Here is a 576716-nt window from a genome sequence, read left to right on the forward strand (position 1 = left end):
CTGCACAGCGCTTGATCAGGACAGTGTAGTATGGACATAAAATATCTGTATATAGAGACAGTACAATTTTCAGTGGGTCACATTGTCAAAATCATGTGCACTACACCCTACCGGTCACAAAGCTTTAAAAAAATAATACATGACCCATAATTATACTCTGCGAACAGAGAATTTGGCGTTATTTGATCTAACAAGGTTAAATGAAGAAATTGATCGATTCCTGGCTGAGGGTGCTCCAAAAAAGTAAAGTGTACAATAATTGCTAATGTTACAAATAGCCTTACTCTGTCTCTCCAGTTTGCCTTGCTCTCCCCTGGCCCTCATTTGTTTCATTTCACACCAGAAGGGCTCTTCGTACTGTGTGCCTGAGCAGCCAGTCCCTGAGGGGCCAATTACAAATTATTGATTGGCTCGGCCAGCCATGTGGACTGGGGAGCAGTTAATCAGCCATGCTGCTCTGCTAATGAAAGAGCTGCCTTTTTGATCGCCTCAGCAAGAGCTCTGCATCCCACATGGGCAGGCATCATATTAAAAAGACAGGACGAGACAAGAGCCACCCATCTAGAAATGTGCCCCTGCCCCGCCCCCTGAGCAGTGCCTGCTATTGTGCCTGCTTGGTGAGATGAAATCCTGACTGATCTTCGCGATTCTGCCTGGGTGACCAGGAGCGAGGGGGTCTGATGCCCTGTCCCTCCCTCCTCTGCCTGACTTCTCTCCCCCTTTCCCGCTGAGTGTGAAAGGTCTACTGCCAGGGCCCTGTGTGACCGCCCAGTGCGCTGTGGTCAGCGGGTGTTAACTGAAAAAAGGCTCTTGGCTAAAGGTTAAGAATACATGTTCGTTCTGGGCAATGTGATCCGGTGCAGCCAGTGAAAATGCTGGTTAAGAATGGCATGCACGTGCAAACATTTTGGAATGAAAACAGAAACATTTGTTTTGCCTGAAACTCATGAGGTAGGATTAGCATATGTGAGATTCTCAACACATAGGAAATGACACATAGTTCTAAACCATGCCTATCAAAGATACCAAAGTAAAAGTTTGCCCAGGGTATCATTTCCCCTGTATATTGCTTTTTTTCTCTGTTTGCAACGTTTTGTCATTTTGGCGTACTTAAGAAAGTTTACCATGGTAAGTGTGAATGGTCTGTCTTGAAGCTTCCTATAGTTTCACTACATTTATTCTCAGAACGATATGGAAAGAAGATCTTGATGACTGATCTTTATTAAATCTGGTCCTCCTCAGTTGTTGGTGATCAGTGGTTGCAGTCTTGTTTTTCACAGGCACATGCTCTAGTTGCTCTAATAAGATACATGCAGTTGTACTGACAGGGCATGTCCAAATTGATCTTATGAAGAAAAATCCTAGCCCTTCAGCTGTGTACTCCTTGCAGTGTTCTGCATCACGTTTATCAAAAGTGTTTTGGTGTCAGCTCCACCCCAGTGCTTTCCTGCCATAGGCACTCTATCAGGAATCATTGCAGTCATTCTGACTGGACTCAATGCACTTATTTGGCTCCTCTGAGATCTATGCACTCCTGATACATCACAATGTACTGTAAGCTCATCTCAATCTCGCTGATGTTATAATATTAGCCATAACCTCTGTTGTGATATAAAATTACACATATTTAAGTATTGTACATGCACATAATGCTTAGCTTTTCATTGTGTTTATTGTATATTGTCACGTCCTCTACTTTTGTCATTTCTAATTACATTGTTGGTGTTAGAAGTCAAAGGGGATAAAGCTGTGAGGCCAAACAAGCAAGTAATAAAACAAATCAAGGGAGAGAGAGAGAAACAGAGATTTAGGAGCAGGCAGAGCTGTCTCATAAAAGTACAAAGCCATTAAGAAGTAGGCAAGACAAAGACCATTAGGAAGCAAGGAAAGCTACCTTATAAAACAATATGAAAATCTGAATATCTCTAGGGGTCTTCTTCTAATTCCTATAAAATCAATACAAAGCCATTTCATGGTAGTTGTTTTTCTTTTACAGCATGTCAGCACATATTCTTATTTTTTGCAGTGTGACAGACAGTTGGTAGATGTTTAACCTGACAGAGGCACATTTAAATGAAGGGTACTAATCTTGCTCTAGCAATCCCTCAGAAATCTGGGCCAGTGCTGTTCTAATGATGTGGAACTGCAGAGCTAACTATGAGCCAGCATTGTAAAAATGAATTGTCTTCCAACAATAATAATGATGGATTGCCTTGAGTGAACTTGCACAGTGATATTGTAGGTTGCAGAGTGTTCACATTATGATATTACATCTTGCAGCCAGTGAACAGAAGGGCTCAATCATAAAGGGAAAATTAGAATTTCTAAAAACTTCACTGCAGAAATACCATTACCAAAACTTTAAAACAGTAAGAGATTGTAATTTTGTAATTAGGATCTGCTGAAAACTGTTAAGGTGAAACTACATGACTTCCATGGCAAAGACAACAGCAGGCTGCTTCCCCTACTCACTGAAAATAGATTGTACTATTAAGTGGAATAACAGTCAAAATAACTAAAAAAAATAATATAATAATGCCCTTGTTAGACCTGGAAATTCTTTATTTAGATGAGAAAAACATCATAAACCCCTAGAATGGGCACTAAACTGTAGATATGAATCAAAAGAGATTAGGAGAAGATTTTATTAAGCATTTGAAAAATATTTCAGATAAATAACTATTGTTTTTGAGTAAAAAATACTGGTGAGAAACAGTAAATACACTAAAGGAGAAGGTGTGCAGGGTTTTCTGTGACATAAGGAGGATTTACAGCCCCCAACTCTCTGCAATCGCCACAATCTGGCTCCAAATAAAAGTGTAATTAAACCCATTGTCCTAAATAGCTATATAAGTGTGACATCCAGTCACAGACCAGGATAATACAAAATGGGACAAACACCCCATCAAAGTCTTACACTCAGAGCACTTTCTCATATGCAGGTAAACACCAAACAATACATACAGTGCAGAACGAGTCTAATATCCATTGCTAATTAATAGATAGAAGAGAGCACTAAAATATTGGCTAGACCTAAAAAAGCAGTAATCAGAAGACCTACCCCCACAAGGGTCTTCCGAGTCAAGAGGTAAACCTCAGAGAAGAGTTCCTCAGCCAGCTGGTCCTGAAGCTTATTGTCCTGAGCCTCACCAACACTAACCAGCCCCAGGACAGCACTGCTAAAGTGCCACAAATCAGAGTCAATCAAATTACAGCACAAACCAAACAATATTACCTCATCCACAGGGACAAACACAAACTGGAAAGCTACTAGGCCCTGCAAAAAAAATATCCCTGGCAGGGTATCTGAACAGGGTAAAAGGCTACAAGGACAAACAGACTCTGATGAAATACAGGCTCAGTGACCACAGCCTGATCATAGACATTGGGTGACACAAGCAGACCTGTTTAAACGGAGAGAACAGATTGTGCCCCCACTACAAGGCAGATAAGCAGAGTCAGAGAAACACTTTCTGATGCACTATAATAAATACTCAGGGATGAGAAAACAAGTTCCTTAAAATAAAATAAAATGCCAGAATTCCTGCCAGAATCAGAACAGCTTCCAGTGGTAAAGGAGAGTGGGGAGTAAACTCAACAGAGCTGGGAGCCCAGTATGTGACCTCCTGTCCTAGTCTGAAGAAAAGAGAGGAAGCCTCTAAAATAATAGTATATCATTGTGCTTCTAAATGTTAATGGGTGCTATGGTGAAGCAGTGCTTAGCTTTGTTGTCTTGCAGTGGTGGGGCTCTGGTTCAATTCCTGGAGTGCTATCTGCATTGAGTTTGTATTCTTTGAGTTTGTATTGTATTCTTCCTGTGTTTGCATGGGTTTCCTCTGGGTGCTCTGGTTTCCTCCCACAGTCCAAAGACGTACTGGTGCTTTAGGTTAATTGGCTTTTGGGAAAATTGTCCCTGATAGGAGTGTGTACATGTTTGTGTCTGTGTGTGCCATGCAATGAACAGGCGTCCCTTCCTGGGTATATCCTGCTTGGATAGGCTCTGGGTCCCCTCTGACCCTTTACTGGATAAAACAGTTAAAGATGGATGGATGGATGGATGGATGGATGGATGGATGGATGGATGGATGTTTGTTCATTTTTGTTGCTTTGACAACACTGAAAGTCATGCCAGTAAAGCTCTTTGAATTAGTTCACTGTTGCGTAGGGGTCTACAGTGAAACAGCTGACAAGGTAGAGTGAAGGTCTGGGGTTGTTTTGCTGATGCACACTAAGAGAACCTTTGTACTGTAGCTGGATACATCGCAGACATAAAATCATTCCAATCTCCAATGTCATTTGTTGCCCTCAGGCTAACTTCCAGGTGAAATGTTTGTTTTACAGTGACGCTGAACACACTGCTATTTAAATGAGACAGAAAAGTGACAGGCTTTATAAAAATGGTACATGTTTCCCCTGACCTTAAGCCTACTGTTTACCTTCCTATTGTAAGATGAGTCTGACAGAATAGTGATGTTCCTGAGACAAGTTTGCAATGAAATGGCAGTAAAACAAGTCTTCTTCCTTTTCTGTTGAGATGGACATTGCAATACAGTTCATTTGAGTTCGTAAAGAGAATTTTTCTTTTCTCAGTTGAATGAGAAAATTATCTCTGTAAGTCTGCCATTTTAACCATCTTATTTCACTCAGAATGAAACTGGCAACAATTCTGACTGCTGAACAGCAGAGGTAAAAAAACATTTTAGAAAAGAAGCTCTGTCCATAACTCAAAATCCCTTTTAGTATTTTATAAATACATATAACTATTTTACAAGAAATCACCTTTCAGGTTTATGCTGTGTGTTAGGAGTGTGCTGTTGCTATGAATGATGGGAATGAATATCAATTAGCTCTTCCGTTTCACAACACCACAGGAGGTGGAGCCACAGCGAGTCTTTCAATCTGCTTCCCTCAGTATCTGGGACTCTGAAGGATATTTTTTTTAAAGTAAAGACCAACCAATACTAAATGAATTAACTCTACAACATTGAATATAAAATATTATACATATTTTTAAATATAATGAATTTTTAATTAAGTTTTTTTAAATGTATATCTACATTCCTTATGAAGTAAAGAATGGAAAAACTTGAAGTAAGTTAATACTCTAGATATGTTGAGATTTAACAGAAATTAATATTGTATCCATTGGAAATGAAGGCATAGAGTAATTCCAGTAATTCACAACTATCAGTTTTCATATACTGGATGTGTGCATAATGTTGTAGGAACCCAATTAAGCCAGAGATCAATATCATCTTCAAGAGCTTGGCCTTGAAAATACTCATCACTTACAAAATCCTCAGAGACAGGAGCACATGGTATGTGGAGAGGCAGTGCTTCACTCTCTGTTGATCAAGCGGGGCTCCACAACCCACCAGCTCCCTTAGCTGCAGAACTCTTCATATAGCCTTCCCATTATCAAAAGTGATAATTATTATTCGTATTCAATTTTCAATTTTAAAGAAATCTAAGTAATAATATCACCAGCTATAAGAAAAACAATAACAACAGATCTCAATGCATTTACCTGTAGGTCATATCATAGCTGTGTTTTGGCAGGGCATGATGCACTTTAGTAAATTACCATTTGGAGGCCATATGCCTGAGGTAGCTCTATGTCTCAGGAGGGATAAAATTGATGGTTGTAATAAACCATTTCCTCCACAGTACTGTGTGTTACAGCAGTCTGCTGTCACGGCAAAACTCCTAAAAAAATAAAGAAAGGGATGGGGAGCATAAATAGGTAGATTAAAGACAGGGGACTGTGCTGCAGCCTCAGTTCTGGAGAGCCAGTTCAGCGTTTATGTAGAAGGCCTTAGATTTTCAAAACGCAGAGGAGTGGAAAACATTATACCACAACAATCAATCAAATGATAAGTTCTGTAAAGCCATTTAAAGCTCACCAGCACCTGGTAAGAAAAGCTGCACGTTCTGTAGCTGTTAGGGTTGAACAAGGACAGAAGAACCCCGCCTTTGTTGTACAGGAAACCGAACTGTCATTACAGCAGGGACACAGTTCTAGTATTTGTCCAACAGGTGGCATGTGTTTCACACTCTAACCAAGCTCAGGAACACTTTCTCTCAGGAACACTCCTGGTCTGGACCTTCTATACTGAACGGCAAACACCTTAAAGTCCATAGCAGCAGCAACTGTATAAGTACTAACTAGATCAAAATGAGCTGAAAGTCACTCTTGGAGTTTTTAAACTGATGAGCTGGTCAATCTGCCAGAGAGAAAAAAAGAAAATCAGACACAAGCAAACAGTGTTAATCCAACTCTTTACCTTGGTCTTTTTAATAAGGAGCTTAGTCTTCCTTATCCTATTTTACAAATGGGTCTAGTGAGTTAAATGAAAATGGTTTTCTGCGCGAGGTCTCTGGACACCTATTAAACATTTATGTAGAAGCATACTCAATTTGTCCATGGAGCTCTTTCATCTTTCATCTTTCAGCTTCACTTTTGCCTTATTTGTGTACAATGATGCAAGTCATATTCATCTTAGACACAATCTGGAGTGCTATATCTATTCAAAACTTGCACTAGTTATTTCTACAATTCTAACAACTTTAAATTTTATTAGTACAGCTTAGTTGGAGTGAAAAAAATAAGCTTGCCATTTGTGAACTTTTATTTCACACTAATCAGAATAACTCAAGTTAAACTATATATGAGCATCCCATGTGAAGTGTTATATACAGTAAGTAATCCATCACATTTAGCATGAAGCTAAATGGTTACTTCTTGTAGAATTAAATACATATATACTGTATCAAAACTAATTGTATTAAAACAAATGGATACAAATTGGCAGATGATCACCACAGGATTGCATTTCTACTGTATATCAAGAATGGAAAAAAAATATTGACTATAAAGTAATTAAATGAATGTTAGAAGCCTGGCATTAACAGCTGAATTTTAGAGGTGAGATTGAATGAATTTGCCACAAACTCATTTTCACATCTTGAGACTTGTGCTCCTTCTCTTTCCACATTCTGCAGCATTAAAAATGCATAGAACCATATGAAACAGACACTGTGCTGTGCTGGCAGCCGGCTCTTGGCCTGCTTAACAACAAATAGAGATGGAAAGAAAGAGGGGGGGAATTAGAGGAGTGCAGAGAAAAGCTGTACACCCGTGAGGGCAGCAAGACTGTGCTCCCTGTGCTCAAGGATGAGCATCACCCCTGATGCCGCTCTGAGACAGAGCCCTCAATCATCAGCAGGCACACAATTGTTCATCAAGCCTGTGTGCACCAACAATAAGTAGCACACCAATATAGTGAGGCTGAATGAGTATCATTTTCTAGGCTTAAAATGCATTTTTATGCCTCAAAACCTTTTTCTTTTTTATTGTATTATTTTAGAATTCAGCAGTCTATGATTTTACTAAAGAAAACTATAAGAAAAACAGCTTGATTTACATGCATAGAGCCAAGAAACTAGGAAGCTTAACTGATGAACCCTATAAGTGGAATGTGCTAAGTAAATGGAAAGAAAAACCTGAGATAGGTTGTATCTTTCACTGCACAGTTCACCTAGCTTGGAATACAATGGAGTATTTGTTTATGTCTTGTCACAGCATACTCTTTAGTTTTTTCTCTCATGTCAAATTAGCATCATCTGTTTTTTTCAGAGGGAAGCTGAAATAAAATTGCTGTTCGTTACTAATTTACATGAGGAAGGTACAGCTGGGATGCACGTGATAACTCACAAATTACCCCATAGAGCTCGTTTCTTTATAAAATAGTGATTACTTATGGGATACCAAGATTTCAATGCGTAGGAAAATGGCTGCACCAGCAGAATACATACTGAACAGATGGCATCTGCACTATTCTCATATCAGCCTTAAAGAGCTTGGATGCATAAGGTTATTGCCAGCTTCCTTCATGTCTGAACTGACCTGGTAAAACATGGCACAAGGTGGAGTTTCTCATACGAACATCTTCCTCTGTAGCACAGTCCTGTGTGGCATCAAAGGACCATATTGCAGTTTTCTTCCCGTGATTATGCCAGAAGTCTGGAAAACTATTATAGTATCACCTTGAGAATACCAGCCATCAGCCATTATTGGAGTTACAATAATGCATTGTAGCCCTGTTCTTTATCAATTACAAATTCCTGACATACCTCCTGTCATCTACTATATATAACATTCTGACAGCGAAGTATCACAGTGAACATTCTTGTTGGAACTTTCACTAACACATTCAGCTTTGTCAGAGATGAAAGACTCTTGCTTTGAAGAGGTCTGTTGAAAGACAATGACAGACAAGCCAGGAAATAATCATGATCAGATTGCAGAGTGTGAGAGGGTGTTTGCTCCAAGTTGCAAAGTTGATCTATGTTCATTGCACTGCAGTTCAATGATGGCTTGAGTCTGTGCACTGAACACCAAATCCTCAATAACAAACAAATAAACAAAACTCCTCCAATTTTGAATTGATGTTCATTAGCTTCAGAAATATATTGATGAAAATAAAAAAAACAGACCTTGACAACCAATGCCTGTGTTATCTTGCAAAATTTATTTTTGAGAAATGTAAGGAATTAATATTAATTCTCTCCCTCTGGCACAGTTTGCTGTTTTTCTCAAACATCATGCATGAAATAACAGTTCAGAAGAAAACTCTTCTGAAATATGTCTGAACCTGTGCTTTAGAGACTGATAGCTTGTTGCCTCTGTGTCATGCTCCTTCTCAGTGGAGCGCTGCAGTGTATGTCAGCGCTAATGTGACAGCCGGCCATGCCTCTACATATCTGTCAGTCAGGGCTGGTTGCCATGGATACGCAGACAGGAAGCCTGTTTCACCTGTGAGTAATTACAACTTCCCTCATCTAATTTCTTTCCTAGTTTCCGAGTTCTTGAGTTCTGCTGGTCTCACCCTGGATACTTGACCATTGCTTCACCCTGACCATGTCTTCTAGATTCCCCCTGGTGTTGTACGGTGTCCAACTGAAAAACAAACTTTGATTGTCTACTTCGAGCCTGTTCTCTTCTCATTTGTGATGTTGTCCTGTTTTGATCGGACTTCGAAATGTGTTACTCTTGACTGCACCCTTGGACTGTGTTTGCTTACCTGTTTCCTTTGTCTGCTGTTCATGCTGTGCTGCTTGTGCTTGCATATCAACTCCCTGCCAATACTAATACTACTACTACTACTAATAATAATAATAATAATAATAATTATTATCATTATTATTATCGTCTTCCAAAGCACTTAAAGGACAAAAAGCAGTTAAAAAAAACAAAAGCAACAACAAAGATAGGATATAACAAAATTAGCACAAAGAAATACAAGTAATTAGAAGTGTAGTAGAAGATGCAAGGTGCAGATACAGATTCCAGTTAAAAGCCTTTCTGAAGAAGAAGGTTTTAAGTCTGGATTTGAATGTGCTTAAGGTAGGTGACTCTCTGATATCCTTGCGAATAGAATTCCAGAACTTTGGGTCTTAGCAAGAGAAGGTCTTGTCACCCCGAAATTGTAAGAGAGCTTGGAGGACAATCGGATGAGGATCGGACGAATGAAGGTTATGAGATGGGAAGATAACCACTCAGTAAACCACATTTACTGAGGTGCCAAACCATGTAGAGCCTTATCATTGAGCATGAGGATTTTAAATAGGAAGCAAGTGCAGGGACTCTAGAACTGGAGTAATGTGATCACTCTCAGGATTATGGCTGCAAACTTATGGAAATACTGAAGTGTGTTGAGTGTGGATTTAGATACCCCCTTGTCCCTACAGCAGTGTCAAGTTGAGAGAAACTAAAAACTTTGTGCATTAGTGTATTAGTAACATGCACGGTGGAGAGAATGTGATGCTGGATGTTATCAATCTTAAAAGTGATGCAAAGCTCTAATAAAGTTCTGCAAAGTTGGGATGAAGCAGGTAAAGTAGTAAGGAAGTTTGGTTCAAGCAGTCTGTTAATGATAGAGAACAACTGTCTAGGATTGTTATGGTTGTTTGGCTGTATTCAATGATGTTGGAGAAGTCGCCGGCTCTATTGCATCCTTGTATTCAGTCAGGTGCTCCTTCCAAGACTGCAGATGTACATTGAAGTTAGAAAGATGTCCCCTATACTCCAGTTTGCCTTCATAGAGCACAGCTGCTCAGTATACCATGAGGCAAAGTGAGTAAAGGAGATTGTTCGAGTTTTAAGAGGAGCTAAAGTGTCAAGGGTAGTTAAAAGAGAGCTATTAAACACTTGTACCTTGTCTTCCAGAGTGTCAGTGTTAGAAAAGCAAGACAACAAGGAGAGAGCAAAATCAGCAAACCGAGTCTGGTTCACTGATCACCAGTTGCAAAAACTTCCAAAGTGTGAGGGTGAAGGGTGTCAAACAGGAAATTCTGCATCACATAGAATAGCCAAGTGATCAGAAAGGCAAAAACAAAGAAGTAATTTTCAATAACTAAATTCAACGTGTGACCTTTTTTGTAAGTTAAACTGAGTATAAGCTATTTGAGACAAAGCATTCCAACTACATTAGAAAACCCTGAGCTAATTTTGAATGTTGGGAATCAATGTGAATATTAGAATCGCCAAGAATAAGGATCCTATAAAATCAGCATAATAGTGAACATATACCTACAAACTTACCAGAAAATGCATCACTATGCTTGGTAGGGTAAACTGTAGCAATGATAGTAGAATGGATTTGCCTTTCGAACCTTGGGCAGCTGCTTTGTTCCATCACAAGCAGAAGACATTAAACTTTGCAGTCAAGCTGCTCCTACCAAGACTGAGTGCTTGAAGAAGCTGTTGAATGTCTTCTGTACGTCTGCGCTGGACATCTTCTGACACCATTTCTTGGGGCTAATGGTAAACTAAAGATTCTTAGATTGAGTGATAGGAGTTAAAATAAAAGAAAAAAAGCTACCCAGTATTTCACTAAGACAAAAGAGACCAGTTTAGTACTGAATGGGAAGAGGAGATATTTATATATTTTTATGTAAAGCCTATTTACTGCTTTTATAAACGCAGGCTCTCAGCCACCATGGAAAAGGTCAATAGATAACACATTGATTCCTATGCTCCACATAAGCTGCAGCATGCTTCTCTACTCTATAATCTTTCACTGTTTAAGTGCTTTGTACTTTGGTTTGTCAGAGCGATTTGGAACGCACAGTAAACTAAATTTAGAAGAAAATGGATTTAAAGGTTTCCAGTGGATCTGGCTATTAGAGGGCAGACCACATCGGTCTACCTTAACTTTGCACTCATTCGCACCCTCTACCCAGCTCGCTGCTGCAACCTTTCTCCATGACCCCCTGTCACCCTGTTCACTGACCACCTGCCCATCACCAACTCCCTGCTACTGTTTATACTATCCACCAGTTTCATTTTAATTGCTTTCTCTTGATGATACATTTTAGGATTTATTCTTTTGTTTTAAGTCTTCTGGAATGTTTCTGGTTATCATCCAGATGTTTCTAAGCGCTGTGCTTTTTTTCTCCAGGCAAGCTGCAGCTGTAGCAAACCTCCATGACAAGGCCCCCACAACAGGGCTATTAGGTTCCTTTCACTTCCCTTATGATGTGGCTACTGAGTGACATTGTATGCTTTTCAATATCAAAGATTGACAGGCAAATACAACATTCATGTCCACTGCTTTTGTCAGCAGATTAGCGCACTGTTTTCTGGGTACTAGTTCTTCATAACTAAATGTGAGGAGTTATGTTTAGTACAGGTAAGTGGAGTGTAATTAACATGATGAGAGTATACAGTACCTTTTGGCGTTTATCAAGGTAGACGGCATGTATGCTGCCTTTATCACAGATGGAACTCATTTTTCTTCTTTAGTTTGTGTTAATTATGCGTTTTGCATTCATTTGCATTGAAATTTTAACAAGTTCACGGAAGACACTTTTCTTTCCTGTTCTGTGCTTCTCTCCCTTTTCCTCAATTCTTGGGCATTCTATCCCTGTCTGTTGTGTTGCCTTACACCTCCAGCTGCACACTTAATTATAAATAAACTTAATCCTGTAGATTTAAGAAAGTGCAGTTGCAGTTTCTCTGGCCTGTCGGATCTAATTAGCATTACCTTCCAGGCACCAAAAACATACTGTTACTCCAACTCCCATAATGCAAGAAGCTTGGTCATCTTTTGGAGGGAAGAGTCAAACTACTGTGTGGTACAACGTGGCCCAGATGATCTCCCACCAATTCTTGTTGTTCACAGCCCCTCTCCCACCTTCTTTTTTACCATCAGATAAAAGAGCTTCTGCTAGTGATCACAAACATCATTCCTGTTGCAAACTCTGAAAGGGTGATGGTGCTCTGTACTTTTTCTTAGCACTGAATAAAGGGCCTTACTTAATGAAACATTCATGCCAGAGGTTTCAGCCTTGAAGGGCAGGAGACATAGCAGTTGTGTGCTTCTTATCAGTCAGTTCATCAGAACAAAAAGGAGATGAGATTTAGGAGCACATTTATGTAAACACTACACTTTCCTCTTCTTTTATTCATTTTCATGCAGTATTCACGGAGAGCTCTTTTGTAGTTTTATCACCTACTTCATCATCCCTGTTCCACAGTCTCAGCTAGGCTAAAGCTATCCTGGCATCCAGCAGAGCCTGTGTCTAATTATCGACACACCTCACAATGCTATTAGAAACATAATGACAATTCCAATCATCACTGTTGATTGTTCCTGATGATTGCAACAATTAACCATAGGATGGTGCTGTGCGACTTAGAGAGACGAGCAATGCTGCTTCTTAAGATTAAAAAGGGAAAAGTAGGAACGAATAGAGAATATAAAATAATCTAAACACACGTTAAAAAAACATCCAATGGGGCTTATGAGTGGTAAGCTCTATGATTCAATGTAGGTTCAAGCCTGGGTCATGTCACTAACCACCCGTGGTTGTGACTCCCCAAGTGACAGCATTCAACTGGTTGAGCTAAGTGTAGGGTTGAGCCAGGGTTCTCTCAATTTACAATGAACCCTTCAACTTCCCAGCACTTGTGGCGCTGTTGCTGAGGAACTGGCCTTTCTGCAAATTTGTCTTTCATGAGGCTGTGGTTTCACTGATGGGCTAAAAGACAATTGACTCTAAGACTCGTGGGTCAGAGGGTCATTCATTACACTCTCCCATGTGCGTTTACAAGGTTTTTATCTGTGAGCCAGAACATGAGAAATACACAATAATCAATTCCAAATCAGGTGAATTTATAGCAAAAAAAAAAACTTTTAGAACTACACATTTAAAAAAAAGCAAAAATCCATCCATTATCAGTGATCTGTTTTACCAGGAGAAGCACAGCATAGTCAGCAGAGGGAGCCCATCCTGAAACTACGGGGTGTCCACAAGTATTCTCAACAGCTGTTGGGTCCATTGCAGAGCACGGTAAAAAAATGGTCACATTTTATTTTAATTTTTAAAAACTTCAGTTATATCTTCTACTAAAAATCTATAACCTATTAGTGTTATAAACAAAGTATTACATATCCCTAGGACATAGTTTAGCTGTGGTTGGGTTTGGGGTTTTGCTGCAAACATCATCTATCACAATTGCTTTCTAAACATATACTATATGCTTTATTAAACCTTTACAAATGAACTGTTTTTCTCTACTGGACTGTGTGTATGGGGGGTGGGTTGCTGGGGATCTCAGTCAGATATCAAGTCAAGGTTCCAGAGGAGAGCTCATCAAACAGACACAAGCTCTAGTCCTGAAGAGCCACAGGAAAATCAGTCACTTAGTCTTCAAACACAGTCAAAAGTTCTGATCGAATCATTCTGATCTAATTCATTCTGATTCTGGATTTGATGACACATGATTTCTCATTTATAAATTTGACCCAATTGTAGCCTTAGTTTGTGAAGTTTAATATGATAATTAGACTCTGAAGAACAGGCACTCTGTAGGACCAGGGCTGGAGAAATAAGAGAGATATAAGAGATAATTTCTTGCATTAGGAATTTGTCTTTTTTACATACTCCAGCTTGCTCTCTATGAGACACAGGCACACAGACGGGGAGAGAGAAGCTCGGGGTCAGAGCACAGGGTCAGCCATTTATATGGCGGCCCTGGAGCAGCTGGGGTTAAGGGCCTTGCTCAGGGGCCCAACGGAGTAGGATTCCTCTGCCGGCCACGGGATTTGAACTGGCAACCTTCCAGCCACAGGCACAGATCCTTAGCCACAGTGCCACCGCTCCACCCCCTAACAGCAAATCCAACCATCTGGCTTCATGAGCAATCGACCTATAGGAGCTACACCCATCCATCTATTTTTAGACTTCTTCTTCTTGGGAGAGCAGGACCCTATCCTGGCAGGCAACAGGCCAAAAGCAGGTTCCAGCCTGGATGGGATGCCAGTCCATTACGGGGCAGATAGACAGACATGTACACTCTCCCAGATGTCAATTAACCTATCCAGTATGTTTTTAGACTGTGGGAGGAAAATTGATCACCCAGAAGAAACTGACATGAACACAGGAGGAACATACTGTACAAACTCCAGGCAGGTAGCACCCCAGGTGTGGCATTGAACCCAGGGCCCCAGTGCTGTGAGGTAGTAATGATAACCACTGTGACACCATGCCTCCCTCAAGCTGATATAGGTCAGTTTAATTGTCAACTTCTTTTTAACTCAGGTATTTAATCAAGGTAATTTATTAGCTAATTGACTTAAAACACTTTGTTCCTGGTGGACTCAGGTGTTACTACAAATCCCTTACTCCTGGTAATTAGTACCTACTGTGAGATCTTAAAACATGCCACAGGGATTTTTACTTAATTATCTACCATACATGTATCTGGAGCCCCAGATTCTGCCCCAGATGCTCATGAGGACATGAATGTTACCTCCGCTTTCCTTTTCATTTGTGAGGTTTTCATTTAAGATAAGGAAAAAGGAATATACTTGTTCCTACTGCACTAAAATAGACAGATCCAGCAGCCCAGGGCTTCCAGACAGTGGTTCATGTGACCTCAGTGCCTTCCAGTTTTCACCCCTGCTGAGCTCTCTCTTATCTAATTCATTGCTTAATTGAATGAATAATTTGTTTCATTGGAGGCTTTTTCTCGCTTTCAGTTCTTAATCCGTTGGAGACTTGAAGCAAACTGAAAATTCAGAATTCATTTGAAATCTGCAATTTCTCTAGCTGAAGAGAACAATGAATCCTCAATCCATACAAAGTGAGAAGCCATAAAAAGTGTAAACAGAATGTTAGGATATATAATTAAAAAGCATAACATTTAAATCAAGGGATGTTATGTTAAAAGTGTACTTATAAGACCTCATGTGGAGCTGTGTGCAGGTTTAGTCATCATCAAATAACATTATTGTTATTTGGTCATCCGAAGACATTGGTACTCAAAGGAGAATGCTGATCGAGCTCTTATGGGTCCAGAGATTAATTATTCACATACATTTCCAGGCTCAAACCAATGTCCTACAGTGCCCAATTTAAAGACCTTAACACTTTCAATGTTGAACAGAGAGGAATAGGAGGAGACATGACTCAAGTGATCAAAATGTTCTAAGGCACTGACAAACTCAACATAATGGACTTCTCCAGAATCAACAGACAAATGCAAACCAGAGGACATAAGTAGAAAAAAACTGGACTGTGCTTTTAAAACTGAGAATAGAAGCCTTTCTTTACACAAAGGGTTATGAAAGTCTGGAGCAAGCTACTGAGCCACATTCTTAAAACCAAAACACTAGCTTCTGTCAAGAAACTGCCAGATGAGATCCTCGTATCAATTGTTCAAACAATCAACCAATCAAGCTAGATAGACTAGCTGGACCTCCTCTTATTTCTAACCTTCACGTAAGGACATAACGACACATTGGCTAATGGACTTATTTCATACTTACTGACTCATCATTGGCTTTAGTAATTATTTAAGCCGAGTATCTCCAGCCTATTTCTTGAAGGAACCAAATGTATCAATGCTAACGTCATAGCAGGGTAGCTTGTTCCAGACCTCCCAGAAAACTTTTAAATCTCACTTAGACATATCTTTTTCACCAAAGCCCTGGAGCTGGAATTAAAAATAGTTTTGACCCCTTTCTGAAACAGAAACAATATGCAAATGTATCTGTACATCTGCAAATACATCTATGTCTTCATATATACATCTATACATTCCTACAATCATGTTCAGATTTTCATTTAAAATATTTGAATCCTTGTAGGAGACCTGTTCAGGAGAACCCTTATGCTTCAGATATCCTTAATATTCACATTTAGAACAGTTCTGAAGAAGAAGCTATGTAAATGGGAAATGTATATGTCTATTCCTGTGTGCACATTGGGGAATGGTGAAGTTGGGGACCCTGAATAAATCATGGCTCCAGCTGTTTCCTGAAGGTACTGGAGATCTCTTTGTTTCTCTTTCAAATTTTAATCACGATAACTTCACAATATTCAGCCACAAAAAGAGAAAGCAATCTCTGGGCTCATTTACCTTTCCGTCCCTCCAGGCATGACTGCAATAACTTCTCCAATACCTTGGAAGGCCAGACAGACACCTCCACATGAACACTACCAACAGGCTGCCGAGACTGACTGTCACTGCCTCAGCACACACAGGCAAGGACACAAAGGATCAGTTACACAGCATTACACTGGTATTGTGCCAAGCAGTTCAAACTGAGTTGCAGGGTTTCAGTCCTCAAGCAACAATCTAAACTTATGGAACTTGTATACCTTCTTTCAGCAGAGTCAGTGTTACAAAGTACTTTGCTATAAAATTCCAGCTGAACCAACAATTGCAAGGACAGCTACCTCAGGACTGCTTACTGATTTTTCCATTGGTTCCATTAGGTTTTATGACAGTTTATGAAGGTAAGAGACATGATGTATATGGAGATTTCCAATAATTTTCCTGTACGTATGCTAGATAATACTTTGACAATACCAGAAACTGTATCCATGCAAGAACATATGTATTTATGATTAGCTCTTATTTAGTATTAGAGAAAAGGGATTTTTTAAAAGAAGAGCTATAAGAGAAAACTTCACAATTAAACCCATAAAATATAGAAGCATAAAAAAGGAAAACCTATTTTTTAATATATTAGATTACATTACAATGTTTTTAGAGTCTTATTACTCTTTGCCAATAGGTCTTTAAGGAAATTAGAAAAACGTCAACTCAGTTATACTATACTTTAAGTGGCTGGTAATGAGTATCACAGACATTAACACACGCCTGTGTAATTTGCACAGTTGTTCTCAATGAAATGGTAATTTTTGCTGTTAATTAATCCAGTTTCGCCCATCTGCAATGAAATAAGGATGCTATATACACAGCAGAAACACAGACGAACAGGGATCATTAGCTACCCATGAGATGGGACAATGAGTTTAGAAGATGCAGAAATACAGAATGTTATTAGGGAGGAGATAAAATATTAAGTAGAAATTCACACTGAAAACACTTACACTTACTTGAAAGCATCTGCACAGAGATGAGTGACGGATACAAGAGAAAACTGCAGTGAATATGATTAGCGATGATTGAATGATAGGAATTCCTGAGGGACTTTTCTGTGCAGCAATTACAAGTCAATGATGTTACAGAATTCCCAGTGACAGATGCATTTGCTCAGTGGAGTAACAGCCATTCTGCAGGTTGCAAACAACATAGAACGCCGCAGCCTTCCGCATAGCGCCCAGTATGTGCCCATTTGGCTGTGGTGGAGCAACAGAGCACAATGGCTCCACTAGGGATCTGCATTCAGCAACCTGGAACTGAGGAAAGCGCCTCCCTGCTAACTGTCTCTTTTACTTGAAAATGTTTCATTCTGAGCTGCACCGTGCATACAATATATATCTGCAGACAGAGTTACTTTCTCCTTGAAAATTCTAATCGCAAATTTCTCTCACGGTGATTATATACATCGTAAGTAGTACAAACAAAAATAAGTTTACAGGAAACATTTTCCCTCTAGTACAGAACATTTATTTGTCAGCTTTAAAAAAAAATCTAGTATCACTTATGCTCTCAGTGAAATCCTACATATTACTTTAATAAAAGAAGGTCGTGGAGCCCGTCTGTATAAATTGCTCTTCTGTGGTGGATTTCAATATGGAATTAAACATGTTTTAGTTTTTTTTTACATGAAAAGTCATACTGTACACTGTAGAAAATAATTTATGGAACAGCAGCTCCTTACTTCTTAGAGAGAATCAGTCTGCACCAGTGGGTAGAGTGGCTAAAACCAATGGAGCACAGTGTACAGGTACTTGTCCAAAAAATGGAGTGGGAGTAGCTTCACCTGTCATTCCCTTACTTTAAGCACTTGCTTGCTTTGTGTGATCAAGAGTTCCTGTGACATGATGACACAACAGCAGCCCTGTTATTTTGTGGGAATGGCATTGCACTGTTTATAGAAAGTACATAATGGAAGAATTTCTGACTTGGGAATTAATTTCTTGCACGGAAGTCAAAAATCCACAGCCTTATCTATAACATCAGAGTTATCTCTGCACACAAATGAATGTGAATTCATTTACCGGAGGGAACAACAATTGTTTAAGGAAAATGTTTGGTTACCATTTTTTTGATTATCCTGTTTTCTTTTCACATAAATGACTGTAGAAGAAGCGATACGTTTTACAGAGTGCTGTTATATACAGTTACGAATGTCAGGGTTGTCATGTTGGACTTTAAAGAGCCAGCGGGGAAGGGAGTCTGTGAATAATGCAGGATCTAACAGAGTTGTATCCCCTAGCACTTTGCTTCTGGCTGGTGCCATGGGAATCTCTTTTCATTGGATTTCACTCATATTTTCAGCAACCCTCAACGAAATCATCATTTTTGAAGGATGATTTTCATGGGCCAGATATTCTGGGATATCTGTACCAGCAGGTTCAGCCCTCTGATGGTGCTTCTCCCCCTAATGGCAAAAAATATTTTTCAGGGCAGGCTGCTCTGACTGCCCTCAGTAAACAATATGACTGTAGTTGATGTGCTCTGAAATGCTAAGATAACTGCATTTGGTGAAGAAAGGCATCAGCATTTGATTTACGAAACATTGTGGAAGATACCTTTCATATCCATTTACTTTGTGAAGACTATTGCTGTTCGCTGCTCATGAAAAAGACTTAAGAATACTCTGTATTAACCAAACTGAGTAGGGTAATCTAGTCCTCAACAGTATCATTTAGAGCTATTCGCAGCCTCAGCAGTGCACTTAGAAAGTAGCAGACTCATACCAATGCCATTTCATATTCTTTAAACTACATGAATTATTTAAATTTATCGTTTGATTTGTAAAAGACCATTCTGGTTAGCCCTCAAATATTGCATTTTTAATACAACTAACAAAAACAAATAAAGGGCTGTGGTGTTTGCCAGTGGGTCACGTTTTATAGTGTATTTTGTAATGAAATACATACAGACATATTCAAGAAAAATATACACTGTTTTCGATCAAGAGTCATGCTCCACAGAGAATAGGAGGCTGAATTAATCACAGATAGTGAAACTAGCCTCAGGCACAGCAAAGCTCCGAGTTTCCATCTGAATTTTAATCTGCACACTTCCTTTTGCTGGTGAGAAAAAAACCCTTTGATATCACTCACATTTTTAAGGTTTTGTCTGTAATGTCCTCTGTTTTCATTATATTCAGAACTATAAAAACCTGTAAATGTATCCCTCCAATGGGGCGTTCAAAGAGACAAATGCAAAGGCCACTTAAGTCTCTTCCTGTGGGCTTTCTAAAATTGCAGTGATTAAGAAATGGAGAAAGACCCCAATTCCAGCACGGTAGTCAGAACGCAGCTTGGATGGCATCTTGCTAGCCGGGCTTTGCTGACTTTGTAGTGAAATCAGTACAGGTAACCTTTTACGCCAGAAAGTAATTGTGCCAAACATTCAGCAGTCCATCTGTTTATAAACCATTATCCATTATTTATAAAAATAATTATTAAATAATACATATTGAGGGAAATAGTGTTTTCTTTTACATGCTGGTTGTTTGCATGTAAAAAATCTCCAATGCTGAAAACTCTCTTTGCACGTTGCTTTCTTCTTTACCTCAAATATTTGAAATGCAAAATTTCAGCCACCATCTGTGTTGTTTCATCTGGAGATCACCACCAAACTCTTATCATAGTGCTGTACACTTTTGGTTTGCTAAAGGAAAGTATTTTATAAAGGAACAAGTAAAGGTTATTCCATGCTAAAAAAAAAAAGTTTTGGCGTTGTAGCCTTCTTTGGGTGTCATTTTTTAATTTATAGATAAAGATGAACAGATTTATTGATTCTTCATAAGGAAAATGGTTACTGCCTCTAGAATTTAGGCCTTTTTGTTTTTTTAGAAACCACATCAAATGCTGTCTTTGTTTCTCAGGTTTCTATAGTGGTACATACCATATGAAATGCTTTACATTCAAATCTGTATTTAAGGGTACTGTATGTCTGTTCCCAGCTGGTTCAGTTATTTCTTTCAGTGTAACCAAGCCTATTGGGTTGGAATGTTTTAGCATTTGGTGCCAGTGAAAGCATTATTACAACAGACACACTTTTCTCAATTCTGGGTTATGCAATATTTAATATATAATGTCTATCCAAATATTCACCCCCCCTTAGACTTTTTAAAAACTTTATATTGTGTTTCAATATGGAATCACAATTTATTTAATTGGGAGATTTTGCTATTAATTGACAGAAAGCACTATTTAATTTCAAAGGGAAAAAATACTACAGATCATCCTAAATTAATTACAAACATAAAATAGAAAATCAACAAGTAATAGGTTTATTCCATGATGAAAAGAGAAGAAAGAAAACACAACGTTTTGGCCATGGAGCCTTCTTCAGGTGTGAGAAAGACAGGGCAGTAAGCAAAGGTAATGTAGCATAGGAGAACAAAATCTGGGAGAGAGGAGGAGCGAGAGGCGGGAGCAGGGGACAGACGGAGTGGCCAATCTAAAATAGAAAATAACTGAATGCATGAATATTCAACCCCTTTGAGATAATATTTGGTACAGGCACGTTTGGCAGAAATTACAGCCTTTATGAATATGTTTCTATCAGATTTGGACATTTGGACCCTGCCATGTATGCCCATTCTTGTTTCAAACAAGTCTTCCAGGTCCTGATGAAGCAAATCCCCATAGCACGATTCTGCCACCACCATGCTTCACACTAGGGATGGTGTTCTCAGGATGATGCTGAGTGATTTTGAAGCCAACAACAGACCATAGAATATTCTTCCATTTTTTCTCCCACATTCCTTCTGGAAAAGTGTGGTGGAGATTTGATGTGAGTTTCTATTTGCCATAGTTTCAACATTTCTTCATGGAAGTTTCTACATTTTCTTCATTTCTTACTGTGCTTTGGGGGATATGTAAAGCCTTGGAAATTTTCTTATATCCTTCTCCTGATTAGTACTTTTCAATAACCCTATCCCAGATTGAATATTCCTTTGTCTACATGATGTAGTTTTCACTGGGATATGTACAGTATAAATCAAATGTGGAACCTCCCAGCAAAAGGTATATTTATCCTAAACTCATGTGAAACAACCTAATTGTACACTGGTGGTCTCCATTGAACGAATTGTGTGACCTCTGATATTTGATTGCATCAGATCCTATTTAAGAGAGTCATTTTAAAGGGGGGAGAATACCTATACAATCCCTTATTTTCTGTTTTATATTCATAATTAATTTAGGAGGATCTGTAGAATTTTGTTTTCACTTTGACATTATAGAGTGTTTTGTGTCAATCAATGGCAAAAAATCCCTTATATATATATAGTGATTCTATATTGTAACCCAGTAAAATGTGAAAAAGTCCAAGGGAGGTGAATATTTTTTAATAGCCTCTGTATAAACAGGACTATCTGTTCTTCTGTTAAATACTGTCTAATTGTCTTCTAATGAATGGTCCTCATTTATCACCTTACATTAGGGTGCTTTGAAAAGCAAAACTTCCCATTTTCTAAATGTAAAAAAATCATGATGCATTTAGAATTCTTTCACATTGCTGCCTACTGATTTTAAATAGATTCATATAACTTTTTCCAGAGCTTTTTTTTGTAAAAAAGATGATCAGCAATGCACAGTGAATACAGAATGACAATCAGTATGAAAATGAAGATAAAGAGTTTAAACTAGTGAGCTCAGAGCTCAAACTTAGCCTCAGAGCACTTGGCAAACATTCTTGTGTTTTATAAGAGTTTTACTGCAAGTGGAAGTGGAATTTCTCTTAGGGAGAAGAGAATATACTCATCACTCCTACAGGCTTGTTATCACAGTCCAATCAAAGGGATTGGGATTGTGGCTATATTTTATATCTTGGATTAGGATTTTAAGGTTAGAGTCACTTAATCTTATGGTTTATGGTTGCTACAGTACAGCTAAGTTTAGGTTAAAATTTGAATTGGTTTAGGGTTAAGGTTAATGCTGAAGTTTACTGTGAGGACTAAGGTTGAGATTCATGTTGGGTTCAATTTCTAGACTTGGTTTGGATTAGGTTTTGAGGTTGTCCTCTGGTTACGGTTGATGTCAGGGTTAGTTTTCACACTGTAGGGATTAGGGAAAAGGCTGGGATAATGTTCTATGGTTCAGGAATTAAGGTTGGTGATAGGGTTCAGGTTTGGGTATGGGTTTTGGTTTGCATTCAGATTCAGATCTAGAGCAGTACTTATACTCCATGATAATTTTATAACATGACCATGGAATATGTTAAGAACATGTATTTTATAACATTGCTACTCCTCTTATGTGAAGTGCCATGGCTGATTGACAATGAAACTGAACCAGCAGGAGCTCTTCTCCACTAGGTAAACCATGCGTTTGCCAGGAGTCACAGCACTGTGTCCATTCTAATAAAACATGATGGGTTTTGACACTGTGATATTTTGACTCCACACTGGACAGCTTCTTTACAATGTTATTACATCTTCAACATAAAAAACGTCCTTTTTTGTGCTGTGATAAATCTTTTCAGCAGAAAAACAAGTCACGGAGAGACACAAGGGATGCCTAATATCTAGGTGTTATTTTCATGTTGTTGATGTTTACAGGGCAGAAGATTTATTAAAGATAGCCACTGAACACCTACTCTGTAGAAAAACAGTACTGAAGACGTGCAGTACTAGCTACTGTTTGCAATTAAATGTCAATCAATAGCCAGCATTTTTCATCGCTTTCTGTTAAATGTTATGAAAAGCTGATATAATTGATGGAGATGTTTGGATCTGATTGAGAGGAGGGCCTGGAGCCAAGAGAATTTACACAAGAGCAATGTGTGATGGTTTGTCCTTTGTAACAGAAACACCACAACATCTCCTCCATACACATATTATTATGTGATGTCTTTAGGCTAAAAAAGCACGAAAACTTGATTTGTTTTTTGTTTGAGTTCTATAAAAGCCGTACCAAAAAAGCTTAACTTCAACTTGGACTACAGGTCAAGGCCAGACATGGAGACAGTGGAAATCCATTGTAGCTAATAAATTTGTGGCAATGTTTTAGCAAGAACCTGAGAGAATCTCCCAAATATTTTTTGTGGTTGTGAGTTCACAAGGAAATTTAATCTACTTCCAAGATCAGACAGCTGCTCCTTGACACAGTTGTTCCAATGGATTTTGGATCAGAATCAAGAATGAGTCACAAACCACAAGACACAAGAAGTAATTACAGGGAACAAGTTAAAAAACTTTTACTTTTTTTACACAAAGAATTGTGGGAAATCGGAACAATCTATACAGTTGAGGGTGGCCCTGGATTATTTTAAGAAGCAGCTAGATGAGATCATCTATTTAAGAGATCACTTAGCTACTAGCAACCAAAAAGGCTAGATGGATCTACTCTCATTTGTAACCTTTCTTGAATTCTAATGTTCCTGTCAACAGCCTTTTCTCAGTTTGATATCATTGATCCATTGTGAACCTATATGAGGTTGGATTCATTTCATTTTGGTCCATCTTTCATCAACTACTTTATTACAACTTATACATACTGTATATATTCCATCCATCCATTTTGTAACTATTTTATCCAACAGAGGGGCACGGGAGAGCCGGATCCTTTCCACTCAAGCAACAGGAGAAAGGCAGGATACAGGTACAGACTGGACACTAGTCCATCACAGGTACACACAGAATTTTAACACACTCACCCCAGGTCCAAATTGTTTTTCCTAGAAGCCAATTAACCTACCAGGAAGTCCTTGGACTGTTGTGGAAATCAGAGATTAATGTGAACATGGGGAGAAAATACAAACTCCATGCATATAGCACCCCGGATGTTTAACACAGTTTGCTACCACCGAGAGGCATCAATGCTAAACAATGAACCACCATGATGCATCACTACTATATATTGTCTCAAGTTATTCTCGGTTTTAAAGCTAACTAGTAGGTCAGGATGCATTGAAAGAGATGATATACCCTTCAAGGAAAACAATCTTAATCATCTGGATTAGTACAGTGGCATTGGTGAACTGAGTTCCATAAAGCATTTTGGTAGGTTCAACTGGGTTAGAGGAATGACTTCATTAGACCATCAGGTTGAAACAAGTCAGAAGCTTCACAAAAGTTAGTCAGTTAGTTAAATAGTCAATTTAAATATGAACACAACTAAGAGGTTGATAATATGGAGGGTTGTAGCACCGTTCACTCTTGGAGAATGGACTAGTATGTGGCTTCTGTCGTGGACTGAATGAACCACCAGAGGGCATGGCTCAGCCTCAGAGAGCAGTTATACACCATTCATCTACTGATTCATTTAGCTGTGTTGTGCAAAATATAGAAAACCAGATTTAATCAATAAGACTGTTTAGAGTGTTTTATAATTATGATGGGTTTGTGGTTGCAGATAGATAGATGAGAGGCAGAAATGATTATTTTTGTAATGTCCACCAACAATTTTCTTTATTACTGTGTATAATATTATACAGTCTGGATAACAAAATATTTTTTCCTTTGTGGTGACAAATTTCAAATATATAATGTTAAATATTGCTTTATTATAATGTACCTTACTTCTGGATAGTGTATGCAGCTAACACACTTGCTGGATCATAAATTAAGGGACAGAATAATATGATTATGTACATATTACTTTGTATTTGTACATATTATGTACAAAATGTGTTTGGTGTTACAGATGGATGAAGTAGGCTTGGTGGTAGATATAAAATAATAAACTTTCTGATTATTCACAGCAACAGACATTTCCTATTATTTGGTGGACACTTGATAATCAATTTCAAACTGCTTTTAATTTTCAGTTATCAGTTATGTGGAGTGCAATTTAGATCAGTACATTTATTTGTGAAATACAGAAAAAAACACAGAACAAAATGTACACTAGAGGTAAGTGAAATACAAATGTAAGAAATCTCCAAATGGGGTGGGGTGGCTGTAATATACTCACTTTGTCATGTCGAAACCTTTCAGTACCTTGAATACTTGTGTCAGAGTTTCAGTTTCACGATTCAGTTTCTTTAATCTGTGCATGGCATTCCTTTTAGATCCAGGAATTATTCTTGTTGCTTGTCTTTATGTGGTTGCACTGTCCATAGTTCATAGTATGGCAACTCTAATGGAACACAGAGTTTTACAAGTAGTCTTCCTTGTGAGTAGTATAACCTTAACATGACTTGCTTATATTTCAATTTTCATATATACCCTAGCATTCTGTTATTTTTTTACCACTTCCCCTATTTTCAAAAAGAGGACAATAATGACAAAATAAACTCCTAAGTCTCTTTCTCAGGTTGCTCAGGTTGTATTTCAGTTTTTCCAATCTGATATTTGATGAGGGAATAACAGTGTAAAGTTACTGTTCCTCAATCTTTTACAATAAATCATTCACATTTCATTTTAGGTAAAAACATCTCTCTTGCTGCATAAGCACTTCTTACCTACCATAGATAATACTAGGAAAACAAGTCACAGTTACAACAGACATGTCCACAGATGGTTAGTGATGTTCTAGAGAACTACAAGGAAATTGGAATCTGAATTTATCAGAGAAAAAGCACTTTAGCCAGCTGAATCTGATTTCCACTTGTGCCCAATGATTGTAGTTCACTAATTTCAAGCTTGGATGTGTCTATCTGTAAGATGTGGGCTATTCAACATCTTGGTGATACCTTGGAACACTACCAGCACTAAACCTCAGCCATCCTGAAAGCATTTCTGCTGCTTCCTGGGCACATTGGAAATGATTGCAGAGATATGGTCTTCTAGACAAGCAGCTATAGGCAGATGTAACTGTCAGCTGCTTCCTTTGTGGCAAGTCAAGTGGTTCTATTTACTTGCCAGGATTATCCTAAATCACAAAGATTATTTCTATACATTTTGAAATGCCTTGAAATATGCTAACTAGATATGTTTGTGTATAGGTATCCTAGGATTTGATTCCTCTACTGACAAATAATTGATATTAGATTATAAACTGTTAGATTTTAATCAGAGAGCTAAAGTTAACCTCAGAGTTCTAAGAAAAACTCTCAGAACAGTGAAAAAATTGAATCAATGAAGAAGCCCTGAGTTGTTCATAGGGTCCATCAATCCACGTAATAATATACAATATGCATTTCTAAATTTCAGCGTTTGTCTACTTGCATGTTTTTTTTTCTGTTTTGCTGGAAAGTACACATTATTGTTACTGTTAGTGGACTGCAATATGGACAAGATACATTATTGGAATATGGATCTTTAAAGCATGTCTTGGATCTCTTTGATAAGTTATTACTCTGATGTTGTTATGTTTCCAGAATTAAAGATAAAGGGTGTAATATTGAAACTGTTCTTCCAATTGCATTATCGAATCTTACATGCCTTCTGCTGGAGCTTTCATAATGTGGTTAAACTTAGGAAGATGTGGTCTCCAAGGTAACAAAGTGACCCGTTGGATCTCAGCACCAGAAACTTCATTGACAGAAATACAGAAATGGCAGCCTCTCATAAACAAACTGTAAAATATGGCAGAAGAATAACAACATCACTACAACAAAATGGAACACAAAACAAAACACAAATATAATGGTGCACACAGCAAGAGCTGTTGATATGAAAAGATTGTTTTACTAGATTTTTCCACACAGAGGAGCTTCAGAGTTCTGGGTGAGCAGTCATTATCATAAAGCAGAAGACCAACATCCTACACTGTTGATTAATGACCTGCAGCCTTTCTCTGGCACTTTGGGAATGCCAGGTTTGACTTGTTTCATTAAATGAGGTGGAAGTGCGTTGCTCCTCTTCAGTGCATGCAGATCATGATCTGAATCAAACCGGGGACATGCATGGAATATCCAGCAGCGCTAATAAAATACCCTAACACTAAAGTCTTTTATTGTTCTTATGATGCTGTAGGGGACACTAAACGAAATCTAGATCTATTACACATTCCAGCAAATACCTTTAACAGCTAAATTATAATAGTAGCATAATACATGTCTAAAGGCTCATTCCCACTCTGAAACTCACATAAGAAAGGTTATAAGTGACAGGAGGCCATTTGGCTAATCTTGGCTGCTTAATGAATTCCAACCACAGCCACTGCCCTTTTGTTTTCTTTATATTCCCTGCTGCTGTACAATAAATTGCCCCTTGGGAATAATAAAGACACTCTCACCCATTTAATAGTTATTTAGTAGCTAATTGATCTAAGGATTTGACTCTTCTGTTTCTTGAAAGATGCTATGGTTTTGACTTCAACCACATGGCTGGACTACAGCACTAACACTATATATTCAGTAAAGGTGCTTTTTGCACAAGCAGAGATCCACATAAACAAGATTGTCATCTTTGCTTAGAAAAGTTTCTTGTTGCCTAAAAAGAGTAAGACATTAACCCACATACACAGGTCCTCCCCTTCATACAGTAGGTTGTTGTCTGAGCACATAAGACATGTCAACTACCTGCCTCCTCAGGTCACCTCTTCTGTCAGATACATTTCTTAATTAGAGGCTAGAAAGCTAGAAAGTCCTCACTTAAACCCTGAACTTCTGAATTCTTATTAACCAGTGAGCTCAACATTCCTTGGACCTCACTTAACGTACTGTACATCTTTTTCTTCCCTTCACTCACCAGCAGGGAGCGTCTGACTGTGGGTCTCCATCTCACTTATCTCCGTTATGACTTTCAAAAAGATTCATTCATGCTAATGGCTGATTCAGTTTCCAACAACACTTCCCATCAACTCCAGTAATTTACACTACCAGGGAAAAGTACTTTTATCGTTGCTATAAAATCTATAAAAGAGAGGCTTTCACATGTTAATTGATTCTTTCCAAAATTATTGTTGCCTCAAATTCTAAAACCTAATAGTTTAAGAATGTAATATTCTGCAGTTTCCCACTGCATTTAGAACATATGCTACAGAGAATCAGGGATATAATATGCAAATGACCAAAGATTGCACTGCATAATAAACCAATGCCATTGAAGAGTTCTATGATGTAAGTAAGGTAAAACTTTAATCTGTTAGACATCAAACCACAATATTACTATTACCACAATACTAATAGCTATCAAAACATTGACATCGTGAGTCAGAAATCTGACCTATCCTGGCGCCAAGGGTAATGCCTTTGGGAAACAGTTCAAGTAACTTCCATAGCTGTCCTGTGGGGGAGCAATTGATCAAATCTGATCATTTTGTTTTTACGTGTTTCTGCTCTCTCCACTCTCACTGGGCCTACAAATCATTGTCAGAAAAATGGCTTATGCAAGTGACAGGAAATATTGCATAGACTCAAGACTCAATATCCTCAAGGGTTAGTTCCAGTTCTATTGCTAAAGTGCCAAAAGGATTCCAGTACAATTTTCTTGAATTGCCATAGCTCATTGAAAAGTCCCTTTAGTATAATAAGTAAAAACAGTTTTATGAATAAAGAATTATTATTCATGCTTTGATTCAGGCCTTTAGCAAATTGCATTCTTTTACTCCTAAAAAGAAAAGTTCAAGGTTTACGGCTATGCAATTTATATTTTGATCCTGGCCACAACTACAAGCTGACTAGACAAAGTCACTTTTTACTTAATTTTGCTTTAACACAGAATATTTAAAACGGACTGGCAATCAAAACAGACTCAATCACAATTGAGTGCTTCCTTTTGGAATAGCTTTAAATATATCCTGTAATATCAATTTCAGACTAAGATTATTAAAACAATAGAAGGATGTTAGAAACTGTCATAAAGCTTTCTTAATGTACTTCCATAGGGTATACATGAGCCATCCTGGAGTACTGTGGGAATCCTGGCTTTCATCAAGTCTCATGAGAAGCAAGCAGGTAGGTGTTTTTTCCCTTTTCTGTTTTTATTTCAAACTGAAGAATGTTCCTTTCTAAAATTATGCAACAAGAACAGTCTAACTATTTAATATTTATATCAGGGATCAGAAGGAAATTGGTTAGACCAAGGAAAAAACAAACTTCATGCAAAAGATAGTAAGATGTAAAATATTTACATGTTGTCAGCTGTCCCTTGCAGTGCGCTCATTAGCTCCTGAGCGTGCGTTTTTCTGGCAGACATGCTTATTTAATTGCTGCACTTTAATCTGTGATGCTGCAGAGAGACTACCCTGCAGATTAGAAAGGGGTCAGTTTGCCTGGAGCCAGAGATGTCTTGTGAAAGCAAGCTTTGAAATTTTGGTGTACCGATTTCTTTCATTTTGTCAGCACTTGCTCTGGGTTATGCTCATGTACTGCTGGGGTATGGGGGCTTCGACTGATCCTAATTCAGCATTATTTTTGCATACCCGCCAGCACAACTGACCCCTGAGCCAAACATAGCTGAGTAGCGTGTAAATTTTATACATCCTTGTTGCTTGGAGGGCTTTGGGAAAAACACAAAACACAGCAAAAATACACATGCCGAGCAGGTTTTCAGTTGAAGTTATTTATTTGGAGATGCATCTGAACGTTGCTGGTAACCCCACACCTGGGAAGACATTTGGACCTGCAATGTAGAGTCATGAAATTGAAACAGCAGGGAACAAAATTAAGGTATAGCAGAGCTGGGTGGCATTACAGCATAACTGAATCTTTTAGAAATTAAACTAACTGTGTCATAACTTTAAGCTTAAGACCATCTGCTGACTTTCATAAACCATGCCTTGTGAAACAACATTTAGTAACATTTTTTATTAGTTTTATACCAAAATATTGTCTTCTGTGAAATCTCGGAGGGAAGTATCTAACCTTGTTCTGACAATAGACATTCTACTATACAGAATGAAATATTCTGTTAAACATTCCATTCATCCATCCATTTTCTAACCACTTCATCCAATACAGGGTCGCAGAGGAAGCAGAGTGTATCCTGATAAGGGATACACCATGGAAAGGATGCCAATCAATAGTAGGGCACATACTGTACAGACACAGACTCACACACTCACAACAGGGCCAGTTTTCCCAGCATCCAACTAACGTACCATACCAGTATGTCTTTGGACTGAGAGAAAACTGAAGCACCTGGTGAAAACCCGCAGGGACATGGGGAGAAGATTCTGTTAAACATTCGAAAAATGTAATTTTACTGTTGAGTAAAACATAAGAACAGTAATGGACAAGAGAACCCATATAACCTTTTTTGGAAGTTAGTAGCTTATTGATCCAAGGGGCCCTACCAGACATTTCTTGAAAGAAGTCAGGGTATTGACTTCAACAATACAGCTGTATAGCTTATTTTGTACTCCCATGACCCTTCAAAATCAAACAGTAATTTAGAATGTCAATGTATGTCATCAATATATGAAGTAAATTACCAGACCACATTGTAGAGGCTAATATAATGGCATCTTTCAACATTTTACTTGATGTTTTGAGAAACACTCAGTACATGAAAAAATGATTAATTCTGCTGAGTATCATGCAAGACCTGTTCTTATAGGAAATTGTGATGTTTTAGTGTTCTGATTGTTAGAGAAACTATGATTTATACACTAATAGTACATGCATTGACAACTACAGTATATTTGGAAATATCATATTCTTAGTGTTTTATCAATGATAAAGAGGATTCGCCAGCCATCTAGTGAAATTACAGGTAGAGATGTAATTTCAGTGTTTAATTCTTCAATTGAACTTCCCTTTCTGTTTCTCATTTTTAGATGTATGATTTGAGGTTTTCCATAATTGATGAAACGTGTTAACTCTCTGACAGCACTGAATGGGTCTCTTCCAGGGGTTGCTGTTCTAGAGGATAGTGTCCTGAGCTCTGAAGGGTGTGGATCATTTGTCACTGAAGTGACAGGGGTTAGGGAGAGAGGGAAGATCTGTCTAGCGAAACTTTTTTTTTTAGTTGTTGAGTAATCTGCCTTGTGTGGTTTTTGTCAGCACCCAGCAGAGAAGATGAAACCTTTTCAGTCTGAGGCAGTGGAGCAGCGTGATTAATGAGAGAGTGATAGCATGCCTTCATCAGGCTTTGAATTTCTTAAAGAGAGACTGGAGGCAAGACTCAGGCAAGACATGTTAGAATTTACTTTGACTTTTAAGTCCATTGAGTGCATTGTTTTTCTGTATTCCTTTAGTACAACAGGATGCAGAAAGTTCTGACATAAATATGGACCTACATGGCCCGTAGTAGTGGAAACAGCTAGGGAAACATGGCTGGGTAATACAAGTTATAGACTAATAGCTTTTGTCTGAAAATGAAATATTACCTAATACAGTGTTATACTGTCTGTTAACCCATCAGAAATTCCATCACTGCCGCAAGACCTTTATGCAGAAAGTGTAAGCAGTGATACAGTTGTAAAGTTTTAAATATGTAGTGAACACTGTGACCTCTGGGAAAGAGATCTCACATAACAGGAGTGAATGGCTACTGAAGCCTATTCTGGTCAACAGATTACAGTCCTACCTCATATCCAAATAATGATGTTGAGGAAGAAAATCCAAACCTTCCAGAGGTGAGGCCATGTTTAAGGTACATTACCAGCATGACAGGGGACAACCCAGTACAGATGTTGCAAATAAGCATACTTCAGATACAGGGCTTACTGTTTCTGTTAAACCCAAATAATCTAAATGAGTGTGCAACGTCTTAGAGGAAACAAACCAAGGAGAAAATGTTTCTGTAAAGCTATAATAAATAAATTGTGATTTACTGTATACCACTTTTTATTTATTTGTTTATACCATGTTGATCCTCATACCAGTGCTGGACAAAAATAAGAAGCATACACACTTTTTCCCAGGTTTACCCTTAACAGGAGGACTTTGCAAAGGGTTGTGGGAGTATTTCTTTCAAGTAGCCACTGAATGACATCCTTGAATCAGTTAGTTACAAACTACCAAACCAAAATGGCCTTCTTTTGTTTATAGCCTTTCTTAACCATCCTCTGTGTTTCACACTGGAGTTAAATGAATTCCACAGCATAGATAACATCAGCTGGAAGAGCAATGCTTTACTAGCTGACAACCCTGCTAAGTCACAGGTGTTGTAGCTGTCCAGACCAGTCAGAAATACAATGATTGTCTCACATCAAGAAATGTCTAGTTCCAGGATTTGCAGATCCTTTTAATTATTTAGTGTCTGGTTCCAGATCTCCTTAGCTGAGTTTAATTTTCTGTCCTATTTTTTGGTTCATCTCATCGGAATGTAGAAAATCTTGAGATGGGTTTCACATTTTCACTATTTCGTTTCACTGTGGTAACACTTATTAAAGGATGTACTGTACACAGTATCAGTATAATCCTACTACTAGATTCTTACAGTACATATACTTGCAGTTTGCTTAAATCAAATCCTATTGTATGCTACAAATGTAAAAATATAGAAGTAACACCAGGATATTCAAGTATAACGGTGCAGTAATTGTATAGTGTTGACACTAAATAATGAGACTGAGCCACTACTCACATTTTAAACACTTCTCTGAGCAGATGATGGAAGATTTATCCACCCATACCTTGCAATTTGTCATGCAGTTAATGACTTAGATATTACAATTAAAGATATGATTTATAAACTAAATCCTATTTTTAACACTGTCATGCACAAATAACTTTTGTGAGACTTTCCCATTCCACTGTTTTGAGTTTGAAGTATTCAGCATGATAAATTGTTCTTTCAATGCTTTCAGTTTAAAAAATAAATATTTTTCTGAGGAGAATCAAGTTTTAAGTGGCAGCCTTATGCATTGAGTTTATAGTAAGAAGGGTGTGATTTCAAATGAGCAGATACACTTTGTGAAAAACGCAACCCAAATAACCATCAAAGAAATTATATGTTCTAGACAATCTAGACTAGTCCAGGGAAAGATGAAGGAAGAAGATTTATTACCATTCTCTCAAGGCTGTGATTGCATCTTCCTGATGGAGAGATACTGTAGGTCTTCTCTCTTGCATCATCACAGGGAGTGTGTAGCAATTTTCCCTTCCAAAGAAAAAGAGGAACAATTAATTCTCCTGTTTTGGTGTATCTGGCCATAAAAATCTGTGGCAGTCTGAATGAAATGCCAGATTGAAATGCCTGGACATCTCTTAAAAATCAAGGAGACTGAAATTTAAAATCTCTTACTACTTAGTCTTCACAAACTTCTTAACTTTTCCATTAAAAGTGAACAATAAAATCATTTAAAATATTTTCTATGTTAAAAAACAGAGACATCTTGAGTAATCTCTGAAGCTTTAACCAGTTATCAGCTAGATAATTTTTGAGATTCTCAACTTGATAATATATGAAAGCCAGTGAACCCCTGGGTTTTAGGTTCCAAGACTATCTTAAAAAACAGTGTTATTTGTGATGAATGGATTGCAACGTGTCAAAACGTGTTACAACTCACTGGCAATTAGAACATAGTCCAAATAAACAATATTAAACATATGGAAATGAATGGTAAGAATCTGGCAATTTAGTTTAAGATATTACTATGTAATGCCCTTGATTTGCTTTTTTATATTTTATTTTTTGTACTCTTTTTAATATAGTAAAAATGCAAATAAATTGACTGGAACCTAATACACTTTTCTATCTTGTTCTGAAGATGTATATATATATAACAGTACAGTAATACTAATCTGTATCTATTTAATTGCATTTTGCTCAACTCTTGTAGCTAAAGGAAATCCCATTTTCTGCTGAGCGGGGGGCCGTGTGTGCAGGCAGAGACAGGGCTGTGAGTGATGGGAAGCTGGAATCTTCACCAGCTCCAGCGTGGCGCTCTGTGAATTGTGCTGCATTCACACCATAACAGAAGAGGATCTCAGCATACATGGGAAGAGAAGGTGAGACATTACATTCAAACCTCATCAATAAATATCTCTTTAGATAGCCTCTGTATTCCTATCAAATCATTTCCGTGAGCACCTTTTATTAGGTGGTTCTACCCCTATAGAATCCTATCCTATCTACCTTTCCTTCTGTCTGTTAGTTTCTATTTCTCTGTCTCTTCTGCGATATGTACAGTATCTTTCTCATTTTTGTTTTAGGTTGAGTAAGTTCAATCTACAGGAAAACAGACCGGTTTGATGCAATTCATTTTCCATCATGCTTAACGTCCATACAAGTAAAAGCAGGACTGTGCAATGCATATTACCCGGTCTTAATGAATATTCTCAATTCTCCACAATAACAGAGAAAGTCAGATTACCATTAAAGGTACTTAGAAAAATACGTCTAGAGTACTTGGTTGCCATTAAGACTTCCCCTCTGAACAATGACAGTTCTGGATTACCTGTTCTCTTTTTGGTTACAGAAATTCCCAAAATCATACTCAATGTTCTTTATGAGTTTTTGGTTCCTGTTCTCAGTTTTTTATGTTGTTGTGCTTCTTTAGTGTGGTGTATGAAGCCCATCATTACTATTCAAGAGCTGGGAGAAAGAGAGGGCCACATATATGACCAGAGATTTGAGTAGCAATTCCTGCCTTTCAGTACAAACTAATTTAATTTCTATACAGAATCATTAACAGCATTAATGCTACTAAGGAACAAGTAAAGGTTTATTTCATGCTGAAAAAAAAGACACACAATGTTTTGGCTGTGGAACCTGCTTCCGGTGTTTACTTTCTTGACACCTGAAAAAGGCTCCACAGCCGAATCATTGTGTCTCTTTTCTTTCCAGCATGGAATAAACCTTTACTTGGTCCTTTGCAGCCTATGCATGCTGTCGCAGATGCCTACTTGAACTTAATTCTATTAATATTAAGAATTAATATTGCACTAACTTGGAGCACATGTGCACACTGACAGACTTTCCAATTTAGTTTCGAAACTTGTTTTATACAGTAACACTATACATGAGTTACATTCAGGGGCACCTGAAGCATTAGGATTCCATGGTGTCTCTGGCCTAAACAGTAACACTGCAGCAATAAAATGGTGATGTTTCCACCCTCTGTTTCTGTTTCCAGTAGAAAAGCAGCTCTTTTTCATCATTAATGATATTAATATCTACTTTTACTTTCTGCAAACTCATCCTTTCAGACTGTGCCAACGGTATGTAATGCACTGCAATGGCACATAAATATGAAGACTCTGCAGACGTGCTAGAGGAGAACTTCCTCTCCAATCAGATGTATAGGATATCTTGTGTTAAAGCACTTGGCAAGCAAAAAATTCAGATCCCCATCTGGACTCTTCTCTCTCAATAGCTTTTGTATTAGTACGATCGATACGTTAACACCACCTGTTTATCAGCCCCATTTGAGGGCCAAACCGTACCTGCAAGCTGGGGAATTTTGGGAAATAAACAATAAGGGATGCAGTCCTGAATGACAGTGGAGGCAATGGAGTTCATCAGGGAATCTGTACCTAGCACATCAGCTACTGTTTACTGTGCATTGGCTCTTTCTTTGGCCAGAAACAGTACTGCATTATCAACCTACTATTCTATTCAAACCTGACTTTTGATTGTGCAGCTCTCTGAATACAATCTTATTTTAAATTTAATAAGCGCTGTGGCAGACAGGTCTTTAAAGAGTAGTAAGAGCAGCCAACCTGCCATTAAAAGTCATCAAAGGCCTGTATCACTTGTAAATAGGCTCACCTGGTGATGATTGGTTAATTATCACTGGTGAAAGGTTAGTATCCACATTCTCACCATTAGTGGTATGTAATGATGTGTAGGTCAGGACCCTATGCAGACTGTAAAATCCGGAAGAGACTGGAGAAGGGCAACAGGTAAACACGACAGGATCAGGATGGGATGACTGACAGGGGGCGTGACGGCAGTGTTCCGGTGCTCGGGGGGCGTGGCACAGGTGAACAAGTCCAAAACTATCTAGAAGGGGAAACCAGGAAACAGTCCAAAAATCCATAGCCGGGAGATCCATCTGAAACAAAAACTAGACTAGGATAAAAACCGGAACGGGATCCGGTGCAGGGAGAGGGAATAAAAATGGGATGACGGGGCCAGGCGCTCTGAGACCTGGACTCAACTGTGTCAGGACGCCAGTAGGAGGCCTATGTCCTCAAGCCGCAGATGTAGGGTGACTTGATGGTAGGCAGGCCTCCGGGCGTCTGTCTTCCAATGCAGAGCCGGGAGTAGCGAGAGCGCCCGGCTTAAATAAGGAGGGGCAGGATTGGCAGCAGGTGTACAAAATCAACTAAAATGTGGAAGAGCCTTAAGAGGAGGGATTATGATCGTGACATTGTAGTTAAGTGTAAAAGTAGTGTCTCATGGCGTTAGCCTGTGGTTGGGTCTTTTTGTTGTAAGTCTTAAAAAGGCTGAAATAAAATGTCCTGCACTTTACTTTTACAGTCCTCATGAGTTCTTATGCATTTGGATCCTCACGCAATCACTCAGTTCAAAGCCAGTGGTCCCCATTTAGAGCTCTTTGATTTGTATTTATCTGGGTGTATCAGGGATGTAGCAATATTATGAAGCATGTGTACAAACCTCCAGTCCTGGAGGCCCACAAGGTCTGTAGTTTATCATTCTGTCTCAACACTTAACTGCCTAAATGATCTGATTATTGGCTTAACTTGACATATTTAACAGCTTCCCCTAGTTCTTCAGTGCGGGAGACATACAGAGATTTGTAGGATCCAAAAGATTAAGACCCTCCAGGAAAGGAGTTGTGCACCCTTCTACCATTCAAGAGAATCATTACTACTATTCATTCTATATAGAACTAATCCATTGATTGCAGATGGCATAGTGAAATTCGGGCTTTAAAAATTAGGGTAGCCATGAGGATGTTTCACTAAAAAAGATAACTCGTGTTTCATAGACCTATATCTGGGCCTCATAGTGCTTCTCTCACAAGGGACTTTGGCCATGAAAGGAAAATTACACTGAGCCTTGCATCTTTTTTGTGAGAAAATCCAATGGGATAATGTGACTCTCATGACCATGGGAATAGTTGACACAATGGCCATAAAGAAAAAAAAAAACTTTTCTAATGTCAATTGCAATTCTTTTTTTGTTCTTGTTTTAATGTACTGTATGTGATTTTATATTGTGCATTTTCTGAAATAAAAAACCCAACTAGTTCGTCTTATCTCAGTGGCTAGCAATTAGAGAGGCAAAAATCCAAAGGAAGTGCTTTTTTCTTACCTTGCTGAAAAACAGAAAGATTCCTGAGCACTGGAATGGTGTACCATAGCCATAAGAATGATTGCAAATGTGGGGAGGCCATTAAGTGTTTTTATTAGTAGCTAGTTAATCTTAAGATAAGGAGCTTGTTCCAAACTCCAGCAAATGGTTATTTGAAGAAGTGTCTCCTGTTCTTGGCTTTAGAGGTAGTTCCACATACTGTAGGTTCCATCTTCCAACCTGTGTGTTTTGGTACTGAAACCATAAAATGTCATAAATGAGAGCTATTCGGTCGCTCTAGCCTGTTTGGCTGTAAGTAGCTAATTGATCCAAGAATCTCATCTAGGTGTTTCTTGAAAAAAGACAGGACTTCAGTGCCTTTGGCAACACTGCTGGGCATGTTGTACAATTTTAACATCTTTTAAGTTCTATGCTTTTGACTATCGATCCTAACCTTTTGTCTTTTTAGTTGCTTCCCCACATTGTCTAGGAGATGTAAATGTTGTGTTAACATAAACAGCACAATACAATAAGTGTAATCTGTCTGGTATTTACCAGGTCTTGATGTTTATTTACATTTATTTGACAATTTTCATTTGATGTTTCTTCAGTGTTTTCTAATCTTCCTGATTTGGTATCATGTACAAACTTGACTAATTTATTAACTTTACATGAATCTAGATTGTTGATAGAAATAAGGAAGAGCAGTGGTCCTAGTACACATCCCTGAGCACATCTTACATTACCTAGTACAGCCCCATTTTGATTATTCACCCAGTTATCTGCACTCTGTTTGCACTCTATTAACTAACACACAAGTGAAATATTTGCATTTCCTTTATTGCCTATGGCCTGTAATTTGAGAATTAATTTTTAATGAGGAGCTTTATTATAAGCCTTCTGAAAATCTGTAATATACCGTATTTTACATATAATTGGAGTAAGACATATTGGACAATAATTACTTAGTGGTTTTCTTACCCTTCTTATGGAATTCTTTAGTCCATAGTTACTACCCCTGTACTAAGCAACTGTTGAAACAGGCTTCTGAATAACACAGGGTTTCCTTGAGTACAATTAGTGTTATACCGCAGAAAACCACAAACTCAATGGCGTCAGTGCCAAACACACATTTCTCACTGCTGAAGGAGAGGTGCTGGTAGTTGAACATCTTGAACACCCTGTGGAGACACTTCATGGCTGGCAAGGGCTGGGCTATGAACAACAATGTCATCGAGGTAGATGACCACCCCAGGAATTTTGGCGAAGATAGTGGACATCCCTTTTTGGACACAGCTTGGGGCAGAGCTCAATCCGAAGGGCACCCTTGTAGCTGAAGACTCTGACCTGTGTCAGACAGCTGTCAAATTCCAGCTGTCGGGGTGGAGAGGAATCTGGAGGTAGCCCTGTCAAAGGTCCAGTTTCGTGAATATAGTGGAACCAGAGAACTGTGAGTTGAGCTATTCCACTGTGGGGAGGGGTTACTTGTCTGGTATTATGGCTTTGTTTACTGCCTTCAGGTCCACACAGACTGTCAAGCCCCCAGACTTTTTCCTGACAACCACCAGATTGGACACTCATGCGGACACGTTGACTGGTTCAATGATGCCTGCCTCCTGGAGTCTCTGGAGTTCTGCAGTGACCTCATCATGGAGGGCCAGCGGGATGCGGCGCAGTGGCTGGATGATTGGGCGCATGATGGTGTCAAGCAGGGACTTTTGGTTAAAAGCGGTGATGCGGCCGGACCATAGAATGCTGCAGGCCGCTGGGACTGCCACGGAGAGCTGACAGTGAGAATGGCTGAGCTGCTGTTGCCAATCAAAGCAAACTCAAGGCGAGTGAAAAGGTCCAGTCCCAGGAGGTTGGTGCCATGGCGCAACATGTGGAAATTGAAGGCAGAGAGAGTCCTGGAGCCATAGGGCACTGGTAAGCTGAGTGAGCCCACAATATCAATTTTAGAACTGTTATAACTGCACAGGGTGGTGGATAGTGCTGAGAGAGCCTGGTGAGAGATAAACTGCTCCACTATTGAGAGAGTGTCCAACAGCAGGGGAATACAAACACCATCCAGCTCAACAGTGCACATTTTAAAAGCTCTGAGTGCTGCGCTCACTGTGTGAACTGTGGTGGGAGCAAAGGACGGCGAAGCTAAAGCTGATTGCTGCGGGAGGGGTCATGAGGTCATCAAGTGTTATCAGCAATCTTTTTCTGACTTCTGTGTTATTTGTGTGCTCCGCTAGTTGGTCTCTAATGAACTCGTCCTGCACCGCGCTGAATTGGCAAAGGGAGGCTAGGGTCCACAAGTCCGCAACAAACTGATGCGCCGACTCACCAATTGCCAATCTTACACCAGGGAAAACCATGGACTGAGGCAGACAGGTTTCAAAGACATAGGCTGTTTATACTGTAGAGCATATCTTGAAACTAACAGCAAAAGACAAAAACCAGCCAAGGCACGAAAGTGCTGTAATACAGTAATCCCAAAACATAAGTGTAACAGCGTCTTAAGCCCAAACGGACGCCATGTGCAACATAACAATTAGGTTGTTATGGTTATTAAGATTAATTTTAGTCCATGAGAGTATTTACAGTGCCTGAAACACTTCTGCCTCTTGTACAGTATGTACAGCATACTATTTAATAGAGAACTTTGTCCTTTTGCTGCCTTAGGCATGCTGTTGACTTAGTGGAAACCTGAGTGATATTCTTGTGTAGCACATCAGCCATTTCCCTCACAATGCCTAGTTTTCCATTATTGCCCAGGATATATTTTACTTCATCCTCGATTGTTCTTTGTGTTTGTAGTACTGAAAGCCCTGTTTATTTTAGTCTCTCTTGTAATATTCCATTCAATTTCTCTCTTGCACTTTCTAATATTTTTTTATGTGAGCTTGCAATTTATTGTACTCCTCTTCTTTAACTGGATCCTGTTGTTTTTTAATCATTTTCTAAGGTGCTTTAGTTTTCTCTATATTTTTCTAATCGATTTGTTGAACCATTTGGGATACTATTTTCAGCTTTTGATTTACTCACAGTTGGGATAAATTTGTTCTGTGCTTCAAGTAGAATTTGTTTAAATTGTTGACATCAATTATTGCATTCCATTTTACTTAAACTGTGTCTCATTTCTTCAAAGCCTGCTTTCTGGAAATTGTAAAATTTTGCTTTGGATTCAATCTGTACAGGTTACATAACTCATAAGTGGAGACAGCTAGTGAAGAAAAAGAAAACAAGAGCATATTAAAAGTTACCCATAGTAACAACACATAAAATCCCATTTTAAAAAGCAAATGGCTATGAAGAAACATGCAGAAACCAGTGGTTAATTGTTTAAAAAGATGGAAGGTAGATGACACAGTATTCCAATGGGAAAGGAGTAAAATATGAAAACAAAAATTCCCCTTACATCTGAGATCACCTTTGGAAACCCTACATATTTTTTTCTTCTAAATTCCCTCTAGTTTCTTTAGAGATCCCATTTCTGCAAGCTCTGCTGAAAATTCGTTGAGTGGGGAAAGTTGAATTGTAATTTAACTGAAAATCTATATCCATTTTTTGGCTGGTTAACCAGTTTTATCATTGCAGATGGCTATTTATTCTCCTAGTCATAACTCACGTTGGGCTAAAGTGTTTTCAAGGTGGTTGAATGGGAGGCTGTGTTTAATACAAAAGGATTCAAGCCTTTATTGCAATAAGAAATCATAAATAGGAAAAGTCTACCCTACATTTCCTACAGCTCCTTCACAGAATGTCTAAAGATGCAATCTTATTACTGCACTTTTAAAATCATACTTCAAGGTCTTCAGAAATATATGCAAATATTGCTTTGAGATCATGCAAATTTATCTGTGCATAAAATCAATAGAAGGAATGTTATTTCTTGGCATTTTCTGGGCAGAAATGAAAAGGGAACAATCCATTGGTCTTTTTTAGCCCTTGATTTGTAATTGTACTGCATAATTCTGTGTCCTTAGTTCATGATTAATTTCAGCTGTTGATATAATTGCTACCACTTACTAGCAATTTCTGAACAGTTTCATGACATCACTGTTATGCCGTAACCTACAATGGTCTGAGTCATCAGCACGCCTTTTGTTCAACATAGTGTAAGGTATTATAAAGCACGTTGTTTTAAATATCTCAAATAATACAAACGACGCTAATGAAACATTAAGTGTCACGCCCTCTGCAGCCAGAGGGCGCTCCTTCTCTGTCCTGTCACTCATTTCTGGTTCTCTGCTGTCCTTCCGGTGTTTCTCTCTCTCTTGGACTATATATTTCCGGGTCTTTGCCTTTGCTCAGCATTGACGTTCGGATGTCCTGAAACCCGCCTAGCACCAGGTCGCCCTGCTACCTGAGGGCACAGGTTTCTATACGGCATTCCCTGAACAGCTGAGCCCGGGCTAACCCCTGTCTCGCCGCTACGCATAGGATCTTTTCGCTCTCCTGCCATTCCACGGTGCGTCCTCTCCGACATCCGTGACATTAAGTAGCTCATGCCCGATTACAAGATATTGACTAAAGAAGATTGTCCATTTTGTTTGGCCTTAATAATCTCCAGTACCACTGAAGCTCAATGCATTCCCACATATTACAAAAACAATTTTTTTTAAAAAGGCCTTACCTTGCTTCTGGAATTAACACATTTTCATTCCTTCGCTGAATATGAAGTAGTTTAATTATTTTAACCTTTACAGCAATAGTTTAACAACACCAGTGGCAACTATACACTATCAAAGTGTAAACATGTTTTCTGAGAAAGGTATGACAAAGCAAAAACATGACGTACAGCAATGGGTTAAGATGAATGCCTTTGGCTTGTGGTGATGCTATACATATTTGACTGACTTTTGCTTCTGTCTCTTAACATTATGATGCTAGGCTGTGCTTGTAGTTTAGGCCAGCCTGCACCACTAGTATGTAAAAATGGGAGGGGAATAAGATTGTCTCCTGGGAAGGAGGACGGTGGTAGACAATAAGCACATGAGCTAGAACTGAGACAGGCAATTCACAGTGCTTTTATTTATGGTTAGTGCAGCTGCTCTGTTATAACTTCCTACCTTACTCACAGTTGGCTTGAATGACATTAAAAAAAAGCCCTCTCTCAATTTTGGCAATAGTTGCTGTTGCTGCCTAAATGTCAAGACCAAAAACTATGAATTTGATGAATTCTGCCTTCACTCCCCTCCATCCTTATCAGTATTGTCTTACAGAACGTAAGCGTATTACAAGCTGCAAGGGTGCTCCATTGGTGTGTTGTACAGTTGCCAAGAGCAAGTGGGCTAAATGTGTTGAAAGGTGTTCAATAGAGGCACATAACAGTTTCATTTATAAATGTGTTCATACATACAAAGCAATTGATCAATTAACTTTCAAAGTTTTCAAAATTGAGCATCTGATGCTGGGCAGGATTGAAATGACACCTCAATACTGGGCAGGCTGCGCAGTGTGAGAGATGCCCTAGCCGTCTGATTGCTATCTCACACTTCAATTTTAGTACAGTGTGAGAAGCCTGAGGCAGGCTGGGTACACATATGAAACAAAGAGTACAAGAGAAAATCCAGCTAAAGTATCCAAATGTATTGAGTGACTGTCATTATTCCGCACACACAGAAAGAGATGCCTGTCTAAGATTGATGATTGCATTGCTTTAGTTGCAGGTCTCTGTTAATGCTGTCTTCAGGCTGCAGTGCATGCAGAGTCTCCCTCCAAATTATGTAGCTACTGCATTGCCCTTACTGTTTGGAGGCAATTAACCCATCAATCCTGCACTGAATCGTAATGGTGTCCATAGCAGTTTGCATAGATTACAAAGAAAGATGGCCCATATTATTTGGCTTCAGTGTTCTCCATCTCCACTGTCCCATTGATCAGTGTGCTCCTGCGTGTCACATAAACCTAACTGCTTAAAATACTGTTCCACAGTGCAATCTTGGACTGAAGCCTGCTTGTGTAGGTGAGGACTGTCTGCTGGTCTTTTTGGACTGCACTGGTCATTTAAATGATATATGTGAGAATGTGAATAGGACAACAAGCAAACATTTTTACAATGAATAGTCACAACACCCCCCCCCCCAGGAGGCAATTAAAGTCAGTGATAGTTTTGGATACACACAAGTGGCTCATGTTTGATGCTGAGCTGATATTTCTGTCTGCTTTAACCACTTCTGTACAAAATGATTTACAGAAAACAAGCAAACCACTGTAAAATTGGGTGTGATTTTAAAACTACTGTTTTTTGTCTTCGTGAAACACTCATTGTCTCTCATACCATATTTCCTATCCATCAGCTTTGAAACCATGTTAAAGTTGTTTCCCACAAAAAATGATACTCTGACAGAACTCACAGTGGGGTGCCATATAGATAATGGGATGTGCATAAAGTAAGAAATTAAATAACAAGAAGATGAAAATGACACACATTACACCTCTCAGACAGCAAAATATTTCAGCTGTAATTGGTAGTATGCTGCCAGTGTTCTGTGTGCCTTTTTGTCTGCCTTCTAATTAGATTGCATCAGGGTCCCACATTTTTAATAAAGCATATGTATGCTTCTGCATGGAGAATTCATGATCTGGCAGCAAAGGCACAGAGATTCAAGCAGAGAACCCTGGAGCCTGTCCAGAGCAGGGCTGATTTTAAAACCTTGATGCACTGTGGGGTGAGCAGCCAACATCAACTTCATAAAGTCCAGAGCAGCCATGGAGCTATTGTTATTTCAGAGAAACACAGCGGGCAGCTGAGCCTGGGCACGAAGCTAAAATCAGCAACAACACTGTCATTTTTTCCTGTAGGATTGCATGAAAAGAAAAAAAGTGCCCCCAATGCCAATTGAAATGTGCAAGGTGTTTTTAAGACAGAACTCACTCTCTACAATAAAGGTCTCAAGCATCCAGACACTACTTAGGGAGTGAAACAAGAAAACAAGCAACATCTATTTATTATTTATATTTTACATAAGAATGACATTTATTTTTAAATGAATTTTTGACCCCGAAGAGTTCTATGTAAATTAATGTATTGCTTTATTTATTTAGAATTTCTTCTATGTATCCAGAATAGTAATATGCATTTCTCCTCACTTCAGCAGAAGATATACAGACAATGCCAATATTCCCTACCAAAATAAGGTACTGAAAAATGAAGGCACATTAAACAATATCGTTTATAAATCAGACTAGACCGAGACACTTCCAGTCTTTTGGAGCTGAACGGTCTTCTGGGTTTTACTATAATCAAATCCTTATTTACCTAATGAAAATATAGAGCTGCTGAGCTGGTCCAACAAAATTCTTATCTCTAGTCTATAGCAGGTGATATTTTAAAGATATGTAGTGTACTGTATATTACTTGTGGGACTGTGTCACTAGAGAACTTGAGTTGGTCATCTCTAGAAATCTGTTTTTTGTGAACTCAGACTGGGATCCGAAAAAGTCCACAAAGGTTTGTGGGAGGAGGAACAAGCCACCCAGCCAAATTGCTAAAGTCAATACACTTGCTTCCTTTAAGAAATGGTGGAGGTTCTTGGATCAGCAAACAACTAGCAACAAAAACACAGCTATATGGGCAAAATGACTTTCTCTTGCATGTAATATGTAACATTGAATAAAAAGTGATAAAATGGTCTTGAAATGTATCGTGGGAACTTCCTGAGCTTGCTCAGCAAGAAATCTAGGCTCAGGATATGTTCCAAGGGGCACATTCTCTGTAGAAAGCCTACAGAAATCTTGTTTTTCATAGGTGTACTTTTTCATTGGTATGCAGCTCTCTGCGACTGCTTTCCACTGCAGGGTCCCTAGTGCACCTTTGCTTTAAACATTTCCTTTTCTCCTTTTTGTTTTCTACTTTTATCTGGTGCAGTGAAGTACCACCTCTTTTTATTCTTTCTCTCTCTCCCTCCATACAGCCATAACAGTGGCCTCCTGAATTTCTCGATGGAAGTTCAAGAAAACAGGCTTGTTTGTTTGATTTTTTTTTACATTCAACACTTGCTCTGCCCTTTCCCAGATCTCCTGTACAACTTGGTTTCTTTCAGCTTCAGGGGGCGCTGTTTTATCTTCCTTGTGAAATCAAGCGGAATGACAGTTTTTTTTTTGAAGGAGAATGTTATTTCCTGGTTTGGGTAAAACTTTCTGGATGGCATGAAAAAGGCCTAATCATAGCCACAAAAGACAAGATAATTAGAGGTTGAAAAGTTTGCTGTTTCGAGTATTGGTAGGTTTGTAGATTGATGTAATCAAAGTAATTAAGTGCTTCTAAGATTATGGATATGTTTTAAGTGAACGCAAAATGGAGCTTTTTTTCTTTATTTTTAACAAAAGAAGCATATATTCACCAATGCACAGGCTCAACACAACAAATTTCTACTCTCCTTTTAACACAGCGCAGGCAACGCAGCCCCGTATGTGAGGTTTGGTGCTGAGGACGCTGTGGGGATTTGCTGTGATCCAAGACAGCCCTGGGAAACTAATCCCACTCTCCCCTCGGCGGCCCTCTGCCAATTGTGCCACACTGTGTGGAGCATCCTGGTCACAGTCGGCTAGTGAAGCGGCATAGGCTTGAACCCGCGACTCCTGCTTCATGGAGCTTAAGACCCTCCTCATGTCTGAGTTGCTTGGGTGGCCCCATGATATTCATTAACTAGGGTAACACTGGGGGGTGACATGGTAGTGTGGTGCTTCACAGTTCTTGGTCCTGGATTTATTTTTGGAGAGGGGTGTTCCTCTCTATATGTCTTCCCCAGCTGCTCTATTTTTTCCCACCTCCTAAAAACATACTTGTGCGATTAATTGGTGTTTCTAAATCGCCTCTTGTGTCCCTGTCACAAGATAAATGCTGGCTCCCTTAGGGGTGTAGTAATGCCTTATACTCTATGACTCCGTGATAGGCTATACTATAGGTTGCTGCAGGCCTTACCAGGACTAAGCAACTTTCTGATTTTGTCTAGCTGGAGGTGAGAAAAACCCAGAACACCTTGTCACTATAGTGGCCTCATCTTGACTTGAGGCTGTCAGCATTCCTGTTTCTGAACTAACGGATTCATTTCACTGATAATGTGTAGTTGTCGCTTACAGTACATACGTCTCACTACTTACTAAATTGATGAAAATTCTTCAAAATCATCTAGATAATCTCATAACATTTTCCTCAGAGATTCTGGAGAATTCATGAAATTGTCCTATTAATTGTGTTAGGATACTTTCCTCTCTAGGACATTATACTAGCTTAATGGTGGACCTATGACCTGTGAATGCTGAATTAAAAGTCATTCTGAGTCTAGAGGCCTGTGATAAAAGACAGCCACTCTTAATCAGAGTCTTTAGAGCTGTCAAGCAGCTAGTGCTGACCGTTCCCTTTTTCAGTACAGTACAACTGGTCTGAGTTATTATAGTTCTGTGATCAGTTAAAAGAGTTTGTTAAAGTGACCTATTAAACTATCATTTAGTACGTTCGGCATGGTGCAGTTACACAGCCATTTATTTGTAATCTGATGGATAATTGCCTTAATGGAGATTTGTGAAATATGTTTGTTTAATTTTAAATCTAGTTTAACCCTTTAACTGTCACTCATTAAAAGTGACAGTTAGAAGACAAATAACTACAAGCTACTTCAGCTGACACAGTTGAAAAAATAAGCAATTCATATTTTCCCTCATGATGATAAAATCCTATGATGATCATATTTCAGCTTCCCAATCAAGCAGACAGAAAGGGGGTTAAACAAAAGACATACTGTAAACATTAAAAAAGCATGTCTGTATTTTTACAGACATACTGTATGTTTAATTGGTGAAGGGCATAGGAACGTACTGATACATTTATGTATTCTCCTAATATTTGTAGTTTTTTCAAGACCATAACTGGGTATTTGAATTAACTGATCTTATCAATTTGTTGGAGGTCTTTGGCTAAGACACCATGCAGCTGAAATATTTGGTTGTGGATCAAAGTGTCATTAAAATGGTTAGAGCAAATATACAGTATAACATAACATATACAATTTCTTGTATTAGGAGTTTGTCTTTTTGCATACCCCAACTGTCACGATCGTAATCCCTCCTCTTAAGGGCGCTCTGGCTCTTTCACATTTTGCTGCCCTCCATCTGGCTCTGCATTGGAAGACAGACGCCCAGAGGGCCACCTACCATCAAGTCGCCCTACGTCCGCGGCTTGAGGGCAAAGGCCTCCTATCAGCGTCCTGATCCTGCTGAGTCCAGGGCTCAGAGCGCCTGGCCTCGTGATCCTGTTCTTATTCCCCATCCCTGCACCGGATAACATTCCGGTTTTTAACTTTGTCTTGTTTTCGTCACGGATGGATCACTTGGATTAGGACCTTGGACTTTGTCCCGGATTTCCCCCTGTACTCCCTTGGACTTGTCTGCCATGGCTACGCCCCTGAGCAAAAGTTCTCTGTCATCACGCCCCCCTGTTTGTCAACCTGCCCTGTTCCTCATCGTCTCCTCCCCTTTGTCCTACTCCACTCAGTTCCAGATTATACCGCCTGCATACAGTAGGTTCTCCATGAGACACACAGACAGGGAGAGAGAAGCTTGGTGTCAGAGCACAGGGTCAGCTGTTTATACGGCCCCCCTGGAGCAGTTGGGATTAAGGGCCTTGCTCAGAGGCCCAACAGAGGAGGATTCCTCTGCTGGCCGTGGGATTCGAACCGGCAACCTTCCAACCACAGGCGTAGAGCCTTAGCCACAGAGCCATTGCACCGCCCACCATATACATGTTATGTACAGTATATACATAGTCTTCTTTTAAAAAGAGAGGATGTTTAGCTGAATTTAAACAAGCACACAAGCATTGTCAGTGTTTGTATATTTAGGTTTGCTTTGTTAGTACAATGTGCTCCCAAAGGATATATTGTAATATACCAGCACTTTTAATAACATGTCAAGGTGCCATACAGTATGTTCAATTAGAAAGTGAAAAAATAATTCCAGCTTGCACTCAATAGTGTGATACCTGTTACCCACTGTCTCTTGAGATGTAACCCAAGTGCATTGAAATATGAAATATCAAAGGATCATAACAAATATGATTGTTTAAAAATAAATGCTTAACTTGTTTACAAGATGTAGGACCCACATCTCTCTAATTAAGTATTATGTCTTAAATTATAAAACAGGTTCATTTTGCAATCTGACAGGTAATTGATAATAACAACTGTCAGTAATATTGAGCTTGACCATTTGGGATTTTAATTCTAATAATAATTAAAATCTAAATTCTAATAATAGCTCTGCAACAGATTGTCATCTTCCAAGCACTTATGGATCTCTAGCATGTACTGTATCTAAATTTACCAGCTGTTCTCTTTATATGTCAATTAAAACTATTCCTGTATTTATTTTCATTTGCAGAATAATTAATGTACTGTGTATAGATCCACCTTGTAAACACAGTAATGAGTTATGTATGGGTAGTATTTTTGCATGAATTCATTTTTTTAAAATACTTTTAAAACAGAAAACAATAGGAAATAAAACAGTTCTTCATTCCAAATATCCCAAACTGTCATAAAAGATTTCTACTGTCTCTGGTGGATTTGTGAGCTTGGAGAAATTGATTAAGATTGAGTGAATTTTTTTTCTTTTCTTGGGAATTGTTGATTTATCTGGCTGGTGGATGTAGTTTTTTTTAACTTTGTCTCATTTTAATTAAAAATGCGATATTTTCTCTAGATGTTGAGTAGCAAGAGATTTTTTTTAATTTCAAACTTTGCAGGGGGTGGGAGTTTTGCTAAACCTTTTACAGCTTTTATTGTTCATTTCAGACATGAGACCATTCAGCACAGCTATTTGCAAAGATGAGGCATAACGATCTTCTACTACTTCATGTCTAGGAGGTTCAAAACTGCTAATTATTCCATTGGAGAAGAACTGATTGCTTTAAAAAAGGCTCACTGCGTCTTGTGCTCTCTGCCTGCTCAAATTGTAGAGAAGCTTCAAGATACTTTTAAGAAATAATGGACCAGCCAGTAACCCCATCGGCATGTGTATTGTACTCCCGGCCTTGCTATTAGTAACTCATTATCTGATCTCCTATAGTCAAAGGGGCTAGCATAGGAATCAAATATGAGTGTCCCAAGGCAGTTCATGAGCCCGTTGCATGAAACGCATCAGTTCTCCATCATGGCTTTTTCAATCTAGCTTCTCTCTTGATTCAACGCCTTGATATGCATACTAACCAGTGATTCTAATGAGCTGTGTTTGGCTCTTCATTTCTAGCCTTCATTGGAATGACTGTCTGCAAATAGGCACTACATACAACACTGCGTCCATATGGCACTCGCCATATTATCAATTTCTAATTGACCAGACTGAGGTAATAAAAACACCACGATCAAGGTTTATGCACATATTTCTTAATGCAATATAAAATTCACCTTGATATTAACAGAGAGCACCAATTAGTGTGAATGAGATTAGAATCTGTTCTTAACATACTGTACACTAAGAAATATGTTCAGCATTTTAGCTGTTAGCCAGGGAATTTTAGCTAAAAATAACTTGGAAATGATAGGCTGTTTGTGTTCCAAAGGGTATATAATTGTCACAGCAGATGGCACATGTTATATAATATGGTCAAGAAGGTTTGTTATTCTGACTTGCAGCAGACAGGTTCCTTTAATTTCACAAGAGGAGGAAGCTATAACATTTGATCTAATTTAAACATTAATTTAGATGTTTAAATAGAGGAGGAAACAAACCTTTTTGTCGTATTCCTATTACTTCCACAGAATTGTGTACACATAGTAGTAATACTGTAAATATAGATCCCCGACTATACAATTCTATAAGTGAAAGAAGAAGAACATTCACATACTTACTGAGACTTGCAGCAGGTGTGTAAAAGAAACATGTAGCAGGAAAAGCACAGATGAAATTAGTTTGACCAAACTGTTGGGTTTTTTTTTTTGTTTTTAAGTAACAGAAAAACGTTTTTTTCGTTGGCTTTTCAAAAAACAATGTGCAAGCATTCCTTCCTCTTTGTCTCACCATTATATCATTAAAATAGCTTGGTACAGCGCTTTTCATTAGAGGAGCTAGTACTCCAATAAATGTTTGTTCTTTTTGAGCCACAGGCTGTTTCTCCAGTAGAAGGCTAAAAGATAAATGCAAATCAATGCCAGGAAAAGAATCCACTTCAGTATTATCTAATCTAATGATACTGAAACTTATGATGTGTAAGTGTTGTCTCTCTATAGAAATCTGCTCGTTAAATTAATGGCTTATCTATTAAAAGGTAAACGTGCATAGAGTGGATTCATAAAAGCTGTTGAAATGCAGTTTAAAATTCTACCTTTCTTCCTAAAAGCATTTGGGGAAAGTGCTTCATAAATCTTGGGCCCATTAGGGGAAGGTCTCAAATGAAAATATTCCATATTTTCTGTTTTGCTGTTTTTATCTTTTAAAATTGCCAAATATGTGTGATTACATTTCTTTTAATTCCAATATGACAGTAATGGAAAAAAGAATGTTAGCATTAACAAGAAATTTAATCAATAAATTAATCTAAATACTATTTCAGTATACTTGCATACACTATTTGAGGTACACTGCCTGCTTCTGAACTACTGTAATTACTTAATAGATAATTCACACTTGGCATACCTAAAAAGGAATACTTTCAATTCTGCTTCTAATTGCACAAAATCACAAATTCGTAGAAAACAAAAATAACAGGAAAATGTAAGTGGGCATATTCTGATACGTTTTATAAATCTGTAAGCACCGAAGACCTTTGACACTACCATCTTCTTCTAAATCCACATTATTTAGGCAGTCTTTAGACTGGTACTGATTTAAACATTTGAAAAACCGTTGCATTTATATTTAAGTTATTTAAATATGTTGAAAGAAACCGGAGTGCTCTGTGGTATTTCAGTTCTTCAGTCAATTTAGTTAATTTATCATTCTGGTTGAAGCGATCAAAGAGCAGTCTGGTGTTTGATTTTTGTGAGGAGAAGCAATGAAAAGTTATTTTATTCTTGTCTCTAGGGTCTGCTGGATGTCTCTTTATGAGCATTAATCTATTTTTAACTTATTTTCTGATTTTATGTAAGCATCCCCAAATTATATATTTTTTTTAGTTACAGGTTGAAGGGTTAAGTGAAAAACAAGAACAGTCTGATTTAACAGATTGTCTGTGTGTGACTGTGTGTGTGACTTGCCATTTCCATTATTTCCATTTTTGGACTAAACAAATGCCAACAGAATGAAAACACCCTGGGTTATTGCTGGTCAGGTTCTTTAGAAAGGAGAAGTACTTCATCCAGTTGACAATGTTTTATCATCTGTCTTCTTGAGAAACTAAAGTTCATGTTAATATTCAGGTGATTTGAGTTAACGTCAGTTGATATTATCATAGTGTTTGAACTCCAATCTTACGGTTTGTTACACAATATATAAGCAAATGCTTCATTTCACCAAGCATTTTGTTCACTGTATTTTATAAGGAATCGCCTCTGCCATTGGCTAGTGTGTTTACCGGCTTGGTTAATGGGATTAGAATGATTTTGTTTTTTCTTGGCTTGATCAGATTTTGCAAACTATTGAAGGATATAGCAACATCCACACCTGAGTGGCTCTCCTTGTAGATAAACCACAAATGACTCAAATGATGCATGGACAATACACATTAGTCATTGAAGTAAACAAGAAGCACATGCCGACTCATTTTGAAGTGAACTAATGTATTTGTCATGTGTTCAGCAATCTGTTTTGCCATGAGCCAATACAGAGTAAGAAATATAAAGTCAGCAAAATAAAGTTAATGTTCAACAAAGGTTCCTGGTGTAACTTGAAAATGTTTTTTTGTCATTTTAAAGTGTCACTTAAGAGTTGAATACTGTATTTGCATTCATTTTGTGCTCATTTTTTGGCAAGGCAGAGGGATTGCTATAAGTCAGTTTACGGTGTGCAATAGTTTTGAAAAATTGTTCCTTGATATCCGGTCTCGGCATCCATGCATGACTAATTGCTTCTAATTAGAGTCTTTATTTGGTATAGCTTAGGCACAATGGAGTCTTAATGTGACACTGCCTCTTCATCTTAATCAACTTTTCCCATTGCACAAAACATGCATTTCTTGGATTCATTTCAGTTAATCTCAAATGAAAATGAAATTCTGTCTTCATTGTTCATTCTTGTAAAAAGTGCTATTGAGAAGCATTCCTCTTTTTCATCCTTGTTTTCAATTTTATTTAAGATGACTGAAAACAAATATTTTCACAGTTACGACTGGTGGAAGTGTGCAGTGAATATTTCTTTGAGTCCCTGAGTGACAACGCACCAGGCTTGCTTCATAATATTAATCTCCACAGATGGCTTTGGAGTGTGGGCACTTGAGCCTGCCAAAAAATCCCACTGTCTTCACCTTTCCTGGTGCTTATGGATGCTTAGAAGGACCTGGATGTTTTCATGTATGTGACATGAACTGACTGCTTTAAATGAGAACTGAAAGAATTAATAAAGCACATTGAAAATCCACTGTTTGGAAAGTCCAAATGAACAAACATATTTGAAATTTTGTTCTGTTCATTGTCATTTTGCAGCTACTTGCAACTACTGTATATCCCTGAATATACTACATGGAGAATAAAAAGATTAATAACATTTTTCCTTGTTTTTCAAAGAAACAAATAAAAAACCTCAAATATTTGGATATAAAATGCATATATTATTTAAAACTTTGTCTATTCATGTATAGGGAATCAGTGGGGCCCTGTTATCACTTAAAAAATCTCATAACTCTCAACTAGCAACATACTGTACATAGTAGCTAAGCAACAAATTGTCAGGAATCTATGGTTTTCCCCTATGTCACCATATTGCAAGAAAGCAATTAAATAAAATTAGTAAAGTAAAAGCAACTTAGTAATTGCAGCATGATTTAATTAATTTTATTTTTTCACATTCCCACTGGTGTGTTGTCCACTCAGAGAAAAACACATTTTAATTTGCTGCCCTCACCTGGATTTTCTGCAACAGAAGTAAAAAAAACAACAACAGAATAAGAGCTACACAGTATTACTTATAACAGTGCTGCTGCCAGTGTGGTGAGCAGTTGAGGAAGTTGCAGTTGGAGATCTGGAAAAAGAAGGGACTTACAAATAAATGTATTTTTCAGGTGACACCCATCCTAACCCTGAGCACGATAGAATTAGAGAGTCATTACAGAACCCTGCAGTTGATTTCCATTCACTGTGGGGAAATACTTAGTCCAGAATTACGCAGTGAATTAAGCAATCATGCGTATGGCGAATACATTTAAGGTGGATCCATTCTACCAGACCTCCAATCTCATACTTTCAAATCACAATAAATTATTCTTGACTGGTGGCAGATGTATTATTTTTCGACACCATTAGGCCCCATATAGGTTGTTAACTCATGACTGTAGAACACCATTATAAACCTCCCCCCCCCACTTCTTCACAAATGATTCAGTTTTTGCTATGGATCGCTGTCTGCATATGAACTAGCATAGCAGATATGCAGAATGCATATTTTATATCCCACTGTTGATCCATACTTGCTACTCTCCCTGTATGTCAATTAAATTCAACACATTTATAAATGTATACACTGTACAAGATGCACTGTGTATATAAACTCCTTCAGCAAGCACTGATACAGATGAATAATACATTGTGACTGGGCAATGTGTTATTGAAGTCTTTATTACACATTCATTGTCTTTGTTTTACTGCTGTTTAGGAGGAAGTCTGATTTTCTTTTTTTTTTAATTAAAACTGTTAATATATGTGATCTATGTTTTTGATGAGAGGACATCTCAGAAGGAAAGAATACTGACTGAATTTTGTATATTCAGTTAAGTAAGATTGTGAATGTTGTGGAGCAATGGAGTAAAATGAAAATTAGCTCAACCTGCTCCCAGCTCTAGTCTTACACTGCCTCCTTATTAATTCCAATGTTTCCTGAAAAATGGTGTAAGACAAATGATCATAGCTTACCCAACTGTTTAGAGTAAATACTCACTGACTCTTATTAGTTATTAAAAAGGTTAATGGGATTGTAGGGGTCTATTTAGGGCCCTGTAGCTTGCTGCATGTGTGAATGCAGCTTTATTTGGTCATTTGAAATCAAAGGCCACAATCCTCTGAAGACAGTTATTTACTTCTTAATGTGACCTCAGCCAACTTTATGTTTAATAATAATAATAATAATAATAATTATTATTAATGTATTTATATACCTCTTTTCATCACAAAACACTTAACATATAGAAGGAGATCCATTTTCTTCTCCACTGATTTGGAGTACCCTCTTTGATAATGTGTGCCAACAGCCACACTATATAACCAATCAGGTAGAGAACTGAGTATTTGCTTTACTAATTTAAGTGAGGGAGAACTTTAGGAAGGCAAGAATGTTTAAGCCCAGAGCAGAATTTAGACAAGACACCAGAATTTCAAACCTTGAATAGCATGTAACCAGGATACTAGAATCAATATCCCCAAAACATTTTGTTTTCAGAGAGTTCCACGTGATCCTTAATGATCAAGAACCATGGTGTAAGGATAACACATCCTACAGTACAGTGCACCCTGGTAAAGAAAGGGGAAGTTGATTTGGAATTTGTGGTCCAGGAAGGAAGAATGCTACTACTTGTGATCCACCAATAAAACCTATGAAAAACAAAAGTTTCCTTACAGTTTTCCCCCAATTCCACCATCCCAGTTCTGACTAGGCCCACCCTTGCTTAGCTGGCACCCACAAAGACATGACGCCATACATTATCATTACATTAGCGTTCCTTTTCTGTACTTCCAACTTGGGCAGGTACTGTAACCAAGCAAACCTTTATTTTAGAAAATTGAACATGCATTGAATGGAACATCAGAACAGAATAGTTTTGAAATGGTTCCCATCCATTTCCAACCACTACACTGCTCATTATTTACTGTACAGTGTTCCAGCAGATGATTTTATTTTGCAGCGCAGGGATGCCAGAATGAGAGATAAAATAACAAACACCAACTGCTATAATGCCAAGTGAAAACAAGCACGGAGATTGGTGTCTAGGTCAAGTCAAAATGTATAGGCTATAGCTCACATGCCCATTCAAGATACACTAGATTGTGAACTGTGGGTAGATTGAGTAGGTGAATTAAAGGATTAAAGGTACACAATTACACAACTCAGACCTATTGGTTATAAAATGGGATGTAAAGTCAATGAAGCAGAGTTAATGTTAAATGGTACGTCAATGTAAAAATTGATGATAGGAGTTGGCAGTAGCATATATCTCATGTTTTTATTAAGCTGTTTTTCAGCAGCATTAAATGAGGCAGCACATGGGTTTTTAAAGGCACAGTGACTTATATAAATGTACACATATATAGAACTCCTGACTATTAATAGGAGAAAACTGTTTTTTTTCCTTTCAGGAAGTCATTTCATTTTATGATTTCTTTTAGGCCCTTCTAATGTATTTTGTTTTTAATAATGATCCTTTAAACATACTGTAGCATTTTTGTAATTAGAAATGCAGATTTATTCTTAGAAATGTAAAGCAGAAAGAATGCTGAATATGAATATAAGTTCATTTATAGTAATTTGCTTCAAAATCAGCCTATAAAATAGTTTAACAGATATTCTGAGTCTGTGAATACGTAATTATCATTGTTTAATTTAAACTTGACACTTATACTGTATAATATAGAGAAGGTTCCATATACTTCCCTCTTAATAGAAGGACACAGTGCTTTGAATAGAGTTGGAATGCATATTTTTTCTATATTCTACTCATAAATTAGTAAAAATGTAACAATATATTTGACCATTAACTTTAGCCTTCTTATTTTACGCAGTCAGGCTCCTTTTAGGCGGACCAGACATGTTTCGTCTGCACCACTTCATTTTCAAATAAGCACCTTTTCTGCTGGTACTGTATAATCAAGACTTCATTATTAATTATACAAAGTTATATCCCAAGTGCCAATTTAACATATCTCTTTGCCCATGAATGACAGAATTCAGATGGTTTTAAATACTGTAATATAAAATATTGTTACAATATAAAATTATTATCTGGCTCGCAGCGTTGCCGTATCTAATGTCTGGCACAGTTATCCCTAACATCCATCCCGATAACATCCATTCAATTCGTGGTTTATGTCCTTGGATATCTATTTAAATCTTGTTTTGCTAGATCTTAACAAAGGAAGAAACTTTTATCGAAGACTGAAACCGGTAAACTGTATTAGCAATATTTTCGGAAAATAAGAAGGTTCAGTTCAGATCTTACACATACATTCAAAAATAAAATGAGATCGCTATAATGAGAGAACCCTCGGGTTACATTTTTTCACTTCCCCCTGAATCTTACATGATACGTCAACTTCGTATGATCAACTACATACTGTACTGTAGTGTCCGGAGAATCGAGAGCATATAGTTACAGTTGCAGTGTTAAAACTGAAACCGCTGAAAATTCAACCCCCAAGCCATGTTCAAACACCCATTTCCCCATCATTGTAAAGTTGCGCGACGTAGACGCCTATCACAATTTTTGTATTCCCTATTTCTGTTTTCTGCACTTTTTCATTCACCTTAAACCTTACTCTTAGCCATTCCCACAAAAATATAGTTCTATATATAGTATGTAGATTGAACATGCATGAAGTTTTTTTTTCCATAGTTGAAAGCAGCGATGTATTTTTCCTATAGGAATTCAATGATCAAGGCTGGAGGTTTGGTTACCTTGGAAACCGTGACGAAGCTCCAACAATGGATTAGGCCGGGAAACCGAGAATCAGCGCCTGACCAAGATTGCTCAAAGCACTTTTGAAAGACAATTACCCGTTATGTGCAGACATCAAAAGGATTTGTGCATATTCTACACACTGCAAAATGAACTACCATTCGGAATAGGTACGTTAATAGAAGAATATACAACACCTTTTACACAATCTGTTAAAAATCACTACATCGATTATTTTGTTTTTCCAGTGCCTGAGCTGCAGCAACCACTTGTTACCCAAGAGCACAGCTGCCTTCACGGCGCTGTCTCGCGTTCAGTGAGCGTTTCCTGCCATTAAAATCTGATTTGTATTCGATGCAGATACAGGGTGTTATGTGTTTGAGATCAGTGGTGCGCGGTCGAGTCCTATTTAAATTCCCAAATGCTTTGTAATTCAAAGGTTTAATATTGAAGACAGTTCTAAATCAGTCAGCACAAGGAATGCAATGTCCACGGTTCCAACCCCAAATAGCCCTCAAAATAGCAAACTTAAGAAAAACAGTAGAAGTTCTTTACTGGATTTATTCCCCTTTCACACAGACATCGAACAATTTAACCCTATTAGATCTTATACGATAAAATTTTAACTAATCAAATCGCATTTTCAGAAATTGTTAACTTTGTATTTATTTAAAAAATGTTAGTTTTCTTGAGAAAAAGGTGTGATTAGTTTTAGCCGCACTGTGACCCGGATACTATTATTATCTCTCAAGTCTGGGACAGGCATCCAGTTTAATCGATATGTATACACACATTGAAGTAATCATAAAACTATTATGACTCCTTTTTAGAATGTTGTTTTAGCTTCACTCCGTAGTTGAGAGTTATTTGTCGAAAAACAAAATAGAAAGGAAAAGGCAAGCAGAGTAATGCTAATTGTTCAAAGATAACGTTCTATATCTTCTATAGATCGAAGCAGAATTAAACAAGAACTCCGCACTTATTTATTGACTTACAGTGTCTGATGCTGGAAGCATATGCCGGTAAATTAGCGAATATTAAGTGGACGCTTGAAAACCTTGTGCTTTCTCAAAGCGTATTCATTTAACTTTAACCGACTTTAACCGAAAACAATATTCTGTACTGTATATATTTATTCTATTTGAAATATTTTTATGTTGCGACTGTTTTTTACCATATATATTAAGACCTTAACATTAAATGGCCGTAAACAACAACAGCACAATAGTAAAACAGCGTTAAAGCATTCGTTCTTTCTGAGCATAATCTTATCACAATGTAGGAAAGGATTCGATAACCTAACAATTAAATTCCTTTGCCGCTTGCCTAATGGAGAAACTAAGCGAATACAAAACTTTTTTTTCCCACTATTCACGACCCTTGGCCTCTTGAACACCAGTGATATCTTCGGTGTTCTGCGGCTAAGTGGGAGAGAAATCAGCTGGCATTCTGACAAGCTATGAAATATCCCGGTGCAACGATTCGAAAGTTGCTGTTCAGCTATTATTTTGTATTAGAAAAGTGTAGATCTCTCCGATCATACAAATCTGTTGATACGAGCTGATTACAGTCAGGTTTGTGTCACAAGGAGTCAAGGAAGTTAAGACTGGGCGCTGTCCAGGGCTCCATGGTGCTGAAATGGATTCTGCGTCCTAATAGACTTAGTCAAACAATTAATGGATATTTCCGTTTTAGATAATGCCTCAAGAAATATCCTTTAATTGTAAGATTAAGAGTATCATTTTCCTCACATCTCGTTCCCATCAGGCTCTGATTTCATCTTCCATTTAAAGTCTTCAATCAGAAAAAAGACAGATCAAGTGAACCCATGGTTAAAATACTTCACGTAAAGTTTCGACTTTTTATCCTGTTCAGGAATCCGTCTTTCATGAAAAGTTCCAAAACACGAGGTTATTTCTTTATTCCCTAGAGTTACGTGCATTGTTGTAAAGACAAGTCCTGGTTCAACTTCAGTATTTTCATTTCTGAGAGCTTCATGTGAACCTGTTGCTGCAATCTCAAAAAGAAAATTGAAGTTTACAGTATATTGTCTTTTTCTTGTAATCTGTTTCAGACATAGAATTAAAAGAACTCTAAGACATTCGTGACGGTTTTAGGTTTCAAAGGAAATAAAAAACTTATGTAATGGTTTAAGGACACATTTAATATATGTATTTAAAAACAAATCATTTTAAGCGCTTTAGTATGATTTGACCCTTTGACCAATGCGCCTAATCCATCAACGAAAACAGATTATTTCCTATTATTATCAAACCTCATCATCATAGTCACCGTTACATATATTTGTAGATATGCGATAGTTGCCAGCTAAGGTCATTTTCTTTCCAAATTGATTTTAAACTGACGAAAAAAAAACTTTCTCTGTGTATATCGCTTTGCAGTCTTCTCTATCCTTAAACTAAGTCGCAGCCCTTGTCAGCTCCTTGCGATCCATCACATGTCTGAAGTGTTTTTTCAATTACTCTGGCTCTGAGACCGAAAGAACCCGTTAAAGCCCCTGTCATCATGTTCTTTTCCACGGCGTTTTTTAGTTGGGTGTATTCGATTCCTTTGGCTCCAGTCTTAAGACCTCGATTCTTCTTCTCTCGCGACGCTCCAGCACCGTATCCCGGCTCCGTCTGACTGGACCCGCCAGCTCCAGCTGCGGGCAGTGTTCCCACACAACAGAATTTCTCTCTCATTTTAAGTGAAACTTGAACTCGCGTTATACGGTTATTTAGACGAACACTTTCAAATCCACCCCATTCACCAAAGCCAACACATCTTTTCTCTTTCCTTTACTCACAATTAGAAGACTGGTTTAATTTCTGGGTTCACTTTTTTATACCTACTTAAATTGTTAGTTTCTCGGATGGATCCATCCTATTTACCTGCTACTGGTCCTACAATTATTATTGCGAGTATGATGTTTCTACATGTTTATACGTTTGTTTCTTTGCTTGGCTGTGTAGTCAGTTTTCAGTCCCCCGGTGTGCATGTGTTGGTGGTTGAGAGAACGAGCCGCCGGGTCCTTCCCTGCTCCACGCTTTCCCAGTGTCTGTCTCCGGCTCGCTCGAATTCCATCTCTTCTTTCCTTCTCCGGACAGCTCACTGGTGTAGAAAGTCTCTGCAGTCACGTGGTCCTGGAGAGAGAGAAAGGGAGAGAGAGAGCGCGTGGGGGGTGTCCCTCCTCCGCAGTTTGCAGTTTGTTATGTCTCAGACACCGTGAGCGCAGGCTAGAGAGAGAGCGAGGGAGCAAGCGCCGGATTCAGTACCTGCCTCTTAATAAGCAAGGATTTCCCTGCCTTTTCCCTTACTGTTTTCCTCCCTTCCTTTTTTACTTACTCTTTATTTTTCCTTTGGAATCGTTGTCATCCTTTAAAAATATATATATATTTTACTGCTTTTTATGTTTTCTATTTTTGTGTTACATTTTTTTTAATTGTCCCCTTACTGGATTTGTCCAACAACTGAAGGAGCTTGGATGAACTGCTTTGGTAAAATCTGGACATGGAATTGCTGATAGTCTCCCTTTCCTTTTGGATATTGCAAAGCAATTCAGTACGAGCGGACTCCATCATTCACATCGGTAAGGAGCCTCGGCATGGAGACAAGCCGAGTAAAGCAACCGGGCTGTGCAAACCACTTGAACGCATGTAATAGGAAAACTGCAGGATCTACTGTATTGCTGCTGAACAAGAGGGCTTTCTTTTGACAAGAATAAAGGAGAGGGATGTGACGTTCATAGGAACGAAGAATCTTTTTAGGATTTTTGGAATGATTTATATTTGCTCGTGTGTTCTTCCTTTTAGTAGTCAAAGCGTTGCGCGTAGGGTAGACCAATGATGCATTGTGATTTGAGTGTCTTTTTTAATTGTATCTCTTTTAATTGCTTTGAATAAAACTGAGGTAGTTGTGGGCGCTTCGTTGTCTGCGTGTAGAATTAAATTAGAGCCACAGTGTAACACATTTTAGTTTAAAACTGTAAAGAAAGTAAACTACCGAAAGCTGCAGGAAAGTAATTTTTAAAGCAAAAACAACTTTATTTTTTATCAACGACTTGGACCACCAGTTTTTTCGGTAATGCAAAATAAAGTAACGCTGTATGTTACTCCACCCCCCCCCCCCCTCCCCCAACCACCTATAAGCTTGAACTTCGTATTGAACGTGAGGGAAATATTAATAATGGCTATATTTAGGATGTTAAAGAACTCGGTGACGGTATCTATACTAACCAGTTGCAGCATGATAACTAAAGCTTATACATAGAGGTGTAATTATTTTTCATACAAGCATTTTGTGAATAGGGGGAAAGTAGCAACCGTACAGAGATAATGAAGTAATCCTAACGAGATATACAGAGTCCGAATACACAACATGAGGGACCGAAACACCTAAACCAGGTTCAGGAGGATGCCTACGCTTATCAATCATGCATCAAAAAAGCACATTTATCAGTGCTGAGACGACCGGGAGTGACAAAGGGAATTTCAAAGCGAGGTTCCGCTTTAACGTAAAATAGTGGAGAATACAAACATACGAAGGGAGAAAATCATTTGAGAATGCAGCGCAAACAAACAATTCTTCGTCAATATACCCCACTCTCTCGTTTGCAACGAATACTGACCACTCTGCCTACCCCATTACCCGTCCCCTTCCGAATCCCCTTGAAAGACACACACACAGTCATCAATGGCTGATGTCACTTAGTGCTCAACTTCTGGTCCACATTTTTATATCATATCACCACAGGAGCGATTCTTCTTGGTTCTCTCTCCCCCGACGTTATCAGCGAGGGTTCACGTTTTGCATAGAAATGCACACATCACTTTTATTTGGCCTCCAGTTGTTGTTTTTCTTCTGTAGACATTTAAGGGATTGAAACTGTGGGCCACTAAAATGCATGGAAAGAAATTTACAATACTCAGAAGATCAGATTCGGAGATCTTATCATTAAGCACAACTTAAACACGTCTAGCTAACCTTAGCACAGCATTGCGGATCTGTATTAAAAATCAAGGGAGGCACTAAAATGCGGGGCTGGTTTAGATCGCGGACTGCACTTTGGCACTCAGACAGAGTTGATTGGTATTCAAAACCAGCAAGTTGAGTGTTTTAAAAGGGGTCCTACTAAAAACATGCTTATTTTTTATTAGGTATCTAACAAATTGAGAGATGTGGAAGATAATCACGAAAGACAAGGCTGGGTACAAGGCTGATACCAGAATTATATTGCCCAACGACTACTAATAGAGATACATTTCAATGCAAGCGAGTTATGAAACGCACATATTATTATTACTACTACCGCTGCTGTCATTTTGACTGGATTCGCTGTTGTTGCGGAAAATTCCAGGCGTTGCTCTTTTTAGCCCCTTTGCGCTTGCTTTAGTGTTGAAGAATCTTAAGGGACAGACAAAGTACTATGCAAGGAACCATCCGTTACCTTTGGGCTCCCCCGATATTCTCTGTGCGTTTACGGTTGGGTTTCTAGTGGCATAGAGTAGAAAGGCGTGCTCGTGTGCGATTTCATACATTAGAAATCCAATTACAGAGTAAGACCTTTGAGATGCAAAACGATTATTGAACCTGCTCTGTTTTAGAGCGTATTGGTTTCATTCTGATCCCAATATACCGAATCCTTCACTGTTCGCCATCAGAGGTCTTTCTTGCTCAAAACGCTCAAAACGAGTATGGTGCTCGAGTTTAAACGAGACGCAACAGATAATGTCGTGTTTGGTAAATCCACGGTTCCTTTGTTTTAAATTCCCTCTAATACCAAACTTCACGTCCCTAGCTGCTATGTATTACTTTATTCCCTACTTGGAACTTTACACAGGGTATTCTGGAACTCAGATTTCTTGATTTCTCTGCTCTATATTAACAGATGCTTCATCCTAAGGGTCTTTCCTGACCAAGACATCGAAAAATACATTTATATCCACCTCAAATTGCAGAAAATGACGTTAACAAACAGCTCTTACTGATGTACGATATTCTACATGACCTTCTGTTTTTGCATGATGTATTCCGAGTCACTATCAGTAAAAGTTCATTTGTAAAGGTGCTCTCTTTTAGTTTAGGGTGCTGGTTTCTTTCGCAGTGTGTAATTGGCATCTATTAGGGAAGCGATAGCGGGTGAAGTGAGAGAACAGGTGTTTAGAGTAGCAAATGTCTATTTGTGTAGTTCGTGATCTGAAACATGTAAAATGTTTGCTTTTTTGTGAAGCCTTGCTTCTGAAATGTATCGCTGATAAGAAAGCGATGTAGTAATAAGTCGAGTAGGTTTGTTTAAAAAAGTGTTATGACGGAAAGGCTACTGTCACGTTAATCGCTTTAAGATATTAAACATTTCTTTATATATATACTGTACATTGGCGACAATAGGTTCTAAATGACAGCGGGATTGGCAAAAAATAAGCATTAACATCACCCTTCTAATGCAGGCAGTTTTCAAGATTTGATTAAATAATCATTATATTTTGCTGGAATCTAATGATCATGCTTATTGGCTCATCATGAACACCCTCCGAGACTGCAGTTAGAAATTCAGATCTGGTCTTAACACTGATACTGATATTTTCTCAACTGGAAGGAGTTTATTGTACCCTGTCGGGACAGATTATTAACACTTGTAACAAGCAACAGGTTAAGATGTTGGTAGATATGCATGTGTGAGACTGTATGTTTATATATTCACACAAATACACTTTTAATTGACTTTCTAAATAATTAATCAATAATATGCGTATATTTTCATAATAAAGCATAGTAAGAAATCAATATGTAGTAAATTGGAATCTGCACTTGCTAATGACATCCAAACGTACTGTCATTGTATTGAAAATTATGTGTACTGGGTTTCTTTAGTTAATCTGATTGTTGTTTGGTAATATCTAGCTTCTATATTATTAAAATTCAGTTCAACATGAATGTTTATTTTTAGCCTACTGAATACTGTTATATAGCAAATAATAGCTGCATTTCTTTGTGTACGTTGTCAAACTGGCACAGTTAAAGCTCATACAGTAAATCGACAAATTTCGCTCAATGTGTTTGCTGAGAGTTGAGAGAGCTTGCACTGTAATAAATATATCATCACTGTGATTGAGTCACAGATCACAGGCGATATCAATAGCACATGATTCCGGGAATAAAATTTAGCCCATCGTTTCAACACGCTAAATAATGAAGCCTGTAAAGTCATTTAAGAAAAGCGGCCTGCTAACGAAAGTTTCAAAGCCTGAACCCTTCAAAGTTACTGTACGTATCAGTATTGATATTGAAGAACTTCATTATAGAAAATGCAACATTTTGTAAAGAAAAGAATAATCCGTATTCCATCTTTAAACGTTTTAAGTTCTGCAGAAAACACCTCTGCAAAAACACACTTCCTATGAGATTATTTAAAAAGTTTCACAAAAAGACCGTTTTAACGGCAATAAGACAATTATTTAGTAAAAATGATTGTCTTAAAGTTAAAAAAATAAAGCTCTCAGAGATCTCATGCATTGATCAAGGGCATCGCGTGATTTCCTAAGCCTTCGTGTGTGCTCCAGGTTTTGGCGTAATTCCTTGCAGTTACAATCTATTGATTGAACTCCGTCATTTTATATACACTGTGTGGTGCTAAATATACTAAAACATACTAATTGAATGGCTCTGCCAAGTGTAACGTTAGAAGGAAGCTGCGCAGTACAGAGAAAGTACCAACACTTAAAATCCATTAGTCGACAATAAATATTTTACGTCATACCAGTCTTGTTACTAAAACGTTCAGTTGTTTAGTATTGAAAAACAGGCTATTTTAACCAAAGCGGCATAATGAAAATGTCTTAAATTGCAGTTGGAAAGCTAATTTAGTTATTGTGAGTGATTCATAGTAGAGCAATTAGCAGTAAACAAAGGGCACCGAAATAGTAATAGTTTATAAAATAGTAATGTCAGATTAATCTCTAATATGTTCTGGAGCTCAATGTGTATTCTTCATTACACTATAGTCTTAGAACTTCATTTTATTTCATTCTCAGACTTCTTTTTTGAAGAATCTAAACTTCCCCGCAATCTGAAAGTCGCTTCGATTCCTTCCTTTGCTGCTACGTTTAACAACCTCCATGTGTTATTCTGGCTCTGTCTCAAAAGCAGAAGGATCTGATTTGGCTCCTGCAGTCAGACCAGCCACACAGTCGGACGCGGCCTCTGTTTAGCGATTAGTTACTCGCAGGCTCCTGCAACTTGAATTAACTGAACGCGACCTTTCCCGCGCCTTAGTTACATTTTGTCACATCCCCTTTCATTATTGTTGCTGTCCAAGAGCGAAGCGTGTCTCCTCTTTTTTTTTATAAGATAAAGAAAACGAAGGCTGCTCCATGAATCAATATCTGTGGGCAAGGCGGAGTCGTGCCGGCAATGATTTACAGTGTGATTGTGCTGATTTAGAAAGCCTCAGACCAACCAAGTTTAGTAATTGGAAGGCGAGCTCTAATATTGTGAATCCAATCTGGTATCACTGGCAAAACATTGAGCGGATGTGGCATTTTCCTTCTAGGTAAATAGGACCAGCACCTCTTATTCAGCGTTTGTCTGTCTCATTCTTTGGTTCTGTCTGTCTGTTCATCTTCGCCTTGTTGTCTCTCCCGCCTCTAGTCTCTCGGGATATTAATAAAATATGAATTCCCAAGAAATCGATACAGCTTTTTATTGACATACTGTAGATGCATTTTAAAACAAGTGCTCAAAAAATAGCTTTAGAAGATGTGAGACAGGTGGTTGAGGGGGGATTTGTCCCGATAAAAATGGCCAGTGGCAATCCATCCAGTAATATTATGCTGAGTATCATAACCAGTTTGTGAGCCTCTTGGCCGTAATCTTAATAATTCATACTTAGAGTATGACTCCAAACTTAATTGGCGACAGAGAACAGCAAAATACCAGTACTGTATTAGAGCTCACCCGAGGCAATTTAGATTAGATTAGAAATCTGTAATGAAAAGAGCTCTCCGTAGATGGGCGGTATGGAATGTGAATGATGAGTATTGTAAATTGCATCAATTTATGAAAAGGCATTTAAGTCACTGCACAGAGTTCGCAGAGTTGTGTTCTTTTCAATGAGCCACTAAAGAGCACATGGTCTTACTGTGATTTTGGTATGAGACAGATTGCCCTGGGGAATTACTGTTAAAGAAGAGCAACTCTTCCCTGTCTATGAGCTGTAACAACCTTTGGGAGAAATACGAGATAATACTCTTTGCATTTATGGTCATTTATGTGTTGTTGATAATTTAAAAAGTAAACTCTCTAAAGCCATCAGTTTGCCATTGATCCTTTGTTCTCTCAAAACTCACTCTTTAATTTACGGAACCGACAGTTCAATTTTGTATAAAATTGCCTTTTTCGGTAGTAAGGTTGCTCAGAAGAAGGTAACACATTTCGGCATATAACGTTTAGAAAAGCGCTCCCTTGGGCTCTACCACCATCTTAATGTCATGAATTGAACAAAATAGTCTGTTAATGTCCAATATCTTATACAATAGAGCTTTCCGTGATGCTGATAGCGACTAAAACGTCGCTTAGTGTGATGAACACCAACCTACATAGAATTCAGCTTTGTTGTTTAACGCGCATCTCGAAATCATAATGAATTACAATATCGTACGCTGCGAGGTGTGACCTCACTTGAATGTGAGTCATATAAAGTATTTGTTTTGTATAAAAGTTTGAATATATGCCAGGGCTTCAACAGTCAAGACCCAATCAGTCATTTTTAGTTAATTGGAACAATTTATCCTAATTTCATACTAAACATTTAAAAAATATATATTGACTCTCAGCCCGGTCCCGAAGAGCTGAACCAGTTAGTTTCTCCCCGTTCTGCCAGAATCACTTGTTTTTGAAGGCTGTGAACATCCATCAATCTGTCTATTACCTGAGTGTTTCTAAAGCCTGGTAATGATCGCAGCTTATCCCAGAAGTGTAGGACGAAGAATCTACTAGTTTAGATGTCAGTCCATCGCAGAGAACATACCCAACTAGAACACATGTTTCTGGGATGTGAGAGGAAACTGCAGTCCGGAACTGAAGCCAAGACCCATTACAATGACACGGAAGCAATAGTTGCTACACCACTTTGCCCAATAACAAACATGAACTGGGATCACGTTTGTTATTTGTCAATTAAGTCTTTTGTTCAATTAAAGGAACTCTGATCCTTAAGGGCTAAAGGGTATTTTGATTTTTGTTCTATCTGACTCTAAATCACTTAATCAAATCACCTCATAAACTGATCACAATTAATTTTATTCACTCTCCAGAACCAGGGTTGGAGACCTTTTCCCTAGAAACATTTGAATGCTCTTGAGTGGCCATTCTAAAATGTTTTTACCTCTCAAGAGCATGGCAAATGATATTTTAATATCAATAAGCAGCATCACCATAAATAAAGACAAAACAAACTTGTCTAAATTGAAACATCTAAACAATAAAGTACCACACGTTTAAATAATTTAGTATTACAGCACAGCAGCAATTAATGCTTTATTTGTGATTAAGATTAATTGATTTAATTTCCCCTGCTCCAGGTGCCATATTTGAGGAAAATGCTGTGAGAGACGATGAAGTTTTCCAGTTGGCCATTTCAGATCTTAGTCTCAACGACGACCTTTTACAGAGTGAAAAAATCACCCATTCCATAAAACTTATCGAGCCCAACAACCCTTTTCAGGCAGTGCAAGAAGGTAAGTGGACTGTGTACTAAGGAACTATATCTAATAAATTAGTAGACTGCTTCTTATTTGATTTGGGTTGGTATGAAAATTGTGATTGGGAGTTATATTAAGTCCTTACTTTGTGTATGTCCTATTCTTAATCCAACATTATGGTTGTGCTGAAGGCTTTAAATACATAACAGACATATTCTATTTTTTTTTCCTGGCTAAGATTTAGCTTTAAACACCTTTTTCTGTACATTACAGTTATTATAAGCTCAGTGGCTTTTTGATGGCACTTATTTACTTAAAGCATATACAATGAATACTTGTAATTGTCGTGATTGAAATCATTAATTAAAGTGAGATGAAAACTGTCTGGAGGTTGCATAGTGTCATGTAGAGAACATAGTGGAGACTACAGTATCTCTTAATGCTGTTGGATTCCTTTGAAGCAGATGAGGGGAGGCTGCAAATTGGCTGGGGCTCCCTACTAAGGTGAGCCCAAGCCTTATGCTGACAGATCTTCACTGACAGCTTTGGCAGAGCACTGTGTCTTCTGTGAAAGGAAAGCTAGATGGAAGTATTGAGTCAAGCCTGATAATGATAAGTATTTTTCTAAAGGTAATTGCTGCAAAATCTGTAATTTAAAGCTAGCTTTTGTCTATCTAAAGATAGTTAATTTAATCAAATTTTTAGAAAATGGTGCTTCAAGAAAGTGAAAGAAATCTCTGATAATACTAATAATATGAATAATTCTGGTAATGATGTAGTGTTGGCTATGGTCACAAATCCACTATAATGTAATGTAATATACTATAATTTCTATGACAAATGAACATCTGTTTTGTAAGAAAAGGAAAGATATCAGATATGTGTGTTACAGCCTTTAGCCATGAGCCATATTCAATCAATATAGTGTGGGTCTCCATTCTAAAAGAGCTTCAGAGGTATGGGAGCTTGTGATGTTTGAGAGCAATGGATGGGAGCTAATGGATGCAAAAAATACTGTATCTTTAATGGTGGTGCTCAGGGCAGAATGTTTCACACCATCCCAAAAAGTAAATCTTTCTGTTTCAAGATGGGAAGAGAAGAGTCACTTTCCAAAGCAACGACGGGTGCTGATTTTTTTTTCACAGGGGATAAGGATACAGAGAATCTTTTCTTTTTAGAGGAATAAAGGGTGAGCCAGTTCAAAGCAGGAGTGCAAGGAAAGTGTAAATAATTGACTAGTCAAGACAATATGCATGTACAGTACATTGCGTCTGTGTTGGTGGTAGACTATTAAAAGCCCAGTTATCAGTTATGTACTAAATGAAAGTTCTGTATTCTTATCAGTTGTATGAGTAATATCTTTGGCCGATTTATGTTTTGTATTTTTAATTAAGTGGCTACTTTTAGCTGAGTCAACCCTGTAGCAAATACTTAAGAAAACATACTGTAACTTCAACTATTTTATTAGTGGTGTGATTGAGCAGGTCTATCATTTAATTCTTTGTAAAGACAGGAGTTTAATTCCATATTTTTTTGCTCAATCTAAGGATTGTGATGGCTACCTTTTTCAGGGAAGATCTTAGTAAATCTGTAACATGATGGGATATTACAGGTGCCTAAACTTGTAAAACACATAGTATTTTGCATGACTGCAACACCTTGAAAATGTTTGACTTATTCTAATTTTCACCGCAATATTATGAGGTGTCCTGACATCACCACTGAGCCATGGGTTGCTGTGGGGAAAGTGAATGTGGAGGGAAAGCTGGCAATCCATCATATCTAATTTCGAACATTAGGTCTCAAACACAGCCATATGAAAAAAGATGAATATAATACATATCGTATATGAGAACATAGAAATATTCTCAGTATTTTTCTAATAGTAGCATTCATTTGGATTTCCTTTTCAAAACATTATTGTGCCGTTTTGAAGGGTTATATAACCTTGTCATTTCCACATTATTTGATGGTGACTGTTTTTATACTGTAGATGTATACCAGTTAGGCTTACTTTATACCAATGTTGGGGGTGACCTCAATTAACAAAGTAATTGAATGCGTAGATGGGAATGATAACTAAATATAGCTGGATTATATCAAAGTAATGACTCCTGTTTGTAACACATTGAATTGACAGGAGTAATTACTAAGTAAGAAATGAAAGATTGACTTGCAACAGTCAGGCTCCACCCTCATGTTTGAACAAGAAGTGTTCTTCCAACTTCCCAAAATGTATTTATTTGTGAGAATACAAATGTTACTGAAATAACCACACAGAAAAAGTCATAGTGATTCCTGTATATTTATGACCACTAGAAATAAAAAAGGAATTACAGCTTGATTGTTCTATTTAAGTTTTGTTTTTTTAAGGCAGTTGGTTATTCTGACAGGCATGAACGTGCAGATGAGTAAAATTTACCAATTTTATTTCATGAGCAAACATGCTGATGAACCCAAAACTGTTTCAAGTTTTAGTAAAAGTAAAAGATTACAAAATGCTTAACACATCTATACATGGAAAGAAGTTTAAAAAGAAAAATGGGATTTTTAGGCCAGTCACTCATTCATGTTTATTGAATATGTTTCTACAAAGTTTCAGGAGAAAAAGATTCATTTGAAACTGAAAAAACAATCAAGGTCTTGAAAGAGGCTGTGTTTTGCAGATAGGCTTCTCTAGGTGTACTGTAGGTCAGCCAGGCATGTGCTGAGCTGTTCAGTATTTCTGGCTTCTTTTCTTTGTTCCACATGGGCATTCTCAGCAATTCAAAGATATTCATCTGTACTGCTGCCCTTGTGAGTGGTAGTGTCTATAGACACAGAATGTGCAAGAAACAGTATTACAGTGGATTAACATCATTATTGCAGCTTGAAACTTTGTTTATGCAGATCCACCTTTAGTCGCTTATTTGACTATTTCCAAATAGTTTTTAAATGTTCAGTTTCAGTCTGCTTGTTTCATTTTATTACAAAGAAAAATAGAAATGAAAACACCAGGAAAAAAGTACATCAGTGTCTCTCAGGAATGTAAATGATTTGAACTGACATTTAACAGTATATTTTTTCCCAACTTTTTAAAATATCAGGTAAAATAAGATTTCTTTAACTTTTATTTCAAGCAGATACTGTAAGTAGTCTGAAGTTTTCATTTTACAGCTAGATTTGCTAAAAATGCATACTGTGATTACATTGTTTTACTATTACCTTTTTTAGTTTGAGACCATTGTGTATTTAATGGTCAATGAAGCACTTAATACCTTTATAAAGGGAAACTAGATGGTATTAACTATGAACGTGTGCAATGTAATTTTTTTAAGAGGTAACTCAATTTTAAAGCAAAAAACTTAACTTGATGGTGATATACACAGTTACTCCATGCTCAGATGAAGAGTCATTTACTGTGACAGCTTCTAGGAAAGGTAATATTAATTCAGACCCAGCTCTCCAGTGGAGGTCTCTCCAGCTGTGAAGGAGAGAGAAAAAAACAGATCTCCTTGTGAATCTACACAAAGGATGCCTTCAGGGTTAGAGGTCTGTAACACTCCAGTCTTGCCAGCGGAAGTATTTTCAGCCTACTCACTAAGCCGTTTGAAAAGAAAATGGATGCATGTTGTTAGATGTCTTTTCCATGACCTTTCAAGTGTTTAGAAATTGTGGATTGTCAGTACATGTTGGTAAAGATGTGTATGATGCATCATGGCTTCTTATTTTCCTCTTACAATATTGCTCATGCATTGTGCTTTTGTGGTCCTTTGCCAAACTGATAAATGTATTATTACATACTGACACTGACAATACTGTGCAAGTGATCCAGTCTGATCTTTAATTAATTTTTTAAACACTAGTCTGAAACAGCACTGTCACATGGATGTTAGCTAATGAAATTATTTTTCTTAGTGTGAGCCCTTTTTTTCTCAAACTGAAAGAGCTCCACTGTTATTCGCTGCACTGACAGAAATTCTCGTTTCTTCCAACTCTCTGATGAAATCCCAGTGGATAGGAGAGGTTCGTGACTAATGAGGAATAGGCTTTTGTCTGCTGATCATGTGTCCTCCAGTTTTATTCATTCACCTGCAAACTGATGCATTTTGACTATTTTGAGTTTAAGTGCAATGATCACAGCCTGCTCATTCCTAAAGAAGGATTCATTTTAACCTTCGTCAACAGCATATGAAAAGGAAAGTCTGTGAGTTCAAATGGTAAAATTGAGTTCTGAATGATTGTAGTTGGGCAAAAGGAAATGGTCTAAATTGCATTACTTCAGAGGAGACATGGGTTTTAAATGCTGTTTGACATTTCCACTCCTGGTTGTCAAAAAATTGAAAAAGACTTTGTTAGTTTGGCAATAATCTAAACTGATGTCATTTAAGTATAGACATGGAGGATGAGTCATCTCATGCAATCTCTAGCTCTCCTTAGAATGGACTATATTGTGCAATACCTCGCTGTCTTCCAATAGCTAGATTGAGAACTTCTTAGAAGCATTAGGATGAAAATTTCTTTAAATCCAGGTCCTGTGCTTCTTTGTTCAAGCTGAGCTGTTTACGTAAGAATACCAGACACAGTGATTTAATGTCTGCTGCCTCCATTAAAACACTATTTTTTTAGAATCACGATACTGCCTTAATAATGAGTTGTGATCTGTTTTTTTATAGTGTCTTTCAATATTTTCTGCAATCTACTGGGTGCTATGATAGTTTCAAGGTTATGTCTTTTTACATGTGAGCACTCCTGGGGCAGAGCGGACTCCTCAGCTCCTGGGGCTAAGGATCTGCACCTGTGGCTAGAAGGTTGCTGGTTCAAATCCCGCAGCCGGCGGAGGAATCCTACTCCGTTGGGCTCCTGAGCAAGGTCCTTAACCCCAACTGCTCCAGGGGCGCCGTACAATGGCAGACCCTGCGCTCTGACCCCAGGTTCTTTCCCTATCTGTGTGTCTGTGTGTCTCATGGAGAGCAAGCTGGGGTACGTGAAAAGATAATTCCTAATGCAAGAAATTGAAAAGGGTTAATAAAGGTATGTTATTATAAATAATGTTCTTAAATAGTTAGAAGTCATAAAGGATGAGAGAGAGAGTTGTAGTGGTGTACCACTGTCTATCATGGTTGTAGTGTTATCAAATTTTTCAAGAAATGCTTAATCAAATGACATTATGTGCACAATACTCATGCTCCAGTGGAGTTCACTAACCTGACGTGCCTCATGGATCCATTCCTGTAACATGTCTGCTTTCTAGCTGCACTGAAGCAGCAAGACATTATTTTACTGCTAGCAATACAGATAACAATAAAGTCTTGCTGAGTATTCTTTAAGTACTTTTGACAGATTTACAATAGAGTTTATATCATGTTTAACAGATTGTTTAATTATCTCTTGGAAACAAACAGATTAAGCTAATTACTTTCTCAAGAATAATACTTAGTTACCGAAGCTTTGGTATAAATGTGTCAATGGTTTAATTGTACTCTGGCTTTTGAAATCCCTGTGTTTGCATTGCTTGTGTTGCTTGTATGGTTTAATCGTGCTATTTGTTGAGAAAGGGCCTTGTTTCACCATCTGTGCTTTACAAATCAGTTTGATGCTATCTTTTCTCAGCATGAGATAATTATAAATCTATTGTTGACATCAAAACAAAGTTCAAATGTACTGTATGCTGTGGTCTCAAAACCAAACAGTTACCAAGTTATAGGACGCTGCACAAAAATCTGATGTATGCTGAGGGCAGCTCCTTCATATTCTCTTTTAAATGTGGACTTTAATTGCTTTATGACTTAGCTCACTTGCACCATCCAAGGAAAAAATGAGACATAAAGTTATGCTCCTTTGATACCCTCCACATTTAAAAGAGAGTTTTGATATTTGATATAGTACATTACAATCCAAAGTGCATGTCTCCCACTTACTTCACTGCAAGCATTCTGGTGCCCATAAAATCAGGAGGGCCACTTTTCGCCCAGAAAGCTGAAAGAATCCCAACCAACTAAACCCTCCTGTAATCCACGAGTGCTCAGCTAATTGTACACTTCCTCATGGGGAGCCCCAATCCCAGTAGATCAGTAACATGCTCCAGCCTCAGACTAGTGACATCTGAGTCACAGAGCTTAACCTGAGATTCAACACGGATCATTTACTAGTTGTGCCACTTGGGAACCCATAACTTTCTTGCATGGATTAAAGTCCATTTCGATAATGAATTTGTGCATGTCATTTTTATGCTCTATTAGTTGCCTTCTCAAAACAGGGATATATTCCTCTTGTTCACAATTTTTTTTTTTGCTCTCTCTGTTTTCTCAGAAACCATATGCAAATGGTGTGTGTTACCAATTAGTGTACCTACTAGCACATAGTTCACACGGCCATTTACTGTATGTGTGAATTCTGGCTACCAGCTTTGGAATTAAAGTAGAATGACAAGCTGTATCCCACTGTTGTAACATTATGTCTTGACATTCTGCAGTGTTTTGTGTGCTTGTATGTGTCTCCTCCCCCTCAGGGCTGCAGTGTTTTGACAGTAGCTGAATCCCCACACATCTAATATGTATGAGTGTGTGGACTGTATCATCGTCGTGCTCTCTTATTGACAGTGGATGATTTTCAATCTCATGACACAGCGGGCATTGTCAGAAGTAAGTGGCAATATCTGATTACAGTGAATTATTCTGTCACACTCGGTACTGATGTCATGAGGCACGCCGTAACTGTCACGCTGGCTTTCTCCTCTGGCGGGGAGAAGGAGGGAGGATGACAGGGTCCCCAGTGGGAGCTGTACCCATTGTGACACAATAAATTGGGACACTAGGAGGGTGTCATCTTGGCAGCCGTGCTGGAGAGATAAGGGCCCAGAAAAGAGGAGCAGATTTTCATCTGAAGTGCAGTTCAGGAGCTGATAATCAGTCATTTTATTATCATAGGGGAAAACGTGATTGGATAAGGGCTGTGTTCCACGAACAACAGACTCCCGACCAGCCCTGAGCCTTTATTCAACATTTCTCAATACTGTAATATCAAGAAGTGACCCTTTCATGCTCCCTGAAACGTTCTTTTTAAGTTAAATGATTTTAGCTCATTTTAATCACACTCGGTACACATCAGTACAGGGGAATGCTTGAGCACATGGTATTTTATTGAGGTGCTAACTAATATTAAAATGAAATATTGCTAAGGTATAATATGCGGCCATATGAAAGGGGAAATTCTAGGTTAAGTTGGTGAGCTCAAGCACACCTAGGCCTTTGTCAGTGGTCTTAGTAAATATTTGTGATGTACATATATTAATAAGATTACTGATCTTTTTTAAAGAGAAATATTTTCCTCTGACTATATAGTAAGACCTTTTAATTCTTCACATGGGTCCCGACACCTTCAGTCTGTTATTTGTTGTAGGCAGAGCTGCAAGGTTTATCTACTGTATTCACCGTAAGATTAATATTTTGTTTCTAACTTTCTAACAAAACTAAAATATCACGTGAACAAATCTGAAATAGAAATCTTACATTTTTTTAATTTTCCTGTCTGAAATCCATTTTAGCCTTTAAAAATTGCAATTGAAAACTTTATACTACACAAAGGTCAGTCAGGGTGGACAATGATTGATTGGTGGGAAAATGAAATATATCAAATTTAAGAGAAGAACATCTATCTCTTTAAATATATCTACCAATTTTAACACTTTCCTTGGTGTAACGGTGAAACACTAATGTGCTAAAAAGTAAGTTTAGTTGTAAGATACTTTGTTTCCCTACATGAAATATAAAGGTGTTCAATTAAGGTCTTCAACTGCATTACGTATGTTTGTGAAATGTGTTTGCCAGGCTTTGGAATGATAAGTACAGTTTGATGTCTTGCCTGAGTGCAGCAGTGAGTGTGAAAGAGGGCTTGTCTTCCCAAGAAAAAATTCCAGGGGAGCCTGGCCTTGGTATACTGAGGTTCTACTGCAGATCTTGGACTGGCTGGGAATGCGAACACAGGGGAAGACAATGGAAATCAGCAGCCTACTGAGCCTAGAAAAGTACTTAATGAAATGTAAACTAATGCTTTCACATTTTTTTCAGTAAGAAAATGGGGAGGCAGTCTTTCCTCAACCATTTCACCGAACCTTATAAGCCATCTTAAGTGAGGCAAGCCCCATTGGAAAATACTTTTACTGATAGAATTTCTCATTTGTTTCAGTTTCCATCATGTAAACTCTTCAAAGCAATTATGAGGGGCTGCTATCCTAACACAAGTGTTTCAAGCTTGTCGTTCCTAAATGGAAAATACTGGCATTTGAATTTTACTGTCTCAAAGATTTGAATGTTTTATGTTTATGTGTTGGAGGAACGTACTTTGTTGTACGTCAGTGGGATAATATTGCACCTGCTCAGGTTGCAGAGATTTGAAGATTCTTCAAATGATCAACAATTCCAAATTGTGATTAACAGTTTCAGCTATTGTCATTTAGAAGTGTTAAACAGAGCTAAATGGTGCTAACTCCAATTAAATGGAAAATCGGCTGTGATGCCAGTCTGTTGCATATAGCAGTTATAAAATGAGACATAAAAAATAGTTACAAGAAAACTAGCATTAATAAACATAAGATATAAATTTAAAGGAAATGGTGGAAATGATAAACAATAAAATAGCTTAAAATAAAATGAACATCATATGCAACTTATCACTTAAAAATCTGACAAATTCACAGTTATTATCATGAAAATAACCAAATCATTTTCATAGTAGTTACATTGTCAGTTATTGAACAGGTGTGGCATTCTTAAATGCATCACCTTAAATCTAGTCATTAAATCTTGTCATTAAAAGAGCTGATCAACAGGAGATCCATTATGAAAGCTACAAGCTGGTAGATTGTGTGGCTACCGCTGGAAGCAATGCAAGCTGTACATCTACAGTGCATGTTTTGCTCCAGTTTGCAGGTGCTGTCTTTTGGGATTCTATCTGTTCACTGGTCTCTGAGTTGTAGGTACCACATGTCATTATAGCTCATTCCACAGATGTTTAATAGGGCTCAAGTCTGATGAACAGAACATCCAAGGCATAACTGTTATGTTCTCATCTCACATGAAAGCTGTTGTTTCTGTCGTTAAGTGCAACATGAAATTTTCCTTATAATATTGGAATGTAAAATGAAAAGATGGCTCACAAGCAGAGATTATATTGGTGTTGTAGACTAAAAATAAATCAGTAAAAATAGTAGAATCAACCAACCACATATTCTCTCTACTCCAGAATGATTTATTTATTAACACTTGACAGTGTTGGCAAAGAAGGGATTTATTTTTATGTGGAATGCCAGCAGTTAGGGAACTCTCATCTGTATAAAATATAGACTGTTGAGCCAAAAATGTTTGTCCTGATGAAGGGTTGTATTTGCCAAAAACATTGACCAGTGTTAATAAATAGTTTTTGGAGTAGAGTGAATGTCTGCCTGGTGGATTAATCTATTTTCGATGATGGAATGCTGTCACATTAGGATGAAGGCAGAGGAAGGGCAGAACTTGATCACTGTAGTGCTGTGCTGTTCCTATAAATTACCAAAACTGTTATTCTGAATTGACTGGACTCTCCTGCCCAGACCATCAAACTTGATTCGTGGAGTTCATGATTCGTGATCTCCCAGATAGTAGCCTACAATTGATGGTCTGTGTGTTGTTGTAAAGAATCTTGCTAGACTCCAAATTGTTGGCTGTGAACATCATCAGGGAGTGACAGTGCACTGACTAAGCTAATGTTCAACATACTGAGGGCTCAGATGTGTTATTCTCTTCATAATCGAGGTTTCTCTCAGAATCCTTCTTTCTGATTTTCGGTCAAAGGTCAACAACTCAAAATCAATCAATCAGAATCAAAACAAGTCAAATCATCTCTTCACCAGTACTAATCAACTTTCTCAATAATGATGTATTTTAGTGCTAATGCGACAAAGTCACTCGAATGCCTTCACGGTCAATCAAAATATTTAATCAAACTCAGTGTATTCTTTATGCATATATGCAAGAGCAGCAAAAAGTTTATTTTGAAACTTAGTATACTGTTTTTGCAAGTTATGAAGTCCAGACCTGCATGACATCAAATTGATGCTGAATAATAACTTAGTTTATGGACAGTGTTCAGAGGTACAGCTACCTTTGGAAAAAGTTGTTAAGAGTTTTTAATTTTAGTGTTTAAGAAACTTTTATTTTCCCTAATGGTTGTATTTTCCCATTTAGTTAGTTATTATATCCTATTTCCTTGGAAAGTATCGAACTTGTTTGATTATCCAATACAGGATTGTAAGGGAATCAGAGCCTATTCCAGCAAGCACCAGGTTCAAGGCAAGATACACCCTAGAATGAACACCAGTCTATCATAGGGCACACACAGATTCAAACATACACACATGTACAGTGCCTTGCGAAAGTATTCGGCCCCCTTGAACTTTTCAACCTTTTGCCACATTTCAGGCTTCAAACATAAAGATATAAATTTTTTATTTTATGTGAAGAATCACCAACAAGTGGGACACAATTGTGAAGTGGAACGAAATCTATTGGATTTTTGAAACTTTTTTAACTAATAAAAAAATGAAAAGTGGGGCGTGCAAAATTATTCGGCCCCCTTGCGTTAATACTTTGTAGAGCCACCTTTTGCTGCGATTACAGCTGCAAGTCGCTTGGGGTATGTCTCTATCAGTTTTGCACATCGAGAGACTGAAATTCTTGCCCATTCTTCCTTGCAAAACAGCTCGAGCTCAGTGAGGTTGGATGGAGAGCGTTTGTGAACAGCAGTTTTCAGCTCTTTCCACAGATTCTCGATTGGATTCAGGTCTGGACTTTGACTTGGCCATTCAAACACCTGGATACGTTTATTTGTGAACCATTCCTTTGTAGATTTTGCTGTATGTTTGGGATCATTGTCTTGTTGGAAGATAAATCTCCGTCCCAGTTTCAGGTCTTTTGCAGACTCCAACAGGTTTTCATCCAGAATGGTCCTGTATTTGGCTGCATCCATCTTCCCCTCAATTTTAACCATCTTCCCTGTCCCTGCTGAAGAAAAGCAGGCCCAAACCATGATGTTGCCACCACCATGTTTGACAGTGGGGATGGTGTGTTGAGGGTGATGAGCTGTGTTGCTTTTACGCCATACATATCGTTTTGCATTGTGGCCAAAAAGTTCGATTTTGGTTTCATCTGATCAGAGCACCTTCTTCCACATGTTTGGGGTGTCTCCCAGGTGGCTTGTGGCAAACTTTAGACGAGACTTTTTATGGATATCTTTGAGAAATGGCTTTCTTCTTGCCACTCTTCCATAAAGGCCAGATTTGTGCAGTGTAAGACTGATTGTTGTCCTATGGACAGACTCTCCCACCTCAGCTGTAGTTCTCTGCAGTTCATCCAGAGTGATCATGGGCCTCTTGGCTGCATCTCTGATCAGTCTTCTCCTTGTCTGAGCTGAAAGTTTAGAGGGACGGCCAGGTCTTGGTAGATTTGCAGTGGTCTGATACTCCTTCCATTTCAAGATGATCGCTTGCACAGTGCTCCTTGGGATGTTTGAAGCTTGGGAAATCTTTTTGTATCCAAATCCGGCTTTAAACTTCTCCACAACAGTATTACGGACCTGCCTGGTGTGTTCCTTGGTCTTCATGATGCTCTCTGCGCTTTCAACAGAACCTTGAGACTATCACAGAGCAGGTGCATTTATACAGAGACTTGATTACACACAGGTGGATTCTATTTATCACCATCAGTCATTTAGGACAACATTGGATCATTCAGAGATCCTCGCTGAACTTCTGGAGTGAGTTTGCTGCACTGAAAGTAAAGGGGCCGAATAATTTTGCACGCCCCACTTTTCATTTTTTTATTAGTTAAAAAAGTTTCAAAAATCCAATAGATTTCGTTCCACTTCACAATTGTGTCCCACTTGTTGGTGATTCTTCACATAAAATAAAAAATTTATATCTTTATGTTTGAAGCCTGAAATGTGGCAAAAGGTTGAAAAGTTCAAGGGGGCCGAATACTTTCGCAAGGCACTGTATTCACACCAGGTCAGTATTTCCAGAAGCCAATTCACCTACCAATATGTTTCTGGACTGTGGGAGAAAACCAGAACACCCAGCAAAAACCCAAGCACAGGGAGAACACACAAACCTCATGCAGATACCGCCTTGGGTTCAGAGTTGATCCAGGGCCCCAGTATCAGCCCCTGTTCCACTGTGCCACCCTGCTTTGATTATATCATTCTAATACATTAATACTGAATGCCTCTTAAGCAATCTTCTTCAATTGCGAAATATCTGTTGCTGCTTCTTTAATTATTGTCTGTTCAATAGCAAAACTTAATAATTATCATTTATAACAATTTCCAGAAGCAAAAATATCCATTCATTATTGAACTGTTTTGACTGTGCATGGGAAGAACAATATCCTGAAATAAAGTAGCCAACAGCGAGGGAGTATCTAATCGAAATCTCATCATTACCGAAGATGAAAGACATACAAAGTTTATTCTAGCACTCCAGTGTGGTATATTGATATAGTTCCCATGCCTCACTGAGGATGTACTGTATGGTATATGACAGGTAATGCATGAATGACAGAAAAGACATAACAAGATGGCTGTGGGATTAATTCCCTGTGCAGTCCTCAGCTGACTCCCTTCAGTTCTCTCCTACAAGCTGCCATGGAATCCTAGCAGCCTCAGAGGTAGACTGCCAGCTGACTCTATTCAGGCACGTCTGCTCCATGGCTGCAATTACCGCACTGTGCTAATTTCCTCTGGACTTTGCTCTAACTGGCGCAAGGGAGATGTAGATTCACATTCACTCCACAAGGGTCATGTCAGAGCCCAAATAAAATGTTTGCAGTCAGATAAGTGAAGGAGAAGTTTATGGTCTTGTTTTGCTTTTTAGTATCTGAAGTCATACGAAACTTCAGACATTCTCATTAGAATGTAATAAAGGGCTCTGTTGCTGTCTTCTTCGTGTAGAGAAGTCCTTTTTTCTCAAAATATTTGAAATGCTTATCAAAATGATTACAGCTGTTAGCATGCAGTGCTTGCTGCACCAAACAGGAAATGGAATGGAGGATTCGCTGGCAAACCTACATGACTAAAGTGGTTTGAAGACAATGTGTATAATTTACCACCCACCACCTGCACAATTGGCGGATAAGAATTTGATCAGAGGATTGTGGACTTGGAGAGGGAAATAAGTTGCACTGTGAATCCTATTAAAATATAAACGAAATGCAGTTTGCAGTACTCTGTATTTCAATATGAGTTATTTTATTATGCATTACTATGCAACTGTGATTTAAAGTATATTGCTTAAAAGTCTGGCTGTATTAGAAGTAGTACCCTTGTTTACTTTTACTGCCATAATAAACTCAAACTTCTCCCTGTCTACTGCTGTTTTATTACATTTACATGGTGGGGTATACATTCATGCATGTTTCCAAACTTAGAAGTTATTACAAACCAGAAGGTAGAATTACAAAGAAGAAGTATCACAATTAAAACTTTTGATGTCACCTTGCATGGATTTTCTTTGGCACTGCATAACACCAAAATAATAACCTCACAGCATTTCAGTTTAAAAAAATGGAAGTTTTTAGGTGCTTCAAAGCAAGAAAGAAACTAAGGTTTTTACTTAGTTGTGCTGAGTGTCAGACATATTGATCAATGTAATTATTAGGTTTAATTATTAGGTAGAGAGAGAGAAGGACAGGAGAGGAAGGAGGATGCAGAGAGAGGAGAAAGGGGAAAGAGAGAGGGAAGGACACGAGAGAGAAAAGACAGAAGAGAGAAGGAGACAAAGAAGGGAAGAGGAGTAAGAGACAGTGTGAGATGGGGGGGGGGGGGGGGTCCTTGTACTGATCAGCCTTTAAGACCACCTTTGAATTAAGTATTTGAACATAGTTAAGAAAGCTTGCCATTCTGCTGTTTTTAGGAAACTCTGATTTCCTGTATAGAGAATCTTTAGGTTAAAAAAATTCAAATTAGTGGATGCATTTTTAGAATAGGGAGATAGGTTACCTTATTTTTGTAGCATCCGAGAGAGAGATTTAACTCCAGGTTGTATTCTGTTTGATGGCAGGTTTATCTCTATTTTTGGACCTGTTAGGTGTTATATAGGATTCAAATACAGTACTTGGTAGTAGTCTTAGGTTTTTCTGGTTGGTCAAGAAGAAGGCCTCTGAGACACCTTGTTTCTATATAGTGTATGTTGTATATTTTGTGTTGTTTCATTATTAATAAATATTTGTTTAACTCAATGTGTCTGATTTACTACTCTTGTCAGCAAAGATTGCCAGAAAACAAAGAACTTAGGAGCTTCTAATTATACCAACTTCTCAAGTATATTCTTGGCATAATTTTTACAATCTGGAGGTTATGATTATTTATTTTAATTATTGATTATTCCCCTCAGTTTAGATTTCTGGTAATTCTCTATTCTTATAACCCCTATTTGTAACATTATTTACACTTGTGAATTAGAGTCCTGCTTTCTGTAGACACAGAAAAGACAGAACACTTCCCTGTAATCGGGACACAAATACCATATAATGGAAAAGAGGAAAGGTAACTTAAAAATTAAATATCTCACTCAGTATGAATTTGTTTCTGTAAAACTGATGCTAAACAAATGAAAACTTATTTCTGTATTCAAAATGATAAATTACTAAACCATGAGAGATTTTTTTAGCCTGCTGTATACAGTACTACACATAGGAAATTAGTCTTATATCTGCATAAGTACTAGTACCTTTCTTAAATCCTAAAATGAGTCTCTCTAGTGTTCAGATTACCTGGGCGGATTGTGGTCTTCTTGATCTCTTAAAAGAGGTAATTTCTTTTCATCACCTTTCTGCTGTGTCTTCCCTAAGTGTTCTTTGTGTTTTCTAGCCTGTTTGTACTATGGATGCTCTAAGAGGGTGACTTTAACTAAGAACGATCTGGTCACTGTTAAACATTGGTAAATTATTTGGTCATCTGGATCTTTGGCCGTTGTGCTGTGCCTTAAGTGACAGAATAATATAAGGATACAATTTTTGTACGTAATCCCTCAAAGCTGTCCATTATTTTTAGAAAGTGGTACTTTTGATGGGAATTTTAAAAAACTGAATACTCCCATGAAATGCAACACTATCATATGTGTCTGAGAGCATTGTGAAGAATATGAATGTTTGTTGTTATAATTAAATTATCTCACAACTCTGTCAGTGTTGAAACAATATTATACTTCTATCTTATATCCTCTGCCAGAAGCCTAACTTTCAAATGGTAAAGCAGGTCACGGGAATCGGTGGAGTTAATTCATATTGATTGTGCTTCATATTGAATGCGACAGAGGTTATGAGCAGGTTATGGCAAAGGGAAACAAAAATTATAACATGTATACAAGCATGCAAGTACAGGCTTTATGAATGGAATGTTAAAAAGCAAAACATCAAACAATTAGTCAAACAATTAAACAATTAAACAATTAGGTCAAACACAATCACTGTATAAATTCATATACTGAAAATGTCTCGGTATACCTGCAACAGTTAAATTTAATTTGTAATATTTGTCAGTGTACATTTGCCTGCATCACCTTAAAGCTGAAGAAAAATATGTAGTGGACCTGATCTTGGCATGAAAAATGTATCCAGTTCTTAAGTACTAGTATGGAATATTGTATTGTTGTGCATTTGATAAACAAAGTTTGATCAGATATTATTACTACACTCACCATAGTTCATATTGAATTAGAAATATAGTTCACAAAAGCAGCTGTATATATGAGTTTTAGCTATCACCTACAAAAAATCTTATGAATTATAATAGAGTAGAAATAAAAAAGGTAGCACAATAAAAGATCCTGTGACACGTGTAAAATTTTAATGTAAAGCAAATGATTCATTATTGAAGTTCTAGTCAGTTAAGATCACATGCCACATTTGGCATATGTAAGATAAATCACAGATTAGTAATCTGGAACCTCATGAAAATGTATTATTTTTTTTCCTTTTCAAAAGAATTAGCAATTAAAGGAGCACATTTCTGAGAAAATGCTACTCATCAAATATTCAACATCTGAGTTCGCTATCATAATGTCCCTAAGCCTTCTACCACAAGATATTGCCAATACGTACTAGGAATTTGATAAGTAAAAAGAAAAAAAAACATCTTGAATCCCAGGGCGTTTCTCGAATAGAGTAGGGGTGTAACCCCGGCATCCTGACCAAATACCCCATTGGCCCTTACCAATCATGGCCTCCTAATAATCCCCATCTATGAATTGGCTTCATTACTCTGCTCTCCTCCCCACTGATAGCTGATGTGTGGTGAGCGTTCTGGTGCACTATGGCTGCCGTCACATCATCCAGGTGGGGCTGCACATTGGTGATGGTGGAGGGGAGTCCCCATTACCTGTAAAGCACTTTGAGTGGAGTGTTCAGAAAAGTGCTAAACCTGTATAAGTGTAAGCGATTATGACTAATTATAATTATTATTGGCTTCTTGTCACTTGAATCAGATGCAATTAAACAATGATATCCTTACTTGCCATATTTGGTCCCATGAGTAAAGGATTTAATCTGTTTATTGTAATATTAGACCACTTCAATATACCTGTATGAGTTGAATCTGTGAAGGGTTTTTTAAGGTATAATACAAGGCATATACTTTATTGTGATTGCAGAAAATGACTTCAATCTTTGAAGAGTATTTAAGGAAATGCAACAACACTGGAAAGGATAATATTGCTGGTCATAAGGAATGCTCTGACCCAATTAGTAAAGAGCTGATAGTCGGTTAAAAGGTCCTGTGATGATAAATAGGTGGCAAGATGTCACGGGGTGTTAATTCCTTTTTTCTCAAGAGTCCTTATTAAGTGCTTGAGCTTCTAGTACAAAGCAGTGAGTGGAGGCTATACTGGGATAACTTGCTTATTACCTTGTATGTCAAACAACCACAATTACTACTCCTGTTTGTCTAGCATGATTGATATACAGCAGAGCTGACGGTTTGATTTTATTTTCTGTATTTTCCCTTTCTTTACTTTCATTATAATCCTGTTTTAAAGTTTAAGCTCCCACGTAGTTTAGAGCTGCTCTTTCTTAACTGCTATGAAATGTCTTGGAAAGCCTCTTGATGCAACACAAATGATTAAAATGAAACCTGGTAGGGGGACTGAGCCATTCTAGTAAGAGGCATATTAGGCAACACATAGTAAAATGGCAACTTTCTGAACAGCAGTGGGTGTAATGAAATACAAAGAAAAAAACAGTTCTATAATGATGAGTATGCTTACCTGCAACACAGCAGTGGGAATGAAACATTAGTAATGGAACAACATGTTGAAAAGATGAGGTGGAGGTAGAGGATAAGGACTGAGAGAGAGAGGGAGAGAATGGATTGAATCTTTAATTTAAAGATCTCTACTGGGCTGTATTAAACAGCACAGCGGGGGCTTCCCTTGTGTTCTCATTCTCAGCAATACCATTCCCTTAGCAACCTTTCAGGCTCGAAGAAGAAAGAAAAAGAAACTTTTTTTCATGTTTTTCCTCTCCACACGAAGAATCTGTCTGCTGCCTAGAGTTGTTGCGAGGAGAGGGGAGGGACTTATTTCATGGAAGAAAAGCAAAAACAAAAAGACCAATAATGACTTCTTCCCGATACTTAATTGGGTACATGTAAAGTTTGAAACTCCTAGTATAAAGACTTCATGCTAACACATTTATCAGAGGTAATGGTTGCAACCTAGGTGAGAAAAGTAATTTCACTCCTTCGTGATACCCCTCTGAAAATAATATATTAACTACCTCATTCTGCAATGAGATAGTTGAAATGTTAAAGTGAGGTTCCTATATTCTTTTCCATGATCAACATACCAGTGGTGTGTAAATACCTGTGTATGAAGCGTGCTTAATGTGCAGGTTAATGCATTTTCCTCCTAGAGGCTGCTCAGAGAGAAAGCTAGCTCATGTCTCTGTGGTGAAACTACAGCTGGTTGGTATGACAACTGCTCAGACTGTGGCAGATCTTTGTTATCTCCTCCTTGTTTTTAAGTTGCTCAGTGTTAACTGTATTGAAATGTACCTGTTGAGTACATATTGCAGCCTGCGACAGCTTTTGACAGTTTTCAGATGCTGAAAGGAGAAAATCTCTTGCAACATCTAAACTGAAAAGGACAAAAAAAAACACCAGTTTGACGTTATTCCACGTGACGACCTGGCAAAATTCCATCTCCCGTTGGGGAGCAGCAGTCACAATGCACTTTGAGACCCTTATCTGTCTATGGCAATGCATTTTTATTTAACATTAGAAATAAATATTCTAAAATGTTCTGAATGTTTTTTTTTTGTATGCTTTTGATAGAAGCCTTGTTTTTTGCCTGTCCGGGGGAAGTCCCAGAGCTCTGACCATATGTGCAACTATCTGAACTGTTTTCACCATACAGTGTATACTCTATAACCTGCTGGAAATAGCAGGACTCGTATTCAAATAAGAGCAATTCCTGTCATAAAATAGCACTGCAAAAATACATTTTGTTTGCAGTCTGGAACACAGTTGTGTTTTCTTTGAAATGTAGTTGCTTAATATCCATCTTTGACCACACAGCATGTTATTTTCAAAATTATTGTTTTAAAATTCTATTGCTTTCATAGGTAAAATCATCAGTCTTTGTGCATCATAGCTTTGCTCAGAAATGTGTTTATGTTTCATTTAAATTGTCAATCATTAATGTGTTTTATTTCAATCCTTTCATTCTTGTTGCCCTCAAGTAATTTATTGTTGAACCATCTTCAGAATGTCACTCTGCTTTTTTATATTCATGACTTTTTGTCTGTTCTGCTTTTTGTCCCTTCTGCTGTATTTGGATAACTGAGAGAAGGTTGTACAATATGTCCTTTCCTACTCTGTAAATATCTATTTGTTTTGAAATATATTACTTTATTAGCCCTATAATAATGGTCTGTACTCAGGGGCTTTTCTGATTCCCCGTTTTAACAATAGATTAAATTGCAATTGCAGTAGAAAGCTCATGGCATCTTAGCATACACCTATAATTATATTTTTTATTGCAAATATTGAAATGTAAAATGGCTGCCAATTTTCACTCTAGTTATTCTAGCTAATGACTTCTTAATGAGAGCTCTGGACAGCATTCTGTTTGGCTATGTCTGGTGTCCTATCCCTGTAGAAAGTAAGCAGATTAAGGAAATGCTTCATAATGCTCTAATACCCTGAAAATAGGTATTGCTTTGTGTTTTCTCTTATCACACTGGGATTTTCATTAATATGTCATAAATCGCTGATGTCATGTGTCATGAAATAGTAAACACACCATAAATGGCCCCAGATAATGCTGTTGGTAGTCCCTCATGGCTCATAACACACTCCGGGTATGTTGGAGTGGCCAGTGCCATGTGATTCTCAGTCAGTGCTATCACTGCAGTGTTTACACCAAGACTGCCAAAGGGTACAGGAGTTCTGGAATGTGGAGGTGTGTTTTTTGCAAACAACGTGCAACAAATATTGGTGGACATTTGTCAAAAATTCTCCATTGTTTTCTGAGGGTTACCTACATTAATGATACTGTATCTGACGGTTTACTTTGCTCATTAACTGTTAACCTAATTCAATTTAATTGAGCATTTTTTTCAGTATATTGTCTTTTAAGAAGTATGTAATGTATGTCCTGGACTGCACATTCATAAAGAACAGTTCGGCAAACACTTTGTCAAAGTCCCTTGGGCAATTAAATTTACTCCTGCTGTTTACAGAGAATTGCTCTGAATGAAACGAGAGGTTTTGACAAGAACCGCAATACTAGACTGTACAGAATGGATATGAGAGCTGTACTGGTATTATAGTAACAACTATGTTGGGTATGGGTACTAGTTGTTGTAATTGATTCATCTATATTTTTTGCCTGATAAAAGTTGTAGACAAAGAATTACATTGTTTTTTACATTGTTTCATTTGAAAATTATCTGCAAACTCTAAATACTGGCTGCTTTATCAGTATGGTAAATTCATTCAGTGCCAATTATTCTCTCTGTGGGGCTCTGAGTTTTAAATGGTCTACAAACTAGATGATCAAAGTGATAATTTGTGCAATGTTTAGCAAAATATCATCAAGTCAAAGAGCATTGATTCTCTCCATGTAATCTGGTGCAAACCTTTCTTCTGTGAAGCTCAGTCTGAACTTTAATCTAGTCTGTCTGATCAGGATGTCTGGCTTGATGTTCTTCTTTTACCCATATAAAGTTTATTTGTCATTGTGTTTGCTGCTAGAAGAGTGGTACAGTAAAATTGTGGTTAGCACTACTGTACCTAAGAGCTCTTGGGACATGGGTTTGGTCCTGCTTATCTCTATGGCCATGTGGGTTTGCACAGGTACACTGGTTTCCTCCCACCTCTCAGTGACATGCTGACTAGGTTAACTGGTGTCTCTAAATTGTCCCAGTTTGTGTGTGAATCCTGCAATGGTCTGCCATCATGTCCACACTGTAGTCCCACAGGGGTTTTGTGAATCTTAACAGTCACAGGTGCCTTTCTGACAATGGAGCAATGGATGTTTGTTGCAGGAATTCCAGGGGTTCAGCAGAAATTAACAGTATGAATCAAAGGAAGCAGTGCAAAGACATTCAGTCATGTTCTTTTGCTGTACCATTTATCATTCTGTTAAACAGGACCTCACTCAGGGCTTGTACTAGTCATACGCAGGGATTTATTTGTGCTTGACCATACCGGATTGGTCTTTGCAACTGGTGAGAATTATTCAGATTATAGATTAATTTAAGAGGGAATATCAGAACAAAAAAAAGTATAGATCACTGCATAAAAACATTAAAAATATTGTAGAAGAGTACATTTATGATTATTAGTTTCTAACATTGTACAGCTCATAGATTGGAACCTGCAGTTCATAATGCAACTGCATACATTTCTGTTATGAACAACTTCATTGATTTTTAAAAATAAATTGTAAGCACTGTATGATACATCATCAGAAAATTACAGAGGATTAAAAATGGTAATATACATTATTACAAAACTAGGTGATACAACACTTGAGAGACCTTACTCGATCATCAACAACAGCATCAGTTTGCAAAATGAAAGTATCCATCGTTATTCACTCATCTTCCTATTTCCTTTTCTCTCTCTTACTGGCTATAAGATTAACTATAACTGTTTAGTTATATTTTCAAATATAGATATTTCCAACAGGCTCTCTGGAAGATCATTATATTTAGACTTTGTGAACTAGCAAGTTCAAGCAGAATGAACTATGCTTGAACTTCACCACACCACATTCTTTGTTACCAGAAGAAATATAAAAAAAATATTCTTGAACTGTTTGACAGCTCTTAATTATCAGGTTCTGGAATGTTTTAATTTCACTATGCACATCACACCCTTTTTTACTGACCTTCCCCACAACGACAGTCTCACAGTCCTCAAGCACACAGTTAACAAATGTGCAGTGCGTTATTCCCCTACCCCAAATACATTTTCTTTCAATAACCTTTTCCACCACCAGATCAGAGGACTGGTCATGGGTACCAGGATGGGATCAAATTATGAAAACATCTTTGGCAGATGGTTAGAAGAATGGTGCTTCTCCTACACCAGCTTTGTCCATGACCTTTACAAGAAGTGCATTGATGACTATGTCCAGGGCGAACAGTCCAAAAGGGAGTCCAAAGGGAAATCTGTGGTGAGGCAAATGTACAGAGCTGGGTGATCAATCCAAGACGAACAAGACAAAGTTAAAAGCCGGAGCGGGATCCGGCAAGGGGTAGTAGACAGACATGACAAAGTTAAAAACCGGAGCGAGATCTGGCAAAGGGTCAGGGGGGAAGGGGGACGGGACCAGACACTCCAGGTCCCGGACTATGCTGGTACAGGAAACCAATGCAGAGCCCAGAACAGAGTGAGCGTCTGGCTTTTGTAGGGACTTAAGGGGGACTACAATTGTGAAAGCTATGTCATTAATGTAACAGAAATGCTTTCTTTTTCTAATTTCCTCAGACTTTGTCAATTTATACAGTATTAGATATGGATTTCCAAAACCAAGAACTTAAAATGTTGAAAAAAATCACAAAAAAGAAACATAATGGGGGAAAGTTTTTTTATCTTTTCTTTTAAAAACTTGTGTATTGTGAAAACTTTATTCTAATTTTATGAAGTGAAGAGATCAAGGAATAGTATTAACTGAAATGTATATCTTCATTTCCATCCTGACACAGAATAGTGGTGAGAAAATGTTTGAGTACCACCAATATAATTATAGCACACAATCAAAGGGTGAATAAGAAGGCTTAATAATTGGGTAACAAGTAAAAAGAGACAGAGTTTGGGCAGCCCTGTCTTGTGTGTGTGTTTGGTCTTCAACTTACAGGTTAGTGGAAACATGTGAAGCATGTTTTTTGTACTGTATATATTTCTTGAGAGAAGAAGGAAAGGTGTTAATGTCTTGGGGGAAGACAAATTAAGTGAGTTGCCAAAAAGTCACAGTTAATTCTATTTGAAAATACTTAAAAATAATACACCCCAGAAGCAAGCAAACATAACAATTCTGGTTCTGAGTAAAAACCTAGATGATACAACATTTCCACAGGTTGCTGAATTGGTTGCACCAGTATTATTCACCAGCATTTGCTTTCAAGATGCGTAATTTCAATGCACTTTATGTCAATAGCACAATATACAACTTGTGAACATTACTTCTAATACTGCACACAGGAGTGTGTTATGCCTTAGGCTTCTGCACACCTGCGCGAGTAACTGTAGTAACATTCCATTAGGATTCTGAGAATTGTTTATTCCAAATTGGTGCATTCACGTGTTTGTAAAGACATGGGGTATTTTTTCTTGCTGCAGCAGACTACACCCATGCGTTATTTGTAAAGAATACATTCATATTATAGCTTTGACATAAATGAGTACCATCACCTTCAAAGGCTGCAGTTGTGAAAGACGGTTGGAAGACTATAATAATGTTGATGGTTGACGTGTAATATTCGCTGTGTATTTTCTTCATCTTTCCAGAATACATGCACAGCATATTTATACTAGCATGAGTATACAGGAATCTACTCACTCCAGAATCCAATCTGAGCCTTTGAGAGGATAAGGATTAGGATTCTGTTATGTGTGTGGTAGTGCTTGATCTGAATCTAACCTCTTGTCCTCTGCTTCTGGAATAATTGTCCCAGTGTAAATGCAGTTTGTCATATTCCTGTCTCCCACTCTCTCTATTTACCAAGAATAGCTTTCACCTACTGTCTGTGTCTTCTCCCAGCACCTGTACATACTGTAGCCTGTCAAGTGGAACTAATAGTCCCTGTTTGACAGAAATCGATGTCGTGTTCCACCTCATTCCAATGAATTTCTTTCAGTCCGTTCAGTAGGCCCAGAACTCTATAATTGTCTGATTTTGAAGGCAAATTGATGGCATGTTTCAGCTCATTACAGCCAGTGCCATTCTTTGTCTTGTCTAATAGACTGTATAGGTCATTTAATTAATTTTCTTGTTTTGACAGTGGTGCCACACTGAAGCTAATATGAAACAAGTTTGTTGTTAAAGCCCACAGCTATTAACCCCTTCACTAATTGTCTTTGGCTGATTGGAATCAATGGAGGGGACTGGCCAGCCAGTTTGGTGTCTCTATCATTCAATACTGACCCATGACTGACATGAACTCTTTTCCAAAATGTAAATTGTTGTAAATTGTTTATCTAAATATGCCAAATAAATTTAAGTAGAATAAAATGTGAGTACACATATAAATATTTATAAACTTGTGTGCAATGGGGTATTAAGAGTTCATCTCTCAGTATTTCTTATACAATGTGCATTCTTTGGAATGTTCGTCACAATGGCCAAGTAAGTTTAAAAAAATAACCATGCCATTCTTAGGAGATTAGCATCCTTTTGGAAAAGAAGAAGACCCCAACACATTACAAATAAGACTCCACATACTCTTTCATAGGGAATGAGAAAGGAAGAACAAAAACCTAGCTCTTAAATACTCTAGAAGAAAAAAAAACCGCACTGTGAGTTTCACCGTTGGTAGCCCAGAATACTAGATTCTACAGGTTAAGTACTAGAGAAACTGATCTTAAGACATAGGAGCTATTGTCTTATAGTGCTATTACAGTATTTATTTCAATTTGTTGTACCCAACTTGAATTTTGGTACACTATTTGGAATTGCAGGAAGAGTTCCACTTATGGAGTGATTTTGTCCTATCTTTGATTTTTAAAGACACAAGTATTCCTTTTTCTTTTCTGTGTTTAGGCATCATTTGAAGGGTTGAGATCTGTCGTCTAGTTCTATGAAAGGTTCGCACAGACCCCTGTAAACAATTGTGTAATAGTAGTTATCATTGTTGTTGAAATGTTTCTGCTAATACCTGTACATAAATATTTGTTAATCTTTTAGGTTTGCTGCTTTCTTTATTACTACAGTACTTCACTGTGCTGAGAACGTCTTACCGCTTGGTTTTCATTTACAGTACAAAGTGCATAATATTTTTAACAATATGCTAGCAAGGCAAGTTGCTGTCAGGACCTGATTTTATCATTGAAATTTTATCCTTATTTAATTTGTTTACTCCTCATGTTTTGCTCTCTGTGCTAGTTGGTAACAATTAGTGTCAGTGTGACACACTCCAAAGTCCCAGCTAGTAACACTATCATGAAATGTCAAGAGGAATAAGAATTTTACTAGTTTTCATTCTCCTATTACTCTAAGAATAAAGCAAGTAACACTTTGACCTTTTCATTATCAAATGAATTAAAAGAATACTGCAAGTACAATGTAATCACAAGGTGTTTTCATGGCTATCTCTCAAACTTCACACAAAACTGTAATATTCCCATCGGTAAAGATCTCCTGGCTTTACATTTAAAACCTCAACCCCAGGGGAGGGACACATTTTTACATTTCTTTCTTCCCTAGCTATCTAAGGATGCTGAGAGTTTCAATTTTGATTTCTTAATTACACTCCTTAATTATATTTCCTGCAGTTTAGTTATTGCATACATGCTCTGTTGTAGTTCTCAGACATTTTCCCTTGTTAGGTTCCAGTGAAGATAGAGCCAATATTTTGCCAGAACCTGAGTCTTATTTATTATTTTTTGTTGGCTGAGACTTTTTTAACATTTGCTATTATTTTTTTTGCATTTTGTAACAGTTCATTCAGGCAGAACAGGTTTTGAAAATTTGTTGCAAGATAGTGCCAAACAATAGTAAAGTTCTTCTGCTTCAATAACTTAGATTTGTCCCATTAAGTTATAATTCAGTTTTTATACTATTTGAAGCTATTTTTTTGTGCTTGATGAATCATGCATAATCTGATAATTTGTTACCCGCTTTAACATGTAGGAAAATTGTCTATGTAATCAGTTCCTGACGTTTACTGATGATCCTTCTGCTAGTTTAGACTGAATTTAAAGAATCTCTCACTGGGTTGTACCCCAGTATGCTTTATTAGTATTGACTGAAATAGAAGCAATGGTCTAAAGGTGGATGTTAGAAAATGGTCTTGTGTGCGAATCCCTGTTAATGTCAATTTCTGATTACTATGCCAGTAAGATCTTTATAAATAAATATCCCAGGAAAATCCTAATTGATATACAGCTGAAGACAGAAAAACAGATATATATTTTTTGCAAATCCATTTCATTTTGTTCATTGCTGCATATTCACTGAATGATAAATGAAGATGTAAAATCTGTAAACACACAAAGGCATGTCCTGAATTTCAAGAGGTCACCAGCTGTCGCATTGTCAGGAGAAATGTTTACATTCAGTTTTTTTCCCTGCAAGTATTGCAGATTCTGTCAAGAAGACACTAAATATGTATATGAATTTCATAAAAAATTATTGAAATAAAAATATGACTAAATCCCTCTTGCAGAGCTAGAGTGTCTCTTTTTTCATCTGTTAGGTTTTCCATTAGATAGAAAATTTGCCTTAACAATTTGACATCTCTACCGGGAAAACAAGAAATATAGGGTCAAATATCTGCACATGGTTTTTGTTCTTGGGCGTCACGCAGAGTTTGACGCAGACAGTCATGCAGAAAGTACAACACTTTGACTATGTCTAAGCTGTGGGAATACTAACACTCTCCCACTTTCTGAGGGGTACTGTAGGAGTTGCTTATTTTCAAATTGCCTGGTTCTGAGGCTGCTTTTCCTCTGGCATATTGTAGATTTGGAGAGCTTTGAGAAATGTAGCATGCATGGGGCAAATGAAGAAAGTGTGGTAAGGCTGAGACAAGCATCTTTATGCACGCTAATTAAATGAATCACTGGGGGGGAAAGAAAGAGGAGGAAGTGAGTGACATGCTTTACCGTGACAATGCACAGTTAAAGTGAAAAATGTCAGTGCCGATTTTTACAATAGTTGCCCTGTAGCTCAGGGGTGAGATGTGCTGGAGCCAGCCATATTGCACTCAGACCAAGAACCCAGGCTTCAATCTTTACTGTTTATTACTCTCATTGTCTAAATGGCTATTCTAAAGCAAATGATCTGTCTTGTTCATGTGAATTATGAGCTTCTGGAAACCTATGCAGTTCAGCTGAACACAATCACTTTGCAAGAGGTGGGGGCTTTTCAGCATTTTCTCTCCAGCAGCAAGCTCTCTCTTCTGTGCCAGTCACATGGCATATTTCCTCTTCTTCTGCATCCTCATTTAATTAGAGTTGCAGTCTTGAGCTCCTAACATGAAGAATTTCCATTGGATTTGAAGTCTTAGAGGAGCTGGGATCTCTGCATTTGTTCACAGCAGAGCAATAGTCCAGAATGGCATGTAAAACCCTCCCTGTATACACATTCTCACCATGCAAGTAGCTGAGAGGCATACACAATGTCCATGTGCATATGGTACATGAGTGCACACTGTAACACAAAAGCATAAAAATACAAGCACACAATGAAAGACAAACACATTTATTAGGGTAAATATAGATATGGAGACACACCCATTAAAAAGCACACATACAAATGGTCCTGCACAAGCTTTTTGCACAGTTTGAACTGAGGCTTGTGGGAGGGTTAGATAATGTTGATTAAGAAGAATTTCGCTCCTCAGTTTCAGAACAGCTGCTATGATTTGTACTGATTGCCCTGTGTGTAATTTCTCAGATCATGCAAATTTTCATTTAATTAATGTAAGGTGAGAAAATTTAATTTGGGGGGAAAATGCTGAAAAGGTTATTTCAATTATTTGATCACTTAGTCATCTGCATTACCTTAATGAAGGATGTGGCATGGAGTATAGCAATTTTGACATTCGTATCTGTGTGGAGGAGAGACGTTTTCTGCACTTCCTCCATCTAGTGAAACTCTACATGACTTAAGTTGTCGGATAGCTGAATAATGCTGTCTTGTGTACAGTCCTGTAGCTTGAGATTTGTTATGCATGCACAATGAGAAAGTGAGATACAGCTGAATATTCTGGATTATATAATGTTTTAATGTGTTTTAGTAAAGATGATTTTTCATGTTGCCATTTGCTTTACAGTCCTTTTCAATCCCCATGGAGTTGATGTTCTTTTATTTTATAAAAATAATTTTGAAAGAAAAAAAAAGAAAAGTCTGATTTTTATTTTTTTTACAGAAATCTAGCATATATAAACTATTATTCATAAGAAGAAGAAACCTGTCTGAAGAGGTCATAACTTTTTAAATCAAGGATCTACCTAATTGGTTCCTGCCTTTTTATGAAAAGCCTAAAATACGTATTGTTACACATGTCCAAACTACAAGTACATTATTTTAGCTTGCGTCAGTCATTTCATTTCATTTTTAATACCCATTGCGTCTTTGTGATGATGTGGGTAGCTTCTGGTAGCAGAGAGTGAGACTGCTTTAATAACCCTGTATTGATTCATAGGCCAAGCATACAGGGTGATGGACTTGGATCAATGTTGCCAGCATCAATCAATACTTGTGTTCAAAATTGTTAATATGCAGTATTGGGTTACCAATAAAGCAGGAGAAGTTCAATTGATGAGGGCTAGTAAAATTCAAAGAGCCCTGCCAAGGACCTGGCATAAGCCAACAATTCTAAACTGGAGCCCATCTCTAGTTACCGTCAGACTTTTTGGGTAAAACTACATGTTTGAGTATTGTTAACAAAGTAGTATCAGGGCACATAGTGTTCATTGCACCCTCCTGGCTTTCATGTTCCAGGTACGGTATGTACTGTATCAGTTACTCTGATTTCATAGAAACAGTGCACTGGCAACAGGCGATGCCTTAAGTCTGGGATTCTGATTCAGGTTTAATATAAGAAAAAAAGTCTAAGTTTTATGTGAAATCATCATCTTGCTTAGTCTTTTCTCATTTTTTCAATAAATATTGATGTAAAATCAGGAAATATCCTTTAAATTAAAGTATATAGGGTTAAATCTACATTGCAAAAACTGTCTTCCTTCCATCTTTTAAGCTTTTTTCATATCATTTTATACTGATCTTCATAAAAAAAACTTAAGATCACTCCATACAGTGAGGAATGTCCAAAGTCAGTCAGTACACTGACAGCAAAAACTGTGAATATTTCTTAATTACTAAAAAGCAGATGATAGTTCGATTTAACCGTTTGTCTAGTAATATAAGGAAATGCAAGTAACATCCTCATTTATCAACTAAGCTATTCTATGACATTTTGTGGATGTCATTTGACAGTTCTTAAGAAGATATGATCTGCAATTCATGACATGGAGTTAGGTATCTGTTCTTATTAGGATGAAAAACAGGAAAAAAACACATCAGAGGAGCAAATACAATAAATCTTTAAACCTCTATGCTAAGATGAATATTAAGATAAAACCAAGGCAACTTTTGAAGTGGAAACTTTGAAATGTCTATTTCATGCTTTTCTACATTCTAGGCTGAGACATTGTGTGTGATGCTGCTGCGCTGCTGTTTTTACCTTCCAAATTGACTTTGCTCTCTGCTACAGTAGATCTGGGTACTGCACCTTCAGAATGTCAAGTCTGATGGACTGCAGTAATCCAGCCATTACTCATCTGCTCAACCTTCTGGTTGCTAGGAATCAAAATCCTATGAATTCTTTGCATACAGTTTCTTTGCCTTTTGAGATACATTTCTCTTCCTCTCACTCCACTTCTACAGGCTCCTCCACTTCTCTTTTGTGAGCTCTTCTCTCTCCTTTCTCATAGACTACATCTTTCCTTCAGATCAGAATCTATGAAATCTCTTTGAAGTTTCACCTCTTGACAATTCAATAATAACCTTTCTGACATTCTCAACACCTTCAAGCCAAGCTTTGAGCATGTACGATTCAGACCACTTAAATCTGTGTGCAGGTCATCTGCTCCTCTATTGATTCTTTCCAGAATTCCTAGTAAGCCACAGGAGAATGCGTTTACTGGGTTTAACCTGTTATAATCCAGTCTCAATTATTCCCTACTTGCCGTTTTTTTTCTTTTCTGTGATTACACGTTTGCAGTTTTACACACAGTGTCTGAACTAAATGTGTCAGAAGTATTTTAATAAAAAATAATAAGATCAAGCTTTAAATACCAAAACCTCCAAAAATGTGAAATTTGTTTAAATTTATTTTCCACCAGATTTATTTCAGAAACATTTATTTAGTGCTGTGGAAATTCAAGATGATTTTTTTTGCCAACAGACTATTGTGCTTTTACTACATGTCCACAGTGTTCTTAAAGCATACTGTACTTAAAGAGCCAAGCTTACATTTATTCATGCCATTGGCATTGAGTAAGAGGTTGTCAGGCTCATTAACCCCAGCAAACACTTTCTCGTTTTTCTCCTCTGCCAAGCCTGTTTGCTCAAAGAATTGTTTTACAAAGTGTCTTTTAGTATTCTGCATGTTTTATGACAGAGTTTGAAGTCAACGGTTGAGTGATCTGATTTCTCACAGAGAAGGCCAGCGAAGTGGCCCTGACTCCTGTAGGATGTGCTCTGTTAGCAGGAGAGCCTTTAGCTGGAAGTGGCTGTGTGATGTGTCCCTGGGATTTACATTCATGTGCTAATTTTTAAATAGCCTCACAATAGTAAGGCAAGTTATTATAAATGTGTGACATTTTCAAAGAGTTTTTTTTTCAATAAAAATTCAGTGCATTCAGTGAATCAGTTATTTAGAAAAACACAGAAGTAATGAAAATACTGTGCTGTTGTTTCATGTAAAGTATTGCACATTGTTCTTTGTGCCTATATATGTTTTTAATTTTAAGCTTTTAAGAAATTTGTTTTTTTAACTTTTTAAATTTAAAACGTATTCTGAAAATGTTAGTGTGGGACCTCCACTTGTTCCTTATGTAGAAAATGTTACGTAATAAATCTTTGAGCAAAGTGAATGCATGTGTGTTAGGTGCTGTAGTCTGTAACTAGGAAAAATGAATAACTTATTGTTGAGAGATTTTATTACTGTACATATTTTCAGTCCATTGTGTCAGTACTCAGCTTCCCTTTATTTCTGATTCTATCTATTTTTTTGAGAAGCAGCTTTTTATTCAGCTTCAACGGTGATGCCAGTGAATGTGCTGAAAATGAAGAACCACTCAGTCGTAGCATATTTTCCCTTTATGAGGATGCATTTCACACTAACCTTTGACCAGATCAATTATATTCATTCTTTAGATGGGGATTCTATGGGTAATATGGCCATGTGTATTGGGAGATCTGACACGCAAATCTTAGTGAAAAATTTCTTTATTAGGCAATAACATTTATTTCACAAGCTGGCTTTATCTCCAGGAATTAAATCTAGGAGTGTCTGAGTTGACCCGCATATTAGTTCCTTCATATTAGACCCCATTTCCCAGCCAGAAGCATTTTATTGAGGTTTAATTGAATACCATTCCCTGGTAGGGTATCTTGAATTACATTTCTACAGAATGCATTTACATATGATGCCCTTTGGTAATCTGAAGGACAAAGAGAGATATTTGTAACCTTATTAATAAAGGATACATTATACTCAGAATAAAGTTATTCAATTTATTCAATTTTGTTCTTTAAAAAGTGAATCAAACCAGTCTTAAAAGAAATGCTGAAAGTTCAATTTGTGGGCATTTATATTTAGTATTTTCCCAACACAAAAGATAAGTAAATCTATTCAGCTGACCTTATGATACATGAATAGCAGTCTCTGATAATAGTGTCTGACTTACAGTATATAGAAACAAATCAGTAAGGTGGTTTTCTCTCTGAATAGAACATTACAATTTGATTTTGAACTCTGAAATTTGAGAAACATAAGCAACAAGCTTATAAGCAATAGTTCTAATTTTGCAAAGTGCACTTTTTTTCCTGGCTGTACTATATATATGTGACATCCATCTCACAGATAAAATATGTGATACTAATGTCTATACTTTAAGACTCCTAGTCATGTTTAACATATGGCTAAACAGTAATATGTATGCAGCATGGTTTATGACTGTAGACCAATTGAAATGAAAAGAGACAGAGGGCCTTTCTCTTCAGTTCAATGATCTTAGCGTACAATATATTGCTCAGCCATAGAAATATTCGCCAGCTTCCACAGAATATGCCATGTTTACACTCAGATGCACAATTAAGCAGTTGCCCTGATGGAATGATACCAAATATGCTCTCATAGTGAGCTGAACATAGTTCCATGTGCCCTTCAGTGATGAATTGGAGGTGTCTTGCTGGACAAAACCTTTTGAAGAAGTCTTCATTTTCCTTCCTTAATTTTTCAGGGATCTTTAATAATGTGCTCCTCTGTGATATCAGAAGAAGCTTTTTGGGTGTTATAGGTTAATGAACTAAACAATTACAAAGTTCATTTAGGTTCTAAGAGAAATTAATGAAACAAGGAAAGGGAAGTGAGGTCAAAGGACAGGCACAGGAAAATTCACCACCTGCAAAGGAGTTGATTCATCTCTGTCAAAGGACTAAAAGACTCCATTCAGCACTGTGATGAAATAATGGCCTGTATCACTGACACATCAAAAAGCAATAATTTCACAGGGGAAAGCCATAAAGTTTAAGTGGAAAATAAATATTGGTTAAGTGCTTAACATATCAGTCCTGTGTTTGGCTTCGGCTGAAGTCTCTGTGATTGCTTATTCATTCATTCCTGGATGGATGTCATTGTGAATGCAAAAATATTTGGTAAGACTCACCCGTTGGGCAAAACAAAATAAAGAAAAGGAATATATAACTAAGTGCAAGCAGCAAGCTGCAGTAAATGTGCAGTTCAGTTCCTTTGTCATACATCTGAACTTCTAATAAATGCAATTGGGTTTGTTGTCCTGGAGGAACTGTTGATCTAACAGGGCAGCTATGTCTTCTGTTGTTATTTGTACTGTACTGTAAAATTCACATCAAAGTAGCTGCAGTCACAGGGGGCCAGACAACAGTAAGATGGTTTATACGGGCAAGATGAGTTTAAAGGAAGTGTGAATGGCATGTGAATGGTGTTAAAATTGTGCAATAACAGCCAGGTTCCTGGTTTTTGAAGCAATAGGATGAGTTCTCAAGTGTTTCACACTCAATCTTGTTAAGTGTAATGATGATAACTACTATGAAAAGATATTTATTTAAATAGTCTTTTTTATCTAATTTGTTTTCTAGAAAAGGAAATGCAAAGTGATCATTTTTTAAGAAATGCCAATAATAGTCGAAAATAAGAACATCTGAATATAATGTTGCAAATGAGAGGAGTCGAATTGGTGCATCTGGCTCATGTGTAGTACTGTAAGTAAGTGAATCTACAATTCTCTCTACCACCTTTGAAACAGTGGACCACTCCAGTTTCCTGCTTATGCTTGCAGACCTCAGAATTTCTGGTTTCTTACTTAACTGAATGCATGTACTAAGTCTCCTGATGGGGTTCACTCTCTGCTTCTTACATTCTCTGTTCTTGTATCCCTCAGGGCTCTGTACCGGGTCGTGTCTCTCTATATCAACTCCCTGTGTCTTCTCTCCTGTTTCTGTGGCCTTATATACAGTAGCATGTTTACTGTATGCTGATGATGCTCAAATCTCTTTTCTCCCTTTAATGGGCAGGTCTCCTTTTGCATCTCTGCAAATGTCTCACGACCATCTGCTCCTGGAACAACTCCCACCATCTTAAAGTTAAACCCTTAAAGTTTGACCCCATTTTTCTTTCCTTCCCTTCCTTCTGTGGATCTCTCAGTTTCTATGTCTCTTAACTTCCCAGCTCTCTCCACCCAACCTGAGCATAATACTACACTAGTCAACGTTAAAAATTGTTTACCAGATGTTTGCCTAGTCTTGAATTCTATTTAAATCATTTTAAATTGCCTTTGCCGCTTCTGCAGTAGTTACTAATCTTCATATTTTGGTATTATCTGCAACCAATTTTGCAAGCTAATTCAGAATCTTAACCACTGACATATATTATGAAGAACCATAATAACTATCCCTGGAGTACCCATTCAGAGCATTCTTCCTTTATCTCTACTCTGTTTTCTATCCTCTACTTTGTTTTAACCTGTTCAAGTACAGACATTATACTACCTGCAATCTGAGAACTAATTACTGTTGTTGCTTCCTCAAGAAGCTTAACTAAATTGTTCAACAAGACTTTTTCTTAAACCATGCTGACTATCCCAAATGATCTTATACTGTATATACTGTACAACATAGGTGGTCCTCTAATATCATTCTTATTATTGTCTCTATAACCTTACATAATAAAAGTAAAATGTCTTGGTCTATATATTACTTGATTGTGTTGTCACGTTTTTAAATGATTCACACTGTACTTTTTACATACTATATACTGTATGCTGTAAACTCTTTTCCAGATCTGTTCATCTTAAGTGCTTCAAATACCTAATAATTCGGTCTCTTCTATGCTAATACTATTTTACATAGAGCTTTATCTTTCTGTACATTGTTTTTTGTTGGTTTCTTCCTTGGTACAGTAAACACCCGAGCAATTTTTAACAATTTACTTTGTCCCCTTTCTTTATCTCCATCCTGTTATTTTTAATTTGATTTATAAATTGCATTCTTTCTCCGTATACTTTTCTTAATTCATTGAATCATTTAGGCCACTTTGATTTTATCACTTAAAAGCACTTCAGTAATTATTTTACCAAGATGGTACAATTACTATATGGTGAAGCAAATATTAACATACCAGACAGCATTTGTTTAAATGCACTGCTTTTCTGCAGTCACTGATGTCACTGATGCAAGTGCTGATTGGTTTAGGGGGGACTGACTTGGAAAGTAGTCAAGTTTCTGGCATGTGCACAGTGCTTTTAAGTTTTGTTTTTGGCATGCTTTGTGAGCATTAATAGAAATACTGTATTATAGAATATATTTATTTATAGAATTATATATTGTAGCACTCCTGGGTTCACGTGGGTATGTGCCCTCGCCACTGCTGCCTCAAGTCGGCCCCCCACTGCTGGGGACTCGAACCCAGGCCTCCGGCGTCACTCAACAGGGACCCAGCCAGTTGAGCTAAAGGGAAATCTCCCGTCAGCCCAGTGGCTGCAGTCCCTGCTATTCACAGGGAAGGGCGATGACGTCACCACGCTGGTAAGCAGGCTCGAACAACCTGTGACGTCAGCCGTATACGTTACAATATTTAATAATTTTTTCTTTAAAATATTTTATAACTTTACTGTGAGTGTTTTGTATTCAAGTTTTCTAAATCGTTTTACTAATTTTATGTATTTAATTTTTTAATTAACTAAAGGATTATTTAATAAATATGTTATGTCTTGACATAGTTATACTTAAAGGAAGCACAAAGTGAAGTGTGCCTGTATAAGCAACTTCTGGGAATACATTCGTTCTTTTTCCTTTTTCCCTGGCATTAGTCTGCTAATTCCAGTCTTCCTCTGCTTCCTTATAGTCCGATGCGAGTCCACCAGACTCAACAAATGACAGACAATGTGGTGGCTAAAACTTTCAAATATAAGGTCAGGTTCCATCTTCAACATTCTCATATCAGCAATAAGCAAGCCTGAGTGTTAGAATGCAGAAGATTTTTTTCTGACAGGTTCCACAAATCCTCTGCTGAGCTACTAGAAAAGCTAATGGGAATTTTAAAATGAAAATTGCAGAGATAGATTTCAGACATCTAGTACCTTTCTTTGTATATATTTCAAGGAGGTTACAGTAGCAGGATTTTGTGTCAAAGCTTGTAGAAATCGGTTTCCACTTTTCAGAAGCCTTTAATACTCTAAAACTGGTAGTATCTTTCAATAGCTTAAATGATCTCCCTTCAGCATTACAAAAGTTTTTGAACCAGGTACATCCTATCCTAACAGTCACAGGTTATTGAATATTTGGGAGTAATGTCAGACTGTTGCAAAGGCTAGGTAGAGAGAACCATGGTGCTCTAAATTTTCTACAGGTGATGACTTGCTTATAATGAGGACCCACCCCCTACATGCAGTATATTAGTGCAAACCTGGGGTTTAAACTGATAAAATTAGAAATAGCAAGTTAAATATTAAATACTGGGCTCAATACCAATTTGCTATGGAAAAAAATTGCAAAAATGAACAATAATTACACTCTTTGTTTTATTGACTTCCATGGCATAGGTTCATAGTAAAATTGTAATTAGGGAGCAAACTTAAAGGAGGCAACTAAAAATGTATTTATATTACCTTACAGCTACACCAAACACAACACGTATGGCCATATACTGTAGATTTGTACAATTCTGTGAGTTTCCATAGACCTAGAATTGAAATTGTATGACCATGACCTTTTTGTTTTGTCTGTAGCCTATTCATGGTTATAACTGTGATGTCATCATGTGTTTGCAGAACATGTGTCTCTAATAATTTCAATTTGCTTGTTTTAGTCAATGAAAGGCAAGTCCAATGCACACTTAAACTCTGGCAATAAGTCTTGCCAATGGCTGCTAGCGCTTCCTTCAGAGGAACCTGATCATCAGCAATCTGCAGCTAAATCATCCTGCTACCACTCAAGCATATTAGCTTAATTAACTCTGCAGCTGTTGTAGACAATGACAACTTTTCTTTGCCTTTAGTTTTGAAGCAGTGCTTGCTGCATGATGCATGGCACGAGAGTCTCTGCTGGCATTTTTACAGCAGTGTCTATAATTACAACCTGGCAGGATATTTGTCAGCCTGCTTTGATCAAGACACTTTTTTTTGTCTTCATTATTATCTTGAAAATTCTAACCTTGCATGCCAGCTGAAGATACAGTACCTACACATGCAACAAAGGTGAAATGTTGTTGCTGTGTGTTGCTTTATTTACAACACTATTGTTCACAGTACAGTATGTGTCAAATTATGAAGTCAAAGAGTTAAATCTGGACTTCCAATACAAACTGTTTCCATGCATGTAGATTTATCATCTTCAATTCTATGAAGCGACAAGCAAGTAAATGTATCTTCTTTTTCAAGCTGTAGTGGGAGGCTTTAGAGTACATCAGGACATTTGTTTGGCAACTGTGTGTTACATTCCTTTCTATGTTAGTACTGTCAACAGGAAAAACAAATATTTTTCTTTTAAAATGGCTCAAATATATGGTAACATAATTCTTGCATTTTGTTATAATATAAATGTCTTGAACTAGATCTACAGCACAAATGTTATTTACTGACTCATTTGTTATTAATGAATGCATACCTGATTTACATTTGAAATACATTAAAGATATACCATCAGTAGTAGTCACATATTAACATATCATTTGCCTTGGTGACCAAAATATTTCCTCTGTGTCCAAGATATTTTTCTCTTTTTCGTGTGGGAAGCTCAAGTAATTTATTGGTTTTTCTTTGGTTTAATGCCAAGTCAGCAGCTCTGGTAGTCAAATGGACATCATCACACTTCAGTGCAATTGGATAACAAGATAGCCCTTGGGATCTATTTAAGGCTTCTTATTATTTAACATCTTTGTGGATGGCAGCTTGATGATGAAGTGTGGTGCACTATCTCTGTGCCGATGATATGATAACGTGCTTAAGAGGATATTCCTGGGGAACGCATTGCAAGTATTCAAAATGTCCAAAGGTCTGCGTTTGTCTATAATTAAGCTACCTTTTAGTGGAGGACAGTATGTTAGAATTCTGAAAAGTAAAACAACTCAAACACCTTTTGAGTTTTGCATTTATTCCTTTTACTGTAATATTAGTGTTAATTCGACATTAGTGCTAATCTGAAAGAAATATGTTCTCAACCGTCTTTTTTTCTCTGATGTGATGGGACTTAATGAAATCCATGATAAGATATTCCAATATCAAACTAAGTTTGTAGCAAGTTAGTTTAAATGAAATTTTACGACAGATTAAACTGGGTCCATGAGACCATTTCTTTTGCATAGGTTTCAGAAGAACTGCCTTCTCATGCAAGAATAGAATTACAATCTAGCAGAAGCTCCCACAGAGATGGCCTTGATTACCGCTGCTGTTTGCCATCTCTAATCGAATGCAGTTGATGTCACTGTGAGCTGAGGTTTTAATTTACATCAACCCCAACAATCTGGATGAAGCTCAGCCTTTAACTGCAGGAGCTGGAAGGTAAGTCTGTAATTAATTGCCCAAACACAAACCTCAGGCTTTTATGACTGCAAAGCCTGATAACTCTCTCCAGTTCTGAAGTACAAACAGTGGTACTGCTGCTTTTTTGCTTTGGAAATTGGATTTATGATGAGCTTTGCCAGTCAAAGTTTCAGGTCAGTGGTTCATGAAGGCTAGCTTAATGTGATGACAAAGCTTTGCCCATTTTCCTGAGTCCCTGCCCACTTTGCCAGCTCTTTAAATTTATGGATAATTGAAGCTCAGTGATATTTTTTATGGGCTCAATTTAGCTTGATATTGCCAGATATTCTTTGCTTTCATTTAAAAACAGATAATGAAGTCCTGATTCCTTGGGATTGTGTAACGATACAGTTCTTTTCGGACCCTATGCGGATGACACAATCCGGAATAGTGGGGACACTGGGGAGAAAAGTCATGCAGGAATCGGGGATCAAAACAAGGGGCGTGTCCTTGGTGCGCTGGTGTTCGGGGGTGAGTCCGGGGCAAACAATCCAGTAGTAATCCAAATGGGAAATCCAAACACAAGCAAAGTCCAAAGCCGGGGAGTCCATCCGGGAACAAACACGATAAAACCTAGAACCGGGTCAGAACCGGGTCGGAACCGGCCGAATAGGAACGGGAACAGAGAATAAAACCTTAACGGGACCAAGCGCTTCCAGGTCCCGGACTCGCAAGATACGGAGATCAGATGCAGAGCCCGGATTAACGTCAGCGCCTGGTTTTTAAGGTGGACTGGGAACAGGAGACAGGTGCACAAAATCAAGTCCAAAGTGAAAGAGCCGGAGCGCCCTTAAGGGGGAGGGACTACAGTCGTGACAATTGTACTTTTCTGGTTCAGCCATGGGATGATGCCCCTTTGCTGCACTGCATGGAAGATCTACCCAAGACTAAGAAGCGCATACAAGTATGAGCCCTTGTTGCAAGCTTTCAGCTGTGTGAGAATCAGACATGTACAGTATGTGGGACCTTAGTCAGACTTGTAAAGTGTTTTCCAGAATACAAAATATGTTATGCATTTTTTATAAAACCAAAACTAGCTGTTTATGTTATAAAACTCAAAGTTAAACATTTCTATTAAACTGTTCTATTAAACATTACTATTCTGAAAGGTTCATGTGAGATTTTATACCTACTGTATATTCTGTTGTATTCTTATATGACCAATAATTTCTGTACTAATCCTTCTGAGGTTCCATCAATGCATTTTTAATGAAAAAAGGTCCTGTTCTGTGTTATTTAATTTAAGAAAAAACACCTACCCTATAGCTACTAAGTTCTGATTGTTTTAAGTTAAATTATATCATTTCTGATATGAATATAATGACACATATAAAGGAAACTTTACAGATTAAAATACAATTCTTAAAGTTTCAATATTCACTATTCCTGTTCTAAAATTACTACACTAGTCAGATTCAAATGAGCACTATTATAGATTTCTAAGGGAGTTTAATTTATTCCTAAGAGATGATTAATAAAATCGAATTCCATTCATGTAGGAAGAATATAAATTAAGAAATGAATTATCTTTAATCAGTTCTGAGATCTAAAGGCTGAATCAAGTTATTTATTTCCTTTCTTAATTTTTTTTGATAATGAAAGAATATTTCCTCCATGTATCATGCCTAGTGCTATATTCCTCTTCCCCTCCAGCCTGTGATAAGAATATTTAGGAGCCACAGGGCATAGCTGCACAACAGTCAGCATGGCATGGTTGGCCAGCAAGCTATCCTAAATGTTTACTGTATCCCTGTGGTTTCAGTTGTGTTGCTTGGATCACTATAAATAAGTAATTAAACAGGTAGGACTACTTGCAGTGCTTTAAGTGTATAGGCTTGCCCCTTGTGCCTTGGCAGGAGGCAGGACAGGGGGGCAGAGGGGCAGGACAGAGCCAGTTGGCCATGGCAGCATGCTGTGATAACCTCCACAGGCAAAGAATCAGCTGAAACTCCTATTCATAATGGCTGGATCTTTGCACATGAATCTCTCCTTGTACTGCACTGTAATGCCAAGCTTTGGCCCTAACACTGTCCACAGGTGCCAGACCAGACATGCTCTGCTGTGAAATCAGGCTGGTCTGGGATCCATTGCCATAATTACAGAAAACAAATTATATGCAGAGAGCTACAGCGTCACAAAGAAGCTGTAGAGAGCTACGGCTTCTCTGGCTGGTTATGCACCTTTACAGAAAATGCTGAGCTGTCTTTGATATACTGTATGTGTGTTTCCATGTAGCATGGTTAATGGAAGTTCGTAAAAAATTGAAGAAAGAGGAGACCACAACATATTGATTTTTATAAGCACAATTTCTTTGTTGTCCTGCTTTAAGAAAAATCTAAGGCATGCCAAAATATAGACATACTTATGAGGAGCTGAATTATTCCTCTAGTGCCTCACAAAATATTTTCATATTTACATAATGAAGTATGAAGTAGAGTACTTTCCCAACGGCAGCAGTCCAGGACTTCAGACTCTGCGGCAAAATGCTAACACTTGTACGATTAATTAGCACATCGTATAAGTAAAAATGCATGGTAAAATGCATCATACATTTTTTTAAACATGATGTGTTTACTATGATTTTTTTGACACTATCACAGCAAAGATGCCGAGATAGAAGGTTTTGAAATTAAGTGTTGTGAAGACAGCTCTTGTGGACATCAAATATAGCTTGTCAGAACTGTACAACAGAGGGAGAGGAAAATTGTTATTGGCATGAACAAATGAACAAGCTCTTTGACAAGACTCTTAGCTCCCTCAAGGTAATTCACTGTTAAGGCCATGCATAAGCAACTTTGCTGTTGTTGCTCTTTTATTTCCTGTGATTTATTGGCCCTGACTCCTGTGCTTGTCTCTGCTTGACTCATCTGGCTGGGATCTGTATGTTTGACAGCACCTTAAGCTCCAGACGGCTCCTTCTTTTACCCATATATCTGAGCAGCAAAGGAAAGGATGGAATTCTAGGCTTGTCCTACCCTTGTCCACCCTTCTCCAGACTTGCTTGAATGTATGGTATTCTGAAGCAGAGGAACACATGCACTTTAAAAACGTATTGTTCAAATTAATGTCACAGTGTGGTCAAAGTGGTTTTTTTCTATCCCTGGTGCATAGTTGGTAAGTCATTGTCAAAAGAGTTTGAAGATAAGACAGTGAGCCACTGGACAAACAAGGAGATTCACAGTATATCTAGCTCAAAGTATTAGAGTTCTACTTCTCAGAATGGTGTATCTCCAAACATGAAAATAAAGGCTGCTGTTGGATTAAAAGATGGTATATGGATTAAATATAAATGTCAGATAAAGTGTGAAGCTAAGTGTTAAATAAGGTTGTTTAAAAAAACAAAACTCCAGCAAAAGCAGAAATGAAAGTAATGCTCTCAGTATTCAGATTAATGTGGCCTTTGTTTTCTTTCTGAGAACATACAGTAACTTGATCATTCTCATCTTTGTTGGGGAGCATCCGTAGATTTGTGGTATATTTTTAATTTTTTTTCCTTTATTTAAATATCATTTCTGATACCTTTTTACTTAACCTGTGCTAGAAAGTTGTATAGAGTTAACTATACTCCTGTCTACTGCCTGTCTTCTGTAGTTTAGTACACTGGGTGTACAGTGCTTCTTCATTCTGTTACTTAATGTAATTGCTTTGTGTCTAAATTTGGCATGTTACTGATCATATTCAGACTTTGAATTAGAATCTCTACATACTTTCTTTACATACCTATCTTAATGGTATCCCAGTTTGATGACATTAAAAAATGTCAAGGTCTTATGTCAATTCTTGCATTTCCCACTAATTTTGCTTTAATCTGGACCCTTGATCCCTGGGCTGGCAATGCCATTCTTGTGGTACACAGCTATCCTTCTCAAGGATTATTTCATTCCAAGTCAGTGTAAAGTTCTTAAAATTATCTTACAAAAAAAGATGGGTGATACAAAAACCTTTACAAACATAAAACAATGTTTTGTAAGATACTGTATGCCATTCCTTCTAATTTTCTGTTACAGGGTAAAATGGCAACATGAAAATCCTCGGGTTTAGGAGTAGAATTAAAACGAAATGGAAAATGTAACTGTACATGTTGCTCTGAAACCAGCCTCACAGCCAGGTTTGCAGACCTGTGTAGTCCACTGTGCCACACAGGGCTTCTGTCTTTGTAACACAATGAGTGAGCACTAACACATAGATTCTGACCAGAAAACGAGTACAGTATGCTCAATCATTTTCAAATAATTGCTAAAATGTTGGATTTTCAGAAGTAGTGATTAAGCCTCACTCCAAAGGCTGTGTAAACCAATCATAAAGGAAATTTTACCAATGAGGAACCTACATCAATAGTAAAATTCTTGGCTTTAAGCAATATAGCAGCTTCACATAGCTGACTAATGGGAAAAAAAACGTATTTCCTGTTGGAGTTTTACCTGTTAAAAACAACGGTTCTTTGTGTGTTGTTACTTAATTATTGACTTTTATGAACATTTGCTATATTATTAAATGTAATTCATTAGATGGTTCTTTTTTTCTGGATGTCAAATGCAAAAAATACACTTAATGGTGTTGTTGATTGTCCTATTGTTGGGGCCAGTTGAATGAGATCTGTCACTGAATTTGCCTGACATCTTCAACTTTCAGTATTTGATACAATCAATGTAGTGTACTGTACTGAAAATGGCTACAGGCAATGGGTTAAGCAAAAGGCCATAATATGTCATTCACTATAGGATCTGTCATGATGTTTGCTGTTACTTGTATTATAATATAGTAATAAACTCTTGAGAATGTTTAATCCCTGAGAATAAAACTGTAATGTAGTAGTTTATATAATTTTATAAGTGTTGCTACAGCTCAGGGTAGGATCTGTTGTTGGTCCGTGCAAAGTATGAAAAATACAATTGGTGTCTCAGATTCCCACAGAAGATTAAATCATGTTTGAATGTTTTCTTTCCTCCATCTTTCTCTTACTTGATTTCCAGTGGTGTTTTTTCACCTCGTTATGCCGGACACACTAAAAGGATACTGTAAAAAGGAGCAGAAGAGCACAGCTAATTGAATTCAAATCCCTCCTTGAAACTATGAACTGTATCTTAGAATGGAGTAAGCACTCCCCAGATAATCGCATTAAAAAGGTCCCTCGACACTCTATAGTAGAAAAGCCCACAGCACACATGCCATGTGTGTTTATCATGGAAATATATCTCTGTCAGTGTTGGGAGCATCCAGTAAACTGCCTGTGTCTGATTTCTCCTCATGCACATCCAGTAAACTGCCTGTTTCTGAATGGTCTTCGTGTTAATATAGTAAAGAGCCTGTACCTGATTTCTCTTCATGTTCATACAGTGAAGTTCCTGTCTCTTTTTTCTATTTTCCCCAAGATATTACAATTTTCCCTTCTTTTGTTCTAAACTTTATCTTTAATTGGTAAGTAGGTGTATTGTGCTCTTGTATGTGTTTGACTGTAATCAGGGATTTTATTGTAGAATATTCTTCTACTAAAAATTCTAACAGAAAGACCCCAGGGATAAGGTTTTTAATGTCAAGTAATTTATAATAAATTAAAACCTGTAACTCTGTTGGTGGCAGATGATGTTACTCCACCAGTCCTACCCCCTGCCCTGTATTCTGCTGAAAATGAGAAGAGAAGCCACCCTGACTTATTTGAGTTGTTTTTTTCTTATTTAATCTGTTACACTTTATTGAATTTAATTATTTCTGAATGATTAACCTAAGCTTGGCTGCTTTGCTATTTGTGATAGGATTGGGCTGTTGGTGGGGGAAGGGAGATACGTTGGATGTTGAGAAGGAGAGAAAAAGTGTTTCAGAGTAACTGCAAATTGATCCATTTATCAGATTTAAAGGTTGTCTCTGTGTTTTTATGCTTTATCATACACAAAAGAATAGAATGACCTTTGTCTTGATTTTTCTGACTCACTTTACGACCTATAGGAAAAGACAAGAAGTCTATAGTTGGCATGTAGTTAAGCTTTTGTAGCATTTTGGAAAAAAATAATCATTGACAATACTTCAAACAAAATGCACAGAGCGTGGCACAGTGGTGCAGTGGTCAGCATTGAGGCCCTGGGTTCAATTTCTGAGCTGGGGTACTATCTGTATGGAGATCTTATGTTCTCCCTGCTTCACATGGGTTTTCCCCAGGTGCCCCAGTTTCTTCTCACGGTCACAAAACATACTGGTAGGTTATTAGATATTTGCTACTGGGACAAATGTGATGTGAGTATGAGCATGTTTGTATCTGTGTGTGCTCTGCGATGGACTCGTGTCCAGAGTGTATCCTGCCTTGTGCCTTTTGCTTGCCAATAAAGGCCCCAGCTCCTCTGCGACCCTGAATTGGATAAAGCTCTTAGAAAATGGACGGACGGATGGGTAATACACATACAAAATGATGAGAATCAGACAATGTTTGAGTTCAGTTCACTGCAACCTGTGTTATTCATGGAAGACACTGAATAAGAGGACCCTCCCCAGTCAAGACAGGGGAGAGTGCAGATTGGTTGAAGGCTCCGGATGGAAAACTCCTCAAATGGAGCAGTATTTACAGTAAATGAGTTTTATAAATAGAAAGAGGATAATAGATATTCAGTATATAGATGGAATTCATTTCCTAAAGACATGCTAAGAAAAACATACTGTCGATATCTCACACATTTGCCAAAAGTTCTCCAAAATGTACGATTTTGATGTACTCTTGAAAGGTAGGTTTGCTCCATTTCTGCCATGTGGAAGCTGTAGTTACTTAAAAAAGTCTCTTTGAAGTTATAAAATATCATTGGTATAATCTTTCAGTATCTTACACCCAAGGTAATCTTTCAGCCCTTACACCCGAACCACGGCTGAACCGTTGTGTTTTCTTTCTTCTCTTTTCAGCATGGAATAAACCTATTACTTGTATCTTTCAGTATGCCATGGCAGTTTATAATCCGTGTTTAAAGACCAAATCAGGGAAGAGCTGTGCATGCACCTGTGATGTCATGGCTTGGCTGGTTTACAGCATACTCTTGCAGAGCCTGCAGACACTGCACTGCCTAATTATGGTGCTGTCACTGCTGTGAAACCGCAATCACTTATCAAATACTGAAGGTAGGCTCTGCAATATAAATCTGTTTGATTTGCAAACTATGCAGAAATTTAGTTTGGAAAGTGTTCTTCGGAGGGCATGATTGTGAAGCCAGTTTGCAAACGGAGCATTCTAATGTGGTATTATAGAAGGCTGGCCTTTCATTTCACCCTAATTAAAGTAGCAATTCTATTGCCCTTTAAAAAGTAGAAACTGGGAGAATCCCATTACTGTAACATAGCACTCAGGGCACCATACTCAGGCTGGCTGAATTGAGCAGCTTAATGGCACTGCATTTCTCTGAGTTGAGAAGCTTTGGTAAAGATAGTGAATGAATGCCCGTATACTGTATGTTGTGTCATACAACTTAAACCTACCGATATGTCAAAATAGGGAATGACAGTTATTACATCGCTGTTAGGCAGACAGATTGCATTCCTTCTGCTTCTATTCCAAAGAAATATTCTTTTATAAGCAGCCCATTTAAGTTTAGCACTGGCTGTCTTTCAGGGGTAACGAGGACAGCTGAGAGACAAAACTGCCATCTTCTGTGGGTCAGGGAATATATGGTATAAGATGGCAGTAGAGAAAGTGATTGAGTGTTTTATTCACTGATAAATGCTGTTTTTGTCCTTGAAAAATTTAGTGGAAGAACAAGGGTGTAAATATTTTGCGGTGAATGTTATTCTGACTGGTGTCTTGCTCAAGTCAATGAATGAAGTAGCAGAAAAGTGATTAAGTATGGAGTATTCTCCATTAACACAATAACACTTTTTGTGCAAATTATGGGCAACTTTAATATTCACCAATAAATTGATGAAGTTCTAAAGTCAATGTTTTTTTTTCTGCACAGTGATCTACAAATATCATGAAGTAGGATAATGCAAGACTTTAGAGTGCTATGATTACAACGACACGACTTTGAATAGTATTGTCAAGGTCCTGCTTTGGACAGTTTTTTGTTCTGACCAGAATCCAAAGGAACACATGTGGGGCAGGTTTTATATTTGTTAAAAATAATTTACTTAGATCTATATTACCGTTGTTAAATTTGTTTTGTGCATCAGTAACTGGTTTTTATTATTAAGATTTTATAAAGCATTTAAAGCAGAGGGAAGGTTAACATAGGAATTGTAAATGTAGCACAACAGTCTCTCAGAACAGTTCATTGCTCTCAAAGATCATTCCTAGGGACTTGCCTGTACTCATTCAATGACACATTTTATGTGGAAATGTGCTTAATCATACAGCCTCTTAATGTACAGCAATTAACAAGTACAATCTACAGATATTTTGCATAATAATTGGGGATTTATGATGAGCTTTTAAAATGCATAACACAGAGCAAAGTAAGTACTTTGAAAGTTTGATCTTATCGGTTCAGATAACATACGATGTAAGCTTTGGATCCGACATTACCACACAAATCCTCTGGCAACATTTCTCCAGTTTAATTTTCACATTGAAAGTTTGGGAGTTGAGGTCATTGTTGAGGCCACTAAAACTTTCAGGATTAACCTTTTTGAAGAAGATGTGTTAGTTAAGGGGGTGGTTTGGGGTTTATTTGAAAATATTTCTGTAATGTTGAAATGTAAACTGATCAACATAGTCAGTCGCTGGTCTGTAGAAAGAATGTTTGAAAAGCAAATGGGAAGCAAGCAAGGTGTCCTCTGCTCAAGGCTGGGGGTTTATGTTTGAGAGATGCACTCAGTAGCTGGGGTGATCAGGTCCCTATGGGACCTGTGTACATTACATGTGTCTCACAGCCCTGTGTCACACAGTATGCAACAAGCCCTGAAATAACTTAGAAAGTGGTTTACAATTGAGATAACAAACATTTTTCCCTGGGGGAAAATGTTGTAGATGCTGGTACAGGGCAATGTACTGTTATTTGAAAAGTGCCTAAAGCACTTCTCGGTACCAGCTAGAAAAACATTCAAAGGATGCAAAACTTTGACTGGAGCTGCAGCAACTTTTGTAGTCCACAGAATCTGGTTAGTCACACTTTTAGTGGTGCTCTCTTTGAAACAATTGAGTCCATGATCTTACACAGGCCATTTGTATGCATTTTAACAGTCTTGGGCCATGTCCCAATATGCACACTTGCTGTCTTGTGCCCTTCATACTGTATGTGCATTCCCGCTCAAGTCTGCAAGGTTTAGGGTATCCCATTTCTAAATTTGTGTGTCACAAGGGTGCTCATGAATCTTCGGCATCTGTGCAGACTTCACTGAAATTATCCAGAATTCCTTGCAGAATGGTGATGTTTCATGTTGTAGCCTATCAAAGTGGAGAGAAGTTGCCATGGAAAATAAAATATTCACAAGTTAGTAAAATTTAACATGTTCACGGTTTTAAAACTCGAAAATTTTATGTTAAAACAAAATTTCGTTGGATTACTTTAGATTCATTCTGTATGTATTTTGGGTAGGAAGTTTTGATATAAAGCTTTTATTCCATCACCTCATTTTAATTGATGACTATTCATTTACCTGCAGTGTATTTAGTAGTAAATGTATTTAAATGTACAAAGCTTTGAGGAATGGATGCATTATGTTCCTCATGCTGTCATTTGTGTACTGGGACAGACAATATGAAATGTATTTAGTATTTTCCTTTTTTAGTAGTTTCTTAATTTAGTAGTGTCACGAAGCGGTTTTTTTCAGGACCCTATGCAGACAGCACAATCCGGAGAGGAGTGAGATAACACGGGGAAAAAGACTAGGACAGGGGCTGGAAGGAGAACAGGGGGCATGTCGAAGGTGCGCTGGTGTTTAGGGGGGTGTGTTCTGAGGCAAACAAGTCCAAAGGGAGTCCATGAGAATAAACAGAGTGAGCCAATGTCCAAAGCCGGGTGATCCATCCTGACACTGACGAACGAGGTTAAAAGCCGGAGCGGGATCCGGCGAAGGGTCGGGGGAATAAAAGGGGGATACGGGGCCAGGCGCTCCCAGTCCTGGACTCAGATGGTCAGGACGGCGTTGTAAAGCCTATGCCATCGCGTCGCTCCTGGACTGGCAGATAGGCGGGCATCCAGGCGTCCATCTTCCAAAGCTGAACCCAGATTGGCAGGAACGTTTGGCTTTTATAGGATGGAGGTTGGAACTGGAGGCAGGTGCTGGGGATAAATAATAAACTAGGAAGGGCTGGAGCGTCCTTAAGAGGAGGGGTTTACGATTGTGACAAGTAGTACAAAGCTTTGGATAAAAAAACTGGTATTGCCAAATTTTCCTTAGTTTTCTTCGCCCGTTTTGAGTCGAGCCAGCTCAGCATGAATGACCATGATCTGCCACTACTTTTGTGCAAGGATAGACGAGATGAAATTCAATTTAATCAAACTATGAGAGGAGAATGAAACAAAATCTAAAAATATCTGCAGATATGCACTTAGCTACTGGAAATAAAGCATCATCAACAGGAAGTATTTTGACCCTGAGCCACGAAACCAGTGAGTGCTGTCTTGTGAGGTTGTCCCATTACCTCTTTTTTATAACGATGCTCTCGAGTACTTGTGCATTTGAGGTCCACACTTACGCTACATCACAGAAGTGCGGACTTGTAGGAAGGGCTTGGGGTTTAGGGAGACAACTGGGACATGGTATTATAATACAATAAATTAGAACAAGCAGGTAACATTGGGCAATTATCAAAGTGCATGGACTTCACTTCCTGTTTGGTATACAGTAGAGCCGTGTCCCAGTTGTCTCCCTATGCCCTAACCGATAATGACCTCGGAGAAGGGCGCATTAAGGGTGCATTGGGGAGGCTCATGAGCATTCTTGCAAGATTTAGAAAATGGACACCCTAAACCCTTGCAGACTTGAATGAGAATGTGCATATAAAGAGGGGAAAGACCAGAAGTGTGGATATTGGGACATGACCTAGATATACAGTAAACGTAACAACCAGTCTACTCAATTCAATTTTATATGCAGGGTAGAGAATAAGGATAGATTGGATATAAATAAGCAATCATCCTATATAAAACCGATTGGCAATTGTATTTATTGAATGAGATGGAAGAGGAGAAAATAAGAAGATGCAGACAATGTACTAGAGGAATAAAGATGTACTATACAAGCAAGGGTGCTAAGATACTTCCCCTTGTCCTTGGGACATTGGTCCCATCATGCTCATTTGATAGTTGTAATGAAAATCTAATTTTTTTCTTCTGTTTTGACCTCAACAACCTTGTTGGGAAGCTTATTCTATATACTGTATATATAAGTCTTTATTAAATAAGTGTTTTCTATACTCCATCCTAAAAAAATACTTTTGGTTTGCAATTGTGCCCCCATCACAATTGTCATGTAGTGTCCTTGTTTCACTATTGAGTGTGAGATATGTCCCTAGTTCAGGACAGCCGAGGCTCAATAAAATATTCAAGGATTCTTTGCCTATCAAAATGAAGTTTAAAACTACATTAATATTATAAACACTCAACCCTGCCAAAATTAGGGTGAAACCCTTAAAAACCTCAGCAAAATTTGTGATAAACTGATTGAATTTTGATAGTTGATAAATAAGCTCAGTACCAAATGTGATGAACATGTTAAAGGCAATGTACACGACATTCAGAAGTTGAAAACTGAGGAACAGCGCTCTTTTACACTGATTAAAGGACAATGACAGCTAATTTGCCAATATGTCCAACAGCATTTGCAAAAATGCTATGACTAGGAAGAGGCTGTTGGTTCATAGTAGAGCTCACCATGCCATATATTTCTACCAAGTGTAACATTGCTAAGCTTTTTTCAAAAATAAATTAATTTAAACCACTAGTAACTTCTTATCTAGAAAAGTAATATTTCAGATTATATTAGATATTAGATATTAGATTAGATTAGATCTTCAGTCGATGAGTGAACGCAGTTTTTTAAATCAACAGATTTCCTTTATAATTTTCCACAGCAAATAATAATCTACACTGGGGTATCTACATAAAGGATAGTAATAACAGATTGTAGTAGCTACAGTATGATACTGAGATTGCATTCACATTATGCGAACCTTCAACAAGCTTTACTGTATGTAACACCTGTTTAATTTAGGCAAATGGATGAAATCGTTTTTAAAAATGTCACTATGTGAAGGATTCTCAGGCATAAAGGTGTGCACATATCATGTATTTTGTAGGAGGTGCTACTCTGGAGTAGCCGTGGACACAAAACAATGGAGGCACTCTAGCTGAATCATTTTGAAGTCATACTATTCTTTTGAATTGATATGGCAAGAGGCAAAGTTACACAGATGCCTAAATGTTTTAATTCTGAAAGAGTTCAGCAACATAATACCTTACTTGAATTAGGGTGATTGTCTCCTTTTTTAAACAGATTTGTGTTTTAATAGACTTCAAATGAAGATTGTGCCACTTTGTGCTTCCCAATCTGTGGTACACCTACCACTGTTGGCCTCTGAGAAGCCCCCTGGTGGCCCAAAGTAAAGGTTGCAATTTTTAACTAAAAGTTGTTTTATTGCTTTCGATTTTTATTTTCATTATATTTTTTGTTTTTATAGTATATTTATGTTTATTTCTGATATTTTTCTTTATTGCTAATTATATAATATGAATAGCAATAATTTATATATTATTTATATAAGCTGCTACCCATTTTGCTTTGCATGCCAACAGAATGTCAGTTTTCTGAGAATTGTACATAACCTAGGATAAACCTGTATTGCTTCCTGTTTGAAATTGCAACTCAGAACTGCCAATTATGTGAAATCGAAATTTTATTGCTTTTTAAAACGGATCTGTTCAAAATTTCAAAGACAAATAATAAAAATCATGGTTATGGTTAAGGTTCCAGGAAATCGAATTAGACCTCTGAATATGTCTGCATTGGTACATCATCCGCAATCACAGTTAGCATTAGTGCAAGTGATAGCATCAAATGACATATGACATAAAACCAGTAAGTATGATCGAACCTGTATTAATTTAGTATTTACATAGATGATGAAGGAGTAAAATCCCTGCCACAGTGTGTAGTGTGCTTTGAGGTGCTTGTTCACGAGAGTATAAAGACCTGCAAATATTTAAGAAACGGAAACTGGAAACAAAACATGCAGCATTCAATTCAAAGACAACTATCTGAGCTGAAGCAAAGGAAAACAACTTTAGTGAACCGGTTGACACCCATTTAAATGGCAAAAATGGGAGATCCACATACAGTATAGTTCTACTACTAATAATAATACTTTTATAGTTTTACTTTACAGTAAGAAAAAAGAGAAAAAGAGAAGTGGTAACAAAATTAGCACAACTAAGAACAATGGTTTAGAATGCAGAAGAAGACGCAGACACAAAACAGATAAAGTAAAAAGTTTGGATTTGAATGTGCTCAGGGATGGTAACTCTCTGATGTCCTTAGGGATAGAATTCCTGAGCTTTGGGGCATAACAAGAGAAGACTCTGTCAGCCATAGTAAGGAGATGAGTCTGGGAAATCAAGAGGAACTCAGAGTCAGATGAACGAAGGTTGCAAGGTGGGGAGTAGGAAGATAGTCATGTTATGGACCTTAGAGATTATCATGAATATTTTTTTACAAAAATGATGAAGAATGATGTTTTTATAATATTTTGCACATGTGGGTAAAACGTCAAGCCTGGATCAGATATCACCACCAAGTTCTTCAATTTAGATTAAAAATTCAGTTACAGTGTTATCCACAGATAGGGTTACTGTTAGAGGTTAGTTTATTCTCCCCGTAGTTAAAGACCTTGTGTGTCAATTATATTGAAGGGCAACCAATCTAACAGTATGATCCTTAACAATTACTGGTAGATCCATCTGGCTTTAAAGTGGGTTTTGGGACAGCAAGAGGCTTCTTTTGCTTTGTGGAAAGATTGGGAGGCTGTCACACTCTGACCTATCCTACTTCCACTCTCCAGTGTATAAGTATCACGATTGGAGAGTACCCTCATGAACATCACGAGTCGCATCCCTCCTTCCACCCTATTGTCACCCCTGCAGCAGGTTCCATGGCTTGGAAAGCTTTGTCCTCAAGGTCAGGCAACTGATACCTCAAGTACTGTAGGTGGATTAAGCAAACTAACTAATCCAAACCCTTTCTCTTGCTTAATTAGGGTTTTGCTGAGCTGTTGAGCTACTGAATCAATAATGGTGCGGGAGCCTTAAAAATGATAGTGTCCTGGCATGAAAACTTTGTGGTACCAACGCAGCCCTTAATTTTGGCTTGATGAACCTTTGTTTAGCCATGAGCTCGAAAAAAATGTCTTGGTGTAACAGAAAACCTTTAATCTTGCTTCTTGTGCTGTCCTGGCCTAACAATAGTGGCTGTAAAGTGTTTGTACATTATTGTCTCTGAGCTTGGCCGCAGATACTGTGCGTGTGCTATTCCCATTGGAGTCCTGCAGCTCTGCCGCTGTGGCTGCCCTGATACTCTCCCCTTATCTCTCAGACTATTACAGGAGCCCGTTCCTTTCTGCGGTGCATTTACACTCCATCATGTAGTGCTGGCTGTCCAAATATTTACTCTAGGAGGAAGCAAAACTTATCTTGTGTTACTGAAAACCTGGGCTCTATTAATCAGCCTGAGCTCCCACAGGAGGGAGAACTGGGAGACTTGAATTAAGCAAGAGAAACAGTTAAGACACACACTCCAAAAGAGGGAGGCAGAGATACTGTACAGAGGCCCCACACTCTGAGAGACATGCAGTGTGCACTGAAGAACATGCAGCAAGCACAAAACAGAGGATTTATTATTTTTGTGTTATTCTCTTTCTGCCACAGGTTTATTGTAGCTCCTAATATGCAAACTAAAATGGTTAGTACAGTTGTAACACATATCATGATATATGCATTAATTAATGGTTATGCTTGTGATGACAGTCATGCAGTGCACATTTTAGAGAACCTGTGGTCCAACACAAGATGCATATTTGCATGTATACTTTTTATTAAGCAATGATATAGGACTTACAGGCAAACCTAATAATATTTGAGTGTTTTCTTTGAGATTTTTTTATGCTGATTGGTCCCAAGATCATGTTCTTTGCTTTCCTCAACTATTATTGCTATAATATCACTACAATCTTCTCAAGTCTACAAGAAACAAGATATTTCCTTATGATTTTACAGTGATTATTTTTTTGGTACTGGATATAAATATACAAACGATATTTTGTTTAAATCATTTGTATTATTCAGTATACAGGTACAGTATGTACAGTCGTTTTCATACACATCACATACAGACTTACTGCTGATATTTTAATTTTAAATGATATAAGAGTCTTTGATTTGAAATCAGTTGTGCAGATTTATTTCTGATTGACATTTTCAAGGATAATGAGATGTGACGTGCTTGCATATCCTGGCCTGTCAGCAATATGATCTTGCTGGTGTCTAAAGGTGATTTTTTAGTGTGCTGTTACTTACATGATCCTATATTGTAGATGTGTTTTGTAGCTCTGATGAGCTAAACTTTACCCTCAAATAGCATGCCTGCCAAGAACTAAAGGGCAGCAAGCTTGCTTAGTTGTGGGTCACCATTTGTTATGAGCGGGGCTCCAGCTTTGAACAAGGGACAGTGCAATTAGCCTGACTAGATTTTAATTGCACATGATGTAATAATTAGCATTGGGCTAGTATCTGATACAATTGTTGTAAGAGAAAAATAGAAATAAAAGGCTGTGTAAATATACTTTACCAGATTCATTGATGATTATACTCAAATAAACATCCATACCAAACCTGACACTGATGTGGCTGTCTATTCTATCTAATTGCATCTCTGACATAAAAACTTGGATGACTCAAAATTTCCTTCATCTTAACTGTGACAATACTGAAGTCACGCTTATTGGCACCGCCCATCAACTTCGTAAAGCCAATCCTGTAACCCTATCTGTAGATGGTTTTGTACTTGAGCTTAGTATAAATTGAAAAACCTTGGGATGATATTAGATTCTGGCTTAACATTCGACCCACATGTGCAGCATATTGTCGAAACATTTTTTTTCACCTCAGAAATATGCTAGACTACGCCCTATGCTATCCCTAACTGTGGCTGAAAAGCTGATCAACACATTTGTGTTCTCTCAAATTGACTACTGTAATGCTCTACTTGCTGGGGTATCTAAATCTACTTTGAACAGACTGCATTCAATCAAAATTCAGCAGCCAGAATCCCGACCAGGTCTAGTGCAAGTGATCACATTATTCCTGTCCTGGAGTCCTTGCACTGGCTTCCTGTCAAATTCCGTGTGGACTTTAAAATCCTCATGCTCACCTATAAGGTATATATACATACATTGTATGGGTGACAGGGCCTTCTCCTGTTATGCCCCCAAGCTCTGGAACTTTCTGCCCAAGGATATCAGAGAGTCACCTTCTCTAAACTTCTTCAAATCCAGACTCAAAACCTTCTTCTTTAGAAGAGCCTTTACTTAACTGGTTCCATTCTTCACCCCTCTGCTCTTCTTAGTACCACCATCCACGGTCTCCTCTATATATTGTAATTGTGTTTTATCTTGTGTATTCTTTTTGTTTATTGTTGTTCTAATTCTGTAAAGTGCTTTGAGAAGCCACCTTTAAAGGTGCTATATAAAATAAAGTTTTATTATTATTAATTATCATTTACAAAAATAGAATCTAGAGAGAAGAAATAATTGCACGCTGCTTCAGCTGATATTTAAGTAAACAAAAAGTACGTAATAAAAATAAATAACAATATAATTTCACGCTATTGGGAACACTTCTCAGTCACCCAGTTTATTATGATTTAGTAGATCTTCATATTCAGTTCATATTTCATTATATACTGTACATATCTGAACTATGAAAATAGATTATTCTAATCAAAGCTTCATGAAGGGTTTTTAGTCATAACATGGCATATTTTAATAAATAATTGCTTATTTTAGTTTTCTGGAAATATTTCCTTTGAACTTCTTAATTGAAACTTCCCTCATTTCCCTATAAGTCATGCATTGTACATGGAACTCAAAAGCAATGCATTGGTGAAACACAGAATCGGCATGTCTTTGATGCAGAAACACTTTTTTTTTAAATCAGACTAGATTGTGTCATTTACAGTCATTTACAGCCTTCACAGTAAGATTGATTGAATTCCTTTTTCGGGATTCAGGAGGAACGACGCGTGAAGTTAACTGTCCCCGAGGTTCGCAAAGCTCACAAAAGCCATCCTGTTGTGACTAGTTATTGGTAGAAAGCGAGGTGTGCATCTCATGAATGTTTCTGCATAAATCCATAACTAGTGGAAGTTTCATAATGCATTCATGAAGATGCCTGATATTTCCCAAAGCATATTTACTTAGCAAGCTGCTCTGAGCATTTATCTGGGAAGCAGCTGGATATCCAAATGTGCCAGGCACAATCGCCCATACCTGTGCTGCGTTGAGGCCATCTTAAGCATATGAAGCAATTTAAAGGAACTGCAAGAATTCTTCACTCATAAATATGTGACTTGTATATGTGTGACCCTAATTTAAAAATAACAGATATCCTGTCTGTTTCCTGGTTCATTGCAGAGTGCTTGCTCACTTCTGCAATCTGTTCTTAAATAACACACCTAGTGGGTATGCAACTTCATGCATTATTTAAAATGCATTACATGTTTAGATCTGAGGCTTTTAGAAGTAAATTAAGCTGATTTGTGGGAAGTAACTTATCCTCATTATTCCCATTCACAGAGAAAAATACATAAGCAGCTTGAAGTCCCCAGACTCAGACTAAGCATAGAACATGCCTGTCATGCCTGTAACCTGGAAAGTGTTACAGAGCTCAGTGTTGGACGGGAAATTGAAATTAGCCAGGAAAAGAAGCAAAACAAGTTCAGTAAATTACTGTGAAATAATGCATGTCATTTGCCCAGAGGTTTTGAATTTCACTCATGCAGTAAGAGCACACAAGAAAGTGCTTTTCTGATATACTGTATACAGCATCTATCCCAAGGATTGAAGCAAACAACTGGCTGTTTTTTTTTCTTTGTGAAAATGGATCTGTGGAAATGCATTCCCTACAGTCCATTTTGTTGGATATTTTGCTTCATCTTCCACATAGTGGGTGTTTTCAAACATTGTTTATACACGTTAATACTTATTTTCTACAGTTCTGTTTCATTTCAACAGAAAAGACAAAACACAATTTTAAACCAATAATACAATAAACTAATTTAAAAGATATTAAAGTGAGCTTGGAGCAAGAAAAAACAATTTCATATTGTGCTCTATTTCCTTTTTTGGTCTTGAACATTCACAAATACCAGCATTTATTCAATTTACAGTACATGCTTTTCTGTAGTTTATTTCAGTAATTTATCCTTTTATTCTATTACAAAATCAATTTGAATAGCACACATCATTCTCCAATTTTTTTCCACTTAAAAAGTTCATCTTTCTCCAGGGAGCTTTTGCATTGATACTTTCAAACCCACCTGAAGGTCATCTTTGTAATAGCCGAAGTATGTCAGAATATCGGAGGAAGTGCTGTTATTGCCTAGACACCCATGTTGGTTTATGATGCTGGCCAAGCTGCTGTTCATTCTGTGCTGAACTAATCACTTCTTCTTCGCACTCAGAGTGAATCTCCTTGGACCCTGTGAGGCTTTTGTTAATGGAATGACTGACATGATCAATTACTTCAGATTACTATGGATGGAAAGTCAATTACAGTAAATGCACCTTTGCTAGCCACAGTTATATCAGATGGCTAAACTCCATCATCATATCACACATGAACCAAAAACAGCTCACTGGGCTCTACAGAGACTGCAATTTTAAGACCCTGTGAATATAGCAGTTGATGTAAGTGGGATGGAGGAAGTCATACAGATGCATCCTCACAGCAGAAGTGGTATAACAGTGTGAAGAGAGAGTTTCAGGGAATTCTCATGTTCCATTGTGCAAACCATCCAAAAACCTTAACATGGCTTGTTGTTGCCCAGCAGCATAGCTAATAGACAACATGCAGGTACTGTACTAGTCTGTAAACTCTGTCTAGCATTCTTCTACCCTCATGATGATTGGCAGGGAGCTGCAAGGTGTGCTGAGCTCAGCCTCTAACTGGGCAATCAATATCCGCTAACATAACTCTGTTTACCAGCTGACAGCAGGGAAGAGGACAGTAGTTATTGCATACTATTTAGCTTTTTTTAATTATTTATGCTTTTCTAAAACAGTAAATTAAATTATATAACGAAGCATTATATTTAATAAAAAAGAACAAGGGGTCAACAAAGGGCCAAGTGGTTGAACTTCACGACACGTGTGCTTCTTACCACTTCTTACCACTTCAAGTTGGATGTCAAGGCACTGAGTTGCTGTCATGTTATTGTGACAGAGCTGTCAGGACAGTGCTAGGGAGAGGAGCTGTGTACACACACCCTGTTGGGGGAGACCAACAGCTGCTGCTGGATGTGTTTTTGCTCTCTCATCCATCCACCTGTTATCAGAAAGCACCTTATCTGGTAACGGTTTTTATCATTCCTCCCTGGCAATTCCAGAACACATGGACGAGTTAATCTCCTGTGCAACCCTGTCCAGCTCTTTACAGTTTCAGACACTCACATGTTTTAGTCGTATATCTGTGTATTGCAGAAAATCTTGCAAATTCAATGGTTCAAGTTTTTCAACCTGTTTATATCTTATATCTATATTTCAGAAGTCTCTGACCATCAGGAATCATAATTTGATGTTTTTGACAAACAGCAGATAGCTGCCAGGTCTAACAGAGGGTATTTAAAAAAATACTTTTGACTAGAAGGAGGCAACATATATCAACAATATATATGAAATACTAGTTAAGTTGTTACGCAATAAATGCTGTCATTCATTAATTCATGAATGAATTGCGAAATAATCTGTGAAGAGTGAGTGGTGAGTTTTTTTCTGTATGAAATGTAAATTTAGACAACAGCAAAGTTATCCACTATTACTGTGAAACCTAGCTCTCCATTGCTCCACTGCTGCCTTATTTTTGATTTGTTCACATGAACATGCCTTGTGATGAACGGACTGGTGCAGAGTGACCTGCAGACATGTTTCGTTCTTTCAAGACAGACAAACCTGCAGGACCTGAAAAACTGGCCTGGGGCCTTAGCCATTGATGTTATCCCTCTCCACAAGCACCTGTATCTGAGGTTCTTCTGAATATTCTTTTGAATATTATATATTACATGAGACCAGGCCTTGGGCCTATATTTTAGGCAAACAAAGGAACTTGTGAGAACACTTTTTGGTAGTCAGACATGGTTAGTGAAGTGAATTTAATCTCTTAGAATGATATTATCATAGAATGATAATGATAATGATGCTTCAGATGGTTTATTTACAGTACATTGATCAAGTGATAGACTTGCTTTGTATAAGATATAAAACAAAGTGAAATAACAAGAGCCTAAAAATTAAGCATTAACAAGGAACTGTTCTTGCTTTAGTGTTAGCACATTTCTGGTAAATCAGCCTTAAACTGTTCCAGTAGTTTTTTAGTTAATCTTTAAATATGTTTTTTATGTTCTTTAATTATCCAATATCCTGCACTACAGTAACTATGCTTATTTAAGGATCACATGGGATATGGCAGATGTGATCTATAAGAGTGGGGAAAAAGCAGCAGCCTGGACCTTGAGAAAGGAACAAGTAAAGGTTAATTCCCCGCTGAAAGGAAAAATAAACTGTGTTGGCTGTAGAGGCTTCTTCAGATGTGTTTCACTGTCTTTATTCTGTCACTCAAGGGCGCTCCCACCTTGTATTATTAGTCATTACGCGCACCTGTCCCCTGTTCCACCTCTTATCATTTAAGTCTGGCGTCTCCGGTGTTCACGGCTCAGCACTGGGAGATGGACGCCCGGGAGCCCGCCAACCAGCATAGGCTTCATCACGGCATCCTGACCATCTGAGCCCAGGGCTCGGAGGGCCTGATCTCTTTATGGTTTTTAACTTCTGTGTTCCTGTTCCTGTTCCTGGTTCCACGTCCCCATTCCCTAGTTCCTGTTTTCAACTATTCTTATCTTGGATGAATTTTCCGGTACCTGGACCCTGGACTATGCCCTGTTTTCCCTTATTGGATTTCCCTTGTTCGAACCCGTTAGCCTGCGCTCCCCCCATGCACTGGATCACTGTCTTCACAGCCTCCCTGTCCGTCATCCTGTCCATTCCTCGCCGTGTCTTCTCTGATGTCCTTCTCCAGTCACTTCCAGATTATACCGTCCTGCATAGGGTCTTAAACTACATGCTCCACGGGAGTAGGATTCGGCTCCCATGACATATTCTTTCAGATTCAATTCACAGTCTCAATTGGAGTGGCTAGTGTGGTATTTTACCAAAAACAATTTTGAAATAAGATAAGTGAAAACGTGTATGTACAGTAAATGTGGTCAGTGCAGTTCGGCCCTGCCCCTTCATTCGGGAGTTCCCAGCTTGCGTAGCACTAGTCCTTAGACAGCATTTAACTCTGACATGCCAAAAGACTTTCCCTGCCATAGCCGACTTCTACACTGTGTAGGTTTGAAGGTAGTGGCGTCACTTCTATAAAATGCTCAGTGCCATTGAGTCCTGTTCCATTTACAGTGGATATTTTCAGGACAAATATCCTACCAGTAGATTTTCATGTGTGTCAGATAAGTGAGATTTATTTGTGGGTGTGAGGTTGAGTTCCCTTAACTAGCTTTGAGCTCCAGGGACTGCGTGTTATCTAGTCCAGTGATCAGGTTATCAAACCTACATTCACTTCAAGCAATAAATCTCATGCCTCACTCAAAGCCATTGGATTCTTGCAGTGTGAAATATTGCAGCACATCATTCTGCAAAGGAAAGCAGAGAATTTTTCCCTTAGTGATGAACAAGTGCTCGTATGATCACAGTTTTGTTAGAACTAAAGTTTTATGCTTTTTGTTTGTGGTCACATTCATCAGTGTGGTATGTGGTTGTGGCAACCCAGAGCCTTTCCTACATGCATGTGCTGGACTGTACACACAGAGGAACATTTTAATGACACTAACTATCCTACTGAGCCTGTTTTTGGAAGCTCAGACCAAAGTAGAGTGCTGAGCAAATACCTATACTAGTACTGTATGCCACACCCATCTGAGCTTGTCAAGAGAATTAATTTATTTGTGACAAAATTGAGTTTTGCTTAAAATGTTATAACCATTAATTAAACCATATATAAAAGATGCTTAATAGTTAAAGGAGTGATAAGAGGTTGGAGTTGAAATCGGAAACATTACACAGAATCCCACAGAAGTTCTCATATGTTTTATTTAAATGTATTAATTAAAAATAAGTTAATGTAACTGCTTTGTAATGGTAGTCATTAACATGATTTTATATAAACTGAGTTTCACCTGTTAAACTAAATGTACCTGTTTTTAAATTGAATTTTTAAATAGCCTGTTGGGTTAGACTGTGAAGTTCAGTAAAGACACAGTTTGGTTTTTTTTTCTGAGCAGATGGGAGAAGTATCTTTGTTTTTTAATTCAATGGAAGAAAACTATAAATGCCAGAGGAATTTCAATGTTGCATGAAAAAAATAATTTGCAGACAAATAATTTAGAACACTTTTAGTGACCCCAGCATAAGGAAAGAAGAGTTTGCTTTGGTGATCTAGTGTTCTTTCTCTGATGTGCTTTCTTTGAGTTCTGTCTTTTTGTCTCTGTTAATTATGATGTTATATTAATGCCTATGAAAATTATGTGTCTGTTCACATTGGAACAAGACTATTCTGCCTGAAGTCTTTCAGGGGCCAGTGACTGGGGGATTCAGTTCACAGGCAGCTGCTGTAAGTCAAAGTGATTCTCTGCCTCTAACCAACTTGAAGGAAAGAGCATGAAGAAGCACAAACACACACAAGCCCGAAATAAGATGTTTCTGTCCGGAGAGAAAAGGAGCATTTTGCTCTAACCACCACAACAAATCATTCTGTCAAGAAGGTAAAATCACTCAGCCATGTCCACTCCACTAGACAGGTGGTGAGGGGGTGGCTGAAAAGGAGGGGGAGTCTGTGTGATTGTGAGAAGAGTGTCTTGTTTCCACAGCAACAATGTTATTTGTTATCTTTCCTTTTTTTCTCTACAGTACCGTATCTTTTGTATCACAGGTAGTGTTGTGTGCCCCACTCCTTGTGTGTTGAAGGCGCGTATTACACTGCACATCTGCCACGTTAAAGGCAACCTTGATTCGTAGCCTGATGACTCGTGCAATTACCGCCTGTTTCAAGCTTGATTCTGTCAAGTTCTTTTATCAGAAATTGGGTCTACCTAGAGCTATGCTTCCATTTATAAGGTTTTGTGTATGTATATATGCTGCCAGCATCAATGGGTTGAGGTTAATTCAGTGTAGAAAGAAAATAGTATCTCTCAAAGCTAATATGCTGCATGCTTGGTCTTGTCAGGATTTCTGGAAATGTTTATTAAGCTCATAGGAAAAGAAATTCATGCAAAAAAATAAAGCGAGTGCAATGACAGTGCTCACACTCTGCTCAGACTGCCTTCAGAGTGTGGCTGTGACAATGGAGAGCAGGGAGGTCAAGATGTATTATACTGAAGCCAGAAAGGGTTTCATTACCTCAGGGATATCACATTGATGTCTGTAAATGTGCAGTGTAGGTACGAGCTAAGAAACTACAGATCACACATTAGAGGAATTCACACATGTAACCAGGCAAATGAAAGTTAAATGTCTCTTGGTTTTTGTTCCTGCCACCAGCAAGTCAGTGGTTTATTTTGCCAATTGAAAGGTGTAGCTGGCTTTGGAATGATCATGAGTTTAGTTTAATCAACCGTGTGAGTAACAGTTTCTTTAATTTGTCCTTGCGGACGATAAGTGTGGACACTGTGTACATGGTTATTAAAAAAAACGTGTGGTTTATTTATGGCAATCAGTGTCAGTTTCATTAAAATAAATCCTAGTATGCTTTATATGCATTGTTTTTACTATGCATCTCTAGTATGGTCGTTAACATCACTTATCACTTAAGTACTGTATGTCCAAGTATTTTGTCCCTTTTTGGAAAAAAAAACACTTTTATTGCTGTGTTTTATATCTGGACATTCTATATAACATTTATTTTTAAAAATGAAAACGTACCCTAACACAACACTCATCTTTTAATTTTTTGTTTTCTAAAAGCCTTTCTCAGATTTTTAATAATTATGTTATCAGTCTGGCTGCTGGTGGGAAAATTACCTGTGTAAAATAATAACATGTGTTTAATTTGCTATTCACTCCTTGGGAGAGAGACATATCTTTGTGGTGTTTGTGAAATTCTCTGTTGCATTACTGCAGACGGTTGATGATTATGTTTTGTTATACAGTATCTAACATGCATTGACAACTGTTTTCACATTACAGAGGTCATCACAGTTGTTTTATTAGCTTACTGTGGGTGAAATTTTAAAACTATTAAGAACCCAGATATGTTGTATAGGTTCAAGAGCATAAATGAGCAACTTAACAGGAATATTTAAGGTTTTCCTCTGTGTATAGAAATGTTGAAAAGGGGAAAACAAAAGCAGAAAATCCTTCTCATATCAGAGAAAGTTACTTTTCCATATATTGTCTCTCTCCTGTTCTTTTGGCAGATGGTTTAAGAATAGTCAGATGTCATATGTCCATCCCTCTGTAGCTCAATTCTGGGAAGTCATAGCTCCTAGTAGTAGCACAAATCTCTGAGCCCTGAACATGATGAAATTTGTCATTCACTGAAGTTGCATGAACTTATCTGAATGATTAGATTTTTGAGTCCCATGTGTACATAGACAACTGCATTGCAGGATTTAACTACAACTGGAAGTTTTATGGTTTATTTCACTGTTTCCTAACTGAACTGAACTTGGGTCTTCTCTACAAATACTGAAACAATTGGCATCTGATGAGTTAATTTCATATCTATTTTTCAAATTCGATATAAAAAAAAACATCATACATGAATTTAAACATACATAGTTTAGAGGGCTCTGGTAATAACCCAATTTATATCCTGATCAGTTCTTGAGCTCACTTTCTGTAGTGTCTGTAGTCTGTAGTGGATTGAGTTAGAAGCAGCTACTTATCAATTATGTAAGAAACTGGTATGACAGTTCTTTGCCTTGCGAACCTTTTGCTCTTTTACCTAAATATTCACTTTGTGTAGATTTTGTAACTTCATCTTGTGTCTGGATGATAATAATTGCTTACCACTTACAGTATATAGGGCTTTTCTGGACACTCCACTTAAAGCGCTTTACAGGTAATGAGGACTCCCCTCCACCAATGTGCAGTATCCACTGGATGATGCAACGACAACCATAGTGCACCAGTACACTCACCACACATCAGCTATCAGTGGGGAGGAGAGCAGGGCAATGAAGCCAGTTCGTAGATAGGCCCTACTCTTTTTGAGAAACAACCTGGGATTTTTTAATGGTCACAGAGAGTCAGGACCTCAGTTTAACATCTCATCCAAAGGACAGTGCCTATTTTATAGTATAGTGTCCCCGTCACTATACTGGGGCATTAGGACCCACACAGCCTGGAGGGTGAGCACCCCCTGCTGGCCTCATTGGAACCACTTCCCACAGCAACTAGTTTTTCCCAAGAGGTCTTCATCCAAGTACTGACCAGGCTGACAGCTGCTTAGCTTCAGTGGGCTGCCAGTTGTGAGCTGCAGGGTGTTATGGCTGCTGGCTGATGATCACAAAGGTATTGTCTCTAGCTGCCATTCAGTCTTCAGAAAAAAACCCAGATCTAAGCACAAGAACATTGAATTATTTTTATTTTGAAACTGAAGACAAAATCAAACACTTGCCCGGTCATAATAATAATATTAAAAATAATAAGGAAAAACTACTATTCACAAAATTTTAGAAAAAAAACAACATAATGTTTTGTCAATCACAGCATGGGTGGTGTGCAGTGTGGCCCTTACTGCATTAACAGCACCATAGAGGAGAGCAATGCAGTGCAGAATGCAGACAGGCATGCTACACTTGTCAGTTTGTCAGTGCAGGGGTCAGCAGGCCTACAAAGATATGGCACAGGAAATGGTGTCAGAATTTCTTCTGTATGTATCTGGTGTCCTTTCTTCACAGATAGTTGATCTGATAAAGAGTGAAGTCAGGACATGCTCTCATGCATTGATGTCAGTCTTTGTACACATGTGCTGTGTAATTACTTTATGCTAAAATCAAACAGGCTGCTGTGCAGTAGGCAGAGGGCCAGAAATTCATTCATGCGCCTTTTCTTTATAATATTATATAAATTCTGTAGTCCTGTTATTTCTTGTAAATTAGCTATTGGTTAATGTATAAGAAGGATTACATTAACCACATTTGCTACTTTTTCTGTTATTGTGTCTGTTATTAGAGATTATGAGAAAAAAGAGATGTATTTGTTTTTAAAGGAAAATTGCAGCAGGTAAAGTCAGTGAGAGCTATTTGTTCAGGTAACCATATCAGAACTGTTAATGCATGACTTTTTCCATATCCCCATTAATATACTGTACATTATCTAGAAGAGGTCTGTTAAATTTATGCAAGACAACAAGGGATTTTGCTAAATGTAAAGGTTGAGATTTGTCCTTTTGACTAACTCCTTTTTTACAAAACTTCAGCTTTGAACTTACGAAACTCTCATCAAAGTTTAAAGGATGCTGCGGGAAGCAAAACTATTAAAATCGAGTTGGTGTTAAAACTTAACTGTCAGATTGGCAAAAAAAGAGTGTATTCTGTAAGACAAATACTTTAAAGCTTTTTTCTGCAATGGTAGGGGAAGATCTGTTGAAGAACATTGTGGCTTGGTCCCTTGAAATTAAATTCACAGTGAGAAAAGAAGAAGAAAGGTAACTGTTTGGAATAATGAGGCAAGAGAATCACTGTGTTCTGCACAAGACTGGGTGATTTGCTGTGACTCAGACTCAGACAGGCGAAATGGGGCTTATTGATCCTTACTAGTCTATTTAGGGAAAGTGTAAAAACACTGCAGAAGAGGTATCGATAGTCACAGCATATACGGTATTTGTCAGCATTGTTCACTTGCAATGGAACATATGATTTTTGTAAACAGGTGCTTTTTATAAGCCACGTAAAATGTTTTTCATAATTAGTACAAATAAGAAGAGAACCATGTTGAATACAGTTGGCCATTTCATTTGTGTTTCTGCGGAACTGTGACAAATTCATATGGTACAATTATGTTGAATTGCATGAACTTAGATGCTGCGTTTTCAACTGTCTGGATGAACTATCAGTATCAGTGTTTGTCTACCACGATGTGCTCTGCTTTACTTTGTCTTAATCCTTTATTCCAAGAAGTGTCCTGCTTTTACACAGGTGCTGAAATGGTGTGTTTTTCTGCCGCTGTGGCTTTATGTGAGGTCCAGCCTCTTCCTGTGTATGTGAGAATAGATAATGACTTCTGCTTTATCGATTGTGTGTTTATAGATTGATCATAATTAAAAAGACCCTGGTCGCCAGATATCCAGCATGGTTAAATTCAGCCTCAGTGCCACTAGTGATTTTCTCATGCTTACAAGGGTGGGAAAGGGGTGAATTGTCAGAGAGTAGATAAAGAGTAGTTTAATGCCATACTTAGAGATCACAGTGGTTGTTTGCAGTCCTGGCAGGTTCGGTAAGAGTCTCTGACCTCTTTCTGCCACTAGGCAGACCTTTGGCAACGCGGCACAAAACATTCCTCTGAAGATATCTCCCCTAACAACTGCCTGCACTTAACACTTTCCATTGAAACTTTATTCAGCCTATTTTTTTATAAATCTACTGCCTTTCCTTCACTAATATTAGCAGGACCTAATGATATATTTTTGGAAAAAAAGAGAAAAATGGCATAAGGTTGCTGACAGCTGTGGAATCACACTGTGAGATCTTGTGGAAACAGTGACAGTACTGACAGAATTACAAACTTATGTCGGACTATTCATAGGTCTGGCAGCATTACTGTGTGAATTCTTCTACCCACGTTAGTTCTCCCAGTTTATTCTCTAATTCTTCGTATTGTTGTAATTTATTGTAGCAATAAGGAGAATTTCAGACATACTGTACAGTGTTTTAAACCTTCTAAATCCTTCCTTATTGTTATCCTTCAAGGGCAATGTGGTAATAAAATGCTGACAACAATGAATGTAGTACTGAAAACAACAGAAATGCCAAAATGTTGTTTTCCACATGTTAAAAATATTGACTAATTTTATATATTTATGTTCATTTCTGTGACATTTTTTGTGAAGAGTTAAAATGGGATGGTGATAGCATATTCACATTATTTCATGCCACATGAACTGTAAATTATGTACATAAATACTTTGTGTATTATCATAAGAAAGAATTGAATTAAATATCACAAAAAGAAAAAAAAACAGGTGTACAATATCTTAATATAAAATCTGAAGTTTGGTGTAATTGGAATACAAGAAGTGATAAGATGGCATTTTATGTGTTTACTAAATATCATTTAAAACACTGAATAAAAGATAAATTAATTTATCTGTAGGAAAAGCCTGTAAAAAATGTGGACCAGATAAGGAACGTCTCCAAGGAATTTCAATGTTGGTGTGTAAGACATTTTTAAACTGTGTAGAAAAGAGGCTAACACTTTGATACATCAGATTGACCCCCTTTTGTCTGAACCTGAAAATATCAGCTTTGATTGTCTTTGTGAGCTGTAAGGAAAAAAAACTGTAAACAGCACAGGGAGCAATCCTGAATGCTTAATTGGAATTTTTGAAAATACATGCTGTATATATTGGTAGAGTTGGATCATGGAATGGCTCCCTGAGTTTTGAAGAGGTGGAATTGTGAATGAGTACATTAACCTGTAGTTGAAAAAGAAATGGAGCTGAATCTCAGGGATGTTGTTTCTAATCATGATTCAGTGGTCTTTCCTGGGATTTTTAGTCATTAGAGTAATGAAAAAAAAGAGGGCAAATAAGGGCAATAGGATAAAGATTCAACAGTGCCAACAAACTCAGTCATAGAACGTTTAAATTAAAGAAGGGAGCAGGATTAGCAGACAAATCTGCTATCTGATATTTGTTTTAGGATTTATTACAGAGCAAGGGAGATAACAGAATTAGCGTTTTAATTGTTTATAAAATTGTTTAAATTGTTAAAGCTCAGTTTTTTGGCACCGATTTCACATTATCGTAAGACTCATATTTTGAAAGATAGAAGATCAAAATATATTTGTTCCAGAAAATGACTGAAGTCTAAACTTGAAAACAAATGCTTCTGATGTTTGTTGTTAAAAAAAAAACATTTGCCCAGCTGGTGATTAAAGAAAACTGTTAGGGTTTTATCATTTTAAAAAGTCACTTTAGAAATAATGCACAATCAATTGTCCTAAAAGTAGTGAAATAGTAGTAGTGAAAAATGATTTTCCCTCAAATATTCACATTAATATTAATGCCTTGTTTGGCATATATGATTTTTGATTGTATGTACTTGAACACTTGAACACCACATCTTTGGTACTTGAAGTTTTCATTCTTCTTCAATGATTGTGCTTCAAACAGAATAAACTAATTTGATTAAATTGCTCAGTTGATTAATGCAAGTTGCAAGTAAAACTTTGCATGTTGTTCAAGCTTATGAGTTAAAGGTTATACCTTTTAGTATACTGTACATACGATACATTTGTAGTTGTGGGTCCTGATGTGAAATAAAGTGCATAGGAAAAGTATGATGTCCCATTTAGGTGGATTAAAAATGATGTATGCATTCACATTTTTTCAATGATTCCCAAACAAATTGACAGACCTTGAGCTAGCTGGGAAAAAAAAACAATGGTCGAAATTGCACCATCCTGGTGTGCAAGTTTGGTAGAGACTTACTGTACCCACATAGACTCAGATTTCTCCCAAATTTGCTTCTATTGTCAGTACTCAGTGGATCAGTTCTTTTACATTCAACATATATTTGCTTTTGATTCTTCATTGCAGTCTTGTTGTCAATTAATTTCTTTCAACCAATCAAGCTATTACTTTTTGAGCACTCAGGTTTTGATTAAAATGATTAGTTTCCTTATTAGACAAAATGAGACATTGTTGGAAGAGGGTGAAAACTTTGGGAAGGCACTATATGTGTGACTCTAATGTTCTGTGGAAAATCTCTGGATGTTCTCTTTTTTATAGTTGTTGTGGTTAAGGACCTGGAAGTGAAATGTAAAGCACCTGGAAGGGAAATGTACCTTTTCTGTTCTAAAAGCTAGAAAATCCTGCGTGAAGGTTCCTTTTCTGACAATAATCAAGATTACAGATGCCATGTTTCACAGACAAACGTTAATGCTACTGTCCTTTTCGTTATCTTATATTGTGTTAATAAATTAAATGTTTAAATAGTTAATATTTGTAATATTATAATATGTGTTAATGAGTTAAATCTTCTAAAATTAAACAGTAACATTTAGTGCCTCTACTCTCTCTATCTTGCTTCCTCAAACACTCCAATACATTACTCCCTTCATGTCAGCCACTGTGCCTATGGGCACTGAGAGAGCTGTCTGAACCAGCTCTATGGGTGCAGCTCAATCTTAACCTGAGTGAGCCCTAAACCTCTGCCAGGCAGACTAACTGAACTGTGAAGAATCAGGAAGAATTTTCTGTTGGCTTTTTCATGATGTTTTTTTTTTATCGCCCTCTGACAGTTTACCTGAAAACACCAATTTTGTTTTACTTGCGAACCAAGTTCTGTTTGACTTCAAGGTCTTTAAAGGAGAAAGGAAGACGCCTCTATATATGTTCTATATAAAGCAGAGGTTTGAAGTATTTAGAAATATTGACTTCGACCTATGTTTGCAAATACTAAAGGAGGTGTTCACTTAATCATGTGATATCTCTAGGATAGGTCTGTAAATGTAGATCTTTTAGAAACTTTAAAACACCATTGATATCAGGAAAGAAGGCTGTTCTAAAAAACTGTACAGAAGCTCAGTTACCTCCAAATCATCCTTGGCTTCACTGTTTATCCAGTTTTCTTCTGTTGGAGAGGAGCACTTTCCTTGTGCATGAAGCCATTGTCTAAAGTACTGTATCTCCACATGTTTAGCTGCTTCTTGTACTATAAAGATTTCATTCTTTATATGCATGCAGATATTTTTTTTAATGTGGCCCTTTGCCAATTATTTTGGTCTGGAAGCACAACATGCAGAGATTACTGCATAAGTAGGAGTTTTGCAAATAAATGGGCCTCTCTCTTTCCAGGAGGAGATAGAGTAGACAGCTGACTGTGACTGTTGGCAAGATAACCTGCATTCTGCACTTTGTTGGAAAAGAGTCGTGCCCAGTGCAGGCTGACACTTCAATCACTAAACCGTTCTATTCATTACCCTTCCCAGCTGGCTATGGCATTCACCACACCCACACGTTGGGCAATGGTAACACACATACTGTACACTTCCTCCCACACACACTCAGAAAACAATATCAGCCCCATTACCTCACCCATTCACTGTGCACTGTATCTATTAGTGCCCTTTTCCTATCCCTCTCTGCTCTACAAATAATCCCAGTGCCTGCTGGTCTCTTGTACTGTTCATGGTATTATTGTCATTTTTTTATGCATGATGATGGAGTATTTCAGTTTAATCAGGAGAAAATGTGGTATACTAGACATGATGTACAGCTGTTTCTTCCTGCATGGGGCTGTTGAGACTGATAAATGTGGTGTTTGCACGCTTTAATAAGAAACCGGAACAACACAGTCCATGGTGAGACCTGCAAACAAATTAATGTATTGTTTTTTTTCTGTCTTCATTTTCTTTATTTTACATTGCTACATGTAAGATAATTCTTACAAAGAGGAGCAAAAAAAGAAGCAATTCTACTGTAGGTTATCATTAAGAAATGTTTCTGTCAGCTGCTCCCCTAGAAAAACAAATAAAAATGAAAACATAAAAACAGTAACAGTAGATGAGATCCTGATTTTTCAGCATCAAAAGAGTAATTAAAAGTCACATCTAACCTCTGTTTGTAATTAAATTTTGCATTATGAATACATTTTAGATTACTGATGTGTACACATGGGTAGCCTGATATACAGTGCTTCTCTATTAGAGCTCTTATGTCCTTTTCAGGATAGGTTTTGAGTTGTCACAGCTCTTCTCACAGCTCTTGACAAGAATAAGCAGATTTTGTGATAACTGACAGAGGATTGTTGTTTATACAAACTACTGTATATGCATAACAAAGATTTCATGTTATATTTTTGCTAACATTGAGTGCTACTTTAAAATCAACAGGAGAAAAACCAGACAGTGCATGCTTGACATTTTAGAAATTAAAATACAGAAATCAAAACAAAGAAAAATGTACAGTAGATACAGTATATAGTTATAATTGCTGAGCCATGGTATTAATGGAAAGCTACGGTCATTCTAGTCTATTCTAAAATGATTCAAGTCACTTTTAGACATTGTTATGCACTGCCCTATTTAGAGCAAAACTGGTTTGTTGTCTTTATGTTGAGGCTTATGTTGGTTATGTTGAACCTTTGATGAGGCTATCAAAAGAGATAGTGGAAATACTTCTGTATTTTCTTTTGAAAAATAATATATAATGTTATATAAATAAAGTCATCTGTCTGTTTTAGCTCAATCACTATAATTAGGTAACCATGCCCTGCCTTTTGCGGGGCTACAGTTTGTTTTTCCTGTGTGTTCTTAATGTACTCAGCTTTAATGTAAAATAACACTAGTTCACCACTTGCAATTGGCAGTCTAAATGAAAAAAAAACTAAAAAAATGTTTTCTGTAAATCCTCATTTCTTATAGAGTCTAATATTGCCCTTATTCAGAGCAAAGGGAGGAAGCTTTACAATAGCCTTCAGTTATGTCTTAGTGTCCTGGGATTAGAAGGTTATCCTCTGCTGCTCTTTTGTAAGTAGCTCTGCTGCACTTTGTGTTAGATCCCATCAGCTAGGAATCCAGAAGGGGCCTGTACCCCCTAGCAGTTCAGTGCCACAGGGGCTTACGATTACTATAGGTAGGTTTAAAAGTGGTGCTTACAGCATGGTATGAAAAATAAGCTGCTGGGTAGGCTCAAGGCAAGCTCACAAGCAGATGTGTGTTAAGCTCAGTGTGACACTGCTTCTCACTACCTGCTCTGTGGCTTAATGCAGGGGTGTTGTGTGTCTCTCCTTGAAAAAGCCTTGTAATAGGATGTGGTGATTAAGGAAACGAATGACCTGACTGTGATATATGGTATCAGGGGTCTTGAAAATCAGCTGCTGTTTGAGGTCACTTGCTGGAATCCAATATTAAAGCTTTATGACTTTGCAAAATGTAATGTTTATTAATCCCTTTATGCTGTGTCGCACGCACATGCTCAAACACAGTTTAATTATCAGTAACGAAGTGTTTCCCAACAATGAATGTAACACATTCAAAGAAACACATACTTGTTTGTGCATGCATTCACAGATGTGTATGCTTACACATACAGACAATACTAAACAGATTCACACAGAAATACTGAATCGTTTTTAAAGAGCCTATATCATTGAGTGCTTGAAGCTTTAATTTCATTTTGTTTTTGTGAAGACTTTATGATTAAAGATTTTCAAACCACTTTTTTCATGATGTGTGACTTGTCTATTACCATAAAAAAGTATTTTGCCATTTTTAAACAGAAGCAGAATGAGATTTCCAAAGTATGACATTATTGAAGATTTTATGACACTGTGCCTTCTAATCAGCCTCCTTAACTCATATTGAAATCCTCACTTCACTTGTCACCCTGAATGAGAACATTTCACTTCCAAAGTCTGTAGCACTGCACTATGCAGTCTTGATAACCTTTCATGCCCAATCTGCAGCTTACATTAATATGCAGCAAAGGTCTGACTGCACTGCTTATTTGCTTATAATCATTGGACCTTTGCTCTTTTGTTTGCATATTGTAGAGTTTGACATTGCAAAGCCAGGAAGAGCTGTTGCAGGTGGCACGCCATTTTGTCTGCATTCTTCCTAGTAAAGGTTTCAGAGAGCTCACATCTCATCTACGTTTTTGAGGACCAGACTAGGGTATGTCTTTGGTTCCTGTCCTGTCTCTTTGAGCCTCTGTCGTTTCCAATAAGGCACTGTTTATTACAGCAGGTCACATTTCTTTGTATCAGATTCTTATTTGGAAAGTGGTCTTCTGAGGCATGAACTGAAATATTGTAAATGGATGCTGAGAGGTAAAAAATCAAGTGATGATGTGAATGGGATAGAGGAATAGATTTCCAGGTGGAATTTGTGTTACCATATCCTGATCAAAACTAAAGACAATCTTTAAAAATAATCATAAACCGTAAATTTATACTGTATACAACTGAATTTTTACTCAATAAACTGTAATTAAATCACCCAGTTAAAAATGAATGAAGGCACAAGCGTATGTGAAGTTGTCCATTGGACTGCTGGATATAATCATTCTTTCACATAGTTGGTTTTTGCTTTGTATGCAAAGTATCCTTAACCATTTATAAATAAATATTAATATATTTGGAACATCATCTTTTTTTTTCTCTGACTGCAGTCCAGACACATAATGTGTATCTCCTCTGGTCAGAATCGCCATGGTAACTTGTTATAATGAGTATGATGGTAATAATGGATGTAGATTCGCCTCACAATCTGTCAGCACCATCACAGCCCACATACAAGATCTTCTTCAATCTCAGACTGATATCACAGATACACCTGAACAGAGACTGGTGCTAAGACTGTATGAGGCAACTTTTCCGAAGTCTGTATTTTCTTCATAAGAAGCTCGGAATTAAAATAAAAGGAGACCAAATGCTAAGTGCTGTTGTAGACCACCCCTAATAAAGTACTTAAAATCCTGTTAAGAGATGAAGAGCTGAAGACTTGTCCTGAAACATTATACATGAAATCCTTAATGATTTTCAGGTGTTTTTGTTTCTTCTCTGACATTTATATGAAAATGTAAACTTAATCCCTTCATTTTTTCTCTTTTATTTGAAATATTAACACACTTATTATAATATGTTTAAATAACAGTTTGATATATTTTGTATTAATGATTCAATCATTGGGAAGTGAATTTCAAATAGAATTTTAGTAAAGTATTTATAGATACTTTAGATCTATAGATTTATAGATCCATACTGTAGCAGTGCTCATGCCACCCTTAACCCCAATCCTTGTGCTATGCCTAAACCTAAACTTCCTCACTGAATATCTAGTAAATTACTAAACTAGTAAGCTAATGATGAAGAGAGTAGCTGTGAAACCTTCATTTATGTAACGTAAACTAAAGTAGCAAATGTAGCAAATTGGGGAAGGAAAGTTAAACCTACAGTATATGTTTATATAATTCTTATCACTTGTGATGTTAAAATTAATATCTTATGAATAAAAAGAAAATTAAAAAGGCATTTGAGCATTGGAGTTAATTTACAGTAGTTAATAAATCTAAAGTGCAGTAGTTTTGAGTGCATACAGTAGCAGCTATTTTTGTCTGGTCACTGCTGTTGTATATTCTATGTAAGAAGATGCTTCACATGACTAATCATGAGCCTGTTGAATTGTATGGTGTTTATGTTAGAGTTGTATTTTTCATTATGCTGTAGTACTGTCCTTGACCATTCTGTTGACAGCTCTGAGTGATTCTTGGTGATGGCAGCTTAATCTGGGCACTTGCATCCTGTTTCTATTTGGTAGAATAGAAAATAACTGAGTATATTAGTTTCACTGATGCATACAAACAGTGATGCCAGGATCACACTCAGCGTACAATTGTAGAACTGTACCTGAATACACTGTTAAAAAGAAATTCCAAGAGTATTGTGTACCCTAGAAGCCTATGAACCATGCTCATTTTAAAATATTATTTTCCCCCAAACATTTTTAAATAATGTGCTTTTGAGATGTGTGGTTCACTATGGATGGATGCATTTTCTTGGTAATCAGAAACACTATAAGAACTATTTCAAACCAATTATAAAGTGGTTTTAAATTGCTTTAATTTAAAATTTAGAGAAAATAAATAATAGGAAATAAATCAGTATGTTATTTGAATGAACAACAGATGTTTTTACTCGCTGTCATTAGTTTAAGTTTGAGAAAGGCTTAACTACTCTCTGGCTCTGTTTAGGTTGTCATTAAACAAGCTGCTTCCATTATAATAACAAGTCTGGTATCTGAGTAAAAGCCATTGCTCCTGAACTATTGTGAGGCAGCAGTTACTGCAGTGTAATGCTGACAAGTATTTTTTGTTTATAGAATAAAAACAATTAAAATACTTTTTTAAGCAAAATTCACATATAAATGAGGAGATCCTAATAAGCCTGGGAACTCTTCTGAATGTAGTTTTCAATATTAGGTACAAATGCAGTGCATACCAGTAATAAGCCTGGGAACTCTTCTGAATGTATTTTTCAATATTAGGTACAAATGCAGTGGAGAAGTAGACACTGTATACCGGTGATACTGGTTTCCTGATAGCGTAAACCTTTTGCTCTCAGTTTGCAGAGAGTAAAAATCTGGTAAATGTCAGAGTAATAAAACTCCAGCAGTAGCTGTAGGGGTTACAGTAGGAAAATTCATGAATCAAACAAATAATTACATTCTGAATGACTCTACCCTCAGAGTAGATATACAGTAGTATTTCTCACACATACCCTCATGGTGCATCAAAATCTGGGGACCAGATTTTCCATTTTTGTTATTTTTCAGTTGAAACAAACCACAGGAAATGTGTATGAATTAAGGAAGTAACTTTGCATGTGGATGGGATGAATGTGTGCCAGTGACAGACTTTACAACAGAGAATACAACAGAGAAACCATGGCTCGGAGAAACGCTGGCCTCTGTCAGATTTGATTGAGCCCTGTGACTCTAAAAATAAAACAGTGATGCAGGTTTGTGTGTCAGTGTTTGTGTGTGGTGGGGACATTTACTAATTGTTAGCCTCACATCCCAGGACCAGCACCAATCTGCTAGTGTGTTTTCCTTTTTAATACATGAGATCACAGCACTGGGCAATGATTCATTTCTGGAACGGAACAAGGTACATCTGACACTGTCAAAAATGCAGTTGTAAGTTGCGTCCAGCGAACTGTGGAGATTTTTCTATTTCTCTATCAGTCCTTTGCAGGCCTGTCTGTAGCTCAGAGTTCCCAGGCTCCCTGCCAGGCATCTCTCCGCCTGTGTTTGTCCCTGGGCTGGAGGCTGGGTCACAGCCCATTGCCTGTCTAACACAGTCTGTCTGCATCCCAAAACACTTGACAAAAATGCTCTTCTGAAGCTTCTGTTTTTCTCTGTACTCTAAGCTCCACCAAACTTGACCATACACAGACAGATTTTGTTGTTGATGAGCCGTTTCAGCTGGACAGGACATCTTTTCTTGGGTATGTGCTATACATGTACAAGGGTATTCTCATTTCCTTTTTCCACAGAGCTTTTCTATGCATATTTTTGTAGTTTATAGGTATTTTAGCACTAAATATATCACACTTTATGAATGAGTATGCTATGAAGTTTCTTGTTTTACCTACTTTACAGTTTAAAATGGTTCATAAGAATGGGTGCAAACAAGAGGAGGCCAGTCTGCCATCCAGCAAATTTGGTAGTTAGTTGCTAATTGCTCCATGGATCTACATTTCTTGAAAGAAGCCAGTGAATCAGCTTCAATAATATGGCTAGGTAGCTTGTTCCATCCAACTCTTTGAGTATAAATAGAACCTCCTCTCATTTTTAAATGCACATAGATTCAATCCACTTGTGTCCTCGAATTCACATTTGTTTATCTTGAGGAAATCCACTGAATTGACTTTGTTAGTGTCTTTGAGCATGTGGAATGCTTGTATCAGTTGCTGTAAGTCTTCTTAGTTCAAGACTGAAAAGGTTGTGTTCCTTCAGCCTGCCAACGTAGGACATTCCTTTAAATCCTTATCGTATCTGCTTGCTCTTGTCTGAGCAGGATAGCGGTATTTTTTCTTTAAAAATATATTGAAAAATATGCTTTGTGTTTCTAAACTGAGCTAGGACAGACTAAATTGGCATTGTCAGTAATTCTCAATCTTGAAGGGCACAAGGTTCTTTTCAGCTGCTGTGACGGTCATTAAGCAAGCCCACTATTTTGGACAAGGGTAATGTGAAGTTTATCTATGGCTTGTGATGGTTTCACACTAAGATAAGGTACTTATTTTTGAGCTGATTTGTTCTGGAGTCTCTTGTTGCGGTATTCTTAACTTAATCCTTTTCTTGCATTTCATGCTGGGGTAAGCTTTTGATAAAAAAATGTTTCATGATACAATGTTATTTTAAAAATAATGGTAATATTTGTATCCACCTTGCTTGTTTCCACTGTGTTAAAATAAACTTTTTAACCTTTAAAAGTTGATAATTCCCTTTTTTGAACCAACCTATTAAAATGTTCTGTAAAAATGAAGGATTTTCAAAATATACATTAACATTCCCCTCAAAAACTAATAGACTTCATATTTTATGCACCAACTCACCACATCTTCCAAGGCTTATAGCGATGTTTTATGTATTATTTGAATAATCTATATTTATGAAATGTAATGGTTAGAGTGATGAATCATACATGTCCTCTGTTTTGAGTAGAACTGTTTGGAAAACATTGCTTTTTTGCGTGGGAATATTTGTGGATGTGTGGATGAGGATGTGACCATTGTTTTCTTTATATTCCTTACAATTAATTACATTCTTTAGAAGGCTTCTGAAAATTCTGAATTGTGAGTTAAACGCAGAAACACTATTTGAAACAGAAAAAAGAGGAGAAACGAAAGAACAGAGGCTAGGACTAAAAGGGAACTCCAACATTATTTTTATATTTCAGGTTTATAAAGAATCAGCACTGATAAGCGCATTTCACAATAGAAGTAAAATGTACACAGTAACGTGTAAAAGGTTATTGACATCACAAAACAGATTACATTTCCAGGTACACGCAGTACTGTGTTCTGTAATTCAGAATGAGGCATTAAAACGTGCAGTGATGTGAAGAAGCCCTATTAATTTTTAAACAAGCAGACTTCTCTTTCAAACTGGTAGAAATACTGCTCTTAACTTTGAGATGGTTTTGCAGACAAGTACTACTTACTTGTTAACTCTGTATGCATCTTACGTTGGAACATTTCTATGGTGAAATGTCTGCTACACATCCTGTACGTGTTTGCTTGTATATTGCATTGCATTAGTCTTTACAGTGACTACTGAGCGAGAAGGGCTACTTCATGTCACAATTTGTGCAAGCTTGAGCTCTCACCTGTGACGAGACCAGTGGTTTGTGACAACAATAGTGACTATTCAGCACTATCACAAAGTTAACGATTTTGTGCTTAATTTGAAATTTGTAAAAATTAATAAAATTAATTGTATTACCAAGATTTAATAACTGGTCTTAAAAATAGCAGGAAAGGGCTAGCAGGCCTTAAAGGGGACTGCAGTTCCCCTTTAAGGCCTGCTAGACGTTTCCTGCTATTTAAACTTCAGTTCCCTTCTGAGTTAACTTTGTTTTTTGAATTCCTCCTGCACAAAGACAGAACTTGACAAGTACAAACTTTTCAAGTGAATGGTAAGATGATGGTGGTCAGGGCCAGACAGAGAGTGGCCTAGTTTGCACAGACAGCCATGTTATCTTATCAAAAGGACCAGACCAGCTGGCAAGGCAGAAAGACACTCCTGTCTGCTAAGTTGTAGAGTTCATGTGCTTGCAGCAGGTGGAGATTACACAGTCATCAATATGGTGTTACAATAAATTACTTTGCCCCCTTCTCATCTGTTGCCCATTTCATACTCACTGCATGGCCAGGCAGATGCCTGTGCTTAACCTACAATACCATTTTTCATCATCAATATCAAATCTACAAAAATAAGAAACATGTATTCTTTTGTTTTAATGTTCTTTCATGTTCTTCAGATGAAAAATTGAACTACCTTGTCACTAAAGATCCCACGACACTTTGTAAGACTTGTTAGCCTTAAGAGTAGTGGTATTAACCCTAATGCCAGCAGCCATATCACCATGCAACTCACAACTGGTAATCCACTGAAGCTAAGCAGGTGTGAGCCTGGTCAGTACCTGGATGGGAGACCTAAGGTTGCTGCTGGAAGAGGTGTTAGTGGGGCCAGCAGGGGGCGCTCACCCTGCGGTCCATGTGGGTCCTAATGCCCCAGTATAGTGACGGGGACACTATACTGTAAACAGGCGCCGTCCTTCGGATGAGATGTAAAACCGAGGTCCTGACTCTGTGTGGTCATTAAAAATCCCAGGGCGTTTCTCGAAAAGAGTAGGGGGTGTAACCCCGGCGTCCTTGACAAATTTCCCATTGGTCCTTACCAGTCATGGCCTCCTAATAATCCCCATCTATGAATTGGCATTACTCTGCTCTCCTCCCCACTAATAGCTGATGTGTGGTGAGTGTTCTGGCGCACTATGGCTGCCGTCACATCATCCAGGTGGATGCTGCATATTGGTGGTGGGGGAGTCCCCATTACCTGTAAAGCGCTTTGAGTGGAGTGTCCAAAAAAGAGCTATGTAAGTGTAAGCAATTATTAATTATTATTATAATGTCCTGGAAATGTCCCACTCATGGCTTATACACACTGGCATTAATTCAATGGATGGAGAAATTTCTCACTCCTTCACCTGGCTGGTACAGCATGACTGTGGTGTGGCACACAGGTCAGTGTTGGCTGATGTGGATCTCCTCATTATTTACAGTATAATTTGGCATGAAAACAAATACATAAACATGATTTATTCTCATAATAAGTGACTTACAGGTAATGGTTGGATAAATAAATATTCTTCCCATATTTTCTAATATGTAAATGTAAATATTTAAAGATGCATATCTACAAGAATGATGCACATTAAGACTGTTGTTATAATTTAAGCTATTACAGTACTTTAATACCTTTGGGTCACTCACTACAGTGGATTTGGTGAAAAAAAAGTGCAAATTTGATTTGAAAAGTTCCCTATACATTTTTTTTATGCGGGTGGATATTGGTCCCTTCCCTGGTAGTAGGATATTCTGTAAAGTTCTGAATCCTTTTGGAATTTAATTTCATTATAGGAGAGCAAAATAGCTACAAACTGGCATATCGACTGAGCCTTTGTGTGTGAGCCTAAGGGGGCTAGAAATTTCTAAACTCCTGAGATCAAAGTTTGCAAATGCAGCTTTAGTAGATACTATTACTGAGCTGGATAGATGGTATGGTAAATTAAGCTAAAAGTGCTGACTGGACAGTAAAGTGAAAAAGGACAAGGAAAGTAGGTTCAAAATATAAATTAAGTTTAAGCTCCTTTTATTTTTTTTTCTGTTAAGTGCTCTATTCTAATTACCAGATCATACAGTATATGGTTTTCCCATGGCCAACAGGAGAAAGGAAACAAGGATGAGATTCAGTAAGACAAAGCAGTAATATTGACTGGGCCAGGCACACACAAATAAAGCCATTATACAGTGGAGAGAGAAGAAAGCCCATGGGTTTCCACTGAGATTTTATTTCATTTTAATAAACCACTTTTCTTTAAGCAGTCAATTTCTCTGCAAAAAGAGACACAGCTGAAAGTTGCAGATGTAAGTTAGGATACAAATTATGCCACTGGGATTTTCATGAAATATATTTGTGAATCCTGATTGCAGTCTTAAAATGAAAGTGTCCCATTTTAAAATCACTGCAACAGTAACATTTTCAGTTTTAAGGCTTTAAAAACCCATCTTTAAAATCTGATTTGAAGACACCATACACTAGATATGGGTTAGTCCAGTTCACAGAGGGGCCTACAGAGTTGATGAACAGAACAGCATTCTTTTTAATGTTCAAGCAAAAATATACTTTTTATGATGTTCTACAGCAGAGGTGACCACACTTTTACACATACAGGACATATGCTTGAATATATTGGAAAACTTTATTTTAGTTTTTCTTGTTCTGAACAACATCTGAATTTTGTTATTATTTTATATATGGCAAGTAGTTGGCTAGTACTGCCCAAACATTTAATCATAATAAATTCTTGAATTAAACTTTTGCTGTCCCCTTTTATAATTTCTCCTCCCCTCTTACATTATTGATTAAGAATGAAGAATTAGAACAGTAGAGCTTGGTAACATGCGCTACTATTGTAAAGAAAGAGGCAATTTAAGTGGTTGGCATGTTTTATGACATGCTGTGCCTAGTTGTGTTATAAAAAGGATCTTTCATTCACCTTCGGGTTCTTCTCAATAGTTCACAAATGCGCAGCAATGCATCTGATCTTGTCAGCAATGGATTTAGATTGCCTGGATTCAGGGAAGAAAAAAAAATTCTTTCAGAGATAGGATTAGAGCTCAAGATATAGATTTTAAAACATGGTCAAAATTCAAGGTGGCAGAGAGGATAAGATCATACAAATTACTGTAGGTCAAAGATTAGATTAGTATTTTGCTATTCCTGAATACTAGTGCACAGTGAACCTTTACATTACAATAAAAAGGAGATAAGGAAAGTTGTCTTACAATTTATCTAGTTTCAAACAAAGATGTTCTGGATGAATAATACAATTGCAAAGCTTGCTTAGGAATCAGGCTGCCAGAAACCTTATATTTACTCCCAGATCACTCCAGATTGTTTATTCTGTTGTAGGATTTTCTTTTGCCAGACTCAACCAATACACAAAAAACACATTCTTAAAACAGTTTAGACTGAGCCAATAAGATTCATACCATGTAGAACCTTAATTTTTTACATAAAAGTCAGTCAGGTAGGGGTCACAATGTACATTTATAAATGCTATCTTGTGATGTATTACCACTGTTTAATAACTGCTTAAAGCAAGTCTTTAGTAACTTTTTAATTAGGTTGGTGAAGTCCAAGATTGTAATTAATTAAATGTCTTTAGAAACCAGTTAGCTGAAGCAAGACTGCATCAGTGAGACTTTGTATAGCTGTTCTGGTATTTACTGTATGTTGAATGTATGACATCCCTGTCTCAGCAATATGCAAACATCCTTACACTTAATCATCTGTGTATCTTTAAGTTGTTGCTTATTTGCATGGTAACACCTACAAAATACAAACATTGCACCAAAACATTGTCATATAAAGTAATAATTTTTACTAATTAAAACATTCACCAGAAGTACTGTCTTTCCTGTACAACATTAGCTATTTTTGTCTTAAGTAAACTTTCTCATGCTGGGACAATTGTTCTTGATGTCTACATCATGACTACATGACTTCAGGACTATAGAAAAGCTTTTCTGTCATTCTGATATGTGTGGCAAAAAAAATATAGAGATTAGGAACAGGCATGATGGACAAGGCAAGAGGAAACTTTTTTCAGAATTTAAAGAGTTCCTCCTAGACCAACCTGCCTCTCCGGTGAAGGTGAGGCGCAGCATGTTTTTAATCAAACATGATGTTATGCACAGTGTGATGATTTAAGGAAATGCCTTGTCTCTGCATTTTTATATTACAGTATGTATTGCAGTGGCCTGCAATTAAATTGGCCAGAAAGAAGAAGCTAATTAATAGTGTGGATGAAAGATGTGATGTAAAGTTCTCGATAATATACTTTAGTACCCAGTTTATTATTACGCTCTTAAATTAAATAATTATGTGTCCTTCCTTTAGTGTCTCAACAGTTTGGGCGTGAAAAGCAAACTGTTCCCCCTCTTCATCATTTTAGCCATTAAGTGTGAATAGGGTTTCATCTATTAGTTGATTACTGGATTGAGTGATCACGAGTTATTCTTTTTATATTAGTCTAAATTGCATTTTCATGTTCTAACATACTTCCCTGTGCTTCACGAGCCACTTGCTGCATTTTCTTGTCTGACAAAATAAGAAAATGGTATGTATTTCTTCTTCTAGCGAATTAGCTTTTATGGTTGTACTGTTTGTTCAGCTTTGTTGTATTTTAGAGCATAGCCACTCTTGCAAGGTGCGAGGTGAGATCTGAAGGCCAGACATAGTGATCAGTCAATCAATCAATCAATCAATCAATCAATCAATCAATCAATCAATCAAGCAAGCAAGCAAGCAAGCAAGCAAACAAGCAAACAAGCAAACAAACAAACAGCCTTTTATTTGCTTCAACATTCTTTGCAACTGTTTGCTATATAATGCATTACAGAATTATGTAACAGTTTATGTCACATCCCTTCTCCAGTCAATACTATTTGTCCTGTTGAGGCACTGTCAGTAAATACAGTAGAAAAAGTGTTCTTCGTTCCTAGAGACTGGGTTAAAAATATGTTTGCAGAAATTTGATTAATTATGAGGTGAGAGTAACTGAAAGTTTAGCTGATAAAGACTTTTCATTTGTGAATTGTTACAGGTTAATTTAGCTTGTTTTTCTGCATAAGCTCTTGGCACATACACATTCTATGTAAATGCACTTTCATTTAAAAGGTAAGAAGGGAAGAGATAAGGCTTTGGTAGCAGCTAGTCAGTTGTTGTAAAAGGGCGTTTAAGGAAGCATTGTTCTGAGTTTGAACTTATTCAGTCCCCGCCTGATCGCTTCAACTTCATAAAATATATGTGAAGCTCAGCTGCTACTGCAGAAAGGAGGTGCTGAAGGCAAAATTACTTCATTCATATATTATATAACTTTCAGATCCTGTTTGGCTAATTAATCAATGCTAATTTGAGCCAGATTGTTTACATTAATGCAGCTCATGAGTTTGGTTTTACATGCACAGTGCCCTAAGGGATAATAATTAATAAATTACATTTTGAAGAAAATGAAAGGAGTGTGCAGTATGTGTGATGGGTTGATAAACAAACCCCCCCCCAAAAAAAATTAACCAATGCTCTGATTTTAAATTTTGTAAAATGCTCCAGTATTCAGAAGACTGCTACTGATTTGGACTTCATATTTGGCTAATGGATTAAAATTACTTAATCCTTTTTGGAAAACAGACAATATAATTTATCATAAAAATACATGATTGACTGACTAAGTTATACAAGCAGATTTTGCTTGTCTTTTTGCTTAGTTTCTAAAGTGAAATGTCCAGTTAAAGGCCTATAAATAAGTTTTTGCTTTTATTCTGGATATGTGAAATGCATTTTAAAACTTTCATTCACTTATGCATCTATAACCATCTATAACCATGCTTAAATGAGCAGCCTTCTGGTAACCATTAAGATGTTTGATGAAGTTTTACCAAATGTCTGTAATGAAATCAACATATGCAGGGTTTTAGGCAGACATGATATGATCAAATAGTTGAATGAATGAAAATAAGTTCTTCTTCCCATATTTTATGCAGTTTTTTTCCAGGTTCAAATTCTAATAATTTCTGATAAAAGGAGGCACACATACACAAGATACTGCAGTACCAACACTCTACATGAGGGTTAAGGTGGTCCAGCAGTTAAGAACATAAGTACATAACAATTGCAAAGAGACAATTTATCCCTTTTGGTTGGTGTTAGCTAATTGAATGGAAATCTGATCAAGCCATTTATTGAGATAAACCAGGGTTCTCATTTTCCACAACATACAGTAGCTTGGGACTGTCACATTTTCTGTGTGAAAACAAAGCCACCTCATTACAATGCACTTCACCATAGTTTGCATTTGTGTCTTCTGATTCGTGTTTCACTATTGATTCTAAAAAAGTCTATTGGGATTTCTTCTGAATACTTTTATCAGATCTCCTCATAGTTTGTTTTCAAGATTATAAGGGTTCAGTCTTTTTCACTTGATAGAGCAGGAGGCCTCAGAGGAATTTATCTGGTTGTATAAACTGATTCCAGAGCAAAAGCATAATCTTTGTTGCATCAGACTCGTTGCCGTTAGATTATCAGCCATAACTACAAGTCTACCACTGTTGCCCTAAGCAAGGTAAAATTAAACTAGTATTGGAATGACTCCCAAGCAGCTGATGTACACCCTCCGACCTTTTTTGATTGCTTTCGAAACAACGGCTGCAAAAATAGGCCATTATTTTAAATAATGGGTTTTGAACATTCTTTTGCATTCACCCACAAACTTTTCTGCAAATAGTTCCCATTCTCCTAAACTTAAATAGATTTGCAACATTTCCCTTTAATTACAACACCATCTTCAGTCTGGAACCCCTCAGAATCTATTCTATAGTTAACAAATTGGACAGGATGCTTCAGTGTGCATCTTTGCTCCACTTCTCTTTTCCATGCTGTTGCTCCGAGAGCTGAAGTGTCCCTCCATTGCTAGAATGTGGAATGAGAGATCACATGGTCAAGTGGGCGACATATGTGCCATGTGGTTGAGCTCCAGGGCTCCTTGGATCTTCTATTAATTCTCCATAAGTGGAATATGTCTGGGGAAGATGGGACTTTGTGACGTCTTAATTAACATCCTCCTCTGGTTGACGAGGGCAATTTTTTATGTCTCATTGCAATCTTGATAAGTTGTACCTTGCTAGTGCTTGACTGAGGGTTTTTTTTTCAACAGCAGCTGCCCTCGCCAGGGAAAAGGACTGCAGTTGATAGCTCTCATCAATTGTAATCACCCCCATGGGAACCATGAGTTTGACTTTGGCTAATTGAAGGGAGTCACATTCACAATGAATGTGTGCTCATGGGGGTGGTTGTGGTCATCAGCACTTACACTCTGATACCAAGGTTCATGTATCAATGTGGTTAATTTTCTAATAACATTTAAATATAACCTAAAATTCAATGTGGGGATTAAACAATTTAGCTATTATGCCAACCCCACCAATACTTTGAGTCAAGATTTATTTTAGTTCTGTCAGTATTACTAAATTCACATTATTATTATGGGGTTGTTATATTTCTTGAGTTCCTATTGAACAGAGCTGGTCAACATAAGTGTACAACACTGGCTGTTTGCATGAAAATTTGAGACAGAGGAGAATACGGGTCAAAACTGTTTGATTTCCTTACCTGCACTAGAATGAAAAGCGCTTTAAAGTTCTGTAAAGTGCTTTAGGGTCCAGAATAGCTAAGAAGCCATAACTTCCTCCTGCCTGTCAGTAATAAAAACTGTAAATCTAGATATTTTCGGAAGAAAAGATGCTCATTAAATAGTTACAAAATAATTCTTTTTTAATTACTTTGACAACATTTTGTAATTATTTCAAAATAGTTATTACAAAATGTTGTAATAATTTAATAATAAACTACATATTGTAACCTAAATTATTACCAATAGTGTTTTGTTTAAGTATTGTCTCCACAACTTCATAGTTTTCATTGGTCATTTGATTCAGGACTGGAGAGCTGTCTGTGTGGAGATTGCACATTATGTCCTTGTCTGAATAGGCAACATTCATCGGAAAAAGTGGCTTTCTAATATTTGGAACACTGTTAATGATACATGCAATTTATTTTATTGTTTACATTGTGAGCATTAATTTATGGGCTAAATTATATGCAACAAATGCAAATGGATTAGGTTTAAAAAGGGAAAGAAAGTTGCTGTGTCAGGTACAACTACAAACGTTCATCTAAAAGATAGCCCAGGACTACATCCAGAATCATTAGTACATGATACACCTTTTTTCAGAAAAACCAGGGGAGATGAGCAGTTTAATGACTGCTGTTCAGCAAAGTGCTCTGTAAGGGAATCGTGGTCATTTTATCTCCCTGGTGGTCATTGTTTTTGAATCGATCAATGAGGTTATCTGAGGGACAGGGTGCATCAACATGCCCTGAGGGCTCCTCCTGTCACTTCCAGGGATTGCACTTTGAAGTGGCATTTGTCAATCACACAATGTCATGTGTGTCTGTCATCATTCCTTAAAATCTCACATGCAGACAAAGGGCTGCTGCTTTCCCTCTGGTTACCTGGTTTCAAATCATGGTGAGGTCAAGCATGAAATCTGGTGAGAGAGCCGTATACCTTCAGGAGTGTTAGTAGGCCCCTGTAGTCCTGCTAGTATAGGAGCATATGCATTAAATACAAAATAAATAGTTTGGAATAAGAATAGTTTCACAATAATAATCATAGCAATCGTCAGCTGTGGTTTGCGAACAGAAGAATCTCTTGTCTCTGAGCTGTGTTTTAAATGCCATCTTAATTCATTGCAGTTTTATCCTGGGAATTCCTGTACAAGATTTTGCTCTCAAGGGGTTTGCTTCTGTGATATGCTCACATTTCCAGTTCATTTACTTCTGTGTCAGTCATTTACACTGTGCCTGAATGTTTCTTTATTTTTAACATATACCGATAATCCTAGATGCAGGCAGATGACACTCTTTAGTCATGTTGCTAGCAGGTCTTTTGAGCGGCGTTATAAAACTGAGTTAATGCAAAGCAAATGTATTATTAATACACAAATGCTCAAATAGGATCACTTCAGGCATTTTTTATTTTTGATGACAAAACACAACAAAATCTTTTTACTATGAGGAAATCTTCCTGTGGTTCACCAGCTGAATGCAATGAAAATACAACATAGTTTAGCCTGGAGAAAAACAGCTCTGCAGAAGTCAGCCCTTCCATCTCTTTATGGTTTCCTATAGGTGTTACTGACACCAGATGTCAACCTGTGCAACACTGATGAGACATAGGCGCTTTAAACCTTTAAACTTGTCAATAAGGTCCTCATGTGTTTAAGTAGCAAAGGTGAGGTGCAAGTAATTTTCTGCTTGGAGCCAAATATATTTACTAACTTAACAGTATAAAAGCTATTTAAATAATTACAGGTATTTGCGCTTTCTGACATCAGAGGAAGCTTTACAAAGGCTTTGGCATTGGTGTCTCCCTTCAACTCCTCAATTGCTTTAAGTAAAGGTAATTTATTATTGACAGCATTATTCTAAATATTTGTTCCTACAGCTCATTTCAACATTTCATAAAGAAGCAAAAGGGTCATAAATAACTTCCTTGTGCATTTGCATCTCTGTTTCTGCTCACCAAATAACAGAAAAATAAAGTGTCATCTTTTGCTTTTTCAGTTTGATCTTACAGCTTGAGAGATACAAATACATTACATTTTGCTGCTCCCATATATTGGAATTGTATTTGTGAGTGACTTGTCAGAAAATAAAACTCAAAGTCTCTTTGTACTGTAAATGTGTAAAAATATGAAGGAAATACTTGAAATGGTTTGCAATTGATCATGATTGCTGGAACAGTAGCCGAGTTGGGAGAACATAGAAATATAGTTACAGTAGGTTCTGAAGTCTTGAAAACTAAACCTGTCAAATGGAGAGATTATTTCCTGTGCAGTACTGTACATCTGAAAGTATGAATGGTTTTTTCCTTTGATATTATAACAAAACCTGAACTGATAAAAACTAAACTAATAAAAAATAAACCATACATTGAAAGAAAAGCAATACAAATCAAGAGCTGTGGTACCAGAAAGGCTTCACTGTTTGTCAGCTGCACTACAACACTACAACAAATATGAGCAGAAGTGAATTCTAGTGTGATGTGTACCGTTCAGATTTTATTATGGGTGTAAATTTAAGTTTATATATAGTAATCCTAAACACTGACTGCTGTCTAAGTTTATGATGTATTTTTGTCCATAAGTGACTGACCTCTGTTTTGGTTGCTAAGAGACTGTTTGTGAGGAAATAAGACAAGACAGTACATTGATGTTCAATAGTGTTTTAGCACTGGGCCACACGGATATGATTGCCTGTCAAACACTTGTTAACTGACATATTATTTCAGATGGGAATAATAGTTTGTATTGCAAGCACAAATGGAACACCAGGAGAAAACATAGAGCTTGCATAATGGGATTTGAAAGGAAAAGAGCCGGAACATGTTGAAGATAGAAACTGTTTCTCTCGGGTTTGTCTTTTTGAGGTTTAAATTAAATTAAATGCAAAAAAGCAGAAGGTCTATGAGTCACCTACTGTATCTGAATGTGATTTATATGGGTTTGCCCAGTGATGCAACTGATTGAATTAAGATGACAAAGTGCGCAAGCTGAGCGCAGTGTGACAGAATGAGCCAATCTGAATCCTGAGGGCAGAATTCTGCATTGGCTTTTTCTGCTATCAAGACTTGATGGTTGACATAGACTGGCCACAGTTCGGCATAGTGTCCTCTTCTGACCATCTCCCTGATAAGGCCCAGAGGGATTTAGCCAAGGTGAAAATTATTCCTTAGGGTACAATAGCTTGGCTGTGTCCCTCTGAATAAATAACACAGACAATTAGGATGACCTTTCTCTAGCAGGATCAGCCTACTCCCAAAGGAGAGGGTGTCAGGCCCAATCTTTGTTTTTCATTGGTTTATCCATTCAGTTCTAAAATTGGGGACAAGGCTGTGCAGAAGATCTTTGTAGGAGATCCATATTCACACAGTTTTACTCGTAGTTGCTATGAGAGACCTGTATATGCCAGATTACTTAATCATGGACTTCTTTTCTAAAAATAAAAATTATGTTTGATCCTATGTGTAATCATGGGGAGAATTAGCATATGGTTGCAGGTCAGTTTCTTTTAAAAGGTGCTGATAAGCCTTTCTTTAGAGCCTCATTTTAGTCATGATCTGTTTCGAAGCACCAGGCCTCATCTATGTACATATTGGATAAATTTAAAAGGTTAACTTTTATTTGTTCATTATTTTTCATTAGCAGTGCCTTTTCTTTATGTTATCTTTGTATTTAGTAACATGGATTTTTTGAGAGCCTGCCAAATGCAAAAGCCACTACTGCTAATTATTTGACAGCTGGCGCACAAAGATAAATATTGATAGCATGAGCAGTGTGTGTCTGTTTGGAAAGGTAAAAGCAGCCAAAACTTATTTTTTTAATTCATGACTGTATGCACTAAGATATTGATTACACGGGAACTTAAGCAACATAACTGTAATCCTCATAGATACAGAATCAATAGGATGTGTGGTTTCCCTGTCAAAACTATTGTAAATACAGAAAACCTGTAAATTAAGAATCTCTGTTGAACCAGTAGCTTTCAGCACAGTGGTATGGAATCTAATCTCTCAAACCATACAGCATTTCTAGCATTGTTTATGTTCTCAATATCATTATAGCAGCTCAGAGTCAACAAATATTCGATGACTGCCATGCTGCAGGCTTATATTATTATTGTTACTATTATTATTATTACAAAAGTTCTAGTTATAATGCAATACCAGTCTCTCGAGAGCCCCTCCAGCCCCTTTATTTCTGCAGGATAGATGTGACAGTGGTCTCACTGTGAGGACACCACCAGAAGAGAGCCGTCTCTGTGAGTGCCAGCTCCCCACACTCCACTCTGTTTCTCCAAACACTGCTGTTTGGTCAGCCAGTGACAGCAATGTGAAGTGATTGACTTAGCAGGATTTAAATAGCTTATGCTGTTTCTCGTAAGAGGCAGTTGGACAAGAAGGCTCTGGCTCGGAGGTCAAACTTTTTCCTATTCACTGGCCATTGCAGACGTTGTTGACAGCAAACCATAAATAAACATGGGAATGCTGGGACATGTCTTAGGACTTTTGAAAGACATTGGCAGGCAGTCAAGTTTGGATCAATTGGTAAAGACTTGAACTGTGAAATGTGAGAGAGTGGGGAAAGAGAAAATTGTGGAGGAGGAATTGATAGAGTTAACTGTTCATTTAAGAACACTGTTCAAGAAAATAAATGGATTTCTGTGAGAAAGGCATGATTTTGTTTGGGTTAACTGTAGAAACACCTTTTATATCTATCTTTCATGCTGAGGAAATTCAGATAACTCAACAAAGAAGAAAATTATACCTTACATCTTTCTCTGTACCGGTTCCTGCATTGGGTTTGGTAACTCTGTGTTCATCAGATCAGGAATCAGATCAGTGCGTTATGTTTCTCTGACATTCGGAAATTCAGGAAAAGTATTTGTAGAACTTTCAGACCTTGATGATTTAGTTCAAGTCACGGTACATTAGTTGACACAATATATATTGGGTAAAAAACTAAGCAGAACACCTGATAGTTCTAATAATATTTTATTTATTCTATTATTTAAATTGGAAACTGGAAGTGACAATTCAGAAAAGTGTCAAAAGAGGAAAATATATGTATTTATTAATGTTTCCTTTTACACAGTCAATTAAATTAAAAATGATACAGAATACTTAGTTGAGAATATGAAAATGACAGGGATGTTGTAAAGTAGAAGTCACCAACATGAGCAACTAAATGCTTGCGCAACAATTCTGAACATACAGTATCATTACTATTATACTATCAAGGTTGTATAATTATTTTCACCGCAATCTGTCATAAACAAATATACCCTTATACCAATGTACCTTTCTAAAATTACATATTGGATATGAGTAGCTTGGAATACTTTTCATGACATTAAAGTAGCTCTTAACAAAAGGTTTGCAACCCCTGTTGAAGAGCGGCTTTGGTTATCTTTACAAAATTTGCATGATTAGCATTTTCTGCAGTGAGTGAATGCATTTGTGCGTGTGTGCAAAGTAAACATTATTTTAAACTTTTATCTAACCAGATAAGTCAATTTGAGGTGAAATTCTCATTTACAATGACGACCTGGAGACCCATTTATACAGCAGGGATTTTACAGGAGCAATGTGTGTGAAATACCTTGATCAAAGGTACAGCACCAGCATCCCACTGGGGCTCTGAGCCCACAACCCTCCAATCAGGAGTAAAGAGCCCCTACACAATACTTCACACCATCTTCCGCAACATCAGTGATAAACCTTGAGGTGTTTTAATAAATCTTCAAACCATTCCTCATCCCTCATAACAACACAGGAATAGCATTTGGACTGTTTGTGAAATAAAATCAATCACACCATCACCAGAAAGATTTTCTGTCTGCTGCTGGTAAGAGTGCCAGAATTGCGCTTGTCCGCAAGCCAGAGGGAAGTAAAGTCTTTGGAGGAAGACAGATTAACTGGTCTGGGAAGGGGTGGCTCTGTTTTAGATTACCAGGGTATCGACCACATTTTGCATGTTTGTATGTGCAGATTAGAGCAATATAGGAATTGCTAACAATCAAAAGATTACAGAGCATTGAATCTGTGTAATGCAATGCCATATTTTGTCAGTGTTATCCTATTTTGCTGCTGCCAGAACTGCCTCACTAAAATAGCAAATAATCATAACAATGAGTTTGCGTGTGTGCACACACAACTAGATACACAGTATGTATTTGCTGTAAATGATCATTTGTCACTTATCCACTGGTGACATGATGTCAAATTATATATATCATGAACACTGTTATACTGTATTCTAATACAACAATCTCTCTCTATATAGCAACACACTATTTAAAAATAAGATAACAAGTAGAAGTTAATTCTGAAAAGTAAAAAGAAAAACAAAAAAATATTGTTTTGTATGTGAAACCTTCCTCAAGTGCTTGTCAAAAATTTTCAAAATAAGGTGCTTCTAATATACCAATGATTCCAAAAGGTAACTCATCATTTATCTGAGAAATGTGTTCATAAAATCAGCATCACTTTTCGTGACTTGTTTCACAAAGTCCCATGAGCCAATATGTTAAGGTAGTATCAAAGTCTTCCCCTTGTATTTTCTTGCACTACCGATGCAAGGTGGATTAAACCCCAAGCTTTCAAAATTAAAGTTATTACATATGAAGTGACAGAAATAACACATGGAAACACATTTTGGTAGTTCAGACAACCCAAATTAAGACAGAATAATGGAACTAATTCAATTAGATGTTGATTTATTGGCTTGTCCTGCTTGGCTGCTGGAGTCCCTCCCCTCCAGTAGGTAGACTGAGTCAAGGAGCTGTGTTGCAAGGACAATGAAGGGGTTCAGGGAAGGATGCTGAGAATTTGATTATGCTGGTGTGCTGGGGCTTAGGCGAAGTGGGTGAAGCTGAGCTTGTCCTGCTCTTCTACATTTTAGTGAAAAACTCCATTAAAAAGAGCACAATAGCATCCAATATTACACAATAGCAAGATTCAATAGCATCATGAGCTGTGCTGTGACACCAGTGAAAACCTGAGTGGAAATACAGCTTTAAAGTTGTATTACCTTTGTTGAAGTCTTTATGACTTGTTATTCCAGGCAGTTTTGCATTTTATTTTATTTTCTACATTGTCATGATTAGGAGATGTTGATACAGAGAAATGAAAAGTTTTTTTTTTCTTTTGTTATCAAGAAATGTAAATTGTCATTCTTCTGGGCTACATGGAATGCCTTCCTTACATTAATTAAAATCACCTTAGGGTTTTACAGTATAGTGTGTATTTATTTGGGTAACTAGGGGCAGTATATTTGTAATTAAGTCCTTGTTAATGTTTTACAGCTAAGCTTAAGCCAGGCACACATTAACACAACATTGTTTACACACATACATAAAAATGTTTAATAGCATGCTTGATAACATTGCTGTATCTTTATCTAATTAATAGGTTGAGTTGTACACTTATTGGAAAGGCACTACTGTTTTTTAGTGCAAGAACGTATGAATTAATGTGCAGCTAAGACCATGTGTTTTGCTGTTGTCTTGCTGCTGCTACTGTTTTGTGTGACCTCAAAACTGTTTGCCACATGTTTGTTGGGCCTTTAAACAACTTTGTCCCTGAGCTTTATTGATAGCTCTTTGGTCTTCATGGTTGAAATTCACTATCTGACCAATGGGCTTACAGAGGTACTGTAGGTGTCATTTCTTCTGAAATAATCTGAACAGTTATTACACCCATTCAGAGGTCATGCAACTACTTTTTTGTCCTTCAAAATGGAAAGGTTGTTTGCCTAAATTAATTTACATTTACCATAGTAAATACACAGTAAACACTTATGCAATAATGACTTTGTTTGATGTTAATTACCTATTTGCTTTTCTTGTTGTATTTTGTATGGAATGTGTGGAGTAGGTTGTGCATACAATATTAATTGCTACTTCAAAGTATCAGGACTGCAAGCTTTAAAGCAACAAAATGTGAAAACTGTGCAAGGGTCTGAGAGAGACACACAGGAGTTGAATAACAATACCAAAGTTGCCGTGACACAGCTCTGTGCTTGACACCTTAATGAACAAGGCCCAGCAGTGTTGGCTGTTTCATCAATTAATTCAGAATTCACAGCTCTTTGTATTATTTGTAGTGCTCTTTGCATGATTTCATAATTCCAAATGTTAAAAATGTAAAATTTTACAAAGTGCATATGCTATCATATCATTTGTGAAGCTGGCAACATCCTGCAACCACTAAGATCCTTTAATATGAGGAACATTTCAGGATGCTATGGATTTAGATGATGCTGTGAAGCACTGAAGACAAAAGGCATATCACTTACTGTGTATTGCTGGTCTCATCTGAATTTTCTGTAACACCCACAATAAGCAATTACCATACCTTCCCTTAGCAGCTCTTACTTTCTCTTTACACTGCTGTCCAGATCAGACCCAAGTACGGGAACGTAAGAAGAAAGAAATCCCTTCAGAAAGCACACATTAGCTCATTTTTACCAGCCTGAGGGCTCTGCATCCCTACCCTGCAGAATTGTGTAGACACAAAAAACATGGATTTTGTTGTTTAACTGTGGTGACAGGTTTGTTTGCTACATGTTGAGCCACATCTGAGCACCTCTAAACTGTGTCAATGAAAGTATTCACTCAGTGAATAGAAATGGTCCCTATTGGGCAAGAGCTAAACTGTTGCAGCTCATAGGTATAATATTTATAGTAGAACTTTATTTGGGATTTGCTTAAATATTCTATGCACCTTAAAAATGCAGAAATGGTTTGCTTGTCTTCATAGTGATGTGCCCTCATTGGGAACCAAGCCTTGTAATCACAGGCTGCTGTCAAATACAGAACCTGTTTTTTTTTATGAAATACATTTAGCACAAATTAGGGCTTTTCTTTCAAACACATTTCCAGTACCCCAAGAGCACCACTGAATCAGTCACTTTTCTTTATAGTTTTGATCTTCAGTACAGAAGCTGAAGGAAATGTTTGGGTTGCTTGCACTCCACAGGGGCTCTACAGACAAATGGCAGCAGCGACAGTGGTGGAGTGGCACTTCATCTGCCTGGAGTGCATCAGCAATGTGTGTCTGCTGCAGTCATAGGGAGGAAGACAAATATCTTTGAATTGTGTTATTTTTACAGATTTTCTGGGTTTTTGTTTTTGATGCACAAACAGTTGGGGGTTAAGCAGTTAAATGAAGCTGAGGGGAGCACAGATTCCCAGCAGCCCGCCCCCTTAGTGCCAGCACCATTCACCCCTCACTCCGCCTTTCTCCTCCACACACTGAGCTCCCTGTTTTGACTAGCCAGTCAGCCAGAGCTGCCTTCACAAAGAGACAATTTCCTTTAGTGTTTTACTAACAAAGCACTCTCATTTAAAATTCTGTTTCACACCCTCAGAGGCTTGAATATAAATGAATAAATGCATATATCCTCTGATTTTATAATGACAAAAGGGAGGAAGAGCACAACCAAGAGAAAACGAGGTAGAGCTAAAAAGTGAACGTGAAAAAATCCCCAAGAGTATGTACTGTATGGTGTTTTACATGTGTGCCACACATTGATCTGTTTTAGCATATTGCACGGCCAGAGATAGAATAGAAGAGATGCATTAATAGACTCATTCGGTTTCCCATAGTCAGGAAGCAGGAATGTTACCTATTCACAGTGCCGTCCCAGACATGTTTAAATGTTGTGAACATTTTTATCAAACACATGAGAAACTCTTCCCTTTCTATCTAAACTTCGTGCAGTGGCACTGTTATGATGCTCACAGCACAGGAGGTGTGACAGGCCAGGACAAAGGCCCTAGTTTTTTTTTGGTGTATGGTTTATGGATTAAACACCCACAGTCAATTCAAGACATATTTTCTTTCTCAAATGTACAAATACCTACAACCTACATGCTAAAATTAGTATATGTGTTTGTCAAAATAATAGCTTTCATAATATCTTCTGAAGCTGTTGTTGCATTACAGCTTAAGCAAATAAAAAAATAAAATAAGCAGCATGGTTGCTATAATGAAAATTGATTTAAATGCATTATATATTTGGAAAGGTTATTGCTAAGTGAACTGATCAAGCATTTAATATGTTTAGTAAGATGTTATCATCTTATCATAAAGCAGAATTTAAATTAATTTAAACTGTAATTGGGGAGTTCTAAGAACTAGTGCACATGCCTTGTAGCAGTAGTCTATCAATACTGTTAATTCTCTGGAGTTTTTTGTTATTAGTCATAGGCCATGATGGTGCCCTATCATGCCTTATAAGATTTTAATTTAGACCATAGTAATGACACACCATTATGGTTCACCATAGTTATAACACACCATAGTATTTCACCAGAGTAATGACATATCATAATGAATCATCATAGTAATAATAATTATAATAAACTATAAGGTTTTACCATAGGAATGACATGCAATAATGAGTCACTAAAGTAATGACAAGTCATAAGTATTCACCATTATACCATGATAATAAGACAACATAGTAATAACACATCATAATGATTCACCATAGCAGTAGCACACAATAATGAGTCACCATAGTAATAACTATTGATGATTTGGAAATCAGAGGTTACCTGGACTATCACACAGGTAAATCAACCAGTAACCCAGTGGTTGGTCTGTGTTAGATGATATTGGCATAAATGGGGCGCTTTCCATACAAAATTATTTCAAAGACCATGAAAACAAACTGCGCTATGAAAAATTGAATAATTTGACAATGATATTGGTAACAATAGTGACACACATAACATTAGTGGATATTCTTTGTTGTCTGCAGCAAGAAGGATGGTAGAGGTGGAAGTGTAGCAAAATATTTAGGCCCACGAACTTAACCTGGCCAGAAGATGGTTTACAAACTGGAAGGGGGCATTCAGTATATATAGCTTGTTTGGTAATTTATTAGCTCACTGATCTGAAAAATGTATTCAGCAACATGGCACTGAAGCTTGTTTCATATTTCCAGAAGCAGATTTTAAAAGTATTGTAAAGGCATAATGATAGGAGTATACCACAAACCACCAAATTTAAATAATGAAATTGGGAAAATAATTAAAGGAAAAAGTTGTTATCATGGGAGATTTTAATTGTCCTCACATTGATTGGGAAAACAACAATAGCAGCTGAAACTGAAATGGTAGGATTACTATCTCATTTTTTCAGATCAGACACTAATGCCTACATTGGTCTAGTCCTTTCAAACAATCAAGATGGAGTAAGGTAAACAGAGGCAAGATAACACTAGGAAACTATAATACAAAATAAGTACACTTTAAAGTATATTTTGTAACTGTACAAGTAGAGTTCGAATCACAGTTTCGTACATTTAGGATGGCAAATGAACTGAATTTGCATGAAGTAGAATGAGAAAAGACAGGTATGGAACCATACAAAAATTGGTTCAATACCACCTGGGCAAAAAAAAAATGACACAACACAAAGTCAACACAAAGTATTTTTTCAGAAACAACAGTGAGGTACAGTATGCACTAGAGGTGGATATTATAGGGAAATAATATTCAATCTTAGAAACATACAAAAAGAGCCAGTTTTTATACAAAGTATAAAACAGGCTATCCAACCATGTTGCTGAGGCCAAGACCTTGGCTTCATTCTAGAAATGATTGGATATACTCCTTGGATCAATCAACTACTGAAAAAAACAAACAGAAGGTTGGAAGGCCCACATTATTTGCAACCTTTTTTATTTTTGTGTCCTCTCATAATGCATGATATACAGAATGGTAAAAATAGAGCACCCAACAAAGAGCCTATTTTTTTATGCCATGCTTCGTAAATGCGGGAATGACTTTGCTGTGAAAGATTTGTATTTCTCCTTTGCCCCTCTGACTTTATTTAATTATCATTTTTAGTATTAAGAACCTCTCCCGTCCCTGTGGTAGTCAGGAGAATTCTGTTTGTGAGGGCAGGATCTAGCCCAAACCAATCTAGCCCAAACAGTTCAAGGTTAGAAGTGGATCAGAGTACTTCAAGAGTGAGAAGGGAACTAAATACTGTATATAACCATTTTACAATATTTAAACACCTCAAATGTGCTTTTGGCCTTATCCATGCTGGTAGTGGATACCCTTTTCTTCTTTAATAGTAAAGAATTTTCAAAATGATGTTTTCTTTGCTATATTAGTATTTCTAAGAATGCTGTACTTTTTTTTTAATATTAGGGACTCCCATGTTATTTTATTATTAGCATCCAGTACTAGAAAGCTGTTTACTGCTGGTTGCCCTAAGTCCATCTTGAACACAAGTTGGAAATGCACCGTGGATCCTGTACTGCACCCCAGGGTACCAGACTATACAGTTTGGAGATACTAGTCGACTTAGCCTGAATGTATCCGGAAGTATTTAGGAAGCCAGAGCACCTGGAGAACTCCCTCTCTTCAAGTGGGAGACCATGGAATCTCCACACCAGAGGAACTCGGGTCTGGAAGAGAACCCAGAATTCACGAGTGGTGAGGCCGCAGCACTCATGCCATGCCACAATGCCACCCTGTTATTGCGATTGTTATTACAGTACATTAAGATGGTGGCTCATCTTTTATGCTGCATTCAGATTGCCCGGGACATAATGGCTTCAATTAGCTTTCATGAATCTGGCCATTGCTCTGTAAAATAGGCTAGAAAGAACATACAATTAGTGTGGGGGGGAACAAAAACTCACTACAGGCTGCTCCCTGGCAACAGGCCCCAGTTCCAGAGGAACTGTTGCTTTAGCAAGCACTTAGTTAAGTCAGCCTCTAGCTAATGAATGATTTTTCTATTCAGTGATTCGCAATTGAAATATCGCACTTTTTCATCCAGCAGCGTCTAACCTTTTTTCACATTCACCTGGTTATCTTAATTTGAAAGTGAAGAGCTCCACCAGCTTTTATTTTCCACTCTATTAGAAGCACCTCTGTGCTTGAGCAAGGCTGTAGCTTTCTGTTAACCCCTCACGCACCTGAGCAATGCCACTGCTGTTACATATAGTACTTTGGCCTCTGAGAGACGTCAGGGGTCCGGCTCACAGTCCAACCCATTAGAATTGTAGTTCCTATATAACTGGATTTTCCTGAGATGACAAGGATTTAAATTTTAATAAAGGGCATGTTTGCCCATTAGTAATCACTTCATTTATTTTAAGAACAGAGCTGTACAAGCTCTGAAAAGATAGAATACAGATTTATTACCTAGTTTTACTGACTAGATTTACTAATTTCCTGAAATAACTATGTTCTTTGTTGCCTGCTTTATATGTTATTTGTAATAAGAATTAGAGTTGTTATACTGTGTGTGGTGATGCAATAACCTTTACTGAAGCACTAAAGCCTTTTATAGTGGGCAATGAGTCACCTTTTCACTGCAGTAAAATTTGTTCCTTTTTGCCAGTAACTAATTTATTTTCCTTCATTTCTTATGTAACAAACATCAAATTAATCAGACCTTAGTCTGTATTTCAAATGTCCTAGATTCAGATACTTTATTGTCATTTCAGTAACTAGGCACAGTTAGCCAAAAACAGTAGCCAAAAAGAAAATGTGCAGCTCCAGAGAATACTGGGGGAATCTGGTGGATTAATTTTAAAATGAACTTTGAGATACAAAGGTTTGTTTAGCCTAAAATAAAATCTTAAGAAAAAATAATGTAATGTTCTAAGGTGAATTACAGCATGTCTGATGCTTTTGAGATGTAAATACTATATGCAAACACACCAATACTCATAATTGTAAGTGCACATGAGCAAATGACTGACAATGCCCAGTTTATCCATCTACTCTTTCAATGAAAATTAACACCCTTCCAGATTAGGGTGGGAGCTGGGTATCAGGTGTTGCAATGAATCATGGGTATGTATGTTAACTCTTCATCCAATCACAGCACTACAATGCCACCTATTATTGTGATTGGACAAAGATCTAATTATCTTTTAATCTATCAATATGTCAGTCTATTATTGGAATATGGAAATTAATTAGTTCTGGCTGTTTTCGAATGCTAGAAAACAGAATTGTCTGAACAGACATCCAGATCCGTTTTATATATATATATAAAGTCAAAGTTACCTACCACACACAGTTGTTTTGTTTTATTAGGGATCATCAGCACAGCATAACTAAGTTACACAGTTATGCTTTCTAGTGGAAATGGCTTCTGCTAATTAATATTTCTATAATTCACATCGACTGCTTAGTCTTCAAAAGAAACCATAACCCTGAAATGCATTTTCTGTAGTCTATCTGTCTATCAAATAATTTAATTTTAGGGCTTGGTATTAGTATTCAGGTAATAACAAGAAAACAGCCCAAGAGTAACAAACAGTTATTGCTTTATTCAGTCCCTTTTCAGCTTCCTAATGGAAGTAAAGACATTTCCTTCACCGTCACAGTTCAGTAGCATTAATGCTTTCGAGTTGAGTGCACTCAGGTTAAAGGGTGAAACTATACATCATTGCATCTGTTAGCTGTGATTATACGATTCTAATCATGATACTGAAGGTTATGTATCTTATATGTCATCACATTTTCAGTATATAACCAGAGGTTGCTCATTGGATTATAAATGATGAATTGATGTGATTTATTATAGTTGTGCATACATGTGTTTTCATATTGCATGACATTATCTCTCTCTTCTAACTCTAAAAATGTATCATTGAAAGGTATGTGTTGCAGTTGAATTATTTTAGTACCAAGACAGATTCTCTATTCCTACTGTACGTTATGGTGTTACGTGAAACCTGTATGGTCTTTAAAAGAAACATGTCATCTGTTATAATGTTATGTATAGTTCTCTTACAAAAAATATCCTAATTAAGGGCCAGAAAGAATCAAAAGAATCAAGCGATGACAGTAATCACAACTCATTTGCTTGCCTACAGTGCATATACTGTATATGTATTGAAGGTTTAGATCCCACGTGAAATAGAAAGATTCTCAATGAACTGTGCAACTCTTCTGGCAAAGGGAAATCAGGGGAGGTTCTGTGGTTCTGTGGAGGTTCTGTCTCCTTATTACTCAGGTGTGATTAGGTGTGGTGTGAAAGGCCACACAACCTTCTACAGTAGTATTTCCCAAAAGGCACAGAAATTGTACTTCTAATCACCTTCCAGGTATTTTGATATGCATTCTGACACACTAGAACTGCTCAGCCCATCCTGTCTCTCAGGAAGGGTTGATTATAGACGTATCATTTTAACAAGGTCAGGGTTGACCATCTGTAAATCCATATTCCAAGTTCCCTGACTATTTCTTCTCCAGGGTATTCAGCAATACCTGGGAAGAGTTTGGATCTACTGTATATATTATAGACAGAAAGACACTAAAAGGAAAAATTTCAATTTATGGAGTATAACTATGGAAGATTCTTACAATGCGTATTGTGAACATTTGATAGATAGATACTTTATTGATCCCGTGAGGGAAATTGCAGAAACTTCAGACAGTAGACTTGGCATCAGTATTACAATGATGTTTAAAAAAAACCTGCCGTGGGAAACTTTGGTTAATAGTTCTCTACAGCTCCACAATAATTTAGGATATTTGCACTTATAAAAATCTAACACTCTAACACTTCCTTTGACTGTTAATATCTCAACTCAAAAAGTGTATACTGTAGCTCAAGAGAAGGGCAAAAATTCTCTTCTGCTGAAACGCCTCCTCACACACTGAAGCTCTGCCAGGCTATGTGTTTTGAAGCCTGCTGTCTGTGTTGTAGGCAGCCCAGTTCAGCGGAGCTAGGGACAGGAAACGTAGTGGCTCTGCTATGAAAATCTCTCTAGGACACTAGGTTTTGTTCAAAACCAGCCATCCTTTTCAAAGAGGAGACCTTTTGCTTCTTAATATAACATCAGAGAGCCTCCTCTAATGGGAAAACAAGCTCAGCTTTTTATTCACCAACAGTAATTTAATTCTGTACAGAGTGAAAAAGAAATATCTTTTCAAGCAGTATAAAACTAATTAAAAAGCAGAAATGGGAGTAGAAGGGCAAGATGGGGGGTGGGGGTGTTGCCTCTGTCATAATTGTGAGACCCCGATTCTTTTCTAATTACGGCCATTGTAATTGGAATCACAGATAACCAGGCTCTGAGTTCGTCAGGGAGAGGGAAGGAGATTAATTGTCTGTTGTGCCCCGGATTGGCTTTCAGCTTTCAACTTCCTGTCATGCATTTTTACAAGCAGGAGATAAAAAGAAGCCCTGTGCTGTATTTCCATACAGATGAAATTACGGCACAGCTAGAGAGGGGGAGAGGAACATGGGGCTCAGAACTCTCAGCCCTCAGTCTTCAGACTTTCTCAGAGAGTTTTACATAATAATTATTGTGATCTTTAAAAGTGTCATCTTATTCATTGATTAGTCATACTACATCCAGACTTGGCACTGCATTCATTGTCTTGTACAGGATGTAAATATGACTTAAGCACATGATTAATTTGTAAAGCAAATAAATCCTCTATTAGTCTGTGGTAACTGACAGATTTAGTCCTTGTAAATACCTCATTTTTTTAATTGTGGGGATGAAGTTTTCTTTTGATTTTTCATGGAGCCTCTTAATTCCTGTCTTTTTTTATATTATATTTTGGTATCCACACACAGAGCACTGATGGGAGTGCCTTAATAACAGTACTTTGTGTTTATATTATGTAAGGCTGCTGTCTGTCATGCAATCACATTAATGTAGTATTCCACTTCCAGATCTTTTGTTTTGTGAAATCATAGAAAAGGGATTTGCTTTGAACTGTGTGCTGAGAAAAACATGATTATTCTCTTCACAAGTGTAAGGCTACCCTGGTCTTTTCTGTTCCAGAGAAGGCCTCTATCATGCAAGAGAGCGAATTTTATTTTTTTGTTTTTAAATATGTCTCTAATTTTTTAGTATTTACTGTATATGTGCCACTTTATAATAAATGGATGTTAGAACATAAGCATGGTTATGAATCATAGTTGGCCATTTGGCCATTCTAGCCTGTTTATGATAAATTCACATTGAGCAAAGTGAATAATAGCTTAATAATAATGTGCAAGACCACTATCTCTGTTACATATTTCTACACAGCGTAATATCACAGCTAAACAGTCAGACGTACTTCATTTAAATGTATTATCATCTCAAAAAGGAATTAATTTTCTAAACTAAAATTATATTAGAATGTGACTTCAATAAATTTGTCAAATCCCACTCAAGGTGCGGAAGGGGTGTAAATCAAAAGGTGAGCTTTATTGGGGTAACTCACCTAACTGAAGACGCCAGCAACCCATCTGTAAAGATGAGGCTATTGGTGGCACGGATCACAACGATGTTGCAAGGATGAAGATGGGCTGTCAGGGAGGAATGTGAAAACAAGATGTGTTGTATTTATACATAAGTGTGCATATCTGATGTGTTTCTTTACATTTGTATTGTAGTTTAAGCACCACTTAGCCTTCAAACACAAAACAGTTTTGCCGAAGGATGAAACAACAACAATGAAAGAAACAAAAAAAAGTTATTATTGAAAACAAAAACAGTATAGAAACTATACAGCTAAGAAAAAATATGCATGAGAACAATGAGACCAGATATGTGTATATATGCGTAAAAGTATTTCTACAGCTTGCAGAAGTCAGAGCTGACTGCAGCTGGAGCATCAGGGAGATTTACAGTCTTATAATCCACTGCATTGACACAAGAATCAATCCAGACGGAAGGCACATAGCTTTCAAATCACATCAAAGGAGGACCGATGCACTGGACGTCTCCACACAGAATAGAAAGTGAATACAGGTTAATAAGATGTACATGTTCTTTCTACAGATTTTGAATGAGAAAAACCATAGGAAAGGAAGAGGAGAGCAATTTGAAATAATGTTTCAGCAGGGAAACAATTGGATTAGAGAAGGTGCTGCAGGGACAACTCGAGTTACATGAGCAATTAAATATCACGGTAATCACATTATACCTGCAACCTAACGTCGCTGGAGTTCTATCACTCAAAGCTTCAATTACACTGTAACTTCAATTTAATTTTTCTGTGCTCACGTTACACTCCCTTGGAGACCCTGGATGGAAGAAAATTAGGTTCTGCTAAGGTTCTTTGTTTTCATTAAACATTTGCACAGAATTGATCCAATTAACAGTGCACGAAAAAGGAATAGACATCTTTGTCCAGTATTTATGACAACACATAGATGACAAGGAGCCTATAGTTGAACTTGAATATCAATAAAAAATGCAAGTAAACCTTTGCATAAAAAACAAATTTCTGCTTTAAATGCTCACACTTTTCATTCCCTCTGAGGACAATGGGCTATTAAACAGCATGCAACCAAGACAGATTTAGAAAGATTTAGTGATTCTTAAGTGTGGGTTACAAACATTTCTAAATGTTTTTTACTGTTAACTGTATTTCACAGCGTGTTTTTACACATGTAAATGATTTTTCCTTTGAATATTGTATACTTGCTCATAGTCATAACTAAATAAATAACTTCTAGATATCTTTTCTGCATTTTGACAGTGGATTATGGCTGATATTTAGAACCTCTCAAACTTTTTCTTTGTTTTCTTTTATTGGGGCTAATTTTATTGTCTAACTTTTCTCTTCTTCCAATTTCGATACATAATCTAGCAAACAGAGGTCAGTATTTAAAAAAACACAGGTTTTAAAGCCTGAGACGTGCAGATTTCCCATCTATTTCATCAGAATGAGTTCAATTACAGTGTCTTGAAAACAATTTAGGTGTTCTTTGCAGAACTCTTCCCAAGGATTCAGTGTCCTTTTTTCCGTTAAACTCACAGACTAATTTGTATACAAAAATTAATGGTACAGTTAATGACTGGCACCCACTTTGGTTTTAATGTTGCTTTTATGACAGGGACAGAATCCAGATTTTTTTTCATTTAGTCCACCACAGTTGTCCTTTTAATTTCATGCCCTCACAATTTATGTAGGTGGCTAATGGATATTTATGTCTAATGAGAACAATGCAGTGACAGACTGGGGTAAGAATACAAGACAGATGGCATTAAACTACTTTTTCAAAAGGACCTTGGCACTGTTCAGAAGTTATCACTTTCATCAAAGTGCAGAGGCCACAGGGAAGAAGCATGGTATGCTTTCGTGTACCATGCAGTAAAGCACAGAATCTTACCCAAGTACTGTAGATCTGTTAAAGGCAGAACCAGGCCTGGCATGATCTTATAATCTTTTATTATTTCAAGATTATTTTATTCTGTTTTTTTTTATCTGGATTCAGTTGTATTACTGATAATGATAAATTCAGTCTAGAACTTCAAATTGTTTTGAAGAATTTACTGTATTTTCCAGGCTGATTTGACTCAGAAATATCTTACTGAAGAGTGAAAACTTAAATTTATTTATTTTTTTTAAATAAAAAATAACCAACTGCTATTATATTCACAAAGAATGGAATAGCCAATTGTGCTTTTTCTTCACACTGGCACAAAGCTACTGTACGAACCCTTCAACTGCACATACCTAAAAAAAAAGTGTGGGGCGATTCAACCTACCCTCTCTCCTCCAAGCCACTTGTCCTCTATGTCCATATCTTTGACCTCTCCTCTCTTTCTCACTTACCATCTGCACTCATCACTCTTACCCTCCTACTTTTTTCCCTTTCTGTCCCCATTTCATCATTGGGCTTCCAACTCACCAGGCCTTCAGCCACAGCAATATCTTTGTCGTTTAAATTTGTTACCCTTCCCTAATCCTCTCTTGCCACTGTTCCACTAGGATCCCCCCTGGCAATTGCCGCTTCTTTCTTCCTGCTTGTGGGACGGTTGTACAGTGTCCGGATCAGGTCCGGGGTCCTTGTTTGCCCTTACTGTACCTCAGGTCGCTGCCCCCTTGCACACCTCCCCTGCTCTGCAGGAGCCCATCCGGCCGCTGGTGCCTGCTTTCCCAGCTCCTTTTTTCCATTCAGCTTTGGGATTAGTCCTCTGATATAACCTCCCACAAGTATTCGGGTGATACTCATCTCATCTTTTATCTCTTTGCTTTGTACCTTCCCTGCTCCCTAGCTCTGCCTTTTCTCTGCACTATGCAATCATTGACCATACTATTCCTGATTGAAGCAGCAGGACAAAATACTGAACTATTTTTACTGTATCTGTCACCACTAATGTCCTTACATTTTTGCCAATTGACCCTAAATTTCAGGCATCTCAAAGCCTGGGGTTTTCAATACTTATGTAGCCCTCTGATTTTCCTTCATTTACATTTCATTTCTATTCTTATTCTCTCAAATGACTTTCTCTCAGTTGCACTCCCCCTGCTAGAGCTTTTACTCAAGTTTTTCAGATGTCCATGTTCCCTTCAGCATGGAGAAAACAGCAGTTTTCCCACTCAGTTCTCTGTGGATCATCCTCAATTCCAGAGATTTCAGATTCAGGTAGCTACCTGAAAATCAGAACACAAAAAAGGAAGACATTGTTTAATACAAGCTGTCCAAGCCCTACTGAAGAAATATAAAGGGAATAAAATAATGAGTGTCAGCTGTCAACTGTGATTTCTGTCAACTGTCAAAACTATAGATAAATGTGAAAAGTCTGATTCAAGATTTTAACAAGCAGAGGTATCAACATAGTAGACAACTAAGCCATCTATAAAATTTATGCTTTTAAAGTACCTGCTGCACAATAACAATGACATTTCTGAATCACACAGTTTGAACAGTTCATGAAATTCAATAATTTTTCAGTACCCTAAATCTGAATGAGTCCAGTGTGTATAATTTCATGGCATGTGTGTCGCTTTCAGTTCTATTGTAAGACATGAGATTTGTTTTCAGAGCAGTTTTGCACTCAGCAGCTGTATCTTGACCAGTTATGAATAATTGATTCTCATACAGGGCTGGGTTATGTTAAATGAAGTAGGGTAGCTTTACATTCCAGTTCACAGTGTTTATTTTTCCCAATGTGAGACCCAGTCAATGTGCTTGGGTGGCTGTTATGTACTGTATATAGAGTAACTCATTTACTTAGAGGAAGAATAATGTACTGTATAATTATAGCATAGGCACCACATGGTGCATCCCACTCTGTGATTTATAAAGTGAAAAAGTTAATTGATAGCCTTTATTGGCGAGACCTGGGTACTTTGCTTTAAATACTCAGCTATGCTCTGTTGTAATTAAATTTGTTTTTTTCCCCTCCTCCTTCTTTGTGGTTAATACGTGCACACATTCTTGCCTCACTTGTGCAGTAATTTCATCAAGCCATGCAGCCACATGTTTGGCCTTGCTTCCACACTGCATGTCTACTCTATTTTTAACACTCCTCTACTCAAATCTAAGCAGCTAACAACAAATTGCAGCAAACACAAACAATATAAAGAATGAAAGCTTTTTGCAGAAAAAAATCCCACAAACAAATGGAGTCAATATTTTATTAATCATCATTAGAATAAAACAAAAACTTTTATGAAAATAAATAGAACTTTACAAAAAATATTATGGATCTCTGTCTGAGAATTAGCTTTAATTCTCTAGTATATTGTCTTACAAAGTATCCAGTGATTTGTTTTGTTAATTTAGTGTCTATGAGAAATCATTGCTTGGAGCAAACAGTGTCTTAAAGGCTAATAAAAAAGGCTATAATAAAATGATAGAGAAAAAAAGGATGACAAAAGATTCAATGTGAAATTATAAAAGGATGGAGGTTTTAAAAAGATATTCTGATGAGTTCTGAATAAAGTAGATGAAAATTAGCAAGTTATTCAATTGTTAGCAGCTCTGTCAGTCTGGCTTTGCCAGGTAGTGCATTAACAGATCAGGATCTCCTCTGTGCTGTCAGTAGTTTTCTGCATTAATCCATCCATTCATGTGCAGACTCCTTCTCTTGAAATTGTGTTCATCAGCACATTGTAAGGCATGTCACTTTTTAGGACCATTTTGTTAGTTGTGTTTTTCTTCTCCTGTTTGATGACAGGTTGTAAGAAAGGATATGGGATAAGAAATCAACGACTGCCTGTTGCAATTGAGAAACCGTTGATAGTATTCTAAAAGAAAATATTCTAAAGAAAACCTGAGAGATGAAAGTTAATTTTAATTACACAATCTTTTTGCCCTTGCTGGTAGCTTCATTTGACAATAAGTTTGCTTTAGCATACTATAGACATTACATTTAGATATTTGACATTGAGATTGAAGGTTTAGAGATCATAACTGCTTTGTGAAAGAAATATATTTCAAAACCTAACAGGCTCATCCATTGAAAGGTGGCTAAACTGAAACAAGAAATTACAACCCATTACATAAGATTTCTACTTCATGAAAGGTTATTGAAATAATGATCAGAATTAAACTGGAGGATGAGCCACATGGAAATAAGATCCCAGGGGACAGTCAATGTGGGTTTAGGAAGGGTAGGTATTGTTAAACTAACTTGTTAAGAGTTTTTTCAACAAGCAACAGCAATATCACACAGAGCATACAATATTATACAGCATATTTAGTTTTTCAGAATGTTTTTGTTAATGTTACCCATAAAAGACGACAGGCAGTAGGCATTCAAGGAAATGTGTGTGTTTGAATTGAGAGTTAGTTAATGAATTGAAACAGACTACTGATAAGGGGTAAATGTTCACATTTTCCAATTACAGGCAGAAGACGTTCAGGGAAATGTGTTTGGATTGACAACCAGTTAATGGATAGAAAACAAAGAGTACAGCTGAGAATGTTTGGACCACTGCTCTTCCTAATTTATATCAATGGACTAGATTCTGGATTGTAAACTAGGGAGTTTGCAGACCATACCAAAAGAGAAAGATGAACAAAAACTATAGAAGCAGCAAATGAAAGGAATTATATAAAATTCAGAGCACTTTATGTAGGCAAACAGAATAAGTACAAAAACATAAACTATTAATACAAAATGGGAAACACTGTGCTAGAAGAGGCATGAAAAGAGAACTCATGAAAATAACTTACTGTGGGTGGTTATGTTGAGATATTGTTTATATCTTCTAGACTATATGGAAAAGCAATATAAAAGCCAAACAAAGTATTTTAATATATAATAATAAAATAATGTAAAATAATGTAATTAAAAAAGGATTTTATATAAAAATTGTAGAAAGCACTAGTAATATCTCAGAATATCACACATGTTTAGTCACCATGCTGCATGAAAGATCTGAATTCAGTCAAGAGTGGAGCAACCAACTATTTTCTCTGGTTCAAATGGAATATCCAGCACTGACAGGGTAAAGAACAGTGAGGACTACAAGAGGACGTGATCCAAGTATTAAAAATCCTGAAAGGCAACCCTTTGGATTTCTTCAGAATAAACAGTGAAACTGTTTGCATGTTTGTTGAAGCCAGTACCCTGGCTTCTTTCATAAAAGACAGTGTGAGAACATTCAGTCAATTAGATACTCACTATTGTAAGGGCTATATGGGCTAAATGGCTTCATCTAATTTCAAATGTTCTTTTACGTTCTTATGTTCTGTCTGGGAGGTATTGCTACAGTAAATGGCACTGAAGCCAGAACTGGCCATGAGCAGCAATGGTTGAGTCCTATGTGGCCTTCATCACATTGGTGCCATGTCCTGGATCACAGAGACAGATACAGTATATCTTTTCATTTTGATCAATGGTTTTCAAAAATAGTTTAATAAACAAGAAATAAATCAGAACAAACATCAACACAGGCAACGATTTAGTTTGAAATGTATACCAATTAGTTTGTCCAGACATGGATCCAAAGGTTATGGACAACTGGATGTTCTCAAAACATGTGCCTACAGAGTTGGTCTTACATACAGTAATGTTCATGTTTGGATTGTAATTAGTCCCATTCTGAACCGTTTGTACAATTTGTTATACAGTACATCCTATGTACTGTATTAATTTAAAGTGAATACATTGGTGCCTGAGACGTTTTAGAGCTTATAATCAGATTTGATCATATTGTTTCCCAGTTTGGGTGCAGTCCATCGCTGTCCATCTCCTTCTTCCATGTTGTTTCTATTGACAGCTTCTTGCATATCCTCTGCATGAGAGATTTGTAAATATTTCAGATCCTTTGGATTTGCTATTTGGAAATCCCAAGAGGAGACAGAATTGCATTCGTCAGGTGATACTTCATTTTTCCTACTTATTCATTATTTCTAATGGTATTTTGCAGATTTTGCATTTGAGCTTTTTAAATCATGACCCTGACCTTGATATGAAACACAATGATTTCCTGCATCCTTATTAATTTACTAGACTGATATAGCCTTTCCACTTAAAAATCATCTTCTATCAGTTAAGAGGTAAACGAGTTATTAGGTAGAAGGTTAACATTAAGTACTCCAAGGTTATATAACATGAACACATTGTGACATGGCCAATCAGCCTGCAGGAACTGTCCTGACAAGGTAATTACTTTCCATGTGTTATCTTTACATATTCCTTTCTTATCATTCCTTTTTGTCCATCTCCCTCCTCTCTGCCTCCCAGCCAAAGCTCTTGAAAGATCTGTAATTATCCTTTCACAGACCTGCCTTCTCTTTCATCTGTGGCCCAGTAGACAGATGATGGTTAATAAATCTTGTGTGTGCAGGAAATAAGGTATGAACAAGCCTGATTCTGTCCCTAGCGCCTGCCTCCATGTCCCTCGTAACGTGTAATTACATGACAGCTTTGACCAGGGTTACTTTGATAGTATACTTTGATGTCCTCTACGTTAATGCAATGGTGCATCTTAATTAGGATCGCTGTGCCTTCACTGGTTGTGCCCACCAGCCTTCCCTGTCATGATGAAAACAGATAGCTCTGTGATGAAGGGCAGTTGTTATGCACTTTTTTTTACAAGATAAATCTGAATGTTTGGTTTGCATACTGTAGCATACTGTAGATCGCTGTCTGAGGTCTGAGCTAAGAACATCTAATAAAGAGTGATAGAGAAGTTGTTTTTTGCTGTATTTGTCGTTTTACAGGAAGAAACCCACTTGTCAATGGGAAAGCAATGTTTAGAATCAAAAGCAGACAGAAAGTGAAACACTGAGTGGAACTGTTACATTTAACCCTTTTGGTCATTTTCATTGCAGTAAATTTAAGTTCTGTGTAAAATGGTGCAGGTTATCATTGAGTACAGGCAAACAACAACCATCCTCCCAGGTCTGTGTCTGGTATCATTTCCAGAGCAAACCTTCTTCTGCTGAAGCCCCTGTCTCAGAATAAATCAAAGATAAGCTGCCTGGCTCATCCAAGCATCTGAATAGTTGCACTGCTAATCTTTCAAAAACAATAAAAGTCCTGATCTCATGTGCAAGTATACCAGATTTTTTTCGTGCTGCATCTCATACAATTATTTCTTCAGTGCCATGATCTTCCACTGAAATGCACATGATGAGAGAAAAAAAGTCTTCTTTGACAGCAGTGTGATGGTGGTGAGCATACTGGTTGTATGAGTTTTGGATCATTGATTTGTGATATTCGACTGAACTGAGTTTACAGTGAACAGCTTAGAGCAGCACTGTGGGGTCCTTGAGTTCTTATTTCTGTGAAGCATCATATATTCTTTTGTTTTCTACTGGTAATTATTTCCTATGCATGAACACTTGGGTTGTGAAAACATACGGACTGATAAAAAAAACATAAGAAAACCTATGAGCTACTTATTTAACTTGTCTGGTTATCTAATAAGTATGAAAATACTTTTCTTTAGAAAAATCCAGGTAAGTTTTCTGTGAATACTCTACCATTGCAGATGGAGATGTTGCATTCAGTGTCCAATAATAGAGATATGTATTGTATGTGATCGATCATACTTTATTTCTTGAAATACGTTATTATGTTTGTTTGTTATGCCTTCTGTTATGTCCTGCAACTTCAAATGGTGTATTATGTTTATTCTATTCAATTTGACAATGTGATTTAAGCAGTGACTTTGAAAAGCCATGATCATATCCTGTTCATAAAAAAAAAGTTACATTCCGAAAAACAAGAAGTGGATGTTTTTTACAGAAAGTGCAGTCACGGGGTCAGTGTTTTGACCTTACTGAATTAAAAATGTCGTGTCTTATCAATGCTGCCCTGGGAAAATAGATGGGTTGTGTGTTATACAATCTGTCCTTGTCACATTTGGGAGGGTTTTATATCAGTTTGTATTCAGTAAACCTGCCAAGTAAATGAGGAAGATTCACAGCCTTGTGGTAGATGGTTTCTATGTCAGCATTTTTATGTTCTTTCTTCCCCTTTCAGGTTAGATTTTAATCTATTTACTTTTTTCCCTTTACCTTTTCCCCTTCTTTCCTTCCATCTCTCTTACACCCATGTGATGAAGTAAATCCCTGCAGGTGTAATTACGATGTATCTTGCAGTGTTTAGTGTTGACAGTGCTGTAATGCTTTGTGCAGGAGTTGAGATTTCACTCACGCTTGCAGAGAACTTCACTGCAGGTTTTAATATGCTGACCAGTGCTTGAAAGGATTCTGAATATTGCCCAGCAAGGCAGAGGAAATAAAAGCAGCCTATTTGCTCTCCTTAATAGCCATCCTCCTGCATGACATGAATCTGTCTGTATGAGCGGGTGAGCAAGTGTCTGTGCTTTAGGAATTTTCTCATGTGCATATCTGTTCATACTGATGTGGCATGGTGCATGTCAATAATTCAGTTTCTAAATGTACTGATGTGTCCCAGTGATAAAGCAAAACAGAAGAATCTGAAAGTAGAAAGCTTAAAGGATTTTGTAGGGATTTTTGTAACAAACTATAAGAATATTAAAAACCATAAAGGACCAATGTAGAAACTGACAAGCTACTGAAAGGGAGAGGAAAATCACACATTAGACATATGCATGTCAAAATTGATACAGATGATCTCACATGTTGATAAACTTGAATTACTGGGTCATTGGTCTGCAGCTCTTCCTAAAAGCCCTGAAAGGTGAAACTATGACCAATGACTTACAGTAACTATCACTGATGGGTCCACTAAGTTGTTAGTGTTTCCACTTAAGTTGTCCAAATGACAGTGTGCACCGAATCCCAATGAGGTGTCTTTTATAGAAGTTAGCAAAAAGTGAGCTCATCAGTGATTGTTTCAGGATGCATTTTAACAACAGCAAACAGTGTTAGCAAGTCTTGTAGGGTGTGCTGCAAAAAGATATCCATGAGAATATAAATTGTACCCAACAGAATGCTGCTGTAGTCCAGAAAATGACAAAATAATCATTTTCTTTTGCAATTTAAGTCCTGTACATAAACTCTTCCTTGCAAAGTACTGTCTATTTTCTGTCTCTCACAGCACAGACATTTTCTCAATGTGTTCACTATTAGCTTGTAAGGGAGAAATTAATGCTTTAAATGTACAGAGTAATTAATATCTTTTTTTTTCAGCTGAAAGCATAAAACAAAAGCAATTTCAGATACATTAAAAATAGAAAACAGAGAGGTGAACATCTGGCATTTTACAAGAATATAATAGTAACAAAAGAAAAAAAGATCTTGCTGTAAAATCCTTTTATAGGCTCTACTTCTTAACTTTGAGCAATGGATTGGCTGTTTTGATTATTTTGACACAATTGCCTTTACTTTCAGAAATTATAGAGATATTTCTCTATTCAATTAAAAATGCAGAGCACTGCACTGCATTACTGCAGTTTAGTTGGGTAAAAAAAAGATTTCCACATAAAACAAAGTCTCTTACGGAATAAAGAGGAGATCTATATAGTATCAATAATGATTTTGTTTTCAGTATTGCCCAGTTCCACAATTTAGTGGTAGCTGGGGCTCGAGGTTTAATTCCGGACTTGGAGTGCTATCTGTGTAGAGATTGCTTGTTCTCCTCATGTTCAAGTGGGTTTTCTCTGGGTGCTCTGGATTCCTACTTAGAGGTTAATTGGCTTCTGGGAAAATTGCTTCTGACCCTGGTATGAGTGTGTGCATGTTTGTGTCTGTGTGTCTGCCCTGCAATGGACTGGCATCTCATGCAGGGTGTATCCTGCCTTGTGCCTATTTCTTGCCAAGACAGGCTCCAGGTCCTCTCCAACCCTGAATTGGAAGAAGAGGTTAGAAAATGGATGGATGGATAGGCCTAGTTTCCATTGATAAATGAGTTATATTTCAGTAGGGGCAGACATTTTACATCAGACCGAAGTACAGTAGATGATCAATAAAAACTGAAGACTGGTGCTAGAATTATAGCTCCACAATACACACAATTAGTTCTTGGGCAACTATCCTTATAGGATATGTTTAAAAAACATTTTTCTTCTATAACCCTTTTTTCTTTAAAAGATCAATGTGTTGCTCTCTGCTTGATGAATACTAATTAGCATCCTGACACTCTTGCAGCAATCTCTTTAAACCTGATCTGATAACATACTTGCCTCACAGGGTACTCACTAGACAGATGACCCTCCTATACTTGTTGGATCTTCAATGAGCTTGAGAGCTTCATAGGCCTTGTCCTTTATAGAGCTTTGTGTTTAAAGTTATTGGGGGCTTGGCCAACTCATAACAGAGCTGTTTTGGTAGTTCTATTAGTGTTAGCCCAGTTAGTGTTGTTCTCTCAGCGAAACCCTTCTTCTCCAGAGAAGAAAGGAAATTGCAAGGAGCTGTGTAACTGCTACAGTAGATAAGTGCTATTATTAATGAGGAACTGAAAATGTCTGATTTTTTTCTGGATATCTTCTATTTGATGCACAGTGTATGTTCCACTCAAAAGGCCTTGTTCAACTTTAATGGCACTTTGCCGGCTCTCCTCAAATCATTCCTGCATGCACCTCTTCTGCCTTGTTGTTGTCAGAATCACACAAACCTCTGCCACTTGCTATAATGATGGAATCCATTAACTGTCGTTTTGGCAAGATAAGGGCATCCACATAGAGGAAAGGTCTATTGATCTCAGTGTGACATGCCCCCAAAGCTGATATTGATAATTGGCCATCAAGCTCTTTAGCTGGAAATCAAGCCTTCACAAGCCTGTAAGCAGCTGTCACATAGTTGGAAGCTCCTTAAGTGTGCAAGTTTTCAACTGGTTGACAAGGATTTTTCTGTCTAGAGAGATTTGGTTTGAAAGTGTCACAAAGAGAAAGCAGAGGTCGTGCACCCTGAAACTGGGGAGTAGTGCTTTTTCTTATCTAGCATATGGAATTGTTACACAATGCAGGCTATTTTTATGAGGTTCTTGAAAATGGTCTTTTCCATTTTTTTTTCATTTTACTGGTCAATATGGATTTTAAATTCAAATTCAGCATGTGTTATCTGTATGTGTAGATCTTTGATTTTAGTTATTTTCTCTGCAGGTAATTGCTTTTGCTTCCTCTCATTGCATCTTTACAGTGAAAAGGTGTGTGGATTATCACAGGGTGCACACTGCCCAGGGGCAATAGAGCACAAAAATAATTAATGGAAAAAAATGCCCTTTAATATGCCCAATACCCATTCTCTGATGTCTGCTTGTTCTGTATATAAAATAAAGATGAGTAGTTCTGAAATAATGAAGCCCTCAGCTCTGCCATTCAAGGTGATTGATGTTGGAGTGTTTTCCATTAGGATTTGCTTGAAGGGAGGAATAAGACTTCTACCTGTTTTTCTAAGCACACTTGATGTTGTTCTGACATCCTTTAAGGTGTCTGCTGATGTCTCACCTCTCTTCATTCCTCTAACAGTGTTTCTCTTGCACTCGGACTTCTAGGATTCCTTAGTCCTGTTTTACAGTCAGATTACTGAGGGAATTTAAAGCCCCAACTTAAACACTTTCAACACATTCTCTGGAGCAAAGAGATGAATGTTAACTAATTCCATTAAAATCAAAATCATGGCCTGTATATCAGATGAGAAGTTCCTTCCTTCTAGTTATCTCATTTCATCACTTCTTTAATGGTTGAGTAATATACAATATTTCGCATGTACAAAAATGTGCTTTTCTTCATCGCAAATCCCCATATTGGATGTATTATAGGACAATTATATACAGTACAGGCTACAGCTGATCAACTTTGTATGCATTCTTTTTCTGCATTATCACTGTATAGGAATATTTGGGTATAATGATATAACTTCATGGCTATGGTAACCAATGCAGTATTCTGTACTGTGTGTTTGCATCAGCATAAGATCACATGCTGCTGGATACAATGCATATATACAGTATTTAGAGGAGAGGTGGAATGGTGGCACATTGATTAGAGTTTGTATGTTCTTCCCATGTTTGCATGGGTTTAATTCAGGTGCTCTGTTTCCTTCATCAATCCAAGACATACTGGTAGATTAACTAGGGAAAATGTGCCCTGGTGTGAATATGTACAGTACATGTTTGTGTCTGCGTGTGTGCCCTGCGATGGACTGGCCCAGAGTATACCCTGTCTTGTACTCGTTGCTTGCCAGGATAGGCTCTGGCTCCTCTTTGATCAGTTGTATTAGATAAATTGGTTAGAAAATGGATGGATATACAGTATATTTAGAATCAGTATATAAGAAGTGCTCATCATCCTGGAGATTCTACTACATAAATGATAATAAAACATAATCCATACCTGAAATGAGAGACCATGGAGATGACAAGTAATCAGGTTAGTTATTGTCATTGATGGTACTGTATACTGTATCTCTTTTCACCTCAATTTTGTAACATTCTCTCACTCAGGGCATGCTTGTGTAATTCACCCATGGGGAGCTGGAACAGTGAGGTTTCTGTTTTGCCTGGTAGATGCATTATGAGCTGTATAGAATAGTGTAAGAATTATCTACAGTAGAATCACTTCAGAAAACATGGCTTTTTAAAGATGTTATTCTTCAGTATAAGGAAGGAAAGTTTGAAGCTGGAGCACTTATTTTAAGAGCACTTCAGCTTGAAGAAAATTTACCCCCACTCACAATTTATAGCAACTGTTAGCCATCACATGAAGTGGGATTATTATATATCTCCAGAACCGTGTTATGTTCAGAAGGAAAAAGGTAGCAAACTAATTGCAACAACTCCAGCAGAACATTGATTTCACTGCCTGCTGTTAGGCAATGTCTAGCTTAGAAACAGTTACTTTCAGCTTCTGTCCCTGTGTCAAGCGAATAAACAAAGCTTGTGGATGTGGAATTGAATTTACCATTAACGTGCCCAGTGCTTGACTTTTGATATTCTAGAGAGCAGCACTGTTGACTTGAAATGTTGTGTGCCAAATTGCCTGAAGAACAATTCTGCATTGATTGGCTGTGCTATTCCTCAGTGCACAGTCTGCTCTTCTTGCCGCTAAATTATCTACTCATCTTTGTACAATGCATAATAAAGGAAGTGGCTTAATCCTGACAATAGGAGATTGTTTTCTTGCTGTATAATGATCTGTAAATGTACTTCAATGCTTTTGCAGCTACTTTTGTTTCGGTCAGTGCAGATACCCCATTTCTTCTGCTAAGATCTGCCTCATATTGTTAGAGATTTAAAACAGCTTGGGAGATGAAAATATTATGTGTTTAACCTATATTCTTGGAATGTTCAATGTCTTACAGTAGTAATACTAGCTTGCATTGTAGCTTCGTTGATACATGCATTTGATTTATTCATATTTTATTGTAGAAGTAAATGACCAAGATGTACAGTATGACTTTGGAAAAGCGTCAGGTCACCACTTGCTTTCTATGGGATGGCATGGTGATGTGGCAGATACCATTACTGTCTTACAGCTCTTGGGTCATTGGTTCAGTTCTGGGTGGATTTCTTCCCAAGACATGCTGGCTACGTTAACTGTTGTCTTTAAATTGTCATTGTGTGTGTTTACTGCCCAGTAATGGACTGGTGCCCCTTCCAAAGAGTAATCCCATCTTGTGCCTAATGCTTTCATTATAGGCTCTGGGTTGCAACAGCTCTTAAGAGTATATAATGTTGTATATAGCAAAAGTATATAATGGTTACAGATTTGTTATTTGTTATTACAGTATATATTACAGTCTTTTCTCCAGATCACATTTTGAAAATAATGAAACATTTTACTGTACATTAATTATTTAAATAATAAAATTATTCTTAATAAATAATATGTTATTTATTTAAAAAAAAATAATTGTAAACATACAGGGGCTCATATCTAGCCAGGAACAATGTATGCTGAGCATCAAAAGAAATGTACCACTGCAAATTTATCACAAGAAAATTACTGTATTTTTGTTGGTGGTGCACTGACATCTTTGTTGAACAGAGTTGATAAAGGTAAATTTCTTATGGTGATAAACATTTGTCATCGAGATTATTGAACAACAGGGGCCTACTGTGAAAGTCACAGGTTAGTAGTACTATATATATGGCCACAACTGGAAACAGTGCAAGCTGTACATCTGCTCTACGTACAATATTTTGAACCTAGTTGCAAATGCTGTTTTGTGATATTCTGTCCCATCCTCTTGCAGAGCCTGAACATACTGTACAGTACACACACTATGCCTATTCACAGTTGTATCAGCCCTAGACATCACACATTGCCCCAGCTCATCTCATAAATGTTCAATGAGACTGAATCTCAGTATAACATTACATTCTCATAGCTGTTGTTTAATGTAGTATTGTGCAATCAGTCTACTATCAATCACTGCAATTGGAGATCTGTAGCAACTAAGACACTCCTGCCCTAACCATCACACTTGGACCTCTCCATCGATTTTGGTCAAGTGCCATGACTTGTGGTCTCTCAGACAGTGACCTGTCATTGACAGATTGTGTTGGACTGCAATGTCTTGCTAGGTTAGAAATTACTGGCTGTGAATGCCTCACATGACAAGAGACACTGCACTCACTTAATCCACCCTCCAAAATGATGATGGCACATCAGCAGGACCTACCAGTTCAGGCTAAATAATCACATCACTTGCTCACTAATTGATTGTTTTAGTATTTATGCAAAGCCACTTGAAATCTTTCAAAGATTTTCTCTTTCAAATCTTAGCACACAGAATATGAAATTTTATTAGGGAAAATCGCAAGGTTCGTTTTTCATACAATGACAAGAAAATCTGTTTTCCTGTTCTTTTTATTTCCTTCTTCCCTAGAACTATCTAAACCCCTGAGTATCAGATCCCTCTGGTCTGAAGAAGCTACAGACTAGAAGAACATTGGACTTGACACACAGTACACTATAAAGCTATATCATGTCAAATTTGAAATAATGAAGAGCATTTGTTTACTGGAGCTGATTGCTTACAGGCAGACAGAACTGCATTTTCTTTAACTGGAAAGAAATGAGCAAGTCAGCCTTTTGATTTCAATAGAAACCTGGGCTAATGACATTTGCTGAAAGTGGAGCGTGTTAAATGCTTTCTCATGACATTGATTCCTTTATTTAATAAATAAACCAATTAAATAAAAAGAGAGAATCCAAATGTATATCAGAACTTCTTTTAGTCCAAGGTAGGTGTTTGAGTTTTGGCTTTAATTATAATCTACTCCTTTGATGTTCAGTGTTCTTCCAAACTATGGAAAATCTTCTACATATTTAATTTAAATTTGTCATGCTTCTGTAATAAGGAGCTCTTAACAAAGTGAGAAGCAGAAAGAACATTGTTTGAATTAAGTTAATCTTTTAACCATAACACACCCTCTTTTTATTTTTCTTCTAATATAAAGAATGTAATAATAAGTCATTGGTTCCGCCCAGACATGTATATACAGTATACACTGTACATGAACAAGTAATAGGTTTGTTCCATGCTGAAAAAAAGAAGAAAGAAACACAACATTTCAGGTGTCACCTGAAGAAGGCTCCACAGCCGAAACGTTGTGTTTTCTTTCTTCTTTTTTTTTCAGCATGGAATAAACCTAATACTTGTTCCTTTGCAGCCTACACATGCTGACGCAGCTACCCACCTGAACTACACTGTACATACTGTATGCACTATAAACATATACACTACATACAGTATATTGAGTAAATATATTCAATTTTAGATAGTTTTTTGCATTCTAGAGACTCCGATTAACAATGATATTGTCATCTTCAATTATTTTTGTTTTGTAGAATCATTATGCCACTGCCACCCCTTTCACTGTGGTAGTGAAGGTAATTTATTTCAGGATAACTCGACTGCAAGCTAATTTGATAGTTTTCAAATCTTTCAAATCCATAGCAGGGGAAAAACAGAACTGTGCCATTCACACATGTACCTACTTTAGAGTTTTGATTTACATTGGAAATATATTTCAAGGCAATGGTTTACTTCTACTGAGCCTGAAAACCTGTGCAGTAAAAAGACAGTTGTGATCACTAACATCTCTCCACTCAGTTCTAAAACCTAACACATGCTGAGCACAAGACTTGTACAATAAAATTGTAAGAAACAGCTGTCTTTTGGATTTATGATATCCACGACACCTGTCTATTGCAGGTGTTCCTCAGTGTTGTATTAGCGTCCTAGACAGAGCATGGCATCTTTTAAATGTATGTTACACTACACTGCTGTACTTTATGAAACTTGTAGTGACTATATTGCCTTGTAACTTACCCTGTTTAAAAACATCAACCTTATATAATAATAACAATAATAATGTTAACAATGAAAATAGTTTGTCTGTATTGTAAATTGCTCACATTGAGTTAAAGCAATAAAGACTATTTTCTATTGAAAGCTTTACATTGCATTGATAGTAAATTAATTTCTGAATGCCTGTTGTGAAACTGAAAATGTTTCCTGCTTTAAATAAGCTATTTTAGTAAAGCACAATGGCCAAAGATAATTATTTTTTTATAGTGAAATCAGTGCGAAGGTAAAGCATTTCTTTGCTTTTTATTATAGCTTGTTACAATGCACAACATGGACAAGTGCTTTACTGATGTAATCAAATGTATTTTTAATGACAACAATCATCCTCTCATACGAAAGCAAAACATGCCGTAAAATACATTAAACGTATTCCATTTTTTATTTTGAAAGAAAGCAATTCTAAAATGGATATGAAGTCCAAACTGCCAATAAATTATAGAGAACAGATTATCTGATGTGCAAAGGTGTTTGCTTTCCTGCTTATGTGGTCCTTCAGTATAGTTCTACACACTCCTTCAGTTAAGGTGATGATTAGCCACAGAACTCAGAATTCTTCACGTTTGGTGGTTGCTCCAGATCCCTGCTTCATGTTGTAGTGCCCAGGTGGCAGATAGGATTTAGAGCAAATTTGCAGTTCAGCATCTAAGGACAGCAGAACACACAATTGCATTCTAGAGACTCCGATTAACAATGATATTGTCATCTTCAATTATTTTTGTTTTGTAGAATCATTATGCCACTGCCACCCCTTTCACTGTGGTAGTGAAGGTAATTTATTTCAGGATAACTCGACTGCAAGCTAATTTGGTCACTGCGGATAATCTAGTAGATATTCAAGGACATTTTCCCTATGCTTACTAGCAATTTCAAGTCTGTAATATGAAGGGCATAATATGACAATGTGCTTCTGGAATATTAACTAACTAGACTGTTTTAGTCTTCTGCAGCTTCTAAGCTATGTCATTTGTTCACCTGTGTTGATCTTAATAAAACAGATATCGACGTTCATACCAGATGAAGCTGTTGAACAGTAATATATTATTTAAAAAATAAATTCTCAGATCTGCTGTCAAACACTTTTGGAGGGCATTTTACAAATGATAGCTCAGTTGGTCTTTCAGGAACTACAGGTGGTTTTTAAAGTAACGATAAATTGTGAGAGGTAAAAAAATCTTTCAAAATGTCTGCAGGCTACAGTAGATTCGATTGGTGAAGAAGTGCAGGCTGTATTCAGTCATTTCAGGTGGAGTGAAACAGGAGATAGGGAGCTAATATTAAAGGCTGTCTTATCATTTAAATACTGTTTTGTCTCTCAACATTCATGCATTCTAAGCTAGTAGATTTAAACCCCATTTGATGTTTTTTGTGGTTTGGAGAATCCATGATTTATTGGGAGACAAATGAGAGAGGCCATTCGGCCTATCTAGCCCATTTGGTAGTTAGTAGCTAATTGATCCAAGGGTCTCATTCAGCCATTTCTTGAAAGAAGCCAGGATGTTAGCTTCAACAACATGTTTATCTTACTGCATGCTCAATACAATGCGTTTCAAATCGAATGGTACTAAGCTTATCCGAGAAGTTCTGACTGAAGTCAATAATTCACATTATGAACATTACTACTGTATGTAAAATAGTTGTATTTAAAAAGAGAGCATAAAATCCATTATGCTGCTTATTGTATTTTTTATCGTTTTCAGTTAAGTTGTTCCTTGAAAATAGTTCGTAATTCTAAAGTGTGATGTCCTTCTCTAAGTTAAAACAGTTGTGTGATATTATTTCTGTTCTTTGCTCTTCTCCTACCTATGATTTCCTTCTCCCCTTGCACTGCATATAAAATTTGTGCTTTTTTCTGTTTTCTTTTGGATTACCTATTCTGAATAGTACTGCATGTCTCTCATGCCCACAGAGATCAATGTAAAAATCCAGATATTTAAACCATTATTAATATTAAGTTAAATATATTTGTTTGCCATATACCTCTTTAATTTGTGTCTATGAATAAATACTATTTGTCTGTTTCATCACTGGAGTGTTTTTGGAAGGTGCTATTCGGGTTACTGAAGGGCTCTTAAAATTCCTCAGTGAAAGCTCATTTCAGTAGTGCATCTAGGAGCATTGGTGTGAAAGAACATCTTTCTTTGAAGGATATTGGAGATAAAACAATGTGGTCCATAGTGTTCCAGAAAAATCAACAGGAAGAACATCATTGTCAGACCTGTGCACTGCACTGTGTCCATTGACTGGCAATACATGATGCTAATACTTGTATATGCATCTTCCATTCTGAAAGCCCAATAACAAACACTCAAGAGAGCCTAGTGGACAGACTAATGTAAGTGACCTAATAAAAGACCACTAAAGAAAATATGCTGGGGTCATGTACAGTAATTGCCTAATTAATTATTACAAAATGTGGACATGCAAATTAATAAAATGATCTAACTTCGCTTTACCTCTTTGTTATTAGTACAGTTACAGAAGTGATGCTACAGTATCTGGGTACAAACTGGCCAGTGTTCATATGTAAATATTGAGTGTAGATATGATTTATATATGGTCCTACATACATTAGACTATATATTCTAGATAGTATTTTCTTCCTTTTTTTTCTTACATGCAATGCATATCTTTAGCATGCTATTAATCTCATCTCAATCTCACATCACATGGACTGGTTTAAAGGTGTTTTGAATATTTAGGCCTACTAATTTTCTAAGTGTACAAGCAGAGATTACAGTCATTAATATAAATGACTCTGAATTCCCTTAAAACACCTATCCATTCATTGTCAGAAAGCAGCTTATTCGTGCTTATGCCTGGTGAGGGTCATGCCAACACAGAGCCTGTCCCAGGTGCATAGGGCAAGAGGAGGGGATGTCCATCCAGCATTGGGTACAAATGTATGCAGGGACAATTTATAGGCACCAATTAAGCTAGTATGTTTTTGAGAGGCAAGACAAGAGACAGGACAAGCAATTTCTAGACTGAAAGTGCCCCAGGCATAATCTAACCCAGGAGGCAAGAGCAACAGTGCTGCAACTGCACTGACACCATCCTGACCCGCATAAAATCCTGGGATTGCTGTTAATTTCAGAAGCACATTTAAAAACCTTTTATTCAACGATTAATGTCACTTGCCATTCAGCTGTGTGAAATACATCTCAATTAGAGCAGGTCAAAGCGTTAGTTTTTAATAAATCTGCTGCTGTTTGATTCTTGCACTATTTTCCACTGCATTAATTGCTAAATTTGGCATTTGCTTTATGGAGTCATAAATGAAACACTGCAGTGTGCCACTGCATGGCAAAAATAAACAAATAGATTACCAAATAATCTTAATATGGACACTACATATTGTAATGCCTAAATCAGTAAAGTTTGGAATTAAAAACAAAAACACATATACTGCCAAGCATAAGTCTTAGGCACAGAGTCTGTAATAATACATTCTGAATATCGGAAGTTTATTCAAAGGAATTAAGTAATGTTTTCTCTTATTGTAACAACTTTGCTATTTATAAATCTTAGTTTGGGTGACAAGAAAACAAGCTTGCTGTTTAGAAATATTTAATTCACTTTGCTCAGATTCTTCAAAAACGAAGTGTTTTAATAGCTATTACATTTAATTTAGTAATTAAATGTAATTGACTCACTGTCAGGAGTTTCTTGTCATTAAAATCTTTGATCCCTTCATTCATGAAGCTAAAATACTATTCATTCTAAAAAACACAGATTTATCAGGATTAAATTTAGCTTAACCGAGTAAGATTTCAGTAGAAATTTTATCAATTTAAGTTTTAAAATTTCCATATATGGTTTAATTATCTTGGAATGTTCTTTGTAAATGCTTTCCAATATATACAATATATGTGTTTAACTCAAGATGTGGAAAGGAATTAACCTGAAAGGGTGTTTTATGCAGTGCTGAAAATGAGAATGCTGCAACAGCTCTGCTGTATTATATACTGTAGTGTGAACAGGAATGGCCTCAGGAAGATGTCCAGAAGATCAAAGATGAGGTGTGATAACTAGATCTTTCTGCAGAGCACAATCCCACTTCTGCTCTGCTGATTCCTAACATGGAAAGGAAATCACAATTACAGCTGCTTAGTGTACTGTAGGGGGATCATATGATTTTTTATACCACACATCTAAAAATCAGGAATCTCCTCTTTTATGAAAGGTTTATGAAAGTTTAATCTTTACTGAAGAGTGTAGACTAAAAAGTGTTCATTAAGGGCTGCTTACAGACATGGAAATTGTGAACAATGCAAACTACTGTATGAATACAACAATAAATACACATTAATAACAATATCTGACCAATTATTTGTCACACTTATTTATTTCAAAGTTTTAGCATTTATTATAATAGTGCAAGCTTTTTACTCAGGCTATGGTGATATTATCTACTTTTCAAGGCTTGAACAAGTGTACATTGCAAATCAGTCATTTCATTTTACTGTTTATGCTCCTGAACCAGCACAGGAGTGAAAAGAGTCATGCACACCTCCTTTCATTCTTCAGCCATCTGCCATATTCCTCACTGTGATCTCTTACAATACCTGCAACATACTGAGCATTGAATGGTGTTTGGGTTACTTTGATATAGCTGCAAGCTCACTGTGGCTGGGAAACAACAGGGGTTTCTGTTGTGTGAACCGCTATGAAATAACCTTGGAGGCTCACCAGTCCCAGCTGTGCTTGCTCAAATATATGCTATTGTTAAGAAATTCTCTGTCTTGTGAAAAAGCTCAGTTTAGAACAGGTGAGGCCTGGACTGTAGAAATGTGACCGTCATTACTCCTCACTGCTTTTTTTAATTATTTTTTAATGATGTATTCCCTGGGATGCGTTGCATTTTGTGCTCCTGTTACTAGTATGACCAGCTTTTAGAAAGAGTACTGTTTTCTTTTGGTTTATCTTTACAATTTTCCATAAATGAGTAACTTAATAAATACCACAAACAGTATGTGGACAAAGATAATATACTGCAGTTAAACGCAAATTAACAGGAGACATAAGGGCCTAATTCTGCACCCTGCCTTTGTGGTCTGCCTTAAAAAAGGTGCTACAACTAGCAATACATAGAGTATGTGTTAATTGAGTACATTTTTTATTTGTTATTTTTCACTATTGCATGCTTCAGCAAAACTTAATAACAGTGCAAAAGTATGTTTCTTTTGTTTCTTTTCCTACATTTTTAGTACATTATATTAAGTTACAGTGCAAAAAGGAAATGGTTCTTTATTTATTTCTAATTAGTAGTTTAATCTACCATTTCTAAATTTTATTAGGAATAATCAATGTAAAAAACGTACCCTTTTCCTTCTGTCCCTGTTCTCTTTTTTGTTTGGTCTCTGAATACAATCGAAAAGCTTCAGTGCATTTTTCCATCACCCTCCCCCAAATGTCGGTGGTACATTCTGTATTAGAATGTCTCCTACATGACAAGGTCAGAGAGATTTCCTGATCTGTCTTGATAGCAGGCAATAAAATGGAGCTGAAGTGATCCTCAGCCTTTTTCCCATTCCTAACTTTATTAAAGTTCCTATTTTTTTCCACTTTATTGAGGGATTTGTATCAGATGGGGTAGAGATTGTTTCCTTGCTTGTTTAAACATAGAGCATGATGGGGGTGGGGTGTTTAGTACATTTAGTTCACACATCAAATTTAATCAAGTACAGAATATTCCCTGAGAAGTTAATTAAATTGCATGCAGTTGTCAATCACTTGCTTTCAGAGGTAGATGTAAACATCTCGAAATGTTAGATAATGGATCAAGCCAGGCAACTTATTTGTATGTTTCTCATACCTGAGTGAGAGAGGATTTGAATCTACTTTGGGAAATCTGAGAGAATAAGTAAAGTTTAAGGGTCTTATACAAGAGGTTTCATTTCATTTATGCACATCAAGGGTCTGTGGAGAACCCTGTTTTTGTTGTTTTTCCTGGGCAAGAGAGAATTACAATTCTCATTATCTGCCCCTGGATTGCTGTTCCCCATGTAAGTGGAATATCTTGTCACTGAGTGTCTCCTACATTAATATGAGAAAGCTTTCTTCTTCCTTTTTGTCAAATACAGGATGACCAAGGACAATTGCAATAATTAAGTGTATTGCTTTGGAGTAACAAATGAAATCTGCCCTATGGTCCTACCTTTAGAGGCTGGATGTTCACCGTGAAGCTAAGAGAAGTAAATTTGACATTAGCCCACTGGAGTTTGCATTTTGTTTATTCTTCATGTTCTTACCTATAGTTAAATAGATACATGCATCATTTAAAGAAGAAATAACTGCACATGGCAGAAAATATTCCTTCAGTGAAAATGCACAAAATACCATCTTTTTTCCCTCAACGTTTTTCAGATGGTTCTTCAGGTTTTGTGTTCTTCAAAATCATAGGCTTCTTACCATAAGTGGTCACTACTTTGAGAAGAAGGGTATTTTTAATTTTTATGAGCAATGCATTCTTATTAAAATGCAATTAGTTTAATTGCTACAGTAACAAAAAGGAATTGCTTGTGTTCACCTAATGTAAATCTAACCATGTTAAATATACAGTAATGCAACATTAAACATACACAATTATTGCATTTAGACCATACTACAGAATACAAGGCTTTTCTTACTTATAAATATGTTTGAGGTATGGTATGACTTTCATAAAGCTTCTTTCTTATTTCTAGATACAGTATGCTGTTCAATGCTATTGTGTATCCACTTATGTCTCCAGTTTTGCCGATTTTTCAAAATATTACATTTTATTATTTAAACCGTCATTAATGTTTTTTTATTCATTACCTTTTTTTAATATGCTTATTACTGGAGCTCACCAGACATCATTCCCTACCTTGTTGCCTTGTGTCAGCACAAGTAGAGAGCTTATTCATATATTAAATGTAAATCTTTTCTGTCCTATACACAAACACAATGAGTCATACGTGAATAACTACATACTTTTTTCATATGATTTCATGCAGAGACAGCTCTGGGGGAATATCAGATATTCAACCACCCTTCCTTGTGAAATAAACAAACTCCCTTGAGTGTCTGTGAAGGAGCCTCTGTTCACTTGATGCATCTTCACAAAGACCATACTAAAGATTTGCATTTAATCTTATGTAGTCTAAAAAGAGAGGATCCTTCTCTTGGTGTCATCGTGCTTAAGGGAAATGGCAAACCCAAGTGGAAGAGGCATGAAAATGATCTGCCGGACAATATGTTTTAAAAGACTATTTTAAAAACTATTTTCAAAACATGGTCGGAAATGTGTGTCGAAAATATGTGTTGGAAAATCCTGCAGGATAAAATGCCATGATGGCTGTAATTATTTTTCACATCATACTTTGCTTTGTCTGTTTGACAGTATGGTGTGATTATACTGTACATACTTGAGCTGTATTCAGTAATGCATGATATAAAGTCATGGCTGAATGACTGTAGACTTACGATTAGGTTGTTCTTCCTAACTGAGCTGGACACTTCATAGATGAAAAAGACAGTCAAAGAGATGGGAAATCCCCAAACCCCCACCCAACCTTTTGGAGAGATAAAAAACCAAACCAATGTGAACTAACTAAGCTTGTGAATGATCCAAGCTTTTCGTCCTCAGCAGCTGTTGCACAGATATACTTCCAACAGATGACTGGGGACACCAGCATTTTTATGATTTAGATATGAAAAGACAGACAATCGACTGAAAATATGAAAATATTTATTTCCCCAAATTAACTGTCATTTTCCATCTAGACAGAGAAAATGGGCATTAAACACTGAGAACTTTATCCATTATATGTTTGACCATATTAGTTTGGGGTGTCAATCTGAAATCAGTAGAGATTTGTGTTAGTAATTTTCAGCCACTCTGCTGTCACACTTCTATTTCAATTAAGATCAGAGTGGGAATATGGTTCCCATGTTTCATCATCCTTTGTACACCTTTGAAACCATAATGAGCTACAGTATCTATAGGTTTTTGAAAAGGAACATATTCATTATAATGAAGCCAAATTTCATACTCTCTGAATATATCTCTGAATATTTTCTATAAAGTGCTTTGAGAAGCCACCTTTAAAGGTGCTTTATAAAATAAAGTTTATTATTATTATTATTATTATTATTATTATTATATCTGTAACTTGTAACATCACAGTGATTATTCAAATATTTCCTGTTGAAAATATGAAAGAATAGCATCTTTCTTCAATTTAAATGGTATAGAAGTGTTTTGGTAAAGCCCTTGGCTGTAATCATATTAATAAATTTGTCAATTAATAGGTTGACTATGGGTGCTGCATTATTATTGACAGCAAGAGCAAAAGTAATAATAGTGAAGTACTCAACACTAAGTCATGGATTATATCAAGGTTTACACATTTACAGTCAAATTGTAGTGTGATAGGCCGTTGTTTTAGTGTTTTTAGTGTTGACCTTAAATAATTCTAAATCCTAATTCACCTCATTCCCTAGTCATGTCCAGCTGTGATCTGATGAGCGACACCAACAATTCATCGCAACTTACTTGATTCCTATAAAGTTGTTGGCATGTGACTTCTATAAGCTCTTAGATAGGAGACCTGTATGCAGCAGTAATCTTGTGCCGGTGGAGCCAGGGCATCTGGGTGTTATGTATTATTTACTGCAGAACTGGAGCTGAAAAACCTTTATCTCTATCCAAGCACTTTGGATCAATGCACCCCTCGGTGTGAATGTTCATTCTCTCATAGTTTCAGCCCAGGCTAGCTTTTGTTCTGAAACCAGATTCATTAGTATGCTGCTAGAGAAAGTGCAGTGGGCAAAGGGTGCCTAAATATTTATGGCATGCTGCTGGTTCATTGATGATCTTGGTGAGGTGGGTGGGGGGGGGGGGGGGGGGGCAAGAGGTATGGGTATTGTACACAATTAAAGATTTACACAGTGAAGGTTTTCTTCTTGTAAGCCTCACCAGATTAGAGGTGGAAAATGGTAGGATTAAAGAGACATGTTTCACTCTCTGCTTTTGCTCCTTGATTAGTGAAAACATTCTTGCCACTGAAAGGAAGGTCAGAGTCCTGTGCTCAGTGAAATCAGATTGCAGAAACCAGCCAGTAAAAATTCTCTCCGGCCCACGGATGGTGGGATGATTTCTAGCAAGTATCTTCACCATCAATGAAAGACATTGTGCAGTCCAGTGTGTTTAGCTGATAATGAAAAGTGTGTGCTATTACAAAATCAATAAGTGAAACAAAAGCATTTTTATTTTGTTTCACTCAAACTGATTCCCTTTCAATTTAAGGCAAGCACAGTCAAGTGTGGGCTGGTACTGTGGCCATGTGCTTTGGGATTGCTCTGTCTTCAGATTGTTGACTGCCTGAGGCTTTGCTTAATGATAAAGAACAGGAACTTCCATTGCAGCAGAATGGTTTCTAAAAAGACCACTCAGTTTCCGTATTCAAGACCCAGAGTGAATGTTTTTTCTTCTTTTTACCATAATCCTCTTCTATGGAGAATAATGAACTTGACAACACTACATCTCATTCAAAAAGACCTTATTCAGAGATCAGTTACAGCTATCAGTCTTAAACCTATATTCTTGTTATGTAAGCTGTTAAACATCCATTGTGGTGTGTTAGTGGCATATCAGCATGAGGAAAGCCATTTGAGTTCTTTACAAGCAGATCAGAGCTTTGAAACTAAAGGGTTACACATGCGAACATTTTATGTCAGACAGTGTGAGACCTGAAGCAGGTAAAAATGACAATATCCATAATCACTGGCAAAAGTGACAGCCCTTTCTCTGAAATGCAGTCCTAAAACCCTCCATTCTGACTTGGTGTGAAAGTCAACTGTCTGACCTAAGTAGATCTGTGGAAGTGTAGTCTGAAGATCTTTAAAATGAACTGAAATGCCCTAGTGGTTTTATTCTATTTAACACAGACAATGGATTAGAAGCTGAAACAGAATATGATCTGAGAAAGATAGCAAAAGAAAAGCTGCCTGCAGGAATTGATATTATTCAGTTAGCCTGTCACATAAGGTTGGAGTGCCCAAATGTCCCCTGTACATTTGTCTTGAAATGTGATATTGCAATGGATTTTGCATTGATTTACTTTGGTTTTATTGACAGTGCTTTTACACAAAAGCAAATGCCTTCATTTAAATTTTCTGAACTAAACAAAATAATAATACAATGATCTACTGTAGTAAATGCTCATACACTATTACACAGTTTATATAGATATTTACTGTGATAATGTTGAATTGTAGTTTAGGAAGTCACAGCTGAACATGGTAGTGTCAGGTAAACTAAAATGAAATCCAGGAGAAAAAATTTAGTTAATTTTGCTATGATAAATTTCAATAAGAGGTTTTCTGATCTTTTTCTTTGTCCAATACTGATAATAAATGGCTGGTGTGTCTGCAGATAATCAAAGGTTTTCAAATCTTAATGACTCAGTGTATCAGTTTGTATGAGTGTGTATCACTTTGTTATTAGCTTAAATAGATCAATTTCCAACTCTTCAAATACCTCTGATTTCAAGAGACCTAAAAAACCTGCAGACAATCTGGCTCTCCAGGACCCAGGATTGTGCAGAGCTTCTCTAGTAGTTACCTACTGTATGCTGAGCTGTTAGGCTGGGGACCAGCTCAATTGACAAGTAATAGACCCTATGCAAGTTACAAGATCAAGATAATTCAGCCAACCGTAAAATTAGGAAAATCCGGGGTCGAGGTCTATAAACTAGCAAAAGGTCCAAAAACCAGAGGAGAGACTAAGCATAAAACACCAAAGACAAGATCCAGAAATCGAGGTCAAAAGACAGGCCGAAATCCAAAAATCCAACAAGATGTCCAGTGATGTCTGGTTGATCTACTGTATGCTTCCTCTGAGTGGATGAGGTAGGCACCAGAGGTTTAGGTGCCCTCTGGTGGCAGGATGCTGGGACTTTAACATGAGCTTTCATTGGTCTTTGTGCATGTGTGTATGTACTGTATACAGTATGTGCACAAGTTTCTGTGTTTGTGCTTATAGAATTTTCCTTACAGAAATATTATCATTCAGTTAGCAGAGGACCTTTGGTGGATCAGTGCAGTAGAATATGGATTCTGAGCAAGGAGTAAAAAGGACACTAAGCCCAAAGCATGTCTTGGTTAGAAGTACTATTTTTAAGCCTATTAAGCATGAAACTGCTAGACATTAAAAGAGTAACTTAGGAGTCTAACTATGTAATTTTATTTGACTTAATTTCAAAATGAAAAAGAATGGTGTCAAGAATAACATAATTAAATATTATATAAATAAATATGATTAAATTTAATAAAATATCTGTTAGTCCCAATGAGCATTTTGAGAGTGCATGTTGAATGCATTCCATTCTGAAAAAAAATAACTACATAAATGTGTTGGATCTTCTATTTATATAGTCATCTGTCTGTTTGGGTCTCTGCTTGCCAGACCACTCCATTTCTCCTGTCGTTCAGTTTGTCTGTTCTCATTACACAAGGAACATTGATACGTAAATCCAGAAAACTAATCCATAAAGATAGCCATCTGCTGTACCATTAGAGAGTATCACATTCTTTAATCTTCTGTTTCCATTGTTGCAGAATTACACTACATTATAGAGGTTTTATCTGCTTATCTTTTACTTTTTAGATTGCATTTTTTGTTCTCGGATTTAGAATTTCACACAGAGCACAATTTTCAGAAATGAGTGATAAGGAACATTAAACAGAGCTGTAGCAATTCTGTGGAATGGAAGCAGACAATGAGGTATGTATTAAACTTAAAAATCTCCAGCCTGATTCTAACTTCCAACCACTACAGAAATAGCTGAAGGCTTTATGCTGCTGCAGGAGGATGTGTCTGGGACGTCTTCAAGGCTGATTTCATAAGTGGTCTTTGGTTACTGTGAATCAGCAGCAGACAGATTTAGCAAATGATTTTTTTTCAGTGGAGTGGTTATAGTCAGTATGAAGAAGAAGGTGGGGAAGGTTTCAATGTTTTTTATTGTGTCTTCACTTGGAAATCAGTGTTGAGTGTCAGAAGGCATAGGGTGACTTACCACATGTATTTGGAAACCAGATACTGGTCCAACTGCAGTTATCAGGAATGGAAGAACATCTTAAGTGCTGGTGCCAAAGCAGCAGTCACGTTCAATACACCACAAGGACAGCCCACCTGATGTAGAACTGAATGCTTCTGAAATGCTTTTTGAGATGCCACTAACACTATGAACTCAGTAGCACAAGTTGTTTGTCTGGCACTGAAAGATTAGCAATGTAGATGCAGTGTCTCCCTCTGGAGCCATATACAGTAGTTATTGCTCTCATGTGCACTGGACTTCCTGCTGCTCTTCCAGAAGAGCATGAGGATGTACAGTATACAGAGGTGCCATAAGAAATATACTGTACTGTAATTGTCTTTTTCTGCACTCTAACACATCTCCATGCGTGTGCTTTCCGGTTCTTTAGGCTTATGTGAACGTACAGTACTGTGTGTTCCTTATCCTGCTGTGAATGCGTTTAGCTGTTGTCTGTCAATTACACTGTAATGAGTATTTCTTTTCTTCACTAACTATTGCAGTCAACACACCCACACAATCACATTTAAATTATGTATTGTTCTTTAAAATTCTTTTCAGTAACTTTCTCTGGTAATAGTGTGATGTGTCGAAGAAACAGATTGTACTCAGAATATATCTGCATTGTCTACCGACCGTTTAATGAATCCAAACTAATATTTCTATGCACTGTATATTTTATCAGTGTGAAAACGTGCATTTTGTGGAATCCAATGATTAACTTGAGCACACACAGGGAAAGTAATTTTTTGTTATTTTTTGCACGATGTTACAAAATATATAGAAAATCAACATATTTCAATGTTTGGGAGTAGAATTTAACCCTGTTAAATGACTATTGATGTACTGTAGTTATGTTCACTGCCAGTATACTGTACTGATTATAACAATGGGGAAAACTGTGTAGCATTCTATCATGCTAAAATTGTTTCGCTCACTGTTCAGATTTCTTGTTGTAGAAGAAGTGCCCTGAAGAATTACTGTTAAACACCGAGTATTGGAAAAATAAAATCCAAGGACTCCTAGGACAATATACAGTGGTGTGAAAAAGTGTTTGCCCCCTTCCTGATTTCTTATTTTTTTGCATGTTTGTCACACTGAAATGTTTCAGATCATCAAACAAATTGAAATATTAGACAAAGATAACACAAGTAAACACAAAATGCAGTTTTTAAATGAAGGTTTTTATTATTAAGGGAAAAAAAAAATCCAAACCTCCATGGTCCTGTGTGAAAAAGTGATTGCCCCCTAAACCTAATAACTGGTTGGGCCACCCTTAGCAGCAACAACTGCAATCAAGCGTTTTGTGATAACTGGCAATGAGTCTTTTACAGCACTGTGGAGGAATTTTGGCCCACTCATCTTTGCAGAATTGTTGTAATTCAGCCACATTGGAGGGTTTTTGAGCCTTAACCGCTTTTTTAAGGTCATGCCACAACATCTCAATCGGATTCAGGTAAGGACTTTGACTAGGCCACTCCAAAGTCTTCATTTTGTTTTTCTTAAGCCATTCAGAGGTGGACTTGCTGGTGTGTCTTGGATCATTGTCCTGCTGCAGAACCCAAGTGCGCTTCAGCTTGAGGTCACGAACAGATGGCCGGACATTCTCCTTCAGGATTTTTTGGTAGACAGCAGAATTCATGGTTCCATTTACCACAGCAAGTCTTCCAGGTCCTGAAGCAGCAAAACAGCCCCAGACCATCACACTACCACCACCATATTTTACTGTTGGTATGATGTTCCTTTTCTGAAATGCTGTGTTACTTTAACGCCAGATGTAATGGGACACACACCTTCCAAAAAGTTCAACTTTTGTCTCATCAGTCCACAGAGTATTTTCTCAAAAGTCTTGGGGATCATCAAGATGTTTTCTGGCAAAACTTAGACGAGCCTTTATGTTCTTTTTGCTCAGCAGTGGTTTTCGTCTTGGAACTCTGCCATGCAGGCCATTTTTGCCCAGTCTCTTTCTTATGGTGGAGTCATGAACACTGACCTTAACTGAGGCAAGTGAAGCCTGCAGTTCTTTGGATGTTGTTGTGGGGTTTTTTCTGCCCTCTTGGATGAGTTGTCGCTGCGCTCTTGGGGTAATTTTGGTCGGCCGGCCACTCCTGGGAAGGTTCACCACTGTTCCAAGTTTTCGCCATTTGTGGATAATGGCTCTCACTGTGGTTCGCTGGAGTCCCAAAGCTTTAGAAATGGCTTTATAACCTTTTCCAGACTGATAAATCTCAATTACTCTGTTTCTCATTTGTTCCTGAATTTGTTTGGATCGCAGCATGATGTCTAGCTTTTGAGGATCTTTTGGTCTACTTCACTTTGTCAGGCAGGTCCTATTTAAGTGATTTCTTGATTGAGAACAGGTGTGGCAGTAATCAGGCCTGGGTGTGGCTAGAGAAATTGAACTCAGCTTTCCAAAGATTTGATAAACCACAGTTGATTTATGTTTTAACAGGGGGGGCAATCACTTTTTCACACAGGACCATGTAGGTTTGGATTTTGTTTTCCCTTAATAATAAAAACCTTCATTTAAAAACTGCATTTTGTGTTTACTTGTGTTATCTTTGTCTAATATTTCAATTTGTTTGATGATCTGAAACATTTCAGTGTGACAAACATGCAAAAAAATAAGAAATCAGGAAGGGGGCAAACACTTTTTCACACCACTGTATCTTACATGAGCAGAGACTTGTTTCTACAGATACAGATATACAGTACAGAGTATAGCTAGAATTGTTGAAGGTTTTCAGTTACATATACAGGATATTGACAATATTTAGATTATGAAAAGAGACCAAAGAGGTAAGTAGGAGGAAGCTGAGACCTTAGGAAACCTTATAGGAAAGGCGCTATATCTCAGATTTTGTGTGTTGTGTTGGATAGCCTGAGGCAGACAGACATGCCAGGATTAGGCACTGAGAAAACAGCTGGCTGAAGCTTGGCATGAAGCTCATTACATTTTTGCACAGGCTTCTTTCTGCACACCTCGCTTTGTAATTTGTCTAAATGGCTTTTCAAACAACTGGAGCACTTGTCATTTTCAATTCACCAGCTCTGCTCCACCTCAGGGAGAATTTCTCTCACATTGCGTCTTTAACAAAGAAATGAAGCATTTAGCATTCAGGGAGAGGAAAATGAAAAGGCAAAGTTGACTTAACAAATGTCAGGAGCTGCCAATACACCTGGTCACTCTCAACAGTCCTTACGAAAAAATCAAAATGGGTTTAAAATGCCAGTGCTTTAATAACCTTTAATCAATATAAGAATGACACCAATCGTTTGACCTGTACTATGATCTATTGATTTGATGGACTTAATTTGGTGATAGCAATGCAAACTTCCTGTGAGTTGGATAAACATTGCAAAAAATAAATAAAAAACAGGCTCACCACAAAATACAAAATACTAAATCCATCAGTAAATACCAGACAATAAGGAAAATGACATGATGGCACACGAGACTTTATGCAAGACCTGATTCGATAACAGGTCCCTTCTAGCCTGCAATTGCAATTGTTTGCAAAAGAAGAAACAATGTCATGACTTCAATGTTCTATCCTATCTTGGAGGTTATTATGGAGTCGAATGGTAAAGAAGATGGGAGTATTATTTTATAACAATAATGAAGGTGGTAATTATATTTTATACCATGTAAGTGCTCTGGGACTGTACTTCCCTGAATAAAATTATTTTAAAAAAAGTATTATTTTAAATTCACTGTTACAGAGATTTGATTGTGTTTGTTATACTGTAGCTGTACAGCATGTACCCTGGTACTGTAGGTGTACTAGTGAGGTGTCTTATTGGACACTTCTCACAAGTCAAAATCAGATGTACTCAAACTGATCATCCCTGAGATGAGTGCATAGCACACTCCCTGTATACTCTAGACGTCATTAAAAAGTGAGAAGACCTTGCCTTCATATGGTGTAATCTGCAGAAGACTTCATTGCTTTTGATTCCATTCCATTGGACCCTCCTGTATAAAATCAAATTATTTATTATTATCTGTCCAGTATACAACTGGAATTACTATTTAGTTGTTTAATTGTTTTGATTTTGATTAGCTTTTCTTTGCAGTGTTTACAATTTAAAGTCATTTTACTTGTCTTTGTGTGCTAATACTTTTTATGTTGGTGACAATTCTACATCCTGCAAATCCCAACATAGTTTTTGACCTCTTGAAAGAAACATGAGATTTGAAATGAGGGAACTTTTTGGGTATAAATCTGTTAACTACACTTGTGTACTAATCTTAATTGTATATCATTTAAATGCTTACCATTCTTAAGTGCATGATGTTTCCAGGACTAAACCATTTACACTATTACACCATTACTTGTTGTAAGCGGTGGCTCTGTGGCTAAGGATCTGCACCTGTAGCTGGAAGGTTGCCAGTTCAAATCCCGCACCCGGCAGAGGAATTCTACTCTGTTGGGCCCCTGAGCAAGGCCCTTAACCCCAACTGCTCCAGGGGTGCTGTACAATAGCTGACCCTGTGCTCTGACCCCAGTCTGTGTGTCTCATGGAGAGCAAGCTGGGCTATGCGAAAAGACGAATTCCCAATGCAAGAAATTGTATAGGGCTAATAAAGTGATGTTATGTATTATTTATTGCAACAAATAAGCAATCATCAACAGTACTGGTTTCAGCATCAAGATGGAGCAGCTTGTTCCAGACTCAGATATCCCTTTGGGTCAAGAAACGCATCCTGTTCAAAGTCTTAAAAGTACATCACCATTCACGTTTCCCTGATTATAAAGAGGCCCATAGAGTTGACCCGCTCAACTTTCATATATATATATATTCAAGGGAAATAATATCTGTGATATAAACTGAAGTCAAATCTAACGTGCATCCAAACTGTTTGCATGAGACACTCTGTTGATGATGCTTATGTTACAAAAGGAAGGAGAGGGGTAGGGGGAGGACTGACAGCCATGTTTGCAAATTTAAAATAATTAGCCCTATTATGCCTGTTGTGCATTATCCAAAGAAAAATAACTTGAATTTGGTGCAGTGTTTCATTGTTTTAAACAATGATTGATAAATGGCAATTAACATTCTCCTCGAGGGAGAGTTTATCCATCCCAGCTCAATCCTCTGACTGCAAGAGAAGGAAAAAAATCCCAAAAATGATGTGTACCAACTCACAATAGATGAAGCTATTTCTTGATTATTCAAGGTGACAGAAATGGATTGGAGTTAAAAAGAAATCTCTTAAATTTAAGCCCTGCATGAGAATGAGCAAGAGCTATAACTCTGAGCACACACTTGCATAAGAGTGATAAAAACCATCCTACTCATAGTCACATACTGTACTCTTTCTCAAGCCTTACATAGATTTGGTAGAAGATTTTTGGATAATGCTGGAATCGGTTTTCTTTCTGGCATCATTATTATAAAAGGAAAATTACAGGACTGTCAAAAACTAGACTTCTAGTCAATGGTACATTGCAGTAGTCATGGGTAATTGCCCTTGTTAAATATCACCAATCTGACGCCATGATCACCCTTTACAGATTGAGTAGGAGGAATTTATTGAAGTTTTGCAATAATGTATTCATGACCAGAGAAATTACTTAACCTTCTTTTCTTTTTCATGGCCTGAAAATGAAAGACAAATCGAAAGGACATTTGCTTTTCCCTATGAAGGATAACAAAGCGTTGCAGTAACAATTGTTGTCGGAAATTTAATTTCAGAAAGACATCGGTATTGCTAGAGACCTTAGAAAAACGCATGTAATTGAAAAGAAAGCCTACAAGGTTGCTGTAATTTAAAGCATAACCCTTGGACCCAGAATAAAAAAAATTATTGGTAGCACCGGAGTTCTTTCTTTCTCTCATTTAGGTGTTTTATTTGTGAAAAATAAATAATTACTACTAAATTGAAGAAAGCATGAAAGAAAAAAAACTTCATTTGTTTAGAGTGTTGCACAGCTCAAAACTGTTCATTGAGTGAATTATATATTATACAAAAGTGTGACACTATGATGGAGGTACCTCGTGGACTGTTTAATTCCTGTGGCAAAAAATAACACCTAAAGATTGAAACCTACACTGACACTAGCTTTCTTTCTGTACTGCTACCATTCAAGGCAAGAGAGTGTATGAAAGGAGATTTTTCTCTGTAGCCTTTATGATATATCTTTGAAGTTACAGAGGCTCTTGAACAGTAAATACTACTAATCAATAAATATAATGCGTACACAGCTGAAAGAAACTACACAACCAAAACATTGGATATTGTCTTCTTTCTTTTTACTCATCAGTGTGGAATTAACTTCTGCTTGTTCCTAGTATATTTCTTGTTTAATTCCTCTACTTTTTTTTTAGTAAAGAGTCCAGAAGGAATATGAAATTGTATCAGAACCCCCGATTCATTTTTTCGCGTATTATGACTTTTTAACTTATAAACACAGTGGCTTCCAATAAGTTTATAATTTAATTTTTACATTGTCTGTTTTAAGATTGCTATGGAAACTGTGGTAGCAAGATCTGCCACTTTGCAATGGTCTTATACTGTAGATCTGAGTGTGATTATAGTCTATGGTCCATGGAGTTCAGTTTGTACAGAATGTGCATATTTTCACAGTTTAGATGACTGGCAGAGCCAACAGCTCCTTCTGATATCTGCTTCCAATGGCTCTCCCATTCTACAAAAGAGATGTAAAGAGCTGCAGAGAATGGGTTTGTATCTCGTAGTTTAGTGAGATTGGATGGGTAAATGATTTTTTCAGTGCACATACTCTTTATTACTTCGAACTCCAGTTAGGAGGCACAGCACTGACCTATAGAAGGGCAGTTTTAATTAACTGAGATAAATTTAAATGATGGCATTTTGAAATCCCTAAGGGCACGTACTGTATGTGCATACAGAGGGATGGGAGTAAGAGTGAAAGGGAAGGTGATGCCCTGTGTGCCTGTCCCTCACTGATAGATGCAAACTTTTTTGTGGGAAGGATTACAGACAGTTCCAGAATAAAAAAAATATACTTTCCATTAAAGAAGAAAGAAAATACGTAATCGAAAAAATAAAAAAAGGTTTTCTGATGGTACTGTGAAGTTCCTGTCTCTTGTTGCTGACCCGTTGCCTATAGTGACAAGACTGGCTGTTTCCTCCTCTTATCAGGCAAAGCTGACTGAACAAGGTTCAGTCAGTATTGTACTCTCACAGAGGCCATGCCAGGATTTAGTGAATTTATTTTCATGTATAGCACAGAACGGGATTTGGCAGGGAAGCTCCAGAGATACAGAATCATGCCATCAAAACAAAATCAGCACAAAGACTTTCTTACTATATTTTATTTTGGTATACATTGCTCTTGCAACATTTATGTAGTTCTCAAGACATGTGACATTCGGGATTTTCTGTCAGGCTAGATGGATGGGTGAGATATTAACAGTGGTACCTGCATAAATCTCCTCTTTTTTCCCATCTAACTTCTGAAAAGTTCTTCATAAACCTTTCTATACGAACTCTGCTATTTTTGATTCATTCTATTTTATTTACTATCTGTAAGCAATTTACTTTTGCATCTCTCTTTAATGAGGACTACTTAAAAAAATGCTGCAGCATTTAGAGGCTGAACATGTATAATAAAGCATTTCTCTGTGAAACTTTGTCAGTTTTTAATTAATCAAATTCAGGACCATTAAAATGGAGTAGGACATTTATGAGATGCATACAGAAGTATGTGTTAATGTTTGTGCACTTATGCATGTGCATTTGTTTAGAAAGGAGTATTTTAAATAACAAAGAATTTAATTATCCCTTAACATTTTAGTATAGAAGGTGATCAACCATTTAAAAAGTCATTGCATCATATACATTTAAAATTAAGACAGTAATCTTGATGGTGTTTTTTCTATTCTTTTTGATAGGGCATCTGCCACCTCAATGTCTGTTTGTGTCTGCTGCTCATCCCACTCAAGATAATAAAGAGATGAGATGCCTTAGTGATCTTTAGAAAAGCAATTTGTTTTAGAGGTGGCTCTTATTTCCGAGGTTTTTAACATTAATTAGCACCTTGCAGAGTGTGAACACCTGCACATTTGCATGAAAAATACAAAGAAATAATCTAACTAAAAAGAAACCTATGTTATTGTAAAATAAGCACTCACTGACTGGACTGCCCAAAAGGTGGAAGTCTGTCTTGTGTGCAAAATAAAAAAAAAATTCACAGAAAGAAATTTTCTTGTAATATTAAACTTTGTGGTCAGAATAATTTTAATATTATAGATACTCTGTAATATTAACCGGTTTAGTATGATTTTGTGCACATTCAGAATTTTTCTAATCTGCCACTCTGTCTCATCATTTGTCAGTGATCGCTACATACAGTATTCAGAGCAGAGGTTCTCAGAGTGTGAGGTTAAACGTCTAATGCCATTCATCTCTAGAGGAGGCCTCAGCTAGAGAGCTGCAGGTTTTCCATTAGCTGGGTAAATGAGATAGAGCAAAAGGCAGCTTCACTAGCAATCAAGGTTTAATTAACAGAGAACATATTTAACAAATTCCCCCTTTTTGTTACTGAGGGGTAATTAAAAAGACAACTGTTAAAGAGAAAAAGATAAGAATTAAAGAATGTGTCCGAAGACTTAATTGCTTTTTCTCCTTCTTTAAATCTCACTCTAATTTTGAAAGACATTGTATAAGCAGATAGGTGCTATATATTTTTAAATTTACTAAGGTGATCTGCGTTTTTTTCAATTGGCCATTATTAAAAACATCAACAGGAGGCTCAGAGGAGAAAAATCTTTAAGGTCTGCTGCATTAATCATTTCTTTTCCCAGAACTAATGTTTATCATTAATGGTGCTCATTCCGTATTTTGGATTGCCAAGGCTAGCACAACTCAATGAGTTGAGTCTGATTGACCTTCAATCATGGGTACAGAGATTTTAAAGTTTAGGCAGTGTTACCTTATGATTAGGGATAAAGATGTGCAAGATTCAAGGTGAGATAAAGATGTAACTTTATGGAGATGTATGATTTTTAACTAGTATATATGGACTCCCCTTTGTAATACAGCAGATAAAAATGTAAAATTATGTAAGTTATGTTTAGGAAATGTTCCCTTCATATATTGTATAGTAAATTACAAGCCACATTCATTTTAAATCTCCAGTGATGCAAATAATAACTCTTTGTAAAGAACCGTCAAAGTACTTCCAGACATATACAAAATGTGAGGGGGTTTGTAAAAGCTCAATCTATCTAAAGACACATTAGCTAGTACTCTTATTATTTATAAAAAAATAAACTGACCTTTTAAGATTATGAAATATTGCAACAGATTTAAGAATGCTGGTGGTTGTAAAACAAAGGAAACCAGACAGACCTCCTTGCTTGTCTCTAACCAGACTCAAATAGCCATCTCTTAGATCAGGGAATCAGCTTCAACAGTATAAGTGGGCAGCTTGACATGCTGAGACATCCACCCCCTTTGTGTGAAGAAGTACTTGCTATCCACAGTCTTGACATATTTCCTCTTCATGTCCTTTTGTATCCCTGGGTCCTTGTTTCAATCTTTAACCCTGAATTAGCTCATTGGATTAACTTTGTTAATACTACTGTATTTTGTTAAACACGACTGATTTGGAAAGTTGGCTAGTGACGTGACCCAGGCTTGGGCCTGTGGTTTCAGAGCTTCACCCACACCTAAAAAAAGCCCTTTTTAGACTAACTCTTTAAGTATCTGTGCCACCAATGCATAATGAACGTGCCTGCTGCATTTGTGTCACATTGGTTTGTAATTATCTTAATTTGATGACCAAGTATCTATCTATTTCAGATATTTTAGATAGAATTATTTTGGAAAATAGAAGAATGTTCGAAGGCTACAAATGAGAGAAATGAGAGGTGTCGTTTTGCCCATCTAGCCCATTTGGTACAGTAGTTCTTAAAGTTTACTAGCTTTGCCAGATACTGCCGATCTCTGTGGTAAACAACTAAAGTACTTACATCAGCCCAGTTCAGTACTCAATGTTTTTGGATATCACACAGTCTTAAAAATATCTATAGTCTTGATTTTAAAAATTACATTGTATCTTTTTGTTTTTAAGAAATTAAAAAATCTCTTGTAAATCTAAAATGATGATACTCTTTCAAAGAAGTGTGAGTTCAAAGAAATTTATTTTCCAAATTCAGAATGACTTTGATCTAAGTTTTTGTATTATCATATGGAATTTAACATACATTATGTTTTAGCTCAGGGTAATGTGTGAGTGCACTGAATTTCATTGGAGCTGGAGTTTTATGTCATGTGAACATTTTTTCAACATTGACAGTACTAGAATAGCCAATGCAAAAAAAAACCCATGCAAAAGATAAATGACTACCCTTGATGGCTGACCTAGCCAGCCCGTTAAGAACTCAAGATGCTTTATTTCTCTCTTCTGAGATTTCTGCTGTGCACGCTGGACTCTGGATGGTTTGCAGAACTGATCTATGCTCCTCTGCCCTACAGGGATTTTCCCTGGGCAAGCGTCAGGCACAGAACACAGAACTCTGTGCAGAGCCACCCTGTGTGCTGCCGATCGCTCTCTTTGCCAACAGGCAGCATTGCTTTTCTTCTTCTGCCCCAGAGCTCCTCAGCCTTATTGTTTCTGCCTGCCTACACACTGAGAGATCAGTGCCCAATAGTTGCATTTGAAGGATTTGATCTACCTTGGTTACATTTCAGAATTTTTGTACAGGTTTTATCATCTGTTAAAATCAGCTGTTAAAGATATTGAGAACAGGCACCTTTGGGAAATTCTGGCACATATATGACACCTACCTTCTCTAGTCTAGAGCTTTGTGTGAATTCTAAGTTTGTAACAAAGCATTTTTCATTTCAGAAAATAAAATTCAGCTGTATGATACTGCTGTGATGATTAAGCACAAGAAGTTAAGAGAATGACAGTATGTGCGCAACGATGCCTCTCTTACAGTCAGGTAAAGGTTAGATGAGGAAATGCTTTAAATAACTCCTGTACAGTAGCTACAATGCAATTATCATCTGAGTATTTTAAAGTGTACTGTACCTAGGCCTCTGAGTATTTTAAAGTGTACTGTCCTTCTCTCTAACACACTAGTACGATACTAAAACGAGCTGCGTGTTTATCATGGAATAAGATTCCTTTCACAGTTCCAGCTGGAGACAAATGCTAGAGGAACATTTTGTGCGATGAAGTTTTGTAAAGTTTAGGAGAAACCTGAAGCCACTGTAAAGCTGTGTACAATGTTAAATGCTGTTCTTCATTATCATATTGTGAAAACTATGCCAAGGAATGCAATAGTTTCATCACTCATTTTTAAATGTCTGAGGGAAATGGAAAGTATAAATAAAATTTACAAAACATTCTTTGATTCTTTGATTGATCTAACAAACACCACTTAGCTGGCTATTTCTTCTTTAATTCATTTATGTTTTCTCACTGCAGAACAGCTAACAGAAGTTTCACTTCAGTTTTGCCTGGTAAACAGTGTGTGAAAAGTTACATTGGGTCAAGTCAGGCAACCTAAAAATGAATGATAAAAATAATATTAACTTTTGTCATATTTGTTCTTGGCTCAGGTTAATAAACAGAGCAGAAGAAAATAAAGCAACAAATTAATGCACATTCATAGCTTTTAGAGGCTCAAACCATGTGTGAAAGAGAAATAACAATATTAATTGGGTTTTGATGTTACCCTTTACATTTTGCAATCTTTGTAATTTGTTCTTTTCGCTGACAATAGATTGCATTATTTTTCTCACTGATACCAAACAGTGTTTTTATAATGCTGGACAAAGCACTTAGCAGTTATGCTAAAGCACCTGCATGTTTGATGAGAATGTTTTAACCTGTAGATCGGGATGTTATAATCAGTTATAATCAATATCCATAATATTTTCTTACAACAACTGTTAAGGAGTTATCACTTTTGATATCTCTGAAAAGGTCATTTGCAGTTCACAAAACATGCTAAAGTTATTTGAATTGAATATTTGAACATTGTAAAACCTTTCTTCTAATTATTGTATAGTGATTATTTTTGTTCTCAGTGTCAGTTTCTATATATGGCAACAAATGCTGACAAATAGAAGTGAGTGCCATAATTTATTTTCTTCTATATTGCGTTCTTTAATCATATTGATGCTGCTGTTCCATATGTATTTAAAAGTATTTTTTCACATCTTTCAAATACTGTAAATACTGTATTAACACTGACATTTAAATAGAAAAAAAATATGAGCCTGATTAAGGTCATTGTTCATTACAGCATTTGGATAAAAATATCCATTAAATAATTAAATAAATACATTGAAGTCACAGGCACCGCATTGTCTGTTACTCTTTATACAAACAAATTGTCATATCTCCAGAACACGTTTCACTACATCATCTCTAAGACAACATGCTGCTTCAAAGAAGCTCACGTAGTGATTGATGACTCCTGCTGTCTTGTTGTAGCACCTCTTCCAGTAGTTAATAGATCATTATTTTCTAACTATGACTCTTAAATTCTCCATTAACTGTCAGAATACTTTCTTTGTGTTATATGTAAAATATTTATCAAAGTAAAATCGGATGAGATGCTTGATTTATTAATGACATTTTCATCATCACATACAGTACTCAAGATCAAGAAGTAGCAAAGATTTCACCAGGGTAAAATTCATTGTTTTATTATTATTTACCTAGAGCTCCATTTGAGTGAATAGTGATAGACATTGATTTAGCAGATTTAATTTAATCAATTCTTAATATGAAATTTAACAATTATTCAGATTGCCATTTCCATCTGATATGTGCATTTCATTCAATTTCATACAGATTGATTTGAATTTCATCCTCTTCTTTGAGCAAAATCTTTTTCACTATGTTCAGCAGAGTGCAAATACACCTAAAGTGATTGCCCATTGTTACATGGTGATATACAGTAAAACTGATAATTGGATTGTGCAGTCATTGAAAACAGTGGACATGGAGTTTGTGTGAGTGTCCTCTTTTAAACAAAATGTTCTATATCTATATCTATATATAAAAGTCTATATTTTGTACTCTATTTTCATTTAAATCTCAGACAAATAAGACCTCTGTTTCCTATTTTTAACCTTTGACTTAATAATACAATGCCTACAAAAATAAAAGAATAAAAACAACAGGAAATTTTAATAACATAGGTTGGTTTCATGCTCACCTGATTCAGAGTAAATAAGCACAAAAAGATTTAATGCTAAACTAGCATGCCATATTTAAGTTATCATTACATTTTCATGAAGGTCTGTATGTCATATAACTTTAACTGAATGGTTACCACAAAAGGAAGGAGGCCTTTTGCATTCATCAATATTCACATGGCCTATGCTGGAACAACCCCACCAAATATGAAAACCCACTATATGCTGTGGTCAAAGTTACTAACAATCTTCTAATAGCTTCTGATTCTGACTTAAATATGGCATAACATTCGAACCACATGTGCACCTATTGTCAAAACATCTTTTTTTCACCTCAGAAATATCGCTAGACTACGTCCTATGTTATCACTAACTGTGGCTGAAAAGCTGATCAACACATTTGTGTTCTCCTGAATTGACTACTGTAATGCTCTACTCGCTGGGGTATCTACAGTACATTGAACAAACTGCAGTACAGCATATCCAAAATTAGGCAGCCAGAAACCTGACCAGGTCTAGTACAAGTGATAACATTACTCCTACCTGGAGTCCTTGCACTGGCTCACCTATAAGGCTCTGCATGGCTTGGCACCTCAGTACCTGTCTGAACTATTATCACCCTACTCCCCAACTCGCAACCTTCGCTCTTCTAATTCTGATCTCCTGTACCCCAAGCCCATCTACACTCTATGGGTGACAGGACCTTCTCCTTTTATGCCCCCAAGCTCTGGAACTCTCTCCCCAAGGATATCAGAGAGTTGCCTTCTCTAAACTCCTTCAAATCCAGACTCAAAACCTTATTTTTTAGAAGAGCCTTTACTTAACTGGTTCCATTCTTTACCCCTCTGCTCCCTACTATACTTAAAACCACCACCCATGGTCTCCTCTGTTTATTGTGATTGTGTTTTATCTTGTGTATTCTTTTTATTTATTGTTGTTGTCATTCTGTAAAGCGCTTTGAGAAGCCACCTTTAAAGGTGCTATTTAAAATAAAGTAAATCATTATTATTATTATTATTATTATTATTAATTTAGACTCAGGCGTAAACCAAATAAACTGAAAAGTAAGCGTCTGTAGGTGGAAAGAAATAGGAGCACGCAGAGAAAGCCCAATGGACACAGGGAAGAACATGCAATCTCCACACAAACAGGAACACCAAAGTGAAACACACTGAACACAGGGATACAGAATCTGCATCTCACTCTCACAAGAATGTACAATACTATAAACATTCATTACATATTTATTAATTACATTTATAACATAACTTTAAAAAGCACTTTGTTTTTGAAGATTAAGGTCTCCACATCAGAGATACTAACACAAAGCCAGAAACTGAGCTTATGGTGTTGATCCTGTGTAAATGTATTTAACCATGTTACCATCTCTGTGACTTCTATGGACTAAGTATTTGTATTTCTCATGTTATTTGAACTACTGTATTAGTCATTGTTGATACATGTACAATTGTGTACTGTAATTACCATAGAGTAATTCCTCGGCTTAACATGTAACACCTTTTGTGAGTATTTTCACATTTTCTCAAGAAACTATCATCACAGAGACAGCCTGGAAGTTCCAGATTCCACCCACTATTCATGTATTTAATGTTAATGTCTGCCTACTGTAAAGATTCAATTATATAATCTGTTTTATACTGTAAATCAAATGAATACATACAATCAGATTGTGGCCTTTTTGAAGATTATAATGGCTGATATCTTTGGGTTTTTCACTATTCTAGTTATATGTAACTTAAGACAGTAAATAAATTGCTGTTGCTGGAGTCAAGAAATTGTATACTTCACTGGTAGGAGCAATTCCAGAAAACATTTGTACTAAGACAGAAGGATTGAATTTAATTTAAAGGTACCCTTTGACAGATGCTAGAGAAATAGGGTTCCTTAAAGCTTAGAAGCTGTTTTGAGTGTTATTGAATTGTGTATGCCAGTCAAACGTGGCCTAAATGAGCTTTTTCAGACTTCCTTGATTTACAATGAGATAATGTCATCTTCTACTATGACTCCACAGATACTTTTCACATTTGCCACATTAATGGTGTTTTTACTTTTCTGTCCTGGGATAACTTGATTTTTTTATACACCACTAGGGAAAAATGTTTCTGCTTAGTTGTCAATGTCAATAATGTTTTCGCCCTGTTTCTATTTCTCAGCCTGATAGCCTGATCTTTGCTTTGTTGGCTTTGCCATACTGTCTCATTTTCTACTTAAAGGAAGCATGTCGTCTCTGCTTCTTTTTGGCATCCATCCATTTTCTAACCACTTTTTCCCAAACAGGTTTGTGAGTTCTGGTGAAACCAGAACCTACTGTATCCTGGCAAACAACTGGCACAAGACAGGATACACCTTGGATGGGATGCCAGTCCATGACAGGGTACACACAGACACAAACCCACACATACACACTCACAGCAGGGCTAATTTTCCCAAAAGCCAATTAACCTACCAACTTTGGACTGTGGAAGGAAACCCAAGTTTCAACCGAATATTTTTAAGCTGTGGTACATTTTTGTCAAAAATACACACAAATGTTTTTCAAAATAAACGTGTTTTAAAACTCAAATAAAGAAAGGGTTTTCAACTTTCTGTGAGACGAGACTTACACTTCACAAGGCTGCAAGATTGGCAGCTAGAGCTGGTGGTAATATTAGCTTAGACTTCATATAAATAAATCCAGTAAAGATGAAAATCATTGTGAGGCTCTCCAGCAAGCTTTAGCTGGCTGCTGTCATAAACAGTGATGGAGTTATCCACAAAACTTTCTCTGCTCTTCTTAAACACTGTGTAATTGGAATTTCTCACCTAGCACTTTGTCTTTTTTACTTAAAATCCCCTCCCATTGCCACTCTTCTTTTTTAATATTACACCTGCATAGAAATAAACAGATTTGCTGTAGTGAGCAGCACTAAAACATTGTTTTTTTTATCTAACACAATAAGCAGAGGTCTTTCCAGGGCAGAAAGGTGATGGAAGAATTTTGGGTTAGTTTTATTGTATACTTGAAATTAATCCTGACCTTTCCACTAAGCCTCCACCAGATTGAGATTTGTGTTATTTTACTATAAATTAATGAGCAAATATGAAAACAAAGCTGCTCTGTTCCTAAATATATTTTGCAGATTGCACTTTACTGAAGAAGTTATTTATGAATACAGCTCTGTAACAGACATTTCTTAAAAGCTAGGCGTCACACTTCATTATATATATCATAATTTATAATACAAAACTAATAACAAACACAAGAGGCAATTAGTTGTATGCCTTATTAAAAGGCATCATTCTTTGCCCTCTTTCCTGATAACAAACCTATCTGGATTTGAAGTATCTGAATTTGTCTCACAGTGCAACATTCTAGTATTCATATATTCTTGAGATACAAAATAGTACATAGTACAGTAAAACACAGATACTGTATACTCACACACAGAAATGTTAATTCAAGACCTCCACCCAAGGGGATATTAATGAGATCCTGCAATTCCCTCCCTTTATGTCCTCATCTTTATGTAATAAAACTACGGATAGGAGTACAGTACATGGAAATGCAGCTGAATACTGTAGCTCACAGTATTGCTTGGGAAGCAGGAGTGCATTCTGTTTAGATGTGTTTACAGATAGACAGACTTGTTGACAAAATATCATTTCAACAATCCATTTAGGGCATCTGAAAAAAACACAGCAGGGAGAATATGTCATTTTGTTCACAGATCAGTGATAAAATCTTGTAACTTTACAATAACTTTGCAATCTGTCTTTGGTTTGACTAGAATCTGTGGAGAGTTGCTCAATAGTGAAGATATTTTCATATATTTATAGATACATATCAGTGATGGTTGTATGGTGTTTTTTTGTTGCGGGCAGGCCTGAGGGGACTGAGTGATACTGTATGTAATATAATAAACACAGTGTCCCTACTTGGTTTGGAAAGCCTAAGGCTTTTCTCTGCTGCCATCTCTGACCCGCCATTTGACATGTATTCATATAGACTTAGTTGTGTGTTCATTAGTATAAGTATTAGGATATGTACAGAATACTTGAATCTGTTTTGTAATTACTGAAACTGTAACATGATGTAGCAGTTGTGGTGCTTTTAAGTCCATCTAAAGTCAATGTCAGCAGCCTCAGACAACTGTTTCATCCATGTTAGGGCTGTAAGTACAGCATGACTGCAAACTTTGACTTTCTACATGTAAAAATGGAATTACATGCCTTTTCAGATGGTTCTTTTTCCAAGCATTGTTAACTGTTTAGCCCTCATGTTCCCATAATTTGCCTGTCCTTCCATCCATTTTTTATCTGTCTGTATGTCATGGAAGCATTTGACAGGACTGCATTGAATTCACTGCTTATTTAATTAACATGGTGTAAGGTTCTGCCTGAGTAAATGCGTTTTATTCAACTGGAGTTAAAATAATTAATGCTATTGTTAGGCTTAGTAGCAACCATAGGGTAATTAACAAGGTGCTTTATTATAAACCAAGTCACTGTACAGTAGAGTAAAAAAAGTATTTTGCTGAAACTGAAGTGAACAGCTGGAGAACTGAAATAAAGCATGTTTGCCTCTGGCCTTCTCTCCTGCCTGCCTTCCTCACATCCACACATCTCTCTCTTATCCCCATCATTTCCTCTTTAAGAGGATAAAAATCCTAATGTTCTGAAGAGCTGCACTCATCACAAAAGCTAATAAGCAGCTCTTCTTATAATTTCTAGCAATTCAACAAATATCGTCTTGTGAAAATCACCCTACAACACAGAGAGGGAGTTAGCTCGAATGTAATTAATGAAAATGTTTAAAAAATATTTTTAGGGTAATTTAGATTTTAATGATGCAAAGTCCCTTCCATCAGAAGTCAGCATGAATTGGTTTTCAATAAAGTAAATGATTTCATTTTGTTGCAAGCAGAAGTGCCTTTTTTAGGGGGAAAACTCATTAGCAATTAGAGGATATCCAATAGGACACAAAAAACTCTGTCTAGACAATTGATTACAGACTAATAGGACTTTTTGTTGAATCCTCACACCTTAGGGAAGCAGAAGTATCTCCCCTCTGGAGAATCTCGCAGGTCTCGTCAATCTGCATTGTTGGGCAACGGATTGCAATGTGTGTTTCTCGAAAATGGCTATTGACAAAGATGCTGGAAAATAAAGGGTTTTAATTAAGTTAAAACTCAGTTGGCCTTGAGTAATAAAAGGCCTGACAAAGAACTTTTTTGTTTTTGTTGTTGCTGGTCAGCATTTCAGCGAGTAGATCCTTGTGTAGAGATATGTTGCCAGTCTTTGAGATTTTTTTTTACAAGACAGTTCTTTTCTCCATCAGTGTGAACTTAAAGTTAATAGACTGGGAAGCAAATTTAGCTAACCGTATGACTTTTACCCCTTAATAGCAAATACAGTGTGGCATAACGTCATGGCTAATTTTGGATGAGCTGCGGCCCTTTAAAAGCACACTGAGCACCTCTCCAGAGGGACAAGCAAACTTCCGGAGGGGGAGAACTTTCCAGCGACAGGCTTGGATTGTAACGCAGGCGCTCAGGTCGCATTTTTTCATATTTTTTTCTTTTTCCTGCCTCCGGGACAGGTTGAGTTTCTTTGGTTTTTGGCCCAATGCTCCTTTTCTTCCAGGCTGGACCCATCTAAACAGGTCCAGTCCAGCCTGGACGCTGCTGTTCAAAGTGGTGCATTTTTTTCCGGTTTTCGCTAACCTCACACCGGTGTCTCTGCTCTCTTAGCCAGGACGTTGACTTTTATCGATGTTCGCCGCGGCTCCTTCAACTCCCGCATTGTTACTCAGGGTGTTTTTATTTAATTATATATTTTATACAGAAATAAACAACTGATTTAATGTTATTGTTTACCTTTTGATGTCAAAATATATATTAGAATCCTAATTTCTTTTTCTCTGTCTAATGTATTGCATGTGGTTTCAACAAACAGAGAATTGTGTGCAATGAATGTGCTTTTTAACATGAAAGCAAAAAAACATACATTTATATAAAATATATCCTGAATGAATACCAAACTGTTACTGGTTACTGTTTCATGCATTTTTAATTTATAATTCCCGCTAATAAACATCAGTAGATGATAAGACGATTGAAGTTCTGGTGCACACAGAAGTTTATTACATCATACTGTGCCTCAATCTTTCTGTGCCTTTACTATAGTTAATTAAACATCCTCATACTGCAGGAAATCAAAAACATGGCAAATTATTCTCAATTTTAAGTGTGATAAAAATGTCCTGCTGTGCTACTTTGTACCATAAAGCTTGAGACCTAAACCTCTGTATAATGGCTTTGTGAAAATTTGCTTCGATCAATTCTTCTTGATGAGAACTTAAATGTTTGAACATTTTAATTCATGTTATTTTCAAGTAAGTTATTGTAGCTGGTCACCATGATTTCCACCACTCATGTTTAATCTGAGTAATTATAGAAACTGTGCTTCAGTACAGATTGGAGTCTTGCTGTGGAAATTGAACTCTTTTAAAATTAACACCTTTGTGTAGCTTTTAAATATCTAGGAGGAGAAACAATATGATACACATGGATTTAATTAGGCTATGAACTTTGCTTGCTAATGTTAAAGCACTTAGTTTGCTAATGTTAAAGCAGTGTGTGATTTTGTTTTCAAAGTGTAACGTTTTATGAAAATGGTTTTGTCTTTTTTACTGTATATTATTTCTTTGTGGTTGGTGTTATATAATATTTTAGTCAGTTTTTGTGAAACTGGAGATTCAGCTGGGCACAGCAGTGAAATGCAATCTCCTATGATTTTTCCAAGTGTATTCAGCGAGTTTGCTCCTTGTATTCTCAATTTATCCTCTGAAGTTTCTTCAGTTTTATTAATTGCTCTTGTGTTTGAGTTACTTGTAAACTGTGTTTGAGATCATTTTCCCAGAATTAAAAATTCTGCTCTGGAGACCACATCTCCAGTTATTCCTTGTAGACTGGATGGCAACCAGTGAAAAAAAGTTTATGGGATATTTTAGGAACCATTGACTTCCATACACAGTTTTCAACAAGCCCGTGGTTTTCATTTTGGCATGGAGGGGAAATAAGAACACATTGCATGGATAGGTAGCGAAGATTCTGTGCGCAGAATAATTTACTCGTACAAATTATTGGAAGTGATCGTTTCTGTTACTGAGCTGATGCATACGCCCTACTACTGTAGGTAGCATTTTGTACGTGTACTATAGCATTATAGATTTCCAAGTCGTAGCACTGGTTTGACTTGTATTCAATGCACTGTTAATATAATCAATGTACATTCTTCCAAACACTGTCCCCAGAGGTTTCCTCAACATTGAATGTCTTCATAGTATACGAAATTCAGTGTAAATATTTTTATAAAACTACAGTACACTTGGAGTGAATTGGTACTTGATTTTCATTGATTTTTATGTATCATTTATAACAGCATATGCTAATTTATGGATTTTGGACAGAAGTTTTTGAAGAGCATGAACTATCCATTTTAATTTCTAATACTATATAATCTAGAGCTGTGTGCACAGTTGTCATGGTTGCCATGCTGACAGTTTGCTCTCTGGTTTCTCTCTCTCACAGCCTGTGAGCTCATGACACAGGGTATTCTGGCACTGGTGACATCGACGGGCTGCGCCTCAGCTAGTGCACTGCAGTCTCTGACTGATGCCATGCACATCCCACACCTGTTTGTGCAGCGCAACAATGAGGGCTCCCCTCGCACTGCCTGTCACCTCAATCCCAGCCCCGACGGAGAGCGGTACACTCTGGCCGCCAGGCCCCCAGTGAGGCTCAACGACGTGATGCTTCAGCTGGTCACAGAGCTACGCTGGCAGAAGTTCATCGTTTTCTATGACAGTGAATATGGTGAGTGCTGGCTGGAGTGGAGGCATAATTCTTCCTCTTATTCTTATACAAATTAGGAACAAAATGAAATCAAACCAACCTGAACATGACTACTGTATATTCTTCATACAGTATGTGGCTTTATATTTCAATGTTACAATCAATTGTTAGACTACTTAGAATTTTTAGAATGTAGATATGAGTATGCAATTAGCTTTTCTTAACATTTCTTCACAGCATACGGGTATAAATCAAAATCCATATACTGTGTTGATGGAGTGGAGGTTTTTATTTAGTATTAAGTCAGGAGCAAATGTTCAATTGCATTTTCCCATAATACTGGAATGTGTAATGAAACATAGAACTGTGTGCTGGGAAGCAGAGGTAAAATACACTACACACATCTAAGAAAAGGTTCAAAACAAATCTAACAAGGCATGTAGGGGGTGAAAGAAATACAAGGAGCAGAACGTGCCTCATGCATACCATATATGATCTAAAATGTACATTATATCCTGTCATTTGAAGAGAAATGACACATTTTGCTTTATATTTTTTATTGTAGTTTTCAGATTTATTTCATATGTCAGTCATAAGGAGCTGGCAGTTTTTCTTCTCACAAATAATGTTTTTTGGGAGAACTTTATTGCAAGTTCTGTGGACTTTGCAACAGATTCTGTCTTTCTATAGAATATATGTAGAACGTCAGGAATTTTACAAAACTCTTACATCTTTTTTTGGCGCATATTTGTTCTAATAACAAACACAAAGAAAAGTGTATTGAGGCTTGCATGAACAAATATGATACAGATTGCATGCTTGCCTATTCAATATTGTTATGTCTGTGAGAACATAGATTGCGAATTTAATATACAGAAATGCAAATACAGTACATTTTGAGAGTTGTTTCAGGTGTTCTCTTTAAAAGCTCACATGATTTATGAAATAGAAGATTGCGCTTTCAGTTCTGTTGAACTGCAATGCAATGCTTTTTCAGTTCTGTTGAAGAATGATTTCCCAATGTTGCACGTACCTCCTGCTTAACTCTATTTTGGGATTCTGTAGAGTAGATGTAAAGTCTTTTAAACCTTTCAGTGGAGTAGTCTCTTCCCTAGACGAGGCTATGCTTTAACTGCACTGAATTAACTGCAATTCCCATGTGTGGTGATGGTGTTATCCATCTGTGTCACCTTTTCCCTCTCTGTCATAAAATATTAACACATGAGAACTTGGGAGTAAAAAACATAATTCACAGGGGGTCACAGAGAGTTCATTTATAATGAAAACTATTGACACATGTTGGATTACATCTGCCATTCCACTGTTCCTAACAGCGCACAGGCCCGCCGGTATGTTTATGTCTTGTTTTGCAATTTGAGGAAGTGCATGTTCATCAGTTATAGAACTTTTACAGTTGTGAATAAGTACATCTTATTTATCACTGTGCATCTTGTTGGGATATACATTATATTGTCCCAAGAAAATACCACAAATTGGTAATTTGCATATTGCACACACTGTTGGTGTATTGAACACATTTGTTGTTTTCTTTGGCATCTACCTCCAAATCATTCCTGTCCTTGGAATACTGGATGATTTACTACTATGTTTACCATTGATAGCTTGAGAAATAGTTGGTAATTCAATGGTTTATAATAATTTGTTAATTCTGTGTTCTGTGTGTATTGGTTTTGAAATGTATGGCTTTATGAAATGTGAAGGTTTTTTTCATAAAGGATAACAAAGTTCTCAAAATGAAAAAGAAGCACAAATATGACTAAATAAGAAAATGCAGCCACTTAACACCAATACACACACATATTGGTGTTACACACATTACACACATTACACACATATACTGTTGTATTCACTTTTCTTCACCTTATCAATTCAATAACATACAGCATTAGTAAAGTATTGTTTTTTTACATAATTTATGCTATTAAATGTTTGGTTTTAACTACACTAGAGGTAGTTCCTGCTCCTGTCTAAATTATATTTTCTTTAGGAAATTTGGCAGAGGCGCTTGTGGTGCTATACACATGCATGACTTGATTTATACTTGGACTGGATATTCAGTCACCTTTAAGACCTTTAAGACTTCTAGTTCCTCTTATCTATATCTTCAGCTGCCTATGGATAGGTCTTTTTGTCATATGAAAATGACTTTGTACAGACCCTTGACATGTGTTCTAGTCTGACGTGCTTTCAGTATATTATTAACGTCTTATTGCAACTCAGATGTTTCAGAAATTGTTTGGACTAAACCATTCCTTTCTTCAAGCTTAACACACAAGATGCAATCATAAACAATGGAGAGAGTTTCTGTAAAAGCTGCACTGCTTGCCAGCCTTAATCCCTGGAGTGAGAATGAATCCACCTAATTTGTTCATTCATTTTGCGTTGACTACCTGTTTCTTCTCAAGGAGCCAAATTAGAAGAACTTTAGGAGCTAATATCTGTTAATTACAACTCTAAGAATAAAAAGTGCTCTTGTGCAGAAAATTGCTGGAAGAAAAAGAACAAAGAAAGAATGTTGCCATGAAATGTGTCTTTAATAATCTATGTTTTTCACTGTTTTTAAGAAGCTTTTTTCAGTAAATGCAAACATTTTGATCTTAATGGTTTTTAATTGCACTTATCTGGATTCATTCCTTTTTGTTTGGTTTTAATTAGCATAGATTGGATTTTAATTGAAGTTAAAATTAGGCAGTTCTGTTCCAATATTGAAATGAAATTACTTCAAAAGCAATTAGGATGCAGAACCTATCTTAGACACTCCGTTTTAAGTGTAAATGAGCTCTTTTTTGCCTGTTGTCTGAAAACGATTAAGTTCTTTTTTTGTATTCAGAAGAAAAAAATTTAATCCATACAACTTCTTATACTGTATATTAAGAACATAGTGAGTGTTTAGGTACATTAAAAAAGTCAAGCAGGGACAGAAAAAAAAAGCTATGGATTTTGAGAAGAATTAAATGAGATGAACAATTATGATGTTTAATTGTAAATCATTACAAATGCTGTGCTTTGCTGATGCTCAGTTTTCATCTTGGATTTCAGCCCTGTATCACAAAGTGTATTTCAGGACCCTATGCAGACAGCACAATCTGGAAGAAAGTGAGAAAACACAGGAAAAAAAGACTAGGATAGGGGCTGAAAGAATAACAGGGGGTGTGTCCAAGGTGCGCTGGTGCTCGGGGGTGTATCCAGGGCAAACAAGTCCAAGGGAGTCCGTTAGAATATCCTGGGAAAGCCAATGTCCAAAGCCGGGTGATCCAATCTGACACAGACGAACAAAGTTAAAAGCCGGAGCGGGATCTGGCGAAGGGTCGGGGGAATAAAAGGGGGACACGGGGCCAGGCGCTCCCAGTCCTGGACTCAGATGGTCAGGATGCCATTGTGAAGCCTATGCCGTCGAGTTGCTCCTGGACTAGCAGGTAGACGGGCTTCCGGGTGTCCATCTTCCAAAGTTGAGCCCAGATTGGCAGGAACGTTTGGCTTTTATAGGACGGAGGCAGGAACCGGAGGCAGGTGCAGGAGATAAAGAATAAACAAAGAAAGGCAGGAGCGTCCTTAAGAGGAAGGGTTTACGATCATGACACCCTGCCCTATATGCATATTCAGATTAGAAATCCAATTTGACTCCTATTTCAGTGGAGTGGAGTAGGCTCACAGACACCAAATGCACCCTTTTAGCATAGTTTATTCTGTAGTCTATAGACAGTTAAAATCCTGTTGCGAAGCCCAACATGACTCTCTTCTGGCTCCACCTTTGAAAATAAAGCCACTCCAGGATTAAGATTTTTACTGCTAAGCGATTATTTGATGAATAGTTTTTAGACAATGGAACTGCAAAAAAGACACAACCATTTACTGGGATAAAAGAGCTTGACTGTCTGTGTATTGCTTAAGGATTTAAACCCTTTTTACCAGCTGCTGAGACATTCATGAGGAAATCCAAGACCTATGCTTGCTTAGACAGTAGTTATGGATAAGCAGTGTGGACATGAGGACAGAAAATTCAACAAAATTAACTTCCAGTGCAGTATGGAAATGAGTATTGAAGTGGTAGTAACAGATGAGAATCTTATTGAAGTAATATTGATATAGACATACACTGTACTTCTACTACTATCAATTTATTGGGTAGACCTTGCAATACTGAAAAAAGAGAGCATTGGTATGGGTACAGTAAATACAGTAGCACGAATAAAAATATTTGTCAGCCACTCCTGGAATGTTCTTAGTTGACTTCAAATAAAGGTAGAATGAACATGCTGACCTCTTTAAAGGTCAAATGCCAGATTGTAAAGAAAGGGTAAAGCATAAACCTGTCCTTTTAGAACACTTAAATTCAACAACATACTGTAATAACAGTTACAGAATACAACTCAGGTAGGGATGTGTGTAATTTTGAATGCATTTTGCCAAGTGTCAATCAACTTTTTCAAACCACAGGTTTCTTCAGGATTAACAGTGAAACACAAAGCAGAGGGCACAAGTGGAATCTATGTGAAAGTGTATTTAAAACAAGGAACAGGAAGTACTTTTTCTATACAAAGATTTGTGGAATGAGTTATCTTACCATCTAACTGAGTAGAAGCTGATACCCTGGCTTTTTCAAAAAACAACTGGATAAGATTTTTGGGTCAGTTAGCTAAAAAATAAATAGCTAAATGACCTCCTATTCTTGGTAACCATTCTTATATTCATATTATTACTACTGGTGAAAAAGATAGTGGATTGATAAAATTGTAAGATTGCAGTTTAATTAACTACAATTCCATTTACACACTTATGTATCTACTGTATAATCGACAGTCAGTGTAGATATTAAGTAACTGTATTTTCCTCTATATATTTCACTTCTGTTTTTTATTTGCAGAACATGTTTGCAGAGATGTTTCTCTCTCATATTACAAAATTCAGCTACTGTTACAAAACAGTGTTTATAAAATTTTTATAAAAATTTTGAATTACATAAAATAGAGCGTGTAAATCAATAATAACATTATTGTTTTAATATTTTTAATAATTAATGTTAAATTCCGACAGCAGGCGGAGCGACGCGCCGGTTGGAGTATTCTCGGTCGCATTTAGTAGCAAAGTCAGCTCAAAGATTTGGTTCAAACCACCAAATAGAGATGGGCGTGCTGACAAGCGGACCCTGCTGATGCAGGATTAACGCTAGGATGAGAGAATAATTAATGTTAAAAATCTCTGTAAAATAAATGTTAATTATAAATTATTATATCCCATATTGTAAAGGATATGACAAGAATATACAGTACCTGAGTACACCAGTATGATCAGAGGCCCATAAGATCTTTCTTGTTCTTTGTTGGCAAAGCCTTAATGAAAAGAATAATACGTCAGGCACACTGGGTTAAACAAATATCTGTTAATAATGACAATAACATACATAATAAACAAAAAAACATACAACATACTCTTTATTACTCTATTTAAAAACAAGACGTCTCAGAGGCCTACAGCCTGACCAACCAGAAAAATCTGGACTGCTAATAAAGTATTCAGACATTCTACATGACACCTGCAAAGGTCAACGAGATATAAACAGGCCTTCTAAACTAAACAGAATACGACCTACAGTAATATTTCACTTTATAAATCTGGGTGATACAAAGTGAATGGGAAACCTATTTCAATATTCTAAACATACATCTTATAACCAGGAGAAATGGTTTTTAACCTGGGGATTTGTTATGCAGGAGTCAGAGTTTCGTAACAACAGCAGAATGGTAAGCTTTCTTAACAAGGTTCAAATACATAACCAGAATCAGGGCTTTATGGAGGATTTGGACGAGGACCTCTTGCCTCCGTTGGCTCCCTTTTCTCTCTTTTGTCCTCTTCTTTGCCTCGTCTTCTGCCTTCTCTCTTTCTCTGCTGTCCTTTATCCTGTGGTCCTGGACTGTTGATAACAGTTAATGATTTACCAAATAATTAACCAAGGTAAACCAGATGATTCCTTTGATCAGTGTGTCGCAGATCCAATAGAACTCCAAGAACTCCTCAGTTCCTTTCTTGCTTTGAAGCTCTGGAGAGCTGCAGATGTTGAAACGAAATGTTACCCACTCTTCCATCATCTACCTGAAGATTACAATCTTGTGTGAGTACATTGTACCATGTACAAGAATTAAATCTCTTCAGACATGAAGTTTGGCATAGAAATAGTAAACTAAACATGGTTTTAGACACTACACCTCAGTAGTTATCCCAAATTATTTTTCAGACTATCTGAATGTTATTGTCACTGCTGTTGATCTTGTTTATATAGCTGTTTATATAGCTGTACTGATGTGCATATCATTATAGCATCTTCCTCCACCACCCACCATCTCAACTTCCATAAAAAGAATATTATCATAATAAAATAAATATAATGAAAGCCAAAACCATTAATTACAAAAATCAGATAAAGAAATGGGAACAGGAAAAAGGGACATTTATTCAAATTAGTGCTTTTGTTTGACTTTATTGAAAGCAGATGGAGACACATTGCTTGTGTATAGACATGAATTCAGCCTGTGGGGAAAATGACAGCTGAATGGAGATGATTAAGAAGGGTTCTTGGACTGTAGTGTTTTATTTTATTTTCCTACCACAGCTAAAGACAGGTCTCTTAGAGTACCGGTTGGCTCCTGATATTACAGTCTAGGCTACTCCCTGGGAACAAACTTTCATATTGGTGCAACTGTTTTAAATGTTCATCTTTTACATTTTCTTCACTGACTTGCGTCTGTCTCCTGGAATATGATTGGATTGTTCATTTGCATTCTGGGAGTTATGAAATATGTCAGACCAAAGTTTGTGAATATTACATGTCTCTGTGGCGAACTTCGAATGGTGCAATAGTTTGGTGTTTATTCCCGGACTTTATATGAAGAGAATAATCATCCTGGAATTAGAAAGGTGATGAGTAGTAAATAGAAACCTGTAAAGAACTATTGTCCTACATTGGGAGTGGGATTAAAATAGCACAGAAATCTTGTTTTACCAGAATACTCCATACAATATAGCAAACATAAAAGCTCCGATGAGGCTGCTGTAATTGTGTGTTTCGTTTGTCTTGATTTTTGTCTCCCTGGCTTGCTTATTTACTTTCATGTCACAAAAAGCACAGTCAGCATGGAGATATATTGCATAAAGTGGCAGACTTCTGTACTCTAGTGTAAGGGGAACAAGCCCCATCCCTCCCCTGTGAGAAGCAGCTGAAGCTCAATTGCAGCTCTGCCATTGTAATTTATGGAAATGCTGTGTGGTAATGGGATACCATTATTGCATTGGTGTTGTGGGAATTTTGGATTTAGATGGTAGGTGGCTATCAGATAAAAACACCCTAACACTGAAGTGATTTGTCTCAGTGCTTTGTGGCAGGCCATCTGCTACTGTGTTTTGCTCTCACATGTACTACACAGACTCTATATTAAGATTGACTCATTGTAATCGCAAAGAACAGTGGATCCATATTGCAGTAGCTATACTCCAAAGTATACTTTACATGATTAGACCTGAAGAAGAAGTGTCCATCATCAGAATTCAGCTAGTGCAGAAAGCTAAAAAAAAACACCGGCAAAGACGTTTCTCAGAATAAATATTCAAAACCTTCAGATAAGAAATAGAGTGTCAACATTTTTGAAAAAAAAAGTTTTATATGTGCAGTTCATTGGTGGTATCAAAATGAAAGTCAAGGAAGATTGTTCACTGTTTTATAGTGATGCACTACATTGCCGGATTGCAGTAAACATATCATTTTCATAGATGGTAGCCCCATCTGCACTCACAGGCTTCAGGTTATAGGCTACTCATCTGCCACAGAGGATTAACATAATCAGGACTGTGGTTTTTTGGATTCATTGCTTGTTAAAAAGTGCATGCTAATTGCTCTCTGCTTTCTATTATCTTTCCATACTGCAATAGATTACAGAAATATGAGCGTGTGCATAGAATATTCACATTTGCAAATTAACTGTATTTATAGTGTATTTATAGTCCAATACCCATCCCCAATACAGCATTGAAACCCATCAAGTAACAGGACTACCTTTTAATCTTGTGTGTACTTTGGAGTAAATGGGAAGTCCATAAATATAGTGTGAACCAGGTGGTGGTGGATATGGGGGACAGAGCATTGGCACAAGACAAGAATAACTGAAGGAGATCTAGAGAAATACTCCTCTGAGGTTTTATAGTATAACTAGATGCTTTCCTCCCTTTTGGATTAAATGCGATATCCCAATAGAACTTGGTAGTAAATGGCTATGTGAGGTCTCCCCATTGCATTTATTAGCAATATTTTATACCTTTATGCTTTTAACACTTGCTAAAATACTTAAATCATCCTCATTTACAATACTTTTCAGGTGTGGTACAAGTATCAGCTCCCTGCATGGTTATATCTTTCAGGTCCTGCTTGACGCCTAATTTTTTGGCCATTATTTAATGTCATGACTGTTCAGCTTTATATAGCTGTCATATAATTTCAAAAATGATCCGACAGTAAAAGATGAGAAAGTATTTGTAGTCTCAGCGCTCAACAATGGCGAGGCCTTTCGAGGCCCACAACAATGCATATGTCTTCAGTGCGGTTAATTTATCAGTACATAAAGTTACAATTGCACAGCAGTTTTGAATAATTCATCTTTTACTATGAGTTAATATATATGACACCTGACATTTTTCATACATTCTGATACACACAATTAAGCCTTATTATTGGTTGGTTGTCATTGTGAGGATCTGTGGCAGGCAGTCTGACATTTTTTTATAACTGAAGAGTAAAAACTATACATAATCATGTTGCAACAAAATAAAATAAGCAAAACACAATGAGAAGAATTATACTAATCATTCTGCTAGAGAAAAAAAATGTCAAGATTGTTTTTGTGAAATGGAGTAAGTGACCTCGGTAATAAAAACACATGACAGGAGATCAATATTAAAGTTAATCATGGATAAGCTAAACATGACTGTGGGGCAAACCCACATGCAGTAGAATATGTTAACAGAAATAAGCAGCTTCAATAGGTATTTTAAGAAAAGATATTGAATTGTGAAGTTAATGAAAAGCAAGCGTATAGATATGATGACTTAGTGCAATGAAAACATTCTTATAAAGATTGCATTCTTTCTTTTTATGGTATGTTTAAAAATAGATCTACAGCTGAATATACCATATAGGCAGAGCAATGAGATAGATGCTACAGTATATACTAAGTGTAACAATTTGAGTTATTTTGTAATTTGAACTTAATTGTACATTCTTTTGCATTTGTACATTTTTTTATTTGTATTCAGAAACTTATCTCTTCCTGAAAAAGAATAAAGAAAAATCTTTACATTTTTGGCACCTTTTCATATTGAGCAAAATTCCTACTGTACAGTATACCTCAGAGAGACTTGTATTTCTTAATTTGTGCTAAATTGCACAAATTAAGCTTCAGTGACTTTCTGATTCAATGCTTTGTTTTAATTTATGGCTATAAAGACAACTGAAGTTGTTTATGCTGAGACTTGTATAAAACTCAAAAGGTTTGTGAAATGCATTTCTCATTGACAAAACTTTATTAGATCTTGTATTCTTTGTTTAAACCATAATAAAAGAAAGTCTGTTTTCTGTAGCCACAATTTTAGCCTATAGTTGTTGCAGTGCCCTCAGCCACAACAAACTGGAAGAAAAAAAGCCACCGGAAATCTGGTTTTAATGTCCAAAGGAACAATATAACCAGCCAAGCAGACCATTTCATCCAAGGTGTAATTTCATGAAATTCTTTTATTTTCACTGGTTTTGTCACTGCACATTTTGTGTTTGACAGAGCTGACACTCAATGTCTACTCAACAATTTGTATTTTGAGCTTTTGGTAAGATTGTTATGTTGTAATAAATTAATATAGTAATTATACAATGATGATGATGAAGATAATGTCATGGAAGAGACCAGTTATGCTATCAAGCAGTGAAACCATAACTTGAGTCCAGTTGTTATTTCTGACCATTAACACCTTGTTAATTACACAACATGCTGGAGTTCCTTCCCTTCACTGTAACATTAAATGTCTTTACTTTATTACCCTGGAAATTGTGATTTATTCAAGGATTTCATTGTGCTATCATCTAAAAAGGGAAAATCAGACTGACAGTACATTTCAGTGCTGACTGTCCCTCATATTTTTAGATTTTCCAAAGCAATAGTGTGTCACTATCCATCCTAATGACATCCACACAAAAAAAGGTTGCAAAAAGATTGTATTCCAATATAAATATGCATTGCTTGAAGGACTTAGTAAATGTAAGATGTGGAATTGCACATTATTAGCATTCCATTCTCATTTTTAATATGCACTAACACAAATGTGAAACGATTTTAACTGTGTTGTAAAATGAAATGTTTTTCAAATCTGGAAATACATTCTCTGTAACACTGCTCGAATTAAGCTTCAGTGAGTTTTCATTATGCTGAGTAACCATTTCTGTTGAGGTTATGTAGTGCTGGTACTTATCATGTAGAAAAAGGCTACCGTGTCTCCTGTAACAAGAGCTCATGCACTCCTTTAAATGGCAGTGCACTTCAAAGTACTTTGCATAATGCATAATTTTTGACCCACATCATATTGCATAAAGTAGATAAGGAGATGGAATTCATCTCTACCTGTCTTTAAATGTAAAGTTATACACCCAAGATTTAAAACCCTTGTAAATGCATACACAGTTTCTAATTCTACTTTATATATACTGTACAGTGTATACAACATACATAATACAGCTTGGGGGTGTAATGGTTTATAAGTCTGCATATACTTACATATGTATTTTAGTTACTACGTACACATATAAAACACATATGCGGCAATTGATATTGGTATGGTTCAGTAAAACCAAACTGGTAATAATTTTAATAAAATAAATATTGCTTATTAAACAATGTTATTTTGTCAATGGTGCAGTTTCACATTGATTTTTCCTAGTAACTGTAGCAAGCTATACAGTTTTACATAATTTTGCCTGGAAGTGTTGAATAATTATGGAAAATAAACCATTATATCACTGTATATTCATGCACATTTGTGTTCATTATGCTTAATCTCTTAACAATCTGGCTGAACTTCAGAGTCTCTGAAGAAAAGTCCTACTTTCTGATTCAAAACTAATGATACTGAAAAGTTTCCTGGTGTAGTAGAGTATCCATAGAAAATGTATAAACTTATATAAGGTTATAAAAATGCATATATTGTTGTATTTACAGTATATTACTTTACTGTATATATAGTGTATAAAATATAATTTTTCATAGTCTTTTGATTCACACTAATAATTGGATAGCTGTTAGAAATGAAGCATGTGAGACTTGTGGTAGGTACATGAATGATCTAGAGAGAGCACCTGCAGACTTCTGTCATTGAAGCTGGTTGTATTGATGTCCCTGCACTGTAAACATGCCAATCCTTTGATGTTTTGTCTTTCTTAGGCTACTTAATAAGCATAAATGTTCCTAAGGAAGGAGAAGAGGGGTAAGGGCAGTTAGAGGACTGAGTGTGTTGCGTTTTCTGCTTCCTGCCATCAGTGAGTCTGAACCATTATGAATTCAGGTGTATTGTGTTCTGTCACTAGACAGGCAGAGAGAAACAAAAGGGTGAGAAAAATTAGAAAGTTGACTGAGTAAGACACAGAGAAGGAGAATGATAAGAAATGGTTTTACACAGAGAAGGCAAGAGAGAAAGCAAGTGAGGATGAATGTTTGTGTGCAGGAGAGACAAAGTGCAAAAGAGTGAGAAGGAGGGGGAGAGGAAAGGGGTTACAGTAGTACAAACAGAGGAAGAGAGCTCAGAATGAGAGAGATATGCAGGGGGTAGATAGGAAGTGTGAGAGAGAAGTAGGAAAAGCCAATGTTTGCATGTGCATGCGAGAGAGATGGAGAGAGAGAAGGGCTGTCTGCTGTCCCATCACCTAGCTGTCATTCCCAATGTTCCTGTAGGTTAATTGCTGCTGGCACGGCCTGGACTGAGCTGCCAGTAAGGAGCAGAACTCCTTCCCCACAAGCAGCAGGCGCCTGCCTTTCGCCAGATCTGAAATACTGAACAAATGTGTGCTGATGTGATTCATTGCAGCTGCGATGGCTGACAAACTGTTCTAGAAATGAATATCACCGGATGTATACAATCTTGTAAGCCAAAATGGTGGCTGCTCAGTCTGCTTTTTAATTTTTTTCTGATATATTTATAGAAACTCCAGGAACTGTGATCTTTAACAGCTTTGCTCAGTTCTTGTTAGGTTTAATGTGATTTTGATTGCATTGAAAAGACATTAAAAGAAGGCTGGATTCAGGCAACATGACAAGTACTCACAACTGAGTCACCCAGGCCTGCCCTCCTCTTTCTTCCATGCACTGCAAGCAAGATGAAGTTTAAGCAAAGCAATATTTAGACTGGTAACAAAAATGTTTTGACATTTGTCTTTTTATTGGTCTTCTTTTGCTGAGTGCATCTCTTGACATCTGCTTATCAGCAGCTTTATAGACTAGTTGTCATAAACCCATCTAAACGCTGTGGATAAATTAATCCAGGAGCAGGAGTTCTGGCACATATTCCTTATTCTAGCAGTGTTTCAATTTTGTAATCCATGTTGCAATAGAGGTTAGATAAATTATTTACAGAATAATATCAGAACAGTAATGAAGATTTTTGCATATCTATGATGTACAACCATACATTACTAATGTTAAGAGAAGACAAATGGTCTATTTCAAAGTATTCAGATTTTAGTCTTTCTTTGAATATGGAGGATTAAACATGCCTCTGGTTTATTACAGAATGTACTGTATGCATCTGGATTAGTTTATTTTTGGATTAATTTTAGTTCAGATAGTTGCTAATTTTCAACTTTGGATCATACTGAAAACAGTACAGGCAAATGATCCAAACAATTTTGCGGGACATGAAGGGTTCAAGAATAGACTAATTTGAACGCCTGGGTGAGAAGCTGCTAATTTCAGTTAACAAGGCATTGTACAGTGTCTTGAGTACAAATGCCTAAATATCTTACAGTACTTGCATCTGTCAGATTTGGAAATTGTGTAATTAAATACTATTGTGTAAAAACACTGATCTACAGTTGTAAAAGGTTTTCCTATTTTAACGGCAATTAATTCTATTGTAAGTGAATTAAATGAATGAAACAGGAAAGTACTGCTGAATTTCTTTCTCCTTGTGTTAAATTTGGGACAAGCAGTGGGAGCACCACTGAGACACACAGGTGTGTTCTTCTGACTTCAGAATAACAGGTGAGCAATGGTGATAAATTGCATTCCATTCACACTTCATGGGTATCCGCACAATGAGGTGTGATACAGCGAAGGTGTTTTAATAGGATTTTAATGCTTTGGGGAGCGGGAGTTATTGTACCCTCCTCTCTGACATACTGTAGCAGGATTACTCGGAGAGCTTTAATGAGCATGGAGGGAAAGCCTGTCAGAGCACCTCAATGGCTTTTTGTAGAGGGAAAAGCATTAGGCTAGTATTAGATATACAATTGCTTTTCCTCTCTGAGGAACCAAAGTTGTTACTTTTTTGATATTGTAGATCAGAAGGCATTCAAAGAGAGCAGCAACGTCTCAATGACTTTCCGGAGATAAAAGCCTCCTGATTGCCATTGCACAGAGTTGGAAAACACAGTACTGCTTTGTATCATGTTGTCAATTATTGCTTTCCAAAAGCTGGCTGGGCACCAAAGCCTCATTTCTTGAACATACAAGCAAATAAGATCCAATCTGAAAATAAGTTGGTGTTGTAATTGAATTAAGCACTGAGGATTAAAGTTGATCAGTGTATGTCTTGAAAAGTGTTTGGTATTTTAAAATATAAAAGTAATGACTTATAATATTGATTGTGATTCTGTTATAAACAACAACATGTTCTGATACTGCAAGTTTTCCCATAGTTGACAGATATAGCAGAGATTCACTGATTGTACTTTCCTTATGGTACTGTATATACTGTTTAGAGTGAAGTTGTTTTAGATTGGCATTGGAAATAATTGCTCAAAAATTGTCCTGGTGATATTTTGTGATTTACAGGGTATGACACAATGGAATCCGTTTTTAGAAAATCTGGAGAAAGCTGTGTAATTCTACATTTGACTCAGTAAATGGGGAAAAAAGTAAGAAAAAAATCAGAGAGAGTGCAGGAGAAGTGTCGTAATCTTTTACTGCGTGCTGTGCAATGGTCAATGAAGGGACAGAGTCACATGAGTCATACAGTACTTACAAGTGGAATTCAGAATCTTAAAATGAAAAACAAACAAGGAATCACAGGTCTAGGAATGCTTCTAAGTGGAATGAATTCACTTGTTGAAACTACAGTCACTAAACATTTAATAGGTATTACCTTGCTGGCTAACCAACCATATACAGTACTGCGACACCAAAGTACAAGCAGTTGGATCAAAATGAATAGCACAGGGACAGACAGTGGATTCTGATTCACCATCCCCTGAGTTCTGATTTCCCAACGGGCTCAAGGATAAATCAGAATTAAACACTTACACTTTCTCCATTTTTTACTTCAGCACCAGTATTTTTTAAAATAGGTTTTGGGATTAGTCTGGCAGTACAACCGTGGTAGAGCTCAAGCGATGATGGAGAAAAGGTTAAAGTAATCTCCTCAGGACTCAGGCTCCACTGCATCAGGAACTTGGCATGGATGAAATGCAATTGTATCGTATTTAGATTTTCAAATTGCTCTGCCTCTCTTTCAATTAGAAAATGTGTTTATAGCCGTTAGTAAGTAATAGTCCATGCCATTCTAACATGAAAATATTCTTAAGAAGCATGATTGAAATAAGTTCCAAGTAACTTTCTACCCCACCTTCTCCTTCTTACCTCTTATCAGCTCTAGTTCTCCTAAAAACAGAAAACCCCTAAGCAAAGGATTGGACTCTCATCCAGCCCTCTACTGTTGCCATGCTGAGAAGCCCAGTGGCACTTGACAGTCTCAACCTGTGCCGTACAAAAGTCCACCTCTCACTTGGTTTCCCTTTTATGTTCTTTAACATGATTCCCAATACACCTTGATCCCTAGAATCCTCTGACAGGCTGTGTGGTAGAAGTCTGGATAACTACAGTAGCAAATTGACATCATGGGCAGGCAAATCCATGCTGGAGTCCTCCTGGTTATACACAGTACTGCTTTCAGCTTAGAAAAAAAAAAGATGAGTTTAAACAATTACGCAAATAATTATTACAGTTAATTAACCATAATATATTAAGAAATAAAACCAGAAGACTGTGACAGTGGCTTACCACTCGTTATGGTCAGTTCTACCTGCTGTTTTTACATCATGAACACATAGGAGTTTAAAATCCTTCATTCTCCATGTGGTACATTTCACACTAACTTTCGCAGAACAGAACAAATTGATACATATTTTTTTCCTCGCACATAGGTTAGAATACAATCTGTTTCAGAAACTCAATTCTTAGTTTTACAGCTGTCTGCAATCAGGTTAGGTTGGGATCTGTCTTGCACAGCCTGTGGCCAGTGTACGTACTGTATGTCTTAAACTGAGGATGATGTGCCCCTGTTTTGAAATACTGCTGTTGGTTTTTGCTTTAACACATGATCTTTATACACACAGATATTCACCTGCCCAGAATATGATCATAATACCAGAACGCATAGAAAACAGAAAAATATTGTTAATACTTACTAATACACAATAATAATATTACATACAAATATTAATACCTAATAATACTGTATGTATTATTAATCTTATTGTTTATGTATTGCATTACATGTTTTAATTGCCCCCGAGTGTTTTATGTCATGAATCCACAGTTGTCTTCTGTTGTGTTTTGTCTTTTGTGTGGTCCAGCTTCTTGTAATGGTTATAGCCTGACTGACCACTAGGTAGATGGAAACCTACTTGTCCATCAGGGGGAATTAGACATGGGCTTAGCCTTACAGTATTTAAACCTAGTCATTGTGAGTGACTTGTCAGTGTGATGGAGGCTTACCTGTAAGAGAGACGTAGCTTTTCTTTTGTTCAAAACCTGTATTGAACTGTTAGCAGTCAGACTGCGTGAACCTTTAAATCTTGGCTATTTCTTTTTTTTCTCTCTTTTAAATCTACTTCAACCCCCTCAAATTTGGAGGATTTCTTTATATTATTTTTATTTTTTTTCCTCTCTCTCATTTTTGTTCTTATTAGAAAAAAAAAATTCTCCAGTGCCATTCACATACAGTACGTCTCTAATGGACCCCAGACATTCCTATACTCATTAATTTTCCCCTGTAAATTATATGAAATCTTTTCAAATTTAACTTGGTTAATTTGTTTCCTGCAAATGTTTAGCCTACTTTTTGTATTGGATGATTTAATTAAGTGGATATTATTTTACATCTCATTTTGGGAATCAGTTTAGTATTACAACTGCTGTGACACATCTCACTTAAAACACAGGGTCTTTTGTCATACCTCTCAACAGCAAGCAGTGTACGGCAAAAGGAAAAAAGATAGTAATTACCAAAAGAATCATGGAAAGAACAAAGACAGAGAGCTGGGCTGCTCTTCTTACACTGATGATTGTCTTACGTTGACAAGAAAATTAAACTCAAATTATTTGGATGTAATTTAAATAATACAAAATGCATCTCCTTTTATTTTGAGGGCTTTGGGAAGAAAGGTAGGTATTTGCAGACTGAATTCAGTAAATTATTAATTTTCATCCAAGCCTAGGGGAGCAGGCACACTGTAATAACAGAGCTGTCTTCTTAACACAGATCCCCACTGGATGTGATGCCATCACTTTGAGAAAGGTAAAGCCACCGATGGCTGTTAATAAGGATGACAGGAGCCTGCAAGACTGCTGGGTGACATTTAATATTAAGAAATATTAAGAAACACAGTTCAGCCTAGTAAGAATGTAGAGGTCTTACTGCTGATGATCCCTCCTGCCATTACTTCTGTACGTTCTGCTATGTTTTATCGCTGATGATATATTGCACCTGTTCGTGTTTGTCTTGATCACGACTCGGCTGATATTTTGATCTCTCCTTTTGTCACTTCAGAAGAGGGTTATAATAATTCTTTCTCAGCACCTCCGTAATTCCTAATTCACACACTTCATATCTGTGCAGCCTAATGGCAGCTACCTGTAAAGGGGTAGTTTCTTAATTGCTAGCATAAAAATAAAAATCCTCATCTGGTTATCAGTAAACATCACCTCATGTTTAACCTTCATGTCTTCAATTAAAATAGAAAAATCTATCTAAGGTAACTGAAATTTGCTATAACACTGAACAATAATTGCTAAAAATAGATTTTATGAAGCTTCAGTATGTAATAAAATCAACCATGAAATTTCATATGAAATATAGCTTTCATTTGATTACTTTTACTAGTTTTGCTATCTTTTAAGAGGTCTCGCCTGTAATATTCAGATCCATTTAATAACATTTAACATTTTATAAGAGGGTGTGCAGCTTGAATAGCAGCTCTAGGACACATTTATTTACAGAAAAAAATGTCAGTCCTCATATGCAAATAGATTCAGACATTATCGACTTTATATTATTTAATACCTTTGAGTTTTGTACTCATATGATATACATGAGATACATTTTCATAGATAATTTGAAATTATAGTTGTATGTTTTAAACAGTGAAAAATTCTGCATGCATTGCAGTCAATTAAATTACTTCAAGCAATTAACTTAACTTAATTGACTAGACAGTCTCAAAAATGGTCCTGGGAGATTGCATTTATAGCCCAAGAAACATGAAATCTGCACTTCACATCTTTAAATGTTAATTAGAAAGTGAAGCTATCTCAAGACGAATGATTTTTCAGGGGAAAATGCAAATCATGGTATTTTCCATCCATACACAACTTACCATCTCTTTAGAATTGCTTTGCATTGTCTGGGTTTCTTTTCATTTTTAAGTTCTCATTTGAAAGTCAATCAGCAGAATAAACTGCATATTAACTTTCTTCTGACTACTCTTAATAATAGTTCGATGTTGTTTAACTAGCCACCGAATGTCTCATGTAGTAAAGAGTTCTTTGCCATGCAACAAAAAAAGTGACATTGTACATGATGTACAGTATACAGTATGCATATGAGGATCACATTCTCATTAGCTGCAAAGGGGGAAACTAAAGTGTGTGTTGTGTAATAAACATGCAATGATAGTGAGGAATTGCTGTATGCAATTGAGTTTTATACCTCACCATATCAGAATAATTGCACTGGCACAAATACCACAGCCTGTGTTAGATTTTTTTGTCTGTTGCCCAGCAGCACTTACTGTAGCTACTGCCTTTCACACAGGTGACGTGGCTCGTTGGTATTATCTAGGAAGCATATTTCACCTTTTTTACCTTATTGATTATATTACTGTACTTTACTTTGAAGTAATCCAATATCTACTTTTCTCTTTCCTCCTTAGTATAACTTTGCACTAAAGCAAAATGAGTTATATTACATAACTTAATGTCTATACTGTAACTAGAACTATTTCAGCCTGAGAGAGCAGGTCTACCTCGGGAAGAGTAATTTCAGTGCCTTTTTGTACAACATCACAACTAGAGGTATCAAGTGCAAGCCATTATTGTGCCCTATATGCATTCAGAATACATATAGAATACACAGCATATATTTACATGTTTTCTATTCATACATTTTCAATTACTACTTAGAGAAAAAACAAAGGCCATGAAGAGAATTCCAAACTCCACACAAAAGACACCACAGGCTCTATTTGCTTCCTGGACCTTAGAGCTGTATGGTAGAAGTATGTGTTATATTATGTTTTGATTAATGTACTCATCAATATCATCATAATATTGGTTTCTGGTGGAAGTATTTACATATATTGTAGGTTTTCCAATGAATCTAATAAAGTCTCATATATAAAACGTCAGATGCCAAGCCTGTATTAGAACTATAGAAGTCTGACGACTCTGATAAAATAATCACTTTAAATCAATAATCAAGTTAAAGTTTAGCCCATAATTTGAACTCCTGCAGTACCTGATAGATAAACAATTTACCTTTCCTTTCATGTACTGTGCAATAGATATATTTAATATTTAATCTGATCAGAACCTGTAACCACAGCACAGTATTAAAGTCAGTGGGGTTTATTTAAATAACAGAAAATCATATTTTTGATGTCATGGGCCATACATCACTGCCTTTAATTTAGTATATAGACTGCTACTCTAATAAAACTCAAGTGAATAAGGTGAATGTTCTTGGCCTCAACTGGCCTCACAGCTCAGTCTGTTTTGTACAATTGGAAACTTTCAATTCGTTCTTAGCCAAAAAGCTGTTTTCATTAGCTGCTGTATAAACTCTGCTCATTTCCCTTTTTGTTCTCCAGTTCACATAGCCAGGGAACAGAAAAGCCGGGTATCCTTTTAACCTAATTGGCTAATTAACTGGCAGATAAGTATGTGTAAACAGATTTTTTAGTAGAAGTGGTTCAGTGGAGGTCAAGCAGGTTTATTCATACAGTGCATGCATGAAAAGTTTAGTATACAGTATATAAAGTATATACAGACAGAGCTAGAAATGTTTCCTTCTTAAGAATGAAATGGTTACATTTCATTAGAAAATTCAGTAATACATCTAAAATAATAATATAAAACACATTGATATCAGTACATAATTTCATTAACACCTCTATGCTCACCATCTACAGGGAAGAAGACGGATGGAGTATATTGAATATACTTTGCCTTGCAAAAGTATTCAGACATTTGTGCAGTTCTCAACATTTTGTTGCTTTTAAGCTTGCAATTATGACACTATAGAGTAGCAGTTATGTTTGTTATATACAAAACCTAGGCGGCACAATGACGGACAGGTTTGCTTTTGTATGTATGCACTCGTCTGAGTGCTTCAGTTGCTCCCACAAACATCCAAAAACATACTTATACTGTAGGTTAATTGGCGTATGTGAAAATTGTCCCTAGGTGTCCATGTGTCTGCCGTTTGATGACCTGTCATGTTGTCCAGAGTGTACCCTGCCTTGTTGCTTGCTGGAATAGACTCCAGCTCCCCTACAACCCTGAACTGGAGGAAGAGATTAGAACATGGATGGATGGGTATATGGAATCTATTGTAAAAATTCAAAGTGGAAACAAAAAGAAAGAAAAATTGATTGCTTAAGTATTCAAACCCTTTACTATGGCTAATTTAAATTAGTTTAGGCGCAAAAAGTTATCCTAATAACTCACACAATTAAATGAGTGGCCTGTATGTAGTAATAGTGGTTCACTTCATTTCACAATAAATGCACCTATCTTTGTAAGGTCTATCCTCAGACAGGTAGTGAATTTTAAAAATAAAAGTGCATTATTATAAAGCCATTTTTACTGAACATATAGAAATATCTGTACATGCAAATTAATGAAAATGGAAAAAAAATGAATGAATATGAAAGTTTTGAAACGTTTTATTTTAATGACAGCCTTTGGATCACAGCTGAAAAGAAATAGTATCTCCTCTGGACTATGTGAAACCCCAGCTCACCCTCAGCCACATTACAAGTGCTTTTTATATCAGTGGGTCAACTATTGCAACAGTGTGGTGTCTAATTTTCCCTGAACTCACAGATAGCAGGCTGCAATCAGCTAGCTTTAGAATGGTACTTGATGAATACTTACATATCTGTAAAGATGATTGATCTAAAGGAGTGGTATATTTGTCTTCGTCAGAGTCAGAGCTCCATTATAGTATCTGTAAGAATAAATGTGTCAAAAGTACTAAAACCAAATCTCCAGTGTGTCATTATTTATTTTCAAGAAGCAGTCTTTTGCAAACATTTTCTGTGCTTTCCCTGATCATACATACTGTACATTTAGGTCTTAATCCAGAATTCTTGAATTCACAAAGAGCAATATAAAGTAAATAGAAGTATTAAATGTGTATCCTAGGCTACATCCCTCTCTTTTGTGGATGTATTGTGGACGTATTAAAACAGAACCTGATTTATAGACTAATGAAGTCCACAGCCATAGTGCAGTGCCTGGCATTTGGATTTGATTTACTTGCTTTCAGCTTCACATAAAGTACAGTATAAATATATGCTCTGCAATAAATATAAAACTGAAAACATTGAACACATTCCAATATCTTCTTAGAAATGAAAACCAAAATGTTCTCTGACATTCCTCTTAAGAGACAATTTTGTCCTTAATTTATGTGTGTGTGCACACTGCAGTTCACAAATTGCACTCACGGGGTCATTGGATTGTACAGATGTTTTGCACCTTATCATGATATAACTTGTGTATTGTTTTAAGAAAAAAAACATATATTTTTAGTATGATTCTGAAAGAGCGTGACTGTTGATAGAAGGAATTTGCAGTACATTAAACAAAGGGGCTCTGAAAAGAGCATTAGAGTAATGAAAACAGCTAACAGCTGATTGCAAAGTCTTTTCATGATCGGACTTTGATGAGCATGGTTTCTAATATTATTCTTCATATACTGCTAAATGTAGGCATGCTTGATGTAGTTTGATCTTTGAACAATAGCCTGAAAACTATTTATAGCCGGAAATTTGTTTCTCAAAAGCAAATGTACAGTATGTCTGCTGTGAATTAAATTTCAGAGTTGGTAAAAAGTCTTCCTGTCCTTAATTCTTTTTCATCTTTTAAATAATTTCCTATTTGCATTGCAATCCATTTGTCATATGGTACTTTAATTTCATCTGTGATCATGGTAACTAGTCAATTTCTCCATCATCATAAATAGACAAAGTCAATACAGTGGGTGTCTTCAGAATAAACAGTAACATATGAACCAGAGCACACAACAAAAATCTAAACAAAAGTTCATTGAAAACTGAGAACACAAGACTTTTTTGCACAAAGTTTGTTGGGAGTATGGAACAAGCTACTCAGGCATGTTAATGAGGCCCTGGCTTTTTTTCACACAATATTTGAATGATATCCCCAAGACAATGTACTAATAAATACCAAACAAGTTAGATGGGTTGAATTACCTTATCTCATCTCTAACCATTTTTATATTATAGTAGAAAGCTACAACACAGACTGACACAGAGAAAAGTGTGACATACAGGCTTTTCACACTAACTATATACAGTGATGGAACACACACAGAATTTTGATATTGCATATGGATATTTCAATTTATTGAGCTGTATTCCCAGGAACTACTATTTTGCTATTTTGAGCTTATTGAATGTGAATGTATATGAATGTAGCAAATCAGAATAAATCCAATTCACGGCTACAGCAAATTAGGGTCAAACTACAGTATAGGCTTTTATGCATACCTCCTCACACTGTATCTGTGTGTGAGGCTCACAAAGAACAGAAACTCATGAAATATTCCTCTAGTCAGTGGCTCATTAGTGACACATTGACTTTTTACCACTGTATAATTAGGGGTTCGATTCCTTTTAATCCTTCTAATGTCCCTGGAATTCTACTGATCTTAATGCTGCCATTATAAGAATTAAATTTACCTTCTTTAGGAAAAAAAATCACTAATACATATTTTCAAATTCTTTCATGCTTTCCTGAAAATTGGATTAACTATTAAGAGAACCTTGTTGAATAAACAAATAAGCACATACATCATACAGTAAATAGACATGAGTCTACTTTATAATGCCATGATACCATTTGAGCTATGAGACCAACACCATCAAATTGATACAGCTTAAGCCTTGAAAATCACACTTCAGCACTATTTCCATTCTGGCTGACATCCAGTGTTTGCCAGTAAGAAGAGGCAGAATTTTTTAAAATTAAATGTCTTATTTACTATCACAAAAATGGTAGAAAGAGAAACATTTTTTTATATATATATAGTAGGTAAAGTTATTCTCCATCACTGACTGGTGAGGAACCCATGACAGTAGGTTGTCCATCGGCATGAACAGGAGATGTGTCTCAGACAATTCATGTAAAAGTAATGTTTGCATGAGAGAAAACAGAACAAGAAAGCAGAAATCAATGAATGTGAAAAGACAAAAATGAGCAGCCAGCAAGCCTGTGTTTAGCAACAGCTCCTTTCATCCCCCTCCTCTTTCACTGTTGTAATTTTTATGCACAGCATGCCTCTTGAAGCACTGCTTTTTAAAAGCACAATAAACACAAACTTTGAATATGTCAACATAAGACAGAATTAGGGGATGAGAGTAGAGAGATGCAAGGAGTCACAGCGCAGCTCAGAGAAGGTTTGAGATCAGTTTTATTTTGTGACAGAAAAGGCCATTTTCTGGATGACACTGAAGAAGATCCACACAAGATGTACAGTATTCCCCAAAATACCCTGAATTCCAAAAGTGTTACAAAGAAATTGTCACCCTATGAAATTATCATGAATGGGTGTTTATGAGTGACCATTACCAATTGTATTAGAATCATAGAATATACTTCCACTTACAGCACAGTGGCTATTCCTGATAAGATTGTCCCCACCTTTCAGTTACTCCTCAGCTGTCATGTACAACAGTCATTTCTGACAAGTCACATACAGCGGGTGTCTGTCTAAAATGCGCTCCAGCCAGGTCAGAAGTAATAATTCCCAGGCCAGAGTCCGATTTCAGCAGGGAGGTAGTTAATGAAGTGTGATACAGTTGGAGTCTTGACTGCTTGATAATTAGTTCTTCAAACAACAAAAAAAACTTCTAAAACATAAATAAAATATAAAAATGTTTCTCACTCATTTTTCGGTTCCTCGGTTCCTTCGGTTTCAGAGACACAGAATAACTGTAGTCATGGTGATTGATCAAGTACTATACAGCCCTTCTATGACTTATCTCTCCTTACTAATGGTAACTGGAATGAGCACTCTTACAATCACTCTTGAGCTTTTTCTGAACTTCAGGGTCTTACAGAAACAGAGGCATGGCCAGATGGTGCTCTGATTTCTGGGATTTCCTTTTCTAAACCAAAAATGAATATAAGAAAACAAGTCTGTCTTTAATATACTGTATTGATGTTCATCAGCTGTCCATATTTCTTCTTGTGTCTTTTCTGGTGCAGATGAAAAGACAAAAGAAGCTTGACAAATTATCTAACTAACCTAAGAAGCTCACTCTTACCATAGTCTTCATGTAGATAATATATGACTTTCAGCTGGTCAAGTTTGAGGAGCTTTGACTGGCAATTTGGGATCAGAGTATTTTGTTTTCCTTTCCTTCCAGATTTCAAAATAAGCAAAGAAAGATCTGTGAGACAAAGAGCTTGTTGTCTTTTTAGCACTGTTATTGGTGGAGCTGAAATGACTGAGGTGTGGACAAGCATGGGGGATCCTAATTAAGAGTGGGCTGGTTTAATTTAGAAACTACTGTGTTCTTCCACCAAATGCAGCCAATGAAACCCTAAATTATAATAAAAAACAGATTCAGTATGGTCATCTTTCTAAAGATGTTTTGCTCAGATAGAGCTGTTCTCTGCTTACAACAAAGGTCCAGCCTTTTCTAATGAATGAAAGTGAAGCTATTCTGTATGTGAACTGTACTGAGGTGGACCTATGTGGAGGTGCAGGAGAAAAGTGCAGATTTGCATTCAAACAAACCCAGAGTGAACATTTGTTCCATACCAAAAAGTTATTCCTTTTATTGTGCGTTTTTATTAAATACGTGCTAGTCTACATAAAAACAAAAGTATGAGTATTGTCCTGTTTCTCTGCAATGGGCCTATTTCAGGTTACATCCTGGTACCCAGGTGTTCTGAGTGAAAACCAGCCATCTACTCATCAGGTGGCTCCACATGTGATTTGAGTGAAGCATCTGCAGCTGACGAGCTCAGTAGAAGATTTAAAGACAAAATCTACAGTATTAGGAAATGTTTTCAATTTCATTATATGTATTTAGAGAGCTGACAGTGTAAATAAAATGTTTTTTGTTTTTCTTTGCAGAAAGTGTATTTATATTGATAATAAAATAAATAGGAATTTTTAAATGATGCAGCAGAAGCCTTCATAGCCTGCTGAGTGAGGAAATATTACTGTAGTTTAATGCTTTTTGAGTATCACTTCTTTTTTTCATTCCCCATGGGTGGATTCTAAATTTCATAGACTTAAACATTCATCAACTTTAATCAACCAAAAGAAGCTGAACCTTTCATCATGAGCCATTAAATTTTGTTAATCTATTTTTTATTATACTTTATCAATGTTCATTGTGTTCATTGCACTGTTTTATTAAGAAATGTGCTGTTTCACAGGTTGTTGAATGTGAATTATATAAGCATGTTTTTTGACATGATTAAGTCGATGCAAATTTGACTTAATTGTGGACAGTGGCAGAGATGAGTCTGTCTTTCAGATGGGTATTAAAACCCATCTACTCACTGTGCAGCGGTACAATGCTGAAGAGAGGGCCTTTCGTACTAGATTCTCTTGCGATCACGTTTAATGGCACTGTCACTAAAGGAAGTTTGATTGCATTGCAGTCTTGATGAACAAGCCAGTGTTCTGTCGCCCCAGCTGTCAGAGAGGTTACTTCTCTGTTTGAGTTCCAGCAGCCTGTAATTGGTTATTTATAATCAAGCTGTGAACATTGCTTAAACCTTGTGCTGAGTGCATAAATCTCAGGTGTTCATTTTAGGGACCACTCTGTTACTTTAATAGGTTACTCTTTTAAAAATCCTTTCACAAAACCTATTTAGAGCACAGTGTGAAATCACAGTTTAATCTTGTTTGATAGCAAAAAATAAAAACCTCAAAATACAGTATTAGTATTATTTCAAACTATTCATCTACCTTGTATGTCCCCCTTCTCAACATCAATACCATCTTCCTTTTGCATTTGAGAATGTCTTCTGTAGGCTACAATGAAACTTTATTTTTCATTTACTCATTTAGGTTACTAATTTAGGACCTGCACTAAAGAAGGACACAATATACCACTTGCTTCTCATTATTTTCATTGGAGGAATTTGATTTCCTCAACAAACTCAAATTTTCCTAATGAGTGATTTTGAAGACAAAGACAGGAAGGCCTGAATTCGAATGTATAGCATGTTGTGAAAAATAGCTAGACATCAATCAACCTTGAATTGTTTTCATGAAAGTAATAGATGCTAAAATAAGATACTTTAGGCTCATTGATGACCCTTTCATATTTTCTATGACTAGAGGTTTGGTTTACCCACTGGAATACGGTTTTATTAATAACTCTTATTTTTTAAAGTGCAGACAGCGGGGCTGAAACAGTTTTATTTGTCGTTGGCACACAGATAATCGAAATGCTGAATGCCTTTGCGTGCTGTCTTTACTACTTTGCAAGGATGTTCAAAGCAAGTTTTGCTGCAGTCATCTACCACTTAATCTTAACCTTCACTTAATTTTATTTGCCCATAGCATATGCATATCCAATATGTTATTTATGCATGAAATTCATAGGAATTCAACCTGATTTTGTGTACTACATCAACACTAGCATAAAAGTTTTTGCCATAAAACATTGCCTTCTAAACTGCTTGCAGCTTGGTTTATACAGTTAGTAAAATTTACCATGACAGTACCTCATAAATTAGTTTTTTCCTGAATTTTATGTGCAGTATATCCTGTAGTTGTTTTTACAGTAATTGGTACTGTAAGTTAACCTGTAAAAATGTGTTAGATTAATAGAATGTATTTAACTACAAATCCCTTCTTGGTAGGAATAAGTTGCAAAGAAAAGGAATGCCTCACTGCTCTGGCCTCTTCTAATATCCCTAATTACTGTGATGCCCTTAAAGTGACACTGCATGGATAGTGGTAAGCAGTTATGTAATCCTTTGAGGAACATTAAACATCCAAGAGCATGCCAAGATGTGAAGCTTTCAATTGGGAAATAATCCAAAAGGACACAGCTGGCAGTGAAAGTGCTATGGTATAATTGGAACACTTTTGGTACAACAAAGAAGGATGCTGATACACTGTTAGTTAATGCTTGTGAAATTTGTTGAGAAGAAGCATGAATTGGTATTATTTTCTTTGCAACATTCTCTGCCAGAAGCCTCTCAAGGACTCTCAGGAGAACTTGTCCCATTTTTGCATGGTTTAGTACAGATAATCCAAAAATTCCAGTTAATTATATACATGGATAATGTTTGCAGCATGCATGGGTCAATATACTTGTAGAAAGGTGAAAAAAGACAGTGTAGTAGGCAGGCAGAAATTGAGCATTTTTTTGTATCAGTGTGGAAAAGCATTAGTGTTCTTCCTGCGGTATTGTTTGTTTTTAAAGAGTCATTAGTTTTCAATTACCCTTAATTTTAACTGGATCTCTGTGTGTCACAATGTCTTTCATAATTATAAATTGTGTCTACTCTGGAGCGATGGATCTTTCTTAAGAGAGTAGCTCACTGAAGTGCTAGACTGGATCTGTTTCATTTAGTTCCACCTCTACCAAAGTCATTTAGAAAGAGATTGGTATATACACCTTGCAGCCATTTTGTCTGTATACCATTAGAGCTGATATATTTTTTCAATGACACACTGGAACAGAGGTCTGGGTTGTGGAAGGAATGCAAGTAAGACATGGAGATGATGTTTTCTAAAGTGTTGTAAAGTAAATCAAAGCATTGCAAATTTAATATCCATAGCAGTTCGTAATAATGAAAAAAAACCCTTTTAAAGAATTAAACTAAAAACCACTAATCTCTTTTGAGTCATATTATTTTGTGAATTTGGCAAAAATTACGTATTTAATTTTCTTCCTCCTTCATATATTCCAGTTCAGTTAGCTTGGGAGAATTATCAACTGTAGTCTCTATTTATTGCACTGGGAATAAGAGGCAGAGAAAGCTACTTAATGTGACACTATGCTGAGTGCAGAGAGCTTTGCAGGGCTAGAGACACCAAACTCCTTTATTTATTCCTCTACTGTACAGTATGCCTTGGAGTGTGAACCTTTTTGTTTAACAGTTTTCCACTTACGGGTCTCCTTTAGGCAAAATTGCTATAGTTGACAACCATGATACACATATTGCATTTTGATCTGCTGTGCCAACCAATGAGCACACACAATGGAAAACAAAAAGACCAATTAAAGAAGAAAGATAGAAACGAATGTTTAGAACTGTCTATCAGATGAAAGGCATACAGTACATGTACTTTCCTGTATACAGTAGATCACTATGTGAAACTGCCAACAGTAAGCCTTACAAGCAACATTTGTACGTACGTCACAGTTAGCTATTTATACATTTAGACATTTAGGCTGACTTAATGATAAAGATAGTGATAAAGATGGAATAAGAAGAGTAAGCAACACTTAAATTTATTATAGTCAGAATTTCAACAGTTCTTCCTCCTCTCAGAGCATAGTAATTACCCTTTGAGTTCAGTGCAGAAACATGAACCTTTCATCTTCATTTTTAAATCTGAAGTATTTGCAAATTTATCATAGTTTTTATTGAAGAGGGAAAAATACGGTTGATTTCATTCTTGGTGTAGCATTAGATGTCTGGTATACTTCTCGGCATGCTTGCTATGTATTATACTTTCAAATTAGTCCCCATTTCAGTGAAAATAACTATCCTCTATGCCCAGACAGAAAGTACTATGTAATTTTCTATAGTTTATGTTAATTAAATCTATTTTTTATAATGGTAATTCACAGCATAAAGAGATCTTGGGAGCAAATTTGTAGTCCATTTTGTATTCTGCCTAAAGATACTGTAGATGAAAGACATGCAAAAAGCCAGGTGTTTATTAACAAATATCACTCTTCAGATTTGAATATAAGGCTGTCAAACAATGTTCAGAGGGAAATTAGTTTTATTGGTTTATGCTACCTGAATGAATCATTCCAAGATGCATTGTGATCAAGAAATATCTGTAGTGCCTTTCTTTAATTATCTGGAGTCTTGCAGTCCTACTTAGATTTTACAGTAAAATCAGCAGAATTCTCACTATGTTGTAATTAAAAGTTTATTTTTTTGCCAGACACTGAATTTATGTTGGAGAAAAACAGAATACAGAATATCTCAGCAGGTGTCTTTTCAGTATTGGTTTCAAGTCTTGTTAGAAACTTATTAGAAAGTTTTGCTAAAAGATATTTTTGTCTTTTTAAGTCATTAAAAATAAATATTAGCATCAGAAGTCTAGACCAACAAGTCTATTTCTATTGCATGGATATGGAGACAGTAATTAGAACTACATTAATACCTGTAGGTCATTTCTATGTCAATTAGATTCTGGAGGATAATCAGCATGGATTTAGGAAAGGCAGATTTGCTTAACTAACCTGTTAGAACTTTTTTAACTTGTGTCAGCATAAATAAACAAACAAAGAGTAAATTATATGATATACTGTAGTTTTTCAAAGGCATTTTGATGAAAGAAGGCAAAGTTCCTCAAATAATTAAGTCTGAAATTTCGGGCTGTAGACATTCAGGGTTATGCATGTTCTTGGATTAAGAATTGTTTAATGGGTAAGAAATAGAAAGTACAAACAAGACATTGAGGTGATTTAATTGTAAAAGATTGTATTAAGACCATTACTTGTCCTAATTTATGTCGGTGATCTAGATTCTGTTAGATCAGTTAAACTTGTCAAATTCATAGATGAATCCAAACTAGTAAAACTAGCAAAGATTGCTATCTGCAAAATAAATTCAATAGCAGTGACCAAATATTTAATGTACAAAATGTACAAATTTGTAAGTGGATAGCTAAAAATAAGCTACAGATCTAAAATGAGAATTACAGTGCTTGAAAATATTACATACAAGAAACAAATAGGTGTTTGTGTAGAAAACAAAAAAATAAAAGGGCAAATGAAATAAATTAAATAAATTAAAAAAGTGTAAAATATAATATTTCTTGTTATGATATATAGTGAAAAATATGGAACTTAAATCAAGTATTGTTATGTTAAAATTATACAATGCACTAGTAAGACCTTATATAGAATTGTGTCATGTTTTTGATCACTAAGACAAGAAGATATTACAAGAAAGAACTTTATATTTGTGGTCTTGAATAGAATGACTGGATTCAAGTATTGAAAGTCATCAAAGAGTTGAGAAAGTCAACTTATGAACTTTTTCACAATCACCACTGAAATATGATGCAAATGACAGGAAGTTAGGGACACATGAAATTGGAAAACAATTTCAAACTGAGAGCAGGTGGTACCTTTTACACAAAGAGTGGTGGAAGTCTGGAATGAGCTGAATTTGAAGCTGAATCCCTTGATTCTTTCAGGAAATCAATGGAGAGGTCAATCAGGTATTGAAAAAAATGAACAAGCTGGATAGCCTGAATGGCATCTTGTTTTGTTAACATTCTTATATTCTTATGAGAGACTGTACATGCCTGCAGAGGTGGCAGGATTTCTACATATAGACACAATGTCAGCTTTCGAAACATGGTTCCATTAATTAAGAGGCTAATTACTCTTTTTTAGACATTTTAAGTCAAAGAAAACAAACTAATGTATAAAAAGTTGAATAGTATTTCAGTTTAATAGTATTCCAAATTCCATTATTTGCTGTCAGTCACAGTACAGTATGAAACCCTGAAAGATTTATAGGACAAAGCAAAATGCCATTGATATATAAACCTTTTGTTAAAACAAAAAGATATTCATGAGTAGACTTTACATGTACTGGACATATTCTAAATGAAGAATACCTCTCTGTTTGCTGCCTTCTTTTGTATGTAGCTGATTGTTTGATTTCCAGTACTTAACATTTGGATAACCTTGATTCAGACGCATGCAATATATTCAGATGACTTCAGACAGTATATCCGTAAAGCTTGCAAGGAAATCCCTGTAATCCTTACTTTCTACCCTTAAAGTCCCAGCTCCTTTGAGCACACTGACTAAAGCTTCTCATGGGAAATCTGGGAAAATACTTTGTGGGGGTGAAGAAACACAGGGGAGAGAGATAAAATCAACAACTTTCACGTAAACTATTATACAGTATGTAGAGACTTAATTATATACAGTAAAAACAGCATTTGTCTATTGATCAATAAGAGTCACTGTTTTACTTTTTAGTTCTTGTCTAATAAACAAAAACTTACAAACCCTTTGTGAAAGTGGGCATAACCTACAGTATAATTTGTCCATTTGCTGTATTACTTTTCCTAACTTTTGATTTTATTATTCCCATTTCAAAACAGTGACACCTGATGGTGAAAGATTTCAAGCATTTTTTTAAATACTTTTTAATTCGATTATATTAATTCATGCAGTTTAATGTGGGTGACTATGCAACTTTACAAAATAACTTGCCATGATGATGTAGACTGACAGATTAATTTCACGTTTTGACTCATTTCATTTGCTTGTTTATTTTTCTCTGAGCAATATATATAATTCACACTAGACTCCTAACAACATTCAGAAGAGTAAATCAAGAGAGCAGTGTTTCTGAGGTACCACAGATAAAGGCTCTCTATCTATCACAAATCAATCAGAACCAACCTGATGAGCTGCTTCGTTCTTGATAGGGCTTGGATTGCTGAAGAAATCACAGGAGATAATGTTCATTACACCACTTCAGCTGGATATGCTGTAGCATTTTTGATTTTTCATTTCTGTGGTGATGCATACCTACTACTAAAGGGATTTCATTGCTAGAGCACTGGGTTAGGCTGTAGCTATGGCTACTATTCCCCTTGGTGAGGAATATTCAATATTTTATTGATCAGAATTTTATACTAGTATGAAACAATTATCTATAACAAAATGGCTTTATATCCTTAGTAAATGAGGTAAAAAGTTGGGAGTGTGTATTTACATACAGTAGTGTGTATATATACACAGTAGGTGCAAGGATCTTTTCATTATACATAAGCATGCAGTCAAACATTTATCACCTGCAGACCAGTTTCATCCTCACTGGAGCTCTTCAGTGCAGGATCGACTTGAATATCCTCATGTTGCTATTTTGCTATTTTAATTTTAATTGTGAGCTACAAGCACTACAGGAGAAAAAAATATCCAAAAGCTTTTATCCTCCTAAACTTGCCTTGCCTGTTTAGTCACCCTGTCTGACTGCTTTTTCAGACCAGTTTGTTTTGGAAGGGATCAATTTCATCTCAGAAGTTCTGCCTCCTGGAGAGAGCTGACAGGCATGGAGACAGACAGATGACATCACACTGAGGTGACATGTGTCTTTAAGGCTCATCTCTTCCCCAGGCAGATGGTCTTGACAGATTGTACAGTACAGGACACTGCCCGACAGCCCATTATTGACACAGAGCATTGGACACAAGGAGTACACACCCCATGGAGAAAAAACTGTTGACAGATCCTATAGTGAATGTCTTCTTTTTCTTGTTCTACTTCACAATGCTTATGAAATTACAAAAAGTTAATTCCGTCCTATATAATACCGAATAATGGGTGATTGATCCGTGTTATACACAGGAAACCTTCACAAATTACTGCAGCTGAAATCAAACAGCTGAATTAATCTGTTTAAAAAATCTATACTCAGTCCAGCATACTCAAGCTTTTTGAAGATGAGTACAAATGGAAATATAATTAAAATGTTGTTCTTTGTTATGGCTGAGAACAAAATAGCTATCAATAAGCCTGTCACTTAAAAATCTGCTATAGGCAGACACCACTTTTTTCTTCAGCTTGTGGATTCACAGACATTGCTTGAAGACAAGAAAGGTACAGAAAATTATATCAAAGCAAAAAATGAAAATATGGTAATATTTTGTACAGCTACTTGAATGGTCAATGTCTCATCAAAAAGGTCCTTGTGAACAATAAACTGGGTGCTAATGTGTACATTTGCAAAATGCGAATCATGCAAAATTTGAAACTGAGCTCACTGTCATGTATGCCATTCAGAGTAATGCATACTTTTAGTTATGTTTCTATTGATTTCAATTATGATTTATTTTTAAATACTTGAAGGATAATATCGTTTTCTCAGCCTGATACTTTTGTGTATCTGCTGTTGATTGAAAAAATCACAGAGAACAACAGTTATTCAATAGATATTCTGTAGATAATGCCTGAATTTTTATTTGGCTGATGAATTTATCCAAAATGACATACCCGTTTTTACAGCTACTGTAAGTATTTTTCTGGAACAATTCATGAGATGTACCTCACTCAAGGGTACAACAGCAGTGTTTAAACCCTCAACATTCTCACCTAAATTTCCTTTTTTCCCTTTCTGTTAAATACCATTGTTGATAATTTTTTCAGATGTTTTATAAATCTCGCACAGTAAAATCATTTAAAAAACTGTGTAACCAAAGCATATTTTTTAATTATAAACAGCAGTAAATAAGAAATATATGTAGGAATGTTTATTTTGAATTTCAGCTTATGAGGCTTTGACTAAACAGCAGTGGCCAAACACAGTAGACCCGTACCAGTTTGCCTACCGGTCCAACAGATCCACAGATGACGCAATCTCCATTGCCACACACACGGCCCTATCCCATCTGGACAAAAAGAACACATACACAAGACTACTATTAATCGACCGGTCCAACGACCGGTCCAACAGATCCACAGATGACGCAATCTCCATTGCCACACACACGGCCCTATCCCATCTGGACAAAAAGAACACATACACAAGACTACTATTCATCGACTTCAGCTCAGCTTTTAACACTATCATCCCAGAGAAACTAGTCAAGAAACTCAGTGCACTGGGTCTCAACACCACCCTCTGCAACTGGATTCGGGACTTTCTGACAGGCAGACCTCAGGCTGTCAGGCTTGGAAACCACACCTCCGGCACACTAACTCTGAACACTGGGGTCCCCCAGGGGTGTGTGCTTAGTCCATTGCTCTACTCCCTCTATACCCACGACTGTAAGGCCAAACACAACACCAACTCCATCATCAAGTTTGCCGATGACACCACAGTTGTAGGTCTGATCACAGACAATGATTGAGAGGGCATACAGGGAGGAGGTCAATCTCCTTACAACATGGTGTGATGACAACAACCTCACCCTCAACGTCAGCAAAACCAAGGAGCTGATCGTTGATTTCAGGAAACTGCAAACCGGACATGCCCCTATCCACATCAACGGGACTGAAGTGGAAAGGGTCAGTAACTTTAAATTCCTTGGTGTCCATATCACCGAGGACCTCACATGGTCTCTCAACACCACATGTCTGATCAAGAAAGCGCAACAGCGCCTGTACTTCCTAAGACGGTTGAAGAAGGCTAAGATATGTCCCCAGATCCTCACTAACTTTTACAGATGCACTACAGAAAGCACACTGACAGGCTGCATCACAGTGTGGTATGGCAACTGCAGTGCTGCCGACCGCAAAGCCCTACAGCCGGTGGTGAAAACTGCCCAGTCCATCACTGGGGTTACCCTCCCATCTATCCAGGACATTTATGACAGACGGTGCTTGAGGAAAGCTCTAAGCATCATCAAAGACCCCACACACCCCAGCTACAGACTTTATGATCTGCTACCATCTGGAAAACGGTACCGGAACATTCAGGCCCGGACTACCAGACTCAGAGACAGTTTTTACCCCCGCACTATCAAACTGTTAAATTCCCAGCCTCTCTCACTCTCACTCTCACCTCACCTCTCACCTATGATCTGAACCTCACAGTGCCTTCTTCCTTTCTTTCTTACCAAAAACCCAAACACACATTGAAAATCTACCTCTACCATACATGTCAAAAGCTCACCCCCCATAATTTCTATCCCTTTATTTTATTCTGTTGATGCATATTTTTGCACATAACCTGTTACCTTTTTGTTGTTTTGCACATTGCCTGTTGTTGTTTTTTGCACATTGCCTGTTGTTGTTTTTTTGCACATCGTCTGTTGTTGTTTTTTGCACACTGCCTGTTGTCTCTGTCTTTCTTTTGCTACACAATTGTATTGTTGTTGTTGTTGTTTTTTTTCTCTTTGTGCTACTTATGTCCGAGAGCTAGCTAAATAGCATTTCGTTATACCATATACCATGTATATGAGTGTAATGACAATAAACTTGAACTTGAACTTGAACTAAACCCTCTTGGCTGGGGCTCAATCACCTGGCTATAGGACAAAGACGCTGGGACCCCCATGCAGAGAGAGGAGTTAAACAAGGGGTAGCTGAAACGGTGAAATTGTATAGAGGAGGAATGCAGAAAGATGAATGGAATAAAGAGAGAGAGGTTTACAATAGTATTTATGGCCTTCTGGAGTTAGTGTCATGGAAGATTCCAGGTAAGAGCAGCAGACTTGACAGAGACAAAAGTCTCTTTTTGGTTGGTGCAGTCATCCCTCTCAGACGTTGGTTAACAACTTCATTTATAAGCAATCTGTACCTGAAGTTAGTAGGGTGAGATGACTATTTCTGCAAAAATACTGGTTTTATTTTCCACTGTTTACCAACTGTTGAAAATGCCTATTTAATTATTCTGCTTTGGGGTGGAAAATTAAAGAAACTTTTTTGTTCCTATTGTATCTGTTGAGCGGGTTTCAGGTGGATTCTTAAAGTGTATCATTTCCTGTCTCATTGTCTGTTTCTGACTTAGATTGTTGTTTTGCAGTAGATTTGTAAAATTTACAATGTTTCTCAACCATAGCTTTAACCCAGTCATCATAAAATAGTGCTTTGAAGAAGATACAATGACATAAATGAAGGCTCACTTCTTAAGCTTTTAATAGGGGCGTAACAATAAGATCTGCTGTAGTTCACATTTGTTCATTGAAATGAATTGTGTAATATCTCAAGTTTTTTTTAAATTTTAATAATGTTGAATATGAATAGCTAGACAAAAGATTTAGAGCAATTGTCTGGATTAAAACAGTACAAAGGTTCAGTGTCAGAAAAGTGCTGTGACAAATTTGGTTCTCTTAACACTTGCAACAGATGTACCTTGTATAGGGAACACACAAAAAGTTAACTAGGACCTACTGTAGCAATAACAATAACAATAAACCTATCAAAGTGGCATATTTCATGCCAGTATTTTTGTAATTCTCAAAACCCAAAGCTACTGTTTATAAATATGTTTTCCTGAGCTAAACTGGGAAACGTAGCATAACATTAAAATTATAAACACATTTTGTTTTTGCTTGCATGGACTTGCATGGATCAGAATTTGGAGCTGCATTTTGTTAGAACTCTTTAGTCCAATCAGAGAATATGACTATTAACTATTAGAAATAGGAACTCACTGGGAAATTCTACAAAATTCTACATTCTACCAAAACAACCATGAATGTACAGTACTGCTTTCCTGTGTGGTAGAATGTGCTCAGTCTGACATACATACAGTAAGTTATTTGTGTTCAGCATGACTTACCAAATATGTATTTTCACTTGTTTTACCAGATTTTGTCCCTTTTTGGACAATGTAGTAGTATGTCTTTTAGAATCAATTTAGCCATGTTTCAGTGACAATTGTTGAAAGGTAATATTTTCCATACATAATATATGGATTGCAGACAAAAAAAGCATCTTAAATGATCTAATTCAGGAATAGGAATATTGGCTATGCTTGAATACAACAGATATTTCATTTTTAACAAAAGTGTTTTTTAGGCCAGTTTAAAAATCCCTAGCCTGCTCATTCAGCTGTTCTTTTGTGGAGGAATTCTTGATCTGTGGTTATGTAATATGTGATTAAACTGCAGTAGTGTGTACACTGTACAACAAGCATTGGGTCAAGGTACAGCTGGAGAGGATGTACTTGTCTTTCGTGATGTTACAAACACTGCAGTTCTCCTCCAGGCAGTGCCAATTTACTGACATTCCTACAGATGTGCTTTGCACCTAAGTGACCTTTTAATAATACTTGTTAAAGATTCATTTTCAGGCTTGCATGTCTGATGTTTTAATCTTATGCAAATAGCATGATTTTCAGAAAAGTAAAAAACGAGAATAGTCAAACTGCGATTTTTAAAATCTGATTTATGAAACTGAATATCTTCATTTAATTCACTTAGGGTTCAACAAAACAATGCTGATAAATTTTATATAAACCCTAAGAAAACTTTGGATTTAGATATGTACTGTGAAACAGATTTTAGAAAATGCTCTATAACCTGACTCTTATGTTTGCTGTAAGAGGCTTTTATTCATGGGGTATGCCACTTGAAAGGTTTTCTGGGGATTCATGTATTGCAGTGTTGAACATAAATAAAAAAGAACAAAAGAAACCTCAAAAGGAAACAGACGTTATCTAGGATGCAATAGATTTTTTACCCCTGTCGGTGAGCATTTTTGCAAAAAAAACCCTCACATCTTTTTTGTCATTGCCTGTTGCACAGTTCCCAAACTCTGCTGTCTGAGTGAACCTGTTCTCTCTCAAGCTCACTATGTTGAACTCTGTCTAAGCCTGCTGTCCACAATGTGGGGATTCTGACGACTCACAGAGCGTGAAGTGGGATAAAAAGACAATAACAATGAAAAGGCAGCCTCTAATCAGTGAAAAGAAAGATATATTCATATTTGTGGATTTGGTTTTCCCCTTTCTCAGTCGGCTATTTGGAGAGGCTGCTGTGATCCTGCTTGTTTGAAGCGATTTGCTCTCCCAAATCTTCTTTGATTATCTGGTATGTTCTTGTTCTGATCTCCCCTAAGTGCCCTAGTTAAATTTCTCTGGGATGGGAACAGCTGTTGCAAGCCTATAAGCTGAAACAAGGCAGTATTAGAAAGCTTGTAACAGAAGAAGAAGAGATCTTGCAAAGCTTTAGCACAAAAGCTGCTTTAAAAACAATTCATAAAGTGTTCCAAAACACTATTAGTGTTACAGAAAATTCTGAATTTAGATTAAGATATGTGCTTCAGTTTGTCTTAGGTAAAATTTGAAATAAATCAGCTAAAAATAAATGTTGAGTTGTAATCTGGTTAAACTCTCTTGGCACACACGCATGGACCTATCAGACAGACTTTAGGAGAATAATAATTTCTTGCTTTTATAAGGGATGCACAGAGATCCCTTTCTCAGCCTTTGTGAAAGGCCTGAACCTCTGCTTTCAGCTAAATTCCACCTTATGCTTGTTGTATCAGAAAGAATAAGGTTCTGGATCCCGAGATGAAGTTAAACAGATGAGTTTATTGCATGCAAGGAACAATAAAGCCGGAGTCTTGTTTCCTGCAAGAAACAACAAAACTGAAGTATTGTTCAAAGTGCTGGTACAAACTTTAGGTTTACATAGCCCTTCCTTGCTGCTTCTGATGTCACTTGTTATTATGGTAAAAGGGGAGAGGTCACGTGTTTGGCCAGTTTACAGCTTTTTGGCCAAATGGTCAGGGATTAAGTCCCCAGGGAGTTTCCTAGCTCTCCTAGCTCGCATCCGAAATCCTTATCAGTTCTCCCTCTCCTGCCATAAACTCCTGTTGCTTAGAAGTCTAATCTTCAAGCAGAAAGGACTTAATTTAACCCCCATCTTTACTTTTAATTCATGCTCATGTCAATAATCAGTAAACAGTACATTCTTCATTTGTCAGCTTTTGTATATTTTCAATCTCTGTAAATCAAATATTTTGGAGTGTTTCTTGATTTAGCCTGTGAATATATTTAGTAACATTTCCTTATTCCATTGTATGGGTCTTCAGAAGATATACATATTTTTATGTTGTAAACCAGGTTTAAATAATTTTAAAAAATACTTTATCTCAGTGCAATTTGAACCAAAGCTTAATTTCTGCTGTTTAGAAGTAAATGCTTTACAACTGTTTTGGCCTCACAGCTTTCATTAATGGGACACTGATGAAGTCTGTAAGGCTAAAATGTGTTTGTTTTGATTATTCCAATGTGCTATGTGTCACGTTCGTAAACCCCTCCTCTTAAGGACACTCCGGCCCTTCCTTGTTCTTTACTCATTTCCCACACCTGCTCCCTGTTCCAGCCCCCTTTTCAGTTCCCCTTAAAAGCCAAACGCCTGCTCTGTTCCGGGCTCTGCATTAGTTTCCCTACCAGGCGAGTCCGGGACCTGGAAGCTCCTGGTCCCGTCAAGATTTTAAGTTCCTGTTCCTGCCAGTTCTGACCCGGTTCCCATTTTTATTCTGTTCGTCTTGGGTGGACCTCCCGGTTTTTCACCTTCTCTTGGATTCCCCCTTGGACTCACTTCTGGATTGTTTGCCTCGGCCACACCTTTCCCGAACACCAGCGCACCATGGACACGCCCCCTGTTTTCATTCCCGACTCCCGCATGTTTTTCCCCCGTGTTTTCTTTACTGTACCCCGGATCGTGTCTTCTGCATAGGGTCCTGAAAGAACGCTTTTGTTACACTATGTATAGAAAAATGTCAAGATAATTAATAGGAAAATGTAAAAAAAATTCTAAAATTCATAGTAAAGGCCATTTCCACTGAAAGTTTTATAGAAAACTGTAAAGCTGTCAAAACTGTGAGCAGTCAAGACTGAACACATATTTATTTTGGGTGTACAGAGTTTTCACTACTATTTTTTAAAAACTGAAATTTCTGAATTGTTTGTTTGGGGTCTATCCACCTACAGATTTTCAAGAGCCTGAAACTGATCATGATGACTCAAATAATAATTATAGTTTTAAGAAGTAATGGTAAAATACAAGGTAGAAAGTTATCTCATATATTTTACAAATTAATGAAAAGAGGAAAACAAGGTTGTTTAAATATTAGAGTGAAAACAAACAGAAATTATTCCAAACTCATCGTAGCCAGTATACACTCCACCCAGGAGTTTGTAGGGATCTGTTTGAGAGTGTGTATATGTTTCATACATCATGCTACACTTGATTGCACACAAAATGTAACATCCTAAACAGAAACTGTCAGCTCTATTAATACAATTGCATTGTAAAACCACAAGTCTCTAACTTGAGTGAGTCTTCCTCGGAATGAAGGTGTCACGAAGCGTTCTTTCAGGCCCCTATGCAGACAACACAATCCGGGGAGGAGTGAGGAAAACACGGGGGAAAAAGGCATGCAAAGGGGCTGGAAGGTAAACAGGGGGCGTGTCCACGGTGCGCTGGTATACAAGGGAGGTGTGGCCGAGGCAAACAGTCCAAGGGAGTCCGAGGCAAATCCATGAATGTTCAATAGTCCAAGACCAGGTGATCCATCCTGACAAAGACGAACAAAGTTAAAAGCCGGAGCGGGATCCAGCGAAGGGTCGGGGGAATAAAAGGGGGGTAACAGGACCAGACACTCCCTAATCCTGGACCCAGATGGTCAGGATGCCATTGTCAAGCCTATGCCGTCGAGTTGCTCCTGGACTCGCTGGTAGGTGGGCTTCCGGGCGTCTTTCTTCTAAAGCTGAGCCCAGATTGGCAGGAACGTCTGGCTTTTATAGCACAGGAACGGTGAAGGGGATCACTACAGAACAAGGAAGGGCTGGAGTGTCCTTAAGAGGAGGGGTTTACGATCGTGACAGAAGAGGACAATATACAGTTTTCCCCTTTGACCTCTTTGTTACGTACTACTATTACAAACTACAATTGTTGTAATCAACATTCATTTCTTAAAACAAATGCTCCACTTCTTCCAATTCAATCAACTCTTCCTAAATATTTGTATCTGGTTATGATGTACAGTAGAAATAGCTTATCTAAAAGGAGCAGTTGTACCTTTTAGATAAGGTTGCAGACATTCTGGAATTGAAATGATGATTCATTTTAAATATTGACGAGAGAGAGTTGACATCTGCCATAGTAAGGCATTGGGTTAAAGTGGGACAATAATTTAGCCAAATATGTTAAAATCAACTGTTCAATTAATTATATACAGTACAGCATACACACCATACTGAAAATAGGCAAGTAAAACGAATAACATCTGTACAAAGACAAACAATACATTACTGTAATATCACCTCCACAGTATACATGTACAGTATGATATGTTCTTTCACATGTTTACTGTAAAACAGAAAGAAACGTTCCAAATGGGAGCTATAGTCATTGTTTGACAAACAACCAAGAAATAACTGTAATTCATATACAGTAGTCCCGGCATGAAGTGACACCCACATTCAAGAGATCTACCCAGCTTTAATTAAGACTGGGAACTGTTCTGAAGAGTAAAGAAATGATTAACTTCAGAGATGTCAAAATCGTGGTCGCAGTACACAAATTTAAATTGCGAGAAAAAGTGAGTGAACAAAGAAAATGTGTTATTAGTATCTTAAAGTAACAAGTAATCTACAGTATAATGAAAATAATGCAAGTCATTTCATAGCAATATTGTGACAACATCCTATAGAGCAGCAAAGAAACGTATCACTTATTACTTCAACTTGTTCACAAAGTTATCAGTGAAATGACTAAATCTTTTATTAAATAGACATGACACAGATAAAATCATTCTGCTAATTAACATGTATAATTAAAAGTATTGATCACCAGGGGTCTATAGTGAAAGTATCAAGCTAATAGCATGTGCTTACCATCAGAAGCAATGTAAACTGTATGTCTGTAATGAACTGTACTATATGTTTTGTACCTGGTTGCAGATGCTGTTTTGCAGGATTCTCTCACAACCCTCTCACTGACCCTGGATAAAAATATACATATTCACTGGTCTCATAGCCCTAGATGCCAAGTGTTATCCCAGCTCACCTCAAAAATGCATCAGCAGGGCTCATGTCTGGCGAGTAGGGTGTCCGTTGCACACGTGGCTATATAAGCAACGTGTATTATCCTGCTGGAATGTCATCACATCTGGATGACTCTGCAGGAAGGGAAGTGAAAGAGGATTTAGAACTTGATCAATATAGCCTTACCTCTACCACACTGATAACAGAAAGGCATTATTCTCTTGTTAAGTGGGGAATAATGGTTTCTTTCTGGATTTCTTCTTGGATTTTCATCGATCTTGAAAGCATGCAGAAATAGAATGCTTAGTTTCTTTTAATACTCAGTATAGTGTATTGTATTATATGGAATTCTCATTGCAATATGATATATATTTCTGTACTCAAACACTGTTCACACTTATATTATGCTGCCTGAAGTAAATAAGGTAGCATTCATTACAAATCTGGTTGGGGACAGGGGATTGATAATCAGGATTGAGTATGATTGTATGTGGGCTACTAGGAAGATGTTAATCTGAATACACATTCTGATTATTTTTTCTATTTTGTACACAGATAATTATTTAGCTGAATGCCAGCCATATGTCTTATAATATACATATTCATTGAAGCAACTTTCAACTTGAGGAAAGGGGCTCTGTGAGGCAGGAGGGTAGTTGCACAGTAAAAGAAATAGTGCACTGAAGATTTACAGAACAAGAACAGTTAGCTTTAAGTTTTCACTCAGCTTACTCTCCTTTCCTCAACCTAACTGAGGACTTTTTCTTTTGTTGGAGATGGAAGGCATATGACCTATGACAAGGTAATAGTTCTGCAGACTATGGGAGATAACTACTGTATGTTGGTTGTGGCACAAGCCTGTTGAAACTAGTTATGCAGGTGTTTTTTTTCCCCCTGGGCACATTACCAGAGAGAATATCTGATCGTGACATAGTTGAAATAATGGGTCTAGAGGTAGGCTACTCAGTGGTGTAGCAGCAATGCTTATTAATAAGACAGAATTAAGTGTTGCTGTGCTTTCCTACAGTAAATGACACCCCATCTTTGTGGTGCAGCCACAGAGAAGCTATTTATGCAGTTCCTGATTTAAAGTGTTTTCTCTCCAATAAGGAGCAGCTCTCAAATGGGGATGTGCCCAGCCATGCTTGGCTATCATGTTAAATGGTCATTTCTGGCGCCTGTCTGTCTGTGAGATTCTTTGGAACATCTGGATTGCAGTCCTATATGTCAGAGGTCACTGTTACTCATCTCTCACCTTGACCAACCAATCAAGAACCTGCAGGGCATAGTAACCCCACGTGGGTCTCAAATGCCTTCTAAACTTTCGACCAATCATCAGAACCTGTCTTGGTTCTGGTTTAAAAGACACTGCACAGCTAAGAGCTTTGCTTCTCTGGCCATTTCCAAACCCTTGGAGACAATCACGTGATGGCCAGTGTTGTCTGTATAGGGATTGGAACCTTGTTTCAGCAAAATGTCGGCCTGGAGAATGCCGTACGTATAAATTCAAATTGCTAGCTGCCAACGTGGACATTTCGCTTGATCACCGGAGTATACGTTTGGAGTCTTCTGAATAAGTTTTTATTCAGCAGTAGCGCTACACCGGAAGCAAACCAAGTTTCTCCCCTCTAAATAGTGTCTTGACTTGCTCGGACCCGCGGTCACCCTCTGTGCATATAGACTTTCTTTTAGTCACCCAGATTACTAGTAAATTACTAGTGAGTCGTGCCAGGATTGGTTGGCATCGAGCCAGAACCAGCCGTAGGCCAACTATCGAACGCCGCAGTGATTGGATGCAGCCTGCCAGCTGGACTTTGGTGTCCGTGCAGGGAAATACGAATCAATATCTGGATATGTAAACCCAACACAAGTTGATATCAATTTAATTCATAATGTATTTACTTTAGGTATTAATAAGACTGATTAACGATAGTATAGCCGAATGGTTTACTGCAGTATAAACTTTTGTTTTGTATCTCTTTGTATTTTGCATCTCTTCGTGATTACATACAGTACCTTGCATTTTGATAACCCTCACAGTAAGATCTGCCATCTGTATCCAGGGAGATTGTTATATGTTTTATATGCACCATTTTTGTATTAATAACTGTATATCGTGTATTGAATCCATGTGTTTTTGTCTCTGATCGATGGATTTTCTAATAGCCATAAGAGTCACCTCGTGGTTACTGCTACAATTAATAAATTGTCCCAGTAAATTCAAAAAACTCATACTGGCAATTATACTGAATAGTGGCAATTATACTGAATTATGTTAATGACTTGGCATTTTTTGCTGTAATGTTAATAAATTCAGTTGTGCAACTTGTTGCGATAATTCTGTGAAACTTTTAAATTTTACATTGTATTACACTGGCCAGTGCTACAGTTTGTTATTCCTAAATGGTTGGTCCAATAGATATCCATTATTCTCATCATTTGCAGTGCAGTGTATCTTTGACAGTACTGGTGATGGAAAAAGGCATGTAAAGTTCTGTATGCCGAAAAATCTTTTTGCAGCTGGTTCTTTTGAATTACTTGGGCTACAATAAAAATCAGCTGATGACTGCAGCACTGGATGTAAAAAATTTGCCTTTAAATCCTCTTTGGGGCACAGCCTGTACAACTCCATTAACTCCATTCATCACTGAAGCTCTGTCATAAGACTGACTCATGATGTGGTCTGTGTTAAAACCAACATGTACCGTAGCATGTACAGCAGCTGATGTAATTCAAGCAAACCTATTATAAGCTCATCAGACTTAGATTCACTAAAACATTTCGCCAGGTAGATCGGTTTTCTATCATGAATTCCAGTACTCAAACAAAAATACATGTGGGTCAATTTTTGTACTTTGATTTTAAATAGTGCCATCTCAGTTAAGATTTCTATGATTTTATTTTGTATTTCATCAGAGCATACTTCACATTCTTATGTATGCTCTTTGCATATGTATACGTAATCAAAATGCTACGTTAACAAAACATTCAACAGTTACTCCATGTCAGTATTTTCACTGCAGATAGATTCTTTTAGAGAAAGGGGAGTACTTTCTATCTACTAAGATGCTAGAACTAATCTAGTAGTTTCTCCCCTGGCCTATCCTAAATATATTTAACTGCCTTCTTGCTTTGAAAAATCTTTTTGTGCTCTATAGCTGTTTTCTAGTTTTGAAATTCAATCTCCTCTTAATAAAGAACCTCCTACTCTCAACAAAGTGAAAAACCCATTTAGTGCCACAGTACATTCAAATCAGGTTTTGTCTCATGCTCAGCAAAAGTTTCTTAGCTGCGGAACTTGTAGAAGTGACTTCAGAATGGGCTCAAATGGCCTGCCAAGGACCTAATTCACAACTGCTGGAACTTACAGATGATCTTGTAGATTCCTCACATACTCTACAACAGTGATACACAACCTCCAATCCACTCCAACTCACAGTTCCACTGAAACAAGCTTGTAATTTATTTAACAGACAATTATCAAGATCGATAAAGAACAGTACAGCAGGTTGTATGAAGGTACTGCAATGGAAGGGCCTGCAATGTTTGTTTCTTTTTGGTAGTGACAGTTAAGTGAGCAACACATATGATCTTTAAACTGAAAATCACAAGGAATATGAGAAAAAAATCATATCATTTTTTGTACATTAATCACACCTATTGTGTTAGCATTTTTTAAACAGTCTATTGTCCTGTTGTCTGTTGTTCTAAAATAAGTAATTACAGTATGTTATAAGGGAGTATCCTTACTATGATTTTTTTACTCAAGCTCTTGTTGCCGTTATTGTGCAGATAGAGTCAGGATTTTTTATAATGTCCAGCATTCACCTGGGTGATGAGTGGCAGCCGTTATAAATCAGCAACCTTACTACACAGCAGATCAGGAAGTGAAATCAGATATTCTTTCACTTGATGAATTTACTACTTCAGAACTAGTAATCTTATTCACCAAATTCCAGCATTTACAAAAACACTTTTACTCACCCCCATACCTTTATGTAAGCCTCCCCTTTACAAAGTCCTGGTCTGGCCCCTTAGCAGTATATAGAAATATAAAAATGGTTCTATTCTTGGGCCTAGCAGATCAGCAAAAAAAGTTTGCTCTAGTTGTAATCAGGTACAGTATACAAAAGCAGGACAGTATCTGTAGTGGAAACTGGGACTTATGACCTTTATTTGGGAACCCAGAGCCTTGAAACTACACTGCCTCTAGACAAACTGTAAGCTATAGTACATTTTAAAAAATACACATTAGAAGATAGACTTTCTTATGGTAGGTGTTTTTATATAATAAAAGTAGTGAAACTGTTAATAATTGTTTTGTGCTGAATAGATGACAAGTGGAGAGAAGAGGAGTGACAACATGAGAGGAGTTATTCTGCCAGCTCCAGCAAGCCTCCTGTCAGGGCTAATACACTGAAATCTGTGAAACCGCAGCAGGAAGGTGCTAGGCAGATAAATTATTTTTTTTCTGTAGTCTGCTTCCAACACATCACATGGAGAGAATTTTAGTTTCAAAAGTTTCTTGCAGTAAAAATAAATAAAATATCAAAGTTTTTTTTAAAAAAGCCTTTACATCCCCAAGCCTGTGCTAGAGATAGTGAGTTATTCTTTTTGAGATGAAATCTCAACAGTTAATTTCTACATTTGGAATATTTTATAAGTCAGCAGGAAATTTACTAGAGGTAAGCTGTATGGGGAAAAAGCTGGAGTATGATTACTTGATGCTATTGTAACAGGACTTCTTTTGTCTGTTACAAGTTGACACAATCCCCTAGGAAACTGAATAGCATTGAATTTTCCCATGGTGTGAAGCCTAGCCTTTTGGTATAGTGGAATCCTACAAAGAGGTGCTGTGTGGCTCAAAGATGGGAGGTTCCAGAGAGAGCATGATTGAATCCTGACCAGGAGAGTGCTGCAGTTCCTCAAATGGCAGAGACTGATGCCTGTTAGTCACAGAGGTTGCTGTGGAGAATGAGAAAGTGCAACATGGCTTGTTGAGTCCAATATGATGGTATGGTCCCCTACTAAGATAGAAAATGTTGAATTCTCCTGCTATAGAAGGTCTGTCCCTTTGGCATGGTGGAAATTCTTCACTGTTTCAGGAGGTGCTACTGTATATAACTCGGAGGTCAAAAGCCACTGAGAGACTTTGCAGGGGCAACTGTGTTACCACCATGTAGCCTGATTTAATGAGATTTCAGAAGGTACTGTAAGTAAGGCTGGGCCTGGTCAGTCCCAGGACAGAAGACCTCTGAGAAAATCCAGGTTGTGACTGTGAGTGGTGTTGGTGGACCAGTAAGGAGCACACATACTCCTGAGCTACAGTTAAATGTAATGTTTTAGTTCCAAAACATTACATTTACAAATTTAGATTAACATTTTTCAAATTTTAAGTTAAATGTTCCCAAAACAACTGCCACGGACTGGTGCTCAAGGATACTGTGATGCAGGAGGTGCCATCATTGGGGTTAGACATTAAACCTGACTTACTTTTTAAGACATCTTAAAAAGAAGTATAACTTTTCGAAACAGTAGAGACAAGCAATGTCATGGATAAACACTACTCTACCTAAAGTTCTACTGTGAAGCAGCTTTTCACTTTCCTGCCTGATCTATCTGTAGTTGGACATATCAGCATTGTACTTCAGTGAAGTTTGTCTCCTCCAAAATTATTCTTATTCTTATTCTTAGTACTACTACTAATTATTACAAAATATACTGGAGCAATGGCTAATACTGATCCGCCTCTATCTTTTCAAGGACTATTGCTTCTCTGTTTAAAGAAAAGATAAAGATTATTTGTTTCTATAATGCAGCCTTACAGTGTTTCAATTTGACAGTAAGTTGCTTCGTACACATAGACATTCTGATGTATAGTTTAGGTGTGGTAACCAGAAAGATTAGATCACAGATATGCAAGAACTTACTGTACATGATCATTTCGGGAATTTTCGAGAAAAGAAAGCAGTGCGATTTATTTACCACAGATACAAAAACATTTGTTCAATTGTAAAAGGTAGATGTGCATTAAATAGGAAGATGACGATGACGATGATGATAATAATGACAATAACAACAATAATTTTCTTTTATTTTAGTGTTGTGCTCTGTGTGAGATACTGACCTGTTGCTCTTTTATTTTTAAGACAGATTTTACACTGGGGACAACACAGCTATTACCTACTGTAAATGCACTTTCTTTTCAGAGCTTTTTTCATTCTACTATTCATGCAAGGCCTAAATAGGCTTTCAGTACTACAGTATCTTTGCTAGGTTTGTATACAATGATTTTACAAGGGGACTGAAAAGTGATTATAATATGTAGAAGTAGCCATTACTTGGAAAAAAGACTCCCAAGAAATGTAATGTGTGGGTTATTGGGTTCACACATGTAATTATATAGGGTAGTCAATAAGTAGGATCGCTCTACAGAGCACTTAGAGAGAAAGCATGGATTTTCTCTGTAAAGTAAATACAGTCTATTTAAATGTTTTACTTATTTTACTTACAGTAAATATTACATTTCTGTATTGTTGCCAATGTAATTGATTTCTTATTATCTGACAGCCCAAAAAGTATTATCTAATATAATTATTTTAAATATCCTTTGTATTTATCTATAAAATGGTTTAAAAAGAAGAAAAAAACTTTTTTCAAAGGTGATCAGTAAGACATACAAAATCAAACAATATTGTTAGAACTGAAAAAAATAATTGTTTGTGGAATGTAGTGCTTAATGTTGAGATGCAGGAGCTCAATGTGAATGGGATAGAGTGGATGTATGGGGGGAAATGGGCATACTGGAGTGTGGACAGTTTCAAATTAAGCACAAATAGAATGACAAGTCCATAGCTGTAAGTAAACAAAATGTAATATGGAGGCACATGACTGTGTATTGAAGATTTTCCAGACTACCTGAAGTCTTTATTTGAATAGATAATCAATACCCATGCAACCACAAAACTTCTCTCTTCCTCTTGTTGTTGAGCCTGAAGCAACAGCAGATTAAAAAATGCTTACAAAACCTCTGAGTTTGTAAAGCTTTTAAAGGCAACACTATGTTTTGGCACAAATTAAGAACTATTGCCTAGACATGGCTCCTTCAGGTTTTGTTTCATTAAGGAAGGTAATAATAGTTTCAGTAAGTAAATGAGAGATCAGGATGGATGAGAAACTGAAGATTCCACTGTGTCCATGTTCTTCTGACTGGGCCCAGCTCATGCCTCTTTGCTCTTGTCCTGCAGATATCCGGGGCCTGCAGAGCTTCCTTGACCAGGCATCACGGCTTGGACTCGACGTGTCCCTGCAGCGTGTCGACCGCAATATCAGCCGTGTCTTCGCCAACCTCTTCACCACCATGCGGACAGAAGAGCTGAACCGCTACAGAGACACCCTGAGGCGTGCCATTCTCCTGCTGAGCCCCCGTGGGGCGCAAGTTTTCATCCACCAGGTCAGTCCACCACGACAGTTTCGCACTCTACTTATTAAAACAGTCATCAATCAATCATAATGATATTAGTTGGACAAGCTTTTCAGTAAGGTTCCAATTAGAGTTTGATATGTAAAGCTAGATGATTCTGTTCAACTGTGAAGCAGCTTCTCACTTCTCTGCTTGATCTATTGTGTAGTAGGATATATCAGCATTGCACTTCAATGAAGTTTGTCTCTTCCAAAATTATTATTTTTATTTTTCTTATTTCTTCTACCAATTATTACAAAATATACTGGAGCATTGGCTAATACTATCTTTTCAAGGACTATTGGTTCTCTGTTTAAAGAAAAGATAAAGATTATTTGTTTCTATAATGCAGCCTTACAGTGTCTCAATTTGACAGTAAGTTGCTTCGCACATATAGACATCATGATGTATAGTTTAGGTGTGGAAAAGAAAGCAGTGCGATTTATTTACCACAGATACATCATTTGTTCAAATGTACTGTAAAAGGTAGATGTGCATTAAATAGAAAGATGATGACGATGGTGATAATAATGACAATAACAATAATTTTCTTTTATTTTACTGCTGTGCTCTGTGTGAGATACTGACCTGTTGCAGGATACCAGTTCTCTGTTAAACTACTGAAACAGCAATATGAGAGGTTGATCTCACATGTTTCATGTTTCTTACCACTTTGGTTAAATATATTTCAGCAACTTGTCCAGATAGTTATTTTTTGAAAATTATGTTTTAAAAATAATGTGTGAAATGAAACAAAAATAAGACTTGGTTAAATTTGGGTTTAACCTGCCAGGTTATGGGAATAACAACATTCTCATGAAAGATGATGAAGGAGTAATTGGAATTACTAGTTGGAGAAAAAGAGCTCCTGAAAGGCAAGAAGTGGAGGGAAAGGAAGGGGAGTCTTTTATTAATATTTATACAGAACATATTTGGGCCTGATAGAGGGATAGTCCTTCTCACTTAAACTTCAATTATGATCTCCATTAAGCATAGATGTTTCAGAAAGAAATGCAGATTAATGGATTGCATTAAAGGGTTTGCTCCCTGTATGCAATCCCTTAGATACTTACTGTTCCTATGGAATTTATGTGCTTGGTTTGAATATAAGGCCCTTGAATGTTGTACTCATTTAGCCAGACAGTAATTTATGTCTACAATATCTTCAAAAGATTTCTAAAAATGTGGATACCACTAGTTCATTAAAGATCTTCTCCTAAAAGTAAGAGTCTGCACTTACTACATAATACTTGTTTATTAAAAATATCCAGAGGGTATTCATTTGTAGAGGTGCTCTCTATTAAAGATGGTTTAAAGAAGCTTATTTATTTGCCCGTAGAGGGTTCTGCTATTTGTTTTGTTGTTGTTTTTGCCCTCAGTTTTACACAGTGGACTTACTGCCAGTGTGCTTGTATGCTTCATGCTGCTGTTGTTTGCATTTTATTTTTGTAAATCGTGCTGCTGTCTTGTTGTGCTTGTCAGGTCTGACAGGTGAACAGTTTTCAAAGATGAACCATGAGCTGAGCTTCAAGGTCTTGTATATGAAATCTTTTGTTCATTTTACTGGAAATCTGCCACTTTGCACTGAATTCAAATAGCTGAGAAATTTCACTTCTTCAGTTTTGGACAAATAACTGATAAAAAATAAATGGTTTGCAGGGAATATGAGCAGTTGTCACTGTTTTGGATGGTAGTCGGTCTGTTATATTGTAATAGTTTATTTTACAGATTCAACAGTAATGTTAAAAAGTGAATCCATAAATTAATTTAACAGTAACTGTGTTTCTTATAATGTATGTCTTGTTCTTATTGTTTGTTTTTGACAAAATGTTAATGCTTCTCTACTTTACAGTACATGACAATTGACAAAATGTAAAATGCCATATTTAAAGGTATACTAATGTATGAAACTACACTACATACTGTAAATGATTAAATGTAATTATTAAAATAAAAAAAAATCCTAATAAAATATGAAACATAACATCAACAAGGTGATAGCACACTAAAGCTGTTTTGCTGAATCAAGCTGAGAGGGTCCCTTAAGCTGCCAGAGCAAAAATGCAATCAAAGTGTTTGGAATTCAATGCTGTTCTCCCATTATTATGAATGACATGCAGGGCATCACTTTTGCTTACTCTGTGTTCATACAGTAGCAGCAGATACAGGAAATATTCTTTCTGTTAAATCCCCAGAAGTATTTGGAAGAAAAATTTAAATAAAAAAACATAGAGTTTAATTAATATTAATAAAGTGAATATTAATGAAAGACATTTGCTTGATGATTTAGTAATCATGGTTTTAGCCTTAGAATCTGAACATGGGACGAATGGATTATCTTAAATGTAAAGTAACAGATTGATGGCCAGATTATGTACATACAGTATGTTTGTTTACTGCTGGGGAGAAGGCACATATGTTCTTCATAATCTTCTTAGTATACCAATAACACAAATATTTTTTGGTAAGGCCATTACCATTGAATAGTCACACAGAATAAAATGTCTCACATTAAAAACATCTAAATATTGTATTCAGTGTTCATTTCAATAACTGCAGTCAATGTAGCTTGCTCTTTCAAAATTGTATTTCCAAAGGTATCTTCACAGTTGCATGGATTTTATATAAAATAATGCAATAATCACATGTAGTTATACCCTTCCTACTTAACATAATGTGTTAAAGATTTTATACTTTGGTATGTACGAACAAAAAATAGTACACCAAAAAGATCTCTTTATTGGTAACTGTAATGTCATGGATTGAAGCTAGCATGTGCAATATTTCAGATGAGCAGCTCTGTACAGTATCTCCCACAGCTCTTTATCCCCTTCAGTCTCTTCAGACTATAGCTAATACTGTTTTAACATCAACATTTCCCATCCAAGGCAGGATGAAGAGGGATATGGAATTCTGGGAAATCCCATAAACCTCACGTCTCTTCTCTCTCCGAGCTCAGCCCACTCACCTTTACCCCCATGGCTGCTCAGTCTCCGAGAGTGGATTACACTGGATAATCCATACTCCTGCTGATGCTTGTGTGTGTGTAAGACTGCGTGTGTTTCAAAGTATAGAGGAAGAACAGATCACTAAGCTTTAGTCTCTCGAGTCTTTAAGTTGTGTCTTTTTAGAAAGCAGAGTGTAAAGCACATACAATACTTAATTATTACAAAAAGTTGAAAAGGATTTTTAAAAGGATACAAATTCAGCAACACTACAATGCCCATTCCAATCAAAATACTAGAGTAGTCTGTTATGATCTTAAACTTATATTCTAAAGTTTTGTATATGTTTTAATTGTTTAAAAATGTTTTTCTTAGTTCTGTGATAAATCGGCTTTTAAATCAATAGCTACCCCGCTGGTAGCTATTTTGTTTAATACCAAAAGACATATTCTTAAAAGTCTTTGTTAAAAAGTAAAGCCTGCAGTCATTTCTTTAAAAATAGAAAGAAGACAATGAGAGCAGAAATAATTTCGAGATTTAGGCTGCAGTGGAGTATGTCGTACAACTGGCCATAAGTGGAAGTGTTCTTCCTACTGTAAATGACATCTGTTTTGTTTTTCAAAACAGATTTATTTTGCCTTAGCCTTAATATTGTTGTACAATGATTTCCTTTGGTTATTTCTGTTTAAACATTAATACGATTAATGCTACATTAATAATAGTTTATTCTTAATACAGGAAAAAGTAAAACATGAGAGAGAGGTGTTGAGCTCCATCAAAATATCTTGCCTGGTATTAATACTGCTCTCTGCAGAAATATAACTTCTGAATATCAGAACAGTACAGCCTTGTCCCCTAAATTATTAGGAGGGAATTAGGGCTATGCTTATCACTGTGGGTAGTATTAATTTTCATACTAGATGTACAGCGTGAGCTGTAGAGGAAAGTGTGACCCATACTCAGACAGAGGTGTATGTTAGTCAGGGGTGCAACAGTAGAGAGAACCACATCAGAAAAACATTGCTAAAGGGATACCTGCTGAGAAAATCTTCCTTTAAACCATGGGGAGCTCAGCTACACTACTTAAACAAAAGCATGATAGTAAAGATCAGTCTTTAGTCTGTTTTTAGACATACTCACTTTCTGCACTTGTTTTCTGAAAGAGATTGTGAGGGCGGAATGTACGAGACTCTTAAATTTACTTCCTGCTGCTCTGCTACATGCCATTCTGCATCACCTAGATAGTAAGGCAAAGCTTCTGGTTTGTAAAAAAATGAATCCAGGAAACCCAGGGTATACAATGCTACAGGTCCTCATAGTAATCTACAAATTGTACAAAAGAAACAAGAATGTTATCAGACCTCTGTCTAAGACATTATGAGACGTTTAACACAATCCTTCCAATAGTTGCTCAAGAAAGGTGTAATACCCATTGAAGTTTTGTCAATGTATTGCCCTTTCATTACGCGGGTGATGTACAAGTACCACAAGGGGGTACTTATTAGGCTTATTAGGAAAAGTGCTTTTCCTAATTTATGTTAATAATCTTGAAAACTATTCAGGTTTGCAGGTGATACTGAAACAGGAGGATTAGCAAACACTGTGAAATGAAGAAATGAAATTTAAAAGAATTTTAAAAATATCCATACTGGGAAGATGACATTTAATGTAGACAAGTGAAGAGTGTTACATGCAGGTAGCAAAAGCAAGATATAGCTATAAGGTAGCTACTAAATACGGAGGTTCAAAGAAGATACTAATGGAAAAGACAAGTGTATATGTTGACCGTTCATTTTCATCTTCTTAATGTTGGGAAGCATTAACAATGGTAATCAGAATGTTTGGATATATAGTGAAAAGCATAGACTTTAAATCGAAGGGTGTTTCATTTAACAATGCACTAATAAGACCTCATTTAGAATATTGTGTACAGTTTTGGTTACAACATTACAAATATGATATTGCTGCTTTGGAATCAGTCCAGTGAACAGTGAACAGATACAGATCTCTTGGCCCAAAGGAATGCCCTAATTTGACTTTCTAGTCTTGAACACAGACGACTATGAGGAACTATGTATTGATTATGTGTTGAAAATCCTTAAGGATACGGACAAAAACAAACATGATGAACAAGAAACAGGGGACACAGACGACAGCTATACAGTAGGACAGCACATTCAAAATGGAGAACACAAGCACAAAATGGTAGTATGGAACTAACTACCCAGCCATGTTGTTGAAACTGATACCGTGTTTTCTGGCTACATGATCAAGGTAGGTCAAGGAACCTCCTCTTTTTTGTATACTTTATTATTTCCTGATGTGTCACATTTGTCCAGCATTAGGTATGTCCACCCTTTCACAGGTTCAGGACAGAGGTGCCAGAGATATTAAGAAATTAACTGATTTTATTCCATTTTTATTGGTTTTGAGAGCAAGAGCACAAAAGCACACCTAAGATGACCTGAACTATGCTCTCCACTTAGGTACTGTTAATTCAAGGACTGATAAAAGCAATGGATAAAAGTTGACAATCCATCAGAGAGGCACTCCACTGTACTGTATGTCTTGAAGGACAATAAATGAATTGGTTAACCCCAGGGCTGCAATTCTTCTCCTGGCTGAGAAAAAACTTGTATTTGGCCTTGAGGGGTAGGGCTACTCAATCCTTTCTAGGAGGCAGCTGACACACTCCATCTCCCAGTGACCTGCAAATCTCTGCTGTCCTTCATTCTAGACACCCAGCTATCTGCTTGGAACACAGGACTCAACTTTACATGTTGTAGAATAGTGAATAAAGTGCATATTTATACTGGACTTCCCACCACAGTTTAATTTCATCTACTTTTCTTCCCTTGTTCCTCTTTTATAATATTTACATTCTATGAGAAAGCAGAAAGAGCCTGTTCCTGGGAGAGAGATTGAACAGTGTTCAGGCAGGCGGGGGTGATGATAAATGACATACAGTATAGAGATGGGGAGAATCCTGTGTGGGAGGTGTTTAGGAGAGAACGTGTCTGTCTGAGGAGCTGTGAGGAAATGAAGATCTGTGGAGGGGAACTGATAGGCTGGTTTTTCAGTTTTTCATTCATCACTCAGCAAGTCAGAAAGGGGATTTTTATTCCACAAGTGACTCAAGAGAGAGCAGTTTCATGTTGGGGGCTAGAAGGTGAGGAATCAATTGGATGAGACTGAGATCAGGGTGATTATGAGGTTTTCTATATATTTTTTGTTTCCAGCATACTTGGCATTGGTCCTCATAGGGAAAGCCAAACTCAATGGTGTGTTGCGAAACCCACTGTGTTCACATGTCTGTCTGCCAAGTTAAGCACTGGAAAAACTGACCTTATGCTCATTTTTCAATACAAAAGACCTCAGGCCTATTAGAGGGAACTATCCCTTCAACTAGCTGGTGTCAATGGCACACAAAGCTGGGTGCCTCATTCATTCTAGAGATAAAAACAGATGACATTACTTAATTTTATATTAGCAATCCTGCATTTTTTTCATGTTGAAGTTTTTGCTACTGCTTTTGCTACTGAGTGTTGTGTCTTCAATGGAGTCATTTAACAAAAAAACAATGAAACTGTCAAATGATCCACTGCTATATACAGTATGTTAAAAGAGAATGGAGTTTAAAAATTTCATAAACTCCTACACATTGTAGTGATTTACTTAATTTACTAAGCAATGATACTGGTAGTCATATTTCCAATCCTTTGTTTAGAATTAATATCCCTTTTTTGTTCATTCCACTGATATAGTATTAAAAGAAGACATAGTAAAAAGAACATTTACTTTACTACGTGGAAAGTATTTTCTTGTTTAAATTTAAGTAATCTGAGAAGATAATACATGTCAGACACAGTTCCACAAGGATGAACTAGAGAATAGCACAGGCTATTCACATGCTAGCCATTTTTCCAAGGTTCTTTACAGTATATGAAAATAGATTACAGAACAAAAGTTTAGTGCACTGTGCATATAGGTCATTAAAAAATCCAATCAGTGACAGTGTTGTAATACAGTTAACTTTTCTAATTTCTGTTTTTTAATTTCTTGTAGGTCTTTGTCATGCTAAGTTTTTTGCATTATCCTGCTGTAAAATGGATATGTGAAATGGATATTAAGGAAAGGGATATCACAGTGGCTTTCCTCAATAATAGTATATGCTATTCTGGAATTTCTGTTCTCGAATTTTGCACACCTCTTTCTGTAAACAAAAACACCAGACTGCCCAGAAAAAGCCTATGCTAAAAAAAGGAATAAAACAATGTAAAATCAAAATTAAAACTGATAGTGCACTGAGTCATAGATCAAAATCTTCCTAAATGTTGAATCAAGGTTTCGTATAGACCATCCTGATGGTTGTCATCTTTTGTGAGCCAGTCATGAAGAATAATGTGCTAATTTGTATGTACAGCAGGCCAATCATTGCAGAGTTCCAAGTGTGATAGCATTAGCAGGAATGTCAGTGCAGAAATTTACTTGTAGCAGTTGATAACAGTCCTACAGTATATGCTGGCCATCCCGCTTGTTCATCCTGAAGTGTTTTAGTTTCAATAGGTCAAATGGACTTCCTCATGCCGCACATGTAAAATTGACTTTGTTGTCTTTGTTGTCTTGCGAGATGTGACATTTATACCATAGACATCCTACATACTAGACTTGAACCCCAATGAACAACTGAGAGATGTTCACTAGAATGATATATAGCATCTAGTGCTCAAAGACCATTGGTAAATACACACTGTAGTGCGTGAAAATCCCAGGAGGTCAGTTATTTCTGAGATGCTGGAACCACCACGTCTGTTACCAACAACCATACCATAGTCAAAGTCACTTAGATCACGCATCTTCCCCATTCTAATGTTTGGTCAAACAACAGCTAAACCTGTTGACCATGTCTGCATGCTTTATATATTAACTTGCAGCCACATGATTCACTGTTTTGTTATTTGCGTTAACGAGCAAGTGTACCTACTGTAATAAGGTGGCCACTGAGTGTATAACTTTCATGGTATACCACTTGTTTTTCAATTATGTTGATGGCAAATTTCAGGAAATTCTAGGGAGAGATTATAGAAGGTTGATACATCCTAGACCATAGTCTATATATCTTACAACAGGGCAAGCATGGAAGAAAACTACAGATCCCAGAGTTCTGAGTGACAGCATGCAGCTGGGGAGCGTGGAAGGAACATGTGATCCACTCTGAAGGAAAGAGAAAAAGAGAAACTGCCAGATGAATACAAAATTAGATGAGTACAGACACCTGGTCATAAAACCTCAATGGACGAGTCCCGTGGACTTCTCTAGCTGAAGCCAAGAGAAACAAAAAACATAGAGATCCTCTAGGGAACAAGACAGATGAGAGAGAAAATATCCCACCTGACAGACTGCTGAATTAACCTCTGAAATCTTTTGCATCTCTCAAAAGAGACAAAAGTGAGCATCATTAAAGAGAACAATAAAGTAGAGAATGAGCTCTCTTTTTAATACTTGCTCTGTTTCCAATTGTTTCTTTGGAATCCACCCTGATTAAAGGTCCCAATGGCACAAAATCATAGCTTTGTTTCAGTTATAAGTGGTAATTCATTAGTTCTGTTAAATCCTAACGCATGCGAAAGAGACAAAATATGTGTAAAGTATTTGGCATGACTTGCCTAACTGAGGCAATGGCAGCCTATCTGAAAGGATAAGTTACCCAAACCCGCCCTCACTATCGTTAGGATTGAGCAAGGGATCTGATTCAAGGGTGTACAGTAGATGGGGAGATGAGAAGAATGAGATGGAGATAGAGTACAGTACATGATACAATATAGAGATACTGTACATGAAGGGAAGCCCTGGGTTCAAGATGTATATACATACAGTAGGTACAGTATGTAAGTGGAAGTATGTGACATCAGGATCCAAGGTTCCTCTTAAACTTCTGTTAGAAATTCTATTATCTTTTCAACATCTACTGTATGATAAATGTAATATATACACACAACTATAAAAACATTTAATCTTATCAATATTTAATAGGACCTGTAATTAATCTATTGTAAATGTATATAACCAATAAATCAAACAAATCAAATGATAATGTTTTATAAGGGTAAAAAAAAATATTAAAAAGAGTCCTGGAAAAATAGTTTTAAACCGAGAAGGAAACTAGAAATCGGTAAAAAAATATTGGTATTAATATATTTTAGAAGTTATTCCTTTTCACAATCATTTCTTGTCTCATTTTATGCCATAATTTATTGTTCTTTATAAAAGAAGAATACTAACAACATACAGTATGTAATGCAAATGAGATGAAAAGTCTTTACGAGGTTTATAAAGAAAATGCACTATGTTTTTGGCTTTAAATACAGCATGTTACTTTTGTCAACAACTAAAGTCCTGATAAACAATTCAATTTTCTTCAACTTATTGTTTGGCTGCAATACACCACCTCTCCTTTCATAGATGTAGTTTGATACCTGTCGTCTTATCTAACTGCAATGCCAAATATTTATGTAACAGAAAGGAAGAGAAATGTCTACATGTTCTATACCAAGTATTGATGTTTCAGATCAGGTAAGGTTTAAAATTAGATTAGGAATAATGTGAATTCTTCAGGCACTGTTAAATCTCTCCCCTTTTTAAACATCCAAAGCCTGGCTTGCTAGGAATTAAATACTTTTAAAACAAGAAGACCAGAGGGTTTAGTGTTATTTCCCATGTGCTGTGTGCTAATCTCTACACTGTTCTGAAGTTTGCTGTTCAGCAATTGTAATCACATTTGTGGGAAAACTTCCCTGTGATTTTCACAGTCAGCAAATAAACTTTTGATTGAAGCTTGCAGTCTGATTGAATTTGGTATGTGTATGAGAAAGCTGTGGTAATCTCGTTGGCACACTGTTCATTATCAGACACAGCTACACAGGTTTACAACTGTTCCTAGACATCAGGGCACAGGTACAATCAAAGAAACCGAAAAAGGGAGAGCAGTAGCACCAGTGAAAATAAGATGACAAACACTTGAAAGAGCTCAGAGTGAACCAAGCTTTTTAACCTTGCTCCAAATAAATGGCAGTCACTTATCGGGAGTCTGTGTCGGTGTCAACTAGAATCAAATAGGTTACCTTGTAAATTTTATAAACATGCATTATTTTTATTGCTACTACTACTACTAATAATGGGAATAATGGATATTTACTATATTTATGTTACCATTGCTTCTTTTATTGGGATCAAATTGGTAGTACACTGTATATTGATTGATTATCATATGCTGCTTATACAGTATGCCAAAGTAACATAGATCCTATGAACAAACCTGAATGTTAAGATTGACCACAATTAAAGCCCTCAGACACAAGTTTTTGTGTGAAATAAGGCAGTTTAAAAGAATTGCACAAGGAAGTTTAGAAAAAGATGTTAATCATTATTTATAACACATCTCTAACACTCCTCAAATTCCTAAGAAAAAATCATATTAATTCATAGGATGGTATATAGTGGCGTTTACTGCTGCTGCCTCACAATTCTTAGGTCTTGGATGTGATTTCGGACTGTGAAACCTTCTGATGTTTGCATGTTCTCCTTATGATTGGATGCCCTAATTGCCTCCCATGTTTTAAAAACATTTTACTTGGTTAAGTGATCTCTTTTAATTGTACCAGTGTGTTTGTCAGTGTACAAATAAATTGTATGCTTTGGACAGTGTAGTCCTCTCCTGTGCTTCTGAGATCTTCTGAGGCTTCAGATTGCTATGAATTTTATGAGGAATAAGTGACTTTATGAGGATTAGTGGATGCTTCCGTATTCATAGTAACACATACTTATTTTAACATACTTCAAACAATAAAAAAAATCTTCAATTGTATATGTTACTAAATTGTTTGCCTTTTGTATTTGCTGGAGAGTTATTTTACCAATTTGGTTGATTTTCTTCACCTACTGTATGTCATATTTAGTTTGCATTATTATTCTACATGACAACAAAGAAGTTAAAGTTGCAAGCTCAAATGCTTTCTCATAAAGCAGTGCAGAGGAAATTCAAGATAAATTAATGTCCTCCTTCTTTGAAAGACCACAGAAAGGAAAAAAGATTAAGGGCTTAAAGGTCAACATCGAGTGGGACACCTTCTGTAAGACAGCACATACAGTTTAGAAATGTAATCTTTCCAGAAAGCTATCCACGTCAAATGGCTCCATATTTTGGAATCTTAGCAAAGTCAATAATGCTGGCATGGCTTAGAGTGAGTTTTTAAAAATCTGATTGTGTTAATTTTATACATTGCTTTTTAATGCCTTTCCATATTGAATATAATCTCAAAGTGCTTTACATATTTAACCAATCATTAGTGTACAGCACATAAATTAAATAGGAGTGCAACAACTTTATATTAAGGTAGAAACATAATGCTGATTCACTATAAAAAAAACTTCAATGCTAATAAACTACAGCATACGATTAAATGTATTTTTAGAGAGACTTTTCTTAAGATCATAGATGCTGAAAACGGAATTTAAAAAATGATTTAAAGATGGGTTTGCTAGAAGAAAAACTACACAGGATACAGTACATACAATAATTAGGAGAAGCGTGTATAATCAAATGTGTGGTTATAAGGGAAAGAGTGATGCTGCTCAGAATAAAAAAAAATCCTGAAAAAAAATATAAAGCTGATGATTACCCAGTGTAAATTGTTTGTTTCAATTTGTACAATTTGGAATTCTAGATGCTGTGCTTTGTACCAGTTGGAGTCTATGAAATGATGGGAGTCCAGTAAATAGAGCATTGTTACAGATATCACGTTACAGAATGTCAGAATATGCAGACTTTAAACATTTTAATATGGGAAGAAAGACAGCACACTAGTTGACATATGCATGTGAAATACAAGGATTGTGTCCCACTAGTCAGGGGTGAGTTTCCCGAAAACGATTAATCTTAGAGACTAACGAGCAACTTTACGATGTATATACGTAACGTACGAGCTACTTTTTCGTGTGTTTCCCAAAACCCTCTTAATCGGTCATTTAACGAGCGAGTATAAAGAACTTCTTTGTTAACTCCTCCCCTGAAGTCGCTTAGCAAAAAGCATTACAAGTCGATTGAAAAACAATCGATTGACAATACTTTCATTATATGATGTCGGTTTTGGTCCTTCAGTGGGATGAAATAAAGTTGTGAAAAGGAATATGAAGTAAACATGACATCATAATTTAACAACCATGTAAGCGAAAGCGTATAGATAGGCACAAAATGGGACCCTTATTGTTTCTAAGAGAAAAGAAAATAAATGACTGACATGCCGTAAAAGAAAACCAAGTTTAACTGTGTGGGCAGTGTATGTGTCCTGCACGACGTCTTTGATTTAAAGCAATATTTTTTGTCGCGTTGCCATTGTTAAGAATCAGTGTTTCATGAGAAAAAACTGTTGTTATTTATAGTTATTGAGTGTATTGGAACTCAATGGAAAAATTAACTACTAAGCTTGGCATGTGACACTCAACAAATACAGGATCTATAATCACATTTTAAAACAAGTAGGTTTAAGCTTTACCGTCAACAATCACGACAGAACATAACGGTATTCGAACTTTAAATATTGTATCGACCGCGGGTTTTGGTACGGAATGGAGCAGGCGTGGGACTCAGGGAATGGGGTTGAACAACACATTTATTAACTCGAATCGGGAAGGTACACACACAGGGACAGGGGTTACAGCGCTGCACCTACACTAACATACACACACACACGAAGGGAAGAGACTGTATCTCAGCCTCCGTCCCACTATACACAGTCCGGTAGTCCCCAGGCGCTGCTCTCAGCCCGCCTTGCGTGCGCATGGCTAAAGCGCCCTGCGTGGCGCTACATTATAAATACATGTTAGGCCCAATGATTTAACTTAATGCATTGCTGCATTTCATCCTGAAAATAATATCATCTAGTCAAGTATAAAACTTAGCCTTTCTTTTTAATTAAGTGTATTGTAACGGATTGGGGTTCTCTGGGCATGTGCCCTCGCAGCTCCCAAACAAATACAAGTAGAGGAGAAAATACAGATAAAAGAAAGAAAACATAAAAAGAACAAAAAACAATTAACTGCCAGCAGTAATGAGGTAAATATTTATGTAACCAAGTTAGATTTTTACATATATCAAATGTTTTCCTTGCTTTGGCATTTTTCACGTTCTTTATGGAATTTAAATACAATTTAAACCCCACCTCAAAAGTACTAAAAGAGGGAGTATTATTAAAACATTTGACTTATGAATATGAAATTTACCCAAGATGACTAATAAATTAATTACTGTATAAATAAATGTTCTTTTTTCAAATTTCCTCTTACACAGTACAACAAAATATCAAAATTCTTAATATAAAATCTTACTATTCTATATTTCCAGAGAATTCCCATGACGTGAATTTAATGTGCTCTGGCGATCTCTGTCGCTAAGGTTGGCGCAAGAGGTAGCCAGTTTAAGAAGCACTTAGTGATTAACGAGTGGGTCAGGGAGCACGTAGATTACAAAGGATTTAACGTGCTACTTAAGTTACGATGGGTTTTGGGAAACACTCGTAAATTAACGATCGATCTTAAGAGCGAGTTTACGATGTTCTTCCATCCATGCTTCTAATTCACCTGAGACGCAGAAAAGAAAGAGAGAGGAGTAATCTATCAAAATTCTTTGGTGTTCTCAGCAATGTAATGGAACCGGACGGTATATTCTTTACCTATATAAAGTACTGTATATAAACGTTAAAAGGGAAGGACCCAGAACAGATCCTTGGGAAACCAATAGCAATTTGGACCTGGGCATCTTTTGTTTAGAACCAGAAATACTACATAAACAAACATCAGTACAGAATAATGACTTTGTCATAGTCCTGACAATGTTGTCAGAGGTGTCGAGAATCACTATTAGGTGTGAATAGCAGACAGTTGACGATCATTGCTAGTATAGTGTCAGTGCTGTGAGGAAGCTGGAAAATAGTCTGTAGGAGTTTAATGATGTTATACCATTGTAAAGGATAATGATGGAGGTTAAGCAATTTGTGTTTGGTAGTGTTGCGTATGACCCGACTGGTGACTATCTTTCAGGAAAAGCAGAGGGTGGAAGAAAAATCAACCGGAAAGGGCACTGGGTTACGTGTAGACAGGATTTTAATACTGTAGCTATAGTGGTGCATTTGGCAAGTGTGTGATGACACTGAGTGATCGTATTACACTGCAGTATTTATTATCTGTTTAACGCTTTATCAGCCTACCCAAAACCCCGGGAGCTACAGAGGCCTGGGGATCACTCAATTAATTACAAGATCCCATGATCAAGCTTACCTTTGGGTCTAATGATACCCCTCCATTAGCGTGCGTAGATCACCACAGTGGAAACAGGAACTGAACTGTGTTTGTTTATTCGGCCTGAGTCATTACTCCCACAGAGGGAATCAGTCACGGGCAGAGAGCTTCTCTCTGCATGCAGCCTTCCCCTGCCTCCATCCATCACTGCCACCTTCCCCCCCAAGATCCCAGGAAGCTAATGAGCGGGGCCAAGAATAATTAAGCATGTCCGATAGTGTTTTCAGAGTGGAATTTTAAGTACACAGAAAACTCTCTCCACAGTGATTAAAAACGATAGAGGCACCATTAGATTCGTTTGGAATGCTAATGACCACTAATGACCTAATGACCACATCGGACATTGATTGCGTCGATCTGAATGTCATTATCATGGAGAAGCTCAGTATAATGTACCAGCACCCTGCAGACAAACAGGGAACTTGGGTAGGGCTGATGGAAACAGAAGTCACCAATTATTTTTTTATGCGTTATTTGTTGTTGGAGGATAGTTTTAATTTTACAAGTACCTGTTCAACATTAACCATTGAATCACAAAACCATAATTAAAAAAGGTAATTGTTGTTTTGCTTATTTTTTTTATGGAAATTGAATTGGATTGCACTTAATTGTTCTTGTTGAATGAATATTGTAACAGTATAGCATTGTATAATTGTTTTTTACGGATAAAAAAACACTTTCCACTTTGTGTATTTCAGGGTGAACAATTTATGGAAGTATGATTACATATTTTCTAGTATCACAGTTAAAATATATTAAAAGTGATTAAATTATGTGATGCCATATACTTTGTATTTATAACTTCAGCATTTTTGAATAGCAATTAAATAATAATTTAAGAAACAGAACTTGCATGTTGTAAAGAAAAGAATAATCAAATAAATGAATGTGTATGTTAGGTCTTACTTCCTTAAACATGTCTCACTATTTTAAGTCATTCTTGATGTTGCAAAAGTACTGCGCAGTCTGAGTCCTTTGTCTCTCACAAGCAATAAAATACATGCATACTTCTATACAGCCATAAAACAGTATTTGCAGGCTGCTGTTCTTTGAATGTGTGCAACAGAAGCAGACATGTTATTATTACTGTATCATCATCATCACCTGTGTTATATATTTTTTTGATTTGCCAGATGCTACACTGCTGCATAATTGAGCTGAAAAAGCAGCACCAATTCGGGAGTAGTGATTTGCTAGTCTGTCAGCTTACTTAATCTGAGGACTAGGTGGCTGAGTATCTCAGCCACTGGTGTAACACAGGCACTTCATGGCCTTGTCCAGCTCCAAACACCAGAGTGTGTCTTGGGAATAGCCTTAGACTGAGGGAATCAGAGCCATGGACCCTCGACAGACCCTGCTGAAGAGTGAGGGAAGGTGATTGAGTTTGCTAGATTACTGCACAGTTTACTTATGTTTTATTGAGGAGATAGAGGGGGTGAAGGTGCTGAGGTGGTGTCAGCACTGATAGCAGGAGAACAGAAGGAAATGAGTGGCTGGGTTATGGAGTTTATCTAGTTAGTTGTCTGTTCTTATCATGGACTTATGGTCTGAGGGCTCCTTCCCTGACCCCATCCCTACATCTCATTATGTATCTCTCTGAATTCCATTTTCCTCACAATACTGGGTGAAAATCGAAGCTGCTAAGGAGTCATCTATCTCTGTCTACTGTCTGCTCTCCACCCGTCCCATTACCCTATTTCTCTCTCTGTATCCATTCCTTATACTGTCTTTTTCTATCCATTTTATGCACAGGACTGCTTGGCGAGGCAATCGATTCTTTATAGTCTTTTCTCCTCTACTCATCATGTAGCAAATACTTGCATGTATAAAGGCTGGCTTGAGGTACTGTACTTGTATCAGGAGCCATTAATTCACAAACTGATCTAAATGACTTTTTTCTTTCGTTGATGTGCATCTGTTTTCCATTTCATTGCTAACGCAAATTTTCTTGGAAATGGATGGCTAATATCAAAATATGGAAACTAGTAAGGAATCTGTTTTTTTGGGGTTGTGTACCTAAATCTCATATACATTCATTAAAATAGTATATCGGAGAAATAGTTACAATATAATAGTATATAATATAAAATAGTAATAGTATGAAAGTATTACAAAAAACAATTGGTAGAAAAAACAATATTTTCTACCTAAGATTGTCCTGCGAGATACATGCTAACAGAACAGTCTTCTCTTTCTCATGCTGCATATAATATCCTTAAATCTGCAATATCTCCTAAATATCATAACTGAAGAACAGATCCATTTCACAGTCTGATTTTATAAGATTATAGGAGATGGGCAAAATTTGTTTCTACAGTAGGTAATAAGAGAGAAGTATTGAAATCAACTTTTTAGAAACTGGTGTTGCTATGTTATGAGTCATAAATTGTCCACAGAGGAATTTTGGATGGGCAACATTGTGTTCTGCAAGGGTGTATTGTCCCGTATAATAGTGGATGAAATAAAGCTCACAATTACTGACATGGCTTTTATGCTGATTCAGTCAAGAAAAAAAAATTAAAGGAGAGAAACCGCCATCCTTTCTAAACTGATATACAGTATGCTTCATACATCTAAATGAAAAGTATTGTACTGGGAAGACTCTTAAGGAAAAGAATAATAAATGCCTCATTTCAATATAAGATTCTAGGATGAAATAAAGAGCCGCTAATTTAAAAGCCTTTCACTTGATCACCCGAATTAAAAATACTTTTTTCCGTACTGGCCTAAATTTAAGTGTGGAAAAATTAAACAGAGAAAAGCCTTATTTGGTTTTGGTCACATCACATTGGCAGTTTTTCATTGGTTTGATTTTCCTCTTTTCTTTGAACCCCTTTGAGAGGGAAGGAATAACTCAGTCTTCATATCAAGCCTCACTTTGCCCTGTCTTTTTCTTTCTTTGAATGATCCTGGGATAAGTAGGGTCTAAATCTGTAATTAGACAAATTAGTTTCTGGTTTTCCATGAGCTCCATATGTATTTCTAGTAGGAGTCTCTGTTCCACCTTTTCCACACTTCTTAACCCAAGTTATTTGCTGCCATTCAAAGAGACTGAATTCCTGGGAATGACACCTGCTGGTCACAGTCTGTCTGAGGCTCTCATTACCCAGCCGGAACAGCTCCCAGTGGAGCAATTCTCCGTGCTTTATACCATGTACTGTTGTGTTTCAAGGTCACTGCTTCTCTCTTCATTTTACCTGTAAATCATTCAGTGTCCATTCTTAGCAGGCACTCTATTAAGATTTGTATATATTTCTTCCAATAATTATGTCATTTCTAATAGAAAGTGATGTCCTTATCTCGTTCATCTGAAGGATTTCGGTTTTGTGTTCATTTGTTTATTTATTAATAGTACCTAGAGATGATGCAACAACATGAAAACAGCTCCTACAAACAAGGCTGCAAATAAAGGAAATCATCACGGCAGTCTCGGTCAAGGGAAGACCAGACTTAATATGTTCTAAACACATATTGACACTCACACAGTCATTCATTCACACAAACCCCAAACTGAAAGTAACATCTAAAATTTTAAACAGTCCTTGTGCAGCATTAATGCAATAGAGAATTTTCCTTCTGTGCAATATCCCCTTTTTCTGTGATCACAGTAATTTCACACTCTGTATAGATAAAGTATATTGCACAAAAAGTGTGAACCTAAAGTATTGAACAGATCCTAACTGAAGCAGCATGCTCAGCTTTCTTTTTTCTTTAAATCAGTGCATTCTTGTGATGTTCCAAATGATCTTCCATCTCTTTAATCATTCATCACACTATTTCACACACAATAGTGGAAACACCACCAGTTTAACCTGATGGCAATAGATGAGATTCTTCAACTAAAAACATTTTTCTTTGTAAAAAGTACCTTCTGTGTCAGATAAAGATATAAGAATTTTTATATATGTTTTTATTTGTAAGGAATCTCTTATCATAATAACTTAACAAATGTTTTTTAAGCAATTTTAATCACAGGACCTAAAGTGTTATTTCCCTTACTTCCAAAATGAGGAGACTGCAAACTCCGCCTCTTGTGGGCTGAAGTAGATGAGGTTTTCTAGGTCTCTTTAAACCATTACCTGCTTAAGACCTTTTAAAAAAAAGCTATGCAAAACCAAGTAAGAAAATAGGTTGTTTTTTTTAGTAATTAAGCATTTGGGTGTACTGTAGCATCTCAATTCCACTATCCACTTTGCTGTTAGTCAGACAGTATAGTAATACAGAATAATGGCCTGTTAAAATCATTTAGTTTACCATGCAGTAAAATTGCTTATGTCCTTACCTCTGCCCAGTATTTTTCAGTTTCAGAAATATTTAAGTATTCAAGTGCACTCTTAAAAAGAAGAAAACTAGGCAGGTAGAAATTCAAAGAAGGTTTTGGCTTGTCTGTGTGGATAACAGTATCTATGGGGTGTGTGATGTACTGTACACAAGGCTGCCTCTCTTTATTTCGCTCAATAAATGAGGTTCCAACAGACCACAAAGACAGCAGACATTTGGAGACGAAGCTGTTGCAAGTTGTTATTTTCTGTGAAGTTGTAATCTGACTTGCGTGATTCTGAAATGTCTTTCAAGTAGGGCTATGGATGTTAAGGGACAGTTATGGATCACTGAACATGCCTCAGTGTCAGATGGTGTGTGGTGAATTGTCAAGGCCGGGCACTTTGGCTATTAGGTTACCAGAAGCACAGCAACATGCACTTTCTACCGAAGGTCAGAATTCAAAGTGGCTGAATGGGAAGTAGAGAAAATTACAAACAAACACGTCTGCTGCACTGCGTGGTCTAACAACTTGTGTAGGTCAATTTTAGAAGATTTGGTCTGGGTAAGTTGTAATTTTTCCAGGATAAATCCTAAAAGTGATATATGTAATTTAGCAGTTTAATATCTGGTATGATTACTGTAGCACCATCATAATTAGACAGGAGGAAGAGGTCTAATTGATGTCTAACACCAGACTAACTGCCAACATTTGAAACAGTCAGAGTCTGGATATCATTGTTCTGCTCAGCTTCAGTGTAAAGAATAAAGTACCTCCATTTTCTTTCCGTTTTTGCATGTGGTCTGCGTGGCCTATCAACCCAAGACAACTCTGGCATTCCATTGTACTGCCCCTTTTATACTGTAGTTGTGAAAATCTCTCTGGTGATCATATTGTCTTCACATCACTTTGATAATTGAACCGGGCACTTTATATACACAAAAGACTCAAAAACAGGGAAAAGAAATAGGACAGACCTGGGAAGGTTTCACACTATTTAGCAAATTATATTTTGTAATGTTCTGTATTCCATTTGCTTTTGAAATATACAGACAATTGTACAAGTTATTTGCACCCATTTTCATCAACAAGTAGTACAGCAAAGCACAAAAAGTCTTATCTTATCCTAAAGCACACAAATTCTTATCAACAACAAAAATACTATATAAACCTTATAATAGCATCATATATTTAAAGATTAATATAAGCTTGTAAGATATTGTGATGTGTCAAGTTTGATTTTAAAGAAGGAAACCATTGCTTATCATTTCTTCAGTTGGACATCTGTAAATGCTGGTTCAATCATTTGTGTGAGGAAGACTGGAGTGTTTGCAGTGTACTTGCCTGATGTTGAATGAATATTGGGTACACGACTGACTTGTATTAATTCTTTTTTGAGAATTAATCAAAACAAACTTTTGAACTGGTGAGATTGTGGAATTTATAGGATTACTGTACAAAATGTAGAAATTAAGTTGGGATGCTTTTTAAATGAACTAAAGTACAGTACATTGATGCCAAGGTTAAAAAAGTAATTCAGAGAGTCTGATAATGATCACATTTTACATCTGTTAGGCCTTTGCTTCAGAAAGATGTGCAATAAATAAGTTAGCCAATCAAGATCAATGAAGTTACTTGCATCAGTTTTAAATGGATTCCACATGCTAGCTCTATCATGTGAAATGGATGGTCTATTTCCAGTCTGGTGATTGCCTCTGACATCCAGTCCAGGGTTATTGAAACGGCTGCACACTGTTTCTGAATGACACATGCAAAATTCAGTTGATGAAGGTAGTCAAGAAAGCAACCCTGTGGTTTTAGAGTTGATTTCAGAGTTTTTATGCTCATGGGATTGGTCATCAAGACAGCTCTCCTTTTTTAGTTTTGAAAATAAGTCTATAATATTGAAAATTACATATCTTACAAGGAACACCTTTCTGGGCTGTGGCATGTTTTAAAAGCAAGCGGGGTCACTATGAATTATGGCAATGTGAATATTAATTATCTCTGGTGGTGTCACAGCATTTGAAAGCAGAACTGTCTTAAGAGACTTCTAATTCTCGTTTGAATATATGAAAACAAATTAAAGTAGCCGTACTACTGAAAAGGCTGGAAATGGCTGTCATTTTATATTGATTCCCAGTTTGTCAGCATGGCACTACCTATTATCTAAACCTGTCTTTTAGATATTCATGACAGTTGATAAAGATACTTATCTATAGAATATAAAAATTGTAAAAACTTACATTTCCAACTCAAAACCCATAAATAAAGAGGCTCCAAACTGAACCGGAACTCAGAGATGCTGTCCCTTTCATACTGTACCTTCTTACCTGCTTGAAAAGTGTTGTTGGTCCTACATCTCCACCTATACCTGACTGCAGAGTGAAAATATACAGTATTTATTTTTAAAATCTGTCAATAAAGATGTGATCATGAAAACTAAGTATAGTATGTTTGCCAGAATTTAATCCATTGAGAATAGGATATTTTCAAGGTGACAAATCTGATATAAATTTTATCTCCTAAAATACCTTTGCACCTTGACAGTTATATTTCATTAAACTGCAGACATTTTAATGCATTGCAGTGTGAATAAGCAACTAAGCAAGTCATGATGCCTGTTTTATTGCTTTGCACCATTTGCTGCTGACAAGACATAACATTCAGGCTCATCTGTCTACAATGCAAGTAATTAACCAGCTGGTACATGAAATGGAACCAGGATTAGAACCCATGTCTTTGTAACTATAGTGAACGCCAGGTATGCAGGGTTAGCATTGGCATTAGGTCACAATAAAGAGCTATCACAGCTAGCGTAATAGCCTGTCTTATTACATGCTTGTTAAAAAAGCAAACACAACCTGTTTTGGAGCATATTTAAGGATGCACAACAAGTATCACTATTTAGTGTTCCAAATTGGAACACCAAGATTGGGATATCCATCTTTGTACATCCATAGAAAAGACTTTAACCTTTGCAGACCACTTACTGGTCCTAAAACCCAAGCACCCAATTTAAGCTCCAACAGGGACAGTAGCAGGAATTCATCTAATTTCCTTCTACTTTTCAATGAGAACATGCTGATCATCTTGCACTCCATGTAATAAATCTAAAGTTCCTTGACAGAGATACAATACAGACACTTTCTTTCTGCATTGATACAGTACAATTTGCTTCCTGCTGTTTCTCCCACTGACTGGTCATTACATAACCTCCATTATAGGGTGTGAATGCTATTTAACGTTTTCGCACTCTCAAAGCTGAGCTTTCTAGTAAACAGGGATTCTATTCCATTTGAACTGGATATTCCTTGAAAGTGTGAAAAACTGTAAGTCAAATCAAGATTAATTGATCAATATTTGATTTTCTGTTTTCATAAGAAATGAAGAGTAATAAATCTTTGGTAGACACATACAATACTTACATTAAACAGGGTGTTTTATTTGCATATTAATTTCTCTGTATGTTGCAACATTTTGCAGTGCATATGACCTTTTTTAAATTAAATGAATTTATAGGCTTATGCAGTACTTACATTTTACATCAAAGTTGCTTTATTATTTAAGGCTAATATATAATAGCTACTATAGATTTGCATGGTTAACATCTTATTTTTATTATGGCTTAAGACAGCGTGGACCTACAGTACAGTATGTGCATGGAGTGAAATATTTGTTGAGATGCACATCTACAAGAGTTGTCTACTGTAGTACATATAAACATGTGGCTCATGAAGGACTTTTGCCAACTTTTGCCCAAAACTGTACAGAAAGAATAAATGATTTTTAAATAATTTACACTTTCTGTACAATATGAATGTCTCCCTTTTTATATATGACCTTCAAATATCACCTTTGTAGGACACCCAGAGGAGAAGCTTCTATTTCTATTCTTTATTCTACTGAACTCCAAGTACACATAATTGGCTTCAAATGTGAAAAGAAAAAATATTTTAATCTATCAATGTTTAGGTTCTTGATTGCTTAGCCTCCTCAATTGGATACTTTAATTGTTTGCGAGACCAAAGCCAGTCAGGTGCAACATTGTAGTTGCAATAAAGGTTTTAAGTAATGGAACCACTTTCCCCCATCAATATACTGTATGGGACACTTTTTTTGTTTCCCAACCACATCATCTGACATAAACACACTGTGACTTGCAAAAGTATTTAGACGCTTGCACAGTTTTCACGTATTATTGCTGTAAAGCTTGCAGTCATGACACTCTAATATAGCAATTGATATTATTTGTTACAGTATATACACAACCTACTTCACACATTTAAAGCAAAAAAAAGAAAAAAGTAAGCACATAATTAATCTGAAAGAAAAATTAAAATGTCATGACTGTATAACCCTTTTCTGTTACACACAAATTAAATTAGATGTGCAAAATTACCATAAAAAGACTCAAATTTAGTTTAGTGCCCTATCTGTGTGCAATAAAAGTAGTTGTCATGATAAACCAATACAAACACCTGACTCTATGAGATTCCTTTGGTTAGGAAGTGAATTTCAGGACTTAACCATGAAGACTACAGAGCTTTCAACATGTCAGATATAAAATCGATGGGTGTTTGCATTCTACACTATCAAGAAATGCAGGTGCATTGAACCACCAAGATACTGTACTTACTGGATTAGGCTGTCCCTGCAAACTGACTAACCGGGAAAGGAGGAAACTGGTGAGGAATACAACTTTGAGGACAATGACAACTTTGAAAGAGCTACAGAGTACAATGGCTGAACTTTGAGAAAGTCAACGAGTCAGTCACTCCACAAAGCTGACTTGTATACTAGAGTGGCATACCCACTCTATTACCAAATGTAGTTTGCATGTGATTGTGGTCAAATGAGACCAGATTGTTACCTTTTGGTCTAAATGACAAGTTGTTGATGTTTGATGCAGAGTGAACACAACACATCTCCTAGGTAACATTATTCAAACTGCTAAATATTTAAAACTGGAACAATAATTCACCTTTAAGCAGGACAATGACCCAGTTAAAGGCTAAGGTCACACTGGAGAATTACTAAGACTTCTTTACCCATAGTGTTAGTCAAGTTAATATTTCATATTATTAATTGAATACTTTTCATTCCCATGAGTCAACTGTATGCTCTTAACACCTGTCCTGAATTGGTGTTCAATTATAACACATAATATTTGTCCAACTGAGACTAATCTGAGTGGTTAATGTTAGTGGCGTCATGTTGATGAGTCCTAAGAATGACAAACAGCTGTCGATGACGACTAACTTTGACTTTATAGCTACCTAATGAAAGAAAGGCACATTGTAAAACCATGTTCCATATTGTTAGGTTTTGGTACTGTAAGTGCGAGTAATTTATATCCATAACCCATTGCAACCATATTTTCTTGATATACATTTTATCCTGCAAGAGTGTTCCTTTTGGATATGTTGTGAGGGAAAGAGACAATAAGGACTGTATACATTCCCAGAAAACAAGTAAACAAGGTTTTCTGTGTGACACATGTTCCAAACCATTGAAAGGCATCTGACACATAACGTTACCCCCAGTGTGTCACAATGTGTATAGTTTATTCCTTGTATTAGAATCATGAGACCGTGCACAGAAGAGAAAACTGTATTTTTCAATAAAAAAAATCCTAAGAAGAAAGAGCTCTCTTCAGCTTGCATGGTAATAATACTGCAGTCTGTAACATGAATCTAATGGTATTAATGCATCCAAAGATGTCAAGTTCTGTTGTCCTGAAGATGTAATATATAAAAATAGTAGACTGGGAGAGTAATTCAGCATCTTTGTCTGCACACAGCAAAACAAACACTGTAGATATACTGTCCTGTAAAAACGAAGCTTTGCTTTTACATCTGCAGTAATTGCTTCTAAACATGCTTTTTGTGTGGCATGTCCTTAATCTCATTCTTTCACCTTCAGGGGTTTGTCTTGGAATAAAATCCAATTTCATTTCATGTTATACAAAATTCTGACAGAGCAACCCTTGATACACAAACTCACAAATGTTTATTTTGAAATCTACACAGTCCCCAGAAGCCCAGGTAATTCAGGTGCAGATTTCAGTACCATAAAAGGTTTCCTGCTTTTCAATAAACCTTTTTCTTAATACTTTAATTTTTGTGTATTTCATTTTGAAAATTAAGAATTTATTTAATTCATTACATATAAAGTAGATTAGAAAAAAAACACATAAAAGGGTTATTATGAGCTTCTGATATTGATATGATATGAGCTTCTTTATTAGAAATTACTTCTCTGGCAGTACTACAAAGTATTGAATAGCTGATGTTAGGTAATAGGGCTTTTATTGACACTAAATCTTGAATGCGCGCCTTGTGTAGGGTACAATATATGAGGACTGCTCTCAGGGGTATAATATCACAATCCTTTTAGGACCAGGTTTTGAACCCATCGTTTCTATGTTTGCATCTGTAATTAATAAACAACAGATGTCATTGACAGCTTTTTTATCCAAAAAACAAAAATCAGTAAAAATAAGATTCTTCATGGCAGACTGATTTCTCAACATTTTCCTTTGTTGTTGGAACTCATGAAAAGATGGGAGAGTATTTAAGAGCAATTGAATATTGTACAGGACACTTAGCAGACTCCTTATATCATCCAGAAATTTAAAGTATATTAATGGTGACAATCTGTCATGTTTGTCACACCATATATGTACAATATGTTTAGAGCATTAAATATGCATGAAAATAAATAAACTGTAACGAACAGTTCTTTCCGGACCCTATGCGGACAACACAATCCGAAGTAGTGAGGAAACACTGGGGGAAAGGGTCATGCAGGAATAGATAGATAGATACTTTATTGATCCCGTGAGGGAAATTGCAGAATACGGGGATGAAAACGGGGGCATGTGCACGGGGGAGGTGTGGCCGAGGCAAACAATCCTAAAAAAAGTCCAAAACCTGTGGCCAGGCGATCCATCCAGGAGATTAAAACCAGGAACCGGGTCGGAACCGGCAGGGAAGACAGAGACAGAGACTTAAAAACATGACGGAGCCAGACTCATCAGGACCCGGGCTCGCACGATATGGAAATCAGATGCAGAGCCCGGAACTGACTGAGTGTCTGGCTTTTAAGGGGGGATGGGAAGGAGGCTGGAACAAGGGGCAGGTGCACAGAATTAAGTCCAAAGTGAAAAGAGCTGGAGCGCCCTTAAGGAGGAGGGACTACAATTGTCACATAAACTCAGTATATAGATATTATGAACAAAGTTTTAAACAGAAAGTTAAAGAATTTAAGAGACCATAACATTCTGTTGTTGTGCCATTATTAAATACGCACTCCTTGGGATTTTAACAGTAGTAAAAACAACAGGAACACAACGCAAACTATAGACAAACAACCTTTTTAAAATACTTAAATGTAAATTTTGACTTTTGGAAATGCAAATGGCTAGCTGTTTACAGAAAATGAAAACACTATTTTGAAAGTCAACTGTTTGAAATAAAAACTACCTGTTTATTTGGCATTGGGTATGGGCTGATGATTTCATAATGGAGGCCTTGATGATTTCTGACATTCTAGCTGTGAAGCTTTGTTGTCTCACACTAGCTTTTAAAAAGTCAGCCGCATGCTCTCGCTGCTTCCATTATTAATTCTTTTTCTGTTCTTGTCACAGCTTGTTTTCTCAGTTTCTACTCACCCTCCATCATTCTGACCCTGTCTTTTCAAAGTAAAAAGCAAAAGAGATGCAAGTCCACATTAGGAACCAGATGCCTCTTAGTTCGACACCAAATAATCTGTTGGCATTAAATCTTAAACTTCTTGGAGGCAGAGCCATGAAGTTTGCATGAAGGCTGGAGTCAAGTAAAAGGCACCTAACGTCAGTGATGATGCCCACAATGGAATGTGGTGATGCAGTGCTCACTGTCAAGGGCTCTCCTGAGGCCCAGCTCTGAACCTTCCTGCCCAAAGGGGGGGTGACAGCTGAACTCCAGCTGCTCCTACCTGAGTGAGTTCTTTAGTCATACAGAGAGTTTGTAGGAAACTAACATTACAAAATAACTACATTCACAGTATTGTGATTTTAAACTATAGGCAGTGGTTTTAGATGTAAGCAAAATAGAGCATAAAGAGAAAAAAGCATACTGTAAGTGAGTGCATCATTAATTATCATAGAAGGAAATTCTTGTCCAACCCATTTCTGTAACAAAGATGCTTTTTCGATGATTCTAGTAGAGAAATAATACAGGAAGTCTTGAGTCCATCTATCCCACGCAAAAGGAAAATCTTTCACCATTTCCTTAAATCTCTGAGGACTGCTGCAAACAAGCAATGTACATTTCTGTGTCATTGTTAAACAAGTTATGACAAAAAATTCTACATAACCCATTAGATTGAAATGTCTCCAGTGAAATATGTCCAGTTTTTGATCTTCAGAGCTGGAATCCTCCCGTTGCGCTGATAGACACCTACCTGTACCATCCATGGCTCATACAGAAAAATACACTCACACTTAGATAGTTTTTCCCTAAGCCAATTTTAACCTATGACTTTGGATGTCTATGTCTTTGGATGGTGGGAGGAAAACAGAGCACCCCGAGGAATCCCACAGAGATAGCACCCTGAGAATCCAGGGCTTTATGAAACTTCATCACTATTAATGTATGAAATCATTATAAATATTTACAGAAAGCATTTTTACAGTATCTACTGTATTATTTAAAAACATTTTAATTTGGTGTATCATCCTAATTGGATACCATATGATTATTTGTACAATATTGGCTTAAGTGTATCATTAAATTATATGTGCTTTAGAAAAGCATTTGGATAATCAAATTAAGCTCATTTGTTAGAAAATGTGATAACTGTAAATTAGCATAAATGAGTGAAACCAACACAAATTGAAACATCTTGTCTGCGTTGGTAAAAAATATGTAAATCTACTCAGTAGAAATATACCAACTCAATCTATAAATTCAGATGGATTTGATATAATACATTTTCTTAAGTTCCAGAATAGAACATGTTTTATTTTTTCATTGTAAAAGCAGTTGTTTAATGCACATTGTGATACTTAAGGCTACATTTTACTAAAATGTCAGTGCACAGGATATGGGCAGACATTTCCAAGCATTTAATATGATGTCATATATAAATCTGTTCTAAGACTTTTAACTCCAGGAGAAGGATTTGTTGTGGTGGTTTTTTGGGTGTATGATGAAGGGTTAAAAAGTTCTTTGGAAGATTAGTTCAGTCTCTGAGTTTGATACAGTAGTTCGTCTGTATATACAGCATTAACTCTAACTAAGACAAACAATATTGCATATTTTATTGTTCTTGATCCAATTTCATGGAGGTAAAAATGAATCTCTTTGAATTATGCATTTCACTAAATGTAACAGTGAAAGCCTTATTTAGATGCATGAGCTTTGTTGGACGTTTTCTCTGTATACAGTTGCTGTGTGCACTTTGTGCTGGCAGCCTGCAGGTTTGTCAGTAACATCCATGCCTTCAAATGCACAGTGCTCTCTCCTGCCCCAGCTGTAACTGTTGTCTTGTTTGTAACTATGGATTTTTAGAATTTTATTTTGACTTTAACAAGGGACATCAGATCAAGAATGAGATAAGCAAGAATAAATAATTTCTTTAAAAAATCTTATTTCTTCATTTTCTGTCATTTCTCTGCAAAGCATACTCTATGAAAACTTTGCATGTACATCATAGCAGTTGTAAAGCTGTAAATGTTGAGTCAGTTTGATGTTCTAGTTCTGTATGTCTACTGCATCAAAAAGCATTCCAGAGTCATTCTCATTTTCTAAGGAACACGTAAAAAAATGCAGTGAATTATGAATCATCCCCCTTGCATGTACAATAGGAATTGAAGTTGCAGATCTTTTACAGTTAATTTCTCTGAATTACAGACATTCTAATTCCATGTTAACAGCAGTTATGGAATTAAAGAGATTATCACGAGTCATTAGAGAGACTGAGAGCTTCTTCATCTTAGTCTGGCCAATACCATCCTCCAGCTTGCTTTCAGCCAGAAATAATGCGGTTATCTTCAAGAGACGCAGGGTTGCAGAACTCCTCTCTGGGCTTTTGGTTGCCCAGTATTTTATTTACTCATTAAGATGCAGAAATTTCACAGAAAATCCCCTTTTGTAAGAGACAGTGAAATGGCCTAGTACAGTACATCTCAAGGGTGAACAGTAGTGTGTACTGTATGTCTGTACCCATCTGCCTCCCTCTCTCCCTTTCCTATTTCTAATTTTTGATCAACCCAGCCCTGGTGCTCAGAAGAAAAGTTGGCTCTAATTGAGAGTTTTTACTTTATCATTTCTTTTTCTGTGGTGAATTCATCCCAAGTTATTAGCAGTAAGAGACTTGCCAATTCACCCCTAGGGATTCTATCAATTCAGTTTCAGCAGAGAAGAGCAATTCAGGAGAGTTAGCTGTTCAAAGGGTAAACAGAGCAAGCGCTATGGGATATGATTAAAATTAAATCATCGTAGCTGATAGTCCTATTTGAATTAAAATTATACTGTGCCTTTGCATAATCCTTTTTTCTCTAGGTATAGTATATATTGTATATACTGTATATACATATAGAGGCAAAGAGACACTCACACTCCAAAGTTTCATCATCTACTTGATGCACTCCCTTTAAGCTATGTGTATACTGTAGGTTTGCAACCTTTGACTGACATAAAGACATTGCTGACAAATACTGTACTCAAACACTGTACTGCACTCAATAAGGTAACAAGGCTACTCACTGTAATGTCAACTGGCTCATTCACTTAGCAGTTGCTATTGGTGTGGTGGCTCTATGGCTAAGGATCTGCACCTGTGGCTGGAAGATTGCAGGTTAGTATCCCGTGGCTAGCAGAGGAATCCTATTCTGTTGGGCCCCTGAGCAAGCCCCTTAACCCCAACTGCTCCAGGGATGCTGTATAAATGGCTGACCCTGTGCTCTGACCCCAAGCTTCTCTCCCTGTCTATGTGTCTCATGGAGAGCAAGTTAGGGTATGCAAAAAGACAAATTCATAATACAAGAAATTGTATGTGGCTAATAAAGTGATCTTATTTTATACTCTACCTTATAAAATGCAAATACTTACTTTGTATGGTAACAACGGTGTATTCTAACAGATGAGCTTGCAATATCACATGGATAACATAATTGTTTACAAATTCAAGAAGTAGAATCAAAGATAAATAAACAATGTTCTAGAGGGATGTGACAAAAATAGGACATCTGTGTCGAGTTTGATAGCATCATACAATATGTGCTCCAGGTACTATTCTTAAAGACTGTACTATATATTGACAAGCCCCCAGAATGACATGCAGAGAAAAACAGAGAAAGTGACCCCATGTTCTGTCTGTCTTGGCACTTTGTCTGTAGAGTTTGTTGCTCCCCAGACAGAACAGAGCCTTCTACAGTAACTCAACGATCAATTCACTTGAGTCTATCTTTACCTCATTAACTGTTTCTGCCTTGAAGGAAAACAAACACTCTAAGCCTGGCAGACTGTATAAGTTTATTAGCCCTTAAGCAAGATTACTGCCAGCTTCCTTTCACAGCCCATGGAGACCACTAGGGCTCTGTAGTGGGCCATACTGTATATTATACCTCTGGCTGAAAGAGCACTCAGACACTTTTTATAAATTACTAAATCTACTGATGCAAATTGAAAATACACAGGTTTTACAGTAGTAGTTTAATGGGCATGTTATTTAATTTATAAAAGTAGTAGTTTGTTGATTATTTTAATAGTTTAGTTCCATGGAATAACAAAATAATGAATTGATACCATATGATTTGAAAAAAGCACAAGGAGTTTAGTTTTGGTTGTTAAGTGAAGCTAGAATTGCCATAATGAGTTGATCATGGTATTTGTACAAATAGCCATTCAAAGAGACATGATTTTAATTAATGCAAGAACAGCAAGGAATGTAGCCATGCCCTGCATGAATAATGACGATCCCCAGATTATTATCTGCATGATTGAGGGCAGCCTGTCTGTGAGTAAAGTTGCCCAGAGAATGAAGCGTTTTGCCTCAACAATCAGCAGACTAGTCTGAAGTATCCAGGAAACCAGCTCAGTGAGAGGCAGTTCACATCTCAGAAGGCAAAGGGTCACCATGCTGACTCAGGACAGTAACATTCATCTAATTCATCTCGATAATCATTTTTAAATGCCACTGGCTTTAGGATGAGAAATTTCAGGAAGAAATAACTTGCATATCTGCAGAATGCCTGTAGAACACACTGTGTGCATAAAAATGATCTGCATGCATGGACTTGTTCAGGGCTGTTTTGTTGATGACTATAAGATTAAAGTGCCATATTCTGTGGCCCAGAGAACATCTAATGTGGAGGCAGAAGGAATGAGGGAGGGTTTTATTGACCAATGGCAAATGTTGTTTTGTATTTGACAGATCTGAAGATGTGTGTTTTTGAGTAAACTGTTAGGGTGATGTGGGGAGACTTTAACACAAGATGTACGTAGATTGAAGGCAGCCTTATTGCTTAGCAATACCTAATGTAGATGAAGTATTTAAGGAGACAGTTTTCCTGTTGAATCTCAAAGTATTGATGTTCTAGCAGGACAATTCAAGATAAAGCAGTTAAACAGTTAAATAACTATAACTGATCTTGCTGTGGCCTGCATTATCTCCTAATCTGAGTCCAACAGAATATCTGAGTGGACCAGTTCACAAACGCTACCAACAAGAGATAACCATGACTGACCATGGTTCACTACCAGCTTGCAGCAGTTGTATTGGCAGAATATTCCACAGCAGTCTGAGGCTGATAAAGGCTATATGTTGAAGATGCCAGGGTTGTATTAATGCTCAGGGGTCATAACTGATACTATCTTTGTAATGTTTTCATTTTGAAAGTGAGCATGACTCATACTAAAAACTTGATTGTTTGAGCTGTATTTTTGTTCACATTTCCCCTGAGTTTTAATTATATCTATATTCATGGGTGGCACAGTGGCTTAATGCTTAGCAGTGCCTTCTCACAAGCACTGGGGCCCTGGGTTCAATTCTGGATCTGGGGGTTATCGTAGAGTGGAGTTTATATGTTTTTTTGTGGATTTCCTCCAGGATCTCCTGTTTTCTTTCATAGTCTAAAGACATACTGGTAAGTAAATTAGCTTCTGGGAAAACTTCAGTGTGTGTGTCTGTGTTGAGATCTGTGTGTCTGTCCTATGATACACTGTCATCCTATCCAGGTGTATCCTACCTTGCCAGGATAGATGTCAACTCCCTCACAACCTTGTATTGGATACTGTAAATCGGTGAGAAAGTGGATAGATGGATCTTGATTCAAGTGATTCTGTTAAATCCATCACACCTCACTGTTACATTACTATAAAATACCAGATAATACTGTACATGAATAAAAAACATACCAAAATAAAGAAGTTGAACAATCATAATAATCAATTCAATAAGCAGCAGTTCTTAAACATTAGGTAGTTTGCTTTCTCTGTGCTTTCATACCATTTGCGGTAATGCCCATAAAGAAACAGCACGTACTGTAGCAAAATACTTTTTGCAAATTAAATTATTAGCAGTAGATGAGCACCCTTTATGCATGTGTACATACAACATAGGAAATAATTATAGGTTGGGTACAAGTGGATATGTGGGTATATAAAGTCTTGCTACAAACTACTGCTTCATTGCTTTCCCTTATTTTCCTTTTAAAAATTTTCTGAGCAGAAGCATACCTTTTGAGTCCATTTAGGCTAAAGAGCCCCTTACCTGTACTTGCTGCAAGTTTATTTGCTGTTCCACCACTTCTTTTGGTAAACAGCCCCAGTTACATCAGACCACCCGTCTTATACCAAGCAAAAAAGTGAAACATGAAAATGGGCTGAAATCTACTGACACGAGCAGGCTTCATCAGCTAAAACTTCACACATGACAGAAATTTCTTCCCAGGAGCCACAGTGCTCATAATGCATTGAAGTCTTGATTCAAGTGAAATACTTTCTAATCGGTTGCCTGGCAACCCATAACATTGTAGCATATCAATACAATACTCTCTTATGTAACATTTCCATTTTACACAAACATTATTAATTAACCTACAATGTTAATTAATAAGTTAATTAGGTCTGCATTATGTATATTACCTACCTTTTCCATAATTATTTTCAAAATTGTACAGTATATATTTTAGATACTTGATAAAGCAGAAAGACAAATGTCTAGTGTATCTATTTTCACCATAAGATTCTAGGCAAATCCCAAAGTTGAGCAACTGTGTCCTTCACCCTAACCTTACCCTTAGAAAAAGTGGGGATTTCAGGATTTTTTCCCTTCAAAGACACATTATATTGATTATATTAAGGAATGGAAATTAGTACAATTGCTAGCTAGGTTTAAAGTTCACTGGTATATTAATAGAAATTGAATGTTCTAGATAAGATCAGTCATTTCTTCTTTCACATCAAGATCTACATATTAAAGAAAATTTCTCAAATTCTTATTTATACATTTGTAACATGCTAGCTGTGGCATTACCAATTTGTTTCTAGTCCTCATTGCTGCGCTGTGTGTGCTGTCCGTGCAGGTGGGAGTTCCCAGTAAGATGCATGGCCAGTGGCTGGAAGATGCAGTGAATAAACACAAACATACAAAGATGCATATGAAAACAGTCCTCGCTATATCAGCAGCAAGACCTTTGCCCCCAAAATCTAAAGGAAATTTTTAAAATTGAATCCAGTTGGATTTTATTTCTTGGGGAGTTCTTCACTTGAGCCCATTATATGGTTTTTAATATAACAGGGCCGGACAGTGATGACGTGCTCAGTGATCAGCATTCTTCTCACATTTCTCTGTTCCTCATCTCACACAGTCTGTCAAGGCAAGACACTGTGGCAGATACTACGCGAGCGGCCCAGGCTGCAGCCTGACCCTGTGGCACAGTGCGGCAGCTGAGCTTATTACAGACACCCTGCCAACACGCCAGGCGGTCAGCCCCCCCCCCACTGCTTCACATTTTCTTAGGCAATCAAGGCAATGAGATCTTTTTTACTATACATCAACATCTATTACATACACAACTCCCCCCACCCCAGGCACCAGAGTACAGCAGTAACTTGCAATAATACTGTATGTCATGTGACCGTGAGTAGTGTCAGTTTCCCCAGTTTTAGCAATTTTAGGAGACAGAAACAGTTACACATGCTTTGGTCAACAATATTGCCATTAACTGATCAAGCACCCTGTATATCACAAAATCACTCTTTCACATGAGTTGTTTCGTTCCACCAATATTTAGATAAAAACAAAAATACAGCTGGCTGTCCCCCAAAATGAACATTTTAGATCTAGATCAGGGATTGGGCAGTTTGAGTTGGATTCAGTATAATCCTGTGTGTCCGTTTTAGTTTTTCTTTACACTTTTTCAAATAGGAGGAAAGGAGAGATAATAAATCAAAGTCTGAATTGTGCTATGGTGAAGACCGCATTGGAAAACAGGTTTTCAGAAACAATGCAAAAGACACTACAGTAGCCTTGAAATGAGAATGCTTTTGCACTTACAGTAAAGGATTAATGATAGGTCTCAGTGAGATAAAGAATCATTGAGCTTTCCTGTGAGGGAGCTCGAACAAGTAGCTGGTCAGAACTTAGTTCTTCCCATTACTGCTAATTAAAAAAATAACTTGTAACTTATTCATATAACAATAATTTGATGAACTAGAATACTGCCTGACCAAGCCTTTTTGTAAACTCAATCCCAACCTTACCCTATGTGACATCTGATGCTGACAAATCTGTTTCTTCCCTCCAATTGCCAGACAGAACAGTTCCTTCAAAACTTTAATTATTAATACTATGAGCACATTAAGTATAGATTGGAGAATTTCTTGAATACCAGCTGCACCAGTCTCCTGCTTTTCAGTTACTCCCCCAGATTCACACAGTGTCTGGTTCTCTCACTTCTGCACAGCAGGGGATCAATAATCAGTTTGAAAATTTTTATTCCGCTCTCTATAAGTCTGAATCTTTCTCTGACCTTACACTAATGAACTCTTCACAAACATTGACATTTCTTTTCATTGAGAAGGAAATGTGAAAAAATTACCTGGATAAACCCTTCTCTTTGATGAAATAAATGAGGCTATTTAAAGAATGCAGAGTGGAAAGTCTCAAAGGGCCAAATGTTTCCAAATTGTAATTCTACAAGACATTTTCTTTGCAATTATTTTTCCTCTTGTATTTAGATTTTCAAAAATATCTTATGTTGCTACAGTAAATTTATCACCAAACATTAGTCAAGCCTTGCTCTCACTACTATGCAGAAGAAATAGACTATAAATTCTGTTGACTGATTAGACTAAACATGAAGGTTAATATTCTTTGCAAAATCCTAGCTCTTCATTTAAATGTTGTCACCCCATCTGTATCTCCTGAGGGAACAGGAACCATTCAAATTAGAGACTTATTTTTCAAAATAATTAATGTGTCTTTTCACTATTAAATACAATCCCAATGTCTTTCACTTTCAGATGTTGTGATTTTACTGAATTTGGAAAAATCTTTTTACTGTGTGAAACAGAGCTCCTTAGTGTAAGCTAAACATTTGGATTTGACTGTAATTTTCTCTCTTGGGACAAAAGTCTGTAATCAGCCCCTTTGGTGTCTGAGTTAGCACAAATAATACTCAGATTCTCTGCGACACGGGACTAAATAAGGGGTGCTCATTATCCCTATTTCAGCCCTCTGATTTTCCTTCCACACTCGAGTAAAACTCCTAAATATGAGTTTATTTCTTATAAATGCATTGATCATTCTCCTCTCCAAACTCCATACAGTATTTTACTTTATGGTAGACATTGGACATTGGTTTGCTCTGTCCCTCCTCTCTCTCACTGATTTTATTAATTTAATTTAGTACTTTAAGTAACTCTTATAAATGTCTAATTGTCCTTATCTTTTTCAAATGTAATCATTTTGTCATCAATAAATCCTTCTCAAGCACTCTAAGTAAATGGAGTTTGCATACTATAAGTATTCAGACTCTTCTTATAGTGTCCTATTTTGTATAACTATAAAATAATGCATACGCATTATTTTAAACGTAATATTATTTAAAACCATAATGCTCAAATGCAATATTTCTGAAGGTATGATAAGTTCCGGTAAAAAATCAACAAAAAATAAAGAGAAAAAACAGATACATTGATAGCATATAGTAAGTATTCAGACCCGTAAACTCATTATTTGGTAGAAGCACCTTTGGCAGCACTGATAGCTACAATTATAGCTCTTTTTGGGTAAGTGCATCAGCTTGGAGCAATCTTTCCCATTCCTCTTGATAGATTTGCTCAAGCTCTCTCAATTTACTTTGGGATCGCTTATGGATAGCATTTTTATGTCCACAGATTCTCAATAGGAGAATTTTGACTGAACCACTCAAGGGCATTTGTTATCTTATTCTTAAACCACTCCAAGCTCCAGCCTTATGCTTTGGGTCATTCACCTGCAGGAAAGTGAATATTCATCTTAAATTTAGGTCTATAGCAGACTGAAGCCAAATTTCCTCTAAGATTTGCCTATACTTTGCTATACATTTCCCCCCAACTCTTGACAAAATGATGAACTGTATTGTTTGTCCTAGACGAGACATTTTCCTTTTAGACTGTCTGACCAGGATTTGAGACACTTTTCTTTGGTAATGGCTTCCTTTTTGCCATCTACTACACTGATCAACTTTAACTCATGGGCCATCTTAGCCATTGAAATCTCTAGTTTTTTGTCACATTGGCATCCTTAAACAGTTTCTGCCTTCCGCATCCTGTTCAGTTTGGAGGGTCAGTTTGATTTTAGGCAGTATCAGAGTATACGATACAACTTCCACTTCTTAACTATCAACTTGACTGTATTAAGGGGAAATTTAGTGTGTTCATTTTTTTATCCCTAGTTCTCCTCTGTGCATCTGCACGACTTTATCCCTGAGTTATTTTCAAAGCTCCTTAAACTTCTTCTACTTGAAATTCATTCGCTGACTGAAGGATATTTTGAAGACAGGTGTATTTATTCTGAAATCATGTGAACTACAGTATTGTAAGTGTACACAGAAGCTACTCAACTAATGTGGTGCCGCAAGGTAATTTTTCACGGATACTACTGTATATTCACTGTGTAGCACAGAAATAGTATTAATAATCTTAAAAATCTAGATTCAAGCAATATTTATTTCAACAAAGCTCTTCAAAGAAATTACTTTGCCAAGATCAAACATTTTCTGCAACTTACAAGATCAGAGCTTCACACAACACAGAGAAAAGCAGGTCCCCCAGATACTGCCCACTTCTCCTTTTGATAACGTACTAAAATATATATTTGTAAGGGAACATTATCTATACAACACAGCATTATCTTCACTCTATATAACACCTTTCTAGACATGCCAAAAACAATGGAAGCAAGATCTGGCTGTTCTCATGAGTGGAATGGCATTTTTTTGAGAGTGCTTTCTTCTTCTTTCATTCATATCTTAATGTAATGTCCCACAATGGATACTTCTAGATTTCTGTTTGTGACAGTATATCATAAACTGCCCAGCTATCAATTGATTATTTTTTCCTTATTATGTTTTTTCATGTAATTCTCAAAAATATCCTGCCGACAAATGTGGAATCAGACACCTCTGCATTTTCCATCCTGCAGGCCTTATACTGTACCTCATATTATTAAATTGGAAGCAGTCTGTCCCATCCTCTTACTGTATAACTCTTTGGACTAAACATTCTTTAGATTTTTAAAAAAAAAAGCTTTCTCCAAGGTTTCACTAATAGACTTGTTTCAGCACAGAAGGTGTTTTTTTCTTGACCAAAGTACTATACTCACATTGCTTTGTTAATCTCCCAGCTGCATAAATACAGTATATTGCTGTATAAATCTGTAAAAAAGTAAGATCAAATTAAAATCAAATCATTATACCTGCTCAAAATAATGTGTTACCTAATTGGGTTACTTAATTTTGGGAATTCTGTTTGTTTATCAGAGCCTACCTTAATATTTTAGTCTTAGTTTTAAGTACTGTTTTTGTGCAAGTTAAAGATAGAATGATTTTTTTGTAAATAAAATATATGAGCATAGTTTTTATGTTCTGATTCTGAGTTGATTCCACTTATTTTTTTAAAATGTCAGAAAAAAAGCCTTTACCCATGGAAAATACATTTTCACCTCAACTGAGGACTAAACTCTATTATTAGCATTGAAGTTCAAGGCATAAGAGGACCTTGTAAGGTCCTAGAGTTTCTCTGTCATCGGCTGATCTTGCAGTGTTTTCTGTAATTAAACGTGAGAAGCTTCAGAACTGGTAATTAGAGAACAACATTGAAGTTTCCTATTGGTGTGCATAAAGAAAATAACATACTGTACATAAATGAATCAGTGTTAATTGGTTTTATTTGCCATGAGTAATAAAACTACCTTACACATGAGGAGCATCTAAACTAAACTTCATTGAGATCTGAGAGAAGAAGGCAGCACTGATACTGTATATAGTATGTATGCTTATTACACGGTGTATACAGTATATACTGTATACAAACATATTTAAGTATAGAATAGATTGACTAATGTCTGAAAAGTATTTTTATGGTGTATATAATGTTGAAATGCCTTAAAAGATTTTGTGATTCAAGGTAGAGTTCTTCAACCATTTTGGAATAATATAGCCAAAGCACAGTAAATCTGTTGCTTCATTAACTGACATTGTTCTCCCAAAGTATTGGGACAATAATGCCTAATCTTATTTTTTTTTACAAAGTGATTGGTATTTGTGATTATGGTATTAATATAAATGTTAAGTACAATATAGTACAATATAATATGCATTTTATTTTGGGTAATTTCATGTACAGTATACTTTACATGTCATCATATTAGAACAAAATTAGCTTTATGTGATAACATGTACTTTTATGTTAAAACCAGCTTCTAATGATTTCTAGTGACAATAAGTACCAGGAGATGTTCCCCTGAAGTAAATTTAAGAACCAATGAAAATGAAAAGTTTTTAATTTGTCTTTTAACTACAAAACACAAAGTCAAAGCAAAATAGGATGTTCACAGTTCTTTTATAAGCCTAATTACACTATAACACTATAACAAACACCTAACCAACAAGTCTCCTGTCAGCCAATTATCCCACTACTTTTAGTAGGTTAGTCCTTTTCAAAATAGAGGTTTAAGTAATCAGTTTGTATAATAAATAGAAGAGGATAGTATTGAAATGACTTTATGAGAAACAAAATACTACATTTTTGTACTTATAAGTTATTTTTAAAGAAAAATTATTATCAAAAATATTTTATCTTAAAATGATTACATTCAAAATGTCCCATCTGTTCCTTTTGTCTAAATTACATTATTATAAACATGTGCTTAATTCCCACCATGAAATTTTTACAAACAAGATTAAACATTTTAAGGAAGTAGTATGTACTCTCAATCCATATGTATAACATAGATCTTTCTTTATAAAAATGCTTATTTCATTAAGCATTACTTTGATAGGATTCACAGTATGATATTTTCATGCAGAATGTGCCACAATTGTTATTTCTTTCATCTTATGCTTGCGCAAGAGAGATCCACTATGTATGGATTTTATTGTATTAAATACTATGTATTTAATACATATTGTACTATGTATTCTTTTATTGTATTAGTGCCTTTAACTATATGTTAACTCCTAATATTTGCCTCTAAAGTACTTCAGCTGTTGTTTGTCTTATGTGAAATAATCCAGATTGAATTACTTATAAATAAAAACAAGTTAGAAAACATTGTGAAATAATTCAATGTTACAGTTGAGAATAATCAAAACAAAGCAGCACCTCTAAGCACTATTTTAGTGTTTCACTTAACTAAACTGTGTTCCAATAACTTGCATTTCCATGGCTAAACTTTTCCATTTGACTCAGTCTCTTCCTTATATCAAATACTGGGTTTGACATTTTTGGTAAATTAAATTTCTATATTGTCTGAGCAATAGTATGTACTCTTAGTGCTCTTAGTGAACACAAGAACAATAAAGACAAGAAAAGGTTAACTAAGGGATGAAAGACTATGTACTGTATACACAGAATTGCTTTCAGGAAGTATCACAGGACAATAAAGCAAAATTGATCAGTTCTTCAAATTTAATAGCTTTGCTTTTAAATATGTTCTTACTTGAAGATCCCTAAAGCTTTACGACCGTTGTTCTTTTTTATAATTCAAGGATATTGCTCTAATGGTTTGGAATCACACAATCCACAGTTCAATAATGTCTTAAACTTCAAATTGTGACTAAAAATATATTAATTGTCATTTTCGATAAAGACAAAATTCTCAACATAAATCAGAATCTGACTGGCTGTAAACTAGCAAACAGTAGGTGTTAGAAGACATCAGAAACATTCCCAGCCTGCCAATGCACTATTGTTTAAACACTCAAGACGATACTGTACTAAATAGAAGGCTGTACTGTATGTCCATAAGTTTGTGACTCTTGTAATAACTAATCCAACTATAACTAGTCTGTTTTGGCACAAGTAGTGCCAACCTTTGTATAATTGTATAACCTTTATATAACCTTTGTAAATTGCACTAGCTCCTAATGAAATTTAAAATGGCCTACAAGGTTCTCCTTCTAATGTACCATATAAAGTTAGAATGAGTAAAATAAAGCTTTTTATCTGAGATCTGCTGATTCAGGCCTTTTCACCCTGTTTAAGACTAGGCTCCACAGAAGATTTCTCTTTAAACCAAAGTTCTTACTGTGAAATTTAGTTCTTGTCTTGGTTTGGTTAGATCCTAATGAATGTGCTGGAATGTGGAAATATGTAGTGCATATTTAGCATGACTTACCCAGCTGAGGGAATGGCAGACAAGCAATGAGGATAAGGCCACCCAAACCCCAATCACTATTGTGAAGAATGAGCCAGGGATCTCCTGCAAGGTTGTTAATGGGGTGGAGAGAGGACATAAAGGAAGCCCTGGGTGCAAGGGTATACTGTATATGTAGGAGAGCAGATGTGTTAGAGATTAGCATTTAATCTTCCTCCCAAATGTCTGTTATAAACTCCATTGATAACAGTCAAAGTTGTAACAGTAGAGAACTCCTAGTGGAGGCTTTCAGTGAATTTTTAATGTTCATACCATACATACTGTACGTATATTGTAAATCATAAAAGTGTCTAAGATGTCTACATCTTCATAGGAGCTCTTTGTGTGTCTCTAATGTCTGTAGCTTAATGAAATCCATTGTGAGCTAACTAATAAGAGTTATTAGTTATACAACCAAACAGAATTATTCTGATATCTTCAAGGCCTCTTTTTCAGTGACGAACTAATAATAGCCCAGCCAAGTGGAGACCAAGGTGACTCTTTGAAGATGCAAGGAACTTTCAATAAATTTCACTAGCGCCTGTGCACTTCACTGTACAGGTGTTCACTTATTGCTGAAGCTTCATTTTAAACACATCCAGGATTGATCACTGTAGGTTAATAATTGTTCATATAACCACTGTTCTGACATTAACGTAAAAAAACAAATTTGATTAAACTCCCTCTTCATTCTTTTCCCCAAGGTCATAATGGCGCAGACAAAATATGATGGGATACATTGAGAGAGCTTGTGCAAAACTGAGGAATTAGTTTCAGTTATTGAACTTATTACAGAAGAAAATGTTTTTTATTGCAGCTATCAACTTTACAACAGTAACAGGAAATAGTAGCAGTAAAACACTTTCCAATGTTTTTAAAAAAAAACATTTACTGTTCATATTGCAATGTATATATTGTATTACAGCCACAAATCACAGAGAAAGGACTTTATTTTATCTGCATAATAATGGACTACACTAAGATAAAACTTAATCTTCAGACCCTTTAACTTAACTGAAAACAAACAGAATATTTATTTAAAAGGAAACATTTTCTCTATTTTCCAATTGACCCTTAAAAGCAATTAATCCACATATGTGAGCTCTTCTAAGATCAGCAGTTTGGTAAAATTATTCATTTTTTTAATTCCACATGTCCCATGTGCATACAAAAATTCTAAGTGGTAAAAGACAAGGTACAGCAGAACAATTCCATACCATTAAATATTTTTTAAAATCCTGTAAATGCCCTTATGAGTAGTTTAAAACTTAGTTTACTGATGTATGTGAAATTGCATGGAATTTTTCCATAGGCTTTGCATAGTTTTCCTTCATGTAGTTTTTCCTAGGTTTTCCAATGCTTTGCCAAAGCTTTATAAGTATGTCATAGAGTATGTCTACTACTGTATACAGATGCAGCCATTCAAAATGCGTGAGGTATTTCGCGGCATACCCCGGTGGGCGTGTCACAGTATCACGCGGTATGACGCAGTTAACGTGGTGTCACGTGGTTAACTATCCGGCGTCGCCTTGTAAAACCGCCAGGGGGAGCTTAACCTCTCATGTACAGCATTTGAGCCTTTAATTTTGAACTGTGTATTACAGCATGTTAATCATCAGTCATTAAAATGTTGGTATATTTTATGAAAGCAAGATTGCTCAGTTGGACAAAAGTACACAACCTACCTTTATCAGAAATATCAAAGCCTTTACTGAAGATATTACTAATAGTATTAATAATGGATGACTTTGGACAAGCTGTATACTCAAAGTATAATTTCTTTAGCACATTTGTACAAGCACTTGGAATCTGTCCAAGCCATACTTTGTCAGGCATTTTGTTTTACTTCAACGGGCATAAAAACTTCCTTGCTTTTAACAGGGCGTTTCATAATTTCTAGCTACAAAAATGATTTAAAATGCGACACCTATCATTCAACTAGAGCTTAAAATATCACAAGGAAAAATACACACCGGTATTCCATTTCTCCCTAAACATTGTAAGCTTCGAAGTCTTTAACTAACGTGATACCGGAGTCAACAAGCATACTTTTAGAATTTGATTAAAAGGGAATATAATATGGAATCGCGTATCTCAAGAAATTAATAACGGTATGATTATATCCGTGTACTGCGGCAGGGCTGTGTAGGGCTGTTTCGCCTGCTTGTTCATGCGAGCTGTCTTGTAGCCTACTGGTCTAGGTGCGTGACTACCAACTGGCAGGTTGTGTGTTCAAATCCAGCTGGTGCTGGACCTTCCAGTTTTATTTATTTATTTTTTAATCACGTAACATAAACATATTACCGTATGCAAACTGTACTGTATACAATATGTATATGTATATTTAATGTCTTAACTGTGCCCGTTTAAGTATTGAATATTCATATCTAATTTTACCACTGAAGGGAAATCTTAACATAAACATACAGTATATGGCTGGTCTCGGTACTTTAAAGAAAAAAATACACACCAGTATTCCATTTCTCCCTAAACATTGTAAGCTTCGAAGTCTTTAACTAACGTGATACCGGAGTCAACAAGCATACTTTTAGAATTTGATTAAAAGGGAATATAATATGGAATCGCGTATCTCAAGAAATTAATAACGATATAATTATATTCATGTTGCAAAAGAACTGCAACGGACATAAAAACTCCCTTGCTTTTAACAGAGCGTTCCATAATTTCTAACTACGAAAATGCCAGGTGAAAGGATTTGTAAACATATTTTGTTAAAGCAAGTCAGTTTTTTCTGCAACACATAAAATACATTTTTCCAAGAAAGTTTAGCCTTTGTCACTAATGAAACCACTAAATAAAGACATAAATATAGAAATCTTAAGATTTGTTTTATTTAATGTTGGTAGCAGGATGAACTGTCAGAGTGTATATTTTGTCGCAAAGTTGCTGCAAGATGTTAACAGTGAAAAAGGTATTTAGAAATGAGTTATTTCAAGATGAAAAAGAAAACATACACGAAACATGGTTTCATTACGACCAGAATCGGTCTTGAGATATTTTTAACTTGATTTACAGTATTTGAGAGGTATGTCTTAACACCGATACTACAGTGCTTAAGTACTGCTCACGTATATGTTTCTAGGTTTATATTATGCATTTCATACGGTCAAATTACTTTTGAGCAACTAATAAGAAGCGCGAAACGGTATGCGTTTTACTTTCGTTTTGTGCTGGGAGCCATGGATTGATTAGAGATATCAAGTACATACAAGTCATTTTTTAAATGTTGTAGTTCGTCTTGAAAAAATGTTACGAGTACATCATCTATCAACAATCACACAGGTTCTGTTTCCATATTGCGGATTTTGGTTAGGTATTATCAAATCCAGTGGCGCTGTTAGTTTACTGAGTCCCATGTCACATGGTCTGTGATTGAAACCGGAAAAACCGGTTTAATTCGTCACAGCCAGCACTCTTCAGGTGTGAGGGTCTTCTGCTCAGAATGAAACGCTAAAATGTTTGTGTATATTCTAATGGTAGTGGGGGCAGGGTGTGTGGGAACAGGTTTGGTTGAAATTGCATTGGAGATCTATGTTCTTCACACCTGAAACATTTTCTCTGAAAGCATTTTCTTCGCAGTTTAACCGATCTTGTTACAGCATGTTACAGTTTACTATTATTAACCATATTAATTTTAAGTGCTTAATGTTAAATCTTGTAAAAATATATTTTCATTGTTCAAATATACGTTAAGTCTGACTATCATATAATAAGTTAAATACAAAACTAAAGAAAAAATAGGGTTAAATATAATTCAAAATATTTTGCTAACAATGTTAACTGTTTATGAATAATAAAATGTATTAACTAAGGAGTAGGATGGCACAGTTGTTAGTATGTTTTTTGTTTTGTTTCTTTTTCATAAATACAACAGTAGTACCTGATGTCTCAGTGGCTTTCAAAATTAAATTATTTCTCCCTAAACATTTTAAGCATCGAAGTCTTTAACTAACGCGATACCGGAGTCAACAAGCATACTTTTAGAATTTGATTAAAAGGGAATATAATATGGAATCGCGTATCTCCAGAATTTAAAGACCAGACAATCGCAAACTCGTTTTCAATAAAATTATTTTATTCATTCAGCAGTTTGTGAGAGGGACATCCAGCAGGGAGAGACACACACACCGGTTTTCATTGACAACATTGTTTTTTTTTCAATTCCTCTTGTCTAACAGGAATGTTTTGTTTGTGGACAGACTGTTAGACAAGAGGAAATTTGTCTAACAAATTAAAAAACTCCATCCCGGCCTCTCAGTTCACCACCGCGCAGGACTCTGTTGATGCTGTCCCCGCTGGCTATCTCCCCCCAGGAAGCACAGCGGAATTCACAGATGCCAGTGGGACGAATAATTCTCCCAGATGTCCAACTGCTACCCATCACCCAGGAGATGGAGGGGGGGTTGTACTTGCAGTGCATCGGCATAGACGGGAAAGCAAGAGCCGACCGCTACGCCGCCCTCGTGTTTCGAAATCTTGTGACTTTTGAAATTTACTGGGGGTGGACCACGTCTGTAAATTTCGATGGGTCCAGAGGCAAAAGTGCCTTGCCTTGCAATCTCCGGGAAACCATTAGTACGATGGTGAATCGGAGATTCTCAACCCTTGCTGCGTACGACTGGAAAAGAATTCGTGATCGGATCAACGAAATGCTTCGTAGGAGGAGGCGGTCTTTTCCTCTTGTCTAACAGTCTGTCCACAAACAAAACATTCCTGTTAGACAAGAGGAATTGAAAAAAAAACAATGTTGTCAATGAAAACCGGTGTGTGTGTCTCTCCCTGCTGGATGTCCCTCTCACAAACTGCTGAATGAATAAAATAATTTTATTGAAAACGAGTTTGCGATTGTCTGGTCTTTAAATTCTGGAGATACGCGATTCCATATTATATTCCCTTTTAATCAAATTCTAAAAGTATGCTTGTTGACTCCGGTATCGCGTTAGTTAAAGACTTCGATGCTTAAAATGTTTAGGGAGAAATGGAATACTGGTGTGTATGTTTTCTTTAAAGTACCGAGACCAGCCATATACTGTATGTTTATGTTCCAAAATTAATATCGTTTATGGGCTTCACACGCGTTGCAGTATGCTCAGGCACTAAGTAAAAGGAGATGCTTCGTATTGCTTGACTAATTTTAAAAACTAAGTTATAAATGCAGGCGCTGCTCTGGTGCGTCGGCTCCTACACAGTGCCTGTCTGCTGTAAGCGTTACAATATACATACCCAACACTGCTTGTACCCATCTGTCATGCAAATAAAACACCTTGAATTGAATTGAATTGAGGGGAGAAGGGGGGGATACTAAAGCCAATACTGGCTCAATGGGCTTTGACGTGCTAATGCGTTGGTTTAACAGTCCGGGTGTGGCAGGCTTCCAATGTCAACTCGACTCGATTGGAAGACAATGAACGTATTTTAGCCCTAAATGAATTAATAGCAAACATGGTTTACATAAAATACATTTTTCCAAGAAAGTTTATAATAATACGATCTATAGTTGAAATCTGAGCCTACTTTAAAAATAAAGGAAAAGCATTTTCAGAGAGCAATCACGCTGTGTTTATGTAGAAAAAGCGATTAGGTTTATGAGCAATCTAATTACCTAATCGCTTAAAACGCTATATAAAATAAAGTTTATTTAGAGATGAATGATCAGTGTGGTAGTTTAAATAATGTGAGTCAGGAAACTAACACAGCGCCACCGGATTTAATAACGCAATAAAAACGCTATAAAATAATGTGACACAGTACAGCACAGTACAATAATACTGACCATGACTTTAGAAGCATAAATTACCTTACACTCAATTTAAACACAAGCTGTCTTTCTGTATGAACCTCTAAGCTGGTTCATACAGAAAATGTAGAAATGCATTAGCCTGATTATGATTAAAAACACATAATTAAACACGCGTTTGCGATTTAAATCAGAACACGATTTAAATCAATATGAATGTTTATATTGTAACGCATACTGTCCAGCCTCCATTTCTCTATAAAAATTTACTGTTGCACACACACACACAATAGAAGCAGGAACCGCTGTCAGAAGGGAAGATATGTTCAAAATATCACAAATATCGATCATGTTGCGATATTTTGAAATATAAAAGTCAACTGATTGTCCATAATATCGCTTACCTATTTTTTCGAAGAAATGTTTGTTAAAATAAAAGTCCAGCACCAGCTGGATTCGAACACACAACCTGCCAGTTGGTAGTCACGCACCTAGACCAGTAGGCTACAAGAGAGCTCGCATGATCAGGCAGGCGAAACAGCCCTACACAGCCCTGCCGCAGTACACGGATATAATCATACCGTTATTAAATTCTTGAGATACGCGATTCCATATTATATTCCCTTTTAATCAAATTCTAAAAGTATGCTTGTTGACTCCGGTATCACGTTAGTTAAAGACTTCGAAGCTTACAATGTTTAGGGAGAAATGGAATACCGGTGTGTATTTTTTTCTTTAAAGTACCAAGACCAGCTATATACTGTATGTTTACGTTCCAAAATTAATATCGTTTATGGCCTTCACACGCGTTAAAGTATGGTCCTATTCTTTTTATGCTCAGCTACTAAGATTTCCCTTCAGTGGTAAAATTCAATATCTACAACGGGCACAGTAAAGACGTTTACAGTAAGTCTTTCTACGACAGACCAACGGACCACGAGTGCCCCTGTCGGTCAACCAATCACGCACCGCGGTATCCCGTGTCATCATACCTGCGGTATCTGTACCGCGGTGTCTGTGCCGCGCACTTTGAATGGCTGCATCTGTATATATATACTAGTCTTTTTTATAAGGGATTGTTCAAAGTTCTTTCATTTTTCATTGTATCATTGTATTACTTCATTTCACAACCAAGCAATGTGGAATACATAATTTTGTTTATTTGTCTTAAGGCAATGAATCCTGTAGTGAACAGTAATAATAAGGCACACATGCTCCTCTGGCATATTCACCTCTGCAAGGTCCACAGTGTTGAAAAGAGAGTTGATGTTGATTGGTACTGTACAGTAAGTCACAGGAGATTTAAACTGAAACTCTTAATCCCCACCCTGTTTTATGAGGCACTCCCAGTTACATCAGGGCATAGAGGTCCACCAGAACTCCAGTGTTGTACTGTTTTGATCCACTCAAACAGCATATATTTTACTTTACATGGAATATAGCACTAGAAAATAAGGCCACAAGAAAGGTTATCAACGAGAGGAAGACATTTAACTTTATAGCTTTTTTGGTAGTTAGAAGCTAGTAGAATAATAATAATAAGAAGAAGAAGAAGAAGAAGAAGAATACAAAAATCATGCAGAAATCGAGAGTGTTGGCTTCGGCAAAATAGCTTAAGGAAGTGTCCCCTGTTCTCAGTAGTAAATGCAATTGCACCCATTTTCAACTACAGTAAACCCTCTTTTTAATGGACAAAATCTGCTAAAGGGTATTAACTGTATGTCTTTAAAATCAGAAATACAAATGTTTCCCACAATAATGCAGAAATAAACTAATTTGGTGCCCTATAGTGGTAGGTCAATCTGTGGGTTTGCATTTCATATACTTTACCGAGTTTGATACAGTATGTTTACAACATCTGAAATAAAGCTTACTGTACTGTATATATTTATGATAAAAGGTACAGGAACAATTTTCATTGACTGTACTGATTGACTATGAGATCCTACCATGTGTTTGTTGCTTGCAAATTTAACCATGGGTTGGTATTCCCATACTTTGCCTGCTGATCATAGGTTGAGATATCCATTCTTTCATGCTCCTGAAACCTGGAAACCAGCAATATTTTTAATTATGCCAGTGTAATTAATGCTCAGATGTTCAGCTCAACTTAATTAAGAAGCAGTAAGGAAATGAGAAGAATACAAGTAGACATGATAGGAATTGTAATTCTGTTTTTTCTTTTGGATAAGAGTGTAAGGGTCACAATATTTGCAGAAGAGAAGTTTTATGCTGTGAGATGAGTTAATTATAAAAGAAGCTATCTATGTAATACTCTTGTGATGAGTAAATAAGTAAACAACTGGTTTATGTAGAAGAGGATTCTTAAGTTTTTTCTGTAGATTTATTGAAAAAGTCATAGATTTTTAATAAGAAGATGGCGAAATTCAGATCTGATAATAAACAGCCAGGACCAGAATATCCACAGACACTAAATTACATACAGTAACATGCATGTAAATATTGGCATCAGACTCTTGTCTTCATTTCTAGGTCAGTAATGTTCAACACCCTCCTTAACAATTTTGACAATAGATCACTGTGGGGGGGGGGGGGTCTCCTCAGTATGTGATTAAATGGATGCAAGAACAGACAAAAATATCTTTAAATCAACCAGATATACAATAATGTGTGTGTGGTTGGGGTCATAGAATAATGTAATCTAGTGACATCTGGTTTGTCTGTTTTGTTGTTTTTTTTGGGCTAATTCATTGTGGGTCATGCCAGGACAGAGAAAACGAGTTTGTGGCACTGTGCCCTGGCGAATCTCGCTGCCTATTCAAAGAGGAGTAATTGCATCATTTTTCAGGGGTCTGCCTCTGTCTAAGGGATAGGCCAGCTCCATTAATCATACTAATGGAGAAGTAAGTGATTTGAAATATATGCTTTAATCATGTTTTCCACCACTCGTCATTCGTGCAAGTTGGTTTTGCTGTAAACGCCCACCTGCGTAATTGGTTGGTGTGTTAGTTCTTATCTACGTCTTTATACTGTATGTGTGTGCAGGTTATTGTCCCAGGTGCATTTGTATGTTGTATATTTGTTAGTGTATATTTCTGTGTCTTTGCTTTATATGTCATCAGAACTAATATAAAATAAGAACACCTGTATTGATTGCAATGAAAGTGCTAAATGGTTTCAGATTAAATTGAGTTGGACCATGTATTATTTTGCAATAAAACTACACAGTCATCATGAGCAGTCAATAGTCCTGAATGGATTAGAAATTGAATGCTATGAATTTGATTACTGTAGTGCTGTAAAAATGAAGTGATGGAGTTCTCCCAGAGCAGTAGTGTTCTGGTATATACTGTACAGTAGTTCTGTTTGCACTATAGTTCTATTTGGTTCCAGCCAGGAGCATAGTTTTATTTTTCTGCGTAACACAGAGCTTCCAGAGGCCCTATAGTGACCAGGAAACATGATGTAGAGAAAGCACTTTTTCAAGGAAACTCACAAGTGGCTTTCTCAGTATAGGCACTCTCTGTGGCCCAGCTGTTGCCTGTTCAACTCTGGGTTATGCCACTGTGACTGGTATGCCCCAAGAAGCAGAGTACTGCCAGGGTAAACTAAGCGTTTTTTGGCCAGGGTCCTCTGGGCTTTGTGTCATTAGGGATATTTGCAGCTTCTGGAATGTAAAGCTAAGTCTTACAAATTATGCTGCCAAACAGGGTGCATATACTGTACAATAAAAATAATGACCAAACTGTACATTTTTCCGTGAGCACAGCTTTCATTGTTGTCTCCAATTCTACTTCTGTAAAACAGAAATGGTAGCAGGACAATAGTTTTTACAGTGATGTTTTGACACGGTTTTTCATTATGGTTCATTCTGATGGTGTTAGCATCATGCCCTTGTCTACAGGATCTATTCATTTAAATGACAAATGAAAGTGGGCACCAGCATTGGCCCTGTTACAGAGGATAAAATATATATTTAAAAGAACAACATGAAGGAAAAGAAGCTTAATGAAATTGTGCAGTAGTGATGGCAGCTTTAGGTCATTTCACCCACACTTGTGGATTCACATTAAACTTGTGTTTTAATCAGTTAGAGTGACAGGAAGGAACTGACCTGACTGGCATGACAATGGGTTTATTCTGCTCAAAGCAAAGGGAGGTTATCATTACTTCTGTTTACCAACCAGAGATAGCCAGCATATTTATGTAATGGGAAGCTTTTTTCTTGTGTGTATGAAAATAAAACACTGAAGGATTAACACCATCCCAAACAAAGCATTTCTTCCTGCGGCCTTTAATCTGTAATTAAAATGAGATTAGTGTTGTGCTGTGCCCTGCTCTTTAGCTCAGCTCTCACCAAGTAATTAAAAGCAGCCTTTTTTTCTCTTACTCTCTCTTTAGCACTTCTTTGGTATTTTGTGGACAATGCATTTACCTGGCCCATACAATATAGAATTAGAAGAACAGTTTCATAAATAGAACTAAATGCAGGTTTAATTCCAAAAATGTTATTAAATACCAAAGTAAAACAATATGTCAGTAAGTTTGTTTTAATACTTTATTGCATGTATTGTAAAGTTCATATTAGTAGCTAGGAAATTATGTATAATGACAATTTACAGTCTCAGTACTGTGCTGTGAAAACAATGATGCATCAAGACAAATCACCTTCATGAAATAGTGTAGTCAAGTCTTAGAATGTATAGTTTAGTTTTAAAGAGCAGAATATATTGCATCTTCAATAATTATCACAGATGACTGATTCATTTGTATTTTTACCCAGCATGGCTTTAGGAACAGGATTGAAATGGTTAAAGATTTTAGGAAACTTTGGAATTTTTAGCGTAAGTAAGACACATGTTTCTTCTTAATGTAAATTAAAGTAACTGAGGAAAAATAAAGTACAGTGCAGCTGACATTTACATACTGGGTAACTGCATAAAAAATCAATTGCCTTTTTTATGATCATATCATTCTGTTGAATTAATCCACATACTGTACATAATCCACCCAATGTAGCAGTAGACCCAAAGTCAATGCCAGTGGTCTTGCAATGGAGACTTTGCTTCAGCTCCACTAGATATGAACTTGTAAGTGTTTACTTGCAGAAATACAGCAGATCTGTATTTGCTTCTTTGCAACAAAAAATAAAAAAACACAAACCTGTACATACTCTGATCTGCTGTTGAGCATGTTAAATGTTTGTTATTTTTAACAAATAAATAAAAAGAAACAAATTAAATGCTATATTTACAATAGTTTATTGTATTATTTATATTCTATTTTATTGTGCATTGCCAGAGAAGCTGTTTTCATATACAGTATACTGTATTTATATTGCATATTGCTTTGTACACTATTTCAAGTTTGATTATTATTTTGAAGTTGTATTTTTACTTGCAATAAAATACAAGGAGTAAGGAGAAGTAAAATTATGAATTAAAACATATCACAATCTACAGTATATACATTTACACATGCAAACTATATAGACCTACATTAATGTTATTGTACAGGATCTCCTTGTGTGCCCTTACCCCACCTATGTACATAACATCTCACTGGTTTCAGTGCAATAATATGCAACATTATTGTGCTAATATTGTGATAGTAGTACCTGAACTACAGGGATTTCAAAAGAATCTAAATGTTTTTGTGCCTATTAGAAAATTTCACTATAAGTCTGCAGAGAGATTGTTACAGTCCCAGCATCCCACCACCAGAGGGCATATCAACCTCTGGTGCCCACCTTTTTCATTCAGAACAGATGTAGATCAAACAGACATCATTAGCCAATCCCGGTTTGCCTAGTGTCATTACATCACCACACTCCCCTCTCCAAGCCTACTTAAACCCTGCTCTGGCTCCAGACCTTGCTTAGTAATGTTCTTGACATCTTGAGCTCTTCACTTCATCTGTCACTGTACTCGCCCTGGACTTCTTGCTGGATTTCTGGATTTTGGCCTGTCTCTTGACCTTGATTTTTTAAAATGTGTTTTTGGTGCTTTACACTTAATCTATCACCTGGTTTCTTAGACCTTTGCTCGCCTAAAGACCCGAGTTCTGGATTTCCCCAATTTTACTGGTTTCGGATTCCTTTTTTTGATCTTGATTCCCGCATAGGGTCCATTTCATGCCTACCGAGCTGGTGACCAGCCTAACAGATATATGTGATATTGACTGATTTTGACCAGCGGAGAAAAATATTTCTATTTTTTTGAAAAGCTGCTTCATTTCAATTTAATAGCCACAAGGCAGCAAGGAGAAATTATTGTGCTTATAGTAGTCAATATTGCACTAACATTATAATGAGTGTTGAAGGTGAAAACATTTTAGAAACACAATTTTTACACATTTAACATTGGAGGTTATTGTCTTAAAAGGTGGTTGATATTAGTTTTGTGATGTCAGCTTTAAAAATATGAATTTTATCAGGTGTAGATATTTCTTGAAAAACATTTTTACCATCCGTCTTGGTTTGTGCGTGAATGCTGTTTTACTGTACAGTATTGTCATTATTTGTACCCTAGAAATACCAGAAATCAAGCCTGGCTTTAACTGGCTAAACAGGGTTTGAACAGAAGCAGTTTGATGTTGTAAGCACATTCTGATTTTTCAATATCACCATTTTGATATGCAAATTTATTTGAGCCACTTAAACTGAGCCAACCTGAAGTAAATCTGGAAGGTGGTGATATTTATTAAGTTCAGACACTTCATTGATTCTTAAGAAAAGTCTGAAATGCTTTCAAAAACCATCTTGGTTGCTGCAATATTATCATGTCAATTATCAAGTCCCTGGGATGATACCTCCTTGAATTTGACAGGTTACACAGTGTCCAGACATGAGCAGCCTAAATGATCAGAATGCAATGGTGTAAATAACCAGTAATGCTTACAATAGGTCACAATGTTGGTTCACAGTAGAGCTTCTTTGTACCTTATTTAAATGATATTTTCCACAGAATTTTATCTTATACAAGTTTGGACTTGCTTTCTGTACAAACAGTTTCACATTTTAATACGCAGGGTCTTTTGTAAATTGAAAACTTCAAGCTTATACTTAAGGCATTTTTGAAGAGAGGCAGTTTGAAGTTTGAGAACAAAACATATCATACATACAGGATGTTATGTTTTATTTGTGACAAGAATGTCAATTGCCTAGTATTTTTCAGTAGCAGTCTGCAGTGTGGACTGCATTATAAGCAAATAAAATAGCAGTCAGGTGGCCATCCTTATTTAAGAGGTAACCCTACTGCACCTTGTTATAGTTGCATTGTCACTATAATGATACCTAACAATGTTTATGAATTAATGGCCAAACAGTTTTTGAATAGAGACTATATTCTTGACATAATTTTGGCAAAAGAATCTATTTTGTTGTATTTGGAAGTATGTGGCATAAAGGTTTTTTAAGCAGGAGCTTTTTGCATAATGAGCTACTTTTCTCAAAGTGGTTGATAACCCAACGTGGATTTAAACAGTATCACAGCACCTTGTCAGGTGCAATTGTTAAGTATCTTTGGTTGTTTACGTACCTTTGGAAGTTTTAGTTCAGTTGCTGAAGCAATTTAAATAATGAGAAGATGACTTTCATATACAGTATATGGGACAGGCTGCAGTCTTGATTGATAAAGAATGCCAGTTTATGTTACAAATTAAATGGCCTACAATTATCTACCTGAGTATGACTACAATGTTTTAAATGTCTTTAAGTTAACCTAGTCCTTGAACAGAATCAGTTTCAGAGTTGGAAATAAAATAAAGAATATAAAAACATTAAAATTTAAAATAAATACTCTTGGTTTAACCTAGACTATGACATTTGAGACATCAGTCTCAAACTGTTGAACATCATAGTACACATTTTTCAATGTTATACCTGCTGACTCAGCTGGACCCCATAAGCAACTTGCTTCATCAAGTATTGCCTCAAAGATCACATGACCTTTACCTAATATACTGTAACTTGTCATTTGGATATGGTCTTTATCTTAGATCCTCTATTAAAAAATCTATACAGATTTACATTTCAATAGAAAACATTGCAGCCAGACTACAGGACAATATAGTGCATGCCTGCTAATAGGCTATTCTCCTTTTTTCAGAACACCGTTTTCCTCAACCAGAAACACAGGAGAAGAATATCCAGTTGTACCATCAAAACATGTTATGAGACAAAACACATACATTTTGAGATGTAGTAGGATCAAGGTGCTATTATTTCCACTCACTATGTGTCTCTGCTCCTAATATGCTTTTCTACAGCTGAATGAAGGGCTCCCTGAAAACAAAGCTGTGAGGCTGTGGTAGAGATACACTGTAATGTGATGATGAGTTGCTTTGTCTGAGGGGTCCAGTATTTACAAACGTGATTGATTATCTCCCAAAATAAGGGAGAGTAAAAATTTAATATCCTAACCACTCTGACAGGTTGTTATTTATGCGGCCCACAGGAAGGCAATGAGAAATTGAATCTCACTTTCAGTCATGCGTAAGATAGCATCCTGCCTCTAGCTCTTAAGCCCTTTCTACAGCAGCTGTGGGCAGCAGTACAGCGTGAAATAAGGTATTACACCCCACAGGCTGCTGCCATGCATCTATGACCCCTTTTTGGTGGCCAGCCCACAAGAAAAGAGAGAGTGGTAGAACATTAAAATACTATCTTCATTTTTTGAGACAAAGCAAGAAAATGAGGTTCTAATGAAAGGTGCAGGGTAGGTGTGAAAGGTGAATTGACATATCTTTTTCACTTATCAGTCTTCCCCTGTAGCAAACTGAAAACCTCTACATCTGCATAGTGTAATTGAGGTCATTTCCAGTCTATGCTTCCACTGAAATACTTTGCATTTATTGCATGCAGGTGATTTATTTATTAGTCTTTTGCTCTTAGCTTTCAATCAGTCTAGCTCGGACAGTCCATGGTAACAGCTACTGTATGTTCCCTCCCTTTGTCCTTGTTAATCTTTCCCCAGGCTAGAGGCTTTGATGCCTGTCAGATGATCACCAGTCCTTATGTCCTTAAGTCCTTATGAACCAGTACTATATATACAGAATATTTTAATATAAAAACAAGCCAAGAAAAACAATCTGAGATTTTAAAAAGCAATACCTTTAGCATCTGTTGAATAGGTTGTTTGTTTGGGAAGCTGCCAGGATGTCTTAGACTTTATGGAGTATTTCAGTGTCGCCCATCTCCCATTAAGTGCATGAAACTCTATTTTAAGTGATCGATATAACCTGTACACTATATACACAGATAAAAAGGAAACTAAACCCTTTTCAATTGCCTCTATTTAGCCCCGTCCACACATTCTCAGAACCATTCACATTTTCATCATTCTTTTGTCTTCCAAATCCCTTCGGATCGTATTGTTCTCTCCCTATTATCTGCACAAATGAGGTAGGCTACTGTACATACTGTAGCTGAAACATTGTTTCTTATAATTTTTTAGTGTGGAATCAACTAATTGTTCCTTTGTGTCTCCCACCCTAATGCAGCCCCCCTCCCCCAACCTCTCCACAAACATGCTGTACAGTATATATGCAGTAGTTACTGTTTAAATTAATTCCTTTCTTCTGGATATAAAACTTTAATTTTGTGGATATGTGTGTCCTTGTACCAAAGATATTTCACTCCAACCAGGGAGTTATAGGATAGACAGGATACTGTCTGAGCAATTCCTTGCTCTGGGATCAGATACCACCAACAGACAGATCACCTGTGAGAGGCAGACAGCTGCCATTAAGTCTCCTAATTGCTGGAGCTGTTATCATTCTGACTTTGTGGATTCTCGTAGGGGAGGGAGAGTTGCATTAGAACAGATGTTCACTAAATGTCTGGGAGGCCACCAAGCTAGGAACCTCCTATTTAGCAAAGGCACTGTATCACTGTGGTGGGATGATGATGATGGGGTGTTTTCCACAACATCCTTATGAAGGTGAACAATACAGAGACACACAAACACACAGAGAGCTCCCTGATCATTCAGGCTTGCTTTTGGATGACGATAAATTGTATGACAGCATCTGGAGGAAAAGTCATTTTTATTATATGTGTTATTAGATGAGAAGTGTAACTCTCTCCATATGTATCATGTTCTGCACTGTGTGAACTGCTTAGTGAGAGTGTTTAAGGACCCCTTGTTACCAGCTACCATTAGCTCTCTTTACTGAAGGCTTCCTTTTTGAAACTGTCTTAGTTATGACAATGCTTTAAATTAAATGTCCCCTACATCTCTTCTGACATTGCAATTACTATTGATCTTTTTTCTTCATACACTTGCTTTAGTGAAGTGTATTATCTCTCTGATTTTAAAGCTCACAGTGACAGAAATTATGTTTTAAATTATTCATACATTCCTGAGAAATCACTTTGTATGTGTCCTGAGTCGTCCTCCTAGGGTTATTAAGTTCAAATAAAAGGATTGCTTTGTTCTTCTAATCCATTACTTTTTAGGTAATGACCAGATAGCAATGTCTTATATAAAAGAAGAAAACAGATCATAAAGCACTATATTTTCACTGAAGCCACTCTAGAGACCTGAATATAGACCTTAAATCATTTTATTTTTGCCAGTGATGCTGCTTTTATACAACTTTTCTGTTTTATTATGAAGTCCTTATGATAATCAGATCATTGTGATGTTGGCAACCTTGTTTTGGAATTCATCTATAAGCAGTAAAATAGCTTTTTTACTATTTCAGCCATTTCCTAGTAAATAAGGTAGCACTGATATCAATGTCCTCTCTTTTCAAGATTAAATAGCTGTAATGATAAAAATGGGTATAGTGGTAAATTATAAGACTTTGAAAAAAATCATAGCGTGGTCAGAATTTGTTTCTTTGCTCTGTTAAAAAAAATCCATTCCTAAAAACCCATTTCGACACATTTCTCATGTTCATTACTGGTAATCATTTTTATCTCATTAAGGGAGAAATAGTATCTTAAAGTTGTATGATTTTTCACAGAGTAGTACACACTGCAGGCCTATCAGAACACTGTCCTCCTGCCCTCTGACCATATCATTAAACATCAGTTTTTCCACTAGACTAAACATACGGTGAATTAATTTAGGTTTAAATAGTTTGCACTATTGTATGTAATCAAGGCACTTAAGATTGAGATCTGTTATTTTCATTTTTGATTACTTACATCTTTTATAAATATTACACAAAAATGATGTCAATATTGTAAATCAGCAACAAATTATTTCTTATGCCAAGAGTTTTATATGAAGCACTGTATATGTATATACACTTTAAATGTATATGAAGCACTTGAAAATGAAAAAAAAAACATATACTTTAAAATACCCCAAATAAAGTGTAAAGTATTGAAAGGTAATATTTAGTACAGCATAATCCTTTGATCTCAGGAAAGGTTTTGCATTAAGAGTTCTCTGTCCGTACTGATATTTGTGATCTTATTCTTTAATAGTCTCTATCATAACCCACTTTGGTGGTTTAATACGGACATAAGCTGAAAAAGATTGGAATCTCCACATAAATTGTGCAGGTGAAATTGAATATAAATTAAGAGAAGACAATTTTTTTTTGAACCATAATGTGAATGTTGGATTGTCAGCCAAGAAAGATACTCTATATTGTAAAACTCTGTAGTTGGTGCCTCTATCATGCTTCACATCTGACCTCATAGATATCCAGGATTAACTCAAAGACCAGCAAAGACTGTGATGTGCAGTCAAAGCATGAGTGTGTTGACCCTGCATGTGATGGGGTTGTAAACCCTTATGGCGAAAGAATATAATGTGGACTGTAGAGGCAATATTAAGTCTTATACCATTAATTGAATCCAGTCACACATTCTAATATATTTACACACTGCATTGACCTAGATTTGAGCAATTTCAAATGCCATCTTTAATATTAATTTTATCACGACCCTTTAGCAATACTTTTGTTTGCTTGGTTCCAGCTAACTGAGAACATGTTGTTAGTTTATAATGCATTTATAGTTCTCTAGGTTTAAGTTGCTTTGTTTAAAAGGATTTCACTGGTCCTTTCCTCAGATAAGCACTTCAGAAGTATGTTGGCAGCTTTGGTTGTACATCCTTTGGGAAAACTTTAATTTTTAAACTAAATAAATATACATGATATATTATGATATATTTTAAATAATTGCTAATTAATAAGAAGCAAATAGTCAGAAAAGGAAATCTGGCTTTGTGCTGTACTGGAGCTTGTTTTATAAAGGGCGGCTGTGTCACACTGGAGGTTCAGTATTTGCCAAACACAAAAAGAGTGATGACATGCACTCTTGAAATTCAGACCTGAAGGCCATCAACAATGGTAAGGTGTTCCCACAGGAAGACAGATATTAAGTCATTCTTTCTTCCTCTTAATTGGAAAACCAAAGGCTTGAATTATATTGAATGGACCCATAATACTGAGGGGTCACAACACACTTAGAAAAACTGCTTTCATATACAGTAGCAATCCCCCCCATCTCTTTTAAGTCAGGCAGTTAAATGAATGCAGCTTTCATGTATGAATTTGTACCATGCCTCTCCTTCCCGTTCAACAGCATGGAAGTGTTTAACATAATTAGATTAAAAACATTCTAATTAGAACAAAAAAAGCTTGAAAAATTAAAGATTTAAATATTCTTGAGCAAAAAAGACAATGAAAATAGTTGGTTAGTACAGTAGGTGTATATTCTCGCCAAGTAGCAGATATGTTCAGAGGGTAACAGGGTGATCAATCTTTTGACTTAATGTCTAGATCTGTCTTTATCAGAGGGAGCAACAAAAAGTGAGGGGTGCACTTTAGCCTTGAAGAAATATCTAGATAAATACATAAAACTTATTTGTGTGTGAGAGAGAGTGTGTGGAGCCAATGATAAGAGAGAATGTAGTTAGATTATGTTTGAAAATAAGGCTTGACTGCCATTTTAAATGATGCATAAACATGATTATGTGGTGAAACAATTATGCAAAACTCTTCGTAATGGAGGTGATTTATACAGCTGTTCAGGGCCCAGAGTCCAAGGAGGCTGGCTGTATAGTACATGTTTTTATAATTGGTATTCTAAAAACAGATTAGCAAGTCTTAATAGCCCTGACTCAGTCAGAAAAAAAAAGCTTTTGATTCTCTTTTTGTATCTGGTTGAAGGTCATATTTCAGTTTTTTGTTTAAGGAATGCTATTTGTGAAACACAAGAGTCATAATTGAAGATGTGGAGAGAGGAGAAATTATTGACAGGTGCTCCTGTTAGAGATCATAACATAAAAAAGTTTAGAAATAAGAAGAGCCCATTTGACTCGTCTTGCTCACTCAGCTGGTTATCGATCCAAGAATCTCATCTCAATTCTCTAAGGATCCAAAGGAATTAACTTGAACAGTATGGCTGAGGCAGTTTGTTTCAGACACCCACAACTCCTTGCGCAAAACAAACAAAAAAATAATTTCTCCAAATATTTCATTTTCCTAGAAGTCTTTAATCATAGGCAAAAGCTGGTAGAGAATCAGAAACTTTGTGCCACTGAATTCAAATCTCTAGTATTTGCGAGAAAGAGCAAGTTTTTTTTGTAATAGACAATCTGTATTATAGACAGACCATGTACTGTATAAGGGATTTTGTTTTTATCTGGTGTTTAATCAACAATGACCAATGGAGTTTACTCTTTTAGTCCTGCTGCTAAACCAAGTGGAAGTCACCATACAGTATACTGTATAACTGGCAGGCTGTGCATTGATTACTTGTTGTGCCAAAAGAAGATACAGTCAGGAAGTCACTTGTAACCTGACGGTATGCAAAATAATGGGCAAAAACTCCCAGACAAAAACTAAACCTTTTCATAGGGGGTAATACATCTTTGACCTGGAAAATAAAACTGGCAATTAAAAAGGTCACTGCTGCTCAGCAGAGTTTGAAAGAGTACCTGGCATGTAAGTCTTATAGCTTGTCATAGTGTTACAGCTCCTTGCCTACAGTATGTCCATTCTCTTAATAAATCGAAGCAGAGGATGCACTCTGGGATGGGTAAGATTAATTAATCATACTTTTTAAAATATATAATAGTTCCTTAAAAATAGTTTTACGATTCTACAAGAGTTTCAAGTCTGCTGGTGTTAATGTTATTTATTGATTTATTGTTTAAACATACTGTATGTTTATCACAAATAAAGGATAGTGAACAGGAATCTCTGATTTGCTAAAAAGAAGGACCGTCATGGTGTATATTAATTGCAGTTAACTCCTGGTCATTAGAAGATAATGTTCAAGATCTGAATGCATTCAAAAGTAATTTCAGAAATTCCCCTGAACTATGCACTCCTGTCCATGAACAGAATGGTTCATATAACATTTGTTGTTTGTTTTACGTAGTATGCTGTGATCCTAGTTTGGACATCATTGTAGTGTGTTGGCAAAAGGGTCTTTACTCTTATTTCTTCCACTGCATCTGAAAGTGCTACCCTGTGTCTGTGATGTGTTCAACTTCTTGGCTTGCTGATCCTAAGTAGCAATGTGGTCGCTCATTTAACCAGACTTCTGTTTCCCCCTATTACTATACTGAGAAGAGGAGGGACATAAATACATTTGATAGAGCTGTGATTGCATTTTACTGCTTAAGGGTCGAGAGTTCAGGAAAGCCATATAGTCTCTTTTTAAAACAGAGGGATAACAGACACCTCTAACTACATGGCATTCAATCGAATAACATTGTGGTATGCTTGGCTGGGATGACCGAGTAATTCAGATATCGATTGAAGGGGGTATATTTCAGTGCATTTAAATAACTGAGACTAAAGAACTGAGATAATCCACTATCCTTATCTTAAGTAAGGTTTATATCTATGTAAACTATCTTCAGAATTTTTTTTTCCGATTTTTTTCTCTTCTTCGCTCTTTTGGTTCTTCCTCTTGCGAGGATCAAGTTTGTTTTTCTCTCACTTGCAATCCTTAGGACTAAACTACAGCATAAATATGATTCTTTTCTCAGTTTCTCCTGCTTGGTCATAAAACGTAAAAATCGAATTGAATCACTAGTATTTTCCAGTTTACCAACCCTACACCTAGGGAGTGATAATCAACAACAGCAACAGCGTAAACATTAACCTGAAATATCTTTTTTCCATTAAAATAAATATCACTTTTCCATACATACCCCTGTTAAAGTCCAATTCTATTTTACAGCACTAACCCTTAGAGAGATGTATTGAACTGAAATATTATGAAATATTAAGCAGTAGCTGTAGCTGAACTGAACAGCTTTGAGTTACACAAAATCCCTATAAAGCATTCAGCGCCCACTGTAAATCCCCCACTCCACTTCAATGCCCATCTAACAGTGTTTAGACCCTCACATTCTACGTGCTTTGCACTGTTTCCAAAGGAGACAGCAAGGGCATTATGCACACATTAAACATTAATGTTTTATTTTCTATTATTTATTTTGACATTTCAACTGATGGACTGCTTGTCTTTTTGCACCAGCGTGGCCAGAATACAGAGTGAGGAGCTGATTTGTTGGTGAACAATAACTGTGCAGGGCCAGTGAGGATTTTGCCTGGGAAAGAGAGAAAGCGAGGAGGAGATCAGAAAGAGTGAGAGAGAGGAAGAGTTGATTAAAAAGAGAAGGAGAGAGCAGTTATGCAGCAAAGAATGGGCAGAATGGACATGGATCACTGGGGTTGTGCCATGGAGGTCTGTTACAGTGATTGGCAGCCTCGGGATACCTGCTTCTCTTCAGAGTTTCTCCTTACAATCCTTTCTCCTCATATTCCATTCTTAAACAAGCAAATGACAAATAGTATTTTGTATTGCTATTAATAATAATAATAATAATAATAATAATAATAATAATAATAATAAAAATAATAATAATGCCATTGTGTAGTCAACACCCATTATACATACATATAATGTACATGCAATGTCACGGTTTTTAGCAGATTATGAGTAATAAGAGTGTGAAAGCAAGGAGGGAGTCAAAAGAAGCTGTAGTCATACAATTTCATACACTTTTCTGTTTGTCACCTCTACCAGGGGGACATTCCATTATTGCTAAGATGACTATTATTATTAAAGTTTGGCCTCATTGTTCAGTCATCATGAACGGAATCAACATTGTGTTACAATGCAACCACTGTTTGTCGTATTTACTAATTAGTTTTTGTGCTACTCTTGGCAGCTCAGCAGTTTAATTCAGCTCCATCTCTGGCAGCAGCTTCTAAATAAATGCCACTCTTAAAACTGTTGAAGCACATTGTGCCTGAAGCAGTTCTCCAAGTGGGAAGGGGTTCGTTTGATAGGCGAGTTTGTAAAGTCACAGTGGGTGCTCCTGTTTTGTCACAATGTCTCACTGACAGTCTGCTTAGCCAAGCTGATAACTGACAAATGTTTTTCCCCTCCTATAAAGCAAGTTATCACTGTTCATTCCTGGCTCAAAGGATCAAACTGAGTTTGCTATGTACAGTAAGTAAATATGAAATAAATTCTTTAGATTGCTCAAAGCCTGGAAGAAATCACAATTTTAAAGCATCAAAGTTGCTTTAAAATACAGAGTGTGTACTTGCAATTTGTTAGGTCAAATATTTTATTTAATCCAGATTTACCATTGATTCTGGGTAATTCAGTGATGCAAATATCATGAAAGTACTGTGTAAAACCATATCTAATAAGAGATAAGGATCAGTTGTTGGCTATGGCTTTTTAAAGCTTTTTTTCAAAAGTTGTCCATCATATTCATTACTTAACATTGAGAATTAACATTGCAAAATCTAGTTTTGGCAGGTCACTTCACATAGGACAAGAGAAACTGTCCTTCAGATTTTTATAGATTACATAAAGGTAGGCTAGTGTTTCAACTCAAGCAATAAATATAAAAGATTTAAAAGGTGTGGAGGTGGTGCAAAACAATGATGGCTATTGTTGCAGTCCCTTCATGAGTGATTTTGTTCTTGCTGTAATAATAGTGATAATTATTTACAGCTAATCAGTGACACATCAATAAATGGAATGATCACCAACCACATTTAATTGTACAAAGATGGAGGATAGGAAAGTAGAGCAATGACTTCCCAAAATAGTTATTTTTTTTATGAATCAAGTATTTGTTATTATTCCTACATGTAGTAATTTATCATATATGCGCTGCCATGAAAAACTATTATTTTACATCATATACTGTACAGAGATTTAGACCACAGCGATATCATACACAATGTGAATGATTGCATTTATCAATCCACTTTACAAGAAAATAAACAGACACTATAACGAGAAGTGCCTAATTCTGGTTGTCAGAAGAAACTCTTCCTATTAACAGTGGAATTGCACTGAAGACCACAGAGTAGATTAAATAAAAAAAAAGTACATGTCATCTCATCTTGTAAATAACAACCCTCAACATAATCCTCTTAATTCTGAGCAATATCTGACATATTACAGTATGTTTAAATATTAAATATTCCAGAGACTCTTTAAAGTAGCTTATTTGCCTCATCTTATGAGCCACTACTGATGAATGCTTGTGCGCTTATCAAATTATGGCTTTTCTTCCCTTTGCTTTGCTGAACAGTCTTAGTTACAGAGAATATAATTAAGCTACAGTGTACTTGAATAATGCTCACATTAATTTCGCTGTGGCAACAGAAAAATAAGAAAACAATAGTGGTATTCAAAATTCCAGATGTTGTGCAGGCGCACAGTAATATTAATCCATTTACTTTGTTTTAGGAAACAACATGGAATTGTGGAACAAAATGTAATTTAAACAACCAAAACTATCCAGCACTGTATGTCTGTTTCTCTTCACCCAAGCCTTCTCCTGCAATTGAAAGGCTCATCACCTTAAAAATTAGATATAACAAAGTGAGTGGAATCAGATGATACTGGGCATCTGCAGCGCTCTAGAAATAAAAAAAATCAAACAAATGTGATACTGTTACTGTATCTTTTTATTTGATTTTTTACATTTAAAACTGTCATTTTCAATATAATATGGTTTAATATTTAAATGTCTGTCTATATTTAATATCAGGTTCACAGCTTCTAGCTTCTCCCTGTTCAGTTTTTAATGCATCCACTTTCATCTTCTCTCTTGCTTAACAACAGAAGGTGTTTTTCATTTGTACTGTCCCTCATCTTGGTGGAAAGAAAGGGAATGTTTTAAGGTATTGACCGGAATGTGCTGAACTGTACAACAGGCTTAACAATGCCAAGTGCTAATTATTATTATTATGATGTTGTTATTGTTATGACCTTAGTTTCGTGGAGAAGCAATTGTGAAAAAAACAGTGGTCTACAATTGCTCTTTTGTATCTGATTCCACATTTTTCATTAATAAAGTTCACCTGTCCTGTTTAATAAATAAATATATCCATATTGTCACAAACTGACAAACTGCTAATAAAACAAGTTTTCCAACATTTGTATGATTGTTGATGATACTAATAGTATACCACATAAGTAGAACTGTCAGGAAAATAACAGGACAGTCTTTAATTTGGTCCACAGGATACCATATAAGATGGAATGGCAATTTACAAGTGTCCCCTGTACTGTGCAGAACAACTGACATCCGAGCCTTGAGGGTGGTCAAAGTTATTGATGGTCTTTAAGGGAGCTGTGTGGGCAGCAGACAGTTCTATTAGTCCCACAGTAGCCATAAGCTGTTGATCTATATACTCACAAACGATATATATGCTTTCCTGTACAAGAAAGTAATATCAACAGCTGTAGGAGTATTATCTGTGTGTGTGCATACTTGTGGTTGTGTGTGCAGACATCTCACTAAAGCTGCATTTTAAGTAATTTTTATATGACTTACAGAGCTGTGTCTGGTAATGAAGTGCACATTGGCTTTCCTAATGAAGAAATTTGTCTGCTTTGTAGTATTAACAAAGGTTCAATGTCATCTCTGTAGGGACAGAGAACAATGGAAGAAAAGATAAATTTGAAATAGATGTGGTGTGAATATTTTATGAGCAGCTACAGCATTTGCTTTTTTTAAAGTCCTGCTTGTTTATACAATTGGTAGAAACATCTAAATAAATTGAGATGCTTATCTTAACAGGCCTCTGTCAACCCAAAGCAAGCGAACTGCTCAGATGAGACTGTTCTGGGTGGGCCTTGTGGCTTCCTTGCATTTGTAACCTTTCTTATGTTCTGGTTCTGTTTTTCATATTGAAAATTAAATCCTGGACTATTTTGGAGTGGAAAGCTTGGACAATTTAGCAGTTATCCTAGCAAACGTGACATGGGTATAACATGTAAAATCCCAGAAAAACAAAGTAGAAAGCAGCTGTGTATTGGCAGCATAATAATCAGGGGTATCCATTCTTGCTGTTCAGTAAGACATGGCCAAATTCTGTTATTCAAACCATAACCTATCCATTTGCTACATTGTACCCTAAGACTCAGTATCTTTTTTAATCCATTTTCATACTTCTTTGTTTTGTCAGTGGAGATGTTTCCCTCAACAAAACCCCAAAAGGACAACGGGAAATTTTACTTAGCCTTAGGGATTAGTGGTGGTGTGACAATTCAGAATGCAAAGCTCAATGTCTCAAGTGAACTTGACACTAATGCTATGAGTTTAAAACCAGGATAGAAAATTACTTTCTGGTGAACACAAGAACAAGTGCTGCTTCACTGTCCTGTTATCCAGAACTCGAGAACAGATGCAAGACACTAGTTGCAGTCCATATGATGCAGAGTTACTGTGACATGGGCCTCATCCACTATGTCGGGAGCATGCAGAAATGTGTAAGAAGCGGAAGAAATTTGTAGTTTGGAAGGCGGACAGGAACTATGGGCTGTTGCATAACTTTGTGGAGGGCTTCATTCCAATTCATCCATCATGAAGTGCTCCAGGCTGTTCTTTTCCAAGAATGAAGAAGAAGAGTAAATCAATTGTGAATAGTATCCAACAATCCTTAGAGGCAGTCTATTTTACTGGATATTTGGTGTTGCTGTACACTGTTTGATCATGAGTGCTAAATCACTCAGATCATAAAGAGACCCTTTAAGAGGTCTCTTACAGACTTCTTTTTCAGTTTTGCCTGCATACTGGATGAAGGGCTGCTGTCTCAGAGGATCACAATGAGACAAGAACTTGTTTTTAATTTGAACTTTAATTAATGCAAAAGCTGTGAAGATTTAGTGACAGAGAAGATGGCTTAGAATTGTATTTCCAATTTTAAGCCATCTACTAACTTCTTGTGAGGTAACAGTCATGGCTTTGATAGGTCTACTCTTCCTTCTATTTAGAATACCTAAATTAAGGTTCAAGATCTCCCTTAATATTATATTGTGCAATGTATTTTACCATTCTGTATCTTGTTCAAACAGAGAAAAGAAAGTTAATTCCCATGAGGTTGAATCCTTATTGTCCTCCAAAAGTGTTTACAAAGACCATCAGAAAGAGAACACCCAGTCTGGGGAGCTTAGCTGAAATGTTAAACTTCAAAAAGTAGCACAATAACATAGAGCTTAGAAGAAATAATATTTAGCAAAAAGATCACTCATTCTGCATCCAAAATATGACAGGCAAAAAGATCCAAGTAATCATTTACAATTTAAATAAGGGTATTAACATTCAATTTAAATAAAGAAAAGGTTTTTAAAAGCGAACTGACTAATACAGTTACAGGTATGTGTTTTTATCATCTTCACACTCATACCATAACCTGCTGTCAGACGTATTGAGCAGATTGTCTTCTAGCTGACATTTTGCTTGGCACATAAAAATTTAAACACTTCTTGTTCCTTAGCCCACTGCTTTAAAATGTTTAAAGCGACAAGTCTAGCACAAGCTAGTTGTTGCCGTGACGTATTTGAACCAGTTCACCTGTGGTACTAGTTAAAGGGAGTCTTTTCTGTCTTTTTGGAACATGTGTTTGCTATATTTATTCAAGTGTTGTTCGCAATGTTTTCAAACTGTTGTATTTGTTTTAGATAAGTAGAAAAAAAAGACAAAAACACTGAATCATACCCCAATCCCACAATAAGCATCATGTTTACTCTTTGGTGTCAGACAGGAAGAGCTGTCTTGTGTTGTCAATCATTCATTCTTTCGGACTGACGGACCCCTTGCTCCATAATGGGGGCTATACCTTGGGCATCATAGTGCTGTGATAAATTATCTCATTGCAAACCCAGAGCACAGCCTCATCAGCAAAAGACATGCTTTGATGGATAAGACTCCTGCTGCTGTGCATGAGGATGGCTACCCTTCCTGCAGTTGGTGGATTACAGGGCATGGTGATTTATGTTGTGCCTGATGGATTTGGAGGGGATAGTAGCAGATCAAGCCAACCCAGCAGGCAACAGACAGCATTGGTACTTCCATTTAATTTAGGCATATGAAGTTACGTTTTTAAAAGAGGATGTGCCTGAATTATCTGTGAGACACAGATAAGTTGCTTAATCAGGATGTTACAGCTGATCAATGGAATTATATCTTGTAAACAAAACAGTATGACCTTCCCTGCTTCTGGAATAAGCAGATCTCTTATTAACCCATTAACAGTTGTAGGAAGTGGTTGTCTGGGTAGAGGCACATACAGTAGTATGTCTTGGGACAGAAAATGCCAAACTTAAAGTCTTATATGTATAGATCTGGGGTATTTAGGTACTCACAGATAGGTTTAATGTAGCTCCCAAGTGTTTCCCAATACATTTATATACAGTATATATATATTCACAAACACAAACAAGTGCATTAATATTGATATCAAGTTATGAACATATTTGACTGTGATGTTTAAATTTGCAATGTAGAACTTCTCAGGAGCTTGAACACAAATCAAATGTATCACAGTCAGACCTCAATTCAAACAGGTTGCATAAAAGAGGTTGATTTTTTAAATTAAACACAAAATAAGGTTGTTTATTTAAATGGCATTTCCTTTTTTACACACTTTCTTCCTGCACATGAAAAAGAAATCATAACGGAAAAAACCTTAAATGGTTTAATTGTGCTAGATTACTTAAAAATTTATGACTGTACACTTCGACAAAAATCTTAAGGGAATGAATTATTTGAAAGTTTAACCAGCTACCTAAAGCTGGAAGAGACACAACATCTCATTTGCTACAGAAATCTGGTACAGAAGCTGAGTTTGTGTTGCCATAGTTACACAGCATCTAACTTTACAAGGTCCTGCAGTGGATTGAAAGGACTGAGCTTAGTGTGTACTATCATATGCAATCTGTTTTGTTTTAAATTATTTTTATATTATTTATATTTTTTTTCACTTTTTTGAGGATTAAATAATTTTGATCAAAGATATAGGAACTATTTTTTTCCTACTAAAGTCCAATTTACAGCTCATGCCCCCTTAAAAGCTGTATTGTGATGGTGCACTCTAGTAATATCCAACCTGAAAGCTCTTTTGAGATCTTCAGTAATTTAAGCTGTTTATTGAGTAAGTTTGTAGAAAAAAGTACAAAAAAAGTTTGTGCCCCTTTTTGTCTATTGCTGGAGTAATGTCTCAGTTTTCCACCTGATGTGTTGTGTAATGGGACTGTTAACACGTAATAGCTGTCACAGGCCACAGAAAGTGAGTGCAGCACTTGAGTGTTTGGTGGGTTGGGTATCCTCTGTGGAATAAAGTGTGCTGCTTGAGAGGGAAATCAGAGGTGAAGGTCTCAACAAAAAAAAATTACAAATACCCAGCTATTGCATTGTATAGAATGGCCATACAGTAGGAGTCCATGCACCACAGCTGAAACTTTGTGTTTATTTTCTTCTCTTTTCAGCACGGAATAAACCTTTACTTGTTCCTATACTGGTAATTGTTCAATAATACAATTAATGAGCTGGACCTATGTGTTTAGGCTGTTTTAATCAGCCTTTAGTGGCAGGCAATGGATATAAAGACATACAGGAAGAGGCAACTGGCCACAGAATCTAAGATTGTAATGTGTGCATCAAATGTATACATAGCATAGTATCAGTTGAAAGAGTGTACTAGGAATTTCTTTTCCAGTGCATGTGTATGCAGTAAGTGTCCATAACACAATTTAAAAATAAAATTAGGAAAATTTATCAAAAACAAAAACAATACAGCACTTGTATTACATTTGAGTGGAATGTTATATTGTATTATACCTTTGCATTAGATGTTGTTTTATATACTGTATGATACCGGAAGGACTCAGGGTATACAATAATACAATAATAGAATATACATTAAAATGAACGACAGTTTATTTTAGAAATCCTTTACACTGCCAAAACACATAGAAATAGCAAACTACCCAATAGCCCAATTAGGAAGATTTTCATTTATTATTATTATTATTAATTCACAAGACCTTTTTATGGTCATTCCACTAAAGTGCTTTACAAGCAAATGGAGACTCCCCTCCACCACCACCAAAGTGTACCTCATACAATGACAGCCAAAATGTACCAGTACGCTCACCACACTCAGCTATCAGTGGGGAAGAGAACAGAGTAATGAAGCCAATTGATAGATGGAGACTATTAGGATGCCATGATCGGAAAAGTGCAGGGGGAATTTGGCCCGGACAGTGGGGTTAACCACTACTCTTTTCAAGAAATGCCACCAAGAGTCAGGACTTCCGTTTTCTGTCTCAATCGTAGAACAGCACCTTTTAAACATTAGAGTTTCCCCAATACTCTAATGGGGTATTATGACCCTCACAGACCACTTTTTCCACATGCTAAAGAAAAAACATTACTCAGTTATATTATTTTTTCATTATTAACCAATATATTTAATATTAATAATATAAACTTAAACCAATTAAACTTGCAGACGATTTTCTTCAAGTAACAAACTCCAGTATAAGACTGGTGAATTTCATCCCATATTACACAAATCATACAGTCATTATCAAATCTATCAAATATTATATGCCAAATAATGTTCTTGGTACAGTATCTTCCTTCTGAGAACTCTCTTATTTTCTATGATTATTTGGACCTCAACCTTTGTAGGATGAACAGACTGAAAATTGATGTGTGATTATATAGATTCTATGAGCTGAAGAGTTGGCTTTCTGACAGAACAATGGAATTTATGTGCTTAGGACAATTTAAAATAATAATAATAATTGCTTACACTTATATAGCGCTTTTCTGGATACTCCACTCAAAGCGCTTTACAGGTAATGGGGACTCCCCTCCACCACCAACAATGTGCAGCCCCACATGGATGATGTGACAGCAGTCATAGTGCTCCAGAACGCTCACCACACATCAGTTATCAGTGGGGAAGAGAGCAGAGTAATGAAGCCAATTCATAGATGAGGATTATTAGGAGGCCATGATTGGTAAGGACCAATGAGAAATTTGTCCAGAACACCAGGGTTACACCCCTACTCTTTTCGAGAAACACCCTGGGATTTTTAATGACCACAGAGAGTCAGGACCTCGGTTTTACCTCTTAATTTTTCCCAGGAGGTCTCCCATCCAGGTACTGACCAGGCTCATACCTGCTTAGCTTCAGTGGGTTGCCAGATGTGAGATGCAGGTGATATGGCTGCTAGTCATAATAACAGGACAAATAAATCCTAGTATTCAATAATACCTTAAAAAATAAGTTCAGGTGTCAGAGTACCAGCAAAGATTTCTCCTATGAATGAAAATGTGTATTATTAATAGTAGCAAAACATGGATCTGAAGCATCAGCCTGCATTTATTAATTGCAAAGCACCATTCCCACCAATCCCAAATCACCAGTTTAGTCAAAACTGATTATTGATATGATAAAATATCTCAAATGAATTAAACAAATGGAAAATCACAGATTATTATCAAGATATTTAGAGTAAAACATATGGGTACTTTGTCTTCTGTTTCAACAACTATATCTAATATACATTTTAATGGAAATCTAGGGGTTATGTATGCTTGTATAGGTGCATGGGTGGCTGGCTAAATTTATTGTTTAATATTATTAATGCATTTAGGAACACCATACTAAATCATAATAAAGCACAATGAATGATTTGGTAGTATACTGTAGCAAAACAAAGAATGCTAAAGGGAAAACATATTAGTTCTATTAGCTATAGAAAGACTTACATTTAAGACATGTACACTGTAAGTTATTGATATAAGCATTGGTTATACCAATATGGTATATTGGATGGTATTGTATTATACCAGTGTTTATCTGAGACAAACATTTCATCTAATTGAGGAAAATCTATTTTCTCCATTTAGACTTCAAGACTTGATTTATGTTTGCATTCCCCTTAGACATTATAGCTAGCATTTTTGTCCCGTGCTTAATTATAGGTTGGTGTTTAGTAGAATAAATCACAAAATCCCAAAAGACGTGGTTTTCTTATTAATCTATTTTCCATATTATAAAACCCTTAAAGGTGTCTTTAATACTTGTCACTGGGATTCTCCAAGCTAGAAAAATCAATTGTTTAAAGATTGTGCTCTGTGAAACATAGAGTGATACAGAAAATAGCATAGGGAAAGCACTTGTAATTGGATGTGTAATGGAACATCTATTTCTGAGTTGGTTTGTTCTGGAGGTTAAAGACTCAGTGTCCATTTCAAAAAGAAAATAAGTCTAGGCCTTTGCAAGAAGTTGAGAGTAAGATCTGCTATGGCTGTGTTCAATCAGACTTTTCTAAAAAAAAAGAATGAACACAGGTCTAATGATCAAATCAGCAACTCATTGAGTGTGATTAGTGTTAGTCTTATGGTTAGACACATTTGAAGAAAGAGGTACTGTAGGTTTGGTTTCTTATAGAATAAGAAGGGAAAAGAGGGCATGCTGGGTTTGAAAGGAGAAGTACAGTTATCCCTGTTATCCCATCATTGAGGTTAAGTTTCAGAAGAATCCAGTTAGGCAAAACAGGTAAAGGACCAAGTTAAGATTTTTACATAACTCAGCCTGATCTCCCGTTTCCCCACTGTTTATAGTGAGATTTGTTATTAAAGAATACAGCTAGCAGAACACAAGGACCCTACTATCTCCAATGTTGGTTTATGGCCTCTTTTGCCATCAGTTAAGAGAGATCTGCTTTTTTAAGTTCTGTGAGATTCAGTCTAGTCCTGTGCTTTTTTTTCATTGTTTATCTTTGTGCATTGGCACAAACGCAAATATAAACAAAGACCTTTGACCATTAGAAATACATCACCCTTAACCTTCAATTTTAAGATTTGAGAATTCCGATGACCTAGAATTTCAGATGTTGAACCTGGGAAATCAATATTAAACTCAAGAAAATGCTGCATAACCTCAAAATTAAGCCCCTTAAATCAATATCATTCAACCTCCTGGAAACTCTTAGATTGGTTTCTAAAAGAGAACACTTCCATCTGTACTTAAGGAGAAAAATTAGTAACACAGATTTGCATTGAATGCGTGTATGATAAATTATGTTTGTTCACACAATGTCTTTGGAGGACCAAACCTAAATCTCAGAGTAATTCATTGTGAAGTGCTATAGATCTCCATGTCTGAGGGCACACATTTAGCATTACATTGTTACAGCAGAAATGACTCAAGCCTATATACTTGTAATAGGTTACACAGATATTTTAGACGAGATCACAAAAAACATTTTAATATGTCCCTCGTATTCTTGTGTCTTTTCAATGCCTCTATACTACATTGGCTTAATAACCGATTGCATGCTAGACATACCCCAAGATCCTCTGAGACAGTCATACAAATTGCTTTCTTTTTTTACAGTGAATAATATTGTATTCATTATGCACAACAGTTCAACCTCAGCAGTTTAAAAAACACATTGACTTAGGAGACCAAATAACCATTCAGAAATTCCTTTTGTTTCTTCGTTGGCTCATAGTTTCAGGCACAAGCTATTTAAAACAGGGAGGACTGTGGAGGGCTTGCTCGTTACTGTACATGATAAGATGGCCTTTAAACAATTCATAGTCTTAAAATAAAGTACCCACTTTCTTTTATGCTAGGTTTACCTCATTTAAACGTTCAAAAAGAGGACACTCCATCAAGGGAGTGGAGGAGTATTTATATTAGTACCTATTAAATCACATTGTATTAATGCTACAATATAACATTCCTATAGAAGATTTGTACTACATTTTGTCTATATTTCTATATAGATATCTGAAAAATAAAAAAATAATATGGCCTCAAAAATCATTGGTTAACTTTATTCAAAATTGAGCAATTGTCTCAGCAGTCTAATTAGCGGTGAAATAATTTTGACTGCAAACCACCATTCTTCCAGTCGAAATACTAAATAATGTTTTGGGGTTGTGTTAAGTAATAGCAAAATAATATATCAAATGAAGATCTTGAAATTGTGCTACTGTGCACAGTACAGGATCAGACAGTGTCTTTAGTACACTGAATTTAGTGCTGGAGGTTGTAATCTTTCCTGTTCAGAACTGAAGACTGAATGGAGCAGTGAAGTACTGTAGTAAGGCTATGACTGTAATCAACCCTATCTTTCTCTCAAATGATCAACACTCTCTCAATACTAAGAGCCATTTTGTATGGAAAACCTTTGAAAAAAATAAGGAAAAAAATCCCAGACATCTTAAGATATTTGTAAATTCACCCTTGGTGGAGATTTATGGACCTAAAAGGGGAACACATCTGGGAAGTACTGTAAACAGACTTATTGTAACTATTTTATTCAATATTTAAAGATGTGAACAATTACCTGAAGATTAGTTTCTAAGCAAGCACAAACTCCAGCATCATCAGCATACTGGAATTCGATATCCGAAGTCAAGTAGTCTTTGTTCTGGATTGGAGTTGGCTTAGGTTGGATGCCTGACATTGGTTCCACTTCAACTGTGAGCTTGTTGGTTGTCAGATGTAACATTGTGGTAGAGAATATAGAAATTGAACAACAGTGCAGACTTGCTTAACTTGCTTAACTACTATCTTGACTCTAAGAGACTTAGGATGGACAGATTACTGAGAATCGCTTCTCACGTTCTTGGTGGAGCACTCAAAACAGAGTGATAAACCATAGGATGAATCTGTTCTTCCACTTTGCGTCTCAGTTTATTGTGTTGGTGATACTTTTTTTTACTTGACTAACAATGAAATTGATACCATAAAGACTCCTAAAATAGAGTACATTATGAATGAACATTTAATTTACCATATTTTAATACAATATATTATAATAAATAAATATCACTCTTGGTAATTTTTTTAGCGTTTGTTTTCAAAATGGAACAATTAAATTCAGGTATTGTGCAGAACAAACACAGGGAAACAGTGCTTCTTTTACACATCTAAAAAACTTCTAATAAAATGTAAATAGAAGCTTTTTCTAAATTGTATTTCCAATACATGATCTGTTGCTGATAATTGTACTACACTAATGGTTTCCTTATGGATAATTCCTTGGCACAAATCTTGTTGTATTTCTCAGTTGTGTTTCATGTAATATCATATGTTACTGCTGTTGATGACTCAATGATTCAAACGATACATGGTAGAATTTTAAATAAAAATTAATGCCACCAACAGCTTCTACACTTCAAAGTTACCCTTGGAGCCAATTACTACAATATTTGCTGTTGGCAATCCAACCACATTAAAATATTTATAAATGAAAGCACTTGAAACAAACATTACTTTTTAAAATGATTCTTTTTTTTTTAAATAACGCTTTTGTGCAAAATTGAAGTCTATCAGCATTTAATGTTTGGGAAAGTATATATATATACGATGGAAAGGCATCCCATCCAGGGTCTATCCCATCTTGTGCCCATGGTTTGCCGGGTTAGGCTCTGGTTCCCACCCCCTGCACCGCCCACAACCAGTATGGAAAAGTTTATATACATTTTTCTTTGCTCTCCATTTCGCTTGGAGAATTCACTAGACTCTTGGTTTTGCAATGTGATTGCATCCAAGGACTCTGAGGGCTTTAGAATGTACTAACTACTAGAATGTCATCAACTTCAGAAAGACAAGCTTCAGAAATTGACAAGTCAATTTTTGTGTTATGAGGTACCTACTGTAAGAGAATGCTGAAAGAAAAGTTACAAGAAAATTGTAATGGGATTTAGTATAAGCTAAAGCTAATGTTTTCCTTCTGTTAATGGGCTTTCTGCCCATAAAACAGTGCATTCTGAAAATGGTACAGAAAAGACTGCTTTTTCGTCTTTGTTGTTATCTGCCAAATATTGAAATTGATAGTAAAACTCTTGTTTTTAGCTGTGAAATAAATTCAAAATAGCATTGTTTTTTGTTTCATTATGTCAATATGACATTTCTGTAAATAAAGCTTTGAGAACAGAAGTTACAACGGGGCATGAATAGATGTCCATTGCTAGCAGTGGAGAATTGAGAGAGCTTGCTCACTGTGGCATCTCACCGCCTGCTTCATCAGTCACCACTGCAGAAACTGCGTTTCCTGTGGTCCTATCAGGGAGAACATTGTTTACATCAGTATCTCACAAACAGAACTCTAGGGTATGTAACAAGTAGTAGTATCAACAGATATTTTTATTGTTATTATATTTCTCCTCTGTTCAGATTTATTCAGTCCAGGTAGGCTGTGTACCAGTTATAGCATGCACAACCTTTTTTTTGTTATAGGAACAACTATTAACCATACCTTCCATCCTTTCTCGCTCTCTCTATCCCATACACACACTTCATTTATCTCTCTCCCTCTACATCCTTTAATTTCCTAGATAGACAGGACCCAGAAAAAGACACAGGGCCCAGCTCATCTGTTTGAACAAATATCTTCCATAAATGAGATATTCAGAACATTGACCCATGCAGATGTGTGGGTCCTGTCTCATCTGTTTTATTTGTTCTTTATGGATATTTCTCTGTATCTATCTACAAAAGCAAATTCATTAATTTATTGAATCCATAATGGTCTGAATGTTTCTTACCATGTAATGTAATATTTCCAGTTGTTTGTTGCAGTCACACACTGTTGTCTATTTGAGTAATATTAAATAAGCTTGAGACAGATTATTTGCAGAACAGAGAGATGATCATGCCCCTAGCAATAATAGGAACATACAGTAATGGGTAAAAATACATACTGTAACACACGTGCTTTTGCAGCATTGCATATTGCTTTCATGTGAGGTAATGCAATGATGCTACAGATTATAGACAATTCCTTACACTTATATAGCACTTTTCTGGAAACTCCACTCAAAGCGCTTTACAGATAATGTGGACTCCCCTCCACCACACCAATGTGTGGCCCCATCTGGATGATGCAACGACAGTAGTAGTGCACCAGTATGCTCACCACACATCAGCTATCAGTGGGGAGGAGAACAGAGTGATGAAGCCAGTTCATAGATGGAGATTATAAGGATGCCATGATAGGTAAAGACCAATAAGAAATTTGAGGGGGGGGGGTAACACCGGGGTAACACCCCTATTCTTTTTGAGAAACGCCCTTGGATTTTTGACCACAGATGGTCAGGACCTTGGTTTTAAGTCTTATCCACAGTACGGCACCTTTTTATAGTATTGTATCCCCATCACTATACTGGGGCATTAGGATCCACACAGACTGCGGGGCGAGCGCCTCCTACTGGTCTCATTAACACCTCTTCCAGCAGCAAACTTAGCTTTTCTCTCCCATCCAGGTACTAACCAGGCTTAAACCTCCTTAAATTCAGTGGGTTGACAGTTATGGGTTGCAGGGTGATATGGCTGCTGGCATAATCAGAAGAGATTTCAGAAGGCCTCAGAAAGAGAGTAATTTATTTTCATCAATCTAAAAAGGGTTACAAAATCATTTCTAAACATTTTGGAGATCCATCCATCCACTACCTGAGAGTGGAAAGTATGCAAAAAAAAAATTCAAAACCACTATGCTCTACCCAGGACTGATAGTTTGTGCAAAATACATTAAATGCATGCTCTTAGTTGCAATGGCTAATAACGAGACATAGTTTCAGTTGAAAGTTGACAGCAGGATTACTGGTATAAAGAAATCAGGTGAAAATGATGGAAGACACCATTAAGTGAAAGCTGACAAGGACATTCTACAGAGGCAGCTCAGTAACAATGGTCCTGGTATGATTATGTGAAAATTTATTTTTAATATATTATATTATTATATTATATTATTAATTTATTACTGTATATGTTTTTTATAAATTTGTGTATTATTATGTTGTATAGTGTTTATGTAAGAGTCATAATGAGATTTGCTTTATTCAGGTAAAGTGTTGAAATTTCAAAACTGTGTTCACTGGTTAATCAATATGAAGTGGTGAAGGCTAAAATAACAAGACAATGTAACTCTACATTTTTCATTTAAACATGTGATAAAGCCATAGCTTAACTTACAGCTGTACAGACCTACAATATAAAAGTAACAGGAAAAGAGTTGGCATAAACGGAAAGACTGAGACTGGTGGAATTTTTATTCAGAGCCACAAGAGATATTGGCTCAGGTCATCCAGTTATCTCAGTGTTAAAGCTAGCCTGTCGCCTATCTCTTGTGCAGACACAGGTGTGCCCACAATCCCCGGCTAGTTAATAGCTGTCAGATATGCTGGGCTCTCTCCACTGAGCTTGTCCCACCAGGAGTCCTCTGGCAGCTGTGCAAAATCACAGCCCATTAGCTGCTGCCCAAGCTGCTCCTGCCAGGTCCAACCTGTCGCTGTCAGCAGTGCCATCACCCACTAACGACATGCCAACGGCAGGAGGTTACCTGACAGGGTAGAGGCAGCTGAGTCCTCCCCCTACACACACCTCCTTCAGTCTCCTTCTCTGTAATATGAGAGTTTAGGCTACAGTATAAAAGTGAAATAAAGTGCCATGATTTGCTCTTATTGTACTTCACAAAAGTTTTAAGCATGCTGTCATTTTGGTTTACTAAACAATTCTACAATAATGTCATGATGCATTATACAGTAGATACAGCCAGAAGAGTAGTACCTTGGAGTCCACACAATCTTTTACAAAAATAAGCCTCACTATTCTTATGTACTAAAGCATGATAAATGCATTGGTAATACACAGGAACGTTTAATGGAAGAAAAGAAAATTATTCTAAAATACTGATAAAAATGAAGTTTAAAGTTATCCTTCAAATTTGGCAGGGTGAACTTTCAGAAGAGCTTTAAATGCATGGCTTATTTCAACTGTTCTAAGCTGTCTAGGAGTCGTTTGATACTGGTATGCATGTCAAAGTGTTTTAGTGCTTTTTGGAGTGACCAGTCTGCATCACATTCTACTGTATATAAGATCAGAAGTTCTTTCCTTGTTGTTTAAATACTGCTTAGAAAAAAAAATCCTGAATTCAAACCAAATAATTGTGCAGCCAATCTGAGTTGGCAGCCTGAACAGAAGGGTTTAAAGTGCAAATATATATCTGGCACAATAACTACAGTATAATGTTGAAATACAAAACATCTGTCGGTACACTGGCACCATAGTTTGCATAGCTTTGTATATACAGTAAATACACAAATTGTATTGACCTTAAACAGGTCTAGTCAGAGAATGCGCTACCCTCCCCTGAGTGCTGATAAGAAGAAGTTGATATGATGATATACACTGTATCAGTACTGGGACTTGGAGCAATTGAAACCCCAGGGTTTGCTGCAAATGTGGCATTCAACATATATAACAATACTTCAAGACTCATTCTGAAAAATAGTCAACATGGGGATGAAAGTTAGATTACATTGCCCATTAGGGACACATGCATCACATATATATTTGCTTAGAAGAGGATTAAAAATACAGCAAATATACATAAAAAATTAACTGCTTACGGCGGGTAATAAAAGCAAAATGGTAATGATGATAACAATGATTCTGAGAAATGTGAGAACATTAGACTGGCACAAGAGTGCTACAGAATGGAAATGAGGGAGGAGGAAGAAGATGGGAGTTTACTGGAACAAGAAAGTACCGAAATTCATTGCTGTTGAAGTGTTAAACATTTAAATGTATGTAAATAATGTAAACCATGAAGTACACAAGGTTCTCTGAAGATGTTCTGCTTAGATTAGTTTCATAGCTTAATATTCACATAAATTGCTCATACTGTAGATACTGTTTTGAAGTTTTTTATAACGTATTTGAAGTAATTAGTCATGCAAAAACAGTAGAGAATTACTTGAAACACCTATCATAATTAATACAAGTCATACATAACATGAACATGCATAAAATATTAACACCTGTACAGTGTAATACAGGGTTTTCTGCTTAAGCTGTGAGATAACAGCTGGGTGAGTAGCCTGGAGACAGAATTCAGTTTAGTGATCAGTAGGCCATTGCGGATGTTGATTAAGGTTGTGTCAGTTCATTTCTTTTGCAGGCTGTTTAAAATACATTTGTGGATTTACATCACTGTTCCCAATGTTTAGAAATTACCCACAGCTAAACATTGTAATTACTAATTAATTGTTTTTTATTTACTGTGTGTGATTTTCACTAGGTACCATAACTTCTATCTACAACTAAAACTTCTATTTTTAAAGAAAGGTTTGGATAATGCGAATAAAACAGGGAGAGGTTTCTTATGGTGCTTATGACACACATCCTACTGAGATCCTACATTAAACTAATTGCTTTCTTAATTCCACAGATGCATTGCCTTAGAGAGAAACTTGGGGACTTGGTGGAGCAACTATTTTAGAGAGCTAAAAATCTAACAAGGAATAACTTAGAAACATTACCACTACCAACTCAACGACCTCGACTCAATATTTAGAATTATTAATACCATTATATCTTAATGGCTACACTACTGCATGTGCTGGAGCAGTTTAAACAGTGAGGTGATTGGCTGACAGAGAAAGGGAGGCTTTTTTAGCTTCACTGACCTTCTTCTCCTCCTTAAACCTCCTTCTGCGTGTGTTTCACTTACGATGCTTTATTTCTGTTCACAGGCTGTGGAGACAAATCTGGCTTCCAAAGACAGCCACTGGGTCTTCGTGAATGAGGTAAGTGAGGCTTAGTGTCTGCAAATGCTTTTGTTGTGACCTTTCACTCTCTACCCTTTCCCTACAAAGTGGTCCAGTTTTTCTCAGATCAAATGACTGCTTTTAGTTGGTTATTGCATCCTTTGAATTGAAAAAAAAAGTTCTGTCCTTCTGCCTGACCGTAAGAAGAACAGAAAGGTGGCATGAATGGAGGCTTTGTGCCTGGAATGCCAAGCACCTACTGTACATGTATGCAACTGCTGCTCTGAGTCCTGGGTGAGATCAGAAACATTTCCTCCAGATTTCAACATGCTTTTGGAGATAAAGAGGGAAAAGAGCTTTGCACATAAGCTTTGTGCTTCATTCATTTTATTCTTCCCTTGGTTAGATGAAGCTTGTCCTTAAGCTGCATTTCTGACCCCAAAGGCTTTCTGATGGCCTCTTGAGTCAGCTGGGAGATAAATTGCCCTTAGCACAACATGTATAGCTACTATTGAAGGAGGGGTGGTTTAGTTCTTTTGGCAACCAACAGCAATGAGAAGTGCAGTGCTATTATGTCAAGAGACCTAGAATAATATATTAACATACTTTACGTTACATCCATTAAACACTGTACTCTAGTAACATTTTACAGAACATTTAAGTTGATCTAGTGTGATTTTGACTTAATGAAGGTTATGTTCTTGCATATTTATGTTGTAATTTCAGATAGCACCTTGCCAATTTAATACACAGAGATAACTGTGCTCCTGGATTCCAGCCATTGTCTGATGACCAAAATTGATTGCATTATGGACCAAAAGCTAATTATACATGATACATACCTGAAGTCAACATTTGTTGATCTTCCTTATCCATGTCTGCCCTTCTGATGGGTGAGGCACTGACTCTGCTCATGGGCACTACAGTTTCACTATTACACTGCATCACTCTGCGTACACCAGAGAAATCCACCACAACAAAAGACTGCCCTAGAATTCAGCATTATCCATATCGCAAGGGGATTATGTCTTTGTACAGCTCAAATGAGTCCTATTAAACCCATACATCTAAAAATGACATAGAGTAAGTCTGGATAAAAGAAAAAATGACACAGACACACAAATATATATTTTTTTTCTTGATTCTTTCCTTTTATTTTGTTTGTTTTAATGTTTATTTTCAACCAAACATTCTATTCCCTTTCGGAGAGCTCCATAAAATGACTGTTTTATCTAAAGTGCATTATAACAAGAAAAAGATCAATTTGCATGTCAGGTTACTTTCTACCAGGATCTATAATCTAGCCAACCTGTCTCCCCTGATTGCTACAATGAGTGATTTCACTATACTATATGTCAAAATGTACTTTACATTTAACAGTAGTCTTTCCCATATTCAGTGGAACATTTATTTTGTCATGAAAGGATTTTTTTGTAAAAATTACTGTCAGTGTTGTACTATAAGTTGCAGTAGATCAGTTCATCACTGCTTCTACTTACATCTGTTTGTGGCTCTGGAAATAGACTTAGTAAGAGAAATCTGATGTTGGAGTAGATGGGAAAGTAACGGTGCAACATCAGGTGGGTAGTAATTTATTGTTTTTGAATAGCGTCCTCTAAAGGCTGGGTGATGAATTTCTACCTGCAGATATGTATGAAGTGAAAAGCACACCACACAAAAGCTTTTGTGGGTCTTCATGCTTTGGAGGAGTAAACAACTTGTCCTTTAATACAGTAAGGTCATGTTTGTTTAAAACAATATGTGGAAAATCAAGGGCACTAAAATCTTAAATACAGTATTGCAAGGAAATGCAGGTGCAATTCCCTTTGAAATACCCAGTCTAAAGGAGAGGGCAGATTATTCTATTCATCATTCTATTCATATTCTTTGTATTTATCCAATTAATAAACTCCATGATATATACAATTTATGCAAATATGTATCAACATATATCAACATATATATATATATTCATGCATACATATTATCCTTTATCCATTATCCTTTGTTAAATCAGTCCCTGAACACATCCAACATCAAATATTTAATCTTTCCCTAAATATCTTCTCATTCTAACCTGGCTATGTTCCCAGTTTCGGTATAATTTTGTTTGCTTTGCAGCATACATGTACATTACTCTCACACAATCAGCATAGTATCTTCTGTTCTCATGAGATATACTGTAATTGCTGGACTCTTTGGTACTGAAGTAATGTGGTAATCTCCAATTTCTCGTAACATTAATGAAGTTGCACTGTGAGCAACAAGAGAGACATTTGCAAGTTTGAGACTGACCAATGGATTACTATTACTCCCTGGATTTATCCTGAAACTTATTTGGCATGTTTTTACAAAAACATATAATCTAGTAAAATCAAATGTTGTGTTACAAACTATTACTACTTCTTAATTTTAAAAGCAAATTGTACCAGGCAATCAAAAAAGATGGTACAGGCACTATAATAGAGTTGTTTAAAACAAAAAACAATATGGACTTTAACAGATTGTAATCTAGATTTATCCTATGTTGCTAATGTGAAATATCATTCATTTATGGTGTAAAATTTGAGTATGGCAGTTTTCTTTGCACCCATTCTTAGTTACACCTTTGCCTCAGGATTGGAATTGCTATTAGCAGTGTTACTATTAAGGACTTATTACCATATTGTTAAATTCTTACTATTACTATGACTTTTGTAACTGTTGCTGTTGCTGCATGATGTATCAAGGTTTCTGTTGAAAGAAAGCTATGCAACTGTTTCAAAATGTTTGCCTGATTGTGACTTAATGTACAGTAGCTGCTCTGGATATGCAATATATTTTAAAGGCCTCTTTTTTTGTAGTGTCTTTCATGCTCATGAATGACTTTCATATTGTAGTGTTGCAGTGACAGACTGTAGTGTCCTCATTGCTCATAGTATGGTTTAGTAGTAGTGGTTAATTTTAAGAAAGGAGAATATCTGATTCTGTATCAATGAACCTGTGTTTAGAAATCTCATACAGTATGTTCTAGTCAATGTACAATGTACCTACTTACTAATGGCTGAATACAATAATAGCTAAATGATAGTTTTGTCTAATTCAGGGTCTAATCCATTTTGTCTAATTCAGTGTCTGATCCATTTTATCTAATTCAGGGTCGCGGCAGAGCTAGAGCCTATCTTGGCAAGCAATGGGCACAAGGTGTCAATGGATGGAATTGACCACTACATCACAGGGCACACACAGATACACACACACTCACACCAGGGCCAGTTTTCCCAGAAGCCAAATAACCTAGTAACATACATAAAGTGTTATAAGGGCAGATACATACTATTTTACTCTTTCCTTCGTGTTCCTTTTTTATGAGTATTTGAACTACTCAGGTTGACAGTTTCAGCTTTTTCATGAGTAATATTCCTCCAGCTACTGCTTCCTCACTGAATAAAAATGTACCACTTATTGCTTATTTATCTTTACATTTTCACAATAGAGAACAAAGCAAATGTTAAGACTGTGCCTGAAATATGCCATACACTGCATGCATTTTTTCTCCACAATACATATAAGAACACATTAAAATAGCATTGCACATTTCTTAATATAATCAGTAAACAATTTAGTTCTGGTAATTACAATGTTAAAACACTGTGCTAGGATTTTCAATATAAATTCATTTTGTGGTATTGCTAGATTTATTATTTGCTCTATACTTCATATGTTATAGGGGTGCCTCATTTTAGAATAACTCAAAATGAAATGTGACGATCACGTTACATTGTGTCCATAAAAATAACTTCAGAATGTACTGTAGATTAAATTCCATTTTCCAGGAACAGACTTTGCTGACCTCCAGATAAACTTGTCCTGTCTTCAACACGTGTACAAACTGCAGTTGTTAGATGCACAGATTTAGACAATTTCCTTCTGAAAACACAATGTACACGATGAGAGAGCAGCATTCAGATTGTTTCCTTGTCACTTAAGATGCACTCTGAAAAAGAAATTGCTCTTGTTTGTTCTACTTACAAAGCAGATACAGAAAAGAGGGAAAATGAAAATGATGGAGAAGAAAACAGTTTGTTAAATGATTGAAGGGGAGAAAACATCTAAAGAACAGAGAGCGTGCTTGTATATATATGTAAGCCTGTTCTGTTTTGTTTTTTATTCTAAGTTGTCTGTCAGGGAAAATGTTGATCAGAGTGGAAAGTTGTTTTGAAAAATGAATAATAAATATCAGAGCAGTATTAATATATATTCTGCCAGCTCTGAAACAGTGTGCCACTCCCTCCGTAGTTCGTCTACTATAGACAATGTTTTTATTTTGCAATATTGATTCGTAGCTTTGCACCATCTGTGTAGAAAAAAAAAAGTTGTCTAAGTTTGCTCTTGCTGGAATGTCTCGATATATCATAGGGCCAGATGGACCAATTTTGTCCCCTCAGGGTATGTTTTTACCTGCAGATTACCTGAATTGCAAAACAACATGCAACGTCACCACTCTGACATACTGTAGTAGAAAGAGAATTGTCAGGCTCTTAGTCTGAAAAAATGTTCAGTAATTCAGAACTTGCAAGAGGGGATTAGAGCATGTTTTCAGTGGTCTTAAATGGGAAAACAATGTTCACTTTGACAAGTCAGAGGAGTATAGCCCTATTTTTGGATCTGCCACTTGTCCCTGAAGTGGGTACCGGCAATTCACAGTAGTTCTATCTGTTATGCATAGATATTTTTAAAAATCATAGTCAATTAACTTAATCTGCTTGTGATTTAACACTAATCTTAGGTGAAGATTAAAAAAGCTCTGTTTATTTACATTTATGATTATTAGATCTGACTAATAGATATAACTCCAGAGGAATAAATAATTTATCAACACATCTGATTCAATTTCTGTAGTAGAAATTACTACATGGTTCTTCAATTCATTTAAAAAGGTTCATACACAGCATTTTACTGTGCTGTTGTGGTACTATATTTGGTCTGCGACAAAAGAGCAATGTATTTCTCCTGTGTGCCAGCTGTTGTTAAGAAAGCAATGATTCAGTAACCAGCAGCTCTAAAATACAGTATATTCATTTGAACAGCTGAAGTGGTCTGAGTTTAGTAAAGAAGAACAAAAAAGGCTATGTATGCTGTGGTTCTCACCATCCTTTCCTGCTGTACCTGAAATATCTGCAAAGAAAGACCTGCATCTGGAGATCAACTCTGCTCAGTGGAGATTTAAAACTTTTATGTGACATGAAGTCAGAAAACTTGTACAGAAGCGCAATTGAATCACCTAATGAAAATAGAACTCCAGCACTCTGGAATGGCATACAATCTCATAAAGGGCACCACAGGCTGCAGGTCATGAGATATTTGTTTCACAAAAAGCAGATTTCAGAGGACTTGCTCTACCTCTCACCTCCACTCTAAAATAACCAATCCCTATGGACAGAGCCTGTCTGTCTTGGTGTCCCAGCCAGGGTGGCAGTGCCTGCCTCTGCTGTCAAACATCCCTCTGACTCAGGCAGCACATGTCTTAGAAGGGCCTTGCATCCACATGGCTGAACCGATTCCCAAGAGCTTGAGCACAACACAAACAGGCAGACAAACGAATAAGTAAAAGTGTCTAAAATGTGAGAGGACAGCAGCTGTCTGGGACTTCTCACCATGGCCAAATCGCACTTCTGCCTCTGGGCTGACTTCTCAGTAAGGCGATGATATTATTCTGGCATTTACAGATGACACCTCTGAAATGGCCAGAAGGGCATAGCATGTCCTGTTACTGACAACAGAGTTTGAGTATTCATAGGCATACATTTTGGTGTATTCATATACACACAATATACTGTACACTTACAGTTACCTACAGTATACTGTATGAACAGTGATTGCACATCCCTCCTACACAAAGATAGATATAATCATATACATTTAGTTAGACACCATAAAGGACAGAATCTTAAGGAAAACAAGAAAACATGATACAGAAATAAGACATAGAAAAGGAATCACTTCTTTACACAAAGAGTGGCAGTCTGGAAAAAGCTTCCCAGCCATATGATTGAAGTCATACTCTGGTTTCTTTAGAGGTATGGATGATTGAGGCATAATCATAAGGATATAAAATTAAGGAAACATGACACAGAATTAAGACATTGAAACCATAATAGTATGGCTGAATGAGACTCTCAGATCAATTAGCTACAGCACTAGTAGCTAAACAAGCTCAATGGAACAAGAAGCCTACAATTGTCATTAACCTTTCTTCGGAAAAACATTAATTTTGAATTCCTCTGTAGATATCATGCAGAAAATCATGTCTTAAAAGTTCTTACAACATATTTGTCAATAATTCATTGGGTTAAATGAAATTTGTATAGAGAGGCATTATTTAGATACTGCAATTATTTGATGGAGAATTGAAATGTTTTATTTTCTGATGCTTCTGGATTAATTGTGAAACGTACATTAATTAGGCCTTTTTCTCCAATGAGAAAATGTAGTCTGCCAGGTAGCCTGTGCTGAAATCTGAAATGTTTCACAGCAATGCAGCTGTAACTAAAGAGATAAAAAACTCTACCATAATCCAACTGAAAGCCTACCACAACTCAGGCACCTTAATTATTTCCTGCCCTGTGTCTTAAAAAGTCACCAGGTCCTTTAAGGTTAACCTCTGTAGACACACAACAGAGGTGAAGAGCTTTAATTAGGCAGTTAAAATCCAGCCAGCATGTCCCTTGGCACCTCCATCAGCTCTGCAGAAGAGCACGTCATCTAGTCTTCATAGTTTATTCTTCAGATGGGACACAGAAAGACCCTGTTGCTGTGGCGGCTGACACTTTATGTGCGACGTGTCCTTTTCCGTGACCAGATGGGTCTGAATGTTTGGCTTGCTACAGAGTTGACACTCTACTCTCCATGGGTCAGGTCTCATGGTGACAAGTTCACTCTGCTCCTGGTGTAGCATTAACTCTGACAATAATGTCATTTTTTTCAGTGTGCTGCATGCTGTTGGACAGCAAATATTGATTTTGGATGTTGCAAAAAATAAAACGTAATACAGATACAGTACGTTAGCATTTTGTCAGATTGTAGCATTCAGGATTAATACATGTAATTGATTAAGATAGCCCTTTCAAGAATATCAGTGATGTGCTTAAATTGATATAAAGTTTCATACCTAATCTGAACAGTTTAAGAACAGACCACAGCATGCTCACATTGTCTATATCCTATTGTGTATTTGCACAACATAGTTATATTGAATATATTTATACTATATTGTCTGTACTTCTGTTCTTTCTGCAGGAGATCAGCGATGCAGAGATCTTGGAGCTGGTGCACAGTGCACTGGGTCGAATGACAGTCATTCGGCAAATTTTTCCATTGTGGAAAGACAGCAATGTACGCTGTATGAGAAACAACCACCGGATCTCCTCACTGCTGTGTGATCCCCAGGAAGGGTACCTGCAGTCTCTGGAGGTGAGGAGCATGAGCATGACTCAGCATGACTCACGATTATGGAGATCCTCAGTTACTCCTTATGCTATGAACACAGCTGTGTTCATAGCATTCAATTCTGTTCTCAATGGACTCATTAGCAATCCAGTGCTGCTAAAATTGGTGTTTCAGTGTCTTATGTCTGATAACATTCTTGATAAGATCACCTGAACAGACTTCATTACTGCATTATGAATATTTAAGTGATAGTGGAGGTTACTCTAGCAAAACATGCATTTTTCTGCTATTAAGTAATTTGTGCTGCATACTTTAAGTGATGTGAAGAAGTGGAAAAGCTCATTAGAAATGCGTGGGTCTAGATAAGCTTTTAAAGTACTCATTGATAGAGAACACCTCTCCTCTGTGGTTATTTAGTGTTGGTAAGAGTATTTCTGAGCTGCATTTGCCTTGGCTGTACAGAAGCAGTTTTCTCAGGGATTTCTTTCCAAATGGCGCTTATTAAATCCTTGGCAGGCTGTATTATTAAGAGTGTGTAGCCCAATTGGAGACCAAACAACAGACTCCTACTTATTCCAATCTGTGCACTACCCGATTCAGAAGATTAAATGTCTGTGAATAACAGAAGCTCATGGTAAAAGCTTTCACTTTGTATAGTACCACCATAGCCATTCTGTTGCACTCTTTTTGTAACCAGCAATTGTTTCTTTCTCTCAGAACTCCTTGAACCTCCTTTAACCCTGCTTTACAGTGCTTCAAGAACAGATGGCAAAGCTATAATGAAAATACTCTTGGGTTTCTTCCTCAATAATTCATACAAAAGAGGGTTAAATGGTATTTGGTGTTGAATCACCTTGCTGACAAGCAAACCCATGGGTTATTCTAGCCAAGAGCACATCAGCCTCTGGTGGATAAAATCTGTTTCAATAATAGATTTTCCCTTGGAACCTGGAAAGTAGCAATGGAGGAAACATTGAATTTTTAGAAAGCTGTTGTGCTGGTTAATTAACAATCAAGAAGATAAGTCACATATTCATATATTGGAGTCTTAAAACCAAAAGAAACAGAGGTGTCATCATTAATGTAACTTTTAATCTACATACAGTATCACTGGGAAACATCCCATATACAGTAAGTTGAGGCTGGTTAAAAAAGGAAATAGTGACATGAGCAAAAATAAACTCATCTTTGAGTTTGTAAGTCAATGTGAGACTTGAAGTATAGTGTGAGCAGGGTGGCTAGAGGCACTGTGTATATAGTCTTTCAGTCACAGTGATTTGTCACATATGCCAGCCAGGAGATGCACAGTCAGCATTACTGTGTCTTCACAAGCTGCCGACTGTCCTTGAAGCTTTAACCCTTGCCACACTACAACTGATAATGTTTTATTGTTTTAGTTTTGTTTGTGGACTCAGAATAATCATACCTACAGTACCTGGGTAAAAATGTAAATTAAATCTGAACAACCATACTAAACTCAGGTTTAACAAGCCCATTCTCATCTGTGTATTGTTTTTTGTAGCTGTACAAATGTCCCATACTACGGCAGGGTGCCCCATCAACTACTCATTAAAGTACATGACAAGCGCTAGATAATTTATTACATTTTTAAAATACTTCAGGCAACAAGAACAATGCCATACACAATACTAGCTGAAATAGCCCTATCTAAATCTGTTTGATACCTTAATAGAACTATTTGTAAAATTCAGAATTCCACTTTTATAGCTATAGAGATGCTATGTATTTTAAGAGGTCCTTTATGGAAGCTGTGGTTAATGTTCATTAACAATCTGTAACTGCTTGCTGACAGAGACTGTTCCAGAGCATTGATCCGAATGTCATTGAAGAAATACTTAGGTACAGTATAATGATAACTGGTTCCAAAAACTGGCTCAGTTAAAACTGTATCCACAGTTCATGCATACTGTTGCACAAAGATTGACAGAAAGAAAAGTTTTTACTTAGCTAATCTCATTTTGTGCATTGTAAGACATTTCCTGACTTAGGTGTTCCACAAATACCTACTTACATATCTACATATACACATGTACTGTATATCAACTGCATATATGAAAGTATATGACATAGCACAATAAAAAATTAAAGATGGCAATGTTTGATTATTTATATAAAAAGATGAATAATATCAAGGCAGCACAGTGGCACAGTGGAATTTGTATGTTCTGCTCATATTTGTGTGGGCTTCCTCTGGGTGGCCCTGGGTGGCCCTGGTGGCCCTGGTGTCAGTGTGTGAATGGGTGTGTCTGTGTGTGTGTCCAGGGCGTAACCTGCTTTGCTTGTGGAATAGGTTCTGGCTTCCGTGCAACCCTGAATTAGATAAAGCACTTGGAAAATGGAGAGATAAGTAATATCAAAGAAAAAAAACATAAAAAATGTGAAATCAATCACATTATGCAAGGAGGAGATTAAGATTTTACTCCAAAACGGTTTTGATTCTCCTTTCTATTTTGGCCAGTGGGGTACACAAAAAACTAGTGTGGAATAAATCCACTGTGGAAAACAGTAAATGGAACATTTAAATTCATTTTTGCAATTAAACAAAACAAGAAGGGTAAATGGAATGAAAAAAGGCATAATAAACATTTAAGACTTATTTTAATAATTTTTTCCAGCTTTTTGCTGAATACCTATTTGATAAAAAGACAATCTGAATGAAAAGTTTGAAATGTTGCTGACACTCCGAGACATGTAAACCAGTATTTAGTACTTTATTGCTAAAACCTTATTCAGGTTAGTTATTACAGGTAATACTGTAAATATCTTGTCAGTCTTTACAGCAGTGCCAGTATAACTTTCATAGTGTATATACAGTAACTAACATGTGGTTTACAGTAGAGTCCTAAAATGCTGTTTCTATTTTTTTAAATATATATTTTTTACATTTTCTTAAATTAAGATTAATTAATAGGCACACTAAGACCACTCTTGCTCTTCTAGCAAATCTAATACTGTGTTTTTTTAATAACTCAATTATCATTGCAGCTAAACAATGTACTGTATACATCACTAGAAGCTCTAGTTAAAACTGTCCATTGCTAATCAATAATATTTTATGAGGAAATAAAACCACATGACTTAGAATGTAAATTGTTTGTTAAGAGCATCATGTTTCTTCTTTTCAAACATCATCTTAATGCTATTTCTTGCTGTGATATTTGTGAGATATACTGTAGGTGTATACAGTATACCACTTGTATCTAATGAGTCAAAACATAAGTCCAAGTAAACCATTTTAGTGATAAACTAAAAACACAGAAATAATGTAAATTAACTGATCACAGCAATCACAGTTACCAATTAAAGCAATAATTACAGTAATCACAAATGTGCTTTGTGTTGTTTAAGCTTCAATCATTTACTGTATTGTGTGTAAGAAAAAAAAAAGATCAGAGGAAAACCTGATGATCCTGTAGAGTTAGGCACTGCCAGGACATATCACGTTTAAAGTTCACCTGCAGGCAGTTCCGTCCTAATCCCCTTGGTACACTCATGAGGATGTGCCTGTTTATCACTCCTACAGTATGTTTAGGAATTTAAACACTTATTGATTGATGTTGATTTAATAATTATTCATGTTTTAAGTGCTCATTCTATATTTCAATATAAAAAAATATAATGAATTTGTCATATTAACATCAGGTTACATCAATCATCCCCTCATAGCCCCAGGCAAAAGGTTTTGTAGGATTTTAGATTGAGTACTCACCTACTGTACATGTATGCCTATCCAGGGCAGTATTACAGTGGGCGGTACAATGGCAAGGTCACACACAGCTTGCCATTGTACTGTAATAACATCCATATTGTCTATACAGTAGCTATCAGATTCCCATCTGAAAAATATGTATTTAATCAACCTTAAATTAAACTGAATAAAGGTTCTGTTAAATATTTTCAGTTATTCTGAGATCTTTACGAGTTTTGTTCTAATTTTGATTTCAATTTCAAAAGAAAGACCCAGAAGGGCAAATGACCAAAGATTGTTTTTATAGCAGTGTGATTCACTGATTCTTTGGCATGATGCCTAGAGCCCAGAGTATAGGCAGATGCTTTCAGGTAAACTGCTAACACTTCAAATGTGTTAATTTAATGAGCAGGGGAATATGAAGCATTTAGTAAAGTTAAGAGCTGCATGCTACAGTTTCTCATTTTTAAAAAATGTGTCAATACATTGAAATCACAATACAATCAGGAGAAAAAAATGTAACATATGGTACATGCTTCTTATTAACTATATTGCACTGTACAGTAAATCCAACACACTCCTTCTTAAAGCTATTGTTCTCATAATCAAACTGAAACATATACAGGGCTGCAAAATCTTGGGATGAAGGTCCAGTATCTAGACCAAAATGTTCACATTGTCCAAAATTCTCTGCCTATATACCCCAAGACCATCACTATTTTACTTACTCTTCCTTTCAGTTCAAAGTGATAAAATATGTTTTAAGAGACATACTGTAACTACTGAAGACCTTGGATTTTGTACATTTAAAAGTGATGGTTGGTGGCTGGAGAAATTTGCATGTTCTTCCCATTTTTGCTAGTTTTTTTTTTACAGGTACATCAGTTTCCTCCCCCCCTTCAAAAGGCATGCTGGTAGGTTGGTAGACTGTGCTGCAATGCCCATCTAATGAGGAGCAGGAGCTGGGCTCCATGATCTTTAATCTGGTGTTTCTGCTACAAAACTAACCCTAACATTGTTAGGATAAGGCTCTGAAGAAGAAGAACAAGAAGGAGGAGGATGAGGATATGAAGAATAATGTTTATTTGCTTTTTATTGAGTGTAGTTAATACATTAGGCATGCCTAATACATTAAGTTCTTTTATTGTTTAAGTATATTACAGTGATAGAATATTTACTATATGAACAACAAGTATAGTTAGTATATGGAAATGAAATCATGGTTGTGTGAAAAAATGACTGCATTTTCTGTACACCACATTCCCTGTGTAATAATTTGGACTTGTGAAACGGCTCAGAAAGAAAACACAAGTTGGTTATTCATTTTTTATTTGTGTCCTTGATAAAAATTTAGATAATTGTAGCACTGCCAGCAACCTGTTCAGTCTGGAGTGCAGAGAAGAGGGGTTTAGATACCCCAGAAGTCTGAAGAATAGGGATCTGTCCAGTATCATTATAAAGTTCACAGATGCAGGGAAGCCTTATTATATTATCTATTATAGCTTAGTCTTTTCCATACTTTCTTCCTCTGCATGCTTTGCTATTCACATTTTTCACTATTGGTAATCATGATTAAGACTACTATAAGCTAGAATCCCGCTGTGCATCTGCCATCTTGCAGCACTGAAGTAAACATCCTCTTGCTGTTTTTCCTCAATTTGTTTTCATTGCTTTTGTCAGAAAAGAGATAAATTAATTGCCCTCTAACACTTTTCTGGCAGGTCATATGCTTGTATTATTGCTGGAAACACGTGCAAGAATAACAATATGCATAACTGAAAATATATGTTTTCATACCAGAATCAATCTAATTTGTTGAAGGCTGCCTTCTTTTTAGCTTTGTTAGCAAAAAGGCAGTCTGTGTTTAAATCCAGATTTTTAACACTTCATTACCATTTCTTTTCTAAAAAAATCTCAATACCAAATGTAGAACTTTTCCCCTCAATATTTATATGATGTATCACAACTCAACCAGGAGGATGAAGCCAGAAAAAGAGAAATAAAAACTGAAAACGAAACAAAAAAATATTCTGTGTTCATGTTATTATTTTCTCATGTTCAGTAAACCAACAATTACTTATGGAATCCAACCAATCTACTGCAGAACATTTTTCTAGACAAGCACAGACTCAGCAAAGTGAAAATTTCACTTGTTATGCACACGCCTGCTTGCATTTATCTCTTTGTCCTGCTTGCAGCTGCTGGGTCAATTGAAGGGTTCCTGGAGTGTATTCACCCTAGTTATATTTTTTTTATCATTTGTTTGGACTGGGGCAATGGAGGGGAGAGGTTGTATTTTAAGAGAAATTATTTTGGACTTTTAGTGCTATTTAAACTGCCTGATGAATACGACTTTAAAGAGTTAGAACTCACTGTATTGCATTTTATCTCTCTGTCTCTGTCTCTCTGGGCATTCTGTCTCCCTGTGTCCTCCTCTGCTCCTGTGTCATTGTGTCCAGGTGTCCAACCTGTATCTATATGATAGCGTGCTCATGCTGGCCAACGCGTTCTACAGGAAGCTGGAGGACAGAAAGTGGCACAGCATGGCCAGCCTGAATTGCATGCGGAAATCTACCAAGCCTTGGAATGGCGGGTGGTCCATGCTGGAAACCATTCAGAAGGTAAAGGCAGTGTAATACAGTATAAAACTCACACTAGACACACTAGACAGACAAGCCCCAAAAAATAAATGATTCAAAACTAAATTAAATTAAAATAGACTAAAAATGCTTGCCTTTCTTTTTCCCTCTGTGATATATACGGCTGTGGCAGTTCCCTCTTGGTATTGTGGCATGGATGATCTATACACATGATCCCCCTGTCACAGCTTACCTGTACTGTATTTGCTAACATTGCATAACTCTGGAGAACTGTGGAACCGGAGATCAGGCCAGACAAACCCTGGTGTAAAAACCTCCCCACTCTGACTTGGTCCATAACGTGGTTTTTTTTCACTGGGTTCCCCTCTATTGCCTAATTTCTAAATGATGTGCTTGTTTAATTAATTTGTAACCATGCACCACTGTACTTCTCCCTTCTAACCCCAACCTTCATGGAATGTGAGACCTGCTCCAACCATTTTAAACCCATGGGAGAGCCAGCCTGCTTCTCACTTTAATCCTATGAGACATGAATATCCTTCTTTTCTGGAAAAGCTGTAACCTTTAAACTCTAACTTTACAACTAGCCAATTAGACTCCTAAGACCTGTGTTCTGAACCTTTGTGTAGAAAGAAGCAATGGAAGGCAGCAGCAGATCTCTCTCTCTCTCTGCTTTGGGTGAATGCCTGCACTTTTCTCTCTCTGACTGGTCTCTAAGACACACACTTACGGCGTAAACTGTCACAGATGGCTGAGAGACACAATAGCTCCATTACAGCAAGGTTGAGCCTTGTTTTACCCTGTCATTTCCTTTGGTTTTCCTCACTCCATTAGCCTTTTTCCCCCCAGATTGGTATTCAGTCTGTTAAGGTTATGTTTCCTTATGTAGAGACCTACTGTATATTCATAAGGTGATATGCCAAAGAAAGTGCCATCAGCAATGCCCTGCATCTGCTAGGAGAAAATAAAACTAGTAATAAACATTGTTCTTAAATATAGCCCTTTTCAGGTATTTATTTGACTGAAGAATTTCAAATATTTGAAATGCAGATGCCTTTTCAACATTAATTGAGTAGTATCCCTTCACCTGCTGCTTTTACATACTTCTTATTTTCTGATATACAGAGAGACTGTACAGAGAGAGATATGTACATGCCTTCCCCTGAATGTCCCAAAAAATGAGGAGGTACACTGAGAGTTCAGCAAATTAACACATCATTGCACAAATGATAGTTTTCACTGAGGCATTTTATATACTATATCTAGGCTTTTACTGAAAATGTGCTAAAAAGAACATGCTCTTGGGAAACAATTTTCTTCAGAGGGCTCAGTCATTTAAAAGAAAGCCTGACCCATTAATTCTCTGGTCACTTGGTAGAGCTGTGGGGGAGATGCACAATGAAGCATCACACTGACACTACATGGAAAACTGGCTAGTAGTAACAGTTTTGAAAAACGTTATCTTGCAGGCCCCCTAGTGATGTATTGTACAGTATTCCCCTGGACATGTTTCAGAGAGTTACTATATATAGTGAAAATTGAAGCAAATATTTATAAAATTCAAGTCATGTACTTGTCTCTTGTGATATTTGTCTCCTAGGATGCCCATGGGATGAAGAATCAAAATGAAAATCACACATAATGAATATATTAATTACAGTTATGTGCTATCAGGTCTGTCTTTTACAGGTACATTGAGAGTGTTGGCCTGCCATAACTCAGTGGTGTTTCACAGTCATGACCTCACTGAGAAAGGGCATTTTTGTTTATGTTATTGAGGTCTTTTTTTGTAATGCCCACGGCAAGAAGTATTTTATGCTTTTTTTTTTGTTTATTTTGTTTAGGTATCCACTGCATGTTTATATTTTCAGTTAAGAAATATGGTCATTACAAATTTCAAACATTCTTTTATTATCAAAACTTGGATCAATATGAACAACAACAACAAAAAAAGAATTGTGGTGTCTTCTTTTCAAGCTGAAGAATAATAGTCAAATAAATGCTTGCTTAAATACGTACAGTAAAGACTCACAGAAATAAATGTGAGGTGATTCACATGGTCTCTCTCAGGATACCTTGCTGGTACTGCAGTCCATTTCACATTCTAGGAAACTATCAGCTTTGGGGTAAAGAAAGACCATTTCCAGTGATTCCTGCTCAATTTCCTGCACTTTTAAACATGCACCGTATGAACCATGGACAGCTACAGTATGTCCCACAGGGGCTCCATCAGTAGAGCTGGCTGGTGGAACACAGTAGACTGTCACTTGAGCACTTCAAAGCTCAACCCTATGCATTGTCACTGCAGAATGATTGGCTCTAAATTCTTCAGGGACTTTATCTGCTCTAAAGAGATATTAAATCATTTAGCCTTTGGATTTTAGATACTGTATATATTTCACAGGTAAGTAGGTAAAAAGTTTAGCCTGAAGTGAATTAAGCCCCTTAATAGAATGTCCTGAAGTGATTGTTTGCGCGGGTCTTACAGACATCCCCGTGAGCCTAGATGTTGCAAATAACTGGTCGCTAAAAAATACATCCCAAACTGTAAAAGCTGTATGATTTTATTTTGACCTGAAGCAAGGGCTTTCTGTGTCTCATTTTACCTCCTCTGTGATCACAGCGCTACTGGCATTTATGCAGCTGTAATATCCATGTGATGAAACAGCTTTACACCACAGATTCATCACCACCAAATGCCACCATCAATCTGAAAGACCTCCTCAGGTTGCATAGCTCATGCAACAAATATGAAATGAAAACTATCAACAATCATTTACACATCATTTTCACATCATTTACACAAGTTGAAGACACTGGTTTTCCACAAGATGCCTTCTGTTGCTCTTGTTGTAAGACGTTTTATGCTTTGTATTTTGCACTGTTTGCCTTCTCTGGTTGCCCAGGTTTTTGTCACATTACTGTGGTCTTCTACCTTGATCTTGAATGTAGTAGCGAGCTTCTTCACTGCTCTTCTCTCCTTTAATCCTGCCTTTGGTCTGAATCCTGTAGGGCCGAATCACCGGACTGACAGGAATAATGGATTTTCGGGATGATGGTGCCAACGCTCATGTGCAGTTTGAGATCCTGGGTACCAGCTATAGTGAGACCTTTGGCAAAGCTGTGCAAAGGGTAAGAAAATGGTTTACATCTGGGGCTGGCTGGGAGATGAGAAATGAGAATACACAATCAGAGGAGACAGTAGATGGAGGTACAGAATACAATAGGAACAGAGGGGTAAAGAACAGAACCAGTTAAGTAAAAGCCCTTCTAAAGAAGAAGGTTTTGACTCTAGACTTGAAGGAATTTAGAGACAGTGACTCTCTGATATCCTTAGGGATAGATTTCCAGAGCTTTTGGGCATAACAGGAGAAGGCTCTGTCACCCATAGAGGGCTTGGGGGACAGATAGAAGACCAGAATTAGAAGAGCAAAGGTTGCAAGGTGGGGATAGACAATACTAGCTCAGACACTTACTGAGGTGCCCAGCCATGCAGAGCCTTATAGGTGAGCATAAGGATTTTGAAGTCAACACGAAACCTGATGGGAAGCCAGTGCAAGGACTCCAGGGTGGGAGTAATGTAATCACTTGCACTAGACCTGGTCAGTATTCTGGCTGCTGAATTTTGGACATAAATTTGTTCTCCATGTGAACGTGATAGGTAAAATGAAAAAAACTGTGGAATTGGAACTTTAGTCATGAAGGGAAGGCTTTGTAATCTTAGAGAAAATGTTTATCTTCATGATTTTGTGCAGATTGTACAGAATTGTTCTTTAATAGGTGTTTTTCTTCTTTTTAAAACAGGCATGAAAAATCTAAATACAGTAAATGCAGAAGCATGCACTCCCTATAGGGTTCACTGCTGTTTTTATGCACTCCTTTATTAGCAATGCAGAACACAGTAAGCAGCTTCTGCCTCAGAATACACAGTGCTGAGCCACTGCCATATCTCCTTGGAGAAGTGAAATCCTGCAGGCAGTGAATCCTTCTTCTCCTGAACCCAAGGCCCCTCAGAGGAGACAGCTTCAGAAAGGGGTGACTGCTTTCAGGGAGAACAGAGCTAGGAAATTCTGTTCAAATATTTTTCTATAGGCCTTGATTATTAAAATTGAAAGACAAACCTTCCAGCGTCCAATTCGTAGGCGCTTAGGTAATGGTATAGCTTTTACTTTAAAGGGTTCCTCAGTTTTAGAGTTCACTGCTTTATTTTGTTGGTTTTTGTTTGGCATTTACAGTTCTGCTTTCATTACTATTTAGCAAACACTATTGGTGTTTCTTTTCAGTACCTTGGGATTTTTTTAAACATTATTTCAGAGAAATAACTGAGCACAATAATCTGGAGTATTCTGATTTATTCATTATTGCTTAAAAAACCAAATTGTACACAATACATTGCACACTCACAGAAGCAAAGACGTGTACTATTAGGAACCAAGCAGGGCTTTTATTGCAACCCCCTATGGGCATGGTCTTACACAATAAGGAGTTGTGTTAATACCTCTCTGCCCTGTTGTTTCATGAAAGAACACTATCATCCACAGATTCTGGCTATATTAATTTTTTAATGGTCTCTTTGGGATGTTTAAGACTGACCCCATGATCTTACAGTCGTTTTTTTTTTCCTGAACTGGAAACACTGGAATTATGTACCATAAACTGAACAGCTTATGAAAAAGATATATAGTGCATCTAGCATGATCGGTGTCTTATTTATATGACCTTTCTCAATTCTTCCACAGCACTCTTCTCAACCATTCTCCAGCCATTCATCTTATTCTCTTCTGTGATTGCCTGTTTTAGCTTTTCTGTGCATCACTGCTAAGGAATTACTAGACGAATTTAATTCTATTGAGTTTAGTTCCAACGAGAGTGTATTTTGCATTTTCTGGCCTTTTTAGTTATTCAATACTCTCCTCTTTGCAAGCAGACACTTGAAAAAGAAATCTTGCGTAATATAGAAACATTACATTCATCATTATTAGTTCATACATTTCAATATCTTTGAAGGTAATTATCACCAGCGGAAGATGATGTCCACATTGATATAGTGCATTTCTCAATTTCTGCTATTTGTTTTGGTTCAGTTTTAACTTGACATTCACTAGCTGGTATTTAGTCTGATGCATCATGCTTCTATTCAGCTGACTGACTAATTTGCTAAACTTTAAAAACAAAAAATGTGTCTTCCCAGCCTTTAATGTCTTTAATAAAATTTTGTCCATAATGTCCTCAGCTGTATAGTACTGTATCTCTTTTTCTTTAGCTTCATGTCTACACAACAATGATTATAGTGTCTTTGTAGAACAGACTAAGAGATTTGTTTATTTTCTGTTACAGAAAACCTTAGTATTGCTAATTTTTAGGCTTAGACTCATCCCTGACTTTAGCTTATGTTGCTTATCACTTTTTCTAAGTGGTTGTTAGAGGGCTTTGTAAAATATCTATTTGGTCAGTAGAGTGACATACTGTACAGTACATTTGTATAGGAATGTTAGAAAATGGAAGTACAAGATAAAGATATAGTAGCAATTTGTATTCATGAAATAAAAAGAAGCTAAAAATGTTGTATGCTCAATCCATCCTTTTTTCTTCCTTTATACAGCAGTTGTAGAAAAAGCCTCAGTGGAGATTTGGTATGCTTATTGTTATTGAGATGTGCAGTAGCGCTAGCTGAAATTGTCAAAGCAAATAGCAAAGCCACCATTACAGGAGCTACAGTATGTGATGCTAATCTTTAAAAGATACCTAAGAGCTGGATGTACCTTGTAATACAGAGGATTGCAAATATGATGTTGTACAGACTATAGCTATTTATAGAGCAGGAGACTTTGTACCTCCCTGAAAGCCAAATCATATTATCTAAATGTTTGTTTGAAAGATCAAAACTTCTGCAGCGAAGACATTCTAAGTATCTGAGACTGCAAAGAAGCTCTTTAAAAGCAGCACATCCACAGTTTGTTTCTTTTTTAAATTTAAATCTATATTTAACTTTTTAGTGCATAGTCTTCTATGTCATTTTTATTAACACTTTTACAGTCCCATAATTTAAGCCAATTCAAACTTTATCTAGTACCTTTCAAAGATGCATGCTTTACAAAGTGTAGTAATAGTAAAAACAATTGATATCTAAAGCAATAAAAAAATAACACAATGTATTCATGAAAGAATTTAAACAGGCCTACTGTACACCTACACTAATAGTAGATATATTCACAACACCAGTAGATGAGCTTCAGATCAATTCAGTGTGTATAAAAGGAGAATAATCTGCAGCTAGGGGATATCTTGATTAGAGAGAGTAGAATGGCTTTTTGTCACTGATAATTGATTAATGGCATTTTAATTGTGTGTAAGGATTCTGTTCTTCATTGCATCATCATTGGATAGCTTTTTTTTATAATGCAGCATTAGCCATCAGCCTTTATTACTGTGTATCAATTGACAGGTGTATTAAAATCAGGGAGTGCAGTAACACTATGTTTATGAAATTTCTCAAATGTTTTTTTTTCTGTATGCTCCTTGTCAACTAAATAGTTGTTAAATTAAATATCAATAATTCATACTAAATGCACACATGTGGACATAAGAACTCAGGATATCAGTACAAGTACAAAAATACTCATTACTCCTTTTTGGTAGTTACATTTCATTTTCAGTGAGAGTGTAACAGGGCATCAAAAATAGCTATTACAAACATACAAAGCAGGCTGTAATGCAGAATCATTGGAATGCATTGTTAGGTCTTTGCAAAAGCACAGCTCTACCAGACTGCAATTAGTGTGAAGGCTGCAAAAGCACTGCACATCTCAAGATGCCAATGCATTTGGATTGCAAAAGCAAATGTGCTTGAATGATGAGACACTTCCACAGTTTATTTTTTACACATTATTTAAAACTATTATTTTAAAAATGCAATACATTTAATTTATACAGTCAACTTAGTTTGATAGCCTGGATTCCACATTCAGATTGCTTGGTGACCCTCATCACCAGGCTTTTAAGGGATGCTGTTTTGGGTGGTATTTTTTAATACTATTATCTCCTCATCCTGAATAAATTTCCATGGATGATACACCTAGGGGAATTGAAAAGGAACAGAAAGCCTTATAGTTTTACTACTTTAAACAAGTCAGCTTGCCTGAATAGATCCTAAGGCTTAGAAGTGAATGAGAAGAAGGCTGTGGCAAGAGGTCATTTCCTACTGTTTTTGTGGAGTTTTCTGAGAAACTCAATATGCATTTTTTCCCACTTCTTGCATGCTGTTCTGTAATGCACAGGTTGTGAATATCACATTGTGGCTCAAAGGCAGTACGTGAGGCTTGGTGTATATTTGGAGGTTAATGTGTTTTAATTTTGAGAGTTGTGAAATTGGTCAAAGTCATAATGACTTTCTCATCAGGTTTAATATATTCTTTTATTTTTGTACAAGTAAGTGCATAAGCACATTGTGATCAAAATGCTGTTAAAACAACAGAAAAATAATATCTGTTCTATCACAATATTGTCCATGCCAGAGGCTGCTTATTTTGCTTTTTAAATCCCTGGTTGCTCATGTTCTGGCTTTCTTTAATGTGAATAAAGGAGTGTAAACAACAATAATTAAGTATTAACAATTATTTTTATACTTTGTTAGTACACTTGCTTTGACTACGATTACCTACAGTAGTACCTAGAAATATATTTAACCAATTAATACCTGTACTACATTCTGTCTGGGACGGAGTCAAATATTTACATGACATAATAAAATATTATGTACTATGCCACACTCCTCACATGCTTATTTGAAAGTTAGAGATCAGAACCCAGTGGGCCTCTTTGTACCTGTGTACTGACATGCCATTGGCCTTTAACTCAGTACAACCCTCTCTTTCCCTTTATCTCCTCTCTCTCATTTTTATCTGGCCCAGTGCTTCTGTTCTTTAGGCCTGATAGATGTGTCTGTTAAGGTTACTTAAAGAGGTGAGGATATGAAAACTAAAGAAGACTGAAATGCAAGTTCATTATTTCCAGTTGTTTCTTCAGATTTGAGATCCATGTCTTTCCCCCTGTCATATCCATTCTTTGTTAATACAAGATACAGTATATACATATATTTTAAGAATGAGTTCCATAATCAAACACATCAGTGTATGTATAAGTCTACTGTTAATTCCCTACAGTTTTTCGGTGGCATGAAAACTTTAATACCAATGAAATTATGCTAAAATAAGGCCTAAATAATTAATTATCCACACCGTAATTGACCTAGTCACAAGAGGTAAATGGAAAAAGAGCAACAGGCTTAATTGTCAAGCTAATATTTTCCATATTAACCTTTTAAATTGGATCAAGGGTAACCTTAGACAAAGAAGGGTTAATTAGTTGACTGCTAATTGCCCTCATTTATCTTCCATCTATAGAATTGAATGAAGCCATTTGTTCTAGAAAATTAGGATAATCTCTATTTTAATACTATTGTTTTTAATAGAATGGTGGCAAGTACCTGTACTTGGATGCTGTACTACGTTGTCCATCTTTGCAGGACAATTCGCTCCTGTGAAAATTCACAGCAATTCTATTTGGTGCAATTAGCTTGTTTTGGCATAATGTCGAATGAAGCACACAAATACCTTGGATTAAACTAGGGGAAATTCGTATGCCAACAAAACAAGATGTATATGAGGAACAAAACATGTATGGTATCACATGTTTCTTTGCTGGTAAGTTAACTTTTAATGAGAAAGTGAGGTACAGAACAATTTCACACCATCTGACAGTATGGTGAATTTGGGCGTCCATGACAGGGAAGGGTCATCTGGATATTTTCTTTTGGCTTATTACAGAAATGCAGCCACATCGTTCAGATAATTAAAGCACAAGATTATTGATCTCAGTAGTCTTGACCTGACACAAAGCCTAAAGAGCTGCATCTGTTTTGTCCTTTAAATGAAGGCTTCATCAATAGTCAGAATTCATTCAGAATTCACAATTCCTGGTAAAACATTACTTGAATGAGGCTAAAAAACACTGTCACAACTTCTACATAAATATTGTACAACGTGGTATAAACACATTCATAACTACCATTTGCACAAATAACATTACAGATTGGCAATTATTCATAACGGTTCATATTTTCAGCTGGAAAGTAAGAGCAGAACTCCAGGTAAAGAATGGTAAGTTGAAAATGACAGAAGTTTTGAGAGCTGAAATATTGTATGCAGTGGTTGGTCTTGGTATGTTGATGATAAATGTTATTTTGCTATATGATTTTGCATTTTATTTCATCGTGATACAAAGAAAAGAAGCCTATTAGCACCAAGAATAAAAAAAAAATGATTGTGTTTAAAAAAGACAATATTGAGTTTAGACAAGATAATACTGTTTAAAACATTGCATTTAAATGTGATAATTAGTGTAATTTATAAACAATATTGCATATTATTTTAATATCTTGCAATATACTGTATATTGCCAATGGTGCGAAGCTACCATCTGTTGGATTATGACTGAACACCTCTAAGTCAGAATCCCGCCTAAACAGTAATATTGTCCCATGTAAAGTACCATTGCATTAACAACAGAATAATATCATCATACTCCACTTTGTGTAAATGAATGAGGCTAAAGGAGCACGTGTGCTGTCTTGTGTATGAAGTGATTGAGCATTCCTGGATTAAAAGCAGGTCATTTTCACCATTTTGGTAAAAAGTAGAATAGGGAATAGGGAATAGGGAATAGGGAACAGGTGCAGACAATGGGAGAAAACTAGGAAGGGCTGGAGCACCCCTTAAGAGGAGGGGTTAGCGATCGTGACAAATTCATTTACTATGACTTAACAAAAACACTATACAGTACATACTGTTGGTTTACTGTTACTGTTACTTTTGGTCAATCGTTGAATATTTAAACACAAAATCCCTGAAAACATAGCTTATATCAAATACCTTCAGATTTAGAATTATACAGGAAATGGCAGGGAATATACAGTACTGTAGCATGTGAAGGGAGAACAAGCAGTACTTCTCTGTCGGTTTGCACAGACATGAATATAAAAACATATGGGAGTGCACAACAAAACCAAATGCAATTCCAGGATGGCACACAAGTAGCTGCCATAGCCAAAAGAGTTAAGAGTTTATGAAGAGAGTCCTGTTGTCGGCCATGTGCTAGCAACACTGTCTCGTTTAAACGCAATACTTATTGTGTTTAAATTCAATATTACCTTGTTTAAATGCATTGATATCTTGCTTAAATGCAATATTATCTTGTTTAAATGCAACATTTTATGTGGACATGGCACTAATATGTTTCTGTCGCAAAGTGTTACAGAGAATAATATTTGTTAGCCTTATTCTTTTAAAATATTAACAAATTCCTAATTCTGTTTTGGGAGTTATTCGGATATATTTTTGAAAATTAAAGGATACATTTATCTACAAATTGCATTTAGTAAAGCTAGTGTAATTTCAATTTAATCGTCCTATATTCTCTTTTTACATTGCTCTTTGGGAATCATTGCAGAACATGTGCACCATGACCAAAAACGTATCTTCGTAAAAGAACGCTTTTAAGAAATCTTTACAAAAATGAGCTCCAAATCCAATATTAAGTTGTGGAGTGTAAAATGAACTACAGGTAAATCTGTTTTTTTAAACACGGGAAGCAACCCTGGAATTTTATACGATATGAAAGAATTGAGGGGACTTTGTTATTTGTAATTCAAGACACAGGTGAAACAGTTATCTGCAGGCAGTCTTGCATTCTTTATCTTAATTTATCTTAAAAAAAACAATTAATGAGTAGTGCTGTAACAAGTTGGAGAATCTGATTCTGCACAGTCTCATTTAAAACACCAGGTATTCTGTTGCTCTAATGGAGAGTAAATTAATTGATTGGTTGGTAGATAGACTTTTTTATCAATTGATGACTGTTTTACCAATCAGGATACATTTCACACACAAGTTTATTGTAGTAAAAGATATGGAAAATCTTTTCAGGTTACTGAGGTACTTCAGAGCAAAGTTGATTTTCTCCGATGAGAAAGACAATGTAACCGTCTCCCTTTTTTAATAGGTGGGGATGGCAGCAGATCTATATTTGCTTGTTTTCTGGCATATGGACTATTCGCAACATATATATTTTCTAAGATAATTCTTCTGTGGCTTCCTGACACATTTAATTTTCATTCTTAAATATAATGATACCAATGATTCCCTTGATTTTTCTAGCATTTTTCATCTAAAATTTAATCCCAAAATTGGAATTATATACCAGTAGCCCCATCACAAAGCAGTCTAGATTAAAAAGGAGAAATTGCTGAAATTTAAACATTAAAATAGTTATATTATTCAAACCAGGAGTAGAATTTAGCCAGGATGCTGGGGTGAACTCCCTATGCTTTCAACAAATACTTACTTTTCCTACTACAGCATTGTTTAGGAGGTTCTGGCCAGAGGGAGGACTAGCACCAATTGTTTTGCAAACACCATTTAAAGCATCAACCTGATCATTGATCTTTGGTCACTTCCAGCACTGATGTAACCCAGCCTTATTTAGCTGGAGAGATCTTAGGAGTTAAGGCTACAAAGATAGATAAAGTGGTAATGCTAAATATCACAGAATTTATAAATTTTCCTATATTTCCTTTATATGGTCAGCTAGAGATACATCAATCCAAATTGTCTGACACTATTGTGTTTTTGTGTCCATGCTCTTAGTTTCGTGTTAAATGGAGAGCTTTGCAAAGTTATTGAGACCCTTGCACGATTCTTATATTTGGTTATTGTAAAGATTCCAGTTATAACACTTTTAAATAACATAACTTTAGTAACCCTTTACAATTTCTTGCATTAGGAATGATCTTTTTGCATACCCCAGCTCGCTCTCCATGAGACACACAGACAGAGGGAGCCTGGGGTCAGAGCACAGGGTCTCCCATTGTACAGTGCCCCTGGAGCAGTTGGGGTTAAGGGCCTTACTCAGGAGCCCAACAGAGTAGGATTCCTCTGCCAGCTGCGGGATTTGAACCAGCAACCTTCCAGCCATAGGTGCAGATCCTTAGCCACCGCTCCACCCCTAATTTTTATAGCACTAATATTTGCTATATACACAACCTACTCCAGAGATTCAAAGCAAAAACCAAAAATGAAAAATACATAATATGAAAGAAAAATAGAAAAGTTGTCCTTAATGAGCCACACAGTTAACTGAGCAGCCCCCGTCTATGTACAATAATAGTGCTTTACATAATTTCACATAAATCTATTTAAGGTCCCTCATTCAAGTACTGATTTTTAAGCAAGGATTCAGCCATGGAGACCAGGGAGCTTTCAAGACTCAGGGATACAGTTATAGAACAGCACAAATCAGGAGAAAGGGAGAAAAATCTAAAATACTGAATATCCCTTTGAGCTGTGTCAAGTTGATCATTAAGATTGTGTATTACACCATTCCGCCAATGCCTAGATCTGGCCGCCTCTTCCAAAGAAACAAATGGAAAACTGGTTGGGGATGCCACAGTGAGGCCAACAGCAACCTTGAAAGAGTTACAGAGATCAGTAGCTGAGATGGGAGAGAATTTCCAAGGGTCAATAAAACCTGCATGGGATTTGCAACAAAGCAGTTAAGTAATATTAGATACAGGTGGGAAAAGATTTTAAAATCAGACAAAATTGGAAATTGTTGTTCTACTGTACAGTATATGCAAAGCATTATCTGATTATCTGATGCAACATAGTGTGAAATTCCAACAGCAAGATTCCTACAGTCAACCATGGAGGCATGGTGGCGACATGACAGCATTAAGTTATACAGTAGGTCTGCTTCTCATCATTAGAGACTGGGAAACTTGTCAAGACTAATGGTAATGTACGTTGTACAAAGCACTGGCAAATCATAGACAAAAACCTGGTTCAGATGTAAAACTTGGTCAAAGTACACATAATGAGCAAGGCCAGATCTACACTGAAGTGATATAAGAATAAGAAAGTGAATCTCATTGAGTGGCTGTCAAAGCCTTGACTTGAATATAAAGAATCTGTGGAAAGGCTTGAAAACTCTTATCTATAAACAATCACCAGGAAACCTGAGAGAGCTTGAGAGCATCTTCTGTCAAGACAAATATGCAAAAATTGAACAAAGCCCTGCAAAATTGGTACTGTAGATATTTACCCAAAAACATCTATGGCAATAATTGCTACCAAAGCTTCTTACACCATATTGTGAGTTCATATGGCTAAAATCTCATGCAATTAATGCACAGTATTAATTTATTTTTGCTTTATTTTTTGTTGACACTGTCTTTTACAAAATTCTAATTAAGATGGAACATAGGATGGAACTTTGCATTATTTCAAGTGAATATTCTGTACTGCAGGGAATAAAGTGTGATACAGTATATCTCTCTGGGATCTCCTGTAAACTGAATGGCAAATATGACTCAAAATCTTATCTGGACATTTGTTATATATTACATTTAGTGTCTAATGAGTACTCATTGACACCGTTGGTTGTAAATTTATTATTAGTTCTCCTCCCTTCCTGTGTTCTGCAAGGCTGACATGAGCAGTAACCAGCTGTTCCTCAATTCCCAGAAGCTAGTGCATCTTCCCCTCCGAGCAGAAATTCAGAGACTTTTAGATGAAGTTAAGAGGTCTCCTAAAGGATAGAATTTCTGCGATAATGAGCATCCTATTAAACCAGTATAACAATAACAGAGGAATACAAGGAGGCATGTTGAAGGATCTTATAAATGAAGATAATAGCGATGACCTATCCCCTTCTGTCACCTGACCAGTCCACTCACAGCAGTGGGTTAGGTGACAGCATAAAATGAAGAAGTGAAGGCTTCTTAAGAGAGATGTTTATTTTCTGCTGGGGGGAAAAGAGCAGGTACTTCTTTAATATATACTGTAACACATGGGGCAAAGATCAGGATAGCCAACATAGATGGAGGCAGGTGTTCATAGAGAGAGTAGCTATAGTGATACAAGTACTGTATGTGGAGAGGAAAAAAAACTGCTATGTCCAGAAAGTCCAAACAGGGAGATGGAGCTGGCCACATGCTGCACCATACAGTATGTGACACTGCTCTGTGTTGTGTGGTAATGTAATGCTTTTCAGTAAGTGTAACCCAGGGGAAAAAGACACACACACACAGCTATAAAGTGAAAAATTGGGATTTTTATTTACAGTGAAGAAAAAGAAGTGTAACTAGTTGTGAGGACAACAACGCACGTGGCATGTGGAAAAGGATCTTGTAGAGAGATGAGATCATGACTGTAAGTAAATCATGAACATGCATAGTCTACAGTATGTGTGCCCTGTGCACACGTGACCCATCCAGGTTGTACGCCACCTAGAGCCCATTGCTTGCCGGATTAGGCTCCCCTGCGACCCTGTATTGGATAAAGTGGTTAGAAAATAGATTAAGTTTGTTTTTTTCAGGTGACGTACCTGCTAATACAGCTACAGTATCATACTTATAACACAACTTCTTTAAATGCAGAGATGATTTGTTTTCCAAGAGAGTATAAACATTAAAATCTATTTTCTTTAATTATTTGCAGTGTTTCGGCTCCCTTTAAAAGTACAATTGATATGGAGATTTCAAGGATTCTGTTAACATTAATGCTTTAAGGCTATGTAATCATGAAAGTATTATTTAAGAACAAAGTGATGCACAAGCACTTTATATAATGAGGTGAATATGAAGATTATATAATAATGACACTTTTGATGTCATTTTCCAAAATGCATTGGTACTCCACTTTTTAGCCTAGATATTTTTCTCCTGCTGATGAAAGTTTAAATCATAAAATCAGCCACTTTCGTGCAGTATTTTTCATCTAGGTACTGGATTTAAGAGTACATGTGGGTGTTCAAAAAAGGCAATTTTCATAATCAATGACAGGTGACATTAATGAGACTACATTTTCTTTTTAGACCATTGTCTCTTTTGGAACTCTAGTTACTGTTAACATACTGTACTTATCAGTGTGGCTGCAGCAGGTGTCAGTAACAAATACAGTACCACCCTATGTAAAGTACAGCACAAAACACAATATTTATCTGTCTCTTTAAACTACAGTAAATTGGTACAACCATTTCACAAATTCTAAGAGAAACTGACATTTCTAAAGAATATGCATTTTGCATGTTCAGGCTGCTGTACATTCAGCTCATCAGTTTAAAGGACATTTGCTCACAGAGAAAATAACAAGTGTAAAGTGATGGCAACTGCTGGCATTTAGTAACAGAGATCTGTACAGCAGCAGTACCCGTGCTGTGCACCGGACTGAAAGGAATGACATTTTTAGAAAGGGAAAGAAGTGACACCTTATGCTTTATAATTCAACCAGTTCCAAAATATGTGGCTTCTCATCTGCAGTAAAAATCACATCAGTGATGTACGATTAAAGAGGGCCTGCTTGTTCATGGGCTATGACCAACCTGTTGGTGTTCCAGTGTTGGCAGTGAAAATTAAACTGCAGAGGAAACTAAAGGCAATTTTAAGGGGCATATTGTACATATATTTATTCAGTTTATTTTGAAAGATCAGTCTTAAGGAGAAAGGTTTGCCAATTTAATTTCACCAAAGGCATCTTGATGAAACACAGTGCACTACTTTTTTTGTAATCTCCTTCATTCAATCATGCAAATAACAAGTTAGTCCTAAACCCGATATAAATGTTTGAGTAAATTTGTTTTCTACAGTTTTTGCAGATCTCGAACCAGCCCTACCATTTCCTCAGCAAACAGAGTTAAAACCAAAGTACTAAGCATGTTATCTCTTCATACTGCATTTGTTGGCTCATTTGTTACTAATAGAATTTTAATTTAATTTATTTAATTTTAAAGTTATAGTGCTTTTCTTTTTATTATTCTTTCTATTTAGTGATATTAATAATGATAGCTAAATAATCTGTTTATGGTGCTGAAAAAAACTGTTGCTTTCCATGATTTTCTTTTGTTTTTTGGAGTAAGTGTCCAATGCATCTTTGGCATGCAGAGTCTACAGTAAAATGATTTTCCTATAGTTTTAATAGGCGTGTGGGGTCAACTTCTATAAAGTTTTACCTGGGAAAAAGCAAGACCCAGTACTGGGTATTCATATGAAGGTAATAATATGATGTGCAGTTGGGGATTCAAGACAAAATTTGTGTGTATGTGGAATATTTTTTTTAACTCCAGTCTGACAAACTTTCACTTTCCTCTTAGATGACCTTCCTTAGACCTTCTGTAATCAAAATCATCCAAGCATTTATAGTTGTTAGATAGTAAATTACAGTACCAAATACAGATGCCAGTAATGTAGCATGCAGTTAAAAAAATACACTAATATAATCTATAATGAGGTAGAAAATATTAAAAAATAAAACAAATATCACAATCCAATCTATATCCTGCACAAATATAATAGTAATATAGGAACAAGTAATAGGTTTATTCCATGCTGAAAAAAAGAAGAAAGAAAACACAACGTTTTGGCCGTGGAGCCTTCTTCAGGTCCTAAACTCAATATAAATTGGGTTTAAATATCACCTGAAGAAGGCTCCGCGACCAAAATGTTGTGTTTTCTTTCTTCTTTTTTTCAGCATGGAATAAACCTATTACTTGTTCCTTTGCAGCCTACGCATGCTGACGCAGCTACCCACCTGAACTAATCGTAAAATAGTAATGTACAGTTATATAATAGTACTGTATCAAGGAGAACCACATTTTACAAATACCACAGTTGTAGTAATATTTAGAGTTTTTTTTTTCTTTTGTGATTTTGGATAAAAAATAAAATGATATACAAACACCAACATCATGCTCAAAAGTTATCTTTAAATTCCATGACTTTCATATGCTTTTAATGGTTCCTTTATTAAACTAGACCTGAAGAAGGCTGCTTAGCTAAAGGTTGAGTTCTCAGCATAGAGTATACTTCCGTGTATCTTTTAACTACTTGCTTACTGCACAACAGCCTTCCATGTTGACATTTCATTCTTGTAATTTTTTCATGTGTCTGTTATAGTGTCCCAGTCTATTCTTATCATTAAGCTAAAGTACACGCCTGTCTTTGTACAGTTGAAGATAAACACAAGCAGTGACAATTCACTTAGCATCTGTGGGGAACATAAGTTCACAGCACTAAGCAGCTTGTTCAGATTAGTATTCCTTAAAAACTCATTTAGTGTTTGACTTTGTGATGCTGTTCGTGACGCTGAGGATTATTTTTTTCTTCTTTCCTTTTTAATGTCTATCAGAACGCTCTGTGAAGACAAAGTATTTGTGCCAGTTTTTAATTATGTGAGAGCCGCATCATGTCCAATGGAGACATCAGAGAAATGTCAAGACATGTGTCTGGACAAGGCAGGGGAGCAATGAGCTGTGTTACTATGCACATTAATTGAGAGCAAATTAATATACATTGTTCATGTTTATGTTGATGAGCTAATTTTCTTTAGTAGAGCAGAGAGCTGAGTCAGTAACGAGAAGCAATCCCGATGCACCTAAGCAACACTCTACAGAAGAAATCTTGTACATTTTACACTCATTCATTCTAATTTAAGCATGGAATCAACCCTAATAACTAAATTGTACTTGCACCCCTGCCCCCCACTTAATTTTTTCTTTTTTAAAATGAAAATACTGTAAATTTGGCAAAATTGTTAATTACTAAATTAAAACAAGAATCTTTCCACACTGATGATCATAAAGCTAACCAAAATATTGTTTTAAGAGGCCAACATATAGTTTGCACCACAAATCATAAATAATAAAGATGTCATAAAAATAGTGTAGAATTTTTTAACATTAGATTAAAAAATATATTTCTTCCTCTTTAACTTAAAATTAATATATCTGTTCCACAGTTTAATGAAAACCTTGATAAAATATTAGCTATTTATAAAACTCATTAAATAATGAAGAAAATGTCTTTAATGAATATATTAGTTGTTTAGTAAAATATATTGCACTTTTTAACATGAAATAAGAACTAATCTTAGAAATGTGACAAACTGCATTCATAAATGTTTTAGATTTAATCATTCATAACAGAAACAGGAGTTAGAATAAAGAAACAAAAAAGTTTTTTAATTTAGTTTCCTTTTTAGAGGCACAATCATATACACAGCTTTCTAAAGATCATTTTAGTTTTAGGCTCCAAGAACATCACTTCTTTACTAAGCCAACAAAGAATTTTGCTCAGTTCATGGGAGCAGGGAAATGTTTAATATTTAATACATTATCAGCCTACATAGTTCAGAGTTGGGATCCAATGAAATTCAGGTTACTTAAAATAACCCAAAGAGAGGCTAGGACATAGTTCCTTTTTCATTTTTGATGTTTCAGTCCGTCCCTGCTTGCCATCACTTGCCATCACCATGCTCTAGAAATGATGAAGATAAGGCTTGGAGTGTACAAGCCTACACGGAAGCACTGATATCCCTGCTGGAAGCCTCTTTATCTACAAGAGTTGACCCATAATTTCAGGTGTCTGATCTCATTTAAAACCAATTAACTGAGACACAAACAACTTTTGTTTCCTATAGGTTCTGATTATTTCTGGGATCAATATTGCAAACCGCTTTTTACAAAAGATCCTGTGCACTGTACCAATTTAACATGACATCTATTGATTTAAATTCTGCACTATAAACTAACATTCGGCTTGATTCTTATTGTTTCCATAATTGTCTAGAAGATGTACAGTAAATGATGTGTCAACATAACAATTCTGAAATGAGTTCTTCTTCAGCTCTGGTGCTTCCTATCTTATACAGTATTTATAGTAAATGTCTTTACTATCCATATGTAACGCTATTATTTTTTTATACACAAAATGACACCTTCTGGATGTTTTCTCATGTTTTTATTTTGCTTAAGTTTTTTTCATTTCTTTTTCAGCTTCTGTACTGTTTGCTCATCCTACTATTTTACATAATCTGCAAATTTGACTATTTTACTTACAGTAGGAAGCTAGAATCTTATTATATATTATTATATCTTAATTACTGTAGGTAGTAGTCCTAACACAGACCCCTGTGATACTCCACAGATTACTTCCCTATTTGGGCACTATGCAAATTAAGGTCTATTTGATGGCATGAGAGGAGTAATTAAAAAGCTGAATTCGTTTTTTTTTTTCATTTTTCTAATACATTTCATGCATTAAAAGTGCTTTATTTTCCCCATAACTGTATTTTGTTATGGTGGTCCTACATAGTAATCCACAATTATTTATGTCTAGTGATTGATTTTTATGCTGGAGGAGCAACGGCATGCAATGCAAGAGTACAGTCACTGGGGAGCCTATCACATGTTTTGAATAAGAATAATTTGGTAAAACATAAGATGGATGTTATAATCATATCCCAATTCACTTAACTTAATGTGCAGCTGCTGTGAGATAGCTAAGCATATCAAGGCTGGTGTTGTAAAGTTGTTTATGTTGAATGATATTCTAGTAAACTTTAATAGTAGCACAGTGGAAAATGGGAATAGGAGGAATATATGTTTTGAAACACTTTGATCAGAGTGCATATTTTTAACATTCTAGTTTTGCACTTCCTGTGAAACAAGTTGGTTTATTGGACAAATTCATGAACAGGGGATAATTTATCCTTGATTGCACTTGATCCTTGATCCTTGTTTTGTAAATTGACCAAGAATTATCCACAGGGATTTGACAGCAAGACAGCAAGAGAAAAACTAGCACTACATAAACAAATGCAAAATTATTGAAGAATTGATTTCTGAAATGTTATTGTCTGGTACTGTATGTGCATGTTTTATGGAAGCCCGTGATTCATTATGAAACTATGGTGGTATCTCAATGAACTACTGTAGTTCAGGATTAGTATGAATCAGTAGTATGCACTGTATGATCCATCTCCATCCATCCATTTCCTAACTGCTTCATCCAATGTACTAGGGGGTTGCAGGGGAAGTGGAGCCTATTCAGGCAAGCAACTGGTGCCAAGCAGGGTACATGCTGGATGGAATGAAAGTCTCAAACACAAATATGCACACACTCACATCAGGACAAATCTTTCCGAAAGCTAATTAACCTATCAGTATGTCTGTGAACTGTGAAACTGGAGCACCTGGAAGAAACTCATGCGAACATGGGGAGAACATACAAACTCAACTCACATAAAATTTAACCCAGGGCCCCATTGCTGCGAGTCAGAAATTCTAACCACAGTCTCATCAGGCCACACTTTGACTGTATGACATAGCACTAAACCCTACTTTGGAAATTTTCAAAAATTAGAAGTTAAAGCATTTGGGGATTGGGTGCATTTATGAAACAACTTGGTTTTCATCTAGTTTTTAGATATTAGAGCATTTTGGGTGACATGTGATCTAGTTTTTAATAACTGACATATACAGTATTCAGGAGACTACATGACTACATGTCTGCATGTAGCCTTTGAAAACCATCATTCAAAAAGTTTCATGGATCCTTACCTGTCTTCCAGCATTTGTGTATCTGATTAAATATTGTATTGGGAGTACTGTGGAGCACAGCTGTTTGTAATCCATTGGCTCAGCAAGCTCTTCCTCAGACAACCCAAGCATTATTATGATCAACAGAGTGATGCCTTGGCACACATGTACCTCATTGAAGCACCACCTAAAAACTATTCCAATGAACAAATACTCAAGTAAAATAAATAGACCTCCACACTGAAGTGGTTTGTTTGAACTTTGATTGCAACACAGCACTACTTAAAAATAATCAGACATTAATAATGCAGTCTCATCCTCTTTTGAGATGTTGTGAAGTGGCTTCATGGGCCATTATGCATGCACGGTTTGATTTTAGTCATGGCCCAGCACCAAGTCCAGAGATTGAAACCTGTGCTGATTTAGCTACATTAATTCAATGACGCAGCTCCATGAATCTTGTCATCTACAGTTTTATTAAAGAAATGTGAATCATTGCAGTAGGCTTGTTATAAATTGGCAGCCTGCTGGGAAGATGCCAGGACTCCAAAAGAGATGAAGCAATGTACAATATTTCACAAAGTGAGAGTCCACCAAACACAGCTGAAGCCATTTGAATGCTGAGCATCTGTAAATTATTTTGAAGCATTTTAAAGAGACTGTGAACAAATAAAAAAACAACAGTAATTAGGTCTTCTTGTCAGTACTCTGGTCAATACCAAGACATTTAGTCACAATTTCGGAAGAATAACCTCAAAGGAAATGTTATCATGTTTGAGTAGCAGAGAGAACAATGTGATATTTGCATTAATCAGGCTACAGAAAAGCTGCTATTGTTGTTACACTCTAATTCGTTGTTGTTTTTTAAGGAGGATGTTTCATTTAATCACAGGCAGATTGTATGTAATGTAGCAATCTCTAATGAGTAGGATATCACAGAAGGGATGGAAATCTAGATAAATGCCCTTCTGTTTAGCCTGGGGATTCTTGCTCATATTTTGCCAGTGAGCTCTTTCTCACTAGCCTCAGGTCATCAAGCATCTGTGATTTTCTGTCCACCTATATGTATTGATTAAAAATGGACAAAGAATCTGACCCATTTCTGTTTCAAACACAAAGAATGAGACAGGCCAAAAAAAACGAATTAAATGTAAAGATTGTAAGCCAGGTAACCATTCTAATGAGTATGGGTGTGTTGCTTAAGCTTAAGAAAACTAAAGTTATGAATGCTGCAAATGCTATGCAAGACAAAATGAAATCGTAAAACTAAGTAAACAATGTAGATACAGAGCAGTAATATACTGTAAACACCATATTGTTATGTATTCTGTGATTACTGTATACTACAATGAATATGTGCAGTTAGCAAAATAGAAACCTACATTACCTATTTGAGACATAAAAACATTAGTGTGATGTACAGTAGTGTAGGAGTTATTGAATTAAGGATAAGTGAGAAATCACACGTGCTGTCTAAGGTGATAAATCAGGGATTGAGCAATTCTGATTTCTGTGAGCAATTCATTCCTCTGTTGAGGAAAGAGGGTGAAAGTGGGACAGTGGATACAAGGTATAAAAAGTCTAACAGAAGAGAAGGAGTGGAGAGAGCAGGAGGAGATAATGTACAGTATATGGAAAGATAAGGGACTGAAGACACAACAGGTGCAGAGTGGCTGAAAGAGAACTTTGAATTGGGTGCAGGAATTCAGCTGGCAGCAGTAAGGAGCTAGTGGGTTGGCTGGTGTAATGCTGTGGTACTTTATGGGAAAAGCAAGAAAGAGAAGAGGCAAGGCAATCAGAAAAACTCTGGATGAGTTGGGGTGGACAGATGCTTTCATAACACTTGAATTCATTGGTCATGAAAAGGTCTCTGAATTTGAATTTAGTCTTTGTAAAGAGGCTAGCCAAGTGGGAGTTACAGTAGTTTAGGTGGGAGACTGCCAGGACCTGAACTAGATGATGTGTAAAATAGTAAGAACGGGGAGGATTCCACAATTTTTGAGATTTGAGCAATGTGTAGGTCATACAGTTGTGTTTATGGAGAGAGCAAAGTAAAGGGACCAGTAATTTCATACAAGCTTTTTGTAGATATTTCAGACAAGTCTTCCTATCCTTATCACAAAACTAATATCGTAAATGTAAGAGCACTTACCTTTGTTTGAAAGTTATTGACAAAAAACCAAAGCAGATAAGCAATGTTAGTCTTCAGTCAACATTAAAAAAATCAAAATCTTGACAAGTTACATGGGGGAAGACTTGTGAATTACATATAGAGTAATCTAAACAACATTTAATGACCCTTGATAATCCAATTATTTCCAAATGTACAGTATGTATTCAGTGTAGCATTCCAATGCTGTGGGAAAAAATGGTCTGTGATGTAGATAATAATACCCATCAATAAATGGTCCCCTCCTGTTCCATGAAAATTCTGAAAGAAACGAATTAATGTTCTAGCAGATTTAACTCTCACATAGCCAATTCAAGTATCTGCTTCCTGTCTGATAAGTGCAAATTTCACAATGCCAATGCAGATTCCCAGATGAAGAACAGGAAATAGTATAGGAAAGTAATAAATCTAGTCTGTCTAGTCACCCCCAGGGTTGGAAGGAGCCTGCGCTGATTCTCTCTATAGGCCATTCTTAATTTAAACCCCAGAGAACTAATCAGGAGGATTTTCCAGTTGGTCATGTAGTTCAAAGGGTTGCAATGCACTTCATTTTTAATTGCTATTGCCTTTAATGACTTTAGAGAGACATTCTACTGAAAAATGTCTAGATGGAAGACAGTGCTGTGACAAGCAGTTCTGAAGAGCAGGTGTAAATAGTAATCAGCACTGTCCCCCAGTGTCCTTGAAAGACAAAGAGATCCATTGGAGACATTTCCAAAGAAGGTTAAGTCTAAGTGTTTTACAACAATAGGGTGTGTTTCCTTGGTGAACATTAGGTTCTTCTGTGCATAATTGGAGTTATGTCTATGAAAGCGTTTACGTCAAACATGTACTGCAATTTGCATGTCTTTTATACTGTAAAATAAAGATTAGTCATTTTAGATACCATTGTGAGTTTTCAAATTAACCATTCAAGGTAATCACCATATGGCTTTACATACAATCAACCTGAGCTCCTTCAAAGGAAGCTCTCTGATGCTCATTCTTTGATAGACAGCATTTTCCAAGGGAGATCCACTCATGGTGTCTCTGTGTTGCAGCTGGCCACATGGGACTCCAGCCGGGGGCTCAACGGCAGCCTGAAGGAGAGCCGCATTGAGAACGGCATGCAGGGCGTGACCGTCAAAGTGGTGACGCTGCTGGTAGGAGAAATGCACTATAAATATATATACAATGAATATACGATAAACACATACTGTATTATTGCCCCAAGTTGAATTGGCACTGGACAGTATTACATCTGTAGGCTAACCAAGCAGATCAATTGATTTTTTACTGTTTTTAATGTAAATAAATGACATCATAGTAAGAAATCTTGGGATTATCATTATGAAATAAGCACTAGCTGTTGTGACCATACTCTATGATAGCTAACATTCTTAACGGAATATTGAATTGTTCTTTTTTCTGCTGAAAACCTACTAAGGTCTGCACATACTGTATCATAACCAGATAATTTTTGGAGGTTTGTAACACAAATAATATCTTCATTAAATCTTACTTTATACAGGTTAAAGGGTAATTGCACTTGACCAAAACTATTGCCTATGATGTACTGTATATGACACAAAATTCAGATTTTGATGTGAGAAAGGTGTTACTTATTTTATGTAGTAATGTTACATAAATGTTAAATGAGATCATTTTAAAATGAGAGAGGTCAAAAAGACAAAACAATCATCAGCAAGAAACATTTCTTAAAATAGTATACAGGTAATAGTTTTGTATTTCATGTATGCATTACTAGTTGGAAAAATGGTTGTTAGGTACTGTATATACATTTTAACATGGATGTTTCAAAAAATATTTCCTGTTCTTGTTAAATGAGGGATTGGTTCCCATTATCATTAAAAACCTCTTCAGAAAAGGTCTCATCAAATGATATTTTTATTGCTTACTATAACCAAAAGTCTGTCAATGTCCTCCTTGCAACATTAGGTGGGTTATGTTCCATCTGCGCTGTAGCTACAGGATCAATGTGGCCAGGCTGCTGCTTCTGACTTGTGCGGTAGTGTGTGATATTAATGGTGGAGCTCAGAACACTACATTTCATTGGGGACAGTAGAGTGGTCCTTCCTCCCTAAAGATTAGCTTGTGACTGGATTATAAGTATCTGGCTTTTCATTTATTCTCCCTGGCTTGACTTGCTTCAGGCACTGCTATTTCATCATGTCATTAGACACCGTAGTGGGATTTTTTCTATATTTTTTTTATTTCTTCCAGCCATGACAGTTCTCCTATAAAAAAAAACTGTTAAATTTGCCCCAGTAAATTCAAAGCAATAATTCCAAAGAGATGACTTATCATCCCTGCCATCACACAGTGGGGTATGGGTCACTGCGCACACAAGAGGCACTTTATTAAAATTAAATTTGACTCTCAGGTTTTGCCGCTGAACTTACACAAAGTTGTCAAAGATTGCACAGCATGCAGACATCAGCCTGTCCTCTTTGCATTATAATATAAGTCATTAATGAGAATCCTAATGATCATGAATTTTAATGACTATTTTTGTAAATTATGAAATCTGATGAAAAGAAAAACAGTACAGTAAATAGATTTGCAGTTTATTTTTTAACCCTTGATTTTCTTTGTTGTTTTTCACTGCTGGTGACTGTTCATACCATACCACTTTTGTCCTGTAGGAGGAGCCTTTTGTCATGGTTGCTGAGAACATTCTGGGACAACCCAAACGCTACAAAGGCTTTTCCATTGATGTACTGGATGCACTGGCAAAGAACTTGGGTTTCAAATACGAGATCTACCAAGTGTCAGACAGCAAATATGGCACTCAACTGCCCAATGGCTCTTGGAATGGAATGATCGGAGAGCTGATTAACAAGGCAAGAATAATATTCACTAGAGCACACAGACTGCTGACTTTTGTAAAAGTATTCTCAGCTTTTAAAAAATGGTTTAACCGAGTTTGTGATGTGAAAGCTCTGAATGTGAGTTTTGAGCTTGTTCAACATAAACGTGTACCACTGTCCTTAACAAAACCTTTTAAACATCCTTATTAATTTAAGTGTGGAAAAAATGAAATGACTCTCAAGTGTATCACATTTCCCTCTTGGAAATTCTTAACAAGTCATTTTGAACATTTTACGACTGTTTAAAGGCAGAGTGGAAGGAAATAGTAATTTGAGCACATTCCTGAAGTGTTAGATTTTTGTATTTTCTTCACATATCATGTTATATTGAACTGTTCTTGTTTTTTTCTGTTTTTAAAAAAAATTAAATTAATTAAAGCTAACTAATAAAAAAGAAATCCTGGAAGCCTTTATATGGAGATGAATTAACAATTATCAGTACCAACTATATCTCTTGCAGATTTTAAGACCTGTCAGTTTTTTCTTGAGAAGTTTTTTTACTATTTTAACTCATATGGAGAAAAGTTGTTGAGAATCAAAATTTCTGAACACAGTATAGTCATGAGGCATAAGTGAATTTGATGACATTTCCAAATCTTATTGCACTCTCTGTTCACTTCACAGAGGGCAGATCTGGCCGTCTCAGCAATCACCATCACGCCGGAGCGGGAGAGTGTGGTGGATTTCACCAAGCGCTACATGGACTACTCCGTGGGCATCCTGCTCCGGAAACCTGAGGAGAAGATCAATATCTTCTCGTTGTTTGCGCCCTTTGACCTTGCTGTGTGGGCCTGTATTGCTGCGGCCATCCCAGTTGTTGGGGTCCTGATCTTCGTGCTGAACCGTATCCAGTCAGTGAGGACACAGAATCCCACAACCCACCAGCAGCAGCCCTCCTCTTCCTCGGTCTCCACCTCTCTGCACAGTGCCATCTGGGTGGTCTACGGGGCCTTTGTACAACAAGGTAAGCTCAGCAGGTGATCCAGGGTTGACTCCACTATATAGTAACCTTTTTGGAGTTCTTATATTCTTCTAGCTCAGGAAAACAGGCCACTACTGTCCTCAAGTGTTAAGTTCACGCATGTTTTAGAGGTAAATGCAAATTAACATACAATAAAGTTGACTTCTTTTGCTCTAGCCCACCTGTTTCCAGTGGAGCACATGATGGAGAAAACACATCTGCTTTTGGGATTAAAATCCCAATTTAACATATAAAACAGACAAAAAAAAAAGAAAACAAAATTGAACCCAACAGATTGCACCAGAAACCAAAGCTTGATTTTCTAATGGTTGATAAATAGTGTAGACATCTCATGCTGGGGGAGACATTTGGAGCACTGATACCCTGGGAAATGCAAATACAAAATAAAGTAGAGTTTATGAGGTGATCTGGTGACAAAAATGTCAGTAGTACTTCTGTAAGTAAAGACTGCTGAAGAGAGCAGCCATGTCACGGTTTCATCAGTATTTTGGGGTGGCTAGAAACATGGGCATGTCTATACAGGTTGGGAGAGTCTAAGTGTCCCATGTCATAGTGAGGCCCTGTTCTTTATTATAGAATTGTAGCTCTTTCTTTTTCTTCTCAATTAACCTAGAACCCTGTTGTGCTTTTAACATAGAGAGATGGCTTCTCTGTTATCCAGATCCTGAGAACTTAGGTCAGAAGCACTAAAAACATCACAGTATGCACAGTATTATTAATATTATTTTTTAAAATAACTATAAAGTAGCAGCTGGGAGAAATAAAACATGACTTGCAACAGTGCATCTGAAGTTGATTAACCTCATGGATCAGTAATGCACAGCAAAGGTGCCTTTGAATAAAGGAGGTCGAGAGATCTTCTGGTACTAATCCAACAACGGTAAAAAGAAATAAATGATTAGCTCAGCAACTAATGTTGAACCTCTAGATGCATTTATTAAAGGTTGGCCTGTTGCCCGCAAACCCTTTCAAGGCTAACAACTAGTGATTATTATCTGAAGTAACTTTATTCTATTTGTTCTGCACAATATTAACATCCAGTGTTCTTGTGATGTTTGCTGTTTATAATACTGTATGAAGAGTGAACTAATGGGTTTCTAGCACAATTTTGTCAGTCTTTTCTTTTTTGAGAAAGAAAATACAAGACCATTTGAAACATCTTTGATTCTGATACATCACATGCTGTAAATGAATTTCAATGTGCACAATTATAATGTGATGCTAAAGGCTGGAGATATAGTAGACCGGTATACTATACTGTATATATAAAACGGATGTATTTGGTGATTTACTTTGTTCTTTTAAATAATACTAGGAACTTTTTTCAATTTTTTGTACAGTGCTCAAAGTACTAAAAGCACTATGACATATACACTAGCTTTACAACATAATACTAAGATATAAGTATTAGTAATATTATGAATATGAAGTTCAGTTCAGTCATTATCTGCAAAAATTATATTACAGCTTTAAAAAACTTGAAAGACAAGCAACAAGAATGATTTCTGGCCTCAAGGGAATTATTATATTCAGACAGGTTAAAGGAGATAAATCTCTTCAGTCAAGAGCAAAGGATACTGAGAGGTGATTTGATCCAAATACACCAAATCCTAAGAGGTACAGATAGGGTCAACACAGAGGAGCACAGTATTTCACACACATTAATTAAGCAAGGATGTTAAACTAAAACAAAGAATAGACTAGATTTGCTGTATACTGTATGTTTTTCACAACTTCCAAATTCTCTCTAACAATCCTTTTCCTAACAATTATTCCTATTCCAGATTCCAGTCTAGCTTCATATTTTACTGTGTATATTATACCAAGGAGTAGGGGGTTCATGAAACTTTTGCTGTGATAACTGAAGACGTCAAGGAAGAAAACCTAAACTCTCCAAAAAAGTCAAGTTCTCCAGCAATAGCACTCTACATCATAGGTTATAGTCTAGCTGAGATCTTGCAAATAACCTTGCTGCACATACTGAAGTTAATGTTCCTTCCAAAACACTAAGATACACATCAGCACAAAATAATCTCAAATGGTGTGCAGTTGTTCAGAAACATATGCTGAGTTTCCTGACCACCAATGACACTCCAGTATAATACTGACAACTGCAGTTTTAAAGAATAGGAAATTCATTAAATGTAATTTGATTTACAGTATACAGTATATCCACTTTTTTCACCTCTTTAATTAGGAGTACGTAGATGTATTTCTAATGCTGTAAATGTAGGCATAGATAAAGTTATTAAAATTAAGCAAAATTAGTGAACTCTATCTCTCGACGTATTCCATTATTAACGGAAAAGGTGAAGACAGGAAATACAGAAATGTACAAAAACAGGAAAAGCAAGGTGACTAAAGCTGAGGTTTTCTTTGCAGGAGGGGACTCAATAGTGAGCTCGATGGCCCTGCGGATTGTAATGGGAAGCTGGTGGCTCTTCACACTGATTGTGTGCTCATCCTATACTGCCAACCTGGCAGCCTACCTCACTGTCTCTCAAATGGACAACACTGTGCGGTAGGTTTTAAACAGCAATGGGTCATTCTTATGGTGTCCAGTATCAATTTTTCACAAATGCACTCTAATAACACACTACATTCATGAAACTGAATTGTAAATGATTTAGTGTCTTTTAGGTTAACCAAATTCGCAGTATACATTCCTGCTTTATGTTTTCTGTTTTCAGTCCTCACTTCCAGTTGAGTAAAGTGTTGTCTGGTGAGGCGTTCATCTCAGTTAATACTCCCCTGCAGTTTATACTGCAGTTTATATTAACAGTAATTCCCTCCAACAAAAGCTTTTAGCACCTTTTATGTCCTTTCATTGGGAGTGTTAATGGCCCTCGACTTCGCTGCTTGCCATTAATTGACAAAGCAGGTGTTAAGCTGCTGGTAAATGCCTTTTTAGATATAGATTATTGTTTAATTAACAGCGTGTTAGTACATAATTTAACCATCAGTGAATTTGTGTCAAACAGCATCTCATTTTGCCCTCCATGTCAGTAGGTGTCACTAGAAAGAATTTCAAACTTAGTGAAATTTCAGTGATGTCTTAAAAAATAGATTTTTTTTAGGTTCCCAACCAATTGCACAGGTCAATATAATTTCTTATCCTGGTGGAAAGGAAGGAACCTCCCTCCATTTTCATAGTAAAGACACATTAATGATAACAACATTTCCTGCATTCGTCCTAGTCAAAACACCATTTTTATTAATTTTACTAATTGTTGTATATTTTTTTTACTTTCTTCTTTTCACTTTGGACTCATCACAAAACTTTTTAGAAATGAAATGTTTAGATGATGTTTTAATGAATGTTCTGGAATACTCTCAGCCATAAACACACATATCTGTAACATAGAATTAATTTTGCCTCTTTTATGCAGAACAACAATAAATAATTCAATATCTACATCAGTAAAATCAGTAATTCAATATAAACATACAGAATGAAATATCACAGCATTCTGAATGATCATTCTTTTATAGAATATTCCAGCTGAAAGGAGTTTTATATACATTGTGCAATATCAGTGAATGTGATTTATGCACAGTACAATACTGTGCATACTTAAGACACTGTAGATCTTTAGTCATCTTTTTTTAATTATTTGGTATGTTTTTAAATACTGTACCAAAAATTGGTTCATTCATCTCCTTTTTCTAAAAAATGTATACATACTGTAAAGTACCAATAGCTTAGGTTAGGTCTGATTGTACTTAATTCTGCTGATACAATGCACATATTTTTGGGAGGTGAGGAGACAAGAAAAGAAGATAAAAAAAAGCCAATAGTGATGTGCTTGTCATTCAGAATGGCCAACACAGCATTCCAGTTGTCTTGTATTCCCCTGAGCCTGGTAACATACTGTACAGTATATTCAAATGACAAGAGCAAGTGCTTAGTACGTGTAGTACTGGGAGACACCATTGGCTACATACACTAACAGTAATTAATTAGTTCCTCCTCCTGTTTAATAACAATAGTGCGTAACGTATTGGCTAATATGCAGTCTGTCTGGCTCCAGTGATAATAACATTAGTCATTTCAAATATTTATATACGTACGGTATAGTTATTTACAGTATGTGTATATATTTCATACACAACAGTATACACAGAGAGAGATACTGTAGCAAACACCTTGGAAATTGAAGGAAAATAAAACCCAAGGTTTTTGTTTTTTGTATTATTGTTTTATTTTAAGATAAAATAATTGAGGGGTTTTAAAATGCAGCAGATGGTTTTGGCTGCAGCACTCACTTGTTACAATTTTAATGCCTCTCAGTGTATATATATATATTTTTGTTCTTTAACATTGTGAAAAAATACTATCAAGGGGATAGACAATAAAATGTAGCCTAGCAACAAGCACTCCAGTCGTAATTCCTCATTAGTGTAACAAACAGGAAACCAACTACTGTGTATGGATTCAAATAAGGATAGCCATACCATTATCTGCACCAGAGAGTAAATGTACCTGGGTAGCTGTGTCATTTTTCAACATATCCCTGTAAAAAGGTATTATTACAAGAGCTCTTTACTTTAACATTACCGGTCCTGCTCTGTTATGTCTTTAATGGGCTATGCTGCAGCATTGCTTGAGATTGACTGTCTTTGTGCTTCTTTAATATGCACTGGATACAAGGATACTGTATGTCCTTTCTTAATGTGTCTGTATCCTGTGTGTTATAAAGCTGGCAGTATGTTACAGCTAGTCAATGAGGGATTTGGAGAAGCTTGGAGCTCTTACTTCCCCTCAGATTTCTGTACAAATGATTAATCCAGAATGTTAAAAACAAGTACTGTACATCGATGTTTAAAACTCGATCTCAGTGACAGAGAGTGGACCACCAAACAGGGACATTATATTAAGATTTTCTAGCCAAGCAAGATTCTGTAACAAAATATATGACAGTAATTCTGTTTTAGTGGTCTCAACAAATCTAAAAAATGACACTGGCATCTGCATTTGTGTTCAGGTTTTCTATTACAAAAGTGACTAAAGCCATTATTGTCACCTGACAGATCTATTCAGGGCCCTAACTGGAAAAATATTGATTTCTGTTGGCAAACTGATGATGCATTTAATTAGAGTGAAGTGCCACAAACCGACTTCTGAGTAAACACATTAAATAAACTACATAAAGTATTGCAGCTGTAGAACTAATGTTGGTGGAAGAATTTATTTTATCAGGTTTGTCAATTGAGAACAAATTCACATTGACAATGATGACATGGTGACCCATTATACAGCAGAGCAGTTACTGGAGTAATTTGTGTGAAGTACTGCATTCAGTGTCATAACAGCAGCATCCCAATCCACAGCCCACCAGTCCTAACCTTTACTTTGCACAGCTCCTCTAGTTGTGTCTATCAGACTTCTGGGCTCTGTAAAGATGGTTGTACTATCCGCTAGGCAATTTGTTCGGCAGGCTGTTATGTATAATCTTTTTTAATTAACAATAAAAAAGGATACAATCATTAATAGAAGCTTAATTAAGCACTAGCAAAAATGAAGAAGGTTAATTTTCTTAATTGATGTTTAAGAAATTGAATCCTTAGAGGCAACATTTTCTGTTCTTTGAAGCAAATTCAGAGCCTTAATCCTGAACCAATGTCAATTGAAAATCTGTTAGAAAGGGCACATTACATGAACTGAGAACTTTTTTTGTGGGATTTGCTCTCCTTGTGCAGTTTGCAAAAAATTACTCATACACACTACGCCATTAATATTTATTGACGTGCTTTGAAAAGTTCAAATGTGAATATCCAGTTATTTTTACTGTTATACAGTTCACTCCAAAAGTATTGGGACATCAAGATGAACACTGACTTACAGTCAAGCAGTTTGTATTTGTGATTGTGAGATTAATATGAATGATAAGTACTACTGTATGTAATATGGATATTATTTTGGGGGTAATCTCATGCAGGTATTTGATCATATTAAAACAAAAACATACTTTGTATGCAATCAACCACAAGTATTGGGACATGCTCACTTTTTAAAATAATTTTAAAAATGCAAATGTCTTTTAGGTTGTACTGTATATCCCTTTTAGGCAATAATAGCATGACATCTGTGACTCATTAAGCTCACCAAACTCTTTGTGCATACATTTGCAATGCTTTTCCAATCTTTTGTTGCAGCTAATTTAAAGTCCTTGCTTGCAGTATTTTTAGAGTGCCCTAACTTTATTTTTTTAACAAGTAGAATGTATGCTGATTTGAAAAGAAATCTCTATCATTTTAAACTTTTTTCTCCAAATAAATTCTGTTGCAATGGCCATACACTTGGGTTATGTCCATGCTGCATGGTGAAACAGATTAATAAGAACAGAAGCGTCATCTTCTACACAAGCCGAAAAAATGTTTCTGGAAACTTCAGAATCTATTTTGCTGCCATCATCAGTTACATCATCAATAAAATAAGACTTCCAGTTCCAGAGGCAGCCATGCATACTCAGTCCATGATATTGTCTTCACCGTGCTTGAACAGATGCTAACTTACTGTAATTGCATTGCAATAACAATATTTTTAGAGTATCTGGGCTTATAGTCTTTTGAAATCCAAATCCATTTTTTTTATTCTCTGTAATATTTACTATAGCAGCTACAGTGCTGTGAAAAAGTAAGTACACCCCATGAAAAGGTGTGTGTTTTTCAACATATTTGCATGTATGGATATTTGATCTTCATTTCAACGGTATTGATAGATAAAGGGGATCTAATTTAACAAATAACAATTAAAATTATTCTTGGCAATAATTTAATTAAACAAAAAAAAGTCAAAAATGCAATTGTCTGCTGTGGAAAAAATAAGTACACCCCCTAGCTTCAATAGCTGGTGTTGCCCCCTTTGGCAGAAATCACTTCTTGTAGACATTTCTTGTAATTGTCTATCAATCTCCTACATCGACTTGGAGACATTTTTGCCCACTCCTCCTTACAGAACTCCTTCAGCTGTGTGATGTTTGAGGGCTTTCTTGCATGTACTGCCCGCTTCAAGTCCCCACACAGCACTTCTATAGGGTTAAGATCTGGGCTTTGACTTGGCCATTCCATAACCCTCCATTTTCATTTCTTCTTTTTGGGCCATTCTTTTCTGGATTTGCTTCAGTGTTTCGGGTCATTGTTAGGCAAGGTCCACTTATGGTTCAGCTTCATCTTTTTGACAGATGGCCTCACATTCTCCTCAAGTACTATGTGGTACAATGTGGAATTCATGGTTGACTCTATGATGGCACACTGGCCAGGCCCTGAGGCAGAAAAGCAGCCCCAAACCATAATGCTTCCACCATTGAGCTTCTTTTGGTCAAAGGCAGTTTTTGGTTTTTGCCAAACATGACGTCTGGCATTGTGGCCAAACAGCTCTACCTTTGTCTCATCCATCCAGAGCACATTGTTTCAATAGTCCTTATCTTCACCTAGTTGTTGTCTGGCAAACTTCAGTCGTGCATCTATATTCTTTTTTGAGAGCAGAGGCTTCTTCCTTCCTGACCTCGCATGTAGGGCAAAGTTGTGCAGTCTCTTTCGGATGGTTGACTCATGCACTTTGACATTGACTGAGGCAAGACTTGCCTGTAAACCCCCTGGATGTTATCCTGGGGTTCTTGGAGACTTCCTGCAGCATGTTTCAGTCAGCTCTTGGACTGAATTTGGTGGGACGACCTGGCCTGGATAGATTGCGAGTGGTTTGAAATTTTCTCCATTTGTAGATGATTTATTGGACAGTAGAATAATTGACTACAAATTGCTTGGAAATTACCTTAAAACCCCTCCCAGACTCATAGGCATCAACAATCTTTCTTCTAAGGGCCTCAGAGAGCTCTTTTGATCTTGGCATGATGTAGCCACACACCTCAACCCGATCAAACCAGAACACAGGTTTCTGATGTTTATATAAGGCAGTGCCCTCCAAGCTACTCTCTAATGATGTTCTAATCATTTGCACCTGTTTTGGTGCACCTGATTCTAATTTTAGGCATCTAATGCAAAGATAAAGGTAGGGGTGTACTAACTTTTTCTGCACAAGGAAATTGCATTTCTGTTGATTTAAATGGAAACCGATAGGTGGAGTTCTAGGGGAGAAGCAAGGGGTACTCTGTCTTTTCCTCTATCATTTAATTATCTTTCCTATTTAAAGACACCTGTCTAGAGTTTTTGAATTCCCTCCTCCTCCTCATTCTTTTATGTTATCTTTGTATCCAGATTCCCTCTTGGGGGGTCAGTGAAGCTCACTTCCCTGACCTCAGGATGGCAGCGCCACCTTGACCCTTTCTGGGAAGGTTCTCCAGCGCAAGCCAGAGGGGACCCATGGCCACATTATTCTCGGGAACTCTAACTTACGAATTCTCGTTCCCTCGGTCCCCTGAGGGTTTATCCCAGTTGCGAGACAGCGCCTCGAAGCAACTCTCAGTGAGTCAGGGGACTTCTTTCGCTTCCTTCTTGAGCAGCTTTCTCTTCATTCTCAAGCCCTCGAGCAGCGCCTCTTAAGTGATTCCTACAGTCAGGGGTTCTTTCTCTTCCCCCTTGAGGGATGTGTTCCCAGTTGTGAGGCAGCAACTCTCAGCGATTCAAGGGGCTATCTCCTCCTTTCTATCCCCTGAGGGCAGTGCCTGGTCATGAGGCAGCGCCTCTCAAAGCGATCCTCAGGGAGTCAGGGGAGTCTTCCTTATCCTTCCTTACCACTGGGGGCCTACTGCTCCCAGTCATGAGGCAGTGCCTCTCTACCGACTCTCAGTGAGTCAGGGGTGTTCATGTTTTCCCCCGTGTGGTCCAGGTGCTCTTTTCTCTACTTTACTAACCCCTGCTTCTCCCCTTGAAATAGAACAAATGAGTGCAAATTGTGATTTTTCAATGTTATTTTTAAAAAAATTAGATCACCTTTATCTATCAGTATTGTTGAAATGACGATCAAATATGCTATTGTCCAAAAAGTTAAAAAAATCCTAACCTTTTCATGGGGTGTATTTAATTTTTCACATGACTGAATCTGTTACTGTGCACTTTATTTCAATGTCTGTTTGTAGTATGGAGTGTGGATTCTTTGCCATGTTTAATGACAGTTAGAAAGTGCGTGAGGCTTTGAATCCTGAATGTAACACTGAATGTAAGCGACAGCTGGCAATGAGAACTATTGATGTGGTCATCACAGTGTGTAGACAATGTAAGAATAGCATTATCAAAATCTGAAGAAAAAGAAAACTAATATTGGTGTCAGATACAGTATGTTAAGGTACCTTCTCAATTATTATTTTTAACTTAAATGGGTTATGAATTACAATAATGTATTTGAATATAACATCTAAGTTATATGTCTTGTACCATCTCAAAGTATTTTATACATAACGAGACAATAGAAGAATACATATTTTATACTTGCAAATAACTGGCTATAGTAAAAGTTCTAAGCTCCTGTGGGATTTAAACACATGTGATTTTGTTTGTAATGTTCAGCTCCTCTTGTCACTAAATAAATCTGTCATGCAAACATTTACAGAAGCACTGTATTGACAATCCCCATACTAAAACAAATTCTGAAGCCATGGTGTTTGCTTTTTTGTGGTATAAAGATTTTGGACATAATAGTACTAAATTCAGCAGCTTACTGTCTGCAGAATACATCAATTATTAAATGAATAAACACACTGTAAACATTGCAGGCCATTCTTATTTAAACACGTTAGCAGAGCTACAGTTAAAGGCCAACTCACTTACTACTCGCTTACTCTTTTACAGTTATTTCAATCAAAGGAGGAGGAAATCCAGAAATTTTAAAACACAAATATTTTTTGTTGGAACATTTTAAAGGATCAAACTCTGTATTTATTTACACATTCATTTTATTTCTAATTTTACTCTTAGGTTTGGCTTTTTATTGGGTATGTGTATAAATATTATGGTGTAAGTTTTTCATTGTATTGAATTTTGGTAATCATATTCTCTACTAAAGTCTACATTTGTAAAAGCAAACATCCTAATATACAATTACAATTACAATTATTTGAGTTCCAGAAAATTCTGGATATACCCAATTGCCTGCCTTTGGCTGCCTCTACTTTATCTTTCATTACGGACTAACTTCATTGATTTGCCATTTGGTGCATGCATATTGCATAATGGTTCTACACTGATAAAGCAAACAGACAGAGGGAATGTTTAATTTTATCCTGCAGGACGTTTGGCAAAGTAATTTTCCTTTTTTCTAAAATTGATTTTTTTGCCTTGCCAACATCACTTGTATATCTAGATTGCTGAAATCCTGTGAGTTAGTTTGTTTTAAGCTGTACTCCACTGATCAGATGTCTGACAGAGTTGCTCCTCAGTTTCCCATTTGTTGTGAGATGACAAGACTAGACAGTGACAGACTCATTGATTGTCATTCACTGCACGAGAGATGTGTTTTAAAGTACACCTGGACAGGTAGTAGTTTATTCTTTACCACACATGGGTTACATTTCTAAAACAAATAGTTTTGAATTTGAAGACACATAGCAATTTGCTTAACTGCAATTTTTTTTACTTTATTTTTGACCTAGCCCAAACTGTGATGGGAAGTACTGTACTGAAATATTTTCTCTCTTATGGAGCCTTTTAAAATCTGTGTTTAATACCTCCTCATTAAAAATCTTCTTTTCAATAAATATATTTCTTTTCTTCACTAACTGTAGTCACCAAATCACCAAGATAGCTTACAATGAAAATCAAGGAAAGTAAGTGAGCACACAGAGAGCTTTAACATTTACTTTTCATAGGTTACAGTGTATTTACAAGATCCTGACATAATGGCGCTGTGTCACTTAGTTTCTTATTAGTTTAACATTCCAACTGCCAATCATTAAGCACTGCTGCCTATGTCTGAAGGGGATTAAGGATTTTCTTTTTTATTCAATAGGTTATGTAATTTCGTGCTTGCTTAAACCTCTTTGGTGTCTCTGTATAATCTTACAGGACTCCTTTAAAATATATCACAGCCTCTCACAAGTACACATACTGTAGGTAAGTTAAGTATTGTGCTTTTGTGATGACAGATGCTGGAATATTCTGTACAGTATATCCAGAAACACAGTGCAATATGCCCTTAACGAAAAACACAACTGAAGTAGTTTTGGGTACAGAGAAAATTTCTGATAATAAGAAATAATAATAATAACATCACTTTATTAACCCTTTACAATTTCTTGCATTAGGAATTATCTTTTCGCATACCCCAGCTTGCTCTCCATGAGACACACAGATAGGGAGAGAGCCTGGGGTCAGAGCGCAGGGTCTGCCATTGTACAGCGCCCCTGGAGCAATTGAGGTTAAGGGCCTTGCTCAGGAGCCCAACAGAGTAGGATTCCTCCGCCAGTTGCAGGATTTGAACCAGCAACCTTCTAGCCACAGGCACAGATCCTTAGCCACAGAGCTACTGCTCCACCCCTCTGTAGCACCAGGGTCATCTAAATATATTTAGGTCTCTACCTACATTAAGGATTAATGGCGCATGCTCTGTTCATTGATTGTTGTTTAAGAGAAATTAATGTAGGCTAAGTACCCTGAGCACACTGTACCACGGCATTTTTCTGAAGTCTAATTTCTTTGAATGTGATTCATTTTATAAGACATTATACTGAGATGTGACTTACAGTATTTTAAACAAAGCAATTACACACAATACATGCATTTACCATTTAGCATTAAGTGTTCTATTTTATCAACAGTTTTAAAAAGGAAAGAAGGCTGATCTCAAAGAATTGGGCAAGGAAAACAATTAAGCTGTTCCTTATGCACTTGAGTAATTGTAATAATTTAATTCATTTGGAAATTAGGCTCTAATCATTCGTTCTCTAAATTCACATCCACTTAACTATACATCTTAGTCTATCCAGGGAGTGTGACAGATTCATCACTCGTCTTCACTTGTTACATTGCCAAATGTAGGACTACTATCTTGTGATGAAAGAAGAATTTCTCTTTGGCTGAAGTGAAATAGGATGTTGGCATTGAAACATTAGTATTTTAATACTCTTCTGGGTGAAGACGTGTGCTAACTATTAAGGGGAAAAGCCAAGAGTATTTCTAAACAAGAAATAAAACTGAGAGCTTCAAAACTGCTTTTTTTAACTTAGGTTAATTAGGTTCTTCTTCATCCTAGCATTAATCCCACATCAGCAGGGTCCGCTTGTCGGCACGCCCGTCTCCATTTGATGGTTTGAACCAAATCTTTGAGCTGATGTTGCCATTAAATGCGACAGAGAATACTCCAACCGGCGCGTCGCTCTGCCTGCCGTCAGAGTGGGGGAGGAGAACAAAGTAATGTAGCCAATTCATAGAGGGGGATTATTAGGAGGCATGGGAAATTTGGGCAGGACACCGGGGTTACACCCCTACTCTTTTCGAGAAACACCCTGGGATTTTTAATGACCATAGAGAGTCAGGACCTCGGTTTTACATCTCATCTGAAAGACGGCGCTTGTTTACAGTATAGTGTCCCCGTCACTATATTGGGGCATTAGGACCCACATGGACCGCAGGGTGAGCACCTCCTCCTGGCCCCACTAACACCTCTTCCAGCAGCAACCTTAGTGTTTCCCAGGAGGTCTCCCATCTAGGTACTGACCAGGCTCACACTTGCTTAGCTTCAGTGGGTTGGCAGTTGTAAGTTGCAGGGTGACATGGCTGCTGGCTAACTTAGGTTAATTAGGTTAATCTTTGTAAAACAAATTTTTAGTGTTTACGAATACTGTATCCTCTGTACTTGAGTCAGTCGTGAAATCCATTCATGTATGGGAGTGCAACAGGTCAGCCAAGATGGGATTATAGAAGCGGGGTTGAACCACCAGAGGGAGGCCTTGAGACAGCCCCAGTAACATGTTCCTCGCATTTTCACAAGGTAATTGGGGAATTGGCACAAAAGCACTCACTGAGGAGAGACAGGGAATGTCTAACCAGACCCTCACAGTCACTTTGGGACACTGAGGTTACATGATCTCAGGGTGAGACCCTTTTGGAAAACTGTAATAAGATTTAAAAATACTCTGTTGGGAGTCAAAACAAGGTTAAGACTTGTTTTCATCAGTACCAGCCTCGAAAGTTGCTGTGCCAGCCTGCCAATAAAAAAACACGTCAAGTGAGAGTGGACTGGCCTAAATGAGATTGACCAAGTGAGGCATTTCCTATGCTACTCAGTTCTGAGTTGAACATGCATGTTTAGGGGAACTACAGGGTAGGGAAGGAAGTTTAATATTGGGGTGGTTGCCTTGGCTGTTTATTCTCCCTTATTAGGATTTGTTTGACATTCAGGTCCCCTTGCTACACTACCATCAAAGTGGGATCTGTTACAGGGACATGGTGACATAAAAATACTAATTTTTTAAATATAAATAATATTCCAGTGATAACAGAAAAGCATTTTCTAGCTCTTTATTGGCTGAGCTGGAAGAGACTACTAACGAAAATGACTTAGCTGTTCACACAACATTTACATTTTCTAAACAATTTGGGGAGACATTTAAAAAAGCAAATAACACATTAGTATATATGGTTAAAAGTGAAGAATTTAAGTCAAGGCATGTTATGGTAAGATTTTATAATGCAGTAGTAAGACCTGATTTAGAATATTGTGTACAATTTTGGTAATCGGGTTATAGACAAGATATTGCTGCTCTGGAATCATTCCAGAGCAGAGCAATTAAATACATTCTGAAGCTAAAGGGAATGTCTTACACTGACAAGCTGAAGAAACTGAACCATTTTGGTTTTCAACAGAGGAGATTACAAAGAGATCTGATACAAGTAATCAAAACCCTCAAATGCACTGACAAAACCAAAACAGTGCACTTCTGTGGAATGAACAGTGAAATGTGAACTGGAGGGAACAAGTGGAAACTACTGTATGTGGAAATACATTTAAAACAGTAAAAGGAGGCAAATCATAGGTTTGTGGAAGTATGGAACAAACTATCCAGCCATGTTGTTGAAGCCAGCATCCTGCATTCCTTCAAGAAACAGTTGTATGAGTTCTTTGGGTCAATTAACTACTAACTTACAAACAGAAATCCACCATGCTTGCTGGGTGCTAGTCTTCAATTAATGGCACAGCTTTGTAAAATCCTGTTAGATACTGTATGTGCCTGCAAAGAGTGGTTTAATATTAAAAGCAGTAAGTGAGATTTCCTTTTAGTTGCACTGAAGTTGAAAAACAACATCATGTAGTAGTTTTACAGAAATACATGTATGAGACATACAGTTCATAGGCTGAAAAGAAATAGATAAAGGGGCAATGTGGTGGCTCTGTGGCTAGGGATCTATGCCTGTGGCTAGAAAGTTGCTGGTTCATATCTCGTGGCCGGCAGGGGAATCCTACCTCATTAGGCCCCTGAGCAAGGCCCTTAACCCCAACTGCTCCAGGGGTGCTGTATAAATGGCTGACCCTGCGTTCTGACCCCAAGCTTTTTCCCCTGTCTATGTGTCTTATGAAGAGCAATTTAGTGTATGCAAAAAGACAAATTCTTAATTCAAGAAATTGTGTATGGCCAATAAAATGATCTTAAAAAAGGTTTATTCCATTCTGAAAGGAAACGAAAAGAGACAAGGGCGCAGCTGTGGAGCCTTCTTCAGGTGTCCAGGTGTGAAGCCTGAAGGCTCCACAGTCAAAATGTTGTTTCTCTTTTGTTTTCCTTTCAGCATTCAATAAACCTTTACCTGTTCCTTTTTCAGAAATTGTCATGTATTTTTTCCTTTTGAACTATTTCCTTAGTATCCTTAAAAAAACTTTTTTAGGGGTTCATCACGTTTTATTGTAACAGGGATGTACATACTCTACTTTTCAATTGAGAACTGTTGTGTCATACAAATGTCCTGCCACCCTTTAATATCATCTTTTCATTATTTTCTTTTCACAAAGAACGCTTAATTATCATCTGCACTGCACATTCCATGTCCTCCCAATACAACTGTAAAATAATAAACAATTTCATAAGTTATATCCAAGTACAATCTTATGTATTATGTAAAAACAATTATGTTTTTTATTCCATTATGACATAAAGTAATACAATAAATGTTTCATTGTATTCCAATGAAAAACCCTGTTGACAGTTAATATAATCTAATCAACTGTAACATGCTGGGGAAAAGTGACCAGAAACTCCTTATGATAACACAAGTTAATAATTCAGGTTGTTTGGTGCCTTGAAAAAAGAGATATATCAGTTTACTGCTGATAAGCACTGTGTATCCATTTACTATTTATGGTGTTTTCATTCATTTTTTGTGCAGATAAGCTTAATGGACTAGGTTAGGTAATAGAAATGTCATTAAGGATGATTTCAGCTCAAAAGGATACATGGTACACCAAACATGCACTGCCTTGTGAAAATGAGTAAAAGGATACATACTGTTCTTTGAAGAAAATAGAGAAAGTGTTGAGGAATATTCTCTGATGTCATTCATCAGTCAGGCCCAACCCATATACCGCAGGAAGGATCCAGAATAAATTGAACAAACAAGACACGCTAGGTAGTGGAGATCACATGAATTGTGGTTTTCTTCACAAAATCTTTTGAAAATGTCACTTTAAAAACAAAATAAAATTTCCTCAATAGGGTTTTCTAAGTTTTATTTTCCAAAAACATGTTTGGACCAGTTTACCACTAGGCTCGAGATTGGTGTCATTTTCAATTCAATTCACTTCAGTTCCATTCCATTTAATCCCATCCATTCCATTCAAAATACTTTGTTCATCCCCAAAGGGACAATTTGAAAATTTTGTTCTTCAAATATGTGTTTACCTTACTGTTCGGTAGGGGAAAACAATATAACCATTACTCGTACAGAAGAATTTTGGCTGTTTAATTTAGGATGATTAATTAGAATGATGCATTTATCATATAATAATAATAATAATAATAATAATAATAATAATAATAATAATAATTGCTTATACTTATATAGCTCTTTTCTGGACACTCCATACAAAGCGCTTTACAGGTAATGGGGACTTCCCTTCACCACCACCAACAGGCAGCCCCACCTGGATGATATGACGGCAGCCATAGTGCACCAGAACGCTCACCATACATCCGCTATCAGTGGGGAGGAGAACAGAGTGAGGATTGTTAGGAGGCCATGATTGGTAAAGGCCAATGGGGGAAATAATATGTAAGGTAGCTTGTTATGCTAATATTGCCAAAGCTAATTCTGATTTTTATTGTGGGGACCAAGAATGTCAGTGTAGCCATGGTATATCTTGCCTATTACCCATTGAAAGGAAGAAAATTGTGTAATTTTTGTCCCAGTTTGACTAGTTCTGTTTCTCTCATCCATGAAGGGTTTTTGTTCAGTGCCTCTCCCAATGTTGACAATCCACAGCAAAGGATATGATGAGGGCGTCTTCCTTAACTTTGCACTTCACAGGCATATCAGAATTACACAGCGTATTTCCATTGTTCCAGCTGTTGCTGCTTAATTACAGTCTTGCTTTTATGGTTCCTTCATTTTTCATTGCTTCTAACCAAATCATTTTCACATAATATTAAGAAAAAGGAATGCATTTAAATTCTAGATCACAGCAGGTATCCATAAAACAAACTAATATTTAGTCAGATAGGTAAATAAATGCACAAAACAAATTAATACTTAGGAATCAGACTCGGAGAGGAAAACTGAACATCATTTTATAATTTACTTACCATATAGAAATTATCTGATACATTTCCATGCCCAAGAAAGAATTAAAGATAAACAAACTAATGCTACAATATCAGAGACATGATAGGTCCACAGGATGTGGATTTATCACAGAATTAATGTGTTTTTTTTTAAATGTGGTAGTAAAATCTTGCTACAGCACAATTTCAAAGTAAATCCTGTATGGTAGTGTTAAAGATGGTGTATCAGCTCAGTTATTAAAATTTATGTACCACACTTAGTTATTGATATTCTAGTTGTATAAGGAACAATTGAAACACAATGACCTCTGCTGATTTTAATTATTTACCATCTGGTTGCTGAATTATACAGTGTAACAGGAGAAATACATAGAAAACAAAGAATAATAAATTAAACAACAGAGAAATGGACACACAACATAGCACAACTCTTCAGTCCAAAGTAAGAAATAGCCAAGGGTTTCTTACTGAGCTTAAGATCATTAATTTTTTTTTTTTAAATCACACGCTTAAAATGTAAAAAAATTATTTTCTATAATGTGTGTAGATTTTGGATGTGCTATGTATATAGTATTGAAATTAGCCTTTTCTGTTTGATGACATGTACTTGTTTTGTTATTTGTTTATCATTATATTATATACTATACTGTAAATATTCAGCCCAGAAACTGGGTGTGCTGCTCATTATTATTATTACAGAGCTAAAACTGTCTAACCCCAGATTAAAGCTGTAGAGTTGAAAAAGTGAAAAAAAAATGTTAATAATAATCAATCTACTGTATGAGAAGCACAAAAACTACTGTACTCCTGACAGGGCAAAGAAATACTGGAGGGTGCTGCCTAGCTTATTTTAATGGAGACCAGGAAGGGATGTATAGGCAGTACAGGCCTAGTTCACAGCTTGATTTCAAGGTAATATAAGTAGTCAACCTTTCCTATATGACATTGGGAGGAATCTGGTGTAGTCAAAAATAAGCCCAAAATAAAATAAAAAATAAAACCTGAAAGAACATCCTAACTTCCCACAAATGGGTATGTGAGACTGGGATCAGAACCCAGGAGTAATGAGGCAGCAGTGCTTACTGCAACATGGTGATATTAAAATCATCATGATATAAAAATGGTGACAGTGTGCAACTAGTAAGAGTATATAAATATAAATAATGTATCTCCTATGAAAACATAACACTTTAAATGTTGATTTTCAAAATTTTTCTTTGACCATGAGCTCGTTATACAATCTACAAGACTTTCCAATGACTGCATTAGGGCCATTGCTTTCATTAATGACGATCTTTAGTACTTCAGCTAATGGAGTGTGCTTATTTCAGAAACGAGGCTGACAAACTTCACATTACAGGAGGTTATTGATGGGTTTGTGTTGCAGTACAGGGCAATATTATGGATTCAAAACATATTTCTTGTGAAAGGTTTTTCCAACTGAATACTTTAAACCATGATATTCAAAAGTAACATTTTAGCATATTGAAACCAAGAAACACAAGAAAACCTCCTTTTGGAGAATTACAATGCTTAAAATCAAGCGAAATAATAATACTCAACATGGTACTTACTTTACGTTGTTTTTTGCATAACTTTACAAAATGCAGAATTTGATCTCTGTGCAAATATTTTTAGACATATTTGTATGAATTTATGATCTTTATGATGTGCTCAAAAGCAACGCCACAACTGGTATTTTGTTCAATTAATTGTTAAGGGGAGTGACAGTATTACATTGCAATGATCTGTGCTCTGCCATTGCTCCATGAGCTGATTAACTGTTGCTCAGTGTTTCTCTTCCCCTACCCCCAGCTCCCAACTGCCTGTTGTACAGTATTACTCCAGTCTGGCTTCCCGGAATCACATGCGATTTATTGCTGGAATAGAAAAGCAGCACTAATCAACTAATATCCTTAATAGTCTGTTTGTTTTATTTTAGATACAGATTAAGTGAAATGTTTAGAAACAGAAGCTTAGCACAGATATAATGTAGCAAACAGGCTTAGTTCTTTGTATTTTCATTTATTTATGCACTCATTTTAATTAAGTCACTCAGCTGGGATGCTTTCAGCATGCAGCCCATTTCTTGCTCTTTGCTGTGCTATGTGGGGTTGTTGTGTATACAGTGTATATGCTTTAACCTGCTCGTGAATGGCAGTACATGACATGCTAGGAGGGGCTGAGGCATTTCACATTACAGCTTCTGGTGACAACAAACCAATCAAATGGCTAACAGAAGACATGGAAACATCCCGAGGGCAGTTCATTGACTAAAGCACCCACCACAAGATGTTTGGCTGTGCTGGGGTCTTAAAAAATTGCTGAAAAATAATAAAATGGATAACTTTTTAGCAAATTATGAGCCACGCATTGATAACTATTGATGATGCTATTGATAACCTTTTATAGGTACTGTATAACCTTTAAACCTTAACTAATTCTGTGCTATATTTGGTATTTCATTTTGTGGCTTATGTTCCCTTTGTTTCTGTGTATCCAAACACTGAAAGAGAGATTTTAAAATGAAACAGGAAAATTGTATTTTCTTGTGCTTTATGTTTAAATTTTCACAACATTCTCTGACACATTGGGTGTCCACCAGCACACATTTAAATTTTTCTACATTCTGTTTGTTGTTTTTCATTGTCATTGCCTTTAGGAACCTGTTTCAAGGTCACAACCATTCCAGTTATGTATTTTAAAATATTACATGATGCACATTTTCCTCTAAATTATTTCAACATTAAAAGGTTTACGGTAAGTCGTATTATTTCCCAGTACTGTGTACTATGAATTTCATTCACACAATTTACAATATCATGTTGCAACTCTTAAAGTGGCTTAAACAGGCAGCTATGCTGCCTTCCTGTTAATTGCGAAAGTCCCTGTAAGACATACAGTATAATGTGTACCGAGAGAACACAACGTTCAGAAGCACAATGATTTTGAAATTAATTCTACAACCCTAGATTATTTACTGAGTGACTTGCGTAACATGTATAGTTCAAGGATTCAACTTTTAATAATAAGTATATAAACATAGTATAAAATGTTGTGATAGATTGTTATTTCAGAAGCATTTTTCCCATGTTAAACTCCATGTAGATGGAGTTTCATATCTTTTGTCAGCCAGCCTGTCTGATTAATATCTAACCATATAAGATCTGAGGTCAGTTTAGATCTTACTGAAATTCCCTAAGGTGAAACTTTGTTGTGCTAAGTATTTTTTGGAAGAGAAAACTACATTGACACTAAAGAAAAGTGTGACAATATGTGCTTGTGCTACAGTAGCTTTTGTTTTTGGAAAAAACAGGTTGTAACTGCCAATTAACAGAAACAGTTTTTGGAATGAGTCATGTCTTTTAACTCAGTTGTGGGAGGAGAAAGGGGGATGTTGCAAAATGCTAAAATACAACAGCAGAGATCAATAATTACACTTGGGTTTGATCTTTAACATAATAGACACAACCTCAGAGTTACAACATTCTACTGTAATGAAGTCATGCCTCATTGCTGAACCTGGTGGAACAAAGTTCTGACTGGATGTGAATGTGTGCTGGGGTATGTGTGGGTTTTAGGTCATGAGCTTCCTCCACATACAACCTAATAAAATTCAATTGAAGAAAAAATAATGGATTTCTAAGATAACTTTAGGTGTCTGTGTGTGAAATGTTCAAAAGAATTTTCTAGATATACAAAAAAGAAATATCAGAGATTTTTATATGGACTGCAATTCAGTATCCCGTGTATTCAGGAGCAGGTATGAAAGACTGCACCAGAAAGCTTGCAGCCACACATTTGAAAAGGTATTTCAATATTTATAGTATTTAAAATACCTAAACTATTACGTTAATGTTATTAATATATATTAAAATTACTTAAATAATAAATGTCACCTAGACATGCAGTTTGATAGATTGAAGTTTAAGTATATTACAGAAACAAAATTATCTTTAGTGTTATAAAGTACTGGATGACTAGGAATATATTAAAGAGGCAGATCTCTTAGTATTTGTTGTATCATACTGAAGCTTTGCACGGACAAGGTATGCCCACTTGTTAAATTGTATGTCAAATTTCAAGCAGTATTTCATATCCCAGGTAACAATTTTAGTAAAAATAATCATGTAGGAACATTATAGTATGGTATTGTATAGAAGATTGGATTTATACTTAGGAAAGGTGTTCTGAATGTGCTTTACTCCTTGTGCTCTGTGCGGTTATTTATTTTTTTCCATTTACCATCTTGCTATGATATTCAAATGTAGCAAAGGGTAATACGAAATAATCATTTGTAGTAAATAGTTTAATTAACTATTTACTACAGCTTAATTAGATCACTTCAATGGAATTACAGCAGTTAATGTGGTGCTCTCTGATAGGTCTTATTATCTGCCCATTGCAATCAATAGTTCTGGAAGTTTTTCAGGATAATTTAAGTTTGGGGTATCATTTTGCTTTCTTGCTACAGTATGTAGCTCTTGTATTTAGAGCTTTGAGCGTAAACAAGGCCAAGATGCAACAAGAACACTGACCCACCAATCAATTGCAAATTTCAAACCCAATATTTGGCATTTTCTAGGTAAGTAAAAAAAGAAGAAGCTTCTATCAGACTGAGGATTCATCCATATGGAACCCATATTGGGTTCTATTAACTAATGCTAAAGGAATCCTTTGAAAATCCTTCTTACAGTATATGAGGACTTCTTTACAATTTAAACCTGCAAATTAAGAAATATATTTCTAAATATTTTTTTTTATTCTAAATGTACTCACTCATGCAGATATCTGGAGGGTGCCAAAAGAAGACTTTGCGTCCTGTGTTTCACAATCAGCATATCCTTCAGTTTAAAAAAAAAAAAGTTCATACAGGACAAGGGTTTTAAATCTTGGTTATCAAATATCAAAGGAAAGGCTGTACTTTGTGACTTTTATCCAAAAGCAATTTTTTAACGACCAGGATCCATGTTAATTCACCACACGTTACCTCACAGTTCTAGAGGGGTTATCTGTTTTGACGCTGACTTGAGTCTCAGACATGGAAAGTTGTTCCATGAAATCATTGCAGTGCTCTTGCTCTTGCATGTCAACAGCCACTTGTATCAAGGATTCATGGCAAACAACTGCCCTTGTCCGGGAATAAAGGATTCATTCCACAGTATCCCTATAAGCATTCAACTACTTTTTTTTTCACAGAGATCCTTCTACAGAGTATCCACAATAAATTTTGCATGGTGTTTACACATTTTCTGAATGGACTTGCTTTGCGAATTCAGTGCATTTCTTTTGCATCATTTTCCTCAGTCTGCATCACTTCTCTGTTTTAATCATGATTCTGCTGTTCTGTTTTGCTTTGCTTTTACCATGGTATAAGACATTAAATGTTCATAAGGTAAATTGTTCTGTGCTGCATTATTTAAGAATTTTAAAAAGGGGACCAATAAAAACTTATTACTGAAGTAACTGCCTAAATAATACTGCTGTTGGGCTATTTAATACAGAAATGATTCAATTACACTTTAATAAGTCATCACAGAACACTTCTCAGCAGCATATTGCTTTGAGTCATGGTCACATTTAGCAGAGAGATTTTTACATCAAAAACCTCAAATAAAAACTGTGTATTAGTGTATGTTTGGCCCACTCAGAGATAGTGCATGAGGCCAATGTAAAATATTGTAGCTAGAATTAATATGATATCTGATTCCATCTGTCTCTTGTGCAGACCAAATGGGAGGGACACTGGAGAGTTAAAAAGCATGTTTAGATTGTAGTACTGTTTTAATTTTCTGTGTAATTCTAAATTGTTTTCTTTGTCTGATGTTATCTTATTCTCTATTCCACTTGGTGCTTACAAAGCCAATTAAACTCACATGGAAAATTGCATTAATTAGTAAATGAACTTAAATAACCTCCTTCAGAGTAATCTAAACAGAAATATTTAAAGGGTTTCAAACAAGCTTTGAAGACACTTCTTTATGTCTTTTGGTGCTTATGTTCTGATGAGTACCTAGGAGTATTTTGAAGATAGTCCATAAAGCAATGCATTAATAAGTAAAGCAATGAAAAAAACAAGTCACACATCATAAGTAACAATGTGTTCAGTTAGTTACACAATAATATGTCCTGTCTTCATTTAATGAATATGCAACTTTATCGTGATATCATTCAATGTCACAAGTATTTTTAAGCTTTTCACCAAACCCATTGGCATTAATAATAAAACCATAAAGATTTAAATGAAAGGAAATTAGGATCTCATATTTCATGCGTCACATTTTCCGATAGTGTTTTAATTTAGGCAGTAATACAAATCACAGTGAGAAATTACCAAAAGCCATTTGATTGCAATTACCCCACGGTAACATTTGTGGTCAAACTTCAATTTAGGACTCTGTGATAAGTGTCTAAAAACAAATTATCAATATTTTATCAATGACACCATTAACAACTGTAAAACGCCTTGACCCTTGGCATGGATTTGTTTCCTAAAAAAGTGTAGTGATATTTTGTTGAATGCAAGGGCAGACCTAGAAAAGTTAGTACACTGCACTCTAAACCTCAAAATAGTGTTGTAGGAGAGCTTGGGAAGAGATCATGAGATAAAATCTTTCATGGTCCAGTCACCTAGTTTACAATGTTGTACTCAATTTGTGCTGGTATACCAAGTTAAGTTTAGCATGATGAAGAAGCTGACAGTAATTTGTTCTTGCATTTGAAAATGCCCACTCTGCTCTTTTGCTTGGTTTGTTAGTGCTTCCTTATTTGCAGTCAGCTATTATTTATGATGGTAGATTATGCACACACCTAGTTACTGCTGGATGTTGTGTAATTAATCTAATGCCTTTGCAATCTTATGATTTAATGTAGTTTTATGTGGACTACTTAAGCATGTAAAGCTAGAAACAATTATACAGTAGCTCAGCCAGTGTTCCTCTTATTGTCCTTTTGTATTAAAGTGCCTGCACATTCCATAGTGCAGCTTGGTGACTTGTATCTGGCCAGGTTAGACAAAGTGTTATACCTGAAACCATCAGTCTCATTTTGCCGGGTTTGTCATCCCCCTAATCGCAAACCTTAAGGGTTGAAAGAGGCAAAGAGGTGGTTAACTGATGTTCTGTAACAGCCTTTCCCCTTTCAAAAGGTGTGTAATCACAGTGTGAGGCAGTCAATCTGTCAGTTTCATCACTCCATGTTCTTCTACTGTTTACTCTGTAGGACCTTCCAGGACCTTGCCAAGCAGATGGACCTGTCATATGGCACAGTAAGGGACACAGCAGTGTACAGTTACTTTAAAGCAAAGGGTACCAACCCCCTGGAGCAAGACAGCACCTTTGCAGAACTCTGGAGGACCATCAGCAAGAACAATGGCAATGACAACTCAGTGGCCAACCCATCGGATGGTGTTCGCAAGGTAGACGTGGACTTTCCTTGAGCCTCTACACTCAGTACATTAGTTTAAACACCAAGCAGGCATGGCACTACGTCACCATACATTCAAATGGTTAATTTCTTCACAAAAGTAAAAGCTGACAATTTTACATGTATCTACTGACATCCTGTATATGAGCATAAAACGAGACTGACACTTTAGTTTTTCCATATCAGCTTGTTGTGATTAAGGCTGAAAACTCAAACTCTTTTCATGTTTTTATGTGCAATGCACTATTTGGAGTACTTTTGTTATAACCCTTTTTAATCTTACATGTTTGGAAAATTAGCTTTAGTAAACTAACTCCCTGTGGACATTTTTTAAATACTTGTTAAAGTAAGATTAAATCATGCATGGTATTTTTAGAAGACAAAAATTGGTAAAACATTATTTAAAAAATGCATGTCAATCAAAAAATATCTCCAATTTCCAATCTCAAGATACAGGTTCTTCATGCTGATACTTACCCCTTATCAAATAGTATACTAATTTTCACAGTGTTTTGAAAGAATGAACACGAATGCATCACCAAGTACAACAGGTGGTTTTTATTTATTTTTTTTGACTGTAGAGTTTCTTGCAAATAAATGGTGTGCTTTTATCATTCCAGTGCATGTCATGTAGCAGCCATATATTCAGGGCTTTAACAAACAGAAACAGGTATGACCTGTTTGCATTGCACTGATATTCTATGAGTTAAACTTCAGCTGAAAGTCTTTAATTATAATATTACATTCTGTTATCACTGCCTGCAACTTAATATAATTGTAATATATGAGTCCAATAATCAAACATACTGTAGATTTAATTGATAACAGCCATACTGGATTTAGCACCAATGCTATATTAGTGCACTGACTCTGAAAGAAGTCAGCAGAAAATGCTGACATTCCTCCACAATAAAACATCAGCAGTCCTCAATTTTTTCCCCAAGGCTGTACAAAATGACTTGTTTCAAAATGAACAGCCGTTTTCATTATTTTTTATCTTTGCAAGGAAATTGTCTTCTTATCTGGTCTAAAGATACCTGTCATTAATGTGGTTATTGACATCATTGTCTAACTGCTATTCAGTAGTGACTGATAAGAACCTACTTCAAAGAGTGAAAATTAGATGCTTCTGTGCTTTTAGAAAATTGGTTATGATTTCTCAAGTGCAGTCCTTAAGAACAAATTAAAATATAGATATTCTCTCCAGCATAATAAAAACAATTTGTAAATATAGAAGAGATATTGTTTTGAAATTAATCTCACATATCCTTATTTTGTACCTTGAAAGAAGCCACACACATAAAGAATTTAAAAAAATGATTATTATTTTTTTATTGTTATTAGGTGTGTTACAAACATAATCTAAATGAAAAGTACATTAAGTACATTTAAACAACTTACAAATTGAAATATTGTCCTTAAAGACTATGAAGGCTAAGGATGAGGTATTAATATTTGGCATAATGTAACAAATAAAGTAACTACTAAAAAAGTTAAATGAGAGAAGCAATTACAATAACAGGCAATGTGATAAATGTAACAGATCTGCTGGTGAAATCCATGTAAAAGAAAATAATCATTGTAGATATCTATGACTAAATGAGTACAGAACGTTTTCAGTTCATAAAAAAAAAATTGTAATCCTTGGAAGAAATAACTCAAAAACAATTTTGTATAGCTTGAAAATGAACACATTACTTTATTCCTAAAAAAAACAGAAACAAATCTGTAATATACTGAAATAAAACACTTTACAGTTAATTCAGCTACCAATCTTCATAGGCTGTTCTATGAAGTCTTGGAGATAATGGACTAAACTCAGAACGGCTCTGATGTTCATTTACAGCATCAGATTTTGTCAAGGAACTGAAGAAATGGAAAAAAAGTGTACCCTGTGAAGGAATGGCTGGGTTAACAGAACTTCATGTGACAGTTTCTCTATTCTTCTTTCCTGGTCTGCAGTGCCTTTAGAATTCTAATTCTTTTTCCACAGACATGTTGTGTCATGGTGTGTGCTGGTTTACTCAGGCTCTGTTTGGTCTGTTGTGCAGGCGAAGAAGGGGGGATTTGCATTCCTGTGGGACATGGCCGTGGTAGAGTACGCTGCGCTGACAGACGACGAGTGCTCAGTGACGGTGGCTGGGAACAGCATGAGCAGCAAGGGCTATGGTATTGCACTACAGCATGGCAGTCCCTACAGGGACCTCTTCTCTCACAAGTGAGGCTCTCTCTTCACTCTTACCACAACCTTTCCTGTTAGTTCACTATCTCTTTCTCCATGGGCAATAAACCTGTTTGATTTTTTAAACCTGAAGTTTTAAATGTGTCAGGCATTTGTTTTCATTTTAATGATATTCACATACTTGCAGTAGAGGTCTTTACATACTGCGGTTCTACAAAGTTTTCATAAAGAAAAAATGGTATTGTAGGTTGAAGTCAGCATCTAAAATTTCAATACAGTTCAGTAGTTTAATCAAAATCTAATAGTATCGAATCAAGTTGATGAATATAAATGAATAGAGTACTTAATACTTTAGTGTTTGGGATTAACATGCCTGCTTGAGGAAATGACAGGGAAAAGGCCAGCGCTGTCACAATCTCCCTCGCCTATGTGGAATGAACCAGGGAGGCAGCTGCAAGGATGCAGACGGAGTGGAGGGGGGGGGGTGCTAGAAAAATGTATGCAAAGCTATGGACAGCAATCGAGAGTGGACGAAAGAGCAAGATTACAATACGATAATCTCCTGAATTTATGTTTAACAACACCATTCTCTACATTAGAAAAATATCTGAATATTGAATGCAGGACAGGGCAGCTTAGATAATAGATTTTACATAACCATCACTTCCTCTTTGATCTTTAAATTAAGAAGAACAACATATCTTCTTTAATAATATTTTGTAGCCAAAAATGTTTGTGCTCTGAAGCAAATTATTTGTTATTTGCCAAATTAAAGGTAAATGACATTTTATCAGAATTGTTAACATATTCTATCCATATATTAATTTTTGATGTTCTTGATTGCTTCATAAAAGTGAAAGTTAAAATCATTAGAAGGCTTTGAAACACTAAAGGAATTTAAAATGCAAAAATAAAAACATGTTTTCCAAGCACATTTTGGCACACTTACAAGACTATAAAATACTTTAACCTCCTAGCATGAGCAGTTGTTAAAATTAATGTTTATTTATTAGCGTTTCGCACTTTAGAATACAGGGTTGCACTTTTTTCAAGTTTCCAGAAGCATATGATGTGGATGAAATGTCTTAGAAACTCTGTGATAAAATCTGCTAGATAGGGTGATAGGGAGCCTGAGCTAGGGCAGCAGTTCTCATACCATAACAATAGTGCAGAAATGGTAAGTTGTAATACTCATGGATTCCATCATTTTATCTTTTTTCACAGAGGGTCTACTACAGTGCATATTACACAGCTGGGCCAATGTCTCATAATAATCTAAATCAAGAGTGTAATTACCAATCTTTAATTACTTGTTTCATTAGAGGTTTCTGAGCACTGCAGAATGGGGTATTGGCAGACGAATCACAGTATCCCAGTCCTATCCAATCTCTCACAGAAAAAAACATTGTAACACAAAAATCACTGATTTCACTGAATTTTATTCCTGGCACTGTCCTATTGAGGATAAAATGTCAGAAATTGCAAATGGGAGAAAATGCAAAGAAAAACAAAGAGATATTAAAACAGGTGAAAAACAGAAGATGATGAACATTTCCCAGGTGTAAACAATCAATTTAAAGTACACCGTAATGTTTATTTAACCAACATTTACTGTAGTTATTTTAGAATATAAACAGGTTTTTTTTTTCATTTTGGATTTTATTTGTCCCTTTTCCCCTTATAAAACAACCCTCAATTATTCTGATATTCAGAAAAAAAAACTCTTTCTGATTTGATTGAGAGTTGACACTGACTTCTTCTAAGTTTTTCTTGCCTCTGTGCCTGGCAGTGTTCGTATTTCAAATGCCCAGTAAGAGTTTCAACTTACAGTAAATTGAAATTGCAATTCACAAGAAAAAAAAAACAAACCAAGCCCAACAGCATTTTCTTCTTTCTCCTTTATGTGTCTCTATTCTTCAGCATTGTTCCAGGAAAATTGATGGGCCGCTTGCAGCAAGTAACCTTCAAAAGAGCACATGCTCAAAGCTAGTGGAGCACTTCTTAGTGATGGAACAGTAGCACATATATTTTTGAAGAAGACAAATAAATATTACACTTGCTTTTTTTCTTTTTTATTAGACCCTATAATCACCCTCAGCATATGCGTTTTAGAACTAGATCTTTGAAGTTCAGTTTTCTTTCTCGTTTACAACACAAATAGCTTTTACGTGTAGAGCAAAACTGATAGAAAAGCTGAAGAATACTATGCTTATGAGCAGAAGCCTGTAAAGTACAGTTGAACAGTGGTACAGAGAAACTATGTGATAGAGTGACGGGGCTACATTTATAACTTCTTCATTAAAATGTTCCTTTCATTAAAACTGTTTCAGGAAAGATTTGTATTATCCCTCACAAAATTGATCCCATATTAACGATACTAGATGTTTACAGATAAATTAAAACTTCATTATAATAAAGGAAACCCATTAAGACCTTAAAATAGCACTAAGGCTTTATTAAAAAATAAAATTCCTTTGTTCTTTGTAATTCATTTAATTCCCACACATGCCTTATTGATTTCTTGAACATCTTAGATTGTGCTTTAAATTCTTTGTTACACAGTATATTTATCACAGAGGACTACATTCAAGAAGAGGTTATAATAAGACTGTTCAGGAAAAATAGGTACATTTCCACTATGTGAAAGCTGCTCTGCTTTTTGGGGATTTGGTTCAAATTATTTATTGCTAGCCACTGCATTTATCTTGTGGGACAGAGAATTCTGAATGTTTTAGGGTGTGTGGTTGGCTGCGGAAAAGAGTAGATCAGAAGATATGTTGTGTTGGCAGTGAAGACATTTTGAAAAAGTTCAAAAAGTCAGAATTATTATTCATGACCTTAAATTCCAAGGGTACAGATTTTCATCTTTTTCCTTTATTATGTTTTTCAGTCATTTGTTGACTGGTAACTTTTGTTTAGTTTTAGCTGAAACTAATGTCTCCATTTTGTTGTTGTATTTGTGAAGATTTCAATGTTTAAGAGCACAGCTCTGTTTAGTTTTAATTTCTGTCAGATTCCACTGCAAAGCTGATTTTTTTAAATGGGTCTGATGGTTAAAGTAAGATGGCTTGATCCCTTGTCTTTAAAGGTCTTGTCCTTCTCTTTGATGAATTACAGGACAGTGGAGGAGGTGAATGTTTTAAATTCTCCCATCCATTTCGCACATGCAGTTTGTCAAGGCTTGCCGTGCTCTCCCTATGCAAAGTCATTGTGCAGGGCACAGCAAGGTCGGACTGCAGGAATAGAGTTTAAGTAGAGAAGTGAGATCTTTGCTGTGATATTCCATCATTGCTATCTTCACAATACAGTCTTGATAATGGTGGCAATAAATATTGCAACGCAGGCGGTTACATAGAACAACTGAGCTGTAATTTGCTTTGAGACAGCAGGAGACGTCTGGTGTCTAATAAAAGAGAGATCTAGAATGTTAAATATTCCAGAAGAAGGGATTCATTATCCTAATTCCGATCCACAGAGTTCACATTCCCTTGTATTCACTTATTTAAGAAATTCACTCACTTGTTTTTTTCTTTCTTTTATAAATGGTAATAATTACAGCATTTCCCTTCTGGCTATCTATAATAATGCAATTTATTACCATTTTTCTTTTCTTTAATTAAGTGGTAATTCATTTCCTTTCCTGTTTACATTGTACTGATATGGTTCTATGATTAAAAACAGGAGGATATATTAAATTTGGCTACTTTTCATTTAAGTTTACACAGTGCAAAATTAAATAATATGTTCTTATTATTTGTGCTTGCTCATAACCCACTTAAAATATGTTTTAATATAAATATTGCAGTATATCAGGCAGGCACAATGCAGAATAAATCCCTGCTTGTCTCACAGCTAAAATAGCACCTACATGTCAGTGAATCGAAAAAAATAATTTTGACTTTGACATCACTGGCTCCACAAACTTCTGTGTACTGGAGCAAATTCCACTCCAAGTGTATGTACTGTAGCTATTTAAAAGAAGGAATCTAGCAAGACGATATGATTACAAAAAGGAAAGAACAAAATGTTTTTTTTTTGCATTTACAATCTGGGAATTGTTATCTGATATTTAATGGTAGCTATAAACGACTGAGCAAATTCTACAAGCTAAAAGAGAAAAACTGAAAATAAGTTTGCATGATGTTAAAATGTATTTTTAAAATAGATCGTGGAATAAAAGGTACTTGATGTTTCTGAGAAGCAATGGTACTCTTCTTCATAGGCTGTTTTACAAATGAACTGGTAGACCTTTTGTATTTACAGTACACTGTTCTATCAGACATTTGTGGTTGTAATGCACTATTCTAGTTGCAGTTTGTAGTTATAATACTGTTCCAGTAGGAATATGTAATTAGGGTACACTGTTCTAATAGGTTTTGTGATGCAATACACTATTTAAGTAGGCGTTTGTAGTTACAGTATGCTGTTCTCCCTGCAGGATTCTGGAGCTGCAGGAGAAAGGCGACCTGGATATCCTGAAACAGAAATGGTGGCCTCGTACGGGGCGCTGTGACCTAGACAGCCACGGCAGTGCCCAGCCCGATGGCCGTGCACTTAAACTGCACAGCTTCGCTGGCGTCTTCTGCATTCTGGCTGCTGGGCTGCTGCTTGCCTGCCTGGTGGCTGGCTTGGAGATGTGGTGGAGCAGCAACCGGTGTCGACAAGAGCAGCCCAAAGAGGTGACAGAGAGCAGAGCCAAGAGGACAGAGTGGGGGGAGGACACTGCCACACTCTACTTTAAGGATCCAGCCTCAGATACATGCCCTGATTTAGTAGAACTTCAGTACACACAGTTATGAAACTCTTGTGGTAGAATTATGTCTAGTTTAAAAATAAATAAGAAATCCGCCTTCTTTAGTGAGCAGTGAAGATCTTTTTTTTTTAAGAAGCAACTTGTCTGGCTGACACTTCTGCTTGAAATGAGATGAATCGTAACCAGAAAGAGTTTGGCTGCTCAACTCTTTCCTGCTGACCGGTGGGACTTACTTTTTTATCTTGTTTTTTTTTTTAAGTGAAATAAATACCAACAGCGAAAACAATTGCAATCTACTGTATGAAAGACCGTTGTTTTAAGTAATGACTCCTGATTCTTGGTGATCTCTTTTAGTACACCTGCAATGTTTTTGAGCTCTTTTAAAAATTTTGCAGTCAGTATGCAGGAAGACCAAAAATTAAAGGAAACCCTTCCAATGGATCCATAAACTAAAGTGTGAGCAAAGAGGATGCTTGCATGGGTCTGTCTGTTCAGTCACCACAGCAATAAGAACCACAAATATGTCAAACCAGTCCATAATCCCTAGTAATTCACTGTGTGATGTCTTATTGCAATTATATGTCAATGTAGACACACTGTACGGATGATATATTTTTATTCATTATCTTTTATGGTCTCGTGCAGGTTACTAAGGATTACAGACTGGCCAGGGTTTCTGGTCCATTGACATATAATGATATTACAACTGCTTCATCGGAAGGGAGGAAGGACATATGGACAGAGAGAGAAAGAGACTGGGATGAAGCAGAAGCTATTGACACAGGTCAGGATAGACCTCCTGAGATAATATTCTGTCCTTTACAAAGGTGTCCTGTCCACATTGACTGGGGTGAAAAGACGTGTACATTTCCAAAACTCATGTGATTACCAGCGTCAATTCCAACCAAAACACCTTTCATTTTGCCCACTTTGAACTATAAGAATGCAGATCTAAAGGGCATTCAGACCGAAAGCAGAATGCAGGTGACGGCACAGCGATTCCAAACTTTGAACCCATTATTTTAATTTTGGGTATTTAGACAGAACGATTCTTAAAAAGGGATGGCTCCTGGCACCAAGGTCACTATAATGAAAGATTCTCTTGCTCTTTCACTACAACACCAGACAAGGATTGAAAAGAAAAGGCATTAAAGCTAAAACATTCTAATTAATCAGACAACCCTAATTTTGTCTTTCCTTTTTCTTGTTTTTTTTGGTTTTAAAATTGACATTTTTATGCATTTTGTGATGCAGTTAATCACAGTGATGTTTCAGGCACATGACATTTTTATCCCATGAAACAAAATACATGGGAAACCATTCCAAAGCACAAAGCACAGGGTATGTTTTGGTTTAGGTTACCAAGTGAAGGTGGAATCAGCTTCAGCATCTCACAACTCATTTTAAAAGTGTTAAACAACCACTTGCAAAACCTGGCAAAGAAAAGGTTTGCCTTTCTTCGCCAGATTCAACCTCCTTTTTGGCTCTACTGTATGGGAAAAGGCTGCGTGTCAGGTACACTTGTCATCAGGTTCTGTTGATGGTAGGTATAGGTAGAAATTTTAAAAAGACAAAAGAAATGCAAAATAAAGGGCTAAACCTTAATAAACAGCTGACAACATGAGTTCTTCTGACTGAGTTTAGGAACTTTTGGAGCTCTGCCAAGACGCAAAGATAGTGTACAATTATTAGTATGCAGTTTTCCTTGTAGTTTAAATTAATTTTATTAGAATGTACATGTCAAACTATAACAGAGTGTGATATGAATATTTAAGCTCTAAAGGAGACTTTCCAATAGAGCTACAGCATCAAAGGAGTCTTTAGTTTAACTTCATGGATAAAATGGAATTTAAGCATGACTTACTGTAGATACTTGTTTTTAAACAAGAAGAACATGTAAAACTTTCAAAGTATATAGTCTGATTTGCATCTGCACAAGAAAGATAATGCAAGTGTAATGTAATGGTTTAAGAAAGTCTTAGAAAGAAATATGCATTGAACCAATAAAAAACAGAGACTCAACACGTGCCAGTGCACTTCAGGCATCTCTACCTACTGAAAACTTCATGTGGAATCTATGCTACTTCAGCTTGGATGCAGCTTAGCTCTAAAATGATACAAATGTGATATTTAATTCATATAGAGGCAGTGTTCTTGGCATTACAAATACAATTTATAATATATATATATCAGTTATTATGGTGCTGCACTATTCTATCCATCATTAGACTAGAACAGTACCTTGCTCAAAAACATACTGCACTGTAGGTTAGGTGACACAAACAAAGATGGAAATAACTTTTATTTCATGTATCATTTCCCTTCTGTTATTTTATTGAATGTATTATTTTTATTTTATTAATGGAGAGATGGGTGCATGCATTGTTTATGCACCTTTGTCATAAATTAATGACAATAATTATGATTTAACAATGAGAGAAAAATAGTTAAGGTATTCAGCAGAATAACTGCAGACCTATTGTATGATTGAGGAAGCCTTTATGTCATGTTACAGTCTTGGATAACAGCTACGGTGTGTGGAAATCCCCCAGAAACACACCCATGACCCCGACTTCTTGCCTTACTCTGTCTACACTGTGTTTCCCATAGCATCTGTGGCTGGAGGAGAAGTCCTGATATGTCCAAAGTACTATAACAGAGTGGCTCAGAACAACAGACATAAAACGCTTCAGCTGTCTTGAATGTTGTGCTCTGCTATAAGTTTGCCATGATCCCCTGTCTCAAGGATGTCCTGTCACTCACACTAGGGATGCATTTAGCACTCAACAACAGGGAGCTGCAGCGTTGAAGCCTTAAACCAAACAGTACATGGAAATTGTTGGAAAATTTAAAACAAATGTGAGCTAAATGCCTCTTCTCAGTGACACCTGGCAAACAACAGATAATATAGATTTGTGGTTAATTCCTTGGGACGGAATTTATCAAGGAGTTTGTTACCCTAGTGCCTGTACCTCTTGTGCGAGCAAAGTCAGACCTTCCAATGCCTCACACTAAAAACGTTTGTTTTGCTCAAACTTGTTAGGACTTGTTACTCTTTTCTGCAAAGGCCAAGATAAATTTGAGCCTTTGTAAAAGGTAAATTTGGAAACTCTAGTCTTGTTCCCTCTCTGCCTTGAAGACAACCCTGTGTACTCGCCAAGCTTGTATTCTTTAAGGTGCAGTTTCACTATCTGTTACATTGGTTCCACAAACTTAAGAATACGTGATTTAATCCTGATTGCTGTCAAGTGATGACTTTGTACAGACTGGTCAAGCAAAGCAACTTTGAAAACATCATCTCTTACACACCCAACAAAAAAGAGAAATAAACCTAGAAATGTGCATGGACCTTCACAAACTGAAAACCTCCTCGGAAAGCCGGTCTCAGCCTCTCTGTCCCTCCCTCCCTCTCTCTCTCGCTCTGTAGGACAAGGAAGTGAATCTGGAGCAGGTACACCGGCGTATGAACAGTCTTATGGACGAGGACATGGCACACAAGCAGATACCCACCCCGTCTATCGAGATCTCTGCGCTGGACATCGGCAGCATGCAGCCCAGCCAGCCGCTGGAGCCTGTCCGGGACTACCCGGGCACGGGGCTGTCTGTGAGCACCTTCCTCCCGGAGCAGGGTCATGGGGTGGGCAGGACGCTAACACAGGGCCCTGGCAGCACCCTGCCCCTGCCTCTCAGCAGCACCTCCACCATCCCCTCCATACAGTGCAAACACAGATCACCCAACGGGGGCCTCTTCCGCCAGAGCCCCGTCAAGACGCCCATGCCAATGTCATACCAGCCAGTGCCAGGAGGACCCATCCCAGAAGCCATTGAGTCTACCCACGGAACTTCAATCTGATCCAATCTGACCCAATCTCAGCTCTGGTGTGGGTTTGGGTGGAACAAAAAAAAAATCAAAATAAAAAAATTATATTAAAAAATAAAAAAAATGACAAAATTAAAAAAATAAAATAAAAATTTAAAAATGCAGAGATTTTTAATACAAGTTTAAAACAAAAAAGAAACTAGAAATTTTCTTGTACATATTTGTAAATACTGAAAGAATGAAGTGAGGTAAAAGTGTATTTTGAATATTCTCAATTTTTGAAGTTGAGTTTAAAAAACAAAAAGTGATAAAAAACTACAAAAAACGACTGTATGAATGGCTTTGTAAATTTTGTTCTATATGAATAAAGAAGCGAATTCCTTGTGATTGTTTTCGAAGTGCCAATTTGAAAGGTGTCTCCATTGGGTATGGAAATTAAAAAAGCTGGTGACTTCAAGTGCTGGGATAAATTCTACCATACAGTAAACTTTATTTCAGTAGTAAAGTTGAGGCTTATTAAGTTACCCATTTTGTCATCCCAAGGCCTCAACAAGAAACATTAAAAATTCTGTACAGCACCTTTCTTCCAGAGATGAGAGTCACACTAACCTTACATTTTCTTCCATAATTACAGGTACCAATACTTTCTGACAGTTTTTGAGAGTAATTCACTTTTGAACAGATTAATGTTCAGTCATTGAAATCCATTCCTCTTTTAAATCCAGGCATGAAATAACACAAGCAGTTTCATTTTCCCACATGATTCTAGTTAATAGGAATTGCAATTTCCAGCATTGTGTATATTTCTTTTCACCCCATAGGATCACAAAGCACTTTGCATTAAGAAAAGGACTCAATTCTTCCACCACTGAAGTTCACACACATACAGTAGGTGAGATGTGGCAGCCATGACGTGTGAGCATTACTGCTCAAAAGCATTCTAAACTGATGTAGCAAATACCTGAAACATATTTTAATGTTATTAGAGCAACATGATCAGCATATAATCACTCACCAAAAGTAAACTCTTTTATGTTTCCATACAGAGAAATGAGAGAGCACGGAAGTACAAATTGCACATTTCAGAAGAATCTAAAGATTGCAAATTTGCACAAGGAAACAAACCTGAGGTGCAATTTGACTTGTTTCCTTTTTAAAGCTGTATTTCTCCACAAGGAACTAAATAATGGAGTCATATGATTTTGCTTACAGTGACTTGTTCTCTGAGTTCAGCTGTTTCATATTTTATCTTAAGCGACAGTGCCAGCTTTGTTCCTAGTATAAACATAACCCTTCTCTTAACTCTCCATACTGTAAATGTGTGTTTAAGACTAGATTGAAACTAGTAAATCACAAAGATTTAACATTACTGAAGATTTCTGAAATATTAGCAGAAGTCTGTTTAGTACGTATGTGAGAAATAATAAAGCATTTAGATCTGCAAAAAAGCTGGAGCAAAAATCAAATTAAATATTTAGTCTTAAAGTTGCAAAGAGTATGTTCACTACACAAAAATATATACAGTATTAATAAACTTGTTTAGTGGAAAAAATGTTCAGGAATTTATTGGTTCCATAAAAAATGTAAGGTCATAGCTAAGAACAAAGTAAGCCAGTAACATGACATTGATCCAGTAGAATCAGGCACATAGACATCCTGCTAGTGGTCAATAGATTACCGCTCAGAATCACCACCAAACTTTCTCCTGAGAACCAGAACAGTGCAAGAGCATTTTAGTTTGTAAACTTGTATCCCATAGTATAAGAGCAGGGTTCATCAACCCTGGTCCTGGAGAGCCCCTGTTGAGTAGGATTTATACTGTACAGTAGGTAACCACTGAATCATCAATTTCTGAAGACTTGGGATATTTTATTTAGATTTAGTGGGCTATTAGTTAAATAAAATAATTTAGAGAAGGCTGGACCAAAACCCCAAATCCCCCTTAACTCTAAAGGACCAGAATTACCTTTATTAGCTTCTTTAATTGATCAGCAACTTACAAATGTTCTAAATTCATAAAAAGAAATGATATTCAGGGTGGTCTACAGTATATCAGTGGTTCTCATTCCTGGTCCTGGACTATCAGTGTTTGCTGGTTTTTGTTCCAACTGAGCCCTTAATTACCAGTGCTTACCAGTGTTATTTGGTGACTGTACCCAATCTGCTACTTATTCAACTCTTTAATTCACCCAGTCTTTGGTTTTAAAAATACTGTAGTTGAAGTACATTATTTTCAACAAGGAGAACTTTTTTGCAGCCTTTTCCAAACTTGCTTAATTAAAAACCTGTGCCCTTATTTCTGACTAAAAAGTGATTAATTGATGTTGAACAGACATGGGCAGGAATGACATTGTATCAGATAACTCTGACAGTTAGTTCATCTGCTTAAGTCTGCATGCAGACAGTCAGATAGCACAACTCAACGAGGACAGTCCCCAAACTCACTAATTAGCATAAGGCTAATGCCAGTTACAAGTCTCATTCAGCTTTTTAAGAGCTGAAAGCAAATTTACAAAAAGACCTCGAATAGGAAATTTAAATAAATTAGCTTGTGATAACGAACTTAGCTGGGGCGAAGCCAGAAAACCTAGGGGTTACTCAAGTCCATAACTGTGAACCACTGTAATAGGGTATTTTTGAAACCAAGGCCTAACTGTAGAAAAAAACAACAACAAGTAAGCAAGCAGATCAATTACTGGCAGTAATCAGCTTTGGTGATTAAGGGCCAATTTAAATGAAAACTGGAACACACAGGGGTACTTCTGGTCCGAGGATCACTGCCATTTATTTCTAAGTGCATTGCTTGCACCAACGCCACAACCAGTCAGGTAGCTGAGGAACCTGAGTATTTCTGGCCTATGATTCTCCTGGTCACTGTGGAGCTATTTAAGCTTCCTTGGCTTTGAAAATAAAATGTTCAATAAAAGCAAAGAAAGCTATTGCAGTAGACTGTGACATTAAATCTTAAAGGGCTTATTATTAAATTTATGAATATCCTACTTGGATTTTCTTTTTAAACTTTAATAAAGAAGTGTGGTTAACATGTTGAGGATGGTGTTTTTAATAATTAAGATGGCAACTTGAAATGTGTTAGAAAGAGCTTTCATTAACAATAGTAGATTGATGTAAATAAAGAATATGTACCCTCATAAAGTTGCAAATATTTAAGGCATTAAAAAAGAAACATTGCCTGCATATATTTCTATTTAAGATATTGTTTTCCTTAACAATCCACATCACATTTAATTGATCAATTTAAAGAATGTCATGATATTAAAGTTGATGATCATTTTATCTCTCTTCTTAAAATATATTCTTCATAAAATCAAGACTAAGAAAAAATTATTAAAACAGTCAAAAATACATAAATCACATTAAAAACGTTCAAATAAATTAACTAAATTCAAATAATTGGAGGTACAAGTCAATTTCAAGTTATTAACCACACATACTTTTATTCTATTCACATAAAAAGTAATCTAGGATGATTGTATACAAGATAGACAAACCAGTAAAAGTGTCAGAGTGCAATTTTCAAACCTTAAGCTTCACAGGGCATTAATTCTCAGGGTACTGTGCTGCCAAATTTGTCATGGAACTACATTATTTATAAAGTCACATGATGAGAAAAAACTAAATGTTGCTGAAGCAACATGGTCAGTCATGAAACATTTTCATTTCTAAAAGATATTATATTAATGTTTGGTAGTCTTTCTTTCATGTATCAAAGTCCTTGGTACAAAGCTACAGTATGTAAATATGTCTTTGCAAATTAGATTGCTGATATCCTGCACAACAAATTCTCTCAGTATCAATATATTAGCAGTTGTTTTTTTTTTAAACTACTGCTGCTCTTGCAGGTGTTTTACCTAACAATAACAGCATCATTTTGGAAGGAATCATGCAAAGAGAAGGTTCAGGCAGGGAACTCACTCAAAATTATCACATGCTATATTCATGGCATATTCACCTTCAGCTTACTACTTTATATTATCTTAATTTTGAGAGTGCCTGCTAGTTTTTATTATTAATAAATAGCAACAGCTACTGAATGCCAAGAAAGAGATTTTGAAAATCACCTTAAGCAGTTTATACTGGTACAGTGTACTTTAATTTGCCTCCTACACCTTATCCTTCATCTGGTGGCTTGTTGTGACATGAGGAGAGAACGGCATGTTCACCAGAGTTCACTTCTGGGGAAATAAATGAACTCTCAGTGAGCTACTTGCAACTAGGTTTATCTGAAAAGGAAAGGATAAAAGGCCAATAATGAAATTAAAGATGTAATACCTCACAAGAGTACACCTGACTGAACTAAGATAAATCATTGTAATACAGTACTGTATGTTTGAAGGTGGCAATGATATGCCACCTCAGGTGTTTTTATTAGAGTAAATTAATATATGATTATTTGGAAGCTTTTAGTAAAATGTAGACAAATCAAAATTCACTATTCGTATTTGAATATTTGGTCACTTTAAAAGTCCATTTGGCAAAATAATGCATTGAACCCATTAGTTACAGAATACATTGTAAAATGTAGCTACTGCAATTTCTTCTATCATCCTAACACTTAATATTTAGGTATGATTTGTTATCTCTGACAAACCATACATATGAATGTATTACTTGTGCCAGAAAGTACTGTAAGTTGTTTTACAGTAGTTTTCTACTAAAGTATTGTGTAGCAAAAGGCCCATATAGTTGCCTTTTAGTTTTCTTTTTTTACTGTGCAAACTGAAAACTGAAAATCAATATAAAATACTTATTATTTTTAGCTGTTACTGTTGATTCCAATAGTTGAATATTCTGAAGTGTTTCAAAATGCACTTTCAAAAAGTCAGATAAGCCACAAACCCATAAATTGAAGACTCATTTTTCCCTTTCTTGCCAGGAGAAACAAAACACAAAAACAAAACACAAAGGCATCAAAGGTGATTAGTGGTATGCCGATACTTTTCTGCTGCTTTGTCCCTTCTTATTGAACAAATGAAAGCAAAATGAATAAGCTGTAACAGTGTTTTCTTCCCTGGAGCGTTCTGTGGGTGATACAGAGTATCTGAAATGGCTTTTACATCCAGCTTTGTTGCATGTGCTGCTACTGTAAAAGCCTACCTTTCTAATGGGCACTACTGGTACTATGTGGTATATCTTTCAGACAGCAACAGCTAACACAATAGACACAGGCTGTGTCTATTGATGCAGGACACTTCCTGCATCAATCCACTAACTCTCACCCATCCCTCAAATATACAGTTAACATATCTTCCACCACTCTTCCATTTCTAGACATACATTTATCTGTTAACCATCCACAACTCTCATCCTCGGTCTATTACAAACCCACAGATTCACACAGCTATCTCTTGTACTGCTCTTTTTATCCCACTCACACCAAAAACTCTCCCCCTTTTTCACAGTTCCTCAGGCTACATCGACTCTGCAGTGACGACATGGATTTCCAGAACCAAGCACTCAAAATGTATTTTTTTTCCCCATCAACAGAGGATATGGCCCTCAGCTGGGCCAAAAACAGCCCTCGGCTCATCAACTAGACCAGGACCTCCCGGTCTTACAACTGCATTTCTTTGGTGCTTCCCTAACACTCTAACACACTTTCTATCCCCAGGACCATTATTAACAACTACTCCATTTTACAGGGCGATCGCTCCATCGGAACCCTTTTTTCTAACCGCCCAATCATCTCATATCGCCGACCACCCAATGTACATAAACTTCTGTTTCACAGCTACCTTGACAGCACTTAGCAATCATCCCCAACAGGCACCTTCCCCTGCAACTGAACTCACTGCATCACCTGCAAATACAGTACATATCTAGCAACATGCTCATTCAGGGCCCCTCAGGTCAATTCCGAATCACCAAGATGACATCCTGTACCTCCAGCAACCTCATTTACTGTATCTCCTGCAAAAAATGCCCAGCTATCTACATTGTGGAAACCGGAAGAAGACTAGGAGACCGCTTCAGAGAACATGTTTGGGCTGTGAAGATTAAAGATTTCTCCAAGCCCATAATTTCACCTCAGACGGCCATGATCACACTGATCTCTCTGTCTCTGTTTTCAAAGAAGGGTTTCTCAACTCCCATAGCAGAAAAACAACAGAAACGAAACTCATCCTGAAACGAGGTTCACACCACCCCCCTTCTCTCAATGACCAACTTGTTTAGTGTAATCTTCCCTATTCTCATGCAGGTTTTGACTTCCACTTTTCTTCACTCTTCTGCACTTTGCACTTCCTGAGTGGCCTCTCTGCCTCTCTGCCCCTCCTGCCTCCTCCCCTCTCCCAGCTTTTGTTCTTCTGTGCTATTTAAGCTTTGCTGTCTGCCCTGTCTATCTCACACCTGAAGAAGGCTTCACAGCTGAAACGTTGTGTTTTCTCTCTTCTCTTTTCAGCATGGAATAAACCTATTACTTGTTCCTTTGCAGACTACGCATGCTGACGTAGCTACCCACCTGAACAGACACAGGCTGTGACTACAGATGGTGAACTGTAGATAATGGGAGAGATATGAACGCAGAAAGTTTAAAATGGGATTTTAATATGTGCTTAAACAAGCAATTTGAGATGTACTGTATAACATAAATAATGCAACTGAGAGTAGAGTGCAACTGTTAGAGTCTGTTTCTCCAAAGAGCAGATATGATAAAAACAGTGGAACGCTGCTGAACATACAGAATATATAACATTACCAATGAGAACAGAATGAAACAATGACAATGGAAATTCTGTTTTCAGAGAAGGAGTTTTATTGGTGTTATCAATACACTTGGACACATCAAAAAAATGTGCTCCAACTTCACTAGCTTGCTATATCTGGCTATGCTGTGAAAGATGTTGACAATGGTTTCAGAGACTAGTGAACCCATTATGCTCGACCTACACTGGCAGGAAGATGTAAAAAAGATTTTGATTTAAGGAAAAGATTGAAAAATAATTTAATACCAGCTGTCATAAACCCCAGAGCACCAGTGTTACCATGGAGAAATAATACATCTGCTAGATATATTTATGAAAAAAATAAATAAAGTGGGAATTTTATATTCTCATACACTCTCTGAGAACACAACACTTTCTGATTTTTTCAGAAGCAGCACTATACTTGTAAATACAAGCTGACATCATTATCATAGACCATTGGTATTTTCAACCACACATTCTATATTTGCCTCCAATTCATCCTACTTCAGTTAACTTAAGTATCCTCTAGTCCTTCTTTCCAAGCTCTGTGGAAATGTGCTTTAACAGTAATTGAAACTAAGTTGGTTTTATCCCTTTAATGATTAAATAAATTTCATTCAATCACCCTTAACCTGTAATGGTTTGTGCCTCTCAGTTTAAAATGTTAAGCTCATTCCTCTAAAACCCTTGGGATTAGAGTCATTGCTCTTCTCAGGAATCATTTTACCTTTATTGCCCTTTACCAGGTGCGGAGGCTAAACCAGGACATGGTATTCTAAGAGGGATGTATACAGTACTGTATGTTGCAGTAGATACTTTATCCTCAATTGCAGTTTTAAAAATAAAGATAGGACTCGTGGTCGATTCTAACACTTCAAGCATTTTTACAGGCATTGTTTTCTTTTCCTTTATGTCAATCCTTCCAGAATTTTCTGAAAGAACCAACCCCAGCTTTTCAGTGTAATCTTTGCAGAAATCCTGTAGTAGCCAGGCCACCGTAAGAAAAGTAAAGACCTTGGTTTCAAACCACTCATGGGGGCAGCATGACATAGTGGTTTTATCCCTGGATTCATAACTGATGGGCTGTGGGCTCATGTCCCTGCTATGGACAATGTTGTATCTAGGGCAAGGACTTTGCCCTGATTGCCACAGTCCTTTCAGCTGAAAGGAGATCAGTGTTTGCTGCGGGTAGGCTCTGTGATGGTTTGGCATCCCATCCTGGGGGAGACTCATGTGCTCTCTGTTCAACTAATGCTACGGACACCCAGATAATTTTTGGCCCTGTGAATTGTTGTGGCTTCAACAAATTACACTTGACAAATAACTGAGACTACATGCAAGGTGAAAGACCAACACTGAAATGTTTTATTTAAGTAGGATATGTAATTGTCTAACATGGGATATCCACAGAGGACTTCTAATTTGCACCTTATCTGCAAAATTGACAATTTGAGCAAAGGCTTAATGGCAGCTACCTGTAGCCACTGGTATGAAGTATCAGTATGGCACTGAATGAACCACATCAACAGGACAGTTTACATGGTGTCTAGTTTAAATTGACCATCACTTATGCATCCACATGATCCAGATATAAATAAGCATTCCCAACATCAAAGCAAAAACAAATTTTCCATCGTCACTCAATTCTAATGACATGCTAACAGCAAAAATAAAGATGCTGTGCGATTATATCCTACAGACAGCAGATGTCTGTAAGATTAGACAATTTGAAAATAGCAAATGTCTCCAATTAGTGCAGAATTTGGGGGATGTCTCCAAGAGAATTTCTTATAGACAACATGAATTAAACTAGTTGGTTAATAACCATAAGGAATTTTGCTAAGAAACACAAATAATGAAAGTATTAGAAGGAAATCTAATACAAAAAACATTGTTTCAAGTGACTGTTTTAAAATAAATAAAGTGAATGTCTTGTTCAGATAATAAGCATTTTACATAGTACAAACATTTGCCTTGTACAGTACAATATTCTATGACACATTAAAAACTGTATATATTTTAAGAGGTTTCCTTATGTTTTACTGAAAGTACTAAAATATGTTACATGCATTTATACTGCACTGACAGTGAGCACTGTGAATTGAGCACCATCGTATGCCTCCTTGCAAGGAAATTAAGATACTATGGCCAATTAACATTCCCTCAGCTGCCAGATAGACAGAATTAAAGAAAGAAAGGACAAAATGGCTCAAAAGAGCTTATTTTCCTCTGGGTACAGTATTGTGTATTCAGTTCATATGATTGCAGCTATTTCCTTTCTTTTCTAAGCATCATTGAGAAATTAAATGTTTCTTCAAAAAACAAGAGCATTTCTTCCTTAAGTGCAAAAAACTTTTTAGTGCAAATAAAACAGATTTTATGAAACCTGGAAAACAATTTCACAGGATAAAAAAATAAAATATTTGTAAGCTTTTACAAAGAAATCTTTAACATAATAATACTGTACACTATTTATTTTTTTATATTTCTAAATATTTTGCACACAGTAACAGCAATAAAGGTATCCTAAATAACCTGATGAGTAACAAACATTGGAAATGCTGATTTTCAGTCTCATTTTAATTAATTTTAAGAAATTTCATTTTGGTGCAATTTGGATACTATATACGGTATAACATTCTAGAAAAATAAAGTATAGCACTATACAGTAAATGTGCAAGTTTCTGATATTAAAGGTGTTATGCTTACAGGGAAAAGCAAACTACAATGTCATACACATTAACTGACTCATGCTGAGTCACCTTAGTCATTCTAATAGCCCCTTGAACCTGGGGATTCAAGTAGAACGCACTTGGGTAATTCCTTGGTGAAGGTGCCATCCAGTATCTTATTGCAGCACTGACAAAAGTCATCCATACCTATTTTTTTGACTGGTTTGGCTTATTATAGTGATGCACAATGGAGCTGGTGTGTTCTGGCAGGTGCTGGAGTATGTTCAAACCTGGACACTGTTTTAATTCACCACTGGCTGACACAGCAAGTTCTTTATTTAATATTTAACTGGCAAAGCACTTTCCAGGGACTTCCAACTAACAGGAGTGAGTGAGGGGAGAAGAATGTATGCTCTGCCCAGGATCAACCATGAAGCAACAGGACTGTGTTTTTTAAAGTGTTTTATTTGTTTTTTGTTCATTAGCTCACTCCTACACAAAATGTCAAATATCAGTGATTACAGGAGGGCTGTTTTGCACTTCTCCTATTCATATTCAGTATTGAATGCTTCCATTACCAACATATAGTACATGTATAAAAGAAAACAGCCAATTACCACTCCCTTGATTTTTAACAGAATTCATTTTAACTGTAACATCACTTTATTAACCCTTTACAATTTCTTGCATTAAGAATTATATTTTGGCATACCCCAGCTTGCTCTCCATGAGACACACAGATAGAGAGAGAGCGCCTGGGGTCAGAGCACAGGGTCTGCCATTGTATGGCGCCCCTGGAGCAGTTGAAGTTAAGGGCCTTGCTCAGGAGCCCAACATAGTAGGATTCCTCTGCCGGCTGCAGGATTTGAAGCGGTAACCTTCTAGCCACAGGCGCAGATCCTTAGCCACAGAGCCACAGTTCCACGGCAAATAACTTCAATATTTGAATTACTTTGTGAAATGATTTTGATAAAAGCTTGCAAGACTTTACACCTATCATAATATTTTTTTTTTCAGCTAGGCATACCATTATCATCATGACATCTTCCAACCATATTACAGATTAAAGACCTCTGAATGGTCCCCATTGTTTAAATTAGCCTTGACAGATACAGGGATTAAAAGATACTTTCAAACTATTAATATGAAGTTCAGATCTCTACTGCTCTCAGTCATAAAGTGGTATTGTCCCATTACATACCCCATTCTAAGCCATAACAATGTTAGCACTTCAGACAAGCCATTTTTACATCCGGATCCAGAATGAGATTTAGTGGGAACATCTATTAAACATTTTATTTTCCAAGAGCCACAGCAAGACCTGTTTAATGGCATGTCCAATAAACTTAATTATCCTGAGAGAAGCTGCTGCAACCAGAAAAAAGTATGAATATATTTTCAATATAATATAATCACAACATGAAAAGCTGCAATGTTCAATTGCACTTTTTAAATAGAAAAATATTTCCTTAATGGCAATTGAATGGAGCTTTCTTGTGTGAATTTGCTTCATGTTATGCTGCTCAGAGTTCAGGAAATTAATTCTTGTTTTTTTCTGATGTCTAGCTTAATGACTAGCCTTTGGTGAATGTTACCTCAAGCTAACCTATAAGATGTTTTTTTCAATAATTATACATTGAAAGATAATACTCAGTAATAGTAGGTTGCAGTAATTGAAGCCGAGTGATTTAGCCTAGGATTGTAAGAGATCCTAGAGAGCAGCCTCTCACAGGCATTGTAAAGCTTAATGCATTCTTTCTAAATGTAGAGTCCAACATTTTGTATTCAAAAACTGAAACATAGACCATTCTGTTAACCTGCCATTCGTTTTTTTTTCTTCAATAATATATCTGCTTACTATTTTTACCAACATTGTATGCTGTCACAAAATAATGAGGCATGATGAGTAATGACGGAGGAGAGCATCACCCACTACTCAGATTGAATATGTGTGCTCATTTGTATATAAAAAGTGTACATAAGCATACTACCTATTTTTCATTGGAATTAAACCCAATTAAAAGCTAGTGTATAAATATCAGTAGGTTCGCAGTTTTAATGTAAACACATATGGAATAAATGCACAATTAAAGACAAATTGTATAACAACATTATTACCATTTTTGTTTTACATTTTAAAACACTGCCAAAATAGCCACAGTAAATAATTTCTAATGAAACAGAGGCAGTGGTATGCAGTAGTGGGTAGGGCTCAGTACTGCTGCTGTACCCTTGCACAAGGTACTTCATTTAGGTTTCAGCCAAGTAAAGTCCTCGGCTGTATGAGTGAGTGTAATCTTCATTTATTTTGGATAAAAACATCACCATAAAATAAAATTAATGAAGTTATAATGAAGCTAATATGTTCCAGAGAGTGTATATGAATCCTCTGAATATAGTGGCAATCTAATTATAATGAAAATAAACAATCTGCAGGTATTAACAATTGTAATTTTATCATAATTACTGTTAGTATAAATGCACAATTCATCTGATGTTTCCTGTTATAACTACATTGTGATTTGTAAAATTGGATTCACTGTGCTATAACTCAGTTATGCCACTGTAAAATGAAGCTGCATCACACTACAGTATACAGTATATAGTTTGTTTAAACAGTTGAATTGGACCTTCAACATCCAATATTGTACCAAGTCTTTAAAGGAGCATTCTATTTACAGAACATAAAGAACAATGGCACATACTGAATATTGGTAAACCAAGAAAAATGTAAACATTATCAACCAGTATTTAATATTATTGGCCTTTTGTTATAAAATGATTTGCTCAGAATTTGTTTCACAAGAACAGAACCAGTGGTTAAATGGAAGCAGCTTAGAGCTTCAACGCATTGATCATCATTTCATATGTAAGCAAATTGGCCTAAAATAACACAATAAATAAAACACTGAACATAAATGTAGGAGAGCAGGAAGATATCTATAAAATATAAATCATATTTACCTTTACTTTCAAGCCAGTCTTTCAGTGGAAATGTGCATATTACAGTAATGATAAAAATAACTGAATATACCCAGTTCTCGTCCTAAGGACAGAATGATAAAAACAATTTATTGGAAATGCTAAAGACAAAAGTGAACAGACCATAAACTGTAATTACAGGACAATGCAAGATAGGGCAGCTAAAAATATTGGTAATCAAAGTAGTCAGCTTTTATTACCCAAAAGTCATTAGTATAATGTCATATATATCACCCTCCATTGCCTGCATTCACATTTAAGTATCACTAAAAAACAAATACAGCAACTGCTTGCTCTTAAAATGCACAATAACCCAGAAAGCTGTTCCTTGTAAGAGACAGAGGTATACAGCAAATAATTTGTTGACTTGAAAACTTACAATAACGTTATTATAACTGGAATTGTTTTAAATAATACTTTTCAAAAAGATAATAATAATAATGATTGCTTACACTTATATAGCGCTTTTCTGGACACTTCACTCAAAGCACTTTACAGGTAATGGGGACTCCCCTCCACCACCACCAATGTGCAGCATCCACCTTGATATTAAAAAGTAGTACATTTTTTAATCTAATCATAGATACTCAAGTTTTATTAGCCAGAATATTGAGTTTAATCCTTTTTCTTTATTCGTTTTCTACATTTATTAATTTTTTTGCTTTGTGCAGTCTTTGAATGAATGATTGCTGGTTCAGTCCTTGATCAGTGATGATAGTGATCACATGGCATATCCCTGAATTAGCATCTACACAAAGGTGAGGGTATATCCAAGAGGACTCACTGAGAAACAGTGTGGTTGCTCTAGTTTCAGCATTTCTTTACTCAGGTATTAAAATAATTACAGTAATTCGAGTGTGGATACAAGCACATTTCGCTCACAGCAGATAACAGTAAAGAGAAATAGCATCTGTTTCAACCATTTTAATTTAGGAAAGAAAGGGATGTTGATACAGATGCTATTTTTGATCAAGCTCTCTCTAATGCAGTAACATCTGTAAGCTGTCATTTGATATATCTAGAATTTAAATTTTAAAGAAATGCACCTTTTAATCAGTAGATTTTCTACTGGCTCAATAAAATATTCCAGCTGTTTTAACTCAGAAAAAGGCAAGGCAATAAGCTCTAGCATTCAAAGCTGATGCTTAGGTTCTGCTGCTTTGGATAGAATTCATATACAGTATTTTGTCTGACCCTTCATATTTAGAGAAAAATAAGGATAAAGATAGAGTGTATGTTAGCGTATTGTACAGTATGCTCCACTTCACTACTTGGACTGTAGGTTTTTCCACTTTAACAACCTGTAGAAAGGGTGAAGGTTGCTGGGGTCATGGCTAGAGTGAGGGGTTAGAAATACCATTAAATGTCAACTTCAGTTTCATGTGTACATTTTCAGACAGACCACATGCTTTCCCTTTACTCCCCTGTAAATCAGTTAGGAATTATAGGGAAAGGAAGATGCACTGGCCATCTGCTGTGTTGAACATGTAGTTGCATTGCTTTAAAAAATTAATGTGGTAACATTGAGTCTGTTGATCCTTTCGCTTTTTTTCCTGTTCAAGTTAGGGCATCTGGTTCATTGCAGTATGTTAACTGAGGCACAGTAGAAGTAGTGGTGGTGAAGGACTTTTTCGTACAGTAAGTACTGTAGGCTTTGCTTATTAAATCATGATACAGTATATCCATCCATTTTCAGTCCCCTTGCTGATGTGAGCATCTCAGTGTACAAATCCAGTGAATGTAATTGAGTATGAGTTTACCATCTTTACCAATTTTTTATAAATCAGGTCACCACTGGTTGGTTCTTGTTTGTAATTCCCATCAATTGCAGCTACACAAATTATTCTGTGGCAATATTTCTGTGGTTAGATGTGTTTGTTTGGCTCTGTAGAGCTCCATTAACCCCAGGTGTACATCCTGGCTTGTTTCACAGGCGCCTGTATCACAGGCAGAGAGTCACATTGCATCCATTGTACATTGTACCAGACATCCAAATTTCCATGATACCATGTCTTCTCCAATGTATAAGGGTAAAGGTGGCTCTAACAACTATTATGGCATTATTACTTATAATGCCCTTTGGGCATTATGGATTTATTTCACGTCCCTTTCTGGGAAGCTTTTAAATATGTTTTTAGACAGACAGTGTTTTCAGTGGTACTGTAGTTGTTTGCCTCCAGGATCCTGTCCTGCAGAATACACACTTGCTACAGTACATGCTTCTATTCACTCAGAAGGATTAATGCTTCCATTGTGCAATCTTTTCATTCTTTCACCCAGCAGAATTTTCTCAATATGAAATAATGCTTAATGAAACCATCGCATATATCATATACAGTAGGAGAGTTCTAATTTCCATTCCTTACTATATTCTCTAATTCCCAAACCAAATTCTGAGAAGTAACCTAAATATTAAAGACCTTGCTAAAGACCATGGCAAATAATTTAACATCTTTGCCTCTGAGACATAGTTTTCTGCTCTCCTGAGTTGACTATTGGCCTCATTAGTCTACTCTACCTTTGTAGCTGTGTGCCAGTGCTTCACTCTCTGCTAGACCAGCCAATAATGACTGGCTTTGTGCTGTAAAAAATAAAGGGGATTTAACTTGGATCATGTGGTCTCAAGCCACATCTTCTCTTCCAAGCCATAAACCACCTCTCTCTGGCTCAGTCTACAGACAACCCAACTGAATAGTTAGGAGTCAGAAAACAGCATACACACTACATCATAGTAACACCAGCAGTAGAGCAAGAAGAAAACACTTTTTACAGAGTTTCTTAGCAAAGACAGATTTCACAAGGAAGGTCTGGTTCAATAGGATGGAATGTGAGAAAAGGACACAAGCTAGCACTGAAATCAGTATATCTGCTGTATTTAAACTATGAGCTATTCTCTGCATAGTAAACCCCTCAGGGGTTGTTGGTCAGACAAAGAAAGCTGACTAGGAATCATAGCCAACATTTTTACTTTCATTGTCTTTGTTAATTAGGCCATATAAAGCCAGGATTTTTACAAGATTGCATTTAGTCACAATAAGGAATGTAAGCCTGAGAATTAGCTTTTTTAAGAGCCTGTGGTGCCAACTGATGAATATTACAATATTCAGAGGCAATAAGCAAAATAGAAATATTATTGTTGATATAATCTGACTTTTTGCTTCTATATATTTTGAGGCCTTTTATCACATGATGAAAGCAAGACATTTTTAAAAATCTGATGTCTCACTAAGACAATTAAGTCATAGTTACAAATTATTCAAACTTAAAATTACAAAGACTGTATTAATCTAAACGAACACCATTGTGATGTGCGTGACTCACCATAATGTGTCAATTCACTTTAATTATGCTTTCCAAGTGAAAGCCAGTGACTGATGTAGTTGATTTAAGATTAAACAAACCTCTTTTCTTTTTTTAGGTCTTTGTTTAGCTTTGCTGCACAGTGTTTGATCAGCTCAGTGACAGTACTCTGATACTCGTTTTCTTTGTGGAAATGTTTAAACACTTCCTGACAAATTGCCAAACTCTGGCATTGAGTGATATCCAACTCTGAGTGCTGATAGCCAGAGGTGATCCCCCGGTGTATTATTCTATAGCTTTTAATAGTCATTGTTGGTCTCCAGATTTCCTTTTTTTCTATTTAAATTTCATCAACCATCAAGATCAGACCTTAATGTTTTTGTATGGTAGGCAAGTTCAACTTTTTAACTAAATAATGGCATATGACAGCAGTAATATTATATTTTTAAAAGTAGGTTTTATTAATACCTTGTCATGAAACGTTTTGCTTTATGTCTTTCTTTAATGTTTGATTTACTGTGAAAGACTACAATTGTAGGCCCTTTGAGGCTTTAACAAAAAAACAGCACCAAACGTCTCTCCTCTCCATGCATGCCCTATAATTTGATAATTAACACCTACTGTGACTATTTACAAAGATCAGAGGTTATATAGTGCACTAATTTTGAAACAAGATTATTTCTATCATTATAACTCACACTGTGTCTGAAGGTATGAAAAGAAACATTAATTATTCAGGGCTTAAATCTATGGTGCTTTCAAGAAATTAACTTTAAATTTGAGATATAAAGTACTGTATATGAACACAGAAAGACAGCCAGTGACCTTTCTGGACACACTCAAAGCCTTATGTATCCCTCTGACAACGGCTAAGTCACTTTCACTGATTAGTTACATTTTCCAATTTTCAGTTCCATTTCTTGTCTGTGACGGGAATATGGATTGACAGGTCCATTCCTTATTGTCTGGAGACAATAACATTATTTACAAACAATTTCTTGCCAACCATCATCTCTGAAAATGACATTTTATGTCATTCTATTCATTTCTATTCGTATATTTGTTTACCTATTTAAGCCATTGCATTTATGCCATATTTGTGGGATGTAATTTGCCAGTGGGAAAACATCAGCAGCAGATACAGGTTAGTAAGTTTATTTTCTGCTCTACTGCGTGAGTGCTTCTTGCTCCAATTTTCCCACTCAGTGTGACAAACACTTCCATTCTGACTGTTTCCCTTAAACCTGTCCATGGTAATTTTGTGGGTATTGCCAATAGTACAGCACTTTTTTTTTCTTGGAGGCTGGAGGGAGGAGTGTTAGATGACAACAGTATACTGCATGTCTGTTAATACTGCACTGTTGAAAACTATATAATATAAACTATAATAGTAATATAAATAGATGTTCTGGGTTGTAGCTAAGCAATCTAAGCATTCATTATATAATTAGAAATTAAATTCATTGTGTGTAGGAAAACACCCATACACATATTTAGTCCAAATTACATTGAGTGCCATATTGTTTGAGAAAAAAAAGAAATTAATTCCTTTAGGGTGTTTGTTTTAACTGTTTTTGCTGACAATCTACCTTCCTCTCAGTGTAACTGCTGGGCTGTGAAATGTGCCTGTAGGTTCAGCTCTCCTTCTGCTGTAAGAATCCTTTCCTGTCTGATCCACCCGACCTCCAACATCCTTTTCATTGTTAGCCAGATGATGCTTTTGAGAAACTGGCACATTTTGAAGGTCCAAGCTGAAGAAAATTACAAAAAAAAAAAAACACTTTCCCATCTCTTGCCAGCAATAGTGGGGGAAAAAAATCCCTGTCATCCTGTCAAAACTGGATTTTAAGTCAGTGTAAGCAATTTCTACAACTTCAACAGAAGAAAGTCAATCCCCTGAGGTGCTCAAGGACTGGAAGGATTTTAAAAAGAGATTTCCTCCTCCTCTTCCCTGACTACTAGGTGAGGCGGTTGTGTCAACTTTTTATGTTGTGATGTCTATGGAAGGCGATTTTGTTCAACTACTAAAGCGTTTGTGAAAACCTTTGGTGTACCTGTAAATTCATCTTTCCCCTTGCCCACATTAACAGGAACTCCAGGTGACAGTCAGCTCCTCACTGAAAACCCATCCGTTCTATATATTTTTTAATTATATACTGTATATATACTACTGCTCAATAGTAAATCACACCAATCATGACAAAGACAATGAATATAGAGTAGGAAGCTTTTATTGTGTGCTAATACATTTGCAAGGTTTGTTGATTTGGAGTTTTGAGTTGATTTTTAAGTCTCTGGTTTTAATAAAAGCTTCACATCCAGATAAGCCAGGGTGAATACTGTTCTTTTCATTGTTGCATGGTCTCACAGCATGGCAAAAGACAAGTAGAGTTAAGCCAGGGCTTCTCTGGTGAAAAAGAAAAGAAAGACGTCATCAGAGCCTCATTTGTATAGCACTTAGTGGACTGGCAGCTGCTTCTGTTTGATCTCTGGGGTTGACAATGCAGATGAGCATTTAGACACATTAGGCATGGTGCTGTGGCATGTCATTTTTACTTTGTTTAAAAATCTTGCATGATTATGGCCAAAAGATGTAGAAAGCAATCACCCTGCAATGTTTCATTTTCTTCTGGGTGACTCCATACACAGCACTAAAGCCACAACCTATACAACATCTGTTAACAAAATGCATTTTTTAAAAAGGACAATAAGCCTTCTTGTGTCACCTGAAATCTGGTGTATTCCATTTTAAAATGCTTGCATTGTGCTGACACCATTAGTCACTGCACCTCACTTCCACTCACCCTCATACATAGGCACAACAGAGATGAACTACCCCTGTGCTAGGTGTAGCATCAGTCCTCTTGATGCATTAAGACTTCATGAGCACCTGCCAGCTTTAGTTCCTCACCTTGCCACGTTAATTATTTACTCCCCATTCGCTCTCATCTCATCCCCTTCCACACAGTTGAACAGAGACCTTGCAGCAATCAACTCATTGCCTTTGGCCTTCTCTAGACACGCTCCTGTACTCACTAGGTCCCTAAGCAATTCAAGTGAAAACCACTAAATCTGCTACACAGCAAGCAAGGAAGCAAAAATCCCATTTTAGTTAAGTGAAGTGGGAGTGACAACTTTAGATCCTCCAGGGAAAGTTTTCAAAATAAGAAAAAAAGGAGTATTATTCAACCAAATAAAGTCTTACTCATCTAAACAGACACGTTCCCTTGAAATCCTTTTGCAATACTTTGCATGTATGAATATGTAATTATTAATATATTAAAAAGCAAGATTTGGATGCAACTGAAAAGAAAATTTAGAAAACATAATTCAGAATGTTTAAAAGCAGAATGGAGAAGAGCAACGCTTTGTCTTCTATAACTCACATTACTAAAGTAGTAGAAGTCTTTCACCAGGACTTCTAATATTTGTATGTTTTAAAGACTAAAGATATAAAAGAATCAATTTATAAAATGTCCCTTTAATCTCATCAACAAAGTCCTGATTAATGTACTATCTTGATAGGATTATACTGTATAAGCAAATGTAACCTAGAAAGTAGCAATGACTTGCAGTCCAAAGGTGAGATGCTACTGGCTGCTAGGAAACTGCAGAAAGCCATTTGGAAATATTCTTTTTATGCCAGCCATGTCCTTGAATGTTTAGATATAACAAGGTACAAAACAAAAGAAAAATCACATTTGATGCTTGAAATATTTCTTCCTGTCTCTCTTTAATTCATAACTCTCTATTTAATTACTTCTGGCACAAAAAGGAATCCTTCCAAATAAGGGCTATAGAAGTATATACAGTATCAGTGGTTATTTAGATGATAATCTGCCAATCACATGACTCCTGTGATTCCTCTGAAAATGCCAGCTTTAGTCTCACACTTATCTCATTGTTATCTGATCAAATAAGTTATAAATAAAAAAACAATACATTTTATGGAACAAAACAACAACAACAACAACAAACAATTAAGCATAAGACCCCCTGACTTGGCAGAGAATGAACCACCTGGCTTAAGGACAAGAAAGTTAAGATCACTTTATTAGCCATACAAATAGGGAGAAAGAAGCTTGGGGTCAGAGCGCAGGGTCAGCCATTTATACAGCACCCCTGGAGCAGCTGGGGTTAAGGGCCTTAAGGACCTCTATGCAGAGTGTGGACAACCCAGGGACAACTGCAAAGGTGGAGATGTGAAGGAGGAGGGATACATTAAGAGGTGAAGGAAGCCTTGCTTGCCATTAACTTTTAATTCCATTAAACTTGTGAAAATAATACCCAAATACTGTAGGAGACTTATCCACTGTCATGGATAATATCAAACATAAAATATCCTAACACTTATAAAGAGTGCGCATCTATATTTATGTGGTTCAATTCTACAAAGGGCAACAGCAATAAATAATAATAATAGTAATAAGAAGAATAGATTAATATTTTACTCACTACCCTAAGAATTCCCCTGAAGACTTAATTACAAGCAGGTTATAACTACAGGTTTTTAATGTAATCAGTAAATACAACAAGAAGTATATAGCCTATCTGGCCCAATTACTATTTCACTCAAAGAGCATGTGGAGGGGGAAGTTCAAATAGAACCAATTTAGAATAACAATTACACAAAACCTTTCCCTCCTTCAGATATTGATAAATGCATGAAATATATGGCATGATGAGGTCACACAATCTCAAACAGTGGGACTGTGCAAAAGGCAATTAGATGGCAACCTTGGGGGAAATAATGCATTACAGGGAGACAGGTCTTACTGTACCAGAGCAACTTCCTTCACTCCGTCCTTTACCCTGTGGGCTCTGGACATATCACTGGTATTTTAGTTGTAATATGTTTTCTGAACTGGGAAACATTTTCCAAGAGATACAAAAAAATCCTGATCTTTATTTTGTGGGCTCAGGCTCATATGAACCTTGAAACATAAAAGAAGGTGGTGAAATTCTGTTACATAGGAAAAAGGTTACAAAAAAGAGGGAGCCATTCAGCCCACGTAAACTATTTGGTAGATACTGTAGTAAATAATTTTTACTAAACTCTAGACTTGTGATATTTCCTTTTTACCTTTTTGTTATCACTTTTTTTGAGACCATCTCAGAGAATGTGAGCCTAGAAGGAATAATTCCCACATATTTCTTACTGAGGTAGGTGTAATTCCAAAAAGTTTTAAGTGACACATTTTTTCCTGAATAAGAATCAGGTACAGCATCCGTCCACATTTCATGTACAGTATGTGACTGGAGACTCCGTTTCCAGATGGCACTCGTGAAGTATCCACATGTACACACACACACATTTCACTATCCAAACAAAGGCGATAAATCTGGTTTCAAACGTAAACAAACTTTGGAATTCTGGAATTCCGGGGACATCTTTGCTTGCTCTGTTGGTGCACACACGGAGTAAAGTACGATTATTCACATATGGTCAAAATGAAACATGAACTCAAACCAAACACCCGTTTTCCTTTGTTTTATAAATGAAATGAACTAAATTGGTGTTTAACTCACGTGTTTACAAGAAATACCTTGTTTTGATTTCTCACCAGCAAAACGGTTTCTCTCGCAACCTGTAGGACCCAAACCTTGGCATGGCAACAGGGGCTGCCTTAGAACTGCCTGTTTCGGGGTTGCGCATGTGAGGATCGATTTATAAGAACATACCATTAAGAGAGGGTGGTATTTTCTTAAAAATCTTTATGTATATAAAAGGATTAATGACATTTTATTTTTGTTAATGATATGTTAATTATTTAATTGTGTTCTCACTTGAGAAAAGTGTATATCAGAATTATTATTAATAATCAATTTTATAAATTGCTTATTATTTTGAATAATTATTTTTTGCTTTATAGTGGAATATTCTAGGGGGAGGAGTTTAACCTAGAAAAGGAGCTACTCAAGATAGGAGAAGGAAGATAGGAGAAAGTTGGTAGCAGTGTAGAGTAGGTGCTACCTGCAACAATCTATTTTTTTAAACAATTAATGTATATATTATTGTACTATAGTTTTGTGTTTTTTTCCCTTGGTTAGTTTGTATTTTTCACTTTTTTTGGGGGATGTGGACTTTGTAAACAGAGTTCCTCATAATAAACACCATTGCACTTCTTTGCAATTGTGGCTGTGCCATCATTGTTGCTGCATTCCATCGCTGCTTCTAAACTTTTGAAGGATGAGACTGTGACAATATACATGTGATCACAGAAATGACCAAACACTAGCACAAGGGAAATGTTCATACGATAAACAAAAACGGCAAAACACAGTTTTTGTCAAATGGGGGAAAGACAGTTGGAAACTGTCTTGGTTTGAGGTGTATGTGTTCATCTGAGACTGCATTCTGTCATCAAGATACAGAGGTTTTATCATTTGAGGTTTTCACTTTTTTTATATTCATTACTGTTGTATCTGGGGGTGTCCTTCTTCTCCACAATGTTCTGTTTAAGTTTTTTTTCTGCTCTTTACATTGCTCAGCTTTTTCTTGTTTTTTTTTGACACATACAAATACATCGCAGGAAAATTGGTGCACCAGCAGCTGTCAATCTGGGTGAGACAAAAAATACAGAAAATCAAATGCCTGCTTTGCAACCCAACTTATTGTGAACAGGCTGCTACTGGCCTCTTTAGTTGCTTAATTTATTGGAAAAATGAATCAGAATGATAAGGGGATTAGCTGCAGGGAAAATCTAAGTTTTTTTTAAATGCTTGAATAGAAATTCCACAATGTAGTATAATTGTAGGTTTCATTATAATGATCTCTTTTCTTTGATTCAAAATGAACAAATCATTTAAAATATGTGCAATACCCCTTTTCTCTTCTGTACATGAGGAGCAAATCTAGATTCAGTAAATAAGGTCAGGCAGGGAGTTTCAAATTATAAGTTTGTTCTTTTCGTTTCAAAGGGAATATATTTAATCTGGGAGGTTTATGTTGTCTGTCTTGATGTACTAAAATCTCAAGAAATAATGTTAATAATAATGGTGGACTGTTTTGTAATTAGTGATAGCTTTTCTAAATTCTATTAAGTTACAGTATACTGTAGAGAGTGTCTGAGAAACCATCACCTGACAAGTAAATCAGGGATCGTAGGAAAAATAACTTATACTGCCAGGAAAAATATTTAACAAAAAAGTATCCAGAACACAATAAAACAAACCCCACATAGACAAGGCTGCCTCCCCACCATCCCCACTCTGGGCTCCACCCATGCCCCCCAGCTCTCCCTGATTGACAAGCAACCTCCATTTAAGCCAAGGGAGGGCTCAGCTCTGTAATCTAATACAAAATGGAGGCATAACAAATGAGGACAGACTGTGGATCCACATAGGTAAGACAAAATAGCACTGTTGATTAACAAATGACAACTATACAACAGGTCATGGGACAAAGGTATACAATTTTTCAAGGTGTCAATTGTGCAACTATGATGAGAGCAACAATCTATTTCTTGATATATGATTAAATATGATACATATGTTTTGTATTTTAGTCTAATGGTTTTGAAAAATGTATAATCTAACACATATAAATAAAAACAAAGAAACAAATAATAACTTAAGTTTTAATTAGGTCATATCTATTCATCCAGTTTTGCAGGGTACACACAGACACAAACATGCACACATTTACACCAGGGCCAATTTTACACAAGCCAATTAACGTACTATCATGAGAAATGTGGAGCACCTGGAGGAATCCCACATGAGCACAGGGAGAACATAAAAATTCCACACAGGTAGCACCACAAGAATTGAACCCAAGGCCTGTCATATCATTAACCACAATCAGTAGTGAAATTAATGCAAAGTCATCTTAGAAATTCCTAATAATAGCAATAAACAACTTCACCAATAATTGCAGTAATAATTCAACACACATACTGTACATGTGAAGACACACAATTACAGACATCACAATCAATGAACAGCAGCAAGGAAGACCACAAGTGAGTATCACACCAGATATTTGTAGATTGTTGGAGTCTTTAATAGCACAAAACCCATACAAAAGCACATAAGAACAGTAATTTTGCTGAACACCTTAAAAATCTTTCTAAATTTAAAAACTGGGGTAAGTTTAAAAAAGAAAAAGCAAAAATGACTATGTTCATGAAGCTCTCAAAGACGATTTCAGATAATCTATGATTCCATTTGTGTTTTTTAATTTAATGCCAAGAATTCTCTCTCATTAAGCAGTGGGATGGAATTGTCAAAGGAAAGAGAATGGAGTAATCTGATGAATGCAGTGCTGTCACTGATGAAACACCAATTCCTCTTCTCTGACCTGTTGCCTCACTTCTTCTATTTCATCTCTTAGTGCTTTGGTTGCTGAATCACTTTCCTCACCAAATGCTCTGTAGGGCTGCAGTCTCCTCCACACTCAGCTCTCCTGCTGAGCTGATAAATCGAAGTGATCGTACAAGTGATGGATGAAAAGTAAGAGACAGAGTGTGAGCTCTGTATGTCCATGAAGCAGGGAGCTCAGATGCAATGAGCAATGTCTGTTATTCATGAAGGCTTGGGACCACTGTACAATCTGTAGCGCAGTGAGAGAAACTTGGCAAAGGAACAGAAACTTCAATACTTATCTTCTTCATGGAAGAAAGAATGTAGTAAGAGAGTGCCTGAAGTTATTTGTTCAAAACCTTCAGTAGAGTGCCACATTCACTGAACCACAAAATGATGAAAGAACAACATTGTTGACTAAAAGTGTCTCACAAAACTTTTTTTTCTATCACACCAATGTCCACCCCAACACATTCTACTACTGTACATGATTCCAGCAGTCTGTAAACAGTGATTTCTAGTGCATTGTAGTTTCCTGAGTAACAGATTTGCTTGTGTCCCTTCTGCCCTCTCCTAGCTAATGTCTTGGACTTATGTTCCATTCCAATTTCTAAATCGACTGCCTGTCTGAAATAACTTCAAAAAAACACTGAAATTACCCCAATACAGACAGATTCTGTAAACAACAAAATCTTTCTTTGATGGGTCTACAGCAAATGAACAAGTAGAGGATAAGTTTCTGCTGAAAATTGTTAAGAAAAAATAGTAATATCCTTGCATTGGAGCCTTCATTAGGAGGAGGAGGGGAAAGAGTATTTTTGTATGTACTATATATACAGTAGAGTACTAGTCTAGAGTAGAATCTGGCGGTATATTGTATTGTATTGTGCCATAATGCTTCTCAGACTCAAGAGTGCTCAACATTAACAGAACCAGATGACATCTCCTCGTCTTCCTTTGATGTTATTTAACCAGGAGGATTAAGTGGTGACTGATGCCTAGAGTAAGGGGATTTCCTTGCATCACACCAAAGTAATCGATCTCTTGAAATGTTTTCTAAGATTCCACAGATAGATCTGTCCAGCCAGCATTAGATACCATCTAAACAAATCTGACGTTTTGTAAAGCTTATAGTGATTCAACCAATTTCAATAAATATTGAACAGTATCCACAAAATGAACTAATCCAGTAATACCAAATTATGAGAGAAGGCTCCAGATAAAACAAAACATGTCCAGATATCAGAGTTTTACAGTTTCATTTGTAATTGCTTTTATAATGTATAGTCATGCATCTGATTCAGTGCAAATGTATCAACCCAACTTCCCATATTCATAGGGGATATGTTTCTGAACTGTTGCTACAGTAAATAATGAAAAACATAGATTCTCAGAAAAAAGCTCTCTTATATCATATAAACACTATGGGTATAAAGTACATACAATATATACGATACAATGCAAATCAACATACAGTATATACAATATGCCAAACAACAAAATAACAGGAATTAAATGATGTATTGCACAGTTTTCTATTATAAAATATTATATATTATTATAAACATAAGGCATGCAGCTTCACAGTTATCACAGTATTCAAGGAAGATATGATGAGGTGACATAAATGCAATGTAGTAAAGTGGACGAAAACTTCAAACACTTGCAGTCTAGAAAGTTTCTAGAAGCTTCAAGAATGCTTCTCAGGCCAGACTTACATTGACACCACATATGTATGATAATAAACTCCATAATAAAGTCCATATGCCAGAACTGCTAGATTTGGATTCCTTACAGAGATATCTGGTGAAACAAAAAATAAATTTTACTGTTCCACTGCTAAAAGTTAAAATTATGAAAGATTATAATAAGAATGGATTTTATTACTGATTATAATAGAATTAGTGGCTGCTTTCTAACTTGGATTCAGTGTAACGCTGCCCAAAACGTGGGTGATGCAACCTTTGATGGTCATTGCCATGAAGCAGGTTATGCAAAGCTTAATGTAAAAAGATCAGATTTCTATCCAGTTAGCACATTAATTAATCGAGTCCGCTTCAGTTCCACTGCACTTGTCACTTTCTTTAATCCATCCCATTCTGTGAAAAGCTTGCTTTGAAATAATAAATTGCTGTCATTATATTGACTAGACCATTGTGCACAGCAAGGAGCCTGCATTTTAATCTGGATAATCCACAGATACAGGTTGCTATGTTTAATAGCAGTAATTTCTGGAAATAATTATTTAATAAAATCATGCATTATGGTCCATTGAATTAAAAAAAAAAACTAAAATCAGAACAGACAGAAGAGGGATACACAAAAGCCTACTGACTGCTAAAACATCCAAAATAAGACAGTGGTCAACAGAAGTGTGTGGTATCTATTTTCCAAAATGCGCTATTATGGTTATTGGATACAGAGTCCAGCAAAAGTACAAGAGCCTGACACACTGCCCACAACAAATTAAACAATACAGAACAGATGGCACACCTGCTCAATGGCAGTTCAGTCCCTAAACACGTTACAACCTATCATCCAGGTTTCCACTAAGACTGAATTTATTATCCACATACTTTATAAATACAGAATATGTATATTGGTGGATACATACAGTAGGGTTCAGATAGAGGTCAGCAGTTATAAGGAGATTGGGCATTAACTCATTGCTTGATGCAATGCTGCATGCTCTCAAGGCAGCACTTCACAATATCTGTATCCTCACATGGCTAAAGGATTCTTTAATATATATTTCAAGTTTTTAAAATCGTTAAACAGGCTAATTTATCTTGCATTATTCTGCCTGAAGTGTCAAATAATGCCTTCTTCCCAATCATCTCATAATACGTATCTTTGCTCAGATGTTTTGATGTCCTGATTTCCATGTATTTTTTTGTACATCAAGCAGCGTTTGCCCTTCTCAGGAGGAGAATGTGAGCTTGATTATTAAAAAAACTGACATTTTGCAGCATTTGTCTGCAATGGCTTGTGTTTCTCAAAGGGAGCATATCCACCCTTAATACAAGTCAACATGTACCCTGGCCTGCGATGCTTTCTGTGTGTGTGTTTTTGTGTGATAGGAGGGAGGGCACTGCTGTACAGACAACCCGTCTGATGGGACGGTGTGTTATCGTGCTGGAGCAGTGCGGAGCTGGGATCTGCGTGGTCCTCCGGTGTGGCGGAGAGAGATTCCTCAGGGCCTGGCGTCTTATCTCTGACAACAATGTTCTGCCCAGAGTACTGACCTTGAGAAGTAATTTGGTGGATCAATATTTGCTGGAATTGAAGATTGAGGGGGAAGTGAGGGCTGGTAGGCAGCGTGCAGATGAAGTGAATTTCAATAATGCCACCAAAGAAAAACGTCTTCTTTCTGATAGCAAGAACATGCAAAAAAAGAAAAGACTCTGGAGATATTGTTTCTCTTATAATATACAGAAGACAACATCGTATAATACTGAACCTCTTATTTTGTCATTCATTATTGTCAATATATAGTTTTGTCATCTTTAAATGTGGGGTTAGATGAGTACTATTACTGTTGTTATCCTTTACAAAACCATTATAATGAAGCTGCTGTGTGCAGTTCAAGTTAGTTACAAAGCCCAGATTCTCACAACTTCAGCAGCAATACACCATTGTTTTATGAAAATGACTGGCTTTGTTTGTGAGACTGTAGGGACATGTTTTAGACCGCATGTCTTTTATTATGCAGATAGGTGCCTTTACCTGCCAGGAAGATTACTCAAGGATTTAATTTCCTCTTAATTTATAAAATGGCATTACAGACCATATCTCTGTCTATTTATCCAGACAGCGCCAGGAAAATGAAGCCAGCTGCCCTTAGACTGGAGGATGAGGTTCAGTTTCAATCTCTAGTAATTCTTCATCTTTCATTCTATCACTTTCTGCAAACGTTCCCCAAAAGACCTAGGATGGATCACAATGTCCCATATAAGAATAATCTTTCCATGATCTATTTTGATGAATGAACTACTTGTGCCAACAACTGGCCAACAAAAGCAGAGAACAGCAGGCAGGTCAGTTAGGAATAGGTCTAGATTATTACTAAGACAAAGAGAACTACACAATACACAAATATTGTGGTTTTCCTATAGTAAATAGTGCTAGAAAATCCATCAAGTGGACTTTATTATCATGTCTGATCGAAAAAGGCGGTTGGTTTTAAAGTAGTGTGCTCACTAATGCCACATTTGTAAATGGGCCTTTAAAAAGGAAGTGACTAATCCCTAATGCACAAACCATTGCCAGGCCCCACGATCTTCCATGTACATTATGAACCATTTTCATAGACAAGATGAAACTGTTATTGAAAATCACAAAATGATTGCAGAGGAAAAAATCCTTAATCCTTTCTTAATCTCCTCAACAACAGATGACTCCGACATTGCAATATTGTTTATCTTTCTTTAAAAGAAAAGAAAGGAAATGTACATTAATTTGCAGGGATGACATTTCCAATATAGAGGGAAAATAAAATGACAGGAAGTATTATTAAGAAAAACATGTTCTTTTTCTTACCGATAACCCCATTTAGCAGCTCTTCTTGCTTCACGTTTCATTTCAGAATGTTTCTTCTGTAAGATACTATTACCTATTCCTACTAAGGACATGATTTTATTTTTATTTCTAAGGGCAGTATACATTGAAATACAGTTTCACAAATAAAGTGGATTTGCCAATGATAAAATGAGAGTCAGTTTTCAATTTTTTATCAAATAAATTTTTCTGATATGAACAAACTCATGAAAGAAAATATGTATTTCAGATCTTTCCTTAACCATAATGTTAAATCTAGTCAGTAAGAAGTAAAATTCAGGAGGAAAGATATTTTTTGTGAGCTATAGAATCATGGTCCTTGTCTTTCACAAAGATTCTGAAAAAAAAATACTCTTTAGTCTTAACATTGCTCTTTCACAGTTCTATACTCAGCGCTCACTGTGAAATGTGCAAATATATACAGTAGTGTTAAATTCATTGTAGTGTTATATTGTTTTGCAATATTACATTTCTGATAGAGAATCAATTTGGTCTTTTATTTACATACTGAGTTGCACAAGAGGTGTAGCTGAAGAACACTTATATAGAGTCATGTGAAAAAGAAAGTACACCCTTTTTCAATTCTATGGTTTCTGAATCAGGTACAATCTAAAACTAGATTATTACTAGACTATTAAAATGTTGCATTATATTGCTTGGTATGGAACCATGAATCACAGAATAGAATAATAGAATACATTTTTTACTTAAAGTACAAATTAATTTGTCTGCCACAAGTATAGCACATTTAAACATTCTCCCAGTTCCCAGATAGGTCCATGAAAAAAAGTAACAATTCTATATTCTGAAGCTAATTACTAATTAAAGAACTAACACAGTTTTTTGTTAAAAATGTGATGATTGTCATATACTGTATAAAGTACTCTGAATACTATATTTATTTATATTGTTATTAAAAACTTTGTCACTTCATTCTCTGTAATGTCCACTTTTCAATACTCCATATTGTACATACTGAAATGATAAAATACAACAGGTAGTTTTTTATATGGAAATGTTTCTGTGCTTCCTGAAGACGGTTGTCCAACTTTCGAAATTCAACTGTTTTATTACCAGATTTTTCATTTGCATACATAGTAAATGTCTCTTTGTCTTTTTATATGGCTTTTCATGAACAGGATGGGCTGATCAAGGTAGACCTGGGCCTGAAGCTGGCCCTGGGGCAAGGTGAAGCAGAGACTGGTTTCTTATTTCTGCTCTAAACAGAAGGCTAATTTGTGAGCATGATGTGATTTCCAGTATGCTTAGTCCCTGTGTTTACAGCACAGTCCCTCCACACTTCTGCTCCCTCACATCCATAGCAAAAGGTACAAAACCTACAGTAAATGTTTAAAGATAAAATGGTCTGGCATCTGTGATTAATTGTGCTGCATAGAGTAGCACAGCTTGCTTTGTCAGTGCTCAGTAAGGCATATAATTAATATTAAAAAATCCAACTTCATTCCTAGGATTGTGATCTTTACTCTCTTGGTTCTTGCAGGCTGAGATGTAGTTTGAATAAAGCCAGATGAGTTTAGCGGCATTTCAGCTAACCCGCTGGACCAAATCTATAAGCTCATTTACCTTTGCATGTGTCATACTGCGCTTTCTTCCATTCCCGGCGCTTAGCATGATCTCTGTTAACAGCAGGGAGCGAAGCATTCAAGATTTATTTCCATCATCATATAAAAAATAGTCACCTTTGAAGACAAATTTCACTTCCATATAATTGACTGCAATTTCTATTTACAGATCTGTGAAAAATACCATTCTTGAAACATGCATTCTTACTTCTCTCATGGTTCGAAAAATAAAGGAACAAGTATAGCCTGATATTCTTTTAAAAATCTACTTCAAGACAACCTTTAACTAAAAGGTTATAAAAGAGAATATCTGGCAAGACAAATATCATTTGTGCACACAGATGCAGACTAAAGAAGTGCTCAGTGTGATCTTGTAGTGACAAAACCGATCAGAAAAGATATGACAAGGAAAATGAAAGCCTACAGCTGTGTAGCATTTATTATTTTTTATTATTATTTCTGCAACTGCTTTCTGTCAATATGTGTTCACAAACCAAGATTTATAATGCATTGAAGGAGTTATGGAAACATTCCCCCATTAATGTGCTGTGTTCTGCCATTGCAAAATCAACTTTGATGCAAATTATAGATTTTAAACCTTAGAGTTTCATCTCTAATTTCATGCATTAATACAAAACAGCTTGGAATCCATGGAATGTGTATGAGAACTGAAGTTTGTACAGTCACAGGAAAAAGAAAGTACACCCTCTTTCAGTTTAATGGTTTTACATTTCAGGGCATAAATAACAATCGTCTGGTCCTCACCAACTTCTATAATTGGACAAATCTAACCTCAGATAACAGACAACACATAACAGATTTCTCTATGTCTTTATTTATTCAACAAAATGTAAGCCAAAATGCAGAAACCATGTAGGAAAAAAAGTACACCCTTACTGCTTCCACAGGAATTAATAATAATTGCTTACACTTACATAGCTCTTTTCTGGACACTCCACTCAAAGCGCTTTACAGGTAATGGGGACTCCCCTCCACCACCACCAATGTGCAGCCCTACCTGGATGATGCGACGGCAGCCATAGTGCGCCAGAAACATCACTACACATCAGCTATCAGTGGGGATGAGAGCAGAGTAATGAAGCCAATTCATAGATGGGGATTATTAGGAGGCCATGATTGATAAGGGACAATGGGAAATTTGGCCAGGACACCAGGGTTACACCCCTACTCTTTTTAAGAAACACCCTGGGATTTTTAATGACCACAGAGAGTCAGGACCTCGGTTTTACGTCTCATCCAAAGGACGACGCCTGTTTACAGTATAGGTCCCCGTCACTATACTGGGGCATTAGGACCCACATGGACCGCAGGGTGAGCACCCCCTGCTGGCCCCACTAACAGCTCTTCCAGCAGCAACCTAACTTTTTCCCAGGAGGTCTCCTATCCAGGTATTGAGCAAGCTCATACCTGCTTAGCTCCATTGGGTTGCCAGTTGTGAGTTGCAGAGTGATATGGCTGCTGGCGAAGGTAATTAGGTAAGGTAATCAAATGCACTTGATTAGTTGATCATCAAGAAGTGTGACCACCTCTATAAAAGCAGAACTTTTTTGCACTTTGGTGGTGTGGAGCATTCAGGTGTGTGTTAACACCATGCCAAGGAGAAAAGACATCAGCAATGAATTCAGAAAAGCAATTGTTGCTGCTCATCAATCTGGGAAGGGTTATAAGGCCATTTCCAAACAATTTGAAATCCATCATTCTACATTGTGAAGGATTATTTACAAATGGAGAACATTCAGGACAGTTGCCAATCTTCCCAGCAAATTCACCCCAAAGTCAGACCGTATAATGCTCAAAGTAATCGCAAAGAACCCAAGAGCTACATCTAGGGATCTACAGGCCTCGGTTAACATGTTAAATGTTAAAGTTCATGACAGTACGATCAGAAAAAGACTGAATAAGTACAGGTATGGCTTTCATGGAAAGGTAGCCAGGAGAAAGCCAGTTCTCTCCTAAAAGAACAAAAACGAGAAACAAAAACGACAAACGAGACCAAAGTGGAGATGTTTGATCATTATGCACAACACTATGTGTGACCAAACCAAACACAGCATATCACCACAAACACCTCATACCAACCGTCAAGCACAGTGGTGGAGGGGTGATGATTTGGGCTTGTTTTGCAGCTACAGGACCTGGGCACCTTGCAGTCATCGAGTCGACCATGAACTCCTCTTTATGCCAAAGTATTCTAGAGACAAATGTGAGGCCATCTGTCCGACAGCTAAAGCTTGGCCAAAATTGGGTCATGCAACAGGACAATGATCCCAAGCACACCAGCAAATGTACAACTGAATGGCTGAAAAAGAAAAAAATCAAGGTGTTGGAATGGCCAAGTCAAAGTCTAGACCCCAACCACATTGAGATGCTGTGGTGGGACCTTAAGAGAGCTGTGCATAAACAAATACCCTCAAACATCAATGAACTGAAGCAATGTTGTAAAGAAGAGTGGGACAAAAATCCTCCAAAAACGATGTGAGAGACTGATAAACTCATACAGAAAATGATTAATTCAAGTTATTGCTGCTAAAGGTGGTTCTACAAGCTACTGAATCATGGGGTGTACTTAGCTTTTCACACATGGCTTCTGCATGTTGGATAATTTTTTGTTAAACACATAATTACATAGTGGAATCTGTTGTGTTGTTTATCACCTGAGGTTAGACTGACCTAATTTTAGGACCTGGTAAGGACCAAATTATTTTTGTTACTGTATGTCCTGATATACAAAACCATAGAATTGAAAGAGGGTGTTCTTTCTTTTTCACATGACTCTATAAACAGTATGTGTTCTTCAACTACACCTCCTAGTGCAACTCAGTATGTGCAGGATTGTTCAAGCATGTTTTGGCAAATGAGCATGTAACTAGAACATTATTACTGGTGTCAGTGATGGTGCAGGAAAAATCTTAAATCATCCAAGCTGATTTGAAAGCACTCTGTTTAACATGATAGGCGAATGATCCCAAACCTGGATTTCCACAACATTCAATATGTAAGCCAAGGGCTTTAAACATTTTTTTTGAATCAAGCAGAGGACTACAGAGAATCCCTATAAAGGAGATTGTATGCTGAAAATCAAGTAATATATTGATAGTATCTGGGCTTAAAGCAAGAGATTATCACTGCTTGTAATAAATCACAAAATAGTACCACAAATGTCATATTCTGAAGGGAACATCAGCACACTCAGTGCTATACTTATATCTGGATTGTCTCTTCGTATTATTCCCAACAAGTATGAAGTAAAATATACCCTGAGCAAATGAGAGGGGGAGGATCTGCAGAAAGCAGTACTATCACAAACTGTACACTGCAGTCCTTTCCGTATGTGCCTAAAAGAAGGGCTTTTGGAGCTGAAAGTGGAAATTCAGTTGGAGCATTCCTTTTATTGAGCCCATATTCTCATTATACAGTATAACCTGAAGAATTTGTCTCATTTTCTATTGTTTTTATTGCCTCATTATTCCATGTACTATATGCTATCACTTAGAATAGTTTTCAACCTTATGCAATCATTAAGTAAAGAGCAGTTATTGATACCTGTAAGAATAGTCTTTTCATAACTTAATTTTGGTCAAAATATCTTTTTTGGTGGGGCATTTTCTTAATACAATACTAAGAATGATAATCTTGAAGGAAACACCATCCAATCAATTTGTATTAAGGATGCTTCACTTGTTTTCACCAAGACATAAATAAATAATGCTATTAATGTTCTTCTAATTTAAGACATTTCTTGCTTCTCCTAGACTGATGAATATGTAAAGAAAAATGTAATAGTATCTAAACTGACAATTATAAAATAATTATTGTATCCATTGTGAAAACAAAAACACACAGTTGCTGATAGGTCTTGTTCATGATTAATTGATAAAGAATGCTGCACCAGGTTGATGTAAAATCCATGGTAAGTGGTTTAACATGGTTTATGTACTTTCCAGCTATAAATGCATTAAGCTTTTTATGTTACCTGTTCACTAAAGTTTTTTTTTTTCACTAAAGAAAACTAGGTTTCTTTTTAACACTATTTCCTTAAAAAATAAAAACCCAGGTGATGATGACCTTTGATCAGAATTCTAGAAAATGAAAACAGATTCCCTCTTCCCCATTTTTAGAGATTGTTTTCTCTTTTCTTTTCATGAAAATTAACTATTCCCAACAACCCAATACACGTCATTCCTAAACCAAGCAAGGATATTATAAAGCCACATTTGCTTTCCATTTTTAAATATAACTGATAATAAAATACTAAGAAAAAATATTGTAATTAAATTGCATGGTGTAATAGATAAACTGGTTGAAAGGGCTAATAAAGAGGACATTTACATCTGATAAAACAGGACAAATACTTAAGCCAATATTGTCATATTTTCTAAATATTGTTTTACAATTAATCAAAATCGGAAGTATAACAATTGCTTTCCAACTTCTTATGCATATTATGAAACCTTTCTCAAGCTTATAACAGCAGCATTACAACTACTGTAGGATTAGAACCTACAACCTTCCTGGTATGGATCTAGAACCCTGACCACTACAACCCTATACAATATGATACAGTATACTGTACAGTATAATAAAGCCATTTTTTTACCTCTACTAACTGAGGGATCAAACAATTATTTCTCTTATTTCATCCTTCTTTGCTTTTACTTAAATAATTTACTAACATCATTTACTAACTACTGTATCCTGCTAGAATAATGGAACATAACTAACTGCAACTTAAGTGTGAGCTGGCTACGCGCCTGGAACGTGAAGGGCAGAGCCAGCTTCAGGCAGCCTGACCAAAACTGGGAGCGCCCAAAATCTGCTTAAGACATGATTAACAAAACAATGGTGTTGATCTTTAGTTTCCAAATACCACCTGTTAATACATTAGCCACTGCTTTAGGACATTTCTGAAATCTGCTTAGTACATCTCACTTTTAGCTCATTGATCTTTTTACAATCACTTTTAAGTACAATAACAGAAAACAAAACAAGACAAATTATTAAATATTTAATGAAGACATACCAAATGAAATATCCTGTACTGCAAAGAGCACATAAACCACAGCTATTCATGGTAACAGGAGCTGGTGAATACTATTGAAGAAAACTGCATTTAAAAACTGCTCATAATCCTGCTCATACAGTACTGTATATTGGGTTGTTACACTGCAAATATACAGTGCCTCTAAACAACCTTTTCTTTATTATCTATTCAGCCCCAATCTGGTCTACATAAAGGGAGCCCCTGCATAGGTTTTCTTGATACAGCTAGGAATTCCTAAATTATATCATTATGTTAATAAATTACTAAAAATATGAATTACTTGTCTTCTTTAAATCTCCAAGGCTACAGGCTTAATCTACCCTTGGATATCTGTACTATCTTTAACATCTTATTTCCCACTAAAAGGAAGTCTCTACATAATCTACAACTCAACCTATGTTTTCTGAAATCCAGACGGAGTTGTGATAAGGAGGTTCTATTAAGCATTATAATTATTTTTGTGTTTTTTTAGAGGACTCTCTTGAATGGAATCAGTTGAATAGAAAAAAAAAGAATCACATAACTGATTACAGATTTCTTCCTGATCTAGTGCAGTGTTCTCAGCAAAGTGGTCATCATTCTGTGTGTTGTGTCATAAAGCATTCAAACAATGAATTACCTTTAATCATAGCACTTTCTGTCATCTTGTAAGCAATGTGACGTAATTCTAAACCAATTCTGTTAATGCAGTAACCAGAAAGTGCTGGATTATTGTCAGACCATCTTTGGTATTAAAAACCCTTCCTCAGGAAACAGACTTGCCTGGCTTTTATGTGTTTAGGAACTGAATAATTCATTAGAATTCACTGCAAATCATAACATTAACTGGTACAACTAATTAAGAACAGTAATACACAGGCAAGACACACATTCAGATAATGGGTTTGCATAAAATATGAACAAAACAAATTTTAAATTCTCAACACAATTTAATGGTTGTCTCTAGGTACCACATACTGTATTATGTTATGGTAATATGTTTGACCTTGTTCCTTGCTGTTCATCCAGACAAGTTATCGTACAGTGCCAGTGTATCAGAAATAACATGATCAGTTCTATTCTATTGTGGCTATGCTTATGTGACCTTTTGTACCTGCCTCAGTTCAGTAATCTAGTAATCTAATCTGGTCACACATTTTAACAATAAGTATTGCACCAAGATTCTACCACATCTCTAAATAGCAAACAATCTCAATTATTTTTTATACTGTTTGATAGCTTAGCAGAAAATGTACAAACCTAGATATTACATCTAACACATAAGCCTAATACATAAATGTACAGTATGTAAAACACTTTGTTCACATGAAGTATAAAGGGCAGTCCAGCAGTACTATTGAGGGTGTGCTAGTGGCAGCTCTTAAAAGAATCATTGAGGTGAGGAACTCAAATACCATTGACTTTTTACGCGTCGCATGTGTTCAGGACACGTTAATGAGATGTGAATTAATAAGAAATAACCTCTATTGTTTTTTAGTTGTAAATCTGTTCTCGGCAGATTCATACAGAACACAATACACCAGTTGAAACAAATAAATTAAAACAGGCTTTCTTACTGCTAGCGTTTCTATATCAGATTTCAACAGAACAATTTGAATATATCCTTTGACCACCACTTTAGTGTAGCACCTACCTGTTCAAAGGCCCCCCATCCCAAAGCAGTACCAGATGTTGCACTGCTTTGTCTGAGATCCGACATCGGGATAGACATTGTTATGGCAGGAATGAATTTAAAATGTAAAGAATTCTAAATTTTAACTTTAATTTTTTTCTAAAAACTAGACAGAAGATTATTAAGTATTAAGATACAGTATTAAGATATTGTGTTAACACAAACCTATATACTTGTACTAAGTGATTTTATTAATGGAACAACAATGGGAGCACTCTCTCTCTCTTGCACAAAAAATGATAACGTACTTTGGATTGGATTAATATTGGAGTAATTATATTAAATTTACTTAATTTACAAGATTGACAGTAGCAGTTGTTGTCTTTTATACCCATTTCGTCAGCTTCCAGTGCCAGTTGTATAGTCAATACACCCTTCTGCTCCAAGCACATTTGACGTGTTTAGAAGTACAGTACGTTATAAAAGTAGAATGGTGCTTTTGGGTAATCTGCACTGTGTAGACAGTGACAGTTCGTTTCCCTTTTTGTAACTTGGTGTTGGGAGCTCCAAATAACACAATCACTGCTGTTTAACAAAATACAGTCAAAATACACCATCCTTAGCCTTTTAGTAGGATTGTCCTCCTCTGTGCTGTGATACTGTGATTTTGGGCCTGCTAAAGATCTTCTGTTCAGCCAGTAAGAAGTATTTGCTGACATGTTTTATGCCAGCCTATCCAGGTTCATGGGAGAAGTACTTCACAACAACAAATAAACAGGCATTGTTAACTCTAGGCATCATATAAAGAATTAGCTGTGGGATATAATAGGTTCTATATTTCATACCTCCCCTCCCCTTAGAATTCTTTTTCAGTCAGTGTAACTCCTGCCAAAATGTCTGGAAAGCTGCATCAATCCTATCATTAAACAAGAAAAGAGATTATTTTTTATCCATTGAAAATCATTTCATATAAAATAATATCTTGCCAAAAGGCCTGAAAGCTGTTTCAGCCTTTTTTTAACATAAAAAAATATTTTTTCCATATTGAAAAAAGAAGTCTGGGTACAATTAAAAGCAATTGAAATGTGATTTTACAGATATTTATTTGAAGATGATAAAGGAAAGGCTGCTTTGAAATAAAGACTAATACATACATATTAAGTGTGGCCAATTTGTTGTGTGTTGAGGGAGGGGGAGCAGGGGAGGTGATGTTAGTTATGCAGAAATGCCTTTAGAATTAATCATTCATGTTTCCAATATTCATGCCAGAATGAGTATCTGTACTAATACATTACTGATACTGTAAGATGGTATGAGCATTACTAAATTTGGAAGATTTACATAAGGGTTAGAAAAACAGGTACCCAACTGCATTAATTCTCTGACTACTGCATTTTGGTAAACCAGAGAAAATCTTAGGCATACCATTACCAAACTGATTTCTGGAAGCCTGGTAGAATCTTTCTTAATAATTTTTCATTGATATGCCCTAGGTGGTTACATAGACTGTATTTAATAGGAATATAAAGAAAATGGATGTCTTTCAAAAGCCAAGAACAAAATTGGAATATTGGAATAACTATCTTGTGTCTCCATTGTCAGAGTCATTGCATTCTCAATGTATGATGCTAATAACATGTTAAAACATTAATGTATGAGAACAAAACAGGTAATTGATAGGTCAGGTGCATTTTCCATAAATACATTATACATGTCAGATTTTACATTTTTTAACAATTTCCATCAACCTCATTTATTAATGATTTCATTTGAGCCATAATTTAAGTTTTATTACATATTTTCTTTTTATCCATTAAAATATGTCTATAATTTGTCAAGAATACAGCATTCCGTTTTTCAATTATGCAAAAGAAAAGCTTTTGTCATATAGGCCATTAATCCTTTTTAGCCCAGCATATGGGATCAGCTCATTGTTCCTTCCATAAAAGCAGGACTTTATATCCCATTTGTTCTCAAACAGAAGACATTGAGATACTGTACACTTATTTCAGAAAAAAAGCGTTGCAGAATATTTGTTTTTTATGAAAGAGTATCTTTACATCCATTGACATACAATTAACAATCGTACATAATAATAATAAGAAGAACAATAATAATAATAATAATAATCATCATCATCATCATCATCATCGTCAAAAACATGGTGATTAAGAGACATTGTAACTGTGGGCCCTTCAATGAGACTGTATATTCCACAGGTTGTTTATTTAGACATAAGCAAGACTAAAATAATGTCAAAACATTTCTATGTCTGAAACCCTGGCTGTCATGCTTTATCATGCAGATGACAAATGTTCTTATACATCATTCAAGCTTTTTTGAATCATTGCTTTTAAATTGAACATTAAGAGCTCTTTGAGAATCCTTTCAGGGCCTTTTTGTGGCCTAGCAACACACAGGCACTGCGGGAATGTGTTTATACAATCATATCAAGACCATTACAGTTCAAATAGCTGCAATGATTTCAGTGTGCCAATAGGCTTTGCTTTTACTGCTCTGGACTTGACTTGATGGCTTATTAACTGGGAATTACAACATTAATATTTCAGTTCTGTGGATGTTGTTGATTCTAGTTAATAACGACAGCTAATGTGTTTTTTTCTGCTCAATTTGATGGTGATGTACAAGCCAATTTCAAGCTTTGAGCTTTGTTATTAAGAGTCAAAATATTCCAAAATAATGATGCATTCTTTTTAGTTAATTTTAAATGCTCAGCAATATAGTAAAATGTTTGTCAGGTAATTCCAGATTATCATGGAGATATTAAATTTTCTAAATTAGCTAATTTCATCCGACGCGTCACAATTTGCATCACAGGCCTGTGATATAACCACTGACACTTACAAAACAAAGACATAGTGGAAATAATGTCTTAGTATCACCCTGATGTGTTAGTTTCTCCCATTAATGCATTATCCGTGACCTATACTTCTTGCTAATAAGGTTAATTTGTGTCAAACAGCATAACTGTCATGCAATCAACAACATGCCCTTTAAACACCTGGGGGTCACCCTTCAAATGTCTCCTATTAAATCATCTGTTAGCTATACAGTTGGATATCTGAGCATGTTGTACAGTTTTTCTTTGATCATGCCTCCTTTATGTTATCTGTATATACAGTATTACTAGCTACACATATGACTGTTTTCATATTACAGAGCTGCAAATGTAAGCACATAAAAAAGAAAAAAGGAAGAAAATTCTCTGACCAAGCATCTGATTACCTTCTGTAACCAAATTAGTGTGAAATAGAACATCTTTATTAGACAAATTGTATTTAGGTGACCCAGTAGGAATGGACTAGAGCTTAACTGAGGTGATAGGAAATTAATTGAAAACATCAATAACATGTTAATCATGCCACTGCTCATGCTGAGATAGGAACTTGCTGTTCTGGAAAATAAAAAAAAGAAATCTATTTCCTCTCAGTTCCTAATCAAATGTGTTTTCATTAAAATCTTATTGAAATCTTTTCCACAAAGTCCATCTGTATCAAGGTCCACAGGTGTGCAAATGAGCTGGACTGTGTTTAGTTATCATAATTCTTGGGAAAAGTGGACTTTAGGAAAGAAGAACTTTTGCAGTGCAAAAGAGCTGCATTAGTAACAGCACAAGTAGTACAATTTTATTTATTTGAGTTGGAGTTAACGCTGCTGCTGAAAAGACAAAACCTTTCAAGACAGTAAATTTGTCCACTGTTATGCCTGGGTGAGGCTCATTTCCCAATGTCTGCTTTTGAGCTGTTGCACTGCATAAAGGAATCTCATATTTAGAAATGATACGGCAATCAGAACTGTCAGTGCTAGCAGACAGGATAGCAACAGTAGTTACAGTAAATTCCAGCATATTTATAATATGTTTCACTATAAAATTCAACAGACTATAGTACACCTTTCAGTGAAAAAATGCCATGTTACATTTATCCCATGGCTTCCATTTTGGGCTGATATAAACCTGGTTGATACGTCCCATTTCATCTGGGAAGACAGTAAGTCAGGCTGGGATCCAGTGTGAATTCTGCGTTAGTCAAGTAACATTAATTATTTTATTGTGTTGTTAGGCAAAATCTAACGAAAAAATAGCAAACTGGTGAAAGATAATTAAAGGTAAGAGAGCCATAAGGAGCAGAAAATAAGATGTATTCAAAGATATACTGGGTAGAGCAGGAAGGAGAATGTTGAATCCTCAAATGGAGACTGGAGGGAAAGTTCAGGACTGTGGTGACTGGTTTGGAGAAGATGACCGGTCAAAGAGCTGGGTACAAACAGGCTTGGAAGATTAGTGAGAGGGAGGAGGTGTTGGGCTGAGAGCCAAGTAAAGGTGCAGACTGCTGTGGACACTGTGGTATGAAGGAGTGGAATGAAAAGTAATAATGGAGATGGGAGATGGTGATTGTCTGTGAGAGGTAAAAGCTCTAAGGGGGAGTTGCATTCAAAAGGAATTTGTTATCCAGATCCAGTTAAAGAATAGTGTCAGGGGACAGAAGTGCCAAATTGATTGAGGAACAGGGAAATTATTAAATAGACTAAGAACATGTGAGAGAAAATGCACAACAAAAAATAATTGTATTTTCATCAACATTAGGAAGAGAATATTTTTTTGCTTGAACTGAAGACAATTGTGTACTGTATGTCTAATGATGTGAGAGTTACAGTACAGTTCTCAAAAATAAATACATAAAAAATTAAGAAACTCAAACAATGTTAGATGTATAGCAATATTTTTTTCTTGACCAGTGAAGAACATTAATGTGGTTACATATATCTTTTTCAAATGGCTGCAAAGGAAGAACAAAATGGTGAGAACAAGCAGCGGGATGCCAAAATTTTGTCAAGTCACAAGTAAAATTGTTGCACACAAGATGTTGTTTTAAAGGAAAAGAAATATGCTATATACTGTACAGTAGGGAGGTCACAATATTGCAACATTGCATATTGTAGGAAGAGACAGTATTTGCTATAGAGGCCAAAGCTGAATAAGGAAAACAATACAGTATGTTTTTGCTATACAGCAAAAACATACTATATTGGGACATCAAAATGGTGTACTGGGGGAACAAAGCACTGTATAGGCAGACAAAAGGCTGTATAAGCACTGTATCTAGAAAATAAAAATAAAACACAATTAGAAGAACAAAATGCTGTACAGCAGGGAATTAAGTGAACCAATTATACAGATAAAAGTCAAATCGGCTACATGTTTTCCTGGTTTTAATCAGGTGATAATTGAAACCTGCAGGAACCTGGCTCTCAAGGACCACTCCTATTCTATTTTCATCAAGAGTGGAAAGTCAGTTTATTCTTTAATGTGTGTTTAAGACAAGTGCATCTACAGTGTGAGAGTTGCCATTGGAAAAAAAGAGCAATGTATACAAGCATTTTTCTACAGTGCCTAAGGATTTTGAGAACGATTTTCCTGCAGGAAGCTGCCTGAGCTCAAAAAAGTGAGTGAACTGAGAGCAGCATCACAGACACAGCAAGCATATTTTATTAAACCACTGAAGAACATTAAAGAGTTAACAGTAGCATCTGTTTTAGATCTGTTTGCTCATTTTCAAAATAAAGAAAATGTGTTTTTAGAGAATTAAAAAAATAAGTCTGCGATTCTGTCAACCAATCCCCAGTTTGTACCTTGGTAAGACGAGTAGCTGCATAATTAGCCAATGTGTCTCAAGAGTTAGAGAGAGATGTACAGTAAGTACAGTAGGTGTGAGTGTTTTTCTATTCAATGTAATGAATCGCTTGCCATATGAGACAATTTCAAAAGGTGTTTGAAGACATCACCATTAAAAAGACATTCTTGATATAGCCGCCTTTGAAAACAACACTCATTTACTTCACGTGAAAAAGAAAGTACACCCTCTTTCAATTCAATGGTTTTACATTTCAGGGCATAAATAACAATTGTCTGGTCCTCACCAACTTCTATAATTGGACAAATCTAACCTTAGATAACAGACAACACATAACAGATTTCTCTATGTCTTTATTTATTCAAAATGCAGAAACCATGTAGGAAAAAGTAAGTACACCCTTACTGCTTCCACAGGAATTAAGAAGGTAATTAGCAGCCAGGTGCTGCTAATCAAATGCACTTGATTAGTTGATCATCAGGAAGTGTGACCACCTCTATAATAGCAGAACTTTGGGCACTTTGGTGGTGTGGAGCATTCAGGTGTGTGTTAACAAGGAGAAAAGACATCAGCAATGAATTCAGAAAAGCAATTGTTGCTGCTCATCAATCTGGGAAGGGTTATAAGGCCATTTCCAAACAATTTGAAATCCATCATTCTACACTGCGAAGGATTATTTACAAATGGAGAACATTCAGGACAGTTGCCAATCTTCCCAGCAAATTCACCCCAAAGTCAGACCGTATAATGCTCAAAGTAATCCCAAAGAACCCAAGAGCTACATCTAGGGATCTACAGGCCTCGGTTAACATGTTAAATGTTAAAGTTCATGACAGTACGATCAGAAAAAGACTGAATAAGTACAGGTATGGCTTTCATGGAAAGGTAGCCAGGAGAAAGCCCCTTCTCTCCTAAAAGAACATGGCAGCACGGCTTAAGTTTTCAAAGTTGCATCTGATCAAACCACAGGATTTCTGGAACAATGTCCTTTGGACAAACGAGACCAAAGTGGAGATGTTTGATCATTATGCACAACACTATGTGTGGCCAAACCAAACACAGCATATCACCACAAACACCTCATACCAACCGTCAAGCACAGTGGTGGAGGGGTGATGATTTGGGCTTGTTTTGCAGCTACAGGACCTGGGCACCTTGCAGTCATCGAGTCGACCATGAACTCCTCTTTATACCAAAGTATTCTAGAGACAAATGTGAGGCCATCTGTCCGACAGCTAAAGCTTGGCCGAAATTGGGTCATGCAACAGGACAATGATCCCAAGCACACCAGCAAATGTACAACTGAATGGCTGAAAAAGAAAAAAATCAAGGTGTTGGAATGGCCAAGTCAAAGTCTAGACCCCAACCACATTGAAATGCTGTGGTGGGACCTTAAGAGAGCTATACATAAACAAATACCCTCAAACATCAATGAACTGAAGCAATGTTGTAAAGAAGAGTGGGACAAAAATCCTCCAAAACAATGTAAGAGACTGATAAACTCATACAGAAAACAATTACTTCAAGTTATTGCTGCTAAAGGTGGTTCTACAAGCTACTGAATCATGGGGTGTACTTAGTTTTTCACACATGGCTTCTGCATGTTGGCTATTTTTTTGTTAATTAAATAATTACTGTACATAGAGGAATCTGTTGTGTTGTATATCACCTGAGGTTAAATTGACCTAAATTTAGGACCTGGTAAGGACCAGATTATTTTTTGTTATGTCCTGATATGTAAAACCATAGAATTGAAAGAGGGTGTACTGTCTTTTTTACATGACTGTATATATTGTACATACTGAATACAGTATATACTGTAATAGATTAAGAATTATTTTGCAAAAATAATGTGCTAATCCGAAAGCTATTATGCAATCTTCACTGTAAATTACAAAGTAAAGCCCAGTTTCCATCATTTCCTGAAGTATCACTGTACAATTAGCCAATAAACTGGTACCTCTCACACACATAGACACTTCTCAGTGTGCTGCTCCAAGAGGATGGCACATCTGGTCTCAGACCTAAGCTAGAAGTCACATGTCATAAATCCACTGACCCACCAGAATGACCTATAAATTAGGAGCATGCCTCTTGGGGATGCTCACTTCACATAATGACGTATAAAGTAATAAGCAATTTGTACCAATGTTTTAGGGTTTAATTACATCAAATCATTACAGCACCATTAGATCTCATGGTGAAGTAAGTATCCAAATATTGTGCACTTTTACTGCATGCTCAGGTCTGTTAACTTAAACTTAACTTGCATTAGAAATCAAAGATATTCACAGAATCAAGAAATGAAAATACTACCCAAATATCAGATATTGCATGACTGCTTGGACTTGGCATTTCTAACAGCTGTGCCAGACAAATTGAACAGCCTGGTCAATGAATTGCAGAGAAACAAAAGACAGCTACAGATATGATTAGTGCTATGAAAGCTTTCAAATCAAAACTTAACCTTTGTATACAGCAAGTACAAAATAGGAAAATGCGAGAGATTGGATGGAGATTGAATCAATCTCCAAAATGACATTCAATTGAAATCAAGGCAATATGCTTGTGATTTTTGGCATCTTGTGGATAAAGAGAAATATAGTTACTTCCACATAAAAGCAAAGAAAAGGGCCACTTTGTGTGGTTCCATATACCTTAGCTAGTTCATCTTTTTCAATGTGAACTTTCACAAATCCAAATTTCATAACATCTAACCTTGACAGTCTTGACAGTTGCTCTCTAAAAGAAAATTTTGTGGATGCCATGTGTTGCGAACTGCACATTGAAATAAAGTGATCACTTTATTAAAATATATATTGAATAAGAATATACAATATAAGCTATACAGTCTTTTCTTGTCTTTCTATAACATACTGTATATTGGGTCGTGTACTGTAATTTGAAGCAACAAATAAGATAATTTCACCAGTGAAACAGTGATATAATAGGTAGTTCCTTTACTAACCACTGGACAGATACAGTATACAACTTTTTATTGATATAAATACAAATAGTTGCAGCAACACAACTATGATGATGCTTGTAATTAAATGTCTGGAAAGATAATATATTCTGTTGCGATATACTGTGTAGGCATCCTCTCATGAGGCACCAGTAAATGTAGGGGTCTGTGCATTTACTGGGACAATTATTAATTGTAGCAGTAAGTCACAAAATGATTCTTCTGATGGCTATTACAATCAACCTTGCTGGATAACTCAAACAACGCACACACGCGGATACTAATACACAAGAATACATTTATTAATACATAAAATGTGCATATAAACATAACAGATCCTATGGAGAGGGTTAGCAGAATACAAAAGGCATATATTCAATCACGAAGAGTTACAAATACCAAGAGGGACATACGTTCAGTATATCATTCATTTAGACGGTTTCGTAAATGAATTTTGATTACAACTTCTACACTAGGTACTCAAAAGCAAGTACATCACTCTTAGGAATTAAATTGATATCAACTCAGGTTGAGGTAACAATTGAATTCTCGAGATCTAATGCAGAATGTTGAATACTCATCCAATCTGTGGGGATTCAGATCTCCCTGGGACACAAAGAAGCAGCTGCAGGCTTGTTGCTGTGTCCAATCGGCGCTCTCTGTCTCTATGCCAGGCAGTGCTGTTGTGGCGTGTGACGTGGTGGGAGAGCTTTCTGTTGCGATACTCTAGCAGTGGGCTCTCTGAAGACCGGCTAGTTAGTGTTGGCTGAAACTAGCAGAGTTTGTGCACAGGAGAAAAGTGACTGCGGGTCCAAACAGGTCACGCTCTTTAGGCAGGAAGGCCGGTTCATTCCTGATGAAGCGCTAGTCCTGAATCCTTAGATTCAGATTGGGTTCACGAGGCTTGCTGCTGGCTAACCTCGGGTGGATCCTTTGGTTACGCGCTGGCGTCCCCCGTTCTCGACTCTTAGAACAAAGGAAAGTCCTGCACTCGGACACACTGGCCGTTATGTGTGTGTCCGGGCTGAGTCTGAGGATGTTAGGAGGAGCTCTGAGTCTGAGAATGTCCAGGAGACGTGCTGAGGGACTCTGTGTTGCCTGCTTTACCTGGAGGGACCACGATCGTTCATTGGTTGAAAGTTTCATGGGCATTCGAGACCCACGTAGGTTTAACCTGCCCTACCAGTTCCTGATTGGCTGACGATGAGTAAAAATGCACTCTGACCTTAGAGTTGTAAACAACTTTGAATAAGACTTTCCCTTGGAATCCCAGAGTTTAAGGCGCCAGAGATGACCATTTGTTAGGGTGGTTGATGTGTCTCAGCCTTGGGATTTGTTCCTTATCAGGACACTCTATCAGCTAGAAAAACACCTTACTTGTGAACCAAATGGAATGGCCTCTCTGTATCAAGCACCACTTGAGATGAAGGAGAGAGAGACTGGCAAGGGAGCAGCAAACTTAATTCCTGTACTTTAATAAGCCTGGCCACTACAACTGAAAATAATCTGAAATGGCTTACTTTGATTTAGCGTCTTAGAAATGTTGCTAAAATAGGACTTTGATAAGAAGGATGTCTTGATCTCTACATAAACCACCTGATCTCCTTACATTAGCATAATGCAGACACCTCTCACCCACATTGATGCCTCTCAGTCTACAGCACCAAGAGGGAGGCAACCCAACTAGAGGCCATCTGTCATAAAGCCACTGATAGAGTCAGAATATACCACCACTCAGGAACATGCCAGGTGAGGATGTCCCCTACACTTTATGATGGCACAACTAATCACTGCCTGTAATATCATAAATTAAAGTTGTTGGCATGAGCAGTTTGTGATTTTCTCCAGAACCCTTTGGACCATCATTGTCCAAACTGCAACTGAACTCACTTACTGTAACTGCCTGGCTGAGAGGCCATATGTAAACAGAAGTACTGTATACCCAAGATAAAAAGGTTTTATAAGTTCTCCACTGTATTTTCATGTGATCACCAAAACAATACAGCTAGACTTTTGTTAACACTGTTGAATATCAACTAATATTGACATTCATAGCATTTATAACATGATAGCAGCTACAAAATGTGGGGGACCACCCTGTCTAAGTTTCTCCTCATCCAAGTCTGACTTGCAGTCAAACCTATGTCCAGAAGCCAAGCACAGAGCCCCTCTCTCTTCTCCTGCGCCAACAGGACATTTTTTAACTTAGAGCCAGATAAGAAATTAAGATAACCCTAACCAGAAATCAACTCTTCCTCTCCCCATAGGACTTTCAAAAAATGTTACAATAATTTTTTTTACAATTACATGGCCTCAACTATCATTTCTATGTTGACAATACTCAAATCTACATCTACAGTATACAGTACCAAACCTGACACTGATGTGACTATCTCTATTCTTTCCAATTGCATCTCCGACATAAAAACATGGATGACTCAAAATTTCCGTCATCTAAACTGTAAATAAACTGTAAATTGGAGTCATGCTTATTGGCACCCCCCATCAAGTTTGTAAAGCCAATGCTGTAACCCTATTTGTGGATTGTACTGTACTTGAGCTTCAGTCCAAATTGAAAAACTTGTGAGTGATTTTTCATTCAGGCTTGACATTTGAACCACATGTGCAATACAGTGTATTGTCAAAACATAATTCTTTCACCTCAGGAATATCACTAGACTATGTCCTATGTTATTGCTAACTGTTGCTGAAAAGCTGATCAACACATTTGTCTTCTCCCGAATTGATTATTGAAACACTCTACTTGCTGGGGTTTCTAAAGCCACATTGAACAAACTCCAGTATGTCCAAAATTTGGCAGCCAGAATCCTGACCAGGTGTAGTGCAAGTGATCACATTACTCCTATTCTGGAGTACTTGCACTGGGTTCCTGTCAGGTTTCATGTCGACTTAAAAATCCTCATGATAACCTATAAGGCTCTGGAACACAAAGGAGGAGGCGTCTGCTTCCTGGTCAACAGCAAATGGTGCACCGACGTGAAGGTAATCTCTAAATCCTGCTCACTGAATCTAGAACACCTGACCATAAAATGTCGACTCTTTTATTTGCCGAGGGAGTTTTCTGCCACCATTATTACAACCGTTTACATTCAACCTCAAGCCTGCATGAAATCAGCAAACAGCGAACTCCACGACATTATCATCAAGCACGAAAACTCCCACCCGGAAGCTGTCTCAATTGTAGTCGGGGACTTCAACAACTGCAATCTGAGGAAAGTACTGCAAGAATACATTCAGCATGTCACTGTATCAACAAGAGGAGGCAATATTTTGGCTACACAACAATAAAAGGAGCATACAGTACAAAGCGCTTCCCAAACCGAGCTTCGGTAAGTCGGACCACATCGCTCTCCTGTTGCTTCCTGGGTACAAACAGAAGCTGAAGACCTCCCCCATTGTGAACAGGTCAGTGCGTTGTTGGTCTGAGGAGGCAGAAAGCAGGTTAATAGACTGCTTTGATTATACAGACTGGGATGCATTCAGAGCTCCCAACACAGATTTAAATGAATATACGGATGCGGTCACCAGCTATATTAAATATTGCACCGACATTTGTGTACCAGCAAAGAAAATTAGGACATTTCCCAATCAGAAACCGTGGTTCAATGACGAAATTCACAATAAAATAAAAGATAAATCCACCGTGTTCAAATTGGGGGACAAAGAGCTGTACAGGGAATCACGGTATGCATTAGAGAAAGCCATAAAACGCGCTAAAAGGAGCTACAGAGTGCGCTGACAACCGGAGGCTGTGGCAGGGATTACAGTGAATCACAGGCTACAAGGGCTGCAGCCAGGAGATTGACACAAACAACACATCCCTGCCGGATGAGCTGAACCATTTCTATGCCCGCTTTGATGCTCTGAACACTGACACTGCTGAAAAGACCCCAAGTGTGCAGGGTGAGTTTGTTCTGAAACTCTCAGAGCAGGACGTACAGAAGACTCTGAGTAGGGTGAAAATCTGTAAGGCTGCAGGGCCTGATGGGATACAACCCCACGTCCTTAGGACATGTGCAGCCCAGCTGACCACAGTGTATATGGACATCTTTAACTACCTCCCTGTCACAGTCCATTGTCCCTGCCTGTTTAAAAAAAACACTATTGTTCCACTCCCCAAAAAGGCAAAAGTGACGTGCCTGAATAATTACTGCCCAGTTGCATTAACATCTGTGGTGATGAAATGCCTGGTGAAGCTGGTGTTGTCACACATCAACTCCTCCATCAAGGAGTCCCTGGACCCCTTGCAGTTCACCTACCAGAACAACAGATCAGTTGATGATGCTGTCTCCTTGGATCTACATACAGCCTTGGAACACCTGGACACTAAGAACTCTTTTGTGAGAATGCTGTTTGTGGACTACAGTTCAGCATTCAATTCCATCATACCCAGTCAACTAGTGACAAAGATCAGAGGATTAGGTTTGTGCAACTCTGTCTGCAACTGGCTGCTGGACTTCCTAATCGAGAGACCACAGGTGGTATGGATAGGTAATAAAACATCAAAATCAACAAATAGTCTTTAGTTGGATTTTAAATGTTTATACTTTTGCAACCTATTAGGCTTGCCAAATTCTTTGTGTAATCATTTGCCAAGCCTTTGCTGTAGCCAATTAGAGTGCTTGCCTGTTATTGGGGTGTTCTTCATCATGTAAAATGTATGCTCAATTGTCTTTAATACTGAAGATTGACTTGGCCAGTCAAACATTTTTCAGTTGCTTTTTCTGATGAACTCCTTAGTTGTATTACCCATAGGTTGTCAAGCTGCAAGGTAAGCACCACCCTGCTACATACAGTATACAGTAAAATTATAAAGTATTACTTGTGTAACCCTGCCTTAAGGAGAGCCAGTTATTAAAACTGGCTATAGTTGCTCATGAACGTAGTATTGGCTTACGAAATACAACACCCATAACACACTACTCGACTTCCTGACAGAGTCTACATCACAGCCCCCATTGTGCCTGGTTGTGGTGATGTCTAGCGGGTCCTCCCAGTTCTGGCAGCTTCACAGTTGATAATGTGCGGTTACCTATTCAGGACTTTGACTTTTCAGCAAAGCTGTGCTTATCTGTAAACCACCTTGCTGATTTAACATTTCAATGAGAGAGTCTTAACTTTACTGTTCTGCTGTGCAGTTTAAAGGGAAAATATATATGAAAGGATTTAATGCCTGTGGCGTAGTTTGTCAAATTGACAATTCTCTTTCGTTATTGTGATTAATCTTTTTTTTCTTTGTCTTGGACAAAGTGGTTGTTTTAAGTGGTTGTTTTGTAGTGTTTGCATATATATACTCCATCTTGCAAAATATGGATCAATATACAGCTTTAACCTGCAGTGGCTTCAAAGGGAAGTGTGTTTTTATTGTCACCCTCACCCAGATATTATGAAGTGCCTTGAAAGAGGTGAAAATTAGAATATGTTGATGTACAGTAGGAATTTAGCAATGGCTGTAACATGATAACCGTACATACTGCTCTCCTCCTACTTTTTTAGGAACTTCAACTGGCCTATATACAGTAATTGTAGAGTGACTGGTGAGTAGAGGAGAATATTGTAAAGTACTTTATTACTGTAGGTTTAATATAGATTTGCTTCATATCAACATTACATGTGTGTAGATTTTGGAGCAAGATTTCATTAAATGGTATATTTGCCTAACTGGCGCACACTATTCCCCATGAATGCTGTATAACAAAGAATTTACTGTACATGTACAGTATTTATAAATATTTCTAAATTGGCTTCTAGACTTAAAGTATATGTATAAAAGCATTCCTTGTGGCTTCTAATAAAATTTGTTATTGTTCTTTGCTTGGTGAGATTATAATTTTTGATAATCGGCATGAATTTCAGTTTTGATGTTTCTTTTCTTCTTTCCCCAAAGGATCGCTTTCCCTTACAGAAGGAGGCTGTCAAAGAAGTGGGATCTGCATGATTCACACCTGTCAATCAACACAGCCATGAGCCAGGTGGAGTAATGTTCTGACACAGAATGTCTCCCTGGCATTTCAGAAAGGCCAATGTACCCCTCTGAGGAGTGGTTTAGCAGAGGTGGGAATAGCAGTCAAATAGAGAGTGTGACAGTGCAGTGGGCCCCCTCCTCAGAACAGATTAGACCCCCAGTACAGGGAGAAGGTCAGGAACAAAAGCTTGCTTTTCAACTTTTACACTCTCAGCAACTTTTCTCAGTTCACCGAGAGGGGCACAGTGCATAATGGAGTTTGGTCACAGCACTGTTTTCCCCTATAGTTGATGAGTTGTTTGAGCAAGATTAGAGGAGCTAGAAGACTAGATGAAAATATTATTCTGCCTCTCTGCAGAGGTGGAAGCAATGTCTGTCAACCTCACATCTGAAAACAGTTCAAAATACCCATAGCAGAAAATAATCCCTTTTAGTACTTGAGTACTTCTCTTGAGTATTTAGCAGGTGATGACTAATGATTAACAATAATGAGTATAACAGGAAAAATAACAATACAATATTTTCATGGAAGGGACTGTATATTGTATGTGATCATGGCATGTATTCTCCAAATACTACTAATTAAATGCAAAACTACAGTGGTTTGCATCATTACCAGCTGCAGCTAACACTTGCACGGTCTTTGAATTATACTGGGAGTTCCATCATCCTGCGGCGGAACTGCCCACACAAGCACATGAAGCAAAATTGAAAAACACAGGAGAAATATGCAAAACATATTCACTTATTGCTTATAATCCCATTAAGGTGTGTTAATAGTGCACAAAATGCTCATAAACTCATTTTGTTTGTATATCTATAAATAGAATACAAATCCTCAGAATGTTGTGGATCACATTTCACACACCTAGAGTTCATGTAAGCAAAATCCTGTTTTTCTACATCAGTGTTCAGATTCAATACATTGTAAGAACATATTGGGTAAAGTAAATGAAAAATTAATCTTTGAACAGATTTCTTCTGAGGTTACACCATATAGTTATACATTATTAAATTGGATTTGACCTCTGTTTTTTTCTTCACCATTGTGGTTTGTCATATATCAGTTAACTGTGCTTTGTACATGCATAGCTTTGTTATGTTTGAATTACTGAATAGGCTTTAATTTTTTTCCCCAAGAAAAAAAATTGTTGTTTAGAGATTTTACACCTTTTTTTAACCTTACAGGCATCACAGAAGTCAATCTGTGTACATTCAAGGGAACACAGTCAACAACTCGTTACTAAAACATAGCAATTAGAATCTTTTGCCACATATTCTCTATCATTCCTGTATTTCTTCATATCTGTTAATGTTGAATGATTAAGTTACACAAATTAACATTATCTTTTTAGAAAATAATAATATGATTTGTAAAGTGCACCTTACAAACACGCATATCTACTGTTATAAATGAACAGCAGAGCTTTTTTAAAAGCACTGAGGCTCACATGGGTTACAGAGAAAGGTGATGGGTTATGAAGGTAGTCTGCATGCTTCTGAAAATAAATATTTCCACAATTCTCATTGCCATATGAGAAATAGAAATATAAAAACATACCACTAGACGGTATGTACAAAATAAATGTAACCTAGATGTAAGCAGCAATAATTTTGAAAATACTGTAGTGTGGCTGGACTTCAAATGTATTCTTCTACTCTCCTAGAAAAACATGCTTTATATAACCAAAAAACATTCTAGGAAGTGGTTTTACTTTGGTTATACTTTATATAACCATTTTTTTTTATCAGCTGGGTAGAAGAATGCTTCTTTCCTTTCTACACTGGCTTTGTACCTGACATAGGCAATACATAGATGACTGTGTCGGTGCGGCCACATGCTCTAATGACCAGCTAGAGCATTTCCTGCATCGCTTCACCAGCTTCCATCCATCCCTCAAGTATACAGTTAACGTATCTTCCAGTACTCTTCCATTTCTGGACATACTGTACAGTAAATCTATCCATTAACCATTCATGGCTCTCTACTTCTACCCATTATAAACCCACAGATTCACACAGCTATCTCCTGTATAGCTCCTTTCACCCCACACATACTAAAAACTCACCCTTCCCCCCCCGACACAGTTCCTCAAGCTCCTGCAGACTTTGCAGTTACAACATTGACTTCCATAACCAAGCCATCCAAATGCAATCTTTTTTCAGATGCTACCCAACCCATGTTATTGACAGGGCCCTCTCCCGAGCCAAAAATAGCCCTCTGATCATCAACCCAATTTAAAACTCCTGAACTCTCAACTGTATTCCATTGGTGCATCTCTACCACACTAGCACCCTTTGTATTCCCAGGACTATTAATGACAACTTCCCCAGCTATTTACATTGGCGAGACAGGAAGGAGACTGGAAGATATGTTAGGACTGTGAGGATCAAAGATCTCTCCAAACCCAACACCTCTAACTCCTATTGCAAAGACATTCAAAACAAAAATTATTCCGAAACTAGGATTAATGACAGATTCATTTCCTTCTAATCCTCTCACATGTCTCTTCACCTCTCTTGATGTCCCTTTTTTCAAACCAGCTTAGTGTCCACACTGCTTCTCTCCAGCTCCTACCTCCTCTCTACTCCACTCTCAGTTTTCGTTCTCCAATTCTTTATCAACTGCCAGTTTTCCTCTCTCCCTCACACCTGAAGAAGGCTCCAAAACACATCTCTTTTCAGCATTGAATAAAGCTTTACTTGTTCCTTTGCAGCCTTCCCATTCTGACGGAGCTGCCTACTTGAACTTGAACTTCAAAAACAGACTGATCAGCAAAGTGTTTGTAACAGCAACGTTTGGGTGTTGATAAATTTCAATGTTAAAAGCGAGATATCTTACAGAGCACTCCTGTCATCAGTGAGGGTAAAACAGCACCACCCGCAATGCAGAATTTAGAACTTTACTTTCTTACACACACTCTCCCCCCAAGAGTGGTGATCACACTCACTCCCTCATTGGGGTAACAGGATACATGACTCCACATTCCGTTACTTCTGGGCCCTTTAACTTCAGAGTCTCAAGTTCACCAAGTAAATCCTGTTGTCCTCACTGCTAGGAACCTCCTGTTCCTACTCAGTTAGGTCACTGTTTCACACCCAACCAGTGCCTCAGACTCCCAGGCTCACCTCCAGCCCCGACGTCCTCTTTCCAACACCACCAGGTTGGGTTACACAAATACACACTACCTACATCACCAAGTCTCTTCCGCACTACACACCGTGCCAAGACCCAACACACTGTCCCTCTCCAATACACTCACAACCTCTCTGGAGCCTCACTCTCATGCCCTTAGGTTATGAACTCACAGCTGCCGGCGCACCTCACATTGTGCCCAGCCACCACTGCACTCCCAGAGGGTGCAGCTACATGTAGATAGACCCCACTCACTTCCCCAATACCAATGTATTGCCAGGGGGAGGATCCCTTACCACACAACCCACTCTGGTCCACACACACTAACTTACTCATACAGCACACATGACAGCCCTGCTCTCACACCCCAGCAGGATGCTGTCCCTTTAAATCTTTAGACTATCTCATAAAGCTCCGTTTCTTCCGTCAGTCTCCTCACAGACTGACGTTTTCACTCTTTTCCTCGGAGGCTATTCCTCTCACAGTCCCCTTCGGAACTGTCGTTCTTCCCCTCACGGGGTTACTACAGCGGCTAATCAAGTCTTTGCTCACTCATACTGTACACGGCGGCACGCCCTTCTAACATCGCCCCGACTAGTAGCATCTCACACCCGCTACTGTCATGCTTCAGCCCGACTCTCTCACAGCAGAGCCTCCACATTTGTTCTCTCACCACTGCAGCCAGAGCAATGCCAGTCCTGCTGGATCTTTCCCCCTTTAAACCCCTTCTACACCTGGCGTTCATTCACTTAATCACGTTAGGTGTGGTTTCCACGGCAACGCGTCTTCCTTAATCCGGGGCTCCGCCCCCCACACCAGACACTCCCTGCATTGTACCAGACTATGTAACAAAAATCGGTGGAGTATAGTTAGACACGTCCAGAATTCATCAACCATTCCCCTCTATAGCGCAGCCAGTGGAGGAAGAAGTTTCTACTGTTCAGAGGGCTAAACAAGCAATGTGTGCAGTTAAATACGAGGTGATTAAAATCTTCCTATGGCACCACCTAACTTTTTATTTCTATTCACAGTACTGTTTTTATGTGTATTTTACTTGTAGTTGATCGCTTCACTTTCACTTGGTATTATCTTTTCAGAAATGCAGTTTCTCACAAGACTGGAATACTTGCTCAAGAAGATCCATTCTGATGGGTTCCAACTAATGATGATGAACCTGGTTTCTGCTTGGAATTGAGTCTAGGGCTCATCCAGTATATAACATCAGCCTGATACACATGGAACGTGTAGCGGCGAGGCTTATTAATAAGGCAGAATTAAGTGTTTCTGAGCTTTCCCAAATGAGGCCCCATTTCTCTGTTCATCTCTGTGGTGCAGCCACAGAGAAACTATTCATGCAGGCTGATTTAAGGTTTGATAAGGACAGCTCCCAAAGGGGGATGCACTTAGCTAAGCCTGGCTATCATGATCAATGGTCATCCATTGGCACCTATTTGTCTAGGGAGTGCCAGATGGACATCTGGACTGCATTCCTAAGTGTCAGGAGTAAGTGACTCATATCTCACCTTGATCAACCAATCAGGGACTGGTAGGGCCGAGTAACCCACGTGGGACTCTGATGCCCATGGAAGTTTCAGCCAATCAATGAGCTGAAGTTCCTCCAGGTAAAAACAGGCAACACAGAGATTCAGGGAGATTCAGGAGAGATTCAGAAGATTCAGTGGACTTTTCTAAAGGGAATTCAAAGGAGAATTCCAGGGCAGGACGGCCGAGGAGCAGAAGGCTACCAAGGGCAGGACATTCTCGCAGCGCGCCTCCTCACCATCCTGAGACTCAGCCCGGACAACCACGGAACGGCCAGTGTGTCCGAGTGCCAGAACTTTCCTTTGTTCTAAGAGTCTAGAGCGGAGGTTGCCAGAGAATAACCAGAGGATCCACCCGAGGTTAGCAACAGCAGCAGGCCTCGTGAACAGGTCGGAACTGTGGACAGCTGAATCACTATTCAGAACTAGCGCTTCATCAGGAACGAACCGGTCCTCTTCCTGACTTGCTGGGATCCACAGTCATCTTTTCTCCTGTGCACAAACTTTGCTAGTTAAAGCCAACACTAACTAGCTGGTCAGTGAGCATCAGCAGCGCACCGTCGCAAGCCGCACAGCACAGCCTGGCACGGAGCCAGAGAGCGCGGATTGGACAGCAACAAGCCTGCAGCTGATTGTTTGTGCCTGCAGGAGATATGAATCCCCAGAGATTGGATGAGTATTCAACTTCAAGGCATTACAGCTCGAGAATTCAATTGTTATCCCAACCAGCTGATATCAATTTAATTCCTAAGAGTTATGTACTTGTTTTGAGTATCTAATGTAGAAGTTATAACCAAGTTCATTTACAGTATGAAACGGTCTTAATGAATGATATACTGAACGTATGTCCTCTTGATATATGTAACTCTTTGTAACTGAATGAATATATATCTTTTGTATTCTGATAACCCTCTCGATAAGATCTGTTAGGTTTATATGCATATTCTATGTATTAATAAATGTATCCTCGTGTATTAGTACCTGTGTGTGTGCGTTGTTTGAGTTATATCGCATGGTTGGATTCTAAAGCCATCGCAAGAATCAATTTTGTGATTTACTGCTACAATTAATAATTGTCCCAGTAAATGCCCAAACCCTACAGAACTGGTGCCTTCAGAGAGCCACTACATTTACATTTTGGCTATGGCAACGTTACAAACGTGATTAAAAATAAACCTCATTTTTTTATATCATACAGAGCAAAGAGTAGTATATTTTTTTGTTGCTAGAAAAACAGTGGTTTCTAAGAGTTTACCTAGAAATTGGTGCAAATACATACTTTGCTTGTTTGTTCTCATCACATCCCCACTGTGCCAGTGTCATGACAGTATTAATGAAAAAAACAGAATGAATTTTCGGGCCTGGATCTGAATTTCCAGGTAATGAATCAGCCTCAAAAAAAGATGATAAGCCAAGTGATGCAGCAGGGAGCTTCTATCAGTCCCATTGCTTGTTGGGGCACATTGCATGGAGACAGTTTTATTGACGATGATTATTAACTAATTTCATTGGGCCTTTATTTGTAGGGAATAACAATCTTCACATATTAATTTGCTTTGCTTTTCCACATGGTCTGCAGTCTTCAATTTAATTGTTCTCTCTGTGTAGAAATACAATAATCTGCTCCCACAGATTAGAAGATCTCTTATAAACAGACAATAACAACAGTGGGCCACAGACTGCCAGGGCCCTGGGGGACATATTACTTTACTTTAATAAAGTGGAACACAGAGACAGCTTAAAGATACAAGCTACTGACTTTGGTTTAAGATGTAGCTTAAGACAGTCAACAATACAGTAGCAAATAGGTGTCATCTGTAACATTTTTTCTTGCTATTTTTTTCTTAGTAATGATTTAACTACTACTGCATTTAGTATGAGGAACCGACAACCTGCGATTATTAATTTGTAGTTACTGCCTAGGCAAATGAAATGAACCATTGCATTCCTGAAATGCAAAGCAGACATATTAAGCCACAGCCCCTTGTAAATAATTAATCTTTGTAATAATTAATCATTGTCTAGGGCCTGAGTCTAGGGCTCATACATAGCATCTGCCATATATAGCACCAAACCTCACATCAAGAGATGGGGAAAATAAATAACTTCTGCACTCTTAACTGTGAGTAGCCAATTTAAGATATACCAAGTGGTCTCTAAGTGATTTGTTCCATAAGTGTCCCTGTTGAAGTATCCCTTAAACCGGAGTTCAGATTGCTTAGACAGTAAGCAATCTGTCAGTGATTCAAAATAATCACCATAGAAGGTTTTAAAAAAAGTACATTTCATAAGCACTGAAAATTAATAAAATCAATTATAAAAGTAATGTTCTAAGCATATGTTTGCATAAGCTTACAGGGGCATAGTGTTTTGCTAATTAGCTAATAAAAATAGAAAAACAGGCTTTATGAGAACCCAGAAGCAGCATGTCAGGCACTTATCTTTCAGTGTTGTAGAACAATAAATGCACTGTGCTGTGGGACAAAAAAGGGAAATGAAGATCACCACCACAACTGCAACTTGTGTTGGGGCAGGGACTGTCAGGGAATGTCAAGGTTAGCAGTCATTAATGGGAAACATGGTTTGTATCTCTATGGCAAAATCTGTCAAAAATTCCTCCTGGTCTCCAGATTACTGATACTGGGACTGAGAGTGCTGCAGCTGTGAAACTCCAAAGTTCATGGGTTACACCTCAGTCAACTAAAGCTCACAGCTTTTGTGTTTTTTTAATGTTTACATTTTTATTATCCTGTTATTTAAAATCCTGTGAAACACCTGTTATGGGACGATAGGACCCCATACATAGGGCAGAGGGGTGGCTCTGTGGCCAAGGATCTGTGCCTGTGGCTGGAAGGTTGCTGGTTCAAATCCTTCAGCCGACAGAGGAATCCTACTCTGTTGGGCCCCTGAGCAAGACCCAACAGGGGCTCCAGGGGCGCTGTACAATAGCTGACCCTGCGCTCTGACCCCAGGCTTCTTTCCGTGTCCATGTGTCTCATGGAGAGCAAGCTGGCATATGCGAAAAGAGGAATTCCTAATGCAAGAAATTGTATAGGGCTAATAAAGTGATATTATGTTACATTTTGTAACGAGTTGTTATGTTGTTGACTACTAGCAGGTTGACTACAATAAGAAGAAAATAAGACATGCAAGCATTCTTCTGAGCTCTGAAATCTTTAGGTTATATGAAAACCAAATAACATTCAAACACATTTGACATTTTCACAAACTCAGTCACATAACCTAATGTAACAATACGGCTTTTCACTTTTTAAACAATTTATCATTCTACTTTAACAGTCCCACTAAAGTTACAGACAGAAATATGAACATCCCATTTCCACCATAAAATGTGCATACATTATTTCACATAATGCACAAGATTACCAGTCGATACATAGAATAAGCTCTGATGTATTGAATATGAATTCAAGCTTAGAATTATTATTTTCTTTTCACATGGAGATACTCATCCATCCCGTTTTTTTTTTCTTAGTGGACCATGTTTGTTAGCAGATTTTGAGTGGTATTTCACTCAGTGGTTGCCTCTGGAAATGGGAAGTGACTCATCAGGCTGCTGTTAAACTCAGTTGGGGGTACTGAGAAAAACGCTTCTGAAGTCATCTCTGCTTCACTGAAATTCAAGGGTGAAAGCAAGAGACTAGTTTGATACAAAATAATCAAATAAAAAAGAAAAGTGCGACAAATTACTGATTCTGGGAAATATACCCATGGGTAGCAAAGAATCTGTTGATTTCTGCGACTCAGATATGAGCAGGTAATGAGTTTTGATTTTACACAGTAATTTGTTGTCTTTTCAGGGAACAGTTTTCCTTCGTTTGTGCCTTTATTTGAAACAGAGTTCTTCTACATAGTGCTATTGCATTGTGTATTTGCTTTTTAGTTCACACTTCTTTTCTTTGGTTTCTTTCTATTAGAATATTTTGGCATATAACTGTATGTTAAGTTACTGGCCATGTGTTTTCAATTTTATTACTTTCAGGTAGTCACTTAATGTTCATTATTTAAGTCCAATAGTCTGAATTGAAGAAGTAGAGTGGCTAGAAAAAAAGATGATTTAGACATACTGTATGTGCATGACCAAACTGCAGGGAGATCATAATCTCTTCTGGAAGCTAGCTCAAGCTTATAAATAGCAGTGAAGTAGGCTGTCATGTTTCTAGCACTGAGGAAAATGGCAACTGCTACACCATTTGCATAATTAGTAAAATAAGCCTGAGGGAAGACAAAGCCACAATCCTTTACCCACTGGAGTCAATGAGTAGAAATTATATCTTAGACTCTCAAACAAGTTTATAAGGTTTATTATTTCCAGACTACTAAAACATCCATTCATCAATCCATCATTAGGAAGTCACTTACACCTGCTAAGGGTCACAGCAACCTGCAACCTATCCTAGAAGCTTAGAGCTCAACATGGGGTCACCCAATTCATCACGGGGCAGGCACAGATACACAAGCAAACAGGTACTATCCAGAGACACCAGTCATGATAGTTTGCATATCTTTGGAATGTGTATATTTGTATATGAGAACATACACTCTGAAAATGGGAAGTGACTGACCAGGCAGCTTTTAAAATCAGTAGGAACTGAGTAGGAATCCAACCAAAGACCCAAGAGCTATAAGGCAGCAGCACTAACAGCCATGCCAGCAGGCTGCTCTGCTACTAAACCAGCTTTTATTTATACATTTATAAAAGCTGATTTTTTTATGTGCATCTTTACCTTTTCTGTCAGTTTATCATTCTAATCCTGATTGAGCCCAGGAACACTAATATAACAGATTTTTGTAATTCTCACAGTACTTACAGTACATCTCAGTCAGGAGTGTATGAGAGTCATTTTAATGCACTCATATAATAATGTAATTACTTCTATTCTAACTCATGTAGGCCACTGGGAGTCTCTTTCAAAGCCAAGAGCCATAAAGTCAGTCAATTGAGTGTCAGATCTCCTTAATAGCTTCAGACTTTTTATTATTACCTCAAGAAACTACGGCAGAGTATGTCCATACTTCCTTTCTTCCTTTTTTTCAGTGTCATGTATAGTATTTATTATATTGGAAATGGTGTCATAATAACTGAATTTGGATTTCAGTTCTTTTATCAGCTTTGCACTTTTTTTAAAGAGATCCATGTGTTTTTCATATAAGCAGTTGCATAAACGTCTAGTGTAGAAGAAAGCTCAAAGATCATCCTCAAGGAAAGTTTTGCTCCAGAACTATAGAACAGGGCAATAAACCACAGGTGTTCCTGACCAAGCAATAATCCACTAAACCTTATAATAAAGGCAATGCTTATTTCATCCTCTTTTACCCCTGAGGATCCAAGAGCAGTTCTATTTATTCTTGTTTTAGCACCTTTAATAAAATACATGGCTGAAATACATTTTAATGAAGAAATGCATTAGGACAGGTCAGTGCAGGCCATAGTCCAACAGGAGATGCCATCCTGCCAAGCTCATCAGGATCTTTTAATGATTAATCTGTGAAGACAGTGGTGGAAATGTCTTGCCAACCCTCACAGCAGTTCTTGCCACAATTGCAAAGACAAATAACTGCAGCCTTGAACGTACTGTAACTATTTCCAGGGTTTGAACTGATAGCAGGAGAGTTTCCCTTGATAAAAAAGGGAAACTTGCTACAAGAATTCATCCCATTTTATCAATAGATGTGTTCTTTCCTTTAACATTTTTATGAAGATCCTGTCCCCCACAAAAAGAACAATGCTTTGAAAAAAAGCTGACTTCTTAACCTTTTATACAATTTTGAATACAATTATTTTCCATTTGATTAAATGAAAGTGAAGAATTACATGAACATGTGAAAGAATGCTAATATAATACATTGAAATTAACTTACCAATTTAAAATAATTTGATCTAATACCAAGAAAAGCTAAAATGGACATTTGGTCTGACTCACTGTGGAATTTTGCACCTGCAATACTGTCACTGACAACTTGGGCTCTGGAGAACTTACAGTATCACCTCCAGTAAGAAGGTCTTGAATCTTGAATGCAGCCTTAAGAACTGATATAACCGAAAAAGTGATAAGCATTGCATTCCCTACAAAGCTCAGAGGAAAAAAAAAGCCATAGGCCTGAGTTTCCATGGAGAATGTTTGGAAAACACAGATGTTTCTTTTTCAATTTCCCATTACAACCAATTTTGTTTGGATGAATATTCTGTTCAACCAGATGTTGCATTATGCTTTCCCTGCTGTCACTTCCACTGTGTAACAGATGATGTTGATGATGCACTCATCAAAAATGAGTGTGGGATTTAAAAAAAAAAGAAACATAACAAAGAAACTTGATTAGCATTGGTAATGCTTTGGCAAGTCAAAAGGTTACCATTGAGAGAAACAAGAATTACCTTACTAAGGTTTATGGAATTGTCAAGTTACTTTCAAAACTTGGTGTACTGCTTTAAGGGCATAAAGGGTGAAAAAAATTTAAATTTCTCAGAATTTTGTCATTTCTTTAAAATGTATGCCAAAAATTTCAGGAAGATGCAGGCAAGGTACTTTAAGTATACAAAATCTGCATCTCATATTTGCTTTGTACATATTTGATTTGAAAATAAATTGTACTGGGAGTGAAGTCATTTTTTTTGTAAACACAGATGATGCCAGGTCATTTAAGACATAGCCTCTTTAATTTTGTATCAGACATGCAGAACATACAGAGTTTCTAGACAACTTTGTGTACTTCATCAATTGCTTGCATTCCTGAACATTTTTCACCATAAAGAAAGTTGAATATGCCTGTGATGGCTCAAACTTATCAGTCCACATAGCAGGGATCCAACAGCTAATGAATGAATACTGTGCTTTAGGAAATGTTCAGCATGAGTGCATGATTTCTTTGTTCCTCAGTACAGCATGCTTTTCGGTGAAAACATACTGTACAGACATAACTTTGATTAAACATATTTAAAAAGAAAAAACATAATTTTACTAATTGTATTAATTAACTATTTTAAAAGATTAAAGATATTAATATATCTTATATCTAAAGCTATACATTTATTAATTTTAATTAGGAATAAAAAAAATGTTTATAAAGAATGGGAGTACCTGTCCTGGAGTTTTACAGGACTGAGAATTCAACAGCTCTCGGTGAAAACATTAATCACCAAAACTGTACACTATCTTATAAATGAGGTCTCACAAGTGTATTGTACAATTTTAACATAACAATTTTTTGATTAAATGATATGCTTTTTACACTATGCCCTACTGTACCATTTTGTGAGTCTTTTTTGTTGATTCCCCACATTATCTGGAACTATCTGGATATACAGTATATGCAGCATAATCATCCATCCACCTTTTCATTGTATAACTTTTTTATCCAATACTGGGTCATGCGGGAGCTGGGGCCAATCCTGGTAAGCAAGGCAGGATACACCCTGGTCTGGACACTAGTCCATCACAGGCCAACATACTGTAAACACCTCAGTCTTTTTCATAAGCAGCCACTTTAAGCTTAGCATTTCATATTTTGTATTTATCATTTATGTTTTTGCTACTGTGCCTGCATGCGATAATCTTTAATTGTTAGCATTAAACTGCCAGGTATTTCCAAAGATTTAGACAACATTTGATTAATTTTAACATCAGTCGCCCTGTATTGTATTCTTGTTGTGTTTTCATTCCACTTTCAACCTGTGGTGTGCTCCTGTTATGTCCTCTACGATCCCAATCCAGGGTTTCTTCAGTAGGAACAATAATTCTACTGGAGCAGACAAGCTGCCTATCTACAGTAGCAGAACACTATTTATGGTATTCATTAAAAGAGGAGCCCTGGAAACAAATGTACAGATAATGATGTGCATGAAATCATAATGATGGAATATCAGTGGGTGGTATAGAACGTGATGGAAAAAGGACCACAATCTAAAGTAATGTTTTAGAAGGATATGGTAGATTGAAAAGCTATCTTAGGTTTGCTACCAAAGTGAACGAGGAACAGGAGATGGGGTGAACATCAAGGCATTGGAAGCCAGAGGAAGAGGTATTTCGGTGACTATATATAATGTAGATGTATTAATATATCTCATTTGGTTACCTCTCACATGGCCTGTCAATACAGCTCCATCAAAACGAAGCATTTTGGTAAATACAGTATTTTTATAGTAAGACAATATTTATATAAGAAATTGTCCTTCAGCCGATATTGATTTTTAAGAGTTATCTTGTACATGTGTCAAATTATTAAGTTAAAACAGAAAATAAAATTTGTGTAGACTGTATTTCTAATTTCAGCTTTGCTGTAATTTAAGAACTTACAACAGCATCTATCCCTGTAAAAATAAAACCATTAAGTTCTCTGATTCCCAAAGATTGAAATCAAACTCCTATAGTTTAATATAATATAGCCCACAGTTTTGGATGGCAGGGTGTCACAATGGATGCTATTTCAATCTCCCAGCTCCTGGTTTGATTCTGGGCTAGGGTGCCTGTAATAGTAAAGTTTTCTCCCTTATCCAAAGACATTCAGGCTAAGATTGACTGGTTACTGAAACTGTCACTGCTGTGGTGCTAGTAGTGGAAAATTTCCCAATACAACCAGTACTGTCTATAGGACTATGGAGATATAGAACCTGAAGAGCTGAATGGATCAAATGACCTCCTCTCATCTTGGACATTCTTACTTTCTGAATTCGGAATAGTAGCAGCTACAGTACAAACACATTACCTTCACATTATGTCCTGTAAGACCTTGTGAATGTGCTCATGTAGCCATAAACAAACACATGGATCTTTAGTATAACTGAAGAAACCAAAATAAAACAGAAAACAGCATAAAGGGTTCATCTCCTACTGTCTGCTGAAGCAGTTTCAATGACTGATTTGGAGAAATGGGCAGATGGAGGAATATCTACAGTATAAACTAACAAATAAAGGAGTTGATTCTGGAAAGATATCCTCATTACTATCCTCAGGCTGAACTGGCATAAATACAAAAATCTTTTTCTTTCAATCCATCAGTAAATAAAAGTTAAATACACTTTCTGTTTACATCAACATGCATAATTCTGTTTTTGTAGTAATAAGGCTCAGGAGATTTTAAAATGAAAAGACCACAAGTTGCAGAATGAGCCAGGTTCAAAGTATAACTTTCAATAAAGGTCATTCAATGAAAATCTTTAAATGTATTTTTTGACTGCTCCACGACATCAGAAGGTACTGCCCAGTGGCATTTTTTCTTTCTATTTTTATTACCTCCTTTTCATTTTAACTGTAGCCATTCAGTTCCCCTTGGCTGTGTGCTTGTTATCATTCTGGGTGTTAGTAAATCAGTAGGTGCTGCATCTCTGAAGCTCCTGGCTTTAATTATCAGCTTCAAATCCTGCCCTCAGATGGACAGACTCCACCTCACAGCCCACACTGATATATCAGACTGTATATCAGCATATCTGTGTACATGTCAGAGTTACAGATTATGTGTATGTGTCTCTGTATCTTTTTTGTTACATACTGTATGTTCATTAAACATGACTGAAGAATGGAAAATTATGATGTTGTGAAAATGAATTTGATCTGAAGCTAAAATTATGGCAGAAATAGGATATAGCTCTTTCAAATACAAAAAGTGTGCTGGTAAGCTATATTTAAAAAAAATGTGAACTAAAATTTCTTTATTTATATGAAGCCTGACTATGATCAGTGGAAAAAAAAACTCTAATGTAATGTTGTCATCGTTATTCATAGTGAAATTAATCATTGGGTTTTTAACAGAAATGAGGGAGGAAGGTCAGATACTAATCTTGCCCTCTTCAGCTTTCCTTTGAAACCCATGAAGCAGTTCCCTAGCTCAGTTTTCAAGAAAGTGAGTTGAGTCCGATGAGCCTCGTCCTTATGGTTATCCTCATCCTTACCCTTTCCCTCTGTAAGGTGAGGTGCACCAAACAATGTCTAATACATTTTGTCTTTGCATCACATTCATGGCGATGTGACTGAATATCTGCAATATTGAGGTCGTGAAAACAAGAAGGAAAATATACAGTACAGAGGTGGTAATTTTATCAGATATTGCATATTACAACACATTGATATACTGTATAAGTTATGTCTTTTGGGGACTTGTTCTTTGATACCTCATTAGCAGACAACAAAAAAGACATTGGGAAACTGTAAACATGTAAATACCTTTTAACATATAAGAACCTTAATACAGATACAATTTAAATCACAATAACTTAGAAACTGTTAGCATGAAAAAAACAATATAAAACCTTGTCAGTACAGCTTATGGAAAGTATTTTCTTCAAGATGACACTTGCCATTTTCTCTGTGACAGTTTATAGTGTATTTAACATGTGCCTCTTAAAGAAAACAGGTTGATGCAGAGTTCCATCTGCATTCTACCCAAGCTGTAGGTAAGATCAGAAGCTTATTACAATTCTTCCCACTGCTGATCTTGCCTGTCTGCTGTACAATTCCATGGCTGAGTGAGGAGAACGTGTCACCTGAAAAGTGACAATTTTTAGAATTTTTTATTAAATTTGTATAATTTTTTACAGATGTACAGTATTCTTTCAACAATACCTGCTAACTATTCATACCTTATGTATTTATATTATGAATCTAAGGAAAATGCAACTGTGTAATGCAACTGTGAAATTGTGTGCAATTACCAATCAAGTGCTGACTATTCAGAACCATTAGAAACAGTTGACAAAAATGAATGTACTTAAAAAATGAATGTGATTTACTCCATAACTATACCCACTTTAATTGTACCTTTCATTTCTGTGTCCAAGATTTTTAGTAGATACTTTTTCTATTTTCAATAACTGTGAATTTGTTATGTAAATTTGAAAATAAGATAAAGGCAGTTTCAGTAAGTGCATTTTGAATCTGGTATATTACTAACAAGCAATATCTCTCTAACAGAGGAGTTAAATTATGTTAAAAAGGGGAATGCACATCGTTTCAATGGGTGTGCTTCTCTACTGATATGTATGTAGCCACTGTTAGTTGTTTTTTAATTTTTCATATTAAGTGATTGTTTACAAAATGTAAAAAGTTTATATATCTATAAGATGCCTTTCTGAGTTATTCCAAAAGTTTTTGTCTTACCCTTTGCCATTAAGGGGACCCCTACTCTCCCTGAGCTTAAGTATCACAGCCTTATTTCCACAGTGTACAAATTAAAAGAATGTAGAAGGACTAATCCCAGACCCTCCTGCACCTGTTGTGTCAGAGTGACAGGTACAAGATAATCCTGAAATTCTCAGCAGTTTATCCCTTTCAAGTGAGTACAGAAGTGCATATTAGAATGGTCATGTATTCATAACTAGGAAACAGCAGAGGATTTAAAATACCAATTTCCTTATGTATTCTCCATTGTAGAGCAGTGCTTCAGACAGACTCCTTCTGTCTGCAAAACATATAAAAATTGCACAGACCCCATCATCACCCGGAGAATACAAGTCATACAGAGTTTCAGGCCCTTTCACACCTGCCTTATCACGTTCACTATGCCATTTTCAACATGGGGCCAAGTGTGAAATACTGTGTGTAAAAAACCAGGGGCAAGGTGCACGCTTAACTGTAACCATAAAGCAAATGCAGTGTTTTTGCTCTTCTTTGTACACTGTTCATGTTTGTAGCCACCATTGCCATCACTTCAAATGTCACCTGTTCATTTGAAAATGAAAGTAGAACATTTAAAGATGTAAACCTTTCATGGAGCACCTTACCTCTGCTGAGTGATCCTTCCCTTATCCAAAAGAGAAACAATATGCAACAAAACTGGGTAATGATCTAATACCACTTCAGTCAGAGCCTTGCTGTTAGATATTGACACACCAGCTACTGCAACTTCCTGCTCCTTCCATTTCTGTGTTTGATCGTGGATAGAATTTGTAGTGTGAAGGGTGACTGACCCCATAGTGAACTTCACCCAGAGATTGAGATACTGTACTATAAAAGGAAACACTGAATGATGCATCCTCCCGTTCAGAAATTCAAATTATTATAAGTGTTCTATATGTTTGGTTACATCTGTGTAGTCCTCATAAGCACAGAAACACCTACTACGTAATAACTAACTGCAATTATATATGGTCTTTCATCCAGAGGATCCAATAATGCTTTACATACAGTTTAAGAAGGGAGACATTTTTTTCACCACTGAAGTGTGGCACCCATGTGATTGATGTGCAACAGCCATTATGTGCTCCATTACTCAGTACCCTTATATGGTACATGAGAAAGTAATTACAAATTCCTAATCCAAACACTAACCATAGCTGTAACTGCAAATCTAACTGTACATTTAAACACAAATGTACCTTGAGGACTTTGTGTGGTGCAGCAGCGATGCCTTATTTATCTATATTTGTTAGAAGGGCCTGCACCACTTATTAGAATTAACTGCACCTCTTTTTTAACATCATAAATGGAAGATTTTTTCTCTGCCATGTACAGTATACCAAAACAACCTTGATGACAGCAGTTGCCAGAAGCAATCAAAAACTTCAAAAATCTACTCACAAAACTCATCTTCAAACAATAAATGTAAAGTTTTTACAACACAGCATAGTCTACAAGAACAGATACATCATCAACATTTTTTACAAGCCTTGTTATGCAGTAATGTCTCATGCAGCAACTCCTAATGTTGTTCAGTGATAAAATTCAGCGTAAAAAGAGCACGAACATGACAGGCTCATTTTAGTAGTTTTGTCATTTTAATTGTTTTGATGAATTCTCATGGTCTTTTTTAGGATTTAAATTATTCAACAAGATAACACAAATGCTCATTAGCCCTGAATGCATACATATACAATTAATGATTAATGAATACATTTATTAAAGAAACGTGTCCCTGGATGTTAACATTTCTTTTGACAGAAAAAGGTTAAAAAATACAATGATGAGTAAACAGGCATCATTAAAGGCAGCATATTCAACAGTATAAAAATAAAATTAAATATATTGAATATTTCATTACTGTGTCTGTTATGTTGGTAAAAATCTCATAGCTTGTAACGCAATGTCAAAATCAGATAATCAGATGTAAATAGAAGTTTAAATTATATTGTATTTGAAAATGTCAACTGGTCAGAAGTAGTGAAGAAAACAAAACTAAATCTACATGACAAACATTATTTCTAAATATTGTTTGGAATAATCGCATTAGTAAATAAGAGGTAAATTGATGTGCAGAAACAGTATTTTACTGCCTTTATTCTGCCAGTATACTGCCAGTATTTCAAAGTGGAAATAAATTGCAAAAGAAAAATCTGGGTTCATAATTTATCTGTGTGCCATACGTTGTGACCACCTCAACCACCACACTCCAAAATCATCTTTTTGGACTTCCACAGGGATTATTTCTTCACAAATCAAAAATAAATTGTTAAAAATGTATATGTCCCATCTGTCCTCCTAGATACAGATTTATCAGGCATTAAATACTTATAAAATAAAAAGAAACAGATTTTCCCATCTATACAAAAAGCATATATAACCATTATGGGACCATTACAGATACATCAGGCTGAATGAACAGCTGATTGGTTTCTCTAATGCGATCAAAGAGAACCTGCAAACTAGCGACCGTTCATTAGCTATTAGAAGAGAAGTGGCAAGTCTCACATATCTGTGATTAGAATAATAATTATGCCTATGCAATTACTGTATATGCTTTTTTCAGCTATGAATGCATTAAAGTCACTGTTTGTCTTCTGTGACTATAAGAAGGATGAGCTCAGTTTCACTTCTGATAACATCATAAGTACTGATCATTCAGTCTGATCAGTCAAAGCAAAGGTGAAATACATTAGCTCCTCCCTTGCTTACCTGCAGCCTCTACAAAATACCAATTATTATCTCAGGCAAGTACATGAGATGTACAAGACAAAGAAAGGTTAAAGATGCTACCCTAAAAGGCTGTCCAGCTGATGTTGTGGTTTTGGATACTCTGAATTTAAACAAAGAGAGTGCTATTACACAGAGTTTGGGTTTTGCAGCATCCAAATCCACACAGCCTAAACAACAGAGAAACTTGCCTAAGACTAGGGAGTTTGATCATTCTTGAGTGACCCATAGTAGAGGGTCTGTTTTTACACCATGGGACCTGTCACATGTAATCTGTGTGCCACTTCTTATTGATCTTAAAAGGTCATTTGCTAACCTGTTGTCATTTAAAACCTGATTTATAGTCGCCTAGATAGGTGAATAATTTTTATTTTATTTCACCTTGGTCAGCTCATTTATCATTTGTAATCCTATCAGGAAGGCAGTCACATTTGTCTTGCTTAATATGAAGGTTCTTTGTGACTTTTGAAGAGAGTGCCTCTGCTCTTGCCTAGGAAAACAACCTTTACAAATATTAATTATACTAATAATACAAACTACAGGAAGAAAAACAACATCAATACATTTTCTACCACAACAACAGTTCCAGAAATCGTCCTGAAGAAGAAAAATTGATAAACTGTCAGGTGTTGTTTTCATATTTAAGGAAGGATCTTTTTATCTTTTTTTTCAGTTCTAACATTTTCAAAATAGCAGGAAACATATAATTTATGAATGAATGGTGAAGGATGAAAAATGAAAGACTGGAAGTTTATGTCAGCCTGCCAAAAAAACATTTTGAATTCTTAGTAGTTTGACTTAGAGGAAGGAGTAGGTCATTTAATGCCAAGAAATGAGAAATGATATGTTTCAGAGTATGTGAACATGAAAATAGCAATCTTATGCTTCAGCTGAGATGAAGATGTGTCTTCTATATGGGTAACATGGGATCCATAATGGGTATTTGCTGTTAAAACATTTGCGATTAAGCTGAAGTGTTTGAGAGGTCCATTTAGGTAAATCTAAACATTGCTAAAACCCCTATTTACAAGTTGGCCCCAATAACTATATACAAGAGGGAAAAAAAAAACACTACTGGTTCTGAGAAAGAACCTAAAATCATTTCTCAACTCTAAGATTAAAGACGTAATGTGTTACTTATACAATGACAAATGTAAATTTTTTTTAAAAAAAGAGAAAAAATATAGAGACTAATTAAATATTGCTGCACATCACTATTAATTCATTAATTCATTAATTGCTAGATTTCCTGCTGATTAAGAGATGACTGTTAGCCTTTGTAGATGCTTAGAGATAGGACCACCTCATATACTTCATAAACACCACTGATAGGGGACCAGGAGTGCAAAAGCAGATGTGATGTCTTAAAGCCAAACAATTTTCTGGGCACTTAACACCAGACAAATAATTAAAAATCATACGCCAGTTATATACATTTTGACTGTGTGCAAGAACAACTAGAATAGAGAAAAAGCACAATTTGAAACAATAGCATGTAGAATACCTGCTTTTTAGTAATTTGATTTCTTCCGAGATTGGAAATGGATTTCTTCTAATCCATTGACTGAATCTAGAAAAACTAGGCAAACTCATTACATCAGTTAAACTAGGACAAGATTTGTTTACTGCACAATACTGTTCATGTTTACACCGAACGGAAAGAATTTGTGAGTTATTTTCTCTACCACTAGTAGTTGTCATGGTTCACATAATGTTCATTTGTAGGCTGAGTCTTCTGTATACCACTTATTCCTCCTCCTTACTTTGAAAATTATCCTTATGCAACATCAGCTGTTAACTGTGAAATCTTTGTCACTCACCTTCAACACTGTGCTGTGTGTTCAAGTAATGTCAACGATATCTCCTTCTTGCATCTATAGAGTTAGTATTTACTTAGTATAATTCCTTTTACCTACCATTTAAAGTATTGTGTGTTGAATTTGTTGGATAGAATAAAATATGCTTTTGTTTGGTGTTTGATCTAACACCAGTAATATAAATGGCTTAGTGTACAGTAGTTCTTCCATGAAGTTACTTATGAGAAGATTAGTACAATACTATGGCTTTATACTATCTTAAAGACTTGCTCACTTTTAATAAGCAAGATTTTATTAGATATGTAAAATTTCACAATTATACATCCAACTGCACACTCTAAGTGAGTTGTTAATGAGTCTTATGCTTGCATATAACTTTGTGGAAAAATGCACCGGCAAAACCGTCTTGAACAAAACATCTTGGACCAAGTATTAATAAGATTTCTGTGTAACTACAGGTTGAACCAAAATAAATATAACAAAAAAAGTATTTTAACACTTTAAGTTCATTTACATGACCATCCTGTCAGAGAAAAGAGCTGACAAAAAGCAATTATTGTGTCCACACATCTTGTGTTGAACACTAATGTTATTGTTAAAAGCAAGAGAAGGCCTCTAAAAATCTGTGATGATTTCCTCTGGATCATTAGACTGTCAACCCATTATGATAGTGGGATGCCTCACTATCACTTACTATAATATCTGAACCAGAACTATAATGTAGTGAGCACTTGAAGACCTAAGGAGAGTTATCATGATTTGACCAACTAGAAAGAATAGATTAATTATGATACTAACAAATTAATATTATCATCTGTGCAAACAAGGAACTTAAAGAGGCACTAACAAATTGCAAATAACAATAATAATGTTGAAATAATGGACATGTGATCTTTAAATCTTAATGACTGATTCTGACAGCTTGTATTTGTATGTCCTGTAAAGCCTCATTTTTGCATGTCCAGATTTTTACCCACACTGTTATTAGTTGAACATGGGAGAGCAAAGGGAGAGTTTAAATTATTTCTGTGCTGAGTATGCATTTAAGAACATACAGTAGATCATGTAGAATTGCCTCATTAACACACGACCAAGCATAGCTAGGCATATTAGAAGTGAAAGTAGGATTTCACTTTCATTCAACTCTCTTTGCATTATATTAATAACCCAATACATATTGCACAGCACAATTTTATATTTTTTTCCAACTATCATGCATTTGTGTTTTCTTTTTTTTACTAAAGGGCAGCAAGAATGGGTTAATTGGAAAGCTTTGTAATATTGTTTCCAGGATATACTGTAACTGTATAAAGCTTACTGTTTAATGCATAGAAGACATAGTTTAGAAAATACTATTGGAGTGTGTTTTCTAAAAGACAAAGCCATTTTGAAAAAAAAAACTTTAATGTGGTTATTTCAAAACCAGCTCTTACAAGAAACTAGGCTTTCAAAGGCTGTGTTTGGGAAGCTCTTTTTAAAGAGAGTCCGACCCTTTTTACATCTGGTAGACATTAATAGTTTTCCTTTTTTTAAAGAAGTCTACGGGGTTTTTTCAGGATATCACTAGCAGTTTGAAAATTACAAGCAGCTTTGGTACTTTACAATATGTAATTCTACAGTTTAAGTTTTCTCCTGTATTGAGTCAAATATTCTTTCACCGCTTGCTGTCAGCATGGCTCTCCAAACAGAGAAAGTAGATACTGTACATTGGGGACTTGCCCTCTACTTATCATATACAGTATGACTTCCACTCAAAAGAGTGCCGATTGCTGAGAGACAGGGTTTTCGTGTCTCTTAGTTTCTTTAATGGATCCCCTTCTCTCTACATACCAGGGCAAACGTTCTGGGTTTTTTCTTAAGTCTTCAACAGAGGCCCGGGCCCTCACATGACATAGTGGGAAGTGACACAGCAGAGCATGGTGGGCTGTTTGAAGTTTGAGGAAGCCGAAAGCCTCAGCTCCTATGCATACTGGGAGAATCATTTCGCACCTCATTAGGGAGGCTACAATGGGAAAGTGGAACCTGACAGTTTTCTGGCTGGCAGTCATGACAATGAATACTTCAACAGCTGTTTTGGGAATATAACAAGGCTCAATGTATTAGAAGAACAGAAGGAAACAACTTGATGGCAGAGGTTAGGGAACACGTTTTTAATGGGACAAGCGGTTTCAGATTGAGTCTGGTTGTAACAGCAGTGGCTGCATCCATGCCTGATAATGTGAACATAATACAGCTCTGTCTTATACAGCAGTCCTGGTTTACTTTAAACATGGATGCACCTGTGCTACGTCTGTGCAAAGGTCGTCAAGTCACCTTTGTTGTACAGTATTCCCAGCAGCAATACCATTAATAAAACAAATACAAATGAAAGCATCAAATCAATGAAATAAAAAATGACTGAACTGCATTTGGTGCAAACACCATTGATACATTGATATGTTTTTAAAAAATACAGAAAAATAAAATATATGAAATTGTCTGTTATGAAATCAGATTATTATATTTTTGCCAAACAGTTTGTACATTTTTTATTTAAGTGTCAAGCCAAGGTTGCAGAACAGCTGACATGAGAACAGATCGTACATCTTCAGTAAAGGTCAGGTCCTATATATATTGAATCTGTTTTTTACAGAACAGGGAGATGATAAGCATTCACAGAGGAACAGGGCCACGTAGATAATTTGTGTAAAGACTGTGTGATCTCTTCACAATTAGGAATGCCACCTATGACCTACAAGTAACAACTGACTTTTGCTCTAGACTGACAATTTTCCTACAATAATATATAAAAGCTTGTGAAAACTACCTTTTTAATTATCTTAATGCTTCTGATTTATAACTGCTTTTCTTGTGGATGGAAAGCAAGCATTTTGTTATCTTCTTTCATACTATATACTGTATTCTTAATTTGAAAGCCATGCCCTAATTTACTAATTCACTGAATTCTATTCCACTATGCTGCCAAAAATTGCACTCAAATATTATACAGTACTGAGCAAGGTATCACACCTGCTGAATGTTACATAAACTGATGCAGTTAATTAGTGGTTGTTGTTGTGAATGGTCAGTAAAATACAAGAAATAACGTTCTATGGTAATAAAGGTGTGTGTGTATGCTAACAAATGAGCTTGCAAGATCTCATGGGTACCAAAATAGGAGGAGCAAAAGACACAATTATTATGACTTGGCATCAGGGATCCAACAGAAATATGTGACTTTTAATGTTCTAGGAAATATTACAATATTAAACAGTATTTCTTGGGACAGCTGCCCAGCTGCCACAAAAAGAAAACATTCCTAGCAAAAACTGTACAGGTGGCAACCTCACAATGCAGCTCCACAGAGAATCCTATTTTATGCCAAAGCTTGTCAGAACCCCGGTTGACAATCGTATGTTATTTTTTTCTAAGGGAAGACTAATAGCAGCCTGTGCAAGCTACATTTCAACGGAAAACACATTGTATAAAACCTGTAATAAAACTCAAATTGAATGTATCAAGTATAATTTAAATCAGGTCACTACATAGGTTTCCAATTAGCATGAGTATTTTTATCCAGGCATATGTCAAGTACTATAAGCAAAAAAAGGAAAAACAAACTGATTTGTTTCTAGCTATTCTTTATCTTGGCTTACCATAGGTTTCCTTGATATCTTTGGTCTGCTTTCTCGCAAAACTGATTGCAAATGTTGGTGGCTCAAACTAACTGTTCATTTTCTTGATACTGATAGTGAAACAAATACATTCAGGCTCTTTTAATTAAGCGGCATCTCTAAAAGATAACCATTCTGTGTAGAAGAAATGTGAAAAAAGTCTATATTAATATAAACTTTAGGTACTATAGCTGGAGGTACAGTGCACAAACAGCATGCTTATTATGAACCTGTTTAGCACTGGTGCATTGCTCAATGCTCAGAATTGTTCCATCATCAATTCTTTTCCATCTTGAGATACATCCATCCCATGATAAATGCACTAAAAGAGAATAGGACAGTGTCCAATGTCACATCAAAGCTCAACTCAGCCATGCCTGGAAGAAACCAACATTTTAAAATGCACATGCCTTGAATTTAATGCACATGCTTGCACACACACTAGACTCAGTGAGAGTGCAGCATGCATTCTGAATTTGATGTACTCCTTCTTCCTATAGTTCATCGCCTCATATAATGCAGCAAAGCTGGGACTAACTAACAACATAATAATAGTTACAAAAAAGAAGAGGCCAACACATTTAGTATGTTTGGCTCCTCATTGGTAATTGATCCAAGGGTCTCAACCCGCTGTATTTTAATGCTGGACGTGCGAGTATACGCCACTTTCAAGAAAAACTTGCCTCAAAAGCTCCGTCTCACTTCATTATTCATTATCTCCAAAACCACAAAACTTTTACAGAAAACCTTTTATAAACGAAAAGTGTTCAACTAGGGCCTCACAAAACCTTTTTAGAAATTGTAGAAAAACTTTCATATAGTCACACATGTGCTATCCTTAGCGTGGTCGTAAATGTCCACGGTGTAAATCAATATCTACTTTTGATTCCTTTTACCAACAAAACCACAAAACCATGTTATCAATCGAAAAAGGACAACCGGAGCTTTAAAAAAAAGTTTTTCTTTAAAAAAACCAAGACGATCGATCACATAGTCACTTTATATCTGATGATACACTTCCAAAGTTCCAATATGCATCGATAAGGTAATCAATAAGCCAGCGAAACAAAACCAGCAAAATATATATATATATATCCCATGTTTCTACCTTATTCTGAAGCATGATATACAGTATATCCACAGAAGCCTAGACTAGCTTATCTCCAAACCTGGAGGTTATTGAATGTTATTGACTTTGTAGTAAATGTTTGAAGCAGGACCGCCAGAAATAAGGCGACCTGATTGGTAAAAAGCACTGTCATTCATTGTATTTTCAGCCATTCAGAGCCCTTAGGGGGTAAGACATCCTCTAGAAGCCTCAGGCTGCATTCCGCCTGCCTTTTAGCTGTCAATCATTGACTCAGAAGGGGTAATCAATCAGTTTTTTATCAGTTTCTTATCAGTAATCTTTTTTTCACAGAAGAAGGCAACTCGGTTTTTTTTTCATTGCATAACAGCAGATAAAGGCTCTCTAGCAGTGTCTAAAGGTTTTCATATCAATTGCAATGGTTTTTATTGTTATTATTTTCAATATTTTTATGATTTTTTATTATATGGGTGAAATTTCATTCCAGGTCCAGTCTTCACAAAACATGATATAGTTTTTTTTCTAATTGATCATTTTGTCCCAAATTTTTATCTAAGCTAGTAGTAATCTAGAACAAGGTTTTCCTTGAAAATTCTGTCCTCTGAAGACCAAAACAATATTTCCGCCTGCTGTTTTGTTTTTTTTTCATATGTTTGTCTGCTGAGTGGACACATTAAAAAATATAAGAAATATGACTGTTCACACTCAAAGCCAAGGGGGTTAGATTCAATTTAAGACCTGAACCAGGCTCCTGCTATATTCTGCTGCAGAAATATAACAAAATGTTTAAGGGGTGGAAATTCCAGGCGGACATTGGCTAAATGGGTCTCTGCCTTGGGTGAACAGCATGGCTGAAGAATAACAGAAACTCAATTGATTAGTAGATTAACTGTGTAGAAAGACAAAGGCTGAAAGGAATATAGGTAGAGAGAGGCTCACAACAGAATTAAAGACAGTGTCTTTTTGAGATAATGCAATTGGTGGTTACTAATTTCTTTCTCCTCCCTCTGAAACACTCTCTGCTTCCTAACACACCAGAACACAACACAGAATGAATGGTTTCATACAATTGTCAACAGTTCACTCTTGACTGACAAACATTTGGCATTCACTTCAGTTAACTTCTAGTGTCAGTGGCTTCCCAGGAGTGTATGGAAGCGGTGTAAACATGTTAAAAATCACTGTCTCACCAATTTCACCCTCCTTGGTTGAATGGGTATATGTGCAGAAGCAATCCTGACTTGTGTTGAAACAGTTTATCAAAGGAACTACTTCTGACAGCTCTTGCCCCTGGCCATCAAAGCTGGACAGAACTGCTCTGTGTTGGAACAAGTCACAGATGGTAAGATAAACCACTGTACTGAGTCCATGAAACACTATGCTAAGTGAAGTGAATTAATGGATTTGATTTCTTGTGTTACGTCCCAGTGTGTGGTCTATGTGTGTTTTTGTTGTTATGTTCCACACTGCCGACCTTGATTGTTCTCCCTCCCTCATTGGTCTATCATTGCACTATTGTTTCAGTATGATGTCATCATCAATCAGTTTCTCAGCCAATCAGAGTGCATCTTATTCAGTATATAACATGGAGATTTTCAGAAGGAAGAGGCCTTTTGTTTGACTTTGGTCGTGTTTTGCTTTTGCTTCTGGTTTTGGTTTTGGTTTTGGTTTTGGTTTTGGTTTTGGTTTTGTTTTGCTTTTGCTTTTGCTTTTGCTTTTGCTTTTGCTTCGGCTTTGTTGGTTTGTTGTTTTGCTTTGTGTGTGTGTGTTTTCATATAGCTTCAGCTTTGTTGTTTTGTTGGTTTCTGTTCATCTCTTTGTACTTTCATTTGTGTTATCCTTATTTTGCCATTACCTTGCCCAAACTTGTTATTGTATTAACCTCTGTGTTCTTTTGTACCCTGTTACTTATCTACTCTTGTTTGTATCCGTAGTTCACTTGTGTATTTGTGTGAACTTTTGTGTATAGAGTTAGTTCAGGTTGTTGGGTACATTTTGTGCACACATAGTTGATTTTTGTATTAGTCACACTAGTTAGTACGGGTGAGTGCCGTTTGTCTTGCATGATTTTGGGTAGTCAGTGGAGGTTAGCCAGGGTGTTGAAGACACAGAAGACCTTGTGTTTCGGGTTTTCTTTTGTAGTTAGGTCAGCTTTCCCTCACATTCTTAGCCAGCTCCATTTTGTTTGTTATTTTCTTTTCTTTGGCACCACTTTAGTTCCCTTACCCTATGTGTTATTGTGTCCAATTACAAACCAGTCACTTATTCAACTTAAAATCATCACTTTTGCACCGACCCTTGTTATCACGCTTCCTAGTCCCTCACCAGAACCCACCTGCTTCCAAAAATTATCCTAAATGTTACACCCCTTTACCCCTAGACACTTGGGGTCTTTACATCTGGATATCACATATCATACATCAAGGTTGGACAAGTTGTAATAATAATAATGCTACCTGCAAGTAAGACCCTGTTCTTGTCAACATTAAAAGTAGTCTGCCAGATATTTGCCTAATCTTAAATTTGATCTAAATCTCATTGAATTCCCTTTACTGTTTCAACAGTGCTTGATAACTCTCCTATTTTTGAGTCATCTGTAAGTTTACTAAGTATACCAGAATCTGGATTGTTGATACTGTATACTGTACATTAGGAAGAGCAGTTGTCTTAATACAGATCCCTGTTTTCCTTCGCTAATTACATAAAATGATTTGGAACATTAACCACTTATCTTCACTCTGTTTTATGTGCATTATTTAGATCTAATCAAATATATGTATTACCTTGAATGCCTTCTGCCTGTCATCTAATAATTATTCTTAGGGTAAACTTTCTTTAAAAAGTACAATGAAAGAAAATGAAATACACCATATTGTGTGCTCCGTGTGTCCATCATTGTTGTTTGTTCAAAGACCATTTGCGTACAGTAGGATTCTATTTCCATATAGATGATCCTCTAATCTACTTCTAATTATTGTTTCCATATCATTACACAAGTAATATTCACTGGTTTAAATGTTTTTGGTTAGTTATGTCACCCATTCTATAGATGAACACTACAATAGCAATTATCCAGTCAATGGATATTACTCTTGTTTGACCAAATGTTGGAAAAGTTCTGGTCTTGACCTTTGAATAGTATTTCTTATTTCTTTTTGTTAAAGATCTATGAATAGTGTTTCTTTTTTCCTTAAATTACAATTTGTGGAGTATCAAAAAGCTGGGGATATAGCTTCTAGTACTTGTAACGCATCTTCCTCTTCTATGCTAATACTACTGTATTTAACATGCAGTGCTATACTTCCTCAGCCTGAGGCATGATTTCTCTTTCTTTGTAAACACCTGAGTAAAATATTCATTCAATATACTGAGAGGCATTAAAAAAACAATTGGTAGTGAAATCAATACCATTGGTTGCATTTTAATGCCTCTCAGTAAATGTCATTTCCCCTTTCATCTTCTAAACTTTTTCCATTATCAAAGATACATTTAAACTCATAAGTAAGCATATACTGTAGTAAGTTTTTACTGTAAGTATAAAGTTGCAAAGCTAAAAATTAACTAACTAAAAATGAGGAACATCAGCAAAGTCATAATGTGTCCGTCTGTGTGCCTGTGTGTCTCATGGAGAGCATGCTGGGGTATGCTAAAAGAGAAAATTCCTATTGCAAGAAATTGTATATGGTTAATAAAGTGATCTTATCTTATCTTACAATGAAAAGAACAATTTGTTTGTAGAGAGTTCTAACAGCAGAGGTAATTCAGTATCTGTAAAAGAGAATTTTGAACATGCCCCCAACAAAACTTAACATAACTTTAGCTCTAAAGTAGCCACAGGGAGGATCAATACTGTTAGTGTTACAGGAGGGCCGTGACATGGATACTGTAAAGGAGGCAGGGCCCATGGTAGTGAAAGCCTGCGAAGCCGGCAACACAGCACATGCATGGAGGAAGATGGACAGTGGATATCATTGACATCACAGCCGGTAAGGGGAGATCCACAGATACTTATTCACACTGGGCCTCACAATTCATCACAAACTGTGAGTAAAGGAAGAGAAATATTTTACCAACAACAATTGTGATATGGATTACAGAAGTGGTATATGGAGCTCACATCAAGGCAAAACACAATAGCTCAGGGGCTTAATTTCTGTTATACTGTATCTAACTAAGTTACTCGTATGTCTTGTGATAGGTTAGTTAAGTGAGTAAAATTGTGTGGCCTTTTTAGCTGTAATACAGCCTTGTTGGTGCAACAATTTGCTTTATTCTTTTTGTAGCATTACCTCCAAGATCTCAGCATTATGCAAACAAGGCCAATTCCAAAAGCACAGAATGGTTAATCACAAAACATCACACCACAGTGACTATCTTCTGCCAATGTGCCTTTCACCTCCATCACAGGGACTATTTTGGAGAAAAGTATTTTGCAAATGACCATCTGATCTAAAACCTGACAATGAAACTGTCATAGGAAGAGCATGTAAGGTCCTTACGGCAAGTGCAGGATCTTCACTCACATCCCATCTCAGTGGGCACTCTGTAAGAAAGCAAATGAGAAATTCATCACAGAATTTCTGTATTCCTGTACAGTTACCATCAGTAGCCTAGAGATTCCTTCAGACAATGTGTTGCTGCACTTTTCTTAAAGTATTACAGTATGTCTCATGCTTTATTCAGGTGGGGATGACAGAGAGTGTATCTACCTTTATGTAGAAACATTTTGATTATGTTAAAAAATAAGAAACAATATCATCACCAGAGAAATGAATCAAACCATTTTTAAGCTCACCACTTCAACAAAAACAGGAATACAAAATTGACTGAAAGAAAAACAACAAAAACAGTTGTTGTAGTGTAGATGGAAGGGGGATTATTAGATTCTGCCAAAAAGACAAACATTTAATAATACCACTAGAAAAAGGTTTTCTTGTTTTGTTGTCTTGTTTTACTGTAGTTATCTTTATTTAGGTAAAATGTCTTCATTCATTCATTTCCACAGTGCCCAGAGGAGAGATTGCATTGACTGGAATAGCTGTTTTGTATCACTGGTTGGGGGTAATTCAGTAACTTCTAATGACTCAAACAGTTAATTTCAGCATGATGGGATTCTACCTCTCCTCCTTACAAACACATTCACTGTAGAGTTGTTCAGGGGTCCATGGTATGCTTTTTTGATTGCTGAAGCCTAGTGTTTGCAAGATATCTGCAATGTAAAACTCTTTCCCATTCCCAGAAGTGTAATGTAGTGTTTACTTCCTAGAACAAAAATAATTTCAAGCTGGTTACGCCTTGGTAGACATGATGACATCATGCAGGTCATACACATTAAAAACACAGATTAATGGGCGTACAATGTGCAGGTGATTAATGGAATAAGGGAGCCTTAATGACATAGAGAATGGAAATGAGCATCCTAATGTCCTTTTATTAACCCTTCTGTAAACTTGATGCAGCCTTTTCTTATTTATAATGTGTTCCAAAATATGAAAGCATCTGCACCTTTCTTTTAACATGAGTTAAGTAACATTTAAGAATTATAAAATCCATATGAATATACATTATATGAATGAGATGTCAAAGTATATTTGCAGGGTGTCTGTTAGGTTATACTGTAGAAGAATCTTGAAGGGGGGAACGGGAGAGGTTTGAGAATTGGTGATGATGTACAGTACCAGGCAATTCAATTGTATTTTAAATGTGATCTCCTAGTATTGTTTTAGGGAATATTTTAAACATCAAACAGTTGCATTGTACTGTAAATATGTTGAAACATTACCTTAAGAGGATTATGTCAATTAAATAGCACTTATAGAGAATCGAAAATAACACAGGAGAATTCCTGGGGGATTACGTCTTCAAAAATCATACTACATCATCACCAATTGCTCAAGAAATATGTTCCCTACTGTAGGTTTTAAGAAGAGACTATTCGAGTGACGTCATAACCCAGGTCTCCGAAGGTTGGAGATTTAAACCTCATGTAAGAGAACACTTTCCACAGGTGTAGTGAGTTTGGAGTATGAATGGGCTGTGCAGGTCAAGTGCAAGTCTGCTTGAGACAACAATTCAAAGGGACATCATTCTTTACAGCTTGCTTGCAAAGCATACCTACAAATCCATAGATACTGTATTTTAGCTTCAGACACTTGACCCCTTTAAAACGATTTTGTTTTTCTTTAAAGGGACAGATTAAAATGATAGTTTAACAATTTTAATGTTAAATGCCAAAGTTTTAATATCATGTGAATAATCTACAGCACTTTGTACCTGATGTTTGACAAGTCCGCATTTACAGTTTAAAATGTTACAAATTGCTAAGTGGTGCAACCTTGAATGCCCATGTTAAATATGTACTGTATACTCCCACCTCCTGTTGAATTCAACTTATTCAACTTAGACAGACAGATAGACAGAGAGCAAGGCCTGTATTTGCTGCACTATGCAGGACAGAAAACAGGCTAAAATTCAATTTCTATTTAGGTCACAAACTCAAAAACACAGTTTGAGCAGCTTGACAAAAATACATGTTTTTTTGGGCTGACAGGTCTTAGAAAGCTGGAGAGAAAATGTTGTTTAAGAGCTTGGGGCAATGTGATGATTTTGTTTCTCTGTTCTTTCTTTCTCTTGAAATTCTATGGGCGTTGAATATGTTGAATGCATTTTCTCCTCTTAGTTTATCACCTGCCATTATAAAGCTTCAATGAAATCCAACAAAAATTCATAAGCCATTTTTTATCATTTTATGTTAGTGACCAGCATACATACATCTTATGATCTGTAGACTTTTGAGACAAAAAAAAACAGCTAAATCACTGAAATATGACTACTGTAAGAACTACCGCATACACATGTAAAATATTATAAAGTGAGTTATTATTTTGAACTCCCCTATCCCACCCCCTTCACTCCTTTGTTTATTAAAATACATAAATCTACTCCATTATTGTTGTGTGTAAATGAATGGGTCTCCAATGAGCCAGGAAGTCAATGGGATATTGTAAATGTTAGACACATTTCAATTCAATTTCCAAGACTACATTCATCATGGATCTGCAGGTTGCTTGTTCTATAGTACTGTATATTTCCACAACCTTTGGGGTAAAGAAGTGCTTCCTGTTCTTGGTTTTAAACACACTTTGGATAGTTTCCACTTGTGCCTTCTGGTTTGTGGTCCATTCTTTATTTTGATTAAATTGGCTTGGTTGGCACTGTCAATGCCTTTGAGTTTTTTTAGTACTTGTATAAAGTTTTCTCATATTCTTTTCAGTTTAAGACTAAGTTTAAGGTTAATTTCCTTCAGACTTTCCTACAGTTGATGTAGGATATTCATTTAAGCCCTGAAATGTAGCTTGTTGTTCTTTTCTGGACTGATTCCAGAGCAACAATATCTTATCTATAATGTGGTGACCGCTTGTATACAATATTCTAAATGAAGTCTTACTAGTGAGCTATACAATATTTACATAACATACTTTGATTTACATTTCTTTTTACTATATATCCTAACATTTTGTTTGCCTTTTGTGCTTCTCTCTAATGTTTAGAAGATGAAAAGGATTGTCAACATAAACACCTAAATATTTTTTCAAAAGTAATGTCTTCTAGCTTGCGTTTCCCAATTCTTATTTATAGTTATAATAAAACCCATTTAATATGTGTTTGCCTGATCTTGAATTTTATCTAAATATTTTTTAATTTCATTTTGTGCTTTAATAGGATTTGCTAATCCTCCTGATTTAGCAATATGCATGCCTGACTAGTTTATTAACTATACCAAAATCTCTATCATAGATATGTGTTAGGAAGAAACCTGATACTAGTACAGATCCCTGTGTCACTCCAATAATTAGATCAATACAATCTGAGTATTTATCTGTTATATACAGATGCAGCCATTCAAAGTGCGCGGTACAAACACTTACCGCAGGCATTTCTCTATGTCATAACATGTCATACCACGGTACGTGATTGGCTTGCCAAAATGACCGACAGGAGCACTCGTGGTGCGTTTAATCATTTAATCTCTTTACTGTGCATGCATTGACAACTGACACTCCTCCATACACTCAAGTGAAAGATTAATAACGCCAATGTAAACGTCGTATTTACAATTTGTTGATAATAAAAATGTTAAGTTCTCTAAAGCTTTCTCAGTCAAGTATGATAGTTTACCCAGGGAGCTGTGTAAGCATGCATAGGCAGCAAAAGATCAGCTAAACTGGGAAGATGCAACACCGAAGATATTATTAATAACCTTTTAAATCTGAAGGGAGATCTAAAGGGATCCACACGATACAGGTTCCTGCTACTGGAGTGATTCAGAGGGAAAGACGGTGACTATTCGTTGTTATTAAAAAATGACTTAGATTCGAACATGTTGTGATATTTAGAAATATAAAAAAGTCAATTAATTGCCCATAATATTGCTATTTTATTTTTTCAAAGAAATGTTTGTTAAAAGAAAATTCGTGGCGCTAGCTGGATTTCAACAGCTGACCTCTCGCTTCTAAGTCAGGCACTTAAACCATCACGCCACTAGCACAGTCACATGACAAGTGGTAAAACAGCTGTACACATATCAATAGATACTGTATGTGTACAGTATATAGTACTGTTTGTGTCACAGTACATGAATATAATTATATCGTTATTAATTTCTTTAGATACGTGATTCCATATTATATTCCCTATTAATCAAATTCTAAAAGTATGCTTGTTTACTCCGGTATCGAGCGTATTCGCAGAAAAGCTTAAAACTATCACTTTTCTCACAGATTACTGTATACTGTATAAACATCCAGTACAGTAACATGGGCAGAGGGAGCAAGGAGCACGTAAAAACGTTTCCGAAATAACCACATGTAAGACTTTGATGCTTAAAATGTTTAGAGAAATGGAATACTGGTGTGTATGTTTTCTTTAAAATACCAAGACCAGCCATATATAGTACAGTTTACATACAGTAATATGTTTATGTTCCTAAATTAATATCTTTTATGAGCATGTGGAAGGCATGGTGAATCGGAGATTCTCAAGAATTACTTTGCATGATTAGAAACAAATGCGTGATTGGATTAATGAAATGCTGTGTTGTTACTTTTTGTTAATAAAAAAAATAAAGTATTTTAGTTTACAAAGACGGTTACAAAGAATGTGGACAAGGGTAATACTTTGAGTTTACAGCTTGTCCAAGGTCATTCATTATTACTACTATTAGTAATATCTTCGGTAAAGACTTTGATGGCGACAGCTCAAACGCCGTACATGAGAGCCTGAGCTTTATTAGCTCCACCTGGTGGTAATTCCGGATACTATTATCTTACTTGCGGTATTATGAGGATTATACGGTAACCCGTGTTATACCGCGACAAGTGCACCGCGTTTCAACGCGGTATAACCCGCTCGTTTTGAATGGCTGCATCTGTATACCCTTTGTTTTCTATTTATTAACCAATCCTCAGGTCTTACACCTAAATACTTACCTCATGTAATTTGAGAATTAATATTTAATTCTGGTAACTGTCAGGTTCAGATGTCAGTCACAAATCTTTCCTCTTCATCCCAAGCTCTGATGTAACTGAAGCTAAAAAATGAAAGAAATGAGATTCCTTCACCCTGTATGTTCATAAGATGTAAGAAGTAACCTCTAAATAAAATAATACAAATTTCCTTTTACCTCTGTTACCTTACCATGTATTCATTATTCTGAACAGTATGAAGCCAAAAGCACAAAATGGAACATATGAATGTAAAGGATATTAATTCAGATTTTTAGAACAGAGAGCAAATGTGTCAAACCTCATAGAATTTCCTGCATCAGCTGGTAGTTATTATCAATAAATTCACACTGAAAGCCATAGCTCTGTGCTCTTTTGAGACTGCGCGTTATTAATATTTGTTTAAGGGACTCAGTGAATATTAAGGGGTTCATTTGGGTGAATTAACTGTGTTAGACCTATTTTTATTTGTCCAAATGTGAGGCTTACTAATATTATGAAAGAAAGAATGAGCATCATTATTATCTCAATTTTAAGTCAAGGTGATGGTCCTGGTTGAATGTCACTTTGATGTTCAGAAAAACATAACGATAACATACAGTACGTTAGATAGCACAATGTCACATGGGTTGTAATAGCAAGTGCTCTTTATTATATCACTATCATCCTAATGATTTCAACTACTATGAGCATGTTTTCTGGAAGGAATAGTCATTTATTCATCTACTTTGATATTATTTTCTTTTTTCACACATTTCATGACACATTTTATATCCTGTTTAAAAAGTCAACAAATGAAATAGATACAACAGTAAATGTGATGTTTGTGCACTGTTTTTGAAAGAGACATTTATTGGACATGTTAAGCTTAGAGTTGCTTTGACTGTGTATAGTTCTCAGCTACAGTACATACTTTCAATTTCTTGGACTCAGTATTCTCTGAACCTCTCTACCTGTACTGTATGTCTGTACCTACGACCCCATTGCAATGGTAGATTAGGCAGCTAATCACCTTCTTCGTACCCGTGTAAACGTTATTAATGAGCAGTAATTGAGGTATATGCTTTCCTCTTATGTTAAATTGGATCCAGCCAAAAAATATTCCATTATTGATGTGAAATATTGTTCAATCAATGTATTTAGATCAGAACCCCCTGGAACAGATGAGGCTGTGCTGGCAGTAGTTCAAGCTTGACTTACCACTCAATACCTTCGGAGAACAGACTCAATGGGTTTAATCTTCCACCATCCAGTATAGAGACACCACCAACAAAATCCAGCTTGTGTAGGACATTGATTACGCATGTGTGCTGTAAGGAGTGATGGTTTTACTTTTAGCACAGTTCAATTTCCATTACGTTCATAAGGATACAATGTTTATTAAATGACTTAACATTTTTTTTTTAATATGATGATTTGTTTCTGATTTATATGGTCCTATATCATTGGTTTGTAATGAGTTTAAGATTTCTTTAATGACAAAGAAAATAGATAATAGAGTGATTTGTCAGCTTATGCAAATGCATTGATAGCTGCAATACAGTTCAGCATATACAGTATAAACATTGAACAGAAATATTGCTCATCTGAACATAATTTTCTTTAATTAGGGTAAATAAATATAATAGTGATTATCTTTATAGATTCAATCATAAAGTCTGATTTGGAAATGCAAAAAATTACAGTGGTTTGTAATACATGTTCTCAGTGTAGAACTGATATGTACTGTTAGTGTTGGAAGTGGGGCGGCAACTGCCTACAGTGATTGGATGTAAATGAGCACAAATCCATATGGTGTAGATGATGATGCCCACACAGTTTACAGAGTTTGATGCTGATGTTGAATGTTTTTTTTGCCTTATTGAGGGAGATAGTACATATTCTCCAAAGCTATTCAATGTCCTGGTATAGATCGTACTTTGTAGATTTTCAAACAATGGTATGCTTAACAAACAGTTATAATTCAGACTGTACTCTGATGACACCCTAAATAAGATCAGAGCATCTGGTACATTTATTTATTGCCTCCCTGAACCATTTCCATGACAAATATATATATATATTTGCTGTGGATTTGCAATGAGAGATCTTGAACTTGTGTTTTTTATATTCTTCCCAAGTCATTTCAGCTGTTCTCTCCCACTGCAGCTAGTGGGAACTGCTCTTCAAGATAAACTCTCATCATGAATTAGTGCACACAAAATTATCTGAACACTGTCAAAAAGAGCACGTTCTTTATAGGGGGCTTTTAACACTAGCTTTGTCGATTCAATAATTATGTTTTTAATGTCACTGTTAATTACAGTACATTTAAAGGATGATCTTCATCTTTTGATTAACACATTAAAAAATAATGAGGAAGGTACAAAAAAGAGAATTTTTAAGCATGGTACATGACAGTGATCTTTGAATATATTTCCCATTTCTTTAAACAATATTATGCTAATTTGGGAGATGAATTAATTAATTAATTTGGCCCAATTTTGAAGTTTATGCTAAGCCGCGCAACGCGCCTGTCAATCAAAACTGGTCAAAAATCAAAATTTTGAAAACAGTCTTTTTCAGAGCTAAACTATCTTCTATTTGGCATTTAAACCCGAGTAAACACATAAGATTAACAAAACTTGAGTGTTATTTGTATTCCTAACCTGTTGACGACACCACACTTGTTAATTTGCGTATGCCATTCCAGCAGCAGGTAACGCAAGATAAAAAGAATGGAAAATGAAAGCAGATTCACAGCACTTACTTTTAGAAGGTCATTAAACTGATACATTGAGCAATTGGAACCACTTTGCATTATTTTGGGCAAGTTTTTGAACGTAGCTTTTCAATACAAGGTTTTTTATATATGTTGTGTTGTGGAAGTGCCCGAGCTAGGGTTAGGGTTAGGTTTTGATGAACACCTAGATATTTTGAGATGCATTTGCTGTGCTCTAGGACACATGTGAAATGCAAGAAAAGGGTTGTTTCGATGTTTCTTTGACAAATTAATTTGGCCCAATTTTGCACTTTTTGCTAAGCCGCGCGCCTGTCAATCAAAACTGGTCAAAAATCAAAAGTTTGAAAACAGTCTTTTTCAGAGCTAAATTATCTTCTATTTGGCATTTAAACCCGAGTAAACACATAAGATTAACAAAACTTGAGTGTTATTTGTATTCCTGACCTTTTGGCGACACCACACTTGTTAATTTGCGTATGCCACTCCAGCAGCAGGTAACGCAAGAAAAAAAGACTGGAAAATGAAAGCAGATTCACAGCAGTTACTTTTAGAAGGTCATTAAACTGATACTTTGAGCAATTGGAACTACATTGCATTATTTTGGGTAACTTTTTGAACATAGCTTTTTAATGCAAGGTTTTTTATATATGTTGTGTTGTGGAAGTGCCCGAACTGGGGTTAGGGTTAGGGTTTGTGGAACACCTAGACATTTTGTGATGCATTTGCTGTGCTCTGGGACACATGTGAAATGCAAGAAAAGTGTTGTTTCGATGTTTCTTTGACAAAATAATTTGGCCCAATTTTGCACTTTTTGCTAAGCCGCTGTCAATCAAAACTGGTCAAAAATCAGAAGTTTGAAAACAGTCTTTTTCAGAGCTAAATTATCTTCTATTTCGCATTTAAACCCGAGTAAACACATAAGATTAACAAAACTTGAGTGTTTTTAGTATTCCTGACCTGTTGACGACACCACACTTGTTAATTTGCGTATGCCATTCTAGCAGCAGGTAACGCAAGAAAAAAAGACTGGAAAATGAAAGCAGATTCACAGCAGTTACTTTTAGAAGGTCATTAAACTGATACTTTGAGCAATTGGAACTACATTGCATTATTTTGGGTAACTTTTTGAACATAGCTTTTTAATGCAAGGTTTTCTATATATGTTCTGTTGTGGAAGTGCCCGAGCTAGGGTTAGGGTTAGGGTTTGAGGAACACCTAGACATTTTGTGATGCATTTGCTGTGCTCTGGGACACATGTGAAATGCAAGAAAAGTGTTGTTTCGATGTTTCTTTGACAAAATAATTTGGCCCAATTTTGAACTTTTTGCTAATCAAAACTGGTCAAAAATCAAAAGTTTGAAAACAGTCTTTTTCAGAGCTAAATTATCTTCTATTTGGCATTTTAACCCGAGTAAACACATAAGATTAACAAAACTTGAGTGTTATTTGTATTCCTGACCTGTTGACGACACCACACTTGTTAATTTGCGTATGCCATTCCAGCAGCAGGTAACACAAGAAAAAAAGACTGGAAAATGAAAGCAGATTCACAGCAGTTACTTTTAGAAGGTCATTAAACTGATACTTTGAGCAATTGGAACTACTTTGCATTATTTTGGGTAAATTTTTAAACATACAGTAGCGTTTCAATGCAAGGTTTTCTATATATGTTGTGTGCTGGAAGTACCCCAGCTAGGGTTAGGGTTAGTGTTAGGGTTTGAGGAACACCTAGACATTTTGTGATGCATTTGCTTTGCTCTAGGACACATGTGAAATGCAAGAAAAGTGTTGTTTCGATGTTTCTTTGACAAATTAATTTGGCCCAATTTTGCACTTTTTGCTAAGCCGCGCGCCTGTCAATCAAAACTGGTTCAAAATCAAAATTTTGAAAACAGTCTTTTTCAGAGCTAAATTATCTTCTATTTGGCATTTAAACCCGAGTAAACACATAAGATTAACAAAACTTGAGTGTTATTTGTATTCCTGACCTGTTGACGACACCACACTTGTTAATTTGCGTATGCCATTCCAGCAGCAGGTAACGCAAGAAAAAAAGACTGGAAAATGAAAGCAGATTCACAGCAGTTACTTTTAGAAGGTCATTAAACTGATACTTTGAGCAATTGGAACTACTTTGCAATATTTTGGGTAACTTTTTGAACATAGCTTCTCAATGCAAGGTTTTCTATATATGTTGTGTTGTGGAAGTGCCCGAGCTAGGGTTAGGGTTAGGGTTTGAGGAACACCTAGACATTTTGTGATGCATTTGCTGTGCTCTAGGACTCATGTGAAATACAAGAAAAGTGTTGTTTCGATGTTTCTTTGACAAATTAATTTGGCCCAGTTTTGCACTTTTTGCTAAGACGCGCGCCTGTCAATCAAAATGGTTCAAAATCAAAAGTTTGAAAACAGTCTTTTTCAGAGCTAAATTATCTTCTATTTGGCATTTTAACCCGAGTAAACACATAAGATTAGCGAAACTTCAGTTTTATTTGTATTCCTGACCTGTTGACGACACCACACTTGTTAATTTGCGTATGTCATTCCAGCAGCAGGTAACGCAAGAAAAAGAGACTGGAAAATGAAAGCAGATTCACAGCAGTTACTTTTAGAAGGTCATTAAACTGATACTTTGAGCAATTAGAACTACTTTGCGTTATTTTGGGTAAATTTGTGAACATAGCTTTTCAATGCAAGGTTTTCTAGATATGTTGTGTTGTGGAAGTGCCCGAGCTAGGGTTAGGATTAGGGTTTGAGGAACACCTAGACATTTTGTGATGCATTTGCTGTGCTCTAGGACACATGTGAAATGCAACAAAAGTGTTGTTTCGATGTTTTTTTGACAAATTAATTTGGCCCAATTTTGCACTTTTTGCTAAGCCGCGCGCCTGTCAATCAAAAATGGTCAAAAATCAAAACTTTGAAATCAGTCTTTTTCAGAGCTAAATTATCTTCTATTTGGCATTTAAACCCGAGTAAACACATAAGATTAGCAAAACTTGAGTTTTGTTTGTATTCCTGACCTGTTGACGACACCTCACTTGTTAATTTGCGTATGCCATTCCAGCAGCAGGTAACGCAAGAAAAAAGGACTGGAAAATGAAAGCAGATTCACAGCAGTTACTTTTAGAAGGTAATTAAATTGATACTTTGAGCAATTGGATCTACTTTGCCTTATTTTGGGTAACTTTTTGAACATAGCTTTTCAATGCAAGGTTTTCTATATATGTTGTGTGCTGGAAGTGCCCCAGCTAGGGTTAGGGTTAGGATTTGAGGAACACCTAGACATTTTGTGATGCATTTGCTGTGCTCTAGGACACATGTGAAATGCAAGAAAAGTGTTGTTTCGATGTTTCTTTGACAAATTAATTTGGCCCAATTTTGCACTTTTTGATAAGCCGCGCGCCTGTCAATCAAAACTGGTTCAAAATCAAAATTTTGAAAACAGTCTTTTTCAGAGCTAAATTATCTTCTATTTGGCATTTAAACCCGAGTAAACACATAAGATTAACAAAACTTGAGTGTTATTTGTATTCCTGACCTGTTGACGACACCACACTTGTTAATTTGCGTATGCCATTCCAGCAGCAGGTAACGCAAGAAAAAGAGACTGGAAAATGAAAGCAGATTCACAGCAGTTACTTTTAGAAGGTCATTAAACTGATACTTTGAGCAATTGGAACTACTTTGCATTATTTTGGGTAACTTTTTGAACATAGCTTTTCAATGCAAGGTTTTTTATAAATGTTGTGTGCTGGAAGTGCCCGAGCTAGGGTTAGGGTTAGGGTTTGAGGAACACCTAGACATTTTGTGATGCATTTGCTGTGCTCTTGGACACATGTGAAATGCAAGAAAAGTGTTGTTTCGATGTTTCTTTGACAAATTAATTTGTCCCAATTTTGCACTTTTTGCTAAGCCGCGCGCCTGTCAATCAAAACTGGTCAAAAATCAAAAGTTTGAAAACAGTCTTTTTCAGAGCTAAATTATCTTCTATTTCGCATTTAAACCCGAGTAAACACATAAGATTAACAAAACTTGAGTGTTATTAGTATTCCTGACCTGTTGACGACACCACACTTGTTAATTTGCGTATGCCATTCCAGCAGCAGGTAACGCAAGAAAAAGAGACTGGAAAATGAAAGCAGATTCACAGCAGTTACTTTTAGAAGGTCATTAAACTGATACTTTGAGCAATTGGAACTACTTTGCGTTATTTTTTGTAAATTTGTGAACATAGCTTTTCAATGCAAGATTATCTATATATGTTGTGTTGTGGAAGTGCCCGAGCTAGGGTTAGGGTTAGGGTTTGAGGAACACCTAGACATTTTGTGATGCATTTGCTGTGCTCTAGGACACATGTGAAATGCAACAAAAGTGTTGTTTCGATGTTTCTTTGACAAATTAATTTGGCCCAATTTTGCACTTTTTGCTAAGCCGCGCGTCTGTCAATCAAAACTGGTCAAAAATCAAAAGTTTGAAAACAGTCTTTTTCAGAGCTAAATTATCTTCTATTTGGCATTTAAACCCGAGTAAACACATAAGATTAGCAAAACTTGAGTTTTGTTTGTATTCCTGACCTGTTGACGACACCACACTTGTTAATTTGCATATGCCATTCCAGCAGCAGGTAACGCAAGAAAAAAGGACTGGAAAATGAAAGCAGATTCACAGCAGTTACTTTTAGAAGGTTATTAAATTGATACTTTGAGCAATTGGATCTACTTTGCCTTATTTTGGGTAACTTTTTGAACATAGCTTTTCAATGCAAGGTTTTCTATATATGTTGTTTGCTGGAAGTGCCCCAGCTAGGGTTAGGGTTAGGATTTGAGGAACACCTAGACATTTTGTGATGCATTTGCTGTGCTCTAGAACACATGTGAAATGCAAGAAAAGTGTTGTTTCGATGTTTCTTTGACAAAATAATTTGGCCCAATTGTGCACTTTTTGCTAAGCCGTGCGACTGTCAATCAAAACTGGTTCAAAATCAAAACTTTGAAAACAGTCTTTTTCAGAGCTAAATTATCTTCTATTTCGCATTTAAACCCGAGTAAACACATAAGATTAACAAAACTTGAGTGTCATTAGTATTCCTGACCTGTTGACGACACCTCACTTGTTAATTTGCGTATGCCATTCCAGCAGCAGGTAACGCAAGAAAAAAAGACTGGAAAATGAAAGGAGATTCACAGCAGTTACTTTTAGAAGGTCATTAAACTGATACTTTGAGCAATTGGAACTACTTTGCATTATTTTGGGTAAGTTTTTGAACATAGCTTTTCAATGCAAGGTTTTTTATAAATGTTGTGTGCTGGAAGTGCCCGAGCTAGGGTTAGGGTTAGGGTTTGAGGAACACCTAGACATTTTGTGATGCATTTGCTGTGCTCTAGGACACATGTGAAATGCAAGAAAAGTGTTGTTTCGATGTTTCTTTGACAAATTAATTTGGCCCAATTTTGCACTTTTTGCTAAGCCGCGCACCTGTCAATCAAAACAGGTCAAAAATCAAAAGATTGAAAACAGTCTTTTTCAGAGCTAAATTATCTTCTATTTGGCATTTAAACCCGAGTAAACTCATAAGATTAACAAAACTTGAGTGTTATTTGTATTCCTGACCTGTTGACGACACCACACTTGTTAATTTGCGTATGCCATTCCAGCAGCAGGTAATGCAAGAAAAAGACACTGGAAAATAAAAGCAGATTCACAGCAGTTACTTTTAGAAGGTCATTACACTGATACTTTGAGCAATTGGAACTACTTTGCATTATTTTGGGTAACTTTTTGAACATAGCTTTTTAATGCAAGGTCTTTTTATAAATGTTGTGTGCTGGAAGTGCCCGAGCTAGGGATAGGGTTAGGGTTTGAGGCACACCTAGACATTTTGTGATGCATTTGCTGTGCTCTAGGACACATGTGAAATGAAGAAAAGTGTTGTTTCGATGTTTCTTTGACAAATTAATTTGTCCCAATTTTGCACTTTTTGCTAAGCCGCGCGCCTGTCAATCAAAACTGGTCAAAAATCAAAAGTTTGAAAACAGTCTTTTTCAGAGCTAAATTATCTTCTATTTCGCATTTAAACCCGAGTAAACACATAAGATTAACAAAACTTGAGTGTTATTAGTATTCCTGACCTGTTGACGACACCACACTTGTTAATTTGCGTATGCCATTCCAGCAGCAGGTAACGCAAGAAAAAGAGACTGGAAAATGAAAGCAGATTCACAGCAGTTACTTTTAGAAGGTCATTACACTGATACTTTGAGCAATTGGAACTACTTTGCATTATTTTGGGTAACTTTTTGAACATAGCTTTTTAATGCAAGGTCTTCTTATATATCTTGTGTTGTGGAAGTACCCGAGCTAGGGTTAGGGTTAGGGTTTGAGGAACACCTAGACATTTTGTGATGCAATTGCTGTGCTCTAGGACACATGTGAAATGCAAGAAAAGTGTTGTTTCGATGTTTCTTTGACAAAACTTGAGTGTTATTTGTATTCCTGACCTGTTGACAACACCACACTTGTTAATTTGCATATGCCATTCCAGCAGCAGGTAACACAAGAAAAAAAGACTGGAAAATGAAAGCAAATTCACAGCAGTTACTTTTAGAAGGTCATTAAACTGATACTTTGAGCAATTGGAACTACTTTGCATTATTTTGGGTAAATTTTTGAACATACAGTAGCGTTTCAATGAAAGGTTTTCTATATATGTTGTGTGCTGGAAGTACCCCAGCTAGGGTTAGGGTTAGTGTTAGGGTTTGAGGAACACCTAGACATTTTGTGATGCATTTGCTGTGCTCTAGGACACATGTGAAATGAAGAAAAGTGTTGTTTCGATGTTTCTTTGACAAATTAATTTGTCCCAATTTTGCACTTTTTGCTAAGCCGCGCGCCTGTCAATCAAAACTGGTCAAAAATCAAAAGTTTGAAAACAGTCTTTTTCAGAGCTAAATTATCTTCTATTTCGCATTTAAACCCGAGTAAACACATAAGATTAACAAAACTTGAGTGTTATTAGTATTCCTGACCTGTTGACGACACCACACTTGTTAATTTGCGTATGCCATTCCAGCAGCAGGTAACGCAAGAAAAAGAGACTGGAAAATGAAAGCAGATTCACAGCAGTTACTTTTAGAAGGTCATTACACTGATACTTTGAGCAATTGGAACTACTTTGCATTATTTTGGGTAACTTTTTGAACATAGCTTTTTAATGCAAGGTCTTTTTATATATCTTGTGTTGTGGAAGTACCCGAGCTAGGGTTAGGGTTAGGGTTTGAGGAACACCTAGACATTTTGTGATGCATTTGCTGTGCTCTAGGACACATGTGAAATGCAAGAAAAGTGTTGTTTCGATGTTTCTTTGACAAATTAATTTGGCCCAATTTTGCACTTTTTGCTAAGCCGCGCACCTGTCAATCAAAACAGGTCAAAAATCAAAAGTTTGAAAACAGTCTTTTTCAGAGCTAAATTATCTTCTATTTGGCATTTAAACCCGAGTAAACACATACTGTAAGATTAACAAAACTTGAGTGTTATTTGTATTCCTGACCTGTTGACGACACCACACTTGTTAATTTGCGTATGTCATTCCAGCAGCAGGTAACGCAAGAAAAAGAGACTGGAAAATGAAAGCAGATTCACAGCAGTTACTTTTAGAAGGTCATTAAACTGATACTTTGAGCAATTGGAACTACTTTGCGTTATTTTTTGTAAATTTGTGAACATAGCTTTTCAATGCAAGATTTTCTATATATGTTGTGTTGTGGAAGTGCCCGAGCTAGGGTTAGGGTTAGGGTTTGAGGAACACCTAGACATTTTGTGATGCATTTGCTGTGCTCTAGGACACATGTGAAATGCAACAAAAGTGTTGTTTCGATGTTTCTTTGACAAATTAATTTGGCCCAATTTTGCACTTTTTGCTAAGCCGCGCGTCTGTCAATCAAAACTGGTCAAAAATCAAAAGTTTGAAAACAGTCTTTTTCAGAGCTAAATTATCTTCTATTTGGCATTTAAACCCAAGTAAACACATAAGATTAGCAAAACTTGAGTTTTGTTTGTATTCCTGACCTGTTGACGACACCACACTTGTTAATTTGCATATGCCATTCCAGCAGCAGGTAACGCAAGAAAAAAGGACTGGAAAATGAAAGCAGATTCACAGCAGTTACTTTTAGAAGGTAATTAAATTGATACTTTGAGCAATTGGATCTACTTTGCCTTATTTTGGGTAACTTTTTGAACATAGCTTTTCAATGCAAGGTTTTCTATATATGTTGTTTGCTGGAAGTGCCCCAGCTAGGGTTAGGGTTAGGATTTGAGGAACACCTAGACATTTTGTGATGCATTTGCTGTGCTCTAGAACACATGTGAAATGCAACAAAAGTGTTGTTTCGATGTTTCTTTGACAAAATAATTTGGCCCAATTTTGCACTTTTTGCTAAGCCGTGCGACTGTCAATCAAAACTGGTTCAAAATCAAAACTTTGAAAACAGTCTTTTTCAGAGCTAAATTATCTTCTATTTGGCATTTAAACCCGAGTAAACACATAAGATTAGCAAAACTTGAGTTTTATTTGTATTCCTGACCTGTTGACGACACCACACTTGTTAATTTGCGTATGCCATTCCAGCAGCAGGTAACGCAAGAAAAAGACACTGGAAAAAGAAAGCAGATTCACAGCAGTTACTTTTAGAAGGTCATTACACTGATACTTTGAGCAATTGGAACTACTTTGCATTATTTTGGGTAAGTTTTTGAACATAGCTTTTCAATGCAAGGTTTTTTATAAATGTTGTGTGCTGGAAGTGCCCGAGCTAGGGATAGGGTTAGGGTTTGAGGAACAGCTAGACATTTTGTGATGCATTTGCTGTGCTCTAGGACACATGTGAAATGAAGAAAAGTGTTGTTTTGATGTTTCTTTGACAAATTAATTTGTCCCAATTTTGCACTTTTTGCTAAGCCGCGCGCCTGTCAATCAAAACTGGTCAAAAATCAAAAGTTTGAAAACAGTCTTTTTCAGAGCTAAATTATCTTCTATTTTGCATTTAAACCCGAGTAAACACATAAGATTAACAAAACTTGAGTGTTATTAGTATTCCTGACCTGTTGACGACACCACACTTGTTAATTTGCGTATGCCATTCCAGCAGCAGGTAACGCAAGAAAAAGAGACTGGAAAATGAAAGCAAATTCACAGCAGTTACTTTTAGAAGGTCATTACACTGATACTTTGAGCAATTGGAACTACTTTGCATTATTTTGGGTAACTTTTTGAACATAGCTTTCTAATGCAAGGTCTTCTTATATATCTTGTGTTGTGGAAGTACCCGAGCTAGGGTTAGGGTTAGGGTTTGAGGAACACCTAGACATTTTGTGATGCATTTGCTGTGCTCTAGGACACATGTGAAATGCAAGAAAAGTGTTGTTTCGATGTTTCTTTGACAAAACTTGAGTGTTATTTGTATTCCTGACCTGTTGACAACACCACACTTGTTAATTTGCGTATGCCATTCCAGCAGCAGGTAACACAAGAAAAAAAGACTGGAAAATGAAAGCAAATTCACAGCAGTTACTTTTAGAAGGTCATTAAACTGATACTTTGAGCAATTGGAACTACTTTGCATTATTTTGGGTAAATTTTTGAACATACAGTAGCGTTTCAATGCAAAGTTTTCTATATATGTTGTGTGCTGGAAGTACCCCAGCTAGGGTTAGGGTTAGTGTTAGGGTTTGAGGAACACCTAGACATTTTGTGATGCATTTGCTTTGCTCTAGGACACATGTGAAATGCAAGAAAAGTGTTGTTTCGATGTTTCTTTGACAAATTAATTTGGCCCAATTTTGCACTTTTTGATAAGCCGCGCGCCTGTCAATCAAAACTGGTTCAAAATCAAAATTTTGAAAACAGTCTTTTTCAGAGCTAAATTATCTTCTATTTGGCATTTAAACCCGAGTAAACACATAAGATTAACAAAACTTGAGTGTTATTTGTATTCCTGACCTGTTGACGACACCACACTTGTTAATTTGCGTATGCCATTCCAGCAGCAGGTAACGCAAGAAAAAGAGACTGGAAAATGAAAGCAGATTCACAGCAGTTACTTTTAGAAGGTCATTAAACTGATACTTTGAGCAATTGGAACTACTTTGCATTATTTTGGGTAACTTTTTGAACATAGCTTTTCAATGCAAGGTTTTTTATAAATGTTGTGTGCTGGAAGTGCCCGAGCTAGGGTTAGGGTTAGGGTTTGAGGAACACCTAGACATTTTGTGATGCATTTGCTGTGCTCTTGGACACATGTGAAATGCAAGAAAAGTGTTGTTTCGATGTTTCTTTGACAAATTAATTTGTCCCAATTTTGCACTTTTTGCTAAGCCGCGCGCCTGTCAATCAAAACTGGTCAAAAATCAAAAGTTTGAAAACAGTCTTTTTCAGAGCTAAATTATCTTCTATTTCGCATTTAAACCCGAGTAAACACATAAGATTAACAAAACTTGAGTGTCATTAGTATTCCTGACCTGTTGACGACACCTCACTTGTTAATTTGCGTATGCCATTCCAGCAGCAGGTAACGCAAGAAAAAAAGACTGGAAAATGAAAGGAGATTCACAGCAGTTACTTTTAGAAGGTCATTAAACTGATACTTTGAGCAATTGGAACTACTTTGCATTATTTTGGGTAAGTTTTTGAACATAGCTTTTCAATGCAAGGTTTTTTATAAATGTTGTGTGCTGGAAGTGCCCCAGCTAGGGTTAGGGTTAGGGTTTGAGGAACACCTAGACATTTTGTGATGCATTTGCTGTGCTCTAGGACACATGTGAAATGCAAGAAAAGTGTTGTTTCGATGTTTCTTTGACAAATTAATTTGGCCCAATTTTGCACTTTTTGCTAAGCCGCGCACCTGTCAATCAAAACAGGTCAAAAATCAAAAGTTTGAAAACAGTCTTTTTCAGAGCTAAATTATCTTCTATTTGGCATTTAAACCCGAGTAAACTCATAAGATTAACAAAACTTGAGTGTTATTTGTATTCCTGACCTGTTGACGACACCACACTTGTTAATTTGCGTATGCCATTCCAGCAGCAGGTAACGCAAGAAAAAGACACTGGAAAATGAAAGCAGATTCACAGCAGTTACTTTTAGAAGGTCATTACACTGATACTTTGAGCAATTGGAACTACTTTGCATTATTTTGGGTAACTTTTTGAACATAGCTTTTTAATGCAAGGTCTTTTTATAAATGTTGTGTGCTGGAAGTGCCCGAGCTAGGGATAGGGTTAGGGTTTGAGGAACACCTAGACATTTTGTGATGCATTTGCTGTGCTCTAGGACACATGTGAAATGAAGAAAAGTGTTGTTTCGATGTTTCTTTGACAAATTAATTTGTCCCAATTTTGCACTTTTTGCTAAGCCGCGCGCCTGTCAATCAAAACTGGTCAAAAATCAAAAGTTTGAAAACAGTCTTTTTCAGAGCTAAATTATCTTCTATTTCGCATTTAAACCCGAGTAAACACATAAGATTAACAAAACTTGAGTGTTATTAGTATTCCTGACCTGTTGACGACACCACACTTGTTAATTTGCGTATGCCATTCCAGCAGCAGGTAACGCAAGAAAAAGAGACTGGAAAATGAAAGCAGATTCACAGCAGTTACTTTTAGAAGGTCATTACACTGATACTTTGAGCAATTGGAACTACTTTGCATTATTTTGGGTAACTTTTTGAACATAGCTTTTTAATGCAAGGTCTTTTTATATATCTTGTGTTGTGGAAGTACCCGAGCTAGGGTTAGGGTTAGGGTTTGAGGAACACCTAGACATTTTGTGATGCATTTGCTGTGCTCTAGGACACATGTGAAATGCAAGAAAAGTGTTGTTTCGATGTTTCTTTGACAAATTAATTTGGCCCAATTTTGCACTTTTTGCTAAGCCGCGCACCTGTCAATCAAAACAGGTCAAAAATCAAAAGTTTGAAAACAGTCTTTTTCAGAGCTAAATTATCTTCTATTTGGCATTTAAACCCGAGTAAACACATACTGTAAGATTAACAAAACTTGAGTGTTATTTGTATTCCTGACCTGTTGACGACACCACACTTGTTAATTTGCGTATGTCATTCCAGCAGCAGGTAACGCAAGAAAAAGAGACTGGAAAATGAAAGCAGATTCACAGCAGTTACTTTTAGAAGGTCATTAAACTGATACTTTGAGCAATTGGAACTACTTTGCGTTATTTTTTGTAAATTTGTGAACATAGCTTTTCAATGCAAGATTTTCTATATATGTTGTGTTGTGGAAGTGCCCGAGCTAGGGTTAGGGTTAGGGTTTGAGGAACACCTAGACATTTTGTGATGCATTTGCTGTGCTCTAGGACACATGTGAAATGCAACAAAAGTGTTGTTTCGATGTTTCTTTGACAAATTAATTTGGCCCAATTTTGCACTTTTTGCTAAGCCGCGCGTCTGTCAATCAAAACTGGTCAAAAATCAAAAGTTTGAAAACAGTCTTTTTCAGAGCTAAATTATCTTCTATTTGGCATTTAAACCCAAGTAAACACATAAGATTAGCAAAACTTGAGTTTTGTTTGTATTCCTGACCTGTTGACGACACCACACTTGTTAATTTGCATATGCCATTCCAGCAGCAGGTAACGCAAGAAAAAAGGACTGGAAAATGAAAGCAGATTCACAGCAGTTACTTTTAGAAGGTAATTAAATTGATACTTTGAGCAATTGGATCTACTTTGCCTTATTTTGGGTAACTTTTTGAACATAGCTTTTCAATGCAAGGTTTTCTATATATGTTGTTTGCTGGAAGTGCCCCAGCTAGGGTTAGGGTTAGGATTTGAGGAACACCTAGACATTTTGTGATGCATTTGCTGTGCTCTAGAACACATGTGAAATGCAACAAAAGTGTTGTTTCGATGTTTCTTTGACAAAATAATTTGGCCCAATTTTGCACTTTTTGCTAAGCCGTGCGACTGTCAATCAAAACTGGTTCAAAATCAAAACTTTGAAAACAGTCTTTTTCAGAGCTAAATTATCTTCTATTTGGCATTTAAACCCGAGTAAACACATAAGATTAGCAAAACTTGAGTTTTATTTGTATTCCTGACCTGTTGACGACACCACACTTGTTAATTTGCGTATGCCATTCCAGCAGCAGGTAACGCAAGAAAAAGACACTGGAAAAAGAAAGCAGATTCACAGCAGTTACTTTTAGAAGGTCATTACACTGATACTTTGAGCAATTGGAACTACTTTGCATTATTTTGGGTAAGTTTTTGAACATAGCTTTTCAATGCAAGGTTTTTTATAAATGTTGTGTGCTGGAAGTGCCCGAGCTAGGGATAGGGTTAGGGTTTGAGGAACAGCTAGACATTTTGTGATGCATTTGCTGTGCTCTAGGACACATGTGAAATGAAGAAAAGTGTTGTTTTGATGTTTCTTTGACAAATTAATTTGTCCCAATTTTGCACTTTTTGCTAAGCCGCGCGCCTGTCAATCAAAACTGGTCAAAAATCAAAAGTTTGAAAACAGTCTTTTTCAGAGCTAAATTATCTTCTATTTTGCATTTAAACCCGAGTAAACACATAAGATTAACAAAACTTGAGTGTTATTAGTATTCCTGACCTGTTGACGACACCACACTTGTTAATTTGCGTATGCCATTCCAGCAGCAGGTAACGCAAGAAAAAGAGACTGGAAAATGAAAGCAAATTCACAGCAGTTACTTTTAGAAGGTCATTACACTGATACTTTGAGCAATTGGAACTACTTTGCATTATTTTGGGTAACTTTTTGAACATAGCTTTCTAATGCAAGGTCTTCTTATATATCTTGTGTTGTGGAAGTACCCGAGCTAGGGTTAGGGTTAGGGTTTGAGGAACACCTAGACATTTTGTGATGCATTTGCTGTGCTCTAGGACACATGTGAAATGCAAGAAAAGTGTTGTTTCGATGTTTCTTTGACAAAACTTGAGTGTTATTTGTATTCCTGACCTGTTGACAACACCACACTTGTTAATTTGCGTATGCCATTCCAGCAGCAGGTAACACAAGAAAAAAAGACTGGAAAATGAAAGCAAATTCACAGCAGTTACTTTTAGAAGGTCATTAAACTGATACTTTGAGCAATTGGAACTACTTTGCATTATTTTGGGTAAATTTTTGAACATACAGTAGCGTTTCAATGCAAAGTTTTCTATATATGTTGTGTGCTGGAAGTACCCCAGCTAGGGTTAGGGTTAGTGTTAGGGTTTGAGGAACACCTAGACATTTTGTGATGCATTTGCTTTGCTCTAGGACACATGTGAAATGCAAGAAAAGTGTTGTTTCGATGTTTCTTTGACAAATTAATTTGGCCCAATTTTGCACTTTTTGATAAGCCGCGCGCCTGTCAATCAAAACTGGTTCAAAATCAAAATTTTGAAAACAGTCTTTTTCAGAGCTAAATTATCTTCTATTTGGCATTTAAACCCGAGTAAACACATAAGATTAACAAAACTTGAGTGTTATTTGTATTCCTGACCTGTTGACGACACCACACTTGTTAATTTGCGTATGCCATTCCAGCAGCAGGTAACGCAAGAAAAAGAGACTGGAAAATGAAAGCAGATTCACAGCAGTTACTTTTAGAAGGTCATTAAACTGATACTTTGAGCAATTGGAACTACTTTGCATTATTTTGGGTAACTTTTTGAACATAGCTTTTCAATGCAAGGTTTTTTATAAATGTTGTGTGCTGGAAGTGCCCGAGCTAGGGTTAGGGTTAGGGTTTGAGGAACACCTAGACATTTTGTGATGCATTTGCTGTGCTCTTGGACACATGTGAAATGCAAGAAAAGTGTTGTTTCGATGTTTCTTTGACAAATTAATTTGTCCCAATTTTGCACTTTTTGCTAAGCCGCGCGCCTGTCAATCAAAACTGGTCAAAAATCAAAAGTTTGAAAACAGTCTTTTTCAGAGCTAAATTATCTTCTATTTCGCATTTAAACCCGAGTAAACACATAAGATTAACAAAACTTGAGTGTCATTAGTATTCCTGACCTGTTGACGACACCTCACTTGTTAATTTGCGTATGCCATTCCAGCAGCAGGTAACGCAAGAAAAAAAGACTGGAAAATGAAAGGAGATTCACAGCAGTTACTTTTAGAAGGTCATTAAACTGATACTTTGAGCAATTGGAACTACTTTGCATTATTTTGGGTAAGTTTTTGAACATAGCTTTTCAATGCAAGGTTTTTTATAAATGTTGTGTGCTGGAAGTGCCCCAGCTAGGGTTAGGGTTAGGGTTTGAGGAACACCTAGACATTTTGTGATGCATTTGCTGTGCTCTAGGACACATGTGAAATGCAAGAAAAGTGTTGTTTCGATGTTTCTTTGACAAATTAATTTGGCCCAATTTTGCACTTTTTGCTAAGCCGCGCACCTGTCAATCAAAACAGGTCAAAAATCAAAAGTTTGAAAACAGTCTTTTTCAGAGCTAAATTATCTTCTATTTGGCATTTAAACCCGAGTAAACTCATAAGATTAACAAAACTTGAGTGTTATTTGTATTCCTGACCTGTTGACGACACCACACTTGTTAATTTGCGTATGCCATTCCAGCAGCAGGTAACGCAAGAAAAAGACACTGGAAAATGAAAGCAGATTCACAGCAGTTACTTTTAGAAGGTCATTACACTGATACTTTGAGCAATTGGAACTACTTTGCATTATTTTGGGTAACTTTTTGAACATAGCTTTTTAATGCAAGGTCTTTTTATAAATGTTGTGTGCTGGAAGTGCCCGAGCTAGGGATAGGGTTAGGGTTTGAGGAACACCTAGACATTTTGTGATGCATTTGCTGTGCTCTAGGACACATGTGAAATGAAGAAAAGTGTTGTTTCGATGTTTCTTTGACAAATTAATTTGTCCCAATTTTGCACTTTTTGCTAAGCCGCGCGCCTGTCAATCAAAACTGGTCAAAAATCAAAAGTTTGAAAACAGTCTTTTTCAGAGCTAAATTATCTTCTATTTCGCATTTAAACCCGAGTAAACACATAAGATTAACAAAACTTGAGTGTTATTAGTATTCCTGACCTGTTGACGACACCACACTTGTTAATTTGCGTATGTCATTCCAGCAGCAGGTAACGCAAGAAAAAGAGACTGGAAAATGAAAGCAGATTCACAGCAGTTACTTTTAGAAGGTCATTACACTGATACTTTGAGCAATTGGAACTACTTTGCATTATTTTGGGTAACTTTTTGAACATAGCTTTTTAATGCAAGGTCTTTTTATATATCTTGTGTTGTGGAAGTACCCGAGCTAGGGTTAGGGTTAGGGTTTGAGGAACACCTAGACATTTTGTGATGCATTTGCTGTGCTCTAGGACACATGTGAAATGCAAGAAAAGTGTTGTTTCGATGTTTCTTTGACAAATTAATTTGGCCCAATTTTGCACTTTTTGCTAAGCCGCGCACCTGTCAATCAAAACAGGTCAAAAATCAAAAGTTTGAAAACAGTCTTTTTCAGAGCTAAATTATCTTCTATTTGGCATTTAAACCCGAGTAAACACATACTGTAAGATTAACAAAACTTGAGTGTTATTTGTATTCCTGACCTGTTGACGACACCACACTTGTTAATTTGCGTATGTCATTCCAGCAGCAGGTAACGCAAGAAAAAGAGACTGGAAAATGAAAGCAGATTCACAGCAGTTACTTTTAGAAGGTCATTAAACTGATACTTTGAGCAATTGGAACTACTTTGCGTTATTTTTTGTAAATTTGTGAACATAGCTTTTCAATGCAAGATTTTCTATATATGTTGTGTTGTGGAAGTGCCCGAGCTAGGGTTAGGGTTAGGGTTTGAGGAACACCTAGACATTTTGTGATGCATTTGCTGTGCTCTAGGACACATGTGAAATGCAACAAAAGTGTTGTTTCGATGTTTCTTTGACAAATTAATTTGGCCCAATTTTGCACTTTTTGCTAAGCCGCGCGTCTGTCAATCAAAACTGGTCAAAAATCAAAAGTTTGAAAACAGTCTTTTTCAGAGCTAAATTATCTTCTATTTGGCATTTAAACCCAAGTAAACACATAAGATTAGCAAAACTTGAGTTTTGTTTGTATTCCTGACCTGTTGACGACACCACACTTGTTAATTTGCATATGCCATTCCAGCAGCAGGTAACGCAAGAAAAAAGGACTGGAAAATGAAAGCAGATTCACAGCAGTTACTTTTAGAAGGTAATTAAATTGATACTTTGAGCAATTGGATCTACTTTGCCTTATTTTGGGTAACTTTTTGAACATAGCTTTTCAATGCAAGGTTTTCTATATATGTTGTTTGCTGGAAGTGCCCCAGCTAGGGTTAGGGTTAGGATTTGAGGAACACCTAGACATTTTGTGATGCATTTGCTGTGCTCTAGAACACATGTGAAATGCAACAAAAGTGTTGTTTCGATGTTTCTTTGACAAAATAATTTGGCCCAATTTTGCACTTTTTGCTAAGCCGTGCGACTGTCAATCAAAACTGGTTCAAAATCAAAACTTTGAAAACAGTCTTTTTCAGAGCTAAATTATCTTCTATTTGGCATTTAAACCCGAGTAAACACATAAGATTAGCAAAACTTGAGTTTTATTTGTATTCCTGACCTGTTGACGACACCACACTTGTTAATTTGCGTATGCCATTCCAGCAGCAGGTAACGCAAGAAAAAGACACTGGAAAAAGAAAGCAGATTCACAGCAGTTACTTTTAGAAGGTCATTACACTGATACTTTGAGCAATTGGAACTACTTTGCATTATTTTGGGTAAGTTTTTGAACATAGCTTTTCAATGCAAGGTTTTTTATAAATGTTGTGTGCTGGAAGTGCCCGAGCTAGGGATAGGGTTAGGGTTTGAGGAACAGCTAGACATTTTGTGATGCATTTGCTGTGCTCTAGGACACATGTGAAATGAAGAAAAGTGTTGTTTTGATGTTTCTTTGACAAATTAATTTGTCCCAATTTTGCACTTTTTGCTAAGCCGCGCGCCTGTCAATCAAAACTGGTCAAAAATCAAAAGTTTGAAAACAGTCTTTTTCAGAGCTAAATTATCTTCTATTTTGCATTTAAACCCGAGTAAACACATAAGATTAACAAAACTTGAGTGTTATTAGTATTCCTGACCTGTTGACGACACCACACTTGTTAATTTGCGTATGCCATTCCAGCAGCAGGTAACGCAAGAAAAAGAGACTGGAAAATGAAAGCAAATTCACAGCAGTTACTTTTAGAAGGTCATTACACTGATACTTTGAGCAATTGGAACTACTTTGCATTATTTTGGGTAACTTTTTGAACATAGCTTTCTAATGCAAGGTCTTCTTATATATCTTGTGTTGTGGAAGTACCCGAGCTAGGGTTAGGGTTAGGGTTTGAGGAACACCTAGACATTTTGTGATGCATTTGCTGTGCTCTAGGACACATGTGAAATGCAAGAAAAGTGTTGTTTCGATGTTTCTTTGACAAAACTTGAGTGTTATTTGTATTCCTGACCTGTTGACAACACCACACTTGTTAATTTGCGTATGCCATTCCAGCAGCAGGTAACACAAGAAAAAAAGACTGGAAAATGAAAGCAAATTCACAGCAGTTACTTTTAGAAGGTCATTAAACTGATACTTTGAGCAATTGGAACTACTTTGCATTATTTTGGGTAAATTTTTGAACATACAGTAGCGTTTCAATGCAAAGTTTTCTATATATGTTGTGTGCTGGAAGTACCCCAGCTAGGGTTAGGGTTAGTGTTAGGGTTTGAGGAACACCTAGACATTTTGTGATGCATTTGCTTTGCTCTAGGACACATGTGAAATGCAAGAAAAGTGTTGTTTCGATGTTTCTTTGACAAATTAATTTGGCCCAATTTTGCACTTTTTGATAAGCCGCGCGCCTGTCAATCAAAACTGGTTCAAAATCAAAATTTTGAAAACAGTCTTTTTCAGAGCTAAATTATCTTCTATTTGGCATTTAAACCCGAGTAAACTCATAAGATTAACAAAACTTGAGTGTTATTTGTATTCCTGACCTGTTGACGACACCACACTTGTTAATTTGCGTATGCCATTCCAGCAGCAGGTAACGCAAGAAAAAGAGACTGGAAAATGAAAGCAGATTCACAGCAGTTACTTTTAGAAGGTCATTAAACTGATACTTTGAGCAATTGGAACTACTTTGCATTATTTTGGGTAACTTTTTGAACATAGCTTTTCAATGCAAGGTTTTTTATAAATGTTGTGTGCTGGAAGTGCCCGAGCTAGGGTTAGGGTTAGGGTTTGAGGAACACCTAGACATTTTGTGATGCATTTGCTGTGCTCTAGGACACATGTGAAATGCAAGTAAAGTGTTGTATCGATGTTTCTTTGACAAATTAATTTGTCCCAATTTTGCACTTTTTGCTAAGCCGTGCGACTGTCAATCAAAACTGGTCAAAAATCAAAAGTTTGAAAACAGTCTTTTTCAGAGCTAAATTATCTTCTATTTGGCATTTAAACCCGAGTAAACACATAAGATTAGCAAAACGTGAGTTTTGTTTGTATTCCTGACCTGTTGACGACACCACACTTGTTAATTTGCGTATGCCATTCCAGCAGCAGGTAACGCAAGAAAAAAAGACTGGAAAATGAAAGCAGATTCACAGCAGTTACTTTTAGAAGGTAATTAAATTGATTCTTTGAGCAATTGGATCTACTTTGCCTTATTTTGGGTAACTTTTTGAACATAGCTTTTTAATGCAAGGTCTTTCTATATATGTTGTGTGCTGGAAGTGCCCCAGCTAGGGTTAGGGTTAGGGTTTGAGGAACACCTAGACATTTTGTGATGCATTTGCTGTGCTCTAGGACACATGTGAAATGCAAGAAAAGTGTTGTTTCGATGTTTCTTTGACAAATTAATTTGGCCCAATTTTGCACTTTTTGCTAAGCCGCGCACCTGTCAATGAAAACAGGTCAAAAATCAAAAGTTTGAAAACAGTCTTTTTCAGAGCTAAATTATCTTCTATTTGGCATTTAAACCCGAGTAAACACATACTGTAAGATTAACAAAACTTTAGTGTTATTTGTATTCCTGACCTGTTGACGACACCACACTTGTTAATTTGCGTATGCCATTCCAGCAGCAGGTAACGCAAGAAAAAAAGACTGGAAAATGAAAGCAGATTCACAGCAGTTACTTTTAGAAGGTCATTAAATTGATACTTTGAGCAATTGGAACTACTTTGCCTTATTTTGGGTAAGTTTTTGAACATAGCTTTTCAATGCAAGGTTTTTTATATCTGTTGTGTTGTGGAAGTGCCCGAGCTAGGGTTAGGGTTAGGGTTTGAGGAACACCTAGACATTTTGTGATGCATTTGCTGTGCTCTAGGACACATGTGAAATGCAAGAAAAGTGTTGTTTAGATGTTTCTTTGACAAATTAATTTGGCCCAGTTTTGCACTTTTTGCTAAGCCGCGCGCCTGTCAATGAAAACTGGTTCAAAATCAAACGTTTGAAAACAGTCTTTTTCAAAGCCAAATTATCTTCTATTTGGCATTTAAACCCGAGTAAACACATAAGATTAACAAAACTTGAGTGTTACTTCTATTCCTGACCTGTTGACGACACCACACTTGTTAATTTGCGTATGCCATTCCAGCAGCAGGTAACGCAAGAAAAAAAGACTGGAAAATGAAAGGAGATTCACAGCAGTTACTTTTAGAAGGTCATTACACTGATACTTTGAGCAATTGGAACTAATTGGCATTATTTTGGGTAACTTTTTGAACATAGCTTTTTAATGCAAGGTCTTTCTATATATGTTGTGTGCTGGAAGTGCCCCAGCTAGGGTTAGGGTTAGGATTTGAGGAACACATAGACATTTTGTGATGCATTTGCTGTGCTCTAGGACACATGTGAAATGCAAGAAAAGTGTTGTTTCGATGTTTCTTTGACAAAATAATTTGGCCCAATTTTGCACTTTTTGCTAAGCCGCGCGCCTGTCAATCAAAATGGTTCAAAATCAAAAGTTTGAAAACAGTCTTTTTCAGAGCTAAATTATCTTCTATTTGGCATTTAAACCCGAGTAAACACATAAGATTAGCCAAACTTCAGTTTTATTTGTATTCCTGACCTGTTGACGACACCACACTTGTTAATTTGCGTATGTCATTCCAGCAGCAGGTAACGCAAGAAAAAGAGACTGGAAAATGAAAGCAGATTCACAGCAGTTACTTTTAGAAGGTCATTAAACTGATACTTTGAGCAATTGGAACTACTTTGCGTTATTTTGGGTAAATTTTTGAACATAGTTTTTCAATGCAAGGTTTTCTATATATGTTGTGTTGTGGAAGTGCCCGAACTAGGGTTAGGGTTAGGGTTTGAGGAACACCTAGACATTTTGTGATGCATTTGCTGTGCTCTAGGACACATGTGAAATGCAAGAAAAGTGTTGTTTCGATGTTTCTTTGACAAATTAATTTGGCCCAATTTTGCACTTTTTGCTAAGCCGCGCGCCTGTCAATCAAAACTGGTCAAAAATCAAAAGTTTGAAAACAGTCTTTTTCAGAGCTAAATTATCTTCTATTTGGCATTTAAACCCGAGTAAACACATAAGATTAGCAAAACGTGAGTTTTGTTTGTATTCCTGACCTGTTGACGACACCACACTTGTTAATTTGCGTATGCCATTCCAGCAGCAGGTAACGCAAGAAAAAAAGACTGGAAAATGAAAGGAGATTCACAGCAGTTACTTTTAGAAGGTAATTATATTGATACTTTGAGCAATTGGAACTACTTTGCGTTATTTTGGGTAAATTTTTGAACATAGCTTTTCAATGCAATGTTTTCTATATATGTTGTGTTGTGGAAGTGCCCGAGCTAGGGTTAGGGTTAGGGTTTGAGGAACACCTAGACATTTTGTGATGCATTTGCTGTGCTCTAGAACACATGTGAAATGCAACAAAAGTGTTGTTTAGATGTTTCTTTGACAAATTAATTTGGCCCAGTTTTGCACTTTTTGCTAAGCCGCGCGCCTGTCAATCAAAACTGGTTCAAAATCAAACGTTTGAAAACAGTCTTTTTCAAAGCCAAATTATCTTCTATTTGGCATTTAAACCCAATTAAACACATAAGATTAACAAAACTTGAGTGTTATTTGTATTCCTGACCTGTTGACGACACCACACTTGTTAATTTGCGTATGCCATTCCAGCAGCAGGTAACGCAAGAAAAAAAGACTGGAAAATGAAAGGAGATTCACAGCAGTTACTTTTAGAAGGTCATTACACTGATACTTTGAGCAATTGGAACTACTTTGCATTATTTTGGGTAACTTTTTGAACATAGCTTTTTAATGCAAGGTCTTTTTATATATCTTGTGTTGTGGAAGTGCCCGAGCTAGGGTTAGGGTTAGGGTTTGAGGAACACCTAGACATTTTGTGATGCATTTGCTGTGCTCTAGGACACATGTGAAATGCAAGAAAAGTGTTGTTTAGATGTTTCTTTAACAAATTAATTTGGCCCAGTTTTGCACTTTTTGCTAAGCCGTGCGACTGTCAATCAAAACTGGTTCAAAATCAAAACTTTGAAAACAGTCTTTTTCAGAGCTAAATTATCTTCTATTTGGCATTTAAACCCGAGTAAACACATAAGATTAGCAAAACTTGAGTTTTGTTTGTATTCCTGACCTGTTGACGACACCACACTTGTTAATTTGCGTATGCCATTCCAGCAGCAGGTAACGCAAGAAAAAAAGACTGGAAAATGAAAGCAGATTCACAGCAGTTACTTTTAGAAGGTAATTAAATTGATACTTTGAGCAATTGGATCTACTTTGCCTTATTTTGGGTAACTTTTTGAACATAGCTTTTTAATGCAAGGTCTTTCTATATATGTTGTGTGCTGGAAGTGCCCCAGCTAGGGTTAGGGTTAGGGTTTGAGGAACACCTAGACATTTTGTGATGCATTTGCTGTGCTCTAGGACACATGTGAAATGCAAGAAAAGTGTTGTATCGATGTTTCTTTGACAAATTAATTTGTCCCAATTTTGCACTTTTTGCTAAGCCGTGCGACTGTCAATCAAAACTGGTCAAAAATCAAAAGTTTGAAAACAGTCTTTTTCAGAGCTAAATTATCTTCTATTTGGCATTTAAACCCGAGTAAACACATAAGATTAGCAAAACTTGAGTTTTGTTTGTATTCCTGACCTGTTGACGACACCACACTTGTTAATTTGCGTATGCCATTCCAGCAGCAGGTAACGCAAGAAAAAAAGACTGGAAAATGAAAGCAGATTCACAGCAGTTACTTTTAGAAGGTAATTAAATTGATACTTTGAGCAATTGGATCTACTTTGCCTTATTTTGGGTAACTTTTTGAACATAGCTTTTTAATGCAAGGTCTTTCTATATATGTTGTGTGCTGGAAGTGCCCCAGCTAGGGTTAGGGTTAGGGTTTGAGGAACACCTAGACATTTTGTGATGCATTTGCTGTGCTCTAGGACACATGTGAAATGCAAGAAAAGTGTTGTTTCGATGTTTCTTTGACAAAATAATTTGGCCCAATTTTGCACTTTTTGCTATGCCGTGCGACTGTCAATCAAAACTGGTTCAAAATCAAATCTTTGAAAACAGTCTTTTTCAGAGCTAAATTATCTTCAATTTGGCATTTAAACCCGAGTAAACACATAATATTAGCAAAACTTGAGTTCTATTTGTATTCCTGACCTGTTGACGACACCACACTTGTTAATTTGCGTATGCCATTCCAGCAGCAGGTAACGCAAGAAAAAAAGACTGGAAAATGAAAGGAGATTCACAGCAGTTACTTTTAGAAGGTCATTACACTGATACTTTGAGCAATTGGAACTACTTTGCATTATTTTGGGTAACTTTTTGAACATAGCTTTTTAATGCAAGGTCTTTTTATATATCTTGTGTTGTGGAAGTGCCCGAGCTAGGGTTAGGGTTAGGGTTTGAGGAACACCTAGACATTTTGTGATGCATTTGCTGTGCTCTAGGACACATGTGAAATGCAAGAAAAGTGTTGTATCGATGTTTCTTTGACAAATTAATTTGTCCCAATTTTGCACTTTTTGCTAAGACGTGCGACTGTCAATCAAAACTGGTCAAAAATCAAAAGTTTGAAAACAGTCTTTTTCAGAGCTAAATTATCTTCTATGTGGCATTTAAACCCGAGTAAACACATAAGATTAGCAAAACGTGAGTTTTGTTTGTATTTCTGACCTGTTGACGACACCACACTTGTTAATTTGCGTATGCCATTCCAGCAGCAGGAAACGCAAGAAAAAAAGACTGGAAAATGAAAGCAGATTCACAGCAGTTATTTTTAGAAGGTAATTAAATTGATACTTTGAGCAATTGGATCTACTTTGCCTTATTTTGGGTAACTTTTTGAACATAGCTTTTTAATGCAAGGTCTTTTTATATATGTTGTGTGCTGGAAGTGCCCCAGCTAGGGTTAGGGTTAGGATTTGAGGAACACCTAGACATTTTGTGATGCATTTGCTGTGCTCTAGGACACATGTGAAATGCAAGAAATGTGTTGTTTCGATGTTTCTTTGACAAAATAATTTGGCCCAATTTTGCACTTTTTGCTAAGCCGCACGCATGTCAATCAAAATGGTTCAAAATCAAAAGTTTGAAAACAGTCTTTTTCAGAGCTAAATTATCTTCTATTTGGCATTTAAACCCGAGTAAACACATAAGATTAGCCAAACTTCAGTTTTATTTGTATTCCTGACCTGTTGACGACACCACACTTGTTAATTTGCGTATGTCATTCCAGCAGCAGGTAACGCAAGAAAAAGAGACTGGAAAATGAAAGCAGATTCACAGCAGTTACTTTTAGAAGGTCATTAAACTGATACTTTGAGCAATTGGAACTACTTTGCGTTATTTTGGGTAAATTTTTGAACATAGCTTTTCAATGCAAGGTTTTCTATATATGTTGTGTTGTGGAAGTGCCCGAGCTAGGGTTAGGGTTAGGGTTTGAGGAACACCTAGACATTTTGTGATGCATTTGCTGTGCTCTAGGACACATGTGAAATGCAAGAAAAGTGTTGTTTAGATGTTTCTTTGACAAATTAATTTGGCCAAGTTTTGCACTTTTTGCTAAGCCGCGCGCCTGTCAATCAAAAGTGGTTCAAAATCAAACGTTTGAAAACAGTCTTTTTCAAAGCCAAATTATCTTCTATTTGGCATTTAAACCCAATTAAACACATAAGATTAACAAAACTTGAGTGTTATTTGTATTCCTGACCTTTTGACGACACCACACTTGTTAATTTGCGTATGCCATTCCAGCAGCAGGTAACGCAAGAAAAAAAGACTGGAAAATGAAAGCAGATTCACAGCAGTTACTTTTAGAAGGTCATTACACTGATACTTTGAGCAATTGGATCTACTTTGCCTTATTTTGGGTAACTTTTTGAACATAGCTTTTTAATGCAAGGTCTTTCTATATATGTTGTGTGCTGGAAGTGCCCCAGCTAGGGTTAGGGTTAGGGTTTGAGGAACACCTAGACATTTTGTGATGCATTTGCTGTGCTCTAGGACACATGTGAAATGCAAGAAAAGTGTTGTATCGATGTTTCTTTGACAAATTAATTTGTCCCAATTTTGCACTTTTTGCTAAGCCGTGCGACTGTCAATCAAAACTGGTCAAAAATCAAAAGTTTGAAAACAGTCTTTTTCAGAGCTAAATTATCTTCTATTTGGCATTTAAACCCGAGTAAACACATAAGATTAGCAAAACTTGAGTTTTGTTTGTATTCCTGACCTGTTGACGACACCACACTTGTTAATTTGAGTATGCCATTCCAGCAGCAGGTAACGCAAGAAAAAAAGACTGGAAAATGAAAGCAGATTCACAGCAGTTATTTTTAGAAGGTAATTAAATTGATACTTTGAGCAATTGGATCTACTTTGCCTTATTTTGGGTAACTTTTTGAACATAGCTTTTTAATGCAAGGTCTTTCTATATATGTTGTGTGCTGGAAGTGCCCCAGCTAGGGTTAGGGTTAGGGTTTGAGGAACACCTAGACATTTTGTGATGCATTTGCTGTGCTCTAGGACACATGTGAAATGCAAGAAAAGTGTTGTTTCGATGTTTCTTTGACAAAATAATTTGGCCCAATTTTGCACTTTTTGCTATGCCGTGCGACTGTCAATCAAAACTGGTTCAAAATCAAATCTTTGAAAACAGTCTTTTTCAGAGCTAAATTATCTTCTATTTGGCATTTAAACCCGAGTAAACACATAAGATTAGCAAAACTTGAGTTCTATTTGTATTCCTGACCTGTTGACGACACCACACTTGTTAATTTGCGTATGCCATTGCAGCAGCAGGTAACGCAAGAAAAAAAGACTGGAAAATGAAAGGAGATTCACAGCAGTTACTTTTAGAAGGTCATTACACTGATACTTTGAGCAATTGGAACTACTTTGCATTATTTTGGGTAACTTTTTGAACATAGCTTTTTAATGCAAGGTCTTTTTATATATCTTGTGTTGTGGAAGTGCCCGAGCTAGGGTTAGGGTTAGGGTTTGAGGAACACCTAGACATTTTGTGATGCATTTGCTGTGCTCTAGGACACATGTGAAATGCAAGAAAAGTGTTGTATCGATGTTTCTTTGACAAATTAATTTGTCCCAATTTTGCACTTTTTGCTAAGACGTGCGACTGTCAATCAAAACTGGTCAAAAATCAAAAGTTTGAAAACAGTCTTTTTCAGAGCTAAATTATCTTCTATTTGGCATTTAAACCCGAGTAAACACATAAGATTAGCAAAACGTGAGTTTTGTTTGTATTCCTGACCTGTTGACGACACCACACTTGTTAATTTGCGTATGCCATTCCAGCAGCAGGTAACGCAAGAAAAAAAGACTGGAAAATGAAAGCAGATTCACAGCAGTTACTTTTAGAAGGTAATTAAATTGATACTTTGAGCAATTGGATCTACTTTGCCTTATTTTGGGTAACTTTTTGAACATAGCTTTTTAATGCAAGGTCTTTCTATATATGTTGTGTGCTGGAAGTGCCCCAGCTAGGGTTAGGGTTAGGGTTTGAGGAACACCTAGACATTTTGTGATGCATTTGCTGTGCTCTAGGACACATGTGAAATGCAACAAAAGTGTTGTTTCGATGTTTCTTTGACAAAATAATTTGGCCCAATTTTGCACTTTTTGCTAAGCCGTGCGACTGTCAATCAAAACTGGTTCAAAATCAAATCTTTGAAAACAGTCTTTTTCAGAGCTAAATTATCTTCAATTTGGCATTTAAACCCGAGTAAACACATAAGATTAGCAAAACTTGAGTTCTATTTGTATTCCTGACCTGTTGACGACACCACACTTGTTAATTTGCGTATGCCATTCCAGCAGCAGGTAACGCAAGAAAAAAAGACTGGAAAATGAAAGGAGATTCACAGCAGTTACTTTTAGAAGGTCATTACACTGATACTTTGAGCAATTGGAACTACTTTGCATTATTTTGGGTAACTTTTTGAACATAGCTTTTTAATGCAAGGTCTTTTTATATATCTTGTGTTGTGGAAGTGACCGAGCTAGGGTTAGGGTTAGGGTTTGAGGAACACCTAGACATTTTGTGATGCATTTGCTGTGCTCTAGGACACATGTGAAATGCAAGAAAAGTGTTGTATCGATGTTTCTTTGACAAATTAATTTGTCCCAATTTTGCACTTTTTGCTAAGACGTGCGACTGTCAATCAAAACTGGTCAAAAATCAAAAGTTTGAAAACAGTCTTTTTCAGAGCTAAATTATCTTCTATTTGGCATTTAAACCCGAGTAAACACATAAGATTAGCAAAACGTGAGTTTTGTTTGTATTCCTGACCTGTTGACGACACCACACTTGTTAATTTGCGTATGCCATTCCAGCAGCAGGAAACGCAAGAAAAAAAGACTGGAAAATGAAAGCAGATTCACAGCAGTTATTTTTAGAAGGTAATTAAATTGATACTTTGAGCAATTGGATCTACTTTGCCTTATTTTGGGTAACTTTTTGAACATAGCTTTTTAATGCAAGGTCTTTTTATATATGTTGTGTGCTGGAAGTGCCCCAGCTAGGGTTAGGGTTAGGATTTGAGGAACACCTAGACATTTTGTGATGCATTTGCTGTGCTCTAGGACACATGTGAAATGCAAGAAAAGTGTTGTGTCGATGTTTCTTTGACAAAATAATTTGGCCCAATTTTGCACTTTTTGCTAAGCCGCACGCATGTCAATCAAAATGGTTCAAAATCAAAAGTTTGAAAACAGTCTTTTTCAGAGCTAAATTATCTTCTATTTGGCATTTAAACCCGAGTAAACACATAAGATTAGCCAAACTTCAGTTTTATTTGTATTCCTGACCTGTTGACGACACCACACTTGTTAATTTGCGTATGTCATTCCAGCAGCAGGTAACGCAAGAAAAAGAGACTGGAAAATGAAAGCAGATTCACAGCAGTTACTTTTAGAAGGTCATTAAACTGATACTTTGAGCAATTGGAACTACTTTGCGTTATTTTGGGTAAATTTTTGAACATAGCTTTTCAATGCAAGGTTTTCTATATATGTTGTGTTGTGGACGTGCCCGAGCTAGGGTTAGGGTTAGGGTTTGAGGAACACCTAGACATTTTGTGATGCATTTGCTGTGCTCTAGGACACATGTGAAATGCAAGAAAAGTGTTGTTTAGATGTTTCTTTGACAAATTAATTTGGCCAAGTTTTGCACTTTTTGCTAAGCCGCGCGCCTGTCAATCAAAACTGGTTCAAAATCAAACGTTTGAAAACAGTCTTTTTCAAAGCCAAATTATCTTCTATTTGGCATTTAAACCCAATTAAACACATAAGATTAACAAAACTTGAGTGTTATTTGTATTCCTGACCTGTTGACGACACCACACTTGTTAATTTGCGTATGCCATTCCAGCAGCAGGTAACGCAAGAAAAAAAGACTGGAAAATGAAAGGAGATTCACAGCAGTTACTTTTAGAAGGTCATTACACTGATACTTTGAGCAACTGGAACTACTTTGCATTATTTTGGGTAACTTTTTGAACATAGCTTTTTAATGCAAGGTCTTTTTATATATCTTGTGTTGTGGAAGTGCCCGAGCTAGGGTTAGGGTTAGGGTTTGAGGAACACCTAGACATTTTGTGATGCATTTGCTGTGCTCTAGGACACATGTGAAATGCAAGAAAAGTGTTGTTTAGATGTTTCTTTAACAAATTAATTTGGCCCAGTTTTGCACTTTTTGCTAAGCCGTGCGACTGTCAATCAAAACTGGTTCAAAATCAAAACTTTGAAAACAGTCTTTTTCAGAGCTAAATTATCTTCTATTTGGCATTTAAACCCGAGTAAACACATAAGATTAGCAAAACTTGAGTTTTGTTTGTATTCCTGACCTGTTGACGACACCACACTTGTTAATTTGCGTATGCCATTCCAGCAGCAGGTAACGCAAGAAAAAAAGACTGGAAAATGAAAGCAGATTCACAGCAGTTACTTTTAGAAGGTAATTAAATTGATACTTTGAGCAATTGGATCTACTTTGCCTTATTTTGGGTAACTTTTTGAACATAGCTTTTTAATGCAAGGTCTTTCTATATATGTTGTGTGCTGGAAGTGCCCCAGCTAGGGTTAGGGTTAGGGTTTGAGGAACACCTAGACATTTTGTGATGCATTTGCTGTGCTCTAGGACACATGTGAAATGCAAGAAAAGTGTTGTATCGATGTTTCTTTGACAAATTAATTTGTCCCAATTTTGCACTTTTTGCTAAGCCGTGCGACTGTCAATCAAAACTGGTCAAAAATCAAAAGTTTGAAAACAGTCTTTTTCAGAGCTAAATTATCTTCTATTTGGCATTTAAACCCGAGTAAACACATAAGATTAGCAAAACGTGAGTTTTGTTTGTATTCCTGACCTGTTGACGACACCACACTTGTTAATTTGCGTATGCCATTCCAGCAGCAGGTAACGCAAGAAAAAAAGACTGGAAAATGAAAGCAGATTCACAGCAGTTACTTTTAGAAGGTAATTAAATTGATACTTTGAGCAATTGGATCTACTTTGCCTTATTTTGGGTAACTTTTTGAACATAGCTTTTTAATGCAAGGTCTTTCTATATATGTTGTGTGCTGGAAGTGCCCCAGCTAGGGTTAGGGTTAGGGTTTGAGGAACACCTAGACATTTTGTGATGCATTTGCTGTGCTCTAGGACACATGTGAAATGCAAGAAAAGTGTTGTATCGATGTTTCTTTGACAAATTAATTTGTCCCAATTTTGCACTTTTTGCTAAGCCGTGCGACTGTCAATCAAAACTGGTCAAAAATCAAAAGTTTGAAAACAGTCTTTTTCAGAGCTAAATTATCTTCTATTTGGCATTTAAACCCGAGTAAACACATAAGATTAGCAAAACGTGAGTTTTGTTTGTATTCCTGACCTGTTGACGACACCACACTTGTTAATTTGCGTATGCCATTCCAGCAGCAGGTAACGCAAGAAAAAAAGACTGGAAAATGAAAGCAGATTCACAGCAGTTACTTTTAGAAGGTAATTAAATTGATACTTTGAGCAATTGGATCTACTTTGCCTTATTTTGGGTAACTTTTTGAACATAGCTTTTTAATGCAAGGTCTTTCTATATATGTTGTGTGCTGGAAGTGCCCCAGCTAGGGTTAGGGTTAGGGTTTGAGGAACACCTAGACATTTTGTGATGCATTTGCTGTGCTCTAGGACACATGTGAAATGCAAGAAAAGTGTTGTTTCGATGTTTCTTTGACAAAATAATTTGGCCCAATTTTGCACTTTTTGCTATGCCGTGCGACTGTCAATCAAAACTGGTTCAAAATCAAATCTTTGAAAACAGTCTTTTTCAGAGCTAAATTATCTTCTATTTGGCATTTAAACCCGAGTAAACACATAAGATTAGCAAAACTTGAGTTCTATTTGTATTCCTGACCTGTTGACGACACCACACTTGTTAATTTGCGTATGCCATTCCAGCAGCAGGTAACGCAAGAAAAAAAGACTGGAAAATGAAAGGAGATTCACAGCAGTTACTTTTAGAAGGTCATTACACTGATACTTTGAGCAATTGGAACTACTTTGCATTATTTTGGGTAACTTTTTGAACATAGCTTTTTAATGCAAGGTCTTTTTATATATCTTGTGTTGTGGAAGTGCCCGAGCTAGGGTTAGGGTTAGGGTTTGAGGAACACCTAGACATTTTGTGATGCATTTGCTGTGCTCTAGGACACATGTGAAATGCAAGAAAAGTGTTGTATCGATGTTTCTTTGACAAATTAATTTGTCCCAATTTTGCACTTTTTGCTAAGACGTGCGACTGTCAATCAAAACTGGTCAAAAATCAAAAGTTTGAAAACAGTCTTTTTCAGAGCTAAATTATCTTCTATTTGGCATTTAAACCCGAGTAAACACATAAGATTAGCAAAACGTGAGTTTTGTTTGTATTCCTGACCTGTTGACGACACCACACTTGTTAATTTGCGTATGCCATTCCAGCAGCAGGTAACGCAAGAAAAAAAGACTGGAAAATGAAAGGAGATTCACAGCAGTTACTTTTAGAAGGTAATTAAATTGATACTTTGAGCAATTGGAACTACTTTGCGTTATTTTGGGTAAATTTTTGAACATAGCTTTTCAATGCAAGGTTTTCTATCTATGTTGTGTTGTGGAAGTGCCCGAGCTAGGGTTAGGGTTAGGGTTTGAGGAACACCTAGACATTTTGTGATGCATTTGCTGTGCTCTAGGACACATGTGAAATGCAAGAAAAGTGTTGTTTAGATGTTTCTTTGACAAATTAATATGGCCCAGTTTTGCACTTTTTGCTAAGCCGTGCGACTGTCAATCAAAACTGGTTCAAAATCAAAACTTTGAAAACAGTCTTTTTCAGAGCTAAATTATCTTCTATTTGGCATTTAAACCCGAGTAAACACATAAGATTAGCAAAACTTGAGTTCTATTTGTATTCCTGACCTGTTGACGACACCACACTTGTTAATTTGCGTATGCCATTCCAGCAGCAGGTAACGCAAGAAAAAAAGACTGGAAAATGAAAGGAGATTCACAGCAGTTACTTTTAGAAGGTCATTACACTGATACTTTGAGCAATTGGAACTACTTTGCATTATTTTGGGTAACTTTTTGAACATAGTTTTTTAATGCAAGGTCTTTTTATATATCTTGTGTTCTGGAAGTGCCCGAGCTAGGGTTAGGGTTAGGGTTTGAGGAACACCTAGACATTTTGTGATGCATTTGCTGTGCTCTAGGACACATGTGAAATGCAAGAAAAGTGTTGTATCGATGTTTCTTTGACAAATTAATTTGTCCCAATTTTGCACTTTTTGCTAAGACGTGCGACTGTCAATCAAAACTGGTCAAAAATCAAAAGTTTGAAAACAGTCTTTTTCAGAGCTAAATTATCTTCTATTTGGCATTTAAACCCGAGTAAACACATAAGATTAGCAAAACGTGAGTTTTGTTTGTATTCCTGACCTGTTGACGACACCACACTTGTTAATTTGCGTATGCCATTCCAGCAGCAGATAACGCAAGAAAAAAAGACTGGAAAATGAAAGCAGATTCACAGCAGTTATTTTTAGAAGGTAATTAAATTGATACTTTGAGCAATTGGATCTACTTTGCCTTATTTTGGGTAACTTTTTGAACATAGCTTTTTAATGCAAGGTCTTTTTATATATGTTGTGTGCTGGAAGTGCCCCAGCTAGGGTTAGGGTTAGGATTTGAGGAACACCTAGACATTTTGTGATGCATTTGCTGTGCTCTAGGACACATGTGAAATGCAAGAAAAGTGTTGTTTCGATGTTTCTTTGACAAAATAATTTGGCCCAATTTTGCACTTTTTGCTAAGCCGCACGCCTGTCAATCAAAATGGTTCAAAATCAAAAGTTTGAAAACAGTCTTTTTCAGAGCTAAATTATCTTCTATTTGGCATTTAAACCCGAGTAAACACATAAGATTAGCCAAACTTCAGTTTTATTTGTATTCCTGACCTGTTGACGACACCACACTTGTTAATTTGCGTATGTCATTCCAGCAGCAGGTAACGCAAGAAAAAGAGACTGGAAAATGAAAGCAGATTCACAGCAGTTACTTTTAGAAGGTCATTAAACTGATACTTTGATCAATTGGAACTACTTTGCGTTATTTTGGGTAAATTTTTGAACATAGCTTTTCAATGCAAGGTTTTCTATATATGTTGTGTTGTGGAAGTGCCCGAGCTAGGGTTAGGGTTAGGGTTTGAGGAACACCTAGACATTTTGTGATGCATTTGCTGTGCTCTAGGACACATGTGAAATGCAAGAAAAGTGTTGTTTAGATGTTTCTTTGACAAAATAATTTGGCCCAATTTTGCACTTTTTGCTAAGCCGCGCGCCTGTCAATCAAAACTGGTTCAAAATCAAACGTTTGAAAACAGTCTTTTTCAGAGCTAAATTATCTTCTATTTGGCATTTAAACCCGAGTAAACACATAAGATTAGCAAAACGTGAGTTTTGTTTGTATTCCTGACCTGTTGACGACACCACACTTGTTAATTTGCGTATGCCATTCCAGCAGCAGGTAACGCAAGAAAAAAAGACTGGAAAATGAAAGCAGATTCACAGCAGTTACTTTTAGAAGGTCATTAAACTGATACTTTGAGCAATTGGAACTACTTTGCGTTATTTTGGGTAAATTTTTGAACATAGCTTTTCAATGCAAGGTTTTCTATATATGTTGTGTTGTGGAAGTGCCCGAGCTAGGGTTAGGGTTAGGGTTTGAGGAACACCTAGACATTTTGTGATGCATTTGCTGTGCTCTAGGACACATGTGAAATGCAAGAAAAGTGTTGTTTAGATGTTTCTTTGACAAATTAATTTGGCCCAGTTTTGCACTTTTTGCTAAGCCGCGCGCCTGTCAATCAAAACTGGTTCAAAATCAAACGTTTGAAAACAGTCTTTTTCAAAGCCAAATTATCTTCTATTTGGCATTTAAACCCAATTAAACACATAAGATTAACAAAACTTGAGTGTTATTTGTATTCCTGACCTGTTGACGACACCACACTTGTTAATTTGCGTATGCCATTCCAGCAGCAGGTAACGCAAGAAAAAAAGACTGGAAAATGAAAGGAGATTCACAGCAGTTACTTTTAGAAGGTCATTACACTGATACTTTGAGCAATTGGAACTACTTTGCATTATTTTGGGTAACTTTTTGAACATAGCTTTTTAATGCAAGGTCTTTTTATATATCTTGTGTTGTGGAAGTGCCCGAGCTAGGGTTAGGGTTAGGGTTTGAGGAACACCTAGACATTTTGTGATGCATTTGCTGTGCTCTAGGACACATGTGAAATGCAAGAAAAGTGTTGTTTCGATGTTTCTTTGACAAAATAATTTGGCCCAATTTTGCACTTTTTGCTAAGACGTGCGACTGTCAATCAAAACTGGTCAAAAATCAAAAGTTTGAAAACAGTCTTTTTCAGAGCTAAATTATCTTCTATTTGGCATTTAAACCCGAGTAAACACATAAGATTAGCAAAACGTGAGTTTTGTTTGTATTCCTGACCTGTTGACGACACCACACTTGTTAATTTGCGTATGCTATTCCAGCAGCAGGTAACGCAAGAAAAAAAGACTGGAAAATGAAAGCAGATTCACAGCAGTTATTTTTAGAAGGTAATTAAATTGATACTTTGAGCAATTGGATCTACTTTGCCTTATTTTGGGTAACTTTTTGAACATAGCTTTTTAATGCAAGGTCTTTTTATATATGTTGTGTTGTGGAAGTGCCCCAGCTAGGGTTAGGGTTAGGATTTGAGGAACACCTAGACATTTTGTGATGCATTTGCTGTGCTCTAGGACACATGTGAAATGCAAGAAAAGTGTTGTTTCGATGTTTCTTTGACAAAATAATTTGGCCCAATTTTGCACTTTTTGCTAAGCCGCACGCCTGTCAATCAAAATGGTTCAAAATCAAAAGTTTGAAAACAGTCTTTTTCAGAGCTAAATTATCTTCTATTTGGCATTTAAACCCGAGTAAACACATAAGATTAGCCAAACTTCAGTTTTATTTGTATTCCTGACCTGTTGACGACACCACACTTGTTAATTTGCGTATGTCATTCCAGCAGCAGGTAACGCAAGAAAAAGAGACTGGAAAATGAAAGCAGATTCACAGCAGTTACTTTTAGAAGGTCATTAAACTGATACTTTGAGCAATTGGAACTACTTTGCGTTATTTTGGGTAACTTTTTGAACATAGCTTTTCAATGCAAGGTTTTCTATATATGTTGTGTTGTGGGAGTGCCCGAGCAAGGGTTAGGGTTAGGGTTTGAGGAACACCTAGACATTTTGTGATGCATTTGCTGTGCTCTAGGACACATGTGAAATGCAAGAAAAGTGTTGTTTCGATGTTTCTTTGACAAATTAATTTGGCCCAGTTTTGCACTTTTTGCTAAGCCGCGCGCCTGTCAATCAAAACTGGTTCAAAATCAAAACTTTGAAAACAGTCTTTTTCAGAGCTAAATTATCTTCTATTTGGCATTTAAACCCGAGTAAACACATAAGATTAGCAAAACTTGAGTTCTATTTGTATTCCTGACCTGTTGACGACACCACACTTGTTAATTTGCGTATGCCATTCCAGCAGCAGGTAACGCAAGAAAAAAAGACTGGAAAATGAAAGGAGATTCACAGCAGTTACTTTTAGAAGGTCATTACACTGATACTTTGAGCAATTGGAACTACTTTGCATTATTTTGGGTAACTTTTTGAACATAGCTTTTTAATGCAAGGTCTTTTTATATATCTTGTGTTGTGGAAGTGCCCGAGCTAGGGTTAGGGTTAGGGTTTGAGGAACACCTAGACATTTTGTGATGCATTTGCTGTGCTCTAGGACACATGTGAAATGCAAGAAAAGTGTTGTATCGATGTTTCTTTGACAAATTAATTTGTCCCAATTTTGCACTTTTTGCTAAGACGTGCGACTGTCAATCAAAACTGGTCAAAAATCAAAAGTTTGAAAACAGTCTTTTTCAGAGCTAAATTATCTTCTATTTGGCATTTAAACCCGAGTAAACACATAAGATTAGCAAAACGTGAGTTTTGTTTGTATTCCTGACCTGTTGACGACACCACACTTGTTAATTTGCGTATGCCATTCCAGCAGCAGGTAACGCAAGAAAAAAAGACTGGAAAATGAAAGCAGATTCACAGCAGTTATTTTTAGAAGGTAATTAAATTGATACTTTGAGCAATTGGATCTACTTTGCCTTATTTTGGGTAACTTTTTGAACATAGCTTTTTAATGCAAGGTCTTTTTATATATGTTGTGTGCTGGAAGTGCCCCAGCTAGGGTTAGGGTTAGGATTTGAGGAACACCTAGACATTTTGTGATGCATTTGCTGTGCTCTAGGACACATGTGAAATGCAAGAAAAGTGTTGTTTCGATGTTTCTTTGACAAAATAATTTGGCCCAATTTTGCACTTTTTGCTAAGCCGCACGCCTGTCAATCAAAATGGTTCAAAATCAAAAGTTTGAAAACAGTCTTTTTCAAAGCCAAATTATCTTCTATTTGGCATTTAAACCCAATTAAACACATAAGATTAACAAAACTTGAGTGTTATTTGTATTCCTGACCTGTTGACGACACCACACTTGTTAATTTGCGTATGCCATTCCAGCAGCAGGTAACGCAAGAAAAAAAGACTGGAAAATGAAAGGAGATTCACAGCAGTTACTTTTAGAAGGTCATTACAATGATACTTTGAGCAATTGGAACTACTTTGCATTATTTTGGGTAACTTTTTGAACATAGCTTTTTAATGCAAGGTCTTTTTATTTATCTTGTGTTGTGGAAGTGGCGGAGCTAGGGTTAGGGTTAGGGTTTGAGGAACACCTAGACATTTTGTGATGCATTTGCTGTGCTCTAGGACACATGTGAAATGGAAGAAAAGTGTTGTATCGATGTTTCTTTGACAAATTAATTTGTCCCAATTTTGCACTTTTTGCTAAGACGTGCGACTGTCAATCAAAACTGGTCAAAAATCAAAAGTTTGAAAACAGTCTTTTTCAGAGCTAAATTATCTTCTATTTGGCATTTAAACCCGAGTAAACACATAAGATTAGCAAAACGTGAGTTTTGTTTGTATTCCTGACCTGTTGACGACACCACACTTGTTAATTTGCGTATGCCATTCCAGCAGCAGGTAACGCAAGAAAAAAAGACTGGAAAATGAAAGCAGATTCACAGCAGTTATTTTTAGAAGGTAATTAAATTGATACTTTGAGCAATTGGATCTACTTTGCCTTATTTTGGGTAACTTTTTGAACATAGCTTTTTAATGCAAGGTCTTTTTATATATGTTGTGTGCTGGAAGTGCCCCAGCTAGGGTTAGGGTTAGGATTTGAGGAACACCTAGACATTTTGTGATGCATTTGCTGTGCTCTAGGACACATGTGAAATGCAAGAAAAGTGTTGTTTCGATGTTTCTTTGACAAAATAATTTGGCCAAATTTTGCACTTTTTGCTAAGCCGCACGCCTGTCAATCAAAATGGTTCAAAATCAAAAGTTTGAAAACAGTCTTTTTCAGAGCTAAATTATCTTCTATTTGGCATTTAAACCCGAGTAAACACATAAGATTAGCCAAACTTCAGTTTTATTTGTATTCCTGACCTGTTGACGACACCACACTTGTTAATTTGCGTATGTCATTCCAGCAGCAGGTAACGCAAGAAAAAGAGACTGGAAAATGAAAGCAGATTCACAGCAGTTACTTTTAGAAGGTCATTAAACTGATACTTTGAGCAATTGGAACTACTTTGCGTTATTTTGGGTAAATTTTTGAACATAGCTTTTCAATGCAAGGTTTTCTATATATGTTGTGTTGTGGGAGTGCCCGAGCAAGGGTTAGGGTTAGGATTTGAGGAACACCTAGACATTTTGAGATGCATTTGCTGTGCTCTAGGACACATGTGAAATGCAAGAAAAGTGTTGTTTAGATGTTTCTTTGACAAATTAATTTGGCCCAGTTTTGCACTTTTTGCTAAGCCGCGCGCCTGTCAATCAAAACTGGTTCAAAATCAAAAGTTTGAAAACAGTCTTTTTCAGAGCTAAATTATCTTCTATTTGGCATTTAAACCCGAGTAAACACATAAGATTAGCAAAACTTGAGTTCTATTTGTATTCCTGACCTGTTGACGACACCACACTTGTTAATTTGCGTATGCCATTCCAGCAGCAGGTAACGCAAGAAAAAAAGACTGGAAAATGAAAGGAGATTCACAGCAGTTACTTTTAGAAGGTCATTACACTGATACTTTGAGCAATTGGAACTACTTTGCATTATTTTGGGTAACTTTTTGAACATAGCTTTTTAATGCAAGGTCTTTTTATATATCTTGTGTTGTGGAAGTGCCCGAGCTAGGGTTAGGGTTAGGGTTTGAGGAACACCTAGACATTTTGTGATGCATTTGCTGTGCTCTAGGACACATGTGAAATGCAAGAAAAGTGTTGTATCGATGTTTCTTTGACAAATTAATTTGTCCCAATTTTGCACTTTTTGCTAAGACGTGCGACTGTCAATCAAAATGGTTCAAAATCAAAAGTTTGAAAACAGTCTTTTTCAGAGCTAAATTATCTTCTATTTGGCATTTAAACCCGAGTAAACACATAAGATTAGCCAAACTTCAGTTTTATTTGTATTCCTGACCTGTTGACGACACCACACTTGTTAATTTGCGTATGTCATTCCAGCAGCAGGTAACGCAAGAAAAAGAGACTGGAAAATGAAAGCAGATTCACAGCAGTTACTTTTAGAAGGTCATTAAACTGATACTTTGAGCAATTGGAACTACTTTGCGTTATTTTGGGTAAATTTTTGAACATAGCTTTTCAATGCAAGGTTTTCTATATATGTTGTGTTGTGGAAGTGCCCGAGCTAGGGTTAGGGTTAGGGTTTGAGGAACACCTAGACATTTTGTGATGCATTTGCTGTGCTCTAGGACACATGTGAAATGCAAGAAAAGTGTTGTTTAGATGTTTCTTTGACAAATTAATTTGGCCCAGTTTTGCACTTTTTGCTAAGCCGCGCGCCTGTCAATCAAAACTGGTTCAAAATCAAACGTTTGAAAACAGTCTTTTTCAAAACCAAATTATCTTCTATTTGGCATTTAAACCCGAGTAAACACATAAGATTAACAAAACTTGAGTGTTATTTGTATTCCTGACCTGTTGACGACACCACACTTGTTAATTTGCGTATGCCATTCCAGCAGCAGGTAACGCAAGAAAAAAAGACTGGAAAATGAAAGGAGATTCACAGCAGTTACTTTTAGAAGGTCATTACACTGATACTTTGAGCAATTGGAACTACTTTGCATTATTTTGGGTAACTTTTTGAACATAGCTTTTTAATGCAAGGTCTTTTTATATATCTTGTGTTGTGGAAGTGCCCGAGCTAGGGTTAGGGTTAGGGTTTGAGGAACACCTAGACATTTTGTGATGCATTTGCTGTGCTCTAGGACACATGTGAAATGCAAGAAAAGTGTTGTTTCGATGTTTCTTTGACAAAATAATTTGGCCCAATTTTGCACTTTTTGCTAAGCCGTGCGACTGTCAATCAAAACTGGTTCAAAATCAAAAGTTTGAAAACAGTCTTTTTCAGAGCTAAATTATCTTCTATTTGGCATTTAAACCCGAGTAAACACATAAGATTAGCAAAACTTGAGTTCTATTTGTATTCCTGACCTGTTGACGACACCACACTTGTTAATTTGCGTATGCCATTCCAGCAGCAGGTAACGCAAGAAAAAAAGACTGGAAAATGAAAGGAGATTCACCGCAGTTACTTTTAGAAGGTCATTAGACTGATACTTTGAGCAATTGGAACTACTTTGCATTATTTTGGGTAACTTTTTGAACATAGCTTTTTAATGCAAGGTCTTTTTATATATCTTGTGTTGTGGAAGTGCCCGAGCTAGGGTTAGGGTTAGGGTTTGAGGAACACCTAGACATTTTGTGATGCATTTGCTGTGCTCTAGGACACATGTGAAATGCAAGAAAAGTGTTGTATCGATGTTTCTTTGACAAATTAATTTGTCCCAATTTTGCACTTTTTGCTAAGACGTGCGACTGTCAATCAAAACTGGTCAAAAATCAAAAGTTTGAAAACAGTCTTTTTCAGAGCTAAATTATCTTCTATTTGGCATTTAAACCCGAGTAAACACATAAGATTAGCAAAACGTGAGTTTTGTTTGTATTCCTGACCTGTTGACGACACCACACTTGTTAATTTGCGTATGCCATTCCAGCAGCAGGTAACGCAAGAAAAAAAGACTGGAAAATGAAAGCAGATTCACAGCAGTTATTTTTAGAAGGTAATTAAATTGATACTTTGAGCAATTGGATCTACTTTGCCTTATTTTGGGTAACTTTTTGAACATAGCTTTTTAATGCAAGGTCTTTTTATATATGTTGTGTGCTGGAAGTGCCCCAGCTAGGGTTAGGGTTAGGATTTGAGGAACACCTAGACATTTTGTGATGCATTTGCTGTGCTCTAGGACACATGTGAAATGCAAGAAAAGTGTTGTTTCGATGTTTCTTTGACAAAATAATTTGGCCCAATTTTGCACTTTTTGCTAAGCCGCACGCCTGTCAATCAAAATGGTTCAAAATCAAAAGTTTGAAAACAGTCTTTTTCAGAGCTAAATTATCTTCTATTTGGCATTTAAACCCGAGTAAACACATAAGATTAGCCAAACTTCAGTTTTATTTGTATTCCTGACCTGTTGACGACACCACACTTGTTAATTTGCGTATGTCATTCCAGCAGCAGGTAACGCAAGAAAAAGAGACTGGAAAATGAAAGCAGATTCACAGCAGTTACTTTTAGAAGGTCATTAAACTGATACTTTGATCAATTGGAACTACTTTGCGTTATTTTGGGTAAATTTTTGAACATAGCTTTTCAATTCAAGGTTTTCTATATATGTTGTGTTGTGGAAGTGCCCGAGCTAGGGTTAGGGTTAGGGTTTGAGGAACACCTAGACATTTTGTGATGCATTTGCTGTGCTCTAGGACACATGTGAAATGCAAGAAAACTGTTGTTTAGATGTTTCTTTGACAAAATAATTTGGCCCAGTTTTGCACTTTTTGCTAAGCCGCGCGCCTGTCAATCAAAACTGGTTCAAAATCAAACGTTTGAAAACAGTCTTTTTCAAAGCCAAATTATCTTCTATTTGGCATTTAAACCCAATTAAACACATAAGATTAACAAAACTTGAGTGTTATTTGTATTCCTGACCTGTTGACGACACCACACTTGTTAATTTGCGTATGCCATTCCAGCAGCAGGTAACGCAAGAAAAAAAGACTGGAAAATGAAAGGAGATTCACAGCAGTTACTTTTAGAAGGTCATTACACTGATACTTTGAGCAATTGGAACTACTTTGCATTATTTTGGGTAACTTTTTGAACATAGCTTTTTAATGCAAGGTCTTTTTATATATCTTGTGTTGTGGAAGTGCCCGAGCTAGGGTTAGGGTTAGGGTTTGAGGAACACCTAGACATTTTGTGATGCATTTGCTGTGCTCTAGGACACATGTGAAATGCAAGAAAAGTGTTGTTTCGATGTTTCTTTGACAAAATAATTTGGCCCAATTTTGCACTTTTTGCTAAGCCGTGCGCCTGTCAATCAAAACTGGTTCAAAATCAAAAGTTTGAAAACAGTCTTTTTCAGAGCTAAATTATCTTCTATTTGGCATTTAAATCCGAGTAAACACATAAGATTAGCAAAACTTGAGTTCTATTTGTATTCCTGACCTGTTGACGACACCACACTTGTTAATTTGCGTATGCCATTCCAGCAGCAGGTAACGCAAGAAAAAAAGACTGGAAAATGAAAGGAGATTCACCGCAGTTACTTTTAGAAGGTCATTAGACTGATACTTTGAGCAATTGGAACTACTTTGCATATTTTTTGGGTAACTTTTTGAACATAGCTTTTTAATGCAAGGTCTTTTTATATATCTTGTGTTGTGGAAGTGCCCGAGCTAGGGTTAGGGTTTGGGTTTGAGGAACACCTAGACATTTTGTGATGCATTTGCTGTGCTCTAGGAGACATGTGAAATGCAAGAAAAGTGTTGTATCGATGTTTCTTTGACAAATTAATTTGTCCCAATTTTGCACTTTTTGCTAAGACGTGCGACTGTCAATCAAAACTGGTCAAAAATCAAAAGTTTGAAAACAGTCTTTTTCAGAGCTAAATTATCTTCTATTTGGCATTTAAACCCGAGTAAACACATAAGATTAGCAAAACGTGAGTTTTGTTTGTATTCCTGACCTGTTGACGACACCACACTTGTTAATTTGCGTATGCTATTCCAGCAGCAGGTAACGCAAGAAAAAAAGACTGGAAAATGAAAGCAGATTCACAGCAGTTATTTTTAGAAGGTAATTAAATTGATACTTTGAGCAATTGGATCTACTTTGCCTTATTTTGGGTAACTTTTTGAACATAGCTTTTTAATGCAAGGTCTTTTTATATATGTTGTGTGCTGGAAGTGCCCCAGCTAGGGTTAGGGTTAGGATTTGAGGAACACCTAGACATTTTGTGATGCATTTGCTGTGCTCTAGGACACATGTGAAATGCAAGAAAAGTGTTGTTTCGATGTTTCTTTGACAAAATAATTTGGCCCAATTTTGCACTTTTTGCTAAGCCGCACGCCTGTCAATCAAAATGGTTCAAAATCAAAAGTTTGAAAACAGTCTTTTTCAGAGCTAAATTATCTTCTATTTGGCATTTAAACCCGAGTAAACACATAAGATTAGCCAAACTTCAGTTTTATTTGTATTCCTGACCTGTTGACGACACCACACTTGTTAATTTGCGTATGTCATTCCAGCAGCAGGTAACGCAAGAAAAAGAGACTGGAAAATGAAAGCAGATTCACAGCAGTTACTTTTAGAAGGTCATTAAACTGATACTTTGAGCAATTGGAACTACTTTGCATTATTTTGGGTAACTTTTTGAACATAGCTTTTCAATGCAAGGTTTTCTATATATGTTGTGTTGTGGAAGTGCCCGAGCTAGGGTTAGGGTTAGGGTTTGAGGAACACCTAGACATTTTGTGATGCATTTGCTGTGCTCTAGGACACATGTGAAATGCAAGAAAAGTGTTGTTTAGATGTTTCTTTGACAAATTAATTTGGCCCAGTTTTGCACTTTTTGCTAAGCCGCGCGCCTGTCAATCAAAACTGGTTCAAAATCAAACGTTTGAAAACAGTCTTTTTCAAAGCCAAATTATCTTCTATTTGGCATTTAAACCCAATTAAACACATAAGATTAACAAAACTTGAGTGTTATTTGTATTCCTGACCTGTTGACGACACCACACTTGTTAATTTGCGTATGTTATTCCAGCAGCAGGTAACGCAAGAAAAAAAGACTGGAAAATGAAAGGAGATTCACAGCAGTTACTTTTAGAAGGTCATTACACTGATACTTTGAGCAATTGGAACTACTTTGCATTATTTTGGGTAACTTTTTGAACATAGCTTTTTAATGCAAGGTCTTTTTATATATCTTGTGTTGTGGAAGTGCCCGAGCTAGGGTTAGGGTTAGGGTTTGAGGAACACCTAGACATTTTGTGATGCATTTGCTGTGCTCTAGGACACATGTGAAATGCAAGAAAAGTGTTGTTTCGATGTTTCTTTGACAAAATAATTTGGCCCAATTTTGCACTTTTTGCTAAGCCGTGCGACTGTCAATCAAAACTGGTTCAAAATCAAAACTTTGAAAACAGTCTTTTTCAGAGCTAAATTATCTTCTATTTGGCATTTAAACCCGAGTAAACACATAAGATTATCAAAACTTGAGTTCTATTTGTATTCCTGACCTGTTGACGACACCACACTTGTTAATTTGCGTATGCCATTCCAGCAGCAGGTAACGCAAGAAAAAAGGACTGGAAAATGAAAGGAGATTCACAGCAGTTACTTTTAGAAGGTCATTACACTGATACTTTGAGCAATTGGAACTACTTTGCATTATTTTGGGTAACTTTTTGAACATAGCTTTTTAATGCAAGGTCTTTTTATTTATCTTGTGTTGTGGAAGTGCCCGAGCTAGGGTTAGGGTTAGGGTTTGAGGAACACCTAGACATTTTGTGATGCATTTGCTGTGCTCTAGGACACATGTGAAATGCAAGAAAAGTGTTGTATCGATGTTTCTTTGACAAATTAATTTGTCCCAATTTTGCACTTTTTGCTAAGACGTGCGACTGTCAATCAAAACTGGTCAAAAATCAAAAGTTTGAAAACAGTCTTTTTCAGAGCTAAATTATCTTCTATTTGGCATTTAAACCCGAGTAAACACATAAGATTAGCAAAACGTGAGTTTTGTTTGTATTCCTGACCTGTTGACGACACCACACTTGTTAATTTGCGTATGCCATTCCAGCAGCAGGTAACGCAAGAAAAAAAGACTGGAAAATGAAAGCAGATTCACAGCAGTTATTTTTAGAAGGTAATTAAATTGATACTTTGAGCAATTGGATCTACTTTGCCTTATTTTGGGTAACTTTTTGAACATAGCTTTTTAATGCAAGGTCTTTTTATATATGTTGTGTGCTGGAAGTGCCCCAGCTAGGGTTAGGGTTAGGATTTGAGGAACACCTAGACATTTTGTGATGCATTTGCTGTGCTCTAGGACACATGTGAAATGCAAGAAAAGTGTTGTTTCGATGTTTCTTTGACAAAATAATTTGGCCAAATTTTGCACTTTTTGCTAAGCCGCACGCCTGTCAATCAAAATGGTTCAAAATCAAAAGTTTGAAAACAGTCTTTTTCAGAGCTAAATTATCTTCTATTTGGCATTTAAACCCGAGTAAACACATAAGATTAGCCAAACTTCAGTTTTATTTGTATTCCTGACCTGTTGACGACACCACACTTGTTAATTTGCGTATGTCATTCCAGCAGCAGGTAACGCAAGAAAAAGAGACTGGAAAATGAAAGCAGATTCACAGCAGTTACTTTTAGAAGGTCATTAAACTGATACTTTGAGCAATTGGAACTACTTTGCGTTATTTTGGGTAAATTTTTGAACATAGCTTTTCAATGCAAGGTTTTCTATATATGTTGTGTTGTGGGAGTGCCCGAGCAAGGGTTAGGGTTAGGGTTTGAGGAACACCTAGACATTTTGTGATGCATTTGCTGTGCTCTAGGACACATGTGAAATGCAAGAAAAGTGTTGTTTAGATGTTTCTTTGACAAATTAATTTGGCCCAGTTTTGCACTTTTTGCTAAGCCGCGCGCCTGTCAATCAAAACTGGTTCAAAATCAAAAGTTTGAAAACAGTCTTTTTCAGAGCTAAATTATCTTCTATTTGGCATTTAAACCCGAGTAAACACATAAGATTAGCAAAACTTGAGTTCTATTTGTATTCCTGACCTGTTGACGACACCACACTTGTTAATTTGCGTATGCCATTCCAGCAGCAGGTAACGCAAGAAAAAAAGACTGGAAAATGAAAGGAGATTCACAGCAGTTACTTTTAGAAGGTCATTACACTGATACTTTGAGCAATTGGAACTACTTTGCATTATTTTGGGTAACTTTTTGAACATAGCTTTTTAATGCAAGGTCTTTTTATATATCTTGTGTTGTGGAAGTGCCCGAGCTAGGGTTAGGGTTAGGGTTTGAGGAACACCTAGACATTTTGTGATGCATTTGCTGTGCTCTAGGACACATGTGAAATGCAAGAAAAGTGTTGTATCGTTGTTTCTTTGACAAATTAATTTGTCCCAATTTTGCACTTTTTGCTAAGACGTGCGACTGTCAATCAAAACTGGTCAAAAATCAAAAGTTTGAAAACAGTCTTTTTCAGAGCTAAATTATCTTCTATTTGGCATTTAAACCCGAGTAAACACATAAGATTAGCAAAACGTGAGTTTTGTTTGTATTCCTGACCTGTTGACGACACCACACTTGTTAATTTGCGTATGCCATTCCAGCAGCAGGTAACGCAAGAAAAAAAGACTGGAAAATGAAAGCAGATTCACAGCAGTTATTTTTAGAAGGTAATTAAATTGATACTTTGAGCAATTGGATCTACTTTGCCTTATTTTGGGTAACTTTTTGAACATAGCTTTTTAATGCAAGGTCTTTTTATATATGTTGTGTGCTGGAAGTGCCCCAGCTAGGGTTAGGGTTAGGGTTTGAGGAACACCTAGACATTTTGTGATGCATTTGCTGTGCTCTAGGACACATGTGAAATGCAAGAAAAGTGTTGTTTCGATGTTTCTTTGACAAAATAATTTGGCCCAATTTTGCACTTTTTGCTAAGCCGCACGCCTGTCAATCAAAATGGTTCAAAATCAAAAGTTTGAAAACAGTCTTTTTCAGAGCTAAATTATCTTCTATTTGGCATTTAAACCCGAGTAAACACATAAGATTAGCAAAACTTGAGTTCTATTTGTATTCCTGACCTGTTGACGACACCACACTTGTTAATTTGCGTATGCCATTCCAGCAGCAGGTAACGCAAGAAAAAAAGACTGGAAAATGAAAGGAGATTCACAGCAGTTACTTTTAGAAGGTCATTACACTGATACTTTGAGCAATTGGAACTACTTTGCATTATTTTGGGTAACTTTTTGAACATAGCTTTTTAATGCAACGTCTTTTTATATATCTTGTGTTGTGGAAGTGCCCGAGCTAGGGTTAGGGTTAGGGTTTGAGGAACACCTAGACATTTTGTGATGCATTTGCTGTGCTCTAGGACACATGTGAAATGCAAGAAAAGTGTTGTATCGATGTTTCTTTGACAAATTAATTTGTCCCAATTTTGCACTTTTTGCTAAGACGTGCGACTGTCAATCAAAACTGGTCAAAAATCAAAAGTTTGAAAACAGTCTTTTTCAGAGCTAAATTATCTTCTATTTGGCATTTAAACCCGAGTAAACACATAAGATTAGCAAAACGTGAGTTTTGTTTGTATTCCTGACCTGTTGACGACACCACACTTGTTAATTTGCGTATGCCATTCCAGCAGCAGGTAACGCAAGAAAAAAAGACTGGAAAATGAAAGCAGATTCACAGCAGTTATTTTTAGAAGGTAATTAAATTGATACTTTGAGCAATTGGATCTACTTTGCCTTATTTTGGGTAACTTTTTGAACATAGCTTTTTAATGCAAGGTCTTTTTATATATGTTGTGTGCTGGAAGTGCCCCAGCTAGGGTTAGGGTTAGGATTTGAGGAACACTTAGACATTTTGTGATGCATTTGCTGTGCTCTAGGACACATGTGAAATGCAAGAAAAGTGTTGTTTCGATGTTTCTTTGACAAAATAATTTGGCCCAATTTTGCACTTTTTGCTAAGCCGCGCGCCTGTCAATCAAAACTGGTTCAAAATCAAACGTTTGAAAACAGTCTTTTTCAAAGCTAAATTATCTTCTATTTGGCATTTAAACCCAATTAAACACATAAGATTAACAAAACTTGAGTGTTATTTGTATTCCTGACCTGTTGACGACACCACACTTGTTAATTTGCGTATGCCATTCCAGCAGCAGGTAACGCAAGAAAAAAGGACTGGAAAATGAAAGGAGATTCACAGCAGTTACTTTTAGAAGGTCATTACACTGATACTTTGAGCAATTGGAACTACTTTGCATTATTTTGGGTAACTTTTTGAACATAGCTTTTTAATGCAAGGTCTTTTTATTTATCTTGTGTTGTGGAAGTGCCCGAGCTAGGGTTAGGGTTAGGGTTTGAAGAACACCTAGACATTTTGTGATGCATTTGCTGTGCTCTAGGACACATGTGAAATGCAAGAAAAGTGTTGTATCGATGTTTCTTTGACAAATTAATTTGTCCCAATTTTGCACTTTTTGCTAAGACGTGCGACTGTCAATCAAAACTGGTCAAAAATCAAAAGTTTGAAAACAGTCTTTTTCAGAGCTAAATTATCTTCTATTTGGCATTTAAACCCGAGTAAACACATAAGATTAGCAAAACGTGAGTTTTGTTTGTATTCCTGACCTGTTGACGACACCACACTTGTTAATTTGCGTATGCCATTCCAGCAGCAGGTAACGCAAGAAAAAAAGACTGGAAAATGAAAGCAGATTCACAGCAGTTATTTTTAGAAGGTAATTAAATTGATACTTTGAGCAATTGGATCTACTTTGCCTTATTTTGGGTAACTTTTTGAACATAGCTTTTTAATGCAAGGTCTTTTTATATATGTTGTGTGCTGGAAGTGCCCCAGCTAGGGTTAGGGTTAGGATTTGAGGAACACCTAGACATTTTGTGATGCATTTGCTGTGCTCTAGGACACATGTGAAATGCAAGAAAAGTGTTGTTTCGATGTTTCTTTGACAAAATAATTTGGCCAAATTTTGCACTTTTTGCTAAGCCGTGCGCATGTCAATCAAAACTGGTTCAAAATCAAAAGTTTGAAAACGGTCTTTTTCAGAGCTAAATTATCTTCTATTTGGCATTTAAACCCGAGTAAACACATAAGATTAGCCAAACTTCAGTTTTATTTGTATTCCTGACCTGTTGACGACACCACACTTGTTAATTTGCGTATGTCATTCCAGCAGCAGGTAACGCAAGAAAAAGAGACTGGAAAATGAAAGCAGATTCACAGCAGTTACTTTTAGAAGGTCATTAAACTGATACTTTGAGCAATTGGAACTACTTTGCGTTATTTTGGGTAAATTTTTGAACATAGCTTTTCAATGCAAGGTTTTCTATATATGTTGTGTTGTGGGAGTGCCCGAGCAAGGGTTAGGGTTACGGTTTGAGGAACACCTAGACATTTTGTGATGCATTTGCTGTGCTCTAGGACACATGTGAAATGCAAGAAAAGTGTTGTTTAGATGTTTCTTTGACAAATTAATTTGGCCCAGTTTTGCACTTTTTGCTAAGCCGCGCGCCTGTCAATCAAAACTGGTTCAAAATCAAAAGTTTGAAAACAGTCTTTTTCAGAGCTAAATTATCTTCTATTTGGCATTTAAACCCGAGTAAACACATAAGATTAGCAAAACTTGAGTTCTATTTGTATTCCTGACCTGTTGACGACACCACACTTGTTAATTTGCGTATGCCATTCCAGCAGCAGGTAACGCAAGAAAAAAAGACTGGAAAATGAAAGGAGATTCACAGCAGTTACTTTTAGAAGGTCATTACACTGATACTTTGAGCAATTGGAACTACTTTGCATTATTTTGGGTAACTTTTTGAACATAGCTTTTTAATGCAAGGTCTTTTTATATATCTTGTGTTGTGGAAGTGCCCGAGCTAGGGTTAGGGTTAGGGTTTGAGGAACACCTAGACATTTTGTGATGCATTTGCTGTGCTCTAGGACACATGTGAAATTCAAGAAAAGTGTTGTATCGATGTTTCTTTGACAAATTAATTTGTCCCAATTTTGCACTTTTTGCTAAGACGTGCGACTGTCAATCAAAACTGGTCAAAAATCAAAAGTTTGAAAACAGTCTTTTTCAGAGCTAAATTATCTTCTATTTGGCATTTAAACCCGAGTAAACACATAAGATTAGCAAAACGTGAGTTTTGTTTGTATTCCTGACCTGTTGACGACACCACACTTGTTAATTTGCGTATGCCATTCCAGCAGCAGGTAACGCAAGAAAAAAAGACTGGAAAATGAAAGCAGATTCACAGCAGTTATTTTTAGAAGGTAATTAAATTGATACTTTGAGCAATTGGATCTACTTTGCCTTATTTTGGGTAACTTTTTGAACATAGCTTTTTAATGCAAGGTCTTTTTATATATGTTGTGTGCTGGAAGTGCCCCAGCTAGGGTTAGGGTTAGGATTTGAGGAACACTTAGACATTTTGTGATGCATTTGCTGTGCTCTAGGACACATGTGAAATGCAAGAAAAGTGTTGTTTCGATGTTTCTTTGACAAAATAATTTGGCCCAATTTTGCACTTTTTGCTAAGCCGCGCGCCTGTCAATCAAAACTGGTTCAAAATCAAACGTTTGAAAACAGTCTTTTTCAAAGCTAAATTATCTTCTATTTGGCATTTAAACCCAATTAAACACATAAGATTAACAAAACTTGAGTGTTATTTGTATTCCTGACCTGTTGACGACACCACACTTGTTAATTTGCGTATGCCATTCCAGCAGCAGGTAACGCAAGAAAAAAGGACTGGAAAATGAAAGGAGATTCACAGCAGTTACTTTTAGAAGGTCATTACACTGATACTTTGAGCAATTGGAACTACTTTGCATTATTTTGGGTAACTTTTTGAACATAGCTTTTTAATGCAAGGTCTTTTTATTTATCTTGTGTTGTGGAAGTGCCCGAGCTAGGGTTAGGGTTAGGGTTTGAAGAACACCTAGACATTTTGTGATGCATTTGCTGTGCTCTAGGACACATGTGAAATGCAAGAAAAGTGTTGTATCGATGTTTCTTTGACAAATTAATTTGTCCCAATTTTGCACTTTTTGCTAAGACGTGCGACTGTCAATCAAAACTGGTCAAAAATCAAAAGTTTGAAAACAGTCTTTTTCAGAGCTAAATTATCTTCTATTTGGCATTTAAACCCGAGTAAACACATAAGATTAGCAAAACGTGAGTTTTGTTTGTATTCCTGACCTGTTGACGACACCACACTTGTTAATTTGCGTATGCCATTCCAGCAGCAGGTAACGCAAGAAAAAAAGACTGGAAAATGAAAGCAGATTCACAGCAGTTATTTTTAGAAGGTAATTAAATTGATACTTTGAGCAATTGGATCTACTTTGCCTTATTTTGGGTAACTTTTTGAACATAGCTTTTTAATGCAAGGTCTTTTTATATATGTTGTGTGCTGGAAGTGCCCCAGCTAGGGTTAGGGTTAGGATTTGAGGAACACCTAGACATTTTGTGATGCATTTGCTGTGCTCTAGGACACATGTGAAATGCAAGAAAAGTGTTGTTTCGATGTTTCTTTGACAAAATAATTTGGCCAAATTTTGCACTTTTTGCTAAGCCGTGCGCATGTCAATCAAAACTGGTTCAAAATCAAAAGTTTGAAAACGGTCTTTTTCAGAGCTAAATTATCTTCTATTTGGCATTTAAACCCGAGTAAACACATAAGATTAGCCAAACTTCAGTTTTATTTGTATTCCTGACCTGTTGACGACACCACACTTGTTAATTTGCGTATGTCATTCCAGCAGCAGGTAACGCAAGAAAAAGAGACTGGAAAATGAAAGCAGATTCACAGCAGTTACTTTTAGAAGGTCATTAAACTGATACTTTGAGCAATTGGAACTACTTTGCGTTATTTTGGGTAAATTTTTGAACATAGCTTTTCAATGCAAGGTTTTCTATATATGTTGTGTTGTGGGAGTGCCCGAGCAAGGGTTAGGGTTACGGTTTGAGGAACACCTAGACATTTTGTGATGCATTTGCTGTGCTCTAGGACACATGTGAAATGCAAGAAAAGTGTTGTTTAGATGTTTCTTTGACAAATTAATTTGGCCCAGTTTTGCACTTTTTGCTAAGCCGCGCGCCTGTCAATCAAAACTGGTTCAAAATCAAAAGTTTGAAAACAGTCTTTTTCAGAGCTAAATTATCTTCTATTTGGCATTTAAACCCGAGTAAACACATAAGATTAGCAAAACTTGAGTTCTATTTGTATTCCTGACCTGTTGACGACACCACACTTGTTAATTTGCGTATGCCATTCCAGCAGCAGGTAACGCAAGAAAAAAAGACTGGAAAATGAAAGGAGATTCACAGCAGTTACTTTTAGAAGGTCATTACACTGATACTTTGAGCAATTGGAACTACTTTGCATTATTTTGGGTAACTTTTTGAACATAGCTTTTTAATGCAAGGTCTTTTTATATATCTTGTGTTGTGGAAGTGCCCGAGCTAGGGTTAGTGTTAGGGTTTGAGGAACACCTAGACATTTTGTGATGCATTTGCTGTGCTCTAGGACACATGTGAAATGCAAGAAAAGTGTTGTATCGATGTTTCTTTGACAAATTAATTTGTCCCAATTTTGCACTTTTTGCTAAGACGTGCGACTGTCAATCAAAACTGGTCAAAAATCAAAAGTTTGAAAACAGTCTTTTTCAGAGCTAAATTATCTTCTATTTGGTATTTAAACCCGAGTAAACACATAAGATTAGCAAAACGTGAGTTTTGTTTGTATTCCTGACCTGTTGACGACACCACACTTGTTAATTTGCGTATGCCATTCCAGCAGCAGGTAACGCAAGAAAAAAAGACTGGAAAATGAAAGCAGATTCACAGCAGTTATTTTTAGAAGGTAATTAAATTGATACTTTGAGCAATTGGATCTACTTTGCCTTATTTTGGGTAACTTTTTGAACATAGCTTTTTAATGCAAGGTCTTTTTATATATGTTGTGTGCTGGAAGTGCCCCAGCTAGGGTTAGGGTTAGGATTTGAGGAACACCTAGACATTTTGTGATGCATTTGCTGTGCTCTAGGACACATGTGAAATGCAAGAAAAGTGTTGTTTCGATGTTTCTTTGACAAAATAATTTGGCCCAATTTTGCACTTTTTGCTAAGCCGCACGCCTGTCAATCAAAATGGTTCAAAATCAAAAGTTTGAAAACAGTCTTTTTCAGAGCTAAATTATCTTCTATTTGGCATTTAAACCCGAGTAAACACATAAGATTAGCCAAACTTCAGATTTATTTGTATTCCTGACCTGTTGACGACACCACACTTGTTAATTTGCGTATGTCATTCCAGCAGCAGGTAACGCAAGAAAAAGAGACTGGAAAATGAAAGCAGATTCACAGCAGTTACATTTAGAAGGTCATTAAACTGATACTTTGAGCAATTGGAACTACTTTGCGTTATTTTGGGTAAATTTTTGAACATAGCTTTTCAATGCAAGGTTTTCTATATATGTTGTGTTGTGGAAGTGCCCGAGCTAGGGTTAGGGTTAGGGTTTGAGGAACACCTAGACATTTTGTGATGCATTTGCTGTGCTCTAGGACACATGTGAAATGCAAGAAAAGTGTTGTTTAGATGTTTCTTTGACAAATTAATTTGGCCCAGTTTTGCACTTTTTGCTAAGCCGCGCGCCTGTCAATCAAAACTGGTTCAAAATCAAACGTTTGAAAACAGTCTTTTTCAAAGCCAAATTATCTTCTATTTGGCATTTAAACCCAAGTAAACACATAAGATTAACAAAACTTGAGTGTTATTTGTATTCCTGAACTGTTGACGACACCACACTTGTTAATTTGCGTATGCCATTCCAGCAGCAGGTAACGCAAGAAAAAAAGACTGGAAAATGAAAGGAGATTCACAGCAGTTACTTTTAGAAGGTCATTACACTGATACTTTGAGCAATTGGAACTACTTTGCATTATTTTGGGTAACTTTTTGAACATAGCTTTTTAATGCAAGGTCATTTTATATATCTTGTGTTGTGGAAGTGCCCGAGCTAGGGTTAGGGTTAGGGTTTGAGGAACACCTAGACATTTTGTGATGCATTTGCTGTGCTCTAGGACACACGTGAAATGCAAGAAAAGTGTTGTTTAGATGTTTCTTTGACAAATTAATTTGGCCCAGTTTTGCACTTTTTGCTAAGCCGCGCGCCTGTCAATCAAAACTGGTTCAAAATCAAAAGTTTGAAAACAGTCTTTTTCAGAGCTAAATTATCTTCTATTTGGCATTTAAACCCGAGTAAACACATAAGATTAGTAAAACTTGAGTTCTATTTGTATTCCTGACCTGTTGACGACACCACACTTGTTAATTTGCGTATGCCATTCCAGCAGCAGGTAACGCAAGAAAAAAAGACTGGAAAATGAAAGGAGATTCACAGCAGTTACTTTTAGAAGGTCATTACACTGATACTTTGAGCAATTGGAACTACTTTGCATTATTTTGGGTAACTTTTTGAACATAGCTTTTTAATGCAAGGTCTTTTTATATATCTTGTGTTGTGGAAGTGCCCGAGCTAGGGTTAGGGTTAGGGTTTGAGGAACACCTAGACATTTTGTGATGCATTTGCTGTGCTCTAGGACACATGTGAAATGCAAGAAAAGTGTTGTATCGATGTTTCTTTGACAAATTAATTTGTCCCAATTTTGCACTTTTTGCTAAGACGTGCGACTGTCAATCAAAACTGGTCAAAAATCAAAAGTTTGAAAACAGTCTTTTTCAGAGCTAAATTATCTTCTATTTGGCATTTAAACCCGAGTAAACACATAAGATTAGCAAAACGTGAGTTTTGTTTGTATTCCTGACCTGTTGACGACACCACACTTGTTAATTTGCGTATGCCATTCCAGCAGCAGGTAACGCAAGAAAAAAAGACTGGAAAATGAAAGCAGATTCACAGCAGTTATTTTTAGAAGGTAATTAAATTGATACTTTGAGCAATTGGATCTACTTTGCCTTATTTTGGGTAACTTTTTGAACATAGCTTTTTAATGCAAGGTCTTTTTATATATGTTGTGTGCTGGAAGTGCCCCAGCTAGGGTTAGGGTTAGGATTTGAGGAACACCTAGACATTTTGTGATGCATTTGCTGTGCTCTAGGACACATGTGAAATGCAAGAAAAGTGTTGTTTCGATGTTTCTTTGACAAAATAATTTGGCCCAATTTTGCACTTTTTGCTAAGCCGCACGCCTGTCAATCAAAATGGTTCAAAATCAAAAGTTTGAAAACAGTCTTTTTCAGAGCTAAATTATCTTCTATTTGGCATTTAAACCCGAGTAAACACATAAGATTAGCAAAACTTGAGTTCTATTTGTATTCCTGACCTGTTGACGACACCACACTTGTTAATTTGCGTATGCCATTCCAGCAGCAGGTAACGCAAGAAAAAAAGACTGGAAAATGAAAGGAGATTCACAGCAGTTACTTTTAGAAGGTCATTACACTGATACTTTGAGCAATTGGAACTACTTTGCATTATTTTGGGTAACTTTTTGAACATAGCTTTTTAATGCAACGTCTTTTTATATATCTTGTGTTGTGGAAGTGCCCGAGCTAGGGTTAGGGTTAGGGTTTGAGGAACACCTAGACATTTTGTGATGCATTTGCTGTGCTCTAGGACACATGTGAAATGCAAGAAAAGTGTTGTATCGATGTTTCTTTGACAAATTAATTTGTCCCAATTTTGCACTTTTTGCTAAGACGTGCGACTGTCAATCAAAACTGGTCAAAAATCAAAAGTTTGAAAACAGTCTTTTTCAGAGCTAAATTATCTTCTATTTGGCATTTAAACCCGAGTAAACACATAAGATTAGCAAAACGTGAGTTTTGTTTGTATTCCTGACCTGTTGACGACACCACACTTGTTAATTTGCGTATGCCATTCCAGCAGCAGGTAACGCAAGAAAAAAAGACTGGAAAATGAAAGCAGATTCACAGCAGTTATTTTTAGAAGGTAATTAAATTGATACTTTGAGCAATTGGATCTACTTTGCCTTATTTTGGGTAACTTTTTGAACATAGCTTTTTAATGCAAGGTCTTTTTATATATGTTGTGTGCTGGAAGTGCCCCAGCTAGGGTTAGGGTTAGGATTTGAGGAACACCTAGACATTTTGTGATGCATTTGCTGTGCTCTAGGACACATGTGAAATGCAAGAAAAGTGTTGTTTCGATGTTTCTTTGACAAAATAATTTGGCCCAATTTTGCACTTTTTGCTAAGCCGCACGCCTGTCAATCAAAATGGTTCAAAATCAAAAGTTTGAAAACAGTCTTTTTCAGAGCTAAATTATCTTCTATTTGGCATTTAAACCCGAGTAAACACATAAGATTAGCCAAACTTCAGATTTATTTGTATTCCTGACCTGTTGACGACACCACACTTGTTAATTTGCGTATGTCATTCCAGCAGCAGGTAACGCAAGAAAAAGAGACTGGAAAATGAAAGCAGATTCACAGCAGTTACATTTAGAAGGTCATTAAACTGATACTTTGAGCAATTGGAACTACTTTGCGTTATTTTGGGTAAATTTTTGAACATAGCTTTTCAATGCAAGGTTTTCTATATATGTTGTGTTGTGGAAGTGCCCGAGCTAGGGTTAGGGTTAGGGTTTGAGGAACACCTAGACATTTTGTGATGCATTTGCTGTGCTCTAGGACACACGTGAAATGCAAGAAAAGTGTTGTATCGATGTTTCTTTGACAAATTAATTTGGCCCAGTTTTGCACTTTTTGCTAAGCCGCGCGCCTGTCAATCAAAACTGGTTCAAAATCAAACGTTTGAAAACAGTCTTTTTCAAAGCCAAATTATCTTCTATTTGGCATTTAAACCCGAGTAAACACATAAGATTAGCAAAACTTGAGTGTTATTTGTATTCCTGACCTGTTGACGACACCTCACTTGTTAATTTGCGTATGGCATTCCAGCAGCAGGTAACGCAAGAAAAAAAGACTGGAAAATGAAAGGAGATTCACAGCAGTTACTTTTAGAAGGTCATTACACAGATACTTTGAGCAATTGGAACTACTTTGCATTATTTTGGGTAACTTTTTGAACATAGCTTTTTAATGCAAGGTCTTTTTATATATCTTGTGTTGTGGAAGTGCCCGAGCTAGGGTTAGGGTTAGGGTTTGAGGAACACCTAGACATTTTGTGATGCATTTGCTGTGCTCTAGGACACACGTGAAATGCAAGAAAAGTGTTGTTTAGATGTTTCTTTGACAAATTAATTTGGCCCAGTTTTGCACTTTTTGCTAAGCCGCGCGCCTGTCAATCAAAACTGGTTCAAAATCAAAAGTTTGAAAACAGTCTTTTTCAGAGCTAAATTATCTTCTATTTGGCATTTAAACCCGAGTAAACACATAAGATTAGTAAAACTTGAGTTCTATTTGTATTCCTGACCTGTTGACGACACCACACTTGTTAATTTGCGTATGCCATTCCAGCAGCAGGTAACGCAAGAAAAAAAGACTGGAAAATGAAAGGAGATTCACAGCAGTTACTTTTAGAAGGTCATTACACTGATACTTTGAGCAATTGGAACTACTTTGCATTATTTTGGGTAACTTTTTGAACATAGCTTTTTAATGCAAGGTCTTTTTATATATCTTGTGTTGTGGAAGTGCCCGAGCTAGGGTTATGGTTAGGGTTTGAGGAACACCTAGACATTTTGTGATGCATTTGCTGTGCTCTAGGACACATGTGAAATGCAAGAAAAGTGTTGTATCGATGTTTCTTTGACAAATTAATTTGTCCCAATTTTGCACTTTTTGCTAAGACGTGCGACTGTCAATCAAAACTGGTCAAAAATCAAAAGTTTGAAAACAGTCTTTTTCAGAGCTAAATTATCTTCTATTTGGCATTTAAACCCGAGTAAACACATAAGATTAGCAAAACGTGAGTTTTGTTTGTATTCCTGACCTGTTGACGACACCACACTTGTTAATTTGCGTATGCCATTCCAGCAGCAGGTAACGCAAGAAAAAAAGACTGGAAAATGAAAGGAGATTCACAGCAGTTACTTTTAGAAGGTCATTACACTGATACTTTGAGCAATTGGAACTACTTTGCATTATTTTGGGTAACTTTTTGAACATAGCTTTTTAATGCAAGGTCTTTTTATATATCTTGTGTTGTGGAAGTGCCCGAGCTAGGGTTAGGGTTAGGGTTTGAGGAACACCTAGACATTTTGTGATGCATTTGCTGTGCTCTAGGACACATGTGAAATTCAAGAAAAGTGTTGTATCGATGTTTCTTTGACAAATTAATTTGTCCCAATTTTGCACTTTTTGCTAAGACGTGCGACTGTCAATCAAAACTGGTCAAAAATCAAAAGTTTGAAAACAGTCTTTTTCAGAGCTAAATTATCTTCTATTTGGCATTTAAACCCGAGTAAACACATAAGATTAGCAAAACGTGAGTTTTGTTTGTATTCCTGACCTGTTGACGACACCACACTTGTTAATTTGCGTATGCCATTCCAGCAGCAGGTAACGCAAGAAAAAAAGACTGGAAAATGAAAGCAGATTCACAGCAGTTATTTTTAGAAGGTAATTAAATTGATACTTTGAGCAATTGGATCTACTTTGCCTTATTTTGGGTAACTTTTTGAACATAGCTTTTTAATGCAAGGTCTTTTTATATATGTTGTGTGCTGGAAGTGCCCCAGCTAGGGTTAGGGTTAGGATTTGAGGAACACTTAGACATTTTGTGATGCATTTGCTGTGCTCTAGGACACATGTGAAATGCAAGAAAAGTGTTGTTTCGATGTTTCTTTGACAAAATAATTTGGCCCAATTTTGCACTTTTTGCTAAGCCGCGCGCCTGTCAATCAAAACTGGTTCAAAATCAAACGTTTGAAAACAGTCTTTTTCAAAGCCAAATTATCTTCTATTTGGCATTTAAACCCAATTAAACACATAAGATTAACAAAACTTGAGTGTTATTTGTATTCCTGACCTGTTGACGACACCACACTTGTTAATTTGCGTATGCCATTCCAGCAGCAGGTAACGCAATAAAAAAGGACTGGAAAATGAAAGGAGATTCACAGCAGTTACTTTTAGAAGGTCATTACACTGATACTTTGAGCAATTGGAACTACTTTGCATTATTTTGGGTAACTTTTTGAACATAGCTTTTTAATGCAAGGTCTTTTTATTTATCTTGTGTTGTGGAAGTGCCCGAGCTAGGGTTAGGGTTAGGGTTTGAAGAACACCTAGACATTTTGTGATGCATTTGCTGTGCTCTAGGACACATGTGAAATGCAAGAAAAGTGTTGTATCGATGTTTCTTTGACAAATTAATTTGTCCCAATTTTGCACTTTTTGCTAAGACGTGCGACTGTCAATCAAAACTGGTCAAAAATCAAAAGTTTGAAAACAGTCTTTTTCAGAGCTAAATTATCTTCTATTTGGCATTTAAACCCGAGTAAACACATAAGATTAGCAAAACGTGAGTTTTGTTTGTATTCCTGACCTGTTGACGACACCACACTTGTTAATTTGCGTATGCCATTCCAGCAGCAGGTAACGCAAGAAAAAAAGACTGGAAAATGAAAGCAGATTCACAGCAGTTATTTTTAGAAGGTAATTAAATTGATACTTTGAGCAATTGGATCTACTTTGCCTTATTTTGGGTAACTTTTTGAACATAGCTTTTTAATGCAAGGTCTTTTTATATATGTTGTGTGCTGGAAGTGCCCCAGCTAGGGTTAGGGTTAGGATTTGAGGAACACCTAGACATTTTGTGATGCATTTGCTGTGCTCTAGGACACATGTGAAATGCAAGAAAAGTGTTGTTTCGATGTTTCTTTGACAAAATAATTTGGCCAAATTTTGCACTTTTTGCTAAGCCGTGCGCATGTCAATCAAAACTGGTTCAAAATCAAAAGTTTGAAAACAGTCTTTTTCAGAGCTAAATTATCTTCTATTTGGCATTTAAACCCGAGTAAACACATAAGATTAGCCAAACTTCAGTTTTATTTGTATTCCTGACCTGTTGACGACACCACACTTGTTAATTTGCGTATGTCATTCCAGCAGCAGGTAACGCAAGAAAAAGAGACTGGAAAATGAAAGCAGATTCACAGCAGTTACTTTTAGAAGGTCATTAAACTGATACTTTGAGCAATTGGAACTACTTTGCGTTATTTTGGGTAAATTTTTGAACATAGCTTTTCAATGCAAGGTTTTCTATATATGTTGTGTTGTGGGAGTGCCCGAGCAAGGGTTAGGGTTACGGTTTGAGGAACACCTAGACATTTTGTGATGCATTTGCTGTGCTCTAGGACACATGTGAAATGCAAGAAAAGTGTTGTTTAGATGTTTCTTTGACAAATTAATTTGGCCCAGTTTTGCACTTTTTGCTAAGCCGCGCGCCTGTCAATCAAAACTGGTTCAAAATCAAAAGTTTGAAAACAGTCTTTTTCAGAGCTAAATTATCTTCTATTTGGCATTTAAACCCGAGTAAACACATAAGATTAGCAAAACTTGAGTTCTATTTGTATTCCTGACCTGTTGACGACACCACACTTGTTAATTTGCGTATGCCATTCCAGCAGCAGGTAACGCAAGAAAAAAAGACTGGAAAATGAAAGGAGATTCACAGCAGTTACTTTTAGAAGGTCATTACACTGATACTTTGAGCAATTGGAACTACTTTGCATTATTTTGGGTAACTTTTTGAACATAGCTTTTTAATGCAAGGTCTTTTTATATATCTTGTGTTGTGGAAGTGCCCGAGCTAGGGTTAGGGTTAGGGTTTGAGGAACACCTAGACATTTTGTGATGCATTTGCTGTGCTCTAGGACACATGTGAAATTCAAGAAAAGTGTTGTATCGATGTTTCTTTGACAAATTAATTTGTCCCAATTTTGCACTTTTTGCTAAGACGTGCGACTGTCAATCAAAACTGGTCAAAAATCAAAAGTTTGAAAACAGTCTTTTTCAGAGCTAAATTATCTTCTATTTGGCATTTAAACCCGAGTAAACACATAAGATTAGCAAAACGTGAGTTTTGTTTGTATTCCTGACCTGTTGACGACACCACACTTGTTAATTTGCGTATGCCATTCCAGCAGCAGGTAACGCAAGAAAAAAAGACTGGAAAATGAAAGCAGATTCACAGCAGTTATTTTTAGAAGGTAATTAAATTGATACTTTGAGCAATTGGATCTACTTTGCCTTATTTTGGGTAACTTTTTGAACATAGCTTTTTAATGCAAGGTCTTTTTATATATGTTGTGTGCTGGAAGTGCCCCAGCTAGGGTTAGGGTTAGGATTTGAGGAACACCTAGACATTTTGTGATGCATTTGCTGTGCTCTAGGACACATGTGAAATGCAAGAAAAGTGTTGTTTCGATGTTTCTTTGACAAAATAATTTGGCCCAATTTTGCACTTTTTGCTAAGCCGCACGCCTGTCAATCAAAATGGTTCAAAATCAAAAGTTTGAAAACAGTCTTTTTCAGAGCTAAATTATCTTCTATTTGGCATTTAAACCCGAGTAAACACATAAGATTATCAAAACTTGAGTTCTATTTGTATTCCTGACCTGTTGACGACACCACACTTGTTAATTTGCGTATGCCATTCCAGCAGCAGGTAACGCAAGAAAAAAAGACTGGAAAATGAAAGGAGATTCACAGCAGTTACTTTTAGAAGGTCATTACACTGATACTTTGAGCAATTGGAACTACTTTGCATTATTTTGGGTAACTTTTTGAACATAGCTTTTTAATGCAAGGTCATTTTATATATCTTGTGTTGTGGAAGTGCCCGAGCTAGGGTTAGGGTTAGGGTTTGAGGAACACCTAGACATTTTGTGATGCATTTGCTGTGCTCTAGGACACATGTGAAATGCAAGAAAAGTGTTGTATCGATGTTTCTTTGACAAATTAATTTGTCCCAATTTTGCACTTTTTGCTAAGACGTGCGACTGTCAATCAAAACTGGTCAAAAATCAAAAGTTTGAAAACAGTCTTTTTCAAAGCCAAATTATCTTCTATTTGGCATTTAAACCCAAGTAAACACATAAGATTAACAAAACTTGAGTGTTATTTGTATTCCTGAACTGTTGACGACACCACACTTGTTAATTTGCGTATGCCATTCCAGCAGCAGGTAACGCAAGAAAAAAAGACTGGAAAATGAAAGGAGATTCACAGCAGTTACTTTTAGAAGGTCATTACACTGATACTTTGAGCAATTGGAACTACTTTGCATTATTTTGGGTAACTTTTTGAACATAGCTTTTTAATGCAAGGTCATTTTATATATCTTGTGTTGTGGAAGTGCCCGAGCTAGGGTTAGGGTTAGGGTTTGAGGAACACCTAGACATTTTGTGATGCATTTGCTGTGCTCTAGGACACATGTGAAATGCAAGAAAAGTGTTGTTTCGATGTTTCTTTGACAAATTAATTTGGCCCAATTTTGCACTTTTTGCTAAGCCTCGCACCTGTCAATCAAAACAGGTCAAAAATCAAAAGTTTGAAAACAGTCTTTTTCAGAGCTAAATTATCTTCTATTTGGCATTTAAACCCGAGTAAACACATAAGATTAACAAAACTTGAGTGTTATTTGTATTCCTGACCTGTTGACGACACCTCACTTGTTAATTTGCGTATGGCATTCCAGCAGCAGGTAACGCAAGAAAAAAAGACTGGAAAATGAAAGGAGATTCACAGCAGTTACTTTTAGAAGGTCATTACACTGATACTTTGAGCAATTGGAACTACTTTGCATTATTTTGGGTAACTTTTTGAACATAGCTTTTTAATGCAAGGTCTTTTTATATATCTTGTGTTGTGGAAGTGCCCGAGCTAGGGTTAGGGTTTGAGGAACACCTAGACATTTTGTGATGCATTTGCTGTGCTCTAGGACACACGTGAAATGCAAGAAAAGTGTTGTTTACAGATGCAGCCATTCAAAATGCGTGCGTTATTTTGCGGCATACCCCGGTGGGCGTGGCGCGGCATCTCGCAGTGTCACGCAGTGTGACGTGTTAATCGCGCGTCATTTGACGCTCTGCCGGAAACTATCCGGCGTCACCTTGTAAAACCGCCAGGGGGAGCTTAACCTCTCATGTACAGCATTTGAGCCTTTAATTTTGAACAGTGTATTACAGCATGTTAATCTTCAGTCATTAAAATGTTGGTATATTTTATGAAAGCAAGATTGCTCAGTTGGACAAAAGTACACAACCTACCTTTATCAGAAATATTTATGCATCAAAGCCTTTACCGGAGATATTACTAATAGTATTAATAATGGATGACTTTGGACAAGCTGTATACTCAAAGTATAATTTCTTTAGCACATTTGTACAAGCACTTGGAATCTGTCCAAGCCATACTTTGTCAGGCATTTTGTTTTACTTCAACGGGCATAAAAACTTCCTTGCTTTTAACAGGGCGTTTCATAATTTCTAACTACGAAAATGATTTAAAATGCGACACCTATCATTCAACTAGAGCTTAAAATATCACAAGGAAAAATACACACCGGTATTCCATTTCTCCCTAAACATTGTAAGCTTCGAAGTCTTTAACTAACGTGATACCGGAGTCAACAAGCATACTTTTAGAATTTGATTAAAAGGGAATATAATATGGAATCGCGTATCTCAAGAATTTAATAACGGTATGATTATATCCATGTACTGCGGCAGGGCTGTGTAGGGCTGTTTCGCCTGCCTGCTCATGCGAGCTGACTGTAGCCGACTGGTCTAGGTGCGTGCCTGCCAACGGGCAGGGTGTGTGCTCGAATCCAGCTGGTGCTGAACCTTCCAGTTTTATTTATTTATTTTTTAATCGCGTAACATATTACCGTATGCAAACTGTACTGTATACAGTATGTATATGTATATTTAATGTCTTAATTGTGCCCGTTTAATTGAATTTTAAAAAATTATTTAACACGAACATTAAGCTGTTTACATCTTCCGCCTGAGAACAGTCACCCGTTGCTACCCAATGCAGAATGGTGATTGGCTGACACCATCTGACACCCCTCTGATTGGAGAAAAAAGACGTGCTAGTTTGCTATACATACTGTAACAGGAAGAGGATTTCTTTCTATTCAAAACGTGTACTTTAAAAGTTTAAGAAGTAAAAACCTTACAGCGTACACAGATTTCTAAACTGATCAGGATCGTTATCTTTGTCTTATGCATAACAATATTCACCGCTCTGTGCAGCAAATTAATAATAAACTTTATTTTATATAGCGTTTTAAACGAATAAGTAATTAGATTGCTCATAAACCTAATCACTTGCTTTTTCTTTTTATTTAGGCTCAGATTTCAACTATAGATCGTATTATTAATACCCTTGGTGATACCCCTTGGTGTTTCTCTCGCTCTCTCTCGGGTCACCTGATCATTAGCTCGAAAGATTTGAGTGCTTTGTGTATATTCTAATGGTAGTGGGGGCAGGGTGTGTGGGAACAGGTTTGGTTGAAATTGCATTGGAGATCTATGTTCTTCACACCTGAAACATTTTCTCTGAAAGCATTTTCTTCGCTGTTTAACCGATCTTGTTACAGCATGTTACAGTTTACTATTATTAACCATATTAATTTTAAGTGCTTAATGTAAAATCTTGTAAAAATATATTTTCATTGTTCAAATATACATTAAGTCTGACTATCATATAATAAGTTAAATACAAAACTAAAGAAAAAATAGGGTTAAATATAATTCAAAATATT

The 576716-nt window shown here is 36.6% G+C and overlaps 1 protein-coding gene across 2 annotated transcripts; it reads left to right on the plus strand.

Moving 5' to 3' along the window:
• The first annotated feature begins 60371 nt into the window (after positions 1-60371).
• Positions 60372-424179, plus strand: LOC148834819 (glutamate receptor ionotropic, delta-1-like). Of its 2 annotated transcripts, XM_088916450.1 has the most exons (17): positions 60372-60760; positions 67749-67904; positions 219556-219840; positions 268550-268755; positions 348751-348804; positions 356044-356217; positions 362362-362523; positions 365515-365634; positions 386140-386241; positions 387745-387942; positions 388594-388933; positions 391334-391472; positions 412834-413029; positions 415089-415255; positions 419658-419898; positions 420618-420756; positions 423400-424179. In XM_088916450.1, the coding sequence occupies exons 1-17, from the start codon at positions 60682-60684 to the stop codon at positions 423798-423800; spliced, it is 3159 nt and encodes a 1052-aa protein (XP_088772576.1). In that variant the 5' UTR covers positions 60372-60681; the 3' UTR covers positions 423801-424179. The 2 variants fall into 2 exon arrangements, with proteins under 2 accessions (XP_088772576.1, XP_088772577.1); XM_088916451.1 differs by lacking the exon at positions 420618-420756.
• Positions 424180-576716: the final 152537 nt, after the last annotated feature.

This window comes from Atractosteus spatula, chromosome 5, assembly GCF_055471065.1.
Source record: "Atractosteus spatula isolate fAtrSpa1 chromosome 5, fAtrSpa1.hap1, whole genome shotgun sequence".
Lineage (NCBI taxonomy): Eukaryota > Metazoa > Chordata > Actinopteri > Semionotiformes > Lepisosteidae > Atractosteus > Atractosteus spatula.

Coding starts and splice junctions, on each gene's coding strand:
- LOC148834819 (XM_088916450.1), top strand. CDS start 60,682: ATGGAATTGCTGATAGTCTCCCTTTCCTTTTGGATATTGCAAAGCAAT. Junction 365,635..386,139: donor TTGGCAAAGCTGTGCAAAGG/GTAAGAAAATGG, acceptor TCTGTGTTGCAG/CTGGCCACATGGGACTCCAG. Junction 413,030..415,088: donor CATCGGATGGTGTTCGCAAG/GTAGACGTGGAC, acceptor TCTGTTGTGCAG/GCGAAGAAGGGGGGATTTGC.